Source organism: Megalobrama amblycephala, linkage group LG15, assembly GCF_018812025.1.
Source record: "Megalobrama amblycephala isolate DHTTF-2021 linkage group LG15, ASM1881202v1, whole genome shotgun sequence".
Lineage (NCBI taxonomy): Eukaryota > Metazoa > Chordata > Actinopteri > Cypriniformes > Xenocyprididae > Megalobrama > Megalobrama amblycephala.
The window spans coordinates 14,751,149-15,213,755 of record NC_063058.1 but is presented as its reverse complement, the minus strand read 5'-3'; the positions used below and the strand labels follow the sequence as shown (position 1 = coordinate 15,213,755).

Sequence of the window (462,607 nt, the reverse complement as noted above, 5' to 3'; positions counted from 1 at the left end):
GCGTCTCTCTCCAGCTCTGTCTGCCGCTCTACCCACCGCAGACGAAGCGCGAAGACGTTAGCGACCGAGGCATTACTTTCCCCTCCCCGCCGAATGACCCTCCAGGAGCTCTCAGGCCTGTGATAGTGATTACTACATTATCACATACGTTCAGCTAGCAGGTGGCTTTCTCTAAATAGCTATAGGGGGCTCCCATTTTACACAGCACTGCTCTGTAGTGCACAGGGACACAAGGAAGGACGGTATAATGTAGGAAGGTTGCCAAAAGAGTTTTCGAATGCTAATATTTATACACTCTTAGAAGAAATGGTTCTATATATAGAAACTTGAAGAGTTCTGCAAGGTATAAAATAAAAAGGTAATCGCGACTTTTTACCTCACAATTCTGAGTTTTTTCTCAGCATTACGAGTTTGTATCTCACAATTTGGATTTTATAACTCACAGTTGTGAGTTTATATGTCATAATTCTGAGAAATAAAGTCGTAATTGCGAGGAAAAAAGTCAGAATTGCAAATTTATATGTTTTGAATATAAAACAAGCTTCCAAAGTCAGGTGCTTCATTTAGTATATAAAACCTTTCAGGGGTTCCCATCATGGGATCATTTTTATCAATTTAGTTTTAATTTTTAATTTTAATTACATTTTTTTAATTAAACAGCTTGTAATCATATTTTGTCACTAGAAAAAAATGAAATAACCCGTTAAACATTAAAGTGTTATGACATATAATACCACAAGTACAATTATATTTCATACATTTATTTAAAGGTGCCCTAGAATCAAAAATTGAATTTACCTTGGCATAGTTGAATAACAAGAGTTCAGTACATGGAAATGACATACAGTGAGTCTCAAACACCATTGTTTCCTCCTTCTTGTGTAAATCTCATTTGTTTAAAAGACCTCCGAAAAACAGGCGAATCTCAACATAGCACCGACTGTTACGTAACAGTCGGGATCATTAATATGTACGCCCCCAATATTTGCATATGCCCAGCCCATGTTCAAGGCATTACACAAGGGCAGGCAGTATTAACGTCTGGATCCTGTGGTGTGTTCAAGTCCTCCTGGGAAGTTCGTATTTATGCATAAACACATCTTCATTCTTTATAAATCTCTCCAACAGTGTGTAATGTTAGCCCGTTAACCATGGAGCACTAGCAAACTCATTCAGAATCAAATGTAAACATCCAAATAAAAACTATACTCACATGATCCGACGCATACATGCAGTTTGCATGACAAACATCTTGTAAAGATCCATTTGAGGGTTATATTAGCTGTGTGAACTTTGTAAATGCACTGTATTATAGTCGAGAGCTCGGGGGGCAGGGAGTGCGTGATTTAAAGGGGCCGCAGCCTGAATCGGTGCATAGTTAATGATGCCCCAAAATTGGCAGTTAAAAAAATGTATTAAAAAAAATCTATGTGGTATTTTGAGCTGAAACCTCACAGACACATTCAGGGGACACCTTAGACTTATATTACATCTTGTGAAAACTGGTTCTAGGGCACCTTTACATTTTTTTCACAAATTCAAATTTTATAGATAGCTTTTCCACAAAAATATTGAAATGGTTTGTTAATTTCAAATCTCTGTATATACTATTATAGTATTTTTAGAATGTCTGTGCCAAGTTTAAAAAAAATTCTTACATGACGCATTTCAAAAATAGCATATAAATAAATGATGAAGGCTTGATAAGTTTCACTTTTTATCTATATAACAAAAATAAAATAAGTTAAAATGTTATTTTTAATTATTAACCTCTAGAAAATAAAAGAGTCCATAGTTGAAGAAACACTCTTTCATTTTGCTGTGCACTAGTGTGTCAGTAAAGGCAGGAACACACCAAGCCGACGCCGACGAACTAGTGGCGATGAAAGCTGACTGTGGGGTTGGCTCATGTCGGCAGCGTCTGGGTCCAAAGTTGCCCTGACACACCAAACTGACACTCGACAGCCGAAGGCCAAGTAGCACGTCCGTTCTGCGCCTGCATAAGATGAAATGCCTTTCCGTACCAGCAGGTGGCAGTAGCTGAACAGCCAATCAGAATGACTGACGCCGATTCAACGTGGAATCATCCGAAAAAAGCCAACGAGGACCAACTTCAGCCAACGGTGCGGAACACACTGAGAAAACTTAGTCGGCCAACGAACTAAAACTGCCCAACGGTCGACGGTAAGAAAACAGGCCAATGAAGATTGGCGAGTGAGATTTGCATGGCAAGCCAGTCCCCCGGACATACGGGTATATAAGCTTGCCTACAACTCACTCATTCAGCTTTTTGCTTTGGAGCTGAGCAGTTGTTTCACAGCGCTCTGCCAAACTACCTTCGCTGAGAAATATTGCTTCATCATTGGATATACGGCGCATTCAGCAGTTTGTTCCCTCTGCTATCCCCTGTTCTGGTTTTTTCTGCATTGCAGAGGACCACTTTGGTCAATGTACAGGGTGATCTAAGGATTGTAGTGGGAGCTCGTCCACCAGGCCATTCCCCACGAGCCTCCCACTCCTCACTGTGGAGTTTCCTGATGAGTCTGTGCGTCCTTCTCATGGTTGACCCAGCATCTCATTCGGAGCTCCCGTGGAGGACCAGATGTCTATCGCTGCATCGGAAGGTGGGCTTGAGTCCTCCGGGGATGAAGACTCAGAAGCACTGCTCCCTTCGGGAAGAGTAGCGCAGGTCGAGTCGGACCCAGAGTTGACAGCCATGCTTTCCCGAACCGCCGTGAGTTTCGGGCTTGAGTGGAACCCTCCACCCTGCCCTGAACACTCGCAGTTGGACGATTGGTTTCCTGGTTCCTTTCTTCCCGGAGGTGCATGAGGAGGTCACAAACCTTTTACTGCCAGAAGCCGCTTCACTGCCTCCTCCACCTTCACTACCCTCGATGGTAGGGCAGCCAACGGTTAAGCAGACATTCCTCAGGTGGAGCATGCAATTGCGGTTCATTTTTGACACAAAGTGCCGCCACCTTGCAGAAATGCCCATGCCTCCCATCCAAGACCTGTAAGTTCGGAGTGTTGCCTCCTCCTGGGCATTGGCGTGGTGCCTCTCTGGCAGACATCTGCAGAACTGGGTGACACATAACACCTTTGCGAGATTCTACAATCTCTGGGTTGAGCCGGTTTCTTCCCATGTGTTGGGTACAAACAGGTAATGTGTGGGTGGGAAGACTGGCTCGGTGTCTCAGTTGCAGGGCCCTCTAAGGGGGGGATAAGAGCGCTTTCTTACTCTCCATGTGAGTTTCCCACTTGGCAATCCCTGGATGGAGTTCCTCCAAGCATCCTTCGGCAGTCGGACGTGGCGGAGGTGTCCCAGTACTTGAGATGCATGCCGAGTCAGTCAGCCCCTGTACTAGGGTAATCTGTGTATTCTTCCACGGTACGGTTTCCCTGTTGCTAAACCCAAGTCTTTCCTTGGCAAGATTTTGCTCTGCTCCATCTCTGCATCGGTAATGGTTTCATCCCTGTCCTTTCTCGTTATCCAACCAGTCGTGGCTGATTTGAGTGAAATGGATAGGAACAGTAGCTATCAACCTTCCCCTTGGAAAGTTCTCTCCTTCCATCCCACCAGGTCTGTTCGACTTATATGGGGTTCTGGGAAGGGTCAGCCCCTGTGGCGCTTTTCATAGGGCAGGGGTAGGCAAGTTCAGTCCTAGAGAGCCGCTGTCCTGCAGAGTTTAGCTCCAACCTTAATCAAATACACCTGAACAAGCTAATCAAGCTCTTCGGGATTACTAAGGCTAAAGGCAGGTGAGGGTTTTTTTCAGGGTTGGAGCTAAAGTCTGCAGGACAGCGGCTCTCTAGGACTGGACTTGCCTACCCCTGCCATAGGGACTCTGTAACGTCAGTTCATTTCAGGGGTGGGGGGGCTGTTTTCTCATTGTTTCTTAAGCACCAAATCAGCATGATTTCTGAAGGTTCATGTGACACTGAAGCCTGGAAAAAACAGTTATTTTAAGTTGCAAGCAGAATTGGTAATGAACTTGTCTCCTGCATGAGCACCACGGCTGACAGGACATGTTTCTTAACACCAAATTGCAATTTTTGAATTTTAATATATGGAGTCATGTGTTGATTTTTTGTTGAATAAATAAAGATGCCAAAGTTTTTTTTTCAGTAATGCTTCATCTCAAATGCTATATTTGAACTGAAGAGGATTTTCTGAGCTCTGATAGCTACAGTATGTTATCTAAAGAGATCAAGGAAAGTTTGGTTCCTAATAATACGACTCCCTTTAAAAAATGTTCCAGGATTGAGAGGTCAGTGCAAACCAGATGCTGTCCTACCAAATATGCTGCTCTACATAAGTTTACTGTTTAAAGTTTGTCATTAAATATGAATGTTGCTCATGCATATGTTCAGTTCATTCTGATAAAATAAAAGTGTATATCAAGTCCTTCAGAAAAACAGGTGCTTTATTCGTTTAAAAAAAAAAAAACATGCATGTAAAACACATGCAATTTCAACAGGATCATTTCAAGAAGGATGCCGGTTCATCATTAATTTATACCTCTAACTCCTCAGGAGAAATTTAATACTATCCAAAATGGATAAAATATGATAGAATTGAAAAGCATCCGAGTGTTATGAATAAAACATTGCTTAGAAGCTCTGTTTATAATGAGCGTCATTCCCTTTTAACTTGATTAGATTTTGCTGGATGCTTTGTGTGGTGCATCTTCCTATCAAACTGAAACCTGTTTACATTGATCATTAACTCTGCTGTTTGTTTTTTCTTGTCAGTGGGCCATCTGGATATTATGTGTCATTTTTTGATTTATGGTCCTGCTGGTTGTAAAATAACTTTTCTAAAGCCATGTATCTCTTGTATCTTGATACGTTGGTATCTTTATACGTACGTGCATCTCCACCCCGTCTCCTCCCCAAAATATCCATATATGGACCTTAAAACGCCTAGTTTTACCATGCATTTTGTCATCTGCATATCATTTCCATATGAATAGTCCCATCCATCTGATACCATGTTCAACGATACAAGACATTACGAAAATATGACTATAAATGCCAGTTGTGATGTCACATTACATTACTTAAAATCATTTAGTATCCTTGTCTTGTATTAGAATAAAAAAAAATTGTATAAAATACTGTTCAGTGAACGTTTTCAGAGTTTTTATTTTAAATAAATCAAATTTATGCAATTTTGCATAAATATAAGGTATACATATATTTTAGGATGTTTATGTATGTTTAAATGAAACAGATAGGCCTTATTTTTGGATTGAAAATTCAGCGCGACAAAACATTTAAAAAAATAAAACGTGCATACCTTACCGTTTCCTTCAAATAAAATGATATTTTTTCATAATATTGGAAAGACCATGAAAGTGGTTATAATTTTCAATTTTCAGTGGTTATATAACTTTCCCCTAACATCACTCTAACATTATTTTAACGTTCTCCTAACGTTATTGTAACATTCCCCTAATGTTCCTCTAATGTTATTCTAGTGTTCTCCTAACATTATCTAACATTATTTTAACTTTCCTCTAACATTTGTGTTTAGCCAGGAAAGTTTTCTTAACGGAAATAGAACATAGAACATAATTTTTGGTTTGTAGAATGTTATTCTAATGTTCCCCTAACGTTCCTCTAATGTTATTCTAATGTTATTTTAACGTTCCTATAACTTTTTCTAACGTTATTTTAATGTTCCTCTAATGTTATTTTAACTTTTTTAATGATATTCTGTTATTTTAAGGTTCCCCTGACGTTATTGTAATGTTCCTCTAATGTTATTTTAACATTCCTCTAATGTTATTCTAACTTTCCCCTAATGTTATTTTAACGTGTCTATAACGTTCCTCTAATGTAATTTTAACGTTATTCTAACGTTCTTTAATGTTCCCCTAACGTTCCCCTATCCTTATAAATATTCTGGTTAGGAATTGATCGAGATGTGATTCTGAACTCATGTGTGTTTATAAGGCTACTCTAACAGTAGAACTTAGTCAAGCCAGGTCTGTTTTATTTGGAAAATGCTTTTCATAATAGGATACACATTGTTTTAAAGCAGATTTAATGTTTTAATGGTCTAAAAGTAATACCAAAAGTTTGAACACATGATTTTGAAAGCCTTCTGATCCTTCGTGTGAATGAGCTTTGGTTTGTTTACTTTTTTATTTATTTTTATATATATATATATATATATATATATATATATATATATATATATATATATTTCAGTAGTTTTTGATGACTTCACTTTTGTGGAAAATGATAATGGCGAAGGTATGTCCAAACTTTTGACTGGTAGACATTCGGAAACTAGAAAGCTTAGTTCCTACAGAGCAAACTTTCTCACCTTTAAAAATAAATAAATAAATAAAAAGCTCTTTTTTTAGAGAGTTATTCTTCCCTTTGTAATGCCCCTGTACACTTTGCTTTCAAGTCTGTTTTCGCCTCAGGCTTCACTGTCATAGCAGATAAGCGTCGTGAAAAAGAGTGTGACATTAAATTACCTGTGTTAAATTTGTCTGTAGTGGATAATTGACCAATTTCTCTGCTCTTGCGAAGGAGATTTAATGCACTACTTTCAGGGACACATGCACAACTTTGAAAATGTGTTGCACTACTAACCATTCATGTCAGGAAATCTAGCTGCTCTATTGACAAACCGAGGAAGGATGGCTGTGATTGACTTGTGCTGCATATATGGTCTCCACTCAATACAAGTTGCAAGACAACATTACAACTACACTCTTAAAAATAAATTTTCCAAAGGGGGTTTTCGCACCGATGCCTTAAAAGAACAATGTTTGGGTTCCTCAAAGAACCTTTCAGTGAACAGTTCTTAAAAGCATGATTAAAATTTAACTCCATCTAATCACAAGTAGCTTGTAGCAGCAATTTGCTTAAAGCAGACAATTAGCTTTTTACAACACCGGTTGTGATCTTACTCAAAATATCTCTTTGTAACTGTAACTGTGGTACTGGCTATCTCCAGATCATTTTGTTTTCAAGTGAAGCATTGGGAATCTGAGCGGATGTGGATCCATGTAGCCAACAGAACATCATCATCAATCCACCGTAAACAAGACAAAGAAAAGACTTCAAAACCACTTTTCATGGCCTCGCATTCAACAAAAACAAATTTAGATGAAGGTACACGTTGACTTTAAATGTCTAGTGCATCTTCCATGTTCATTACAATGTAAGTTTATTACAACAGTTTGACAGCATTGTGTTGATTACCACAGAAAATAAAATCTTCCCTCCATTTCATAAAAAAAAAAAATTAATTGATTGATTGGTTTGTTTTTGTATTTATATTTTACTTATAATTTTTTGTATTTTATTTATTTATTTAATTAATTAATTCAAAGTATTATTTGTTTGTTTATTCGTGTATTTCTATTTTATTTATATATTTTTCTATTTTATTTATTTATTTAAATCAATGATTTTATCACACTGCTCTCTTAAGGCACAATTTATTTGTTTGTTTATTTATTTGTGTATTTCTATTTTATTTATATATTTTGTATTTAATTAATTAATTATTTAAATCATAATGATTTTATCACACTGCTCTGAGGGCACAATTTGTTTGTGTATTGATATGTTATTTATATATTTTTATATTAATAATTAATTAATTAATTAATGTAATTATTTAAATCATAGTGATTTTATAACACTGGTCTGATTTACTTTATTTTACGGTATGATTTATGTTATTTATTATAATTTTGTATTTTATTTATTTATTTAAATCATAATAATTTGATCATACTAATCTCTTAAGGCACAATGTGTGTTTTTATTTATTTGTGTATTTATATGTTATTTATATATTTTTGTAATTAATTAATTAATTAACTTATTTAAATCATATAGTAATTTTATCCCACTGGTCTCTTAAGGCACAATTTATTTGTTTGTTTGTGTATTTATTTATTTGTGTATTTATTTGCTACTTATATATTTTTTTGTATTGAATTAATTATTTATTTTATTTATTTAAATCATAGTAATTTTATAAAACTAGTCTCTTCTGGGCATTCCTTTACACAACAATGGCGTTTTTGGAGCTTGAAAACGCAAACTTTTGAAAACGTGTTTCAAAGTGCAAGATTTTAAATATGATACCGTTATCGTCTCTCACTACAAAAACTCGAATTTGTAAGAACTGTGACACATTATGTTCAGTCTTTAGGTGCATAGCATTTCTTTACAAAGCAACATCGCCATCTACTGGCCTGGCAGCATAATACAGCATTTTTTGCCGATCCGTGTGAACAGGGATTGTTTTCGCTTGTACACAAAAAAACGCAAAGGAAAACTTTTCTGTCTAGTACACAAACACGCAGTGTAAGAGTGGATGTCTATTTATCATAGCTGAAGTGAAGCAAAATAATGCTTTGTGAAAATAAAGCGAATGACGAACGCCAGCTCCAGACAGACAATGACACTCAAAACTGTCCTGTTAGTATATCTAAACTTACAACAACAGCATATTTGTTTCTGTGAGCGAAACCGATGTTACTCACGTATGGAGCAGAAACAACGCAACCTCTGCGTCCATTAACGTGGATCCTGAAGCTCTTGCCTGATCATTATCCATTCCTCTTTTGTAATGTCTCTCAGCCATCACTCTGTCTACAGTCTTCCTTCAAATCTCGCTCTTGCTCACTCTCTCTCCTCCCTCATCATGATTGAATACGCCCCCTGCTCCTGATTGGCTACAATTATGTTGTGGCGCTCAATCTGATCCACTTTCATCAGCGTTTTTCAGAAATCACCTACTGCACCTTTAATGTGTAACCTCAGTGGACATTTTATGGGCAATTTAAAATCTAGTAAACGAGCATACAATACAGAAAGTTTGTTATTATTGCATGTGTTGTTAGAGTCATTGTGTTAAGGAGCCTCAGGGTTGTTTTGTGTATTAAATATCAGCTTAGAGTTGTTGCTCAACTGCATGTGTAGAGCATTGACCCCAACAACAGCCAGATCGATCGAACCCACGTCCAGACAAAAACATTTCATGGCTGGTTTAGCAGTTACGTGATTGCAGCCCGTACTGTTTCAGGGTTTTTTTGGAAATGTTTTTATGTTGCTTTTTCCAACTCAAGATCATCACGCTTAACAAGAACTCAGCAATAGATTTTTTTGTGAGAAATAAAACACAGCTAATCCCACTCCGAGTCAATAACGTCTGCTATGAGACATAGTGCAGCTTCCACTTTAACGCTCGGTTTAATTGTGATCTGAGGTTTTATTACGTGTCCGAGTCTTTATCAGTTTTACTTTATGAAAAAGGTGACGGCAGTTGCTTGTGTGTCGTACTCTCATAAATTGTTTAAATATCCCCTCATTCAACCCTCCCTTCCTACACATAATGTTTCTCTGCAGGGAATTTCATTATGGCCTAGATTAGAACAATCACTCTAGAGAGAGAGACTGCAAGAAAGCTGAACAAAAAAAAAGCTAACAAAGGAGATAAGGTGACATTTCACCGTCTTAAATGCGGCCTGGCAGTAATATTAATAAGCTATATCCACTTGGTTTTATCCTATTATTGATTTGCTTTGTCCATGCTCATTTAAATAAACATTATTTCTTGAGGGGGACAATCCATTTTAAGTAATAAAGGGATTTTTTTTTTTTTTTTTTTTTAATGGAGGAATAAGGACTTTTAACTATATGTTGCAGTTGTAATTTCATATATTTAAGGTTTTATTTGGTGCTTTATTAATATAGCTATATTAATATGAATTCATATATCAACATACATGATTGAAAGGAGTCTTGCAGTACAAATACATTTGAGTATCAATTTTACAGCCACTCGTTTACGTTCTAATTGTCTATTTTCTATAATGATGCACCTTTATGTTGATAGTTTTGGTATTTTCCATATTTTTAAGTTCATTAGAAATGTAGCTTAATTGGACTAATGATAACCCTCCAAATACTAATAGTAAATATTTATAGGTATTTGTAAAACAAATATTTTTGTAAATTTGGACAAATGTTAAAATGTACAATACTGGAATTTTTTAAATAATATATATATATATATATATATATATATATATATATATATATATATATATATATATATATATATATATATATATATATATATATATATATAATATAATAAAAATAATAATTATAAAATTTATTTATATGATGTTTTTAATATTTATAATGTAATTTTATTTGTATGTTCACAACATTATATAATTATTTATTATATATAATTGCAAATATTTGTATTAAATATGAATGTATAATATAATAAATATAAATAATTTTTTTATTGCACAGTAAATACAAATAATTAATTAATTTAATATTATGTAATAAATAATATAATAAAATTATATTTAGAATTTTATATACTGTATGTTATATTGGTTTTATATATATAATAAAAGTAATATAATAAAAATAATAATTATAACATTTATTTATATTATGTTTTTAATATTTATAATGTAATTTTATTTGTATGTTCACAACATTATATAATTATTTATTATATATAATTGCAAATATTTGTATTAAATATGAATGTATAATATAATAAATATAAATATTTTTTTATTGCACAGTAAATACAAATAATTAATTAATTTAATATTATGTAATAAATAATATAATAAATTATATATATATATATATATATATATATATATATATATTTATTATATTAAGTATGCATTTAGATAAAATAGACTTAGATAAAAATTCAAGTATTGTACATTTTAACATTTGTTTATATATATATATATATATATATATATATATATATATATATATATATATATATATATATGAAAGTACGAACATTTCTACATCTGTAAAGTTTAGATACAGTCAATATGCTGCTCTTCACAATACATACAAAAACCTATGATTACTCATGATATTGTGTTGAAATACCTGAGAGCTTACTAACCAATCATCTTTTGACACAAGATGATAGTATCTTAAGTTGTAAATTGTTGCAATGTGCAACTGATAAGATGTGAAACTTCAGAAATCAGGACCTTCCTCCAGTCTGCAAAGTCAAACATTAACCTTTGGGATGCCATTCTAACTTTCTGTGGCACCAGCAGCCAATGAAACATGAAATTAAATTAGTGCCTCTATATGTTTTGTGGGCAACAGAGCCACACAAGAATGATCGTCTGTCTCTTGTTTGGTTTCCTGTTCGTAGCGCTGTAGAAATAACATCTCTCTCCCCCTTGGCTATCATTTTCGCCTCTGCCCAGCTAATGCGTATATATCTCGAAGCAGAGTTTTGGATTTTATGTGTTTTTCAAAATGTTTGAGTTAAAAATCAAGAAAAATGTCTGTGGAAATCCTAGCACATGGAGCAAATTTTGCCTTCCTGACAAAAATAAATACATTTTGAAAACTCAATATTTGACCTGGAAAAGTGAAGGAAAGTCTACTAAATTCAAGGTCAACATCTTTTCCTGAGGCTCGCAATGTGGTTCCTCAGAAGTCAATGATAATATTCCTTCAGATCCGCCCAACAACTTTTACAGACGGCAATCATAAGTAAGCAACCTTGATCTCCATCTGCTCCCTGGCATCCTAAATTTTCATTCACCTTGAATATACCTGAAATTATTGCTTGTTGAGAGTTAATTGCCACATTATGAGTTCAAACAGATTGTTCTCTGATCATATTTCTATATTCATGCCACATCAGATTAAACTAAAATGATTTCACCCTACGAATACATTAACACAATCGTGACACTCATTACACGGTTAAATCAACCTCAAAACAGCCACAGTGGTTGTAAACAACAACACAGTTTTTTGGAAGAAATAACAGAATGGGTTTTTGAAGAAATAAAGAAATGTGTTTTTATCCATGGGAATGAATGCAATCTGGAATACAAATAGCCATGTTACATTTGTATTCCATCAAGGGATTGGGACGAATCCGTTCCTGTAAATAAATAATGGAGTCTTGCTCAGGATGGCCACCATAAATTTTTAATGTGTGCTGCCCAGCAGGATACACTGGCAGGCACAGGCAGGTAGAGGGCAGAGGGAAGCTGGGAACACTTCCTGCTGTTACACTGGATTGAAATGGCTTGCTGTAGGTGCTGAATGGGTGATGGGAATGTATATTGGTGATACAAAAAATGTATCTTCCGTTTATTACAGTTTCTTTCTACAGTTACAGAGCATAAGTGTTATTTCTTTTCCATCTTTTCCATAAAATGTACTTTAAAGGATTAGTTCACTTTCAAATGAAAATTACCCCAAGCTTTACTCAATCTCAAGCCATCCAAACCTTCTTTCTGATAAACACAATCGGAGAAATATTAATAAATATCCTGACGCATCCGAGCTTTATAATGGCAGTAAGCGTTACCAAACAAGTATGAGCTGAAGAAAGTGCCTCCATCCACATCCATCCGTCATAAATGTGTACTCCACACTGCTCCAGGGGGTTAATAAAGGCCTTCTGAATTGAAGCGAATTGAAAAAAAAAAAAAAAAAAAAAACATATTTAACAAGTTATGAAGTAAAATATCTAGCTTCCACAAGACCGCGTTCCATAGGCGGTCTGGCAGAAGCTAGATATTTTACTTCATAACTTGTTAAATATCGATATTTTTTTACACAAATGCATCGCTTTGCTTCAGAAGGTCTTTATTAATAAATTGTTTCCATGCAGGTTTGTGTATATTATTAAAACAAAGGCTTTAAAGCAATTTTATATGGAAAATTCATAATGACAAGTGCTCAGAATTATATATATATATATATATATATATACAGTACAGTCCAAAAGTTTGGAACCACTAAGATTTTTAATGTTTTTAAAAGAAGTTTCGTCTGCTCACCAAGGCTACATTTATTTAATTAAAAATACAGTAAAAATATTGTGAAATATTATTACAATTTAAAATAACTGTTTTCTATTTGAATATATTTCACAAAGTAATTTATTCCTGTGATGCAAAGCTGAATTTTCAGCATCATTACTCCAGTCTTCAGTGTCACATGATCCTTCAGAAATCATTCTAATATGCTGATCTGCTGCTCAAGAAACATTTAATGTGTACAATTGTACAAAATATTTGTGTACAATATTTTTTTTCAGGATTATTTGATGAATAGAAAGTTCAAAAGAACAGTGTTTATCTGAAATCTAATCTTTTGTAACATTATAAATGTCTTTACTGCCACTTTTGATTGATTTAATGCATCCTTGCTGAATAAAAGTATTCATTTCTTTAATTTCTTTTCAAAAAAATAAAAATGAAAATTCTTACTGACCCCAAACTTTTGAACGGTAGTGTATAATGCTGCAGAAGCTTTGTATTTCAGATAAATGCTGTTCTTTTGAACTTTCTATTCATCAAGGAATCCTGAAAAAAAAAGTACACAACTGTTTTCAACATTGAAAATAATCATAAATGTTTATTGAGCAGCAAATCAGCATATTAGAATGATTTCTGAAGGATCATGTGACACTGAAGACTGGAGTAACGATGCTGAAAATTCAGCTTTGCATCACAGGAATAAATTACTTTGTCAAATATATTTAAATAGTACACAGTTATTTTAAATTGTAATAATATTTCACAATAATACTGTTTTTACTGTATTTTTAATTAAATAAATGTAGCCTTGGTGAGCAGACGAAACTTCTTTTAAAAACATTAAAAATCTTAGTGGTTCCAAACTTTTGGACTGTACTGTATATTGTGCACTTTTAGATACAACATGCAGTACAAATAATATGAGGAAAAAATGGAGAAAGATTTATCAGAATATACATTCATTTTCTAAATATTGTTCATTTAACAGCTTCAAAATATCCTGAAATTAGTATAAAAACTTAGACTTTAAATTTATTGAAAATGGGAAATTCATATTTATTGGTACAATGTATTATTATTATTATTATTATTTCAGATACAACATACAAATAATATAAGACCCCCTCGCCCAATCCCCCAGTGAAAAAGACAAAGAAAAAAGCTTTAGATGTATCAAGATAAGTGAATATACATTAATTCTATAAACTATAATAAATATTGTTCACTTAACAGCTTCAAAACAACCTGAAATTATTATAAAAACCAATACTTTAGAACAATTTTAAATTGGAAATCCATAAGCATTTTCATAATTCATAATAAGATCATAATAATTTTTCATAATTCATAATATAAAACATGCATAATAAGTAAGTATTATTATTATTTAGATGCAACAAAAAATGTGAAAAGGGGAAGGACAAAAATGAATGAAAAAAAAAACACGTTTTGATATATCAAGATTATCAAGACATTAATTGGAATATGGAAAATATCACTCATTTGGTTCAAAATGACCTGAAATCAGGAGGTTTCAGCTTGATTAATACTTTGATTAACCCATTTTGAATACTATTCCCTAAAAGCATTGAATATCCCCTACATTGCATTGTGGTTTCTGCCAAAAACTCTTTGACAGAGCTGTATGCCACTTCCTGCCAAGTCAGTGTCTTTATTTTTCTTTCTCTTCCTCTCTCTTTTCTCCCATTAGGAAAGTAAATGCTTGGTAAACATGGCCAGCTGTGAACCCTCTCATCCCATCTGCTCCGCAGGGACGGCCAGGCCTTCGGCACTTAACTATAATGCATTCATTGTAACTTAAAGCAGCAGTATTAGGAGGATGATTAAGACTTACCAAAGACTAACCAAATGTCTGTTTGTATTCAGGTATACGAATGTTCTGTGAACAGCCGACCGCAGTCGAGAGCTGTTGAATTGAATGGCATCCCACCGCTGGGATCTCCAGAAACAAGTGTGTCCCATGATGATAAGGTGCCTGTGGTTATCAGCTGAATCTAAAGAGGATAGTGTGAGACTATCTGAAATGTGTGAGAGCTAAAATACAGCTTCAGAGACCTCAGGCTAGCAGCAAACTTCTGAACTTGGTGAGTATTGTGCCATTCTTGAGAAATATGTTTACTTTATGACTAAGTGTTATAGTGAACAGCATATGTTACATAGAGATAAAAAATATAGAATAAACAAGAAATGAATTGGCATTGGTAAATGTTTTCTAAATGTTTGAGGGAAACAAGTCTTAAAATTCCATTTGAATTAAAGATTTGATTAACTTTGAATTAAAGAAATTAGATCTCATTGGTGACAGTTATAATTAACCTGCTAAACTGCAGCCTTCATCTCAATCACTGATTGAGTACAAACTACTGAATATAATTGATTGATTTATTTGTTTTAAAATAGTCTCTTTTACAATAACGCTGATTTGATTTCTACATTTCTAAGTAAAAAGTATTGCAACACTTCAGATTAAATGTTTGATGATCTGTGGAAAAGTTTTGAAACGCCTTCAAAAGCTAAACCCAAGTTTCTTAGTAATTGTGAGGTGAAACAAAGCATGGGGCGGGGCTAACTGTTTTTCTGACCAATTGCAGACTTGGGGGGAAGGGCCTGTTTAAAAACAATCTTTATGTCCCTGAGGCTCGCAATGTGGTTCTTCAGAAGTCAATGATAATATTCCTTTAGATCTGCAACAACTTTTTTAGAAGGCAATCATAAGTTTGCCACCTTGATCTCCATCTGCGCCCTGGCATCCTAAATATTAATTCACCTTAAATATACCTAAAATTATGTTTTTTGAGAGTTGATTGTCACATTATATGTCAGAACAGATTGTTTTCCGATCATATTTGGTCTATTTGATTTTTTTCTGACCAACAGCAGTCTTTAGGGGGAGGGGCCTGTTCGAGACAATCATTATTTGGTGGTGGTGCAGAAATTAAACACTTCAGCTTTAAAGGTGCAATGTGTAAATTTTAGGAGGATCAGACAGAAATGTTTTCAGTGGTGTATAAAGACCTTACATAATGAATCGTTATGTTTTTATTACCTTAGAATGAGCCATTTCTATCTACATAAACCGCGGGTCCCCATACATGTTAAAGGATTAGTCCACTTTTAAATAAACTTTTCCTGATAATTTACTCACCCCCATGTCATCCAAGATGCCCATGTCTTTCTTTCTTCAGTTGAAAAGAAATGAAAGTTTTTGATGAAAACATTCCAGGATTTTTTTCCATATAGTGGACTTCAATGGGCACCAAACAGTTGAAGGTCAAAATTAGTTTCACTGCAGCTTCAAATTGTTCTACACGATCCCAGATGAGAAATAATGGTCTTATCTAGAGAAACCATCACTCATTTTCTAAAAAAAAAAAATTAAAATTTTATACATTTTAACCAGAAATGCTCATCTTGAACTAGCTCTCTTCTTCTTCTCTATTAAAATTCCGGCAATGTAGACACTGCTAAGTGTATTACTGCCCTCTACAGGTCAAAGTTTGAACTAATTTTTATATACAATATGCTAGTTCAATAGTATATAACAATTAGTTCAAACTTTGACCTGTGGAGGGCAGCAATACACTTAGCAGTGTCTACACTGCTGAAATTCAAATAGAGAAGAAGAAGAGAGCTAGTTCAAGATGAACATTTCTGTTTAAAATGTATAAAATTTAATTTTTTTTTTTTTTTTTTTAGAAAATGAGTGATGGTTTCTCTAGATAAGACCATTATTTCTCATCTGTTGAACAATTCTCATCCTGTAGAACAATTTGAAGCTGCAGTGAAATTTTGACCTTCAACTGTTTGGTGCCCATTGAAGTCCACTATATGGAGAAAAATCCTGGAATGTTTTCATCAAAAACTTTCATTTCTTTTCGACTGAAGAAAGAAAGTCATAGACATCTTGGATGACATGGGGGTGAGTAAATTATCAGCAAAAGTTTATTTAAAAGTGGACTAATCCTTTAAGTGGCCATTTTGCGCTGGCATTTTTCTACAGTAGCCCTAAATGGACAAACTTCTCTACAGAGCGTGTTTGCTCGACTGACTACTCTCTGCTGTTTCAGACAACAACATCTTTGTCCTTTGTTGGCCACCGTAGCTTCTCTATATTGCAATTCGCAACTTCACCGCTAGATGCCGCTAAAAATGTACACACTGCACCTTTAAGAACTAGAAAGAGAATTCCCGGTAGTGTGAAAAATTTGATTTTGTCTCTAAAAAATAAGAAATAAGATTTTGTCTCTAATTCACAGAACTTAAATAGGTCATTTCACAGTCTCAATACAAACTCCTTTGTTCTTTTCTTTCTTTCTTTTTTTTCTTCCTCTTTTCACCGATTCTCATTCTGTACATGTTTGATTCTGGCTCTGATATTTCATAACACCAAACTCTGTGCAAGAAGTTTGTGTGCAAGTCAGTACCATAACTTTGTGTGTCTCTACGTAAATCTTAAGATCTTATATAATACAAGATACAATTAATGTTAAGACTTAAGACTTGTTTTCAGAGAATATATCTTGAATTTTGTTTATTTTCCTTACCCTATTCATCATCATCAAACTTTATTACAGACTCAGAGTCCAAAAAAACAAGACAATACATAAAATAAACATCATAAAAAAACTAGAACAATTAATACAAATCAGTGTGATACAAAGATATTATTATTATTATTGTAAGCATAACAACATTTTGTGAATCATATGCTTAGAAAAGCCTTTTTAGATAGCGTTTTTTAATAGAATTGGAGGTCTTAAAATAAATCAGCTGATGACTACCAAGACCTGAGAATGTTCTAGGTCAGTGGCTACAGTAATTAAAACACTGCACAATTTCTCATTAACTGTGTCCTTTTCTGTCATTCCCGTTAAACTGATATGCATAAATGCTAATCACTCCCCATCATCCACAGAAACGTGCATAAATATGCAGCGAATAAAAAATGCATTTCAACAATTAAACCAAATTTAAAAATTTTACTGTAAAGACAGTAAAACAAGAAACCATGCTTGTTTGGTTTTTAAAACAATATTTTAAAATAATATAAATAGCCAATATAGAGAAAAGTTTTAGCATCATTTGTATGCAGATGCCACCTTGTTTGAGATCTATGCAATGAAGTCATTCTTTTTTTAAGTGCAGCTTAATTTTACAAATACTTTTTGTGGTCATGTAGTTTGGCCCCCACTATAAAAGTGCAGCTTTTAGTAAAGATAGCCATCAGTATTCAAGGTTTTTATGGTTTTACAGTCTCCTCCGAAGATGACTTCAATCTGCCATGGACAAACTCCTGAGGATTAGGAGCTTCGCTGTTATTGACTGAATCCATTCAGCATCTGGTGATGAAAAGCTTAGATAAGCTCAGCTGCCTTTGAAATGAACACAACCAAGACGGCAAAAACGTGGTATGTTGAAATTGCGCGCTTAATTTACATTTAAAAAACAACTGAGAATGTGATGCCAGAGAGAAAAAACAAAGTCCTGTTTTTGAAGTTTTATTCAGAAAACAACAATAATAAATGACAATTCATTTATAACTTGTATAGTCACTGTAGAAACATTAAAGCTACTGTCCGTAATTTTTTTTTGGTTAAAAATCAATCCAAAATCCATTTTTGAGCAAGTACATAACCATCCAGTGTCCAAAACTATCTCCTTACCTTAGCCCGATTCACAACGGTAAGCCTGTAATGTGTGTGTGTTTTTTTTTTTTTAATTCGAGTGGTACTGGTAGGTTTTTGCGGGAAATTAGCTAGTAGGTTATATCGCATGTGAGGTAGATCATTTATAGCCTTTTCTCACAGCAGCTGGAATGATTAAACTTATGATTTTGATGGCAGATTGTATGGTATGACAAATTAACGTTAGAGATTAGACTGTACAGAAATTGAAATTTACAGCTAATGCTAATACACGCTAAATACACAGTCACGCAATGCTGATGTTGTTAACATTAACAATTTGAGAACAAAGTATAACATTAATAATAATTTGCACGGTTTGACGTTGTGGCGACCAGGGCGGGCGAGAGCCGTGAGGGAACGATGCGAGGCCGGTGGCGCGAGAGTTAATGAGCCTTGAGTCTCTCATGGAGGAGCTCCGGAAGCATAAAAGGAGGAGCGATGACAGTGAAGGACGAGAGAGGACCAGGCCTGGATATTATTTTATGTTTTATTATGTTTGTGTGGCCGGCAGACGTCCGCGAGGGTCAGCCGGCATTACTTTCGTTTTGTTTATTTTGAATTAAAGTTACGTTGAATGTTCGCCGGTTCCCGCCTCCTTCTTCCCGTACATACGAACTGTGTTACAGACGTGATCCGAGCTAAGCGATGCGGTGTGGATACGGATTGCAGCTTTAACTAAAACTATTTAGTTGTGTTGATCCTGTGTTGTCAGACTTCAGTCTGCTTCATTACGTCCTCTTCCTCATAATGCATCAGTCACTATTGGATGACTAGCGTATTCCCTTAACATATTTTTCTGTTCCATCTTTCATTGTGGTCAGGTTTCACGAGTGACAGACGGAGATTATAAGGGAAGAGAGTATTAACTCTGCCAAGAATGGAGGGAACAAAAGGAAGTCCGTGAGAGGAAACGACTTCCGATCCTCTTTAATTAATGGCAGAGTCTCAGGTGAAATTTTTTTACACCCAATCATATATATATATATATATATATATATATATATATATATATATATATATATATATATATATATACATATACATATATTGAAACTCTTTAAAAAAAAAAAAAAAAAAAAAAAAAAGCTATTAAATGTTTTTTCTCCCCATGGATATTTTTTTTTAAATCAAACGATCAGTGAAAGGAAAAAGCTTCAGAAAATGTTTAGCATGCACCTCAGGAGATCCAAATAAATATTTTTATTATATATTTATATAAATGGTTTGACTTTTTTATTTATTTATTAATATTAAATGGAACTTTTTTTTCAGTTTTATCATTGTTTTTTCCAAACTTTAGGAGGAGATCAAAAAGAACTTTGAAAACTTTTTACATTGAACAGCTGCTGCAAATAGTGCAGTACAACACTGCCAACAACATTTTTCACATTATGATTGTACAATTATGTCCTGTTTTCAGCAGCAGCTATTTTGCAGTTCTAATCATGTAGGAAGTGAACTGTACTTCTTCCTGCACAACAGGCACTTCTACCATTAAAACAGGTTTTTGGGGCTTTGTGTTATAGGTATCACAGGAACTGACTCGCATTAAAAAAAAAGTGAGGCTGCTCTCAGCCCAGCTTACGCACAGACGGCCATTCAGCACCATGGACAACAACCAAACACACAAGCACATTGTACGTGATGAGCAGGAATTGGGCATGTCTGGAAGAGCCTCTTGAGCAAGCGTTTCAGCTGTCCAGAGCTCATCAGAAAAGACTGAAAAGCATCAAGATGGCATTGTGCAATGCTTAAAGGATAACTTGGATGTTTCAGCTCCTGTTATCTGTAGATGCTTGTCTTCAGCTGCACGACTGGAATGTGTTTCCTTTCACATCATCTCTTCTTCAGCATTTGAACCAAAACAAGAATGCATGGATTTCTTTTACGTTTTATAAAGTAGCAGTGATGTTTTTTATGTGAATGGGAACAGAAAGACCTTCAAAATGTTTTTAAGGAAATTTCTCTGAACAACCATAACATTGTCCTGAAATACTAGGAAGATCTTGACAGTGAATGGAAACGTGAGAAAATGAAATTGTCACACAAAATAAGTAAAGCTGTCAGAAATATAAGAGCGTGTCTTTTGACCCTGTGGACAGGACATTCAGAAATGTCATTTCCACCACATCTAAAATGATGAATCGTGTTTCACTGCATTTTGTGGTGAAATTACATCCTTAACATTTTTAGAACTTATTTATGTTTCTAAGGTTAATTTCATAGCTAGCATTTTATATATTCTAAATTAAAGATTTATTATTTAATTTAAAAAAGACAGTTTGACCGGAAATGATGCACAAAAAATGATTCTGTTCAAAAGTGATATTTACATTGATTTTTTATTTTATTTTATCATGCATATCACCTCATATTTGATCTCAAGCATGCTCATCACTGACAGTCTTTGGTAATTTAGAAAGAACACAATATTTGAATTTTTTTTATAAAATTTTGGTCAAATTGAGTGACAATTGAGAAACTATTGAGTGACAATAGTTTTTGGAAAAAGTGTCAATCATTTTTACACAATAAATATTGTAATGTTTATTTGACTTTCTCACTATCAATATATTTTGATGTTTGTCTGTTTTACATTTATTCATTTAGCAGACTTTTATTTAAAATCACAATGTTACAATGTGCTTTTTTGTAGTACTGTAAGTGTAAGAACGTGGTTAATATTATTTATATATTTGACTTGTGTTTGCAATTTGCAAAGTTTTAGTTTCCGATAGTAATTGCTCGAAATTTCTCAAATGAGCAATTGTAGAAAAATAGATGTTTTTGGGAACTTTCTACCATGCCTTCCTCATTTATGCTTGCAACTTTTCTATCTATCTATCTATCTATCTATCTATCTATCTATCTATTAGGGATGGATAAAAAATATAGATTTCTCGATTTTAATCGATTTTCATTTTTGCGAACCGATATCGATTCTTAAATCCCAAGAATCGAGTCTATCCTGTTGATCCTGTTCCAGTTGATGAATGAATGGAACATTGTAACGCGCCTCCAATCCAATAAATCGCAATAAACTTTGTGCTTTGTTACATTTGATATGACACTAAGTTTCAGATTTCAAATTATGTTCATTTTATTACAAAATTCAAAAAATAAATACCGTTTTGGTGCTGTTTAATGTCACGTGACAGATCCCTGTAGTGCCTCAGTTCAAAAGAAGTGTCAGAGCATGAAGCGCGCGTGAACTGAACAACTCTTCTGCTATAGTTACAGCGCGAAATAAACATAATGAACTCCTGAAGGTATGTTAAAAGATAGAGTACAACTTAACGAAATCCGGATTATGTCTCATGTAATCGCTCCATCAGTGTTTCAACCACGGAAAGACGTCAATAAAGCAGCTTGTAAACAATATGTCACGTACCGTCACATTTACCTCAGAAAAACCATATCCGGTGACCATAAACTCGTTAGTCAGCTAGAAAAATAAACTCTAGAGAGGAGCATTTTGCTAAATATATGCACCATATTACATATTCATTATAATTTTAAATGTTCTTTAATATTTAATGCATGTTTAAATAAATCCGTCAAGTTTTTATGACAGCCACCATTTAAATGTTTATATTTCAAAAAACAAATTGGAGTAGAAATATGATTATATAATTGTAAAGTTAGTATTATAACTTTATTATTAAAAAAAACTTCCTTGAGTGTAATTTATACAAATCAGTTGATTTTAACCTTCAATATTATAGTAATGTAGTACCAACTGACTCCATTTATAGTTTACAGCATTAGTTGAGAGATTTTTTTTCCTCGGGAAAATTTGCCATGCACTGTATATATCCAAAATCAATAATCATAATTGATATTGAATCAGAATCTAATCTAATCGCAAGCTTTTGAATCGAAATTGAATCGAATTGTGAAATTTGTGTCAATACCCAGCCCTACTATCTATCTATCTATCTATCTATCTATCTATCTATCTGTCTGTCTGTCTGTCTGTCTGTCTGATGTCCCCTGCTGGGACATCAAAGTACTTGTAGTTGCAGAAACACGTACATCTGTATTGGTTGTGACTCCTCTCAAGCTTCAAAATGTTCTTTTGTTCAGTAAATAAAAATGTCTGCTCCACTGCTTCCAGCTCTTCTCCTCCATGACCCAGAAATCACTATTAGTCCTGCCATTTTAGTTTAATCCCAGTGGTGGAGAGGATCAGGAAATGTGCTTTAGGATATTTGAGTATGTCCTTTCTCAGATGTCCCACTGATATAAATGCATTTATGCTCTCACAGGATCATGTTTGATGTTAAATGACAGGGGAGGCCATCACATGTGTTTTTGTATTAAAAAGAACATGTCATTTAAGTCATGGAGTATCTTCTATCAAACCTGCTTGTGGCAGAGATTGTTTGATACGACGTACAGAGCGATGGAGTCAGTTGTGGAAGACTGCTCTTCATCACTGTCACTTGTTTAGTGTGTTATTTTCCTCTTTTTCAACATGTGAAGAGAATGAAAGGCTGTCAGTTTGATAGATGCCGGTATGACAGATGAGGTGGATGATAGGTGCCCGCCACATGCCTGGTAGAAGCTGTTATGCTCAGCTCAACTAAGCCGAACCTCATCTGCTTCCTAATTTGGCTTTCAGGTGTGTGTGTTTTTTTTTTCCTAATAGGATCTGCAACAGATCTAGATTGATGGAGGTGGATATGATTATCTAGTTGGCACCTTCACTATGTTTGTTCATGCATTTTGTCTTCCGTTTTATTTACTTATGCTTAATATTTATTGACTTGAGCTTGCAATTTGCAAGTTTTTGTTTGCACGTTTTAGATTACAAATCTAGAGAAGTTTCTCAAGAGCGACTGAAGAAAAAAATAGATGTTCTAGCATGCCTTACTCATTTACACCTGTTACCTTGCAAGTGAACATTTATTGTTTTGTTTGGTTGTCTTGTCCCAGACCCAGATTTAAATGTTTTAAAATATGAAAATCTATCACAAAAATATTGATATATTTTATTTTAATAAAAGTTAATATATTAAAAAATATTTTAATTATTACATAAACTGTGATAATCGGCATCTCAAACATTTCAATATTTATCGTGTAAAAGATTTTTATTGTGTAAAAATTATTTATATGAGATTTAAGAACAAAAAAGCCTAATCTGTGACATAATTTACACAATGGTCAAAGGTTTTGCCATAAAAAAAAAAAAAAAAAATCTAAAAATCCATTCTTAATCCAACTTAAGTTTTTAAGTTATCTTTTTTCACTGACTCAGTTAAGTTGTCTTTACGTAGAATATTAAGTATGTTCAACTTGCCAAAATTAATGTTGTTTGAACTTATAAAGTTTAGTTGGATTAACTTTATGAAAGTAAGGTGAACTTAATTTTTTAAGTTTACAGTACAAACGTTCCCTGTAAAACTTTTTTTTTTGTTCACTCAACTTAACTTTTTGAGGTACTAATTTCCACTGACGTATTTAAGTTGTACTTACTTAGAATTTTAAGTACTTTCAACTTGACAAATGTAGTTATTTAAACTTACATTCAATAGTTTTCAATACCAAGTTAATGTTCATGTAACCTAATGTGCCTTGTTTTATTAATTCAACCAAATAAATAATTATTTAAAATATCAAAATTAAATTGTTCTTTCATGTCAATTGCAAGTAATTATTTTATTCAGCCATGTTTCAGTTGAGAACTTTATTCCCATTTAAATTAATTTCTACTGCAAATAATAATTGATCTGATTTTAGCCACAGAAACATCAACTGCAAACTAAATCAATGACATTTCTCAAGATCTGAGCAGAGGAGGATTAAACAACTCCAAAAACAGCTTTACCAGCTTCATATATTACAGACCAGTTTGACTTTATTTCTTTCATAAGTTGTTTCTGAGAATTAACAGAGGTTTAGCTCTAATTAATGTTGATTTTTTATTTTTTATTTATTGAAAGTTTTTGAAGTCTTTAGTTGAGCACTTGACCCTTGGCTTTCCTTAAATGATGTTTTTGCACCAGTCACAGCAGTGTTTCATTAATAACAGTTGTGCTTTGATAAAGTCGATCAGCTGAGGTTTCCTGCTTTTACCAAATTCAAATGCTTGTTGTACAGTGATTTAAATTACAGTTTAAATGACTTTTTCAAAACAAATACAGTAATAATAAAGTTGAAACCCTATTGAATTATGAAAATATTTTCTTTTTACAAAAATTTTGCTGCATAGAAGCACTAGTGCTTTAACACTGACACAACTGAGAATATCTGAAAAATCTTTACTAAAATAATTACAAACTAGGCATTTAGACACACTTTAACATCAACACTCATCATACAAACCTCAACAATGGTGACAAAACAACTATAAAAGTCATGCCCCAATGCATGCTGGGAGCCATGGATGAGTTTTGATTGGTGCACCCAGAATGCACTGCAGCATGAAGCTTTTTGTGGATTGTCACCATTGTTGAAATTCATAAACTGATTCTTGATGTCAATGCATGTCTGAAAGAGATCAAAACTTACTGTCTAGCATGTTATTAAAAATTCTTCAGATGATCAGATTGTCGTGACACTGCTTAATCAAATACTGCAGTATCTCAAGATCAGTTGAAAGTTTAGAGAAACTAATAACACTAAACCCTAAAAATCAGCGATGAGGTTTTTAGATGTGATTAATGAAACAAAACACTTTATGATGCTTATATCTTTAATAAGCAACAAGCATCTGATTTCTGTCATTCTTTAACACAACAAGTATGTTTTTTAAACACAATGTTAAAGCAGCCAAAAAAAAAAAAATTAACTGAAACGTTCAAGGATCAAGAGCACAACTAAGGAAATGCTATTCACCAAAATGGTGACTTTAAAAATATATAATTTTCAATCATAAATAAATAAGTAAAGCTGGCAAAGCTTACTTTCGTAAAGTTCAAATAACTAAATTTGTCAAGTTGAAAGTACTTAAAATTCTAAGTAATTTAAACTTAAATAAGTCAGTGGAAATTAGTACCTCAAAAAGTTAAGTTGAGTGAACAAAAAACATTTTACAGGGAACATTTGTACTGAAAACTTAAAAAAAATAAGTTCACCTTTCTTTCATAAAGTTAATCCAACTAAACTTTATGAGTTCAAACAACATTAATTTTGGCAAGTTGAACTTACTTAATATTCTACGTAAAGACAAATTAACTGAGTCAGTGCAAAAAGATAACTCAAAAACTGAATGGATTTTTAGATTTTTTTTTTTTTACAGTGTATATATATATATATATATATATATATATATATATATATACAGTACAGTCCAAAAGTTTGGAACCACTAAGATTTTTAATGTTTTTAAAAGAAGTTTCGTCTGCTCACCAAGGCTACATTTATTTAATTAAAAATACAGTAAAAAACAGTAATATTGTGAAATATTATTACAATTTAAAATAACTGTGTACTATTTAAATATATTTCACAAAGTAATTTATTCCTGTGATGCAAAGCTGAATTTTCAGCATCATTACTCCAGTCTTCAGTGTCACATGATCCTTCAGAAATCATTCTAATATGCTGATCTGCTGCTCAAGAAACATTTATGATTATTTTCAATGTTGAAAACAGTTGTGTAATTTTTTTTCAGGATTCCTTGATGAATAGAAAGTTCAAAAGAACAGCATTTATCTGAAATACAAAGCTTCTGCAGCATTATACACTACCGTTCAAAAGTTTGGGGTCAGTAAGAATTTTTATTTTTATTTTTTTGAAAAGAAATGAAAGAAATGAATACTTTTATTCAGCAAGGATGCATTAAATCAATCAAAAGTGGCAGTAAAGACATTTTTAATGTTACAAAAGATTAGATTTCAGATAAACACTGTTCTTTTGAACTTTCTATTCATCAAATAATCCTGAAAAAAAATATTGTACACAAATATTTTGTACAATTGTACACATTAAATGTTTCTTGAGCAGCAGATCAGCATATTAGAATGATTTCTGAAGGATCATGTGACACTGAAGACTGGAGTAATGATGCTGAAAATTCAGCTTTGCATCACAGGAATAAATTACTTTGTGAAATATATTCAAATAGAAAACAGTTATTTTAAATTGTAATAATATTTCACAATATTACTGTTTTTACTGTATTTTTAATTAAATAAATGTAGCCTTGGTGAGCAGACGAAACTTCTTTTAAAAACATTAAAAATCTTAGTGGTTCCAAACTTTTGGACTGTACTGTATATATATATAAATTCACATAAAATCATGAGAAACTACACTAATAGTTTGTTGACAATCCTTGATGTTGGCTTGAGATACCCTAGCTGGAAAGTTTAAAGTAGTTTTAACAGCTTTAATTTTGCTTTGTTGTAGTAGTTTTAAAGACTAAAATTTTACACATTTTCTTTGTCTTTGTTATTAAAAATAAGCACAAAGTGTAAAAATAAAACACTGTATAGTCTTCTGCAGAACAGTAGTGTAAGGACAACAATGACAAACCGGAAGTTGGTTCTGCAGAACCATACGTAACAGAACAATATGTCCAACAGCGTCAGTCTAGAACCAACTTCCGGTCTGAGACTGCTGACCTAAAACTGATGCCAGGCCAGTTGTCTCATACCGGAAATTACGGTGGACATTATAGTGACAGCAGTTTTAGACCAACAGCTTCAGTCCTCATTTATAAAATGTGCATATGTACAGATACTTAGAGTGTGCGTACAGTGAAATCCATGACAATGTTCATATTTATAAAAATAAATTGCTTTGTGCCACGTCAGGTTCTAAGCAGATGTACACACTTTTTCTTCTTCATCTTCAGCAGGTTCAGCAAGCAGTTTCAGTTTTTTTACATTACATGATTCGAGATGTGATGGAAATGATGTGTTAGAAAGATGACAAAAATAACTAATCGACATTTATTGGTGGACCAATTAAACTAAAGCAACAGTGTGAAAGTTGTGTTTTAATACTTTATTTTCTTAAAGTCTATAGGGTAAAAAAAGAACAGAGAGAGCAATGTATCAGAGCAATCCTAACTACATCAGCCCGTGCTGTCAGCTTTAGTGGCCATGTTTAAGATGTATTATGAGAGTTTATACAGCTCCTTTATCTCCTTTGAGCAAAGGGCCATAATAATCCAATTCTGTGTTATGCTCATAGTCAGAAAATAACTGCGTTCCCCTTCCTCTTGTTTTGATTCAGATCGGATAAAACAGTAGCACACAGTTTCCAGTGTTGCCGTGTGTGTAATTACATGGTAGATGGTGCTAATTAAACAACAGCAAGACTGCTGAACACACTGCTTTAGATAGTGACACGCTGCTGGAAAGCTTAAAATAAAACAAAGGGAACAAACAGAGTGCTGATGTTGTAATCTGCAGCGGACAAAGGCTCATTTGTATTTCTTGGTGGTATAATGTGAATGTAATTGAAATATATATATATATATATATATATATATATATATTTAGCTAAGCAGCTGCAAAATTTCTTTGTGAGATTATAAACGCGCTTACATGCTTTTTATTTCTCTTTTTGTAGATTACATTGATGTGCCACTGGGTGGCGACAAGTTAATCACTGAATCATTGACTAAACCAATTTATTCAAAATACTGAAGTCAGGAATGAAACAAGCTGCTGTCTTTGAGAGACTCACTGAATCACTCAACCGATTTGGTAAAAAAAAAAAAAAAAAAAAAAATTCAAGTGACTGTCTTTATGAGTATTGATTTATTAAAGGGTTAGTTCACCCAAAAATAACATTTCTATCATTAATTTCTCACCCTCATGTCGTTCCACACCCGTAAAATGAGAATATTCTCATACGTGTACTCTGTGTTTATGTCTGAACTCAGTTCAGTATTGGCTGGCTCTGATCAAGTGAACAGGTTGACACATGCATGTGATACTGATGCAGGAGCCGGCCAATACCGATCCGGTGTTTGGATGCAAACAGCGTATGAGTGTGAGAATAGCAGAGGAGAGACGAATTTGTTGAATAAAGTCTTTTTTTTTTTTTTTTTTTTGCACACAAAAAGTATTCTTGTCACTTTATAACATTAAGGTTGAACCCACGTAGAAGGCGACATTCCCTAACAGTTCTCTAAAGGTGGTGAAAATTCCGAACTTTACAGAACATTCAGTAACTTTTGGTAATGAAAGTGCTGCAGTTTAAGGTTCCTTATATGACTTTAGGGGGACTTTCTGTTTTTGTTATATTATGGTCAAAAAAGAACGTTACAAAGAGGATATTTGGGAAGTTAACAGAACGTTCCTGCACGGTCCTCTGTTGGTCATTTAATAACGTTCTCAATATGAGTTTAGGGGGACGTTCTGGGAATGTTTAGGGGACTATTACTATAGGACGTTCTGTTAACTTCCCAAATGTCCTCTTTGTAATGTTCTCGCGCAAACATAAAATAACCAAAATAGAACGTTCCCCTAAACTCATTTCGGGAACGAAATGGACCCTGGCATCAGAGGACCATGTGTGAACGTTCAGTTAATGTCCCAAATGTCCTCTGTAACATTCTTATGTGACCATAAAATTAACCAAATTAGAACGTCCCCCTAAAATCATATAAGGAACCTTGAACTGCAGCACTTTCATTACCAAAAGAGGGTGTTTTAGGAACATCCTGAATGTTCTGTAAAGGTTCAGAATTTTCGTCACTTTTAGAGAACTTTTAGACAAAGTTGCGCAAGGTCCTGAGAACGTCGCCTTCTACGTGGTTGTTTTATAGAAAATAATAAAGTTTGAAGTCACCGTTATGGAGGTGAGTGTTTGCTTTAGATGGGCTCTTGATTCTTGAAAATTTTAACATTAGATTGTTTTTTGGCTGTTTTAACTGTGTTTCTGAAACACAGTTTTCTTGTTACAACAAAAATTGTGAGGGAAATTCTAATCAGATGCATATGGTTGTTTAGTGGTCGTGATTCACTGATTCTCTCCAAAGTCTAAACTCTGAGTTTATTAACTATTATCTCAGCATTATTTAATTTTTTCTTGTTTTTTTTTTTTTAATTCATTATACAGACAGAGTTTTGATCATTGTCTTTTAGAGTCACACAGACATCATGAATCATTGTATGAACCTCAACAATGGTGACAATAAACAAAAAACTTTTTTGTGAATAATTTCTGCACAGTGAAAAAAACTTTCAAAATATCAAAGCAGGACAGGATTTTATGCATTATCATGGGACCACAACAACATGAAAGAAATACAACATTCAGAGATCAGTGAACAAGGCCACTATATGATAAAATCATCAACGACAAGCAACCAAATCCATTTGATCAGATTTTTTTAATCACAATTTTTTTTTATAACAAATGTGCATGAGTTACAACAACTGGAGAAAAAGTCAAAATGTCAAGGGTCAGGAGCCCAACTAAAGCAAGTGCTTACCTCCGTAACGGTGACATTTATACATTTTGATAAAACATCAACACCTCATTAAGAAGATTTGAAAAAAAACAAAGTCAGAGTGGTTTGTAATAAGTGAAGATGCTGAGATCTAGAGAGATCTGTTAGTGTTTAATGTTGTTTCTGTTATCTGAGTTTTGTGAGGTCACCATTGTGCTTGAGAATAAAGCCTGTGCTTCAGTCAGTGATGATCCAGAAACACTGATGTTCTGCTGCATGTTGCTTTATTTAAAGACAGTAATTGTGTAGTTGCTGATGCAGTGATACAGCAGTTACATTAGATCATGCATGTGCTGTGATCAGCTCATGACTTACTGCAAGAGATTTGCATTTTAAAGAAAAGGTTTCATAATAATAATACAGGAAATACCTGTAAAGAGCTTTTTTTTGTAAGACATTTAAAAAAAATAGTTTTTGTTTGAACAGCTACTTTGTTAATCAATTTAGCTCTAATTTTCAATTCAGTTCTTTGACAAGGGCAGCAGGGACATTCTGAGAACGTCTTTAATGTTCTGTGAAGGTCAGTCAAATAACGTCCCCCAAACCTTAATAGATCTCCACATCGTGACCGTCTCTGAACGTACTGGGAACGTTACTAGGCAACGTCCTTAATTAACACCAGTGGGGACGTTATGAAAATTTAAAATTTCTAGCATGGAGCCACTGTAGTCACGTTGACTATTTTAACAATGTTTTTACTACTTTTCTGGACCTTGAATGATGCTAATGTCTTTGCTTTCAATGGAGGATAAAAAAATATATATATATTCAGAGTTCATCAAAATATCTTAATTTGTGTTACGGGTGTGGAACGACATGAGGGTGAGTAATTAATGACAGAAATTTCATTTTTGGGTGAACTAACCCTTTAACTCAAGCATTTTGTTCAAAACCACTGATTCATAACCTTCATGCTGAATCCATTTTTCAAAATATTTGAGATAAGATTTGGAACAACATGAGGGTAGAAACTGACTCTTTTTGTCCATTAATTTTGCTGGCCAAAATAAACACATCTTAAAATGATCATAATAATTACAATGTTGCATAATTTTATTTTGCCAGCAAAATCATTTCAAATATTTGATGCATCACCCAGCCCTAGTTCCATTCTGTGTGCAACTATAATATCAGTTCCAAACAGATTGTAAAATGGTATGTGTGTATCTCCATTTGCTTCCCCTTTGTAATCTTTAAAGCCACTTAGTGTCTTGTCATTTAATCTCCCCTGGCTGTTGGACCTTATCTGTCCATTATGTCTCCACTCAGACTCCAATTGTCCCTTGCGGTGTGGCCTCTAGTTGTGTCCATCTAACTATCTCAAAATCCAGTGTCAGGCAGTGCAAGCTTCCCAGCCTCTAAATGCTAGCAGTGATTGTACTATAGATATATTTTATTACATTATCAAAGTAATACATATCAAAGCCCCACAAATAATCTATAGGAATAATTTTTGTTACAACAGACTTCTGGTAGGCTGTACTGAACTATAATGAATATTTCAGACTTCATATATGAAATTCAGTGGAAAGACAAGAAGAAGAATATTCTTCTCCAGTATTTACTCGGATTTACTCAAATTATTTTTATGAAGCATAGGCATCTTGTTGACTTGTTGAGGTCTAAGTTTACCTTCTGATGTGCTATTTACAAAAAAGCAAAAAAAAAAAAAAAGCAAAAAAGGGGTTCATCAAATAGCTTTCATATAGTCATAATATAATATATAGCCTATATTTCAAGCGGAAGTTATTTATTTATTTGGCTTTAAATGTTAAAATCATACTTCATAGTTAATGTGATGAACTGCTCCTCTCCATAACCTGCTTGTGTGTGTATTCATCTGATTCAGTCATGTTACTTTTAGAACACACCAGCTTATTTATAACCTTAAGGCTAATATATTCCCACCAAAAGCTAAAAAACGTACATTTTGATTTCAGGGGGACTTTAACATTCACAGACATTTATATGTAATGAACAATCCATCTCTATTCATTTATTCTCCGTTTTGGTGATCGGTATGCTGACGGTACGACGGAAATCATTCCAAACAAGTCAAAACAGACACATAAATAAAGACCATAATTTGCTTAGTTTCTGAATGAATCAGCACTTTTGAACAAATTATTTGAATGAATGATTTGATTACTCAGTTGTCCCACCTACTGGTGTAAACTGGAAAAATAATTGCTTTTCTAGGACCCTAGTTTTTTGTGACCGCCAACTAGTCAATTCTACTCCAACAGAGTAGACCTGAATTAAACCTAAAACAAACAGTATCCAAGGAGATAAATTCATGTTCAAAAAGATAGGCCTATAGCTGAGATTCTGTTCTTAAGAACCGTTTCACATGACCAAACAGAAGCTGTTTAGTTGTCTTTAGTTTACTTTTATACACCACTAGAGGCTTCAAATCTCTTCCCAGGATTCACAAGGTTAAACACTAGTGCATTTATCTGCATCTTTTGAGCTTGTTTCACACCCCTTAGAATGGATGCTGAATGTATAGAGCAAACTGATTGACATTTTCTTTGTCTAAGGGATTATACAAGTGTTTTAAAAGGTGACTCGGTTTGGGGTGGTGGCTAGAGAGAAAACAAACAGATCACGACAAAAAACAGCCTTATACCACAACTATAAAACACCACAGCAGGTATATGAGGTAAAAGCCCATCTCATTAAAAGCTGCCAGATCTCCTGCAATTCCAGAATTGTCCATTAAAATGATTAAAGGGAACCTGGAGACTGCAAGCGGTGGAGGTCTGCGAGGGAGCAAAGAGCAGTGCTCGGATGTGTGGCGACTGGCGAGCAACGGAGACATCGTTGTAATGGACTGGTATTTAATATCCATATGGTCCTGTTGCGTTGATTGTGACAATTTCCTACTGTACGTGTGAGCGGTATTGGGGGTAACATGTTACAAGGAATCAGTAGCTGCTCCTGGCCGTAAATTTAGCGCGAGTTTATGATAAACATTTTGTAATCTTTATATCCTAATCGCTGAACACATTACACACTTTTGGAAGAATTCTAATGCGCTTGTGTTATTTAGCCTGAGGGTGGCGCTCTAATGATGATTGACAGATTTTAGTAACGCATACCCAGCTAACAGAATTTTGTTATAAGAACGTTCTCTAAATATTCAGTGCTGGTTCTGGGAATGTAAAAAATATCCAGTTTTCTTGACATTAGAGGAACGTGTTCCACAAACGTTCTTTCAACTTAATTTTGATTTAACATTCAGCATTCTAGGAGCGTTGATCTGTAACATTCCAAGAACATAAAAATGTTAGTAGAATGTTATTTAAAGGTTAGTTTGATGTTCCTGAAACATTCTTTCAATAATTCAAACCTGCTGTGAACAAGCACTGAAAGAAATAGAAATAAGAACACAAACTACAACTTTCTTCAGCCACAGCCTTAGATGAACTGAAGATAAAAGACATTCAAGATCTGATTAAACAACTTCAAAAACAGCATTACAGCTTCATTTATTACTAACCAGACTGACTTTATTTCGGACACACATCTACAGAAGTTCTTATTGAGAATTAACAGAGGTTTAGATGTTAATGTTTGGTTGAAAATGCTTCATTTGAGGTCACCATCATGGAGATCAGTGTTTGACCATTGGCTTTTGTTGAGTTGCTTCATCAACAAATACAGATGTTTTAAGAAAACATTTTGCATTGATAAAACAGATCAAAATGTCTGTGTTAATAACTTTTTTTAAAAAAAATAACAATTACTTTTTCTGTAATTGCTGATTTAAAAATTTGAAGCATTACTGAAAAGTAAGAAACTCAACCAATATATAAAAAAAGGTCACTTACAACACTATTGTTGTTTTGAACATTTATGTCTGTGAGTGTATAAATAACACTACCATTGTTAATTTTCTGTTTAGAACATGTTTTGTGTCAGCTATACAATTACAGACATCAACATTCAGCATATGAAACACAACAATGGTGACGTGCTTCATGCAAGCATACAAAACACATTCATGGCTCCCAGCATGCATTGTGACATGAATAAATTATGCAGCTGATTTTTTTTTTTTTTTTTTTTTGTCATCATTGTTGAGGTTTGTATGGTGAGTGCTGATGTCTAAGTCTGACTTATTTGCTTTATAAATAGTTTTGGGCAATCTTACATAAATCACTTCATAAAAGATTTTTATCATGTTATTTGTTTATTTTTTTCTTTTCAAATATTTCAGTTCCGAAAGAAAAACTACAGGAAAAAATAGTTGTTTAAACCATTTTATTGCAGTCACTTGTGTGTTATTGAATCAAACACATTGATCTGCATTATCAATGCAGAAATATTTTCTGAAAACACCTGCAGTTGCTGAAAAGCATGCAACATATGGGGTTGCATGTTTTTCAGCAAATACTGATCTCCATTATGGTGACCTCAAACGAAACATCTAAAACACGTTCCTCTAAGAAAACTGGACATTTTTAACATTCCCAGAACCAACACTGAATATTTAGAGAACGTTCTTATAACAAAATTCTGTTAGCTACTGTAGGGTCACAGTTTTTTGTTGTGCATTGAGGGATTTTTTTCTGTAAATGTGTTTCCATCATAGTTAATGTGCATGTCCTCTTATCAGATAAAAACATTATCTGCACACATTTTTTGTGCACATTTTTAGAATTTGTGCATCGTGGCATTTCCATCCATTGTGATATCCCAAAATAGATCGCAACATAACTAGTGACTGAACCCTTATGTGACAGGAATACAGACAGTACACATGAACACTCACTTTGTGTTAAATTTAAAGTCAAAAAAAGGAAAACAATATAGATTTTTTGTCACTTTAAATATTTACTTTATTCAAAATGGATTATTATTTTGTTCATCAATAAAGTTCTTGCATAAATTAGAGTGGATCTTGTTTTAGCAAATTACCTCTCATTGTTACATCTGTCCTCAACTAGTGTTACAACTCACCCCAGTATAGGGTAGGCTCAGGTTGTAGCAACAGAACTCTTTTTTTTTTTGCTTTTTTAAAAAAAAAAAAAATCATAATAATAATCCAAGAAATACCTGTAAAGAGCTTTTTTTTTTTTTTTGTAAGACATTTAAGAAAAATTCATTTTTATTTGAACAGCTGCTTTTGTTAGTCAATTTAGCTCTAATTTTTTGACAAGGGCAGCAGGGACGTTCTGGGAACATCACAAATAAAATATGGTTCCATAAACATTCAGAGAACATCCTGAAAGTTCCCTGAAGGTCCGCCAAATAACGTCCCCCAAACCTTAAAAGATCTCCACATCGTGACCGTCTGTGAACGTACTGGGAATGTTACTAGGCAACGTCTTTAATTAACACCAATGGAGACGTTATGAGAATGTTCTGGGAACGTAAAATTTCTAGTGGTGAAGTGAGTTTTATTTGTAGCAGACAAATGTGGCTACCATGTAACAAACTTTGAGAGATCTAGCACAAACAACTACTGAGTTACTTCCATCCGCAGCCTCCGCCTATTTGTTTATTGCCAAGCATAATTGATATAATCTCCGTTAGGAGTAATTTGAGAACTGTCTTTAGTAACTTTCAGGGCACTGAAAGTGTTAATTATCTTGTTGTCAATAGAAGCCTCACTGAGCCATTGGATTTTACCAAAAAAACTCTGAAGATGAACGAAGGTCTTACGGGTGTGGAACGACATTGCGGTGAGTAATTAATGACATAATTTTCATTTTTGGGTGAACTAACCCTTTAATGTTAAACAAAAGGGTAATGTAACATAATGAGTAACACAATACTGTAATGTTACTTTTGAAAGTAACATTCCCCAACATGTTGTTTATAGGATTGTGTAATTCAACCCAGGAGATAAATATGTGTGTCCTCCAATGAACAGAAAGGTAAAAAAGTGGTTCTTTTCGCTGTTGTCTACAGATACAATCTGCAAACATAACAAGATCTGAGGCCTTGTTTTATTCCATGATCTACCGCAAGTGACCCTGAAATGGAAAACGCTGAAGTGTTAAAGAGCTGGTTACCCGCATTTGACTCATTCACCTTGAACAAGGCTTACAAAGATTCTACGGTGAAAACAGACGAGTCTGCTATTGCCTGTGACCTTGGTAATGGAAGCCAATGTCTCTCCACGACCCTGTATCAAAGGAAAGATGCACATACATAAGATTAGTGTGAATTTACGCTGGAGGAGCATTGATGTTAACAGGTAATTATATGTTATTAATTATTAAGACAAACATTGTCGTTATTGCTCATGTTGCTTATGTGAGTCATACATATGTGATGCAAATAGAGACCCACTAAAGAACCCACTTTGGGGGTGGGTTCTTTAGACTTGGAACAGTAAAAAAACACCCAAAATGCCCTAGCAATCACCCAGAATTAATGATTAATGAAATTATATAATGGGGCCAATGCAGTCTCCAATCTGCAGGCAAGTGTTTCTTTTCATACTCTACTTGGAGGGAGTTACATTTCATTTAATTAACATTCCAGTGCATATGTGCCCAAGACCCAGTCAGTGCCAACAAACAAATTAATTATATTGAAATGATCAACTGGGCTGGGCCACCCTAAGTGTTAGATGCAGTATGAAATTACATTCTCAGTACCCTATAAATCCACCAATCAAGAGAATATTGTACTCTCTAGCATGTTAATACAGGTCAAACTATGACAGCAAAGTACAAATGATATCAGTTTGACTGAAGAGTCGAAGGGGATTAAATATTTGCATACTGATTATAGTGCAGTACTTTGTAAAAAGGGTTAGGGGTTTGTTTCTATATTAATAGTGATGTTAGTCTTATTAAGCACTAATTTATGTTCGATAAGTTCAGTAAACGGTTCTCATATTCTTCTGATAATGCCGATGGAATATCGTATTAAAATCACAGCGCGGCAACACTTCTCCTGAAATCACAGAACAAAACTGACTCCCCAAATGAATGACTCTTTTGAGTCGGTTCTTTTTAGTGAATCGAAAACATCCAGCGCAACCGATGTAGTTTGATTCCCAAATGAATGACTCTTTTGAGTCGGTTCTTTTTAGTGAATCGAAAACATCCAGCGCAACCGATGTAGTTTGGTTCCCAAATGAATGACTCTTTTGAGTCGGTTCTTTTTAGTGAATTGAAAACATCCAGCGCAACCGATGTAGTTTGGTTCCCAAATGAATGACTCTTTTAAGGCGGTTCTTTTTAGTGAATCGAAAACATCCAGCGCAACCAATGTAGTTTGGTTCCCAAATGAATGACTCTTTTGAGTCGGTTCTTTTTAGTGAATCAAAAACATCCAATGCAACCAATGTAGTTTGATTCCCAAATGAATGACTCTTTTGAGTCGGTTCTTTTTAGTGAATCAAAAACATCCAATGCAACCAATGTAGTTTGATTCCCAAATGAATGACTCTTTTGAGTCGGTTCTTTTTAGTGAATCAAAAACATCCAGCGCAACCAATGTAATTTGATTCCCAAATGAATGACTCTTTTGAGTCGGCTCTTTTTAGTGAATCAAAAACCTCCAGCGCAACCAATGTAGTTTGGTACCCAAATGAATGACTCTTTTGAGTCGGCTCTTTTTAGTGAATCAAAAACATCCAGCGCAACCAATGTAGTTTGATTCCCAAATGAATGACTCTTTTGAGTTGGTTCTTTTTAGTGAATCAAAAACATCCAAGTGCAACCAATGTAACCAATGTAGCATGCATATTACTAGAATATTGGCTGTTTATTACTACTTATTAAGCACATATTAATGTTTTATTCTGCATGACCTTATTCTACATTCTTAATCCTAAATATGTGTATATTATTACTAAATATGTGTTCCCTAAACTAAAGTATTGCCATATTTATTATTTAAAAGTAATAAAAAAAACATGCTAATGGAACCATTAAGGCGAATCGGAACCTGAACTGAGATAAGTAAATTATTTTCGATTCCCATCCCTACTAAGTTACAGTACTCTAAGTGACTCAGTTTTACTCTCTTTATGACATCACATCAGATTTCATCACATCTCTAACCTGTGCTCTGGCAGTGATCGCTTTATTCATAGATGATTGAAGTGCTGAGTACAGCAGACTGCAGTTTCTTCTGACAGCAACACTGTGACAGTGATAAAATCCTTTTCAAATAATTGAATAGCCTAGAGCATTCTCCTGTTTCTCAGCAAATATGATTTGGATAAAGACGCACAGTTAAAATAAAGAATAAGATGTATTATATAGATAACTCACTCAGATCTCAGGGTTCATATCTTGATATATACCATTCCTGTGGTTGCCAGCACAGATTTTTAGGCAGAGATTTATCAGAGGTGGCAGGGAGTGTATTCATATTTCTTGGCTTTAAACACTATTTGCTGATGTTGAATCTCTTTGAACTGATAAATTGGCCCCTGAACCCTTTTCTATGGCGACAAGATTGATAGAAAACGCATGTCATTCACTTTTTCTTTCTCTATTATGTCTTTAAAAAGGTTAGATTGAGGATCTAAACTTTATGGCCTACATTTATTTAACATGTTTGGTCTATATGTCATTCAATAGTCACGTAAACTAGAAATTTATTGTAAAACCAGTGAGCATCAGGCCCTCGCTATAGTCACTTACCAGAAATGTCATCAGAAATAAAGGATGAGAGCAAGTTTATGTCAGTGAACTAACTGCTTCAATGAAGCTGCATGATAAACAAACAAATGATAGGTACGTTACACGGCCATGTTGCTCATAAATACGTTTTAAAGCACAGCCTCGTAATCCTGTCGCAGTTAATTGAGTCATCAGTGTCCCAGTGTTCAGTGGATCGAGGCCAACAGTATGTCGCTGATTCATTTTAGTGAATGTAAATTGACCACATAAAAATTAACTAATTCATTTAACTCTCTGCACAAACATTTACCTAAAACTAACTAGAGTTTAGTCTCTGGAGAAAATCAGTGAATCATGATCACTAAATAACCAAATTCATCTGATCATCTTTCTCTTGCAATTTTTGCTACAACAAGCATGTTTTGGAAACACAGTTAAAGCAGCCAGAGAAAATCTAATGTTAAAATATCAAGAATCAAGAGCCCATCTAAAGCAAACACTCACCTCCATAATGGTGACTTCAAACTTTATTATTTTCTATAGAACACCCATTGGTTAATTTTATGGTCACATAAGAACGTTACAAAGAGGATATTTGGGACATTAACTGAACATTCCCACATGGTCCTCTGTTGGTCATTTAATAACGTTCCCGATATGAGTGATTATGGGCGATTTCAAAACACTGCTTCATGAAGCTTCAAAGATTTACAAATCTTTTGTTTCGAATCAGTGGTTCGGAGTGTGTATCAAACTGCCAAAGTCACATGAAACATTGAAATTTCGAAACACTTATGACATTACTAATCACGTGACTTTCACGCTCCGAACCACTGATTTGAAACAAAAGATTCGTAAAGCTTCGAAGGTTCATGAAGCAGTGTTTTTGAAATTGCCCATCACTAGATATTGTTGAATAAAGTCATTATTTTAGCACACAAAAAGTATTCTTGTCACTTCATAACATTAAGGTTGAACCACTGTAGTCACATAAACTGTTTTAAATATGTTTTTAGTATCTTTCTATACATTGAAAGTATAAATTAACTTGTTGTCAATGGAGACCTCACTGAGCCATTGTATTTTATCAAACATATCTTAATTTGTTTTCCAAAGATGAACGAAGGTGTTACGAGTGAACGATATAAGGGTGAGTAATTAATGACAGAATTTTCATTTTTGTAAATGTATAAGAAAAAGTAACTTGTTACCCAAAAAGCTACTGGAAAGTTACTAAGTTATTAGCATTGCTACTTTTAGTTAGCTACTCCCCAAAACTGAGCCACAGCAGTGCAAGCAACATGCAGATAAACTAAAATTCATGATTTTCTACCTACGTGGCCGTAACAGTCATTACCAGAACTAAGCTGCAAGAAAACCTAGAGTTCTGATTTCAAAAGAGCCCAAAAAGTGATGAATGGAAACAGGACAAAATTACAATATCTCTTCCCACAGTCACTCGCTGCCCTGGGTTCTACTAATCCAAGCAGAAATGGGCACAAATGCTCTTAAATTGACATTCCACGTGTGCCAGTAAGCCCTCCAGAAAAGCACAGGATTTCTTAGGCCTCTTCAAAGCTCTCAGTGCTGCCTATTGGAGGATACCCTGCAGTGGCAGACATTGAAAAGCAAGATGATAGACGCTGCACCTGTGGGTTGGGTTCCTCAGGGAGAAATTTTTTTTTTTTTTTTTTTGACTGTCACTCTATTACCTGTCAGCTTAATTTCTTCAACCAATTTCACTGGCCCAATTTTCCACCTCCACAGAAGTAAATATCTGTACACATACAGAGAGAAAAGCCCAGAAGGTCCAATAATTGATAAAGGATTCAGCCTTTCAGTCAGACATGAATTTTTAACTGGCCTCTTAAAGGGTTATGAGTAACGATGGGCCGATGACCTCTGTTAAACTTGCCATTTGGCGTACAGAATGGGAGAAATAAATAGGGATCATATTGCATCTGGGAATTACTACGCCTTACTCTTTCAGGTCTTGTCGTTCCAGCAATATCAGGCCACTTTGATACCCTAGGGAGGGCCATTGAAAAAATATAGAAATAAGAGAACATCTGATATATAAGATTAAGGGCTCAAAGTAATCCTTTTCTCTCTCTCTCTCTCTCTCTCTCTTTTCTCCCCACCATAAAAAGTCTCACTTTTGAGGTATCAGATTTTCATCTGAGGTCTTCTCGTATGCAGTCGCCGATGACATCATGACACCGGCCCTTAGATGAGATGAGGATCTTATTTGTCCTCATAAAACTTTCAGAGCCTTATCTGGGCTTCCAACTAGAAAATTATGACCAAGATGTGATGGTCACAAATGGAAAAGTGAGCGCGCCTGTGAGAAAAAAAGGTTATGAGATGAATAACGCGTCCAGCAGTCATGCATTCGGAGTGCTCCTGGATAAAAATGGTTAGAAAAGAAAGGCGAAGACAACCCTGAGAGCGATGTAGAGTACCTATTTCCATGCATAATTGATGCCTTATCAGTGTCTCCATCCCCAATGTACCACCCTTTCTGATAAGTCTGACAGCTTAGATGTGCCCATAGCCACACACCAGCTGCTCGGCCAGGCCTGAGATGGATCAAATGTTCGACATTGCACTCCGATTACCGCACCGGTACTGTCAGCGTGTGTGCATGTGTGTGACACACTGTTGAAGCCAATGCTTGACTTGGTTTAGCTGTGAATTGCATTTGTCTGGACAACTTCAGATGCAATGAAGCAGAATTAGATGAAGTCTCCTGACTTGACTCACTTTGATAAGCAAAGCCTGCTTTTGCTTCTACCACATGCATGAAAGACACAAAGTCATTTCACAGTTGTTTCACGAAATATCGACTGTAGAAAAATGAAGCGGTAATGAGGAATGTTCAGACGTAAAGTTGATATGCCTGTGCCTTTGTCTGCTTTGAATTAGGAGAAGGAAATAACAGCATGCCAGGTATCTACAGTTTCAGATATCTAGTTAATTGCCATGTGTGATCATTTGAAGTCTCTCTGTTGGCCGGGCCCGACTTACCATCTGAAATAACACAAACTTTAATTACCCTCACTGTGTCGGTTAAAATTGTCTGAATGACAGAAAGTTAAATCAAGGCATTAGACATAAAAAATGCAGCATTTTATTGATAATTATTAGTTTTTTATTAGTTATTATTAGTAGCCAATTCATATTATTGCATTTTATTTAAAAAAAAAAAAAAAAGAAATTTTATTTTATTTTATTTTTTTGCGGAGAGGTTTGTAATGTAATGAAAACATTCATTACATATGTTTCTTTTAAACTGACAGCACAGCCTAATGGGATCCATTAGATTTTTCTCCATAAAGTATTCACCAACTTGGCACAACAGGTGGCAAGTCTTGACTTTTAAATGTTTTTTTTTTTTTAAACTCTATTACCTTGAACTTGCCATTATGTAATCAAAGGCAAATGTCAAAAGCTGTTAACTCTGACTTAAAACATGGGCAAAATGTTGGCTACACGGTCTGTTGCGAAAATAAAAGAAAACAATTACAAAGGAAATTTGAGGTCTGTAAAAAGGTCAGACGAAGTGACAGCTACACTCTCATCCACAATCTGTGCACTCCAGGCGGTGGGGGAAAAAGGAAAGAAATAAAACACTAGAAACATGGGGAAATTAAACTGAATTAATCTGAACAAGCAATAAAACATTCATTAAAAAATTACACTGCAATTGCTGAATTTCTTAAAAATGTTTTTTCTATTGAAAGATTATCACTGAACTATTGCATAAGTGAGGTTTTATTTCTTTTCACCGAATTTCAAGTTCCTCTCAAGAAACCTCTTAGTCCACTTTTGTAGATTCAGGAGATGCCCCCACTTTGATTTCTAGAGACTCATTGTGAGCGTGGAAGAGGTTTGTTGCTTTGTTCTTTGCTTAGAGCGCAGCATGGGTGTCCTTCTGCATGCATTAATGATTTTTATGTAACCTCAAAGTCATCCTTTACCTTGAGTATATTGTGCTAATAAGCATATATACCTTTTAAGAAAGCATCATTCTTCCATGTTGGCCATATCATCTTAAATAGAATTATTGTTTCTAAAAGCAAGTGATAATGTTCAAAATCCCATTAACGGTGAATTGTTATCATAATGTTCTAAGGTGCTACAAAAACCTAGGCTGTAATAATTCTAGTCTTTTTTTGCATAGCTATAGTATAAAGATAAAAACCGAGAGTAGCACATTTGTGTTATCTACCGGTGTTTTAATTGCATTTGTTGAGCACTTACGTGTAAATGTTATTTACATGTGGCTGGTACTCATCGCATTGACAAGAAAGAAGAAAGGAATAATACTGAGGAAGTAAGGAAGTAAAAAACAGGAAGGAAGAAGGTATACAGGAAGGAAAGGAAGGAAGGAAGGAAGAACACAAAGGAAGTAAGGAAGTAAAAAACAGGAAGGGATAATGAAAAAGAAAGAAAGGAAGGATGATTACAAAGTATAGAAGGAAGGAAGAAAAGAATTATGGAAGGAAGGAAGTAAAAGAAACAGGAAGGAAGGAAGGAAGGGCACAAAGGAAGTAAGGAAGTAAAAAACAGGAAGGGATAATGAAAAAGAAAGAAAGGAAGGATGATTACAAAGTATAGAAGGAAGGAAGAAAAGAATTATGGAAGGAAGGAAGTAAAGGAAACAGGAAGGAAGGAAGGGCACAGAGGAAGTAAGGAAGTAAAAAACAGGAAGGGATAATGAAAAAGAAAGAAAGGAAGGATGATTACAAGGGCTGCGTTCCACTCCAGTTTTAGACACGCACTCGCGAACTTCCCTACACACTTCCCCTCGGGGGAATCCCTGCCGTCATTTTGAAGTGCGTTCCACTTCGTGAAGTGGACGAGGGAAGTTTATATGGACAGACCCTTGCTCCCTCGATTTTAGCCGAGGGAGCGAGTCTACTTCACATGTACACTTCAGGCAGCTCCATAACCCACAATGAAACACGATTATGACGTCAGCGCATATCGCGTTTAATTTACCCTACCACAAACAATTCTATGATATATTAATTATTTTTTAAAACATTTAAAACACACATATATACATACAGAATGCTGTATTAAACAAATTTGTAAGGGGACAAAATAAATAATAAATCAGCTCCTTTGCGGATTCAAGTGATCAAGGGCTTAGGACGTTCCAGTTCAGCCCATTGCAAGGGTTTCGCCAGAAGTGGGCACTCGTGCAACGTAAGCAATGACGTACATCCGAGTCAACGAGACCGAGTGAAGTTAGCGAGGGAAGGGCTTTTAAAAACCGAACTGGAACGCAGCCAACGTATAGAAGGAAGGAAGAAAAGAATTATGGAAGGAAGGAAGTAAAAGAAACAGGAAGGAAGGAAGGGCACAAAGGAAGTAAGGAAGTAAAAAACAGGAAGGGATAATGAAAAAGAAAGAAAGGAAGGATGATTACAAAGTATAGAAGGAAGGAAGAAAAGAATTATAGAAGGAAGGAAGAAAAGAATTATAGAAGGAAGGAAGAAAAGAATTATGGAAGGAAGGAAGTAAAGGAAACAGGAAGGAAGGAAGGAAGGAAGGACACAAAGGAAGTAAAAAACAGGAAGGGATAATGAAAAAGAAAGAAAGGAAGGATGATTACAAAGTATAGAAGGAAGGAAGAAAAGAATTATGGAAGGAAGGAAGTAAAGGAAACAGGAAGGAAGGAAGGAAGGACACAAAGGAAGTAAGGAAGTAAAAAACAGGAAGGGATAATGAAAAAGAAAGAAAGGAAGGATGATTACAAAGTATAGAAGGAAGGAAGAAAAGAATTATGGAAGGAAGGAAGTAAAGGAAACAGGAAGGAAGGAAGGAAGAACACAAAGAAAGTAAGGAAGTAAAAAACAGGAAGGGATAATGAAAAAGAAAGAAAGGAAGGATGATTACCTAAGTATAGAAGGAAGGAAGAAAAGAATTATGGAAGGAAGGAAGTAAAGGAAACAGGAAGGAAGGAAGGAAGGACACAAAGGAAGTAAGGAAGTAAAAAACAGGAAGGGATAATGAAAAAGAAAGAAAGGAAGGATGATTACAAAGTATAGAAGGAAGGAAGAAAAGAATTATGGAAGGAAGGAAGTAAAGGAAACAGGAAGGAAGGAAGGAATTGAGAAAGAAAGCACAGAAGATGGAAAAAAGGAAGGAAAAACAATGAAAAATAAAATAATGTAGGAAGAACAAAAAGGAAGGAAAGAAAAATAGAAGAAGAGGAAACAAAGAAGAAAAAAGAACATAAGAAGGAGAGAACACAGGGAGGAAGGATGGATGAATTAACGAAGGAGGGAAGGAAGAAAGAACACAAATTAAAGAAAAAAGAATGATGAAAGGAATAAAGAAACGTGAATGGTCACTTTGAGAAATCATTTGTCTGTTATTGTATGAATGGAAGAACAGACAAATGAATGACCTGAATATGAAGCAAGCGAATTAACAGAAGACCAATCACAGTTTTATTTTATTATTATTATTTTTTCATTATTTAAAGTCACTTATACATGAGTGATGTGAGGCTCCGTCCAATATGTTGGAATGAATAATCTCTTACTGTCTCTCTTGGAGACCCTGCAGGAACAGGGAGGTTTACATTCAATCCATGTCCTTGGCTGAAAGCTTCAGTAAAAACTCATGAAACATTTCTCATGTGTGAGTGTGGTGAGGTGAGTTGAGGATTTGTTGAAGCAAGCAAGAAGATCAGTTTTTTTTCCACCACTTTCAGCTCCCACAAAAGACCTCCTGGGGTGCGATTCACAGTTTTCCCCTTTCTATGAACTGTCCTACAAAATATTTTTCACATGCATGCATGTTGAGAGTTACTATTTTTAGTATTAATAATCCAAATATTGCATTTCCCCCAAATATTGCAAGTTCTAATGTCTGATATTAAATGGACTTCGGGGCAGCATAAAGTTAATGTAACATTAGGAAGTTCATGGGAACGGGAGTCTTGGGAGAACAGAGTGGAAGTCTTGCTGAGAGTCTTAATTAAAGATTGGTGTACTCAGGTGTGAGGCATCAACAGCTCAAGGAGAGTAAACAGCAAGCTAATACAGGCAAGGATTAAGAAGATCAGTTTCTTTATGGGAAAATGTCAGATACTTGCTATTTGGATCATCAGCATCTGCAAATAGCTCTCACTTTGTAGATTTGTTTCTGCTTGAAGGCGTATCATATTGCTGGAGGCTAGCCAAACATGCGAGGAATGAGTCCTCCACACCTGTTCGTTCCCGCTAAAACATACAAACAGAATTAGAGTAATATGAATCCACGTTGTACCTAGTGCAAATGTCTCTAACGGAAGATCAATAAAGATTAACAATGTAGAGAGGTTGAAACAGCAAGTGTCCTCTCGGGAATAAAACGCGGCCCTGTTCTCTTCGCCAACGGACATGAGTTTAACAAGCTGGCGCCGTCATTTCGTTGGGTTGTCGATACTCAGGGTATTGAGGCCACCCAGGCTGACCTCTTAAGAGTTTTTCTTACATCATCTCACTCTCTCGCCTGGTTCACCGTCCATTCCGGCAACGAAACCGCACACGGCAACAAGGGCTCCTCGGAAAAATAACTACCGAGGAACTTCTCCAACCATATCAACTAATAGGACTGGAGGAGAAGAGAGGGCTCTGCTGTCTGATGAGGTCATATCGGACTGAAGCCAACACGCACTTGTGACATATCAAGAGACATCCAGATCAAAAGCAGAGATCTGAGATGAGGGTTCTGCTCTGAAGCCACCAGTTTTCAATCTTCAGGGCTGTTTCAGGCAAGCTGCTAGTTTGGCAAAGCTAGCATATAGACATTGTGGGACTTCCAGAATAGTCATTTTCCATTCTTTTTGTTGCTGTATAGGATACAGTCTTGCAGACGTGCTGTGTGTGGACAAGTGAGCAAGCTTAACCAGCCTTGCAGATGAGAAATGAAAAGTAAACGTATTTTGGGAGTAGGAGTTTATCATTGTATGCACATTTTAATCAAATTTCAAATCTGCTATCGACCATGTTTTCCTGCTACATTATGTGGCTGAGCTTTGAGTTTACTCTCTCTATCTATATTTCATCAGATCCCTCTCCTGCCCTTCTGGGCCATAAAGTGGAGTTTATATATTACCCATGATGCACCTCACTAGAACCTGTTATTAGATTTATGCCGTTTGAAGTGGCCTCCGGGAATGTAAATTAATAGAGTGAAGTGTGGTTTGCGTCTTATATCATACTTTTTCTTCAAGACCTCCTTGACATTCAAAGATTGCACTTATATTCTTGAGATGCCATCCTGTTCCTCCATGAAATATATTGTGGCTAAACATACTGTAATCCATAATCATCTAAAAATGTCAAATCTAGCAACTAAGGTGGAAGCTAGCAAAATAGCTTTTTTGAATACCAAGTCAACATGGAAGATCACATTAAGTAATTTGTGAGTAAATTCCCCCAAAAGTGTAAATATTGTGACTCTTAAGGCCAGAACACACCAAGCCGACGGCGACGAACTAGTGGCGACGAAAGCAGACTGCGGGGTTGGCTCACGATGGCAGCTTCTTTGTCCAAAGTTGGCCTGACACACCAAACCGATGCTCGACAGCCGACGGCCAAGTAGCACGTCCGTTCTGCGCCTGCGTAAGATGAAATGCCTTTCCGAACCAGCAGGTGGCAGTAGCTGAACAGCCAATCGGAATGATCAGATGGACCGACAAGCTATTCAACATGTCGAATCGGCCGAAAAAAAGCCGACGAAGACCAACTTCAGCCGACGGTGCGGAACACACTGAGAAAACTTAGGCTGCCGACGAACAAAAACTGCCCGAAGGCCGTCTGTCGGCTTGGTGTGTTCCTGCCTTTAAACATTATTCTGTATGTTTGAGAATCCCGACCAGCAACAAGCAACACTGGCTCATCCAATAGCATGAGTTGGGGGTGTGGCTATCTGTTTGTCTCAACCAGTAGGCGAGTTTTGTTTTTCATTTTTTCAATTCTGTTTGGTGACATTAACACACTTATTCTAGATATTTACTCAAAAATATATTTATCTTTTGTTACAATATCTGAAAATCATTAAAACAAAAATTTAATTGAGAAGCAAAATTGCGTAAGATGTTAATGTTATGTCTGTAAAGACGACTTGTACTTGAGCTTACTTTTCCTTTTTATTGTTCTTGTCAACCTCTTTCATTCTATCTTATTAATGTAATGAACACATTATTTTAACTAAACATTAGAGTATGCAACACTTGAGGCTACTTTTCCTGGATTATATCTTAAATGTAAGTGAATTTTATTTTACTGCACAACAGATTTTTTTCACTTGTTTCTACATTTGAAGCAAAATAAACTTAAGGCCCCGATATACTTCAAATAAAATCGAAGAACGAACTGATGTGATATCATTTCGAACAAAATCAGGCAAAAACAAAGTTTGTTTTGTGTTCTTTTTGGGTGTTCAAAACGGCTTGCCAAAGCGAACTCTCAGGAAAAGTTCGCTCCAGCTGCAAAACACCTTCGTACTACCATTGGTCCGTGACGATAACGTAATAGGAGGTGTGCGCCGAGGCTTCGCCTTCATTCGCGTGGAACTGTTCTCTGACTCATTTCGTCTGTAGAGTTTGTTGAAGTAAGATCTCCACGGGTAAAAATATGAACACACTGGATAGCCGCTTTATAGTACAAAATGAAGTTGTGCTTCTGATGAAATGAGGCACTGACACTGTTTTTCATGTTTGATACTGTAAAGCTGCTTGCTTTTAAGCAATCTATTGAATAAAGTGCTATATAAATAAACGTGACGTGACTGGAGTGCTAATTTGCAGAGCTCATGCACCAACGTTGTTATGATCAGACGCTTTTCTTATGCTTTCTATAAAAATGCTTGCAGTTTTCTTTATTCTTTATTCTTTTTTATTACTGAGAAGAAAGTGTACAGCACGTATTTACATATTCATCTAACCGTCGCTCTCAGCAGTGTGGGTGGCGTCAGATGTTCGATTACAGTATATCGCTAGTCACGCATTTCGAACTTCGTTTTTCTCCTAAACAAAGAACGAAAAAGAACTTTGTTTGAAGTATATCGGGGCCTTTATACAATTCCTGAAAACAAGGGATAGTTCACCCAATCAACATTGTGTCATCATTTACTTCCCATCATGTCTTTTAAATTCTAAATGACTTCTGTGGAAAACAAAAGAAAATATTTTGAAAAATGTTTCTTCGTGCAACACTGCAAACCCGAATAAGTTGGCAAAACTCAAAAAAATTGAGGTAATCAGTAATATAAACATTTTTAGTAGTGTAAACTTAGCTAGCTATAACAAGCTAATTTATTAATTAATAAATAATTGATTAATTATTAATCATAAAATGCTAATTTGCTAACATAACATGGTAGCACTAACTGAACGGGTACAGCAATAAAAAATGTTTAACATACTTGCTCTCAAACAAAGCTGCATGCACCGCTTGTCACCGTGATGGTAACTCTCCAAAAACCCACATTATCAGAAACTCTTCTGAATTAGCATAACAAAACAGTAATCACTACTAAATTTCCACTTAACATTAATCTTGCACCAAAAAACATTATATAACACTTAATTTTAGCATTTACTCTCCCTTTTGAGTGCTATGGGCAAAGCATCCTGGGAAATAGAAATCCCAGGCCAGTTTCAGTTAAACTTTATCTAAATTAAAAGAAATACGTTCATAAAACTCAAAACAGTGAAACAGTTTACTTAAAATATATCAGTTCTGTGAACTTGAAAGAAAAAGAAAGTTCTAAATACTCATAAAAGTTAATTTGACTGAACTCATTTGTTTAATTTAAGTTTGTCCTACTCAAACCATTTAATTATTTTGAGCATTAGGGTTTACAGTGAATGAATGCCAATGGGGTCCAAAGCTGTTTTGTATTGTATAAAGCTGTAATTGTATGGGCAAAAGCAGTTGAAACATTCTTCAAAATATCTTCTATTGTGCTACGCAGAAGGAAAAAAATATCATATGGGTTTTGAACAAAATTAGGGGGAGTAAATAATGACAGAAATGTCCTTTTTGGGTGAACTATCCTACTGTATTTTTTATTTTTTTTTACTGGAAATCAAGTAAAAAATACTAATTTACAGGCTCATTTCTTTGCGTAAATTTACATGTAAGCAAGCACACTACCTCAGTGTGACATTATGTAAGTTAAATGTCCCACCCACCTTAGGTGGTAGAAATCCATAGTTTAGGTTTGATTGCACCATCGCTAACAGTGCTTTGTTTTCCCGTTGATACCATGTGCCATGAGCCCTCGGGGGACATGCTGAGAAGGGACTGCTTTATAGTGGATGAGAAACAGCAGCCTCCCTAAGCGTATGCCGGGGGGGCCATAACCAGATGCATTATGGTGCCGCTGTATTATTTTCCTGATATAAAAGCGAGGAGGGCCCATATTGATCATGGCACTCAGACGAGCCTGCTGTCTTCCCCTGGGGAACTCCAGCATCTCTCTTTCCCGTCGCTTCTGATAAGGGGAAGATGCTCTCACTTGTGAAACACAAGAAAGCCTAGCAACACAACAGCACCGAATAAGTGGCCACAGTTATACTCCCCATTTAGGTGTTGGACTCAATCCTGACGTGAAGTAACAATAAATGGAGAAGACGATGAGCCGTCTGGAGATGAAACCAGAGCCTGCATTATTGGTGAGACCACTGTTTGATCAATACACTGTGATAATGCCATTGCATCCCTCATTAGAGAAACTAAGTGACCACTTGATTGAGTCAAACATAATTATGAGGTTCTGTGTTACATCTTTAATTAATATTCACTTGTTGTATGGGAAGACAATCAATACAGCAGTAGGTCATGGCACTTGTAAGTTTGAAACGTACACCAAACAAGACCTGTTCTGCACAGAGATTCAAGTTATTGAGCTAATCCATTGAAATCTTATTCGTAATTCAAGTGTTTTTGATTCGTTTGCTTTAGTCGACAACCTACCCATGTTTCATTCTCAGCCCATTGAGAAAGCCTATAGATTTCATGTGGGTAAAGCATGCTGTTTATAACACAAAAGCATAGATTTAGCAGCACAAGGGCCTAAATCAATCCAAAATCACAGTGCAACTTAAGCGCCCCAGTAGACTCCATTCAATTAAAGTCTATTCTCCATGCTAGATTAATGCTAAGAAATGGCAATGAGCTAAAATCACATAGAAAAGAAAATGTGTCAATACTATTATCCTTGTGCAGACATGCAACTTTGGTTTTCATTTTAGCTTGACTGAATCAGGGCTAACCCGAAACACTTTTTATGTACCCAAAGGAGATTGCAGAATACATGCCCAAGAGGAATATCCAACAATCCTGACACATTTCTAGCAGCCTGGTCTCATATTGTCGGCGGATGTGTGAACGTTATGATGTGCCTGATCTCCGGCAGCACCTGGTACTCCCATGGATAAATGCGGTGAATTAAAAGGTACATTAAAGGAGTGGAGAAAATAGCTCACTTTCTGAAATGTTAATGGGACCTCAGGTTATGCGTTTTTAATAAATCATAAAGCAGCCGTGGTTTCGGCAAGAAAGCGAGCGCTAGGAATTGCCCTGGCCACCTTAATATATAATTTAATTCTTGAAAAATAGCCTCTTTACTTACCGAAACAGCTGTCAGTGTACTGTTAATTGAATGCTTTGATGTTGGCATTTCATAAATGAGGAGGGATGGAAGGGAGGTAAAAACATTTACAGACTTTTATTTTATCTAGGCCACGAGAAATGTGTCATGAACAGCCTTTTTTATCAGGCAAACCTCCAAATTCAAGTCTTGTATTAAAGGAATAGTTCAGGAATAGAATAGTCATTATTTACTCACCATCATGTTGTTCTTAACCTGTATGACACAATGTCTTCTGTGGAACATGGTGGAACTCTTTTCCGTGCAATTACAATGAATTAGCACTAATAATATATAATTAACTAGTTCATGAAAGAAGTAGCAATGTCAGATTCATGAACGAATCATTCTTTTGAGTCAAATCTTTCCAATGAATCGGTTGATCCAAACTGTATGATTCGTTCAAATGTGACTGATCCGGTTCCCTGAAGCAGTGAATAAATACTTGAATTACATAGAGTTATCATATCACTTAATTTCAGAGGATCACTTATGATGCTTTTGCATTGGTTTTGAAGTTTGAATGTTCATAATTCATATCCTTTTGTTTTCCATGGAAGAACCAAAGTCATACAGGTTTGCAATGACAAAAGGATGGGTTAAAGGTGCCCTAGATTCAAAAATTTAATTTACCTCGGCATAGTTGAATAACAAGAGTTCAGTACATGGAAAAGACATGGAGTCTCAAACTCCATTGTTTCCTCCTTCTTATATAAATCTCATTTGTTTAAAAGACCTCCGAAGAACAGGCGAATCTCAACATAGCACCGACTGTTACGTAACAGTCGGGGTATACGCCCCCAATATTTGCATATACCAGCCCATGTTCAAAGCATTAGACAAGGGCAGGGAATCTGGATGTGCACGGCTGAATCATCAGACTAGGTAAGCAAGCAAGGACAATAGCGAAAAATGGCAGATGGAGCGATAATAACTGACATGATTCATGATAACATGATATTTTTAGTGATATTTGTAAATTGTCTTTCTAAATGTTTCGTTAGCATGTTGCTAATGTACTGTTAAATGTGGTTAAAGTTACCATCGTTTCTTACTCTATTCACGGAGACAAGAGCCGTCGCTATTTTCATTTTTAAACACTTGCAGTCTGTATAATGCATAAACACAACTTCATTCTTTATAAATCTCTCCAACAGTGTAGCATTAGCCGTTAGCCACGGAGCATAGCCTCAAACTCATTCAGAATCAAATGTAAACATCAAAATAAACACTGTACTTACGCGATTAGACATGCTGCATGACGAACACTTTGTAAAGATCCATTTTGAGGGTTATATTAGCTGTTTGAACTTTTTTTTATGTTGTTTAAGGCAAGCGCGAGCTCTTGGGGCGTGGAGCACCAGATTTAAAGGGCCACGCACCCTGAATCGGCTCATTTCTAATTATGCCCCAAAATAGGCAGTTAAAAAAATGAATTAAAAAAAATCTATGGGGTATTTTGAGCTGAAACTTCACAGACACATTCAGGGGACACCTTAGACTTATATTACATCTTTTAAAAAGTTCTAGGGCACCTTTAAAGGGATAGTTCACCCAAAAATGACAATTCTGTCATCATTTACTCCCCCTCAAGTTGTTCCAAACCCGTATAAATGTCTTGGTTCTGCTGAACACAAAGGAAGATATTTGGAAAAATGTTTGTAACCAAGCAGATCTTGCCCCCCATTGACTACCATAGATTTATTTTCTTTTTTTCCTATTATAGTAGTAAATGGGGGACGAGATCTGTTTGGTTACAAACATTCTTCCAAATATCTACTTTTGTGTACAGCAGAACAAAGATATGCTAAACACAATGGAAGATATTTAGAAGAATGTTTGTAACCAAGCAGATCTTGCCCCCCACTGTATTAGTATATATTAGTATGTATTCCCATAGTATTTTCCCATAGTACCTGCTATACAGGTTATACAGTTTTGGAACAACTTGAGGGGGAGTAAATGATGACAGAATTTTAATTTTTGGGTAAACTATCCCTTTAAGAAACTAAATAGTAAACAAAGTAAACATGTCTGGATTTCAACAAGGGACAATTCCCACACAGATATTATAAACAAAAACTATAATATGCCATGATAATATATATATATATATATATATATATATATATATATATATATATATATAAAGCAGCAATCATTGGGGGAATATTGCATTAAATTAAACCATCACTGATGCTTTGCACACGCCTCCCCTGTCGCTCACACACAAACACCTCCGTTTCTATTGTGCAGTGTGTACCCGGGAGAAAGCCGCCTTTCACCCTCCTTTCCAACCTTCAAAGGCTTGTCAACTCACCCCGTCTGCATAATTCATTACCAGTCTGACTTGCATGGTGTTTGTAATGTCTGATCTGTAAATTGCACCGACGCAGGTCTGGTCTGATTCACAGTTGCCTGTTATTGCACTGGGAGTTCCATGGTGAGATGAATTACCCAAAGTCTTGTTGGGAATCAGAGGGAGTGGCTGTGAATGAAGAGTAAATTGAAAAACTAGCAAACAAAACAACAACAAACCAAAGATAAATGCCATGCAAAATTAACTTTTCTGATTAGCAACACTCTATAAAGGCATTTAAGATGTTAAAGCTGAATTTATTTATTACTGGTGCCACCAAACAGAATTGCAATGTGTTTACTTGAGCGGCCTGACTCACACCGTGCCGTGTTCTGACGCAGAACCTGGAAGCACTGAACGTAAACAGCATGTGATGAATGACACAAAAGCGAAGATAGATTGTAAAAAGTAATACGCTATATCTACTCCATAAAATTTTGGCAACAGATTACAAGCAATATTATTAATTAAATTCAACAAATAGAATTGAGTCAAAGGAATTCCTTAAATGTCAACCATTTAAAACAAGTCAAATTTAAACAAAAATATCTGAATAACAGATAGACATCAAAGATGAATTAAGAACACTTTATTTTTTATTGCCAACATTGAAGACACCTGATGATAACAAGTAGAATCACTGAATCACATGAATTAACAGAGGTTTAGATGTTGATGATGAGTTTTGGTCACCGCCATGGTGATCGGTGTTTCGTTTAGTTGGGCAGTTTGACTCTGCTTTTTATGTCAGTTTGTGGTTTTTGCTAATTTTAAATGGTTGACTTTTAAGGATTAATTCTAAATCAATTCTAATATGTTGAATTAAATTATTAATATTGCTTGTAAACTGTTGCCACAATTTTATTGAGTAGATAGAGCGTATTACTTTTTACAGTGTATTGTTAAATAAAGTTGTTATTACCTCTCGGATAAGTCATATACCTTTTATCAAAACTATCTTAATTTATGTTCCAAAGATGACCGAAGGTCTTACGGGCGTGGAATAACGAGTAATTATTGACAGAATTTTCATTTTTGGGTGAACTAACCCTTTAAAAGTACTCTTTTCCACCACAGACTGCATTCAAGAGGTGAAAATGAGGAACAGGGTCATTACAGATTTAGACTGGCAGGTCGACTTTGTCTTATCTTCAATCTCCTGGTGTGCAGCATGAGAGATGTGTCATGTTCATTCCTCAAGACGTTCTCACACTGTCTTAATTAAAGACGAAGGGCTCTGCGGCCTGAATGTAAATTAGAGATCTATTAAACTGCTGTCTCACACTTTATGTTGGGTCAGAACGATGGCAGGAGATCTTCAAAAAAAGATTTACAGCTATCAATCATGCCGTAACGCTTTGGATCAGAGGACTGCAGGCAGAGGTGGAGACGAGAAGGGCGACCTCATTAACGAGGAACCAATCAAGATTTGACAGGTACCATATTCTGGATGATTAATTTGAAATAATATGTTTAAAAAATTTTACTCACTGTTTCTGAATCTTGTTCCTTTCGCATTCTGCACTCTGGCTGCAATGACCCCTGGGAAGAGAATTTTGCTGTCCTTGTGCTGATGCAGTGCTGGATCATGGATACTTTACTGTCCTGGTTTCATTATTCTCAATTTGCTTCCACAGTAAATACATTTTAACTTCTAGTTACAATTAGCAACACTCAATTATATAAATATTTGCATCTTTGAGCTACAATTATCATTCAACACAGCAAACAACATTAATTCACATTAAGCACCTGGGTGGGGTTGCACCAGCTCTTCTTAAGTTTTCACTTAATGGATTAGTTCACTTCAGAATTAAAATTTCCTGATAATTTACTCACCCCTATGTCATCCAAGATGATATTCTTTCTTCAGTCAAAAAGAAATTAAGGTTTTTGACAAAAACATTCCAGGATTTTTCTCCATATAGTGGACTTCAATGGCTACCAATGGGTTGAAGGTCCAAATTGCAGTTTCAATGCAAGGTCTCTACACGATCATAGCCGAGGAATAAGGGTCTTATCTAACGAAACGATTGGTCATTTTCTAAAAAAAGAGAAAAATTATTATTATTATACTTTTTCACCACAAATGCTTGTCTTGCACTAGCTCTGCGATGAGCCACGCATTACATATTCACGTTGGAAAGGTCACGTGTTACGTAGACAGAAGTACTGATCCAGTGTCTACAAAATGAACATGCAAAGACTAAGTTAAACGGCCTTTACAAAAGAAAAAAAAAAGGAAAATGTTGGTAAAATGTTGATTTAGAATTAAAGGTACAATTTGTAAGATATTCGCAGTAAAATATCCAAAAACCACTAGGCTAGTGTTATATATTTTGTCCAGCTGATTACTAACAATATCTCTAATGTTTTCAACTACTTGTAAATCATGAGAAAATTCCCATTCAAAACGGGGCAGTGCAGTCGCCTGTCAATGACGCCAGTTACCCTTTGTTACCGCCTTTACTGACGTAGAAATCACATGACAACAGTGTCGTGGACAAATGCGGAAGTAGTGTCTAGCGTCCAGCAAACCACTAGCTTGCTTCAAGCAGTTCCTTATTTACTTCTTGCACGTTTTATGGTGGATTGTGTTACTTATTTATGGAACATAATTACTGTTTACCATCTGCCGCTGGTTCTGTCGACAAGGACAGCTCCCGTAAACGTAAGCGTAAGCGTACGGGCCAACCAAACGACCCAAGAAGAGTTTGGGACAAGAGGAGAGAAAGAGCGAGGATCAATATCGGTGTTGCATTTTCTAGATGGAGAGAGCTTCGCGACAAACTTCACCTAGAAAGAGATGCCGATCTCGCTTGTGTTTTACTCGACAGGTGAGTTGTTTTGATTCGTATCTTTACAGAAAACGTATGCCATTATAACGATCAACACGATTAGTATTATGGGGCATACACGCCAAACGCGGGGCATCGCGTCTGATCCATAGTCTGATCGCGTCTTTGCATTGACTTTGTATGTAATCTACTCGCGCAAATCGTTGAACTCGCGTTTGCTATGTATGCCCAATTATTGTGTTTGAATGTACGAGTGTATATATTTGTTGAACAAGTGGTAATCGTTTTCATATCATCTGACTAAACAGTAATCAATTAATTTGATAATTTACTGTCAAACTATATTTGCTGTATTGTATTGCAATATAGCATGACGCTATATGTAATGGTGGCATGTGAAAATTGTCTTTTTCAGACACTTACGAAATCCAGTATTGGATAGATTTTGTTAGTTACTGTAGCAGCTACAGTGTAGTTATCATAATTTTACATCATAACCTCACAATAAAAATTGTGCTGTCAATACATATGATACATATGGTAAAGCGGAAGCAGCGCCGGCGATTGTGGCATAATAAAAGTCCCGCTGCTCGTGAGGTGTGTGTTGCGCAATCGCTCCAGCGGCCTCGTTCAGCTCCCACAACACTCGGTCCTGCTCTGCTTCATACTACAGTAACGTTAATAATCGCATCCATTAACATGTTTTCTTTCCAAGTCCTATTGCACTGTCTGTTGAGGTGGAGACCACATGTCCCAAGATTCCACACTCAAACTTGCCATCATCAAGCTACGCCTTTGTTTTGAATAGGCCTCTAGCGACCTCTAGCGGACAAAATTATTACATACTGCACCTTTAATCAAATGAATTCCTTAAAAGTCAACCATTTGAAATGTGAAATTAGCAAACACCATTAAAAAACATGTCGGGTGATTTTGAGTTTTTCGTCCTACTGCGGTACTTTCACCTACGTTATGCGTAACCTTTCCAACGTGATTACGTAATGCGTGGCGCAACACAGAGCAGTGCAAGTTGAACATTTGTGGTTAAAAAGTATATACATTTTTCTTTTTTTTTAGAAAAAATAATGGTGCAGCGCATTTGCATTGCAAATGCAAATTGTAACTTAGTGCACATTTAAGTCTAAACTAAGCTAAGTTGTAGCTTAAGGACAGCTATTGCAACAGACTGGACTTTTTCAGTAAAAAAAAACAAAAAAACATGAGGTATGTTTGTCAGTGCAAAAAGCTGTTGGTTTCCAGGGTGTTGCTAAGGTGTTCTGATTGGCTTTTTGGCCATTGCTATGTAGTTGCTAGACTATTCTGGGTCTTTGCCAGGGCATTGGTTTTCCAAGTGGATTTTAATGCATTGCTCTGTGGTTACTTGGGTGGTTGCCAGGGCATTGCTAAGATGTTTTTAGTGTGTTTTAGCACATTACTAAGTGTTTTAGCACATTTCTTGGGTGTTTTGGTGGAAATAAATGAGGGAATATGCCACTACAAGTTTGAATTTTTCCCGCAGTGCTCCAATGCAGCCCATATAAATATGAAAAATAGGTCTGTCACTATTGTGAGTTACAGAGGGCATCAAATAAGGTCTAATTTGCTATTGTCTCTGAACCATGCTACTGCAGAGGGTTAAAAGAGGACAGTGCTTTACACTGCGTTCTCTGGAAAGGTCACGACTAAAGAGGTTATCGCCACACTGCAGGTATAGAGGCGCTTAATGCCTCCTCCTTCCCACCCTGGAGACAGGCTGTCGTGGATGCAGAGTGATTTGGGTGCACATAATATATGGCTGTGGCTATGTTCTCCAGCCCACTGTTTGTGAACGAGGAGACAGTTATTTCTCTCAAGGTCAGATGGCAAAGCAGCTAAAGAGGTTTGAGGATCCAGAAAAGATGCCCTGTTTGCTCAGATGACTTTGGGCTGTAATTCAGGTATTGTAGAGCTTCAAGAGTGACATTAATATAAAAATATGGCTAAGAATCTGTGACAACAGTGAATGTGGTCACAGCTCTGTTCTGATAGTGTCAGCTTTTTCTCACCCCCGACTTTCTGCTAAACTTTCAAGTTGCATTATATATATATGTTAAAAAAAATCACACAAAGGGGAGTGTATTTTTTCTTTTTATTTATAGAATAAGTCTACATAAATCATCATAGGATACATAGTTAGTTACAGCTGTTTTTAGTTTATAGATGGATCAGTAAACGGAACACAGGTGGATTAACGATGAGTTACAAATAGAGGAACCGTGAGATTTTTTTCACACCTCGTTCCTTCATCATTCTAACGAGGGTTCGGACAAGATGACAGAAATACTCAAGAGAAATCGTAAAGTCAGCACTTCAGCTAGGACTTCTCAGATGGAAAATACATTACTGTGAATGCCAGAGGGTGTCACAAAGTTATTATTTTCAAACCGTACACAGCTCAATGGCAATGAAAACACAAAATATCTGCACTCATCACACATAAATATTCAGACATTTGAACTTGACGTTGTCTGACTGCTGTTCTCGCATTAGTCCAGATGAAATAGACCACATATATAAACAGATGTGTAGCTTAAACGTCTCCCACAGTTGAATATTGCAATGGATTTTGCCCGCACGCAATTCACAGGAAGAGAAATATATTAGGTTGAAAGATGAGTACTACAATGATAGTGACACACACAGATATTGCTAATGTGTAATATGAGTTTCTTTTAACATGGTTTTATGAATCGCTAAGCCTTGTTTCCTGTATATACTGCCTACGTGACATCAATACCAAAGGCGTCAATGAACAAGCTGTTGAGCAAAGCGTCCATTTAAAAAGACGTGAAAAACGATGAAAACTTGTTGACGTGGATTTGAGGCCACTGCAATACAGCCTCCCTGTAATATATTTCTCTTCCGCCAATATCTACTAGTGTTGTGATGAGTTACTGGAAACACAGAGTCCAATCACATACATGATTAGGATTCTATCTGCTCTCCCTGCATTCCAGATCCCTGTCCGGTCTTTCCACTGGAGCCCAGGCACCATGACAATAAGATAGCGCCGTCAGCTCAGACATCTGCTTTTCGAGTGCACGTCCACTACCTGGAGGGCCAGGATGTTTGAGAGATGAAAAGATGGTCAAAACAATACATGGTGAGCCAATTGTTTGGACTAGAATCCTGTTGCCTGCAGACTTTAATATAGCTGAGGTTGGCTTTTAAAACAAGGTTGGAAATGTCAGTTCCTGCTGTGGCTTTTCCGGCTTCGATTGGATTTAGCACTGTTAGAGTAGGGGGACAACATTTCCTTTGCTTCTGTATTATATCCATTCCAGACCCACCCAATCATTTTTCCCTGATTCACAAACAATAAAGCTAAATGGCCATATAGAACAGAATTTAAGCATGTGCATATACTTCTAACATGATTCCTAACATACATACTTCCTCATATGGCTTTAAACACCAAATAGACTATCTATCTATGGCTTTCATTACAAGATTTACATTATTTAGCAAAAAGAATGTTCAATCTCAATGGTTTTTAAAAGAAAATTCTTGAAAAGACCCTGATTTAGAAAAAGAAAGAATCGTATTAATCTTAATTGTCATTCTTTAATCACAAGTCTGTCTGAGACACAGATTTGAAGACTACAATTTATTTATTTTTTATTTTTTGCCAAAAGTTCAAATGCTGTCTTATCTCCAATGACTTATGCTTATATGAATGATGCAATATTAGTATGCCTTACATCAAAGATGAAACTGCTGTATCATTATCTCTCCATATTGTGATGGATTCTAAAAAGTTTTTGTAAAAGAGCAGAAATGATTAATAATTTAAGATTTTAGATAACCTTGCCAGACCTTGTCTTTTCAATAGGAAGATAGAAAGAAAACTTTACAGCTTTCGCATTCCACCAAAAGCTACTTAGGTTTAACCCATCAAAAACATCTTAAACTAATATAGTATGTCTGATCAAAGAGTGAAACTTAATGCTAACATCTTAGCTTAGCTAGCAACAGTCCGAAAAGTCATCGCTCAGTGAGGCTCAAGCTAAAATTGTTTGGGTCCTAAGCAGCAACTATTATCGGATATATATCAGAAATACGTACTCCAATGTTTGCTTACTATTTAACGTATATACTAGCCCACTTTTATAAACAGAGCTATCCTCATACCAACTCTTCAACATACTGTACAAAAAAGCTTGACTGATCTCTAAAAACATCCCTGTGTTGAATAGCATGATAGATGATTGTTACGCCGCTGCAAATAATAAAGCATGTGTGTCCTTCATTGCTTCTACCAAATAATCATTTCTGACCTTCTTTTGCTGTCGTTCAGCCATCAAACACTCTCTGAAAGCAATGGCCTAAAATGTTAGTCTCTTGGGTCTGCATGTAGAAATAAATAACTGTTTGCATAATTAGCATTATGTGCATCAATAAAAGAATACAAGGAGACTCTGAAATTCCTGTTTAGGTTGGGTCCTGACCTTACGAAATACTTTAACAGGCAATATACTAAATGTGTCATGTCAGCTCTATCATGATAGGTTTCACTGAAACTCATAGGCCAGGTGTCACACTATAACTCAAACATGTTCTTGTTACGCTGCAGTCAGAGGCTAGTTTGCAGTATTCTGATTTAAACGTATGATGTTGTGGGTGGCAGGCAGCGCTAGTGCAGACGAGCTGTGATCTGAAATGTCACACAAGTTCTCAGGCAAACGTAGGCAGAATGGAGTGAGTCACAAACTCGCCGCCCCACTTCTGCTCTATGCATCCTTCTCGCAACACTATTTTTAGTCAGGTTATTGTATGGGTAGGTCCTTGCTAGCACCCACTTAACACTGCAGGGGTGTTCTACTGTTAGCCAAGCCATTAAGGAAGACATTTAGAGCGGTTTCTAGCAGTTGCTCCTCGAGTCAGAGAGCCCTGGTTTGCCTCTGATGCTTCAGAACATTGGTGGTGGCTGAAAGGCAGTGTTTTGAATTGTGCTTTCACAATTACAGCTATGCAGTAAAAAATAGCTTGCAACAACCTAAAGTTGGTTTGATGGTCTTAGTTGGTCTCCTAGTTCAAGTGCACCAGCTGATCGGATACCAGTCTGGTTTAAGGTGTTGTTTTTAGCAGGACAATCAGCTAAGCAAGGCTAGGACAAGTAAAGACCTTTTTTTTCAGCACCAAAACCCTTATATACAAGCATACTGCATTAAAGACATTTGGAAAGACTGCAGCTAGAAAGAAAAAGTGACTTATTGGCTCCTTATTGAGTTGACAACTGGCAGTTTATTTTGCAAACTTGGCCAACAAAAGGGTAATGACTAATCGTCATGCTGTTTAGATATTGAGCTTTGACCAACAAGGTTACAGTCATTATCTGGCATGTGAAAAGAAACAATTACAAGAGAAGTAACTTTTCACTCAGAGTCAGAACTGCCTTGTAGTAATCACCTCAGTAAAACAACTTTCTCCCGCAGTTTGACCAGAGAGTGGAACGAGGTTGAATTATACATTTAAGAGACTGAGCAAAAGAGCTCAAAGGAGCTCAGTCCCTTTTTGTTCTGATTGACAAGTATTCTTCTGTGGAACAAAGGGCTGTAGTCTCTATTAGGAAATAAAACAGTTCTGTACAAAAAGACTTGAGAGAGAGAGACTTCCACCTAGACCCTTTGGCATATCTTTCGCTTGCTAGTGGACTGGTAAACTCTGGGAAGGGTGGCATGGCTGGGACAGATCGCCATTTGTTCAAAATTTCCGTTCCAAAAAAGATAACATCCCCTCCCACACGGACACACATAAGGACCTCCCTTGGATCAATGTGTATGTGCTGGCTCATGCTTCCCAGTTTCCTTTTCACACAGGGAAAGAGGGGGCCGAGGTACCTTTGGAATAGAAGATCCAAGATGCTTCTTGCATCCTAATGAGAGCCGTCAGCACGCTCACAGCAGCAAGGTTAATCTAGATGTCAAAGTCTGCTGACAGTGCAGGAGATTGCTCTGGGGTGACATCCCCATCTGAAGTCTTAATGCCGCAGTCAATTTGAACCTCCCTTTTAAAGAAAACCGGAGTTGCATTTGGCCAGGCTTTCCGAGTTAAATGCACAACTGTCCTTGAAAGCGGGTTCAGCTTTTCCCACAGCTCAGGAGATCTGCCGGCCTAAACTATAGATCACTTTAGGTTCTAAGTAACAAGATTCACATGCTTGTCCATGGGCCAAAGAGAGTACAGCAGCTGCAGCGTGAGCAAACTCGCGCTCTCAAAATGCAGCTGACCCTTTCTCAGGGATATCGCTACTTCAGATGTATAAAAACGCTGCCATTGTTATTCGTATCATCAGCAGAGCGTGCCATGAATTGAGCACAAGTTTGGAACCTCTTCTTTCCACAGTACATTAAGAGTACTTAAGCGGCAATGCACTGGAGGTAGATAAGGACTTGTTCTGGTAGTCTCATTTGTAATTTAGGAGTGGAGTTTCAAATCAGATAAGGATCTTTAATTAAATGTTTTGAAGGCAATGAAAATGAGTTTTATCCTGCAGGCAAAAAACGGATAGCATGTTTTATGTGAGCCACAGTGACAGCTGAAGATCTGCAGTGACAACAATTTGGGATAACAGATTCAATCAGTAAGATATTCAGCGTGACTGCATCTCTTGAAGATTAATGCTCCAGGTGGCCACATCAAGTGTCGGGGTGCTAAATGAGTTCTAAAAGCTGGGCGGCTAATTTGATGGGGTTGTTACTGGTTTTGAAAGAAGCTACACCCGGATTAGTATTGCCTCCAAGTGCTCAAAACAGAATATATCAAAGGCAGTAATTTGGGTAAAAAAGTTAACGCATGACATCTTGAAACGATTTGCCGGCAAATCTAGACATTTGATTTTTAGCAACATTGCCTGTGATTGGCCAATTACAGTTTTTCTACCTCACTTTGTCCCAGTAAAGCAGTCTTGCATGCGCTAAATGCTTTGGTAAATCAGGCCCACAGAAGGTAGGATAAATGGATGAGGAGAGAGCTGATCTGAGATCAGCAGCGAAGCGTGACAGTGCCAAGGTTTCTGCAGCCCTTCTGCAGGGTTATGAAGTGCTGAAAGAGAGCTCATTCCAGACGTAATGTTCCAGCTTCCTGCCTCGCTTCTTCTCCTCATGATTAAGGTCTTAAACCTCTCATCAATCGCCCTGCGCCTGCCCGCTGCCATGGCGGCGGTAAGCGAGAGAGGGAGATTCTGCTTGCCTCACAGCTCTGAATGCTTAACTCAACTCTGTTAGCCTGCCAACAGACAGCGCTGTGGCACTTCTATCCACTCTGTTAGTGTGTGACCTTCACTGATTCATCTCTCCTACCCCTCGCTTTCTCACACACAGATACAACCACACACACCTCTCTTCTCTGCCTCAGGGGGATTACCGAAAGACTGGCCATCATATTTAAGGGATATCTAAAAGCCCGGGCCAAAAACTCATTTCATTGGTAATTTCCACCCATTTCTGCAAGGTGAAGTCATTAGAGTCACGGCAACCCCTGGAGCTGCCATACCGTCACCCTGCTGTCACACTCTCTCTCTACTGATCCCCCTCTCCAAACCAGCTGTGGCTTACACGCTTGCGTCCTTTCATTTACAGAAACTACTAATTCAGTTTGCGCCAGTTCTCCGACGGCTTCAGGTGATAAAGATACAGTCTCCCCACTCTCCGCAGCTAACGCCGCCCGACCCCCTTCTCGCCGCCTTTGTATAATCCACCTTTCACAGGTCGTTGAGCAACGATCGGTCTCACCAAGTAAATCGCAGAGAAATGTTTGACTCTTTCAACCCTGTTAGTCACAGTAATGTACCCAATGACTCAAATAATCTTCAGTAACCACCGCCTCAACAGTGAGCCACAACCTTTAGTCCTTTTCAGGAAACAGGTAGAAACTAAGTGCAGTTTCATATTTTCATTTGTTACAGATATAAACAACATTAGCCCCTTTCACACATACAGTCTGGTAAATTACCTGTAAGATATCATGTGTGAACAGGACCTTTTCAAAAATACCGGTAAATTGGTTCTGGCGATTTAGCAGTAAAGGTAGTTGTAACATTAACAGTAAATTACCGGTATAATACGCTGTCTGAACGCAGAATGAAGATTATCGGTATGAGCATATACGAAATCAGAAAGCGCTGACAATCTCTTTGGGACAATTATAAAGTACTTATGGAGATGACGTGATTACTCCGTGCTGTTTACAGTAAGCTTTTTAATAGTTTTTAATGCGATATTTGATCATCTTTGAGCGTTGCACCATGTCTCGCAGCTTTTTCAATGTGATGCGCTCAAGACCCTGCCTTCTTTTGCATTCATCAGCGCTGCGGCTCTGCAGTTGGATACTATTATGCATGTCTTGTGTTTTTAAAAGAATAAAATGTCAAAAAATGTTGTCAAATTGAACAGATAGTGAAACTAAAGCGCTTCTCCTCATGCAGGCGGATGAAGACAATGGCACAGCATTTAAAGATCATTTCCGATGACTGACATTACAGAATATACCGGTAATTTGCTGCTGATGTATGAATGGTCTCTTACTGGTAAAAAGCCAGGATGCCATTGCTTGTGTGAACAGCATACTTGTGTATTTACCAGTAAAGTCATTCTAGTAATTTTACGGTAATTTTCCAGGATTGCTATGCAAAAGGGGCTATTCACGTGTTAAGAAGAGATACATGAGGGTGTAAAGCATATGTTTTGCAAAATTTGGTTTTAGACGAGGAAAATGCTGGCCAGTCACAAAAAAAATGCCCAGACAAAGTTCTAAGGCATCATTATTAAATGATTAATTTAATATTGGTTGTTAGCATTTAGTAATATTGTTAAAAACTGCAATGCTAGTGCTGATAACATTTCCTTTTTTTAATAAACCAGCATTTTATTAAAGATAAATGTGAGGTGGGCAGCAGTGTTTTTGTTTGTTTTTTTTCCAAGAAAATTCCCCAAACTGAAAAGGGGTTGACCAAGGAAGAAATAATAGCCTGTTCATGTTAACATATAATTTTCATATTTTGAAAAATCAGTCCCACATGCATTCACAAAGTCTCATCTCTCTACAGGAAAGCTGGGAATCGCTGTCATTGCCAAAAGTGACATTTTGTCTGTTTCCTTCCAATTAGAACCTAATTCAGCATGAAAGCTCACTGTGTACTACAATTGACATGTCAAATCTGGTATGCCACATCAATGAGAGATTTGCAGAAATTACAATCAGTAAAGAGGACTGTGTTTAAAATGCAGTCCCAAACTGGGGGCTCGTCCGGGATGCAGATGCCTGTTTACTTAAACCAAGTCTTTTCGAGCAAGCATTTGGGTACCCATACCAGGGTAAATCTCCACTGTTACTTTTCTGCACGAAAGCTTGGTGTGCAAAACTGTAAAGTCAGTGGATATCTGCAGTAGGGCCCCATAGCTGACAAGAATATCAAAATAAGGAGCATCTTATCACATATAAGCACATCGCTGGCGGTGTTATTGAAAGACTTTTGCAATTTCCCCCTTGTCATAGATGTGGAGAGAATTATCTGGCCACTGTGGGAAGCAGAAAGAAACAACACAACAAGATCAACAAATGTTCAAGTCACTTTCTCTGCGGCAGGAACTTTTCTTGATGCGAAGGGTGAGATTATGGTTAAGCGCGAATGTGTTCTGTCGAACTGAGATGGACAGGCTGCCTCGAACAGCAATTTAAGGAAAAGCAGGAAAGTTTTTCACTTTTTTTTTGCTTTTGGTAATGGTTTAGTTAAGATAAAGTTGCGAGAATCAAAGTGAGCTCTCACACATAAAAAACACCTAAAATTTTCCACTGTTGGTATATTTGTAAGGGTTAAGCTAAATTCAGGATGAAGTTCTAAAATGTCACTTAATGTGTGCTCAAGAATCATTTGCACTGATAGGCACACAGCTAAAGCTTACTTGGCTGATTTACTCCATGTGTAATGATTACAGATTTATCATTAGACAAATACTGAGCCACAGATCACCTTGAATGAAAAGCATGAGCCAGCAAATCTGAGAGAACACATTACAATGAAATGTCACTTCAGAATAAATGAAGAATGTTTCAAAGAAGCCCTTTAGTATTAGGAAAGCTCCATCTCGAATATACAGTTATCACATTATTGTGTTTACAGTCTTCTATTGTTAAACACTGGGGAGAAGAATATTGACAGAATCTACAATGTTGTTATGGACTCTCTTCAGTTATAGTTTGGTGACTTTATTAGAGGCTACAATATTTACTAGAGGAAAGTGGTTGCAGAACTAGGAATGGACAGTGTTTCTTACTAAACTTTAGCACATAAATAATAATAAAGTTTGCTCATGCTAGTTATTCCAGTTAGCTTAACCATCTCTCTTTTATTACTCAAACTATGGGAAAGGACGGTATAATATGTTTGCAAAGAAGCATAAGCACAATTCATAAAAGCGATGAGGGCTAATGAAGTATGAGGGCTAATGAGTATTTTCTGGGCATAATCTCACTTGAATCTCTAACTGTTCCTGTTACATTCATTTCAGAAGCAAATGGTCTCTGGAATACAAGGAGTGAGGCAACGTCTTGTGATTTTCCTTTTGTGGTGTGTTCCACCTTGAAAACCCTAACCATTTTTGAGCTCTTGGCCGCATTCAAAACAAAAGGGGGAAAATGAAAAAAAAAAAAAGTTAATTTAGAAATATCAACATACATTCTATGGACATGTGGAAAAATAAAAAACATTAAAATATTATCAAAATATTTATAGAATTCACTCACCGTAACAGCACGCCAAAGAACTAAAATAATCTAATCAGGAAATGAAATAAGTTAACATACTGTCGCTTTTGACACAGAAATTTACATTATATACATTCTTTTTTTTTTTTTAAATAAACTCCTTTGTATTGATTGGTGGTTCCTTCAAGTTAATCCATTCACTAAAAAGCTCCTCAGAATATTTAAAAGCCCTGTTGGATACATCCTGTAGAGTCAAAGAGAAGATCCGGCCAATCAGAGCGCAGTAAGGCTTTTTTTTTTTAAAAAGTCCTTGCCAATCATCTGACATGGCAACGGTAAGCAGTCATATCCGAAAGGCGATATACCCTCAGCAAGAAACATGGCATACATCCACACTCGGAGGTGAAAGAAAAATAAATAAAAAATATATATATATTTATAAAATGAAAAACAAGTAACCACGGGGAGAATAGTCAGGCAGTGAGGAAACAAAAAAAAAAAATTTTTTTTTTTTTTTTTTTTTTTTTTACATTTTCCATATTTTAGGGGGAAATAAAAGGTTTCCATTATTCCTTTTTTAGAGTTTAAAAGTAGGCTGTTCTTACCAAACTGAAAAAAAGAGAAAGAAATAGAGAAAGGAGACTCCTCTTCTTGCAGTAGAACTGTACATCTATATATGCAGGTAAACAAAATGTAAAAGTGCTTTTGAAAGACTGTTATCCAGTGTATCGAAAGGAGTAGCAGGCACTTAAGTCCATCCCCATGTTGTAGTTGTCTGACAGTGGCGCAGTAAGGTACATGTTGTTTTGGGTAAATCCCCGGTTGTTCGTTCCTCCGTTGTATAGACGCAGACAGACATCCAAACATATTCCCAACAAACACTAGCCCAGGATATCCAGGTAGACAGGTGTGGCTTTGCCCAAGGCATAAAGAATTTTCTGGATGTCTTTGATGTTCAACCTCTGCTGCGGTTCCCTCTGCCAGCATCCCAGCATAATGTCGTACACTTCCTTGGGACAAAGCCGTGGCCTCTCCAGCACACGTCCTTGTGTGATGCATTCGATTACCTGTAAAGACATGGAGAAAGGAGAATGGAATTACTTGTTGATAAATATTCTATTGAAGGAGTCTTCAACCTTTTCCAGGCCAAGGTCTCCTGTTACATATCAAGACATGTTCCTGGATCAACATATTTTGTTGATCCTGGAACAACATTCCTGTCCAAAAATTTAGTTCTAATCCTATCCCTAACCCTACCTATAAGTTATTCCTAAATTAAGAGGGAAAGGATAGGTGAATAACACTGATGTAGAAGCACCTAACCCTGGTTGTAAGCCTAAACTTGACATAAACTGTAAACTTGTCCCTCAAATCTGATTGGTTGATTGGAATGTTGTTGCAGTTTTTTTTTTTTTTTACTGGGATCTCAAATATTAGTTTTTGTAAATCAAGTTCAGACTTAATATAAAGTCATGCGACGTGCTATCAAAATTCAGAGCTTAATTTCTAAATCATTCTATTTATACTCTATGAGTATTTTTTGAAGTATGTGAGGAAGATTTGCTCCGAATTATGCTGCGAGAGGACTTGCTGACAGTCCTGGCAACACAAGAACCGACTGATGTGTGGTTTTTGTACAACAGACATATTCTATCATTTAACAGTTCTCTGTTTCTGTAGAGAAAGCATCTATAGCCTTTGTGTTATGATACGCAAAATGGGACCATCTCATGAAACTGAAGACATTTGCCTCTGTGGATGGCTTCGTATCGACTTTTAGAAGAGACAGATGATTGTTCGCGGTCCCTTGTGTCCACCGCGCTGACTCCAGCTAGAGGATGTCTGTGTTCTATTGACTGAAAGTTTGATTTAGTTTCTTCCACCGACAGCAATGACAGCATACGTTTCTGATGCAATACAGTAGCCACCAGCCTTCTGGCAACAGAATATGGAGCAGTGCATGTGATTGGTATTCAAGCCCCTTCAGTGCATAATACAAAAACACACATCTTTCTTGCATAAATCGCACAGCACCTATAGATTATGGTTCACTGAGTTGATATTGATAATCTCAGTGTGAAGTAGTGCTCAAACCAGCTGTGAATAGAAGCTTCAAGAGAATCGCTGTCGCTTTTTCACTTTTCACAGCTTGGGGATCTGAAGTGGGGAATGAAGTATTTTCAGCACATCCAGCTGTGTTTGGTCAGCAGAGAAAAACATTAACACACTCTCACACAGACTCTCTGCATTATATTATTAGTGCTTGATTATATATGTGAACTCATGGTTATATATATATGTGTATGGGTCAATGATGTGACGGGTCTTTTTTTTTTTTGTCCAAAGGCCTTAATAATAATAAAAAACAAAGATATGACATCCAAAGTATGTAAGGTAGTACAACTAGATCCAAAAGGTTTTAATTATATTTTGCTACATATAAAGGTATTTTAAAGATTCTGAAGTGTCAAAAGTTCAGTTGGTTTAACCGTCCAAAGGCCAATACAGCCATTTCATTTTCTGATTAAAATATCTTAAAATGTAATAAATGTATATATTTTTTATATCATCATATATCAACAGTGCAAAATGGTATTAAAATTATGTGTAGAAGTCGTTGCTTTGTTATGAGAAAGAATGTCCAGAAAAATGAATTTTATTGATGTCATTCGGAGTAACCAATATCACACCCTAACCCTATCATGTGACAGGATGTGACATCATTCAGACACCTGCAAAGGACCACATGGTCCTGAAGCAAAGTAATTAACTGTTTCTTAACTTAACTATTTAAAAAATTCATGTTTTCACTTGCTCATACACATGTCCCGAAACATCAGGTACAACCGCTATAAAACATGGAAAATATTGTAATATTTCAAAAACTTAAATATAAATATACTAAATATAAAATGTTTGATTGTCATTTTGCTAGCTAGCTAGCTAGCTAGATATCAACCTGTTAGCATTGTATGAAAATATCGTCATTCGGTATAACCAAAAGTGTCATTCGGTAAAACCTTTTAAAATTTTTGTTAAACTGAATGACTTGTTTGGTGACAAATTTTGTACATCTTGTACACTTTTAAAAACCTTATTCGTCAATGACCCATTATATATATATATATATATATATATATAAAACAATCTATATTCACTCACAATGTAATTTCTTTTTCATTGTATACAGAATCCCAGTAAACATATGTGGATATTTGTTTGCAACATTTTGTTTTGAATGCATAAATGAATGCCCAGTTTCATATCAGTATTGAATACAACATTATAAGGCTCTTGTCTAACCATAACAACATTTAGTTCAGTAGTGGTAATTATGAGATTTATGTGAAAAGGTAAATTATAATCTTTGCTATTCAGACACAATGGAATAGTTTGAGAGCAGCATCTCTATGTGTGTGTGGCTGTTTGGAGTTCATCCAAACCTTAGTTGTGAAGCATTACATGGAGAAGAACAATAGCCGAAAAATGAAATGGCGCTGTTCCTCATTAACACGACACATGAGGGAATATGTGTGCGACGAAAAAGCCAACAACATGACATTTCAACATGTGTACTTCCTGCTCATTTAATAGGAAGAAATCATGTTCGAGATTAGCTGGAGTTACTGTGTCAAAAGCTTCACCACAACAGCCAGTGATTATGTTGTTTAATTTTGCTCCTTTAGTCATCATTAGCCTCAAGACTCATTGTGTGTCTCATATTGCTACATTTTTTTCACAATCTAATTCCAGTTTTTTTGTCCAGTACAGACATTCTGTCTCCATTAAGCTTTTTTATTATCATCTCATCTAGGCAATGAGTCTTCACACCTTGCTTTCACCTACAGCAGTCATACAGTTGTGGTTTACTAATAACGCGTGACTAAAGCTAGCCAGAGGGCTAGCAAGCAGCTAAAAAGGATGATTTCTTCCTGTGGGAGGGATTTTTCTTTATGGAAACCGATAAAATGAACATACCTCGTTATTTGCCAGCTGAAACCATGGCTGTTTTCCGTTGGTAAAGATTTCCCAGAGGATGACGCCGAAGCTCCACACGTCACTCTCTGTCGTGAACTTCCTGTACATGATGCTTTCTGGTGGCATCCAGCGAATGGGCAGCATGGTGTGTCCTCCCACCTGTCGGGGTATCAGATCATGATTATCAAAGACAGTCAAAGACTGGTGACCTTCACAAACTCACAAAACTCGCATTACCAAAGATTAACCACATTTAATGACTTAATAATTTTTCATAGCATTTTGTAATTTCTTTAGTACGACACTAAGGACGATAAATATAACAGTAATTATAAAGTTTCAATAATCGTTGTAAATCTATGAGAATGGAGACGTCCACACCACAACTATAGACACAGCATTTCATAATGTATTAAGGCCTGACTTAAACAAATAACAATAACTATCATGAGAACGATAATTATAAAGTTCTATGAGACGAAGACACCACATGTAAAACAGAGAAACAATATCTTCGGAATCAATTTCAGAACAAATGTTTTCCAGCTGATGAACAATAAAACATTGACAGCCAATCAGAATCCATTCTGACTTTAAAGAGCTAGATCATTTACAGTGGCAGAATAAACAAAACATTATCGTGCACTGGTGTGGAGGCTAATATAGTTATCATTATAGTCAATGTTATTCTTTATTCTTGATTTTTGCTGTTAAATTAACCTTGGTTACAGTGAAAAGTAACAATACGATTTAGAAGTGGGTGATATGACCAAAATCTTGTATCACGATATGAGTAGTTTTATTTCATGATAACGATATATATCGCGATATAGTTATTTTTGCTTTAAATAAGGTTTATTGATATCAAAATTATTGATACAATTGAAATTTGATAATCTCCAATTTCAATAACACAAAAAAATACTAGCATAAGTAAAAAAAAACATTAACATTAATAATATTATAGAGGTATATTAGGCTGTTGTAACTTTAAGACTGAATACACTGATCTAATATACTGATACACATGCGCTTTCTTTCTCAACTGTTTACATTCACTTATTACACGGCTCTGAGGAATACTTGATTCTGATTGGTCCATCGCGCCATCCAGTGGTATTTCAACAGCCGTTGAAAACAGATAACACAGGCTCATCTGGGTAACTGAAGTCTGCAGCGCTATACGCTTGCTAGGAACGTTTTTTTTTTTTTTCCCTCATGGAAGTTGCGTTCAGCGAGCTAATAAAATATTAAAATGCAGTCAAATCAATATGTTGTGTGCCATTATTTAATTATGTTATCCAGTATCGCGGACTCGCTCTCTCGTTTCATACAAACGCAGCTGCTGCCATTTTGTGACTATTGTTTTGTTCACTGTAATGGATTATAAGATAACAAACAGGTTTCATGTCAAATCAATATCTCTTATTCCCAAAAGAGATTGACATTATTATATGGCGAAATGCTGTGTAATATGTGGTATGACTGTTCCGTATCTCTTAAATCTCCTTCTAGTTTGAACTTGTTGCTTGCTAGCAACTGATCTCTCTGCGGAAGCTTTGTGTTTAAAGAGCTAATAAAATATTTCGACTTAGATCAATATTTCATGTCTAATTACTTACTTACAGGTAAGTGCCAAGTAGCCATGTGATAAGCGGGATAATGTACATCCAGCCAGTTGTTATCACAGAATAAACCCCTTCAGGGTGATGCAAGACCCCTGTCGGGGTTTATACTGCAATAACAACCAGCTGGATGTACATTATCCCTTACTTAAGGCATAAATGACGATGACTGTTTATGATCATATTCTTTCGCTGCTTGTTGCGCTTCAACAGTTCAAAGTTGCTTGTTTTTAAACAGCAATGCTTAAAAACGCATGCAAATGATAAGCTTTTGTGACAGTGCAGCATGGCAACGTCACGTAAGTGCATAACCGCAATAAAGACGATAATCCAAAATATTTACTGATTGACAAATTTCTACTGGTTAATTGTGTCTGCTGGTATAACGCCCACTCCTATTTACAATATATGGTGAGCTGTAACCCGGAAAACTGACAAACCAGAAAAAAAAATGGAGGAAGGGAAAACAAATATATCCATTAAATATTCTTGACAGCTCCAAATCATCAAAGGCCATAAATAAAGACTCCCTCAGGCCTTCCCTATGTTAAGCGAGATATTAATCGATTAAAACAACGAGACATTAATCATCTCTGCCCTGGGCCGGCACCGGACTGGATTGGTTTAGAATCTATTTCCTCTTCGTGTCTGATGCTTGTGTTAATTACAGCCATGCCAGGACAACTGAGAGTGACGTTTCAATGGCGGCTGCGTGGTTATTGCGGCTTTCAACTCGTAAGTGGCGACTGCGTATTAATTACAAGGCTCATTAGTGGTTTGCTCACATGGGGGTCAAGCTATCGACTGTGTGCAGGAATACAAATCAGCCTGCAGTGTAATGTACATCCACAGACTGCCTAATTTGTACTTTGCAGGATACTTTATTTTTATCATAAATGCATTTAGGTACAAAATAGACAATCAGAACTATAAATGAGATTATGGTCAAATGTTCACTGGTTCTCATCCCACAATGCTTTGTCAAGAGTGTATCCTTGGCAACAGGACATGTCTCTAAGCTCAGAACACTGATGTCAATTTAAGAATTAGGAAAATGTGACCATTTTCGATGTTTAATGATGAATAAATCATTGTTTATCAAATAAAAACCAAAAATCTCAGGTTGTGTATCCAAGCAGCTCACAACTCATTTCAATTTGCAAAGTGCAAATGACTCAGAATAATGAGTGCAAAAATATGAACGTCTTCGCGATTAGGAAACTATAGAGGCATTGAGATGCACTATAATTAAAGGTCTGAGAGGTTTTTTCTCAGCGTAATGTCTTTAATGTAGGGAACGATAAGGCAGCATAAGACTGTGTGTGTTAATCAGCTACGCTTCCGTGATTCTCATTCGCAGCCAGTTCCTCACAGAGGAGGAAGCTGTCCCACAGGCTCCAGTGATGTGTGGCAAATATCCCTCCCCTCGCTGGCTCGCTCTTTCCCTCCCGCCTCTGCCCTTTAGGAGGTGTAAGCAATATGCCAGTCCTGCTGCGGTCAAACAACACTCCTCTTGTTCCGTGAGATGGAGTTCAGGGTACTACTGCTAACGCTCCCCATGCGTGGGCAGGAACTGCTCCCTATGGCCATACTGAGCTGCTCGCCTGGCTAACTCAGCCCACTTTAGCGTTAGCGCACAACATCCTTGCCAGGAAAAGTCAGCCAGGGATGAAGGTAATGAAGGTATGATCACCATAATGGACATAGATAGAGGGGAGAGAAACAGAACAATGTTTGGAGAGCTTGAAACAGTCTAATATGGCGTTAACTGTGTTAGCTGCAATGCTAGCAACTGTACAAGGTCCTTTCTCCCACAGCCTGATTAGAAATGATATGGAAAATAGCTTATGAAAGCATCACAAGCTAATGGTCAAATGAAAGATTTCTCTTTCTTTGTGTTTTCAATTAGCCTTTGATTAGAACGCTAAGAGCTACAGTACATTTTAGATCAGGCATTGAGAGAAATAGAATCTTGAATGAATAGCATACTAGCATACTATTCTTACTTTTTCTGCCATTTTGAAGATTTATGAATTTAGCTGCCAAAATAGCATACTACTTTTATTAAAGAGTGCATTAGTGTCTAGATAGAGTAGGCTATAGATATAGAAAGAATATATTTTACATTTATTGCAAAATATGATTATACATACAGATCATTACGTCATTCGCAGTGTTTCATGGGTGTGACTGTGACGCTAAAGAGTTTGCAATTCTCGGACTGGGGTAGGTTTCTTTGCAGAATGAGTAATGTAGTTTTTTAACCAAGAATTCCGCTGTGATTATTTAAAAAGTAAGTTGAAATAATGCGGACTGATGGCTTTGACAAAAGCATATACCATTGATTAACAACCTCATAACTCTTTAGTAGGTCGTTAAAGGTTTATAAGCTATTGTTCAAAATCAATTCTTCTATGGAGAAAATGAATGCGATGTTTACTTCGTAAACTTGACTTTTTTCTGCAATATAGAGTCGTATGCATTCCGAATTTAGCCAGTGCCAATTTCCACATATTTTTTTTAATGTGCAATGTGTAAATTTTAGCTGCATCTAGCGGTGAGGTTACGAACTGCAACTACCGGTGCACACCCCTCGCACCCCTCCCTTTCAGAGAAACTACAGTGGCCGTCTGGCCGACACAAGACAAAGATGTCATCTGAGACAACAGAGAATAGCCTGTGTGAAGCAATGAGGTTTCTTCTTACTTCTAACAAAGAACGGTCTCTAATAAACCAGGCGACTACTACTACTACTACTTTTGCGTATTCAACGTAATGACGATGCAATCTGCCTCTAAAAACATGTACAGTTTAAAAGAACAATAACATAGTGACTAAACGTGCTCTGTAGAGTGTATGTCCCATAGACTGTAAAAAAAGATGGACGACGCAACGCCACTTCCTTCCATTGTATTGAACTGAAGCCAAAATGGGCCGACGAATGGGCGCTGACACATTACGCAATACGTCAAAAAAAAAAAAAGTTTGCAGCCTGGGCATGTGCAGAAGGAATCGTCAGTGGAGCCCGGAGGTGGAGTCGCGATATCAAACTTCCGCCCAGACGACTGCGTCATCATTCATGTATTTTAAATAGACTATAAAAATTATACACAATTTAAAATTCTACCTATAAAATAATAGGCTATTCTGTTTCTAGAGCAATAATATTTTTGAAACAGCAAATTCAGTAGATAAACTCAATATAATATGCCACTAGAAACAACTCTAAATCGTCAGAAACGGTCCTGCCATTTTAAATCAAGTTCAGCTAACGTTACAGGAGATCGATTGCTGTAATTAGAGTAGGCTATCATTAGTTTTGTCCTGCTAATTATTATTTTATACCCATAAAAATAATAAGTAACTGCCAGATAACGATCACCTGCTTTTTCCTGACATGGTTAACATTAGGTGTGTTATCTTAACTAATAACATTTATTAATTAGCTTATAACGCCCACATTTAATGTTACAGAAAAAAAGTTCAGTGATCCGTCAGATCCTGTAGGTCGGTTAGTACAGTTTCCTGCTGAACAACTCATTTTGTTGGTGTTAAATAACAAAGAAATCGAAAATTAACAGTTAGTTAATACATCTTCAATCTCCCCTCGAAGCTCCGACAGTCCTCAGACAAGCTGTCAATCAACTTCGAATCATGACGACACGCCCCTTTTTTATAGCATCAAATTGCTAGCTAAAATCTAAATCATCACAAAAACGAACAATTGAATATATATCAGCGTGATAACAACTACCTTAAATGACCAAAACCATCTTTCAGAAAGTTTTATTTGAAGCAGAATGTATTTTTAAGTTTTCACTGAAGTCTCATTCGACTGCATTGAGAGGGCGGGGTTTATGACCTGTACTGCATCCAGCCTCCAGGGGGCGATCAAAGAGCCCGCAGCTTCACTTTTCAGGATGTATGAGACACACCCGGTATGTCCGTTTAGGGCTGCTGTAGAAACATGCCGGCACATAATGGCGACTTAACATGGAGAGGGGACCCGCGGTGTAGGAGACAGAAATGGCTCATTCTAAGGTAATAAAAACATAACGGTTCATTATGTAAGGTCTTTATGTACCACTGAAAACATTTATGTATACTATATTGCATTTCTGTCAATAGATCCTCCCAAATTTTACACATTGCACCTTTAAAACCAAAAGACACAGGCGATGTTAGTTATGGAATACTACCCTAATACTAACTAAATGTGCAGTATACACTGTATGTAGCTTACTTTTTACATGCTTTCTTCATTACATTGCATGTGAGTGGCATCCAGTTATAAATTTGGAAATTAAAACTGTTATTTCCCCTTTTTAATTTAACGTTTAGAAGTCAGATCAAATGAGTTTAAAAAGATTGTGGCTATTATTATATACAGTTCAATCGTCACACTGGAAATGTAAGGTCAAGTCAAGTGTGGGATACAGTGTACTCCGTTGTATACTGCAATGTATCTATAGAGAAAAGTGCACTAAGTAGGCTACAGTATATGTAGTATGTTAGTATGCTAATCCAAACACAAACATATTCAGTGTTTTTGCTTAGTAAAACTATTTGTGCTTGAGGGTTTTGGAAATTGAATCGATTGTATTGATTGAACTTCCATTCATCTGAATAGCTTCTCCCGGATTGCTCCCCCCCATCTTATCTGAGGTGGAACGTCGAGACTGCAGATGCATGTAAATCAGTCTGCGGGGCTTCGTTGAGATCAGAATGAGAACTGGCAGGGTGGTGACAAAAATGCCAACGCAATCTGAAAGGGCACAGATGAAAGGCAACACAATTAGCGTCTGGAGGGGGGAAGAATCATAGACGAGGAGGATGGGAATCACGTAGCGGTAATTAATGCATATTAAAATCAATAGCGCGTTTGTTTCAATGAACAGCTGACGAGAGATGATGTCATTAAACGAGTGCTCGTCAGAAGTTAAAGAGCATTGAGGAAATAGATGTGGTTGGAATTTCGAGCAGTTTTCCATCTTACTTAGCTAGTTTCAGAAGAGATTGCAATGTACCAGCCAAATGTGCATTAACAGATGTGCATAATGTATAATGCAGAGTGAAGGTTTTCTGTTCTGGGTCTATTAACTCGGTTTCCCATCAGTTAATGGAGTATTCAACCGCAACAAGTCCTTCAACTGCATATGAGAACTGTCTAGCTCCAGACACGGATGGGTTTGAAGCAAGGTAGCTCAGTTTTGCTCTGCCAGGTCTTCCTGGCAGGAAGTTGAGGTGTTTAGCTCCTACATCATGGCCCTCAGTGCAAATTTACACTGACAAAGAAAACTTGAGTAACTCGAAATCGACCACAGCTTCTCCTTCTGCAAGTGAGATTATACGGCACCATCATTACATGGATGAGGAAGCCAAGCTGTTGATGAATACTGACTCTGGGCTAACTGACTGCGTTGATTCCCAGGAGACCACCTTGTAGACGTTCTTTCTGGAGAATGAACACATCAGAATGTCACCGGTGTCAGAGAAGATGGGCTATTGGATGCCATTTTGGTTTATATACTGTATGTTCTGAGATGTGAGGTGTATGTGCCTATTGCAGTAAGGAGCTACTAAGAGAGACCTGCAGATCAAGTTTGGGTTTATACTATAACAATTTGTGTAAATCAAGGAGACTCAACTCCCAATAGTGATAAAGACTTTGTTTCTGAAACCTAATGAGATGCTTCCTACATAGACAGCCAACTTTTAAGGCTACATGCTAAATGATATCAAAATGGCTGATTTGAAAAGCTCTACTGGCGCATAAATATAATTTTGCATGGCAGATTTGACTCAAAGTAATCCAATAGAGCTTAACGATAATCCTAAAAATACATTACAGACACAAACAGTGGATGAAATAGTCCATTTTATTTGTTCATCAATAGTTTTCTGTATTGAATGAAATGCTTTAATGTATCTCATGCCGCTCAGCTTTATGAATCAATGCCAATTGTCTCGTATATGCATGGACATTTAGGTTTGCCTTTGCAAAACAGTCATGGTTTGGGTCACTTCCTGTTTGTTGGGAACAGTAAATTGATCGCTGTCTCTTTTGTGCTGCAGAGTGCAACCAGCCATTTCACAGTGCCATTAAAATAAAGTAAGCCACAGAATATATTAAGTGAGATGAGATGCAATGGTCTATTTGACATTTACTGTTAATGTAACATATTTCCTCCATTGCAATTAGGACCGATGCTCTGGGAACAGCAACAACCCATGTCTACTGAAGGATCTGCATTTAGAAATATCAGGTTTATTTTTTCCTCTAGTATATTCAAAATATTTTCTTGCTTCCGGTCACTTTTACATTGTCCACCTTGGGGTAAGCATGGTTAGAGCATTAAATGGTCATTTAAAATATGAATATTCTGAAATTAAAATTTTTGTATAAAGAGGGGAAATGACCCCTTTAAAAACACATTAAAAAACATAAAAAAACCCCACTTAAATAAACCAAACTTGATATTTGATGTGGCTTGTTTGTAATACATAGTATGGCATTTGTCTCCTCAGTTCAAAAGTCCACCACAAGCCACCGATAACATCAGTACGTATGCTGATTGAGCTGTTTGCTTTTTTAGTTTGAATCATTCCTTCACTTCTGACATTGAGGAAAGTTCTCATTTCACTTCAGTGCCCTAAAAATTGGAGTCACATTCAAAGCAGCGAGATGAACAATCATGTTCAAATCAACTTAATCTAGTCGAGCGATAGAGGAGCACTGCAAATTTTGCGTCACCTCATTCATCCTCTTGTTGAGCGCTAAGTGAAGACATACATTTTAATTCATTTAGGACCCTCAACTTGCAAATTGAGCCCTCTGTCATCTAGGCCAAATCTACTGAGAGGCCCATGTCTGTGTCAAGCAAAGACACGATTTTGATTAAGGATCTTCTGTAGAAGCGCAAATGGGCCTGAAGCATATAATTGAGCTTGAATGAGTCAGAATTGTAGATAAGTCTGAATTCATGCTTGAACTTTTAAGGAATAGTTCATCCAAAAATTGAAATTTCTATAATCATTTACTCACCCTTGTGTGATTCCAAATCTGTATGACTTTAGATACCTAGCAGAGTGTCCAAGCTGCTCTTTTCCCTACACTGAAAGTGAATGGCTGTGTCTCTGCACTTTCATAACACGGACAAACAGCAGCTTCTAAATATCTCCTTTAGTGTTTCACGCAAGAATAAATAAAAGTCATATGAATTTGGAATGACAGGTGAGTAAGTGATCACAGTATTTAAACTACTACTGTATATCCCTTTAAAACTATACTCCTTTAATTTAAATATGACTGTGGATCCACAAATTATTAATGTAAATCTACAGAATTATTCTTGCAAAACACGAATATGATTAATGTATTTTTAAAATACCCAATAAATGGTCATATATCATCAAGGCTTGTATTCAGAGCTCTGTGTATGATTTAGATGTTGTTCAAATGTCTAATGGGCTTTGTTTGTATTTATGTTAGTATCTTTAATACCTTGAAATTAACTTGAATTAACAACTATGGTGATTTTTTTTAATTAACACTTGGTATGACTAATCTAACAACTGTAAACAAACAATTTGATTAAGGTCTTTCAAAACACTAAAGCAGCTGGATATATCAATATTACAATTTTTCAAAAGTCATTAACACTCTGAGGTCTAAAAACGCGCCGGCGCGTTTTGCAGGTTTTTTTTCACATTGCAGCAAAACAGACTTAAAATACTCTGTCATTTTTTTGTCATAGAAACATAAGTAATACATCAATTGAAACTATAGAATATCTCCTTTTATTTGTATACACTCAGAGTAAAAACAAAATGTTGTGCTTTTTGTAAAATAAAGAAAACTAACATGATGCGTGATCTCTCATCTCCCTCTGAACGAAGTCCAATCTGATAGTTCTCAGAAAATGAAGTGTAACTTAGTGAATACTAATCAAAAAAAATTCATACTTATGTCTAACAAAACGTTGAAATGTCAGGTTTTAAATCGTGCAAGTCAAATCGAAAACAAACATTCTGTGTTTATGTAATCTGAATGAAAAGAGAGCCATGTCAGAAGTCCGTGATTCAGCTCATTACCCACTAATGCGGCCACACCCACGGAGCCAGCGCTATTCACAGGCAAATTCAGAGACAACACATGCATTCATCATCTCAATCGTGTATTTATTGCCTTGAAAATTGTTTATCTGGATGAAAAGGCCATGGTTAGCGATCTCTGGAAGACATTCAGTAAATTCCTGTTTGTTTTCTTCTATTGATAAGTTTTAAGTGAGTTTTTGTTTCTTTAGCGCCCTCCGGCTGTAGTATGAATTGGTAAACACCATTCATGGAATATCGTCTTCTTCTTAGGTGAATTTGTGGACTAAAATGCACAGAGCGCCCTCCGGCTGCAGTATGAATTGCAAACACCAGCGCTCATAGAGATAACAATGAATATTAAATAAAAAATAACTCCTCTGTATAGAAAATTGACATAAACATATGAGAATCCTATATTTCTCCAAATGTGCATGCTTTTAAACTAAAAGCCTATATTCAGACTCTTTGCATCACAGAAATACATTATATTTTAAAGTATAATATAAAACCATTATTTTATATTGTAATAAAATTTTTCTGTATGTTTCATATACCATGATGAGCTTGAGACATCACAGAAGTTTTTTTTCACAGCCTACCTGACTGAAATGCCTCATTAATATGCAAGTCTTTTCAGGTCATTACTATTCAATTCTTTTGTCTTCACAGGTGAGAATGAGCCATTATTCATGGAGATTCACGCCTCCTCGCATACCGTGTTTCTTGGCAAAAAGTGTCTTACAAAAACTAAATCAGTATATTGTTATAAATGAAAGAGTAGTCAGCATAATTTTTACATAATTTTGAAGCAAAAACTCTAGTCTACAACCTTCAATACCCAAAAGTCTTGTGAACACAGATTTAATATACTTTTATTGGCCTTATATCAGTGACTTAAGTTTTTTGTTTTTTCAGTAACCACGCATAAACGTTATTCCTTCAAAAACACAAACATGTACACACATGTTCCTCACATATTATGGTAGCCTAGTTTGTGCTGAATACAGTGTAATGACACTTGTGTCATTAATATGTTTATGAACAACTGAAAAAAGCACAAATGTCAGGGCATGTCAAAACTTCTCCAGGCCCCAAATCAGCCTCAGACTCCAGAGGGTTAAAAATGAGTAATTATGCATTCAATTATGGATCCATCATACGCCACAATTGACAAAGGGTTAATTTGTGTTTTGTGGATATTTGATGACTAATCAATGAGCTAAATACAAGTTCAGACTGTCTCAGAGCTGTATAATTTAAGTTTTTTCCACCAACTTGCAATTTTTGACAAACATTTATTTTGCTCAAGCATTTACCTAAACAAAACTGCACTTACCCGATAGTAGTCAGTGCTGTAGATGTCTCTTGACATTCCGAAGTCTCCGATTTTAACGAGCAGCCCGTTGCCCACCAGGCAGTTGCGTGTCGCCAGGTCACGGTGCACAAAGTGCTGGGACGCCAGGTAGACCATCCCTGAGGCGATCTGAGTGGCTATGTGCAGCATCTGAGACAAACCCAGTTCCCCATTGGTCTGCAGTGGCTGTCCGTCAACCAGGATCATTGCATCTGGACCATGAGCTCTGGAAGTCAGAATGACCCAACTGATTTCAGTTCTGTCCCAAAAAGTATTTGAATGCTTACAACATACTTAAAAGTAAATGAATCTTGCAGCGCATTAGATACGAATTAAAGCTATATTCATGAATGCAGAACAAAACAAATCAATGCAAAATTAAAATCAGCTAATGCGGCTATGCAAATTACCAATAGATTACTTTACTCTTCAAAGGAACCTAATACTGTATGATACAATTTGCATCCCTGTCAGTTTCCTCTGCCCTCTCATGAATCTATCGCCTTATAGTGTCATTATGTATGAAGCAGTTTTGACGAAACCTGTTATCCCCCATAATCCTGCTAGCTGGAAAGAGAAAGCAATTTTTGCTCTTTTGACAGAGCCCTGTCAGAAACCATGTACACCTTTGTATCCAACTCCTATCGCTTGTTCAATACCTTTGTGGAAGGTTGTAACCTATCAATCACAGTCAGATGGGCCCTGCTGACATCACAAAGCTGAATTTTACATCACAAGTACAAGAAAATGACACGTAACTGGTTTATGCAACTTTCTAATGCAGAGGTTCCCAACCATTTTGTCATCTTAACTTAAACTCTTATTTGAACTAAAATATTACCTATATTGCTTTACCAAAAAAAAAAAAAAAATCTTTTGTGAGTAATTAAAAGCAATATATATATATAGCTAGATCTAGAATTTTCGATTTATAATATTTTTTTGTCATTCATTTAATTTTTTTGAGAGAAACTGTCTTGAGGTGAGACATCCAAAACTAAGTTTGTCACTGAAAGACCATTAAAAAAGGAAAAAGTGATTATAACATTAACAAACCTAAACAAAATTGACCAGCTATTCAGTTATAGGAGCTAAAATATTCATATTAAGCCTCAACCAAAGACTTTAGATATACAAAGACGCTGCACTCACATTACTGTGAACAGGAGAAAGTGCAACACGCAATATGGCGGAATAAGACCCGCCTTCTAAATAGAAGAGCCAATTTCCTCAGTTCAAGCGACACATAAACCCATAATCTCTTCTTAGTTTTTGCACGAAATAAACATGAATGAACATCAGAAGGTATGTTCTTTCAACCGCGACGTCAATACTCACCTTTTTTTAAGTTCAAGTCCACCGACGTTAATCTATCAACTCTCCTGTCTGGTTTGTTTGTCAGACAAAATGGCGGATTCAGCGTAACATTTGGTCAGACGGCCTGTCAATAAAACTCCCGCCGAAGGGTCAATTGGTAAAGTCATTGCATCACTGCTCCGGTTGCTATAGAAACTGTCAGTGTTCCGAGATGCAAGCTTATGACCGCACATGCGCATTGGCTGGTCCAGCCTGAATCGTAAGCTTGGTGAACAGCTTTGGAGAATTTGATGTTTCCACATTCAAAGAGATAGGAGCTGTACTGCATGACTGAAATCATTTCAAAGATGGCCGCCGAGTAATATGACTTGCCTTAAAGGGACTTTGGCATCAACTTCAACATTGACCTACTACAATTCCATTATGAACCTCCAGAGAAATTCTGGTTGTCTGTATCGTAAGACTCAGAAATTCCCAGAGCATCACATTGGAATTCAGTGGGTCTATAATTATGTTCCACTTGGTCTGTGACCTCAATCAATAATAACAGATTCCCTTTGTATTTGAGATCATTTTACAAAGCACAACGATTACTTCATCATGGCATATGTGTGTGTGTGTCGATCCCATCCACACACCTGAGAAACTTGTTGAGATCTCCATGTTTCATGTACTCGAAGACCATGATAAGCGGGTCACCGTCCACGCAAACGCCGTAGAACTTCACTATGTGCTCGTGCTGAAGATTGGTCAGCAGCTCGGCCTCCCGCTGGAAGTCTTTCCTCGCCGCAAGGGTGGGGTCCTTCAGGGTCTGCAGAGAAACAGAAGACAGAGAGTTTACTGCCTAATAACCACAAAATAAGGTACTCGGCCAGATACTTTGGGGGAAATTTCAATTGAAATCCATATTTCAAAGATAAATCTTTAATATTAGATGATATCCAGGAATGAAATGTGCCTTTGCTATTGTTTTTTGATCAAAAATGAATGTGGATTGCATAGGTCAAACTCATCTGCATAGTTTGGACTTGGAGGAACCTAATGAGAAATGAGTTTGATATCTCCAGAGACATCAAAGACATCTGAGACATCAGACATCTTTTTTTTTTAATCTTGTCCAATCAGATACATTTTTGGGATTTATTCTGAAACATCAGACATTTTTAGACAAACAGACATATTAAAAATGTTTTTTTAAGGCATGTTTAAATTAAACACCAATAAAATCATTAATATCTGAGGATATATTGTCGATACACAGGAATGAAATGTGCCTTTACTATTATTTGTTGATACTCACGGTACAAGTAAATTCATTAAGGGAGCTTAAATGAGTCAGTCAGTAATAAATAATTAAAGTGAACAATTAATCAGGTTAACAAGACTAACCTCTCCAACTAATATGTATCTAAATGGATTTGCCTCTAATGGTTTATGAATCCTGAACAATTTACAATCTTATACAATATGCCACAAACCAATGGAGCATGCTGAGCTATTTTTGACAATATATTTAAATGCCTAATCAAAATGTAGATGAGTTGACACAAATATTATATTGTAAACATCTAAAATGTTTTAAATCATTCAGGTAACATCAGACATCACAACAGTTCATATATATTTCAGAATTTTAAATGCATGGCCAAAACCTCGGGATGCCAAGGAAGCTGCACAAATGACCAGCATGACGTCTCCGATTTGCTTGTGCCCCTCTATGTCTTTTCTGGAAGATTAAATAGTTGCCTGTACACATCCATCTTTTTGTCATCTTATATTCTGTCATTCACAGAAAAATAACCCCCCTTTGTGGCCTTGGCCGTGATATGTCAATTGGTTTCCCAGACGCTCTTGCAGCCAGATGCAGCATCACGTTGTGTTTGTGAGGAATCGTTCCTTCAATTATGTTATAATTGCGTTTCGCCCTCAGAGCTCGCAGTTTAATTTTAATTAGAGCTACCGTGGGTTAATCCATATCAGGAATTGCAGAGAGGTTCATGCATTCGAGATGGATGAGGGAACCAATTCGCAGATGGCTAGGTATCTATCCCTATCCATAATGCTTTATTACCCCTGCGTTGCAAAATTGGCCACCTGCACAGGCTGGAGAGAGCAGAGGGGACGAATCCAGCACCACCTGGGGGGCTGTCACTCGTAATAAGGGTCTGGAGGTCTTGGGCATCAGGTGGAGGTGGGGGAGAGCAAAGGTATGAGAGAGACGCTGGCAGCTCTTTGGCCAAAATACAAGGAAAAACTTGACCTCTCTGAATGTGAGTTGGACGGCTTTCAAACAACAGCTGCTGTGATGGAGCTCCATGAAGCAAATGAAGCCAAGCAGCTTCCCAGAGGAACATTTTATTGCTCTGAGGTTGTTCTTTCAAAGCTTAGGAGACTGATTTAGCTTTCATTTAAGTATCAACTTTGCCTCAGACTAGATGTTTCTCCTACAATTCCTAGATGAAAACAATTGTTGAAATACAGTGGGAGTATAAAGCTTTAAAATTAATATGGGTTGCATAGCTCAAACTCATTTCTCATTAGTTTCCTCTAAGAACAGCATGGTTTGGTCTTGGAGGAACCAAATGAGAAAAGAGTTTATTGAGATCTCTGCCTTTTGATTGAAGATTTTAATATCTTGACTAATCAGAGACATTTTTTGTGATTAATTCTGAAATCAGACACATGTATGGCCTTTTATGGAGGTCTAAGACTGCAAAATTGACAAATAAACATTTATTAAAAAATAAAGCTAAATTTACTAAAACAAGCTTTGGTCAGCTGCTTTTCTTGATGGCCAGCTCAGTGACCATTGTGTGTCAAAGTTCATTGACTGCTGCCACATGTGAACTGTCCAGTGGCATATGATGATGGGTTGGTGTTTGGGTAGGTATGTTGGTGGGTAGGTAGGTATGTTGGAGGGTGGGTGGGTGGTTGGGTAGGTAGGTATGTTGCTGGGTGGGTGGGTATTTGGGTAGGTAGGTATGTTGGTGGGTGGGTGGGTATTTGGGTAGGTAGGTATGTTGGTGGGTGAGCAGGTGTGATAGGTAGGTGGGTGGGTGGGCGGATAGGTGGGTAGGTAGGTAGGTAGCTATATTGGTTGGTGGGTGCGTGTGTGTGTAGGTAGGTTGGTAGGTATGTTGTTAGGTAGGTAGGTATTTTGTTGGGTGGATGGGTAGGTAGGAAGGTATGTTGGTGGGTGGGTGGGTAGGTAGATAAGTTGGTGGGTTGGTGGGTGTTTAGGTAGGTAGGAATGTTGGTGAGTGAGCGGGTGGGTGTGTAGGTAGGTATGTTGGTGGGTGGATGGGTAGGTAGGTGTTTTGTTGGATGGGTTTTAGGTAGGTAGGTATGTTGGTGGGTGGATGGGTAGGTAGGTATTTTGTTGGATGGGTTTTAGGTAGGTAGGTATGTTGGTGGGTGGGCAGGTGTGATAGGTAGGTGGGTGTATAGGTGGGTAGGTAGGTATATTGGTTGGTGGGTGTGTGTGTAGGTAGGTTGGTAGGTATGTTGTTAGGTAGGTAGGTATTTTGTTGGGTGGGTGGGTGGGTAGGTAGATAAGTTGGTGGGTTGGTGGGTGTTTAGGTAGGTAGGAATGTTGGTGAGTGGGTGGGTGGGTGTGTAGGTAGGCATGTTGGTGGGTGGGTAGGTGGTAAGGTAGATATGTTGGTGGGTGGGTAGGTAGGTATGTTGGTGAGTTGGTGGGTGGTAGGTTGGTAGGTAGGTAGGTATATTGGTGAGTGGGTGGGTAGGTAGATATGTTGGTAGGTATGTTTGGTGGGTTGGTGGTTGGGTAGGTAGGTAGGTATGTTGGTAGGTGGGTGGGTGGGTGGGTAGGCAGGTGGGTGGGTGGTTGGTTAGGTGGGTGGGTTAGTTGGTGTGGTGAATTGGTGGGTGGTTAGGTAGGTTATAGGTAGGTTTATAATATTTCTTAAATGATTAATATTATTTATAACATAATAAAGCTGATAATTCTTCTAATTTTTTCCTCATGTAAAAAACCTATACTCACAACAAAATACCAAGTATATGTTTGACTTCATACTTCAACATGTCAGCATCTGTGAAACCTTGAAACATTGACATTTCTAAACCGACAGACCAACTGAACACACTTGTAGATCAGCATTGATCCGAAGACCACCTTCAATAGACCGTCTCAGCTCACTGGATGCTGAGTTCCTTGACCTTGGTGAACAGTCCCATGTGGTAAACCATGTTAAGGCATTATCCAGGAACTGTCTGCCCACAGCGGTGACTCATTCCACTCCGTCTATGTCACGAAGACTAAACCACAGCACTGCAATATCTTAATACCCTCCCAAACCTTATATCAATGCCAAATATTAAACGCTATTGTAGCTGATCTCTCCTCGGAGCACAGCAGAGCTCTTTCCATCATTGATCTTAGTCAACAAATCCTCCACCACCAAGACGTCTAGCGATCGTTCCCCGAAAGAAAGCCCTCTCTGGCGGGCACAGGAGGATCAACTTTATATGTCATTCGAGGGGACTGGAAAAAGGGGCTTGACCTTTCGAATGAGTCCTGTGTAACTGGAGAGCGCTATGGCCCTGCAGGAATGGAGGGATCATCTCTTACCTTGACAGCCACCAGCATCTTGTCCTTAGTGGGGCTTAGGTTGTAGCACTCTGCCAGGAACACCTTCCCAAAGGCCCCTTCGCCCAGTTCCCTCTTGAGCACGATGTCTCTGCGCTTAATGTGCTGTACATCTGGAGGGGAAAAGAGAGAGAGAGAGAGAGAGAGAGAGAGAGAGAGATTGAGTGGATTGTGTGACAGTCAACCTGCAGGCGGTGCTGCAAAACAGAGATTGAGAAATGTGTGAATTTCATGAGACGGATTGCTGTCACTCAGGCTGATCAGGTAACTTAAAGGAATGTGGCACCAAAAACCAACTCTTTTATGACTTATAGTCCTCTTTACGAACAATTTACACATTTGTTATAATTATAAGTTTGTGAGATTGTATTTCCAAATAATAATATAATGCAAATTATTATAATACGTTAACATTAAATATAAATTTAATAAATGAATAATAATAAATTAATATATTTATTATTATTATTCCAATCAATTAATAATTATATCAAGTCCTAAATATGTCACACTGAAGGAAAATGTATTGTAAATACTATAATTTTGTGTTTACATTATAAAGGGTAATGCAAGGTAATGTAACCTTTAAAAACATGATGCACTGAAGCAACTCTTTGATGTAATTGATTCAAGTTTTTCAGCGTTCATGTACTTATCGCTTTTAATCTACATAGTTTCCGTGATCTCTGAATACATTTGATTTAACCCGACTGCTAAAACGTATGGCTGTTGTGCATATTTACAAAAAATACACACACATTTGCATTGTTTTACATCAAAATCTTCGTGTAAGCTCCCATCGGAAGTTGCGGTATGAAATGATCTAAACACAAGAGATCTGAAACAGAGATGAATGAAGTCATGCTTGGTCCACTGGGCAGGGTAATGGAGCAGCAACCAGTCTGCTGCCGGTTCAAGTCCCTGCTGAGCCTTACTACAGCTCTGCCCTTGAGTGAGGAATGTAACCTCAAACACCCTAACAAATATCGCCACAACATTAGAGACGGCAGGTGATAATCTGCAGATCATCTCCTGTCTGACTTTGATGTACAGATAATCACTGGATGTTATAAAGTAATCATATGGTCACCATGAGAAATGAAAGCATCCAAGAAAAGCTTTTCAAAAGGTGGTTGTTTTTAGAGCACTGTCAATGGTACTGAATGTTTGAAGAAATGCCTTGCATTTTAAACTCACACAGGTATAGCCGTTGCATGCAAACTATATCAGGAAGACAAACTTGTCCACAGCACAAGTAACCACTTTAGATATGTAAAATAAATAAAGAAAAATAGAAAAACACTTGTAAGCTTGCATTCTAGAACAATTAGAGCCTTGGAAAAACGGACAATAAGTAACTACTACTTTTACTCACAATGGGATTCATTCATTTAAAACAAGCAGAACGAACAATTCTTATTTAAATGGTCTTACTGAATTAAATATGAGAACTTGTGTAAGAATATCTTTACAAACAATTCACAGAGAAATGAGTTAGAATGAGAAATTTGTATGAATATATATATATATATATATATATATATATATATATATATATATATATATATATATGACCCGTGCTGGCACAAGTTTTCTAAAGCTTCCAAAACAAAATCACCTAGCAAACACACCTTAAACTCCCTGGTAATACTACCAAATTTGGCACAAACCAAGTCAAAATCCATATCTATAGAAAAAATATACTCAACTTTTTTTTCATGATTCCACAATTGTTTGATTAACATTAATGAATGATAGCCTAAGATCTACTGTACCACATGGATCTAAATATAATGTTACACATCAGATTTTTTTGCCCAACAGTTAACTTATGACATAACAGATAATGTTTGTGTGAATACTCGCCAAGCTAGACTTTTAGAAATACTGTAATTCTGTGTATTTATGTAAATCGGGATCGCGTGCTGTCTGAGGTGTCTTTGTGCGCGCACTTCGGATCTGTCAGTCAGAACGAGTAAGATCGTTTTGTTACAAATAAGATCGTTTTGGTACAAATAAAGATACTTTTAGATGTTTAATTGCTCTTTGGAGCATTGGGATCACTAGCTAACTAAATATATATATATATATATATATATATATATATATATATATATATATATATATACACCATATTGTTTCCACCTCAATATCCCTTTAGGGGGGGCTCAGTAGCAACACAATGCATTGGCTGTACTTTTCCATGTAACCTTTCCTAATGTTGCACACAAGTTGATGACCCATTTACAATACGAATAGAAATGTCAAATTGAGCTGATTTAAATGTGGCTACCGAAGTGCAACTCGTCATGATTTAAGGCAGCCTGAGCAGATCTTTAATCTCTGTACCTTCCACCTGCTTCCATTCCCAGCTCCCAGTCTGCTGCGAGGCAGCGAGCTCCATATGGCCGACCACGACGGCATCTGGTATTTACTCCAAACAGGAGTTTTGGATAAGCCACCGTCCAACATCAACACTTACTGCCCAAAGTTACGAGTCATTCTATTTTTTTTTCAGCAGAAAGACTAATTTTGTGATGAAAAAACAATATTGATGAATGGACAGCACTCAAGGATAGCCTTTTGTATTAGCTGGCAAACGCCCCGTTCTTCGTCTAAGCAGAGCACCTAATCAGCAGAAACATATTAGGGACAATTTCATTTAGGGCTGCCGAGGCAATTGCACATTGTGGCAGGCGTCCAACGACGATGGTAAATATTTCAGCACACTCGATTGTACGAATCTCCGTCACAGAAGGTTTTTTCCACAATGGCACCGGTGGAGATTAAGACAAAGGATGGCGAACACATGCATTACTTCCAAACTAATTAAAAAGCATTTATTTAATCACGTCAGAAAAAGAAGAGAGACAAAAAAAAGAAGAGAGAGAAAGGCTTTTTCTCCATTTCCTATTATCCATTTTCTTGTGAGTGATAGGTTCACAATTAGCAGGTGACGGGCGCACTGGAAACGTTTTCAGCTTGCAGCGCAATTAAGAAAGTTACAAATTGCGCGGCTAATTGTCTTATTACGCCAACTGTTGTGTTGCGTTCACCTCACAGGTTGCATTGTGAGAGGGGACGCAGGAGAAGAGGTTACCCGCGCTAGACGTCGTCTGTCTAAACATAGCGAGCAGCTGGGAATACAGGACATCGACTTCATCCTAATTAGGCCGTTTTTCCCCTCACCACTTTCCTGCAGATGTTTACTTGGTCTCGCTGAAAATGACACAACAGACCAAACCAAAGCTGATTTGGGTTCAAATGCATGTAAATCGCTGCTAGAAAAAAACAAAAAAACAAAAAACAATACAAAAACAGGGTTAGGCTGGACTTTCCCGAAAGCAACGCTAAATGAATCTAAAACAGCACCTGTTCGTTTCCAGTCAGCCACAAAGTCATTTCCTCCAGCGTGATGACTTAATGCACTTACAACTGTTTTGTAAATTACTCCTTTTAAAATGCTACACTCTTTGAAGTCTGAGAAAAAAAATTAACTAAACAGAAAAAAAAAAAAAAAAGAGAATTGAGTAAGCGGGAAATGGAAAATCTGGAGCATTGTTGCTGAAAACTTGAGATGATTTAAGAATCATTTTTTAATTGCTTCAGAACTCCATGAATCAATTTGAATCATGAGGCACCTGAAGAGCCAATCCCTAATCCCTGCTGGATATTTTCAGTTAAAACTAACATTTTGGGCCTGTTTACGCCTGGTCACTGATTGGATAGCTATCTGACTTGTTAAAATGGTCCTATGTACACATGGCCACATATCGGGACTGCCATCGCAAAATGAATATAAATCCGATTTCAATTCCCACGCAATATCCACTAGTAGCACTGTCATATCTGGCTATAACATGTAATATAGCCTAAAACACGCTCTCATATGTTTATTTTTTAACATTTTGACAGGAGTAAAATTTAGGTACCAACAACCAGATGCATTTACACTTGTCCAGTTTCATTTGGAATGTGTCTCAAAGCACCTTCTGAAGTGGTTTGAGTGATTGGATTTAAATCCGTCTCAAAAGCGTTTCAGAGGGTATTTACACCCGGTCTTTTCATGAACAGATAGCCAAATAAATAAATACTGGTTATTTTAAAATTAGGATTTTAAAAATGGGTTTCATTTTTTTTTGCAATACTATATCACCAATACAATGAGGTAACATTGCATTATACCCAGAATATAACCCAGAATTTTTATTTTATTTTATTTTATTTATTTTGTGAGACTTAGTAGAGTCCATTGCTTTTGAATAAAAAATGTGACCCGTGCTGGCAAAATGAGTCATAATGCGCACAGGCTACAGGCAAAACAAGTGAAAAATGTCAATTTTGGTCGAAATTGAGGTTTTCACAAAAAATGAGTTCATTAAGCAATCCCAATGCTCCAAATAGTTTTCAGATAGGAATACCTTTCCTTTGACCATGAAAAATGCTGTTTTTCACTGCTCGCTTCTGGGCGACTGGCGCTTCCCCTCAGCACAAGTTTGGTATCGCTGTAAGGTGCAGCATTCCAGCTTTGTTGATAATTATAGCGAATTCTCGATGGCATGAGTCTGAACCAATGAAATGTGATTTTCAAACTCATGCTGATGTAAACAAAACGATCTTACTCGCACTGATTGACAGATCTGAAGCTGCACACAAAGACGCAATCCCGATATAGCCTACACATATACACAGAATTACAGCATTTCAAAAAATCTCCCTTGGCGAGTATTCACGCAAACATTATCTGTTATGTCTTAATAAGTGAACATTTGGTTAACTGTTGGGCAAAACATCTGATGTGTAACACTATATTTAGATTTGTGTGGTACAGTAGGTCTTAGGCTGTCTGTTTCATTAATGTTAATCAAAAAATTGTGGAATCATGGAAAAAGATGAATACTTTCCCTATAGATATGGGTTTTGACTTATTACCAGGGATTGGGAACCTTTAGAATTTAGAACCTTTAGAAAACTTGAACTCAATTTTTTCTCAAAATTGACTTTGCTGACTCTCTTGACTTCAAACTGGTGTAGCTCAGTCATTTTTTGTCAGATTCCAACAAATCATACATAATTTTTTAAAAGTTTTTTTAAATAGAAGATGTGAGAATAACAACTCATTTTTGGAAATTTGCTCTCATTTTGCCAGCACGGTTCACAAATAATTGACCAATTGATTGATCGATTAAAAAAAAAAAAATCATGAAAGTATTGCATCAAGAAATATTGTTCACCCAATGTTTTAGCCTAATTAAAAATAACTTGTGCCTTGAGAGCAACACGCCTAGAGCCCCGTGTGACAAGGTGTATTTGCAAAGATGTCTAAGTGTTATTTTTTCACAGTCTCTATTAAACAAGCACATGTGCTATACAAGCGCCCTCAAGATACTATTAATAAAGCATGGGGGTGTGCAACCGTTTGCAGGCAAGGTTAATGCAAGCCTGTCTTCTGCGGTGTCCCTGGTTGCGTGTTTACATCCTTTGCTTACTATCGGGACTGGCTGTCAGAAGAAGGCCCGCTAGGAGTGTTGGAGGGGGCCGTGGGACGTGTTCCTGTCTGTAAATGCACACACACACCCTCTCCCTGTCCATCAGAAGACAGATTGCAGTGGATAGACACGCCCACTTGACAACCATGTGTCCTACATACACACGACTGTGCCGCTTTCTCACTCTCCTCCCCCAAGAACACACAAAGCATCTCTAGCTCACAAATCAGGCCTGCTGTGAAAATCTCAGCAGACTAAATGCAGGTAGGTTTACGTAATTACCACACATAAAGTATTTTATATATATACCAATCAGACATAACTTTATGAGCACCTTCAGCCCTGACACCTCAAGGCATGGACTCCACAAAGTAACATCAACATGGATGTCAGGACCCAAGGTTTCCCAGCAGAACATTGCCCAAAGCATCACACTGCCTCCGCTGGCTTGCCTTCTTCCCATAGTGCATTCTGGTGCCATGTGTTCCACAGGTAAACAATGCACACACACCCGGCCATCCACGTGTCAACAGACTCAAATTGTGAAAGAATGGTTGGGAGGGAGCATGAAGAATCATTTTCACACATGAATTAGCACCTCTGAGTCAGACCTTTAATTCATTGAAAGTTTTTGGGATGTGCTGAAGTAGACTTTACAGAGTGCTCACCTCTTGCATTGTCAATACAAGATTTTGACCAAAAAATTATGCACCTCTTGATGGAAATATATGTTGTGATGTTATTTCCATCAATATTTACACCAATTTTTGGTCAAGATATTGTCAACACTGTACAAATTGTGAATAAAAAAGGAATGCAATAATTTACAAATCTCATAAACTTATATTTTATTCACAATAGAATATAGATAACATATCAAATGTTAAAAGTGAGACATTTTGAAATGTCATGCCAAATATTGGCTCATTTTGGATTTCATGAGAGCTACACATTCCAAAAAAGTTGGGACAGGTAGCAATAAGAGGCCGGAAAAGTTAAATGTACATATAAGGAACAGCTGGAGGACCAATTTGCAACTTATTAGATCAATTGGCAACATGATTGGGTATAAAAAGAGCCTCTCAGAGTGGCAGTGTCTCCCAGAAGTCAAGATGGGCAGAGAATCACCAATTCCCCCAATGCTGCGGCGAAAAATAGTGGAGCAATATCAGAAAGGAGTTTCTCAGAGAAAAATTGCAAAGAGTTTGAAGTTATCATCATCTACAGTGCATAATATCATCCAAAGATTCAGAGAATCTGGAACAATCTCTGTGCGTAAGGGTCAAGGCCAGAAAACCATACTGGATGCCCGTGATCTTCGGGCCCTTAGACAGCACTGCATCACATACAGGAATGCTACTGTAATGGAAATCACAACATGGGCTCAGGAATACTTCCAGAAAACATTGTCGGTGAACACAATCCACCGTGCCATTCGCTGTTGCCGGCTAAAACTCTATAGGTCAAAAAATAAGCCATATCTAAACATGATCCAGAAGCGCAGGCATTTTCTCTGGGCCAAGGCTCATTTAAAATGGACTGTGGCAAAGTGGAAAACTGTTCTGTGGTCAGACAAATCAAAATTTGAAGTTCTTTTTGGAAAACTGGGACGCCATGTCATCCGGACTAAAGAGGACAAGGACAACCCAAGTTGTTATCAGCGCTCAGTTCAGAAGCCTGCATCTCTGATGGTATGGGGTTGCATGAGTGCGTGTGGCATGGCCAGCTTACACATCTGGAAAGGCACCATCAATGCTGAAAGGTATATCCAAGTTCTAGAACAACATATGCTCCCATCAAGACGTCGTCTCTTTCAGGAAAGACATTGCATTTTCCAACATGACAATGCCAGACCACATACTGCATACTGCATTCCTATTCCTAAACTTGAGCAACTTGTCTCCTCAGTCCCCAGACGTTTGCAGACTGTTATAAAAAGAAGAGGGGATGCCACACAGTGGTAAACATGGCCTTGTCCCAACTTTTTTGAGATGTGTTGATGCCATGAAATTTAAAATCAACTTATTTTTGATTTTGATGTGTGACATTTCTGAGTGTTTGCCTGTGTTTATTGTCTGCCTGTTTATTGTTACCGATCCTGCCTGTTTTCTGTTTATTGACCCGTTGCTGCCTGTCCTGACCCTTGCTTTGTATACCGACCTGTGAGTGATATCTGCCAGTCCTGACCTCTGCCTGTATCTGGATTACGATTCTGTCTACCCTCTGCTGTACCTGTTTGCTCCTGTTTGACCCTGCTTGTACGACCTTGCTTACCTTTAATAAAACGCTGCATTTGGATCCCCTGCCTGAGTCCCCCTTCGTTACAGGTATTTACACCCACTCGAGCAATTTGTTTGCTAAACTAAAGAAGTCATTCAGCATCGTCGACAGGTTAAAAGGATTTGACCCTTCGCCGGGAGTTTGATTGACAAGCGATCTAACCAATGAGAACGCAGAATCCGCCATTTTGTCCAACAAGCAGGCAGGAGTTAGAAGATTAACCTCGGTGGAGTTAAACTTAAAAAAAAAAAAATTGTATATTGACGTCTTTCCGCGTTTGAAACAACATTCATTCTCATGTTCATTCATGTTTATTTGATGCTATAAATGGACTACTAGGAAGAGATGATCGGTTTACGAGCCTCTTGAGCTGAGGCGCTACAGCAATCTGTCACGACCATGGTCACGAAACATTAAAGAGCCACAAAACGGATTTTATTGTTTGAATTTCTTAAAAAACTACACAGTTTGAAAGCTGGGACTTTGTTTAATATCATAAGTAACCTGCTTTGTCTTGTCTGTCGACGTGTGGTCAGTATCCTCTTTGCTCTGCGATGTATTTTTCATGACAGCGCCACGGCTTGTTGGACAAAGCAACAGTAACTAAGGGGGCGGGTCTTTGCGAAGGGTTGTGCTTGCTGTCGCTTCTCTATCGTCATCGTGTTATACCCGCCAATAGTGAGCAAGGTGGATAAGCCAGTCTGTGATTGGTTCCCGCAAAAGTGTAACAGACGCAGTAGAAATTAATGTACGGGTTTCCAGACTGAGTTGCCGGGCGAAATCAAATTGCCGGCAGATCAGGCTGGGTTTACCCAGTCTAATATTACACTGCATTTTTCTAAAATGTAATCTACATGTGACATATGTAAGAAAAAAATATATGGCTCAGGGCTTATGACTGTTAAAACCCAGTCAACAGTGGGTGGAATGCATGCTCCGTGTGGATGTTTGCTGGCACAATACCACAGATATCAGGTATGCATTACTATGATAAATGTCTTTCCCCAGGTCTTTCCTACAGGGGAGTTTCAAATACAGCATGGTACAACAGATCTAAACACACCATTTTAAAGGCCTAAATGTCAGCTGAACAAAAAAATAGCTGCAAGATGAATTACCTGCTTCCTCTGTTCTCATGAGAAGACAAATGTAATGCATAACAATTATACTGTCTCTAAAAATATGTATAAGAAATGTGTAAGAAATCAAGTGTTACAAAATTAATCAAACTATACAGTTTATGCACTATTGTTAAAAAATCTGGGGTCTGTATGTTTTTTTTTTTTATGTTTTTGAAAGAAGTTTCTTATAGGATTAGTTCACTTCAGAATTAAAATTATCTGATAATACTCACCCCCATGCCATCCAAGATGTTTATGTCTTTCTTTCTTCAGTCGAAAAGAAATTATGGTTTTTGAGGAAAACATTCCTGGATATGTCCATATAGTGGACTTCAGCGGCTGAACCAATGGGTTGAAGGTCCAAATTTCAGTTTCAATGCAGCTTCAAAGGGCTCTACACAATCCCAGCGAAGAATAAGGGTCTTATCTAGTGAGAAAATTGGTCATTTTCTAAAGAAAAATAAAAAATTATATACTTTTTAACCACATCTTGGACTGTTCTGCGATGCACCACACATTACGTAATCACGTTGGAAATGTGGAAGTACCGCAGTAGGGCGAAAAACTCCATCACATTTTCTCTTCCAACTTCAAAATTGTCCAACATAATTGTTTTACCTTTTTTTTGTAAAGGCCGTTTGGCTTAGTCTTTGCACATTCGCTTTGAAAACACTTGTTTGGTACTTCCGCCTACGTTGCGCATGACCTTTCCAACCTTTCCACGTCATGTGTGGCACATCGCAGAGCAGTGAAAGATGAGCATTTGTGTTTAAAAAGTATATAATTTTTTTATTTTATTTTAGAAAATGACCGATATTCTCGCTAGATGAGACACTTATTCCTTGTCTGGGATCGTGTAGAGCCCTGTGAAGCTGCAATGAATTTGCAAATTGGACCTTCAAACGTTGGTAGCCATTGAAGTCCACTAAATGGAGAAAAATGGAGAATGTTTTCCTCAAAAACCTTAATTTCTTTTTGACTGGAGAAAGAAAGACATCTTGGATGACATGGGGGTGAGTAAATTATCAGGAAATTTTAATTCTGAAGTGAACTAAGCCTTTATGCTCACTGAGGCTGCAGTTAAAAATTATTTGAAAAATACAGTAAAAACAGCAATTTTTTATGTATGTATGTATATATACATCAAAAAGAAATATCATAAATGTAAAAGCAGGAAGGGGTAGTTGTAAAAAAATAAAAGACTAAGCAATTCACGACTGCATCAGATTCCTGAATGACAAAAACAGGGTAAGCAAACATGACAATCACATGAATAAGAGATGAAGCTTAACCGCGAGCACTGGCGTGTGAAAAAGCTTGTTGATGATGTGTACAGAGAGGATGGGCTCAAGAACGAGATTTGAGCTTTGTGGTGGTGCCGTACATATAGGAGAGGTGTAACGTGAGCAATGACAGTCAATTTGCCACTACGAGTTAGTCATTCATGCACTAAAAGACAGTGCCAGGCTGGGATGGGATGTTTATGCATGAGTGTTTGTTGCCGCTATTGAATATGAAGCAAAAAAAACAATGAATGCATTATGTGGCAGCGGTACTAATAGTAGATTGTGACACAAAAGACACCACTGAAATCGATGTATATCAAAAAAGATTTTATCAAAATGCCTGCAAGATAGAGTTGTAATCATCTGCCAGGCCTGTGATGCTTTTCGAACAAAATACGAGGAAATCAGGATGTTTAAATGAGGAAATAAATTAAATGGCGCAATACTAGCATCAAACGATCATCGTTTTTAGCTCTTTAGTTTATAAGTGTATATTGTTTGAGAAATTTATAAAATCATACAACAAAAACAGCTTTATTTATGCTTTCTCATGATCAGAAATACCAATCAATATCCCATTTGCAACGGCAAGTGAGATACAAAGCTACACTTAAACACTTTCGCATTACAGGAAAATGGAAAAATGTGCCGCTCATTCTCGATTACAGAATTGACTGTGTTTTCATCTGATCCTGAAGCCTGGATTAATCTCCAACCCTTTCCAGCTCTGCAGGAAAGGAATTAATGGAGTGTGGGACACGTTAGTCCACACAGCATGTCACATCAGCTTGGGCTCTTCTGAGATGGAGTGACCTGGAGAATACAGTCCCCAGATGATTGATCTGGAAAAAATTGTGTGGGTCCAAAATGTTCAAAGCTGTCAGAGCTTGTCCATTCCAATGAGAACACTGTGCAACAGAGGTCCCACTATTTGAGAAGTGTCAGTGTTTTAAAAGAAGAAAGAGAAATCTATAAAGAGCCTCTTAATAAATAATTTAATAAACATTTTGATCTATCTATCTATCTATCTATACCGGTCAAAAGTTTGAAGACATTACTATTTTTAATGATTTTGAAAGATATAAAATACAGAAAAAAAACAGAAATATTGTGAAAAAAATATAATAATTTTAAATTATGATTTTCTATTTTAATATACTTTTAAAATATAATTTATTTCTGTGATGCAAAGCTGAATTTTCAGCATTATTACTCCAGTCTTCAGTGTCACATGATCCTTCAGAAATCATTCTAATATGCTGATTACCAACCTACCAACCAACCATCCAACTGACCTATCATCCAACCAACCAACCACCCAACCATCCAACCAACCGTCCAACCAACCAACCAACCAACTGACCTATCATCCAACCATCCAACCACCCAACCATCCAACCAACCGTCCAACCAACCAACCAACCAACCTACCAACCATCCAACTGACCTATCATCCAACCAACCAACCAACCAACCACCCAACCATCCGTCCAACCGTCCAACCAACCAACCAACCAACCAACCAACCAACCAACCAACCAATTGACCTATCATCCAACCACCCAACCAACCGTCCAACCGTCCAACCAACCAACCAACCATCCAACCACCCAATCAATCGTCCAACTGTCCAACTGACCTATCATCCAACCAACCAACCAACCATCCAACTGACCTATCACCCAACCAACCAACCACCCAACCATCCAACCAACCGTCCAACTGACCTATCACCCAACCAACCAACCATCCAACCAACCGTCCAACCAACCAACCAACTGACCTATCATCCAACCGTCCAACCATCCAACCATCCAACCATCCAATCAACTGTCCAACCGTCCAACCATCCATCCATCCATCCATCCATCCATCCATCCATCCATCCATCCATCCATCCATCCAACCCAACCAACCAACCAACCAACCAACCAACCATAAATAACCTTGTATGTCCAAACCTCCTTTTTTTAGGAAATGGGGAAACAAAACACTGTATTAATGATGTTATGAGGTTTTATTGACAGTTTGAGGATCCAATTGAGTTACAAAGCTTAGTCACAATCTCTTTTTAATACTTTTCATTGGGTAAATATTTGCAAAACCCACAGACAGACGTAAAGGGTGACCAATAGTAAAGATTTATGGGGAAAAAAAAGGTGAAATATGGAAATACGAGGTTTGACAGCAACAATATATATATAACACACAACACTCATGTACATCAAAAAATTCTGAGATTAAGAGTTAGAAAATCCTGTGAGTAAGAGAGATTTCTAATACTGACTCAAAGGAGTCTACAAACATCTAAACCTGACTCTTATGTTCTTGAAGCTTACCCTGGAAGATTTACATTCATTACATACGTCATCCCTTGTTGTTTATGCGTGAACGAGCACACGCGCATACACACACGGGTCATTTAGACACAGCGCTCTCAATTATCTTGTACCTGAAAGTACATTTGTGTATCAGGGTCTGTGATAGGCTTTTTTCGACGAGCTCTTGAGAGATGAAAAAGCTTGAGCCGTGTCTCTGAAAATAATGAATGCATTACTATTGAAAACACACCGGGCCAGAAGTCAACAAACTTAATACAACCAGATTTATATACAAACCAATTTGTGTACCAAACAAGGCTAATCCACAGAGCACGCATACCGTTCGATGTTTCGCCCCAGGTAATTGTGATTTAGTACATCGTCTCTCGGGCGACAGATGACGGAGGTCGATGCATAAAAGTTACAGCATCAAAACATTGATGTCAGTCACATCCCTGCCTTAAGAGCTAGGCCTTTATTTACAGCTTTATTGGGTTAATTAATTAGGTTGCAGTGGCAGCGGGCTAATGATTTTATTATGTGGCATATTGTGGGAGAATGGACGGGGAAAGGGAAAAATGATGAGGAGACGTGATGAAGGTTATATATTGTTGGCAAATGACCGTTACGCCACTATGTTGCAATTAGAGCGTTTTAATGAGTTGGAAGGGGATGCATTAGCATTTATAGTATGGTACAGGGTATCAACAGGGCAAACAAGAGAGCATGGCATGGCTAAAGTTGTTTATATTAGCAGCTTTTTTTCAGGGGCAATTGTAGGGTTTCAGTCTTACTGTAAGAAGGCTCAGCCCCTTGTATCGCACCATGTGTTAGTTCACCCAAAAATTAAGTCTATCACCATTTACTGACCCTCGTGTCATTTAAAATTTGTATGACTGACCTTCTTCTTTGCAACAAAAAAGAAGATATTTTGAAGAATGTTTCAATTGTTTTCAAAACAACCTTGGATCCCAATGAATTTCATTGTATGGACGAAACAAACAAACAAACAAACAAACAAAAAAAAAACGGAACAAATATCTTTGTGTTCCACATAATTAAGAACATCATACATGTTTGGAATGACAGAAGCATGAGAAAATGATTGTCCATACAATGAATCTTCTTTTTTTTTTTTTTTTTTTTTTTTGAAAAAATAAATATATTCAATTTATTTTACTTGTAGAGAATTCACTTTCAAGGAAAAAAAAAAAACATTTTAAATAATGCACTTAAATTGCATTTAAATGTACTTTTCTCAAATTAACATCTTGATTGCAGGCATCTTTCTATTCTAAATATACGATCATGTTACAAAAATTGTGTACTGCTTATTAGAATAAGGGGTTGACACATCTTACCCCACTACCCACTATATTTTACGTAATCCAAACTTACATCTTTAATTTTATTTAAAAACAAACAAAAAACTTAATTGACGTCACTGGAGTTTGTAGCTTTGGCACGACTTTGACTTTACTTACAAATATATGGCTACAAATAAACTTTTCAATTTTAGTAGGATGATTTTTTAATAAGAATGAAGGGAAATCAAATAAATGACAAATTTTTAGGGGTCTTGAGATGAAAGACACTGGGCTGAAGTCCCCCTTAAGAAGGTCTAGAATTGCCTTTGAAGTAACATTAACGAACTAAACTAAATTCAACATTCATCATGTTTGACAAACACAACTGCAGCCAACTGGATCCAGAACTGAGAACGTCATTACTGATGCAACTTAACACATCTGAAAGCCTCAAACTCTCCCTGTCTGCGTAAACATTTCATGCTATGATGACTGGGGCCCGAATGGAAAAGATTAAGACATAGATGGATGAGAGAAAGGGGGCATGGCATCTGGAGATGGGGTAGAGCGCTCGGATTCAAGTCAATCTTTTGATATTGATTGCATCTGGGGCAAATTCATTTCCAGCACATGATCTGAGAGCAGAGAGTGGCGATTGCTCGCCGGTGGTATATGGGAGGGTGCGAGGAGGTACCGTCCTATCAATTACCCTGAAGTGTGGGGCTTTTAAACAGAGATCCCGATGCTGCCTTAGATGGCCCTAATCATTGTATCCTTCCCTTTGATGATTTGGCATTTGGCTCTGGTTGGGATGTTGTTACGGCTTCCTGGCTCCAAGAAAAGAGCGTGAGGGAAGGGATGAAGGGTGGGAGGGAAGAAGGAAGAAGATGAAAAGTGAGTGAGAGTGCAGACTGGGTGGACCGTGATGACCTCATCCAGAGGACCGGACGACTCGCGTCTCATTCAGACATGGCTATAAAGATCTCATCTGTCATAGTTTGTCTGATCATTAAGCGATTTAAAACTCAGCTGCCTTCGATATCTCCTGCCAGCCCTCAGGATGAAGAGCTTTCTAACAGGTGGTACAGACGGCAAAGCTTAAACGGCATTTTGCTCGACAGCAAAAATTCAATAAACACATTGTGAGCTCAGTGGAGAACAAATAGGTGTCTATTGGTTATCACAGATTAGCCATGTTTGAACAACGCTGGAGATGCAGTGCAAATTGGTTTCTGACGGCTTCCCGTTTTCAGGTGATGCATCGGTCTTAAAATGACAGATCAAAAAAGTCTGCAACTCATACAAGCACAGAAATATATCTCAAGTCAAACCGTGTTTGGAAGAGTGCCAATGTACTCCAGTAAAAATTACGGCTGGCAATCAAGCAAAAAAAATTATAATAAATTACATAATATAAAACTTAAATTACAAAAAAGTGTCTTTGAAAGCCGATATTTTTTTTGTGGGTAACACTTTACAATAAGGATCCATTAACGTTAACATAAGTTAACAATATTAGTTAACATGAAATAACAATGAAAAACACTTCTAAAGCATTTATTAATCTTAGATAATGGTCATTTCATACGTAAATATACATGAATAAAATCAAAAGATATATCTTCATATTATTAAGGGCTGTTCTCGACTAAAGATTTTTCTGGTCGTTTCAAGCAATAGTTGACTAATCGCACACTTATTAATAAACCATATAAATCATAATGAAGAGCCTTTAATGCCTACATAGCCTAATCAGCATTCAAGCGCATGCATAAAGCTTACCTCGGCGTACCGGCAGAAGTAATGATTATGAATGTGTTGGGGAAAAGCAGAGGAGATTGCTTTAACATTTTAATAATTAATTGATAAACTATTGTTTCCTGTGTTTACACTGCAGTGATTAAGTCAACGATGGTGACTTGTCATCTCCGCAGTAGTGGATGCGCCTATATGCACGTTTCATATAGATTACATAACCTGAGAATATTTGTTTTCCACTTGAATTGGTTCATTTAAAAGTAGACATTTCAGTTTCTATAGATATTTTTTTCATGTCTGTGAGGCAAGTTGAGTTTTGGTTCTTTTTTTTTGGCATGCTCAACTTCACAGAGAGAGACGGCAGAAAGCGTACCCTGATTGCTTTCATTATTTTACAAAAGCACATTTTGTTGTTTTTGTGAGTGCACACAAATAAAAGTAGACTCTTCACAGATTCAAAAGATGTATTACTCTTATCTGTATGACCAAAAATGACAAAGTATTTTAAGTGCAAGTGATCGCGCCGACGCCTCCATGTTAGCTGTCATGCAGTAAGTGCGCTACTATTCAGCTTCCACACTCTGCACAAACACTTGAATAGCCCACATTTTTCTAGGTTAACGTTAAAGCGAGTGGTCATGTATAGTTGCTACTACTTCTCTAAGAGCTGTGGGGTTTTTTGTTTGTTTCCTAATTCGTAATGTTTTGTATATTGCCCTTTTTATTGTTGTTGTTTGTTTTATGTCCCTTTTTATATGTACAGCATTTTTGGTCAACTACTGTTGTTTTTAAATGTGCTTTAGAAATGAATTAAACTTGAAACTTGAAACTACTTACATGTTTCAAGTGATAAGCCATATTTGAAGTTGATGAATGATAGGCGAGCATTTGGATGTCCTGCCCGATGTACTGTAATTACCACATAGACCAGCTGTTAACAATCTGTCCATCACAGAGTGCGTGACTTCACCACTTCCAGTGGATTTTTTTCCCCCGTGAAAAAGCAACTAGTCAAATTTTGGTCAACTAAGCCTCTTCTTGTCAATTTTAATACTAGTTTTATTTTTTAAGAGGGTTATTACTTGTCAATTCAGTGTTATTTAAAAAAATAGATTTCTAAAAATAAGTGCATACATAAAATACATATAATAAATATATTAAAACTGTAAACATTGAAAATAAAGATCAAAACCTAATACCACATGCAGTCTTAAATACATGTATTAGCGCATACAATGCAAATATCAGATTCCATCTGGATGATTCAGGCTTGCCATAACTACAGTGCTGTCATTTAAAACAGCCCAGGGAAGCAGTTAAAAAGATAAAACTTGAGGCCTCTCCAAACATCATGCAAAATGATTACCCTTGACTCAAATAAAAGAGCCTAGCGCACTGGAAATCTGTTCCTTCAACACTCGCATTCCATCATTCCCGCTGCACAGTGCTCTCCCATTACCAAACAGGCTCTCCGTTAATGTCCTGCAAGAAATCTAAAGCTATCATCTAATACAAACTGACAGATGATAAAAATACAGATTCATTAAAACGCCAGCACCGGAGCACCAGGAGGCAGAGCCAGGGCTGAAGGAATAATAGGACCTCGGGCAGATATGTATCTGTCATTAGGCCAGCAGAACAGTTCAGAGTCGCACCCCCTTCAACGCTCCCTAATAAGGATTAATTTCCTGCGGTGGTTACACCTGTAGCTAATGGGAGAAGGCCGACCACAAGGTGCGCACCATCAGCAAGCTTATTGTCAGCCAAAGCTCCCCCATGGTTCACCAGAGAAGGTCATCAGTCTTTTAGATGGGTTTGATTCTTTCAAGAGGGGAACGTCAGAAAGGAAAATATTAATAAAGTGCTGTGATTTAAAAGCCATTTGACATGCAAGATTTAGAGAGCCCCTTTAACTCGTGTTAAATATCAATGAGCTAAAATGAAAAGTTGTGTTATGGCAGTAGGCATAATGTGATTTACTCAAGCAGGACATTTACCAAGATCAGCACCAATTTCAATCGACCAATCAGATTTTAGGACTAGGTTTTGTGTTTATACTGCATGTGGGTCATTGACGAATAAGGTTTTTAAAAGTGTAAAAAACACATAATAATTCATTTTTAAGTTTTATTAAGTGTTAACAATGAGATTATGTGGTTTTTATAATCAATTAACACTGCTTTTGTCATTTTTTACAAGATGGACAAAATTTGTCACCAAAAAAGTCATTCGGTTTAACCAAAATTTCGGTTTTACCGAAAGACAGTTTTGGTTATAACGAATGACGATATTTTCAAACAATGCTAACATGCTGATATCTAGCTAGTTCCGGACATTCTTTCACATTACAAAGCAACTACTTCTACACATAATTTTAATACCATTTTGCACTATGTTGATATATGATGCTATAAAATCATGCCAGAATAAAAAAAAAAATGTAAGATATTTTAATCACAAATGAAATGGCTGTATTGGCCTTTGGACGGTTAAACCGAATGACCTTTTGACACTTCAAAATCTTTAAAATATATGTAGGACAATATAATTAAAACCTTTTGGATTCAGTGAAAGAGATCTAGTTGTACTACCTTACATACTTTGGATGTCATATCTTTTAATTATTATTATTATTATTATTATTATTATTAAGAACTTTGGACAAAAAAAAAATGACCCGTCATGGCATTGACTGTTCAAAAGTTTGGGGTCGGTAAAATATATTTTCTTATGCTTAACAAGGCTGGATTTATCTGACTAAAAGTACCATAACAACGGTATTGTGAAATATTAAAATATCTTCTATTTGTAATAAAATGCAATTTATTCCTTTGATGGCAAAGCTGAATTTTAGCACCTTTCAGTGTCAGAAATCATTATAAAATGTGTTTGGTGATCAAGAAACATTTCATAGTATTAACAATGTTGAAGACCGTTGCCCTGATTAATATTTTTGTGGAAATGTGATACTTTATTCCAGGATACTTTGATGAATAGAAAGAACAGCATTTATTTGAAATAGAAATCTTTTGGAATATTATAATGTCTACATCCGTACTATTTTAATGCAACCATGCTGAACAAAAGTATTAATTTCTTTAAAAAAGAGAAGTACTGAAACAATTTTTTTTTTTGGAATGATAGTGAATATATATTGTGATATTGAATTATTTTTATTATTTTTTTCTATTGGCTTCCATTGTATGGATAAAACTTTCTTCAAAATATCTTCTTCTTAAACAGACATCTACCGTAAAGACATTTTCAGATCATAAAAGTGAAATCTATTTACAGCTATATCCTAATTCGCCATGCCCAAGGAATACGACTGTATTCATCTCTATAAACAGCATTTGTTGCATCCTCAGAGCTGTTATTGAATCTATTGCTATGGTGCATCATGATTTTCCACTGTTACAACACAGGATTGCTTCCAAGATAGACACTATTCTTTGTCCACCATGATTTATAATTCTATAAAGGTAAACCTCTGCCTCCGGAGGTAAAGGAGCCCGAAGTTTATCTTGCTTTTTTCGTGTTTGGAGCACAAAAGCAGAGAAAATAAGGACATATCTTTCAGTGCATTGTGTTTGTATTGAAGCGGCTTGAAGTAAATAAGTTTCTCAAAGGCCCTCAAGAGTGCCATTTTAGACACGTACTTTGGCAATTTCAGACTCAAATGGTTTCTTTCTGAACTTCTTTCATGGAAACAAGTGGAAAAAATAGTTTCTGGTATACCTCACTTATGTCACTTTAGTAGAAACATCACAGTGGTACTGGTTTAACACAGTTTTGCACTTGCTGGCTGAGGTCAACACTTAACTGGATGTTGCTCGACATTTTTGACTAAATGGTTGGAGATAAATGTCCCACTCTGCCGATCTATGCTTGAGGGCTTCCTTCTGGGCTGACAGGGCTGAAATATGCATCCCAGTAAAATGAGATGGAGCGCAATTGGGTTATGAGTTTCTTGACTTTCTGCAGTTTCGCAATTCTGGCTGTTCTTACATGCAGCTCCAAGTGATTGCATGGGAAAATAACAAAATGGCTCCTGCTGAGCAACTGAGCTCTACTTTTTGGTTTTCCCTCAAAAACATGATCATTTGATATAGAAGCAAAACCAGTAGGGAAACCATTGGTGGGGATTTACTGCAAAAAATAGTTTTGTATGCAATCAGCTGAGATGAAATAACAAGCAAAATCAGTTCACGCAAAATTAGTCCTCACAGAACTTCGCTTTGAACCAAAACGACAACAGCAAATGGTCTGTAACTCTTTATAGCACTCTTCCTCGCTTATCTAGCCAGGAGACATAAGAGAAAGATCGTCTTCTTTAATGCTGTTTGAAAGAAAGGTGTTCTGTCAAAACAGATAAGGCTGTTCTTTTCTCTTTCCCTTGGTTTCAGACAATAAAAGAAATCCTTTTTCATAAAAAAAGACTGAAAAGATGAATGAAAAACATATATCCTTTAGCCCTTGAATGTCTCATCCCATATACCAAAATTTTATATGCCTTTTAATAATGTACAGATGGATGGACAGACAGATAGATAGATAGATAGATAGATAGATAGATAGATAGATAGATAGATAGATAGATAGATAGATAGATAGATAGATAGATAGATAGATAGATAGATAGATAGATAGGACTTGTGACTTGTGACAAAAATGCTGCTAGCTATAGATTATATTCTTCAGTACTTGAAGTTTGTATTTTCAAATGTGCTGTGAAATTCTGTGGGGTCCTTTAATGGGTAATTGGGGTGGAATGAGTTCACTGCTAAAATGCCAGAAGGTTCAGGGTTGAAGTCTAGAGAGAGATGATTACAGGGAAGAGGCTTGGGTAATTGACGGCCATTGAACAAAGGGTTCACTGCTTTCACAGAGTTTGGCCAACATTGCTACAGGCCTTGCATTTAGCCAGCCTGTAATAATGAAGCTGTGTGTCTCTGTATGTACTGTAGCCAATATATCCATCTCAATACTTTTATAGCCCTGTTGACCTGACAAGTAGTCAAATGGTGTCACTGTAGTGAGAGTTTAACCTAGAGCAAATTTAGTCTGGTACTGCTGAGTACTTTGTATGAAAACAGGGTTTCCCCTACCATTATATAAGGGGGGCGCCCCACCCTCCTTGTATTTTGCCAACGAACTAAAATCGAAACTATGATATGACTTTGTGCCTTTATAAAACAGCAAAATACAGTGATTAAGTATATATACAGTCTGTCTGTGCTGTGTTTTAAAGAAAAGTGTGCACTTTGCTCACACGATCAGCTGGCCATTCGGTGATCAAAATTAAAGCTCAAGGATATCTTAGAAATTGGCTACAAACTAGTATTTTAATTTCCCTATACGTTGTGTAAACTAGCCTAACTAAAAATAATAATTTATTTTAGTGTACATTTGTTACAATAGCCTATATGGATATTGTTGTCATATGAATAATTATATAGCTAGGCCTAAAACATTATTATATTATTATTTTATTGTAATAATTGTTTGGCATCCAAAAACACCTAAAACAATGTAGACTTTATATATTGTATAACTAAAAAGATGTTTGAACCCTCTTTAATGTCCAGGTACAAGTCAATTTTGTTTCTTTGTTCAATGTGCACACTGTACATGGGTTGAAGCGCTTAATTTTGAGCTTCCAAAGTGCACCAGATTGATGCATTTAACCTTAAAATGACAAAAAAAATTCTTACGGGGGTGCATGCCCCCGGACCCCCCTAGAGGAGGTATACAGAACATTTTACAAATTCCAGTGGGAAATAATGTAGTCTACATTTTATGAACTTTACTCAAGAATACCACAACAAAGCTCCTTTCATGTCAGTAAAGCTGTTAACAGAAAATGAAAATGTCATTGGACAAAAGTTGTAATTTCGTACAGTATAAACAGCTTGTGAAAATGAAAATATTAAATTCAATAATAAATGTTGCAAATATTATTTGTGTTATTTATCTCATATTTTGTAATGTGATCTTTCAAAATAGTGTAACAGTTCAATAGTTTTTTGTAATTAGGCCTACTGGCTAGTTATTTTGCTGAATTGTATTAAAACCAGACCAAAAATCCTAATAAAATTAACCCTCTACCGCATGCATTATGATAAATTTATAAAAAAAAAATATTTGACTCTTTTTCTTTTCTTAGAATGGCTTAACTTGAAGTGCTGTAAAACAATTTTTGGAAAAACATTATTTTAAGGTACTTTATGATATGTTGCCATATGACAACAACACGCAATAGTGGAAATAACTTAAAATAAGTGTAAGTGTATATAGTTAATATTTTTCCTCAGAAATGTTGTTTTTATTGAATAAATTGGTGCTATTATAAGCTTTAGCAGTAAATATAAACAACACCTTATACTTATTTTCCAACATCTTGTGCTTTTATTTATGGAATTTATTATTTTGCTGAATAATGCTTTATATTCTTTGAATTTCATTACGTTTTTCGTGAATATTATTTAAATTGCAAATGTAGACAGTTAAAAACAAATCTAATACTGTTCATCATGTATCATAAAACATTGACATAAAACCAAAAACATTGCAGTTCATGAAAATTCAACATTACGCAATCTTATGAGAGGAAGGTTATGAACATGAACCCCCATAATCCTTGAAACTTCACCTTTTTTCTGTATGAAAGTTCAAAAAGCATTTTTTTTCAGAGGTGAGACACATGTACACATCACATTTGGTGCACTTCACCCTAACAATACACTTACATCCACTTGCACCTGCCTTTTTGAGACACAATGGTAGGCCAGTGGTTGGTCTGGGCCAGTATACTGGCTGTGGTGGCAGGTTTCTGATGTTGATTTAATCCATAATATAAATGCCATGGCAGTTCTTGACATATGACTAATTAACATTATATCACTAGCGTTAATGTTGTTATTGTTACAGCTTAACAGACTGCAGCTGGCCTTTGCTAGCTATCTAACCTATTATAATAATGTCATTCCATTACTGTACAGTGTTGCCATATGGCAACACAGACATTTTATCGATTTACCAAAAACTAATTTCATAAAAAAAAATTTGAGCGGTGAATATGTCATCATAACTTACCTGAGATGATGTTAACAATTTTTTTGTGAATGTGACATGGGCGGGTCCTTGTTTGTTACTGACGTTTTAATTTGCTTTCAGCAACTACATACAAGAGACGGCAGTCTGTCAGAAAATCGCGCCACAGAAAAAATTTGCATGTCATGTGACTTAACCAAAGCACCTCATTGGCTAAACTAAGGTCTTCTCTTACCAACAAAAAAAAAAAGAGAATGTTCTGTTAAAGAGACAGTGGCAAGGAAATTAACACAAGGTGTATGTTGCCATATGGCAACACTATGCGGTAGAGCAGGGGTACTCAACAGGCGGCCCGCGGGCCGCATCCGGCCCGTCAGCATTAAATTTGTGGCCCGCATCATACTACATATAAATGTATTTTTATTATAATTTGCGTTGAAAATTAGCGTGAATATTACTTCGTTTTTTTACACGTACACAATGGTAGGCGTACAGTGCGCGTGACGCTGTAATCATCAGCAGAGAACGCTTATAGTGTACGCGCGCAGCACAGTTTTTCTAACCGCAAAGAACAATAAACTGAAGGCACTTTGCACGCGCGCATTGAACAGTTTTTGCTCTAATTTAGTTTGTCCACAAGGTGTCAGCACTGAAACGGGCTGTTGTTTCAGTCTGAAAAGAAACGGAGAAGACAGAACAAGAGTAACAACAAACACAATAGCCGACCGTGTTGAAGAGCGCTCGTTTGAGGGGATTAAAAGACCAGCAACTCTAATTTTGAGCAAGTACAAAGACATTTTATTGTAACTATTTGAGCGAAAAAGACTAGACAAGCATGAATCTCTCTAGTGCGCATGAGTCGAGCACTTGTATTCGTGAACGCCATCAAAGGCTCGAGACTGTGCGCGCAAGTAAAAAACAAAGTAACCTTATTTTTCCATGATGAAATGCAGTTGAAATTCCTCAAACTTTGCAGTGTGTAAGTTGCCGAGCAGCATGAAAAACAAACCTTTTATTCTTAATGTCAATGTGTTATAAACAGAAAGCAAGCAGAGAGTGCTCCCATTACAGATCTGTCATCACATCATTGAGCTCACGGAAAATATCTTATTTATCATGTTTACAACGTTGGTTATAGTTAGATAATTCATAAAATTGTGATTGACCATTAAAAAAAAGAAAAAATATTTTTTTGATTCTGACCAAATTAAAAGGTAGGTAATAATAATACAAATAATAAAACATTTATTCTCTGAGTATAAATAGGTGCTATAAAAAGTGTTAAAAAGGTGCAATGGAGTATAAAAAGACTATAAAAAAGTGCAATGTTTTCATCTTATGGACAAACTCTCATCAGCCAGTGAACAGCCAGACCTTAAAAACTGAACTTTTAGTAAATAAACAGTAAAACTACAAATATTGTCTTAAGTAGGCCTAAATAAAAGTCTTACGATCCAAGTTATAATTTGTGGCCCTTCGCGTTTCATTTGGTTAAAATGCGGCCCTCTTGGCCTCTGAACTTGAGTACCCCTGCGGTAGAGGGTTAAGTCATAATATTTATTAATGTAAAATGTGGAACCCACAACAATAAAAAAAAATAAAAAATAAAAAATGTACTGTCCCCTTTTTTTTTAATTAATAGATAATAACAAATTCGATTTTGGTGGTATTTTGACCACTCAAATAGGAAATGTCCCTGGTTTCCATTTCAGAAATCTGGTCACCTTAATCAAAAGTGACAGGTTTTGACCCAGCTTGGCTGTCAGAGGGGAAAGCCCAGAAAGATACACTGCAGTGACAAACGCTGCACACTTTGTGGATAAATTACATGTTTAGTTTAATGTACAGTTCAAATAATTGTTCAGTTAATATATTCACTGCTGCCATTAAAAGAAACAAATGAACACCATGACTCCTTTGTGTCTGTCAATTTTCCCCAACCAAAGTATTATATATTAAACTTATATTAAGTTTAATATATAATACCAATTTACCAACTTTCCAATGACATTTACACAACACCATTCTCAACTAAAAACTGAATTTATTTTTTTAGCCGTTCATTTACAGGACAACGACGTTTTGGGGGCCTGAAAATGCCAATTTTTTTTTAAAAAAGGGTGAAAGTTTTCAAAGTGAAAGTTTTTGAAAACGATACCATTATTGTCTCTGTGTAAAGTACAAAAAAGCAAATTTGCGAAAACGGTAGTGTATTACACGTTCAGTCTATAGGCGTGTAATGTTTCTTTACAAAGTGACATCGCCACCTACTGGCCTGGCAGTATGATACAGCGTTTTTAGTAGTTTTTGCGGATCCATGTGAACGAGACCGTTTTGAAACATCATCTGTACATGAAAAAACACAAAGGAAAATCCTTTCTGCTTTTAGTACATCGTCGTGTACACGTACCCTCAGGCAAAGGCCACACAAAACTACACAAACATATGAAGTTATTCTTTTAAATTTTAAAGGTAGCTTGATGTCTGACAAAAGACATTCATTAATAATGACTCGTGCTCGCATGAAGTCACTCTACTATTCTAAACTCTTAGTTCCGGCTCATTTCAGCCCCTTGCGTGTGAAAACAAAGAGGTACTGGAAATAAAAATAAAAAGGGGGGAATCTTTTGCTATTAATCTATTACAAAACCCTTGCTGTAAACACCCACAAACACACGCCTGGCAGATTATAAATCAGTCATTTGGCCATTAAAGATTCATGCAGTTCATAAAGCATAACTCTAGGTGTTTATATACATATGTTTTTCCACACTTAATATGATATTTCTGGCTTAGTGAGTTAGCCTGTGTGTCGAATGGAGTATCTTTCAAGAGGGGTTTAGAAAAACAGGGCCACTCATTATTTTGAGAACCATCTGCTACAGTATTCGAGGTAAAGACTACAGAAGGATCTATTTCCTCTTCTACTCGACAATCTCCCGTAGCTGCGTTTGAACTTGAAATCTTTTGGTTATCAGCCCAGCTTTATAACCACTACGCCACCACAACAAAACATTCAGAAGAGGGAATGAATCTAATTAAATTAAACATTTCATGGTCTACCAACTAAGCTGCACTGGCTCCAAAGTCATCATCCACAACTCGTGATACCTCATTCCCTCCACGTCCTCCACTCTCCAAGTACAAAATGACAAATCAAGCAGCTTTACAACCCATCCATGTGCTTCTCAATAGCCACCAGGCACTGTTTGATTGTGTATCAGCTTCATGGAGCAGCGGATATTGGCTTTGTTTGCCTACGGCTTTGTCGTTTTTCATCTGGGTCCCTCTATTTTTTTTTTTTTTTTTTTTTTCCTTTTGGTATCTGAGTTCACTGAAATGTGAACAATTAGGATCCCCGGAAAGACTAATAAACAACTTTGACAAATTGCAAGTGCTCAAACTAGAATGAATATACAAAATTAAATAAATAAATCCATCCATACATCCATTCATTTTCCAATCAACTTGTCCCATGTTAATATATATATATATATATATATATATATATATATATATATATATGAAAAGTATAGAGAATAAAAGATTCAGGATTCGGACACGATATTGACACCTCATGCAATCAGCTGCGTTGTTATTGCTTCGGCTCAGACGAATTAAATTAATCTTCTTGGTTGCCTCCAGGTGCTTCAAAAGCTATATCCTGCATGAGTTGCATATCTCTGCCCACAAACAAATCAAATTTATTTGATTACGAGGCAACAAAGCAGCACAATATGACTGATGATATTCCATTGCTTTTTGGGGTTCAAAACAGGCTGGAAAATCAGAATTGCATCTTTAGAGGACAATAAAATTAAGCTGATTTAACAAAGCTTGCTTAGTTCGGGATTGTCTCCACATTGGAGATAAAACGGGCAGATCAGAAACACACAGTGCCCGGAAACACAAGGTAGCACCATTTTTCCCCCTGCACGCCAGTGAGAATCCAATTTTGGCTTGATTTGGAAGTCAGGGAACAGCTCATAGGAAGTACAGAGAGAATAGAAAAGAGAGAAAGGATGCATTGAGGGAATACAGTCTGCCAACTCCGGAATAATGTAAAATCCTAAAGACAGATAATTCACAGATTAGTCCGGATCAAGGCCGTGTGGAAGAGAAAACCCATCGGCGCTCCAAAAGGACTAGTGTGAATCCTTTTCTCAGGTGGAAATCAGAAGGGTTGCCAATTGTGCAAGATATAAAAATTACCATATGAATATAGAGACTTTTTCATTCTGGTTAAAGCAGATTAAATTCAAATCTATTCGAAAACTAATCATCAAAGTTCATAGTAAAAAATGTTATTGATACAGTAACTATATTTTTCAAAAGACCACTACTGTATATAGTTCAAAATACTCAAAACATCCACATCCTTTATGTGGTTGAAATCCCTATGAGAGCTCACACAAATTCTTCTTAAATGTAAAGTTATCGCCTCAAATTCACACCCTCGTTTCCTACTTCACCTTTTCTTTCTCAAGCATACATATGCTTTTGTCTAGAATTCAATCTGTAAGGCACATGAGGGAATTTGCAGGCAACCTAAATTTAAACCCAAGTTCAATTTACTCTGGAAATATGACAGTACAGTAGGTGCACTAAAATATGATGAGTCTTGCTAAGGGGGGCAGCAGATTTATGCACTCCCTGAGCACACTGTAAAAATTTAGGCAAGGACAGAAACACCACAAATCACAGTCAATGTCGCTGCCACTCACTGTAATAAGTGCGCTTTCATAAGCTTTTGAAATGGCAGCAGTCTTCAGACTTTAATTGAATCAGTTCTGTTTGGAACGGTACTCAAGGGGGCATTGAAGAGCATGGGAATGTCTGCCACCTTCTGTGTGGAAAAAAGTCGGATTACAGAAAAATGGCTGTTGGCGGACAGCAGGAATGGGAATTGTGATAACGCAGTGTAAAATATATATTCAAATTTTAAACAGAAAGTACAATGATCCATGACTGAATTGATTCATGATTCAATTCACGATTCATCAATTTACTGATTCACTAATGAATTGATTCACTGATTCTTTTAGCATAAACCCCATTCGCTCCAGTGTTGCCAAGTTGGCTACTTTACCACTGTTGCCGCGGGTTGTTTTTCATGTCCGTGGGTTGAAGCGACCACAAATGACATGATCTTTAGCCCCTGATTCACACCAAGAATGCTAACTATAATTATAAAGATAAAGATATTGTTTTAAAAACTGTTCTAAATTTAAAGGAACAGCACAACTATAACGATAACGGTGGAATCACTTTCCAGCTGATGAACGATAAAAACATTGACAACCAATCAGAATCCCTCAACTTTAAAGAGCTCAAGCATTTAAAGCGACAGACAACAAAACTTCAGCGTGTGCTTATGATAAACAGAAAGTTATCGCACATTGGTGTGGGTGCTAATATAGTTATTGTTATAGTTGAGAATGGTGTAAACAGACCTTAACAGAACACAATAACAATTCTTGCTTAAAAAGTCGAACATGACAAAATGAATGACTTGTGGTTCAGTAAGTAAATCTGAATAATTCAGTTTGATTCGAACTGGCTCACAAGACTGTTCGGGAATCAAACTACATTGCTTGTATTGCATGTATAATTTATTTACTTGTATAATTACTGTTGTATAGTTTTTTAAATAAAGCATACTCAAGAAACTGAACTGCAAATCAAAGCACTGGAAATATTTTTAGCATTAAAAAACATCTTGGTGTCCAACTGGTACTCACAAGTACTCACAAAAAATATAATTTGGTACTCACAAGTGGTGGGCTTGTTGCAGTTGTGCCCGTGCCGGAAATACTGCGGGTTCTCGATCACTGGGATACGGGTCATTCCGATCACTACGGCGTCTGGCCCTGCGTCCAGGGTACACGGGGTTATGATGCCGTGATTGACGTGATGGAGGGGGCTGGCAGAGTCTTCTTCACCGCTGATCACAGCCACGGGTCCTGCAGAGAGAAAAAGAGAGCCATCACACAAAATGACATTGGTTGCTTAATGGGAAATGAATGCAGCATAATACGTCTGAGAGGGAAAAGCGGGCAGGCTCATTTGTCAGAATAAACGTTATCTCTTAGAGCGGTGACTGGCCTCTGAGCTCTTCTCTGTCATTTGGTCACACATTAACCGCCTCGGCCTGATTCAACCCCAGAAGCCTCAGCTGCCGTGGCCTCGGGCCACGATAAATACTCACTCCCCAAGTTTCCCAAAGTCCCATCACTGGCTCATTTATTGGCGTCAACAAAAATACGCCCACATTCAGTTCTCGGGCCTCCAAGCAGGCAATAGATAAATGACAGGCCTTGACAATAAAGACGGCCTGACAGCCAATGTGAGAGAGTTTCAGTACAGCTGACTAAACCAGCACTTTTCCAATAGGGTCATTGCTGCAATTATGCTAGAAAAATGGGCAAGCGTAAGAATTTGAGTGAGTTTGACAAGGGCCAAATTGTGATGGCAACTGGGTCAGAACATCTCCAAAACTGCAGCTCTTGTGGGGTGTTCCCGGTCTGCAGTGGTCAGTACCTATCAAAAGTGGTCCAAGGAAGGAACAGTGGTGAACCGGCGACAAGGTCATGGGCGGCCAAGGCTCATTGATGCACGAGGGGAACAATGTTGCAGAAAAGTCCTCACTGTTGAGCCCTGAATAAGTGAGCTAACATTTGAATGCTTTGAATGTTCAACGACATAACATATCGTGAGAACATACAGAAACACTCAAGGTGTCATTCAAGGCTTTTCAGTTTGACTGAAACACTCTTCAAGATTGACAGGGCCATTTAGTTCAAAAGGTCAGACATCTTGACACAAGGCCAATGAGAGAACTGGATGTAAAGAGAAAGAGCCAGTTATTATTATTATTTGAGTAGGTCATAGTACTCAAAGAAGGATTAACATTACAAATAAGCGCAGCTGCTTCAGTGTTAGAGATACAAAGACTTTCTTATGAAAATTCATAAGAAAATTCTTATGGAAAAAACAAAAATCCCTGGAATATGCTTTGGCAGGTATCATGACAGGAAGACGATGGGTAAAATAAGTCATGCTGAAGGAAAAACAAGTAAACAAATGGATAAATGCATAAAAATGAGCTGAATATTTAACAAATGCATCACTAATTTGAATGTTTCACTTATTGGGAAGCATAAAAGTCATCATCAAGGTTTCATTTGGAATTTAGTTGAACTACAAAATGAAAAGGACTCTTATCTGATTTGACACTGCTCTTTGTGAACTTCAATCAGAAATCCAAATGTAATGAGCAGCCGCAATCGCATTCATGGCTGTAAATTGAGATTATTTTGAGACAATAACAGTGGTCTGCTGTGACATATTTAAGTGGAAATCTTGGGAAAAATTCTTAATTAGTTTTAGCCTTTAAGACAGGAGGAGACATTCAGTGTCAAATGACCCCTGCAGCTATTTGGGTCATTAAAATACTTTTCTTTTCCTTAATTGGAAAGTCTAAAAGCCCCAAAAGGACCATTAAAATAATTTTTGTTAATACTAAAAGGCAAGGTGAAAAAAGTACTAACACGATTACCCCGTTCTTTCAAACCATCACCCTGAAAACAGTCATCATTATTATTGTCATTATTATTTTACTGGATAGGCCAAAACATCCATCATTTTATCCTCAAAATAAAATTTCATTAGATCAGTTTTTGCTTATAAGTGCAATAACAATATTACAAAGCTTAAAAGTAACAACACTTCTTAAAATTCCTCCTTGATATCTTCAGGTTATACTTAGAGATGCGCAAGGTCAGACGCAGCTGTTAATGCGCTTTCAAAATAAATACATAAAGCATATCAAATTACACTTTCAAAATCCTATTATACAGCTGGCACGGTGAATTGAAGATCGCATTCACTCGCTGTTGCCTTTTGGCATTTTGAGTTAGAAACTCTATCAATAAACTGCTGGAAACAATTTAGGTAGCCGAACAGAAAACTGGTAGCTTCTTCCACTTGTTATCTTCTCTATGGACCCGTGTTTTATCCATAAGTTTCCATTTATTTTAAAAGACTCCTTTTAAAATAAATGGTAAAAAAAAAACCTGAATTATTATCACTGTATTCCAAAGGATACGTTTTCAGAAATCATAAAAAGAACAGAAATACATAAATAAAGTAAACGCATACATTATCAAGCTGCTTTAAGTGTCTTTGAGCTCTCTGCTGGGACTGATCACTACATAAAACGCTTAAAAAAAACACATTTTAGTGATGAATTATGTTTTTATTCTTCCTTCCTGAACAATGAAAGCCTCAAGGCCAATATAATATATTGCCTACAAGAAGACATTATTTGATCTTTTCTTTTATTTCTGCATCGGAAGAACAAAGTCAGTTTAATAAGATTATGAGATGAGGGGCGGAAGAGAACCAGCAAAACCTCCATAAAGACAGTTGCTATGGGGAGGAAGGGGCTAGAATGTAACAGTAAGTGCCTAAAATCAGCTTTAGGGATGATATTCAGGAAATAATGTTACATTTCTGGTGCATTCCTATTAAACCTATTAAATGCAGAAGAGTGCCCAAATTTCCATATTCATTCTATAGAAAAGAGCAGCCTGAACATTCTTCTAAACATTTCTTTTTGTGCTTCACTTTTTGTGCTTTGAACGACATGAGTAAATATTGACAAACTTTTTATTCATGGATGAACTATTCCCGTAAAACACTTTAAATCATTGCAAATAACTGCAGCCATGTGTAAAAACATTTAAAAATTGCTTGGCTTCCTTTGTTTAAACACAGATGATGTGCTTCCCCTTTCTGGGCTGATTATCATATAGAAATCCACTTACAAGAAGTTCTCACACAGTTGTTAATTAGTGCTGAAAATAACTATGGTAATCCGGCATGAAGACATGCCTTACACATGCAAACTCACACACAAATTATCCCCTTGCTGTATGTAGCACGGCAACTTCACACAATTCGTGGCATATGAGTGACAGTGCTGCATGATAAACGTGTGTAACCCAGCATTACACTGAACTCACTTTTTTGTCATTGTGCTGATTTTTCCGGAGTATGATAATGGAATCTAGTGGAGCTGTCAATCACATCTAAATGAGGCAGGAGAGACTCAAAAAAAGAGCGGTTTCTGTTCTGAGGTATATGGAACCATCTTAACCACAAATATCTGATTTGAATCCACATTGAAATCTTATCATATTTCAATAATTTAGATATTACATTTAAGTAAACTATATATAGTTTATACAGTTTAATATAACATCTGTTTAACTTATAACATGAATGTAAGGATAATAATATAATTTAGAGAGCAAAAGTTTCAGTTTTACTCAAATTAGGGCGATGCAAAAATGAGTACACCCCACTGAAAGTCTCTGGAGCAAAGCTAAATTTTAGACTACAAATGTCAAATTTAACAAGAATTCAACCACAGGTGAGTCTAATTATTCATTACACAGGTGTCCAGCAGACAGCTGACTATAAAAGGGTGTTAAAACCCCTTCCCATTTCATGCCGTCAGCAATGGCTCCACATGGAAGAGAAATGTCACAAGACCTGAGAAAGAAAATAATTTCTGTACACCAGAAAGGTGAAGGCTACAGCAAAGCTTTACTTATCAGTCAGAATACTGTAGCAAAAATGGTACAAAAATTTAAAAAAGATGGAACTGCAACCATCTCACAGAGACGTTCAGGTCGTCCACAGAAGTTAACACCTCGACAGGAGCGTCTTCTGATGAGAAGTGTTGAAGAAAATTGGCATGCAAGTTCACTGCAGTTATCTAAAGAAGTAGAAAGCCAAAGTGGGGTGACTATTTTGGGTGCCGTCCACGAAAGAAGCCTCTCCTAAAGCCCAGGCACAAAAAAGCCCGCCTCGAGTTTGCCAGGGCTCATGCTGACAAAGATGAAGACTACTGGGACTCTATACTCTGGAGTGATGAGACCAAGATAAATGATTTGGAACTGATGGCTTCAAAACCGTATGGCGTTGCAAAAGTGAGGAATACAAAGAAAAATGTATGGTGCCTACAGTGAAACATGGTGGTGGCAGCGTCCTTATGTGGGGCTGCACGAGTGCTGCTGGTGCATTTCATTGATGGCATCATGAATTCACAGATGTACTGCTTTATACTGAAAGAGAAGATGCTACCATCACTCCATGCCCTTGGTTGTCGTGCACTTTTCCAACGTGACAATGATGCTAAACACGCATCTAAGGCCACTGTTGGATTTCTGAAGAAGAACAGGGTGAAAGTGATTCAGTGGCTTCTGATCTGAACCCAATCGAACACCTATGGGGAATTCTGAAGAGACAAGTTGAGCATCACTCTCCATCCAGCATCCAGTCTCTAAAAGAGGTCATTCTTGAAGAATGGAAAAGATAGATGTTGCAAAATGTCGCCAACTTGTTCATTCCATGCCTAGAAGACTTGATGCTGTCATTAAAAATCATGGAGTTCATACAAAGAACTAGATGTAGTAGTTTTTTACTCACCCTAATTTGAGTAAAACTGAAAAATGTGTAATCTAAGTTATATTATTAACCTTACTTTCATATTATAAGTTAAACAGTTATATTAAACTTAGTCTTGTCGATATTTTGGAAATTGTTTTTGTGTTCATGGAGATATTGTTTAAAATGTTACTTTTCAATGGGGGTGTACTCATTTATGCTGAGCACTATTCATATATATAATTTACTGAAAATATTAAATATTAAAATAGAATTTATGCATTGAATTTAACATATAATAGTAGATAATAGGGCTGTGCTCAGAATATCGATACGATACATCGTCATGAACTCCTGACGATGCGCGTATCGATACAGCAGCTGCCGTATCGAGTCTGTCTTGCTTTTAAATCTAGCCAATCACGTGATGTCAATTGACGCTAGCAAGCAATGCAAGCAGACATTCACGTTTCTGTGAACTTTCATTCGTAAATAATCAGCTGTTTTGTCGCGAATGTGAATAGGAAATGCGCTCTCGAACGGAGAAACACGCGATCTCCAAATCATCGATCAAAGCGTGCTAACGTTTTAGGACAGGTCGATGGTATATAAATCATGCCCGAACGTTAGCGTTTGTTAATCAAGCCAAACCGTCCATTTAGAAACCGAGAAATTTGGAGGCCGATCTCTCAGGTTGACGCGCGAGCTGGCTTGACTTAAGTTTTCGTGAGGATATAGTTTATGGACTGTTTTGATTTCGGTAATTACATCTAGAAAGGTAAAAGCAGTGATGACATATATAATAGAGATATCTGAAAGCGAAACGAAAGTGATATTGGCCTCGTCCAGTGGGGAGGACGCACGAGAGGAGACCTGCGCATTTAATTGGTATGTGTAGCTATACTGTAATACTGCATTTACAATGCTTATCAGTGGCATGCACTTTGATCGTAAAAGTGAAAGTGCCCTTTGCGGTCACATCGCATCATTTAAATCTTGTTAACATTAGTTAATGCACTGTAAACCAGCATGAACAAACAATCAACAACTGTATTTTTTAATAACTAACATTAACAAAGATGAACTAATACAGTATGTATTGCTCATGGTTAGTTCATGTTAATACATTATCTGATGTTTAATAAATGAACCTTATTGTTAAGTGTGTATTGTAAACTCATGTAGCCCATATTTTGTAGACCACGTTAATAAAAAATATGTTGTTCTAGAACATATTTTGAGTTGATATCCAAAAAAATCATTTTTACAGATGGAAAAACAAACAGGCAGTATAGACATTATTATAATATTATAGCCGATATAATTAACCAACTTAGTTTTCTTACAGTCAACTTACTGTTGCAAGTGAAATTAGTCATTGAGCTTTGTTGATATGCTTCAGTGTCACTATAATTGTCAATTCAGTTACTGAGGGAGTGACTTTAAAAGCAAGCTTTTAAAAGAAGCTTTTTTGTGACAATTTTTTTATATTTAATTTAAATCATTGTTTTTTTTAATGACAAAAACAAAATAGTTTTTCAGTTATCACGACTGTTATAACACTGGTTATTCAATAAACACATATTACTGTTACTAAACTCTGCTCAAAATAAATTTAAATTCTAAATTGAACCATATCGTGATACGTATCGTATCGTGGCTTTAGTATCGTGATGCGTATCGTATCGTGACATTGTTGGTGATACACAGCCCTAGTAGATAATAGATCATTAATTTAATAATAGATAATAATTCATTAATTTAATAATAATAACTTTGAATACATGCATCAAAATTAATAAAATATCATTATTACATTATATATATATATACTGTATATATAATTGAATGATTGATAATACATTAATAATACTATTTTTAAATGTATTGTATTGTAATTCCATATATTTTATTAATTGTATTTAATACATGTATTATTAATATGATATTAGTACTAATTTTAATAATAATCAACAATTATTATTATTACTATTAATAGTAATATTATATTAAATTGTATATAATACATATACATAAATACATATATTATTCCAAATGATTATTATCATTGCTATAATACATACTATTACTACTACTATTATTCAGCTAGCTTAATTTCTAAATTTTTCGAGCTATGACAAAGTGTAAAAGCTAAGTGTGGTTTATATTACAGGCAACCCAAATGAACAAAAAGCAAAAGAGATCTGAGCAGAATTCAATTTTGTCATTGTCAAGTCTTCACTGGGTTTTGGAAGAGAGCAAAAACAATATATATATATATCCGGTTTATCTTCTTACTCACGTATCAGATATGAACACAGATATATTTTGGAGTGTTTACACATGCAAAACACATCGTTAGCCAGACATTGTTTATCATAACAAATCCAGAAGGAAATCTCTATTTATCATGAGAGAGAATCACATTGCACGTAGTTAGAGACAGGCATAATCAAAACTGATCTCCATCTCTCCGCTCTTTTTTCCAAACTTACACACACACTTTTAAACACTCACACACCTGCTAGGGCCGATTCTGCGCAAAAGGTGACAGGGACGATTGATCCTGTTTATAAAGGCATCTGAACCCTGCTGTCTGAATGCCATTTGCCTTGAGTTGATGTGGCTTCCTTTGATGTTGAAAGTGCACCATGCACTGTATCTCAGGTAGCTATAAAAGATAAAACAGGCACTATCCATGCCCAGTTCTCTCTTATGGCAATTGTGCACTGATTGCAATGCAAAGCAGCCATGGAAGACCAGCACGAATAAATTACTCACATTACTTCCTCTGATCTCACCAATGTGCACTGAAGTATCTCCTTGACATCAAACCACCTCGTCCGAGAGGGAGAGAGAGAGAGAGAGGTACAGACATGGGCAAAGGGGATGATTCATACTTTCCTTAGCATATGAGCCTGATTGGAAGTGGTAGAGCCATATAAAAACACTCAAGCAACTTCCTGTGGCCATAATTGTCCTGTCTCTTCTGCCCATTCCTGTGCAAACCACAGTAATGGCCTGAAGTCGGTTGATTTTCTCCTTTTCCTGATTTGCGAATTGCCCGGATATATTTGTGGTGCCCCTTGGTGTCAGCTGCAATGACAAAACTCTTTTGTTGGGTAAACAGAGAATATGAACACAGTGAATCGGCTCCCCGGTGTTCTGATTGCCTGCAAGGCAGACAACAACAATGCAGTCTTCATCTCGCCACTTTTCTCTTCGAAAACCCTCTTCAATTGCGTCTCGGTAGACATGTCTGGACTCAAACGTTATTTGCACAAAATATCCTCAAACATAAAGAAACCTTGGGTGTGAAAAATGCATGCAGGACCTTCAAACTGAAAGGATTTTTATTCATTTTTAGCTTGGAGAAGGAGCTTTCCATGCATGAGGTGCAACATTTGGCCTGAAAGTCTTCCAACAAATGACCAATTAATAGAAAGGCTTAACATTCAGAAAATGTACATGGGTCAATGATGTGACAAGTCATTTTTTTTTTTTTTTGTCCAAAGGCCTTAATAATAAAAATAAAAAAACAAAGATATGACATCCAAAGTATGTAAGGTAGTAAAACTAGATCTCTTTTATTGAATCCAAAAGGTTTTAATTATATTTTGCTACATATAAAGGCATTTTAAAGATGTTGAAGCGTCAAAAGGTCATAACCGTCCAAAAGCCAATACAACCATTTCATTTGTGATCTTAAAATGTAATAAATGTATGTATTTTTTATTCTGGCATGATTTGATAACATCATATATCAACATAGTGCAAATGGTATTAAAATTATGTGTAGAAGTCGTTGCTTTGTTATGTGAAAGAATGTCTGAAAAAATGAATTTCATTGATGTCATTCGGAGTAACCAATAAAAAGAGACCATTTTGGATCAAGTCATGCGGTCAATATCATTGTCTTATCAATTACAGATTGGCTTCATCACTCCAGGTGGATGCTGCACATTGGCGGTGGTTGAGGAGATTCCCTCTTCTATATGTAAAACACTTTTGCTAGCTAGCAAGATATTAGCCTGTTAGCATTGTTTGAAAATATCGTCATTCGGCATAACCAAAAGTGTCATTCGGTAAAACCGAATTACTTTTTTGGTGACAAATTTTGTCCATCTTGTAAAAATGACAAAAGCAGTGTTAATTGATTATAAAAAAAACACATCTCATTGATATCACTTAATAAAACTTCCAAATTAATTATATCTCCATTATGTTTTTTTTTTTACACTTTTAAAATCCTTATTCGTCAATGACCCAAATATCATTATAAATATTACATGAGATATGTTTTTTTTCTATGAGGTCTGTAACCTTGTTACCATGTCATTCATTTTATTATATAATTTGGGTGTGAACATGGCTAAATATTACATATTAAATTAATTTATTGTTACTATAGTAATACACTCATAAATTATAATCAATTTATTATTATAATTGTTATTATTGTTAATGTTATAACTGAATGTTTTTAATTACAATCAACTGAATTTCAATTCAGTAGAATATCTGAAGTGTCTATTACAGTTGAGAAGGTCTGTATAGTATAGAAAGCTATTTTACTATTTTAAGACTACCTGCTGTTATTCTTAAGTTATCTAACATATCTCACAAACACAATAACATGGAATTTAAGCCTCTAATGTTTTTTTTTATTATTTATTATTTTTATAAATGTAGCACGAAAGTGTACCGTATTCACAGAAAGTGCCTAATAGACCTCATTTGCTGCTTATTTCCTTTTCAGTGAAGACGCACCACTACAGTGACAAGCGCAGAGGAAAAATGAAGTGATTATAAGGAGAAATTTTTCATAGAGTGCCTTCTTAAGTAATAAACAGCTCGTACGGTCGGTATGAGACATGGAAATGTGCAAACACTTTGAAAACTAGTTATCACAATTTCATCTGTGAAACAGATTAATAGTACAGCAGCTTCCAGAGCCTCAGGTGCACTAAGGACTCATCATGCACTTCCTCTAATACACTTTCCTTGAACATTAGCTAATTTATTATTCCTTATACTCAGGTTTAAAGATATTTGGAAGCGCAAAGAACACTAATAATACCTCAAACTGTACCATTTGTTGAGGAAACTAGTGCTATTTCTTTTCAGACTTACAGTTTTACCCCAACCAGACTCGAATTTGTGAGTTAAACTCAAATGCTACATGCTAACCGCTAATCCTCAGTTCTGATGCTTTTATATGCCCATTTTTTGTCTTCAACAGCATCTCACAGTATACAGTATTCTTCCAGCACAAATCAACAATGGTATGATTAGCTCCCTATGTCATAAAACAAAGTTAGCACCTGCGCTAGTCAACAAAACAGAGTCCCGGTACAGGAAGCATTAATATCCCGTGCCAGCACCTCTGCAGTCGGGCCAAACAATGAAAAACCGGCTGGAACATAAAGACAGTCAGTCATCTTTATGGTCCTTAACAAAGTAGGGCATAGGCACAACATTCGATGTGCATTTTGTTTATAGCTGTATAAACGCCCATGGAGCTGGAGGGGAAGGACAGTACAGCCGCTTCGCCTGAAGGGACAGATGAAGTAGCAAACAGTGACCAAATCTCTGCAGGCATAAATCAGTCACACACACACACACATTAGGAGTATAAAGGACACTAGCATAAGACGAACCTCTTCATATTATGAACCAACCTTTAGCTGTCCATATATACAAAGGAGAAAAATGATTCTTTGCAACTATGATGGCAAGTGCAATTTATTATTTTTATTTAGCAAAAATAAGATTGTAAAGAACAGAAGTAAAGCTCAATACACTTTCTTAAAGTGATAGTTCACCCGAAATTGTAGCTCATACAAGCAGCGCACAATTAATACATTCTATATGCCTTAATTCTGATTTCACTTTTTTTTAACTTTAGTTAGTGTGTAATGTTGCTGTTTAGGCATAAACATCATCCTCAAAGTTATGACGCTCAAAGTTCAATGCAAAGGGAGATATTTTATTTTACAGAAATCACTTTTTAAGGACTACAACAAATGGCTGGTAGGGACTACAATGAGCTTCTTCCTGGGTTGGTGACATCAAGTCAAGTCACCTTTATTTATATAGCGCTTTTTACAATGCAGATTGTGTCAAATCAGCTTTACATTGATAACTGGTACATAATTTGGCTGCACAGCAGCTCTTAAATAATAGTGTCAATGCAGGCAGATCAGAAGCACTGCTGAATAAATGTCAAGAATACTATTGAATATCAAATGTCAAGTGTCCCCAACTAAGCAAGCCAAAGGCGACAGCGGCAAGGAACCCAAAATCTCTCAAAATGGAGAAAAAAAAACCTTGGGAGAAACCAGGCTTAGTCGGGGGGCCAGTTCTCCTCTGGCGAACAGTGCTTTGTTACAATCAGGTTGCTATCATAAGTCTGATAGGATCGCAACAATCAAAGTATTTATTTCCGTTCCATCCAGTTGAGGATCGTATTCATCACGCCGGTCACAATCACAAACCCCAAAATTTACATAAACCCTGCCCCCGGGAACACGCAACAAAGAGGGTGAGGCCATGTTGGGCTGCTTTAGAGAAGAGGAAGAGTTGTTGTAGTGGAGTGTTGTTACCATACCATCATTTTATGCCGGACTGCTTCACAAACAAGAGTCAATTCAATGCTGGATTTGCGCAAAAGATCATGCTAGTTGATGAGTTGAATCAACTCCACAGCAACTACATAAATTTATCCACTATCCGTTCACAAATGTCCAGTTTCATTCTAAAAGTTGTCTCTCCATCAGTGTCCGACTCTGGTTTGAACAATGTAAGGCTGAACACCGTTACTGACAATCGTCATTTTGGCTGTGTGAGATTCTCCAGTTTTGTTGTTGTTGAGCAACCGAATCGCGAGCTGTTAAAGCTCCACCCTCTTCTGGAAAAGGGGCCGGGAGCAGCAGCTCATTTGCATTTAAAGGGACACACAAAAAGGTGAATGGATGGATAGATCTTCTTTTTCTTTGCTTTACAGCCATGTTATTGTTCACATCAATATTCTGTCTGCTTTTACGCTTTATGCAGTTATGCTAACTGACACTGACATGTTCAGCTTTCTTCTCTCAAGGTCTGCTGTACAAGAAGCAATATGAAGAACAGAAAGAAGACTACATGGATTCAAACCCACTTTCAGAGAACTGCTCGTGTTAACACACTGGTGGCACATTTATTCATAATGCTCACATGTGCATTCATTATGAACCGTGCAATGTTTGAACATGTGAATCACAACAACGTGGAAAGGCTTCCACACCTGCATTGCTGAAATATTTTCATGCTCAGCAAATTCCCAGATACCCCTGGCTAGGACACAGTACTGCACAATGCAACTCTCTGTTTGAGACTCAAAGCTTATGACTTTCTTGGATGTAATTATCTCTGAATATCTAATCAATTACACAATCAAATCAAAGCAGTCGATATTTTGTCATGTATTATTAATTTGAAGTAAATCTCACAAAATCAAATATGAAAACATATTATTTTAGACATGTATTTATCAATAGATTTCTTTATTACTGTTACAGGATATTAATACTTGTGCTAATGAAAAATATAAAACGAAAGAGAAAACAATCGCTGTCCCAAGTGACTAGCTGCTAGCATAGGCGCACATCTCTCCATCATGTGAGTCACAGCATTGCTTTAAAATTCTGCCTACGGGTATGACGGTTTCATTCTCGTTCATTATGTTGTCTGGCAGTGTGTAATGGCGCCCCTAGGGGACTGGAGGTCCACGTCGCATATAACCTTGTGGTGACCCTGTGACGTCTTGAGCATATTACTATTGGCAACTGAGCAGCTTGCGTCCAAAATGGAAAAATGAAGTATGGCCATACATCTGGACTGCCAATATTCCTACAACTCCTAGAGCGATTTTGTAAAGTGACGCAAGATCTGTGACAGTAAATCAGAGTGCGGTATTGCTCAGGTGCACCTGAAGCCTCTATGCGGTATTTTACCCTCACAGACCCCTTCTAGTGAATCTTAGACAGAGGAATGGAGGAACCGGAGGGAGGGAGGGATCGAGCAAGAGAGAAAGAGAGCAAAGAACACATATATCAACTGGAATGGTGACAGCCACACACATTCATCGCACAAGGAAAACATTTGGCTGATTGTGCTCACCGCAGTGAGGCTTCACATGGCTGGCAGGTGTTTGATTCCTGCGGAATGCTAATGACCCTGATCTCTCAGAGAAAGAGAGAGAGAGAGAGAGGATGATTGTTGAAATGGAGATCTGAGAGATGAGCAAATGTAACTGACTACAAAACCTGACCACAAAAAGTGCATCGCAGTCTTTTGGCGTATTTAAGTCATGTCAGAATGATCGGATTTTTGAGCTGAACGCACATGAGCACCACCAAGCCAGCATGAAATGGAAATTCTCCCAATCAATTTTTTAAATGCATGTCATTGATCTTATCGTGAATGATTCATCAATGCATACATTTCATTTTTAATATTTTTTACCTTGTAATACCTTGTAATTTTAATCCAAATGTCATGACTCAATCTTACGCAATCTTTGAAAATGTGAAAAAGCAACAATATCATTGCAGCCTGGGTTGTCTGTTATATCACAACTTTTAAGTTAATACCACTGAGAAATGTGTTATTTTCTTTTCAGTTAACCCTTAAGTGCATACCTCGGGTCTTTAGTGACCCGGGACGCCATTCACTACCCTCCTCCTCGTTCATTTTTTAAAGTTAGACATCAACCTTCTTGGTATTCCTCAATCCATTCATTATAAAGAATATACCAAGAAAAAAAAATCATAAAATTAGAAAAGAATGCCTATTTTTGTATTCATTTTTTGTAAAAATTGTATAGGGTCGCAAACGACCCGAGGTGTGTATGAGTGTACGTATATTTTTTCTGCACAACAATAATTGAATCTTAGATGACGGAATAAGTGCAATTCACCTTTATTCCACAAGGTGGCAATGTCTGATACACAATGCTGAAGTGACGACTCATTTAGACAGAAAACGAAATAATAAGAGAAACATGAAATGGCTCAGCGATTTACTGCAGAACAAGTACTGAACGCAATCAAATACAGTTTTGAGAATACGTTTGAGAACGCGAATGGGCTCATATTTGTGACCTCAAACATAAAACTAGCCCATTATTTGCTGAATTTACTGGGAAATGAGCTCTGACGAGGAAAGTGATGATGGCATAAAACATCTGCTCAAACTGAGCCCTTTCAAGCTCCAAAAGGTAACAAAATATGATTTATTTTATTCTTCTGTAATTGTTACTCTAATATCAGAGGAGTTTTATATTATTGCGACAGGGAGAGATTCTTCCGTGTTAGATATTGATCCGGGTCGATAAAGACCCGAATATGTAAGAATGATTGGCGAAACAGTCATGCATTTAAGGGTTAAAGTGTAAAGTGTGATTTGCGGTGTAGACATAACTCATATAGCTGGTTTACGAGCTGAAAGACTTGTGCATTCCTTCATTAGGTTGCATTAGCATTAAATGCTAAACAACATTTAGCATTAGCAAGAACAAAAAATGACATTTTCCAGAGAACCTATTTTATTCCGACTAAAATCACACAATTTGTATTTTTATATGATTCTTGATATCGCAAGTTTCTTTACAGTTACAAGAACAGAAATCATAGCAATCACACATTCAAAATAATTAGCATTAGCAATTAGCCATTTCCAGTTTGAGACCAGCAGGGGGCGAACTTTTTCCGGTCTGCAACTGCCTTTTTTTCAGTTAAAACTGTGGTGGAAAGGTGCGTCTGCCTATTAAACTGCCTATTATTGACTATTTAACTGCATTTGGCCGTGTGTCCACCAAAACGTTTTTCCAGCGGCTAGCATACTTTTCCAATTGTTTTCAACAGGAGCATCTTTTTCACGCTCAAGCACTGAGGGTTGGTGTTTTTTACCAGTTACCTCGAGTTGAAGAATGTTCAACTTTGAGTAAAACGCTGCGCTCATCACTGTCACTTTTTAGTCAGCTGTCCAATCAGAGTGGAGGAGAGGCGGGACAAATACAACACCGACCAACTGTCACAACATTTTTGCTGTACAACGACATCAACAAGCAGAGAACGGAACAAAATGGATGAGAAATTAATATTGCTGGTCTCCGAACAAACATAGCAAGTACTGGCCTTTTAGTAATAGAGAAAAGCTGAGGCAAGTGCTGGCATATCAACGCATAAACATTCAGAGAGGTAGATGGGTACATAAGCGTAGTGGCGGAGACAGCAGAAAGAGCATGCTGGGATATAGACAGGTGCAGAGATAGGCAAACAGGAAGAGAGGTCGCGGGGGAGTTGAGGGGACAGAGAGACGGACAGAAGGCAGATAAACTATCAGACAGAGGAGAGCTGAGGGCCAGGAGGGACCACAGGGACCAGACCCCTCATTTGTTACCCACCCAGGCAGACGAGGTTCTTGGTGTGCTTTTATTGAACACTGTCCATTCCTGATAGATGTCTACTGCCCATGTAGAGGGGGTGGGAGACTAACAGCATCCTGTTCTGATAACGAGTCACGCAGTCTTCTTCCTGTTTTGGTGCCGCCCACCCCGTCACATGTACTGCCACTGTGTTCCTGTATTCTCTCTCTCTCGCTGACTGTTCGGAACGGACTGCATACTGCACACTGTATACTGCCTACTACTATTAAGTATTGTAGTATGAAACATGCAAATTGATGTTGCTAATGGTTGTCATGCATGTTTGGGTTAATTTTTTCAAAATCATAATATATGCATAGACCACAGATCACCAAAAAAATCACATTAAAGAAATACAAAATTGAGATTTTTTTTTTTATTATTTATTGCATTATTGTAATGACAGTTAAGCAGACATACTCCACCATAACCATAATGCAAATAAATAAATAGTACAATATTTATAGTATTTAAATTCTTAAATGTATTTAGAACATACTAGTATTTGTTGTTTCAATTTGTGATGAATTATTTTGATACAATTTTATTCATTTTTTAAGATGACTTACAATAATGTGAAATAAATAAACAAATAAATAAATAAAATAGCACAGTATTTATATTATTTAAACTACAATTTTCATGGAACAAGTATTTGTGGTTTCAATTAATTATTTAGATTTTTTGTTAACATTTTTATAATTATTTTGTGATAAACTGTTTTTTTTTTCATTAAAATGATTTATAATATGTGAAATAAATGAATGAATAAATAAAATAGCACAGTATTTATAGTATTTAAACTGTAAAATTCTTATGGAACAAGTATTTGTGGTTTCAATTAATTATTTAGAATTTCTTTTACATTTTTATAATTATTTTGTGATAAACTGTTTTTTTTTCATTAAAATGATTTATAATATGTGAAATAAATAAATCAATAAATAAAATAGCACAGTATTTATAGTATTTAAACTGTAAAATTCTTATGGAACAAGTATTTGTGGTTTCAATTAATTATTTAGAATTTCTTTTACATTTTTATAATTATTTTGTGATAAACTGTTTTTTTTCATTAAAATGATTTATAATATGTGAAATAAATAAATAAATAAATAAAATAGCACAGTATTTATAGTATTTAAACTGTAAAATTCTTATGGAACAAGTATTTGTGGTTTCAATTAATTATTTAGAATTTCTTTTACATTTTTATAATTATTTTGTAATAAACTGTTTTTTTTTCATTAAAATGATTTATAATATGTGAAATAAATGAATAAATAAATAAAATAGCACAGTATTTATAGTATTTAAACTGTAAAATTCTTATGGAACAAGTATTTGTGGTTTCAATTAATTATTTAGAATTTCTTTTACATTTTTATAATTATTTTGTGATAAACTGTTTTTTTTTTTCATTAAAATGATTTATAATATGTGAAATAAATGAATAAATAAATAAAATAGCACAGTATTTATAGTATTTAAACTGTAAAATTCTTATGGAACAAGTATTTGTGGTTTCAATTAATTATTTAGATTTTTTTTTCTTACATTTTTATAATTGTTTTGTGATAAACTTTTTATTTATTAAAATGACTTATGCAAATCATGATTGAGAATAATATGAGTGAAAATGTCTTAAATGGTCTTAATTTTCTTTATATAATAATAAAAATATAACAATTATTATATTTATTTTCTTATTTTTTACCTGATTTTTGAATGAACTTGTGACCTGGACATTTTTTCATGAGATTCACCCATTTAGTTTACAAATTAAAGTCCACTTATTATCTGAACTGCTTTATAGATGAAATTAACTAATTTAATAACTGAAGATCTTTACAGCAGAACTGAATAAACACCGAACAGACTTCAGCTGAACAATGACACTTTTCTTTTAGAGCTGCTGTAGAGCCGGCATGAACTCTGCATCATTTAATTATTTTCCTGAAATCACTATAAAGCTACTTTGAAAGAATCTGTATTGTATAAAGCACTATATAAATAAAGATGACTTGACTTGACATAAGTCATTCAGGTATTCCATGCACAAGAATGCATGCATAATATACACAGCACACATTCTACACAGCAGAATAGAAAGAGTATTATGGTAGTCAGCTATTCTGAAGGTAGAAATAGGCACCATCTTGCTCTCACCTGTCTGTAAGACTCCCTTACTCCCCTATCATCCCCATTTCTCCAGTGTCATTTCATTCAGCTTTTCAAAAGCTCCTCTCCCTTTGCTTTAGATGGCAGGTGCATGACCAAATGAATAGAGATTCTCTGGATGTCTCAGCATGACACCACCTAATCAGACGGCTCACAGGCAGGATGAACACATAAATGCACCTTCTCTTGCCCTCTATCAGCTCCATCCTCAGCCACAAGCTAGAGCATCTCGCTTTATGCCAAACATGCATCTCCCCCATCACAGAGAAAACAAGGCAGAGAAAAGCCAGGTATATTCATTTCAGGAAACAGGAGGTGACCCATGATAAATATGAATGCCGTGCCGCTCTGTTCTAGCTGCTTCATGGATCTGCACAGACCTGGACTCTCAATTGTGTCTCAGGGGAATAATGTTGAAGGTAACTGTGTCCAGCGATAAGAAAATGTGCAATGTTTTTTTTTTTTTTTTGCTTGGAAACACTGTTCTTCGGCTGTGAAAAAGCTTATCGGAAAGGCCTTAATAAACTTCCTTGATAAACACAACAAAAACAATTGCCGCTGATATTATTGTGGAACCTTTGACTTATACTTTTAATTTTACAGTTTACAGAGTATACAGACTGTTTAGTGTGAGGCAAATCATTTTTACTTACCTTTTTAAGTATTTTAATTACTTTTTTCCGGTAAATAAATAAATAAAATAAAGACAAAATTTATAAATTTTTTATGTTGTAGCATTTTAATATTTGAATTTATTTTTCACTTAATAAATGCAGTTCACATAAAAAGTCCTATAGTGTGACAATTTAGTTTAATCAAATACTCAATTTAAACTTGGAATTAATATGATCAGTCATGATTTAGTCATAGAACTATAGTAATAATAAAAAAATAATAATATAACAGTTTAATTTAAAAATATTATTAATAATAAATACAATTAATAAATATGTTCTACTGTAGAAAATAATTTACATTATTATTATTATTATTATTATTAAATATAATTTTAAAAGTAGTATTAATAAATATCATTATTATTAATAATAATAATAATAATACATATTAAAAATATTAGTAATAAATAAAAAAAAATCATTAAGTAGGTTCTTTAGAAAATAATTCACAATATAATAATAATAATATAGTCAATATAGTTCACCCTGTATTATATATTACTAAAGTCACACTATAATAACATAATATATATATATATATATATATATATATATATATATATATATATATATATATATATATATATATATATATATATATATATAATATAAAAAAATGACAAAATAATAATAACTAGAATGTACATTTCCTGAAGAAAATGTGAGTGGTGCTTGCAGTGGCAAAACACGGCACTGGGCAGATGCTGACATACAATTGAACTGTGTGCATGCATTTTAGATCTGTTCTTGCTCTGTCCATGCAATAACTGCATCCTTGTATGAGCCGAGTTTTCTATTTACTTAAACTTAAAATATCAATGGTATGACTCATTTCAGGAACTGACAAAATTACTACTTAAAATCAGAATATGAGCATCGCTCACTTACATTCACTAAAATATTGAAACGTTAGCATCAGCGAATTGAGCGAAACTGTTTCAAAACGCAAGCGCCAGTGAATGTCAAAGTGCGGTTTGAACGCCCCGCCCCCTGCTGAACTGGAAGTTTTGATTGGTTCTGCACCCGAGCCAGATCTGTCAGTTATTGCCTGAAGTGCAGGGCTCCACCCCAGTAGTTTGAAAAGTGTTCTCCGTCGGCACCTTCGTCAAAGTACTTTGTACTTTTGGTGAAAAATAAATGTAGCAAAGTTGAATACTTTATTTTTGTTTAACTACTACAATTTAATTATACTCAAGAAAGTAGAAAAAATTGAAAAATGTTCTCAGCAACTGTAACAAAAGTATTTAAAATTAGTTACTTTCCACCTCTGGTAAAGTGTATTCTTCCTTCTCCAAGACTTTTTAGCAAAATAATGTATATATGTCTCAATGATCACAATCCTAAATAGACGAGCATTGACTAAATACAATGAAATGGTTCATGGCCAATGTGCGGTCAATGTCTGCATAGTTAATTCATAACCTGCTTACACAATGAGCCACAAAACTAGCTAATTTCAAGATAAGGTGGCACTATGAACCTGTTCCCTTCGGATTGCTTTTTCTTCCCACAATGCTTTGAGTGTCGATTAAAGCAACAGGGACAGATAAATGTGATTCATTATGCATCGTTAGATAAAGCCTGCTAATCCCAAGAAAAGCTGTGATAACATGTCCTTCCTCTTGTCAGCAGTAAAAAGGAAACAAAATTCAACCTTCATAAGGTGTTAGTGCCTATTTGTGCGTGTATAGACAAGCTGGTGCTCTTCAAATGCACGGACAACACTTTATTTTGGTGTCTGAGATGTTGCTCCCTTCTAAAACTACCTGGAAAATAACTGAAAGAGGCATTGAAATGCTCCAAGAATATGTAACATTTCTCTAGATTATTATTACATTTTTGTAAAGTTAAATTTGTGCTTCCCGTGCAGCCATAACGCGATCGGAGGTATGCGGATTGTTCAGTCCACGGCAGCATGTTTCAGTGAGCCATAATGGCCAGACAGAACAATCAAAAGCCGACGCTAAACTGTTCAGACAGGTCAAGGTTTTTCATTTCAAAGCCATCAGGGTATTGAGATTGACATGACCTTTGCCGTGGCCCTCCTCTCCCTGCCTCTCGCCTCTCTCCTCGTCGTAATTGGTTTACTTGTGAGTGTGGCGGAGAGTGATGTCAGTACTATGACAGAGCAAGGCGTTGAGGAGACATCGAACAGACAAACAAATAGCTCTACCTTCACTTGTACTTCTACTTCCTCTCTTTCCCTCGACATGCCCTGATGATGTCTGTTTTGCGGTCCAGAAAATACAGCAGCACTTTGGATATTTACATCATATTTATAAAAAGCTAAATGACTTTCCTTATAATAATAATAATAATAATAATAAATTTCATTATTAAATAAAAGCATATTATTATTGTTGTTGCTGTTATTTTTGTTGTTGTAAATTATATCTTAATTGTTATGATATGGTAAACGATAAATAACTGTAATTACTACTACTACTAATAATAATAATAATTATTATTATTGTTGTCGTTGCTATTGTTGTTAATTTCAGTTGTGTATCTTACATCACTATTTATTAAGAATAATATTTAAATACAATACAATAACAATAATTATTATTAATAAATGATTGTTACTATTATTATTATAGTGTATATAAATATTCCTAGTAAATGGTTATAAATGGCAAATAAATACAACTATATTATTATTATTATTATTATTATTATTATTATTATTATTATTACTATTAGTGGTAGTAATAGAAATTAATAATTAGAATAACCATTTATTATTTAGAATATTTATAATATAATAATATTTATAATGATAATGATAACAATAAGAATTCTTTTATTTAATAATTAAATGTATTATTATTATTAGTAATAGTTGTATTTATAATAATATGTATAATAATAATAATAAACATATTGTTATTTAATAATGAAATGTATTATTAGTAGTAGTAGTAGTAATTACAATTGTTTATCATTACCATTTATAACCCTTTTATTATATTATATTATATTATTAGTACCATATATATATATAACAGGCATGAAGCACAAACTAACTTCTCACAATAATAATAAACATATTTATTATGATTATTATTATTTTAAAAATATTTAAATTTTTAATATTTAATAACGAATATACTTATTATTACTATTTTATTATTACCCTTTATATATATATATATATATATATATATATATATATATATATATATATATATATATATATATATATATATATATACTTTTATTTAAAAATTATATTTATTATAAGCATTATTATTATTATTATTATTATTATTAATAAATAATTAAGTCAGTTTGTACATATGTATAATATGGAATTTATAATCACGTTAATTTTTAGATGTAAATAAAGGCTATGTTTAATATTTTTTGTTATATAATGAAAAGATATTCCAACGTTTTAAAATGTGGCTTAAGTGTCCAACAACTTTTTGGGGTCTCTGTACACAATCTGCAGGAATTAAACTTGTTCTTATAACAGTGACAATAAATTCCTTGACAAACCAGTAGCCGTGTGACAAGCTGCCAAGCTGCCAGTCAGAGCCAGACAGGAAGTCCTCCTTGCCAGGACTTCTCTGTTTAGAGCCAAACGAAGCAGGGATGGGGACGGTCATTGCGGCAAACACACAGACGGGCTCCTTCTCCATCGCCGTCATTAGCCTGCAAGGTATTCCGGCGAGACGAGAGGAAATGAAGGAGCTGGATGTTTGCGCCTCCACCTGAGGATGTTGGTGGAAATTAAACCTAGCAGTGATATGAAATGAGTCGCAGTCGAGCTCAGAGTTCCAGCTCAAATGAGAGTCCTGTAGTCATCGAGATGCATTTTTATCCTTATTGAAATGTAACGAAAAATACTTCTTGCATTTGAAATTCATTTAACTTTTATTTTATGCTGTTCTTCAAACAAACTCTACGACAGACTACAATGCCGCTGTCCTGAACGCGCTGCCAAACACCAGATCCTATTGCAATGCAATTATCCCAAAATCAAGATATTATGGGCAGGCAGATGGACAAATCTATATTCATGGCATTATGCAGTCCATCCCCGTGCTGCTTAAATGAATCGTAATGGATACCTCTGGCAGAAATGCATCAAAGTGGGGACTGGTGAGGCACAGAGGTGCTGGCACTAGAGCCCACTGACTGAATTAGATGTGGTACTCTTGTGTACATATAGCCATCTGCCTCATGGGCTCATTGAGAGGCGATGTGTGTTGTGTCCTTTCTCTCGACTGTGACAGGTTCACCGCTCTCATTTTGTCATATTTGTCAGGGCTGGCCTGGTGGCGGTCGTGTTTTATCAGTAATTGTGCAATGCTTCGGTCTAAGGTTTCACTTGGTTGCAGATCAGAGTGTCTGACAATGACAAGAGATGTGTTCAGATGAAAGCTGATTGAACACCCAAATAATAATAATAATAATAATAATAATAATAATAATAAAATAATAATAATAAATGCATTACAATACAGCAGACTACCAATCATTTTATTTTAAAACAACAACAATAAGGCATGAAGCAGAAATTAACCTATCTCACAATAATAATAAACATAATTATTATGATTATTATTTATAAAATATTTTAATATAGAATATTTAATATTTAATAATGATGATGATAATAATAAATAATTTACTATTATTATTATGACAAAAGAACAAAAACATAAATGTAGTAGTAGTAGTAATAATAATAATAATAATAATAATAATAATAATAATAACAACAATAAAATATTATTATTATTAGTGGTAGCAGCAGCATGACAACAGAATCAAAACATTATTTTATTAATAATAATAATAATAAAACTAATAAATAATTATATTATTATTTATTAATATAAAATGTTTTTGGTTATTTTATAATAATAATAATAATAATTATTATTATTATTAATAATATTAATATCAATTTATTCATGTTTTGATAATATAATAATAATAATAATAATAATAATAATAATAATAATAATAATAATGTTTATTATTATTATTATTATTACAAAATGTAGTCTTTGGTTCTTTTGTCATATTATTATTATTATTATTATTATTATTATTATTATTATTGTCATTATTTATAAAATAATTTTTTCATGTTTTGGTCCTGTTGTAATGATGATGATGATGATGATAAATCATTATTATTGTTATTATTATTATTGACAAAAGAACCAAAATAATCAATGTAATAATAAATTATTATTTATTATTAGTAGTAGTAGTACTTTGACAACAGAACCAAAACAATGTTTTAATAAAAAAACTAAATAAATAAATGAATAAATAAATAAATAAAACTAACTTTAAACGTACAAGTACGCATGGAGAATTTGACTACAGACCCTGGGAGCTGTGTACAAACTTTTTTGAATAATCTAGATGGTGCCTGGAAAGCACATTACTGATAAATGCAGGGCATTTCTATTTCATGGCAGAGTATCCGAAATTCTGACCTTCTTTTGAAATGATTGCAGCAACATTTCCTCTGCAACCCCTTAACCTAAAATCATGAGCTTTTTGCTGCAAGGGACCATTTCAAAGCCTCTGCCAGCATTAAATAAATTATATATGCCCTCTGCTAATGCCTTGTTATTCTGGGGTGATCCCTGTAGTCGAAACATGCCATGCGGGAAGCTGGGAAGCCCGGGGGTTTCAATTGCCCCTGCGGCCCAGTCGGCCCCGGAACATCGCACAGATAAAACGATTCACTTTTTCCTGTTTTGAACAAAAGAAAAACAGATGAAGCAACAGATCTCCTATAATCCAAAGAAAATGGGCTTTCTCGGATTTCATCCTCTGTACTCTCTTTATAGCAAGAAGAGAGAGGAAATGCAAACATCTCAATGCTTTTTCAGCATCCAGCGGGAGTCAACAGCCACTTAATTTATGCCCTGACCATCGGCCGTGGACTCCCTGTCTGTTTAGGAGGGCTGATCTTTTGGTTGTTTTTCCAGATCCCACAGGAACTTGGTAGTGCTGATAGCTCCCTGATATAAGTGGCTTCAGTCAACATGGACCGGGGTCATTATATATCCTGTCCACCCACTGAGACCCGTCTGTCTTAAGTCACAGGAGGGGAAAGTTACACTTTGAAAAATAGAACCTCCAGGAATCACAAAGATTTTTCTCTCTCTCTCTCCTTCTCCTGTTGCTTCACTATATCACTTCCTTCTCCTGACTGTGGCTGTCATCAGTATTACTGTTTTGACATTGTAAAGCTAACTTTGAAAGATATAGTGTTCTAGCTGTCATAACCGCTTAAAAAAAAAAAAAAACACAGCCAATGTTCCTCTTGCCCTTGGCTGGCACTTCCATAGCACCCATTTTGTATGATGTCATTGTGACAATAATTTACAACAAATGGTGAAGTTTCATGGCCACCTTTAAATTGTTACAGAGATCCAATGTGAATAACTGTGCATTTAAAAAAGTTGGTATTCTTCCACCATTGAAAGTTCCACCACTGGAAGTCAATATATAACTAAAATAAATACATTAAAGTTCTAGGTGGCCTTTAAATATTGATATTAATTATTAATAAATAAAAGAAAGAAAGAGAGATCAATCAATCAACCAGCCAACCAATACATAACAACAAACTGAGACCACGGTCTTTAGCCTCCTTGTTAGAAAGCCCGACTCCCATGCCGGCGGACCGGGGTTCGAGTCCCGCTTAGAGCGGGCGGTTCGAACAGGAGGAGTTGCATTGATGCCATGACCCGGATGGGAGTAAGGTTTAGGGGAATGAGTGTAACGGACGCAGGCCGGTAAGAGCTGTATGTGTAAACCTCAGAGGCGCTCTAGTGACCAATTGCGGTCCTCCTTGTTAGAGCACCCAACTCCCATGCTGGTGGATCTGGGTTCGAGTCCCGCTTAGAGCGGGCGGTTCGAACAGGAGGAGTTGCATTGATGCCATGACCCGGATGGGAGTAAGGTTTAGGGGAATGAGTGTAACGGACGCAGGCCGGTAAGAGCTGTATGTGTAAACCTCAGAGCGCTCTAGTGACCAATTGCGGTCCTCCTTGTTAGAGCACCCACCTCCCATGCTGGTGGATCTGGGTTCGAGTCCCACTTAGAGTGGGCGGTTCGAACAGGAGGAGTTGCATTGGTGCCATGACCCAGATGGGAGTAAGGTTTAGGGGGGTGAGTGTAAACGATGCAGGCCGGTAAGAGCTGTATGTGTAAACCTCAGAGGCGCTCTAGTGACCGATTGCAGTCCTCCTTGTTAGAGCACCCAATTCCCATGCTGGTGGATCTGGGTTCGAGTCCTGCTTAAAGTGGGCGGTTCGAACAGGAGGAGTTGCATTGGTGCCATGACCCGGATGGGAGTAAGGTTTAGGGGGGTGAGTGTAACGGACGCAGGCCGGTAAGAGCTGTATGTGTAAACCTCAGAGGCGCTCTAGTGACCGATTGCGGTCCTCCTTGTTAGAGCACCCAACTCCCATGCTGGTGGATCTGGGTTCGAGTCCCGCTTAAAGTGGGCGGTTCGAACAGGAGGAGTTGCATTGGTGCCATGACCCGGATGGGAGTAAGGTTTAGGGGGGTGAGTGTAACGGACGCAGGCCGGTAAGAGCTGTATGTGTAAACCTCAGAGGCGCTCTAGTGACCGATTGCAGTCCTCCTTGTTAGAGCACCCAACTCCCATGCTGGTGGATCTGGGTTCAAGTCCCTCTTAGAGTGGGCGGTTCGAACAGGAGGAGTTGCATTGGTGCCATGACCCAGATGGGAGTAGGGTTTAGGGGGGTGAGTGTAACGGACACAGGCCGGTAAGAGCTGTATGTGTAAACCTCAGAGGCGCTCTAGTGACCGATTGCAGTCCTCCTTGTTAGAGCACCCAACTCCCATGCTGGTGGATCTGGGTTCAAGTCCCGCTTAAAGTGGGCGGTTCGAACAGGAGGAGTTGCATTGGTGCCATGACCCAGATGGGAGTAGGGTTTAGGGGGGTGAGTGTAACGGACGCAGGCCGGTAAGAGCTGTATGTGTAAACCTCAGAGGTGCTCTAGTGACCGATTGCAGTCCTCCTTGTTAGAGCACCCAACTCCCATGCTGGTGGATCTGGGTTCAAGTCCCGCTTAAAGTGGGCGGTTCGAACAGGAGGAGTTGCATTGGTGCCATGACCTGGATGGGAGTAAGGTTTAGGGGGGTGAGTGTAACGGACGCAGGCCGGTAAGAGCTGTATGTGTAAACCTCAGAGGCGCTCTAGTGACCGATTGCGGTCCCCCTTGTTAGAGCACCTGACTCCCATGCCGGTGGATCTGGGTTCGAGTCCCGCTTAGAGTGGGCGGTTCGAACAGGAGGGGATACATTTAGAAAAGTATGCACTGATGAACTGCAATAAGACCAGGAACTTGACCTGAATAGGGTTAAATGGACTCAAAAGGTGTGTTAAGATTCAAATCAAAAGACCAAACTGTGCCTTTCTTTTTCTTCTTATTTTGTAGAAAATCTTTCATCTGAAATCAATGGCCTGTTAAAGAGGCTTTTATTTTTACCTCAGTTCTGTTTAACCAGAATCCTTTCAGCAGATGTTTTATGCTTCACATCTGGCGAGTGGCATGCAAACAGTGCAGTGAAAAGCAAAGAGCCAATTACGAAAAGCGACTAGATCAATATCCTGCAGAGAGGGCTGTTTTTGAGCGGGTGTCTGTGTGCAGGTGTGAGAACACAGCTCTTGCAGATGGGCTAAAGGCTAATGATGAGAACAAGAAGGACTTCCACTGTCAGAGAGAGAGAGGTTCAATTCGGTGGTCCACTGGCAGGGTTCGCAATTGATTTCTACTTACTTTTCAAGCTGATTACAGCAAAAGCTTCACAAATAGAAAAAAACTACAACCTGTAATGTTCTACACAGAAGGCTAGGCATTAGTAGATATCAATTAAATTGTTTTCTGAACAAAAACATGGCTTGAGACGATACTTAAAAGGATATTTCACCAAATAAATAAACTTTGCAAAATGTACAAAAAATGTACCAAAATGTGTACCAGAAATACCATAAATTTACCAAAATTGTTATGTGAAGGCTCTCTGCTATCGTATCACCGCCTATAACACCTATATGAGATGAAACATTATTTATCGATAGTGTTTTTGCAGCAAAGCGATTTGACATTTTTGTTGTGCTGCTTTGTGGAACTGACAGATTACAATTATTATCCAACAGCTGAGATCAAAGGCAGGCAAAACTCCTGACTTTTATTTTCTAACGAGTGCGTAAGACTGATAAATTCCCCTCTGTGTGGGCCGCTATCTCTAGGCCTTGGGGCACTATAGAGATTGACAGTAGCAATGCTCTGCACCAGGCCTGATCCTTCTGCTTTCATAATGCTGATTTCCCCAACATTTAACAGACAAAACAATGGAATTTGCAGCTGTAAGCTGAAGAAAAGTCCTCCAGGGGAATTTGCAACTGTTGCTGGTGTCACATCACATTCTTTTTCTTGAATGCAAGTGGGACTGCAGATAAGAGTTCAACTATATTTGGTTTTATGGTTAATAGAAAACACTGGAAATTGATGTATTACACAATGTTTAAATATAAAGCCTGATATCTTATTTCCAGTTATTTACAGTAACATACCCCCCTTAGGCCTGCATGACATTCTGCAATATATTATGATATACTACCATAATGTGAATATTCAGAAAAAAAAAAAAAAAAAAAAAATGAAATGTCTGGTTGGCAATGAGAACCAGAGGGGGAATTGTAATGAAAAAATAAAATTGTAATAAATAAAAAAAAAATATATAAAATAATATAAAAAATAATCATCAAAAATGACAATTATCAAATAATAATAATAATAATAATAATAATAATAATAATAATACAATTAATAATAATAATCATCATAATAATATTATCATCAAAAACAAGAATGACCAAAACTAATCTAAAATAAAAATCATCAATGACAACTGTCAAATAATTATAATATCAAAAACAAAAATTAGCAAAACTAAAATAAAAATTTAAAAAAATCATGAATGACACTTACAAATAATAATAATAATAATAATAATAATAATAATAATGTAATCAAGAATATAAATTACAAAATAAAATAAAATAAAATAAAATAAAATAAAATAAAATAAAATAAAATAAAATAAAATAAAATAAAATAAAATATGGAATCATTTGGAAATAAAAATAAAATTTGGATCCAATCAAATCCTAATATACAGTATAAAGTCTTACTGCACTATTTTCTGCATGATTACACTATTGACTGGCTGACTGTTTTTATTCTGCTTGTTACATTTATTATTTCAGCCACACATCAAATAAATACTTAAATGGACATGAAATATTAATTTATTATGTGTGAAGAGCGAGCATGGCATTTCAGAAGTGGAGAGAGTTGATGAATTTTGCCAAATAAGAACAGACACATTTAAATTTTCATTTCATGTACTCTTTACCTGCTACATAAGAAATGCGGTCTCATTTTAAACAACCAAAGCTCACTATCTGAAGACTGTGTGTAGCTCAGCTGATAGCATGGCAATCTTGAATGCATGCCAAATACATTGAAGATGCAAATGCAAATGCTTACATGAGGGGGCAAAACAGCAGCGTGGGGAACCCTACTTGAAATATTCCCAATAACGAATCTGATCCCTGCAGCAGATAAGACCAAGATTAGGAGAACATTCTCTCTGCATCCTTTTCACTCTCTCTCTCTCTCTTTTATTTACGTCTTTGTTCAGCTGGAAGTGATAAAATCCGCCCGCCCGCACAGTCGTGCTCCACCAGTCCCCACCAACTGTATCTCCAGCCATTCAAAAACACGCATACACGCGCCCCCTCCTGCCCACACGCACACGTCTTGACAGATTTACAGCCGTTTAGAATACACAAAATGCAGCGAGATGTATGCCAGGGCTGGGATGCCATCAAAATATGACAGAATTAGATTGCATTAATGCTTAGAATTTTATTTAAATGAATCACTGTTGAAAATCAGTCTCGGATTGAATTAATGCCGTTACCATCGACATGACATTAACAACAAGAGCTTATTAAGAAAGATTTGTTGACCAGTCTGCATGATGTCAGTCTAATTCACGGTTGTCATGGAAAATAGAGGCCAGAGCCATCGACTCAGAGCTGGTATTCCTTGTATGGAGTGGGTGGTTTGACGATGACATTACTCATAATAGATTAATAATAAGTCATGAGTGCAAAAACAGCTTGTAACACAAAACAGCAAAACAAATATTATAAAACAGAGAGGTTAGAAATCTTTCTACGGTCATAGTATGGTATATACTGTACCATCGTACCGCCCAGCCCTACACGAAAAGAACTTGTCAGCTGCTTCAGATCAGAGATGGTCCTTTCACAGATTTTCTCTGCCCTTTTCAAAGTCCTAATGAAAGTCTGTGTTTAAACGCTGGATCTCCCAAGCCTCATTACTCCAACCACACATCACCTGCCGCACTACCGACCTCTCTGAGACAGAGAAATAAAGGAAGTAAAAGAGGAAGGATACAGATGTTGACAGCGATGGAGAGAGTGAGATAAATTGAGGTATACACGTTCGGGTCGTATTTCACATCAAAAATCAAACGCTCAAAAGTAAAGTGTGTAATTTCTGCGCCGCAAGCATCACCATTCAGACATGCAATAATGATTGAATAACAACATTCAGACTTATTGCTGAACTGAAGCTGTTCCATAATGAATGAACTTTACAGTTATTGAACTGAATTGAATCAACACTGAATTGAGCTGAATAATGATACTGTCTTGCTACAGCTGCTTTAGAGCCTCAAATTTGATTAAGTTTCTATCACTGATTCTGTTACTTTCCTGTTAATACTGTGAAGATGTGACTATTTTTATTGTGTAAAGCGCTAAAGATGATTTGCAAAAATATTGATTTAACCCTCTGGTGCTCCTGGTGTGGCAGCGAAAAATGATTTTTACATTATTATTTCAATGAAATGAATATACTATATTTTAGTTTGATAATGTTTAATATTTTGTATTTTTATTTTATGTTATGGTACTAAACTATATTTATGCAATGATAACTGATTATAACTATTTAATTGGTTATTTAACTTTTTGAGCATAGACCTGAAAATGACATTACCAACTAAAACTGTCATAAATCTTGAATACTTTGGAGTGCAGACTTAAGTTTGGTCTCTTTTTAAAGACGACACTTGGCAGATAATTGCTGAAGTGATAAAAATTTAAACAAACAAAAAAAAAAAAGTTTAAAGATGCAGTCTGTTACTTTTTTTGGTTAAAAATGATCCAAAATCAACTTTTGAGCAAGTACATAACCAGCCAGTGTTCAAAACTATCTCCTTACCTTAGCCCGATTCACAATGGTAAGCTTGTAATAATGTTTTATATTTCGGTTGGTACTGATGGGTTTACATGGGAAATTCGGGCATGCCGCCATTCGTCTTTGTGTCATTACGTCACATCATAAAGAAGGAGTCCCAGCTAGTAGGCTATTTGGCATGTGAGGATGCTGCCGGCGGCGGATCATTTATAGCCTTTTCGCACAGCAGCTGGAATAATTAAACTTATCATTTTGATGGTGGATTGTAATCATCAGTGACAACTGGAGATTCACCTGTAGTCAAAAGCAAAAGACTTCGGACTGCGGATTGGCTACAGAGATTGAAATCTACAGATAATGCTAATACACGCTAAATACACATAGTCATGCTGATGTTGTTAACATTAACAATTTGAGAACAAAGCATAACAATAATAATATGCACGGTTTGACGTGATCTGAGCTAAGCGATCGTTAGATTTAATCACCATTGGCAGCGCAATTTATTTTAATGCTTTTTTCCCTCAGTTGGTCAGAACAAAAGTTGCAGACATGTTACTTGTTCAGATGGCATTCTCCAGTGAAAATTCTTATTTTTGGTCATACTTCCAAGATTCCGAAGTACAGTATTACCGATGTGTTTACTGATAGCGAACATTAGATTCATCGGCTCTGAGGAGCCGCGCCGACGCACAACCCACGTAAAGATGATAATTCCGCAAATAACTGCAATTGCAGGTTTCAAACAGAGATGGCGACAAAGAGGCAAAACTTACGGACTGCAGCTTTAAAGAATTTTAAATTTTATATGAAAAATATATTTTATGCTAAAACTGTGAAAGAAAATCAAAGCCATAAATATAAACAGGTTGTGTTCCAAATTTGAGGTAGATATCTCAAAAAATTAGCTTTCAGTAAGATTTTGTTTGTGCGCAGTACCAAACGTTTCCACTAGATGAAATTATTTTTCCATTCATTTCCAATGCGGTCATTTTTGACCCGGAGTACAAGTGTACTATTTTTTTCAGGACCATTTAACCTTTTCGCTTGTGTGTTCACATAGCAATCGCACAAACCTTTAGCAAGTTTCATACCATTCTGAGGAAGTAAAAAATTATTTAAAAAAAAAACAAAACAAAACAGGTAGCTGTGTCAGAATGGGAAAGACAAACAACACCAAAAAAAAGCAATAATGAGATTCTAATCTATCATCAATAAATCATTAAGAATTAAAATTTGGAAACATTACGGTACTGAGAAATTTAAGGGAAATTAATGTTTAATTATTAAAAAAAATAGGTTTCTTTTCTTTAAGCAAGACATTTACTTTTTTCTTCTGATTTTGAGGTGAAAATGATCTAAAAATAAATAAATCATAAATCTGCATCACTCTCAATGCTAATTACCACCTCCCTATTCTCATCCTCCTCCCTATGCTCCGAAACGTTCCTCTTCCGCTTGACTGTCTGCGCAGTGTTTATCCAGACGGCACTGCTGTGTGTAAAAACAACACATAGGTGCCACCGCAGGGTTCTCGTCCTGCTTTAACCTAGCAATTAGCATCATGCTTGTTTCTTCCTTGCTCTTTCAAACTACGTCAAAGCTTTTTATTTTTTGTCATTGTACAGGTATAACACGCATCACATTATAATGTATAACCCTTTTAATGTCTCTAACATGTATACTTTCTCCTAAAATGTACATCCTGACTCCAATTCGTCTCGGACTCTGATTAAAGCGCTAACAGAAAAACAACACAACTCTTTAAACACTACAACCCCACATCTTCAGCTTTCATTTCACACTTCGGTTTGATGCTGTATTGTGATGTTCCACAGATAGAGTCTTAATCAGATTTGCTCCACGGCTGTCCTCTAGAGTCAGTGTCACCAGTTTGGCTTCCTCTCTTCCTCAACGTTTCCTCTTTCTCTTACCAAGAAGGGCTCTTTTGGAAATGAGGTCCTTCAAACAGCCACGAGAGAGCATTTCCCTCCCTTCACAATGGGAAGCAGGATGTACTTCCTGCACTTGTCTTGGCTCATTTGCATCTTGGGCTAATTGGCAACATTTGCTCATCAAGGTTCCTTGAGTTTGTAAATGACTTGTACAATTGAAGCCAATTATCAAGCTCAATGATTTAAAATCGACACGATCTGTCCCTAGCAGAGCAAGAAAACAGCAAAGAAGAAGAAAAAACACAAAATACTGACAACACCGAGATCAATAGGAAGAGAAATGTTTTTTTTCTTAAGTGTGAAGAGAATGGGAGGAAAAAAGGTTCAGACATCTTTTTAAAGTGTGTGCTGTCATGTAACAATGTACTTGCAAAATTATTTTAGTTTTAAATACATCTCTAAAATGTTTCCTGTCAGATGTTGGAACAACATTCAGCAGATGTTTACAAATTGTTTAAGGTTTAGAATCCATATGAATGTATGAAATAGACCTCAATATTTTCCAAATGATGCACTCATTTACATCTTGCAATGTAAATAGCCGGAGGGCCCTATCATATACCTGGCGCGATGCGGTGCCAGGAGCAACGCAAGTGTTTTTTGCTAGTTTCAGCCCGATGCAGTTATCATTTTCATATCATGTGCCACGTTGTTTAAAAAGCAAATGCATTTGCGCCCATCTGTTCGCCCCTGGGCGTGCTGGTCTGAAAATTAGGTGTGTTCAGGGGCATTGTTGGCGTGTTGCTATTTTGAGGCAAGTGAAACAGCTATTGACCAATTGAAACCTGGTCTAAAGTAAATGGTGCAATATTTTTTTTGTTATTTAAAGAGCACGTTAGTAATATGTGACCAGTCACAGAAAGTAGGGACACAAGTCGGTTCTGGGGCATTTTGAGTTATTCGCAGATTCTGAAAGTGTAGTCTCCAAGCTTTCCAACGATGTGTAACACATGGAAATCTGATAATATTTGGAGAAGTTGTGGCCATTTGAAGGTAGGCAGTTCTCGCCTGTTCTCACCTGCTGGGAGTGACAAAAGGGCTCATTTACATCTCATTTAGATAAGCCATACCCCCTGTAAAGCTGCATGGTTGCATAGCAACGACAGACGCAACGGGAAAAATCGGACCGCATACTATTAATAATAAAGGATAATGTGCATTGTAAATGTCAGTAATTTATCTTTTTTGACATTAGGACTTTTTAACAGGATTCTGTGATAACCGTATAGTCCTGATTTAGACCTCAGTTAGTGGTTAGACCTGGTTTGAGTCAAAGGATTAAAAAAATCCTGTACATTAAACTCTTCAATACTTTTACTTTTGACTTATAATGCACATTTTACGGCTACGGATACTTTATACTTTTACTTATGTAGGAATTTAATCTGATACATTTACTATTACATTAGTAAATCCTTGTTAAGAATATTAAGTAGTAACTGGCTAAAATTATTAGCGTCACATTCAATTCAAGAAAAGTAAGGTTTACATGAGCTAAGTCATTCACACCAGTCAATTCAAGCAGTTGAAGCGTTATTCAAATTAATAGCAGATGCTAACATTACCATCTAAAAGCCCATTATAGTAATGGGGGTTTTTGGCAAGTGATACGATGCTAACGATTACAATTAAAACGAAACTCCTGAGCTAGCTAATAACAAAAGACACATGAGATAACGTGTAGCCTACGTGTTCTTAGAATGAACACAAAATGACAAACTTTGATGTTTATGGAAACTCACCCCATAAGAAACAGAAAAGATCTCGTTGCCTCCAATGAAATAAGTTGTTCGGGCACACTTTCTCTTTGTCGGGGTCTTCTTTGTGGATGTAACCATCTCCGAAGTTTGCACTACTATGCGTCCGTTTGCCTCTAAATGTCCAATAATTCGTTTGGTACTGCGCACAAACAAAATCTTACTGAAAGCTAATTTTTTGAGATATCTACCTCAAATTTGGAACACAACCTGTTTATATTTATGGCTTTGATTTTCTTTCACAGTTTTAGCATAAAATATATTTTTCACATAAAATTTAAAATTCTTTAAAGCGGCAGTCCATAAGTTTTGCCTCTTTGTCGCCATCTCTGTTTGAAACCTGCAATTGCAGTTATTTGCGGAATTATCACCTTTACGTGGGTTGTGAATCTAATGTTCGCTGTCAGTCACCACATCGGTGATACTGTACTTCGGAATCTTGGAAGTATGACCAAAAATAAGAATTTTCACTGGAGAATGCCATCTGAACAAGTAAATAACATGTCTGCAACTTTTGTCCTGCCACTCTTTTTTCCGCAGCTAAAGAATCCAGCCGTATGTTGTACTTCAAAACATTTTCGGTGTAACGGCCACATTTCAGCTCGTCTGCAATATTTTTTGCGGCGTCCATCTTCATTAAATTTTGATATCAGCTAGAGCCGGCCAGAGCGCTGCATAAATAAGTAGCCACGCTTCCCTTGGTGGGCGGCGGCAATAACAAAAGAAACAAAAGCCGGCGTATCCGATTCCAGTATGGAAATACAAACAGACAATGACACGCCCCTACTGTGAGATAGAATCCCAGAAAAACAAGCCGATTTCAACCTCAAAATGTACGCTTTTAAATAAACCAATACTGCTACCTAAAACACGGAGATGCTTCTTCGTGATCTTAACTAACAGATTCTGCAAAAAAACGAAAATCACCAATTTTGAAAAAAACACTTTCTCAGTTTGCTCAATAGTTGTGCTGCAGACTTGTGTCCGTGGTTTCCGTGACGGGTCACATATATGTCTATAGGTGCATAACACTCTGCTTGTTACACACAGGGACGCACAGCAGCACACAAACATGCAACGCGCATGAGCAGATCCTTTTCCTCTCTAGAGAAGCATTCAGCTAAGTGCATGACCACTGAAAAGGTTCCAAATGAACTCTGGTGTGATTCGACTGAAATATGAACGCAACACGGTCCAAAGATATCTAAACGAATCAAAAACAGGACGTTATGTCACAAGATGTGAGCCTAAAAAGGACAAAACGCTGACCTGGATACCTGTTTTTTTCTCATCATAGGAGCTACGTTGCCCATTACAGTTCAGTACAGTTGTCGGAATCCTGTCTTCTCACAGCAGATCTTTGTTTGTGATGGATTCCTGCCACCTTTGCACATTTTAAAAGCTCTTCAGGAGTTTTCATATGATAAAAATGCCATTATATGTATGCACATACAAAGAGTGCATTTAGCCCAACTCACAGTATTGTTTTGGATGTTGGGTAGTTCTGTCACAAAATATATGTCATAAAAGCCTCTTTTTTTGTTGGTATCTTTAGGTTTGGTCTTAAAAACGACAGTGGGAATGCTAAGTGAACCAGGAATAAATGCATAATTTTCTTTTTTTGGTCCGGACCAAAAGAACCAAGAGCTACAACCGAACTACAAGTGTGAACACACCCTAAATCCTAAACATTGCGTAAACATCTGCTGAATGTTGTTTCAACATCTGACTGAAAACTTCTTAGAGACGTACGAATCACGACACTTACGACCTCTTATATGTCTAAAACAATCAAGACAAATTTGATTTCTCATGTCATGACCCCTTTAATATTCTAGAGGCGCATACAAACGTAACTGGTGCCAAGGAATTGTAACAATGTTTGTTTACTACAGTATTTTGTAGCTATCAAGGCACAAGAGGGGCTAAAGTGGTTCCTCGTGGTTACACTTGATGCTCAGTGGAAAATTACAAGTGACACAATGCTAGCTGTTTCTGGAAACTAGTTTCAATCATGGCTTGGATTCAGGCAGGTAAAATAGTTATAATGAAATTCAGTTCATTATAACTATTTTACTGGAGAGTCACTGAGACACTGTTTGCTCCACTTGCTCCTTTGCTTATCAGTAAAAGTGACTCTTATCCTAAAAAAAAAACCCAACAACAACAACCATGACCTTGGATACTTGGTAAAAGAGAGTGAAACTATAGTATGTGAATCACACACATTTCCTGAACACGGTGAATCGAAATTTTTCAGGTTGTTTCTGAGTATTGATGGGCAAAAATCACTGTCAGATTTCATTTCTGGTCATGAGACTGACAGTGACGCGTCCTCTATGGATCCGCGTGGACCAACGCACCCAAAGCAACAGTCTCCCGGCTCCCGATTCCTTATTTGAAATGACCTCATTCTGTATAGAACATGATTGACAGGCAATTATCTTTCTTAAAGCTGAGTTTCATTTTTTTCTTTGCTGTCCTAAAGAACCTTTCCTTTTTCATAATCTTAAGGTGTCTTCCTTAAACAAAGTTTCATCAGACAGCCTGCTTCACAAAGCTTCGGGTATCACATGTACGCAAGAGTGGGACTTTAAAAAAAACACTATGACAGTGAAAGTAGACCACAAAGTGACAGCAATCTCAGAGGGAACTGAGGGAACGCTGTGCACACACACATTTCTCATTCTAATTGCCGGCCATTTATTTATAGGATGTGATTGCCTGAAAGAATGATGGGCTTGTTTTGCCCGTCTGCTAGTCCTGATACCACAGGAGAGTTAAGACAGGAATTAGGCAAGACATATTCCCCTGGTAAGTAGGTAAATATCCCAGAGAGATGGAGGAGAGGCATCATTTGCCTGAATTTTATTAGACAAAGAGTATGAACAAGGCTAGTTGAAAGCTATTGATTTAGCTCACAAAACTAACAGAGTAAATGTTATGTGTGTATGTATGTGTGTGAGAGGTAATGTCACTGATCTAGAGTTGTTTTCTGATTTCATTGCTGCAGTCCAGCTGCCCCGAGGTCCCTAACTCATTCACTGGAGACAGGTGGACAGATACTGCTTGTCACAGCCAAAGATGATTGGTGACCTTCCAACTTTGACTGTTGCAAAATCAATACGAGAATTTTTCACACACATAATTTCACCTGCCACTCCTGCAAACTGATGCACGTCAAATTTATGACACACAGAGAGGGATGCCCACAGCTGGGATAAGAGAAAGCTGTTGGAATGGACAGTTTATTCAGAAATTATCAAAAAGCTCTGTTTGTGTCCATGTAATAGAAGTCCAAAACAACACTGGATCCCAATGACTTTCATTGTATAGAATACAAGGGGAAATGTAGGTGTGACTGATGTTACATTTGGGTTTTTCAAGCAGCACCAAACCTACAAAAAAATTATTAGTTTGTAACCAATTACACATTTTTAATATTGAGAACATCTGAAATCAGACAATTCATTGTGTTTTAATGATTTCTGGGGACTTATTTAATCAATTCAAACCACATGGCAAATAGCGAGAGATTTTTGACTATATTTAACTATTTTTCTATTTAACAGATATAGCTCAGGGCTGGGTTTCCCGATAACGTTGTCTCTTAGCGCGCTACGAAGACTCTAAAGGGATACCTTAACTGAAGATGTACCATTTCTAGGCATGTTCCCCGAACTATACCTTATGAGGTTGCTTAAGGTATATCTTCTTAAGTGCGACGTTACCAGGTGCTGTCCATGGCGTTGATGCTGAATTGGTTGATATCGATGGCTCGAGAATCGATAATTCACTCTATACAGGGGCTGCTTCACTGCATTATGTGAAAAATCAGTGTTCTTTATAAAAATAAGCACTTCAGTAGTAGAAATTGCATTTATCAGGACTCATGGGATGTTATAAAAGTAATCCAAATTGCAAACTAAATCTATATTGTAATTTAACTATATTCTGGGGGCGCGGAGCCCCCATCAGCGTGAGTTTAAGGTGACCGTTATTTAGAACAAAGTTTTAATTCCTTGGAGACATGTCATGCAGCTGACAGACATGTAGGTATTATATTGCGTTTTTTTTTTTTTTTTTTTTTTTTAATATTCACAAACTTGTTAACTATATCATGAATTTTATGATATATTCCGATTGTAAAATATGTGGAAGTGAATGTGTTTTGTTGCGCGATGAGTTTGCACGGCAGATAGAGCTGTCGGATATACGAAATCTTCCCCGAAATACATAAAAGTGTGTGGCTGGTGAACTGGGAGAAGAATAGAGTAAACTTTATTGTTTCATAAACAATGTGTATCTGATATGAATAAAACACTTTGTCAAATTATAATTGAAAGGGTTATTGTTGCAGCTTCCGTAGACATCAGTGTAATTTGAATTTAACAAAGTATAAATGTCTTTTTTTATGCAGTAGCCTACTAAATTCAAATGTGTATTTAAATGTCTGAAACCTAAAATAAAGCGCGATGAGGTTAAAAACACTGAATAGTTGTGATAACGTTACATGTCAAGCACATTTGAATTTAGCAGTGATTTTTTTTTTGCATTTTATTCTTTGCCATAATCCTAATCGAACACTGGGTGTATTACAGCTTCAGAATTATATTCGTATTGACTGTCAACAGTGATAAGGTATAGCTAAGAGTGCTCCGGACCAACCTTACGAAAGTATGACTTACAGAAGGTATACTTAACTAAGAATGTTTCGGGAAACACGTATTAACGTTAAGGTACAGCTTAAGGTATAATTTAAGAACGACGTAGAGTTAAGAAGGTTAGCCCAGATCCCTCCTTTATTATGACGATACAGTCACATTTTCAGTAAAATTCTGTGTGCAAAATAAGTGTCCATTTTCAATAGCTTCGAGTGACATTTAAACATGAGAACAATTTGCTTTAGCAACTTTTACTGTCCACCATTTCAATTGGGGGGGGTTATTTGATATAAAGTTTATAATAAAGTATAAGTCAAATATGGTAGATTGGTCTAATTTGAATCCGAAAAGAAAGAATGATTAGCCCTAACTAACTGTTAATTCGTCAGACTAGTTCTTAAGACACAGTCTTAACTTAGCGGCTATGTTTATGCAACTGGCCACAACCTATAAAGTGTAAAGTGAGAGAGTAAAATAAGGGAAATAGCAAGACTTAGCAAGCTCCACTAAATATCCAGCATCTCTAGATGCCAATAGCCATCAAAATACAATGTTCCAATTCAGAACTCAATTATCAGACTGAATATTCTGCATGTTTTGACATGGGCTACATAGAGAGCAGGCGAAAGCAATAAATGCGCCAAACAAGGCCAAAACAAAAACACTTAATTACAGAGATTTCAATTTAAATGGCTCTTAGTTAAGGTATTATCCACTTTGTCCCCACAGCCTTTTAGATGAAATGAATGCACGACGCGGCGAGAGGAAACTGCTCCACTGTGGTCTGCTGGCGAGCCGTGAAGAAGCACTAAGGGGCTTCTCAAATTCCACATCTAAAATGCAAACCATTTAAATGAATTGCAACAAGGTTAATCTGTAACTGCTCCAGTTACAGCATATGGGGCTTGTTTGGATTTTGGCAGCTGTATTAGAGATGTGTTTGACATTATATAGAAATCGCATATTGGAAGGCTAGTTAGGCTAGCGCTCCCCAAGGGACGAAGCATATGTGACCTCTTGTATGGAAGCAACAGAACGTGCCGTACAAAGGATGGGGCGTGAATCCAGCTAAATGGGACTTCTGCAAATCGTGTACGTCCTTTGCATGCCTATGCATAGTCGCACAGGTGTCTAATTGCTGACAAGAGGCTAGGTCCTTCAAATGTGTGCCAGCTAGCCCATTAGAGAGAGGGAAAGCACAGGTGTTTTTCCACAAGCACAGCTCAAGCTTGGACCAGAACCTGTTCCCCTCAACTGCATCTGCAAAGACCAGCCTGAATCCAAGCCATGATTGAAACTAGTTTCCAGAAACAGCTAGCATTGTGTCACTTGTAATTTTCCACTGAGCATCAAGTGTAACCACGAGGAACCACTTTAGCTCCTCTTGTGCCTTGATAGCTACAAAATACTGTAGTAAACAAACATTGTTACAATTCCTTGGCACCAGTTACGTTTGTATGCGCCTCTAGAATATTAAAGGGGTCATGACATGAGAAATCAAATTTGTCTTGATTGTTTTAGACATATAAGAGGTCATTGTACCCTTAAAACATTAAAACGTCCTCCTCATTATAAACAAAGCTTTAATTTATTCAAGCTCCAAAAACGTCTCGTTTTGATATTGCGGGATCTGTAACAGGATCTGCGTCCAGAGCAAGATATCGATGAATAGTAATACATCACACAATTGTAATTGTAATGCCCCACCCACTGGAATTCGACTATCACTTAGGCTGTCTACACTGGATACAGCATTCTGTACAGATGGCCATTCAGTTTCTGAGACCCTGTTTACACCTAGTATTAAGATGCATTTTGGTCAATCGGATCACAAGTAGACGACGCTAAATACAGGTGTAAATGGGGTCTAAAACGTTTTGAGCTTGTCCACTTTCAGAGGTAGTTGAAGACGCATTAGATCGGAATGCTTTCGTAGTGTAAACGCTCATGTGGTCAAATGTGTTTGGACAGTCACAAAAGACCACCTACTTTCTGCCTAATGATTAAATGCGTAAAAAATTGTTGGAAGTTTGCTAGCCAGACAGAATTTAAACTTTGTCTGCTGAAGACCCAAGTTTGGTCTGAAGGTAAAAAATGTGTTCTCGTTCGTCATTTTCTTGCGAAATGAAATGAAAGCTGATGCTCTCTATGTTTTTCTGTCGACTCTGTGCGCGTTCATATGTAAATTGCGCAAGCTTATTTTTAGAGCTGCACGATTATGACAAAAATCATAGTTGTCGATTATTCCCTTGAAATTGTATTTGCGATTATTAATTTTGATTATCACAATTTACATTGAATGATGTATTGAATAGCTTTATACCATTGTTTGAAGCAACTGCATGCTATATTTTTGTATAAAAAGAAATAAAATCAGATTTTTTTTAAATTGTTTTTCTATAGCATTAAACCTCAAATGTCAACTATATATTGGTTTGGTTTCTTCTTTAAATAATAATAAAATCAACATATGAATAGTATAATAATAGGGGCTTTTGCCACCAGTGTGGGTTCCCTGAGAACAAATGCTCCCCTAGGGCCTGAAGTGACGTACACTGCGCTTGTTGTTGTTACTTTTATTTTGATGGTGCTGAGAACAGTTCAGACAGATCCTGAGCACACAGTGCTCCCATTCTCCGTCTTCATTAGTTTACGTTCTGTTTAACAGTCCTGTCTAATACGTTATTAGATAGAACTGTTATACAAAGAAAGTAGATAGTATATGAAACTGTATTAGCTTTTGCCGTGCCCGTGTGGTTGATGCACAATGTCGCTAGCTTAGCAGAAATACATAATTATGTTTCGCTTGGTCTGCTCAAAGTCGCCCTGGATTTTCTCTTTAGCGTACGGTTCAGAGGTCCATCTATCACCGTTTTCCATGTTTGTAGAGGTTGTTCGTGGAGTAAATATATAGGCTGTGTATGTGACTTTTTAAAAATGGCTGGTACTGGTGTTTTCCGTGTTTTCGACATATTAGCGTACACCTATGTCACTGGTAGCTACTTTTTTTGCTGGTTTAGGCACTCTGAAGTAGTCATGATTCATGATCATGACATGCTCATAACACACCTCTTAAACACGCAGAATAATGTAAGTGGATATTTTTCCTTGTAATCGCGCCTTTGAACGATTATGAAATCGTGGCATCCGTAATCGTAATCGCGATTAGAATTTCAATTAATTGTGCAGCCCTACTTACAAACCCGATTCCAAAAAAGTTGGGACACTATACAAATTGTGAATAAAAAAGGAATGCAATAATTTACAAATCTCATAAACTTATATTTTATTCACAATAGAATATAGATAACATATCAAATGTTGAAAGTGAGACATTTTGAAATGTCATGCCAAATATTGGCTCATTTTGGATTTCATGAGAGCTACACATTCCAAAAAAGTTGGGACAGGTAGCAATAAGAGGCCGAAAAAGTTAAATGTACATATAAGGAACAGCTGGAGGACCAATTTGCAACTTATTAGGTCAATTGGCAACATGATTGGGTATAAAAAGAGCCTCTCAGAGTGGCAGTGTCTCTCAGAAGTCAAGATGGGCAGAGGATCACCAATTCCCCCAATGCTGTGGCGAAAAATAGTGGAGCAATATCAGAAAGGAGTTTCTCAGAGAAAAATTGCAAAGAGTTTGAAGTTATTATCATCTACAGTGCATAATATCATCCAAAGATTCAGAGAATCTGGAACAATCTCTGTGCGTAAGGGTCAAGGCCGGAAAACCATACTGGATGCCCGTGATCTTCGGGCCCTTAGACTGCACTGCATCACATACAGGAATGCTACTGTAATGGAAATCACAACATGGGCTCAGGAATACTTCCAGAAAACATTGTCGGTGAACACAATCCACCGTGCCATTCGCCACTGCCGGCTAAAACTCTATAGGTCAAAAAAGAAGCCATATCTAAACATGATCCAGAAGCGCAGGCGTTTTCTCTGGGCCAAGGCTCATTTAAAATGGACTGTGGCAAAGTGGAAACTGTTTTTTGGTCAGACGAATCAACATTTGAAGTTCATTTTGGAAAACTGGGACGCCATGTCATCCAGACTACAGAGGACAAGGACAACCCAAGTTGTTATCAGCGCTCAGTTCAGAAGACTGCATCTCTGATGGTATGGGGTTGCATGAGTGCGTGTGGCATGGGCAGCTTACACATCTGGAAAGGCACCATCAATGCTGAAAGGTATATCCAAGTTCTAGAACAACATATGCTCCCATCCAGACGTCGTCTCTTTCAGAGAAGACACTGCATTTTCCAACATGACAATGCCAGACCACATACTGCATCAATTACAACATCATGAAGAAGGATCTGGGTACTGAAAAGGCCAGCCTGCAGTCCAGATCTTTCACCCATAGAAAACATTTGGCGCATCATAAAGAGGAAGATGCGACAAAGAAGACCTAAGACAGTTGAGCAACTAGAAGCCTGTATTAGACAAGAATGGGACAACATTCCTATTCCTAAACTTGAGCAACTTGTATCCTCAGTCCCCAGACGTTTGCAGACTGTTATAAAAAGAAGAGGGGATGCCACACAGTGGTAAACATGGCCTTGTCCCAACTTTTTTGAGATGTGTTGATGCCATGAAATTTAAAATCAACTTATTTTCCCTTAAAATTATACATTTTCTCAGTTTAAACATTTGATATGTCATCTATGTTGTATTCTGAGTAAAATATTGAAATTTGAAACTTCCACATCATTGCATTCTGTTTTTATTCACAATTTGTACAGTGTTCCAACTTTTTTGGAATCGGGTTTGTATTTTGTCCATTAGATCGAAAGATCTGAAACAAAAAAACAAAAAACATTGACCCACCCATAGACCCTCCCCTCGAAGAAATCAGGCCAGAATTGGTTGAAAGTGGACAAAAGATGGATTAAAACACCAGGTGTGAATGGGTATGTGTCTGCCTCATCTACTTGTTATCCGATTAACCAAAATGCATCTTAATATTAGGTGTAAACAGGGCATGAGGTACGCCATGCACTTGAGTCTGTGCACAACAGGACGAATGGAAGAGTGAAAGAATATTCACTTTGAAGCGTCCAGTTTACAGCTCGCTTGTGTTTCTGTACAGACTTCAGAAAGATCCCAGCATCAGAAACAAGTGGATGGTTTATTTTAATGCCATCCCAGATCGCGTCGGAGGATTATATGTTTGTTCGGAGCATTTTGTTTTGCAAACGAGGCACAGTGTAACAGAGAGTTTGCAAAGAAATTTTTGTTGAAAGATGAAGCAGCAAACTGCGTTGGATCTGACAGCAGCTACATCACAAACCATAAGTAAATAATTTCATAAAGCTTTGTCGGTCCCACTTTATATTAAGTGGCCTTAACTACTAAGTACTTACATCAAAAAATAAGTACAATGTACTTATTGGGTTCATATTGAATTGCAAAACACTTTTGCTGCTATTGAGGTGGGGTACGGGTAAGGTTAGGGAAAGCTTTGGTGGTATGGGTAGGTTTAAGGGTAGGGGTAAGGGGTAAGGGTTAAGGGATGGGTCAACAGTGTAATTATAAATGGAATTACAGATGTAATTACATGCAGGTGTTTTTAAGATATAAGTACAATGTAAAAACATGTATGTACACAATAAGTGCATTGTATCAAATGATTAATTTAAATCTAAGTACATAGTAGTTAAGACCACTTAATATAAAGTGGGTCCGCTTTGTCAATGTAAATGTAAATGGAAGTTTTATATGGATAATGTTTTTAAAACACTTACTCGTGTGCAATAGCGAGTAGGAATTTGCTTGAGAAAATAGGCTGATGTGATACAACAAGGGTCAATGCCAAAATAAGAACCTGTCGACTTTCAAAGGATGCACTTTATTTAGAGTGCAGCTATTTTCTCTATTATCCTACTTTAAGAAGCAGATCCTAACCTCAGTTTAAGACCCAATTAGTAAACATCATGCACACACGGTTGGAGTCACCACTTTTACCCCAGAGATAGCTTAGTGTCCCCATAAAGAATGGGAAGGAATCTTTGTTCATTGACAACCTGCAGTGTCAAGCTTTAATGGGAAATCCAATAACTGAAAAGTCCATAATTCCTGGCCAGGTTTAAAAATACAGCAAAAAAGAGTTAACGGCCCCCTGGCTGACTGGGGGCCATTAAAGACAGAGCTGTGAACTGAAGGCAGAGCACAGGAAGTGGCTCTCAGTGGATTCATTTATCCCTATCCATCAACCCGAAATTGCCTCTTTTTTTCTATCCCTCTATTTTTCCTGCTCTCCATCCTTTTCTTCCCCACCTCCTTTACTGTGCCTCTCTTGATCTTCACAAATGAATAATTAAGGAAAACGGCTTGTGATTACACAACAATTATTCCCAGCTACTTAAAAATTGAAAGATCCCCTCATGAAACATTAAGAAGCCGGAGTTCTCATTTGCGAGGAGCCCCAGGGAGAGAACCATCCAGAGGCCCCATCCAATGAGGACACCGGCCCAGTGCGCAGGCCAGTCACTGGAGAACTGAACTCCAACCTGAGGGCATCTACACACACTGATGAAAACACTGCAGCTAAAATATACTGATGATGGAAGAAAACTGCGGCCACACTTCTCTGCTGTTGCTATTTCAAAATTTTGAGCTTGGGTTTTTGAAAGAAATCTCTTATGCTCACCGCAGCTGCATCTATTTGATCAAAAATACAGTGAAAACAGTAATACTGTAAAATATTATTCATTACTGTAGTTATAAGACAAGGTAACACTAATTTTACATACAGCACATAGTGAACATGACTATAAATAAATGACACAGTGGGCAACTGAATATAGTGCAGCATAGCTTGAAATCAAGGGTTTAAAATTTGTCGATCATGCATCTCTAGTGAAGCTGAACTCCTCACATTCAATTCACAGGCTACAAATGCACACTTCACAATATCTGGCTGGATTTGACTAAATCTGCAAGGTTTGTGAAATTAAATGCTTATTAGATACTCAAAGATTTGTTTAAATGACATAAATGCATATTTGCAGAATGCTGATGGTAAGTGAGAAAGTATTATAGTGTTTGCCTTTCTGTTACTAATAATATATAAAACCAAACACTATAATACTTTTTCGAATACAGTTTACTTTCTTTATTTAACAGTTCTATCTAGTAACGTATTAGACAAAACTGTTAAACAGAGTCCGTAACTAATGAAGATAAAGAATGGGAGAGTTGTATGCTCAGGCACTGCCGTTCTCAGCGCCGTCAAAATGAAAGTCCCTCTTTCAACACAAAACACAAACTTATTGTCCGATGCCGATATTTAAAAATGCCGAATGTCAGCCTAGGCAATATATCGTTCAACCACTAATATATATACTGTATCTCACTTGTTTCACTCCTGAATGAATCTGCATTTTTTAACAAATCGGTTGAGTGAATGATTCAAATGACTCAATGAAACAGTGACTGTTTCTGTTTCTGAATTAGCATTTCTTAACGAATCAGTTGAGTCCACAGTTCATTGGCTACAACTTAGTTAAAACTGGTGCAATGATGTAACCTGCAGAAACTTAAAAATATCTGCTACTAATGAACATATTTTATAACATATTGTATGAACATATATATTGTATGTATTTAAAAAAAAAAAAAATAATAATAATAAAAAAAACTGCAGTGGGCTAAATCCCATATTGTCCATATAGCTGTATATTAAACATTTTATTACTTAATGGAGTACTTTGATTTCAGCAAGAAAACATTAATCAACGCTGGAAACGTTAAGCGGGTTAGACATTGTTTGGGACATACCTCATGTTACCCTCTTGGTTTAGCTGTCAATGTTTTTGCCTGAGGTAATGGTGAACATAAAACATAATTGTATTATCAGCTGAAAATCATTAAATACTGTAGAAACCAACTCTCAAGTTTCAACAAAACTTTCAAACCTTCATCCTCCCTCGCTGTACATCCAAACACTTTCATTACCGTACATGATGAAACAGCATTAGGTCTAACTGAGGAGAGCTGTCTGAAAGTTTCCCCCAAAAAAGCAAACGCACAGACCAATCCAACATGCCGAAGTTCCTTTGAATATAGCGTAATTAGTTTCATCAGACATTTCTGCTGAATTTCCCATGTGCCCCCCAACACTGGTCTGCAGCGAAGCAGCGCCATGTACAAGAAACTGAGCGGCCTGCAGAGAACTAGCATAAACACACCATCAAAGCAGCCACTGAACTTCCTTATGAGGGAAGTCCCACCCCTTTTTCTTCTTTAAACAACAGTCAGACATTAGCTAAGCTTGAGATATTCACCAATTAGCATGCTGTCTTGAAAGCTGAGGACTGTGGATTATTTTGGGTTGCTTCGGGCCTGTCTGTTTGAAGCTTTCTAAAGCAGGGCTGAACAAAGCTCACCATCACATCTCTCTACATAAGAAGAAACGTCGCTGGCCGAGGATCTACCATTTTAACTGTCACTGTCACAGGATTTCTAAACCATCTGAGGCTTTTTCCTCGTCAATGTGGGACCAGACATCAACAGAGCCACTTTTTTTATAGTAGCATGTCACTGCGGCGCCAAGAAAACTTCATGGCTCATATGTCATAGTTGCAGCTCTATTTGTGGATTAAAAAGGAAAAGGGTAACATTTGGGTAACATTTTACAGAGTATATATATATATATATATATATATATATATATGCAGTGCCCTCTATAATTATTGGGACAGTAGTGACAAAATTGCTCTGTTAGCTGTGGTGTCAAGACATCTATAAACATGATTAAAAGATTAATATGAGGCAGAAGTACAGAATGTCACATTTTATTATTGACTGTTTCAACACAAAATGTTTTACCAACTAAGAAGTAATGCACTTTTAGAGTTGCCTAATGTAAGCATAAGTTTTGGAACGGTTTAAGTCAAAGCAAATGTAAAAGTATAAAATCTAATATTTAGTTGTAAATCGAGCAATCACAGGAGCGAGTCTGTGACCCATAGACATCACCAGAATCTTGGTTTCACACTTTAAAATGCTTTTCCAGGCCTTTAACGCAGCCATTTTCAATGGTTGCTTGTTTTGGGGAGTTTCTGCCTTTAGTCTCCTCTTCAGCTGGTGAAATGCTTGCTCAATAGGATTTAAATCTGTAGACTTGGCCAATCTAAGACCCAAAATTCATCTACCATGATATTCAACTTGATTGAGTTGGCAGTACTAGTGTTTTGGGTCATTGTCCTGTTGCCATATGAAGCACTTCCCAGTGAGTCTGGTGGCATTTTCTTTAACACTGGTAGGCAAGATACTTTTGTACACTTCTGAATTCATTCTTCTGCTGCCATCATTGAATAAGTCATCAATAAAGATGAGTGAGCCTGTTCCAGAGACAGACATGCATGCCCATGACATGATACTACCTCCACCATGCTTTCCAGATGAGGTTCATTTACAGTTTCTTTTTTTCTCCACACTTTTGCTTTCCCACTTTGATAAAGGTTAATCTTTGTCTCATCTGTCCATAAAACTCTTTTCTTAAAGGTGCCATCGAACGTTTTTTACTAGATGTAATATAAGTCTAAGGTGTCCCCTGAATGCGTCTGTGAAGTTTCAGCTCAAAATACCCCATCGATTTTTTTTAATTCATTTTTTAACTGCCTATTTTGGGGCATCATTAAATATGAGCCAATTTATGCTGTGCGGCCCCTTTAAATCTCGTGCTCTCTGCCCACGGAGCTTGCGCTTGCCTTAAACAGCATAAAGTTCACACAGCTAATATAACCCTCAAATGGATCTTTACAAAGTGTTCGTCATGCATGCGTCGGATTATTTGAGTATTGTATACTGTTATATTGTTTACATTTGACTCTGAATGAATTTGAGGCTGTGCTCCGTGGCTAACGGCTAATGCTACACTGTTGGAGAGATTTATAAAGAATGAAGTTGTGTTTATGAATTATACAGACTGCAAGTGTTTAAAAATGAAAATAGCGACGTCTCTTGTCTCCGTGAATACAGTAAGAAACGATGGTAACTTTAACCACATTTAACAGTACATTAGCAACATGCTAACGAAACATTTAGAAAGACAGTTTACAAATATCACTAAAAATATCATGATATCATGGATCATGTCAGTTATTATCGCTCCATCTGCCATTTTTCGTTATTTGCCTTATTTGTCCTTGCTTGCTTACCTAGTCTGATGATTCGGCTGTGCACATCCAGATGTTCTGCCCTTGTCTAATGCCTTTCATAATGTTGGGAACATGGGCTGGCATATGCAAATATTGGGGGCGTACATAACAGTCGGTGTTATGTTGAGATTCGCCTGTTCGTCAGAGGTCTTTTAAACAAATGAGATTTACATAAGAAGGAGGAAACAATGGAGTTTGAGACTCACTGTATGTCATTTCCATGTACTGAACTCTTGTTATTTAACTATGCCAAGATAAATTCAATTTTTCATTCGAGGGCACCTTTAAACTCTACTGGCTCATCTCTGTGTGTTTTTGCAAATTCAAATTGGTTTTCCTATTTTTGGTACTGGTCAGATGTTTGATCTTGCTGTGCATCCTCTGTAATTCTGTTGGTGAAGTCTCCTGTGAACAGCAGATTGTGAGACCATCACCCCAGCTTTCTGGAGGTTGCTGGTGATTTTACAGACAGTTATTTTAGTTTTTTTCATAGCCCTTGTAATTTGTCTATCATCAACTGCTGTTGATTTTCTCAGCTGACCTGGCTGTTGTCGGTTGCTGAAGCTTGCCAGTAGTATTTTTTCAGGACATTGCAAACTGGACATTCCAAGTCAATCTCCAGATTTAAATCCTGAAATCCAGATTTCAACAGCTGAAGAGGAGACTAAAGGCAGAAACTCCCCAGGACAAGCAACCACTGGAAATGGCTGCAATAAAGGCCTGGAAAAGCATTTCAAAGTGTGAAACCTGGTGATGTCTATGGGTCACACACTCGCTCCTGTGATTGCTCGCAAGGGATTTAAAACTAAATATTAGCTTTTACACTTTTACATTTGCTTTGACTTAAACTGTTCCAATACTCATTAGGCAGAGGGTTAGGCAACTCTAAAAGTGCTGTACTTCTTAGTTGGTAAAACATTTTGTGTTGAAACAGCCAATAATAAAATGTGACATTCTGCCACATATTAATCTTTTAATCATGTTTATAGATGTCTTGACACCACAGCTAACAGAGCAATTTTGTCTTTACTGTTCCAATACTTACGGAGGGCAGTGTACATATATCTATGTATGTATATATGTGTAGAAATCGTGACAAAAGTCATCATGTACTCACAATACATATTTATGTAGCCAATACAGCAAGGAAAAACTGTTTTCTTATCTGCATGCTGAGAAAAACCCCCCGAAAAAACATGCTTGATGCAGGAAAAAAAAAGGAAAAGGAAAAAAAAAAAAAAAAAAAAAAACCCAACCACAAATTATGACAAACAGCATATCAAATGCAGCAGCCGCACTGCTTACACCATAAGTAAACTCAAGTGCCTCATTATCCGCTACATTTTAGCATTGCAAAAAAAGTGCTGAATTTCGAAGGCCATTCATCTGTCCCAACTACCTGTTCCTGACTCAGCTCCACCTTTACATATAGCGCCAGGGAACACTGATCGCCTAAGTACAAGTGGGTATACAGCTGTTTAGCACTACAAGACAGTACTTAAACATTCACTTTTCTGTGAGGGAACTTATAATTATGTATATCTTTAAGCATCCAATTAAAATGCTAATGAACATTTGCTGAAGACTGCTTTCCTTAGGGGAGCGAGTAGAACAGCCTGTTTTATGCCCATATATTTGGGTGAAACTCTTTAACGCATGGCCATTCGAAGCCTAGCGACACATCACAAATCTTTAGCCCGCCTTTGGCCTTGCCTTTTTTAAAACATAATTCTTTGAGCCAAACTAAATTAGTTTGAAATGAAAATCAATGTAGTGCTTTGAGTTCAAGTAAATAATTAAGAGTGTTGGAAAAGCTACTTTGAAAGTGTAGCATGTGAAGCTAAAAGCTAATCATCATTTAGTCAATCAAGCTACTGTTCTGAAAAAGTAGTTAGCTGTAAATAGAAACAAAGGTATAGCAAACTACATTGAAGCTACTTATGTAGAACAATATAGCTTATTTTTATATAGAAACTATAACAAATATATAAAATGACATAATTTATCATTTAATCATTTGTACTTGCATAAAAACATTATCCCCCGGTTTCACAGTCAAGGTTTAAGCTAGTCCTAGACTAAAATGCATGTTTGAGCTGTTTTAACGGAAAGCAACTTGTACTGACACATCTTAAAATATGTCACTGCCATTGTTTTGTCTCAAGATGCACACCAGTAATATTTTGTTTATAAAAGCTACTTAAATACCCTAATTGAAATAAGGCTTAATCCTGGCTAAGCCTAAGCCCTGTCTGTGAAACCGGCCCTAAGTGGTTTTGAACGCATGGACTTTAAAGTGACAGTATCAAACTTGAACAGGTAAATGTATACTAAATACAACAAAAACATCCTAATTTACATAACCAAGTCAAAAGTATAGTACATAGTACAGGGCAGTGATGCGCGGGTTGATCCAAAATGAGCGGTCACCCGCGGTTACGAGTCATCCAAAAATATTTTTAATGATATTCGGGTCGCGGTCGGTCGGGTCGTTTGAAATAAAGATGCCAATTAAACCTTTGTAATTTTCAGTTTTACTTACTAAAGGTTTCAGTTTTACTTTCATGGGTATTTGTGAACATTTATTTATGGATATTGTAGCCTCAGTCTTTGGCTTAGCCTAGGCTACCTGTTTTTGTTCGTCTAAAATGCGTTAATAAATACTTTATTAACATATTCTAACCCTGCATTCTGTGCTTGTGAGAGCTTCAATTGGGCATTCACGTGGCAAAATAGCCTAAGCCTGCTAATACAAGTGGGAAATCCTTATTTACCTTTTGAATTTTGAGCGTTATTAACTTTACAATAAATGCTGACGCGGGACAAAATGCCCGATTTCCCAACACGTTGAGCTGAGCAATGCCATTGTACCATTTTAATAGGCTACTTTTAAACACATATAGCTCATTAATGTCAGTTTTATGTATTTTCTGGGAGGGGGCGGGATTTTTGTTGGGAAAGTCGGGGGAGAGACGCACACTTCGATTAGACTGGATAAACACATGCAGCATCTTAACTGTTAAGAAAATGAAACGAAATAAATGAATAAATCAAGCCTTTATTACATAACACTAGGCTATATCATAGGCCTACAACATTCAGAAAAAGAACAGTTTGCGCTCCTAAGGGCTTTCACACTTTTCCAGAAGGCCTTCTCTCAGTTGACCTGCTGATTAATTCTTCAAGCAGGGTCGAAACATAAACATCGCATTCATCAATAATATGCATCTAGCTGAAATGGAAAATGATGGGCCGCCTCAAGAACTGCCTGCTCTCGCCGCTGCACCTCTGAGCGCACCACGTCAGGACCTGAAACATTTCTCTCCTCCACAGGCTGGATTAATGGATATTATTGGCCAGGGAGGCTGATGGGGGGGCCACACCCCCCCGCACCCCTAGTTCTTATGTCTATGGCCCAATGACGCTACAATGAGCATTTACTACTTTTAAAAAAATGCGGGTCAGGAAGCGGGTCGGGTACAATATTTTCCTTTTTTTTTGCGGGCGGGTTAGTTGAAAACATTGGTCGGGTGCGGGTTGTTTATACATTGACCCGCGCATCACTGGTACAGGGACCTGAATCAATGAATCATTATTTGTTGTGAATCATGTGTCTTATTTTTCAACATTACATATGAGAGAAAGGACCATTTTGGACAAACCGATTCACTAGAATGAATCAAACATTCCAACACTACATATGATAGAGAACACCATTTAAAACAAACTGAGTAACTAGAACAAATCAAACATTTCAAAATTTCAGGTGAGACAGGGGACCATCTAGAACAAACCGATTCACTAGAATGAATAAAAAATTCCAACACTACAGGTGTGAGAGAGGACCATCTAGAACAAATCGATTCACTAGAATGAATAAAAAATTCCAACACTACAGGTGTGAGAGAGGACCATCTAGAACAAATCGATTCACTAGAATGAATCAAACATTCTAACACTACAGGTGTGAGAGAGTACCATCTTGAACAAACTGATTCACTAGAATGAATCAAGCATTCCAACACTACAGGTGTGAGAGAGTACCATCTAGAACAAATCGATTCACTAGAATTAATCAAACATTCTAACACTACAGGTGTGAGAGAGGACCATCTAGAACAAATCGATTCACTAGAATGAATCAAACATTCTAACACTACAGGTGTGAAAGAGTACCATCTTGAACAAACCGATTCACTAGAATGAATCAAACATTCTAACACTACAGGTGTGAGAGAGTACCATCTTGAACAAACCGATTCACTAGAATGAATAAAAAATTCCAACACTACAGGTGTGAGAGAGTACCATCTAGAACAAACCGATTCACTAGAATGAATCAAACATTCTAACACTACAGGTGTGAAAGAGTACCATCTTGAACAAACCGATTCACTAGAATGAATCAAACATTATAACACTACAGGTGTGAGAGAGTACCATCTTGAACAAACCGATTCACTAGAATGAATAAAAAATTCCAACACTACAGGTGTGAGAGAGTACCATCTAGAACAAACCGATTCACTAGAATGAATCAAAAATACCAACACTACAGGCGTGAGAGAGTACCATCTAGAACAAATCGATTCACTAGAATGAATAAAAAATTCCAACACTACAGGTGTGAGAGAGTACCATCTTGAACAAACCGATTCACTAGAATGAATCAAAAATTCCAACACTACAGGTGTGAGAGAGTACCATCTTGAACAAACTGATTCACTAGAATGAATCAAAAATTCCAACACTACAGGTGTGAGAGAGTACCATCTAGAACAAATCGATTCACTAGAATGAATAAAAAATTCCAACACTACAGGTGTGAGAGAGGACCATCTAGAACAAATCGATTCACTAGAATGAATCAAACATTCTAACACTACAGGTGTGAAAGAGTACCATCTTGAACAAACCGATTCACTAGAATGAATCAAACATTCCAACACTACAGGTGTGAGAGAGGACCATCTAGAACAAATCGATTCACTAGAATGAATCAAACATTCTAACACTACAGGTGAGAAAGAGAACCATCTAGAACAAACCGATTCACTAGAATGAATCAAAAATTCCAACACTACAGGTGTGAGAGAGTACCATCTTGAACAAACTGATTCACTAGAATGAATCAAAAATTCCAACACTACAGGTGTGAGAGAGTACCATCTTGAACAAACTGATTCACTAGAATGAATCAAAAATTCCAACACTACAGGTGTGAGAGAGTACCATCTTGAACAAACTGATTCACTAGAATGAATCAAAAATTCCAACACTACAGGTGTGAGAGAGTACCATCTTGAACAAACTGATTCACTAGAATGAATCAAAAATTCCAACACTACAGGTGTGAGAGAGTACCATCTTGAACAAACTGATTCACTAGAATGAATCAAACATTCCAACACTACAGGTGTGAGAGAGGACCATCTAGAACAAATCGATTCACTAAATGAATCAAACATTCTAACACTACAGGTGAGAAAGAGAACCATCTAGAACAAACCGATTCACTAGAATGAATCAAAAATTCCAACACTACAGGTGTGCGAGAGTACCATCTTGAACAAACTTATTCACTAGAATGAATCAAAAATTCCAACACTACAGGTGTGAGAGAGTACCATCTTGAACAAACTGATTCACTAGAATGAATAAAAAATTCCAACACTACAGGTGTGAGAGAGTACCATCTTGAACAAACTGATTCACTAGAATGAATCAAAAATTCCAACACTACAGGTGTGAGAGAGTACCATCTTGAACAAACTGATTCACTAGAATGAATCAAAAATTCCAACACTACAGGTGTGAGAGAGTACCACCTAGAATAAACCAATTCACTAAAATGAATAAATCTTTCCTGCGCTACAAATGAGAAAGTAGACCGATTCACCGAACCGATTCACTAGAATGAAACAAAAGTGGCTTTTCCACCATCAAGCCAAAATGTTCTCGTTGCTTAACCCTTCCAGCAGGTACGGATATGGTTTTATTTCCCACTATGGAGCTGATACCAGAGCTACAAAGCTACATACAGAATGAGAGAGAGGACCATTTAGAACAACTCTAAACTGAATCAAAATTTTTAACTCTAAATGAAAGAGAGGACAGTTTAGGACAAATCAATTTGTCAAAACAAGCAAACCACACCGCTGATTGGTAGAATAGTAGCTAGTCTTGGAAAATGTACTAAGTTAGCCGACTCACAAGTTTTGTAACTGCTGATGCAATTCCCTCGTCTTTGAATTCCTCATGGGAAAAAAAAAAAAAAAAAAACATGGCCTAGTCGGCATCCATCAATGTTCCAAATCTTTTTTGTTGTTGTATGGATGTACTAAGATGTAACGAGCATTCAAGCCTTGCAAAAACCAACACATTCCCAGGACGACCCTGGCAGAAGCTCAGATGGAGTAGCTCGCCCGAGGAGTCCCAGAAGCCTCCTCGGTCAGCCTTCTTTTCATTGGGGCTCTGTCTTTGATACTGCGGCGATTATGAAGGCTCTGCCCCTTCATGGCTCTGTTCTATTTCTAGGACAGTGACAGTGGAGGGGAGCCAGATTCTCCAGGGTTCTTCTCATCTATCTTTAACTGCCATACAGTAAATAAATAAAAGGGTCTGAGGGGCTCCTGTTTTGTTTCAGAGCAAAGAAACGATGGCAGATGGGAACGAGGCCTGCGGGCGATGGAAAACGCTGCCATGTTCTCCCTCTTAAGCCCTGCAAATGGAGATAGAAAAGAAGCTGATCTGAATGCAGCATTTTTCTTGTTTCGTACAAATGTACATCTGGCTTTAAGGAGCTTTCCGCAGTGATGTATAGAGCAGGACATGTCTAGTTTAATGCATAGATTCTTGGCAGCATGCTACCAATGTTGGCGAGCTGACCGGTACGTCTGGGTAGATAAAACCCTCCAGTTTGCATTCTATTGAATAAAACATCTTATTTGGGGGGTGCAGACTTTTCTGCATGGATTATGCATTTATTTGGCTACTGTGACATATTCATTGATTTTAAAATAGGACATAAAGGCATGTCAGTCTTTAATAGGCTGTTAAATATACAGTAGATGGCCATTTAACTACATTAAGGTGGCTGCCAAAACAATATGAATGCCTTATAAATAAATGAAAACAAAAAGTATTAAATAAACTTTTAAAATAACATATGTAAACTCGAAAAATGAATCAGGATAGAGGACTACATCAGCACTCTGAGCAGTGCCGCTCCTCCCTCCTCTGGTTCAGGCTGCCATGGCTGAGAGCCAGTCGGGAGTGATATACTTTGTTTCACTGGTGCACACTAATCACCCTTCGGCACTACACAGGTAATGGTGCACAAAGGAATGGAAAAACCCCTGTGACGGACATTTGGGATGGTGGATGTGGGGAAAGGGGAAGAGAGCAAGTTGAAGGGAAAGTAACAGGGTGATAGAGGCCCGGATACACTGAAGGCGACAAGGTGGATGTGCTCGGGTCTGAAAGCGGTTGGTTAGCCACAGAGGAGACGGGAGAGAGTCATGGTGTGAGTGTCAGAGTTTAATATGCTGCCTGTCAGGCCCCGCCCCTGTTCTGGCAGCTCCAGTTCACTGGCTGACACGTGGAGGCCGGTTCTCGGAGCGCAGGTGCCTGCTCTCATGCGGCGGGGGTCATGGGAGGTAGAGGTAGACACCACGGAAAAATGGACAGTGACAAATGACAGTGCAGCTCAGGCCATCACTGGCAACTCCAATCAACTGTGGAGAGAGTGAGAACCTGACTCTGTGTGTAAGAGGGCCAAGCGGCAGGTAGAGATGGCAGTGGATTGAATGTTGTGTGAGTTATCGATCTTGATTTTTAAGTAGTCTGGCACAATTAGTCCCATGATACACTCATCAAAGTCAGCATGTAAAGTCAAAACAAGCCACCACTGATATAAAATGTAAGTATTGGTACCCAGGTGCAGGCCACATAGCTTTGTTATTTGCACCCCAGCAGTCCAATGGAGTCAACTAAACTTCAGACAAAACTAATTACTAATAGTTTTAATTACTAAGTATATAGAGTAAAGTCTTTCATGACCAAATAGTAGAGAAAACACTGGGTGTATTTTACACAAGTTTGGTTCAGTGTGCTGGGTTTCATTTTGTTTCCATTGTTTTTCATTGATTTAGTTTTTGCATCTGTTGCTCATTTCATTGATTAGTTTGCCTGGTTTATTTGTTTCTTTCTGTTCTTGTCGGATATTGTTTTGGTTGCTCTGTTGGAGTTTATCTAGTATGCTGAGTATTTTGTTATTTTGAAGCACATCACACTCAGTGCTCTGGAAAGATGGAAAACATTGCCTTTGCTTTATAATTACATAATGCTAATATCATTATGCTGTCCTGGTTCAAAGTTAAGCATCACCTAAAGCTTCCTGGGCAAAGAATGAGATTGTATTTAGATACAAGGCCACAGCTAAGAGGGGGAAAAAGGAATTTTATTCCATTCGCCCTTTTGGCAGGGAATCTATCGTTGAAGGACGACAAGCAGCGGATGCTTAATAGAATCATTTGTTCTCTTGTCCTGTTCTTTTTGTTTTAAAAGCCTCTTTTTCCTCTCTTCTTCTTCCGATGTTATATCACCAGATGAATCTCTGCATTCCCTAAAGGGAAGGTGCTGAACTCTGAAATAGCACAGCCAGTTTCGTTACATCAGATAAAAATGGACACACGTAAAATATGAATGTGGTTCCAAGCCCACCAAGAATCACAAACAAATGGATGAGACCTGTAGTCTTTGTACTCTCCACTGTGCAACCATAAATCAAGTGGTTTTCATGTGCTTGCGCAAGTAGGTTTATAGAGAAAGGAAGAAAGGGAAAAAAAGAGAGGGGGAGGGGGAGCGAATGCAGATAAAAAAGTAAGTTACTAGGAGGATGGAAGGAAAAAAGTAGTAAGGAAAGAGGTTGGGAAGGAAGGAAGGAAGGAAGGAGGGAAGGAAGGAAAACAAAGAAAGAAGAAACAGTAAAGAAAGTAGGAAGTAGTTAGCACAAAAATGAGGGGGAAAAAAATCAGGAAGTAAAAAAATTAAGGAAATGAACAAAGGAAAGGAAATAGAATGAATAAAGCAGACAGAAAAATTTAGGAAGAAAATAAGTTCCAAGTAGGAAGGAAGAAAAAAAGAAGGTAGTAAAGTGTGTATTGGGAAAGAAAAAGATTGTATGAAATAAGAAAGAATGAAAAAATGGAGGAAGGAAAAAAATAAAGGAAGAGAGAGAAAAAAATTAAGGAAGGAAGGAATGAAAACAAAGAAATAAGAGACAGTAAAGTAGGAAGTAGTTAGCAAAAAATTAGGGAAAACTCAGGAAGTAAAAAAAAAATTAAGGAAATGAACATAAGTTCCAAATAAGAAAGAAGAAAAAAAGAGAAAGAATGTAGTAAAGTAGTGGAAGGAAGGAAGGAAGGAAGGAAGGAAGGAAGGAAGGATGGAAGGAAGGAAAGAAGGAAGGAAGGAAGGAAAGAAGAAAGGAAGGAAGGATGGAAGGAAGGAAAGAAGGAAGGAAGGAAGGAAGGAAGGAAGGGAAGGGAGGAAGGAAGGAAGGAAGGAAGGAAAATATATTAGGAAGGGAAGAGTTTAGAAGACAAGAAACTGGAAGAGAGAATGAAATAAAAAGATTGTATGAAATAAGAAAGTAAGAATGAAAGAATGGAGGAAGGAGAAAGTAAAGAGAGAGAAAAAAATGAAAGGGGAAGGAAGGAAGGAAGGAAGGAAGGAAGGAAGGAAGGAAGGAAGGAAGGAAGGAAGGAAGGAAAAGATTGTATGAAATAAGAAAGAATGAAAAAATGGAGGAAGGAAAAAATAAAGGAAGAGAGAAAAAATTAAGGAAGGAAGGAAGGAAAACAAAGAAATAAGAAACAGTAAAGTAGGAAGTAGTTAGCAAAAAATTAGGGAAAACTCAGGAAGTAAAAAAAAAAAATGAAGGAAATGAACATAAGTTCCAAATAAGAAAGAAGAAAAAAAAGAAAGAATGTAGTAAAGTAGTGGAAGGAAGGAAGGAAGGAAGGAAGGATGGAAGGAAGGAAGGAAGGAAGGAAGGAAGGAAGGAAGGAAGGAAGGAAGGAAGGAAGGAAGGAAAAGATATTAGGAAGGGAAGAGTTTAGAAGACAAAAAAACTGGAAGAGAGAATGAAATAAAAAGATTGTATGAAATAAGAAAGTAAAAATGAAAGAATGGAGGAAGGAGAAAATAAAGAGAGAGAGAAAAATGAAAGGGGAAGGAAGGAAGGAAGGAAGGAAGGAAGGAAGGAAAAGATTGTATGAAATAAGAAAGAATAAAAAAATGGAGGAAGGAAAAAATAAAGGAAGAGAGAAAAAATTAAGGAAGGAAGAAAGGAAGGAAGGAAGGAAGGAAGGAAGGAAGGAAAACAAAGAAATAAGAAACAGTAAAGTAGGAAGTAGTTAGCAAAAAAATTAGGAAAAAATCAGGAAGTAAAAAAAAAAAAATGAAGGAAATGAACATAAGTTCCAAATAAGAAAGAAGAAAAAAAGAAAGAATGTAGTAAAGTAGTGGAAGGAAGGAAGGAAGGAAGGAAGGAAGGAAGGAAGGAAGGAAGGAAGGAAGGAAGGAAGGAAGGGGAAAAAGATATTGGGAAGGGAAGAGTTTAGAAGACAAAAAACTGGAAGAGAGAATGAAATAAAAAGATTGTATAAATAAGAAAGTAAGAACGAAAGAATGGAGGAAGGAGAAAATAAAGAGAGAGAAAAAACTGAAAGGGGAAGGAAGGAAGGAAGGAAGGAAGGAAGGAAAAGATTGTATGAAATAAGAAAGAATTAAAGAATGGAGGAAGGAGAAAAAGGAAGAGAGGGAAAAACTGAAAGAGGAAGGAAGGAATATGGAAGGGTAGGGAAGGTAGAAAAAAGAAAGGGAAAAAAAGAGAGTAGGAAGACAGATAAAGCTTGCTAAAGGGAAGGGAACAAATATGTTGGAAGGCAAAAAAAGTAGGAAGAACAAACGAAGAACCTAAAGAAAGACATTTGTTTGACAGTGCGACAATAAAATGGGTCATTTCCAGCTACAAAGGCGGAAACATTAAAAAAAAAAAATGCTTTATATGGGAGATTTCACAGTAAAGCAAACTCAGCACACTACACCTGCTGAGGTCAGAATCAAATCACTTTTGTGAAGCAGCGAGGCCAGAACTGAGAAAAGTGTGTGTGTGTGTGTGTGTGTGTGTGTGTGTGTGTGTGTGTGTGTGTGTGTGTGTGTGTGTGTGTGTGTGTGTGTGGGAGAGATTGGGTGGCTGTAGCCACTGCAGTTTAGCCATCTATAATCGATCACCGATTACCACCCTTGTCAATGAGAACAAATGAGGTCGCACATGGGTCCTCTTTCCTCATCTCCTCTTCATTATGCTGTTCAAAAAGATCGGTAATTATAACCCGAAACACGAACGCAGAAATAAATCAAGCATGCTATGTGTTAGATGTTAAAATACAGAATGAACAATGTCCAACTGGTGTCACACTAGCCTTGCTGGAGTTTAATCAGGGTCCTGCTATCACAAACTCTCATTACATCCATTGGAGCAGTATACAGATGAGGAAAAGGAAACTAGGAAACAACCTAGGGAGGATCTACTGGGTTAATCTTTGCAACAACCAGAGCTTGTGATGACGGTACTTGGCTTGTTTTGTATCTCAGTGCTGCTAGCATAAATGCTAACATGTTTTAAAAGGGACCAAACAACTGAAGAAACCCATTTGAACTATTTCTCATCTATCTATCTATCTATCTATCTATCTATCTATCTATCTATCTATCTATCTATCTATCTATCTATCTATCTATCTATCTATCTATCTATCTATCTATCTATCTATCTATCTATCTATCTATCTATCTATCAGCATAATAGCTCTCATTGCCATTATTGCTACACAACAATTAAGTATCTCAAAGATGAACTTCCAAATTATTCATTACAAGAGATAATAATCCATGGCTCATGAATTCATGCCTTAGACTTGTAAAAGAGGTCTTTTGAGGTTAAGTTAATCATTCTTTACTATGAAGTGGAACGGCATCTGTTTCAAACACACTTTTAATTGACTGGCACATGGAAGTCTTCGAGAAAAAAACATCACCAAAGAGTTAAAAAAAAAAGCGACAAAAACAATCAGATATAGGTAAATCACAGGAAATGTGATGTGCTATTGATGTTTTCAGATCACTTAGTCTTTATTGAGCAAATTGCTTTGAGTCAAATTAAAAAGACTGCCACGAGTAACCTGAAGCAAAGCATTTGAGCTCCATATCTGCAGAAACGAAGTCTGGAAGTGGAACTACTACGGTTGTCTATTTTATTGAACCAGAAGGATGAATGCAGTCATTGGAGCTACAGATCTCTCATACACACACACACACACATATTTTACACACATATTCTCTCTCAGATGTAAGGACTTTAAAGAGAGAGAAAAAAGCTTTTTCCATTTGTGTGAGAGCCCTGCTGTCAGATTTAAGATGGTAATAATGGGATCTCACTGCGAGCCCTCAGAGAAAGTTTAACTCAGACGTAAGATGCGGGCTGGAATAAGAATCAGGAGACGGGGTGCTTTAAACACCCTGCGGTCCTGCTATAGAGAGCTATGAAGCCAGGTAGCGCTTGCAGATGAACAAAGACTGGACCAAGATCTTTCCAGATAGATCTCCCTTTCGGTCTCCAGCAGGAAGCATTTGAGGACACAACATAGAAATGGATGTACCTCCAAAAACATCGAAAATGGAGACAAAAAGAGCTATCTGCCTGAACAGCTTGATCTACAAGTACTTCAGAGAAATACTAATGTTTTTTAAAGGACTTTGTGTATCCCCTGGACCAAATCTTTCTCTCACCACGGGAGTAGATTAAGATTATTTACGCCTCAGTTCATATGAACAACTCTCATTCATCGCACTGGATGAGAACCAAAAGAATAATGTAAAGTCTCAATACCAGAGCACAAACAGCTTTTTCCACCGCTCTCAAGCCGAGACAGTCGGACAGAAAGGACTACTGTTTGATTTTGAATAAAGGAATAATAAAATCGCTGAATAGGGTGACAGTAGGCCACATTTTATCCCCAGGCGCTTATGGCTCTGAGGTCAGACTTGAGGACCAAAGTAGGCACAAGGCCAAGAAATGAAGTCTGATACTATAGCAGCATTTAGCAGAATGCGGGAACTGTGGTAAAACTGTCTACACGAAACCAACAATTTCAAAAAGCGAAACGCATTTATTAAAAGGAAAACAAAAACAATACACTGTTTTCATTTGATAAATACATATATAATATTACAGCATGTCTATTAGCACAAAAATGAAAATTGGCCCATGATTTACTCAACGTCAAGCCATCCTAGGTGTATATGACTATCTTCTTTCAGATGAACACAACCAGAGATATATTTAAAAATATACTTGCTCTACCAAGCTTTATAATGGAGGTGAACCAGGGGCATTTTTGAAGCCTCCAAAAGTGCATTCAACCATCATAAATATAATCCATATGGCTCCAGGGGGTTAATAAAGGCCTTCTGGAGCAAAGCAATGGGTTTTTGTAAGAAAAATATCCATATACATCGGTCATTAGAAGACTAAAACGAGAAATTTTAAAGAGAAATGTCAGAGGATTTCGATACAAGAGAAGAGGAGCCTGAGTTTGTTGCACAGCCCTATTTGTTTAAACCGCGAGAGGTGTCTTATGATACTCCTACATCCTGTGTCATATATCACTTCAGGGGTTACTCATTTGGCGCAAGTCGACTTGCGCAGTATGTGTATGGTCGTCTGCCGGAAACGAATTATTATACTTAATAAAGTTTTAAATATGGATATTTTTCTAACAAAATCCCATCACTTAGCTTCAGAAAGCCTTTATTAACCCCCTGAAGCCGTATGGATCACATGATGTTATGATGAATGGATGGATACACGCCCCCTCTTTCACTACCATTATAAAGCTTGAGACTTGTACTGTATTTGCAAAACTACTGCGCTGGTGAGCGTTGTAGTCGTTGTAGTCCAGAGCTGCGCTTGGAGTATTTACGACAGTGTGATTCACTGAAGGAACCTGTAGGGGGAGCTCTTTCACTACCATTATAAAGCTTTAAAGAGCCAGGATATTTTTAAATATATCTCCGATTGTGTTCATCTGAAAGAAGATAGTCATATACACCTAGGATGGCTTAAAGTGGAACTCAGTAAGATTTGCAAAGCTCCCCCTACAGGCTCTGGACTACAACGCTCACCAGCGCAGTAGTTTTGCAAATACAGTACAAGAAATCTCGATGGAGGTGGGTAATTTTCGAAATTGTCTTATAAAGTCATAATATATACATTGTTTTTTAATTACCGTAAAGCATTTTGTCACTCTCGCATGAACGTGAACATGAGGCGAGATTGTGTCGGGTCGGCGCAGCTCAACTTGTTCAAGTGCTGTTTTCTGGCGTAGACGTGCCAGAGGGGGGTTAGTGCACACCTCAAACACACCACTACAAGTCAATTAACCATCATAAGGACTTAGAAAAATATTCATGAAGGTAAAAAAAAAAAGTTACTTAGTTCTGCTTTAAGGGTGAGTAAATCATGGGATGATTTTCATTTTTGGCTGAACTATCCCTTTAAGCAACTAAATGATATAAAGATAGTGCTAGATGCAATTATGCCGCTAAAATTCACAAGTTCCCAATAATAAGCCATGGCTTATTATAAAAGAGGCCTTGTACTAGAGCATATGGATGTTCTTTCTTTCTTTCTAGAGTCTGAATGGGGTACAAGCAATCCCAAGCACAACAATCATCTTCCTGTTATTTCCTGGAGACCCAAACAGCCGGAACAAGTCGGATCAAGCCGGAACCGGCAGCCGGACTTCTTCCAGCGCCATCCAGAGCTCTCCTCCCTCCTCCGTTCTCTTGCCTTATTCCACATCCGTTTACGTTATCGGCTTAATCTCCAATTAATTAGCTTTGTTAAAAAAGGATTGAGAGTTCTCGCTTTCTGTCAACAAGAGTGGGGGGTAACAGACGGTAGAGGGTGGGAGGGTATAAAGGGATTGGTGGAGAGAAGAGACAAGGGTAGCAGTTGTAAAACACGGCAGAAAGAGAGGAGGGGGAAAAAAGAATTTCCCCGTGGGAACCAAAGTGCAACGGAGAAAGTCAATGAACGTGGCATTGTGCCAAGGCAAGACAGTCAGCCAACACGGCACGCATTCATTTAGAGCTCTGTCTGGGCCGTAGCAGGAACTTATGGGTACTCTGACACCGTTACCAACAGACAGAGCCAATGATTAGATTCCAGTTGATGCTGAATGAAGAATATAACATGGCAAGAGGCTCCGGGGACTGAATGCATCGCATTAATTATCCCTTTGAAACATGAGCATTTGTGTTGGTTGTAGTGTAATTGGTGTTGCACGGTTCCACACGAGCCTACATGTCACATGTAATGTTCATTGTGAAGCCATTATATGATGTCTGGATGACTCATATTCATAATGACTAAGGTGTCAAGGGGGAATATTTGAAATTTCTGGTTTTCATGTCAGAGCTGGGATACAAAGTAGGGTTGTTTCCCAATGCTTTGGCTAAAAAAAGGAGCCAAAATGTATCATGGGTAGCCAAACCGACCACGGTTTGGAGGATTCTGAGAGGAGAGAGGAAAACAACAACCCTGCCAAACCCATTGGAGAATCAGGAAAGCATGACTGAGCCTAGCTTCCCGCCATCCCAGCACGTAACCAAGGCGACGGCTAACTACAGCGTCCGCTAACTGCTTGCCAGCAACGCATAGGCTTTGGACCTCGGACAAACCCCAGGGTCCATCCAGCACAGTGACATATGAATCGTATTTAGTGAACGAAAGTGTGGCTGAAACTCCATCAGGCTCATTATTCCTTGAAATCTGTAAACACAGCACCCATTTTGACTCAGTTTAATGAACAACTACAGATGTACATACACGTTCGAACTTCCACAAATAAACATTTGCAAAATCCAACATGATATTGCCTAGCTGAACATGTTTAAACATCCAGAGACCGAGAAGCTCAACTCAAGAGGTTGATTAAGAACAAACTGCTAAAATAGAAAGCATAATAATTAGCATATCATTTTTCTTCTTCCTACGAACCACAGTTGTTGGTATAAAAAAAATGTGTCAGTTGATGTCACACTTATTCACTAATAACGCAACATGCCAAGTTTCCCGCTGAATAGTTTACACTGGCTTACCTTTCATGCCAAACTTTGAGCGTCTGCCATATTTGTTGATTAGCACAAACATAACGACAAGGAGAACGCAGGCAAAGCCAGCCAAGCCAACTGCAATCGACACCTAGAGAAGCAGGAGACACAACATTTAATTTATTTGAAGAACCAAAATATGAAATGAGAGCCAGATTTCAAACATTCAGGTTAGCATTTAGCTTAGCTTTAGCAGGTAATAAGAGATACAGGATTTTTGGAACATAATACTAGCACTGCACAGTAAAATCTGTGAAATACTATTGAATATGGAAAGATAAAGTGAACATTAAAATGCTACATTGTTGTAGTTTGTGCAAAAAATGTCTTAACTTGTAACAGTCTGATCAAAATAATGAGTATCATCAACTGAAACCACACATGCACAAAAATCACATACTCTGGTGTGAAGATGAAATTTTAAAGGAAAGCCCTTATATGGAGACAGATTGGGCATGTTTTATGCAAATTACTAACCTTGGGCACACGGTTGCTCATTTATTAGAATACTCCAGATTCATTAACATTAGAACAAGGTTAAGAACAAATTCATGTGTTGTGGAAATTTTTCATGAGAAGTTCTCCTGTGCGTACAAATACTACATAATCTACGCAATTATTAGTGAATGAGACCCACTGAGTCTAGCAAGAGATATTAAAATTGTAGATATTAACTTGCTTCCATCTCATTAATCACACTGGAATGAAAGGTCAAGTCAAGCACAATGCATTGTGGGAAACAGTATGCTCAGTTGCACATTTTGGCAAACATAGCAGGTAATCATTGAGAAAATGTGCATGTTTCTACACACTGTACAGCATGCTATGACATTAGCTCCATTCTCAATACATGTCTTCAGAATGCTTGATTCTCAAAAACTTTTTACATGAAAACTACAGTGCAACTTAAAATGTGTCAAATAAATATTTCTGTCTTATCTCGAGTGTCTCGCACAGGGGGAAAAATAGCAATTTTACAGCAAACCTACGAAGCGTGTCTTGACTTGTTTATTTGATTTATATTGATGTTGAAGCTGTAATCATGAGAGGTTTATATAATTGGAGTCATAAGTTGCATATAACAGCAGTAGCTTTGATAAATTGCATGAAAAGGGAAGGGCAAAGCATATAAAAGAGAAAAAAAAAATGATGATGATAATAATTCATGTTAGGTATTGTAGGAGAGTGATAGCGGTTACAGCCAAGATACACTTCCTTTTGGGAAATACAAAGCGTACAACTTAATATAATGTCTAAATGCTCCAGATAAACACAAAATAAAGACAATAAACAATAAATCATAGCAGTCAAACTGCTGGAATCAAGCTATTTGAAGCAAAAAGCTTTTCCCCGTAATTAGGACCTCCAAACAATCGAGGGCCACGCTTACTCTTTGTGCCGACGCCCGAGTCCCTATTGAAATCTTCAGATGAGAAAATAATCTGTATCCAGTCAATTACAGCGCAAAGATGAACGAAAGTACTTAAGAAGTTGTAAAACACAAGCCACGAGGGAACCGGCAGATAGGCGGTACAATGTGAGAAGGAAAATGAATGAAAAGAAAAATGGTTTAGAATGGGGTTTGTTTTCAACACCTTTACCATGTGTTCTTTGGGAAACCTCATTATACTTCATATAGGTGCTTTCGATCTCAGGAGAGAAAACAACACTCACGCCAAACGTGTCCTCTTCAGGCCGATGCGTCATGGTTGGAATAGCGGTCGGAGTAGGACTCACTAGGAAACAAACAAGAGCATTGTAGCGTGCAGAGAAAAAACATGACATTTTTGAAACTTCTAAAAAAAAATAAAAAATAAGACCACATGGACATACAGAACGGTGACACCGACAGATATTTTAGTGTAACTGACTTAAAACATGTCCAAAGACTTTTATGTTAAAAGTCTTATGTTAAAGGCACAATATGTAGGATTTTTGGATTAAAATATCCAAAAACCACTAGAACAGAGAGTTATATATTTTGCTGGCTTGTGTACTTACATTATCCCAGATGTTTTTAAGAATGATAAAGAGATTTTTTCTTGATTTACAGCGAGTACCATGTTTTACCATAACTAATATCGATCTAGCTTACTGCTGTGTGCAACAAGTGTCTCATAGCAGCCGCCGAGTGAGCTTATAACATCATTTTCAAAACACTCAAACGTATCTAATATGATCAAATAGCGCTGTGTTACTCCACATACGCTTGACTGGAAGAAGCGGAAGCGGCGACTGTGGCATAATAAAAGTTCCGCTGCTGTCGCACTCATTAACAATCGCTCCAGCGGCCTCGTTGCACTCCCACAACACTCGGCCCTGCGCTGCTTCATACTACAATAACGTTAATAATCTCATCCATGATTTTTTTTCCCACCAGCTGTCAGGTGAAGACAACATCTCCCAAGAATCCGGGCTCAATCTCGCCATCATCAATATATGCCTTTGTTTTGAATATGTGACCTCTAGTGGTGAAAAACTACATAGTGTGCCTTTAAAACTTTCTTAAATTATGTTAATTTTATGTTAAAATGTATATGGGTGTAAAATTTATCCATTTTTACCATGCAAACTGACATTTGACAACAAATAAAGATTTAATTTCCCCTCCATTTTGTCATTTTCAATTAATTTCCAGACATTGGCCCTGTCCCAAATGGCACACTCCAAAGCACTTTCGGTCTTGTGGACTTACAATGGCTGGCGCTTGCGCATGTCCGTTAAAGGTGCTCTAAGCGATGTCATGCATTTTTAGGCCAAAACATTTTTTGTCACATACAGCAAACATCTCCTCACCAGTGTTGGGGAAAGTTACTTTTAAAAGTAATGCATTACAATATTGCGTTACTCCCTAAAAAAGTAACTAATTACGTTACTTCGTTACTTTTTATGAAAAGTAATGCGTTACTTTACTTTTGCGTTACTTTTTCTCACCGGGGCTGGGCTTGCTTGTTTGTTTGTTTTTTAATAACAACAAAAAAGTTCTATTTTTGGCAAAAAAAGGCCCTTTCACACCAAAAGTGAAATCAATAAGCCTCAGGCTGAAGGAAAAGCATATTTACACCTGTACAGTAGAGGGCGCAGCTCAAACAAACCTTTCAGATGTGCTGCCGTTCTGGATTTAAGAAGAATAGGATACAGGAGAAGGAAGTTCTAGTTCTTATTTCTAAATCTAATCTAAAGTATTTCTGCTTATTAGTATGGCTGAATTAGATATATTGAAGGTCAGCAGCAGAGACATTGGTTAATAATTGAGATTAAATACATAAGGTATATTTGTGTAATTTAATATAGTGAATTATTACAGGTTTGCAAAAATTCTGAGATTGCATTTCACTGTTTTTATTCATTTTGAGGAATACTGAATGTTTTTGTGCAAGTGAGATGAGTAAATGCATGTTCACATTCAGTCTAGAACTACAATAACCATCATGCTTACACAGCGCACACAATATCTCTGCACTTTATTTCTCACAACATGGGGACAACATGTCAGTCAATAAATGTGAAAAAGTAACTTGCGTTACTCATTTGAAAAAGTAACTTAGATATTTTGTTGTAAATTGAAAAAGTAATGTGTTACTTTACTAGTTACTTGAAAAAGTAATCTGATTACGTAACTCAAGTTACTTGTAATGCGTTACCCCCAACACTGCTCCTCACTATCCGCTAGCTGCCTGTCCCCTGAACACACTGGAAAAAAACGCGGTCTCTGTAGTCGCCACAAGCTCCGAAAACGACAATAAAAACAAACTGGTGCAGCCTGGACCACGAATCATAATAAACATGCTCCGGCCAATAACCGACAAGAATGATTTTAAATGCACGTTCATGACTGTTTCAGGAAGCACGGAGGGGAGGGGGAGGAGGAGGAGGAGGGAGGGTCTAGCTAGCCTCTGTTTTGTTTGACAACACTTCGAACGTTAACAGGAAGTTACTCCACCCAGGATCACTTAGAGCACCTTTAAGTCCATGAGACCGTAGGGTGTCCCATTTGTCAATTTTAGGTCTCAGAAGACTGCTTGCGAGCGCCCCCCTTTGCGGTCAATATGTGCCCTCGATGTAGACTTTTGTCAAGCCTGCACTGGTGCGAGCTCCGCAGCAGAAATCTTCCCGACAGTCCAAGCGGCATTATGTCACGAAAGTGCGGACTTGTAGGAAGACCATGTTTAGGGTGCCATTTGGGATAGGCCATTATAGAACTAACTTGAATGGTACCATAACTTGATTTTTTTGTCAATGTAGCCTTTAAAACGTGATGGATGCATTGTACTGTATGTTCACTCTGAGTAACTATTTTAATGGTGCATTCAAATCATGCTGTTGAAGTTACAAAGTCACTCCAAAGGGAGTTATTCTCTGTTTTTGAACTCCCTGAAATGCCTTGAGTTTTCTTCTGGAAATGTACACGTCACAACATTCCTTATTTAAATAATTCCCACCCAAGGCATACACAAAAAAATTAAAAAGGTGGTGAGGAGTCGGGGTGGGGGGCTGGTTGAGTTGCATTAGTAGTGATTTCGGCAAGGGGCGTGGCATTTCAAAGACACGCTCTAAGCGGTTGACCAATCCCAATACACTAGTCCAGCCGACCAATCAGAGCACATTGCATTTTTCAAAGTAGGGGCTTCTATGTTGCACATACAAAATCCCAAAATATTGTACAATTATGATTACAGCTCCTTCATTAATTGAACAAAAATATATACTTAAAAATGTACATAATGCCCATTCTTAATTCATTATTTTGTAGATCATTTTGAAAATCTTGTTGAATTTTATCAAAGACTAGAATAACACAAGATGCGTCACTCGTATTATTATGAATGGGAGAAAGTGCAATGCGCAATATGGCGGAACAAGTCCCGCCTTCTAAATAAGAGGCAATTGCTGATTGGTCATTGCATCACTGCAGCGGCCATTAGAAGCTCCGGTTCCAATAGAAACAGTCAGACATGTGCCTCCGAAATGGAACACAAGAGACGTGCATTTAGGACTGCGCATTAGCTTGATCCCGCCTGAAAATACAGTTTTTTGTCATGATTCGAGCATTTAGAAACAACATTTATGGGACAGTTGTCAGATTTCATTGGTGATTTCAAATATGATATTTAATCGAAAGCTTGGCAAACATCTTTAGAGAATTTGGTGTTGCCCAAGAGGTGTTTCAAAGATGGCCGCCGAGTGAAATGACTTTGATTTTATGTAGTAAAGGTACATCGCCACCTTACTCCAACCAAAGTGATTTGAACGTGCCTGATATCTTAACTACAACTTCCCAACTCATAAATACAAACTTCCCAGGAGGACTTGAATGCACCATAAGACAGCATAAGTGCTCCTGGACGGCCACTGTCCCGCAGAGTTTAGCTCCAACACCTGTCTAGAAGATTCTAGTGTGTGAAGACCTTGATTTTCTGGTTCAGGTGTGTTGAATTACGTCTGGAGCTAGACTCTGCTGGAAGGTGGTCCTCCAGGAACAGGACTACACAACCCTGGTTTTAAGAGAACTGTTGGGCATTATATACTAAACATGTCTTGGGGCAAATACTGTTTGATTAGACCCGTTTTCTTGCAAGGTTATTGCCATTTCGACAGGGAGTCTGCTCCTAGATTAATCTGCCACTATTATTCATGTAGTATTGAACAAAAGCCTTAGGCTGTTCTTATATTTTTGTGTTTTTACCTCAACAGAGGACCCGTGAGGACAGCCTGATGCTTCACACAACAGCCATCTAACTTCATTCAGAGCTCTGACAGTAACAATCTGTCATACGCACCGTTTCCAGGCATAAACATTATTAAATATGGTAAATTATGGTGGTATCAGTGTAAGAAATGTTCTTGTGAAGGTGAGTGACTGTCCTCTGGACACTGACCTTGCTCCACATTAAATACTTTTCTTGTGGAAAAGGATCTGATTTTTTACCCATACTGACAGATATCGGTCACTATATGCCAAAAATACAAAACGGGTCTAATAACAGCATGCCCAACTATGGCCGCCAGCCATTTGAGAATAAGGCCAAGGTAATTGTTTGGAGGGTATTTGTTTGTTCAGTGCACAGACTAAATTGCTTCTTTCTAAATCATTCTTTGTTTTATGATAAACAAAACTAATGAATAAGTTACAAAAATGCATGCAGCAGACAATTAAAGGGAGAAACTCACCATAATCGGGGTAGTCTACAGAGAAAGTGAGAAAAAAAGAAAAAGAAAAAAAACCCCACACATATATAATTACCAGATATGAATATGTCGAGATCAGCTCTAAGGACTCATGTAAACACATTTTAAAATGATCAGCATTCATCCTTCAGTGCATTTCTTGTGCAATTATGGTAATGTTCAAATGTGAGCCTTTTAGAATATAATATGAGACAATAATTGCAATATTTATCATGCAATGAAACATTATATTTATGTGGAATAATGAATGAGGGCTTCATATAATCTGCATGCATATTCATATTTTGAGTGCATGTACACACATTAACAGTGCAGTGAGGTGTGAATATATTTCACGCCCTTTTCTGATGTAATAAAAACAATCATAATTAAAGAATATACAATACCTTTCAAAAATTTGAGGTCAGGTAAACTTTTTTTATGTATTTGAAAGAAATCTCTAAAGCTCGCCTAGGTTGTATTTGGATCAGTGACGTGACGGGTCATTTTTTTTGTCCAAAGGCCTTAATAGTAATAATAAAAAAAACAAAGATATGACATCCAAAGTATGTAAGGTAGTACAACTAGATCCCTTTTATTGATTCCAAAAGGTTTTAATTAAATTTTTATACATATAAATGTATTTTAAAGATTTTGAAGTGTCAAAAGGTCATTTGGTTTAACCGTCCAAAGGCCAATACAGCCATTTAATTTGTGATCAGACAACTGCAAAGGACCACATACTCGTGAAGTAACTAACTCTCTCTGAACTATTTGAAAAATTTATGTTTTCACTTGCTCATACGCATGTCCTGAAACATCAGGTAATTCGGTACAACCACTATAAAACATGGAAAATGTTGTAATATTTTAAAAACTTGTACTAAATATAAAATGTTTGATTGTCCTTTTGTTAGCTAGCTAGCAAGCTAACTAGCTAGCTTCAGTGTCACAGGCTTCAGTGTCACATGACCCTTCATAAATCAGTCTCATATGCTGATTTGGTTCTTTAGAAACATTTCTTATTGCTAAATCAGCGCTGATACTGTATGTCACAAATGTGAATTTTGATCAGTTTAAATGCGTCCTTTCTGAAGTATAAAAAAATCACTTGATAAAAATCTTTAAAAAATGGTTTATATTAACATTATTTTAAAATTGTATACAATTAATTTAATATAAAATGGTGGAATTATGTTTAATAAATTATACAGTAGCACTTTATTTTACAGTACGTGTACTTTCCTGGTACATATATAGTAATTATGTTGTACATACAGGTAAAAGAGTGGTAACACAAGGTACTTACCTGACATGTATGTAATGGAAACTAATAAGAAACACCAATGTACTTTCCAATGGTACATACATGGTAATTACTTTGTACCTATAGACAAGTGTTGGGTAATAACAGGCACTTATTTATAGTGTCAGTATATTGTAACTAACAGACACATTACTGTACTTACTAATGGTATGTACATGGTAACTATGTAGTACTTATGGACAAGTGTGGGTAATAACAGACACTTATTTATGGTAACTAGCAAGACACATTAATGTACTTGCTAATGGTATATACACAGTAACTATGTAGTACTTACAGACAAGTGTAGGTACTAACAGAAACCCGCCCAACCTAAGTAATGTGTAACTTACGTATTAACTAACTGGTATATTCACTACTACGTTCATAGTAAGTACATGGAAATAGGACTGTAAAATAAAGTGCATCCTTGTACATAAACATTACATAGGAATTACCAGCTCTTTAACCTTTGTAATAATAAGCTTAAGTATATTAACTAGTAAGGACTGTAAAATAACATGCACTATTGTGGAGAGCAATTTAGCATTACCAGTTCATAAAACACTACATAGTGCAGCAAAACAATTGCTTTATTTCTTGAAAATTTTGTTTTACTTACTAGTGTCCATGAGTACAACATAGTAAGTGTCTTACAAGTTCCCACAAATAAGTGTCTGTTATTACCCACACTTGTCCATAAGTACAACATAGCTACCATATACATACCATTAGTAAGTACAGTAATGTGTCTGTTAGTTACAATATACTGACACTACAAGTAAGCACCTGTTATTACCCAACACTTGTCTATAGGTACAAAGTAATTACCATGTATGTACCATTGGAAAGTACATTGGTGTTTCTTATTAGTTTCCATTACATACATGTCAGGTAAGTACCTTGTGTTACCACTCTTTTACCTGTATGTACAACATAATTACTATATATGTACCAGGAAAGTACACATACTGTAAAATAAAGTGCTACCAATTATACTAAATGTATACATAGAAATAGAGCAGAATCTTTAATAAATAAATATTAAATTTGTTATAAATTTGTATATACATTTCAAAATCTTTGAATGAAGATAGATAGATAGATAGATAGATAGATAGATAGATAGATAGATAGATAGATAGATAGATAGATAGATAGATAGATAGATAGATAGATAGATAGATAGATAGATAGATAGATAGATAGATAGAGTATTGTTTCATCAGTCAATTTTGAACCTAAGTCTAAATATACATACCTATTTAAGCACACTGAACCAAGGTTTCCTCTTATCCCTGCTATAGAAATCTGAACTTTTCAAGTGAGGTTCTGTATCTATATTTATCTATGAACCTGGTGGATTCTCACCTCGGGTGTTAATATGTAATTCAGACGGGGCCTTTAAACGACATCCAGTCTGTTCTGTTTCTTAACACGGCATCTGCAACCTAACAGCTCTAATCATAAAAACCCTCATCATGTGCTCTTTAGAGGACCCACCAGTACCAGAGAATGTGACTATTTTTGCACAGGTGGAAGATGAATGTTTAAAGTAACATTTGCTGGTATGATAAAAGAGGTCTTGATATGTATTTGACAGTTAATTAATTAAATAAACAGCAAAATTGGTATATTACTCATTGGAGAAAAAAAAACACACACCATGTAACTGGATTTCAGACTGACACAGATTTGAAATGTGCAAATGAATTGAGTATAAGTAAGTCACGTACCAAAAGGTGGTTGGAGGAAGTGGGCGTACACAGTTTTGACAGCCACGCCCAGGAAGTTGCTGGCCTCCAGTGTGTAATTGCCATTGTTGTGGTGTGTTGGGTTTCTGAACATGAGGCATCCCTCCAGGTTGTCCTGATAGACTTCCATCTCTGGATGAACATACGCGGTTGGCTTGATCTCCTCGCCCTTATAGTACCACCGCAGGGTGGGCAGGGGGTGCGCACGCACCGTGAAGATCATGCATGTGTCGTGCCACTTCTGCGGCTCCTCAAACTTAATGATGACAGGAGGGACTGCAGGAGAGAAACAAAACACTTTTATACAGAAGGGATTAACTATTTTGTGCCACCGTCCAACATAAATCCGTAGACCAATGAGCAGGACGAATCATAAACCATGTTTATGCATGAGTGGGACTTTGGCCGCTGCGACACAGGTGGTCTGTACGGGGATTTGTTTGATCCACTATCCTGCCTCTTGGACAGAAGATCCCATGTTAACTGCCAAGCATTTGGGCAAGCGGACATTTCATGGAATGGAGGAGCCGAGCCAAAGGTGGGAAACAACTGCAGTTGCATTATCTTTTCCACCCACCATGTGTTGGTTATAAAGTGTCAGCAATTTTGATGCTGTAAATATGTCAAATGTCCATATTAAACATTCATTAGTGATCAAATCAGTGGTTAATTCACTCAAATGATGCTATTCAAGAATTTCTTCTATTTTAAGTTATTAATATAATAAGGAAAATATATAAAATATAAACATAATACAGTACCGTTGAAAGTTTGATGTATGCGTGATTTTTTTTTTTTTTAAAGAAATGAATACTTATATTAAGCAAGGATACATTCAAGTGAGATTTATAATGCTACAAAAGATTTCTAATTCAAATACTGTAAATGTAGTTCGAATCCTGAAATCAAATTTTCTGAATTAACTGTTTTCAACATTGATAATAGTAATAATAATAATAAATGTTTCTTGAGCAGCAAATCAGCATATTAGAGTGATTTCTGAAAGATCATGTGACACTGAAAACTGGAGAAATGATGCTGAAAATTCAGCTTTGCCATCACATGAATAAATTACATTTAAAAAAATATATTTACATTGAAAAAATGTATTTTAAATTCTAATAATATTTCAAAGCATCACAATTTTTGCTGTATTTTAATCCTTGCATAAGTGACTTCTCTCTAAAACATTTTAAAATATTACAAACCCCACAGTTTTGAACAGTATTGTACATATAAAACTTTTAATCAATTGACATCTCTTAATTTCTGTGACTTTTCTCCAGTCTCAAGGCCGGAGACAAACAGAGAGAGAGAGAGACTGACTTACTCTTATTTCCACAGAATTTGCCACTCTAAGCAAATCTCATGCGGTCAATAGATATTGAGTGTGGGAAGAATCATCTTACATTGTTGTTGGCCAACACCGTTCAGTATAAATGTAAATACAGATCCAACACGGCGACCTCACATTACATTGTTATTGTAGCTGTGTTCATATAAGGAAGTCTATAATTGCCGCACTTCATTCCAAGTGGGCGAAAACAGCTGTTGTTTGATAGTGTGATGTTGTAGTGTGTTTGCTTACTGTGATTTTTTAATTTTCCATTTATTTTAATGAATGTCAATGGTGTAATTAATATTTAAATCGCTATATTATGTGATTGTGACACAATTTATATCAAATTATACTGTACATCACCTGGTTTAGTCAACTAAAGTTTTATTACAGGATGTCAAAATGTGATCGGTAGAGCCGAGTCTTTATATATGATCCTTTTTTTAAGATTATGTCTTTGTTCTTCGTCTTTTTGGATTTGTTTGGTTATTGTTTCTCAGGGGTAGGATTTATATGTTTGATTAGAGGCAGAGTTTCTTTTTGCCAATATTCATGAGTTGCTTATTGCCTCAGGATTGTTGTTTCTTTCATTTTATTTTTCAGTTGGGACGTTATTTTTTGCACTCCTACCCCTATATGGGAAAAATAAACTTCTTATCTTGCTGCAAAAAAATGCAAAGTGTGTTGATTTTTTCCAAGTGTAATATAAAGCAAAAACACATTTTAGTTCACCCAAAAATGAAAATTCTGTCATTTATTACTCACTCTCATGTCGTTCCACACCTGTAAGACAAATTAAGATATTTTTGATAAAATCCGATAGCTCAGTGAGGCCTCCATTGCCAGCAAGATAATTAACATTTTCAAATGCCCAGAAAGCTACTAAAGACATATTTAAAACAGTTCATGTGACTACAGTGCTTCAACCTTAATATTATGAAGCGACGAGAATACTTTTTGTGTGCCAAAATACAAAATAACGACTTTATTCAACAATATCTAGTGATGAGCGATTTCAAAACACTGCTTCATGAAGCTTCGAAGCTTTACGAACCTTTTGTTTAGAATCAGTGGTTCGGAGCATGTATCAAACTGCCAAAGTCACGCCCCCCAGTGGTGAAACATTGAAATTTCGAAACACTTACGATGTAACAAAGCCTCGTTTACTGAAATCACGTGACTTTGGCAGTTTGAAATGCTCCGAACCACTGATTCGAAACAAAAGATTCAGAAAGCTTTGTGAAACACTGTTTATTGTTGAATAAAGTCGGTATTTTGTTGTTTAGGCGCATAAAAAGAATTTCCGTCGCTTCATAACATTACGGTTGAACCACTGTAGTCACATGAACTGTTTTAAATATGTCTTTAGTACATTTTTCTGGGCATTTGAAAGTGTTAATTATCTTGCTGGCAATGAAGGCCTCACTGAGCCATCGGATTTTATCAAAAACATCTTAATTTGTGTTCTGAAGATGAACGAAGGTCTTATGGGTGTGGAACGACATGAAGGTGAGAATAATGTCAATATATTACTCACCCTCATGTCGTTCCACACCCGTAAGACCTTTGTTAATCTTTGGAACACAAATCAAGATATTTTTGTTGAAATCTGATGGTTCAGTGAGGCCTCCATAGCCAGCAATGATATTTCCTCTGTCAAGATCCGTTAATGTACTAAAAACATATTTAAATCAGTTCATGTGAGTACAGTGGTTCAATATTAATATTATAAAGCAACGAGAATATTTTTGGTGTGCCAAAAAAACTAAATAACGACTTATCTAGTGATGGCCGATTTTAAAACACTACTTCCGGAAGCTTCAGAGCGTTATGATTCTTCTGTGTCGAATCATGATTCGGATCACGTGTCAAACCACCAAACTGCATCATGTGACTTTGGCGCTCTGAACCGCTGATTCTACACGCTGATTCAAAACGCTCCGAAGCTTCCTGAAGCAGTGTTTTGAAATCGGCCATCACTATATAAGTCGTTATTTTGTTTTTTTTGGTGCACCAAAAATATTCTTGTCGCTTTATAATATTAATATTGAACCACTGTACAATATGGCTCACAGAGCCATCGGATTTCAACTAAAATATCTTAATTTGCGTTCCGAAGATGAATGAAGGTCTTATGGGTGTAGAACAACATGAGGGTGAGTAATAAATGACAGAATTTTCATTTTTGGGTGAACTAACCCTTTAAGTGAACAAAAACTAGAAGGTTTCTGATTCCTAAGACCATGGCATACCCTTGCCATCACACAAACACAGAAAATACACCACCTAACTCTGCAACAAAGCAATCACATGTAGCCTACTACACACTGAAACATGATAACATTGATAAATCTCTCTAATATTTCACTTACAGCCTTTTTTTCGTGTGAAAAGTCTAGATGAAAAACAGCCCTCGCTTTCATAGATCAATAAACTACACAAATGACTTTCCTACAACACATTGGGTTGTGTAGAACCTGAGATTCTTGTTTTTTGTAGGAGTAGGACTGTTTCTGGTGAACCACTTTCATAAGCCTCAGTGTGATTTTTTTTTTTTCCCCGCTCATAATTTATAGAATTTTATTTGACAAGGCAGTCACTAAACAGTATTTAAAAGGTGAAGAGTGAACTAACATTACCAGACAGAAACAATATAAAACAATTAAACCTAACATCACGAGAAAGTGTAACTATTTTACGAGGGGGCCATTTAGTCTCTGCCATTGGTCAGTCAATCAGATAGCCCCACCTCAAACACATGCCATTGGCTGAGCCAGTTGCTATGCAGTGCTGGTCGAAATGCTTAAACAAACAGCAATGTTTTGAAATCGCCACAGTGTTTACACTTTTCAGCAACATCAACCGACACAATGACTTACTCAGAGTTGCCTACATATTAAGCTGGAATAATAGTATCTTAATAACAAATAAATTACACACTTCACCTTTACCTTGTTGTAGCATTGATTCTGCATTTCCCAGAGCCATTTCAATCAATAATACTCGCTACTTCAAAATGTAAAAAAAAAACAAAGAAAAAAGAAAGAAAGTGTTTTGGTGATCTTTCCTCCCTAAATGCCTACCTTTAAAATAAAAGGCAATACAAATCAAGAGTTGGTAGTCGTGAGCTACAGTAGCAATTGACCGTATCAAGCTAAAGAGGCAGACACATCCAGGTTTAGTGAGCTACTCAGAGGCAGTGAGGTATAATTGGCACGTTAGGCTGAATGTAAAGGCATTCGAGAGGTAGAGAGCAAGAAAAGAGGTACTTACACTGCACTGAAAGCTGTATTGAGGCATTAGTCATCCCAACTACATTCTCTGCAATGCAGGTCAGCATGAAGCTGTTATCGTCTCGGCTGACGTTGACCAGAGTTAAGTTGATGGAGTGGACATTCGGTGGATATTGATTGGACTGCAAGAGAGGAGGACACAATAGCTTCTGAAAACACAACCAAGCTTGCACAGATTCAACAAATGGTTTATGGTCTAACTAGTCATAGTAAGGCTCAAGTGGGTGATTTAATAGATCTTAGTTGTGGTAGATGCCATATTTTATTTGAAACTAATAAAACCAGGCTGTTAGGGATAAGAAGTACAGTCCATTTATGGCTGTGCTGCCAATCCAGCAGAGAGAGAGAGAGAGAGAGAAAAAAAACAGCTTAAGCTCAATTTACTAGTGGTTTAAACTGGTTTAGCTGGCCTCCAAACTGTTTTTTAGCTGGATTAGACATGTTTTTTTTATCTGCTAAATTAAATATGCCATCTATCCTGACGAAATGTTTATTTCTAGTCAGAAAGCTACAAGCAAAAGTCTGCCTTACTTGGTGTGTGTTAATTGAGTGCAGTCCACCAACAGTCCAATCCACTTCCGGTACAGGCACCCCTGAACCATTACAGGTGATTGTGACCCTGTCACCTTCTATCACCGTCAGGTTACTGTGACTTACGCTGATTTCCGGCAAATCTTGACAAGCAAGGTTGGAAATAGACAAGCAGTCATTGGTATGAAACATAATAGAAGGTATTTTATTTTGATTCTATAAGTTAATCTAAATAAGTGAAATAGCTGAGCAATTTTGACAGCATTTGTGGCAAGAATGTCATTAATGTAGGAACAAAAAATAATTTTGATTCATCCCTTCTTTTAAATACAATAATATAACAGGCTTTTTAAGGCCATAGCATTAAATTATAGGTTATATTTTACACACACAACATTAGGAAGCAATTTTACCACACTAGATTCATGCTTACAATTATAATTGTTTAAGTTTTAAAGCTATATTTTTCAGCAAACTTTTTTCCAATTCAAAAATTAGGAAGAACAAAAATTCTGTGGTAATCGACATTGCCATATATGCTGTTGAAGAACTTAAAGGGATTACCAAAATTGACAATCATGTGATCCTTTACTCACCATCAATTTGATTCAAACCTGACAGCAACATAGTGTCTGCCCAGATCTGGCCCACATCTGGTCCACGTGTAATCCACATATACCAGAGGTGGGCCGGATCTGGCCCACACTATGTTGCTGTCTGGGTGACTATCTTCTGCAGAACATAAAATAGGATATTTTGAACAATTTTTGCCCATTCAATGATGGTCAATAGGGTCTAAAACAACATTTGACCATTTCGTTGGGGGAAAAAAAAAAGCAAAATTTCTCGAAATATATTCTTTTGTGTTCCACAGAAGAAAATAAGTCATGCAGGTTAGAATGACATGAAGGTGAGTAAATAATGATGAAATTAGGTGAAATATCCCTTTAACTTGTATCGAACCCAAACCATTCTTTTCACAACAACCACAATTTACAAAAAAATGTCCCATACCACACTGAGAGATGTTCATGAGCTGTAGAGGGATCTTGGAGTCTCCGTTGTTGCAGAACAGCTGCTGGTTATGGAGTCCGGCCTCGCCTCGCTGCTGCCACAGCTGGATCCAACGGATACTGCAGCTGCAGTTAAACACCACTCCTTCCAGTTTCCTGTCACAACACAATAGAGTTCTTAGTGAGGACTCACACATATGCACACCATGCCAAGTAGGTCCATTCAGAGAACCAGCAGCAAACTAGGTGAAGGACACCGTTATTCAAAACATCAACTTTTCCAGCACCCATCAGTCAACCACTGCCCGGAGAGCTGCTGGCGTTGTTCCATTTTGCAGCCAGAACAAGTTCTGTGCCCAGGGCTTTGTGTACGAATGCTTTCTGGACTGCAGCCCTTTCCTGGCCACGTCTGTCCAGCTATTCGGCGTGCCAAATCCACCACTGGTGCCCAGGGCGATCAGAGTCCCCACAAATGAAGTCAAACAAAACATGAGCTTCTGGATTAAGGCAAAAACTAAGCCGCAAGATGTGATATAATGTGCCATAATATTTTGGTACAGTCTAAAATTAATTCTCGCAAAATCTAAGTTAATACATTGGTCAATTTAAATAGAGTAAATTAGCTGCTAACTTTAATTGCAGCAATGGCAATATATAATGCAACAAATTGTCATTGATATCTATTTACAAAATGTTTTTGAAGCGTTGATCATTGTAGCCAATCACAGACATATCTGTTGAGCACGTGAACACAATGGCCAATCAGAGGTGTTTACGAATCCACTCAACAGTGCTCAAAGCGTCACATTTTTAAAATTTCAGTACTGACTTGGTACAGAAGTCAGTACTTTTGACTAACAGCTAAATTACACTTACAGATAAGTTTATGTAAAGTAAGTTTAAGCCACCAAAATCTAAATATGACAAACAAAATCACAATGTGTGTTCATGTTTTTGTCCAAGATAAGGAAACAAAGATGGACTTATCTTGCATATACCTGTGCTGTTTGTCACATTAAAATCTGTCACACTTAAAAATGCATTCAAGGTTCGCATTTTATTCATACTTTAATAAAACTCAACCCGTGACATTAGATTTGCTAGAACCATGCATGTAAAAACTGTAAAAATGCATGTAAAATAACAGTTTCATGGTCAAAAGAAACATTTGAAGAGTTCCGATGCAAAAGCCTCTAAGTGCCATCTGAAATTTTCTTCTAAAATGAGCATTTTTATGAAGCTTGTATGTTCATGTTCAGTTAATTCACTTTAATGGAAATGAAAATGAACTATTAATTGACATTAAAGTGAAATTACTGAACCTAAACATATGAGCTTGATAAAAATGCTCATTTTAGAAGAAAATATCAGATGGCACTTTGAGGCTTTTGCATCTGAACTCTTCATTTAAATATGTAAAAAATAAATATTAAAAACATTTGCCTGTAATTTTTCTTAATTCAGCCCCTATTAGCAAGAAGTTGGACCTTGTGTGTGAGTAAAACATATTAGGCTTTCTAAAAGGATCTTCTCAGTGCTCAGTAACATATGGAATTATAATTGCATACATTTAACTGGACAGACGGAAGAGTGTGAGGTCAAACCCACATAAAACCGCCATTAGATTGCACCTCCACCCACAACTACATCACTTGGCCCAATGAAGGGCTTCCTTTCGGAACCATCTCAATGCCAATGACTCCAACACCTACTCCCATAGCAGCTATATCACTGCAAACAACAATCATCTCTAGCCCTCTCAGTATCGCATTTCACGCTCTTTCAAACAACCTTTGAGCGCAGCCACCCCCACTCCTGCACCAAAAAACAGACATCATCTACATCAACCTCCTCCAAATGTCTAAATGTCAACTCTGACATATCTCCCCGCGATCATGAAGGCTCCACTGAGAGTTTAGAGGGTCTTCAACTTCCTGGAAATGGTGAGTCAGGGGTGCCAATCCAGTACTTGAAACTATCCTCTTCCCTGCTTGTATCTTCTCCTTCACTCCTTCACTTCTTCAGTGGTTCGCAACCTTTTTCACTTCAAGGTCCTCATTTGACATTATTCAAAGGCCCTCATTTATAAGCTGATATGTACCACTGTTAATAAAAAAAAGTATAGTTAAATATAAATATATCATTTTCTATATATATATATCAAATAAATTAAAAATATAGATATAAATATAATAAAAAGATATAATAAAAGATGGAATGTGTTTTTAATAACAAAAAAAAAATACTAGGGAGATAAACTAGGAGTTAAATGCAAAAAATAAAAAAAAAAAAAAAAAAAAAAATAAAAAAATAAAATAAAATAAAATAAAATAAAATAAAATAAAATAAAATAAAATAAAATAAAATAAAATAAAATTCGGTGATAGATCTAGAAAAATCACACCATTTAATAAATCTCACAACAACGCTATATTGCAATTCCGGCTTTGATTAATTGTGTAGCCTCAAAACTGTGTAATCCATGTTCAAATGCTCCCAAAAATAATATAATGAACTAATAAAATGTCATTTTTTAAGCTTTAATATATAACATTAACTGTTAGAATAATCCTTAATTACACTTTTTGTCAGATTACAGGCTAATTTGCCTCTGCAGTCCCCAATTTTAATGATTTAGGAAATTGTATGACAACTGCTTTTATACTTTTATCTACCATAGTTACTGAGAGCAAAGAACAGGGTGTAATCGCCTTTGTTCCGTTTTACGCTCACTCCTCGCTTAAAGGGCTTCCAGCCGGCAGGATCCTGCAGCGTTGCGGAAGGTTCTGGATCTGATCTCAGTGGGAGTCTCTCCCCTTTAAGAGTACCAAATATTAAACCCGCAGGATATGTCTCACCTGGCCTGAAGCCTGGCAGAGCATGACGGCCTAAACCTTTGCACGCTCATTCATTCATCAATTGGTGCGAGCGAGATAACCTTTCTCATTTGCAAGATAGGGCAGAAGATAGAGGCATATGAGCTGAATCCCATGCATATGAAATAGGCCGAACTGTAAGCTCTGGGAAACGGCATTGTTGTTCATTTGCAAAAATGAGGGGGACATTTTTCTCGTGAATCTTTAAACAATTTTGTCTGCACGTTCTGCACAAGGACAAGCGCAACCTGCTCATGCATTTTGGAGCTTTGATGAATAATGATCAAAGGAGAGTCTAAGTAGTTTCTCCACCCTTTAAAACTAAATTAATATGTCTAATGAGATGAGTGCACATTTTCTTTATACTAAGCAGTATCATGAAGAGTTCATAATGGAGAAAGAACATGCACGACATGCTTAATTTATAACCCACGTCTTACAGACAATATGATACTCTAGATTATTGGTTCTAAACTAGTGGGTCGCAACCCAAAAAATAGGTCACAACAGGCCTGCTTTGATGGGCCATAGATAGCAGGGAAAGCAAATGCTAACAATAAAATTGCAGCTAATAATATAATTTAGCTAGAGTCAGAGTTAAGATGCTTTCCCTGCCAAAATACACCTAAACAGACCAGCTGGTTTGGCCAGGCTAATACACCAACTTACCATATCAGGTTGATTTACCTGCTACAGAAATCACTGTAAACCCTAACGCTCAAAATGCTTTATTGTTTTGAGCAGGACAAACTTAAATTAAACAAATTAGTTCAGTTAAATTAACTGTCATGAGCATTTAGAACATTCTTTTTCTTTTGAGTTCACAGCACTGACATATTTCAAGTCAACTGAAATGTTTCATTGTTTTGAGTTGTATGAACTCATTTCTTTTAGTTTAAGTGAAACTGGGCTGGGATTTCTATTTCCCAGCATTCTTTGCCCGTGGCACTCAAAAGGGAGAGTAAATGCTAAAATTAAGTGTTATATAATGTTTTTTAATGGTTAGGGAGATTTAGTAGTGATTACTGTTTTGTTATGCTAATTTAGAAGAGTTTCTGTTAATGTGGGTTTTCGTCATGGTGACAAAGTGGCGCATGCTGCTTGGTTTGAGTTACATGTTGTACTCATTCAGTAAGTGCTATACCATGCTATTGTTAACATGTTAGAAAATTAGCATTTTTTGTCTTATTAGGGTTTACAGTGAAGTAAATAAACCATTTGATTTGCAAGAACTCAAAATAAAAAGGTTAACTAAAAATTTAATGTTAATTGCTATCAAAATGTATGAGTTTGCTAACTCAGTACTTCAAGTTGGGAGCATTTAACATGCATGAGTACTACTAACTCAAAACTTGATATTTCTGCTTATTTAAAATTGGGAACATCATAACTAAAAAAAAATTTATTTTGATCACCTCAAATGTTTCGAGTTAGCCCAACTTATATGGGTTTACAGTGTACCTGGTTTTACCTGGTCTTCCCACCTATCCAAGATGATGTTCAGCCAATTTTATGGTTTCAATCTGGTCTTTAGCTGGTTTAGCTGATCTCACCCAGCCTGACCAGCTGACACGTAATAGTCCAAATAGATCAACCTAACCAATCTGGCCAATGTAGATAAGCTAACCACTAGATTTAATGGATTAAAACAACAACAACAAAACAGCTGGTTTAGCTGAACTCAACACTTGGCCAAAACTGGTGTTAAGTTGGTTTTATTGTCTCCCAGCATGGCCAAGCTGGTCTTTAGTTGGTTTCCCGGCCAAACCAACTGACAAGTACCCAAAACCTCTCTAAAACCATCAAAACAGATCCATGCTGGAAAACCACCAAAATACATTAGGCTAGTTAAAGCTATTTTTCAGCAGGGTTCTTTTGTTAGACGAGCTAATTCACAGCTAGAGAGAATAACTATTTTCTTGAATACTTGAATAAAACTTGAATAAAATACTAAATTAACCTTTCGAAAGGTCAAGGTGACTGCTAGTTGGGGAAGAAAAAAGGAAACACCCAGGGGACGTTGATACATAGAGCCTGGGTGCTTGAAAAAATTCCAAAATAACATGGTCTAAAGTGCATCCGCATAGTAGCCATACATTATGCATGGCCTTCCGTATCCGCACACAGCCAAACGATGGGACACCATTGAATAAATCCACTGGAGCACTGAACAGTGGGCCGAGGAATGCACATACTGATAAATAAATGGGAATATACACACATCTCATGCCTTAATGAAAAGTGTCACCACAATGGAGGTGACAAACAGCGGTTAGCTTCCTAGCTAAACCAGAGAGTATAATTGAGCCTTTATAATATGAATCAATTCAAAAGCACTCTAAAACTATGCTTTATTCATTCTTCCTCTTATAAATTGTTCATCTGCATACAGTAGCGCAGACAACACAAGCAGAATTTATACATAAATAATCAGAAGGCTGCGTTAGCGTATGTTCAGGGAGCTCTCAAGACATGCTGGGTAAATGTCAGCTATGCATTGTAGATGAGTTAAGCCCATATGTACTAACTCAACTAACGGTCTCCCTGGAAACACTTTTCCAATAAGAAGGAACCTAGAGAATGAGAAAGATGGCATAATCCAGATTTAATGACAATTGAGAAATACACCTGCTGCAGGTTCACTCGTTTTGGTGCCGGTTAGACTCGAAAACAAAGTGAAGCAAGGCAGCAAATGAAAGGTTAAACTCAACGAGTTCAAGTAAAGTGTAGAGGGCAGCTAGGTACACCTGTAATGTTAGAAAGCACTTTGCCTTAGGACAAAATGGCTGACAGAGTCAGGCTTTAACGCTAGGCTTGGATGTAGACCGACAGATCCATTCAGATTCATTATACGGTGCCAATGAAAGGTTAAGCTAGGCGATACGACTCAGGCAGGGTGCTCTACAGTTTCAAACTGCTGGGGTCATACGTTGTGACATATCACAGTGGGCGACAGTTTAAGCTCCAGCCACTGAGGTCCTAACCTGAGCATTTAATGCTTTCAAAGAAAACAGTTTCCTCCACATGCATATGACTAAAAATTAAGGCCATATCGCTCCAGGTGAAAATGTAGAGATGGTACGCGGTGCATATTGAAGAGGAAGAGGAGATGTTGACAACATACAGAAAAAAAATCAAATAAACAAACAAACAAACAAATATACAAACATTTACATATACAGTATATGAAGCCAAACAGGTAAAAAAATAAAATAATTATGTAATTAATATGTAACAAAATATAAATTAATTAGGGCTGTCAATCGATTAAAATTTACATTACATACTCTGTGATTAATTAATCTAAATTAATCGCATACATAATTTTTGCTGTGAAAGTATTAAATATTTCAATTCAAATGAATCAATGCAGGGTTTTTCCTGGGTCAAAAATGGTCTTCGGTGGTGAAAGACATGGTCATCCACACAAACAGTAAAAAGTGCCCTACCCACATGATCTGCAAGCCTGATACTGACAATAAAGTACCCGTCACACTCACTGTAATTCTTTTTTGCCCTCTTTGCAAAAAAAAAAAAAAAAAAAAAAGTGATTTTATAGCTTTGTAAGAGAAGATGCTTTTTTGCTAAACCTGAAAAGTATTAAAAAGTAGCATTTAGAAGTTATATTAACTAATAATATAATTTTCTACCATATACAATTGAATGCACCTAGCTAACAACAACTTGCTTTGTTCTGGTTTCACCTCACTCCAGTCTAAACTAACTGATTTTATAGGTAGGCCTAATTTACTACACATTGTCATTTAAATAACCTGAAAATATTGTGGATTATTAAGGCTAATTTTACTAACCACTCTTGCTAAATGGGCTAAGCACACTTATGTTCTCATTTCAGAGTTAATGATTAAATGATTAACGAGTAAATGATTCATTATAGACCGTGTGGACAGATCAGTTGTTGTCATGATTCATTAAAATGAATCTGTTCAAATGAGTCATTAGGTCACGAATTGGACATTAGCGGACGTTGACGCGTTGCGTGCGAATCGCAACTGTTATTAGGACATCGCAAAAGATTTGTCAACACAGAAAACACTTAACCACTGGATAGGATTTTCTTTTTGTTTACTGAAAGTGTGGTTTATGTCAGCTGCATGTGCAGGGCGCCTGTCATTCTCCGAATGCGCCTCGTGAAACATGGATTCGGTCTTACGAACTTTTAGCATTGTGTCAGTTGATTTAGATGTGTGAGGTAGAGAGAGTGCAAAGACGATGCTTACTTTGAGAGAGCTCGCGCGCACGAGGGAGGAGCCCTGCTCGATCTGTCCGTCAGCGCAGCAGTCGTCTCCCTCCTTCATTTTACAGTCGAATGGTGGCTAGAACGGCTCCAGGTTCAAAGGTCAATACGGAGTGGATTAATCTGCGTTATTTTTTTTAACGCGTTATTTTTTCTCAGATTAATTAATCGAAATTAACACGTTATTTTGACAGCCCTAAAATTAATATATACAAAATTAATAATAACACTCAAAAATAAATACATAAAAAATAAACATAATAAAAATAACACTGAGAATGTTTATAAAACATATATATATATATATATATATATATATATATATATATATATATATATATATATATATATATATATATATATATATATATATATATATATGTTTTCGAGCTACATTCATATGTGGTTTGAAATCCTATTCAAATTGCATTTCTGGAAACCCGTTTCAATCTGACTGCTCTGATATTATTTTGCGTGGTTTACTGTATGTGACTTTCTCGCGCCACGTAAAATGTAAGCGTCAAACGTTGTTATAGGAAACAAAGTTGTGTTGTTACAAAGTACCGGACGAGCAGAAAATGACACTATAACGGACACATGTTTTGAATCCGGCAGAGACGAAAGCACGAAATAAAGTCGCACATACCTTCCGCTGCCCCATAAGACACAGTAGTCCCGCGCGGCGGCTACACATTGTTATGTTGTAAATAAGACAACATCTGTATTGCAAACCCCTCCATGTTGCGATTGTTGCCGTATACCTAAAAACGCAAAGTCAGTGACATAGAAACCAATGCAGATATTGCGGAAAATGAAATAGCGGCATGGGACACACAAATCGGATTACGATACACAATCTGGACAGTCAATAATTTTAGATCAGATTCCAATCAAATACACAAATAATCGAATTTGGATTATCTATCTATCTATCTATCTATCTATATATATATATATATATATATATATATATATATATATTTGGATTATTATTTGGACCGTGATATCAAGTCGGTACTGCTTTGAATGCTGTTGAGCAGATTCATAAACACCTCTGATTGGCATTTGTGTTCACGCACTCATCAGATACGTATGTCTGTGATTGGCTACAATGATCAACACACAGGAGCATTTGTAAGCACACTGAAGCGTTTGAATTGGTGAAGAGCGTTATTGATGTCTATTTACAACATGTTTTTGAAGTGTTGATCATTGTAGCCAATCACAGACATATCTGATGAGCGCGTGAATACAATGGCCAATCAGAGGTGTTTAAGAATCTGCTCAACAGCGCTCAAAGCGTCACATTTTTAAAATTTCAGTATCGACTTGGTACACTAACTTGGACTGACAGTGTGAACTTAGCGTAAGTCTCCACAAAAATTTTCCCATTAAGCCAAATAAAGACAATAATTAGCCATTGTCTAAAAAAGCACTAGGCTTTGGGCAGTGTTATCTGAAACACTTTGTTAAATGATTCTATAAACCAAATTGGGTGTCAAAAAAAGTGACATCCAAAATGTGCAGTGTTGGGGGTCATTACCTTACATCTAGAGCAATGAATGTAAAAGAGAAAGTTTCCCATTCAAGTGTGTATTTGTGTATGTGTGGTAACAGATATCAACCCACAGCTCCTCGCAGGGAGACCGAGCCACATGCGGCGGATATTAGGGTTCTCTCTGCAAGCTCTCATTACTGTTCCTGTGATGCTCCGAGTCATTCTTACAGGGATTAAATTGGCTTTCCTGCATCGTTAGCCTGATCTATGAGGGGGGCATTGTTTAATCATATTATAATTAAAGCTTTAAGTCCCTCCAGTCATCACAACCTAATTATCAATCAAACAGGGTGTCATATACAATCACACGCTACCTGACAGAGGGTAAAAATTTAAGAAAAAAGACAGATTGTTTGCTCAACTCTCCATTAAAAGACAATGAATGCCATTTCATGCCTAACTTTCTCAAACAAAACTGTGAATTAATTCTAACATGAGACAAACTGTGGAGAAAAGCGAACTGATATTTGTAGGGCTCTCACACCTTCTGCATCATTACCTTCACAATATGCCTGCACTGCCAGCTTCAAAGTATGGAAATCCACATTCGTCTCGATCCATATGGATTTTCTGGATGTGCTCCAAACAGCAGGTATCATTTCCCAACCTGCACTTCTCCACCACATCTTGGGACTGACTCTATTACCATTTACGGTGGCAGAAGGCAGTTTCCATTAAGCAGCTTTGGTGTTTTTCATAAGCTCTAGACAAGAAGCTGTCAGCGGGCAGTGTGAGCGACGGGAGTGATAAAGACTCGTCATTGACCACAGCTCTAAATGACACACGTCAATATGGATTGGATGGGACCAAAACATGCAGCGCTGCTCTGTCAGGCATGAGTAGTGTTTGCACAACAGAGAGTGAGCAAAGGGGAACGACAGAGATTGATGGTGGTCTGCCGTGACCAGAGGAAGCGTGAGTGACGCTGAAATAGTGGGCAGGGAAGTATGGGATTGTGTTACCGAATGCCCTGGTGACACCAGATAACAACAGACATGATGGAAACATCCAATTTCTGGCATGGAAAAATCTGGAAATGGCAGGCAAGTGTGTGTGTGTGTTGAATTGAATAATCCTTACATATTATTCATATTATGTATTAAAGGGGACCTATAATGCCCCTTTTACAAGATGTAATATCAGTCTCTGGTGTCTCCAGAATGTGTCTGTGAAGTTTCAGCTCAAAATTCCCCACAGATCATTTATTATAGCTTGTCAAATTTGCCCCTATTTGGGTGTGAGTAAAAACACGCCGTTTTTGTGTGTGTCCCTTTAAATGCAAATGAGCTGCTGCTCCCGGCCCCCTTTCCAGAAGAGGGTGGAGCTTTAACAGCTCACGCTCCGGTTGCTCAACAACAACAAAGCTGGAGAATCTCACGCAGCCAAAATGAGTTGGATACTGAAACTTCGTAACGTTGCAGATGTTGTTTATGCTCAAACAGCAACATTATACACTAACTAAAGTTAAAAAAAAGTGAAATGATATTCAAGAACCTCTTTAAGAATTTTAAATAAGTAAAAAGAACTAGAGCTTAATAAAACATTTTCTATAATGGAACAAGGGAATTGATCATTTAGCTTATGTGATTCATATTTATATATTTAAACATATATTCATACAAACCACATAAACCTTATTACCTTTCTGCTCTAGATACCCACAACCATTTGCGTTCAGTATTCTATTGAAAATCCATATCAATCTCAAAGAAATATATTTTCCCCGTCAGTCCTGGATTAACATCTTCATATAAAATGTATTAGGAAAATTGTGAAAGATGGACATTGATATTGCAATAGATACATGGCACAAAAAGAATGAATAAATGTTTGAGATTTTTTAACTGAATTGCATTAAATATGTAAGTAATCGCCGGGGTAAGTGGGAAGTAATAATCAATACAGGAGGACATCATTACCAGTGCATGAACATTTTGCCAGGCATCAGTCATGTTTCTCTCTAGTTCTCTGCTGAGCTTATTATCTTCATCTTCTGAGTGATTACCTCAGGCTAACAATCAATATGAAAGCATCATCCCTATTATTCCACACGTAAAGGGCCAAACACCACAAAGAGAGGGAAAGAGAGAAATAAAAAAGAAGGCAAGAAAGAGGGAGAATGCATTTGCCTCCTTCAAACATTTGATCTTTTGAGATTTTCAAAGCATTAAAATCAATGTGGCACCAATTTAATTCTATCCAGTTAAGCTGAAAACCCCCTGTTCCATCTACAATAAATAAATGAAATCAATAATATAAAATAAAACAAATCAATATTATTCACACTATTTATTATGTAAATTGTATTTATTACTATATATTATGTAAAAAAGAAAAAAGAAATATCAAAACTTATTTAAAAAAACAGAAGATTAAAAATCAGTACGGCCCCTGATCTCTACTATCGATTAACTGCAGATATGAAAATACAACAAAAATACCACAACTATTCTAGGCACATTAACCCTAATTATTTTCTATATACATTTTATTATATATAACCAATTATTTTCTGTATGCATATTACTATATGTGGTCAATTAGTGTTGGGGGTAACGCATTACAAGTAATGTGAGTTATGTAATCAGATTACTTTTTTCAAGTAACGAGTAAAGTAACATACTATTTTTAAATGTTCAATAAAATAAATAAGTTGCATTTACTCATCTCACTCGCACAAAAACAGACTCAGTATTCCCCAAAACTAATTATGCAAAATGCAAACTCTGAATATTACACAAACCTGCAATAATTAAACATGCTAAATTACACAAATATACTTTATGTATTTAATCTCACTTTATTAACCATAGTCTTTGCTGCTGACCTTCAATGATACAATTCAACCATACTAATAATCTGCGACCTCTACTGTACAGGTGAGAATTCGCAAATTCTTCAGCCTGAGGCTAATTCATTTCACTTTTGTTGTGAAAGGGCCTTTACATTTGCCAAAAATGTTGCTTGTTTTGTTGTTGTTGTTGTTGTTATTAGGAAAGAAAAAGTAACACAAAAGTAACGAAACACATTACTTTCCATAAAAAGTAACAAAATTTGTTCCTTTTTTAGGAAGCAATGGGATATTGTAACACTACTTTCCATAAAAAAAATTAAGTAACATAATTAGTTCCTTTTTTAGGGAGTAACATAATATTGTAAAACATTACTTTACATAAAAAGTAACTAAGTAACACAATTATTTATTTTTTAGGGAGTAACGCAATATTGTAACATTACTTTCCAAAAAAAGTAACTATGTAACACAACTAGTTCCTTTTTTAGGGAGCAACGCGATATTGTAACACTACTTTACATAAAAAGTTACTAAGTAACACAATTATTTATTTTTTAGGGAGTAACACAATATTGTAACATTACTTTCCGAAAAAAGTAACTAAGTAACACAACTAGTTCCTTTTTTAGGGAGTAACACGATATTGCGACACATTACTTTCCAAAAAAAACAACTAAGTAACACAACTAGTTCCTTTTTTAGGGAGTAACATAATATTGTAAAACATTACTTTACATAAAAAGTAACTAAGTAAGACAATTATTTATTTTTTAGGGAGTAACACAATATTGTAACATTACTTTCCAAAAAAAGTAACTATGTAACACAACTAGTTCCTTTTTTAGGGAGCAACGCGATATTGTAACACTACTTTACATAAAAAGTAACTAAGTAACACAATTATTTATTTTAAGGGAGTAACGCAATATTGTAACATTACTTTCCAAAAAAAGTAACTAAGTAACACAACTAGTTCCTTTTTTACTGAAACTTCGTAACGTTGCAGATGTTGTTTATGCTCAAACAGCAACATTATACACTAACTAAAGTTAAAAAAAAGTGAAATGATATTCAAGAACCTCTTTAAGAATTTTAAATAAGTAAAAAGAACTAGAGCTTAATAAAACATTTTCTATAATGGAACAAGGGAATTGATCATTTAGCTTATGTGATTCATATTTATATATTTAAACATATATTCATACAAACCACATAAACCTTATTACCTTTCTGCTCTAGATACCCACAACCATTTGCGTTCAGTATTCTATTGAAAATCCATATCAATCTCAAAGAAATATATTTTCCCCGTCAGTCCTGGATTAACATCTTCATATAAAATGTATTAGGAAAATTGTGAAAGATGGACATTGATATTGCAATAGATACATGGCACAAAAAGAATGAATAAATGTTTGAGATTTTTTAACTGAATTGCATTAAATATGTAAGTAATCGCCGGGGTAAGTGGGAAGTAATAATCAATACAGGAGGACATCATTACCAGTGCATGAACATTTTGCCAGGCATCAGTCATGTTTCTCTCTAGTTCTCTGCTGAGCTTATTATCTTCATCTTCTGAGTGATTACCTCAGGCTAACAATCAATATGAAAGCATCATCCCTATTATAAAAAGTAAGACAATTATTTATTTTTTAGGGAGTAACACAATATTGTAACATTACTTTCCAAAAAAAGTAACTATGTAACACAACTAGTTCCTTTTTTAGGGAGCAACGCGATATTGTAACACTACTTTACATAAAAAGTAACTAAGTAACACAATTATTTATTTTAAGGGAGTAACGCAATATTGTAACATTACTTTCCAAAAAAAGTAACTAAGTAACACAACTAGTTCCTTTTTTAGGAAGCAACACGATATTGTAACACTACTTTACATAAAAAGTAACTAAGTAACACAATTATTTATTTTTTAGGGAGTAACGCAATATTGTAACATTACTTTCCAAAAAAAGTAACTAAGTAACACAACTAGTTCCTTTTTTAGGGAGTAACACGATATTGTGACACATTACTTTCCAAAAAAAGTAACTAAGTAACACAACTAGTTCCTTTTTTAGGGAGTAACACGATATTGTGACACATTACTTTTAAAGCTAACACTGTAGGGTTAATTCTTAAGGGTTAATATTTATGTATAGTGCATACATTCTTCCATTTTTATTTTCATATGTGCATTTCTGTTACATTCATGTTACATTTCCATACTGTTCCATGATTCTAGGAATTTGTTTGGTCTGCATCCAAAGTATACAGCCATGGACACGGAGCTTTGAAGTAGCACAGCCTGGCATACCGATGACTTTTTATCTTATGAATTGCTTATGATTGATTTTCATTTGGGAAGCTTTCAGAGTGCTAGTATATGCAGGTCTGAGTTCCTCAGAGCAGCGTGTTACTTTAAATGGCCAGGAAATTACAGACAGATTTCTGTCAAGCATCTTGTTTTCTTCTCACACTTTCACTAGTTGGTGTAACAAAACCTTGGCCTTGTCTCGATAGAGAGACAAGATCACGCGTAGTCATGGTAACAGGTGGGACCAGAGATCAACGTGACAGACAAAAGTACCTCCACACTGGCTAAATTCGCTCAGCTCGGTTCAAAACTGTCAAAACACTTTCTTCACAGTCCTATCTTGCTGTTATATGGAGAAAAATCACAGCTTTTTTTAATTTGGCAAACATTTTGTTGAATATATCACTAAATTCAGTGCAGATATGCAGTGTTTTTACTTCTGTGATGTTAATTAGCATGCATCCTCTGTACGACATTAAACAAGCTGTCTTCCTTAAAGCGTCACAAATGCTGCCAGGTTCTGATAGAAATCAGAAATGTTTGTAGGAAGTAAAGGGAACTGTGAAAATGGATTCTCAGCAATATTGCCAAGTTCTGTTTAACAGTCCCAAGACTAATGAATATATGCATTTTAATCTTTTTCCACATGCATAATGACTTAAGCATCCTTATAAACCGAGGATTAATGTACGATCTCCCTCCACAAAGTGTCACCAGGCTTAACAGTTTTCTCCCAATCAGTAATCCCATTACCCATTAAGTTGCAGACAAACAAGATGAGTGAGTATGCACTTTTTTTTTTTTTTTTCTGTCATATTAGACAGGGACTAAAAAGTACCTGCACACTAAATTGGCATTGGTAAGATTGCTGGGCATGGTTCCATTCAGCTGATGGACACCACCTGCAGTGCAATCACTACTAAAACGGGCACCAATTCCACAGGTCGCGTCGCTGGAGTCGAAAGAGATCAGGTCCCTTCAGAGAAAACTTTTAAATTATCCAAATTACAACAACCATAGACTTTCATCTAACGTCAAAACTATTTCTTCCAAAAGGGCTGAGAATTTACTTCTGACAGACTGATGAATTTGATTGCAATATATATTTCTATGGACTTTACATGTGTAAAACACACCACTGTCTTAAAAAGCCATTTTCTGTAATGTCTATTAAATGATTAAAAAATATAGACAGTTTTCTTCAAAAGTTCTATTTTAAAATGAAAATGCTGTTATATATTTATTCCATATTCTATTTCGAACCCTGATAATTAGCATTCTCTCATCAATTGTTTACTTTTTATCCATGCAATTAAAGCCCACATTTGGTCATCCTTCCGACATCCTGTTATATTATTTAACTACCTTGGCTCATTGACAACACTGGGCCTGTTAAATAATCTGATTAAATTGTTAACCTGGCTCCCTGGCTGAAAACCAAATTGCAGTGTTTTATTTTTTATATATTTTAGACAGCTGTAAATGTGGGAAATAAATGCCTTAAAACAGACTCTCCCGCTGCTTGTTTACTGTCACTATTACTCTTAGTCTTTTTTTTAAACAGTGATGATCCTTCCAGCGATGAACCAGACATGAAGTTCGTGTCTGTGGGAGCAGCTTTATACAGACTGAGATTAGAGAAAGGTCAACAGAATAAAACGGATTGATGGCGCTCACAGCTGCTAGCCGAGAGGCTGAAAGCGGCGGCTGAATGACTGAGTCTGCGGACTGTGGCGAATGCGCTTTTGTGCTTTGGCCGTAAATAGGCTTGTATCATATCATCATCCTCAGAGCGGGTACAGAAGATTTACTATTTGTCACCTCGCTCACACTTGAAAATGCTCAAAAACAAGTGGGCTAGCTAAAGCCGCTAGTTTCCGCACTGCTAAGTTCAGGTAACGGTCACACAACTGGTGTATGTTGGTATCTGGCTAATCTGACTAGCTGCTACCATATGACAGATGAATCTGTGCCAAAACACAGCAGTTTCTATTATATCAACACCAAATGATAAGGAAAAAGTTAACTCTTTTCTTGTTATTTTTTATCTATACACATAAATATGGCTAATTTCATTTTATTATTAGCATTTAGCATTGTTTTTACCCTGCTGTCCATGAGTGTGTCAGATGCTGAGACTCATTTTTAGCCTTTATCCTACTAGTTAAGAATGTAATCTTAACATAAAAAGGCTTATAGTGTGTGCATACAGCAGTCTTCAAGGAATCTTGTTTTTAAAAAAAAAAATCATGGTAATCTCAGAATCTGGAGGGCTAGATAAAGTAAAAGGTACCTTGCACTGCTAACCTGCTATCTTCAGGCAATGGTGAAAAAGGATTAGTTCACTTCAGAATTAAAATTTCCTGATAATTTACTCACCCCTATGTCATCCAAGATGTTTATGTCTTTCTACAGCAAAGAAATTAAGGTTTTTGATGAAAACATTCCAGGATTTTTCTCCATATAGTATACTTTAACGGCTACCAACGGGTTGAAGGTCCAAATTGCAGTTTGCACGATCCCAGACGAGGAATAAGGGTCTTATCTAGTGAAACAATCAGTCAAAAAAATAAAAAAATATATACTTTTTAACCATAAATGTTCATCTTGCACTGCTTTGCGATTATGCAATCACGTTGGAAAGGTCATGCGTGACGTAGGCGGAAGTACCAATCTAGTGTCTACAAAGCAAACTTGCAAAGTCAAATGCCATTTACCAAAAAAGGAAAAAAAAAAGGAAAACAATGATGTCGGATGATTTTGGAGTTAGAAGAGAAAATGAGATGTTGTTTTTCACCCTACCGCGGTACTTTCGCCTACGTCACGCGTGACCTTTCCAACATTATTACGTAACGCATGGCGCATTTGTGGTTAAAAAGTATATACATTTGATTTTTTTTTTTTTTTTTTCCGCTAGATAAGACTCTTATTCCTCGCATGGGATCGTGTAGAGCCCTTTGAGGCTGCATTGAAACTGCAATTTGCACCTTCAACCCATTGTACCCTGGTGTTGTCCGCTATATGGAGAAAAATCCTGGAAAATCCTTAAAAACTCTTAATTTCTTTTCGACTGAAGAAAGATAGACATAAACATCTTGAATGACATGGCAGTGAGTAAATTATCAGGAAATTTTAATTTTGAAATGAACTAATCCTTTAACTACTGTAGTTTTGTAGTTCTTGAGAATGAGGGCATGTCGAACAACAGGTCGATATTAGCATCTGGCTAATTTGAATGAATTTGCACCTAATACTTTTGTTTGTTTGTTTTTTATGAACAATAAAATATATGAAAAGTGTTTACTCCTCTCTTGTTGTGTTGCTATCTGTTAGTTTAACTTTATTATTAGCATTTAGCATCGTTTTTACCCAGTTGCCCATGACTGTGTTGGACCTGCTGTAACCCATTTTTGAGCAGTAACCTACCGGTTGAGAAGTTTATCTTTATGAGAAAAATATATAAAATGACAAATAGTGTGCATACAGCAGTCTACATGGACTATGATAAGAAATTCACTTGTGCTAAACCCGCTAATCGTGTAGATCTGAGTCTTTAATGTGTCATGCTCCAGCCACGTGACTGAATGAGATACGTTCTGCTTTGATTCTGCCCAACAATGACTCTCCACGTCAATAAAATTCTGACAATGCGAGAGATACCAAGGACTTGTCGCGAAGGATCAGCGGACATCTTTAAAATCAAGATCACCTCAAGGGCAAGCTGACAAACATTCAGGCATACTTCACGCTTGCCTTGAGATTGTAATCACTGAAGGAAAATAACAAAAAAGGGGGATGGGAGTGAGGAGTTAAGGTATATTCTGTCAGAGAAATGTTCAATCTAACAGTGGCATTACAGTCGAAGGCCTCAATATCTTCGGTTCAGTTGTAAAAAAGCAAAGATGTCAGAAAATAGATAATTGTGAAAACAGAAAACTACAGCGCTTCCCTGCTGTTCTTCTACAAGCTTATTTACGAGGAATGCTTAAATGGATTTGCGGCAAATAAACATAAATGAGACACTTGGCCTACATCTGCACCTCAGATTAGTCTACTCCAGTGTCCTCTGCTGCGTTATTGTACAAAGCAGACTAATTATGTTCATTCACTCTGTACAATATGGTATCTGTGAGAGATCTGATTTCAGGCCACAATTTTCCTGCTGAATGCAGTTTTCTCGATCTCACTCTATATCTGTCTTGATTACTGCAGCCCTTACTGTTTCTCTTCATTCTTTTTGGGACAGCTAGTGCCTGAGGAGAATGAAAATATAAATGTCTGATCCGTCTCTTGTGTAAAGTGCGATTTTTGCCACAATTTTGCCATCTAAGGCAAAATTTCAGTGATCGGAAAATACATCAAAATCAGTCTTTCGTCAATCCTTTTATTTTTTTAGTAATATCTAATAGAAGTTGTAATGTTTATTTCATAATGTGCGGGTCTGAAAAGTCTGATTGGTTCTAGTGAATCATTTGGTTTAGACAGTTCAAGTAAAACGATTCAATAATTTAAGTCCCTTTCAGTTCTTTTAACAGAAAACGTCTCAGGTTACGTATGTAACCCTGGTTCCCTGAGAAGGGAACGAGACGCTGCATCATGACGCATTGGGAATGCATCATGACGCAGCGTCGACAGTTCCCACAAAAGGGAACGTCTCAGGTTACGTATGTAACCCTGGTTCCCTGAGTAGCATTCCCAATGCGTCATGACGCAGCATTGACTTGGGGGCTGTTTACACGACACCGTTTTCAACTAAAAATGAGAAACTTTTTATGCATTTTGGCCGTTCATTTACAGGAAAACTGCATAAAAAATTAAAATTAAATTAATTAAACGTAAAAATCACATAACTCAATATGCAACTAGCAAGTAAACACTTAGCAACCATTTTAAACACCCTAGCAACACCTTAACAACCACACACAATCCCTCGTAACCACCTACGGTTCTGAAGGGAACAGCCAATGTACAAATTAGGGCTGTCAACTGATTAAAAACCAAATGAATTGCATAATATGCCAATTAATGAATCCAAATGAATTGAAATAAGATCACATAATCAATATTCAGTCAGAAAAGCCTCCAGTGAAGACAATTCAGACCTTGCATTCTTGTGGTATGGGTTTCCATATGAGGCATGGGTAATTGGCACATTCCCTGCATGCTACCTGCAGTGATTAAGAAGTTTCAGAGTAGGCTGGCTTTTCTGCACAGGTCGTTCCACTATCCAGTGATTATACCCTCGGTCCTGAGCCGCACACACACCGCCCCTCTCACCTCCCGGCCGTCAAGAAGAAAAACTGACAGCAATTACATGTGTGAGCACACTTGCGCGTGGGTGTGGACAAACACTCACATTCACGCTAAGACGCTTTTACAGGTGTTCGCATCAGTTCTTATAGAGTGACAGTGCTGGCACTGACTGCAGACATTATGTGTGATTCCCACAGCCTGCGTCTCAAATCTTGGCAGCACTGTGACGGTTGCATCAGAGTCTTCCAAGAGTACATATCAAAGTAAAGCACTAATGTGCTTAAACCATTATGCTAGTAATACAGGCCTGTAGTGCAGACTGCTTTGTTGCATTGAATGTGCTTCATATACCAAAACCACGGTTGAATTCACACTGGCAGATGAACTTATTGCTTAAACAACATGCCACTTTAGAAGACAAAGCAGTAGTTAAGGATTAGCTTCCCATCCTTAATATAAAGTGTAACAGTGCCCATCCCCCTTTTTCAGTAGCACTGGATCCGGAAATATTTTTCCATAGGAATTTTTTAAAAAGTCTTTGTTAAACTGTTATAAGCCATGAACCAAGCCAATCAGCTATGAGGTGAATCACAACACTACAAACTTTGATTTGGAGCAAAAAAGTATTTGAAAATCAGACCAAAATACAAAGGTACAATACTATATACTTGACGTTTTTAGTGATGATAAGAACTACAATTCCAAGAAGCATTGTTTATTGCAAAATATGCATATATACCAACATTTAAGTTTTTTGAGAGTGTAGAGAGATTGACTCGATTACGTCATTCGCAGTGTTTCATGGAAGTGGGCGGACCTAAAGAGCTATTGTGGCTATTGTGACTCTCTGATTGGTGGAACTTTCTGTACCGCATCATGGGTAATGGAGTTTTTCCACCAGAAATCCTGCTGTTAACAATTATTTTAAAAAATAAGCTGAAATAATGCTGGCTGATGGTAGCCTGGGTGCCAGCCCGAACCCCGCCCACAACATTTTTTGGACGGGAAGTTCGGTCTGGACTCGATCCATTGTGGAGTAATTATGCTCGGCTCCCAGAAGGCCGAGCCAATCAAATTGCCAGGGCGGGCTTTAATCGATGATGGACAGGCTATCTGCGGTTACGTAACCACCCACGTCATCAAAGAGCGCTTGGGTTGAATTGGTTTTCACCAACGATGACTGCAGCTGGAGAAGTAAGATGTTTAGATTCCGCTATCACGTCTGTAATAAAAGAAATCGACAGCGCATTAATTTTAAAAGACGAACAAAGAACCGCAATCAAGGCATTTGTCGATGGGAAAGATGTGTTTGCCGTCCTTCCAACGGGATTCGGCAAAAGTTTAAGTACAAGTTCAACATACGTCACTTACTGCGTTGCTCTGATTGGTTGTAGGTCTATCCAATTGAGTGCAGAGTTTTTTTTTTTTACTGGTTCGGTTAAGACACGCCCTATAATTCAAGTGCAATGGAGCAGTATCAGACTCACATTCTGCCTAGAATATGAGTATGACGAAGTCAGGCTAGGCTGATGGCTTCAGCAGAAGCAAATACCATCGATTAACAACCTCGTAGTTCACAGTAGGGTTGCCTTTAGATTTATAAGTTATTAAAATCATTTTTCATATGGAATTTTTACTTTCGGAACCTGACTGTTGCGCTCTATATAAGCTCTTAATCAGCTATTTGTCACTTAAAATACGTAATAAGCTAATATATATATATATATATATATATATATATATATATATATATATATATATATATATATATATATAAAATAATGTATTTAAATAATTATTATATAGAATATTTAAATTAAGTTGGTAAATAGTATCATAAAAATAGTAAATAAAAATATGAAAATATTACAATTACATAATTATAATGTTGCAACATTAATAATAATATTAGTAGTTGAAAATAAATGTAAAGTTTATATTTATAATAAAAATTCTAAGCCTTATACAAAGATTTTTTAAAACAAGTAAAAAGTCTTTATCCAATTGAATCCAATTTTTGTTTCGTATTATGCTCACAACCATCAAATACAACTAAAAGAGGCACTTAAAGGGCACAAAACAGTGTCCTCTTTTAAAGAATGATGATTTTGGCTCCATGCTGGTCGGAAGACAGGAACCGTCTTTCAGCTTATCTGTTTTTAATCAACAGATGTGTCCCCAAGTGGAGCAGCTCCATGACGACCAACTGTCCGTCACAGGCTGATAATAGAAACACTCAAAATGCATCAGAAATCAAGTAAAAACGTTGCATGTGTGTGTGTGGGTGTGTGTCATTCATGAAATTTGGCGGAAATTCTACTACATTTAAAGGGAGATGGTTTGTTCATATAAAAATAATTTCATGTCAGTTTGTTCAGGTTCCAGAAGTCAAAATCTCATTTATTTTTTTCGATAGAGAAATTTGACAACATTTAAACCTTTCAAGACATACTGACCATGCGCTCAGAAATTGCTAATCAGTGATTTATGCTTCTGCTTAATCCACATGTCAGTACCAATTAGAGAAGGTTTTTTTTTAATATATGACATTAAATGGACAAGGCTTAAATGCATGTTTGAGCTTTTTTAACTGAAATCAACTTGCACTGCTATATCTTAAAATATGTTTTGTCTCAAGATACACACCAGTAATGTTTTTTTTTTTTTCTGAGGCACGATTACTTAAATATCCTAATTGAACTAAGGTCTAATCCTGGCTTAATCTAAGCCCTGTCTGTGAAACCAGGCCATAATCACATAACAATAAATATTTAAGTTGCAGATGGCATTTGTGTTAGTATTACATAACAGTGCACATATGTAATATGGTTGTGTTGTCCCATTGGAGAGGGTGTCCCACAATCATTATCGCTTCATGGCTCTGGTATTACCCATATGACCTGTGTTATGTCACACGAAATTCATTTACCCTCAGTCTAATCACATGACTTGCCCCAAGCGCAGCTGTGAATGCTAGGAAATTTGTCATTTCTTTCTGTCCTGCATAATATGAATGAACCAAAGAAGCTAAACGTCATAATAAGATGTTAACTACACATTTAAATTATAAACAAGATCATATTTATCCTAAACGTCACTAGAAGGCTCTCTTGTATATGAGGCTAAATTAGGATAGTTACCCACCAAGATAAAGGAAAGTACATGGACACATGTTTTTGTTAGCACTTTCCTTTTTCTAAGGATAACACATGTTCGATATCTCACTGGAAATCCAAAAGTACTCCTCTCCTTGGAGGATCTCCAAAGGACGTGCTAACCCTGCAGAGAAGATGGGCCACCTCAGAGGAGCTGTCCTGCTTCCCTGGCTTAAAATATCACGTTTAGTCACGCGCACACGAATACACACAGACGCAGATGCCTGTATGGATAAAGCCCTATGCACTCAGCTGATTAGTGTTTGCTTGTTGGACAGGACTGTGATGACACCTCTGCTATAATTATGAAATCGCTTTACTTGATTTGCTATAATCCTGAGACAAAAGCCCAATGACCTGCTAACGCTGCCACACATTGGTTTCACATAATCGGCAAATAAATAGGTAAACACGTTCAAAGCATTTTCTAATGATTTAAAGATCATAATATACTGTAGAGCACAGAGCAAAGACAAAGTTTACATTGGATACTTTAAAACATAATTTCTGAAATATAATTTTATAATGTGTGATATACATGATATATATGTGATATGCCACCAGAAAGTCAAATATATTGCAAATTTATTGTCATAATTTAGAAATAAAAGGCAATTCCTACCCTGATTTTAGCCCTCTTATCTGAACGCTCTGTTTTAAGGGGCGTGTCTGCTGTGAGACTTCAGTGTAAACGCCCACTGCTGTGATTGGCTAACATCTTTGCATATGAAATAGCTAAGTATTACTCTCTCGATTTAGCATGTTTTTACTATTACAGCTCTCAAGGTTAACTAATCGTGAAAAGTGCTGCAGATCTATGGCATTACATTTAGATCGTGGCATGAAAGGTTGCAGCGATGAACATTGTAGCCGATCACATGCAGACCTGCCAACCTTGGAAAAATTTTTTGAGTACCAGTGTGACGGGACGGGGGGTGGGGGGGGGGGGGGGGGGTTTGTAATTTTTTACATTTTTGAGAATACAATACACAAAGCACACACACCCATCTTTGTTAATCTAATTTTGACTGTTAAAGTTTTTTTTAATTTGACACAATTAAAAATTTTACTACACCTGCTCAAAAGCATTTTTTTAATACATGATTAATCTTGCATTGCATAATGTGTTCTTATACAAACTGACAACCACAAGTGAATCGCATTCGCATATATTTAATATGGACTAAAATTTTTTGTTTGCAATTTCAAGAAGGCTATATTTACATAGGCCTACAACTAACCTGACAGTTGAGTCGTTTATACAGGTTTTGTAATGAAAACTAGTCTACAATTAAGAAACCCTTAGAAAACAGTAAACATTGAGTTTACATGTGATCCATTTCAAATACTTAATTTATTATTACAATATCCAAATATGATACTAAATCCCAAAGAAAAAAAAAGGGTTTCTATTTGTAGCGTGCTGTCTTTGAATTATAAACAAGACAAACATCTGCTGAATAAAGGTTAGCCAATACAAACATATTTATAGAAAACAGTTGACAATGAATAGAAAGGACCAATAAGAGCAAACGAATCGAGTATTCAAGAATATCAAGAAGTTAGTCCGACATATAACGAGGGGTTGTGTTAACTAAAGCGTCCGTCATTTACCGAATATTAAAAACACGGATGGATAATTCAAAATGTTTTCTGACAAAAAAATAACACAAGCAAGAACAAATTTTAAACCAAGCACGGCAATTTTCATTTTACCTCTCTGTGTGCGCGCGCGTTTGTGTTTATGAGAGAGAGCTCGCGAGCAGCATTGAAACAGCGGTCATTTTAAATGCATAAGTAACTAATGTGCTAGTTTTCATACAAAATAAGTAGGCTATGTAACATAATTAGTTACTTTAGTTAGTAATAACACAATAATGCAACACATGTAGGCTATATATGTTTCTCAACACTGAGAATAAATAAATAAACGCCTGTTTCTCCAGACTCGCGCTTGTCAGTCAGTCACACATCACAACATTTTCATAATCAGCGATTTCAATTTTATTTAGATTTGTTGTTCAACATTACTTGTGCATTTTATACCCGTTTACCTTAAGAAGTTAAAAAACCGTGAGTGTGCTGTCCTCGCTTGAGAATTCAGTCACTGAGACGGCGGGAGTGGAAGGAGGGATTGAGCGTGATTTTGTGTTGCTGTCGATTTGCAGTCTCTTTTTATTGATAGGCCGTACGCATTTGTCAATCATCCCCGCTTGCTATTTGGGGAAATAAACCCAGCGCTGATTGGTCGAACTCTTTTGCTGGATTTGAGTACTAGTCGTGCACAGAGGAGTCACCGGGTTTTTGCGTAGTATAGAGTGACAAATCGTACCAGCGTACTTTGAGGTCAAAATGCGTACCTGGTACGCAAAATGCGTACATGTTGGCAGGTCTGCACATGTTGTTGAGCGCATGAAAGCAGTGATCTCGTCATTGCAACTCAATTTCTGCATACTAATGAATGCTTTCATCATAACTAACAGTGCAAACGCGATGTAACTAAGATATTAGTTGAATAAAACGAGAGTTTTGGAGCGAATCCAGATGATAAACTCGCGCTGTTTGATTGACAGCTCCAGCGACTGCAAAGGGAGCGTTCTTTGATCGCTTTCTATATCTAATTAAATCACTGTTTAAATAACAGATTATTTTCATCCTACTTAGAGGAACAACGTGAAGTTGACCGCTTTGATTTACTGACAAATAGACAAAGAACATCTGACTGTACATGAATCATTACATATCAGATCAGGCATTAGAATTAACACAGTTACTTACATGTTGTTGCATTACTGTCGAGTTCATATGGTAAAAGTCTGTTTGCAAAGCCTGTGCTGAAATGCAATTGATTTACCAAAGAATCCATAGTGAAATGTACCCAATATAAATAAATAATGCTCAACTGAGACATTCAAATGGTTGAAAAAAAAAAAAAAACCATATTCCTAGCATTAGGATCCTTTGAAAATTAATGCTATTTTTAGTCCTGTATCGCTGTTCTCTCTTCGTCGTCATCTCAATAACATACCAGTGGGCGTTGCAAATGTTGCAATGATGAAGTAGGCATTGATTTCTTCTGCAGAGGTGGCATTTCACCTATCTTTAGGCACATTCTGGGATAAGTCGTTTGCTGGGCCTGGCTTTTATTGAACTAACAAGGATGTTTTCAGTTCTGAAATTTACAGGATATTCAGTGTTTCACAACAAGCATATCATGGTGCATCCTTGGTTGCTTATGGTGTTAGATAAGAAATTAAAACCTGCAGGTGTCTGTACGCCAGTGTTAATCACAGCAACAATCAATGGAGGCTTGAGAGTATAGAGAAAGAAAGAAAAACACATTTAACTTACAGCTCGAAAAGTTGGAGATTCTGAAAGAGTTGCCATGAGAGAGTTGTCAGAGGGTTCCCGGACAAGTTTCTGCAGGGGAGAGAAAACAAAGAGAGAGAGTTTAATGATTTAACACTGACTATTTGCGACAAGGTGATAAAGAAAACACAGGGGAGCCAAACAACGGCAGTGCGGCGACCAGCCCAAAGTTAAGAGAATAAGTCCAATGGCACGCTACCTTGCAGCCCGGCAATTCAATAAACAGAGACTTGGTCATTTTCAAGACAACAAATTAAATTGAGGAGAAGGAATCCTGGAGCCTTAAAAGCCACTAAACTCAATACAATGCTAAATGACTGTGAAGTAGATAAGGCATGTTTTCAGAACAGAGTTTTCAGATGTGGGAGGCCATGATGGAATCATTAATCAAAAACAGAAGTGAGGGTTTCTAAATGATGTTTGTGTCAAGTCCAGTCCAGTAACTAATACAGTTGGATGGCACGGAAATTAAAGGTATAATTATTAAGGGGATAGTTCACGACCTTCATGCCATCCCCAATGTACAGTAGTGAGTAGTGATTGATTACATGTAATCTGGATTGCTGTACGTAATCAGATTAAAAAAATTAAGTACTTGTAATTAGATTATATTTTTTAGTAAACTTGTAATGGGAATACAGTCAGTTTTTTTTATGGATTACATGATATTCTCACAATGGCAGTAAATTATTCATAATTCATTGATTCTCCCTACTACTACTTTTTTTTTCAAAAGCCTACAGGTTAATAGTCACATGACATGCAGGTAAACAAATAAATATTTAATCTTTTTTAGTAAGTGTTTTATTTTGATTGTTTTTATTTTAGAATTCTATATTTTGTAGTTCCTTCACAAACCCCACTTTGGGAAACCTTGACGTAATGTAATATTTAATGCACTTCATGTTGTGCATAACGAAAAGAATGGAATATATTTTCTTTCTCTTTGTGTTTTTATATCAATATGGTACAAGATTTTCCTATTCAAATCAATGTAATAAACGAGTTAGGTAAAAGTAATCTAAAAGTAATCAAAAAGTAGTCTGATTATATTACCTTTAATGTGTAATGTCATGGATTACATTAGTAACTACAACTTTTGTCATGTAATTTGGAATCAGTAATGAATACAATTTGTAAGTAATCTACCCAGCACTGCCAATGAATTTCATTTTCTCTCTTCAGATCCACAGCAATCGTGACGGTAATCTATACAACTCTAGTGAATGAATCAATGTCCTCTGAAGAGAAATGTGTGAAAAATACTAATATTTGAACTTTTTGAAATCATTGTTTCCGGTCTACTGTCATATGAGCGTTCATGAGAGGGACGTTGTGACATGTGACGTACAATAAGTGAGTTGTGAAGCTCGAGCGAGACGAAACGGCGAAGTACAGAGGATCGCCTAGACTAGACGGAAAGAAAAAAAGTTTAAAAAGTTATTATACACACCTATCATTTGGCTTCAGAAGATATTGATTCATCCACTGGAGTCATATTGATTACTGTCATAATCGTTGTTTGTAGCTTTTCAAGCGTCAACCGAGAGGCACCTATTCATTTGCATATTTTGGGTGAACATTCCTTTAAACTAAAAGAAATCATCAGTTCAGTTTTTAGATCTTTCCTCTTGCATACGCACATGCACAACTACACAACGCCTTGTGGGACGGCAGCAAGCAATGCCCCTCCTGGGGCTGAAACAAAAACCCTGGAGCCTCACTAACAGGCCTTCATTATCAATATTTATTGAATACTTCAGATCACTTAATACCCCCAACACTGGCCCGCTCAGATCCTATCAGGAGCAGTTGACAGATAATCAATGCACCCAGATGCATCCTTTCGCCCCAGTGCTGCCCAGGGGACCGGAGCGTGCTGGCTGCCCGTCCCTGACCCGTCCCTTCACCTGCATTTTCTTTCAGCATCTACTGACAGCAAAACAAAAGATCATTACAGCTAACTAGAACAACTGTACACAGAACAGAGAGAGCCAGATCTAGGCCTTTACAACTTGAGTTAACCAAGTTCAAATATCAAACATGTACAGTAAATTCAAAATGAAAATCAAAATGATAATTTATTACTTATGTTTCACATGTGCCTATGTAATGGTCATAACGCACAACTGTGTGTGTGTGTGTGTGAGTGTGTGTGTGTGTGTGAGAGAGAGATTTGGGGTCAGTTATTTATTTTATTTTAAGTGATTTTTGATCAAAAGTGACAGTTTTACATAAATTACACTCTGTTTGACAACATAAATTTAATTCTTTTTTGGTCCCACTTTATATTAAGTGGCCTTAATTACTATGTACTTACATCAAAAACTAAGTACAATGTACTTATTGGGTTCATATTGAATTGCAAAACACTTTTGCTGCAATTGAGGTGGGGTACGGGTAAGGTTAGGGAAAGCTTTGGTGGTATGGGTAGGTTTAAGGGTAGGGGTAAGGTGTAAGGGATGGGTCAACAGTGTAATTATAAATGTAATTACAGAAATTAATTACAGATGTAATTACATGCAGGTGTTTTTAAAATATAAGTACAATGTAAAAACATGTATGTACACAATAAGTGCATTGTATCAAATGATTAATTTAAATGTAAGTACATAGTAGTTAAGGCCACTTAATATAAAGTGGGTCCTCTTTTTTTTTCTAAGCATTCGTTTCTTTAAAAATGTAAACTTTGTTTAGCAACCCCAGCACGCATATTTTTTGCAGCTAATAAAGTCATAAGAGGAAAAAACTGCACTAAAAGGGCCCCTTTGGCATATCATGTAAAAAAAGATATAAGTGCCGCTGAAAACAAGGTGTGCTTCCTGAAGAGCTCTTGAAAGGAACCAAGTGAAATGAAAACACCCACTTGTTGGATATTTTCAAGACAAAGTCACTTCAACATGCTAATGTGCGTAATCTGAATCTGCTTAGCCGGTCCCTAGTGTGGCGCATAAGGAATCTCCAGCAGCAAAAAATAAATAAATAAATAAATAAATAAAATAAAAAGTGCTTGCTGCTCTGACTTGTTGCCATAGCAACTTCAGCCTGTGAATCCTCACACTTTCTTTTCTTCCCATTTCCTGTGTCGCAGGATGGGAACCAGCTAACCAGTCACGGAGAGCGTCCTGACACCCACCGCAGACACGAGAAGGTGGCGGGTGGGAAAAAGACAGACAAAAATGTATAAATTGACAAACAAAATAACCTTCGGTTCCTCAAACGAAAGTTTCTCGGTAACGCGCCCACTCCTGCTCCGCTTGCCCTCGGCATTCTAATCACCTCATTAAATTGATAATGAGATTATTAAGGTGGCCTCCACAGGGACACGCAAAGGCTCTGTATTTTGGCGAGGACATTATTATTCTCAGCACACAGAAGAGTTCATCTGGACAGTGGGCTTTAAAGGAAAGGGGTCTGGGGGATCAGGACAACTAAATAACACGGAGTGCTGTCCATCAAGGCTTGATTCCTGCAAGACCCTCACACAATAACAAATATTCAATGGAAAAATAACTTTCAAGGACTTCGACAGCTAGGGGAACTGGATCATGAAAAACAGAAGATTCTGACTATTGCATATTGATGAAGCAGTTAGTCAGTTTGACTCACTAACAGAACTCTAAGAGATTTTAATGTATTTGAAGACAGAAAAAGTTGAGGGGAGAGAGAAAGATGAAAGAGAAAAGCAATAGAGGCTTTTTTTTTGGCTTTCTTTCTAAAGGGTTTCAGAAAGACAAGTAAATAAAGACATGAAAAAAAATCGCATTAAATTTTCTCAGTTTTTACACAAATCTCTTTTCTTTAATTTATATGAAATTTAAGTCAATATTCAATATTAATATCTACAAACAAACATTTGGTTTGGCTGAAAAAAGTTTTAGAATAAAAATAAATCTTATTATTATTAATTGTACTCAAAATAATAAAATAACAGAATCAGAATTTTAAACAGTATAGTATTTCAGAGGTATTAATATAAAATTGATAAACTGGGAAAAAAAAAAAAAACAGAATATCAAAAATATCCTTGACAAAAAATCTTGATATTAAGAAAGAAAGAAAGAAAGAAAGAAAGAAAGAAAGAAAGAAGTTTAGTCCAGGCTCTATTCTGGATATTATTCATGGAGAATTCCACTTATTCATCAGCATAAAAACTCACCTCTGTTCATGTTTTTATTCTCATAAATTGTAATTAATTGAAAATATGAAAGTAGATTTCCAAAGAACTGAAAATAATCACACACGTCGTTAGTTTGAAAATACAGCACAATAAACAAAGACGCGTGCGAACCGTCTCACTCCCTTGAGGGAGTTTAGCTCCTAAATAAACCCTTTCAGATTGTCGCAGACTATCAATTACGGTAATGACTTTCAGAGAAGAATGAGGCATGTGCGAGTGGTGAATGAGAACAGGAGTGCCTTTAAACACTTCCTGTTAGCAGCATTATGGCTGTACGCGTATGTTTACACCTCCGTTAGCACGCCTACATGTGCTTGATGCGCATGTAAAGGTGGAGGGGGTCTCGATGTGTGCCCTTGCATACGAATGATGTCATTACCGTGTCATCCATTCGGAGTCTGGCACATGTGGGACGTGGGAAGGAGGGTTAAGGGCCTTATTGAGACAGATCATTCACCCGCATTAGCATAGAGAAAGAGGAATTATTGAGTCCCTCTGAAAGCTTCATTAGCTCCTAACCAGACACTGCACTTGCCAAGCACACGCTTCCGTGCGCTCGTTTCTGCTGTTCTTGGATGTGTGACGGTCAGCCTCGGAGAAGGTGATGACGATAACACATGAAAGCGGAATCGGGCCTTGACTGGTCTGTGGTGTAGCAAAGCTGCCCAAACCGCCGTGTGTCCGCATGCAGGAAGTGTCCTTTTCAAAGGTCATACTTCGTTACAGTCAGAAGAAATGTCAGCTAAAATTGGATTTGGAGAAGAGGCAATAAAGAAATAAATAATCAAATCACACATCAAACGTGACGTGAGACCTAAATACAAAGGTTGAGATTGTTATTAAAAATAGAAATGGACAATATTTCTGAGAGTACTTTCAGAAAGTCAACTTAAAAGGTGATATTTATTGTGATAACAGCAAATTAATTCCTAAATTAAACGGACACTGTTTATAACCAGTCTAAGGCAAGCTACTAAAAAAGTAGCTAAGATGCTAAGCTACAAACTACTATACAGAAAAATGAACTGAGCGAATTATTATTATTATTAATAATAAATAATGGGTTATTAAGGAAAAGCTACTTGAAAGAGCTAAGATGCTAAGCTACCAACTACTGTACAGTAAATAATCTAAGCTAAGCTGATGGTTAACCTTTAAAGAGAAGCTAAAAGGCTAAAGTAGATTGCTACATTTAAAATTTGAAAACCATGAAGCCGCTGATGATAGATAAACACATTTTCTCTTGTTTTTCTTGTCTTAACAGTTAGAGCAGCCAGAGAAACACTAACACTAAAACAGTCAAGAGTCAAACTGCCTAACTGAAGTAAGCACTGACCTCGATCACGGTGACATCAAAACAAACTTATTTTCAACAAATCATCAACATCTAAACCTCTGGTAATTCTCAATAACAACTTTTGTAGATGTATGTCAGAAATAAAGTCAGTCTGGTTAGTAATAAGTGAAGCTGGTAATGCTGTTTGTGGAGATGTTTAATCAGATCTTGAGAGATTTAATGTCTTTAATCTTCAGTGGATTTCATCGAAGGCTGTGGCTGAAGTTGTAGTTCTTGTTGTTCCTCTGTCCTTCAGTGATTCTGCTCGTTATGATCTTATTATCTCATTAACTCCAGCATGTTTCTGTGTTACATTTAACAGCCTGTAGTGTGCACACTGAGCAGTGTTCATTTCATCTGGGCTAACCCATGTGGGGCCTCCATGGAAACTGTGGACAAAAATGTCTGGGCCCCAGTTAAGCAACCCCACCATGCTGTGCTGGCTGGGTATCTGGCTTAAATGCTGTCAGAGAAAAAAGGGTCTTTCGCACCCGAGGAACCTTTTCATAGTTCCTTGGCTGAAATACCCAGATAGTACCACAAGAACTAAGAACGATTTTAGTTCTAGGAACTCCTTTTGGGGGAACTGAATTAGCTCCTACTTCAGAGTAGGGTCTAAACCAGCGCTATAGGAACTATCAGTGACAAACACGTCAAACACCGACACCCGGCATTTTAAAAAGCAGTGTAAACATATTTACTTCACAAACATGGAAAACAGCGATAACGGCATTTACTTGTTGTCTGCAGGGTTGTGTTCTTTTTTCCGCTTCAATGATATGTAATACTGAAAGTTGCCATAGGTGAGTTCCTGTCTTAGACCCACTTTTTGCTCTTTCAGTCGCATAAATTATGTGTTTACATTCCATCTCCGTTATCACGAAACCCACGACACACAAACAAACAGCTCTGATCACGGCATCCTCCATTCACCAGTTTTTAGTGAGTCTAAATGCTGCTTTCAAAAACGCCGTTGTCGACCGCTTCAGAGGTCCTATTCTCAGTGTGAATGCAACCAGGAACATGGGCCGGGGGAGAAATTAGTTCTTGGGGAACTATCCTAGTGGCTAGTTCCTAGAACTGAGTTCCTAGAACTATTTGGTCGAAAGCAAACCCTATAGTAATGCTTTAGTAAGTGTAAAGCTACTCAAAGCCACTTATAGTCATATGCTACAATGCTATGCTATGCTACAATTTTACTACTGTTAATGATGCTACTGCTCAATTCTGCCTCTAACATTGTATATGTACTTGATTAATTATTCATTTCCTATTTCTTAGAAATCCTCTGACCAAATGGAGTCAGAAAATAAAGAAATAAAAGAATATATGTCCCACTGCACAAACCTCAGTAATTAAATTCCAAATCTCTGATTAACACCTCAATTAAATGAGAGCATCTTTGTGAAGCTGGAAAAGGGAGCAGAGACAATGGAGAGCACATTATTTTACCTCCTTTTCCATACGCATATCGCTGTGGCACAGCTGTGTCTAATTAGCCTCGATATTCACAACATCCATGTGTCCGTGAACGGCCATGCCGTGGTTTTGGCATATACACGCGTGGAGACGCATAAGCCTCACAATGAAGTGACAGAGAGCTGTGCTCTCAATGCCCGAAAGCATTTGGTGAGCTGCTCTGGGATGGCAGCACCTCATCAATAATACACATCGAAGGAGTTACGAGAAGGCAAGGGCTAAACGGCCATAAAATGGCAATTAGATACATAGCCTGCAGTCCCGGTTAAGGTAACTATGCATGAAGGGGTAACTGAGGCCCAGGGGCAGGCCCCGAGCTTCCCTCAGCCAGTCAGTGGACCATGGGAAGGCTTTTCTACCTGTAAACAACAGACAACAGGTGTCACTCCCTCAGGAGTAGAGTGTTATCTGCGGGACACCGCGGATGCTAGACAGGCACCAGAACGGACTGGCAGCACAGATGAGAAAACATCTTTTATATCAGACACCTGCGAGACAGTAATTGCCGCTGTGGAGTTCTTAGGAGACCGTGATGCCTTTTGCGACCTCAAATAAACCTTGAAGATCATAAAAGGCAGATCTTCTAGCTCTACAATGTATTTTCCGTATTTTGTGCAGTCACAGGTCCAATTTTGAAGGATAACCAGCATTTTGGGTTCATATACAACCGAGTTGCTTGGAAATAAGCTGCGGATATGCACAAAGAAAACCCCCACCTACACCAAAGAGTCCCATCAAAAATAAATAAGTCCATATGAATTTTTCCCCAGCTTTTCTATGACTATTAGACCAATACACATTCATCAAATGCGTCTTCAAGGTCAGAGTTTCTTCTCCAAGGCCAGGCTGGCCTTCCTTCCCACACATGGATATTCAAATCCCCTCTGTCAGCAATGTATCGCTCCGTTTGCTTTGTTCAGACTTGTTTCTACGGCTGCCTCATCCTCCACGCTTGTCTGCTTTCTACAGCTGTCAGTTATTCATGGCTTTTTGCACTGTCCCAGATACTGTAAGCCTGCTTTAAATGCTAATTCACCCAGCCTTAAACCTCAGCAATATAAAATAAATTAAGAGATAAATAAATAAATAGCCTACATACAGTTAAATGGGGATACATGCATAACAAAACACTCTTTAGTGATTTCGTTTTGAAATAACAGATTTCTCTGCATTCAATTATATACATATCACAAATATAACAAAAAAAATGCTTTCTCATTATATACATTGCATCGTCACCCCTTTTCTCACAGTATCTGAAATGGTTCGATAAAGAATTCAGTCTCCCTAAACCCTTCCTTTCCCAGAGCCTACTCTGCTCTGATTAGATGGCCCAGTCTGTCATGATTGGTCTACAGCAGTGGTTCTCAAACTTTTTTCCCAGTGGGCCGCACAATGGTCCAAGTGCAAGTCTCACGGTCCGCATATAATTTACATATGACGTCACCAATGCAAACCAATCAGATTTAATGTTATGGTATTAGCAGATAATACTATTATTATACTTAGATGTTGCACACAATAAATAACAAATAAAAACTAACTTACTGACATTAGCTTTACAATAATAATCAGTAATGCTCAATGAACACACAAACTGTGTATACAATCACTTTAAGTTGCTATTTAATTCTGTATGACTTTATGACTCTCTTCAACATCATCGCAATAGTCACCAAACAATCACATAAACGCCTTAATAAGCAAATATTACTCAGCTCTTTTTACAAACAACAATGAGTGCACTGTAGGCTAATTACAATCTCTGACGATAACAAGCTTTCTGTCATGTCGCAATCCCTCGAGCAGCATCGGATCCGCTAGCGCACGGCCGAGTTGGGCTCATCGAGCCGCGGGTGCGCTGACTTGTGTTTCGTTAACTGAATGATTGCGTCATTAGCCTACATTGGCTGATGTCTGAAAATAATAAATGCTCACCAAAATTATTTTATATGACAAATAAAGCATTATAGCTCATTTATATTTTTTTAATTCACTTTAATTTAAATTTTAAAACAAAAATAAATTGTATGCTAATTTTTTTTTAATTATTATTATTATTGTGGTCGGCATATCGCGGGCCGCATTTACATTTGTGACGGGCCGCAGGTTGAGAACCACTGCTCCACACCCATTCAAACGCTTACTGAAGTGTCGCGTCGCGCAACTCGCGCCCAATTAGGCTACATCAAAAGTAGCCTATATGCTCTCTGGATGTCATGGCAACTGAATCACGGAGGAAAACTTTAAATATCTCGCCTTCGCTTTAATTTCGGACCATCTCCAAAAAGACATAAAACACTAAACAAATGATTTTGACATGCGTTTATCAAAGTAGGAAATCCACACTTTTAATCCCTTACACACAATTACTGCAGTTGAAATACGAAATGGAGGCGGGTCCGGATTGAATCCCCTCCGGGTCCGGATCCGGACCGGAGTCCGGACTTTGAGAAGTGCTGGTCTACAGCTTACTAGTCTCAGTCCACGGATCATTGGCTGAACGTCTGTTGCATATGGCACACAAAATTGGAAACACTTCTAGAGTTTCAAAGTTGTCATCCGATCGGTTGAATTCTACGGGATTTCCGGGAGACACAAGTGTCGCGTTGTAGAAACAAATGCCATGATGCCAAACCCCCTCATGGAAAAAGAAAGCTGTCGTGTTTATAACTGTGACAATGAGTGCTTAATTACTAAACACTGGATTTTCAAAAGTGTGTGAAGTTCGCGGCTCCATTGTTGCAGTAAACTTGCTCCGCATTCTTGAATGAATTTATTAGATGCACGCCGGTCTGTTATTGTAGGGACATTGACTTTACATTATCACGCCCCTTAACATGATGTGGAACAAACAAACTGTGATTGGCTGCATTACATGTCAGTCAGACGGCCTCTGAGCGGTCCTTGGCCAATGAAAGCTGCAATAGTGTCCAGAGCTTCTGCATCAGTCTGAAGGTCTGGCTACGTGAGACTAACCGCTTATAGCATGTCGGAAACGAAACCCCCATTACTATATCTGAATCTCTGCTCAGAAGGTTTCCTCAGCACTTGTCTATCTAGTGATATGAACAGTAACAATGGCAATGGTTTTACCATATCAATTTGAGCCAGAGTTCTCATCCTTTGGAAGTGAATATAAATTTTCTTTTCCAGTGCAAAAAACGATATGTCCTCTCGATATGTCAACAACGCAAACCAAACTCTTCCATGCCTCGGTGTTTGAGGGAGGGTCAAAGTAGACATTGTTCGTGGACAGCCAATGAAGACAACAGGCAAGCATTATGCAAATTTGTTACAAACCTGCATAGGTTCGTGCAGGATGTAAAACTGGAATTTCTTTAAGGAGACAATAACTCCATTTGTCATGCACTTTGATCTTTGACATTTGCAGACATTTTACATTCACAAACAGCTATATTAGACACTTTATAAAAGGTTATATCTGAAAAAGCATAATAAGAGCACTTTAAAATGTCTACTGTACACTGTAAAAATTTATTTTCATGATTTGTTATCACAACATTTTTTCTTTTGTCTTATCAACTTAGATAATTCATGTGGTTCAGATAACATAATATTTTGAGTTTCTGTTGATTAAACCAATCGCCTTCATTGTATTAACTCAAATTTTTAATTTCAATGAACCAGGTAACTTACTTTTTTTAAGTTAAACCAACAATTCTTTTTCACAGTGTGCTTTTATGAAATTCTCCTTAAAGACCTCTATTCAATAACATACAGGAACAAAAGGGATGTTGTTGCTACACAAACGGCCATGATATTGTGCTAATCATCAGTCAACTCAAAAAGGCAAGATGTGTTTAGCAGTTCTTTCAGTTCATATCTAAGCTGAATAATTGGTCAATAATACACATACAGTACTCTATAACGGAAACAGGTTTTATATAGAACCCATATCATGTGGGCTATTCCCATGAGACTGCTAGCCTACCACCTTAGGTCATTACCGCTGTAGTCACATCCATGATACATCGCAAATCCCTTCCCACAATGCCGCAGAGGCCTGAAGGTGCCTATGACACCACTGTCCTTACCGTGGCCTTCAAGGACTTAGGAAAAGGACAGTAGACAGAGGGACACGAAAGACAAATCTTCTTCTCCACTCAGTAGGGAGCAATTAATCAGTCCAAATATGTATTAGCGCCCCCAGAGACCGCCTATGATACTACACCTAGCTGTCACAGTCACGGATACAAAAAAAAACGAAAACAGAAAAGTATATGTTTGTCCGGGGCGTGCCGAGCAGTAGGCCCTGGGTCTGTGCGCTAATTGTCTCTTTAATGATCTCTGACCGCCGCTTGTCTCAGATTCTCACTTCACAGTGAAAGATTTATGACTTTTCAGGAATAATCCATTCAGTGAGTTTCTAGCACAAAGAGTGTGAGATTGTGAATGCTCCTTTGGGTCCTGGGCAAGGGGCATCAATTAATGTTGTCAGTGCTCAGAGCTGTGAAACAGTGGGTTATGGTTTACTATGGTGTTTTTGACATCTGATATTTATAATTAGGGGATAATTGGTGCTACAGAAACCAAAAAAAAAAGGAAAACAGTTGCTCATATGAGACATAACCCCACAGAAAATGAGCACTGCGGTGAGAATGACTGTGTGGATGTAACACACAAACGGACCCACAAGGATGTTCTCATAATGAACAGTTAGTATAAATAAGCTAGCGCTTAGCCACAGGGTAACAAGGATTTGTGTGTGTGCGCAAGTCAGAAGAGAAACCCAGGAAGCAGCAGCACCCCGTTTCTCTTGGCCTTCTCTGTTGGTCCATTGGGAACAGATGGCAGCTCAGAACATTCTATATGAAAGCACTGATCTGGAAAAACGAGGATTACAGTAAATATTTCACCAGCAGCAACAATTGTTTGTGATGAGAGGCTGAATGGACACAAAAATACACAGTTTAAAGGAATAGTTCACCCAAACTTGAAAATGTTACCATTATTTACTCGCACTTATGATAGCATAAAATCAAAATTAAAGCTTTGTGGTGTTTAGTTTATATATGACTTTATATATATTTCTGTCATGACAACTCTCGGAGTGTTTGGTATGGTAATGGATATGACAATGTAGATATATTTGGTCTTGGCGGAATAGATCTGCTATGCTGCTGCTGCTATGCTGCAGAGCAAGTACGGGACTTGCTACTGCCAATACATACACGACCCGCTGCTGTGAGCAAGTAAGACATGCTGCTGCTGTACAATATAGCGTACATGAATAACCGTAGCAGATCTATACAGGTGGAGCTGGGGAAGGTGGAGGGTTTCTGAAGCACGCTGCGCTACTAAGCAATGCTAACTCATGTATTTAAAGATTAAGCACGCAGCTCATTGGCTACTAATACAGCAGGAACCAATCATCTGTGACCTATAGATATTGATGTGATAATTAGCAGGTGTGTTAAAGGACCTATTAGCCTGCGCCATCTAGAGTTTCATGCCAGAGCTTTGTATTACCAGACAAAAGGGACACAATTGACTGAATATATTTTGAGATTAAAAACTTTTTGATCTGATGCATAAATGCTTGATTTTTTTGAAAAATGTTAAAAATAAGTAAAGATGTGTGTCTCCAAACTTTTTACTGATATTCTATAGCTATAGCATGCGTATTTGAGTGTATTCCTGCAAGACGAAGAAAAAAACCCCCACTAAAATAGCACTTTTCTGTTCTGGGAAAATGGACCAAATGTATTGCTGACTCATCCTGGATGCAGGGGCGTAATGTACATTTTTGTCTAATCAAATACTCAAATGTCTCCTCCACCATTACCACCTACAAACAACTAGCAATAGCAAGTAGAAAGTCATGGTATTCCGGGCTATGACATGCAGACTACTGATTTATTTATTTTTTTTAATTATAAATACAGTAGCTTTTTTCAGCCTGGTCTCATTGAGAAAAAAATTACCTACATTTTTGCTAAACTCAAAAGACATTCCTATACAGTACATCCAATTCACTGCAATTTCCAGTTGAAATGAACAGTGGAGGAAATGAAATCGAATGAAATGTTGATACTGTGATGTTCATTTGTTGTGTAGAAAGCTGAATTCTTTTATTACATTTTATTTTAAAACTGCCTCAATATGTGCAAAAAGCAATGTAATATTTCACAAAAATGTTGAGGTTTATTACATGCACAGGAAAGCTGATTTTCACTCGCATAGCAAATGCATTTGTCCTACAATAAACCCTACTAGACTACTGGACTAAATTGTCTGTTTTTGGGCCAGGTGTGGTTAATTTTTTTTATGAATCACTTTAGACACTGAATCAATGAAAAAACATACAAATAAGTTATAATTTAACCTTAAAGTCTCAATGTAACGAAGTAGTGACAAACCTTTTTATTCGTATTGTGATGTATATATCCGAGTGAAAAGGATTATTGAAAAAAATAGTCGTTGATTGAATGGAGGCAGATCTCAATGCAAGTTTGCAGTCAATTGTAATAAAGGGATAGGGTTTATGCAGACGAAATGATTGGAGAACTTCAACATACAGTACGTCACTAGAGAAAAGTTTGTTGATTGATTGGAAGACTGAGTTGTGTCGTTTTGATTAAGAATTATGAGGTCAAAAAACACATGCATGGATAGAAAACTAATTTGATGTTACTGTTAGTGAATCACAGTAATATGTCCTAAAATTTGCCAAAAATGTAAGTCCAGTTGGATCACAGGGTCTTGTTTACAGGCCAGATTTGGCCTTCAACGTAATGCCCATTCAGATCTCTTTTCTTCTCTTCCCATTTGTGTGTCTGCACATTTGTTTTGGTAGTGAAATGGGCTTTTGAGCTACATAAGCTTAAGTAAAGCACAGTCACATACAGCCTGGCTCCAACTCGCTCATATCTCTCAAAACAATGAGCTGTCTGGCCTGGCAATGCCCCAGACAATGGACATTTGGGTCAGGGGAAATACAGTCTTCCAATGTGTCCAATGCGAGACCAGTGGAGCCATCCGCTACCACAGCTGTTTTGGGCTGGAAGCAGGTAGAATAGCACGTCCCCATTGCTTCCTTGTCCTCCAGTGCCACGCTATCTGTGAAAGCAGACCTGAAAGGTATTGTAGGACGATGAGGCCCACTCCAAAGCTTCTCTCAGGAGCACACTTGACGTTATTGGCTCCTTCTGAAGGTATCAGATAAAAAGATTGATGGAGCGTTCGAGAATTTGTGAGATACTAAACTGCAGGGTGAGGTTTGAGGCTGAATGCCCACAATCAACATTCACAGGGAACCAATCAAAGATTGGTATCCAAGCGAACAGAGTAAACAAACATGCTTATTTCTCATACAAATCTGCTCTCTTTTTTTTCTTTCTGTTTTTTTTTTAAATCCCTGTTTCCATGGCACGGTCGCTGCAATCAGAATGGCAGGAGATGAGATGCATTTAATTAGGACTTAATGAGATGACAGAGAAGGGATATGAGTCAGTTGTGGGGAACAACACGCAGGCTTCACACTCCTCAGGTGACTGACAGGCTTGCGGCAAACACGGGCAGAGAGGGCAGCCATGCCTAACCATGACACTCTCGAATCACAGGCCTTAATAAACAAGGATGAAAATTACGGCCGCCTCGCTAGAGTGTCTCCGCCTCAGGGCATTTCCTGATAAATAACTGTGCTGGGAGAGGTTACACGTGTGCCCTGTCAATCAGTATTGTGAGTAATGATATAAAGGCTAATGTTAGCATAGCATGGGCAAACTCAGAGACACCTAACGCATTCTAATTCAGTATAAAATTGCGGTATGATTTGTAAAGTGCAAAAAACAGGTTGTATGCAGGCGAATGCAAGAATAATTAGCTATTAATTGGTACTTCCAGTTTATACAGACAGGAGAAGTGAAACATTAAAGGAATGTTTAACATTAAGCTTAATAAACAGCATTTGTGACATGAATGTTGATTACCACAAAAATTATTTTCTTCTTTCCCAACTTTCTGGGGTGGGGGGGTTGTAAGCAAAAATTTGGTTTGGTGAGACAGTACAATGGAAGTGAATGGGGCCAATCAGTATATGTTAGAATACTATAATAACAGTATAACTACAAGTCTTAAACAATATGCAGTTTAGTTAGTTTGGTTAGTTGCTTGAAATGATGTATAATTACATGTACATGTAAAGTGTAACAAAGATACTTTAAAACAGTGAATTCAACGCTGGATTTGCACAAAAGATTAACATGACGGCACATGCTAGTCGATGAGTTGAATCAACTCCACAGCAACTACATAAATGTATCCACTAACCATTCAGAAATGTCCAGTTGCATTCTAAAAGTTGTAACTTCTTCCTAAGTCTCTACATCAGTGTCCGACTCCGGTTTGAACAATGTAAGGCTGAACACCGTTACTGACAATCGTCATTTTGGCTGCGTGAGATTCTCCAGTTTTGTTGTTGTTGAGCAACCGAAGCGTGAGCTGTTAAAGCTCCGCCCTCTTCTGGAAAGGGGGCCGGGAGCAGCAGCTCATTTGCATTTAAAGGGACACACAAAAAGGGCGTGTTTTTGCTCACACCCAAATAGGGGCAAATTTGGCAAGCTATAATAAATTATCTGTGGGGTATTTTGAGCTGAAACTCCACAAACACATTCTGGGGACACCAGAGACTTATATAATCTCTTGTGAAAAGGGGCATAATAGGTCCCCTTTAATTCTTTATCAATACTCTCAGCTTCTGATAATAATAAAAAAGTGAATACTGTTTTGGACAAGGGGAGCCTATGAGTCAAAAAAAAGTTGGAAACCACTGCTTTAAAGGAATAATTTACCAGTTTTTCCATATAATTAAAGTCAATGGGGTACAAAACAGCACTGCTGACTTTCACTGTATGGACAAAAATTCCACAGAGACATTTTTCAATATATATCGATTTGTGTTCCAGAAAAAAAGAAAGTCATATATGTTTGGAAGGACACGAGGGTGAGTATAATGACAATTTTCATTTGTGGGTGAACTGTCTATTTAACAGATACACCAGATGTTACAGGTACTCGAAAAAATGAGCTTGACGGAAGATGCGACTTGGCAAAATTGTCATTATAAAATGAGCTTGACGGAAGATGCGACTTGGCAGAATCATAATCAAATGTAGGACTGTAGCACAGAAGTCCGAAAAAAAATGAGTTGACTGAAGCCGAGACCATTTCTCATGGTAAAGGTGAGAGAGGTGCGCTTTGCGAAGATTTTTAAAGAACAGAAGGAAACAACAGAGGAAAAGACAAAAAAGACAAAAAAAGGATGGAGAGACAGACAAAAGAAGGACAAAAAGGTGGATAGTTAGAATTATCATTTAGATACAGACCATTACCCAGGACCCTATACCTTTTTTTTTTTTTTTTTTTTTTTTGAGATTGCAGAGTGACTGTGACATTAGTATGGAAGTAATATATACAGTATGTTTGTCATCTACCTGTCCAGGAGATGGGCAGCACCCCACCCGTCCAATCAGAGCTCTGGTACATTCTCACAAGTTTTCAGGTGACATTCCAGCTGCTGTGCAGAGCAAATCATTGATTGATGGTCAAGGAAGCCTCAAAACATTGCAAATTTTCAGAAACAAGGATAGAAAAATCCTGTGAGCATGTTTGTCCTCTCTAAAATCATGGCTATTACCCAAAAGGCAAGCTTTAAAGTCTAAGTGAAGCATATGTGGGCTGATTGATTACTTTAAAGCACTTTCAGGGACTCTGTCTATCTGACCTCCTGTCTGTCTGCCTTTTGATCTTTTTCGACATCCTATTTTCGAAGAAAGGGAGCAAAAGCAGAAAAATCAAACACTCAGGCACTTACTGACAGCCGTAGACTGTGTGCACAAGGTTGGTGTAAGTGGTATAATCTTGATTGAACGATCCAATCCACAGAAGGCACAACAGGGCCCCACTTACAGACTGTGTTCTATTCTATGCTACACAATTGTTGGTAATTACTTAAACAAGCCACATTATTCAGAGTAAGAATAGTCCATAAGAGTGCTGTTTCACGCACAATAACGGCAGATTATAACTCTGTGCTCCACCTTCTTCTACACAAGCAGAAATAAATAGTTTAATAGTTTATAAGTGTGTTTCCTCATTTTGCCTATGCTTTTTTCTCAAGTCAATAAGTTAGAATTTAGGTTAGGATTCTAGTATTTATTGGGTTGATGCTGTGTTAATTCATCGAGTGTGTGTATCTATAGTTGGTTCAGGTATAAAAAAAAGTTCTTATTAGTATTACATTTGAACTCTGTTGTACAGGTGGCTTGGACTACATGTGATGATTTCTGTTCATTTTCTCTATGTTTGAAGGCAGGATTATTTATTAAGCTGTACCAGGAAGGTCAAAAGTTTGGCCTGAGGATCCATTCACACATGTGTTCCTGTGAGACTAGGTTTTATGTAACATATGTCATCCAGGCAGGTGGCTCGGACTAGTGCAAAAAAACAACTCCAACTGGAGGTGTCACTGTCACTTCCATCCATGACCTCCCTTCATCCTCACACCCTTGATTGACTGCATGTAACATGAGCCCTCAGCATGATGTGTCAGGATGGCAAAGCCCACACCACATGTAATTCGCAGCACTGGTCTGGGACCAAGCATCCTGTCGGGCTCAGTGATGAAACAGCTGCTGACATGAGTAAACGGGGTGTACGGGAACTACGCAAGATGGTCATGCCTGCAGCTTTCACATCTGATGCCGACATGTGGGACTTTCTTTTTTGCCAACATCAAACACAATGAAGAGGTCGTCCTCACTCTAGACGCTCTTCCTCAAAAGTAAGTCCTGTCAGCTTGTCTCAAATGTGCTAGAGTTTTATTTTGTTATACTTTTATACATATGTAATTTTATATATATATATAAACAGTCTTCGTCCTATACTCGCAATGACCCTCATCACACCAACTCACTTTTACATTTATTTTTCTATAATCGCTTATTTATCTCACAGCGAGATACATTTATTATGGGAATTTGATAAATGATCTGTCACAACAAAACGTCTACTTGCGCAACCAGCCATTTACTGGCCTACGGTCCGCCCACTCTATTAAAAGCATGATTTTCAAAGCTGTTCGGTTCACAGCTGATTAAGGTCATTAAATAGGTGGGCTGGTTTACCGACACATCATGGAAAGCGTTTAGGTAGAACAACATCTCTTGCTGAGCTGCGAATGTTCACCGAAGATGCAGACCTCTCTCATTAACGGCTCTGCATATTCATTGGTGTTCTCAGTTAGATTGTGCTGTTGTGAACCCCCCTAAACGAGAGGAATTTTAATGGTTATACTACCGCTGATGGCATGAGGCAGTAACTTTCTGCCAACTGGCCCCCTTGGCTTTTTGCAGATGCTTTACGTTTGCAACCGAGGCAACAGGCCGGAAGGAAAAAAGCAGCAGGTCCGAGCATGCATTGGAGGAGGAAGGGGCCATATTGAACTGTTTCCAAGCTGAGACATCCTGAGCGGTAGGCACAGATGGTATCTTGAAACTGGCATGTGTGGCGGTTTGAAGGCGCAGTGCCAGGAACAACATCGGGGAAATCCATTTGTAGCACACCTCCACCGCTGACGGGACCAGGGAACTAGTAGACATGGCTACCTCTTTCTCAAGCAGAGGTGAATCTGGCTCAAATCATGGAGCACTTCGCATAGAACCCGCTTTCTGGGGGAATTATGATGAAATATGATGATCCCCTTGCAAGGTACAAGGGATCTAATAAAAATACGGCATTAATTCATAAATAAAGACCCACATAGTAAGGTAGTAGGGATAGATATGACTGACAGGCCAATGTAGGATTTGGTGCGCAACAGATCCTGAGCGTCATTGACAAATCTGTCGCATCTCGATCACCATGTCCCTTTAGGAGCTTCGTAGAATGCATCATTTTGTTTAGTATTCGGCTTCCGCCACATAAAAAACTGTAAGCATGACATATATTAAAATGCAATTACATTTGTGGGAGTTTGTTAATGCCATTGAACTAATGTCATGTTTGATCACATTATGTCTGAGTTTGAGTTGTTATCTTTGGTTTTGCTTTGTTTTCTGTTCTGTTTCTGTAGTTGACAATTGTTTCCATGGTTGTTCATTGTTTGATTATGCACCACACCTGTTTCTCCTTTCTTTCATTGTTTGAGTTAGTATATATTGAGCCTATTTTCTGTTAGTCTTTGTTCAGTTCTTCAAAAACAAAGATATGACATCCAAAGTAAGTAGGGTAGTACAACTAGATCTCTTTTATTGAATCCAAAAGGTTTGAATTATATGTTTCTACATATAAAGGTATTTTAATGATTTTGAAGTGTCAAAAGGTCATTCGGTCCAAAGGCCAATACAGCCATTTCATTTGTGATTAAAGTATCTTATAATGTAATAAATGTTTATACTTTTTATTCTGGCTTTATTTTTAAACATCATATATCAACATAGTGCAAAATGGTATTAAAGAAGTCATTGCTTTGTTATGTGAAAGAATGTCCGGAAAAATTAATTTAATTGATGTCATTCAGAGTAACCAATAAAAAGGGACCATTTTGGATCAAGTCATGCGGTCAATATCATGTGACAGGATGTGACATCATTCAGACACTCGCAAAGGACCACATGGTCATGAAGCAAAGTAACTAACTCTCTCTTAACTATTTGAAAAATGAATGTTTTCACTTGCTCATACACATGTCTCGAAACATCAGGTCATTCGGTGCAACCGCTATAAAACAAGGATATTTTAAAAACTTGTAGTAAACTTGTAGTAAATGTAAAATAGTTATTTTGTTTGATAGTTCTTTTGCTACCTAGCTAGCAAACTAATTATCTAGCTATCTAGATAGAAGCCTGTTAGCATTGTTTAAAAATATCGTCATTCGGTATAACCAAAAGTGTCATTCGATAAAACCGAAATTTTGGTTAAACCAAATGACTTTTTTGGTGACAAATTTAGTCCATCTTGTAGAAAATGACAAATGCAGTGTTAACTGATTATAAAAACCACATAATCTCATTGTTAACACTTAAAAACTTCAAATTAATTATATCTCCATTATGTTTTTTTACACTTTTAAAAACCTTATTTGTCAATGACCCATCTAATAAAATCCATTCCAATACAATAAAAAAAATGTTCTGCACTTTTCACAAATACCTTTACATAAATAAATCAAGATTTTATGTCTAACATTATCAAAATGGGTAAAATAATAAAAATTATGCACTGTAAATATTTTACAAATAATAATCATTTGTTTTGGCTTTAGTACACTGACAATACTGTATATAGAGAGACAATTACATTTACAAAATGTATAAATACTATAAATTCAAATGATAAAATCCTAATAATATTTATTATTTAAACACTTTTATCTTATCGCATATTGAATACTTTTCAAATTCATAAAACACAGTATTTGTCCTCACACATAAATGTATAAAGTATAAACCTCTGCTTTCCCTGCTTAAAAGACATTGTGTTTTTGAATGTTGGAACCTGTTTTTGACCATTTTAAGACCATGCTTTTTGAGTAAAATTTTTTCGCTGATGAACAATACGTCTACAGCCAGACCAGTGCTAACCAGCTTGAACCAGCATGGGAATTCCAACCTAAGTTGGTGTTTTCAGCAGGCTAATGACTTATTAGTAGGCCTAACTGGGGCACTTCAAATTGGTGAAGACATTTTTTCAGACTAGCAGTTATCTTCTCCGTACAATGTATTGTAATGAACTGTGAGATGGAGGCTTCCTCCAAGCCTGTACGGCCTGGCAGCTTTTGACAGAACCCAAAGGGACGCCTTTCTGTACGCCAAGCACAAGAGCACACAGCCCTGACCTAATACTTCATTTTTCCCCGCCCTTTTTTCCCCACTCTTTTCTTTTTTCAACCCAAACATGTTTTGTAAGATAAGCCTCCTTAACCACAGCAGATTCTGCATGCTTTTTGTCTGTGTGAAAACGGATTAGAAGAGGAAAGCAGAGCGGGAAAAGCCATAATAAGTAAGGGAACGAACAACTGACTTTTCTATTTTTTCTCCGGGTTCTTTCAGAGATTTGAGCCCGATGAAGCACCCAATGGGCCGCCGACCGAGAGAACGGTCTGTAACAGGGTTTGTCGAGACCACAGGAGACAAGAAAGGACAGCGAACTCTAGTGCCAAAGTTCTCCAGTCTTTCATGCCATTACTTAATGAAAGTGTCGTAGTCTTTTCTTCAACTTCCTGTGGGTTTTAATTAGATCATTAGCAGAACAGATTTAATTATAGCACGGGCAAGTACATGGCGCATTAAGAGGTGCACCTGGCAAACTTGGTCCATCATCAAAATATTGGGCGCAAAGGAGCCTGGGCTTTCCAAGGGTTGGCAGCAAGCTGGGCTGCAGTGGTCTTCTGGGAATGCAGAATCATAATGAAGTATTATATTCATAGCGTGCTAGGACCTAAACATTTTCCTGAGAGCAGTAAACCAGCAGGGATGCTAATCTTGGACATGACTGGCCTACTTGACTTGGACTTGAACCGACAAGAACCGCATTATTGTGCTTTTAAGTTATTTTTGTCCTTCTGACACTTATTCTGTAGGCACAGTAGAGATGATGACAGAAAATAAGGGACAAACAGGACTGACATAACCCATATTCAAACGCCACAGCTCAGATCAGTTTAAAAAAATATTGGATTTCGTGCAAAAAAATTTCCTGTGTTCAGCACATTTTCTGCTACCATGCTAACCTCTAGAGCACAACTGTGGTTGTAAGCTTCTTTTACACCAGGGGTTAAAGACTTTTTTATGCCAAAGACACCCAAATTTGATGATCCTTGAGGGACTCCCTTGCTAAAATATTAAGGTATACATACATATATGAAAATATATGTAAAATTATGGTGGGTTTGCTCGATTGCTGTGACGCTCGCTGTGAGAAATGCTGCAAGTGGAGTGATACAAACAGTGAAACGGCTCATGTGGTGATACTGGTAGAATATCGCATGGCTGGAAAAGGCTGGTCAGATCTGAGAACCAGAATGAACTGTTATAATAATGCTCAACACTGCAAATAAAAAAAAAATCCAAAAATCACTATCATGCTTTCGTCAGGCAGATGTGCTGGCATATTAGTTTTGCTCTGATATTTTTCATTAACTTTGCAGGCTGTCGTAGTCTATTTACCAAATGAATACACACGGTTTACAATGAAGATGCAAATGGAGGAGAGGAGTGTTTGACTTTCCGCCCTGGCACCAAACAAATGTGAATTGTGCATTCCGAACATGGCAGACAGAGAGGAACAAACAAACTCACGCAAACAGTGATATTTGCGTACGCAGAGCTGTCATTTCTACTGTCATGTGGTGGTGTTTGTGTGCATTTGCGTCTCTCTCGCTCCCTCTCACCATCACTGTACTCCTAACGTCATTCTCTCTTTTCTTTGCATCATTTATTCCGAACCACTGTAAAATGCTAAACTTTCTCCATCCACATTTCTATTACTGTTCATTTTTATACCTTGTGCTTACCGACAGCTTATGTGGATGCCAAAAAATGGGCTGTAAAAAGAAAGGCTGCATGGACATTCCCCAGGATTGGTTTGCAGGAGGTAACAGTTCAGCGGCCGCAACAGAGGTATTGATCCGTACAGTGTCAGCAGGGTTGGCATGGCCTCCCAGGGGAGAGCACAGGCTGTGCCCAGCGCATCTGAGCATCACAGCCCATTAGCCCAGCTGATATAGGGAGCACCGCTCTACCGGAAAAGGAACGTATAAGAGGCCAGTTGCTACAGTGGTTTTTTTAGTCCAGTGAGAAGATTGAGATATGTAAACCTACATTCACTCACAAACAATCATTCACTGAATTAGACAAATTATGTTTCGAAGGACCAACATAATACTGTGGCAACATAAAAATTGTCAGGAAAAAAGAAGAGGGATGTGTTTGGTACACTGTATGTTGTAAATCTTATTTAAACCTGCCTCTCCTGCATGAGTGCCACAGTTAATATCATTCCAGTAAAACAATTTCTCTCTCTTTCTGTAAAACACCCTGAACTTTTAGCCTCCTGAGCAAACAAAACCTCAGACAAAAGGATGACAAACCACCAAACAGTACATACTGCAAGTCAATACTGTGGTTTTGACGTACAGCACAAAGGAGCCAGACGGCGTCACGGAGCGAGTGACTGACAGCCGAGGATGGGGAGGCCAGACCCCAGCCTCACAACTACTACTCTCATTGTATGATTGACAGTTTTAATCGGTATCACACCGCTCCATCACTTAGACCCCAATCTATTTTACTCAAAAAAGACACATCTGACAAATGGACAACGTTTCATGTTTTATAAAGACAGGCAAGAAAAGCATGGTCAGGTGTGACATGCATGCTGATAAGCTGAAGATGGTTTAGTGGTATTTTTTCATGCCATTAAACAAGTCAGCAGTGAAAGTGAGATAACAATTGAAATGGAAAATATTGGTGGACTTAGTGATTTGTTGATTGAAAGGGAGGTTATTTTTTGCCAGTTTAACTGAACACTTTTAATCAGTAGAGATGGTCAGTAAAAAGTGGGGCTAAGCATCAATGCATTCCCATGAAAAGCAATTGTATACAATTGTACTGCCACATCCCAAAGGGACAGGATATTGGGAAAAACATGTTGCAGGCAGAATTTATTTCAAATTTTAAAAAATCAAAAAATTAAAAAAAAAAAAAAGTAATGTAAAAAATTTAAAATATATATATATAAAAAAAAGAAAATGTAAAATAATATAATATAATGCATCATGTTGTGCAGCTGTTTTTAACATTATAAATATATATACTTTACTTTTGTTCATTTTAATACATGCTTGCTGAATTCAAGTATTGATGTATTTTTTTTTTTAAATTCTTAAAAAAAAAAAATTATCTTACTGACCCCAAACTATTGAACGATAGTGTTTATGGCAGGACATTCAATTTGATTATGAACAAAATAAAAAACGAGGTACCTATGAAAACCTATAAAAAGTACCAGTTTTCTGATCAAATTTCTTTTTTTTATAGCAATACATATGTAAATTTCATTACATTATAGTAGATGTTATACAGGTGACATTATTTTTGCAATAAAAAAACAATAAAATTTTAAAAAGCATTATGTTATTTCCCTGCTGCTCCAGAGTAGGTCACATGCCATTAAAAAAATTTAAATAAAATAATAAATACAATTATGACATATAGAATAGGCATATGACATATGGTTAAGACTCATCTAAGGTGTGTTCACACTTGTACACTCAAAAAAATGAACTTTCACTGTTGTTAGTTTCACTCAAACCACCCTTGTTCACATTACTTAAAAAACTCATGTAACTACATGAACGTAATTTAACTGCGCTGTTTCTACTACAATTGAGTATTGTCAGCTTTACTTAGTAAGTGTTTGTTCAGTCTTGTTCAACTTAACATTGCTGTGTGAAACGCACACATTATTGTTGACATAACTAACTGTGCAGTGGATCCGTAGTTCCCAGCATGCTTTGCAAGGGACTGCATTAGGAGAGTAACTTTAGGGATTAAAGTGTTATTTTATGTGTTTTTCAGTAAAGGGAAAGATGTTGTTTATGTTAGTTGTTTATGTAACAGTTTATGTTAGTGTTTAATGTTCAGTTATGTTGGACATTTAGAGTAGTTTCTGTAATGTTTTTGAATTTTGTGGTTACCATCATGCAGAAGAGTGTCGCCTGTGTTTAGGCTGTGCGCACTCATACACGCATGCTTATAGGATGAAATTCCTGCTCCCAATTCAATTGAGTTTGCTCAATTAGTTATTTTTTGAGTGCATTTTGGGGTGAGGGGCTGCATTCTGATATGTTGTATCCTTTCTATTTAAATAGTTATTCAAAAAAAAAAATGTTCACCTTACGTAATCAACATAATATTATTAAGTAAACTGCACATATAAATATTATGTAACAGTGACATTCAAATTATTTGTATTTACTCAAAGAAATTTTGTCAGCTTTACTTGAATTTCTTTTGCTCATTCAACTAAATAGTTTTTTGTACAAATTACTCAATATTGTTGCATGGAACAATCCAACAATTCATTTTTTTGAGTGTAGTTTAGTTCACTTGGTTCTTTTGGTCCGGACCAAAAAAAGAAAACAATACATTTAGTCCTGGTTCGCTTAGCGTTCACACTGTCATTTTTAACACTGAACCTAAATTTTGTGACAAAACTTGTCGAACATCCAAAACAATGCTGTGTGCTTGGCTAAATGCGCTCGCTCTATGTACGTACATGGACATGATGGAGCTGACAACTCGTGAAGAACTTATAAAATGTGTAAAGGAGTCAAAACAGTGGCAGGAATCCCTCCGTCGCACACACAAACGAAGATCTGCTGCGAGGAGACACAGTTCTGACACCTGTAGAGAACTGTAATGGCCAACAGAGCAACTATGACAAGAAAAAACAGGTATGCTTGAGCATTCTGTCCTTTTTAGGGTCGCATCCTGTGACATTGTGTCCTATTTTTGATCCATTTACATGTCTTTGGTCCGTGTTGCATTCATTTTTCATTTAAACCGACCCATAGTTCATTTGGAAGTGGACCGAGACCCATTTTTTCAGCTGTCTCGCTCCGCTTGTTTGGTGCGCACCAGGGCTCAGATGGCACAGTTCACATTTATTCAAATGAACTGCACTAACAGAGCAATCGCACCAGGGTTTGTTTTAATCAAACCAAACATGCCAAGTGTGAACATACCGTAAATGTCTTGACTTCAGAGTGGAATCAAATGCACGAAAGTGAGTATATAATAGATATTAGTCAGACCTTATTTTTGGATGTTAGTAGTTATTGAAGCATCCTTCCAGTTTTTTGCTTAAGATCAATGCTGAAATCTATGAGTCAGCTGCCATCAGACCTTGCTTGTCGCCCCAACATGCTCTTTCCCTTACATGTGTCACAGTGACCCTATCAGGAGCCTTGGCTATCAAAAAAGGAAATCTCCTTTTTGACACATCTCTGACAAAGAAGCCAATTAGTTGGCCCTCTCATGGCGCAGACCTGTTCTGTTGTATGCCAGAGAGAGCTTTTATCCTGCTGTACAAGGACATCTCCCCATGGAGAGATGACGTTGAAGCTGAGAGCTAGTGGCGCGAGGGTGTGAGTTTCACGGGGGCGAGCGGAGGTTGGTGTGATGGAACTTTTGTGTGTATTTGAACACCGATCTATACTGAGGGGGAAAAAAACAAACAGGAAGTTATAAAAAGGATAACCTGCCTGTCCACTCCTACACAGTTTTCCTGCACTGCAACGTGACTCCGAGAGATGATTCAAGAAGGCTGGTTCAGTCTGTCACTGAGCAACACGTTCCCTCATCATTCAATGGAGTAGTCCACTACCATTAAAAAGATTTTATCTTATACTCAATAAGGCTGTATTTATTTGATCAAAAATACAGCAAAAACGGTAATATTGTGAAATAGTAGTCGACTTTTTGTAACTGCTTTCTATTTGAATATATCAGTGAAATGATTTCTAAAGGATCATGTGACACTGAAGACTGGAGTAATGATGCTGAAAATTCAGCTTTGGATCGTGGAATAAATTCCATTTTAAACTAGATAAAAAAGTTTGTCGAGGCAAACTTTAAGTTGGCTTGAAAAAGCTGGTCCAGAAAGTTTGAAGCAGTTTTAAAAGTTTTCAGTTTGAAAGTTTCAGTTTTAGTTTAGTAATTTTGATAGAGTACTAGGGTGCTCTGTGTGGTTGCTAGGGTACTCTGTGTGGTTGCTAAGGTGTTGCTATGCGGTTGCTAAGGTACTCGGGGTGGTCGCTAGGGTGTTGCTATGCGGTTTCTAAGGTACTCAGGGTGGTTGATAGGGTGTTGCTAGATTTAGTTTGATAGATTTACTTAGATAGATAGATAGATAGATAGATAGATAGATAGATAGATAGATAGATAGATAGATAGATTAAATGAGTTTATGAGTTTGAATGAGTTTCAATGGATTAGAAATAGTACATAGAATGGCAGTTGAGTCTAATTGAGTTTTTGAGTCTAATGGGCTTCCGTAGTTTAAATTAGAATTTTGACAGTTGGAATTTGAAAGTCTTGGCTCATTTGAACATTCCGTCAATGAAAGTCAATGGGAATTTTCCGAGCTTTAACAGTCTTTTTTAGGAAAACCGTAAGTCCGATCAGTTAGAAAAGATATAGCACACTAAGTCAGAACAGTCTGAAGATCTGACCCACGTTTGGAGTTTGTAGAGTTAAAGCTCTAGGAGGAGTTAGAGTTGGACATTTTAGTCTCAGAAGAAAATAGCATAACATTAAGTTGGCTTTTTTTTAAGCCAACTTAAATATATTCAAATAGAAAACAGTTATTTTAAATTGTAATAATATTTCACAATATTACAGTGTTTTAGATCAAATAAATGCAGCCTTGGTGAATATAAAGGCACACTATGTAGTTTTTCGCCACTAGAGGTCGCCTATTCAAAACAAAGGCGTGGCTTGATGACGCGAGATTGAGCATGGATTCTTGGGAGATGTCGTCTTCGCCTCACAGTCGGTGGAAAAGAATCAGGATGGGACTCGGGCAGAAATCATGTTCATGGATGAGATTATTAATGTTACTGTAGTATGAAGCAGCGCAGAGCCGAGTTTTGTTTTGTTCTAGTGGATTTTTGGATATTTTAATCCAAAAATCTTACATGAGACTTTTTTTTTTTTTTTTAACTTTTGAAATCAAACCGACTTCAAACTTTTGACCTGTCGACTTAATGAATTAGTGCCCTCAGTAGTCTGCAACCAAATAGAGATCATGTCAGATTCTACAGAACACACATAAGTCAAATATTAAAAAATAATTTCAAAAGTTATGAAGCTATTAACCCTTTGACGCGTACGATCACACCGGTGTGATTAGAACATTCAGTGCATCACATGATCAACTGCCAAATTTAAATGTGCGTGCGCGCTTGGCTGGCGCTAAACCAGAGATGGAGGCACTCGGCGGTTTTCATATATCACAAATATGCAGTTTTTTCAACCACATAATGTTTATTTTAGGTTTCAGACATTTAAATACACATAAGTACTAACAAAAACATACATTTAGAGATTGTAAAGGACACACTGATGTCTATAGATGCGGCAATAACAATCCTTTTCATAATAATTAGACGACACGCATTATTCATATCAGATAGACATTGTGTAAGAAACTTTAAAATGTACTCTTTTCTTCTCCCAGTTCACCAGCTCACTTACCTTCATGTATTTCAGGAGAAGTGGATGAATTTGAATCCAACAGATCCGATTCTCTATACTGTGGCGCAAACTAACATAGCTAAACTAACGCTAAAGGTGTTTAAACAGCAATTTAATTACAATAAATTGATACATTCTAAATAACGGTCGCCTGGGGGTTCAGGCAGAATATTTTAAACTTGCATGTGAAAGGGTTAAAGTGACAACCGGAGGGCAAAAAAAAAATGGAAACACTAAAATTCTTCATATAAAATAGCTGATTCTTGGACTTTTTTTTTTTCCTTTTTTTCCTTTTTCCAGCCAAATCAGATGGGAGCTTGCAAATTTGGAAACCCCTTGCTATTTTTGCATTGAATTTCAGGAAGAACTACCAAAATATCCTACAGAGACCTGTGGCCTGTGCTCCTGAAGAGAGAGTGTGAAAGAAAGTACATAAAACAGTGGAGAATGACAGCCGGTGACACAGAGAAAGTATTAGAAAGAGAATGACTGGTGCAGTGACAGGAGAAAATGAGAGATTTGGGGACAGTCAGTACCCGACATATTTAAGAATATAACTTTACGGCCTCTATAGACAACTGACTTCATCTGTGCCATTCTGCTGCTCTGAGTTTTATGGAAGCTGTCTTTCAGAAGTTTGTAATGTGGCATTTCAATGCATCATAGGTTATAAGTGAGTGACGGTCTCATTGCCAGGATTCATTGGCTGGATTCATTCTGTAGGCATAGTTTCAATCACCATTCATGATGCATGGTAATGCACAATAGCTTATTGTGAGGTACTTGGTGATATGCAGTCCTAAAATGTACTCAATTTGTATAGCAATCACATCACACATTAGCTTTGGCTTAGCCAACCACATTCCTTAAGCTTTACATTACACCTGACACAAATGAATAATGGAAAAATGCAAATAATGTCTCCCGGAAATGCGATTAGTCATTCCAATCTGATGCCAACATTTCATAAAGCTCATCGAAATCACCAACAGGCATCATCATTAATATCCAATTCATATTTCAATGAGTGAAGAGGACGCGTCAACACATTTAATGCGTTCTCTCAAAGCACTCAACTTTCATCAAGCCAAATAAAGCTCTCATTGGTGCTCAGGGGCCTTCGGAGCCCGCGGAGACAATGGAGCGTCTCTCCTTTACTGATGAGCATCCTATCACATTTAAAAGAGGGAGACATGGCTGACTGACTAACCACAAAGTCAAAGGCTCATTTTGGAGTTCTTTCACAGAGAAGGAAAAGATGTAAGCCGTTTTAGCGAGCTCCTCCCGTTGCGAGGGGAATAAAACAGCAGCCACATCAACAGTGGCATGAATAATAAATAATGTCATCTCAGAAACAAAGAGATAGATGGATGGAGCGAGACAGAATGATGGAAGAAGATGAAAAAAAAACAGAGTTTGCATGCCAAGGCCAGAAAAAAGGAAAAAGAACAAAAGGGAAAAAGTGTTGGACGTCTATGAGTGATGGGATTTATTGAAGGACAAAGATGGAGAGAGGGCGCAAGAGAGAATGACAGAGAGAAAATTCAAGGGAAACTTGAATGAGACAGAAAAGAAAGAGAGATGACCACCAAAATTATCCTCAAGTCAGTGTTATCCTCCTAAATATCATTAAATACACGCACAAATCTGTAAACAAGAGCAAATCAAAACAAAGAAAAGAAAAAATATTATGATAGGACAGTAAGTTGACAAGAAGTGAAGTTGGAGAGAGAGAGAGAGGGGGATGGGATCGGGAAAGGTCCACGAGTAGGGACCTCGAACTCAGGACGCCCGAAGCGCAACTGCGCTATATGTCGGCATGCTGCCCACAAGGCTATTGGCGGCAGCAAAACAAAATACTAGTTGGTTCTGACTAGGGAATAACTTATAAAAAGTAGGCATTAGGTTTTTATTAATATTTTACAGTATTTACAGTTTTGTTTATATTTAGAATTTTTCATACTTAACCCTTTAACACGTACGATCACACCGGTGTGATCAGTCTTGGCTGGCCCCAGGAGCCTACAATCACACCGGTGTGATTAGAACGTTCAGTGCATTACGTGATCAACTGCCAAATTCAAATGTGCGTGCACGCTTTAACTGGCGCTAAACCAGAGACGGACGCGCGCAGCGCTTTTCATATATCACATATATGCAGTGTTTTCAACCAAATAATGTTCATTTCAGGTTTCAGACATTTAAATACACATGAGTACTAACAAAACAATATATTTAGAGTTTGTAAAATACACAATGATGTCTATAGAAGCGGAAATAACAACCCTTTCCATTATAACTTGACGACACGTTTAATTCATATCAGATACACATTGTGAAAGTAACTTAAAAGCTTACTCTATTCTTCCCCAGTTCACCGGCACACTTACTTTCATGTATTTCGGGAGAAGTGGATAAATTCACGGGTTGTAAATCCAACAGATCCGATTCTCTGCGCGGTGCAAACTAACATGGCGGCGCCCATCGCGCATATGGCTCAACTAACGCGATCGTTATAAAGGTGTTTAAACAGCAAAACACATTCACTTGCACATATTTGGCAATCGGAATATTAGATATTTCATGCTATAGTCAACAAATTTGTGAATATTTTGAATAAAAAAGGAAAAATTAAATGAAAGCAGATGATCAGTCATACAGCGCTGCGGTGTGTCACGTAACAAGCAATGACGCGTCACCATGGAAACCATAAAGTGATACGTTCTAAATAACGGTCGCCTTAAAAAACTCACGCTGGAGGGGTCAGCCAGAATATTTGAAACTTACGTGTGAAAGGGTTAATAAAATAAATGTTTCATTGATTGTTTATATATATTTAAAGATCTTACATTTAATTTAAACTTTCATCAAAAGGAGCAGCATGCAAATGGTCCATAGAAAGGAAAAGTGACATTTTGTTGCAAGGAGATGCAGTGAGGGACTGGGAGGTTTTAATGAGAGTTACTCTCTGTTCTCCCTCTGCCATTCCTCATGGGAGTAACCTTTACAGGATCCTAGGAAACCCATTCCTAGATATATTGAGTCCTCTCTCCATTGTCCAATGAAAAAAGATGCTCCAGTAGAAATCCAGAAAGCAACCTTTCATTTCGCCACACATGCCCAGTAGAGACATGAAAGCAAATGCCCCACTTCAAAAAGCAGGTCGACCAAAGCAATGAGCCCCCGTATTGATTTCTTTGTCTTTTATCTAAAGCTGCTGAAAACAAATTTCCTTTAGCGGTCGGGGTACGAAAACAAGGAATAAACACAAGGCAACAGGCCCCTCGATACCAAAACTCTTACTGCAAGGGTCACAAAGCTTGGTGAATCTCCAAAACAAGAGGCTGCCAAAAATTATGCTAAAATAAGACAATATAAATTCACAATTCATCCCATTTAGTTTAAAAATTCATGTTCTTGGTCTTATTGTGCATGATTCTCTAAAATAAAAAACAAACGTTTTCTAATCTTTCACCAAAATGTAATTACTTGTTTCACTCCAACTTTTCAATTAACAAAAAAAAAAAAAAAAAATGAAAATAACCTGTCAGTAGGGTAAGAAAAACAAAAGTCTAATCTTATGCAATTACACAACAGTATACTAATGCCATTTTCAGCATGTTTAGATGTGAAAAAACAAAAGATTGAGTGTATTGACCCAGAACAGCAATGGTGCATTTCTTAGCACTCATAACTTGAGTTCCCTGTGAGCACAGTGAATTATCTACATCAAAAGTTTAGGGCATAAATCAGAAACAGGAAACGGATCAGAACACTGCCACTTTATTCCCAGGCCTTGACCCCGTGTGTATCGTGAATGGCATGTCTGAAAATCTCTGGGATTTTTTCGCTCATAAAAGTCAGAGCTCTTTGAAGACCACACACGGGATGGAGAATAAAAAAAGGGCCCAAAAAGAGACACTGGCATTACTGTAGTTTTCTGCCTGCCTCTCTCACACAAACACACACTGACATTGTGCTGAATGTGTTCTCAAGGGAAAAACACACTGATATCTGTTGTCTTGGTCACCATTATTCAATCACTAGTACTTAAAGGGATAATTCACACAAAAATGAAAATTATCCCATGATTTACTCACCCTCAAGCCATCCTAGGTGTATAAGACTATCTTCTTTCAGACAAACACAATCGGAGACATATTTACAATTGAGCTTCCGTGTTTGTCACTGCTTCATGCGTCGGGTCAAGGGTTAAGGGTTCCACTGCAAATCGATGCATACAGTCGTCTGCCGGAAGCTAGTTATTTTACTTAATATAGTTTTAAATATGGATATTTTTCTTACAAAAAAAAACATCTCTTCGCTTAACCCCATGAAGCCATATGGATTATATTTATGATGGATGGATGCATTGCCCCCCACTCACTCCTATTATAAAGCTTGGTAGAGCCAGGATATTTTAAATATATCTCCAATTGTGTTCATCTGAAAGAAGATAGACGTATACACCTAGGATAGCTTGAGGGTGAGTACATCATTGGGATAATTTTTATTTTTGGGTGATCCCTTTAATAGGTTAAACTAAACAGGTTTAAATTCTGTAGCTGTGTTCGGACTGGAATTATAGCCCTCACTTATGCATACATAGTATATAATGCAATCTGCCTGCTATTTTAAAAAATACATCTGATATTACTTCCTGTTTATTCTTCACACTAGAAGTCAAGGTTGAGTGCATTTTGGTAATAAGATATACACAGGATTCTTATAGCCATTATGTGCTAATTATCAATATCCTTGATATTATACTTTGGCTCATTTGAAAATGATTTTAGCTAGCTACTAATAAAAGTCTTCAGTTTTAGGGCATTTTATATCCAAGGGATTATTATATTAAAAGATATTATATATATATATATATATATATATACAGTGGGTACGGAAAGTATTCAGACCCCTTAAATTTTTCACTCTTTGTTATATTGCAGCCATTTGCTAAAATCATTTAAGTTCATTTCGGCCAGCTCTAGGAAGGGTTCTGGTCATCCCAAACGTCTTCCATTTAAGGATTATGGAGACCACTGTGCTCAGAAGTGCAGCAGAAATTTTTTTGTAACCTTGGCCAGATCTGTGCCTTGCCACAATTCTGTCTCTGAGCTCTTCAGGCAGTTCCTTTGACCTCATGATTCTCATTTGCTCTGACATGCACTGTGAGCTGTAAGGTCTTATATAGACAGGTGTGTGGCTTTTCTGATCAAGTCCAATCAGTATAATCAAACACAGCTGGACTCAAATGAAGGTGTAGAACCATCTCAAGGATGATCAGAAGAAATGGACAGCACCTGAGTTAAATATATGAGTGTCACACCAAAGGGTCTGAATACTTAGGACCATGTGATATTTCAGTTTTTCTTTTTTAATAAATCTGCAAAAATGTCAACAATTCTGTGTTTTTCTGTCAATATGGGGTGCTGTGTGTACATTAATGAGGAAAAAAATGAACTTAAATGATTTTAGAAAATGGCTGCAATATAACAAAGAATGAAAAATTTAAGGGGGTCTGAATACTTTCCGTACCCACTGTGTATATATATATATATATATATATATATATATATATATATATATATATATATATATATTAAAAAAAAGATAAATTATATTCACTACTTTTAAATGTATTTGTATATACAGAATGTATTTTTTCACTCGTTCGAAACCCAGACTTTCAGTCCTAAACTATGAAAATCCATAATAAAAATGTAAATTATACATTTAAAACTATGATGATCTAAAACGAAAATCTTAAATGAACCCAAATCTCTTAAAAAATAACAAGTGTACAAATTGTTCCTCATTTCTACCACAACTAACCATTTTGCCCCTAATAGTTGGTTACCAGAGATGTAAAATGGAAGTACGAGATGTGATGTGTGAAGAAAATGAAGTAGTAATTTTGTCAAGTTATGAAAAAAGGTGAAGATATTTAAATGTGTTTATTCAGGATACACAACATGCTAACTTTAGAAAGACAAATGAGTTATAGTGTTATTTTGTTCCAAAAAAGCTTAAAGTGTCATTTCCACCACAATTCAATGTGGTGAAAATGACACTGGGGTAATGTTTCAGAAAAATTACAAAAATGTGAACAAAGGTGTGCAAATTCTGTGTAGCCCAAGTCTACATATAGTTTAAGCTGGAAGAGAAATCTATTGTCCAGGTGGTACCTGAAGCTTGACTTAAAAAAAAAAAAATGTTACCGCACACCCTTCTAAAGTGTTTACAGTGGACACATGTAGTGACAAATACATGACACAAAGAGTTCCCAAATGTTCTACACAGAAGACATTCACCAGGAACGCTCACCAACACAAAATCGGATACACGTCGGTTTATGACAGAGGGAAAATAAGAAGTGCATTTGCAGGCCGTGATGGACAGCACAAATTGTGTGTGGAGGTGACTGTGCGATACCATGTCCTTTCCACCGCTCACCGCAGGAAATTGGGAAATAACAGTCCTGTCACACTCGTCCAATTCAGCCTTCATTAAGTAAATCATCTCTCTCTTTCTCTCCCTCTCTCTCGCTGCCCGCATTCTCCACCACCTTCTTGCCCACGACTCGGGCAGCTCTACCTCAAACAAACTTTGTTTATTCAGAGCACACAACAGAGGGTCTTTGCTGACTGTCGGAACAAGGAAGTGAGTGTGCAATCTAACAGAGAATTTGAAGAAGCACATATCGCCGCTTTATGGCACAGGCTGTTAAGCCAATTATCAAAAGGAGTCATTTCGGTCAAGCAATTTTAAACCATCAAACGACTATAGACAAAGACGATATGTTAACAAGCGCACTGCAAAGCTGCTCTTTAGAGATTAAAACCAACGTATGTGTCTGCTGGCCTGCGCGCAAAGCTCACTTTTGAGAAATGGCTGCGGGTGGTGCTCAGTAACACATTGAGGAGAACTTTATCATCATAAATTATGCACGGAGGGCCGAGGCATCTCTCGAATAAGAGCAGCGATGATACGGTGAGAGTATCCAAAGATGGAAAATGCATTGTCCTCATTTGCTAAACATGGCCTACTTAAGAAGATCTACTGCCTGGTGTAGATGAACGAATGAACCCAACTTCACAATCAGTATGAGTCTCGAGGAACAAACAATTGACTTTCAAATGAGGTTTTTAAGAACATTCTAGCACACAGGACTCACATGTAGTGCAGGTTTGGGTTCTGAGCGAAGGCTCGTGGCTGAATCACATGTAAGTTGCAGTTCACAATGGTCCTGAAATGGAAAGGACAAACAAACATGAATTAGTAGTTTCATAACAATTTCGACATAATTGTGTTCTTGCTGGCCATTTCTTAACATTAAATATTAAAACACAACTCGCAATTCTGCCGTTTTTTCTTGCAATTCTGACTTCTTTATTAGAATTGAGAGAGATAAACTTGCAATTGCGAGTTATAAAGTCCAATTCTGAGGAAAAAAGACTATAACTCACAATTCTGACTTTATAACTCGCAATTATGAGTTTATATCACACAATTCTGACATTTTTCTTAGAATTGCATGATATAAACTCGCAATTTCGAGTTATAAAGTCAGAATTGTGTGGTATAAACTTGCAATTGTAAGGTATAATCGCGATTCAGAGAAAAAAAGTGAGAATTGCGAGATGTAAACTTGCAATTGCGAGAAAAAAGTCACGATTACCTTTTTTTTCAGTGGCGGAAACAAGCTTCTAATTTATATATGATATTATTTTTTCATCTGCGCTGGAGCAACATCTAAACTGTGCAGCTACGCACACGCTTAGCTTCGAGGAAATGTTTGTTATGACAAATATGTAAAACAAGTGCAAGAGATGTGATGGTATCTTGGGAAACTGTAATTTCAGGAAAAAAAAATATCAACCACCTGTGGCAAAGGACAATTAGGTTATGCTAATGTCAAATGCTGCTCTGATTAGCCTATAAGATTTTACAAAATCATCTTATTTGAGCAAATCATAGGTCTAAAAGGAGGTGAGCTAGTAAAATAAAATAATTTTTTTTTAAAAAACTGAAAGACCAGTTCACGTTCGTCATTTTAAATGGATGTGACAGCAGCTAAGGGCTAAACGGGCTGCTAATTGTCTAACCGTCTCGCAGCAGTGTCAAAAGGGGAAATGTGGAAGTAAAAGAGGAAAAAAAACATCATCTAATCTTCACTTCCAGTCTGTCTCCTCTCCTCAAGTAACATCATTAAGGGCAGAATATCATCAAGAGCCTGCATCCTTGCTCCTGGAGTTATTTACGCTGGCAGCTTGAATCAATTATGAATATTGAATATTTTTTTTCCTTGGCATTTGTGAGATGTTTATTTGCACGAAGCACTCTCAACTCTTGTTATTAGGGGTGTTTGCGGGAGCGATTACATCAAAGTATTTCTTTTTGCATGAGGTTGGAGACTTAAGCCCGATGAACACGATGCTTAGCATGTATGATCACTAACTGCTAATTTTGAATCACGAATGGTGGCTGGAAAGGATGTCTCAGACCAGACTAGATTGATTCTGAGGAGCATGATTTCCACAAGTTTCCCTAGCAAATTATTTAGAGGATTGGAGCTTTTAACATGTACTTCTAAAATCCTTTTGGCTCCTTCAAATGCTGATATTCGATTGAAACATATGCCTGGACAAAATGCTGATCATTCTTCTACATCATTTGATTAATTACCGCTACCATGATCACTAGAAAATGTAACAAACATGCTTATTAAAGGGATAGTTCACACAAAAATGAAAATTCTGTCATCACTTACTCCCCCTCAAGATGTTCCAAACCTAGAGTTGTCAAAAGTACCGACTTCGGTACCTATCGGTACTGACATTTTAAAAATGTGACGCTTTGAGCGCCGTTGAGCGGATTCGTAAACACCTCTGATTGGCCATTGTGTTGACGCGCTCATCGGATATGCCTGTGATTGGCTACAATGATCAACGCATGGGAGCATTTGAAAGCACACGGAAGTGTTTTTGAATTTGAAAGCGTTTTGAAAGTGGGAGCGCGAGCGATTGAAAGCAGGTGTCTAACAGTGGACCGATCCGCGATAGACGCCTGCTTTCAAATGCTCCCGTGTGTATCTGTGTAAGCACTTAGTGAAGAGATTAATTGATGACTATTTACAACATTTTTACAGCGTTGATCATTGAAGCCAATCACAGACATATCCGATGAGCCGTGAAAACAACGGCTAATCAGAGATGTTTACGAATCCACTCAACAGCACTCAAAGCGTCACATTTTTTAAATTTCAGTACCGACTAGGTACCGAAGTCGGTACTTTTGACAACTCTATCCAAACCTGTATAAATTTCTTTGTTCTGCTGTATACAAAGGAAGATATTTGGAAGAATGTTTGTAACCAAGCAGATCTCGCCCCCCATTGACTACCTTAGTAGGGAATATATAAAATACAATGGCAGTCAATGGAGGGCGAGACCTGGAGTAAATGATTTTCCACAACAAAGCTGTTAATGTTAATGACACAGAGGAACAATACCATTATGTGAATGATAAATTCTTATATACTCATCCTCATGTTGTTCTGATTTTCTTATATTTTGAAAAATGTGGTGATCTAAACAATAATTGATACCAGAATTTTAATTCTTGGGTGAACTATTCCTTAAAGGTGCTAAAGAGGATGTTTTGTTTTATACATTTTTGCAATATTACTTGAAACTGTCTTAACTAACTGATAAAAGACTATTTATTAGGTGCACTGAAAGGAATAATATTAATATACATCATCTGTGCACGAGGTAGGGCCTTAAAAACATCAGCCAATCGATTATGCAATCATCGCGTAAACGATTGGCCCTCTGGCTTGTCAATCACCGCCATGATGTTCCTTGTGAGAGACGTGCGCGGCTGCGCGCTCCAGTAACTTTCCACACTCTACAGGCGCCGCATGCAATGTTTTTGTCAGGAGTAACAACTGCAGATTATGAGTTACCTGCGGTGAGTCCGACATAATGAATCCACTAACACGACACAGTGAATGCCGGTGGTAAACACTCGTGTTCAAATACTCGTGCACGAGTTTTGGGAGGCGTTCCCTCGAAATGAGCTGTGAAGGAGGGGGGTTGTTCTTACGCATACGCTCATTTCAAAAACTCACTAACAGTCTTTGGTTTCTCAGTCGACGAAAAGATCCTCTTTAGCACCTTTAATATAAAAAACATGTTTACTGCCTGCTTTCCGTGGGCGAAAATAGCGCAACATGAACCATGTCAAACAAACATCACTTTAGTTTTGTGAATAAGGTGTAATAAGCCAAATTTGCATCCAAAGCTCAAATAATGATAATGACTGAACTGTGGGTGAAAATGACACAAGTTTTTGCGTTAAAATAGTGTGCTAAATGTTTGATGAACTTACCTCTGCATTAGATTGCAGGTTTTGTCTTTTTTTCATATCATGTTGTGACATAAATACACATGCTAAAGGCCTAGAGTGATCTCACATTCACTGTGGGGGGAGAAAAAAAACCTGAATCTTTTCAGCACAGAAATTCCCTCCTGAGCCAGACCGTGACCAGGTTCTGCCACGTCACCTTAATAGTGCTGGTTAGAGTTAACCGCTAATGAGAACCTTATTAATCATTGCTCCTGGCCTTCATAAACCAGTAGAGCTGTAATAGGAAGGAAGAGGAGGTTTGAGAGGCTCTAGTGAGGGAGGAAGCCCTACTTATGAAGAGCCATGTAAAGATATGTGCATCACCGCAGTAGACTGAATGAGGTAAAGCAAGTCTTGACCAGATGGAGGGTGTTGGGGGATGTAATTAAATTTTCTGGCTACTTCAGCAGCATTATTTGATCATTTTAAAGCAGGCCTTGGGGAGACACTTTTTATGTGGGGCTGGCTAGAAAAAGCATTTGGATGCCACTGTGAAACTCGCCCATGCTAGCAAGTGCTAGCAATACATTTTTGAAGATGTCAGATCAAAAAGATGTGGTAGCAATGTGGTACTCACAGTCTCTGAAGCCCAGTGTACAATGCCATGTCAACGTCCCTCAATGTCTGCAAGCCCGACCAGTTCTCAATGTGTCTGCAAAAACAAATCCAGAATATAGAATTAGAAGATATGTATCTACAAATTCCAATTAGCAGAGAAAGGAAAGGAAAGATTTTGTAATTTGTTCAAAGAAAGAAAACAAAATGATAAAGGTTAGGAGTACAACTAGATCTATTGTACTGAATCCAAAAGGTTTTAATTAAATTTTTCTACATATAAAGGTATTTTAAAGATTTTGAAGTGTCAAAAGGTCATTCGGTTTAACCGTCCAAAGGCCAATACAGCCATTTCATTTGTGATTAAAATATCTTAAAATGTAATAAATGTATGTATTTTTATTCTGGCATGATTTTATATTCATCATATATCAACAGTGCAAAATGGTATTAAAATTATGTGTAGAAGTCATTGCTTTGTTATGAGAAAGAATGTCCGGAAAAATGAATTTCATTGATGTCATTCAGAGTAACCAATATAAAGGGACCATTTTGGATCAAGTCATGCGGTCAATATCATGTGACAGGATGTGACATCATTCAGACACCTGCACAGGACCACATAGTCATGAAGCAAAGTAAATAAATTCATGTTTTCACTCGCTCATACGCATGTCCCGAAACATCAGGTCATTTGGTACAACCGCTATAAAACATGGAAAATGTGGTAATATTTTAAAAACTTGCACTAAATATAAAATGTTTGATTGTACTTTTGCTAGTTAGCTAGCTATCAGCTTGTTAGCATTGTTTGAAAATATCGTCATTCGGTATAACCAAAAGTGTCATTCGTTAAAACCGAAATTTTTTGTTAAATCGAATGACTTTTTTGGTGACAAATTTTGTCCATCTTATAAAAAAGACAAAAGCAGTGTTAATTAATAATAAAAAACACATAATCTCATTATTAACAACTTAATAAAACTACAAAATTAATTATATCTCCATTAGGTTTTTTACACTTTAAAAACCGTATTTGTCAATGACCCAAATATATATAGCACACCAACAACATCATAATAAATGCACAGTATGAAACAGAGATTATCTTTTTGACATTTGCTAAAGACTACATTTAACAGTGGTAGTAAATTATTAGTATTTTTTTAATTAAGAGTGTTAGTTGAAGGAAAAAAATAAATCTAAAATAGTATAAATTAGCAATTATATATATAACATCCGCTGAGAAATAAAATAAAAGCTCCAACTGATAAAGAACATCCGATAAAGCCATAAAACATTTTATTAGATCCCGAAGAACAAAAATAGACAGCGTTCATGATTTTTATCCGTACTGGTGCCAGTAGTTGACTGAAATAACTAGACCTCTTCAGCGCAGCTGTGACAAGAGCCAGCTGGCATCATCATTTTGTGAATTAGCACCCATTACAACACAGACTCTGGTTAATAAATGTTTTCAGAAGTTTCACCAACGCCATAACTATGTTTCTAGAAGTTTCCCCAGCTTGAACACTTTGGGCATCCGCTGCTAAATGCTGATAAACACAGCCGCTCTGAAGACAACGACGAGGGTTTGCTGGCAAGTAGACGCAAAGTGAAATGAAACTTTGTGTTCTGTGCATCACATTTTAGTGAAATATTAAAACCTTTCATGTCAACACCAGTTAAATACATTACAAATATAGTGTAAAATATTTAATTTCATTACATAGACAACAAAATATCAAACCAAGAGGCATCTGCAAACAAATGATGCTTGACTACCTTTGTTTGACCAGGCTGTTTAATGGCAAATACAGATGGTCATTTCCCATTCACAGCCAGTTATTAGAAGCATAACACATATTCTCAGCTGTTCATTTTTATAAGTTTCCTACGTCACAATTTGCATTCTGTGAACATCAGGATCCAGCAGAGTAATTAAGTCCACACCGACAGTTCAGACAGAATCGGTCATATAAACAAAAATGTATTCTGGATAGATGTAGGCACAGACCATCTGTGGAGATTTCCAGAGCTCAAGGAGAACAGAAAAAAATGCACACATTTCTCATTAAAGAGACTTATTTCAGTCTAATTCTATGGTAATTGTATTTGCTAAAAGTCTTTTAATGGTGATGTTCAAAACACGCACACATTAACAAACGTTTCAAATAGCTGAACAACTTTTGTAGTTGGGTGAGAGACTGGAACGCCAGGAAAAACTCAATGCCGTGAAATGTGGTTTTGGAAGCCCTTCTGTTTGAAGGACCCTCTTGGCTGCAGGAAAGTGTTTTCCAGTGTCAGTGTCAGAGGGTTTTAGATGAACAGCAGGAGGCTTCTGCCTCACCAGCATCTGTCTTCAGCTGGCTCATGTGCCATAGAGGACCGCCTGGAGACATATGTGGATATACTGTACCAGAACCTCATTACAACAGTAAACAAACATCAATAAAATAAACTATTAAAAAGAGAAGAAGTGGTGCACTAAATAAATTTAATGAAAAATAATATAGTAATATATAAAAACAATAAATAAAAGAGTATTTCGTTCCTTCGCTATTGGCAAGAAAAGCAGGCAGGAATTTACTATAGTCAGTGTTAATTGGTACACAGTTAAAAGTTTTGAGCAGTCTTTGCCTTTTAGCAAAATTTTTGTCAAGTCATCTTGATTTTAAACAATTTTACTCTGACAGAAATGGCATTTTATTTTTGTCAATATTGCATTAAAGGGTTAATTCACCCAAAAATGAAATTTCTGTCATTAATTACTCACCTTCATGTCATTCCAGACTCGCAAGACCTTCGTTCATCTTCGGAACACAAATTAAGATATTTTTTGATGAAATCTGAGAGTTTTTTTTTTTTATTATTCCCTATAGAAAGCAACATAATTACCGCATTCAAAAAATAGTAAAGACATCATTAAAATGTGACTACAGTGGTTCAACATTAATGTTATGAAGCGACGAGAATACTTTTTGTGCGCAAAAACAAAACAAAAATAACTTTATTTAAGAATTTCATTTCTCCCCCGTCAGTCTCCTTCAGTCTCGCTTCATAACATTTAAAGGTGCCCTAGACCTTTTTTTAAAAAGATGTAATATAAGTCTAAGGTGTCCCCTGAATGTGTCTGTGAAGTTTCAGCTCAAAATACCCCATAGATTTTTTTTAATTAATTTTTTTAACTGTCTATTTTGGGGCATAATTAGAAATGAGCCGATTCAGGGTGTGTGGCCCTTTAAATCTGGTGCTCCACGCCCCAAGAGCTCGCGCTTGCCTTTAACAGCATAAACAAAGTTCACACAGCTAATATAACCCTCAAAATGGATCTTTGCAAAGTGTTCGTCATGCAGCATGTCTACTCGCGTAAGTACAGTGTTTATTGGGATGTTTACATTGATTCTGAATGAGTTTGATGGTGCTCCATGGCTAACGGCTAATGCTACACTGTTGGAGAGATTTATAAAGAATGAAGTTGTGTTTATGAATTATACAGACTGCAAGTGTTTAAAAATGAAAATAGCGACGGCTCTTGTCTCCGTGAATACAGTAAGAAACGATGGTAACTTTAACCACATTTAACAGTACATTAGCAACATGCTAACGAACATTTAGAAAGACAATTTACAAATATCACTAAAAATATCATGATATCATGGATCATGTCAGTTATTATCGCTCCATCTGCCATTTTTCGCTATTGTTCTTACTTTCTTACCTAGTCTGATGATTCAGCTGTGCTGCTCCAGACGTAAATACTGGCTGCCCTTGTGTAATTCCTTTCATAATGTTGGGAACATGGGCTGGCATATGCAAATATTGGGGCGTACACCCCGAATGTTACGTAACAGTCGGTGTTATGTTGAGATTCGCCTGTTCTTCTGAGGTCTTTTAAACAAATGAGATTTATATAAGAAGGAGGAAACAATGGAGTTTGAGACTCACTGTATGTCTTTTCCATGTACTGAACTCTTGTTATTTAACTATGCCGAGGTAAATTCAAATTTTGAATCTAGGGCACCTTTAAGGTTGAACCACTGTAGTCACATTGACTATTTTAACAATGTCTTTACTACTTCTCTGGACCTTGAATGTGGTAATTATGTTGCTTTTCCATGTTGATTCGGATTTATCAAAAATATCTTAATTTGTGTTCTGAAGATGAACGAAGGTCTTATGAATGTGGAATGACATGAGGGTGAGTAATTAATGACAAAAATGTAATTTTGGGGTGAACTAACCCTTTAATTTATTTGACGATAATGTGCAAAATGATGCAAACCTGTCAACCGTAACTGGACAAACTTTTAGAAAATGTTAAAAACACTTAAAAAATGTATAAAAACAATTTATATACAATATTATAGAATTTATATATTATAAACTATTATTTATTTCTGAATATCCATTATGTTTGGAATGGTAATGGATATGACAATGGTGATATATTCAGTCTTGGAGGGATAGGGCTGCTACGCTGATGCCAACTGCTGCTGTTATTGCTGCTGCTTACTGCTGCCAATACACACACAACACACTGCTGTGAGTAAGACATGCTGCTGATGTACAATATAGCGTACATGAATTACCCGTAGTAGCAGACACACAGGTGGAGCTGGGGAAGGTGGAGGGTTTCTGAAAGCGCGCTTCAACTGCTACAGCAAATGCTGACCAAGTATTTGAAAGTTGAGCAGCGAGCTCATTGGCTGCTGATGTAGCAGGAACCAATCAGCCGTGCCCTATAGAGAATGATGTGCTTGCAATCAGATTGAGTTAAAGGATTAGTCCACTTTTAAATACACTTTTCCTGATAAATGTACTCACCCCCATGTCATCCAAGATGTTCATGTCTTTCTTTCGTCAGTCGAAAAGAAATTAAGGTTTTTAAGGAAAACATTCCAGGATTATTCTCCTTACAGTGGATTTCAATGGCTACCAACAGGTTGAAGGTCAAAATTACAGTTTCAGTGCAGCTTCAAGGGCTTTAAACGATACCAGACGAGTAATAAGGGTCTTATCTAGCGAATCGATCGGTCATTTTCGAAAAAAATACAACCGTTTATGCTTTATAAACAAAATATAGCCTTGAACGTACTTTCCGCTTCCGCATTCTTCATAACGCTTACGCTGAATGTCCTACGCCTTCCCTATTCAAGTTACGGAAAAAAACGAAACTGGCGCCGCGTTCGTTCCGTAAGTAGAATAGGGAAGGCGTAGAACATTCAGCGTAAGCGTTATGAAGAATGCGGAAGCGGAAAGTGGATTCGCTAGATAAGACCCTTATTACTCATCTGGTATCGTTTAAAGCCCTTGAAACTGTAATATGGACCTTCATCCTGTTGGTAGCCATTGAAATCCACTGTAAGGAGAATAATCCTGGAATGTTTTCCTCAAAAACCTTCATTTCTTTTCGACTGACGAAAGAAAGACATGAACATCTTGAATGACATGGGGGTGAGTAAATTTATCAGGAAAAGTGTATTTAAAAGTGGACTAATCCTTTAAGGACCTATCAGCTTGCGAGTTTCATGACAGAACTTTGTATGAATGCAATCACCACATACTGTATAATATTTAAAATATAATTTTATCATAATACTTTTACATATTATAGATAAACATTTAAAATAATACAAAATATTTCTATTTCAAATAAATGCCATGCTTTTGAGTTTCAATTCATCAAAAAACACTGAAAAAAATATCCCAGTATCCATTAAAAAATAATTAAAAAAAATGTTTCTTGAGCATCAAATCAGCATATTAGAATGATTTCTGAAGGATCACTGAAGACTGGAGTATTGATGCTGAAAATTCAGCTTTGCCATCACAGGAATAAATTACATTTTAAAATGTATTAAAATAGAAAATTTTTTAAATTATAATAATATTTCACAATATTACCAGTTTTTTTTTTTTTGTATTTTTGATTAAATAAATGCAGTCTTGGTGAGCACAGGCAAAACTAGTCTCTTGTGTTTTTATTACTGACAAAACCAAAAGAATCTTTCATCAACAAATATTTCTAATTTCATTAATGAGATTAACATTGGCTGTAGTTCACCATTACTCATCTGCTGTTCCCAAACGACTAGTTTAAATTATCCACAATGCAATTACACCTAAGCTAATGACAAAGCGTTTAATTGAGGAGAGGGCTGCCACATCCTCTGGAGCTTTTGGCTTGTCAGCAATGCAAATGCGTGCACTTGTAGTTTGCTGTCGCGGAAATGCGATTCCCAGAGGTCTCCCCTCTCGTCCACTGACAGGAAGTGCCGCTTGGCATCTGGTGGCTAGTGAATCAAGGCCATTTTGCCACACTCCTAAAGGAATCCTGAGTCTTAATCGCTTATTTATCTCTGGCACTTAACAACGAATGATTTAAAACTTCTGGGATTTGCCGCTGTGTCATGCTCTCGATACTGTCAGTTCAATCATTCAGTGGCTCAGGCGCTTCTCTCTCCCGATCACTCATTTGCTCACACATACACACACCCAGATGCTGTTTTTCTTGACACCGCGGTAAGCAGCTGCACGACACACATCTCAGATAGATGTGCCCGGGAAATTACGAGCCGCCCTCCATCTGTTGCTAGCATCAGGTTTTCTGAGCTCGGATTGCACATATTTACATCAGCCGTAGAAATTTAACAATGTCCATATCTGGTCTGAACATGTCGACCGTCTACACTTGATCTGTGTCTGTACGAGTGGGTGTATGTGGGAGCATTTATGAGAAAGACAGACCACATCCTGTAGAGACGCCTCGACGCACATCCCGATTGGTTACTAAGCATGATTCTAATCGTAAGATATTTATGATATGTGGTTGGACAGGGGCTTTTTGAGATTTGAGAAGATTGAAGGTCCGTCTTTTCATTGCATGAGTCTTATGATATGGCAATCATACTAAACCAATTCTACAACTACTGATCTCAAAAAGTAAAAGGTCATGTGATTAGGTAAAGCAGACAGCCAAAATGTCAAAATGATTTTCACCCAAAACTCCAAACCTTACTTTTTTCTGTGGAGCACAAAATGAGACACTGAAATTTTGCTGAATATGTTGATAGTGAAATTTAAAAAACGTGATGCTTTGAGCACTGTTGAGCGGATTCTTAAACACCTCTGATTGGCCATTGTTTTCATGCGCTCAACATATATGTCTGTGATTGGCTACAACGATCAACGCTTCAAAAACATGTTGTAAATAGATATCAATGATGCTCTTCACCGAGCGCTTACACAGATACACGGGGGAGTGTTTAAAAGCAGGCGTCATTAAGCGCATGAACACAATGGCCAATCAGAGGTGTTTACGAATCTGGTCAACAGTACTCAAAGAGTCACATTTTTTATTATTATCACATTATTTCAGTATCGACTTGGTATCTAAGTCTGTGCTTTTGACAACATGACTGACCATATAGTATAACGTGACTGTCGAACACTGTTGTTAACTAAAACAAAAACTGCTAAAAAATAATTTAAAAAAAGTTTGTTAATTGACCCTTCGCTGGGAGTTTGATTGACAGGCGGTCTAACCAATCATAACGCTGAATCCGCCATTTTGTCCGACAAAGCAGTCAGGGAAGTTAGTAAATTAATGTCGGTGGACTTGAACTTGAGAATGGTGTGTACTGACGTCTTTCCGCGTTTGAAACAGCATTCCTTCTGATGTTCATTCATGTTTATTTGATGCTATAAATGAACTAGTAGGAAGAGATGATCGGTTCATGAGCTGATATATTTACATCAGCCGTAGAAATTTAACAATGTCCATATCTGGTCTGAACATGTCGACCGTCTACACTTGATCTGTGTCTGTACGAGTGGGTGTATGTGGGTGCATTTACGAGAAAGACATCCTGTAGAGACGCCTCGACGCACATCCCGATTGGTTACTAAGCATGATTCTAATCGTAAGATATTTATGATATGTGGTTGGACAGGGGCTTTTTGAGCTTTGAGAAGATTGAAGGTCCGTCTTTTCATTGCATGGGTCTAATGATATGGCAATCATACTAAACCAGTTCTACAAATACTGACCATATAGTATAACGTGACTGTCGAACACTGTTGTTAACTAAAACAAAAACTGCTAAAAAGTTTGTTAATTGACCCTTCACCGGGAGTTTGATTGACAGGCATTCTAACCAATCATAACGCTGAATCCGACAAAGCAGTCAGGGAAGTTAGTAGATTAATGTCGGTGGACTTGAACTTGAGAATGGTGTGTACTGACGTCTTTCCGCGTTTGAAACAGCATTCCTTCTGATGTTCATTCATGTTTATTTGATGCTATAAATGAACTAGTAGGAAGAGATGATCGGTTCATGAGCTGATATATTTACATCAGCTGTAGAAATTTAACAATGTCCATATCTGGTCTGAACATGTCGACCGTCTACACTTGATCTGTGTCTGTACGAGTGGGTGTATGTGGGTGCATTTACGAGAAAGACATCCTGTAGAGACGCCTCGACGCACATCCCGATTGGTTACTAAGCATGAATCTAATCGTAAGATATTTATGATATGTGGTTGGACAGGGGCTTTTTGAGCTTTGAGAAGATTGAAGGTCCGTCTTTTCATTGCATGGGTCTAATGATATGGCAATCATACTAAACCAGTTCTACAAATACTGACCATATAGTATAACGTGACTGTCGAACACTGTTGTTAACTAAAACAAAAACTGCTAAAAAGTTTGTTAATTGACCCTTCACCGGGAGTTTGATTGACAGGCATTCTAACCAATCATAACGCTGAATCCGACAAAGCAGTCAGGGAAGTTAGTAGATTAATGTCGGTGGACTTGAACTTGAGAATGGTGTGTACTGACGTCTTTCCGCGTTTGAAACAGCATTCCTTCTGATGTTCATTCATGTTTATTTGATGCTATAAATGAACTAGTAGGAAGAGATGATCGGTTCATGAGCTGATATATTTACATCAGCCGTAGAAATTTAACAATGTCCATATCTGGTCTGAACATGTCGACCGTCTACACTTGATCTGTGTCTGTACGAGTGGGTGTATGTGGGTGCATTTACGAGAAAGACATCCTGTAGAGACGCCTCAACGCACATCCCGATTGGTTACTAAGCATGATTCTAATCGTAAGATATTTATGATATGTGGTTGGACAGGGGCTTTTTGAGCTTTGAGAAGATTGAAGGTCCGTCTTTTCATTGCATGGGTCTAATGATATGGCAATCATACTAAACCAGTTCTACAAATACTGACCATATAGTATAACGTGACTGTCGAACACTGTTGTTAACTAAAACAAAAACTGCTAAAAAGTTTGTTAATTGACCCTTCACCGGGAGTTTGATTGACAGGCATTCTAACCAATCATAACGCTGAATCTGACAAAGCAGTCAGGGAAGTTAGTAGATTAATGTCGGTGGACTTGAACTTGAGAATGGTGTGTACTGACGTCTTTCCGCATTTGAAACAGCATTCCTTCTGATGTTCATTCATATTTATTTGATGCTATAAATGAACTAGTAGGAAGAGATGATTGAGCTGAGGCGCTATACAGCGATCTGTTACGACACATTAAAGGGCCACAAATGGTATTTATTGCTTAAATTTCTTGAAAAATTACAAAATTTGAGACTTTGAAACCTGCTCTGTCTTGTCTGTCGACGCTTGTCAAGTGTCCTCTTTGGTCCACAACAGGGGCGCAGGAGACATTTTCAAAGTGAGGGGGACCAAACTGGGGGGGGGGGGTTGTTATGACAACGGGCGGTGCAGCGTCTTTCCCATGGTCTTTCCGCGCAAAGGAGTTTCTCAGGCTCGCGCGAGACTGAACGGAACGCGGGAAATGAAGTATACCCGTGCCTTAACCGCTCTAAATTGTAATGGACTGGAGCTCACGTTCACATCGGGAACACGGGAGCACCGCGATGCGACCGCAAAAGGCACTTTCACTTTCACGATCAAAGTGCACACCACTGATAAGCATTGTAAATTAAGTATTACAGTATACACATACCAATTAAACGCACAGATCTCCTCTTGTGCGTCCTCCACTGGATGAGGCAATATCATTTTCGTTTCTATTTCAGATATCTCTTTTATAGATGCCATCAATGCTTTTGCCTTTCAAGATGTAATTACAGAAATCAAAACAGTCCATAAACTATAAATCCTCACGAAAACTTCAGTAAGCCAGCTCGCGCGTCAACCTGAGAGATCAGCCTCCTTACCTTAAAGTGTCAAATTTCTCGGTTTCTGAATGGACGGTTTGGCTTGATTGAAAAACGCTAACATTCGGGCATGATTTATGTACCATCGACCTGTCCTAAAACGTTAGCACGCTTTGATCGATGGTTTGGAGATCGCGTGTTTCTCCGTTCGAGAGCGCATTTCCTGTTCACATCCGCGACAAAACAGCTGATTATTTACAAACGGAAGCTCACAGAAACGTGAAAATGGTCTCATTTGAAAGAAAATATCCTAAGCTAAAAGATGATATAGTGTGACTAATTGAAGCAGCCCTTATCAAAAGTGCGGGGGTCGACTTCTATCTTTTTAAAACTGCGGGGGTCCTGACCCCCCTGTCCCCCGTGCCAACGGCGCCCCTGGTCTGCAATGTATTTTTCACTGCATGAGAACATGATGCGTGGCCTGAGAGTGACATGGCTTGAAGGATGTAGCAACAGTAACTAATGGGGGCAGGTCTCTGCGAACGGTCAATTGGAATATATTTAATTCATTAAAATAGAGATGCACCGATATATCGGCCAATAATCGGTATCGGATGATAAAAATACATTTTCACACTATCGGCCGATAGTTAAAAAACTGCTGATAGTCAGGGGCGATATATCATGTCAATCAAAGAAGGGCAGGAAAATGCACTGAATTTGTACTTTGTGTACAGAAAATGCTAAGAAACCAGTTTGATGTTCAATATTAATAGTAATTATATGAATTAATAACATTTAATCCTCAGAATTTAGCTAATGTGTGTTAATAATAATTTGAGCAATGTGTTTATTTTTATAACTGATACCAGTTACTCTGAAACAAGTTGATGAAATGGAGAGAATAAAGTTTTTATTTGCAATTCTTTCAAAATATAATAATTAAAAATATAATGATTAATTATTAAAGGTCCCGTTTTTCGTGGTTTTTTGAAGCTTTGATTGTGTTTATAGTGTGCAATATAACATGTGTTCATGTTTCGCGTGTAAAAAAACACAGTATTTTTCACATAATTTACTTATCTGTATACCGCTGTTTCCACTGTCATAAAAACGGGCTGATGACTTCCTTGTTCTATGAAGTCCCTCCTTCAGAAATACGTAACGAGTTCTGATTGTGCCAGCGGTTCCTGTGTTGTGATTCGACAGCAGCTTAGCGCTCCTTGCCCGGAAAGGTCACACCTCTTACCATAACGTGGAGATGTACGCGCTCAGTGTTATTGTAAACATGTCTTTAATTTTACCCTATCAATTTGAGCCGGAATCAGACCCGGTGATTGGACTGCGGGATGAAAACAACAGCGTTTCGACGACATGGCGACAAACACACTCTACAAGCGCAACTCTTGTGTATTCCTGTGGGCGGAGGTTAGTCAAAAAACTGTTTTAGTGACGTCATTAAAGAAGGAAGTAGAGGGATGTAGTCCAAACTGGCCGTTCGATGTAGGCGACTTCTGTTAAATAAAATATCTCGCTTGGCATTGAACTTTGAGCTTTAAAATTTTACAGATTTTATTTATACTCTAACAACAACATTACACACTAACTAAAGTTTGAAACATGGGATCACGAAGAACAGGACCTTTAATTATAATGAAATTATCATTAATTTAAAAGAAGGTATAAAGGTAGAACCTCCAAACTATCTGTATCGGTATTGGCAGATATCACTGAATAATCGGATATTGGTAATGGTGGAAAAATTTATTATTGGTGTATCTCTAAATTAAAATAAATAAAAAGTACATATTTGATGAAAATTAAACCTAAATAACTTAAACTAAAAATAAAATGAAAACTGACCATGTAAAAAATAATGCTAATTTAAAATAATAATAAACACAATAATCTTATATAAATAATAAAATAACCACGCATCAAAAAAGCACCATAAAAGTGGTCCATACTAAAAAGTTCACCAAGAATGAAAATTCTGTCATCATTTACTCACTATCACAATCTGCATACATATATTTTTCTGCAGAAAACAAAATATATTTTGAAGAATGTAGTTTTGGTGAAAATTGACATCCAATGTATGAACCAAAACAAAAAAGAAATCATCATCATAAAGATTAGGAACGACATGAGGGTAAGTAAATGACACCATTTTTGTGTGAACTATCCCTTTAAATATATAGCGCACAGGTCGTACGGACTACATTTTGGTGCATTTACAGCAATTTTTTTTTATCTTTTTTGGAGCTTCACAATCTCAGTACCCATTCAAGTTCATTTCATTTAAGAGACAGCATGAACAGCCTCCTTTTGGGTTGCACAGAAGAAAATCATACAGGTTTGAAACAACATGAGGACAGGTCACATCTGTCTGTCAGCTAACAGCATGATTTTTCACAGTTCTTTGAATACTTATCAGCATTTCTTTAAATGCTGAATAGATTCTGCACTTAAATCGAAAGTTGAAGACATGGAGAAATCGAAATTTGAAGGGGAAGTTGGCGGACAGTGATGAACTAAACAGATCCGAAAGTGTAAGCTGGGTTTTTGCCCCTGTGACTGACACATCGACTAATTGATGGGTCCATTGATTGTACTGTGCAGTTTCTAAATGACCAGTAATGAGTCAAATAGCAGATCCCAAGTGTCTAAAGAACAAGTATCTGAAGTAGACAAGACTTCTTGTGGCTCCTGTTCATTTCCAGACCGATTTGGCCCTCTTCAGTCATCATATCATGATGGATTCATAAATCTTTCTAGTAAGCGCACATAAAAAAGCTTGTAAACAAGCATTCCTGTGAGGATTCATTAAATATGTGTGACTGTTTTCCACAATAAACTTTCACGAGAGATAAAAGTCTCTGCAGACGACCACAGAATGACTTGAATTAAGCACAGTTTGGTTTATTGCAGAGATTTAAGCATTACTTTTATGGTAAATCTGTCTCTTTGACATGCACTTCAAGTCTGCCTTAAAAAAAAAAAGCATGCTGCCATAAAACATTACAAATTCATTCAAATACTATGGCTTATATTGCTGTCATATAAGGAAATGGTTATTGTAAAAGAAACCGTCAATCTTGAATTTCCTCCATAAAAATTTCCAACCATAAAATAAAGGATGTTTTCAATATTCCGGGCAAAAGCTTTACGTACGGTATCCGTAACGGTCACCTCATCTCTGTTCTGTAGGACACAGAAGGAGATATTTTGTAGAGTGTCCAAGCTGCTCTTTTCCATCCGAGAAAAATAAAGGTCATTTGGGTTTGGAAAGATGTGAAGGTGAGTAAATAATGACCAAATAAAAACACATCCATTCTGTGAACAACAACAGAAAAGCTGTTATCTAAGACAGGTCCCTACAGCGAAAGGGAAGCCCTCCCTTTTGTGTGTGTTTTTTTCCTCCATCAAAAGCCAATGTAAGATACCTGCTTTTTTTGTGAAAAACAACGCAGAGCTGCAGCTAACAAGATAAGCATGGCTTGTTTTAAGTCCCAAGTTAGCATAAAAAAAGCTTGAAGCAACATGAAGCGGAAGTCAGACACAAGCATATTGCTTTAAATTTGCATCTATCACTATCCACACAAATTCATGCCTGCCATAACATTACATTTAAAATGTTGTTAACCATGTTTTACAATATCGACATGACCATATATCTACAAAATGAATGAGAGCAATGAAAAGTAGTGTTGTCGTGATACAAAAATTATGACTTTGATACGATAACTGACTAAATTTGCATTGATTTATATCTCGATACTACTACTGAAACGATACCAAGACAAAAACCTGAAAACAACAGGAAAAGTTAATGGAATAATAGATGACCCACATGGAATTCTGATTTCACTTTTTTAACTTTAGTTAGTGTGTAATGTTGTGGTTTGAGCAAAGTTACGATGCTCAAACTTCAATGCAAAGGGAGATATTTTCTTTTACAGAAAGTTTTTCAAGGACTACAACAAACGGCTGGTAGGGACTACAATGAGCTTCTTCCTGGGTTTGTGACATCACAAACCCCAAAATATACATAAACCCTGCCTCCAGGAATACGTAACAAAGGGGGTGAGACCATGTTGGCCTGCTTTAGAGAAGAGGAAAAGTTGTTCTAGTAGAGTGTTGTTACCATGTAAGTGTGTTTGCTTCACAAACGAGGGTCAATTCAATGCTGAATTTGCACAAAATTTGCTAGTAGATGAGTTGAATCAACTCCACAGCAACTACATAAATTTATCCACTAAACGTTCAGAAATGTCCAGATGCATTCTAATGCTGCGTTCCCACCAAACGCGAATAGAGCGTAAAATTCGCATCTACCGCGTCTAGTTTGCCGCTTGAACATTTTGAATGCATTTGCGCGTCTAGAGCAAAATACAAGCGTTTGAAGCGAAATTGACGCGTGTCCGAGGCGAAATCCGCTTCTTGTGGGAGGGGCAAGTGCTAGGTGGTTGTCTGTTTGCAAGATGGCTAATGTTGATCGTGCGTTCGTCGAGAGAGCTACCACTTTGTATTCGCGGGTCGATAAACGTGTACGTGACTCAAAAGTGAAATGTGTACTTTTCAACTTACCAGGTTGCCCAGTCTCCTCACCGACACTCTTCCAAGTGAGGTCCTTTTTATTCCTGTCTCTATAGAAGTATGAACTTGTGTCATAAATCTCTGGGTGACTGCTCACTGATAATATCAGTCGTTCCTCCATTTTGAATTAGTGACTCCGGGTGGGCCTGCCACCACAGCAGCAAGCAGGCTCCTGATTGGTTAACGCGGCGCGAATTTACGCCAAAGTTCAAATTTTTCAACTCGGGCGTCAGACGGGAATTCACGTCAAACGCGTAAATGCACAAAAAGCACCATTCGCGCGTAACGCTCAATTCGTGTCATGAGGCAAATTTGCGTCTTTCGCGCCGCTAAATGCCTCATTCGCGCCGCGAGACCTCCAGACGCACGTAAACGCGTCTTTACATTGACTTAACATTGAAATCATTCGCGCCAGACGCTCTATTCGCGTTTGGTGTGAACACAGCATTAAAGATATAACTTTTTCCTGAGTATCTCCATCTGAACACCGTTACTGACAATCGTCATTTTGGCTGCGTGAGATTTTCCAGTTTTGTTGTTGTTGAGCAACCGAAGCGTGAGCTGTTAAAGCTCCGCCCTCGTCTGGAAAGGGGGCCGGGAGCAGCAGCAGCTCATTTGCATTTAAAGGGACACACAAAAACGGTGTGTTTTTCCTCACACCCAAATAGGGGCAAATTTGACAAGCTATAATAAATGATCCGTGGGGTATTTTGAGCTGAAAGTTCACAGGCACATTTTGGGTACACCAGAGACTAATATTACATCTTGTAAAAGGGGCATTATAGGTCCCCTTTAATAAAAAAAAAACTCACTTGACCAGCGTGTGCCTGCCCTGCTTTTTGAGCATTTCTACTTTAATAGATAATAAAATAATATTTAAAAAAAAAACGAATTGCTGTAATGCAGTCAAAGTTCTCAGCTTGGGAAATGTGGATGAGTTTCCATGTATATATGACCTCTGATACAGAAAGATTTTCATCAGGCAAGCCCTTTCTGTTGCACACAGGAGGATTTCTTATGACATTAAATTTCTCAGTAACAAATTTACCTCTGACCGCTACCTAAAAGCTAGCTGGTGCGTTCTCTGCCAAGAGTACAGATTGCTCTATGAATGTCTAAGGAAGTACATCATCATATCCCAAACCTCCAAAAACATCTAGTTCCATCTCCGAAATGGCGTCGCAACAGGAGGGATTGGTCTGCGTTTCATAAATATTCCAGTATTGGAGATCTGCATATACGCTCTGTTTGATGTAGGGAACCTGAGAGACGGAGCGAAATGCTGGAAGACTGCCAGCTCTAAATCTTCCCTTCACTTCAGCTTTAGGTGAAGAATGAATACAAAGTCACGGTGAGTTACTGAACCATTCCAATAATTAACTTCATGTACCAACACGCTGGCGTAGCGAGATCTGACAACCCCACAAAACTCCATTTCTCTTACTATTGTTGTTCATTCCCTTCTTTCTCCGTCGTCAACATGACAGATGCAGAGCCAATGCTATTGGAGTCCAGATCATTTATTTTACACATCAATGACCCAACTTCTTTGCACACTGAAAGGAAATACTAAAAAATAAACTAGGAGCTAGAAATCAAACTCCACGGAACCGTATTCTCAGTCTACTGATGTATCTGGGACCAGATTTTGACTATAATACACTATAAAAAATGCTGGGTTAAAAACAACCCAAGTTGGGTTGAAAATGGACAAACCAAGCAATTGGGTTGTTTTAACCCAGCGGTTGGGTTAAATGTTTACCCAACCTGCTGGGTAGTTTTATGTAACTCAACTATTGTTTAAAAATTACTGTATTGTTTGCCTAAAATGAACCCAAAGTATGTTGTAAATTAACATTTATTAATATATGAACATTTATTAAGTTTAATGAATAATAAACAATAAACATTTAAACATTAAATTGCCTATTAATAAATTTTTACCTTTTGATTATTATTGTTGCATCTAGTAATTATGTGTCTGATTTTTAATTTCCAACCTATTTTGGGTTTATTTTAAACAAACAATACAGTAATTTTTAAACAATAGTTGGGTTAAATAAAACTACCCAGCAGGTTGGGCAAATATTTAACCCAACCACTGGGTTAAAACAACCCAATGGCTGGGTTTGTCCATTTTCAACCCAACTTGGGTTGTTTTTAACCCAGCATTTTTTAGAGTGTAGACTTGTTGGCACATTACATAAGCAAAGAGTCATTTTTATGAGGTAAATCTTTAAATATACCTGAAGCAAAGGCTAAAAAACTTCCACTAACCTTTAAAACACTTTTTTTTTTTTTACATCATTGGCTAACAGATTGTTTTTTTTTTTGTAGCTGGATTGTGTCAAGGTTTGCATGGTTCATGGCATCAGGCCTTACTAAAGGGTTTATCATGAACCTAAAATGGCCAGACTCATGTATTGCCGACAAATCCCTCAAACAGAACTGAAATATTCAGTACTATGACATCTAGACAGAGAGAAACTCTGACCACAAGGTCAGTTTCAGCTAAACTGATCTTCCCCTTTGTTCCACTTTCTTTGCATTTAAAGCGCACAGCAGAATTATGTTTTACATTTATGCATTCCACAGATATTTTAAGGTATTTATAGTAAGTACACCCCCTGGGAATCAGTATCATTAACTTTAATGAAAACTAAATACTTCAATACTTCACCGATGCTTCTTCCAAAACGTGTTTTTGTCTTACCCTGATTCACTTTGGTAAGCCTATTATAAGGGTTTATATTTTAGACCTGACAGGAAGGTTTTTGTGGGAAATTGGCATAGGTTTGTTGTCACAAAAAGTTGACATGGATCACGCTAAATCACAAACCTCAGAGAAATCACCCGTGTTAAACGGCAAACAGAGGAGAGTCTGCTGGCAAAAAGAGAACGCGACAGAGCTCGTAATAAAACAAGAATCAACATTGGCTTGGCTTTTTGAAGATGGCAAGAACGAGGGATTTGAAATTTTTTGACACAGAGATGGTGTTTTTATTACTCAACAGGTGAGTAAGGTATTTTATTGAATTGATAAATTGCCATATGTAGCTTTCTAACAGTGTTCATTTAAAAGCATTATATATTTTGAAGGGTCATTTCATTATGGTTGTAGCACAGTGCTGGAATTTATTTTCAACAAAGTACTGTGTCTATTAATTTGTATAGCTACAGTAACGTCTTGAGCTTGTCAGCTTGAGATCCTTTCCATCTAAACTAAGTTATAGTATCTCTTAAGCCTAGTAGTCGATGTTTTATGAGCAGTATGACCATTAAAAATGGAATAAGAATTGCTTTGAAACAATTTTTATTCAGAAAATGGTAGTAAATATCACAAATGTAACCCGTTGAATTAAATGTGAGATTCTGAAGTAGAAAGACTGAAATAGTTTTTTTCTTGCACAACTTTTTACAGTGTCACTAACACTGTACACCCTAACACTCAAAATAATTAACTGGTTTGAGTAGGACAAACTTAAATTAAACAAATTAGTTCAGTCAAATTAACTTTTTTTTTTCTTTTTTTTAAGAGTTCACAGAACTTATACATTTTAAGTAAACTGAACTGTTTCATTTCTTTAAGTTTTATGAACTCATTTTTTTAATTTAGACAAAAAGTTTAACTGAAACTGGACTGGGATTTCTGTTTCCCAGCATGTTTTGCCCATGGCACTCGAAAGGGAGAGTAACTGCTAAAATTAAGTGTTATATAATGTTTTTTGTGCAAGATTAATGTTAAGTGGGAGATTTAATAGTTATTAATGTTGTGTTATGCTAATTTAGAAGAGTTTCTGTTAATGTGGGTTTTTTAGATTTACCAAAAAAAAAAAATTGGTGCATGCAGCTTGGTTTGAGAGCAAGTATGTTAAACACTTTATATTGCTGTACTCATTCAGCCAGTGCTATTGCCGACATTTTAGCAAATTAGCAAGTTTGCATATTATCCGTATTATCTAGTTATAAGTTTCCACTAATACAAATGTTTATGTTGAGATTACATGATAATTTTAAGTTACATATATGAATTAGTTTACTCAAATATTTCAATTTAGGAACAATTAAAATGTTTGAGTACAAAATAAAAATCTGCCAGTTCTGCTTACATAAACTTTGAATTTCTTAACTCTAATTTTTTTTTTTTTTTTTGAGTTTTGCCAACTTATTCAGGTTTATAACGCATGCTAAAGTGGCAGTCACACACAACATAGGAAGTAGAGCTATAAATATAGTTAACTGTGACAAAAATGGCCATGTATGGAAACACAGTGGTAAAAAACATTCAGGGACTGAATCCCAGAAGCCGAGCCCTGGTTCGAAGAGATGCGACAGTGCAATGACCTCAGCTCAGCTGGGTGCAAAAATGACAGGGGAGACACTGAGGATCTGAAAGCCATCAGGCAAACTTGCACTGAAAAGCCTCATTTATCGTCCTGAAAGAAATACAAAATGCTTTTTTGCGGCCGGACCCCTGTGGCAATCCGTGAGGCTAAGCCGATGACTGAGCTTCAGCCAGAGATGGAAGAGAAGGCACAGGAAGGTGCAGAAGAGCCGAGGGAGGTCGTTTGGCCTTTTCTTTTTTCTCCCTCCATCTCTGCCGCCCCTGATCTCAGCGGTGAAGCCGCCCCCTCTCGCTCAGCTGTTCTCTGGAACCCGCAGGCCGTAGCTTTCAAGACTGGTTTTGCAACCACCTACAGAACCAACCTACATGAAGACAAAAAAACAACACCCCTCATCCCTTTCCCAAAAAAGCAATTATCATAATAGTTCGATCATGTAGTCCAAACACACCTAATGATTGAAAGTAAAAGGTGGCATGTGCTGTAAATATCATAGGAAACGGCTCACACGAACACGTACGCTAGGCATATTAGCATACTGCTTTATCCCAGCGCCGCTGTTCTGGATCAACAAGCCTTCAGCAGCATGAGGTACGGCCATATTGTGCTGAGTCTGCAATTTATTCTAATCCGACCCGGGTTGTAAAATCAAGCACATATCTGAAAGCAATGATGCAATTCCAGCTCGTGCTGCATCAACCATATTCATGCTTTAAGGTAAGAGGGACAAAATACAAAGACGTGTGTTTAGATGCACACAACTGATACTTGATTTTCAAATGTTTAAAGAGTTAAATGTTCACTAGCAAAAGTGTACTTTCTACTGATGTATTGTAGTTCCCATAAAATACTGTAAATAAACATTAATGTTAGTTGTTTGGGGTCAGTAAGATTTTTTTTTTTTAAAGGATGCATTAAATTGATCAAAAGTAACAGTAAAGAAAAACTTAATAATAAATGCTGTAAAAAAAAAAAAAATTTAAACGTAAAAAATAACTATCTAGTTCAGTCATGAAACTCTAGATGGCACATGCTGATAGGTCTTTTACATGCAATCTGCAAGCAATCACATCATTGCCACATGGCACAAGGTCATTGGCCTCTGCAGCCAATGAAATTGCTTGCTCAACATTTAAATAGTCAGGGTTTATTGTTACTTGTGTTACTTGATACTTGTCTGAAGAACATGGAAGCATTGTCACTATGACGCTATGCTAATTTGTGCCAGTGATTTGTACATGTGGTAAAAATGGATCCATCAAAACATTCTGAGAAAAAAGGATTCACCTGTGAATACAGCTGTATCCTCAAAACCATATATGGGAAACTTTATCTCATTCATAGAGTTCCATTAAATGCTCAGGGTCACTGTGGACAGAGTATACTAAAAGATGGTTGCCATGGAAACACTTATTTTGTTTGAATATAACTTGTATGCTATTAGATCTTGCTAAACACAGGATATACAAACTTCAGCTTGCTCAGGTAAAGACAACTTAAGGTGCATTAACATAAATATGCTTTAGTTAGGACTGTCAATCAATAAAATATGAATAAATCACATGATATCTTGACTAATTAATCAAATTAACCACAATTCAAAGCATACACTGCTGTTCAAAAGTTTGGAATCACTAAGATTTTTAATGTTTTTAAAAGAAGTCTCTTATGCTCACCAATTCTGCATTTATTTGATTAAAAACAACAACAAAACAGTAATATTGTGAAATATTATTACAATTTATGATAACTGGTTTCTATGTGAATATATTTTTTAAATGTAATTTATTTCTGTGATGCAAAGCTGAATTTTCAGCCTCATTATTCCAGTCTTCAGTGTCACATGATCCTTCAAAAATCATTCTAATATGCTGATTTGCTGCTCAAGAAACATTTATTATTATTATCAATGTTAAAAACAGTTGTGTACAGTTTTTTTCAGGATTCTTTGATGAATATAAAGTTCAAAAGAACAGCATTTATTTGAAATAGAATCTTTTGTAACATTATAAATGTCTTTACTGTCACTTTTGATCAATTTAATGCATCCTTGCTGAATAAAAGTATTAATTTCTTCAATTTCTTTAAAAAATAAACAAATAAAAAATTCTTACTGACCCCAAACTTTTAAATGGTGGTTTTATAAGCAAATTATAAGCAAAACATATCATTGCTTTTATATATTATAGAACAGAATAATAATAAAAATAATAATACTTTGGAATTAATTATTATATTATAAAATGAATTATCATAAAGTAAATAGTTTAAATTATTATAAAGCATTATAAAGTTATAAAGTAAATTATTATATTCAATTATAAGTACATTTATATAATTTTAATTTGTACAATTATAAATTAATATATTAAATTATAATTACAAAGTATTGCGGTTATTAGATTTTATTATAAAACAATAATATTATATTATATTATATTATATTATTGCTCACAAGCAGAAATGAAGGCATCTGAAAAGAATACCTAACGCCCCTCACGTCAGCCTAAAAGACATTCAGAGCAAGAAAATCCTCCTGCTTGCTTTTGGATCCTCAGGTGGCTGAAATGACCAGTTGGGTGGGACGGCTATAGTTCAGTCAGTGCTGGCTACAGGTCTGGGCCGAATGAAGATGTGTAACACACTTGCAAACTGGATTAAGATGGCCTCATGTTGTCATCAGCATTTCTGTTAACGCTGAAATAGTCCAGAGCATGGCATGCCACTAGAGCCGTGCTGTCAGGAGAAAATAGGGGATCATATCCTTCTGGCGCCAGGCCACATGAGCCCGGCAGAAAGAAAATAAAGGGGCTGCCACTGCTTAGCGTAAAATAATGGGTTTCAAGTACCTCACATCTGCGAAGCCCGATAAATAGCGATTGAAAGGGAAACTTCAGCCCTGCTGAGGGAAGTTATTTGCCGTACCCTTTAAATATTAGACTTTATAGCTTCATGATTGGGCTTTATGAGCTGAGAACTGTATATATTTCATCTCCAGGTCTCACATCTTTTGGGTCTTTTATGAGATTTGGATCGCATACGCATGTAAGCGTGCAAGCCCGAGTCGGTTATCTTGGAAACTCAATGCAACAAAGCTCTTAAAGCAAAGCTAGATCATAACGCTTGAAATAGCACTTTCATATTTATAAGCGAATATTTTCTGGAAGCTACTGGCTGAATACATGACTGTAATATGAAACTGCATTACGGTATCGTAACTGTCATCAATATGCTTTGCATCAACGGTAAAGGCCATCACAAAGACATCATGGCACAAGGGTAGAAACCGACTTTATAGAATAAGAATCCAAAAAGCCCATCATTTCATCAAGCTGATAAGGAAGGCCAGGCTCCGCCACCTCACCCAGGCCTACAGAGGACATCACTGTCTGGTTTGGGAACACCACACAGGCAGAGAGGAAGGCTCTCCAAAAGGTTATAAAGACTGCAGAGAGGATCTGCAGTCCATCCCATCTATACACACAACGTTGCAGGAAAAAAACAAAAAAAATCCTCAGGGATGCATACGATCCAGCTCACTCTCTGCTCAGGCATAAACACTCAATATATAAGCTGAGACACGGTAGACCAGACAGTATCATTACACATAAAGCATGTTTTTATAACCGCCACAGTCAGATTGATGGAAACATTTAACAGAAGGGAAACACTTCTGTAAGATCACTGTCATATAGAGACTTGCTGATGAGGTTATTTTATGCTTATAAGCTGTTCATATGTATCTGTCATGAGACTTTTTATCTTAGTTTTCTTGCTTATATTAGGTAACGTCTCAGCACCAAGTGAACTGCAAAATGTGCAATATTCTCATATGAAAGTAATAGTGTGTGGCTCATTAGTGTGTATTTTATTGTACTTTCTTAGTGTTTATTTATTGTATGTACAGCCTTGAAAGCTCCCGTTATTATTATTTTCTTCTTTTATTTCCTACTACTGACTCCTTGCACTTGTACTGGCTGTGTGTGTACAAATGGCAAATCAATTTCAAACTAAACGAAACCCTTTCTTACGGTACACAAAAAGAAGCTATGACTATTGACTGCTTCAATCGTTTTTGTCCAAAAACAGCAATGGACTAGGGATGTAACAATATATATTGTGTCACAACCGCAATACAAAAATGCAACAATATCATTTCGTGGATGTTGACAATATGTACTGTGAATAGTTCACCCAAAATGAAAATAACTGTGTGAGAAAAAAATCCAGTTTATAGAGTTTTAGTGTCGGTACTACAATAAACTACTATATAATGTTGAATGTAATGAATAATAATGCAATGGGGGAATATTTGTGGATCCTGATAATGCCAAATGTCTTATGTTACCAGTAAAAAGTGGACTACATTATTTTAAATATATCTAGTCAGTGAGAAAGTTCATCATATTTGTCTAAAATAATTCTAAATATTTTTATTCGCTTTCACCATTGTCCTGTGCATTGGGTTACCAGCATAAAGTCCAAGCCTATTCATTTCCATCCCCAATGTAATTCCAAATTTAGCATTTTAATTAACAGTACACTTTTTTTTTTTTGTCTTGGAGTATCGCAATAATATTGTGAGTTCAGTATTGAATCGTGACATGAAGGTATCGTTACACCCCTACAATGGACTGCTTTGACTTTCAGTATGGATGAAAAAAAAAAAACACTTTTCTTGTGTTAAATCACACTGCCCTACCCACTAGTGTTGACACGATACCAAAATTTCACAGATTTCTGTACCAATTTTGGTTCCACAGCAAAACCTATTGTCACTTTTTTGCGTATTTAACTATAGTGTTTCTTTACAAAGTGACATCGCCAACTACTGGCCTGGCGGCAGAATACAGTGTTTTTAGTCGTTTTCACAGATCCGTGTGAACGGGGGTCATTTTGACAACGTTGTTGTCTGTATGCGAAAAAACGCAAAGGAAAAACTTTTGCATTTTTAGTACATCATTATCAATGTAAACATACCCTAAACTTTGAAAACATTTCTGTAAATTGAAATAAAGCTGAAATAAAATAAAATACAAATAAAAAAAACTTAAACTAAATAAAAATCAGAAATGTTAGAACAAGTGTTACAACTAATATTGTTTTCTGAATAAACTGAAATAAAAATACATTTAACCTATATAGCAATTAGGGATGCGCAACGATTAATCGCGATTAATCGTTTGCAAAATAAAAGTCTGTGTTTACGTAATATATGTGTGTGTTCTGTGTATAATAATTATGTATATATAAATACACACACATACATGTATAAATTTAAGAAATATATGCATGTTTAAATAAATATATATATTTATATATATTTTATATTACATATAAATATAAATATTTTATATATAAATCTAACATTTTTCTTAAATATATACATGTATGTGTCTGTATTTATATATACATAATTATTATACACAGAACACACACATATATTACGTAAACACAGACTTTTATTTTGCAAACGATTAATCGCGATTAATCGCTGCACATCACTAATAGCAATATTACTAAGTTACTAAAAATTTAACTAAAATTGATATGGAAAATAAAATTATAAAAAATAAAAGCTGATTCAAATATTAATAAAACTAAAATAACACTTTAGGGTCATTTCACCCAAAAATGAAATTTCTGTCATTAAAGGGATAGTTCACCCAAAAATGAAAATTTGATGTTTATCTGCTTACCCCCAGGGCATCCAAGATGTAGGTGACTTTGTTTCATCAGTAGAACACAAATGATGATTTTTAACTCCAACCGTTCCCGTCTGACAGTCTTATAATGCGAGTGAATGGGAACTCGAACAATAAGAGTCGAAAAAACGTGCTTAACAAGTCCAAATGAAACCCTGCGGCTTATGGCGGCACATTGATGTCCTAAGACACAAAACGATCGGTTTGTGCGAGAAACCGAACAGTATTTATATCATTTTTACCTCTAATACACCACTATGTCCGTTCAGCATTCGCTTAGTGAGGTCTGATCGCGCTCTGACAACGACAGTAATGTCTCGCGCTTATACTTCAATGAGTGCCAGACATCACTTCCGTTGTCAGAGCGCGATCAGACCTCACTAACGGAGTGCTGAACGCAGTTGGACATAGTGGTGTATTAGAGGTAAAACATGAGATAAATACTGTTCGGTTTCTCGCACAAACCGATCGTTTCGTGTCTTAGGACATCAATGTGCCGCCATGAGCCGCAGGGTTTAATTTGGATTTGTCTAAGCATATTTTTTGACTCTTATAAATTGTGTTACCATTCACTCGCAATGTAAGACTGTCAGACGGCAACGGTTGGAGTTAAAAATCATCATTTGTGTTCTTACTGAAGAAACAAAGACACCTACATCTTGGATGCGCTGGGGGTAAGCAGATAAACATCAAATTTTCATTTTTGGGTGAACTATCCCTTTAATTACTCACCCTCATGTCATTCCAAACCCGTAAGACATTTGTTCATCTTTGGAACACAAATTAGGATATTTATGAGGAAATCTGAGAGGTATACGACTCGTCCATAGACAGCAATTTAACCACCACTGTCAAGGTCCAGAAAGGTAGTAAAAACATCGTTAAAACAGTCGACATGACTGCAGTGGTTCAATCTTAATTTTATGAGGCGACGAGAATACTTTTTGTGTGCAAATGTGTGTATGTTCATTTTTGGGTGAACTAACCCTTTAAAATTTGAAGTACACTGCAAGAGCACTCATTCAATACAATAACGCACACTTCTTTTTAACAAGGGCACACACAGAGAGTTTCACAGATTCGGGTTTGAAATAAAGAAAATTGTATCACAAACCTTCCTTTTTCCTATGTTCTAGCAATACCCACAGAAATCTAGCAAGTAGGCACATTAACGCTACACTGCTGTGTCAGTAAGCTAAACAGCCCTGCTAACAGAAGCACACTAGCCTTACTGTTTTTCACTTTCTCTCCAATTTCTGTTTTTCACTTTCTCTCCAATTTCCGAGATAGGTTTGTCAATGCTAACAAAGCTGCTCTTTAGTCACTTTTAAGTCTAATAACGTGTCAGACACCATAGTCGTGCTTGTTGGTTGTCTCTGTGCCTAGCGGGCCGTGATTTATTTGAAGTCCCACTTCAAACGCCAGCTAGCCTCTGGTGAAGCTAATATATGCAATGTCCAATGTCATTGTGATTTTTACAGATTGGAAATGAGAGCTGGCATTAGCGTTCTCCTGGCCGAAGAGCCCTGTTCGGCTGTAGCTAATGTTTTAGATTAACACTAAACCCAATTACTGTTTCAGGCCAGAGAAATCAAAGAAAAGTGTAAAAACGCTCTCATTAGTCAGAGCATATGACATTGTTTAATCCTCATTAAAGACTCTGGGCCTCTTAGAGCTGTAAAAAAAAAAAAGTTATGGTAAGATGCACCGAGCCAGCCTAAGAGGCACATTTACCGCAGTATGTCACAATCTCTATGACTTTATTCACAGTTGAAGACCAGCTGCCGTAATAGGAAATGAGAGGGCACCAATCATCGAACACCACTCAAAACACTCAATTGTCTTTTTATGAGGTTCAAAGGGCCTTTGAAATTAATAAACGTCAGTTTTAATGAGTTCAACGGATCAGTGATGTGTGCACGTTGCAAACACAGACGCGCGCGGTCCTTCTGTTGTCGTACTCGCGGCCAAATGCGGCCCTTCTCTGCCAGCGAGTCCCACCCTAGTCTCAAACTGCTTAATTAGATCTGCAATAAAAGCGCAAGCTGATCTTATTGATTTGATCTTGTTTAATAAATTGACGGAGCTGATTGGAATAAATGAACCCAGACTCATTGGAAATATGCACCCGTGGTGACATTTCTGCAAAATGATATTACGTTGCTTTGCGAGAAGTGAAATGTCCAGGGGGTGGCGCTAAAAATGCACTTCAGGGTTATTATAGTTAACTAAAACCAAAACATTTTCGTTACTTGAAATAAAATGAATGATAACTGAAATAAAATAAAGTACACACAAACCTAGTTATTATTAAGTTATTATTAAAGTTTATTTCGGCTAGTTAACAAGGCAGGATTTCTTATTGTACTTGATGTACTAAAACTAAATAATTAAAATTGAAATAAATAGACATTTAAAAAACAAATAAATTACAAAAACATACAATAAAATACTAAAAACTTTAAAAATTAAAATGAAACTAGGAAGAATAAAAATAAAAATTAATTCAAAATATTTTCAATGATACTAAAATGTCGCATTCAAACATAAACATTTTGCCCCTGTAACCATAATATTTGCAGCGTTGGGGAAAGTAATGCACTACAATATTGCCTTACTGAAAAAGTAACTAATTGCGTTATTTTTTTAAGTAATGTGTTAAGTTACTTTTGCGTTACTTTTTCTCATCTAGGCTGGGCTGTTTGTTTTTATAACAACAAAAAAGTTCTATTTTTGGCAAATGTAAAGGCCCTTTCACACCAAAAGTGAAATGAATAAGCCTACAGCTGAAGAAATGCAAATTCACGCCTGTACAGTAGAGGGCGCAGCTCAAACAAACAAGCCTTTCAGCTGTGCTGACATTCTAGAATACAGAAGAATCGAGTACCTCAGGGATGACGTGTTTTTGTAGGCCAACCCGAAAGTTAGCGGCGCACGGGTTCCCTCGATTGAAAGCCTATGCATTTTTCCCATAGACTTTTGGAAAATCGCAGAAAATAAGCTCTGTGTTTAACAAAGGGTTATGACACTTACATGTTTTGTCTATCAAGATAATCTTAAAACAACAAGTTAAAACAACATAAATACATTTTGAAGCCTAAATAAAGTCGTCAGATATAAAAGGCTAACAGTAGGCTATAAACGGACTACAGCACACCATGGTCGCGGATCAACGTCGTCACCACCAAGCTTCCTCAAACTTTATTTAGAAAACAACTTTATTTATAAACATGCTCACTGATTATGATCTGTGCTGTTATGAATACTTATCCACTTTTTCATGAGAAATGCTGTCCAAATGTCCCGTTTTTAATGATGACGTCTAAAGTCCCCGCCAAAGGAAGTAGTCCCTTTTAGCACTTCGTTAGCAACTGCCTATTTTAAGACACAGTAAAAGTTTAAAAAATCACAAGTGGCTTATAACTGGTGTGTTTTATGTCATAGATCAAAACATGAAAGTATTTAGAGGCTTTGTTAACCACAGACCTTATTTCAGGCGATTTAGCAAAAACCCATTCAAAAAACCATTGACTTTACGGTGTTGGCACCGGAAGTCCTAAAATGCTAACTCGCTTCCGGGTTTTGCCTACAAAAATGCATCATCCCTGAGGCACTCTATAGGATGCAGGAGAAAAAGTAAATGAGTAAATGTATTCTCACATTTAGTCTAGAACTAATCTGAAATAACCGTCATGTTCACACAGCGCACACAAACGCTTCGGCACTTACTCCCTATTTCTCTCAACATGGGGACAGGAGAGCTCAGTCAAGAAATTGGAAAACCAACTTGCGTTACTTATTTGAAGAAGTAACTCAGATATTTTGTTGTAAATTTAAAAGTAATGCTTTACTTTACTAGTTACTTGAAAAAAGTAATCTGATTACATAACTTGCGTTACTTGTAATGCGTTACCCCCAACACTGAATATGTGTGAATAGGTATTAAAATTGTTGGGGTTTTACTGCCTCTAGTGTTCATTTCAGCTGGAAAATGCAGCAAATTGTATGTATAGATACATTTTTGGAGGTTTGCAGCATGGTTGCAGCATGTTTTCCCAATGGACCAAGTCACACGCTAAGTTTTTTCTTTTTCTTTTGGGCATTATTGGTATTTTGGTTACACAATAAATTGTATTTAATTTGATTTCCATGTTTTCCCAATGGACCCTTTTCACATTTCCGCGGTTCTCAGAAGCAGAAGTCATCATAGTTGGGTAAACTTCTATAGTAGTTACCAGAAAATACAACAAATATATTTTTTTGGGTTCCCATATGCTCCAAAAGCAAAAGACAAAATCCATGATAGCGTTTCTATGACTTTCCAAAAGAGGGAGAAAAATGTTGAGAGTATGATAAAAAGAAAAAGATGTCAAAGTAGCCATCACTTCCTCAGCTGTTGAATTACAAACACCCAAACAGCAGCTTTAACTAGTTTTCTGTAATGTAATGCACAACCCAAAGTATAGTGTTACAGTATAAATGCATAAATGTTTTAAAAATGAAAATTTAAAAAAACGTTGCTAGATTTGTTGGAATGGCGTGCAACATATAGTCTGCGAGTATGGATGAGCGCCTCCGCTGTGAGGTGGCCAATCAATGCCATGCAATTCAAGTTCCAACAGGGCTCAGCAGGAGAGGAGGCGTAAGATCGTAGCATTGAAAATGACGGTTTTCAGAAAACAGTCTGCATTCTCCACCTCTGAGATCAGAGTGACCTGTCTGTGTCACAAAGCGAGCTATAAACAGCAAGCTAACATAAGGCATCACGACCCCTTTCATTTCATCCGTCGCAGAAGCCTTAAGCACCTCACAGTTTGTGTCCAATATCATCAGTATTTTCCCTCACCAAGGCTGCGTGCTTCCTGCATCCAGAGCGCGGCGAGGGGGAGAGCTATTGTGCGCCTTGTGCGTGTGTTTTTGGAATGGTGGGAGGATGGGGATGACTCATAAGAGCAGACATGATCGCAGCAAGAAATGTAAAGGAACCCATCTGGAGGATCGCATCTGATCGCATGTGCATATAAGTTGTTGAAATAGGCCGGCTGAGAGAGCGTGATTGAGAAGCTCCCTGGGTCTGCTCATAACTGCATGTGCGTGGCGTAATTGAAAGCTCACCGACAGCGCACAGGCACCTTTAAATGATTGATTGTGCCTCAAGACTAACAAGAGGACCTCGTCAGCACTGCATAAACTCAGCTTTGATTGACAGCTTCTACAGCACCCCACTCCCACCCTTGTCCACCCCTGCCTGTATGACGTGACCACACCGTTCATTACCTTTATGTTGCGAGTAGGCGGACTGGTTGCACTTTGGAGAAAATGAGGTGTGTCGAATTCTGACCCTCACCAGATTATTACGCCCCCCTTTTTTCCTCCATCTTCTTTTTTTTATTTTTTAAAAGACATAAACTTTGATATACATACAGTCCAAAAGTTTGGAACCACTAAGATTTTTAATGTTTTTAAAAGAAGTTTCGTCTGCTCACCAAGGCTACATTTATTTAATTAAAAATACAGTAAAAAACAGTAATATTGTGAAATATTATTACAATTTAAAATAACTGTGTACTATTTAAATATATTTGACAAAGTAATTTATTCCTGTGATGCAAAGCTGAAATTTCAGCATCGTTACTCCAGTCTTCAGTGTCACATGATCCTTCAGAAATCATTCTAATATGCTGATCTGCTGCTCAATAAACATTTATGATTATTTTCAATGTTGAAAACAGTTGTGTACTTTTTTTTCAGGATTCCTTGATGAATAGAAAGTTTAAAAGAACATCATTTATCTGAAATACAAAGCTTCTGCAGCATTATACACTACCGTTCAAAAGTTTGGGGTCAGTAAGAATTTTTATTTTTATTTTTTTGAAAAGAAATTAAAGAAATCAATACTTTTATTCAGCAAGGATGCATTAAATCAATCAAAAGTGGCAGTAAAGACATTTATAATGTTACAAAAGATTAGATTTCAGATAAACACTGTTCTTTTGAACTTTCTATTCATCAAATAATCCTGAAAAAAAATATTGTACACAAATATTTTGTACAATTGTACACATTAAATGTTTCTTGAGCAGCAGATCAGCATATTAGAATGATTTCTGAAGGATCATGTGACACTGAAGACTGGAGTAATGATGCTGAAAATTCAGCTTTGCATCACAGGAATAAATTACTTTGTGAAATATATTCAAATAGAAAACAGTTATTTTAAATTGTAATAATATTTCACAATATTACTGTTTTTTACTGTATTTTTAATTAAATAAATGTAGCCTTGGTGAGCAGATGAAACTTCTTTTAAAAACATTAAAAATCTTAGTGGTTCCAAACTTTTGGACTGTACTGTAAATCTAGGGCTGCATGATTAATCTCAATTAACATGAAATCGCGCTTGCGATTATGTATTCGCAAAGGCTGCAATTATTTTTTTATGCACAGCTTGTCAGTGAAGCACAGCTCTGTGATCAGAGGTAAATGCTTCTTTAACTTGTTTTTACCCCAAACTCACTTAATAACGTCAGTTGAGCATCCTTCTGTGAGATGATATACAGTGATGGCGATTAGCATTGAAGTATAAATATACTTTACAGTGCTTCCCACACATAGACTTTACTTGGGCAGGCCGCCCACATATAATAACGGCCGCCCAAGTATATTCGGAGACACATTTTTGCTTTTATTATTTTTATCCTCTTATACTTTTATATCCGCGCAAGATTATGAAACCATCCGCGATCGATTAACTAGTCGTTTCGTACCTGCTCGTTATGTGTGCGTCAGAACTGTTTACTCCCACTAATATTCAAACGGGCGCTGCATTTTGCAAAGTCACAAGGGGGCGCTGTTGCGCGTTCTACAAGCTCACGCAACAGCGCTTCAGTCTGCTTCAAAGTGATTCTAAATCAATGAAAAGCGCAGATTTATGACAAGCGATTGCTAATGAACTCAAGTTGATGAATTATTACAATGTCTACTTTATGGCCTTTATATAAAATGTTTTAGACGATTGTAAGAATCTGAAGGATCAGCCTGCAGGATGATCAATAGTACAGACATTTCAAAATAAGAGTCCCGGTGTATTTCGGGCTTGTTTATAATGAAAAGTCACACGCTAAGTTTTTTCTTTTTCTTTTGGGCATTATTGGTATTTTGGTTACACAATAAATTGTATTTAATTTGATTTCCATTTAATTCATAGTAAATTATTGTAGTCTCGCCCACAGGAACAAAACACTAAGAACATTATTTGACACATATATTATTCATTTTATAAATTTTACTAGTAAATCTGTGTCCCATTCACTGAGAGAGACACTATATGACAGCAAGGAGAACATAGGAAAATGTAAACCATTTAAATGCTGTAATTTTGCATAATTTACAATGCATAATAATGCATAATATTAGTATGTAATATGTAATTAAAATGAATTTCAATAAATAAAAATACTGTTAAAAATCACACATTATTTGTTTGTCACATGTAGTAGACCATTTTTGTGGCGTGGGAAATAGGAGGATTTTTGCCCGGCTACCACCGCAAGTATATTTCAAACCTGTGGGAAGCACTATGAAAATACTAGAGAAGGCTTGAAGAACTCAGATAAACCATATATTGTCGTAGTCGTGTATTTATTAGTTATGTTTAATCAATCAAAGTGCTTGAATCTTGTTTATCCAGCTACAGCGATAGTATGATGCCCACAGGGATTTCCTGGAATGATGTGCGTTACATACTACTTCCGCGGGCACATTTGGAGTTTCTGCGCAAGAGCGCCCCCTGGCTTTTAGATGGAGCAGCATTTACTACTGATCACAGAGCCATGCTGCACTGACAATCTGCGTGCGTTTGGTCAAATCGTGTGCGGTTTAATTCCGATTAATCCTGCAGCTCTATATAAAACAAACCATACCACCTCTACTTACTTGTCTGACTGTGTTACAAACTCCCTAAACTAGACTGGCTTCTTCCAGTTGCCTGATCAACGGCTGCACTTTCAGCGTCAAACACTTACATTCCACTAAACGAGGATCAAAACACACTGATTACATCCCTCACACATAAATACACACACACACACACTAAATGCTGGCAGTGCAATCACCCTTGTTAGTGGCCACTGCAGAGACATGGCATGCATTTCAGAGCAAGACATTCTTTCCTACTCACAGCTCTAGAAATCAGAATGAAAAATTGCATTTCATAAACTCAATCTGCCCTGTTATTGCTTTATGGCATGTGCACTAAATCGTCTATTATGTGGATCTTAAGGTGGCACATAAATTCCATACATTACAGCATGTTATTTTAGATTAGGGCGACTGCAATAACGCATCCTCAGGGCTGTCGGAGACAACATGTTTCTCATTTCCCATCTTTTATCAACATGTGGCTCTACGAGAAAGACACATCAGATTTAATTCTCCTGCATGGAGACACCGGCTCAATATTGTCTGTTCACATTATGTAAAACATGTCTATGTGATCGACATGGGAAAGATATGATTAAGTTCAGAACATATCTAGGTCCCAATCTGACAGGAAAATAAAAAGCTGGAATCTAAATGCATTCAGAGAACAATCTGCACAATTTATTATGTAATACTTTTTGTGATTGGCCAGATCTGGCTACTACGCCCCTTTCTTTGTTCTTTCAACGTGGGCATCGTCTTTCTTCTCTTTCCCCACAGTCGTCTCATTGTTGGGTCTTAGGTGGAGTTGTTTGGAGGGGGGTTTGGGAACCGAGAGAGGTTCCAGCTCTTTAAACTAGATTAAGCCGTACTGACGACATTCTCTGAAGAATCGGTAAACATGGGAGAAAAGTAACTGCCACAAAAACCCAGTCAAAGAGACTTGAAATGGCACAGATAATATAAATATAAAACGAGCAGAGTAAGGATTTGGGATTAGGGGACAAGTGAGCTGTTTGAGGTTCTGTTGATAAAAGCCGTCTGTGTGAAACAGAGAACAGTTAATGTTTGTTTTACAGGCAAAATGGTGTACAGGATCTGCGCTTTTCTGTTGTTCTTTAGTGCAAACCTTATGCTAAGTGGGCCTGGAGTGTGTTTTAGCCAAGTGTCACATCTCATTGAGATCAAGTTTTCTGACATGGCCAAATGTACAGTATATGGTGTCGTGGATTGAAGCCTGAATAAAGCTGGAACTGGGTACAACAGTAGTTTCTGTTGCAATATTTATTTGCGCATAACCATGAAGGCCATGGCTGTGTTTGGAAAAGCATGGTATTTACTTATATTACTGCATCAGCATATAGTAAATACCATCCACAGTATGCAAATTTACAATATCAACCATGATTTTTTTTTTCTTGATCCATTATATCTGACATTAAGATATTATATATAAAAAAAATGGATTTAAAATGATAACTAGACACCAATCTCTGAATTTAATGCAATGTTGGTCATGTGACAATGTAGCACACTACCGTTTCAAACGTTTAGTGTGGAATAATGCCTATATTTGTGGAATAATGCCTGCATTGGAATAATAATGTGCATTTAAAAAAGCAACACGTGTCAAACATCTTTCTAAACATGAGAAGCATTTATGAACCTCTTGTCCAACAAAAGACATTTAATGACATGTTTTTACGCCAAACTCACTTTATAACATCAGTTAAGTGTTTGAAAACATCCTTCTGTATGATGATTAGGGCTGCAACAAATGATTATTTTGATAATCGATTAATCTATCGATTATTAGAAGGATTAATCGACTAATCATCGATTATTGCACTGATTAATCAGTAAGCTTTGTTCGATTATTCTACTTTAGCAATTAGTTAAAATATTGAGTTATACTGTACTTTAACTAGTAAATAAAACAAGGAAATCACTTCAGCTTTTAAAAGTGTATTTTTAATAATTTTCAAGCCAACTGAATAGACCAATATCCTTCAGGTTAAAAAAATATAATGTAATTATGTGGGTTTTTTTTGAAAAATGAAACAACAACATACATACACACACATATTATATCATATTATATATATTTAATATATTTAATATATATTTAGTATTCTATACAGTGATATAGGCTATGTCGACTAGCATTGAAGTATAAATATACTTTATCATCAGGAAAATACCCGAGAAGGCATGAAGAACTCAGAAACTATATATTGTCGTAGTCGTGTGTTTATTAGTCATGTTTCAATCTCCCTCTTTCAATTCCCAAAGGGATTTCCCGGCATTATATCGTACTTCTGTGGTGCATATTTGGAGTTTCTGCGCGAGAGCGCCCTCTGGCATTCAGATGGAGCAGCATTTACTACTTATTACAGAGCCGTGATTCACTGAGAAGCTGCGCATAAAAAATTGCAACCTTTGCCAAATTGCGTGCGGTTTAATTTTGATTAATCGTGCAGCCCTAATACATACATACATATATTTACCCATATTATATTACTATTATTACTACTACTACTACTTCTAGGTCCTGTGCCAAATGGCTCCCTAAGCTCTTGCAGTCCTTTAAGTCCACAGTTTGGTATTAAATCCTGATTCTGGAGTAGCTACTGGGATCACAATCTCAACCTGGGCTTCATTCTCCTCTCCGAATGTGATGAGATAGAGCACAACACCATGCCCTGTCAATAGCACTCGCCAGAAATAACTTTATGAATAATGCAACACAGGGTCTGCCCTCTTCTAGCGCAAAGGCACCCAAGAGAGGGGGGCTTTGACTCTTCTCTTTCCCACTAGGGTGCACATACATATACACACACATACTATACTAGACATACCTTTGGGACACAAAGCAGCTTCTGCAGCAACAAAAGCAGAAGACACACAGAACCATGAGTCTACACCACCACCGCATGCAGTTTTCTCTACATCCCTACAAGCACGCGCTCTTCAATTATTCCACAGACAGCTGTGAAATCATCATGAGCCGCTCCGCCCCTGATGTCTCCTCGCTGAGCAGCTACACAAGGAACCGCTCTCTCTCGATCTTCTTAACTAATTCTGAAAGGTAAAAGAAGAGATGAGACGGGCAGGGAGCACATCAGGGTTCCGCCATCAAACCCCATGTGTTCTTCACCCGCTGATGGGAAATAAAGCAAACGGGCTTTCTGGCAGACGGATCTTCTCATTTTGAGGAATTCGATTAGGTGGGATAGACATATATGGGATCAGATTTAAAGACATGATCCAGAGGCTCGGCTCATTCTAAAGGGTATTCGTAGCAAGTGGGGGAGGGGGTGGTACATCTTTCAGCAAAGAGAATTAAGGAAGGATACATGCTCAATCCCTGAACTCATCCACTCTCAAGAGATGATTGTTGAAATCTGTCATCTTTCTTTCTCACATTCTCTCACTCACGACAGACCTGCAATTAAAGCTTTGGAACAAGAGACTCCATCAGCAAAGGCTTTATAATTTAAGCTAGAAATGGCTAAGTCCTAACAGATGGAGACACAAAAGTCTGGCATTCAGAAGTTCAAAACAAACGTCAATCAACAATTCTAACATGTCTTTATGTTATGGTGCATTTATGTTGGAAAGATCATATTTATGAGTTGAATGAACATGAGCGTCACCAAAAAGTCAGAAATATGTGTGGGAAACTTTCCAAGTTTCCAAGACAATATGGTGGTATGAAATTAATGCAGTGGAAATTTGTTGAAATGAATGAAATTGCTATTTCTCTTATCTAAGTTGCATGTACAAAGCATGATCATATTGTACAATTATGATTGCATATCATGATACGATCCAGTTAACAGCACCTTCATACTGTAAACTGAAGAACATTAAAAAAAAAATCAAAAACATACCAGTGTAAAAAACTTGCTGTATTATTTGTTGGAAATGTATTGTCGACTAATAAAAAGTAGCTAACTACTTTTGTAGTGTTTTTTTTTTTTCTTCTTTTTTTATTGTCATGCTACACTGTTAAGCTGCTTTTCCACTGAAATTACCTAGAACAATTTGTCCCAGGAACTTTTTTATGTCTGTGTTTCCATCGCGGTCTAAAGCACCATGAAATTTAGGCAAGTGACGTAGGACTGCGCGCGACTTTCCAATTCCAGCTGGATTTTGTCGCATATAAGCTTAATAGTGCATTCACACCGGACGCGAATGAAGCGGTAAGCGCGAGTGATTTACATGTTAAGTCAATGCAAAGATGCGAATAGTCATTCTGCAGCGCAATTCGCGCGAATTGAGCGATTCTGGTGTTTGACGCGCGAAACGTGCAAGTTGAAAAATCTGAACTTTGGCGAAAATTTGCGCCGCGTTAACCAATCAGGAGCTTGCTCTAGTAGTGACGTGACGTAGCGAGCTGAGGCAGAAATTCGAAACAACAATGGAGGACAAAATCATCGTCGCTGTACATCTTCATACATTTATAGAAACAGAAATAAAAAGGATCGTGTTTGAAAGAAAGTGAGTGAGGAGGTCGGACAATCTGATAAGTTGTAAAAAATGGTCTTTACTCAATTTGAGCTATATATATATACCTATATATACATATTAAGACTACAAGCCAACTAAAGATGACCAACTGAGCTTATTCGCTGTAATTTACCATTATTTCCCCACTGACAAGTTGTGTTTATTCAGAGGAAGTGTGCAGAAAGCAGTGGGAGAGTCTGTGACACATAAAGGAGCGGGAGAGCCCTCTCATGACGCAAATTCGCGTCTGTTGTGAAGGGATTTTCACGCGCGAATGAAGCGAGTAAACTCAATATGTCCAAGCATCCATCTACGCGCGAATAGCGCGTTTTATTCGCGCAAGTCGCGTCTGGTGTGAACGCAGCATAATAAAGCCTGAACCTGGTCAGTCCATCAGTCATATTTTTTAAACTCCATTGTTGATTCGAATAGCAAACAGCTCTTACCGCACGCATCGCAACAGACTTTTAAAAATGCTGCGTGGAGTTAACCAATCAAAATGCTGCGTGAACTCAACCAATCAGCATGTTCAACGCCCAAGTCCCACCCCCCGAAAGTTCCTGAACTTTGAAAAAGTACCACCTCGCGAGCAGGGACTTTCTGAGGTGAAATTTTTACCCGGAACTTCATTTAGTCGAAACACACAGAGTACCACCCTAGTTCCTGGGGAAAGTTCCTGCAGTGGAAAAGCGCCTTTAGTTGCTAAAAACGTAGCTTACAGGAACACCTTCAGAATTTGAAAATAGGTGAGCTGCTGTGGCATTGCTTAGAAATGTAGATACGTTAGCAGTGTCGCTAATTTTCAGTTGGTTACTCTCCAACACTGGAATGTACTTTTAATGTTGCTTGCAATTGCAATTACTTGCAATATTTGGGGTAAAATATCTACATTTAAATTAAAATGTAAACATTACTTTAAGAATGCAACTTTTAATTTGTGACCCAGGACCACAAATCCAGTCATAAGTCACACGGGTATATTTGTAGCAATAGCCAACCCATTGTATGGGTCAAAATGATCGATTTTTCCTTTATGCCAAAAATCATTAGGATATTAAGTAAAGATCATGTTCTATGAAGATATTTTATAAATTTCCTACCGTAAATATATAAAATATTTATTTTTTTAAGTAATATGCATTGCTCAGGACTTAATTTGGACAACTTTAAAGACGTTTTTCCCAATATTTTGATTTTTTTGCACCCTCAGATTCCAGATTTTCAAATAGTTGTATCTTGGCCAAATATTGTCCTATCCTAACAAAACATTTCCATCAATGGAAAGCTTATTTATTCAGCTTTCAGATGGTCCAGGGTCACATTTGATGAAAATGCTAGCAAAATGTAGCACAGTTACTAGTATGATTTTTTCCAAACTAGTTGAAAACTCCAACACACAACCAATTCAGAAGATTTCATCAGTCATGTCAATCACAGTACAATTTCCAACACAACACTGAAACAATTACTAACCTTAACCTAAACCCTAACCTTAGCCTCTGTGAAGTGTTTGCAGATACTGTTTGTCACAATCAGATTCATCGAGATTTTTCTAAACTCTAAACTGAATTCATTAAGTCTGAACTTCTTGACAGGTGACTGCGTGATTGATTTGACCAATTAAATCGTCTGCAGGGTGGGATTTGTCTTGACTCGTTTGGGAAGAAAAAAACAAAATTACACACAGTTACTACTGTGCACTCGCATAAAAAATAGCTGCAAAAAAACAATTTCTGACAAGTGTGTTTTGAACATTTTCCAGCCTGGCAAAGATCTGACCAAATCAAAAGCTATTTCAAAGCAAAAGCAAAAGTCTAAATGGTTTTGCGTTCCCACAGGAATTCCTGGAAGCTCTGATATACCACCGTACTGAATGTGTCATACAAATCCGCACTGCCTGTGGTCGGTAAAGATAAACCAAACCTATTTTCATTGTTATTAGTCTTCTTTTTACTCCTCGCCAATATTGGCAAATAAAATTTTACACTCCCCTTAATTGCTCAGACCTATCAGGGTATTAAATGTTCAGTCTTTTTAAATGTTCTATTACGTTTTATTCTTTGGGCTTGAAATATTTAAAAAGTCACTTAAATCAAATTCCAATTACCAATCTCAAACATCCCATTGGGTGACATGGTTGTAATTATTTAGGGAAAAGTAACGGTGGTGAGCTCTCCAAGTTTCCAAAGCAATTATGAATTAATTAAAACAAGATATCCTCATAAATTAGTGATGAATATACGTGAACTACATATCCTTTGTTGATGTTCTTTGCTCATATCAATTTTCAAGCTTTAATTATAGCAAATTATGGTCGTATAATTGCACGTTTTTACTTAAAGGCATGACCTGCCGAGGCCATTTGCGCTCGACAGTAAAAAATTCACTGGAGGTTTTAAAATGAGCCACCCAACAATCCATGTTAACAATATAAAGACCTAAATAGAAAAGGAATTACGTGTAAAGCATTCTCCTTATTCTCTCTCTCTATTCGTAGGCGTCTTAGCTTGATGAAGGCTAGGCCAGACAGGAAAGTCTCTGATGTGCTGGAATGAATAAAAAGCAAGGTAATAAAACACTAGCATGAGAAAAGAAGAGAAAAAAAAAAATAAATAAATCAATGAACCTTGCAAAATCGCTACAAACACAAACTTCGATCTGAAGCCTGAGTCAAACCCAAAATTTCTTTCCCAATCTATTACTCGGTAGCACCCAAATAAAAACGTTTTTAGAAAGGAAACACTTAACAAGATTTTCTACGCTGCCCAGAAACACAGCCAGTCCCAGGCAAAGAACTGTGGATTTCATATCATCATCTCAAGTGATTCTTCAGTAGGGACAAAACAGACCAAAAATTGAAAAAAAAAAAAAAAATAGATCAAAAATAAAAAAAAAAAAAGATTTATATTTTTGGATGTTCAAAGTTCAATGTGTTCTGAAAAAAAATCAATAAGTGATGACAAATTCAGCATTCACCTCAATGAAAGACTGAATGAACACTACAAAATGGAATTCAATTGATCTATCGAATGAGTCAGAAAATCTTACAGTACTGAGAAATCATGACAACTCTCAGAATAGTTTTAATTAATTTATTTCAGTTATTGAATATGGCAAGTTAAAGTATTTGGCCTTGGCAGACTAGATCTGCTATGTAAACATTACTTTATTAAGTTGCAGAGCAAGTATGGACAAGTATGGACAAGTATGCTCACTGCTGTGAGCATCTAAAATATGAAGGTATGTTCTATATGAATAGAACATGTCTAAATCCCATAGCAGATCTAGGCAGGTGGAGCTGGGGAGGTGGACTTAGAGGAAAGTGGTTTTAGGGGTCTGGATTTTAATAAAATGAGGTGAAAAATATAAAATAGTTCATTTGTATTAAAGGTCCCGTTTTTCGTGTTTTTTTGAAGCTTTGATTGTGTTTATAGTGTGCAATATAACATGTGTTCATGTTTCGCGTGTAAAAAAAACACAGTATTTTTCACATAATTTACTTATCTGTATACCGCTGTTTCCACTGTCATAAAAACGGGCTGATGACTTCCTTGTTCTATGAAGCCCCTCCTTCAGAAATACGTAACGAGTTCTGATTGTGCCAGCGGTTCCTGTGTTGTGATTCGACAGCAGCTTAGCGAACCTTGCCCGGAAAGGTCACGCCTCTTACCATAACGTGGAGATGCACGCGCTCAGTGTTATTGTAAACATGTCTTTAATTTTACCCTATCAATTTGAGCCAGAATCAGACCCAGTGATTGGACAGCGGGATGAAAATAACAGCGTTTCGACGACATGGCGACAAACACACTCTACAAACGCAACTCTTGTGTATTCCTGTGGGCGAAGGTTAGTCAAAAAACTGTTTTAGTGACGTCATTAAAGAAGGAAGTAGAGGGATGTAGTCCAAACTGGCCGTTCGATGTAGGCGACTTCTGTTAAATAAAATATCTCGCTTGGCATTGAACTTTGAGCTTTAAAATTTTACAGATTTTATTTATACTCTAACAACAACATTACACACTAACTAAAGTTTGAAACATGGGATCACGAAGAATGGGACCTTTAAGAATAGGGCTTCACAATTAATCGAATTTCTAACTGGGATTACGTTTACGATTTCATAATCGTTCAAAGGCGCGATTACAAAAAAAATCCACTTTACATTACATTATCATGCGTCCTTAAGAGGTGGGTTAAGAGCATGTTACGTTGTGAGAGGCGAATCACGACTACATCAGAGTGTAAAAGGTCTAACCCAGCACAAAACTACCAATCACGTAAGTGTATGCTGATTGGTCAAATGCACGTGAAACACCAGCACCCGGCATTTTTAAAAAGCCGTGTACACAGCTCTACAAACTAACTCTACAAACATGGAAAACATTCTCCTCACGCTAAGGAGAAAATCCAGCGTGACTTTGAATGGACCAAGCGAAACATGATTATGTATTTCTGCTCAGTTAGCAACATTGGGCATCAACCACACTTTTTCATATACTTTCTTTGTATAACAATTCTATCTAATAACGTATTAGACAGGACTGTTCTCAGCGCCATCAAAATAAATGTCCATCGCGCCATCAAAATAAAAGTCACAACAACAAGCACAGTTAAGTCACTTCAGAGTTCCTACCGGCGGTGCGAATGTAACCAGGAAAATGGCCCATATGTTTATTTTTTTTTTTTTTTTATTTAAAGAAGAAACCAAAACAATGTACAGTTGACATCTGATGCTTAATGCTATAGAAAAGCAATACAAAAAAAAAAAATCATGAAGAGTGTTTAATTTCAGCTTGTTTTGTTTTTTTTATAAACAAAATATAGCATGCAGTTGCTTCAAACAATGGTATAAAGCTATTCAAAACATCATTCAACATAAATTGTGATAATCGTAATTAATAATCGCAATTACAATTTCAAGGGAATAATCGACAATTATGATTTTTGTCATAATCGTGCAGTCGAAGAACATTCTAGTGATCATCTCTGATTTATATAAATATATAGTTGTGTCCCATGTCTCAAGAAGTTTAAACTTCACATTTACCCTTCTTGAAAACTTCAAACGGCTTAAATATCCATCCTCAATGCGGACACGCGTTTAGGTTGAGTAAGGATAATTCTGTTAAATGCCTAGAGTGACACGAGCCAGGCAGCGAAGGAACTCCTAGTTCCCTCTGTGGGTTGATGTTACTGTTTTACAACGTTTGCTGGATTTTGATACCGGCACCGTGGGCCGGTGGATGGAGGATGAAGGGAGTTTGACGGGGGTGGAGAGCTATTTATGAATGCGCAGGACATGCATCGGCTGTGCGCTCATTAAAACTCCTCTCACGGTGGAGGAGGAATACGGCCCACACCCTCTGCGAGGCTTTCCTCCACTGCAGTCTAGGCCAGAATTCACAAACGAAACATGACTGGGAGCACCGATCCAGGATCAGGCTGTCCCTTATTGTGCGTATAAGCAAAAAAAAATCATTCCAAAGAGGTCAAGCTACTGATAAGAACTATGACTTCATAGACAACTACTTTGGTCAATCATGTTGAGGAAAAGCATTGAAGAGAGCCTCCGAATAACAGATGGAAAAGACAGATTTGCCATTAAAACCAGGTGCAAGAATGTTTCTGTCTTTTTCAGTTATAGGAAATTAAAAAATCTTCAGTGGCAGCTGGGTAATTAGGCCTGTAGATCTTGGATCTTGGCCACTCTCCACTGCTCGCCACAAACTGATTCTCATAAATGAGATCGCCAGGTCAGAGCACCTGTTAGACAGATTGAAAACTTTTCGTTATCAAAGAAAACAGCTTGGCAACATCTTTTCAACAGCAGGACACTGGCCCAGGCCTCTAACACATATGTGGCCAGGAAAATGACCGTTTGAATCATACTGAGATGATTATAATGGCCATGACTACAAATCTACAGTCTTGATAAAAATGCAGATACACAGCAGGTATAAATAATTCTTTTGCACACAATTATATGAAATAAGCCAATAAATTTGGAGTGTTTGCTAACAAGCTTAACTATTCCGCATGCTTTGGGTTATTATTACACTTCAAATCATCTGACTTATTGGAGATGTTGGGTGTTTTTTTCTTTTCAAAGTGATCTCAATATTTCAAAGTGAATCTCAATATTTAATTTTGTGGATGATATAAAAGGAAGAGGGGAAAAAAATTAACACATACTTAAAGTATGGTCACATTACCAAAATTTTATGGGCAAAATAAAGCATATAATTGTGAATAGTATAGCTACCAAAGTCACTTTCAAAACAAGCAGCTTTCTGTTCTTCAATGTGGCAAATTCGTGCGAACAACTTGAATCTGTTGCAAAATCTGTGTGGGGAAATATTAAGTGGATTCCTATTGAAATGACTGGATTTCGCCAGAGGAAATTCAACAAACAATGAAAAATGTGACTGCACCTTTACATTGAACAAAGGAACCAAGTCATCTAGAGATCTGAATATCACACGCACTGCAAAAATGTCTTCTAAATTTGATTTAATTAGCCTTTTTTTAACTTGTTTTTTCAGTAAAAATCCTTAAGCAACACTGCATAACATGTTTATACTTAACATGTTTCACAAATCTATCAAGTAATTTGATTCCTCTCAAATAAAAAAAAAGACCATTTCGATATTTTAAATCAATAATCAGATAAAGTTTTGCTAAAAAATAAACATTTTGCAGTGTAGAGACTTCATCAGCTACCCAGAATGCCTTAAAAACACACTAACAACCACTCAGAACACTATCAAATGCATAGCAACACCCTGACAACCACTGAGTTTGGCACAAGCTTAGCAACACTCACATTTTCTTTAGAAAGCAGAAAATTCAATTTTTTTATTATGAAGTCGACATGAAACTAAAGTGGCAACAGTCTTTTCTTGAAATGGTTTCTTTGTGGGCGTTTTCAGGAATTGATTGTGAATATTGTGGTTTGCTATTGGTCAATCTCAGTTGATCTACTCCTGCCCTTGCCCCCATCATTAGAGAAGAGGAGTGATGATGCTGCAAGAGGAAGAGGAAGTTATAGAGTGCTGCAAATGTGACGTCAAAACCTGGTTCCCTCAAGATATTCCTATGGGTTTTTATAATGGGGTTTTTCAATTTATGAGTAAAATAGGTCTGTGGAAAAGATAACTCGATGATACGTGGATGTTTTGTTCTACAATGTAAATTACACACACCCATATCAAAAACGTGAATTTTGTTGCTGTCATTACTTATTTTAAAAAAATGTATGTTTCTAATAAGTAGCTAGATAGAAAGTTTGGGTGTGTGTAATTTATGTAGTAGAACAAAATTATTGTCAGATTATGTTTTCCATGGACCCAATTTTACTCATGAATTGAAAAACCCCATTATAAAATCCCATAGGAAAATCTCGAACCAATGGCGAATTAGTTTTCCATGTTTTATTTTTTAAATGACGTCACGCCTGCAGCACTCTATTTTGATTAAAGATTATGAAGGCACATGAATTTTTAAAAAACAATGAGCAGCATGGTTAAATCATGTATAATAAATACTACAATACTCCATAAAATAAGAATTGTCAATTTTGATTTCATAGTGACTTTAAGGCACTTTTGAATATTTAAATAATATGCTAATGAAACCTCTACATTATCATATAGAAGTTTGCTTAATCTTCTATATTTTATTACAACAAGTTTAAGATTTACCACACTGTGGTTGGGTTACTTCACATCTAAGAATAAGCCTGATGCACGCTTTGCGAAGGACACAGTCCATTTATCCCATCAACTTGGATCCAAGACAAGTTTTAAAGACACCATCACAATGACCTTATAGTGACTCGGCCACTTGCAGTTGAGGAGTAACATTTCATTACACAGAGAAATGCCCGAGATAGGAGGCAAAATCCCACTTAGCCTTTCATCACAGAAAAGCTCCCCTGGAATCCTAAACAGCCCCCCCAAAAACAATGTGTTCTGAGGCAACAGAGATACGCAGCTAAACCCAACCTGCATCCGCCTGGCGCAGGTGCCTTCTAAGACGCTCAATCCTATTCTTGACGCCCACTCTTGTTTTCCTATCGCCGTGACTACCTGTGAATAGCAATGAGTATCACAGAGAACTAGGACCCTCTGGCAACATGGAAGCCTTCAGCCCTGTGTTTACAACCTCTTTTATAAGGCCTCTTTAGCTTTAGAACGTCAGTCAAAGTCAAAATGTGTTGAGTCTGCCTGCACGGGCTTACCTGCTATAGACTCAACAAGTGTAAGCTTAGAAGGGAGATTTAAAACCTGATGTAGGAAGTGCTGAAGATCTTCAGATGTGTTTAATGTCACTGCTAAAAAAACAGTGTGCATATTACATTCAAAAGTTTGGGATTGATGAGATTTTCAATGTTTTGAAAGAAGTCTCATCAAAAATATAGTTAAAAAAAAAAAGTAGACACATGTAGCAAGACCTTTAAAGGGGTGATATAATGCCATTTTTACAAGATATAAAATAAGTCTCTGATGCCCCCAGAGTGTGTATGTTAAGTTTTAGCTTAAAATACCCCACAGATATAGCATGTTAAATTTGTCACTTTTTGAGGGTGAGCAAAAACGCTCCGTTTTTGTGTGTGTCCCTTTAAATGCAAATGAGCTGCTACTCCTAAGCAGAGGGCGGGGTTTCATGAGCTCCTGTTAGCACAAGTGTTAGCAGCGCCGATTACCTCACGAAGACTCACTGAAAAATGTCAGAAACTGTATGTTCAAACCAAATTCAGACAGTGATGGAGAGATGTAAGAAGAAGTGACAACATGTAGAATGCGACAGGACGTTTGTGAATGGTTAGTTGCTTAATTTATGTAGCTGATGTGGGATATCTTAAAGTCATTGATTATCATATTCTGTCATGATAATCTATAATAAGAACTGTTGTAAAACGCCTACAGAGCCAGAGAATATATGCTGCATAAAGACAGAACAGGTACAGTTTAGTTTAATTACGGTTATAACTTATGTAGGCATCTTGCTTTTATGACATGCTGTTGCATTTGTATGTTCTGTATTGCAATAACATGGCCATACCCCTTTGTTTTGTGTTCTCGGGGCAGGGTTTATGTAAATTTTAGGGTTAGTGATGTCACCAACCCGGGAAGAAGCTCATTGTAGTCCCTACCAGCCGTTTGTTGTAGTCCTTAAAAAGAGAATTCTTTAAAAGAAAATATCTCCCTTTGCTTTGTACTTTGAGCGTTGTAACTTTGCAGATGTTGTTTGTGCTCAAACAGCAACATTACACACTAACTAAAGTTAAAAAAGTGAAATCATAATGAACCACCCCTTTAATAACCAGCATCTTATACTGGCCAAGAAACAGCCACTTAGGGTGCTTTCACACTTGGTTCGATTGCTTGCTATTTGCTTGCATCATCAAAGCAGCAGCTGTTTACTGTCATTTACTGCCATGCTTGGTAATGACAACACAGAAGAAGGTAGCAAAATGCATACATTTGCTCACCTCACTTTTATATTTTGGATTTTGAACCTTTGTTTTCAAAGCATCGGCACATAACGGCACTTGCGTCCATCTGCCGTGGAATGTACTGTGAATGTTCTAAAGAATGTGGGAAACTAGAACAGTAAGTGAGAACACACAGTTTTATCGAATCACAGGTCATCAATAGTGGTTAACTTCTATGATTTAGTACGACTGCATTCATATCAGCAGTGAACCGTAAAGAAGTTCACATGAACCGTACCCCAGACCACCCTTATAATGCGGACTCAGCTACTGTTCGCGGGTGCGCACCAGAATTCAGAAAACAGTGTTCATATAATCCAAATGAACCGAACTCTGACCTCAATCGAACCCGGTGCGCACCAAAAGTGCTAGTGTGAAAGTACCCTAAGGGTATGTAAGGGTGTGTTTACACTTGTAGTTCGGTTCTCTTGGTTCTTTTGGTTCGGACCAAAAAAGAAAACAATTCATTTAGTCCTGTCATTTACGCTGTCATTTTTAAGACTGAACCTAAAGATACAAAGAAAAAATAATAATAATATGTTTGCGACGGAACTTAAAGGATTAGTTCACTTTCAAATTAAAATGTTCTGATAATTTACTCACCCCCATGTCATCCAAGATGTCCATGTCCTTCTCTCTTCAGTCGAAAAGAAATGAAGGTTTTTGATGAAAACATTTCAGGATTTTTCTCCATATAGTGGACTTCAATGGCCTCCAATGGTCTAGAAAAGCTAGTTCAAGATGAGCATTTATGGTTAAAATGTATAAAATTGTAATTTTTTTTTAGAAAATGAGTGATGGTTTCTCTTGATAAGACCCTTATTTCTCGTCTGGGATCACGTAGAATGCTTTGAAGCTGCACTGAAACTGTAATTTTGACCTTCAACTGTTTGGTGCCCATTGAAGTCCACTATAGGGAGAATAATCCTGGAATGTTTTCATCAAAAACCTTAATTTCTTTTCGACTGAAGAAAGAAAGACATGAACATCTTGGATGACATAGGGTTGAGTAAATTATCAGGAAATTTTAGTTTGAAAGTGAACTAATCCTTTAACGAACATCCAAAACAATGCCGTTTTGGGCTGAATGCACTCATTGTATGCATTCTGTCCATTTTAGGGTCATATCTTGTAACATTGTGTCCTTTTTTGGTGAGTTTAGATGTCTTTGATCCATATTGCGTTAATATTTCTGTCAAACTGCACCAGAGTTCATTTGGAAGTGGGCCTAGACCCTTTTCAGCGGTGTGCACCAGGGTTCGGGTGGCAGCGTTCACACTTAAATCAAATGAAGCGCACTAACAGAGCATTCACACTACAGTTCATTTCAATCGAACCAAACCTGCCAAGGATGAACACACCCTTAAAATACCAACTGACATCTAAAGAAACCAATCCCAGTTTTTATATATATATATAATTTTTTATATATATTTTTTTTTCCCCTCTTTCAAAGATTTTAAAATCTTGAAAACTTGTTTCTTAAAAGTGCTTACTTGCTAACTTGCTAACGGACTGATTACATAAACAAAAATAAATAAATGTGTGCTCTTACTCCTGGATGTTGTGTATAGCCAGCCAATCAGATTAGAGTTTAGACTGAGAAGGGACTGTGGGTGTCCGTCAGAGACTAAATCTGTCTTTCACTGCAGTCAAGTCCTATCAGATATGATCTAATCAACAAAAATGCATGTTACTATCAGGTGTAAAGGGTTTGATATTCTTTATTTCACAATGAAAATGAAAAAGAAAATATCTGGTATGAAAGTCCTTTGTAAAAGCAGGCAAGCATAAAAACTGCAGGGCGTGCTGTTAAAGATGCCGCTACTGCCTACCTGTGGACGCCTCTCATCTGCTCTCTGCCAGCTAGAGCCAAGAAATAAACTGCTGCGGATCATCCACACTGTTCTACAGTCTATCAGGCGCTTCATTAGCCATGCAATGAATAAAAGATCAGCGGCAAGAAGGAGGGATAAAAAAAATGTATGTGAGGATGGGAGAGCAAGAGGAATAAGAGAAACTAAAAACGAAGGAAATCTAAAACAGCAGTGGACGAAATTACCTCCAATATGTTCATGATTGAAGCCCAAAGCTCCCTCCCTCGTATTTTCCGCCATCTATAGTGGTGAATATTCTAGATTGGAATGACACTGTCACTGTTATTCCATTACTTTTGGCCCAATCAATAATTTTCTATTGAATTAGGGGGAAAAAAAAATCGCTGGGATGTGCTTGTGTTTCATTAACTTTCATCATCGACAGTGGCTAAAAATTGCCTCACTGGCACACAAAAAGAGCAGCAGAAATTGTCCATTTACAATTTTCCTAGTCATAAAGACATAGAAATTTATTTTTTTGTCTTCTAAAGAGGCAAGGAGGTAAAAGGCTTTATCATGTGCTGAAAGGAGAGAGTGATCAATATTTTATCATAGTCTACGGCCACTACGAAACCTCTCTGGATGTCAAGACGATGACATTAATACATAAGTTCATAAGTTCCATTAAAATAAAATAAAATAAAATAAAATAAAATAAAATAAAATAAAATAAAATAAAATAAAATAAAATAAAATAAAATAAAATAAAATAAAATAAAATAAAATAAAATAAAATAAAATAAAATAAAATAAAATAAAATAAAATAAAATAAAATAAAATAAAATAAAATATCTACAAGCTGCATGACCTGCATGAAAATATCTACAAATATACATTAAACCGCCATGTGACCTTGAGATCTCTTGCTGTCATCTTTACAATGGAGTGCATTCAGCTAAATTTAGGGAGAGATTACCCGTCAAACACGCAAACAGAAGCGTTAACAGTGTGGGGTCTAACAAAGCGCTGTGTAACTTATTTGTAGAAGCAGCAGGAGGGGGGGTGGCATGCACATATTTTTGCACCACACTGTTTCGACGCAACAGCGGCAATCATTTTGCCTCAACTTCCTACTGTTATTTAGTGTCACATATAGCCAGCAGCTAGAACTACATTCTTGTGAAAGTACTGATAAACTTGCTCATGTCTCATCATGACTTTGTTTAATACAATAACAAGAGAAAATTATATGACATTGTACATTTAGTGCCTGAGATGTAACATGGTGTAGTTGTTTTGTATTTGTTTATTATATTATATTATATTATATTATATATTATAGTATTAGTAGAAGTAGTAATAAATAAATAAATACAAATGATTATTACTATTATTATTCATACTACTGCTATTACTACTATATTGTTAATACTCATAATAACTATAATAATAATAATAACACCTTTATTTATTTATTTATTTATTTATTTAGTCTACTACTACTACTACTACTACTACTATAATAATAATAATAATAATAATAATAATAATAATTATACCTGTATTTGGGTCACTGACAAATAAGGTTTTTAAAAGAATAAAAAAAAAAACATAATGGAGATATAATTAATTTTAAAGTTTTATTAAGTGTTAACAATGAGATTTTGTGGTTTTTATAATCAGTTAACACTGCTTTTGTCATTTTTTCAAGGACAAAATTTATCACCAAAAAAGTCATTCGGTTTAACCAAAATTTTGGTTTTGCCGAATGACAATATTTTCAAACAATGCTAACAGGCTGATATCTAGCTAGCTAACAAGAGGACAATCAAACATTATTTTTATATTTAGTATAAGTTTTTAAAATATTACAACATTTTCCATGTTTTATAGCGGTTGCACTGAATGACGATGTTTCGGGACATGCGTATGAGCGAGTGAAAACATGAATTTTTCAAATAGTTAAAAGAGAGTTAGTTACTTTGCTTCATGACCATGTGGTCCTTTGCAGGTGTCTGAATGATGTCACATCCTGTCACATGATACTGACCACATGACTTGAACGAAAAAATGTCCCTTAATATCGGTTACTCCTAATGACATCAATGAAATTAATTTTTCGGACATTCTTTCTCATAACAAAGCAATGACTTCTTTAATACTATTTTGCACCATGTTGATATTTGATGTTATAAAATCATGCCAGAATAAAAAAATATATACATTACATTATAAAGTATTACATGTATTACATACATTATTAATTATATATACATTTATTACATTTTAAGATAATTTAATCACAAATAAATAAAACCATTTTTTCTGTTGTATGTATATATATATATATATATATATTTTTTTTTTTTTTTTTTTTTTTTTTTTTTTGATAGTTGATTGTTGTATGTTTGATCTGCTCTCTTGATTGATTGCCTAAGAAAAATTTCTCCTGAGGGAGATAATAAAATGGAATACTTAATAAAAAAAAATGAAATGGCTGTATTGGCCTTAGGACGGTTAAACCGAATGAGCTTTTGACACTTCAGAATCTTTAAAATACCTTTATATGTAGCAAAAATATAATTAAAACCTTTTGGATTCAAAAAAGAGATTTAGTTGTACTACCTTACATACTTTGGATGTCATATCTTTGTTTTTTATTATTAAGGCCTTTGGACAAAAAAAAGACCTGCCACGTCATTGATCCACTCATTTATTTACACTAATGCAACTACTAATAGTACTACTACTAATAATAATAAAGACCAGTAGTAGTAGTAGTAGTATAAATAAATAAAACCATTTTTTATTTATTTATTTATTTATTAAGTGGATCAAATACAAATATAACTAAACTACCTGAAAACACTTAATTTCAAGAAACCAAAAAGATTTAATAAAGATCCACTGGTGTCACTTAATATGCAGGTCCATTCAGCAGATCTCCCATTTCGGATAAATTCCATCAACCCACATAACAAAAACTGGCCATTTCAATGTTACAGAATCTCCGATCGATACCATACGGTAAACGCTGCCCCATTTCAAATGACACGCTGAGATTATTTATGACAGAAGGCTGCCACCCAATACAACATGTAAAATGGAAAACGCAAGCAACCCGTTTAATGGGACAGTATCCTGATTAACGTAGCATAGCGAGACCTTGAATATGTCAGACATTCATATCTGCATCTACACCATGAGGGTCTTTGAGGTTAGGCTGTTCTCTATTGATCTTTCTGCCATTATGGTTATCATAAAGAGGGCCTCCAGACACATTATGAACATCAGGGGTCACACAAATGAACGCTTCCCATTACTTTATTAGGGACAGTAGTGGGTCACTCCATACCAGCGTGCCCCGAGATCCATCAAGTGCTCCTTCAAAATCCATAATTTGCACATTAGCAAGAGCTTTGTATTCTTTCAGCTGTTTAGTGAGTTGTTAAAAGGGTGTTGCGTCTAAAATATTATCGAAAATAATAATGTGCATGATGTGCTCATTCATGCGTGTGCTTATGTCACCAATATCATAGCGTAATGATAAACAAAAAGCTTTTTAAGCTCTCAAGGTCAGAGAATAGGTCATGAAAGAGCTCATAATAATAATACATGCTACACTGGAAGAGTTTTCTAGATTAATAATGTCAAACAAGACCATTTCTGAATAGAGAGGCGGCAGTTTTCTTTTGATCCGACACCTAAGGCACTCAAAATTGTCAAATTGCACCTGTGCTTCTGTAAATAAATTGGCAGTAAATAAAAGGGGGACTTTGTTTCGACTTCACAAGGTCCATAACTAGCAAACAAAAGTGAAAGCTTTTTTGTCATTGAAAAGGCCTTTAAGCCAATAAGCCTGTCTTCCAAATAGTTTTCAAACAGAAGTAGTTTTGTTATGCATGAGGTCAGTTTGATTTTCTTGCAAGAAGACAGAGCTAACAATTACTAAACCTAAAGCAAAAGAAGAGGAGGCAGCACTGATGCTACTGGATTTTATATGCTTCTTCGAAGGAGTTTTGCTTCTAGTTGTTAAATCAAGTAAAATGAGCTTCAGGTAATTAGGATAAAAGTAATAGGGTAGCTGATTTCCAAATCAATGGGTGCTTGTCGTTTAACTATCCCTCTCCCTTGTTTTAAATATCCATTTTGTTAAGAATGACTGTAAATCCTGTATGTTTGGGGGCTCACAAAGTCCAATGTTGTGTGCCACAAATTAAATAATAATAATAAATAAATACATTTCCTTTACAATAAAGATATTATTATTATTTTAAGGTGTACCTCTGACCTAATAAAAATACAGTGAATGGAATAAAAAATTAACCCTTTGAATGAATGACTGACAGACAGGGAGGCAAATGGAACAAAAAAACGAATGAACTAATGATTAGATAGACAGACAGACAGATAGATAGATAGATAGATAGATAGATAGATAGATAGATAGATAGATAGAATAATGGAACAAACTATAGAACAAACTATAGAACAAACGAAAGAACAAATGAACGATAGATAGAACAAACGAACGATAGAACAAACAAATGAACGATAGATAGATAGATAGATAGATAGATAGATAGATAGATAGATAGATAGATAGATAGATAGAACAACAAACGATAGATATGAATAGAAGGAAAGATAGAAGGAACGAACAATTGATAGAATGAACGAACAAACAAACAAACGAACAATAGATGGATAGAACAAACAATAGATAGATAGATAGATAGACAGAACAAATGAACGAACAAACAATTGATAGAGAGAACGAACGATAGACAGAACAAACGATAGACAGAACAAATGATAGACAGATGAACAAACAATAGATAGATAGATAGATAGATATAACATATGAACAATAGATAAATAGAACAAACGAACGAACAAATGAACTATAGACAGACAGATGGACAGACAGATAGAGAGATAGATAGATAGAACGACAGAACAATTGAACTAACTAAATGATAGAACAAATGATAGAATGAACGAACAAACAAATGAATGAACAATAGATGGATAGAACAAAGGATAGATAGAACAAACGATAGATAGATAGATAGATAGATAGATAGATAGAATGAATGAACAAACAATTGATAGAACGAACGATAGATAGAACAAACGAACGAACAATAGACAGAACAAAAGATAGACAGATGAACAAACAATAGATAGATAGAACAAACAATAGATGATGAACAAACGATAGATAGATGAACAAACAATAGATAGATAGATAGAACAAATGAGCAATAGATAAATAGAACAAACGAACTATAGACAGACAGAGACATAGATAGATAGATAGAACGACAGAACAAATGAACTAACTAAATGATAGAACAAATGATGGATAGATAGATAGATTGAGTGAACGAACAAACAATTGATAGATAGAACGAACGATAGATAGAACAAACGAACGAACAATAGACAAAACAAACGATAGACAGATGAACAAACAATAGATAGAGCAAACAATAGATAGATAGAACAAATGAACAATAGATAAATAGAACAAACAAACTATAGACAGACAGACAGACAGAGATAGATAGATAGATAGATAGATAGATAGATAGATAGATAGATAGATAGATAGATAGATAGATAGATAGATAGAACCACAGAACAAATGAACTAACTAAATGATAGAACAAATAATAGAACGAACGATACAACAAACGAATGATAGACAGACAGACAGACAGACAGATAAATGGATAGATAGAACGATAGATTTAATATGTTCCTCTGACCTCAAAGAAATTGGTAACCCTTCAATAAATGTCATTTTTATTTAAAAAAAAAAAAAAAAAAATAGAAGAACGGATGAAGTTTAATCTATAATCAGCTCTTATAAAACTACTTAAAAATAGTCTCAGCCTGATACCGCAATATTTCTATGTTTCTGAGACCCTGAGGTACACCACATCTGTTAGGAAAGGTTTGATGCTTGCTTAATCTGACATGTTCATGTGACGTCTACAAGCCCAATGAATATTCCATGCTTTTCACAAAGCCCACAGCAAGCATTTCCATATAGTGTCCCTATCTCCATGACCTTTCCCACACGGCTACTACAACCAAGGCAAAAAAATGGCTGATGCAAATGAGATCCTATTGCGTTTCCTTAGATACGCCACTCTGATAATAACCCTCCTCACCTCTCTCAGCCTCTCCTAGCACAACATATGCCATGGATGATTTCACAGCTTCTAACATGGTTTCCAGCAGCCACAGCCAGACAGACTGTGCTGAAATTAGCTGGCCTTGCACATAACCACACCTGCCAGAACAAAAGGCAACTTAGGAGTCACAGATCGTGAAGCATAAGAAACCACAAATCTGAGTATTGATGATCCGCAAATGCTTACTCAACATTTTGCCTAGGGAAAAGGCAACAAACTCTCTCTTCTCAGTTCCTGCTCAAGAAAGAAAGTTTGATCATCATATAAGGAGTGTAATTATGGATCCATTTGTGCCCTGAAGCTATTGTTTGATTACCTGAGAGCATCAATCAAGCAGGCAGGAGAGCGATGTAAAAAGGGAAAAAACATCCTTCTACGCACAGCGACGAGCACAACACATCAGTATACTAGAGCCCGTTTGAATTTCCATTAAAATGTTCTTCAATGAGGACCTATTTTTCATAGCTTTTCCATCTATCAGCAGGTACGTGACATTGCTGATGGCTTTTATGGGTGCCGATTTGCAGCGGGCGCTTTACTTTGAAAACGATTTCTGTAAAGCTTCTGTAAAGCTAATTGAGCTTCGGAGATCTTTGCAAAGTACCGCCATTTAGATTTCGGGGAGGCATTTTCAACCAGGCCTATCTGAAACTGTTGTTAATCCACTCTTTTTTTAATCACACATGAAATTAGGCTCTCAGACACCGGTCTATAGACAGAAAGACCCTCGGGATGGCTGAATGGAGACCGAATGGTCAATCAACAATAGAGTGTGCGTCTTGTTTTCTAGTGCTATTCACCGATGAATTCCCCTTTTCATTACCAAGGACACGTTCACAGCAGCAGAATACGGTTTTCAGTCCTGGATTCGAGTCTTTAAAAGGGTTATGTTCACACACATTCCCGAATTCTATAACCGAACTCATACCTGTACATTTTCAGGACTCACAACCGCATTCTCGCTTGTCTGTCACGTCGTACAGCGCGAGAGAGTCCCTCTGCTAAGGGGTTTCGTGCGTGGTTTCGCTTTCTGTAACTTACAGTGATGGAGTTATGAGCTGTGTGTCGTCTGAAGGTTCTAGATCCAGTCACTGTTCTCCACCGGAGCTGCTCCCGTCAGTTTTGTGTTCACTGCGCGACTCAAATGCTGTGTCATGCGCGAGACGCTGCAAATGTGCTACGGTTAAAGAGTTAGTTCACCAAAAAATGAAAATTCTGTCATTAATTACTCACCCTCATGTCGTTTCACACCTGTAAGACCTTCATTCATCTTCGAAACACAAATTAAGATATTTTTTATAAAATTCGATGGCTCAGTGAGGCCTGCATTAAAAGCAAGATAATTTTCAAACGCCCAGAAAGGTACTAAACACAAATTTAAAACAGTTCATGTGACTACAGTGGTTCAACCTTGTTAGGAAGCGACCAGAATACTTTTTGTGCGCCGAAAAAAAATAAAAAAATAAATAAAATAACGTCTTTATTCACAATAGTGATGGCCGATTTCAAAACACCGCTTCATGAAGCTTCGAAGCTTTACGAATCTTTTGTTTAGAATCACTGGTTCAGAGAGCCAAAGTCACTTGATTTCAGTAAACGAGGCTTCAATGCGTCATAAGTGTTTTGAAATTTCAATGGTTCATGTGACTTTTGATAGTTTGATACGCTCTCCGAACCACTGATTCGAAACAAAAGATTCATAAAGCTTCAAAGCTAGTGTTTTGAAATCAGCCATCACTTGATATTGTTGAATAAAGTCATTATTTTGTTTTTTTGGCACACAAAAAGTGTTGCTTCATAACATTAAGGTTGAACCACTGTAGTCACATGAATTGTTTTAAATATAACTTTAGTACCTTTCTGGGCATTTGAAAGTGTAAATTAACTTGCTTCCAAGCCATCGGATTTGATCAAAAATATCTTAACTTGTGTTCCGAAGATGAACGAAGGTCTTACGGGTGTGGAATGACATGAGGGTGAGTAACTGAATTTTCATTTTTGGGTGAACTAACCCTTTAAAGGTGTCTGGCTAACATGTTTATATTGAAGCTGATATTGGTTAATGAAGATTTAATGGATGTACTAGTGGCTCAGTTTGACTGTTGTTGTGTCAAATGTTATAAGACTTTTTGGCTTTCTTTTGGGGGGAAAAAAGTGTCACAATATTTCTAACTTAAATCATTCCCGCCCAAGGTACATGCAAAAAAACGGGCGTGGTCTGGTTGAGTTGCATTAGTAGTGTGTTAAAACCATAGGTTGAAACCTGAGGTTATGTAAGGAACCTGACATGCGCTCAAAGCAGATGACCAATCACAACACACTGTTCCAGCCAATCAATCAGAGCACTGCGCTTTTTCGGAAGAAGGGCTTCATAGAGACAGGAAACAGAGTGTTAGTGACAGACTAGGAAGAGAGGAGCTGCAACCAAGTCAAGTCAAATCAAGACATTGTAAAAGGGCATAATAGGTCCTTATTAAAAATATTCCTGCCAGAAATCAGAGCAATTATAAATTAAATGGCAAAATAGCAGTCTAGTTGCTTTCTTATTAACTTCAATAAGCATTTTTTGTCATAGCATACAGAGTTAAATAAGAGGGATCTGGTATGTTGTTCATATTCTGGCCATGCATTATGACATTCCATTAGCAAAATAAAAGAATAGTGCTGCTAATACAGAAATACCATTATTGAGAGTACCAAAAAAAAAAAAGACAATTAGTGTAATGGATAGGCTTGATGCAAACAAATGATCAACACTGAGGGTCCTCGATTACTCTGATGCACAACAAAACAGAAGATTAATGCAAAGCTGGGAAAAAAACAACAATACACTGTAAAAGCTGCGAGCACATGTGAGCATGACAATCTCTACTTTAGGTTATTCTCTCTCAGAACTCGAAAACCCACTCGAAAAAGCTGCAAAAACAGATGGACCTCAACCACCTGTGATGCCAACAATACTAATTCACATTAGTCATATACTGTATACAGTGGCCCCAAAAAGACACATTTCAAACATTTTTAGTGTCATACCAGAATCCAAAAAATATGTTTTCCAATCTGTATTCTGTTTTCTAACTTAAAAGTTAACACCTATGTTTGTGAAATGTAATAATAAACATTAATTTAGCCACTGCTAAATAAAAAAAAGCCCCTGTAATACAAGCTATGCTACCACAACAAAACCAAATTAACTTCTGTTTAAGTTGTAGTCCCTGTATGCTGGAAACTTTTCTGTGCTGGAGTTCTCTGCATTGCACAAATCATGGCGGTAATACTATATAAGCACCTTTCAATAAGTAGAAGAGACCGGGGCTAGTTGTCACACTTTTCACTTGAATTTTGAATTGATCAAAATTGACAGTAAGACTTACATTGTAACAAAAGTTTCTATTTCAAATAAATGCTGTTCTTTTGAACTTTCTATTTGTCAAAGAATCTTAAAAAAAATAGTTTCAACAAAACAAAAATTAAGCAGCACAACTGATAATAATAGGAAAAGTTTCTTGAGCACCAATTCAGCATATAAGAATGATGTATGTGACACTGAAGACTGGAGTAATGATGCTGAAAATTCAGCTTTGCCATTACATGAATAAATTACATTTTAAGATATATTAAAAAATAAAACAGTAACTTTAAACTGTAATAATATTTTATAATATTTTTACTGTATTTTTGACCAAATAAAATGCAGCTTTGGTGAGTATTTAAAAAAACATTTAAAAAAAATCTTTCAAACCCCAAACTTTTAAACCATAGTTCATGCCTCAATATCACACAACTGTATATGGGGTGAGTTGTCACAATTGCAACCTGCATTTAAATAGCCTACAGTATAACAGGCAATTGAACAGCTTTCAAGCTAAATTTAATGAGTTAAGCAATTATGAAGTACATGAAGTGGTGGAAAAAGATTGTTTTAGTGAACAAAATATAATTATTGAACTGTATTATTGAATAACTTGCCCTGACCTGACATTTATGTAAAATTCAACATTCATTGTAAAAAGTAATACACTATATCTACTCCATTAAATTTTGTCAACAGATTACAAGCAATATTATTAATCATTTCAACAAATAGAATTAAGTTAGAATTAATCAAATTGATTCCTTAAATGTCAACCATTCAAAACGAGTAAAATTGAAGTAAAATTTAAACAAAAATATCAGAATAACAGACGTCAAAGATGAATTACTCTTTATTTTTTATTACCAAAACTGAAGACACTTGCTGATAACAAGCAGAATCACTGAAGGAAAGAGAAACACAATAATTAACAGAGGTTTAGATGTTGATGTTTGAAAATATTTGGTCACCGTTATGGTGATCAGTGTTCCATTAGTTAGATTTTTTGTTTTTTATGTCAGTTTGAGTTTTTGTAGTGGTGTTTGCTAATTTTACAAATTTTAAATGGTTGACTTTTAAGCAATTCATTTGATTAATTCTAACTCAATTCGTATTTGTTTAATTTATTTAATAATACTCCTCGCAATTTTATTGAGTAGATAGAGCGTATTACTTTTTACAGCGCTTATAACAATTTCCCCATGTGATAACTTGCCCCGGTTTCCTCTATATGCCCTCGATCTTCAGAAATATTTCAGTTGGCCTTGCTGTAGCTCTAATAGCAACATTGAAGCTAGCCTGAAGGAGTATCACCATAATTTGTAAATTGGTCAAGGTCGAGCGAATACAATAGAAGTGGGTTGATGACTCGTCGGGGAATGCCAACTAAAAATGTAGGCCTCTTTTATAGGAAAGCTCTCAATCCTGCTCCTGAAGCACCCCACAACACATTTTGGATGTTGGACATTTTTATTTATATCATGAATTCATTAGTAGAGGCTCCAAGACATCCCAAATGTGTAGTGCAAGACTGGAAACAGGAGCTGTCCAGCATCAGGGGGTGCTGAACTCTCAACAGCTACTGAACAAAATTGAATCTTTAAAGCAAACAACTAGTCAAAAGCAAACAACTAGTCAAAAGCAAACAAGCGAGAAAGAACATGCACACTTTAGAGACATACTCCCTGGCTTTCCAGTTTAGATGCTGGAAAAGGTTACCACTATCCCCTCTAGTGGCCTTACAAAGTGACTGGAGACAAACGTCTCTCAGAGAAACAGTTGAGCTCGTATATCAGTTTGCATACACTATTATGCAGTTCACCTGATAGAATGCAATGGAAAAAAGCAAATCCATCACAAGGCGCTATAGGGTTGTCATGGCATCCCTTTGTAGGCAATTCCCAACAAAGAATCAATCATCAATTGGGTTTTTGTTCCACCAAAATGCACTCTTTTGTTCTCAGTTCTGCGCTGGCGTTGAAATTATTCAAAGGGAACACGATTGGTCTTGCTTTTCGCACATTTGTAGCCTTAAATTATTGATATTACATAATGAAAACATCATCAAGACTGGTGTTGTGTCCAAGAGAACCAGTGCTGAACCACAAGATGGCCCATATGAGAAAAACTTTGAGAGAGAATTGATGTCTTAATATGGCAAAACTAATAGCTTTCCAAATGCAAAATGTCATTATTTGGCATCCAAAGCCGATTGAAGACAACAACGTTAATGTTTTCTTTGCTCCAGGCGTTATTATTTATTTGCTCGGATCAGTTGAGGGCCATTACGCAGCTCTCTTATTTATCCAAAAACATCAGAGACCATCAAAAATACCATCATATAGCTATTACAGCATTAATGTTTCTGTCTCCTATTACTTATTCGACTTGCCATGCACTGGAACATCAGCCTAGAAACGAATGCAAAAATGAGATGCGACTTTAAAATCTCGATGCACTTATTAATACACGCTGGTATGTGACTTCAAACTCATGCAAACCTTTTTTTCTTCCCCCTCTCTCTGTTTAATAGCACAATGCACCTTTCACGAAGCTCACGAATGTGACAAAATTCCTTTTGGGATCCCTGTCTTGAATACAAAGCAGCCTCAATAAAGACTCCTCTCTGTGAAGCCAAAAAAACAGATGCATTTAAGCTCAGATGTTGCAATTATTTATCCCCAATGCACTTGGGAATTTTTAACATGGACTGTGTACTTTGTGTATATGGAGTAGCAAATATCCAACAGCTTTTAATATGGACATTCACTTGCAAAGCTACTGTATACTTATCAATTGAAGATCATTTTAAGGTACTGGCCATCATTAAAAGCCTTCTAATCATCCCACACACCAACACAAAACCTGCGTGGGAGGCTGAGAGTTGATCTCAATGCACACATGGACTCAACATGTGATGGACACTTGTGCGCTTGACTTACATGGAGGAGATGTTCTCAAACAGGTCCGGGAGGTTGTTAGTGGTATTCCCATCGCTCACGGTGTCCTGTAGTGCCAGGAGGGGAAGGAAATTCCCTTGGTAAGACTTATTGCAAAAGATGTCAGTGGTAGAACAAGTGCAGGTCGGTGGGCAGTCCAGCATGGAGCTCATGTAATTTTGGAAGATGCTGAGGAGAAACAGGATCCTCCACCAGCAAACGCGAGGTGGGATGGAGAATAAATCCATGTTTCCAGGTGTTTCCCTCAATGTTTTAGCTCCTTTAATGTTCAACGGCAACAGAAACGAAAGCGCTCCTGGTATCCGTACGGTGATGCGAGAGCGCGCGCGGGTGCGTGGATGAGAGTAAAGGTATGTTAGATCAATGAGATCGCAATAATGTCCCCAAGAAAAGAGGGGGGGATACTCCGTCAATGTAGAAAGCGCTCAAAAATCAACGGTCCCAGTCTGTCCTCCGCTCCGGGCTGCATGGTACAAGCTTCCCCGTCTCCACGGTGCTGTTTGTCGCACAGTTCCAGGTTGTTGGAGCTCCGGCTTGAAGACTAAAGCGTCAGAGCGCAGTCGAGAGAGAGAGAGAGAGAGAGAGATAGCAAGAGAGAGAGAGAGAGTGTGAGAGAGAGGTCCATGCTCCGAGCATCAAGTCCCACCTACTGGGCAGATTAAAAACTGACGCACCTGCATAACAGCAAAAGCGATCAAATCTGCACTGGAAATAACGCACTTTGCAACAGGCAAAACACTGCTGCCAAACACATAGTGTACAAAGTAATAAGTAGCCTATATAATCATTACAGGACAAATACGGGTATCCGAGATTATAAAAACGAAGTTCAACCTAATCTACGCACTGATGTTGGTTCTAAACATTTTAAAAGAACATTTGTACCATTTTCTACTAAATAAATATATAGGCCTGCTGACTAAAAATCTGCTGTCATGTAATATAAGAAGCACTAAATACTTTCCTTGCACCTTGAATATACAAGTACACAAGTTATTTTTAAAAAACTATTTACTGAGTCTTTTTTTTTTTAAATGTCAGAATGTGATATTAAAAAAATGCATTTTTATCTAAAAAATAAAAAATAAATCTAACTCTTTACAATAACTCTCCAGATATTAATATATATTACACAAAATATTAGTTAATTTACAGGTAAAGCATGTCATGTATATTCTTTTAGTAGCAAGTGGAGGTAGTTGTCACGAAGGAAATTTGGCACAAAGTCTAAATCTCAATAACAAAAGTCATTTTGTATTTTGTTATGTGTTTTATTGTCATCAGATAGGCTAGATTTTCCTCTTTTTTGTTTTACTTTTATTTATTTACTTATTTATTTACTTAACATGAAGGCCTTTGTCTTAAAGTCTTGGCTACAAAAAGAATACAGAAACCCATCCTGAGGAATACTTAAGTAAAAAGTGTCCCAGTCTCTAATACATTCATACACTGATAAAAATGAATCATTGAGGCTGTAAGTGTAACATAAAAAAATCATTATTTTTTACAAATAAATCTTTTTTTCTTGATTTTGTTGAAATCTTTGTTGATTTACTTGGATAACTTGACTAGCTCATTTAATTTGGATTTGTAGCAAAAATATATTTTGTATTATATATATCGCATGTCTTATCCTGAGTAAGGCTTTGTAAACATGTGCATTTCCAACATACTATTTAAGTAGCATGTACTTAAATTATTTACTGTTGGATTTGGCTGAAGCAATGAACCCTTATTGATATTCATGAACTACTGATCTGTTAAGCCTTAAAGGGTTAGTTCATCCAAAAATGAAAATTCTGTCATTAATTACTCACCCTCATGTCGTCCCAAACCCGTAAGACCTTCGTTCATCTTTGGAACACAAATGAAGGTATTTTTGATGAAATCCGAGGGTTTCCGAACCACACATTGGCAGCAATGTCATTGAACCTTTTGAGGTCCAAAAAGTTAGTAAAGACATTGTTAAAATAGTCCATGTGACTACAGTCTTTATTCACCTTTTTTTCCATGGTTTCTCAACAGAAATTCATAAAAGTTAACTATGCCAGTTATAACCAAACCAATCTCACGGCAATTCGTACATTTTTCACGAGGTTGCTAATTCGCACAAATTCGTACGACCTCACTTGTATATATTTGTATGTTTTTTGCTATATTGTACGTATTTTATGAGTTGCCAAATTCATATGAATTCGTACGAATGACCTACCCCTAACCCCTGCCCCTAAACCTACCCGTTACTGGGGTTTACACAAATCGTATGAATTCGTACGAATTAGCCACCTCGTAAAATACGTACGAATTGGTTGTGAGATACTTCTCTGGACCTTGAATGTGGTAATTGTGTTGCTTTCTATGGGAGATTAAAAAAAACTCTCAGATTTCACCCAAAATATCTTAATTTGTGTTCCGAAGATGAACAAAGGTCTTACAGGTTTGGAATGACATGAGGGTGAGTAAATAATGACAGATATTTGCTAACAAAAGTTATGAAGTGTTAAAGGGATAGTTCACCCAAAAATGAAAATTTGATGTTTATCTGCTTACCCCCAGGGCATCCAAGATGTAGGTGACTTTGTTTCTTCAGTAAGAACACAAATTATGATTTTTAACTCCAACCGTTGCTGTCTGTCAGCCGTATAATGTGGGTCAATGGGAACTTCTTTTATAAGAGTAAGTAAAACTTGCTTAGACAAATCCAAATGAAACCCTGCGGCTCGTGACAACACATTGATGTCCTAAGACACGAAATGATTGGTTTGTGCGAGAAACCGAACAGTATTTATATCATTTTTTACTTCAATGAGTGCTAGACATTACTTCCGTTGTCAGAGCGCGATCAGACCTCACTAAGAGAGTGCTGAAGGCAGTTGGAAATAGTGGTGTATTAGAGGTAAAAAATGATATAAATACTGTTCGGTTTCTCGCACAAACGGATCGTTTCGTGTCTTAGGACATCAATGTGTCGTCACGAGCCACAGGGTTTAATTTGGATTTGTCTGTGCATGTTTTATTTACTCTTATAAAAGAAGTTCCCATTGACCCACATTATACGGCTGACAGACGGCAACGGTTGGAGTTAAAAATCATCATTTGTGTTCTACTGAAGAAACAAAGTCACCTACATCTTGGATGCGCTGGGGTTAAGCAGATAAACATAAAATTTTCATTTTTGGGTGAACTATCCCTTTAACAAACAAAAAAACTAAAAATTAAAATAGTTATATGTGAGCAGCAACCAGTAGTAGAATTAGCCATTTTATAAACTCCTTAAACTAAATGAGAAAAACAGCCCTTTGAGGTCACAATCATGAACTCTTGTTCTTCTGCTGTGGAATCATGTTTTTACTCAACTGTAAGCTGATCTCTGATGCTCCTGCTCTTTGAACTCTGAGTGGTTCAGAGTCAAAGTGTCCTGCCCCACCAAGCCCTCGCACAATTAATGTATAACCACTTAGCCATCTGCACATTCGACACTAAATCACCACCACTGCGGGGTTGACATCTTCATGTACTGTAGAAGCAAGTTCTCTCATTGCTTAAGCAAAGATTTTTGGAGTCCAGATCTACGAGGACATCGGTTCCCTGTAGGCCATGCTAAGTATGTCAGTGTTGTGTCTATACACTCCTATCCACACCTGGGCATTTCTAAATCAGTACGGTGTATCTGAAGACCTAACAAACAAGGAAAACCAACATGTTGTTCTTGTCCTAGGGTATATTGTACTTTTCATCCTGAGAGTATCTGTGATTAACTGCTGGTGATAAAGCTACCTGGCAGGATGAAAGAATTTACGTTACATAGCTTGGAGATAAAAAAAAAAAAAAAAGTAAGCAGTATACAGTTGTTCGCATGCTGATAGTAAACTCATATCTTAAGAGTCCATAATTTAAAGAAAAACTGTTTATAGACATGTAAGCCCATAGATGTAGGTCAACATATAATGGTGTGTGTGAAGGATAATGAATATAAACACAGACAGGCTGATGATCAGAACCAGTTTACTGTATGGCTACTAACAAATATATTTAATTTTTGGTTGATGTTACATGTATATGTGATAACACGTCATTCAATAAAATAAAAATTTAATACACTGCTTGTAACTGTTTGTTACTGACAACACCACATGTTATACAAAGGAAGGTCACACAAGATAAAGATAAACACACAATACCAGCATAATACAATAAAAAACAATGCAGTTAACACTAACATGACAAAACACATCAATGTACATAACTAATATAAATATAACATCTGTAATAATTTGATATAAACAAATGACATTGTTCAAGCAGGAACTTCCAAGAATGTCCAATAAATGTTCCTAAACATTAAGACCAAAAAATATAGAAAAAAAACTCTTTTAAAATAATATATGACGTGAGTTTCAACAAATTATAAAGTAGCCCATTCTTTTTTTTACACAACACAAAAGATACAGTATTTTATTTCATTATAGTTCAGTCATGAAACTCGAGATGGCACAGGCTGATAGGTCCTTTACGTGCAATCATTACCGCATGGCACAAGCTGATTGGCCTCTGCCGATCCTGCAGCCAATGAGATTGCTTGCTCAACATTTAAACAGTCTAGTTCATTGTTTTCTGTAAGCTAGTCCTGCAATGCGCTATCAGAGTTCCTCTCCCTCCCCAGCTCCACCTGCCTATCTGCTACAGGATTTATGTATCTCTTATTTATGCAGCAGCAGCATATTTTACATGCTCACAGCAGCATGTCTGTGTATCTTTTAGTCCATACTTACTCAGCGTAGCAGATATTAGATCTTAAAGATAAATTCATTAACATTGCCATATTCAATAACATGCTAAAACCATTCCGACGTGTCATGATTGAAATGTGTATGTATCTATAGATACATACATACATACACACACACAGAACCATACAATATTTTATAGAAAACTTATTTATAAAATCTTTGGTAAATAACATATATTTAGTAAAGTATCTTGCGGTCAAATTAGCTGGTTCACAATGTATCAATTTAATAATCCTTTTTGGTCAAACATTATTTAAAATATTAGTGCATTTTTGTGCTTATACAATTAGTATAAACACATCCTGTTTCAGTTTTAGTGTGAAACCTGTTTTATCCGTTGAGAGCAATGTGGTCTGTAACACCAGAAAGAAAAAAAGAAGCCCATCGTTCCCTTCACAATCTCATTTCTACAGCTCTCTCTTCCTTTTTTCTATGACATATTAGACATTTCTGGGTCTCCATAAACATGACAAAAGGAACAAATTTCTCATTAAAATTATCGCATAATGAGTAATGATGACTGGCACCAGTATCTATTGTTTTTGAGAGTGTCGTAATCCAGAAAAGGAAAACAAAACAAAACAAAACTTTTAGCAAGTGTTTTGCACTGCAGAGAACAGAGAAGGGAATGTGTAATGGTGAAAAGGATTGTATTTTTTCAACAAATTGTATTGATTTTATTTTAAGCATTGTTAATTGCTTAATTAAAATGTTGAATATTCCATTAGCATTAGTATTGACAGGACTTAATATAAAAGTATTGAAATGGTGTAGAGACAAATTTTACATTTCAATTGCATCATGTTTTATTTCCACGAAAAATATAACATTCACTCCAACATTGTAGGGCAAGGGTCTTTAGCAGGGGGGTTGTGATGGTACTATTTAGCATTTTATCTCATAGTAACTGCTGTGGAAAATTGGGTGGGGTGGGGGGATTTAACTTATTTCTTAAGTTAAACTTTAACAAATTAAAGTTAAAAATCTGCTGCCCCCATTGATTGCCATAGTATTTTTTTCCTACTATGGTAGTCAATGAGGGGCGAGATCTGCTTGGTTACAAACATTCTTCCAAATACCTTTATTGTTTTATAAGTTCAGATACACATTTCATTGTCTCTCCCACAGTAAGACAGTATAAAACAAAATTAAAATCTACAAAAATGACTGTATAAAACTTAAATAAGGAGTCAATAAATCATCGATCCTTCTACCAAAACGTGTACCCTGATTTGCCGTAGTACACTAAGCCCAGCACATGACATGACAATATGTAGGCTATATCACAGCCATAAATTAAAGGATTAGTTCACTCAAAAATGAAAATTATGCCATCATTTAATCACTCTTAAAGCCATCCTTGACTTTCATCTTTCAAACACAAACACAAACACAATCTGAGTTATCAGGTCAGAGGTCACCCTTCTGCCAGAACTCGACTCTCTCATGAATGCGTGTACGCCCGTTGCCGGAAGCCAGTGATTATAGTTTATAAAGTTTTAATATGGACATTTTTCTTACAAAAACCCATCGCTTCACTTCAAAAGGCATTTATTAACCCACTGGATTACTTTTATGATGGATTTATGTGCTTTTTGGAGCTTCAAAAACTATTCAATGCCATTACAAAGCTGGGTAGAGCCAGGATATTATTTAATATAACTCTGATTGTGTTTGGCTGAAAGAAGAAAGTCATATGCTGTACACATAGGATGGCTTGAGGGTGAGTAAATTATGGAACAATTTTCATTTCAACTATTCCTTTAATAAATCATTCCCATGAGTTACTAATATGTCAGCATGTTTTATTAATTCATTCCCTTGTTTTAAGTAGCATAATTCATGCGCACAATATAATAATTTTTCCCTTTTTTTTTACAAAACTGAGAGAACAAATTCTTAATTTGTTGCTACGATACATATATTTTTGTCCTCATGTCATGTGCAGGGCTCCATGCTATGGTAAGCCTTTTATAAGTGTTTTATTTTAGATCTAGCAGGATGGTTTTCACAGGAAATTGATAAGTCACTCGCCCCTGTGTGTCTCATCATATCTTTAAATAGAGAAAATTTGCAACAGCTGCTTTGTTAGTTGTCACAATGAGCGAGAAAGGTTGACATGGATCACGCTAAATCTCAAACCTCAGCGGGAAACCACTCTTTTTAAACGAACGGCGAACAGAGGAGAATCTGCTGGCAAAAAGAAAACATGACAGAGCGCGTAATAAAACAAGAATCAACATTGGCTTGGCCTTTCGGAGATGGTGAGAACTGAGTGATTTGAAATTTTGTAAAAGTGACAAGAAAGTGGTGTTTTTATTACTCAACAGGTGAGTAAGGTATTTTATACTAATAAATGGCCATATGTGTCACGATCACCAGCTGGAGTTCCCTGGTTGTCCACCAGAGGGCATTCCCCTCTTGTTCATTGCCATTCACACATAGACTACATTTCCCAGAACTCACTGCCCGGACTCATCATCCCTGATTGCTGTCAGCTGTGTCTCATTAGCCTCATTATCTCACCCTATACAAAGAATATACACTAACAAGAAGCGACACTCAATAGAACGTTCCATTGCAACACAGGCGCCCAGCAGCAGCCCTGCGTTTCCGCCATTTTGTGGTGAAAGCGAGTCGGCAGTCCATTAGTTTCTATGGCAATATCAGCTGCTTTGTTAAAAAAAAAATTACATTAAAGCTAAAATCCAACCTGAATGATGACAACACAGAATAAAATACTATCACTAGTGATCATCAAATCCTTTTAACAGTTTATTTTACACACTTTGTGTTTAAGTCTTCCACTTTTTTCACAAAACCTTTGCTCTTTAGAAGCCCAGTCAGTTTGGGTTAAAATACTTTAAATGATCTAGTATTAGCATTATAAACACTGAATTAATACTAACATATGAAGTTAAATTAAGGACATGCATCAGAGAAATTGGGAATATTGGACAATAAATATATGAATATAACAGCTTGATTTTGCGGTTTTGTCTAATGTCCATTAAAGCAAAAGTGTCCAAAAGTGGGAATTATGCAATAACGGACACAGCAATGCATCATGTATTATAAGATTGTTATGTTTGTAGCGTGATCCATTAAAACGTACAATATATATATTTTAATTAAATCCTAGTGATACTATTATTACTATTACTCCACTAGGTCTGATATATATTGTTTGCTGCAAACATTTATTAATTATTAATTTACTATTAATAAATGTGTAAAGTTGCATAAAATGGAAATACTCAATAAAGTAGGCTAACTACGTTACCTCAGATGGTTGAATGGTTGGATTCCACAACTGGTAAAATAAAACATATATAAGACAATACAACATTTAATGTAGGAGCCATACAATTTACTGGTGACTTAATTTAAAACACTGTTATATTGCGCTTCTGATTTGGGAATGAAATTTGTCGATTTTGTGTACGTAAGATGTGAAAGATTCTATGGGCCAGTCAGTATTTTCACCCCATAATGGTGGCTGCTCTACCGGAGCGCCAACTAGTGGCTGTTATCCAAAAATTAATGTCGCATCTTGGGTTCTATACTCTTTGCCCTATAGCCTGGTCAATTCAGTCATTCATTGCAAAGTCTTGTATGTGTTTGTACTGCATTTCTGAGGATTCTCTGCCTATTCCCCAGGATTTCTCTGTTCTGCCTCTGCCCTGGACTAATTGTTTGGACTGTTTGCCTATGTTTGACCTTTTGGATCCTCAACCTTCATGTCTCGGAGCAGTTTAATGACAATATTTAGCTCTCTAACAGAGTTCATTGTGAAGGGTCATTTCATTATGGTTTTTGTTGCGCTGTGCTGTACTGTCTCTACTAATGGGTACAGCTACAGTAACGTCTTCAGCTAGTCAGCTTGAGATTATTTCAGTCTAAACTAGTTATATCTCTTAAGCCTAGTAGTGAATGTTTTATGAGCAGTAGGACCATATTCATCTGCACAGTCATGAAGAGCTGAAAACAATGTTCTTCTGCAAAATGCATGTGGTTACATTGTTTACCTATAAAATGAAAACAGAAGATTTTATAAATAAAAACTAATTCATAATTCTAAAATATTAATAAAAACACAGTATCTCAGTGATACAAGAATAACATTGCAAGAATATCATAGATTATGACACCATATGCATGTAATTATAGGCCAGAAAGCAACACTGTTTTATATGTAAATGATAGTCTCTATCCACCAAGGGATCCTTGGCCTAAAGTAGTGTTTCAATGTGCAAGTATTACACAAATATAGTTTAATGCATAAAAATAACACTATTACAAATGAAAATGATGCAATATGACCCATTTTAATATAGTAGGCCATGAAGACAAATGGATGAATAGTACTATGAAATAGTACTTTAGCTACAAATAACCACAGCTAAATGCAGGCACATCAGGGCTCACTTTGTTTTCCCCACAATTGCCAATGTGGTCACACGATAAATATTTGATGCTGAATCACTTAAGCTTCATCCACTATAGCTTACCCCAATTTGGCCGCATTCTGGTAGATGAGCAAACGTATTAAAAGCCCTGGTTAAAACAGCAATGAAGCATACTGGATGCAAGTTATCTTTTAATGCAAAAGCAATTCCCTTTCCTGTTTAAATGAACCATTTCTAATTTATAGAAAACATGAAAGATATTCTCCTTAAGAGATTGGGACCCACAAAACCAATAATTTTTAAACATATGGTTAACTCAAAGGTATGCTAAGAGAAAAAGTCAAATTAGGTTACCAAAGCATTTTGTTCAGATTTAAATTTTATTTATGTGGACACTTTTTTGCTGTATAGGCTTCTTGAGTTGGCTTAATGGTTCTTTGGAGATTAAAAAGGTTCTTGATGTTACATTATAGATTCTTCAGATCAGCATATTGGTTCAAATATCATTCATTAGCAGAGGAAAAGCCATCATTTATTCTTTAACGCACTAGTACAAAGATGCAACTAAAATTTGACTTAGCAAAATGGATGTACTTTAATGCACCTTCTTTTTCCACAATGATGATGATAATAATAATAAACCACACTAAAAAATTATCGTTATTATCATAACATTTTTTTATTTTGTCAAATCAACTTAGATAATTAATGTGGTTCAGAGTTTCTGTTGATTAAACCTATCGCCTTCATTGTATTAACTCATTTTTTTAATTTCAATGAACTCAAAATTTTAAGGCAACCAGTTAACTTACTTTTTTAAGTTAAACCAACAATTCGTATTTACAGTAGGGGTCAGTAAGATTTTTTTTTTAAAGAAATTAATACTTTTATTCAGCAAGGATGCATTAAATTGATCAAAAGTGTAACTTTTACATTGTTCCGCAAGATTTCTATTTCAAATAAATGCTGTGCTTTTGGACTTTCTATTCATCAAAGAATGAAAAAATAATGTATCAAGATTTCCACAAAAATATTAAGCAGCACAACTTGATATTGAACATAAGAAATTAGATAAATAATAAAACTAAGGATCATGTGACACTGACGACTGGAGTAACAGAAATAAAATAACTTTTATACTATATTAATATAGAAAACAGTTATTTTAAATTGTACAATTATTTCACAATATTGCTATTTTTACTGTATTTTGATCAAATAAATGCAACCTTGTGAGCAAAATAGATCAATTCAAAAATATTTAGATCTTACTGACCCCAACTTTTAAATCCATAGTGTATATAAACGTGTTGTTTTTGCAAAAATGTGCCAATCATTCACAATTTTAGACAGCAAATCAGAAAGTAAACAGGGTTATTGGTTCTCATATGGTATCAGACTATAAAACCCTGTTTGGTTCTAACTGAAACTTCATTTTTGAAAGTTCTTTTAATAACTAGTTGGGTATTTAAAAAAAGTTACTCCCCAGTTCATCATTTAAAAGAGTCGCACCATTTCCACCCGTTAACTCAGAAGTATTTCTCTCATACATATGACATAGGCAGGCAGGTGTCTGTTTCACATTGCTCCCTTCTGTCAAAGCGCTGACCTGCCCCATCTTTCCTCATCATGAGAGATACAGAGGAACGGAGCCACAGAGCTGTGGGGTTGAAGCCTGCTTGACAGAGCGGAGGAACAGAACCATCTGTCATTCTCACTTCCTACGTGTTTCCAATGCAGGACCCCGTACATGAACCATGTGTGCACATACAACATTTAACACTGTGAAATGCAGCAACAACACCAGCTCGGTGTTGAAACGTATGCATTTATGAGCCCTTTGATGTTACTTTAATTCATTTTCCCTAGATGCACCTGTGTGCTAAATGTGTTATGTGGGGCTAATGCAATACATACACACAGTTTCACAGGTGTGAAATATTACTTAACCTTTCTGAAATAAATACGCTATTTCTCTCAAGTCACTTTATGTGGCATTTAATAAATTGCTTCCTTTTGTCAAAGGTCCAACATCGGTTTTTGGCCCCATGGTGCTTTATATTGACAGGAAAAGTCATTTACTTACAAGCTCAAGTCTGACAAGATTGTAATAAAAACCTTGACAATATATTTTGCCAGAGAGTCTCAGCTGTCTACCTATTTTAAATGAACATTCTGTTTGAAAAATCATTCAACTTCATCTTACATTATTGTACTACTGTATTTTGGCCATATTCTGTAAAAGAAGCTCTGTAAACTTAGCTTGTAATATAAATTAATAAACAAAAGTAAATAAAATTAAATTTTACAGACCTAAAATAATTATATTTATCATTAAAAATAATAATAATAACTAAAACAAAGAATGTTGTGAATGGCGGTGAAGCTACGCAACTGACGCCGCAGGTCACATGACACATTTCATTCATAGCTACTACACACATTCATACTAGAACCAAAGACTATTGAATAACACAAGACGTGTCACTCGTATTGTTTTGAATGGGAGAAAGTGCAACGCGCAATATGGCGGAATAACTCCCGCCTTCTAAATAAGGTCCAATCGCCGACTGGTAAAATCATTGCGTCACTGCAGCGGCCGTTAGAAGCTCTGGTTTCTATAGAAACAGTCAGACGCGCGCCTCCGAAATGAGACACAACAGACGCGCATTTAGGACTGCGCATGCGCATTAGCTTGATCCAGCCTGAATTTTTTTTTTTTTTTTTTGTCATGATTGGAGCATTTAGAAACAAAATGTATAAGACAGTTGTTGTCAGATTTCATTGGTGATTACAAATATGAAATTTAATCAAACAGCTTTGGAGAATTTGATGTTTCCTCATTCAAAGAGATAGGAGTTGCACTTGCATGCCCGAGAGGCGTTTTAAAGATGGCCGGTAAGTGAAATGACTTGTCTTAAAGGGACTTTGATAGAAAATACTTTTTTTTAATGGTCACAAAATTTTAAACCAAATGTAGTGCCTAATATACAGAATGCAATTTCGGACACAGCAGTAGTTTTATCCCCCATGTAATACGGGAAGTAGTCCTATACCAGACTTTATGACAGGTTTAAGGCCCTTTTACACCAAGGACGATAACAATAACGATATATATATAGTTATAAAATCATTCTAAATTTAAAACAATACCAGTCTACACCACAACTATAACCATAACGACACAGAGAAACAATGCAGTTCGAATCACTTTCAGAACGACTGTTTTTCTCCAGCTGATGAAAGATAAACACTGACAGCCAATCAGAATCCTCTGTTCAAAGAGGCAGACGGCAAAACTGCAGCGCGCGCTTAGTAACATAACAGAATGATCGTCCACTAGTGTGAACACTAATTTATCATAATAGTTATCTTCTTTATAGTTATTGTTCTTGGTGTGAACGGGCCTTTAGACATGAAGGGTAAGTAAATGACAATTTGTCATGAGGAAGTCAATGTTAGCATACATCTTTAAAACAAGTTAAAACATCACGTTACTAAAAAGTTCTTTGACGAAATATTTAACATTTAAGTGTAAAAATAAATATGCTACTGACACATGGCTTTTAAGCGAGCTCATTCATTCCCGAAAAGCATTTTCAAACTTCCCTTTTTCCTTTCGAAAACGAAAATAAAAGCAGCAGAGAGCAGTCAATTAATCGCAGAGGATTTGATCTGTCAGCTCTATTTGAACTCTGCATGGCAACGTAAATAAACGCACTTGCGGTGGGAAACACACACACACACACACACACACACACACACACACACACACACACACACACACACAAGCCCTCCAAACCGCGAGGGCCTTTTTAACTTGTCACAGGCACTGATGGCGAAAGCATAAACGCTAGTCTAGCTGTCGGTCGGATGTCGAGGTTTTCAAAAACCCACTCTGTCACCTGCACATCAGTTAGCACCTGCCTCTTCACTGAGGGCGAAATAATGGCTAGACTCGTATTTATTGATTCCGTTCCTTCCTTAATTGCCTCTTCACGTTGTCGTCTCATTCTGCTTGTCAGGAACGTTGTTCCTCCCTCTCATCACTCATGTCTGTTTGAAGTCGTCGAAAACTGTCATCTCTTTTCTGCTGTAGTTAACGTCTCTCTTCAATGTGTGCTGCATTCAACGCCTTCGTTTCCCTCTGAATTGGGACAACAATTATACATTTTTATCTTATTTACATTGAGGGTTTTACTTCCTGTCAGTCAAAAGACAGAAATAGTGATTCAGCTATGTAAAATATGTGTCAATATAAGGTGTTAACTTCTCGTAAATTTACGTTGTTTCATTCTTTTATGGAACATCAGACTTATTTTGTGAACTGGATCAATCGATTCATTGAAAAGACTCAATATGAATCGAACATTATTCATAGGGTAAAGGGGGGGAAAACGTCCCCCTGGGGTAAAACGCCTCCCAACTGTTTTTCCCAAAATAACCACTAGATTGAGTTAAGATAAGTTTTTGTTGTTGTTACGTTGACAAGAGTGATGTAGAAGTATACTGTGAAGCTTTCAATGGCGACGTACTTCAGAGAAAACAGATTTCACGTTAAGTGATGTAATTTTCAGCAGTAAGAAAATAAGTGTTTTAAAGCTTGATGTTTTGCAGAACATCACAGTTAAATATATGAGAATAGTAAGGCCTGTAGTTAGGAAGTACATGTACATTAAAGTCCCCCTGAAATCAAAATGTAAGTTTTTTAGCTTTTAGTATGAATATGTTAGCCCTAAGGACGGTTATGAATAAGCTGGTGTGTTCCAAAACAATGACAAAATTCGCATTTGATGGCATAAATGGCATATAGTGCGCTGTATAGAGAATAGGGAACGATTCAGACAATGTAGAAATGCTTTCCTATGACGTGAATGAAGTCTGTATTCACGTTAGTATCATGTGAACCGCGAAAAGGTATCGGACCCATTTAAATTCTGCACAGAATGCTGTATTTTAAAGTGAAATAGAGGACATAAGGAGGAGAAACTGTTAGAGATTAGAAGGAAATGGAGGTTTTACTGAGTTCAACAGCTTTGGCTGAGTTGTGATATAAACAAAACGCTATTGGCTATTTTAAAAAAAAGGCGGGGCTGTTTGATATATTGACCTGTCTTTCTATTTCAGCTGAAATTACGTCAACACATTGAATAATGCTGCGCGGTCCAAGACACTTCAGCGGGCATTTAAGGAAAATATGTTTATATTTTTAGAATGAAAATTTAAAACGCACCCTTCTCACTATCATAATTACTGTAGTTACTCTGTTCTTAACATCAAATCCTTGTTTTTTTTATCAAATGTAATCTAACTATGTGTTTGAATAAAAATATTTGGACTTTAAATTTAAAAATTACCTCAAGTTAGCATCAGCTAGCTAGTTAGCATCAGCTAACAATACTTCAGTCTATTATAATTTTGTAATTCATAATTATTGGTTATGGTTAAGACTCATTACTGATTTAGTTTATTTTAGTTGTGGTGCTAAAAGTAGTAGTAGATTTTTGCTGTAAATGTATAAAGCAAATTGTTTTTGACAGAGTGGGGGCATTTTACCTCACCATTACACAGTCCTTAAAGGATTAGTCCACTTTCAAATAAAATTTTCCTGATAATTTACTCACCCCCATGTCATCCAAGATGTTCATGTCTTTCTTTCTTCAGTCGAAAAGAAATGAAGGTTTTTGATGAAAACATTCCAGGATTATTCTCCTTATAGTGGACTTCAATGGCCTCCAAACGGTGTAAGCGGCGATCATTTGTGTTTATAAAGCATATACAGTTGTATTTTTTTTTTTTGAAAATGACAGATCGTTTCGCTAGATAAGACCCTTATTCCTCGTCTGGTATCATTTAAAGCCCTTTGAAGCTGCACTGAAACTAATTTTGACCTTCAACCATTTGGAGGCCATTGAGGTCCACTATAAGGAGAATAATCCTGGAATGTTTTCATCAAAAACCTTAATTTCTTTTCGACTGAAGAAAGACATGAACATCTTGGATGACATGGGGTGAGTAAATTATCAGGAAAATTTTATTTGAAAGTGGACTAATCCTTTAAGGGGGGCGTTTTCCCCAACTCTACTGTACCTTTTATAAACTCCTATGAACACATCAAGGTTTAGAATTCAGTGAACGATAAATGTTTCAAAGTCAATTATACATAAAAAATATAGAATAATAAGAAATTATATTATAACACACTACTATTCAAAAGTTTGGGGTCAGTAAGTTCAAGCAAGGAACCATAAAATTGATCAATAGTGACAGTAAAGACTTTTACATTATTACAAAATGTACACTACTCCAGCATGCATGAATATGTTTTTTTTTCCCATTAGCATAGTAATAACGCACAATGATTTTGTAAATGCGCACTTGCAGCAAAATTTAATAGATTTATATCTCTTAAACGGATGTGTAAATAACATCCGACTCTTGACTGTAATGCATATTGTATACAGTCGGGTCATTTCACTTAGAAGAGGCTCTGTTACTAGCGGTATCTTAGTGTACTTAATTGCTTTCATGCCTGATTGATGAGACAAGCTCTTAGTTCTGAGGTTTTATATCATTAATAACCTTTTGTCTGGATCGGTTCTTCTTTTATTTATCATACAGTGCCTGAATCCTCACAATGCATTTATTTAGAAAGAACCAATGCAATTCATACAAAGCCCTGGGATTTAAAACCAAAAAGGGTTTAACAGACGATCTGTTCCTCACACAAAAGTATCCGAAGATAGCTCATGACTACTTTCATGGTAATGATTATTTATTTTAAGCAGGAAAGAAAGAAAGGGTAAGAGTTTGGAATAAAATGAGCGTAAGTAAATGACAACACATTTTTAATATTAGCTTGAACAGTTCCTTTAAAATCTGTTGTGTGCCCCGGTCCTAAATAAGACCTGACAGTGAACAGTCAATATCTGTCACTCACCAACTACCTCAAGACTTATGCAGCCTGTGTATCAGGATTAGAAGAGGTAGAAGAACAAAGAAATGAACAATCTTAGTTTGTGGCTGTAGAATGAACTAATTTCATGGTATGAAAGTATGACTACTTTCATGGTAACCTTTATTTTCCTTCTTTTTTTTTAAGGAGGAAAGAAAGAAATGACATGAGGGTGAGTAAATGACAATATATATTTAATTTTAGCCTGAACTGTTCCTTTGTGTGTGGCAGCGCCGAACCAGGGCTCTAAATAAGTCCTGACAGTGAACAATCAATATCTGTCACTCACCAACCACCTCAAGACTCGTGCAGCCTGTGTTTCAGGCTTAGAAGAGGTGGAAGGGAACAAAAAAGAAATAGTTTGTGGCTGTAGAATGAGTCCATACACGAATCCGCACATCATCAATGCATAGAAAATTATTTCACTATCTGAAAGAAATTGTCTGAATTGTAAAAGATGTTCTTTCCTTACCAAGAAGTTAGCCAGATTGCTGCGAAGTGCACAGACTTGCCTTAAAATGGATGTTGCTTCTACTCAAGATCAAACAAATATCGTTTCTACAATCTGCTATCTTGATGATTATAATGCTTAATTATAATGACTTTATATAACCATCCTGTTCACTTCTTCTGCAAGAAAAATGAGGGGTGGGAAACTGTCAACACAGGTCTAATTTCACAGACAACATTTCCCAGGAAGCTGACTATTCAATTGAATTCACTGTGACGTTTTTTACATATAAATGGGCCATATTCAGTTCTTTGATAGCATTTTAATTTTTCCACTTTGGATAGTTTTTACACCAAAAGCATTCAGAACCATTTCCCCTTTCTCTCCATCCCTAATAATTGAACAGGCCATTTTTGCTGCTGTACTTTAAAGGATTAGTCCACTTTTAAATACACTTTTCCTGATAAATTTACTCACCCCCATGTCATCCAAGATGTTCATGTCTTTCTTTCGTCAGTCAAAAAGAAATGAAGGTTTTTGAGGAAAACATTCCAGGATTTTTCTCCTTACAGTGGATTTCAATGGCTACCAACAAATTGAAGGTCAAAATTACAGTTTCAGCGCAGCTTCAAGGGCTTTAAACGATATCAGATGAGAAATAAGGGTCTTATCTAGCGAATCAATCGGTCATTTTCGAAAAAAATACAACCGTTTATGCTTTATAAACAAAATATCGCCTTGAACGTACTTTCCGCTTCCGCATTCTTCATAACGCTTACGCTGAATGTTCTACGCCTTCCCTATTCTACTTACTGAACGAACGCGGCGCCAGTTTCGTTTTTTTCCGTAACTTGAATAGGGAAGGCATAGGACATTCAGCGTAAGCGTTATGAAGAATGCGGAAGCGGAAAGTACGTTCAAGGCGATATTTCGTTTATAAAGCATAAACGGTTGTATTTTTTTTGAAAATGACCGATCGATTCGCTAGATAAGACCCTTATTACTCATCTGGTATTGTTTAAAACCCTTGAAGCTGCACTGAAACTGTAATTTTGACCTTCAACCTGTTGGTAGCCATTGAAATCCACTGTAAGGACAATAATCTTGGAATGTTTTCCTCAAAAACCTTCATTTCTTTTCGACTGAAGAGAGAAAGACATGAACATCTTGGATGACATGGGGGTGAGTAAATTTATCAGGAAAAGTGTATTTAAAAGTGGACTAATCCTTTAAGACTTATGCAAACATCTTTGCAGGTTAAAACTACTAGCATAATTTACACTGCCATTCATCAGGATGTGCCAAGCTGCTGAAAACCAAATAGATGATAATACAAAAAATGGGGTCGGCCATATGTTAAAGGATTAGTTCACCCAAAAATGAAAATGATCCCATAATTTACTAACCCTCAAGCCATCCTAGGTGTATATGACTTTCTTCTTTCAGCCAAACACAATCAGAGTTATATTAAAAAAAAAAAAAATATTCTGGCTCTTCCAAGCTTTATAATGGGAGTGAATAGTAACTGATATTTTGAAGCCCCAAAAAAGCACATATATCCATCATAAAAGTAATCCATATGGCTACAGGGTTTTTTTGTAAGAAAAAATATCCATATTTATAATTTTATAGTATACTAGCATCACTTTGTGTAAGAATGCCTTTATTAACCCCCATATGGATTACTTTTATGATGGATGGATGTGCTTTTTTGGGCTTCAAAATATTGGTTACCATTCACTCCCATTATAAAGCTTGGAAGAGCCAGGATATTTTTTAATATAACTCTAATTGTGTTGAACTGAAAGAAGAAAGTCATATACACCTAGGATGGCTTGAGGGTGGGTAAATTATAGGATAATTTTCATTTTTGGGTGAACTAACATGTCATAACATACTAATTTCTAAATGACTAATTGCAGCTTAATTTCAATATATTGTCTGGGTGGACAGTAAAGTGAAGCTTTCCTCTGTGAACAAGACTATCTCTACATGGTCCATCGACTCTCTACAAAAAATGTTTTTCCATGTTCTTTGTCTGTTCCAGATTTTTGTCCTGACATATTACACCTCGAATGCCGCATGAAAACAACCCAAACTCCAAATGATGCTGGACTTTTTCTCACAATGAAGAAAGAGAAGAAAAGAAAAAAAAAAGCCTCACATCAGTTCCAGTGTAAGGTCAGATGTGTGAAGGTTAGCTCATTAGTTCATAACTCACCACATTCGTAGCTGAAGTGTGTTAGCTAATTAGGTATTCCAGGAGAGTCTGCGCTGTGCATTATGGGAAACAAACAACAGAGGGCCTCATCAAGCATATCTCTCTTTTTCTTTCAATCCGTCCCTTATTCTACTGTATATTGCTGTTCTGCACCTTTCAAACATGCAGCAAAAGCACATCACTCATAAACACAGTCTCACTTGGTTTAAGGGCTCTCATCATGTGCTTACTGTTCTACTTTAACAAGAAGTTTCCAAGGCTTTTTATGGCTGAATACTGTTACAGCAACTGAAAAAAAAAGAAAAATATAACAGATCATAAGAGTTAGAGTAAATGATGACAGTTATTATTTTTGAGTGAACTTGATATTAATGTCTTTTTTCTAATACAGCATTCAGTCCATAGCTATTCTGAACATTGCAGTACAGAGATGTTACATTATACAGAGTAAATCTCTCCAGAGAAGCTCAAACAACTCCACAAACCCATACTGGCCCATCTCCTAAAGCCTGGATCAAACTGCACTCTGATCCGAACTTACATGAAACCGAAGAGCTCCATCTTGTTGGCACGTCTCTACTTTTGAAGTGAAATACACATTAATGACCTCTGTCTGGCATCACTCGCTTGTCATTCTAAAGCATCATCCACCAGACACACGGGGGAGCCCCCTCCGCCTGCTAAATGATACATCAAGACAATTCATCCATCAGCATTGATTAGAAATTGATTAATCAAGAGTTGATTTGAGCCAGAAGAAGGGAGGTCATTCGATTCATCATCCTAGCTTGCTAAAAATTAAGTGAAATTAAGTAAGAGAGGATTTAGTACTTTAAATCGCACATAAGGAAAAGGAAAATATTTCCAATTAGAGTCATCTAGAGATAACTGACCTTTCCAGTTCAGATTTTTCAAAATAATTTGTTCATACGAATTTGAATTCTAGCAGAATGTAAAGGACGAGTTTAATGGTTAAATCATGGACAAAAAGTCTATTATAATGATTGATGTACTACCCTGACAACTGGTGCATTTAGCAGTGGATGTGATATTATGGCTAACATTATAATCATTTTCCTCCAAGGGAAGCATTAACTAGATATACTCATTAGCATTTAGCAGTTAGCATTGGTCCAATTTATTATTGAAGTATTCTGTGGAGTACAAAACAGTACATTTACAATATTGAAGTGCTGTGACAAGTCCCAGTTAGTCTAGCACAGTACACGTATTAGTACACAAGTACTAATAGTTCACCCAAAAATGAAAATTCTGTCATTTATTACTCACCGTCATGTCATTCCACACCTGTAAGACCTCCGTTCATCTTCGGAACACAAATTAAGATATTTTTAATAAAATCCGATGGCTCAGTGAGGCCTCCATTGACAGCAAGATAGTTAACACTTTCAAATGCCCATAAAAATTCATGTGACTACAGTGGTTCAGCCTTAATGTTAGGAAGCGACGAGAATACTTTTTGTGCACAAAAAAAAAAAAAAAAAATAACGACTTTATTCAACAATATCTAGTGATGGCCGATTTCAGAACACTGCTTCATGAAGCTTCGAAGCTTTACGAATATTTTGTTTCAAATCAGTGGTTCGGAGTGTGTATCAAACTGCCAAAGTCATGTGAACCATTGAAATTTCGAAACATTTATGATGTAACGAAGCCTCATATACTGAAATCACGTGTCTTTAGTACCTTTCTGGGCATTTGAAAGTGTTAATTATCTTGCTGTCAATGGAGGCCTCGCTGAGCCATCAGATTTTATCAAAAATATCTTAATTTGTGTTCCGAAGATGAACAAAGGTCTTATGGGTGTGGAACGACATGAGGGTGAGTAATTAATGACAGAATTTTCATTTTTAGGTGAACTAACCCTTTAATGTCAAGTTTTGAAAATGGTTAAAGACTCTGCTGTTCGGGTGGAGTTAGGCAAGTCATTTCACCATAAAAAGTGTTTAAAACAATGATAAAAAAATAAAAGATTCATATCCAAGATCCACCTACAGATTCTGACAAAGTTCAAGAAATGTGCATTTGAGAGAATTTTTGAAACTAAGCATTGCATTTTAACATCCCTGCACTAACTGAAGCTGCTCAGCAGTTCTCCTTTGATACTGCATCATCTTTGAACATGAAACAGTCACACATCAAGCTATAGAACAAGCCAGCACCAAATGAATAATAAAATGCTAAGAGGACAATGTCCTGGGTGACAATTCACAGCAGGTTTATCACCTGCAACCACCATACTAGTTTGAGTTTCAATTAAATCAAGAACAGGGAGATTCAGGTTAATCCACAGAATCATTCTTAAGTATGTTAAATTTATGACTTGAAGATGCAAGGAGTCATTTACAAGGAGACATCCTAGAATCAAAAACTTGTGACAAGTAATAAAGTCTGGAGTCAAGAAAAGTTAAATGAAAGCAATCAAATGACTCAGCTCATCTTATCCGTGTAGCTCATCTCATTTCATCAAATAAGCAGCCTTGACATTCCCCAGCTGCGGTACAGTTGCCAGATTATACTGTGATCTTCTTGTGTCACGATGCAAACTAAGATGGAGCATTATGTTCTTGTCCTAAAGCTTCTGCCAGCCTTCCAGAATGAGCCTGCCAATTCAGGAATACCCAGACTGGTGCTCCAAATACTAATTTCCCAGGGCATTGTGGGCTCAACTCAGAATCTGTTCAACTAACTGAACCCTCCCAGACCCGGCAACCTGGGTAGCTGCTGATGTAATTGATCCATTTGTTTAGCAAAGAAAGAAAAACAATTTAACCCCACTACTTCTGCCAAGCCAAGAGCTGTCAGTCAATTTCTTTGTGGAGTGGAAGAAGACACGGTCACTTCAGTTGGCACGTTAAAGTGGAAGCGCAAAAAGTCCTTCACAGACAAATTGAAAGAGGAAGACATTGAGGTTCGATTTAATAGCAATTTAATTGGAGTCAGTGGCTTGCTTCAATGGCTTTTGTTCACGGGGTGAAATAAAGGTGTTCAGATGGCCTCGTCCCCATTCTTGAACTCCCACCATCACCAACTCATCCCCCCTCTTCTCTTCCCGCAATTGGAGTACTTGCACAAAAGTGAGCTACATCAGGAGCTCTATTAACCATATGCATTTGACTGCACAGCTAAACACCACAACAACTTTCAGAGGAATAAATGAATGTCTGGAGAACAGATCAATAAAGCAAAGATTTGGATCCAGTGGGAATATACACCGAAGGTCAACACTCTCGGTGGCAGAATAGTTCTTTAAAAAAACAAAGCTGAAGAGGTTTCTAGGAAGAACTCTGACTTGGTTTGTGACTGACTCTGTGGCCTGTGCAGGACTGACAAAGAACAATCCCATAATGGTCTCTCAGGACGTATTGATTGAGTTGGATTCAAGTGCTCTTTTTTCCCTCCTTCCCCGGCTTTGAGTTTGCCTTTTCTCCTCTGTCCCTTCGGGTTCTCCACAGCAGACAGAGAAAGTAACTATCTTCAGGGAACTGCCGAGGGATAATATGTAGTTATGGTCATTCGCTACTTTTGTAGGAGTGGTGAAGAGTAGTTGAACGAGTGATCAGAAGCCAGAAGGACAGAAGACAGGCAGAACTAAGAATAGAGACCTTTTTTCTGAGACCTTTTGAAGTCTTAAAGGCCAGTAGTTTTGGCCTTCATTCTTGATAGTTGATGACTAGATTGTAAGGTTCATCAACCTCAAAACCTATAAGGAACATTGGTGATATGCTGAAACAGGTTGCCCTTCCCTCTTATTGCACTGATTTGGTAAGTTGCAATTGGACTCCGGTCTTCTGAGACAAAGGGTTCAAGACAGCAATAGTTCTGTGTAAAAGCCTTGTTGTCTTGGATACTGAATGGAGTTGACTTAGGTTAGACTTTTATTAACCCTAGAGTTCAAAAATCATCTGAAAGGTTGAAGGGTACTAGCACATGAGGTTCCCATCCTGTGAGTCCAAACTTGCAAACATGTTAACAGAGATCAGGTCATCGCAAATCTATGTTCACAGCCGCACACGCCAGGATCGATGAACAGCCAGGAGTTGCCAGAGGTTTTTGCGGGGGTGTTTTTCTTGTATGTGTGAAAGGTGGAGAGGAAACCGAGGGAGTAAAAGACAAAAGGAAACTTTGAGAGACAGTGACAGATAGAGAACTAGACAAGAAATTGAAAGTGGGCGGAAAGTGGATGAGGATGCAATTTTGATTGTATGCATGTGCTGCAAGGAGTAGTTCACTCAAAAAAAGACAAAAATGTCACAATTTACTCTCTGTTTGTGATGCACTGAAATTATTTTTTTACTTAACCCCAAAAATAAAGTTTTTATTTAGCCGAAAACCAAAACTAGTTTATTTAAAGGGTAAGTTCACCCAAAAATGAAAATTCTGTCATCATTTACTCACCCTCATGTTGTTCCAAAATCATAAGAATTTCGTTCATCTTCTAAACACAAAAGAAGTGTTCTCGTGTTACGCAGCATGTTTAAGCTTCTGCGCAGCATGTTTGAGCTTCTGCAAAAACAAATGAGGTTCATTCTCATGTTACGCAGCACATTTGAGCTTCCACAAGAACCAATGAGGTTCATTCTCATGTTATGCAGCACATTTGAGCTTCCGCAAGAACCAATGAGGTTCATTCTCGTGTTATGCAGCACGTTTGAGCTTCTGCAAGAACCAGTGAGGTTCGGGCTCATGTGTTACGCAACACGTTTGAGCTTCTACAAGAACCAATGTGATTTATTCTTGTGTTACTCAGCATGTTTGAGCCTCTACAAGCACTATTGAGGTTCATTCTCATGTGTTACGCAGCACATTTGAGCTTCCGCAAGAAACAATGAGTTTCATTCTTGTGTTACGCAGCATGTTTGAGCTTCTACAAGAACCAATGAGGTTCATTCTCGTGTTACGCAGCACGTTTGAGCTTCCGCAGAACCAATGAGGATCATTCTCGTGTTACACAGCATGTTTGAGCTTCTACATGCACCAGTGAGGTTCATTCTCATGTGTTACGCAGCACATTTGAGCTTCCACAAGAAACAATGATTTTCATTCTCGTGTTACGCAGCATGTTTGAGCTTCCACAAGAACCAATGAGGTTCAATCTCGTGTTACGCAGCACATTTGAGCTTCTACAAGAACCATTGAGATTCAATCTCGTGTTACACAGCACGTTTGAGCTTCCGCAGAATCAATGAGGTTCATTCTTGTGTTACACAGCTTGTTTGTGCTTCTGCAAGAACCATTGAGGTACATTCTCGTGTTATGCAGCACATTTGAGCTTTCGCAAGAAACAATGAGATTCATTCTCATGTTACGCAGCATGTTTGAGCTTCCACAAGAACCATTGAGATTCAATCTCGTGTTACACAGCACGTTTTAGCTTCTACAAGAACCATTGAGATTCAGTCTCGTGTTACGCAGCACGTTTTAGCTTCTACAAGAACCATTGAGATTCAGTCTCGTGTTACGCAGCACGTTTTAGCTTCTACAAGAACCATTGAGATTCAATCTCGTGTTACGCAGCACATTTGAGCTTCTACAAGAACCATTGAGATTCAATCTCATGTTACGCAGCACATTTGAGCTTCTACAAGAACCATTGAGATTCAATCTCGTGTTACGCAGCATGTTTGAGCTTCTACAAGAACCATTAAGATTCAATCTCGTGTTACACAGCACATTTGAGCTTCTACAAGAACCATTGAGATTCAATCTCGTGTTACGCAGCACGTTTGAGCTTCTACAAGAACCATTGAGATTCAATCTCATGTTACGCAGCACATTTGAGCTTCTACAAGAACCATTGAGATTCAATCTCGTGTTACGCAGCACGTTTGAGCTTCTACAAGAACCATTGAGATTCAATCTCGTGTTACGCAGCACATTTGAGCTTCCGCAAGAACCAATGAGGTTCATTCTCGTGTTATGCAGCATGTTTGAGCTTCTACAAGAACCAATGAGGTTCATTCTCATGTTATGCAGCATGTTTGAGCTTCTACAAGCACCAGTGAGGTTCATTCTCGTGTGTTACGCAGCTTGTTTGTGCTTCTGCAGAACCATTGAGGTTCATTTTCGTGTTACGCAGCACATTTGAGCTTCCGCAAGAAACAATGAGTTTCATTCTCGTGTTACGCAGCATGTTTGAGCTTCCACAAGAACCAATGAGATTCAATCTCGTGTTACGCAGCACTTTTGAGCTTCTAATAGAACCAATGTTAACATTATTTGCAAGCTGTTTTATAGATGCCTTTCTGTTCCGGTCAATGATTTCAGTCAACCCATTTAGTCCAAAACTGAAAATTTTCGGTTGTTGAAATTTCAGTGCATTGCTACTGCCTGTTATGTCACTCCAAACCTAAATAACTTGGAATGACATGACACTAAGCAAATAGCAATAGAATTTTCTTTCAGTGTGTGTGCATTCCGGTTCAGTCATCTCCCACCTGAATTCTTTGTTCCATCTCTGGCCATACCAGAAATAGACCTGTTACAGTCCCTGGATCTCTAGAGAGTATCACTGTCCCCTCTGGTCTACAGGTCTCCAAATCAAATGCCTGTTCAGATTTGTTCAGTTCTAAAGCCACAAGAGCACAAGACGTCACCCTGTCACAGTCATGGACACTCCATTTCCTTCCTTTTTCTTGATTCCTAATTCACCCGTTGCTTCTGCCAGTTATTAATTACTGGTGCTTTGGACACTATCAAAATAATTGCCCCACTCAGATCAACAGCCACCAAGGGGGCTGTACAATATATGGGGCCTCATCTTCAATGAGACTCAACTATGCAGTTTAGCTTTAGCCATCCAAGAAGTTGATGTCACAGGTGATGAGCAGTAGATGAAGGCTGTCGCTAGGGTGCCAAGAGTTGTCTCTCAAATCTGACAACTTGGTGATATTTTCATAAACACACAAACTCAAGACACATTTCCAGTCCTCGACCAGCAGAATGGATGGGTTCAACTATTGCTTTTTTGCCATCATGAGGGCGCATGGCAATAAATACTTTGGTGCTTGACATCCACATGCCATCTGCTCAGCCATGGGCCCTGCCAGAAAGGGAATAGGGTGGCATTTCTCAAGTTGACATGTGTGCTAGTGTTTTGAAGAAGCGGCAAGGGACCTGGCGGAGGGTATAAAAAGGAAGAAAGATAGACGAAAAAAAAAAAAAACTGTACTGCACCTCTGACATATGTGATTAATTCCTTCTTAAAGTGAGCATGGACTCACAAGGAGTAAATATCATTATTCTTTGTGTGGTTTTTGGCTTTTCTGTCAAGCACTATTTGCAAAGCTGCTATTAAAAAAAGCGAAACAATTTGTTCTCTTCTTAATACTCCATGTAATTAAGAGAAAAGTTTACACAAGACACATTTTGGTGAAGAACATAAATCTATCAAATTTCTCAAATGCACTAAGAACATATTTGAACATTTTGTCAAATTAAGTACAAAAAAGAGAAATTTTTTTAAAAAAGAAATACTGTATAAATTAGTTTTTGAAACAAGTCTCCTATGCACACCAAGGCTCCATGTACTCCAAAACAGTAATATTGCGAAATATTATTACAAATTAAAATATCTTTGGGGTGTGTGTGTGTGTATGTGTGTGTGTGTGTATATATATATATATATATATATATATATATATATATATATATATATATATAAAAATTTGGGGTCAGTACTTTTTGAAACAAATTCCTTTTTTTTTTTCCAGCAAAGATACATTAAATTGATCAAAAGTAACTATATATATACAGGTATATATATATATATATATATATATATATATATATATATATATATATACACATATGTGTATGTGTGTGTGTGTGTGTGTGTGTGTGTATATATATATATATATATTTACTTTTAAACAATTTAATGTATCTTTGCTGGAAAAAAAAAAGGAATTTGTTTCAAAAAGTACTGACCCCAAATTTTTGAACAGTACATTCTGTATATAATATATTAAAGTATATTAGTCTCGCCTACACCCAGCCAAAAATCACTAAAAAGATAAACAGTTGCTTCAGGAAAATGCAATTTGAGTGTCTGCAAGTCAAAATGGAATGATGTTTATTGGCTTCTGAATCGCTGCAGTATTCTTCCTGGAGCTATGCTTTGCTCAGCATTATGGGGAGTGGACAGGCAGGAAAAAAAGCATGAACTTGATTCACATTGAGAGGATACGTTTCATAACAATTGCGAATACAGTGTTGCCCGTGGGCGAATGCTGTTATGAACACCTAGTGTGTGGCCTTTGGACTTAAAACAGCCTCGTAGGTATGAAAAATCCCATCTCAGCTGGTCTAAAGTACTTTACAGTCCAAAAGTTGACAACTTTGGTTTGAAATTGCCTTGATGAATCTGACAAGTTTAAAATTTGTGCTGTAACACAAGTATGGTGCCACATTAACTACATTTTTTTAAGGATGCATACTGGCTCCATGTCTATCTTGTGGTTTGCTGTCATGCCACTGTGGCCTCATCTGCAGAATTGGCTGCTTAATCTCATCCTGTCCTACACAAACTTTAGAGAGAGATATCCAAGCCATTTGGGAATCTCCAGAGGGCAATGCCATAAAAGTGATGGCCCTGTTCCATTAAGAACAGATCTAAAGATGCTAAGACGTCTTGGCCTGAAGCTGACACTGAAATAAGCCCAGCGCTATAAAGCTGTTCAAGTTCTGTCACAAATATAACATGCCACTTTTTTACCATGCTCCTTTATTCTACTTAGAACTCAACAGGCAATTAATGAACATCCTGATGAATGATTAAGCAAGTTTTTGTTGACAGCTCCAGTGTAAGAAACAAATGGACTCAGAAGCGTGTTTCTAAACAGGCAAAAATTGGGAAGGATTTTGGTTGGTTAAATCTGCTTAACAGAGCATGTTGAATTCAGAGGATTGCTATTAACTCTTCACAAACTGTGTTGAATCTTATTGCAGGTGATCAAAATATGTCACTTTCTTATTTTACCCTTTACATTTTCTATAATTTAAATGAAAACTAATTTAAATCAATTCAGGACCACTTTCAGATATGAAGTGCCCAAAGGAAACCAGTCAGAATTCATTTAAATAAATACAGAATGCGTGTCAATAGTACGCGTGTGTAATCTCGTAGAATAGATACGGCAAAATGAGTTTGACACGCTCACGCAAATGACACGCTCCGAACCACTGATTCGAAACAAAAGATTCATAAAGCTTCAAAGCTTCATGAAGCAGTGGTTTGAAATCACCCATCACTAGATATTGTTGAATAAAGTCGCTACTTTGTTTTTTGGCGTACAAAAAGTATTCTCGACGCTTCATAACATTAAGGTTGAACCACTGTAGTCACATGAACTGTTTTAAATACAATTTTAGTAGCTTTCTTGGCATCTGAAAGTGTTAATTATCTTGCTGGCAATGGAGGCCTCACTGAGCTATCGGGTTTTATAAAAAAATATCTTAATTTGTGTTCTGAAGATGAATGAAGGTCTTACGGGTGTGGAACGACATGAGGGTGAGTAATTAATGACAGAATTTTCATTTTTTGGGTGAACTAACCCTTTAACTAAAAACTTTATTGTAAAGTGTTACCAGTAAAATTATGGCACTATTCAGATGGGATTTGTTTTTTAATGACATTTGAGTTACAGTTATTAACAGAACTGTGATTATTTAGGTTGAATTCATAATGATTCAGGCAGGACTGGGATCTCTATGGCAGTACACTCTCAGAAAAAAAGGTACAAAAGCTGTCACCGGGGCGGTACCTTTTGAAAAGGTACACTTTTGTACCTTACTTACCCCTAAAAGGTGCATATTAGTACATATTACCTAAAGTGTATTAGTATTAGTACCTTTCGAAAGGGTACCGTACTGCCCCAGTGACAGATTTTGTACCTTTTTTCTGAGAGTGTATAAGAAGCCCAATGAAATAAACAGAACTTAAAGTCTAAATCCATAATGAAGTTGCACCAGATGCTTCAACAACATCAAAATAAATTAGGAGTTAATAATATACCCTCACAACAGACATTCTCTTCAGAATGGGATTAGATTTCTCTGTGGACTTGAGTTAGCCAAAAAAAACATTTGTTTAATTCGAATGGAAATAAAACACATAGTTCTTCTGCAAAACAATGTATGTGGCTTCCTCAGGGAAAACTAGTCCAGTCTGAACAGGGCTTAAGATCAACTCATAAACACACCAGAAAACAATAGAATAAATAAATGAAAATCTCCCATGACTTGTAAAACATTTAACCTACCTCTACATGAAAATACATACACACTCACCACCCTACATTTTCCACTGCTCTCTGCTGAATTTCATCAATAGGGATCCAAAATCAAGGATGGATGGATACATTTATAATCCAAACTGATACCCCTATGAGAAGTGATACTATACGATTTTAAAGCACTTTTAATCAAACAGAACTTTAAGATTTGAATAGGGGTGTGCTCTCAGATAATAAGGTTTAATGGCACCGTATGCAGATTTCTGTATTATGCCACCTCAGCAAAGAGAAGTGCAGATAGAAAGAGAAGCTAAACTGAGAAACGCAAGAGATTGGAGGGTCATTCAAGCTTTACTGTTATTATTGGCTCTAAGTGACCTTTAAAGCCAAATTAGCAGCATATTTCGGCATAAAAGACGTGCATAATTAGCTTGTGTATGAATTCGTTTATCTAATGCAACACAGACTACCTACAAACAGTACTGGGGAAAGTTACTTATAAAGGATTAGTTCACTTTGAAATGAATATTACCTCATGATTTACTCACCCTCAAGCCATCCTAGGTGTATATGACTTTCTTCTTTCAGACAAATACAATCCAAGTTATATTAATAATAACCCTGATGCTCCTAAGCTTTATAATGGCAGTGCTTGGAAACCACCTGTTTGAAGCTCGGAAAAAGTACATCCATCCGTCCATCATAAACTTACTCCACAAGGCTTTGGGGGGTTAATAAAGGCCTTAAATTTTTTGACGTCAATTTGACGTCCACACACTGATGTCGAATTGATGTCGAAAAACAAACATCAAATTGACATTAAAAATTGACATCCATTTGACATCCACACACTGATGTCCAATTGATGTTGAAAAAAAGCATAAAATTGACGTCAATTTTTTGATGTCAATTTGACATCCACACACTGATATCAATTTGATGTAGAAGAAAAACATCAAATTGACGTCAATTTTTTTATGTCAATTTGACATCCACACACTGATGTCAAATTGATGTCGAAGAAAAACATTAAATTGACGTCAATTTGACGTCCACACACTGATGTCAAATTGATGTCGAAAAACAAACGTCAAATTGACATTAAAAATTGACATCCATTTGACGTCCACTCACTAATGTCCAAATGATGTAAAAAAAAAAAAAAAAAAATGTCAAATTGACATAAAAAAATTGCCATCCATTTGACATCCACACACTGATGTCAAATTGATGTCGAAAAACAAACTTCAAATTGACATCAAAAAATTGACATCCATTTGACGTCCACACACTGATGTCCAATTGATGTCGGGAAAAAAAAGACAAATTGACGGGAAAAAAAAGACAAATTGACGTCAAAAAAATGACATCCGTTTGACGTCCATACACTGATGTCCAATTGAAAAAGTAATCTGATTACGTAACTCGCATTACTTGTAATACATTACCCCCAACACTGTCTATAAATATAGTTAGAATGATAATCTCAAAATGCTTTTAGACCTCTTTATACCTGAATTTAGTGCAGAGCACTATTGATGAGACCACGCAAGACAGATGCAAATGGGCTCCCAGAGTGACGTCTTTCCTTATCACTTTGTCTTTCTCACTAAAGAAGGGAAAGCAACAGTTGGAGCAACAGATGGCTCAAGAAGTGAAAACTAAAGACAGCTCTGCTGGTGACGTAATGAGGAAACTTGAGTGAGAAAAACATCCATGTGTTCTGAACAGTCATTCATCCTTATGATGTCTTCTAGTTCACTTTAAGCCCAATGTACGCACTGAACATGGTCACTTTGATAGATTAGGTTTTTAATTTCTGTATAAACAAGCCTTGAATGCAAAAAGCTATTAAATATATCATTCTACAATTATTTCCAAGGAAAAAAAAGATGTAGTTTATTGAATATACGCATGAATAATAACACAATAACAGAGCATGTTGTCACATGATAATACATATCATTAAACTCTCTATTATAGTTTATAAGTTTACAAACAAACACAAATATTAAAAATTAATTTAATAAAACAACAAAATGTAAAAATATCAAACCATTGGTTTTGGCCTATGAATATTATCATTAAAATGCAGAAAATTACAATATTTTATGCAAATTTACTCTGACATACGGAAGAGGATTAGGGCCAAGCAATAATAAAAAATAAAAACATCTCGAGATTAAAGTTGTTAAATTTCGAGAAAAAAGTCAAAATAAAATGTTGAGAATAAACTCGTTAAATTACGGGAAAAAACTCATTAAATTTCGAGAAAAAGGTCGAGATAAAATGTTGAGAATAAAGTCATTAAATGATGAGAAAAAAAGTCATTAAATTACTAGAACAAATTCCTTAAATTATGAGAAAAATGTCGTTAAATTTCGAGAAAAAAGTCGAGATAAAATGTTGAGAATAAAGTCATTAAATTACGAGAAAAATGTCGTTAAATTATGAGAACAAATTCGTAATTTAACTAATTTGTTCTTGTAATTTAACGAATTTGTTCTCATAATCTAACGACTTTTTTCTCGTAATTTAATGACTTTATTCTCAACATTTTATCTCGACTTTTTTTTTTTAATTTAATGAGTTTTTTCTCGTAATTTAACGACTTTATTCTCAACATTTTATCTCGACTTTTTTCTCGAAATTTAACGAGTTTTTTCTCGTAATTTAACGACTTTATTCTCAACATTTTATCTCAACTTTTTTCTTGAAATTTAACTATTTTTTTCTCGTAATTTAATGAGTTTATTATCAACATTTTATTTCGAGTTTTTTCTCGTAATTTAACAACTTTAATCTCGAGATGGTTTTATTTTTTTATTATTGCTTGGCCCTAATCCTCTTCCGTACTGACCTGACATTTATGAAAAATAAAAATTTATTTAGGTCAATAATCATTATATAATTGACACTAAATATTTGCCAGTGTGGATTTAATGTGTTCACTTATTTATCCAATAAATAAATAAATAAATACTGAAAGAAATATGATATTGGAATATTTTGGGGAGTAGATTCACAAATTTATTCTAATTTAAGACTGATGTTTAAACTAAATGTTTGAAGCCGACATTTAAAACCTACTGCTAAAAAAAAAAAAAAAAAATGGCTAAAATTATAATTATAATATCCCTGCCTGTGTGGCAACTAGCACAAATATCATCTGTTTTCTTTAATTAGCCTACCAGTGCATAATTATGTCAGACTGTCTACATTCAGGTTTTTTTCTATATCATAATTTAAGCATATTTATTATTATTTATAATAATAATATTTATAGGCATTATCACATTATTATTATTATTGCTATTATTATTATTACCTTATTTATTTGTTACTTCTAAATTTTGTGCTCCAGTAAAAAAAATAAAAATGTGATGTGATGTGATGTGCATGTGTGCATGTGAAAGAGAGTGGAAGTATGCTGTTTGTGTGTGTGAAGAACAATTGCATAAGTATGCTACTGAGTCAGAAAGTGAAGCATTGTGATTCAACCTTTGTAAGATCCATTTCCCTCTGTCTGTTTCTCGGCCTCTCTGAGTAACAGCATGTGTGTGCCCTCAGTGTGGGCGAAAGGAGACACTCCCTGTTTATTACCTTTTTTCCTGTTCCTCACACTTACCGAATAGAAGGATATAATCTAAAGCAGAAACAAGTCACACTGCCACAAACCTGCATCCGAGTCATTGTCGATTGTCTGCGCTGTGACAAAGAGCAACGTGTGAATAAATTACATCTCAGAGGGAACACTGTTCTACATTTAGCTTTTGAAATAAACAGTGACTGAATTAAATTATTATTATACAAGGGTGTGATTAAACTGGTGGTCATGTAATGGTCAAAGTTGTGGGATGCTAATACAAGAGCTGTTGGCTTTTTCCAAAGGAACTGGGGAGTTACTGAATTGATTTTTGCACACTGTTCTGGCTTTGAGTTACTCATGTTCTATAGTCAGTCTAGTGATAATGTAGTGTAAATTGATTTGGCTGAGTGTTTGCTAAGCCAATTAACAACAATTAACTACACAAGTCATTCTATGAGATGGTCGTTTCCAGTTAGGTAAGGTAATTTTTATATCTTTATACGATTTTAATAATTCTAATAACTAATTGCAAGCACAATAAACCTCATAAGAATCAAAAATGGTTAATTTCCCATAGACTGGAGTGACACCATAGACATCTCTCAAGCTGTCGCTATCTTTTTTGGCGCTCTTTAATGTGGCGTGACAGATCGCTGTAGCGCCTCAGGTCACGCAAAGCACTTTACTAGCTACAACATGAAATAAACATGAATGAACATCAGAAGGTATGTTGAAAGATACAGTACAACTTACCGAAATCCTTATTATGTCACATGTAATCGCTCATCATTGTTTCAACCGCGTCAATAAAACAGCTTGTAAACAATGTCACATTTACCATCACATTTACCTCACAAAAGCCATTCAGTGTGCAAAAACTCATTAGTCAGCTAGAAAAATGGACGTAGAGAGGAGCATTTTGCTAAATATATGCACTATATTGCATTGTAATTTTACTTAACCTGTTCTTCAATATTGAATGTATGTTTGAATAAATTCTTTTTAAGACAGCCACCATTTAAATGTTCATATTTAAAAAAAAAAAGCTGAACACAGATTTGTTTTCTTTTTAGGACCCAAAATCATATAATAATTATTTGTTATGACTATGAATTTTAATATGAATTTGACCCTAGATTAAAGTTAATATTAAAGGCGATGCAAGCAGTTTGAAATGCCACAAAATTTGTCTCTAATTTTCATCAAATTACAAAACAATATGGCTAAAAAATCTGTCCTTCTTAGTGCATATAATATACCGCAGGGATCTTCCACAGGGATCTGCATTCATGAAGCATCAGTGATTTAGCATACAATTCTTTACAGCCAACTATGTGTCAACCGACGGGGAGACTCAATTCCCGTGTGAAAACAAAATGTCAGAGTACGCCTCATATGATGGCGTGTTTTGGTATTTTTTGCTTCTGTTTTTGTGTTCCAAAGGGCGTTGACTTGCACTCTGTCTAATGTTAAGGGTGAAATATCATCATGTCCCTCATTCAGGCCAATTCATCAATGTCAGGAATCCATTTTAGGGCACCCATAGGGACAGTTTTGCTTTCTGCTAGCAGAGCTCATGTCTTTTAACCAACCAGAGGAACCTTTTTAAAACCCCACTGTCATTCTCAGGAGGTTGATGGGTGTGTCCGGGATGACTCCAACAAGGCTGGTAGAACATCTGCTGGTAATGGAGAAGATGGACCTCCACAAAGTGGGGTCAAAGGATGAAGATTACAAGCCAGGAGAAAACAGCTCTCTGTGGACCGTGACCAGTAGGCTCCTCGGGTTCTTTTCCTGTCATACTGCAGATCGAAGAGGATGGTGAAGGTCTTGGTTTAGGTGACCTGCAATCAGTACATAGATGCATTTTTATGAGTTTCAGTTCACACACACACACACAAACACAATTTATATATATATATATGTGTGTGTGTGTAAATTCGGGCTTGAAGAGCATAAGAGACGTCTTTCAAAAACATTAAAAATAGTAATGTTTACAAACTTTTGATCAGTACTATATAATCTGCTATATATCTGATTTGCATTCAAAATGAATTTTTAGGTCTGAAATTATTGACTAATATATTAATGCCTGCATGATTATGAATACAAAACTGCATCCAAAGCATTTTAAGAACAGCATAAAGGTCATTTTATTGCTTTTATTAGGGGCCAAGCACCGAAGGTGCTTAGGCACCTATTGTTATTGTTGGCGTTCCGTACGCTTATTATTCTTCTTCTTCTTCTTCTTCCGCTCTTGAAGTCTATGGCAGCCCATAGAACCGCTTGCGAGAAAGTTGTGAAATTTGGCATACAGTTAGAGGACAGAATGACCTTTGTCCATAGCAAATTTGGAGTCTCTAACTCAATCCCTCTAGCGCCACCAGCTGTTCAAAGTTGCACTTATGTTTATGCTAATAACTTTTGAACCATAAGGGCTAGAAACAAAATTCTTTTTTCCTATGATTCCTTGGGTCAAGACGAATCGATTTTTCCGTCATGAAAATTTTTCCGCCATTTTGAATTTTCTGAAAAACCTACTTTTTCGAACTCCTCCTAGGCCGTTAGTCTGATTTTCATGAAAATTGAACCAGATCATCTTCAGACCATGGTGACAAAAAGTTATGGAATTCAAGTCGATTGCTCAAACCGTTTTCGAAAACACACGAACGAATTGTACGTAGCGCTTGCGAAAATAGAAGTAAGGCTGTATCTCTGCAACACTTTATCATATTCAGACCAAACTTGGTACATGTCTTCACAAGCATGACCTGAGGCACCATGCAGTGTTTCGGCTCAGCGCCACCTACTGGTGCGGAGATATTAAAAATGGATATTTTTGCTTATAACTTCTGATGGGTTTGTCCAAAAATCATAAATTTGGTCTTGTTGGATTCGGGGTATCATGCCGAGTCAAATGATATCCAATTTTCCCATATCGGACATTTTGGCCGTCGGCTATTTTGAATTTCGTGCTAAAATGCTGTATTTTACGAACGCATTAGTGTATCGTTACGAAACTCGGTATGGGTCCCCAGCACAATACCCTGAAGGAGCCTGAGAAGTTTCAGCACTGCGCCACCTTGTGGTCAAAAGTTATAACAAAATTTACAAAAATGCTAATAACTTTTGACTATATTGACCGATTGTAATGGAACTGGTCAGAGTAGATTCCTTGGGTCATGCTGAGAACATAGATATCAAATTTGCCATAGTCAGCTGAACTTCCTGTCCGCCATATTGTTTTTCTTTAAAAACCTACTTTTTCGAACTCCTCCTAGACCGTTGCTCCGATTTTCACCAAAATTGAATCAGACCATCTTCAGACGATGCTGACAATAAGTTATGGATTTCAAGTCGATAAGTCAAACCGTTTTCGTATAGCGGAGCAAAGAATTTGAGGCATGATGCAAAAACGACTCTTGACGCTGTATCTCTGCAATGCTTTGACATATTGACACCAAACTTTGCAAGTGTCATTGTCACCTCACTCTGAACATACCGCAACAATTTGGACACAGCGCCACCTATTGGTCGAAAGTAATAAACCAGTAAATCCTCATTTTTTATCATTTTTCAGCTCGTTTGTCTAGAATGATCTCAATAGGTCTTTAATTGCTCACTGTTGCAGTTGGTCTGATGCTCCCAGCTGTGTTGGCTGGCTTCTTGTGCCGTTTTTGTGCTTGGCCCCGTAATTGCTGCTTGCAGCTATATTTAATATTTGTTTTTATTGCATACTTTTTTATCGAAACAGCATAGATAATTCCCAATGGCAGTCCCATGCTGATTTTATTCTCTCCAGAAGACCATAAGAGCAAAATTGATCTTAAAACACAACGAAGAATGAGATTCTATGTTTTCATGGTTTTATATGAAAAATATGACTAAAACAAATGATGAAATAAAGTTAAAGCCATTTCAATTTAATCACAGGTGCTTTCCACTTCTTTGATTTTGATAAGAAACAATAATCACCTCCTACTGAAAAACACCCTCCAAACATTATAGGCCCCTTTTTATCACTTTTTTTCCCTTTGTCTATTCACATACAGTAACACTCACACTTTTTTTTTTTATAGATTTGCCTTCTTTTGCATGCCTAGCACTTTGAAGTAAGCTTGCCTTTAGATCTACTATGTGTGTGAGTGGAAGGACAATATTTTCATTAAGCACAGCACAAAACGGCCTTCTTTCGAACCTATTTTAAGAAAAAAAACCTCTAAAATGCTGCCAGTGTTTAAAAACTTTGCAGATTATGAATACATGTACATCATTATTTAGCATTATTATTAATGTGTGTGTTCTTTTGTTCATTAAATAAAAGGTTCTAGTTCAGGGAATTACATGAATCAAAATAAGCCAACCTGATGTTATAGTTATAGTAATGTAAAAGGTAATTTAAACATGGGTTATTGAAGTGCCTTGATACTGTGGCAGTTACTGAATCAAATATGAAAATAGGGGGAGATCATCTGAGAAAATTGAAATCATAAATATAGCCAGCATTCTATATTTCAATTACTGTCTCCAAACATAATGTATCTATTTTTATTTTGCCCAAATAATAAATACATAACAAGCTTTCATATGCAGAAGGAAGGAAAGAGTTAAAAATAATTTACTTTTTAATTTAATGACAGAAATGGGGTTTATCATTATAAAATAAATAATTAAATTATAAATCCTAAAGACAACTTCTGGTAATTGCATGCTGGGGATTGTCTTAAGGGAAGCTTAAAATACGATTAATTTAAAGTGTAACATATAATCCTATTTAAGCCACAAAAACATTAAAAAGCAGCAAGTGGGGCCCATGCTCACTGGACTGTGACAAACCTAAACCATGCTGAAGCATTAAAAAATGATAAAGAAAACATTAGACCTTCAATGTGGTCCAAAAAGTGTATTTGTTCCCCCTTTTGTTTTAAAGAGGACCTATTATGTCCTTGATTTTGTTTTTGAGGTCCACTAGATGTTCATGCTTGAATATCCAAAAAACACATAAAACACACATTTTCACAAAATTTACATTATTGCAGCATCTCACTTCCTAATCTGTACATAACGCTCTGTTCCGGTCTCTATGAAGCTCCTCCTTCGGAAAAGTGCAATGAAAATCGCGATTTGGCAAAGACTGCAATTTTTTATGCGCAGCTTGTCAGTGAAGCACGGGTCTGTGATCAGTAGTAAATGCTGCTCCTTCTGAAAGCCAGAGGGCGCTCTTGCACAGAAACTTCAAATAAGCCCCGCAGAAGGAAAATAAGACACATCGTTCCAGGAAATTAACATGGGCATCATACTATCAATATTACACAAGAGGATTAGGGCCAAGCAATAATAAAAAAATAAAACCATCTCGAGATTAAAGTTGTTACATTTCGAGAAAAAACTCGAGATAAAATGTTGAGAATAAACTCGCTAAATTACGAGAAAAAAATTGTTAAATTTCGAGAAATAAGTCGAGATAAAATATTGAGAATAAACTCATTAAATTACAAGAAAAAACTCGTTAAATTACAAGAAAAAAGTCGAGATAAAATGTTGAGAATAAACTTGTTAAATTACGAGAAAAAACTTGTTAAATTTCGAGAAAAAAGTCAAGATAAAATGTTGAGAATAAACTCGTTAAATTAAGAGAAAAAACTCGTTAAATTTCGAGAAAAAAGTCGAGATAAAATGTTGAGAATAAACTCGTTAAATTACAAGAAAAAACTTGTTAAATTACGAGAACAAATTCATTAAATTATGAGAAAAATGTCGTTAAATTTCGAGAAAAAAGTCGAGATAAAATGTTGAGAATAAACTTGTTAAATTTCGAGAAAAAAGTCGAGATAAAATGTTGAGAATAAACTCGTTAAATTACGAGAAAAATGTTAAATTTTGAGAAAAAAGTCGAGATAAAATGTTGAGAACAAATTCGTAATTTAACGAACAACTTTTTTCTCATAATTTAATGACTTTATTCTCAACATTTTATCTCGACCTTTTTTCTCAAAATTTAACGAGTTTTTTCTCGAAATTTAACAACTTTAATCTCGAGATGGTTTTATTTTTTTATTATTGCTTGGCCCTAATCCTCTTCCGTACAATGTAGCTGAATAAACAGAAGATTGAAACGCTTTGATTGATTAAACATGATTAATAAACACACGACTACGACAACATATGGTTTATCTGAGTTCTTTAAGCCTTTTTTCGTGTTAATAAAGTATATTTATAATGCAGTACTAATCGACATAGCCTTTATCACTGTATAGAATACTATGAAATAATATGTTGTGTGCCTTATTCTGTGTAAGAAGCCACATCATCTCACAGAAGGATGTTATTTCAAACACTCGACTGACATTATGAAGTAAAAACATGTTATTAAATGTCTTTTGTTGGACAAGAGGTTCATAAATGCCTCTCATTGAAGCATTTTGCTTTTTCAAATGCACAATATAAGTGACTCAAACTCGCAGGGCTTCAAGTGGAGCAGCATTTACTACTGATCACTACTGACATGCTGTGCATGAAAAAAACACAGCCTTTGCGATTTCATAATCGCACTAAGCCAAACGGCTTAATCGCAATTTCGATTAATTGTGCAGCCCTAGTGCTCTGATTGGTCGACTGGATTGGTCAACCGGTTTGAGCATGTTTGGGAAAAGTCACACCCCTTACCATAATGGTGAGTTTCAACACACTACTCAACCAGGCCTCGCCCCCTTTTTTGTGTATGCCTTGAGCTGGAATTATTTAAATGAGGAATACTGTGGCATGTACATTCCTGGAAAAAAACTCAAGACTTCAATCGAGGCATTTCAGTGAGTTCAGAAACAGTGCACACTGATGAATAACTCCCTTTAGTGTAAGTTTGTGCTTTATAACTTTGACTTTTTCATGCTCAAACAGCAACATTACACCCTCTTTAAAAGCTGCATTAACTCCACAAGTTTGCGTACAACATCGAAAAACATTTTTTTGAGCGTTCCATGTTTAAATTATGTTTTTAATCTCAGAGTTGAACCAAGCCAACTGCACTTTTCCAACAGAGAAACATATAGCTCTTTTGACCTCTAAGATCGCATTCCACCCTTTTGCCTGAAGCATCACCAACCATAAACCAATGACAACCAGAGACTCCATCCCGGCACAGTGTTGCTTGACCTTATCTATTGAACATTAAGCATCTGCCGTTGCCCAAACCAAAGCCATTTATCCGAGCCTTATTCAATTATTTCTTTCTATCTCGAATCATAGTGGAGACCAAAATGGGCAAAGATGTCCATTAAAGGGCTCACAGGGTCCCACATTTGGCCTCCAAGTTGCTCCGTACTCCCTGCAATGAATAGCAATAAAACAGAAAGGCACGGCAATTATGGGACTTTATGACCTAGCCGAAGTGAATCATCTCAGGCCACAACAGATACCACATCCTCTGCCACGTCCCCCAGCTAAAACATTCCCCTCTGCAACTAATGGCAGCAAATGGAGATGCACTGACAGTTAGTATGTGGTCTGATCTAATAACCGCCAGAATCGGGCTGTAATGTTTCTGTTAGAGAAACATTTGCACCAAAATACAACAAGAAAACACTGTTTAGAATAAATATAAGCAAAATGCACTCCCAATTCGAATAATAATTGTTTATCAGGGTGACGTCTGTAAAGGAACATTTGCAGGACTCCTCCATGATAAAACCCATGCATTTGTGATGTACTTTCATTCATATAGGCAACGACACATACAGAACATGCTAAAACGAGTCTCACTTTTGGACTATTTTTTCCATGTAAATGCATACAACTTGAATGAGTATTAATTTACCACATGATACAAAAAACAGCATATATTTGGCAGTGAATTTTCACCAAAATGATGAGGGGGGAAAAAAACACTGAAATTTCCGATTCGGATGGCTAAGATCACAGACTATGGGCCAGATTTACTAACAGCTTGTGCCAGTGCAAACCCTCTTTTGGCGTTAAAAAACTACTAAAGACACGCAGAGAAGAATTAGCCAACCTTACTGCATATGTATTTGTAGGAGTTTCCCTTTCAGATGCAAAATTTAAAGGTGCCCTCGAATGAAAAATTGAATTTATCTTGGCATAGTCAAATAACAAGAGTTCAGTACATGGAAATGACATACAGTGAATCTCAAACTCCATTGTTTCCTCCTTCAAATATAAATCTAATTTTAAAAGACCTCCGAAGAACAGGCGAATCTCAACATACTGTACTGTAACAGTCGGGGTGTACGCCCCAATATTTGCATATGCCAGCCCATGTTCCCAACATTATAAAAGGCATTAGACAAGGGCAGCCAGTAACGTCTGGATCTGCACAGGTGAATCAACAGACTAGGCAAGCAAGCAAGAACAATAGCGAAAAATGGCAGATGGAGCAATAATAACTGACATGATCTATGATATCATGATATTTTTAGTGATATTTGTAAATTGTCTTTCTAAATGTTTCGTTAGCATGTTGCTAATGTACTGTTAAATGTGGTTAAAGTTACCATCGTTTCTTACTGTATTCACGGAGACAAGAGCCGTCGCTATTTTCATTATTAAACACTTGCAGTCTGTATAATTCATAAACACAACTTCATTCTTTATAAATCTCTCCAACAGTGTAGCATTAGCCGTTAGCCATGGAGCACAGCCTCAAATTCATTCAGAATCAAATGTAAACAATATAACAGTATACAATACTCACATAATCTGACGCATGCATGCCGCATGCATGACGAACACTTTGTAAAGATCCATTTGATGGTTATTTTAGCTGTGTAAACTTTGTTTATGCACCGTTCAAGGCAAGCGCGAGCTCCGTGGGCGTGGAGCACGAGAATTAAAGGGCCAGTAGCCCTGAATCGGCTCATTTATAATGATGCCCCAAAATAGGCAGTTAAAAAAATGAATTGAAAAAAATCTATGGGGTATTTTGAGCTGAAACTTCACAGACACATTCAGGGGACACCTTAGACTTATATTACATCTTTTTAAAAAAAGTTCTATGGCACCTTTAAGGGAGGAGAGTATTTAAATGAATCACGCAAGGTGATTTACTAAGGTTTGTGCTACTCAGTTTACTGGTATTTGCGCCATTATTTAATGCCTAAAAAAAAGGCTTAAACCAGATGCTAATTTGCGCTGCTCTTGGTAGATTGTGTTGGTCATTATGCAAATGATCCGACTGCATCTGTGTTCTTAATTTGCGCATTGTCAGTAAATTTCCACTCCCATAGGTGCTTTTTTGGAATTGCGCTCTCACTCTAATTTGCCCAGTTTAGTAAACCTGCCCCTAAAAGTGCAAAAAAATCCTAATGTATGTCCATTGCCAATATTGAGATGTTTGAAACAAAAATATGTTCTAAGAATGTTTTGCTAATGTTCCTATTGACTTATGGAAACGTTATTTCTGAATGTTCTCTGATAATTCATAATTCATTCTGATAAAGTAACATTTGAAAAAAATGTTAGATGAACATCCAACTAAAAAAAAAAAAAAAAAAACTTCCATAAACTATAAATATAAATACAATTTCTGTGCTAATATTTTGAGAACATTATTAAAGACCAGATAACTCTGAATGAACGTTCTATAAATGTTACTGGAACAATTTTACTCAGAACCTTTGAGAGAACCAGAACGGCAAGCATTCTGTTGGTCAGCGTGGCAAATTCACATGACCAAATTAAAATTAAGTGAATTCTGTGTGGGGAGGGTTTTCAAGTGGTGCTCACTGCATAGCCAAATGGCAGAGCTCTCCCTCTCTGGATGTAATGGGTGGAGCTTGCCCTAGTCTAGCCTAATTATGTTTAGGGATAGGATTATGGGTAAGGATAGGGTGTGGTTGGACCTTCAAGCACCATCCATTACGTCCAGAGAAGGCAAGCTGGACATCTAGCTCCACCCATTGCCTCTCAAGTTTTTCACCCTCAGGCGAATCTCCCAATCGCCCGGATTCCTATTGGAATGACTGGATTTCACTCACAAAATATTACCAAGCAACAGTAAATGTGACCACACCTTAATATCGGTAAATGCTGAAATTTACCCATAAAACAATTATCCGAATCAGGATATGTCGTAATTTATTACATTGCGCAGGCACGTCGTCTTTGGCACATTACCTTCTAGGAGAGATACAACTGCTGGGAATAGTGTGCTGTAGGCATTGTATTAAAAGGTCACACACTCTCTCACACACAAACACCAGCACAGGACTCAATTAGTGTAATGCACTGGCTGGAGCAGAGGTGTTCATTCAGGTAAAAATGAGGTGTCTTACTCTCTCTGAAGTATTTACAGGCTCTCGGAGCCTCGAGAATGAAGGATGGACTTTGGATAGAAGAGATGCTGCGCTGGCTATAGTCCAACTCAATTGCGCGCTTACATTTTCTTCCCCTCCTTCCTCTTAAAGGATTAGTTCTTCCGAAAAGGACAATTCTGGCATCATTTACTCACCCTCATGTCATTACAAACCCATATGACTTTTGCTCTTCCGTGGAACAGAAGAGGAGACATTTTGTGGAAAAATAGAAGCCTAGTATTGTGTCAAGGAATGGCAGTGCAAGCTTTTAAGAAATGCAAACGTATCATAATAGTCTAAAATAACAATCTTCTGAAGCCATAAGATACCCTTGAGAGAGGAACAGAAATTCCATTATTCACTGATAATCTACTCCTCCAGTTAAAGGGATAGTTCATTCAAAAATAAAAATTCTGTCATCATTTACTCAAGTTGTTCCAAACCTGTATGAATTTCTTTGTTCTGCTGGGATATATTTGGAAGAATGTTTGTAACCAAGCAGATCTCGCCCTTCATTTACTACCATAGTAGGGGGGAAAATTCTATGGTAGTCAATGGGGAGCAAGATCTGCTTGGTTACAAACAATGTGAACAGGTTTGGAACAACTTGAGGGGGAGTAAATGATGACAGAATTTTCATTTTTGGGTGAACTATCCTTTTAACTGTTTGGTCTTAATGATTTGTTCAGGACTGAACTGGTTCTATGCCAAGTGTTGACATTATTCGGTAGATTGAAAGCAAAAACTGAATCTGATGTGGACGAATCATTCAGACCTGTTTTGGGAACTGAATCAACTGAAAGGTTCAAAAGAACGATTCATTCACTAATTGGACAACGCTAAAGTCCCATTCTCAATGAGAATGATAACTATAAAGTTAAAGGGGTAGTTCACCCAAAAATGAAAATTATGTCATTAATGACTCACCCTCATGTTGTTCCAAACCCGTAAGACCTCCGTTCATCTTCAGAACACAGTTTAAGATATTTTAGATTTAGTCTGAGAGCTTTCTGTCCCTCCATTGAAAGTGTAGGTACAGTAGACTGTCCATGTCCAGAAAGGTAATAAAAACATCATCAAAGTAGTCCATGTGACATCGGTGGGTTAGTTAGAAGTTTTTGAAGCATTGAAAATACATTTTGATCCAAAAATAACAAAAACTATGACTTTATTCAGTATTGTCTTCTCTTCCAGGTCTGTTGTCAATCTGGGTTCATGACTCTGCAGTGACGCTGCTGACGTAAGACGCTGCTGACGTGTTATCCGGTGCGCCCGAGCTTCGTTTACAGTCTGAGGGAGACGCACGCTGTATTCAAGCTATTCTACATTGTTTGTATTTTGGTATTGCTATATTTTTTTTAAATGGCGCGTAAGTGTGCATGTCGCGGATGTCCTAATCGCCAAAAACAACGATGTAAAAGTGCATTACCAACGCCGACAGATGACAGGATTCAATGGAATCAATTCAGTGGAATCAATTCAATGGAATCAATTCAATGGAAAGGATTCCGGAAGAGAATACAATGCTGAGTAAAGTCGTAGTTTTTGTTATTTTTGGACCAAAATGTATTTTCGATGCTTCAAAAACTTCTAACTAACCCACTGATGTCACATGGACTACTTTGATGATGTTTTTATTACCTTTCTGGACATGGACAGTATACCGTACCTACACTTTCAATGGAGGGACAGAAAGCTCTCAGACTAAATCTAAAATATCTTAAACTGTGTTCCGAAGATGAACGGAGGTCTTACGGGTTTGGAACGACATGAGGGTGAGTTATTAATGACATAATTTTCATTTTTGGGTGAACTAACCCTTTAACTATATTATCGTCAATGTCACTTTAAATGCTCAAGCTCTTTAAAGCAGGATGGATTCTGATTGGTTGTCAATGCCTTTATCAATCATCAACTGGAAAAAAAAAATCTGAAAGTGATTCCAACAATATCATTTCTTTATTTAAAATTCATTTTGTAAGAAAATAAGTCATTTATTGATTTGAAATTATACAATTTAATGTGTCTTTAGTGAATGACTCCAAAATACATGAGGGAATTGCTAACAAACCTTCAAGTTCTTTCACAATGATCATGATCTGTGCTGCAGGTGCCATTAATGGGCATGCAGATGCTGTCATGTGTTGTTTTGTGTTGTGTTGCATTACAAAAGCGACGAGAGTCCCCAGTGTCTACCGTGGTTTTTAAGTGTGGCGGTCCTGTGGGAGCTGCGATGTCTGATCTGAGATGGGTTGATTTAGCGCTAAGCTGATAAAGAATCAGAAAGCCTATAGGGAATGATAAGTACACTTGCTTCTTGTTGACGTAAGACTGAGGTCATTTTTAATCTCATTTTATTCTATTATCAGCTTTGATAGTGAGTGCTGAAATGACAAAGAGAGGGGTAAACTGATGTAGGCGATTTAATGCAGTGTTCATTTTTATTTCATTTATATGACTATTTTCCTTATGATTTGCAGTTTGTTTTGAGCTGCAAAAACCAATGAAATTATAATATAATTGAAAAAACAACAACTGCTAAATCCTTAAATCAACATTCAGCATTTAATAATGACAATTTACATATTTATATATATATATATGCATTTATTGATTTAGTATGCATTTATCGAAAACACCTTACAAATCTCAACGGACTTGCATATGCTATCTAGAATAATAGCCTACTTCACATTCTAGGCCAACACACAGCCATGTCATATGGTCCAACATGACTTGCCCCGCTGGGGTCAGCCATCCACGCCAGATAAACAATTTTTGCAGCAGACAGACATTAAGGAACAAAACACACTCCACGGTGTCCAATCCTAGGATCTGGCCCTCCACATCAAAACACAGCAAAAAAAACAAAAAAAACAGAGCTCATTAATAGACACTACACCATTATAGCTCCCACTGTTTATATGTTCAGCATAGCGAGAGAGTTGGAGAGCCGTAGGGTTAAAAACGCCAGCGTGTTGGCAGTACGGACACAGTTGACAGGACGCAGCACTACAGAAGGAAGAGATATGAAGCATGTCCGCAGGCATGGGTCAGTCTGATGGAGGAAGCACGGATGATATCTTCTCTCTTTTCATCAGCTGTGTTCACTCCAGCAGAGCATGCTGGACCATGTCCCTTGATAGCTACGCCTTTCGCACCCACCGCACGCTGATGGTGCCAATAGAGTGGGTTTTTGAAAGAAATGTATTGCTAAACTCCTTTACCTAAAGGAACAGTTCACCTAAAATGTTTGTGGAATAATAAACAAAAATAAAAATAATTTTGAATAAATAATTTGGTCTGTTTGAGCCACTTTTATGGTACTTTTGAGGTGCTTTTTAAAAAAAATGATTAGAATTGTTGTATTGAAAAAAGCTACCTGTGTGACATTCTTAAAAAAAAAAAAAAAAACTCCTTATTCACAGAAAAAAGCATAAAGGTTTGGAATTACTTAATTATAATATTAAAGGTGCCCTAGAATTAAAAATTGAATTTATCTAGGCATAGTTGAATAACAAGAGTTCAGTACATGGAAATGACATACAGTGAGTCTCAAACTTCATTGTTTCCTTCTTCTTATATAAATCTCATTTGTTTAAAGACCTCCGAAGAACAGGCGAATCTCAACATAACACCGGATGTTATGTAGCAGTTGGGGTGTACGCCCCCAATATTTGCATATGCCAGCTCATGTTCAAGGCATTAGACAAGGGCAGGACGTCTGGATGTGCACAGCTGAATCATCAGACTAGGTAAGCAAGCAAGGACAACAACGAAAAATGGTAGATGGAGCGATAATAACTGACATGATCCATGATATCATGATATTTTTAGTGATATTTGTAAATTGTCTTTCTAAATGTATTGTTAGCATGTTGCTAATGTACTGTTAAATGTGGTTAAAGTTACCATCGTTTCTTACTGTAATCACGGAGACAAGACTGTCACTATTTTCATTATTAAACACTTGCAATCTGTATAATTCATAAACACAACTTCATTCTTTATAAATCTCTCCAACAGTGTAGCATTAGCCGTTAGCCACGGAGCACTATCAAACTCATTCAGAATCAAACATCCAAATAAATACCATACTTACGCGATTAGACATGTTGCATGACGAACACTTTGTAAAGATCCATTTTGAGGGTTGTATTAGCTGTGTGAACTGTTGTTTATGCTGTTTAAGGCAAGCGCGAGCTCCGTGGGCGGGGAGCGTGAGCATTTAAAGGGGCTGCAGCCTAAATCGGCTCATATTTAATGATGCCCCAAAATAGGCAGTTAAAAAAATTAATAAAAAAAAAAAAAATCTATGGGGTATTTTGAGCTGAAACGTCACAGACACATTCAGGGGACACCTTAGACTTATATTACATCTTTTAAAAAGACATTCTACGGCACCTTTAATAATTTTAAATATACTTTTATAATTATAAAATATAATTTTATTATATAATTTTAAAACCTTTTCTGAAGTATAAAACGAAAAAATTCATTTATCAAGTGTTTGTAGACTGATTTTTTATCATTTTAAAGTCCCCATGAAATCAAAATTGAAGTTTTTTTTGGATTTTGGTATGAATATGTTAGCCTTAAGGTTATCGATAAGCTAGTGTGCTCCAAAACAATGACAAAATTCACATTTAGTAGATATAAGCATTCAAAACTTACAGTCTCTCACTTCGGCCAATATGAATCAACGATTTTGATGACATCACGCTGCACTTCAGCTTCTCATCAAATTTTCTGTCCAATCAAATGCTCTCTAGAATCTGAAGTGTCCCACCCCCTATACTATAAATAGACGCTGAAGCTGCGGCTGAAATCAGTCACTTGTTCACACAAATACTATTTACTATATGGTGAATATGGAGAGGGGGGCAGGAACGGCAAAGAACCTCGAGACGGGAATCGAACTTGGGTTGCCGTGAACACATTTGCTAGGCTATCAGCACAACAATTAATCAAATTTCTTATCGTGATTACGCTTACGGATGCCATGATTTCGTAATCTTTTAAAGGTGCGATTACAGCAAAAAATATCCACTTACATTATTCTGCATGCGTAGAGCATGTTACGCTGTGAGAGGCGAATCACGACTACTTCAGAGTGTAAAAGGTCTAACCTAGCACAAAAGAAACTACCAGTGATGTAAGTGTTCACTGAGTGGTTGAACGAATGTGACAATTATAATCGGCAATTATGATTTTTGTAATAATTTGTCATTTTTGCCCTACTAATCCTCAGCATGATTATGTTCACCGTTTTGCTTTAGCAACAGTTTCATATTAAAAGGGGAATCTATTAGACTGTGGCCATCATAAGCTGTCAAATGCAGCTTTGCCAAGCTCAACAGCTCTGGCCGAGCAGTGACATAAATGAAACTCTATTGGCTATTTTAAAAAAGGGGGAGGAGCTGCTTGATATGTCTCACCCTGTCTTCCTGTTTCAGTGGTACTTTAAGCTCAAATTGAGATATTGATGAATCTTTTTTCTCTCTTATTTTAATAATAGAACATTAGCCAAGATTTATATATTTGTTAGAGTCTAAAAGGCGTGCAAGTGTTGCTTGGTAGCACTTGCATTGCCCTCCTCTGCATGTTTGGTCATTTGCATAGGAACGGCAGAGTCCTTTAAACTCGTCTCCAGTGAGTCTTGGCAAGGAGGCATTTCCATAATAGTATCATTGACAGGCTTGGATGGGCCATTACAGCTTTGAACTAAGACTAGTCGGCTCTAAGTGATTAACGTCTTTGAGGTATGACACGTTTGTAGGACAAACAAACCTCTTTTGGCTTGACAAGCTTCTTTTTGTGTGAGGTTTTGCATTGCTGTGGAACAGTTCAATAAACAAGTTATGATACTGTGTAACTTCCAAATGAAGCCACAGCAGAATTAACCGTCGCACGCCTCAGAGAATTGTTGAGTGAATGATTCAAGGGTTCATTCATATAAACAGTCTTGTTTGGTTTCTGAATAAATCAGTGATGTTGAGGAAATGCTTCAAGGACTCATATAGACTCATCTTTAGTTTCTGAATGAGATTTGAACGATTCATGTAAATGAATCAATGACTCATTCATAAAGACAGTCACTTGTCCCCATCTTCTGGTGTATTTATGTAATATGTGATTTTAGCAAAGTCCACTTTCACAGTTCTTCCTTGTAAAAGTAGGTTTTAGGATATTTTCAGAAACTAGTAATGTTCCAAACAAAGCCACAGCAGAATTAACTGCCGCGTGCCTCGGTGAATTGTTCCTGAATGAATCAGTGTTTTTTGAACAATTCGGTTGAGTGAATGATTCAAGGTTTCATTCATATGAACAGTCTCTTGTTTGGTTTCTAAATAAATCAGTGGTGTTCAACGAATCTGTTGAGAAAATGCTTCAAGGACTCACTTATATAACCACATGTTTAGTTCCTGAATGAGTCTTGAACAAATCTTGTGAATGAATCAGTGACTCATTCATAAAGACAGTCACTTATCCCCATCTTCTGGTGTATTTATGTAACCTGAAGAAACTGTTAATGAAAATCCCCACCATTAGGTGTATTCTTTCTCAGTGATTTAAGCAAAATTCACTTTCACAGTTATTTTCACAGGTTATTTTCAGAAACTAATAATGTTTACTTCTTTTCAATGCAATTACAGAAACTAAAGCTTCCAAGCTTGAAAAGGGACACAAAAGGACCATAGAAGTGGTCTATATAACTTGTGTCATATTTGAAATCTTTTGAAATTTAAGTGACATAACGAATTGAAGTAATAAGTGAATTTAATTACTTATGACATATTTTCCTCTCCGGTGAGCTGAGAACAAAGCATTGAGTCAGTAAGTGACTAAATCAATTTGATTGATTCATGAACAAATCATTCAGACTGCTTTTGTGAGCTAGACTGACGATTGTTTGAAAATGACAGCTCGTTCATGTTTCAGACACCTGCCATGAGCAGTCATTTAACCATATAACACTCATCCAGGCCTTTTAAATGGCCGACATCTGTTTTGCAAATGTTTTGAACCCATCTGAGGTGTTTCATATCCATTATAGATAATAAATATACCATAATCTGTTGAAAGCACTTATGATAAATACTGTGCTTTTCAGTAAATTATTTCAAAGAAAATCCACTGTCCATTTAGCAGGTTCCTTGGTATATACCAACAAGGCACTTTAAAGCAGTTTACTGCAGCAAAAAAAAAAAAAAAAAAAAAAGAAAAAGAAAAAAAAAGGACTTTTTTGCCAGCTATGAAAACTTGGTAGACTTTAAAGAACTTGATACATTATAAATTGAGCACACTAGCATTATTTTTGAGTGGGAAGCTCCATTAGAGGCATATGGTTCTTGTTTGTCTGAAGTTAATGCTTGTTGGATTTCCACAGCATATTTTCATTTTTGCTGTAAGTTTCTAAATCCAACTGTGTGAGCAGAGGTGATTAATGAGATGATTATTATGGGATGAAATGAACTCTTTCTTGCATTCAGAACATAAATCAAAAACAAATGGCCCAGACTTTATGGAGACGCATACATTCAAACACTCAAACAGTATGTTAAAGGTCTGGATAATTTTATCTTTAACTTTTTGGAGGGCTAATGGTTAAGACTCTATGCTCGAATCATTTTATTTATTTATTTCTAAATCTTAGAACAACATTCCTGTCAAATATATAATACTAGCAATTTTCTGTAACCCCAATGGAATCAATTGAAGTCGACATTAAAACCATTTCCAATCCATTAAACTTTCGTAACATGGCGCATTTACAAGTGGATGTTCTTCAAGAAAAAATGTTGATGGAGCCAGTCGGTTGGAGTCAAGTGGGTTTAAAATGTTTGAGGGATTTGTGTAAATGATGACAGAATTTTCATTTTTGTGTGAACTATCCCTTTAACTACCCCTAAAATCATAGGGAAATGTTGGTAAACCATTTCAGTGCCAACGTGTTATTATGCAAGACTGTAAGAAGCACATTTTAAATGATTAACCAAACCGCACTAATAAATTCAGAGCGAATCACCAATCCAAACTAAATTCCCATAAAAATCAAAAGCTAAAAGTTCTTAGTCTCATTTACGTATTTAGTAATTCAGTATTTATTTCCAACTTTAATCCCAGCATTCACATAAAACCAAGCCAAACTGGTGTTACACATCACATTAAAACAGCGACACGTAAATGTATGAGCTTATCGTTATTAATCCTGCGGCCCGTCCGTGTAAACGCCATCTCCCTTGTCCCACCTATTAGAGTCAATTAGATCCCACAATGCAGGAGGGCTCCTGTTCATTGCTCATTAATAATGCACACAGCAAAAAAGAGAAAAGAAAGTACCTATCACATCAACAGGCTGCTGTCTGTGTGTTTAATTAATAGGACTTGCTAAGAGCCATTAACTACGCCTGTAATGGGTATTATGAGTTTCCTCTGGCCCCCCAGATAGGTCACTAAACAGAAAGCACCTTCCATTTAGGAGTGTGTTATGACCCAGTGGTGTTCACGCTCGATAAATTGTGCCAGAACTAGTCCCTTGGGTTGTTTAATGTTAAAACTACAGGGTTACAAGGAGACAACACCACTACAAGTCTACATGTAGCCTACGAAGGGAGGTCTCAGGACGATATAAGTAGATATACTATAGTAGATGTAAATTTATTTTTGTAATATATATGTTTTACTTGACTTTAATTTATTTCATTTTTTTGAACAACAAAATGTGTTTTTTGCAAACAGTACAAGTAATTTGTAAAATCACTAGGAAGTGTAAAACTGAGGTGAAAATTCACTCTGTGATCTGTGTTTTCCACCCACTTATCTTGGCCTCCATCTAAACCAACAGCGTATGAGGCGAGCAGCAGTTGGGCCTTTTTCAGCACTAAAAACAGGTATTAAACTCTCCAACTGCTGTTTTCTGCAAGTGGCTCTATTTATTTTAACTGTTGACTTGACGGCTCAGGGCACTGAGAGCTTTTTCTATCATCTTTACCTCCCCGTTGAGTGACAGCGCAGCATGGCTCCTACAAAGATCTCTGGTTGAATACTTTTCTAGCATGCCCAGGTGCTGGTTGTCAATCTTTGAAGTATTTTAGACAATTATCCATATAAGTTTCACTTTACTCGTGGTGATGGACCAGAAAGGATGTGCTTTTTAGATCAGGGTTGTGCGCCAATCACATTTGAATTGAGATTAGTCTTAAATTCCAATTCAGTTCCTAAATTTGAATTTAATTTTAATTGAAGTAGTGAATACAATACAGAATTCAATACAAACACATTATATACAGTAGTGGCCAAAAGTGATGTCTGGAGGGGAAATTTGTTTTTAATGACCCAACAAGTTTGATTAAACCATGAAAATATGAGGAAAATATTTTATATTTTTAAAATGTTTAAATATGAGGAAATAACAAAACACTAAACTTGGTTAAAGGGATAGTTCACCCAAAAATGAAAACTCTGTCATCATTTCCTCACCCTCAGCTTGTTCCAAACCTGTATAAATTTCTTTGTTTTGTTGAACACAAATGAAGATGTTTTGAAGAATGTGGGAAACTGAACAGTTCTGGGGCTCCATTGACTTCCTACTATGGAAGTCAATGGTGCCCCAAAGCGGCATGGTTACACATTTTCTTTAAAATATCTTCCTTTGTGTTCAATAGAACAAAGAAATTTATACAGATTTGGAACAACTTGAGGGTGAGGAAATGATGACAGAGTTTTCATTTTTGGGTGAACTATCCCTTTAAGGTTTTTATCTGGCAAAATTATTTGGCAAAAAAAGGTAAACTACAGCTACAGGTTATTTTACTACATAAAAAATGCATAGAAAAAAAAAGCTCAAAGACAAAAAATTAATACAGTGCATTGACTACAACACAGTTAGTTATTAATATTTTGTGGGTCTTCTGTTGTTTTTGCATGTGTTTGGCATGTTTCATTGGGTTGGATGGATGGATGGATGGATGGATGGATGGATGGATGGATGGATGGATGGATGGATGGATGGATGGATGGATGGATGGATGGATGATGGATGGATGGATGGATGGATGGAACGATAGATAGATAGATAGATAGATAGATAGATAGATAGATAGATAGATAGATAGATAGATAGATAGATAGATGGAACAATATATGGATGGATGGGCAGAATGATAGTACGGATGTTGGATGGATGGATGGATGGATGGATGGGTGGATGGATGGATGGAACGATAGATAGATAGATAGATAGATAGATAGATAGATAGATAGATAGATAGATAGATAGATAGATAGATAGATAGATGGAACAATATATGGATGGATGGATGGATGGATGGATGGATGGATGGGAAGAATGATAGTACAGATGTTGAATGTATGGATGGATGGATGGACAGAATGATAGTACGATAGATGGATGGATGGAACGATAGTACGAATGATGGATGGATGGACAGAATGATAGTCTGGATGATGGATATGATAGATAGATAGATAGATAGATAGATAGATAGATAGATAGATAGATAGATAGATAGATAGATAGATAGATAGATAGATAGATAGATAGATGGATGGATGGATGGATGGATGGATGGACAGAATGATAGTACAATAGTACGATAGATGGATGGATGGAAAGATAGTACGAATGATGGACGGATGGATGGACAGAACGATAGTCTGGATGAATGGATGGATGGACAGAACGATAGATAGATAGATAGATAGATAGATAGATAGATAGATAGATAGATAGATAGATAGATAGATAGATAGATAGATAGATAGATAGAACAATATATGAATGATAGATAGATAGATAGATAGATAGATAGATAGATAGATAGATAGATAGATAGATAGATAGATAGATAGATAGATAGATGAAACAATATTTGATGGATGGTTGGATGGATGGATGGATGGACAGAACGATAGAATGATAGAACGATAGATAGAACGATAGATAGAGAGAGAGAGAGATAGAGAGAGAGAGAGAGAGAGAGATAGAGAGATAGATAGAGTTTTTAAAATCAAGTATTCCATGGAGACCGCCATCACTTTACACAGTGTTATAGGGGTCTTCTTCAAGAGCTACCACTGGTCAGCAGGTTGCCTGAAGCACTGCGTGGGTCGACCTCATGGGCAGCAAAGCCTGCTGACTTACCATTCAGACACATCACAATCACTTTCTTACAGGCCAAGTGCTAGAGACGATCACCCACTGCTCCTGGTAGGTGGTACCCAGCGGGAAAATGCTGTTGTTGTTTCAATCTTTACTAACAAATTCCCTCTATCCTTCAGTCTTTTTTCATTGAGGCTCTCTCTTTTTCCTTATCACTGCATAAGGGGATTTCTGTAAGGCTCCAGCCTTGATAGCATTCACCAAGAAATTCATTGAAATGCCAGCAGTTTATTCTTTTCTCTTGGTATTTTTATCATCGTAGATAGTATTTTTATCCAAAGTGACTTAAAGGTACACTATGTAATGTTTTTTTTAACAAAATTTAACTAATGAGTCAATACATCATCGATCCTTCTTCCAAAACGTGTTTTTGTCTTACCCTGATTCACTATGGTAAGCCTATTATAAGTGTTTATATTTTAGACCTGACTGGATGGTTTTCACAGGAAATTGCGTACATACGTCACTCGCTCGTGCGAGTACATATTTCAACAATTCATGCATTCCCTGGGAATCAAACCCATGACCTTGGCATTGCTGCTGTAGCATCATGCTGTACTGTTTGAGCTACAGGAATGTTTACAGCCATGGGGAAGAGGTCTTAAGCCCAAACAGTACAGCAACACCCAGAAAGGAGAAGTTGGAAAGGATAATGAAAATATGATGGAGAAATAAAGGAAATACAGTATTATTTATATGCCAACTACTAAATTTGCCAACTTCCATAATCTCCAGTCCAGTCTAATTCAGTTTATTGCATTGTTGGCGTGTTGCTATTTTGAGGCAACTGAAAACGACTGCACCATTGACCAACAAAAACCTGGTCTAAAGTCAACGGAATAGTATTGTTTTGTTATTTAAAGGGCGTGTTAGTAATATGCGCCTATAGGTACACACACAGGGATGCGCAAGCAACACACAAACTTTTTTAAATATTAAAAATAAAAGGATGGAGAAGTGTTCAGGCTTTCCACTTGCAAATTATGCCATGTAAATATCGAATCCGCCATGGTGCAAGCACACCTGGCTTTTGAAGGGAATGGGAGATGAAACTCTGATTGCTTTATTGCACGTTATACCCAAAACACACCCATGACTCATTAAAAGAATAGGTACAACACTTTTGAGAAAGAGAAAGAGGAGGAGGAGGGCAAGAAAGAGGAAGAGGAGGAGGAAGAAAAACAAAAAGTTGCACAGAGCAAAGCAGAGTTTGTAATTTCTTATCAATTTTGAGCTACTATGAACATGTTTTCGTTCATCAAAGACAATGACGGAGAAACATTACATTTGTTTTGAGATTAAAAATGTACTTCTCCTTGAGAACTATGTTTTGAACTATGTGTTTTCTGTTTTTTGTTGTATCGTTTACTGACTGCTTGATAGTGTATATCATTTTGATCACTTTGTTTATGATTCGAGAGCAGTGCTTGATTTTGATCACAGGTAAAACTGTTTTGAGGTGAACGTTTCATTTTGCAAGAGGAGTCAGGTTTTGTAAATAGTGCTTGAAGCTGAGGTTTTGTGTTTAATGGTTTCAGAAAATGGAGCAAGGTTTTTTGTGTTTTAGCAATTGAGAAAAACTGTAAAATAGGGCCCCAAGAGTGATTAGTTCCTTCCATTCATGGATTGGCTGGTTAGCTATTTAATATCTGAAACTACACCTTTAGGATAGCAAAAGTACAGAAGGAAGGCTTTATTTTTACAAAACCTGTAAAAGTGGCATAAGTGTCATATTGTCATGTCATTTAAAGCAACATTTTTAGCAGCCCCCAATCTTCTTTCACATTATACTTCAGAAATCATTCTAAGAAGCATATCTTATTATTATCAACAGGTGTGCTGCTTAATCTCTTTGTAAATAAGTAGCCTAGATTTGTGTTTATTTGAAAGATTTTTGTTGTAACAATGTAAAATTATTTACTGTCACTTTTCATCAAGTAAAAGGGCCTATATGTAGAATTCAGAGTGTTCGACTGAAATGAAAAACAGTGTCCGCATGAAGCAAAGATGACATGAACTTGGTTGTGTACCTCCAGGGCTAATGTGCCAGTGGAGGTAAATGGGAATGCTAATGGACAGCTCCAGTCTCCAGGTATATTATCCTCGGGGTGATTCGTTCCTTCATTGCCCACAGCATACGCCCATCAGTCTGTCCAGAGCCACTAAAAGAAATGAAATAAAACAACAGACATGCAACAGACTCAAGACAAATATAATAATAACAGTGTTGACAACAAACTAAACCCTAAGAGCCGAGGGCTGTGCATTAGTTTTCCCTTTAGAAATCTAAAGTTGGGCTTTAAGATCCCAATAATGGAAGCAGAATAAATAAAAACCACTGAAACACCCAAAGACAAAGACAGTCTGCACAAAGAACACATCAATTATCTATTACGTGTGTGCTAAAGACTCGCCACAATTGTCTCCCTGCACTATAGATTTCTCCAAAATGCAATGGGATGGGTAACCTTAGGAGCCAAACAGTATTTTATCTGCTGACCCATCAGTAACACATTTTTAATGGAATTATGCCGCATCCTTTGCTATTAATTCCTACTCGGGCTGAGTTATCCTGCTCGGCTAATGTCTTTTTACCACTAAATTCCCTGAGCATCAGCACCTTGGGCCTAATCAGCCCATTATCTTGTTCTTCTGATGACTTCACTGGATACTTTGACGGCCCTCAGGCTGTGTTTCCAGGGTGCCGGTGGTTTCAAATGTTCCTGGGCTTAGCATTCCATGCATTTGTGGTTGTTTTATGGCTTTTTTTCTGAGACTGAGGCTCCATGGGAGATGTTTTGGGAGGTGGCTTCGGAGCGCTACTGTCTGGGTGCTAATGTTCCTGTGTGGGCAGTTACAAAATGGCCATGTTTCCCCTGTCACAGAAACAATTAGGGCCGTATTTATGGCGGGTGAATGGGGTGGGTTTGTAATGGACCGCTCCTGTAGAGGAAGCTCCATATAAATCACCGGTTGTCCAGGAGCTGCACTGTGCTCTTCAGTAAACCAAGTTCAAAGCCGCTATGCCAAATGCTAAAATGGTTATTGTAAATTAGAGTTATGAGATTTTGATAGCCATCATGCACATGCATTAAAATTAACAGTAATGTGGCTGACAGGGTCAAAGAGATGTATTAATACATGATCCTGAAGACAGGAAAGCTTCCTTAATGCTTTCAATCTGCCCTTGGGGGTTGTATTTCATGCACACTGCAAAGTTTAATTAGTAAACATGACATTTAAATTAGAGCTGTTAATCTATTAAAACTTTTAAATAGAAATAACTGCATGATATTCTGAATAATTAATATTGCATGCATTATTTGTTTATATTAGATTACTGTTGGCAGTGTCCTCGTCAACATAATGACTGATGAAAATATTAATTAACAATAAGATTTTATTAATTAACAGTAAGATTTTTTTTGTGTTTTTGAAAGAAGCCTCTAATGCTCACTGATGATGCATTTATTCGATCAAAATAATGGATAAGGGGCCATTCACACAGAACGCATTTTTCCATTCCAATGCACTACTTTTCCATTGTTTATCTATGTAAATACGCACTAGACGGACGTGTTTGACCATTGCGCTTGCATTTTGCGTATTTTGCAGCGTCTCGCGCATGACACGGCGTTCTAAAAACCAACCTGGTCTCATGGAAAGACGTACCTGTGGGAACATTTTTGCAAGTCGCAAAATACTTACCAATAAGTACATATCACAGCAGTTTCCAACAGAAATGAACACTAGAGGCAGTAAAACAGCAAGCACTTTTAATCGTCTTCATACGCAGATCATGGATTAATAAAGGCTTGTTTTCACGTCTCCTTGCACAATATTATGTTATGATCTCAAAACACCAAAATGCATGATTTGTAAACAAATACATGTTGGACTTTGCATCACTTAACCAGCTCCATATGTTTCACTTTTCTGACATAACAAGCTTGTTCGTTACACTGTAAAAAAAATCCCCGTAAAATTTACGGTAAAAAAACGGCAGCTGTGGCTGCCAGAACTTTACCGTAAAAAATACGGTAGCAACGTTTTAGGTTTTATGGGACAGCACTTAGTTTACTGTCTGTTTTACAGTTCAAAATTGTATAATTTAAAGGTTTATATTGTAATAATTATGCTTGTTTTACACACTTTAAAAAATTCTGTTAAATTATGGAAAAAAAACATTTCATTAACTGATATAATGTTAATTTACCCACTTATTGAAGTACTAATATCTATTTTGTATGTTTGTAATACATTGACAACCACCAAACACAGTGGTGATGAGAGTCACATGATGAATCAAAGTTCATCACAAGCAGCTTTTCTTCAAGCTGAGAAGAACAACAAAGAAGAACAACAACATTCACACAAACACTAAACACCATCATGGTAACACACATGAAATTTTCAAAATGCAATAAGCATTAATTTAAAGGATTAGTCCACTTTTAAATACACTTTTCCTGATAAATTTACTCACCCCCATGTCATCCAAGATGTTCATGTCTTTCTTTCGTCAGTCGAAAAGAAATGAAGGTTTTTGATGAAAACATTCCAGGATTATTCTCCTTACAGTGGATTTCAATGGCTACCAACAGGTTGAAGGTCAAAATTACAGTTTCAGTGCAGCTTCAAGGGCTGTAAACGATACCAGACGAGTAATAAGGGTCTTATCTAGCAAATCGATCGGTCATTTTCGAAAAAAATACAACTGTTTATGCTTTATAAACAAAATATTGCCTTGAACGTACTTTCCGCTTCCGCATTCTTCATAACGCTTACGCTGAATGTCCTACGCCTTCCCTATTCAAGTTACGGAAAAAAACGAAACTGGCGCCGCGTTCTTTCCGTAACTTGAATCAAAAACCTTCTTTTCTTTTCGACTGATGAAAGAAAGACATGAACCTCTTGGATGACATGGGGGTGAGTAAATTTATCAGGAAAAGTGTATTTAAAAGTGGACTAATCCTTTAACAACATCAAATGTAACATAAAACCTTAATGTACATAACTGATTAGAAAAAACTAAGTTATTTCAAAGAAAATACATCAAATGTGAAGTGTTACGCAGGGAAATGTAGGAATGTTGATTTACCGTTTTTCACTGTAAATTATACAATCACTTGTATTTTTCACTTTCAAAAACTGTAAATTTAACTGTATTTTACCGTATAATAACATTTAATGTACCATTAGATCTATTACAGTTATTCACAATAGCATTTTTTTTTACAGTTTTTTACCGCTAAAATCTCAGTAATTTTTTTACAGTGTAGGAAGCCTTGGGTACGAATCCCGTAAAAGACGAGTCATGGTAAAAGAGCTCAAAGATGAGAGATCAAAAACAAGCTAAAATGGCATGATTACGATTGCGTTTTCATGTCACATTTGCTGTTGTTAACACTATCGTGTAGGTTTAGGTTTAGTGTTGGTGGTACGTTATTTTAAAACGTACACTTTTAGCGCCACTCACTGGACATTTCAAATCAGAACTGCGGTGATACGTATAAAACCAACGTAATGAAAATGTGCCATATTTACGTTCATCTGTTTTGGAAAAAACTGAATACGCTTTGAGCACCATTAAGTGGACGTTTCACATTGAAATGTACATGGTACTACGTATTTCTGTTTTGCAAAAATGGTACGTTTTTCTAATGAGACTGGGCTGTGTGAACGAGCCCCGAACAGTAATATGAACGTGAATGTCAGCTTTGGTTGCAAATAAAGAGGAATGAATGGATCTACAGGCAGCAGTTTACATTTTAATAACAAAGAACACAAAAGTGTTACCTTTTAACTTCTAAACTCTATTCTGTCGCACAGTCATTGCTGTGAAAGGTTGGCAGTCAGGCTTCATGGCCTTTAGAGGAAAGTCAAATGAATCGTACTCTTCTGTTTTACAAGACTGATAAGAGTCAGGGCTGTCAGAGAGGGAAGAAATGGATTTGAGCAAATGAACTCTTCTTAAAAACAAGAAATTAAATGGGAGTTTTGGTGCATTCTGTTGATGAAGAGCGACTTCTCATGCTTACTGCTTCATGCTATTTTGATGTGCACTTGATAAATAACACCTTGATCTTTGCCTTTGTCATAAAGATGACACTGGCCGGCGTGTTGCCAGGTAACACAGCTTCCAGAGTTGATTTAATAACTGTGAATGGTGAGCGTGAATGTTCATTGGTGGAAATAAACCAAGAAAGTAGCAGACTGCTTTCTGTGAAGTTATTTAGTTTTGATTGAAATATCACACCATAACTATTTGCAACTATTAAATAAATAAAAACAAGATGCCTCAAATTTGAATCTACGTACAACAGTTTTTATTTATTTTCCTGAAACAACATGATGTAGACTATGGCGAGCAATCGAAAATTAATTTCCTCCTCCTACAAATTATAATTAGCAGATTGGAATGAGAATATTTCATGCAAATTATGAACAAAAGCACCAACCGATGTCAAACAAGCACAAGCTGAGCCTAGTTCCCTCGGCGCAATGCCTGTTAAATAATTCTCACAAATATTTAGCTTGTTTATTTGTTAATTCTGCTTTGCCAAATGATTTTTTTGTCTGCGTATGCATGCAGCTGCAATGGAAATCATTCTGTTCCATATTAATAGAGTGAAGAGGAGAGCAGAGAGCACTTCTTATCTTATGGTGCCCCCCTTAAACATAATCACCACACACACACACACTTGTTTTTCATCAGCTATGTAATCTACTTTCAATTTCACCAGCACACTCCCTTACAGCCTGACACGACACACACACAAGTATGTGCTGTTTTCCAGTCATGTTCTACAGCCGCAATATCATCTCCTTAGCAAACCCGATCGCTCCATCCAGGTGAAAAGGGAAGAAAAAATAAACAGCACATCTTTTCCCCATCTCAGTGCAGGTTATTACTGACTGCTTCAGACCAGTAATGAGATCACATCTGTCTGTGCTGTAGATCAACTGGACCATATTTCAGGTCGTTCCTAGGATGTGTTTTGCAAGCTGGTGTCAGAGCTGCTGTTTCTTTTCCGATCCATCTTGCTCGTTTGCGCAGTGTGTCAGAAAGTAAATAGAAACAAGCCTGCAGTTTGTCAGTCACAACAACCGTAATGACTGTACCTTGAGCTAACTGTACATCTACACTTTTTAATAATTGCCAACTGTACATCCACACTTCTTTATTTATGGCTAACTACATCCACACTTTTTCTTTGGTACAATAAGGTAAATTCATTAACATTGGGCATCATGAATTAAATATGAATATTTTTTTTAATCAAGTTTGTTTTATTCGTAAATGATTCGTAAATATTGTATATTTATGTTTAGTATTTATACACAATATAATTAGATATGCTTATAATTGAACTGAATTTGTACAAATTACTAATTAATAAATGCTGAAAGTATTGTTCATTGATAGTTCATGATACTTAATGCATTAAATAATGCAACTGTACAGTGTTGACATGTTTTATATAATAAAATATATTTATATGTAAATAATTAGTATATATATAATAATTATATATATATAATTATATACATATAATTGAATTGAAATGTTAAAAATGTATTAATATATTATGTACAAATTAACATAAATTCTGTAAAAGTGTTGTTGTTAGTTCATGATACTCAGTGCATTAAAGGTGCCATCGAATGTTTTATTACAAGATGTAATATAAGTCTAAGGTGTCCCCTGAATGTGTCTGAAGTTTCAGCTCAAAATACCCCATAGATTTTTTTTAATTCATTTTTTTAACTGCCTATTTTGGGGCATCATTATAAATGAGCCGATTCAGGGCTGCTGGGCCTTTAATTGCTCGTGCTCCACGCCCACGGAGCTCGCGCTTGCCTTGAACAGTGCATAAACACGATTGACACATGATTCACCTGTGCAGATCCAGACGTTAATACTGGCTGCCCTTGCCTAATGCCTTTCATAATGTTGGGAACATGGGCTGGCATATGCAAATATTGGGGGCGTACACCCCGACTGTTACGTAACAGTCGGTGTTATGTTGAGATTCGCCTGTTCTTCGGAGGTCTTTTAAACAAATGAGATTTATATAAGAAGGAGGAAACAATGGAGTTTGAGACTCACTGTATGTCATTTCCATGTACTGAACTCTTGTTATTTGACTATGCCAAGATAAATTCAATTTTTCATTCGAGGGCACCTTTAAATAATGCAACTACAATTTTAATACCAAATAATAATAATTTTTTACAACAATTTATTTATTTATTTATACACTGTAAAACCCGATAATTTACTGCAACTAAAACCATTTGAGGAAACCGATTGCCTTAAACCATTTCATTTTTAAAACCAATAAGAAGGAGTTCTGTATACTCATATACATTGAGTTCAGTTCACTTGTATTTTAGTGTTGGTTTAGTCAATTATTAGAGTAAACTCAACTTAAGTTTATTCCACTCATTCAGTTTGAATTCAGGTAAAAAACTCTAAGTCTTAACAACTATATAGCTACTTATAAAACGGTTAGTTCCTGTCCTTGATTCTGATTGGTCAATATCTGTGTTTTATTCATGATAAAACACAGCTATGACCGCTTCACCCAACGGTTCTGTGTATCACTACACAACACCCTTAGCAACCACTCTTAGCAACGTAAACTGTTTGTTCACAGTTGATATTGTTCATTGAAGCTTACTGTATTATGTAGAAGAGTATTATGAGAAAGAGATCAAGTGAACGAGTTTATTACCTGAATTCAGATTTAGCATTGTCCTTTAGGTCAGTCCTATGTTCATAATAAAACATCTGTTTAAATGTCCGATGTATTATCTTGTCCTTTTAACATTTAAGGGGTTTTCCCATGACTGACAGCGCTAGTCAAAGCATTTGTCAATTGCGTCTTGTTCCGTGTTCACAACAATTCAATGTAAATGTAATTTTCAATGTTAAAGTCTTCACTACTGACTGACACACTCATAAAGACAGTCTTTGCCGCCATCTAATGGCATAATAATGTAACTTCTATTGCTGTTCATGGTCAGGGACTATTTTTTCCGGCAGAAGGAAGGCTTTTAGTAAGAGTTTAATATTTGTATTGTGTGGTATTTAGTTTTATAAAAGCAATATGGTACTCGAGGCTAGTTCTATATCGTATATAAGTCAAGGCTGAAGGGGTTAGTTTGCTATGCTTCGCGTTGTCCCTAACAACACCCATCAGCCATGATTCATTCACGATACAGCACAGCCTCTCATACCTTATTGCTTAGTTATATTTTAGTGTTAGTTTAGTCAATCATTAGAGTAAACTCAACTTAAAGATTTTAAGTTTATTCCACTCATTCAGTTTGAATTCAGGTAACAAATCTAAGTCTTAATAACTATATAGCTACTTAAATGGTTTGAGGAAACCGATTGCCTTAAATGATTTAAGTTCATCAAACTCAAAGTAATAAAGTTACATAAGACTAAGCAAAAACTAACATTGGTACTAAGCAATGATGACAGAACAGTATATATATATATATATATATATATATATATATATATTGAATTGAAATGTTCAAAATATATTAGCATATGTAAAAAATTAATTAATTTAGTAATAAATAATTAGATGTAATTACATACACACAATTGACTTGAAATATTAAAAATGTTCTGTAAAAGTATGTACAAATTATATTGTTCATTGTTAGTTCATGATACTAAATGCATTAAATTATTGTTTAGTGTTGCAATGTTTTATATAATAAAATATAATATATAATAATAATAAAATAATTTAGAGTTTGCCAATACAGTAAATTGATTAATTGTTTGTGACAAACTTGCTTGTGGAGCTATACCATTTTGTTAGCAACACCCTAGCAACAACGACTAGCAACACCCTAGCAACCACATAGCTTTCTGAAGTGTTCTTACCAAATTCAAGGTAGAAAAAATAACTGTTTTTTGCAGAAACTAGTTTGGCTGTAAGGAACGCCTCAAAAACCAGCAATGCAATGATATAAAGGGTTGTTTGCAAGGGTCACTCATCACAAATAGGGGCATATTGAAGGTCTGTACAGTGAGGTTTGTCGAAAGCTGGTCTTAAGAGGCATACAAAAGCCTGCTCACATATATCATGTTGCGTGGAGCTGCAAGAGGTAAATAATTTATCTGGAGATTTATATGGAAAGGTGAAGAAATGTCCCTCTAATGGGTTTAATATAGCTGGCTCCAGGCTTCATCCATCACTATGGGGCTGTGCTGATGCCGCGCTGATTTCTCTTTCTTTCCACTTTCTCTCTTTCCTCCTTCTTCTTTTACGGTCTCCATGATGGCCACTGTTTAACCCTGATCCTGGCAGTGCACCGCACATCCTTTGTCTTAATTACTGTCTCCAGGGCTATTTTTCTCCTTTCCTACTCTTCCATCCGTAACCCGTTCCATCACGTGTATATCTGTTGGTTATTTTCTTGCATTGTTTTTCTCATTCTTAAAGCCTAGACTTCATCCGTGGTCTGCATGTGATTAATCTACTATTGGAGGTGGAAGAGGTCAGGATGGTTTGTTGGCTCACTAGTCACCACGCTTTCATTGGACATGCTCAGTATTCACAAATCCACAAAAACACACTTCCAAAATCAAAACAAACGCCTCTGTATTTCTCTTTCTCTTTTCCAAGAGTCCAAAATGAATATTCACATTTAATTTTAACATTTACTCCAAAAGATTGTTAATGTATATAATTATAGCCGTTTAAATAAGAATACATTATATACATTTATACAACAATTTGTTCTGGTTCTCAAATCTGATTGGCTGAGAGCCTTTTCCAGTCATGCGATATTCCCCCAGTAGCAGCACTGGAACCGTTTCACTCCATTTGCAGCGACTGTCATGGCAGTTGAGCAAATCCACCATATTTTTTTTTACAAATACTGTTATTGTGTCACAGAATGTTTTTTTTTTTAGGTGAGAATGTAGTTATTTAGACCTCAAATATGTGAATCATATATAAACATAGAGCCTATTTTACAGTTTCTTTGGACTCTTTAAGAGATGTAAGCTCCAGACGCTGCTTTTGTAGGTTTGACTGAATTGCATTAAATTCAGTCAAAAATATTAAATATTTTATGTAAATAACATGCCGTATTTGGCATTGAGAAAAGAGTCCATTAGTGATCGTCATATGGACTTCAGTGAAAGATGGCGGCAAAGACTGTCTTTATGAGTGAGTCAGCAGCAAATTGAAAGGGACTGGTTGTAAACAAGGAAGTTGTTTGAGCGCTGTCATGGGAAATCCCCTTAATTTTTAAAAGGACAAAGACAAAGATATTGCTTTCCTCAGCAGACATTCAAACTGGATATAATATTATGGATCAACCTGAAGAATGAATGCTGTATCAGATGCAAGAAATACACTCGTTTAGTCAATCTCTCTCTCATAATACCATAATCTACTGTAAATAATACAATAAGCTTCAATGAAGCGACTCAACGTTTCTTCGTTACTAGTTCTGAAGTGACATTTTAGAATTAGTAACGGAGGCTTGGGCTCAACCGTTAAACTGTAAATTTGAATCCATGGCGGAAGGAAGTAGTTCTGCACAAAAGAAGGTTTTAATTATTACTTAATTATTTACTCACTTGTGCCATCGAACTGTTGTATAAACGCAATATCACACCCGTAGCCGTGCAATATGGCTGTATATCAGCACGGCTGTGATTCGGCCAAAGACACAAGGCCTCAGGCCGAAAGCCGTAGGTAATCACAGCGTGCTGATATACAGCCATATCGCAAGTGTGATATTGCTTGTAAAATATAGTAATAAAGTGCACAAATAAACTGATCAAAATTGAAGATAAGATACATAATATAAGTATATAAGATGTATACAGTAGTCAACATTTAAAATGGATCATCAAAGTTGTCCTAAAACCTTCTTCTTAGGACAACTTAGTTTTTAGGACAACATTGATGAACTTTTTTGATCCACTTCAAATGTTGACTACTATATATTATTATTCAAAAATTTAGGGTCAGTATTTAAAAAATTTTTTTTTTAATGAAAGAAATGAATACCTTTATTCAGCAAGAATGCATTAAATTGATCAAAAGACAATGATAATGTCACAAAAGATTTCCATTTCAAATAAATGCTGTTCTTTTTAACTTTCTAATCAAGGTTTCCACAAAAAATATTTTGTAATAATAAATGTTTCCTGAGCAGCAAATCTGCATATTACAATGATTTCTAAAGGATCATGTGACGCTGAAGACCGTAGTAATGATGCTGAAAATTCAGATTTCCCATCACAGGAATAAATTACATTTTTACAATTCATTAAAATAGAAAACATTTATTTAATACACACAATATTACTGTTTTTACTGTATTTTTAATCAAATAAATGCAGCTTTGGAGCATAAGAGATTTCTCTCAAAAATCTAAATCCTACCAACCCCAAACTTTTCTGCCACAGTGTATATTTGTAGGGCCAACTTTGGTTTTATGTTGACTTTTAAACAGGAAAAATAAGCAAGTACCCATCATGGCGGCGAAACTTGTGGCAAAAAACTATGACACTGTCAAGCTTCACACCACCTTTATAGTGCGCTTCACTATCGTGGAGATGAAACTGTCAATGTACCCCTCTGTAATTGCTGTGATTATGCTGTTACTGCCTCATGTAAAATTATACATCTGCAGCAGGGTACATCTAGAATTTGCTGACAATTTTCAGGTGACTGAACGACTGAAGTCATTATGTGCTCACTCAAGCTGAAAGAATATATTACACACGTTTAGTTATTCCTGCACTGTTCTGTATGACAATTGAAATGGATTCGGGGCAATGGATCGCCTAAGCGAAATTAAACATTTGACATTGAATGTCATACAGTAATTCAGTGTTTTCATCTTTCCCTCCGAACCGACGATGACAGCTGTAACTGCAGCAACCGACCGCATGACGTGCCTCGAAAAGTGAAATGTGAAAACTGCATCTGCACATTTGGCTTTATCAAATCAAAAGACATTTACGGAGCGGGGAAATAAAACGGGGCATGAGGGAAATGAATCATCGCCCAAGCTCAGTTTACTCACAGCAGATAACGTATCGCCATCTGGGGCATCAACTGTGACTCGCCATCTGCGAAGGTACAACAGGTCATGACCAAGAGTCATTGAGCGACCGGGAGGACGGATAGTTTGCGATGGGAGACCGGTCAGTCTTTTATTACAGTCCATCGATACTGTCAGGTCTGAGTGAGATTTCAACCTAAGCTGCTATCATTTTGCTATAATTACATTGGGAAACTTATAGCATTACTCATACTTTTCATGACGCAGTCCTTCTGGAGATGGATGGAACATCATAAATGCACGAGAATGACTTAATAATGTGAGTTTAAGTTTTATTTCAACATTTATTTTATTTCAAGCAATGAATGCTTTTTGCAACTCCTTTTTTATTCTATTTTTACATTATAAATATGTACAAAGCCCCAAAAATCTCATCAAAGACTCTTGAGCAATTGTGTAAACAGTTTATTTAACCATTAATCAGAAGAAGTACAGACCACTGAGCCAAGAAACAGCAAGATTGTCCCTTTTCTGTGTGTATTATTAATTCTGCTTTGCCACTGTGTTTCTAATGAGGTGTCAGCAGGTCTTTGGAAAGCGATTCTGTGATTCAAAATTAAAATGACTGGTTTGAAAGGCATATTCTATAAGGCACCCCAACCGTAAGCCTGTGCCCTCCCGCACGGCCACACTGGTTCATCCGCCTTCAAAGACACCACTGAAATCAAGGAACCATACTTTGCCCCCAAAGCATGAGGAACAGTGTGGAGCTATTAAATATTAAGACATCCACACAAAGATGGTATAGCTTTTCACCTCATTAAATGAAGCACTATGTGACAAATTCAGACTGCATTTTGCCAATTATGTGAAGTCAGTATAGATTATAATCATCAAGCTGATAAACAATAAAAGCAGCTTTTCTCAATCAGTTCTAATATCTAAATAATCTTTAAATAAAAAAAATGCCAGGATTTTATCAAAATACTGCATTTAGATTTTTGGCGCCACAGCAAATGACTCTAAAATATTAAATAATGATATTAATAAATTGTTAAATGACTGTAAAAATAGTATTATGTTTTATTTTTATAACACCGCTGCATATAATGATGGCAGGTCATAATGTATTATCATTTATATAATATTTTTAAAAACAGTATATTAATTTTAATAACCTAACATGCTGATATTAATATTATAATATTCATTAGTTCACCCAAAAATGAAAATTGTAATTTATTACTCACCCTCATGTCATTCCACACCTGTAAGACCTTCGTTCATCTTCGAAACACAAATCAAGATATTTTTGATGAAATACGTTGGCTCTGTGAGGCCTCTATTGCCAGCAATGTCACTGAACCTCTCAAGATCCAGAAAGCTACTAAAGACATATTTAAAACAGTTCATGTGACTACAATGGTTGAACCTTAATATTATAAAGCGACGAGAATACTTTTTGTGCACCAAAAAACCCCCCCAAAATAACGACTTTTCAACAATATCTAGTGACGGCTGATTTTTTTTAACACTGATTCAAAGCTTTACGAATCTTTTGTTTCGAATCAGTGGTTTGGATTGCGTAAACGAAGCCTCGTTTACTGAAATCATGTGATTTTCACCCATAGATATTGTTGAATAAAGTCGTTATTTTGTTTTTTTGGAGCACAAAAAGTATTCTCGTCGCTTCATAACATTAAGGTTGAACCACTGTAGTCACATGAACTGTTTTAAATATGTCTTTAGTAGCTTTCTGGGCATCTGAAAGTGTTAATGTGCTGGCAATACAGCCATCGGATTTCATCAAAAATATCTTAATTTGTGTTCTGAAGATGAACAAAGGTCTTACGTGGGTGAACTAACCCTTTAATTAATTTTCTAAGTAAGTATAATAGTGTTACAGAACACAACTGCACTATGTTAAATGGGGTAAATAAGTCTGATAAAATGTATAATCATAACTTAATATAAATAGTATAATTTTTATAAACATTTAAGGGTGATGCTTGTGATAAACACTCAGCATACAAAACTCAACAATGCTGACAATCAAACTAAATTTTAGATAATTAAGCACCTGGATATTACAATACAAGTGACACCAAAAAACAATTAAAAACTGCTACCGCATTATTTATTTATGCAGCAGTGCATGCTGGGAAACAAAGCTCTGGCATATACTGTAGTTTTTCAGTTTTAACATCAACATGATACTGACAAATACAGAGAAATATGCCTGTAACAAAATCTCATCGATGTTTGTGATGTTTGAAAAAGATCTCAAATGGTTACTGTTGAGAACCGGCTGGCTCCTTCTCACCGAACATTTACTATTGATGATAGCAACTGTTCCCTGTAGAACTGAGCAAATACAATCCTCATGAATATTTCAAAACTATATACCAGGCATCCACTGGTACCTTACGGACCATTAGTACATGTGGTCAAAAGGCGGCTTTATATCCCTATATTCAAGAGGATAAAATCCACTCCGGGGTTAGAATCCAGGAAAAATTGCCACTGTTATTATACAAAACCACATGGAGTCGGATTTCATCCTGCATACAGCGAAGAACAACATTTATACAATCATAACCACCTGTTAATTATGGTTATTATATAAATGTGGCTTGCAACATGCAATTTTTATGTCTACCTGCTACATATGTGAAACATGCTCAAATAGAATCTTAGAGTACTAGCTAGTGTTGCTTTTGGGTTGCTTGATCACTATTATTATTGCTCATATACTCAAAAAATAATAATAATAATAATAATAAAATATAGCTGCAAGCAGCAATTCGGGGCCAAGCACCGAAGGCATCGAAAAATAAGAAATAATGAGAAAAATGTTTGGGTTGTAGAACAGTGTGAAGGGCAAAAACAGCAGAAACTGAATGTACATGAGAAAAGCTGGTTCAGAAGTAGAGGTGAGAATGAACTCAAAATGAACAGAATAAGATATAATAAGAAAATTGTCTGGGTTGTAGCGCAATGCGGAGCAGGAAGAGCAAAAAAAAAAAAAAAAAAAGACCAGAAGCTGAGATGAAAATGAACACAAACTTCAGAAGAAGAAAGACTAGTACAAAATTTATTGGGATAATACAGGAATTGAAAATGACACACAAACAATTTCCACAGTCTCTGGATCAAATGCCCATGTTGCACCACTGGGCAGACACTTTCACACACCTAAATAAAAAAATACAAATCTGTTCAGTCATTTCTGTGCAGCTTGGTCCAAAGATCATGTGATCAAAGTTTGGACAAAATTGGACAACATTTGAAGGAGGAGCAGTGAAAAGATGAAATACTATACTTTAAAAAAAAAAAATGGCCGCTACTGTAATGGGTGGAGTCTTAATGTAAGATGTTGCATGGCATCAGCATGAAGAGAGGAATCAGATGTACTAAATTAGATTTATCTAGAGCAAATGGTTCAAATGTTATAACCTTTAGAATAGTGAATTTTTGAACTGGTGGTGGCGCTATAGAGTTGGTCATAGAGACTCCAAATTTGGTCCAATGACTTTTCATGACCATCTCTACAGTTGTGCCAAATTTGATCATTTTCTCATTTTCTGTTGATAGGGCTGCCATTGACTCCCATTCGGGAAGAATAATAAGAAAACTAACGGATACAATAGGTGCCTTAGGTGGCCCCTGAAAAAAGGTTCCAAAAGGGGGTTTTCACAGTGATGCCATAGAAGAACCATTCTGGGTTCCCCAATTTAGAAAATCTTCACTCTATTCTAAATAATCAACAATAAAGAACCCAATGTTCTTGGTGTTCTTAATAGAACCATTAATGCCAATAAAGAACTTAATGGAAAGGTTCCATGGATGTTAAAGGTTCTTAAAGGTGCCATCGAACGTTTTTTTACAAGATGTAATATAAGTCTAAGGTGTCCCCTGAATGTGTCTGTGAAGTTTCAGCTCAAAATACCCCATATATTTTTTTTAATTAATTTTTTTAACTGCCTATTTTGGGGCATCATTAACTATGCACCGATTCAGGGCTGCTGGCCCTTTAAATGCTCACGCTTCCCGCCCACGGAGCTCGCGCTTGCCTTGAACAGCATAAACAAAGTTTACACAGCTAATATAACCCTCAAAATGGATCTTTACAAAGTGTTCATCATGCAGCATGTCTAATCGCGTAAGTAGAGTGTTTATTTTGATGTTTACATTTGATTCTGAATGAGTTTGAGGCTGTGCTCCGTGGCTAACGGCTAATGCTACACTGTTGGAGAGATTTATAAAGAATGAAGTTGTGTTTATGAATTATACAGACTGCAAGTGTTTAAAAATGAAAATAGCCACAGCTCTTGTCTCCGTGAATACAGTAAGAAACAATGGTAACTTTAACCACATTTAACAGTACATTAGCAACATGCTAACGAAACATTTAGAAAGACAATTCACAAATATCACCAAAAATATCATGATATCATGGATCATATCAGTTATTATTGCTCCATCTGCCATTTTTCGCTGTTGTTCTTGCTTGCTTACCTAGTCTGATGATTCAGCTGTGCACATCCAGACATTCTGCCCTTGTCTAATGCCTTGAACATGAGCTGGCATATGCAAATATTGGGGCCGTACATATTAATGATCTCGACTGTTACGTAACAGTCAGTGTTATGTTGAGATTTGCCTGTTCTTCGGAGGTCTTTTAAACAAATGAGATTTATATAAGAAGGAGGAAACAATGAAGTTTGAGACTCACTGTATGTCATTTCCATGTACTGAACTCTTGTTATTCAACTATGCCGAGGAAAATTCAATTTTTAATTCTAGGGCACCTTTAATAGAACCATCGATGCCGATAAAGAACCTTTACTTTCAAGAGTATACTAGAGTTAGAAAATCTCTTTATCCTTTTCTTCTCATCAGAAACAACAGAAATGGAGCTGTAACATGAAAAATGCGACAAGAGTGATGAATGTAAATGAATAAATTAAAAATAATACTAAAAATAAGTATTAATTGTTAGGAACACTACAGCACTCTATACGGCTGCAATTATTCATGACATCTTTACTTTCTGACATTATCATGTCAGCGTCATGTTGATGTAATAATTGATAGATACAACAGCTGACAGATCTGTGAACGTTTTTAGAAAAGCCTGCATTATGGGAATTTGAAGACCAACATGAGCAGAAAAGAACATCTCAGTGGAGGCCTTTTCATCGTTATTATGCCCTCAGATATAGCACGGATGTTATTTTATGATTGTCTCTAATAGTAATAATAATAATAATGAAGGAATTCAGCCAAAAAAAGGTTCTCAGCCCAGAGGGCAGTGTGCCATGAAATGGAGGAGCGAGTGCACATCATTCACGCCGGTAGGGGAACGTATGCTTAAGATCAAAAATATTATTTACTTTGAAGTGTAATGACCCAAGTAGGGTCCACATGCCGGCCTCTCACACTGAGGAAAGAGAGGGCTCTTTTTAATTTAAGTGAGGGCTGGGCGAAGGACACATCATGTCTTTTTTTATCTACGCTTGGCTGGTTTGGTCTTAATGACGTGAAGTCAACATAACGACAACACCTCCAGATGAGAGACCGCATGCACTCGGTAGCAGCAAAGTCATTTTGTTTTCGACACATTAACAAACATTTGAAGCCTGCAAAATCTAAACATTTTTCAGTAAAATCAGTGGAGGAAAAGCAATAAATGTAGAAACACATTAACCTTATCAGCCTGGCTCATGAATATTAATAAGATGACACTGTTTTTCTCCAATAGTCATAACCAAGCACCTAATATATTAATATCGATTGCCAGCTACATTCTTCTCACTGTGACCAAACAAAACAAAGCTCTTAGTATTTGCCTTAACTTTTTAGGAATTCAGAAAAACTGCAACAAACCGCATTGTTGGGATTGAAAGGGTAGGAAAATGCTGTTTTTAAGGCTAATAAAATTTGATTGAACACATTATTGTACATTTTGTTTTGGGGTGCATCTTTGTTATGTTTTACAAAAAATATGAATGTTATTAATAATGCATTTCTTCATTGTCCATTTTAATATAATTTTATAACAGTATTTATGCATTACACAATTTTTGAACAAATTTTTACTGTATTTTAGATCAAATAAATGCAATAAATGTAAATTTGATGCAAAAAGCAAGAAAACAGTTATTTAATAAATAAATATTATTATTCAATATTTCATAAATATTAAATAAAATAGTATTTTTCGTTACTGAAGCTATTTTATGCACTCAATCTCATTGTACAAATATTCCTTCATTACAACATACTACTGAGGGTTAAAATATAATGATTCTTGTTCAAAAGTGGGATATGAACTTACAGAAAGTAATAAGTCTTTGCTAACCGGTTTAATAGCTGTCCGCTTTCTCTGTATCAAATGTCTCCGTACACAGCACACACAAAACTTGAGATGCTTTGAAGCACCATTTACTGTACAATTTAGCCATTTGAGAGTTGCTAGCTTTTGAACTAAACCATTGCCTTTTATTTCATCAAACCCCGAGGCAGCAAATCATTGTCACTAGCCTGAAATCCTCCACAACCCACAGCGAGCGCGTTTAAGCTCTTGTGATGGATTCAGGGTAGCTATATTCCTGATCCAGCTGGACTTTTGTTTATTTAGCCGCGGGGCCTTTAGCTTGAACATAATGGTATTTAGCTACAAGCAAAGAAGTATGTTTCACCTTAAAAGACTGCAGGTTCAGTCCAAGGAGTCATTACAGTGAAGGCAATGGTTTGAATTCCACCCGTGGCCCGTCCTGTTACTTATGCATCAAATGTCTGAAGTCGGAGTCTCTCTCAGAAGACTGATGAGGTCAAATGCTGCAGACATCAATATTCAAGTTGACTGCAAATCAAAAAGTGATTCAAAGGGCATTGCTCATTCATCTAAGAGTTCAGATTGAACTTAGAAATCGCAACTTTCAACTTTATTTATTTAATTCTCCAGATTCTGTGTAACTCCTTAATCTGTGAAACTTAAATTCAAACTTCTTCAATTAATCATGTATTCAGATCTTCAGGGCTGTCTGGTATCTTCAGGGAGCTTCTTTAGCCCAGTAGGGTATGAAGATGTACTCGTGTACCGTTAACATTGTTCGGCTTTAAAAAAAATGGAGGGTTCGTTACGTGTGATGCAATAATGATGCAATTCAGGCTGGGAAATATTAAGATTTTTAGTTTTAACAAGTTGCCAAAGTTTCATGTGGTTATTTGAAAAATAAAACAGCTACACATGGCAAGAGAGCATGAAATCAACCATTAAGCATTTAAAAAAAAAAAGAGAAAAAATTACACTGTAAACCCAAATAAAATAAGTTGACAAAACTCAAAAAATTGAGGCAATCGGCTACATATATTTTAATTATTCTTAACTTGAAAAGAGTAATTCATACAACCCGAACTCTGAAAAAGTTGGGATTTTTTTTTTTTTTTTTTTACATTTGAATAAAATGAAAACTAAAAGACTTTCAAATCACATGAGCCAATATTTTATTCACAATAGAACATAGATAACAGCAAATGTTTAAACTGAGAAATTTTACACTTTTATCCACTAAATGAGCTCATTTCAAATTTGATGCCTGCTACAGGTCTTAAAAAAGTTGGCACGGGGGCAACGAATGGCTGAAAAAGCAAGACATTTTGAAAAAATTCAGCTGGGAGAACATCTAGCAACTAATTAAGTTAATTGATATCAGGTCTGTAACATGATTAGCTATAAAAGGGATGTCTTATAGCATTCTAAAGTTTGGAGTCAGTAAAGTTGGGTGCACACTGTGCGATTTATAATAGTCCTTTACGATTGTTGCTTGTCAGACTGTAGGAACATGATCCTCGTGTCACAGCTGTCCTATATGTCAGACTGTACAATAGTCAAGAGGTGTTAAAAACGGACGCACGCTTGAAAACTTTACATCATCAACCCACACACATTCAGTGACAGTGAGCTGCATTACACACAGGACTGAAATGGTGGCTAACAAAGAAGTCTCTAGCGTTAATTTTGATCACGGCTTATGTTGAAAAATGAAGACAATTTGACGTTTGTCGTAGGAGAAGTCACACTTCAGGACTGTGCGGCAAATATTCTGATAATGCCAGAATTTCGTCGGAGGTGAAATTTGATCGCAACGGTCATTTATCGGCTGTTGATGAACGTGTCAAACTAGCGATCAAAGACTACAGATTTTTAAGATTATAGGAATCTTTTAGGATTCTCAAAATTTGTCTCAGACGACCAAATTGTGGCCAAAATCACACAGTATGCAACTCTTATGCTCAGAATGGCTTCATTTATTTGATCACAAACATTTAACAAAACAATAAAATTGTTAAAATATTTTACAATTTCTTACTGTATTCTAATATATTAAAGGAGCCATCGAATGTTTTATTACAAGATGTAATATAAGTCTAAGGTGTCCCCTGAATGTGTCTGTGAAGTTTCAGCTCAAAATACCACATAGATATTTTTTTAATTAATTTTTTTAACTGCCTATTTTGGGGCATCATTAGAAATGCGCCGATTCATGTTGCGGCCCCTTTAAATGCTCATGCTCCACGCCCACGGAGCTCGCGCTTGCCTTAAACAGCATAAACAAAGTTTACACAGCTAATATAACCCTCAAAATGGATCTTTACAAAGTGTTCGTCATGCATGCGTCGGATTATGTGAGTATTGTATACTGCTATATTGTTTACATTTGATTCTGAGTGAATTTGAGGCTGTGCTCCGTGGCTAACGGCTAATGCTACACTGTTGGAGAGATTTATAAAGAATGAAGTTGTGTTTATGAATTATACAGACTGCAAGTGTTTAATACTGAAAATAGCGACGGCTCTCGTCTCCGTGAATACAGTAAGAAACGATGGTAACTTTAACCACATTTAACAGTACATTAGCAACATGCTAACAAAACATTTATAAAGACAGTTTACAAATATCACTAAAAATATCATGTTATCATGGATTATGTCAGTTATTATTGCTCCATCTGCCATTTTTCGCTGTTTTCCTTGCTTGCTTACCTAGTCTGATGATTCAGCTGTGCACATCCAGACGTCCTGCCCTTGTGTAATGCCTCGATCATGGGCTGGCATATGCAAATATTGGGGCATACACCCCAACTGTTACGTAACAGTCGGTGTTATGTTGAGATTCACCTGTTCTTCGGAGGTCTTTTAAACAAATTAGATTTATATAAGAAGGAGGAAACAATGGAGTTTGAGACTTCCATGTACTTGACTATGCCAAGATAAATTCAATTTTTAATTCGGGCACCTTTAATATATTTTACAACGTCATTTATTCCTGTGATGGCAAATATTCACATGATCCTTCATTTAGACCTTGTTTTGAAAGACCTATGGTCAAAATGGATACATTTATTCGATCAAAAATACCGTAAAAATAGTACAAATGTGAAGTATTATTTGTCACAGTTCTGTGAGAGGACCCAGACACAGAATGAGAGGGGGGTGATATTTATTAAGCAGGATATGATCAGAGAGTAAGTTGCTATGGCTACTTACATACTCTGAAAGTTACCTCCATATTTGGAAGTGAAAGTTGAGTAAACTTACCCAGATGTGTCACTTAACCTGCTTTCTGGAATACCCCACGGGACCCTGACATTATTATTAGCATTATTCCAGACTTCAGTATCACATGATCCTACAGAAATCATTCTAACATGATGATTTGGTGCTTAAGAAAAAAGTTCTTATTATTATCAATAATAAGAGTATTTTTGAACAGTACATTTTTTCAAGATTTTTTTGATGAGTAGGATAGAAAATTCAAAAGAACAGCATTTATTTGAAATAGAAATGTTTTGTAACATTATGAATGTCTTTACTATCACTTTTGATCATCTATTCCAAATAAAGTATATACATTCAACCTAAAGTAATAATGTAGCTTTATCTGGCCTGGATTATACGTTTTATCGGCTTTAACAGCATTTGAAAAACGTAACATATTTACTTTTAGATTTTGAGTCTGTGTGAGACATATCCACAGTAAAAGCATATTTTGACAGTTCTAAGAGAAAATCTAACATTTGGCAGACGTTGCCAGCTAACTCTGTGTCTGTATTTGAGTCTATGTGTGTGTATGTGGTCCTGGTAAACCCTACATTAATAATATAGTAATACCAGTAATTTTAGACCTTGTGGGGATATTTTTTTGGTCCCCAAGAGGAAAACTGCTTATAAATCATACTAGATGTTTTTTGAAAATGTAAAAATTCAGAAAGTTTGTGATTTAGGGTAGGTTTAGTGGTAGGGTTATAGTATAAGGGGATAGAATACAGTTTGTACAGTATAAAAAACAATTACATCTATAGAGAGTCCCCATAAACCACATATGTGTGTGTGTGTGCGTGTGTGCGTGTGTGTGTGTGTGTGTGTGTGTGTGTGTGTGTGTGTGTGTGTGTGTGTGCTTTAAACCTGTCAGTGTATTAACTGAAAATGCCACGGCTGGTGCGAGTCTCCAGAGCCTTTGTGAATTGTGAATGAGAGTGAAGTGGAGGGTGACCCTGCCCTGACCACACACTGACACCGAGTCAATTAGTAGAGTGAAGTTTGTCTGCAGTCCACGAACATCCACAAACACACACTTTTCGCTCCCAGTTCGCCTGACCTGATGCCACATCACACACCACTTCTGACTAAAAGATAATGGGTCACAGAGGAAAACAAACACACCTTGTCTTCCCTTTTCTCTTTGAGAACTAAAATAGAGCACAAATCCAAGTCTTTTGCTTGGTGATTTAACATTTTCTGTAGTTTGGCACTATAATTAGTGCTAGTTCTGTCAACTTGAGATCTGAATCAGTGACAGATGGAAGTAGTTCTGCAAAAAATAGGGTTTTTAATGACACTCCGTTGTTGTTTCTCATTTATTTACACACTTGTGCCATCAAACTGTTGTATAAATGCAATATCGCACTTGTAGCCGTGCTAATATAGAGCGATATCGAATGGCTACTTATGTGACATTGCTGATATATATATATATATATATATATATATATATATATATATATATATATATATATATATATATATATATATATATATATATATATATATATATATATATATATACAAAATTTATAAAGCACAAAAAAACAACAGTAGTTGACCACTACAATAAACATAAAAAGTAAATATAAACAATAAAGACCGCAATGCAATGAGAAAAGAGGAGTACATAAAAACACCATTAAATTATGGGGCCTGGGAGAAAAGATGTTTTTAACTTAGATTTAAATTCAGATTCTGATTAAACTAATCTGAGGGAAGACTATTCCAAAGTTTTTTCCCAACAACATTAATCAACTTTAATCTATAGATCTCAGGACCATCAACAATCTTTATTCAGAAGACCTCAAAAATCTAACAGGTGTATTTGGATTTAAAAGTTCCCAGAGATATTTAAAGGTGCCCTAGATTGTTTTTTTACAAGATGTAATATAAGTCTAAGGTGTCCCCTGAATGTGTCTGTGAAGTTTCAGCTCAAAATACCCCATAGATTTTTTTTTATTAATTTTTTTAACTGCCTATTTTGGGGCATCATTAACTATGCACTGATTTTTTCAGCGCGCCGCCCCTTTAAGAGATGCGCTTCCTCTGCCCCACGAGCTCTCAACTATATATACATTGCATAATCAAAGTTCACACAGCTAATATAACCCTCAAATGGATCTTTACAAGATGTTCGTCATGCATGCTGTATGCATGCTTCAAATTATGTGAGTAAAGTATTTATTTAGATGGTTACGTTTGATTCTGTGTGAGTTTGAGGCTATGCTCTGTGGCTAACGGCTAACATTACACACTGTTGGAGAGATTTATAAAGAATGAAGTTGTGTTTATGCATTATACAGACTGCACGTGTTTAAAAATGAAAATAGCGACGGCTCTCTCGTCTCCGTGAATACAGTAAGAAACAATGGTAACTTTATCCACATTTAACAGTACATTAGCAGCATGCTAATGAAACATTTAGAAAGACAATTTACAAATATCACTAAAAATATCATGATATCATGGATCATGTCAGTTATTATTGCTCCATCTGCCATTTTTCACTGTTGTTCTTGCTTGCTTACCTTGTCTGTGCACAGATCCAGCCGTTAATACTGCCTTTCCTTGTCTAATGCGTCGAATGGGCTGGCATTATGCAAATATTGGGGTCATACATATTAATGATCCCGACTGTTACGTAACAGTCGGTGTTATGTTGAGATCCGAGTGTTTTCCGGAAGTCTTTTAAACAAATGAGATTTACATAAGGAGGAGGAAACAATGGGGTTTGAAACTCAATGTATGTAATTTCCATGTACTGAACTCGTTATTTAACTATGCCGAGGTAAATTCAAATTCTGATTCCAGGGCACCTTTAAGAGCTTTAAAAACAAAAAGTAAATCAATTCTGTAACAGACCAGCAGCTAATGCAATGAGCGCAATACAGGGGTGATATGATCAAACTTCTAGGTGGCAGCTGCATTTTTAACCATCTCATGTCGATTTATATTAGATTGATTTATTCCAATATAATGAGAATTACAATAATCAAGCCAAGATTACACAAATGCATGGATCACTCTTTCAAACTCTGGAAAGGATAAAAGGCTCTTAGCTTTAGATAGCAATCTTAATTGGAAAAAGCTAAATTTAACTACAGAATTGATCTGTTTATCATATTTGAGTGCAGAATGACATCCAGATTTTTCACAGGTTTTACATAGGAGACCAAGTCTCCCAAATCATAACCAAAGGTGTCGGAATGCTCAAAAACCATGACCTCTGTTTTGTTCTCATTTAGATAGAAAAAAATTTAAAGAAAACAAAGACGTAAAGGGTTAGGTCACCCAAAAATGTATTACTCACCCTCATGCCGTTCCACACCCGTAAGACCTTTGTTAATCTTCGGAACACAAATTAAGATATTTTAGTTGAAATCCGAAGGCTCAGTGAGGCCTCCATAGGGAGCAATGACGTTTCCTCTCTCAAGATCCATTAATGTACTAAAAAAAAATGTAAATAAGTTCATGTAAGTACAGTGGTTCAACATTAATATTATAAAGCAACGAGAATATTTTTGGTGCGGCAAAAAAACAAAATAACGACTTATATAGTGATGGCCGATTTCAAAACACTGCTTCATGAAGCTTTGGAGCATTATGAATCAGCATGTATCGAACCATGATTCGGATCGCGTGTCAAACTGCTGAAATCACGTGACTTTGGCGTTCCGAACCGCTGATTTGACACGCTGATTCATAATGCTCCGAAATCGGCAATCACTAAATAAGTCGTTATTTAGTTTTTTTGGCGCACCAAAAATATTCTCGTCGCTTTATAATATTAATATTGAACCACTGTACTCACATGAACTCATTTAAATACGTTTTTAGTACCTTTATGGATATTGAGAGAGAAAATATCATTGCTCAGGCCTCACAAATCCATCGGATTTCAACAAAAATATATTAATTTGCATTTCGAAAATTAACGAAGGTCTTACGGGTGTGGAACGGCATGAGGGTGAGTAATAAATGAGAGAATTTTCATTTTTTGGTGAACTAACACTTTAATGTCAGACAGACACACAACTAAGGAGTCTGTTTAGTCATTATGCTTCATGGGCAGATCAATTTTGGTATCATCAGCATAGAAATGAAATAACACCCCATGCTTGGTAAAAATGGACCCCAAAGGAAGCATATATAGCGAGAACAAAACAGGAGCCAAAATGGAGCCTTGAGGAACTCCAAACTTCAAGGCACTGCTGGATGAAGAAAAACCATCAGGACAAACATAGAAAGTTATATCATCCAGATAGGATTCAAACCAGTCCAGAGCACAACCTTTAATGCCCACATATCGTTCAAGGCGTGAGATAAGGATTTTGTGGTCAGCAGTATCAAAATCAGTGCTTAAATCTAAGAGTAGAAGCATCACTGAGTCCCCTGAGTCTACAAATAACAAAATATCATTTAGAACTTTGAAAAGTGCAGACTCAGTACAATGCTGCTTCCTGAACCCAGATTGAATTTTTTCAAAAGTATTATTTGACTCTGCAAAACTCTGCAAATGTACTAATCCAGCCTTCTTAAAATAAATAATAATACTTTTTAAACTACAAAAACATAACACCAGTCGTCATGCAATTATCCGAGTTCGAAAAAGACATCTTGTCCTCAACTGTGTAACTCCAAAACAGTCACACGCTACAGCTCAAGTGTTTATTTATTCAAGCAATGAGTCAAAGACAAACACAGCAATCCACCAAGTGCTGTCTCTGACATGCGTGATAAGTCATCAAAGTCTGAGACGGAAAGGAAAGAAAGGGAGCGAGAAAAAAACAGGAAGAACCTCCACAGAATTCCCCTTCCTGACAAGCAGTCAGGCATTCAGCTGTCAAAGTCAAAGGAAGAGCTTGCTAATCATGTGTGATGTTTCATAATGTGTGTGTTTTCAAAGCGAGGCAGCGCTGCCGATTCTGACAAACAGGGAGGGGGGCTCTAATTCTGTTGTTCTTTTTATGTGGTCTCCATTGCCGTAAGTCTCACATCACTCTATGACGCGTCTTTATCTGTCGTTAACGGTACTTTTTCTTCTTCTCTCATCTACCCCTCCACCCTGAAGCACACGCTCTGAGCGCTGCTTCTAATAGAGGGATTTTTGCTTTCTCACTTTATCATGCTCCAGCTTTCTGTTACTCTCTCAAACTCTGAACGAGAACATACACACATTCACTTTACAACAGCCAAGACTACATATTTGTAGTCTGCCAAGCTCCAAAAAGGACAAAAAGGCAATAAATGTACCACAAAAGTAGTTAATATGACTAAAATCTTGTGCGCCATCCAGCACTTCACATTCCAGTCCAATAGGTGCCAGAAATTAACATTTTCTATATTTTGCACTTTAATTATATTTTCATTTTAATCAACATATTAATGAAATACACAGTGCAGAACTGAGACATGTCGCTGGCCAGATTCAAATCTGTAACTGGCTTTTCAGAAACTAAAATGTATGTAAAATATGCTGCTGCTGCTGCATAAATAGACATATATAATCCTGCAGCAGATCTAGGCAGGTGGAGTTGGGGAGGTGGAGGGACTCTGATAATGCGCTGCAGGACTAGCCTACAACAAACACTGAACCAGACTATTTAAATGTTGAGCAAGCTATCTCATTGGCTGCAGGATCAGTAGAGGCCAATCATGCAGACTGCATGTAAAGGACCTATCAGCCTGTGCCAAGTCAAGTCAAGTCACCTTTATTTATATAGAGCTTTTTACAATGCAGATTGTATCAAAGCAGCTTTACATTGATAACTGGTACATAATTTTTGCTGCACAGCAGCTCTTCAAGAATAGTGTCAATGCAGGCAGATCAAAGCACTGTTGAATAAATGTCAAGAATACTGTTGAATATCAAATGTCAAGTGTCCCCAACTAAGCAAGCCAAAGGCGACAGTGGCAAGGAACCCAAACTCCAACAGGTGACATCAGGTGGCAAACAAGTGGCAAATAGGTGTTAAAATGGAGAAAAAAAAAAAACCTTGGGAGAAACCAGGCCTAGTCCGGGGGCCAGTTCTCCTCTGGCGAACAGTGCTTTGTTACGAATCAGGTTGCTATCATAAATCTGATAGGATCGCAACATTCAAAGTATTTATTTCAGTTGCATCCAGTTGAGGATCGTATTCATCACGCCAGTATGGACGGTTTGTTGAGGAACTGTGCTACTGGCTGTGCCATCTAGAGTTACATGACTGAACTAGATTTAAATATAAAAAAGGTAATATTTATGTGATATGTAAGCAATAAGGTACTCGAGGCTGTGCTGTATCACGAATAAGTCGCAGCTGAAGGGCGTTGTTAGGCACGTCGCAAAGCGGCCTGCAACCCCTTCAGCCGTGACTTATTCACAATACAGCACTAGCCTCGAGTACCTTATTCCTTTTATAAAACAGTCACCACACAATACAAATATTAAAGCCAAAAATATGTATCAATGCAACTTTCATGAAGTAAACTTTCACACAAAAAAAAGTCTCTGACCGTGAACAGCAACAGAAGTTACATTATTACGCCATTAGATGGCAGCAAAGACTGTCTTTATAAGTGTGTCAGTCAGTAGCGAAGACTTTTACATTGAAAAGACTGAATTGTTGTGAACATGGAACAAGACGCAACTGACAAATGCTTTGATTAGCGCTGTCAGTCATGGGAAAACCCCTTAAATGTTAAAAGGACAAGATAATACATCGGACATTTAAACAGATGTTCTATTATGAACATAGGACTGACCTTAAGGATAATGCTAAATCTGAATGCAGGTAATAAACTCGCTCCAATATCAACTGAGAACAAACAGTTTACGTTGCTAAGAGTGGTTGCTAAGGGTGTTGTGTAGTGATACACAGAACCGTTAGGTGAAGCGGTCATAGCTGTGTTTTATCATGAATAAGAGAGTGCGAACAGAACCACATTTTACCTCCTGCCACTTCCTGTATTCACAAAAGAAGAAGAGAATGGAAGAGAACATGATGTGATGTGCTTTCCAGCACAGAACACTTGCCCCTCATGGCCGTATCTTCAGCGCAGCGGGCGGCCCCTCATCTCGCTGTAGAGCAGATATCTTTACTGGTGCTTTCTCTATCAGCATGTGTGGCCAGTAAGCTTGTTTTAGTGGAGCCATGGGTTTCTGCTGGGTGGAAGCAAGCAGTTACAGAAGAAATATGAAAGGAAATGGAGGCATAATATAGGTTTTCTCCATCTTCTTTCCTCTTATTATTATTATTATTATTTTGTTTTAACACGTTTAGTATGCATGATTGAGTTAGGAAAGCACATTTACACAAACTTGTAAATTTAACATGACGGTATTAACAGGCGGCGCTATGAGGAGGGACGTTACACTGGTTAAAATTGCAAATTTCTCTGGTTTTAAACATTGTTGGAATCATTTGGGGTAATGCAAGTACACAAGTGTACAAAATATATGACGTGCTACTGTTGTTTATTTTGGATATTTTAATGCAAAAATCTTACGTATTGTGTCTTTAAAGACACGACTAAACTCAACTGAGATGACTTTACCTTCATAAACAGTTGCACTGCATCTGCCCTTGAAGTTAATTTGGTTGTCGGTGGAGAGCGTGTTTTGGCTACATGGCAGGGGGTTCCTCGCAGGGGTTCTGAATGAAATTGGGAAGTTATCCAGAGCTTTGTTTTCCATAATTTTGGCAGATAAAGAAATGTAATGTAATTGCAGTTTTCTTTCTTGCCTAAAACACATGCACACAGACTTTCCTCATCCTTCAATCATCTGCATTTGTGTTGACTTTAGCTTTAGCCTTTACTGTTGAAACTGTATAAACGTATTCATCTTCAATCATACTATTAATATCTCACATTAATCCAGCAGTTAAAAGGATCCTGGGAGGATTCAAGATCTCATTTCAGACAGCCAACTGCTGAAGCCATAAACAATACAGTTCAGTAAAGCAGAGAATGGGGGGAATATCAATTAAATATAAATGATACACAATGAAAAATACAGGAAAAACTGTGATAAAATATTTTAAAGAATGGTTTTCTGTTTTAATATATTATCAATGTTGAAAAAACATTACTACTATTACATATACATATATATCAGGGCCATAACCACCATAGATATTGAGGGGGACAATAATTAGAAATGGCCAAACTGAAATTCTTGACCCTAAAATAGTTTAAAAGTTACAATTTTTTTAGTCTGGTGACTGGTCTGCCTTAGTGGTCTAACAGCGCTTGTCAATGTCATAATGATTGAGCTGGCCAATGAAATCAAAGTAGGCGGGGTTTAATGTTCACAGGAAGTGCGAAGCATCAGATTAATATTGAAAGAGTGAGGTAAGATCTAAATAATGAAACATTTAAAGCACTACGTTTTGCGATAGAAATGTTAAAAGACTGACAGTAACATCCGGCTATGCAAACTATTTTTCTTAAATATGGCCGTTTTGAATTGAAAATATGCATTTACGTGATTCGTGTAATTAGTAGCCTACATGTGTGCATATTTTAATGTAAATTAATGCAAATATTATTTGCAAATAGTTCAAAAATGATTATTTCCCAACTAGAATTAGACCTAGAATTTCCTTCACTGTTCTGTTTAAAAATTGCTCTTTTAAGTTGCAATAATATTTCACAATATTACTGTTTTTCTGTATTTTTGAGCAAATAAATGCAGCCTTGGATAGTATAAGAGTTAAAACGTTTAAAATTCTTAATTATCCCAAACTTTTGTGTCTTTATGTTCTTCAGAATCAGATACAAAGACTCGTTCTCTGGCTGCCTTTCTTTAACATCAAACCAGGAGCCCCTAGCTCAGTGCTGAATTATAAATTAGGCTGTCAGGCGACCCACTGTTTATGAGCTTGGGGGGTCATTTAAATTTAATTTGAAATGGGATTTCTCTTTAGGGTCTGTCTGCTCAGCAGAACAGCACCAAAATAAAGGAAAAAACACACTGCAACCCCTCAACCTACAGGTCTGGATGCTCCAGAACAAGGGAGGGGGAACACATTGTGTTGTACAGGCAAAAGTAAGTGAGCTGCGTCACGGTGACTCGACTGGAGCAGAACGGGCTCAGTATTAAGTATCTGAAAAAGTTAAATAGAAATGCAGGAAAGAGACCTAGAGAAAACTTCATTGGGGGCAAATCCAATGCATTTGATTTGGTCCATTAGGGTTCATTAGTATGGAAGGAGAAAAAGGAAATACGCAAAACAATGTATCAGTTTTGAATCTGGCCCAAAATGAACTTTTTTTACACAAAGCAAGTAAGTGAAAGCGGAGAGTATTGAGTTGTCACACAGTATGGTTTATGTAATTTGTAGCAGATAATTGTTGGAATACTATATCAAAGCTTGACATACATAGCGCAAAAAAAAAAAAAAAAATGTTTCAACACTCACAGTTTCCCTTATGAATAAAACCGTTCTTGGCTTTGGTGCAGATTAATACATCACCCGTAACGTTGAGGAGGATTGATCTTGCATGTAAAACCTCATTATTGAAATGTCTGGTACTTACAAATTGGAATCAAGTTGGACATGAAATGTCTTCAAACGGCTGAACATTGTATGCAAATTATCCAGACATATGGCTTGTTCACATCAGGTCTTGTTCACATCAAGTCCAATGTTAAAATCTTGTAGTGTTTTTGGGGAGTTTTGAAATAAAGATGAAAAAAGAAATGTATTTGAGTTAGTTGAGGAAAATAACTTATAGCAGATATGCATTTAAAGTTACAGTTTCAAATCAAAAACAATTAACACTAACCCAAAATGAATTAATTAAACATGGTAAAATAACCATAATAAACAGCAATATTTGCCCTACTTATAGCTTAATTGAAACATTTTGGAATGTTTAATGTGCCTATGTCAGGATGGGACCACATGATCATAATCATAAAAGAACTACTGAATCATTGTGAACCACTTCATTGAATCGGTTCAGAAAGATTCCGTTCAATTGACTCTTCGCCAGGAGTTTGATTGACAGGTGTTCTAACCATATCTAATCATAACATTGAATCTGCCATTTTGTCAAAAAAAGCTGCAGGGGAGTTAGCAGAGCCACAAATCGGTATTTATTGTTTAAATTTCTTTAAAGGTGCCCTAGATTCAAAAATTGAATTTACCTCGGCATAGTTAAATAACAAGAGTTCAGTACATGGAAATGACATACAGTGAGTCTCAAACACCATTGTTTCCTCCTTCTTATATAAATCTCATTTGTTTAAAAGACCTCCGAAGAACAGGCGAATTTCAACATAACACCGACTGTTACGTAACAGTCAGGGTGTACGCCCCCAATATTTGCATAATGCCAGCCCATGATCAAGGGATTACACAAGCCAGTATTAACGTCTGGAGCTGCACACAGCCGAATCATCAGACTAGGTAAGCAAGCAAGAACAACAGTGAAAAATGGCAGATGGAGCAATAATAACTGACATAATCCATGATTACATGATATTTTTACTGATATTTGTAAATTGTCTTTCTAAATGTTTCGTTAGCATGTTGCTAATGTACTGTTAAATGAGGTTAAAGTTACCATCGTTTCTTACTGTATTCACGGAGACAAGAGCCGTCGCTATTTTCATTTTTAAACACTTGCAGTCTGTATAATTCATAAACAACTTCATTCTTTATAAATCTCTCCAACAGTGTAGCATTAGCCGTTAGCCACGGAGGACAGCCTCAAATTCACTCAGAATAAAACGTTAACATCCAAATAAATACTTTACTCACATAATTCGAAGCATGCATACAGCATACATGACGAACATCTTGTAAAGATCCATTTGAGGGTTATATTAGCTGTGTGAACTTTGTAAATGCGCTGTAATATAGTCGACAGCTCATGTGGCAGGGAGCACGTGATTTAAGGGGGCGGCGCCGAGTGTAAATCAGTGCATTGTTAATGATGCCCCAAAATAGGCAGTTAAAAAAATAAATGTAAAAAAATCTATGGGGTATTTTGAGCTGAAACTTCACAGACACATTCAGGAGACACCTTAGACTTATATTACATCTTGTGAAAAAGCATTCTTGGGCACCTTTAAAAATGGCAAAATTTGAGACTTTGTTTCATATCAAAAGTAACCTGTTCTGTCATATCAATGGTCAGTTAACCCTTTCACATGCAAGTTTAAAATATTCTATTAGAGCCACCAGTGTGAGTTTTTCTAGGCAACGTATCGCTTTATTGTTTCCATGGCGACGTGTCATTGCTTGTCATGTGACACCGCAACCACAATGACTGATGTTTTCCTTTTATTTCATTTTAACTTTTTTTATTCAAAATATTCACAAACTTGTTAACTATAACATGAAATATGTGATATTCCGATTATTAAATATGCTTAAGTGGATGTGTTTTGTTGTTTAAACACCTTTAGTTGAGTTACTGTGCATGCACGATGGGTGCAGGCCATGTTAGTTTGCGCCGCAGTTCAGAGAATCGCAATTGTTGGATTTATAACATGTGAATTCATCCACTTCTCTTGAAATGCATGAAAGTGGCCGGTGAATTCACTTCCCCCACCTACATTTACCTGCCAGTATTGAAAATCGAACTCACAACCTGTGGGTTACCAGCCTGACTCTCTAACCATTAGGCCATGACTGCTCCTAAAAAAATTTTCTGCATTGGCTGGTAATCATCAGCCAGAAAACCTCTTGAGAACAGGTTAAAATAGGACAACATTTCAGTATCAAAATCTCTTTTTCAGACCAAATCCCTCCTACATATTCTGCATGTAGCATGTCCTCCTACATGCCAAACAGTGACAAGTGACAAGAGCAAATAAGGTATCAGGAACTCTGGGGATGTTATAACTGTCTGTAATCTGCATAAATGAACCATGACAAAATGCATAAAATGACAACTAAGAATCAGAATAAGCCAAAAACTAAATGTCTTTTTGTGCTTTTGGGACGGTTAATATATTTAAAGGCCAAACATAAGAAACTTTTTCTGTTTTTTTTAACTGGGTTCCAAAAATCTGGAGAACAAAAATTTCCCTTTCTGAAGGTCTCAAAAGGTTGCAGCTCAGAAGCCCTGCCAGCCAATCCGCCTGGAGATTTCTTGCATGTCAAATGATTGTGATGCATTTCAATAAGCACAGTGGGAAGCTTCCTTTTCATCATCCTGCCGGTGTGCACTGATTCCCACCTCTGAATGCTGCATTTCTTCTGCGTTCTTTATTCGTAGTAATCATTTATCTATGCAAAGCATTTGTGCTATGAATTTGAATATAATAAGAGTTTATTGTATTAGTCAGCACGTCCAGAGGGCTAAGAGTTTGCATCATTAATGAGATTTCACTGCTAAAATATTACAAACAAATGTATAAGTCTGCTAAAAGTAAAATGATATATAATTCATATATAACTTATATTACTTACATGCTACAAGTAATATTACTTATAGTAGACTTATATGTGACCCAGGACCACAAAATGTCATCGACCTCAAAAATCATTAGGATATTAAGTAAAGATCATGTTTACGGAAGAGGATTAGGGCCAAGCAATAATAAAAAAATAAAACCATCTCGAGATTAAAGTTGTTAAATTTCGAGAAAAAAGTCGAGATAAAATGTTGAGAATAAACTCGTTAAATTTCGAGAAAAAAGTCGTTAAATTTTAAGAAAAAAGTTGAGATAAAATGTTGAGAATAAACTCGCTAAATTACGAGAAAAAACTCGTTAAATTTCGAGAAAAAAGTCGAGATAAAATTGAGAATAAACTCGTTAAATTACAAGAAAAAACTCGAAAAATTTCGAGAAAAAAGTCGAGAAAAAATTTTGAGAATAAACATTAAATTACGAGAAAAAACTCGTTAAATTTCAAGAAAAAAGTCGAGATACAATTTTGAGAATAAACTCGTTAAATTTCGAGAAAAAAAGTCATTAAATTTTGAGAAAAAAAGTTGAGATAAAATGTTGAGAATAAACTCGCTAAATTACGAGAAAAAACTCGTTAAATTTCGAGAAAAAAGTCGAGATAAAATTGAGAATAAACTCGTTAAATTACGAGAAAAAACTTGAAAAATTTCGAGAAAAATTTCGAGAAAAAAGTCGAGAAAAAATGTTGAGAATAAACATTAAATTACGAGAAAAAACTCGTTAAATTTCGAGAAAAAAGTCATTAAATTTTGAGAAAAAAGTTCAGATAAAATGTTGAGAATAAACTCGCTAAATTACGAGAAAAAACTCGTTAAATTTCGAGAAAAAAGTCGAGAAAAAATGTTGAGAATAAACATTAAATTTACGAGAAAAAACTCGTTAAATTTCAAGAAAAAAGTTGTTTAATTTCGAGAAAAAAGTCGAGATAAAATGTTGAGAATAAACTCGCTAAATTACAAGAAAAAACTCGTAAAATTTCGAGAAAAAAGTCGAGAAAAAATGTTGAGAATAAACATTAAATTACGAGAAAAAAATCGTTAAATTTCAAGAAAAAAGTTGAGATAAAATTGAGAATAAACTCGTTAAATTTCGAGAAAAAAGTTGTTAAATTTTGAGAAAAAAGTTGAGATAAAATGTTGAGAATAAACTCGTTAAATTTCAAGAAAAAAGTCGTTAAATTTCGAGAAAAAAGTCGAGAAAAAATGTTGAGAATAAACATTAAATTACGAGAAAAAACTCGTTAAATTTCAAGAAAAAAGTCGAGATAAAATTTTGAGAATAAACTCGTTAAATTACGAGAAAAAAATCGTTTAATTTCGAGAAAAAAGTCGAGATAAAATGTTGAGAATAAACTCGTTAAATTTTAAGAAAAAAGTCGAGATAAAATGTTGAGAATAAACTCGTTAAATTTCGAGAAAAAAGTCGAGATAAAATGTTGAGAATAAACTCGTTAAATTGCGAGAAAAAAACTTGTTAAATTTCGAGAAAAAAGTCGAGATAAAATGTTGAGAATAAAGTCATTAAATTATGAGAAAAAAGTCGTTATATTATGAGAACAAATTCATTAAATTATGAGAAATATGTCATTAAATTTCAGGAAAAAGTTGAGATAAAATGTTGAGAATAAAGTCATTAAATTATGAGAAAAAAGTCGTTAAATTACGAGAACAAATTCGTTAAATTACAAATTTGCTCTCATAATTTAATGACTTTTTTCTCGAAATTTAACAACTTTAATCTCGAGATGGTTTTATTTTTTTATTATTGCTTGGCCCTAATCCTCTTCCGTACATGTTCCATGAAGATATTTTGTAAATTTCCTACCATAAATATATCAAAAATGTATTTTTGTGAGTGGATATGCATTGCTAAGGACTTCATTTGGACAACTTTAAAAGCGATTTTCTCAATATTTTGATTTTTTTGCAACCTCAGATTCCAGATTTTCAAATAGTTGTATCTCGGCCAAGTTCTAACAAACCATACATCAATGGAAAGCCTATTTATTCAGTGAAATAAAGAATAAAATTGTATAATTATATTATATATATTTGTGTGTGTGTGCATGTATGTATAGGATTGTTCAACATTTTTGAATGCATTATTTCATTCATAAAAAAAAAATAATGTAAAAAATCAATAATATTGTGAAATATTTTTTACATATTTTTCTATTTATTTTAAAATGTTATTTATTCCTGTGATGCAAAGACTCCAGTCTTCCAGTCTTCAGTGTCACATGATCCTTCAGAAATCATTCTAATATGCTGATTTGGTGCTATAGAAACATTTATTGTTACAATAAATGTTAAATTATTTTGTTGTGGAAACCGGGATACGTTATTTTCATGATTCTTTGATTAGCATGTTCAAAAGAACAGCATTTATTTGAAACAGAAATTTAGTAAAAGTACTGTCACTTTTGATCAATTTAATGCACCCTTGATGAATAAAAGTATTGCTTTATTTCTTCTATAGGCTATACGTTAGCATACATATGGATTATAATCTGTGAGTAAAGAAAGAAACACATGGTGAGCGGTCTGTGTCTATAGACCTCTGAGCCACAGTTTGAAATTACCAGCAGAGAGATGCCTGCAGGACTCAACCCCTGGCCTATGGTCACCTCTGTGGCCTGTGCAGATGTCATTTTCAAAGAGAAGCCTTTGTCCAAGAGCGCATTGACATGTGTGCCACAGAGTTAAAGATGTCGAACAAAACATGAGACATCTGTCAACAGTCAGAGTATCAAGGGGACGTCCAGTTCAGAAATGTGTTGGGTTGTCGAGTGAGCCTTAAAGCCGCTTCACATTCATATGAAAAAGGCGGGAAATTGGTACTGGTAAAAAAAAATAAAAATGTGGAGCCTATGAAGAAGGACCAAAAAATCATGTTTTTTTGAATAGAACAGTCCTTTCAGAGAAACACGCTTGTTATTTTCTCCTGTTGAGGCATAGATTAGTCCTTGCATTGAGAGGTCATTTTGACAGGGCTAATTATCTATTGTACCAGCAGAGGGCAACAACATTACCATCATCTGGAGAAACATATGGGAACTACTTACTCACACACAAATACTCTCACAGTCAAATTAACCCTGGGTGAAAACCAAGAAGGTAATATGCGCTTCCATAAATAATATTAAAATGCCTCTGCTTTGATTCTCTCTGCACAGCCTACTGAATTATAAGAAGATATGTTTTATGACTCTATATTAGAAACAAAAGGAGTGAACAGTGCTTTTGCATTCACAGACGGTAATAGAACACTAGCCTCTAATATTATGCCAAGTCGGTCTTTTATAACGAAATGCACCAATGTGATTAAGCTTGAAAAATACAGCAGGGGAGTTGTTATTTAATGGCCACTTTAATTAAGCATTATAAAAAATTACTGTTACTTACCAACCAGAATTCATAAATCAGAGAAAGTGTGGATATCTCTGTGTGAAAGCAATACCTGACTGTGAGAGGGTTTTTGAACGCGGAGACTAATTACCTGGGGACAGAGGTTGGGTTATTAACACTATTTACGGATTAAGCAATTGACTTTTAAGCAGAATTTGGCCTCCGTTTTTTATGAAACGTCAGATTAACAGCCGTGCGAATGAGTCTGGGTCAGTCAGGCAGTTGCTAAATGTAGATCTCAATTTTAAGTTGCCTCTTGGAAATGTCAACACAGTGAAGGACAGCCTTATTTCGGGACAATCGAATTTCTCTGACTGTACCGCTCTTCAATGGAGAGAGTAATAAGGGAAGAAAAATACCTCCTCTCACAATAAAAACACCCGCATTAATATCAAAGACCCGCCAGAGAGAGATGTGAAATCGCTGCGGCTTTGCAGAGGAACGGTGACAAAAACTCAGTGGGGTGGATATTTAATTCCATCTCAGACCTTAGAAGTGAGAACCATCTTTCCGCTAATACATCGAGCGTGGGAATTATTGTGAAACTTCGTTCAAATTCTCAATCTCCTCCCCATCAAACCGACTGTTGGCTTTATTTGTTTGTCAGCTAACACATGCTCTCGACGTTCCAGCAGAATATAGATTGGTTGCTGGCGTCAGACCGCAGGTACAGGCATGTGGATGTGTGGTGTTTGACTGATAGCATCTATAACCACTGGCAGCACACAGACTCAATTCACACTCAGAGATGGCACGACAGCAGGCTGCGGGCAAGTTATTTCTTGAGGATGAGGAGAGCGAGCCTGTGGCACAGTAGCCAGTCGTGTCCTCGGAGACTGATGCTCCAGCCCCAAGGTCTACCTGAGATATCATACACCTCAGTCTCATACCCAAGTTCCCAATAAATCTGCTTCATGTGCTTCTCTGAGCAAAATTATACATTTTTGCTTGCTAAGATAAGCTAAATCTTTTAGTTCGCCTGTTGTAATTAGCTTCCTAGCATTTCCATTGTTGATTACATGTTAGATGAGTATTATTTTTTAATCTGCTTTGCTGTGTTAGCAGCTTGCTATCTGTTGTAGATTTTTAAGTTATCTATTTTTCAGGTTGTTCTGTCAGCACTTCTGTTGTTGATTTTGTTATCAACAATTATCTCTATTTCAGTCTGCTTTGCTCTGTTAAAGTCCCCCTGTAGTCAATCATTTTATTCCTTAAAACTCATCACCAAAAATAGCTTAAATGCAACACTACAGCCTTGCTTCATTTAGTATGCACAGAACCATGAATATGCAAATTAGCCCAGCCTCCACTCGCTCATGCCAGCTCAGAGCCACTTGGTCAACTTAAGTAAACTCTGTACAATAACGGTACACATAACAGTAATTAATATGATTAGCATTTTACTTGACTACGTTATCAAACAGCTAATAATGTGTTGCTAATGTTACACAAACCATGTTCCAGTTCGCCGTCTCAGTCTGCCTTCTGAAAATCAGCAATTTGCACATATTAAAAACACCACATACATACAACACAACATTAAAAACTTGATTTTCACCACAGGGGGACTTTAACAATAAGTGCTAGCAAGCTGCTAACAGAGTGAAAATATTGAATAATACTTAGCTAATATATGAAATCAAGATGTGTGAGCAAGCTGTTAATTTCAGTAGTTAGCTATTTTTCAATCTGATTTTCTGTTTTTAGATCTCTTTTGCTCTGCAGTAACTTGTTAGCGCCTCTGTTGTTTATTTTGTTTATCAATTTTCCAGTCTGCTCTGCTCTGTTAACAGCTTGCTAGCACGTCTATTCTTGATTACAAACATTAGCTAAATATCACTCAATCTTTACACTCTGTTAGCAGCTTGCTAGCACTTATTGTTAATTTCAATAGCTATTTTTTTAGCTAAGCAGTTTGCTAGCATCTATTCTTGATTTCAGTAATTAGCAAAATACTACTCAATGTTTTTATTCTGTTAGCAGCTTGCTAGCATGTATTTTTCAGTCAGATTTTCTTTTAGCAACTATCACTTCTATAGTTATGTTAGCTTAGTATTTTTTAGATCTCCTTTTCTCTTTTAGCAGCTGCAAGCACTTCTGTTGTTGATTTTATGTTACCTATCTATATTTCAATCTGCTTTGCGGTGTTATCATCCATACTTAATTTCTTATTTAGCTAAGTATTAGCCTACTTGATCTTTTTCACTCTGTTATAGTATTTGGCGACACTTTATTTTGATGGTCCCCTTTAGACATTCTGTATAAGTAATGCTGCACCTACATGCCAACTAACTCTCATTATGGTGCGTTCACACCGGACGCGAATGAAGTGGTAAGCGCGAGTGATTTACATGTTAAGTCAATGCAAAGACGCGAATTGACATCCTGCGGCGCGAGTGACGCGATTTGCGCGAATCGCGCAAGTTGAAAAATCTGAACTTTGGCGAATTTTCACGCTGCGTTAACCAATCAGGAGCTTGCTCTAGTAGTGACGTGACGTAGCAAGCTGAGGAAGAAATTCGAAACAACAATGGAGGACAAAATCATCGTCGCTGTACATCTTCATACGTTTATAGAAACAGAAATAAGGATCATGTTTGAAAGAAAGTGAGTGAGGAGATCGGACAGCTTATTCGCTGTAATTTACCATTATTTCCCCACTGACAAGTTGTGTTTATTCAGAGGAAGTGTGCAGAAAGCAGTGGGAGAGTCTGGGACACATAAAGGAGGGGGAGAGCCCCTCTCATGACGCAAATTCGCGTCTGTTGTGAAGGGATTTTCACGCGCGAATGAAGCGAGTAAACTCAAAATGTTCAAGCGTCCAACTACGCGCGAATAGCGCGATTTATTCGCGCAAGTCGCGTCCGGTGTGAACGCACCATTAGGGTTAGTAGAATAAAGGGTTAGGGTCTGTTGGGGGACCATCACAATAAAGTGTTAGCAGACATTAAGCAGACAGTCTACTAATACTCTAATGAGAGTTCGTTGGCATGTAGGTGCAACATTACTTATAGTCAACAGAATGTCTAAAGAGGACCATCAAAATAAGGTATAGCCAAGTATTTTTTGATACTGTCTACATTTACATTTGGACCATTGAGATCTCATTGTGGCATGACACAACACAATTAGATGCTAACCTGCCAACGAAATGTCCTGTTGCTGGCTGAAGTCGTATTTGAATTGCAGAAAATTTCTGGAAGTAGGCCTAATAGTTATTGCGTCACACATAGGACACATTTTGTATGTTCTTTGGGAATCAAATCCATGACATTGGTGTTGGCCATGAGGCTGTCAAATTTGTTTTCACTGACCGAATCATTTGCTTTAATTACCAGGAAAACACAACTGAGTTGTCAAATATGTCTCATTCACTGTTTTGGATATCAACCAAATGTTTACCTTCTCAATATATAGTCCTACAAATGTATAGTAGCATTTATACTAGTACAAACTAGGTGGACAGAAAATTTATTCCAGAAATGTGACGACTTTCCAAAACAATAAAGCCTTCAGCCAAACTTTCACATAGCAACAAGTAATCCGCAGAACTGAATGCCAAATGACAGATTGCTTTGACTTGGCAGGAGATGCTTAATAGCGTAAGATTCAGATCTTCCATTTATAGAAAGAAAATCTCCGTGTGATAATACAGTCTTGTATTGTAAAAAAAAAAAAAAAAAAAAAAAACACCTGTGTGCATGGTCTATTTTGGGATTGGAGCAGTCAAGGTCATTCATGCGGAGACAAATTGTGTAGGAGGTACAGCTAACAAAGAGAATATGTTAGTGCTTTCCGCAGAGCTCGACACACAGACAGGTGGATCTAAGAAAGAGACCTGCTGGGAAGAGAGCTAAAAGACAGGAAAAGAAGTCTATCAGTAACTGAGCAGGAGCCATTACGCAATCCAGGCATGCAAACAGTCTGTGAAACAAAAAGGTTTATAAGGGAAAGATGAGGCAATACACTGTGAAGGGGTTAGGCTGTTTTGGCATTCCTGTGATAGCAAACAGTTGTTAAAGATGTGAAAGACATTGTACTAAGAAAACAGTGAAATAGAGAAGTAAAATACAAATTCTTTGTTCAAGTATTTTTTTAACTCTGAGAAATAAAAAGCACAGTTAATGCAGGGCTGAAAGTGACTATATATATATATCGACCTTAATATCGATTCAACATTACAGATGGAAGTCATATGTTAAACAGTGACCTATAAAATATATTTTGGGAAATATCTGAAGACATTTGTTTGTTTGTTTTTTGGAATATCATTTATTACAACAAAAACTCTGCTGTGAATATGTATCTTTAATTTTAATTAATGGTTCCCAGTTCTGTTCGAATCATAACCGGAAAATGATTCGCGATTCAGTGAGGGAGTCATTTGCAAACTCATTAAAGGATTAGTTCACTTTTAAATCAAATTTTCCTGATAATTTACTCACCCCCATGTCATCCAAGATGTTCATGTCTTTCTTTCTTCAGTCGAAAAGAAATTAAGGTTTATGATGAAAACATTCCAGGATTGTTCTCCTTATAGTGGACTTCAATGGCCTTCAGATGGTTGAAGGTCAAAATTACAGTTTCAGTGCAGCTTCAAAGGCTTTAAACAATACCACATGAGGAATAAGGGTCTTATCTAGCAAAACGATCGGTCATTTTTGAAAACAAAATACAACTGTATATGCTTTATATAAACAGATGATCGCCTTGTGTGTGCTTCCGCTTTCCGCATTCTTCAAAAAGCTTACACCATATGTCCCAAACCTTCCCTATTCTACTTTCGGAAAAAAATGAAACTGCCGCCATGTTCGTTCCGTAAGTAGAATAGGGAAGGCGTAGGACATACAGCATAAGCTTTTTGAAGAATGCGGAAAGCGGAAGCACGTGCAAGACGATAATGTGTGTTTATAAAGCATATACAGTTGTATTTTTTTCAAAAATGACCGATCGTTTCACTAGATAAGACCCATATTCCTCGTCTGGTATCGTTTAAAGCCCTTTGAAGCTGCACTGAAACTGTCATTTTGACCTTCAACCGTTTGGTGCCCATTGAAGTCCACTATAAGGAGAATAATCCTGGAATGTTTTCCTCAAAAACCTTAATTCCTTTTCGACTGAAGAAAGAAAGACATGAACATCTTGGATGACATGGGGGTGAGTAAATTATCAGGAAACTTTTATTTAAAAGTGAACTAATCCTTTAATGGCTCTAAATGATTCACTGAGTGAGTCTGATTCAAATCGCATGAGTGGGTTTAAGACTACATGTGAATCTTTCTGACTGACTCGCTAAAAAGAACTGATTCATAAATCACTTGTTTGTGCTCTGTGCGTCTTGCCTTCCATTTGTAGTAGTAGTTTTGCCTATATATAACCGAATATTTAAGTAAATACCATGCTAGCCTTTCAAAGATATAAGATGCAGCCTGTCAAAGACAGATTCCACAAACTCAATCACCAGATCTCCTCACCTCATCCTCCACTCTCTCGTCTCCAGTGGCCTCATGTGACCTTGCCCGCCTCCGCCCTCTTCTTCCCACTGCTGCCCTTTTGCCGTTGGAGGCCTGTGTGGCCCCATCACTCTTAGTGCTGGTCTCTCTGCCAAACGCCAGGGCTAAAAATATCTGTGCCAACAAGGCAGAGTGGGTTCAGCCCTCGAACAGGAATAGCAGAGTAGCAGTCAACTGCTGTCTGACAGAGTCGCTGGAATTGTCAGCTTGCGAGAAGCACGATGCCCTCTCTTTCTCTTTCATTTTCTCCCTCTCTGTTTTCCTTCCATAGGTTGGACAACATCTCCGTCCTCTCGGATTCATGACATGTTTCAGACCAGACTGCTGCAGAGAGGGGGAGTTGTTTAGGCAAAGGAACGTGCAAATAAATACACCATGCTGTTCATTTCAATGGTGTCAAAATATGAGCACATACCAAGCGCTTAATCCACCCACAAACGTTACATTAATCACACCATGGACCTTAATTGGGGCTAATTTGACTGATTCGTTTATTAGTTGGACTGTTATGTACCTTGGTGAAATGTTTAACCGACAAAACGTTGAAAATAAGAATTTCCGACAAAATGCTACCAAAGATATCAGTTGGGAAAACCAGACATTTGCAAAAAAATTTGCAATCATCTATAATAAGCCTAATTCACATAAAAAAGAGGTGTGAAAAGAATGATAATGTCTTCATTTGATCAGCACTATTTCAGCATTTAGCACCTGGTTAAGCTATGTCTTCTTGTGTATTTCGCCCCTAAGACTGTACTTATTGAATGGACAGCCTTATTTTCATTCACAATAATTTACACACAGGCCTTAGTCAGAGTAGAAGCCATAAGCAACAATATATGAGCTTGCAATGATTATTTTAGACTATGAATAGTGTACATCAAATCTGACTTCTTGAGATAAGAAATACGTGTTTCTCTTTTTCTTCTCATATTTGTGAAATCATTGCAAGTCTGAGTCACTCTCTGTTCTACTGTGGTCATGGTGAAATATTCAAATACTTCACAAGAAGTTAGAAAGCTAACTATTGCCACCTAGTGGCAAGATAAAGAAAGACAGTAACAGCCAAATTCAAGCTCATGAATAATTAATATGATTGCATAAACTAAAACATTGCATAAAATCACAGTGTAGTAGGTGAAATAGATGAAGATTTGTGATGTGTTAATGCTTCTGTATCACTTTGATTATGCTTCAAAAATGTTAAACAGTCAACACAACTGTTTCATTCATAAGACTGGTGTTGTGCCGAATTTCAACCCCCTGCCAAATTATTACCCCCCTTGTTGAAGTCACTACCTGATTCCCTAATCTTAACCCCACCCCTAATCCTAACCCCTACCCCATACATGTTTTCCTAAACCTACCAGTATTAGGGGGGTAATAATCTGGAAGGGGGGTCGAAATTCGAGTCTCTAAAAACCACAAATGGTCTGGGTTTCCGTCAAACCACATGGGGGTGCTGTCATGTGGCTGAAGGCTTTTGCTTGTTTGTTGTTGTGCATCAAATAGACCTCCAGATACATATTCAAAAAATGAGTGCTTATATAACATCCTTGAATGAGAATTTAATTCCTTTTGTTTTGGCTTCTGCTGTGTTAACACATCCTAGTTTGACTTATGTGCAACGGATCTCCACACAAAAACTCTATGACTGACTACATTTAATTAAATGGTCAAACAGCAGGAACCGTGGGGATTACAGTTAATGCACATTGAGAGCCTTTGTGTTAGCGCTGTCAGGAATATTTATTTATGTGTAATTGTAGCTCCCTTCTTGCGCATTTCCAATAGACCTCATGTCAGCTTAGGAATTATTCATATTAAAGGATTTAATGCTGAATAAACTGTCTTAAGCATGTGTTTAATATTGCTGGCAAACAATAAATATTGGCTCACACTTTATTTTAAACACCACACGGAATAATGAAAAGCTAAATATTGTTAGTTGCTTTGCAACAGCGAACACTGTTTTTTAATTACAACTTAACCTAAATTTCTAATTTTTTTATTATTATTATTATTTAGTAGATGTGCCACCATGCAAGTGCATTTGTAACGAAGACAACATTATAAAGCGAACACTACATAGGAAGGTAGGGTTTTTTAGACATAAATATAAGTCAGAAATACATTCAAAACCTGTCAAACTGCATGTGTTTTAGCTAAAAATACCTGACACAGCATGGTGTTATTCTGCGTTTGAGGATAAACTCCCAGATCTCGTCCTCCGGAGAAGGCTTCCCTAAAAGTAGAGCAAGAAATCAATAACTTGAATCATTAGTCTGGCTCATGTGGGGCAAATTATATAAACATTAATTGCATGTGTCAGAGAAAGATTGCTTTCTGGCCAGTTCCCATAAGCCTATTTGGTCAAGACAAGCAGCCATTGTTGTGTTTTTACTGTAAATGCAGCTGTGCATAAAGATAAAAATTGTGTAAATTAATAATATCATATCATATCATATCATATCATGTAAAAGTGTAAGCCCTTATATTCTGTTGGAATTGATTTACTGTTTTAATATTGGGGTCCCAGAGACTACAATGATGTTCATGTAAAAATATTTTTTTTAAAATCTCTAATTTATCTTTAAATTCTCATAATTATATCCTCTGACCTAATCAAAACTAAATAGGCAGATTTTATCAAAGCTGTGTGTATCCCCTATTTATACCAAAACTAATCATGCACTTTTTAATAACATTCTTTTTGGAGTCAATCACATTAAAAGAGATGCCAGAATCTAAGACCAAGTGGGCTTATATGCTTGACAACGTATCAATATACTATTTGACATCCTCTGTACATTAAAGAACACCTACTGTGATCAGCACTGCCCTCCTCTGGCCTTAATGGAGAAAAGCACTGCAATGGAATATGTACGTGTGCATTGACTGACGGCATAAAGTGACAAAAGACTTCACGAATCCATGGGAAACCTGCTCAGATACTCAGAAAAAGAAAAATCAGGTGTTATTTTTCTTCCCTGGTTCCTTTTAAACATGATCAGCATGCCTTTATTATGAAGATCCACTTGTTGACATATGCGCACTCACCACATGGTGGCAGCACTGCACTAGTCATTCCGACTAAATGTTTCCAAGCCTACTTTTCGGCACAGAGGCTCACCGGGGTAAAACCCACCTGACTCAAGGCCTATTAATACAGACAACGCTTCACTTTTATCCATAATGTGATTATGCCATCCTGGGGAGCAAAATGATACCACCGACCGCAAACTGTCAATACGAGTCTCTGTGTTCCTATTGTACCGCCGGGCACGCGTTGTGTTCTCGCCGTCCCCCGCGGCTAGGTACAGGTCACATAAAGATTAGTCGGGTCTCCTCTCATCAGTAGGGGTCCCATCAGGAGAAATACGCTTCTTCCAGGGAGGTGACTATTATAAACAGGTGCCTCGTTTTATTTTGTGTGTTGACACAAGGTGGTCTAATTTCGCCTCTGGATCTTTTGGCACCATATTGTTTTGCCTGTTCTCTTTTCGCGCCAATGTTTCTCTCACGATTTTTTCACTCGCGCGAGTTTTTTTTTTTTTTTTGCTAATATTAATAGGTCTTACTCATTTTGCCTCCGCCTCTGTTTCTGTCAGATTTGTCTGCTGTGATAATTGGGCTCAATCAGAGATTATTCATGTCGCTCTCAGACATGACCGAGCAGCTTTGTTTGCCTTGTGCCTCTCTGACAGAACCAACCCACACGTTCGGCTTCGAACATGCCTCTACCTCAATGAGTACCGCACTCATCCTTTTTGTGGTGCTTGCATGTCCTTAATTACGACCAATTAACGCGTGGACGCAAACGCGGTAAAACATCCTACTTCTAAATGGACATACCCTGGAAAATAACATGGCAACCTCATGTGGGGGGGGAGCGAAGCACATGGTGCATCGTGCAGCAAAACAACCCCCCTGAATGCTGTAGTATTTATCAAAGAAAGCAAATAGCTGATATTTGCGAGTACATCTTCTTGAAAATAATTACAGCAGTAATGACTTTTTCCCGGTAATGCCGGGAGAGGAGGGAACAGAAGCCGGAGACATGTAGGCCGATAAAATATCAGCGGCCAGGCCTCCTGGTGCGCTGCCCTCCGCAGCCCCGCTACGGTCCTATGTCTACACGGCTGATAAACCATTAGCCGGAGCCATGACTCACTCGTTGATCGTAGTGAAGTGCGCTAGCGGACAGCCTGGCCCAATACTCCCAATTGTTCCCCTAATATCTGTCTAATGGCCTCCATTTAATCTAGGGAGGATGATTATTACGTATCCGTCCCCCCCTCCCTTTTCCCCTGACCGAACATGCAGACACACAAAGCAGCGGTCGTAGCAGATGAATACATCTCGGTCATCAGTGTAAAGTAAAACATAATCAGTGCATTTCCCTCCAGTGCATGAGTATGCTAATGAGTTAGCTTCGCTGCGTAATTTTAGATTATGCTCCGATAGCGACATGCAGCGAGGGTGTTTGGAGGTTTGTCTCGGGTGCGTGTTGCGCGATCGTTCTCCGCAGTTTTCTCCCCATCCACTGAGTGGGTTTTTATGGGTTTACGGATTAATTGAATGCAGATTATTATCCTACATTTAACTAGACAAAATTTGGTAACCTTTATGGTCCAAAAATCCTACTGTACTGGTCGCCCTGCCTAGCCAACATGGTTAAGATAAGCAGTTTCTATGGTTTTAGATGGGTTTTGTTCAGGTGGTTAGGCTAGAAAAATAGCTAAAAACTAGCTTGGTTGGGATGAGAGACCGGTTAAACTAACTTTAACCAACTAAGACCATGGTTTAAATAGTTTTTTTTTTGTTTTGTTTTGTTTTTCAGGGAAGCAAGGGTTGTTAAAGTCCCTCTTATTTTGTCTCCTATTCATTTCCTTTCCATTCTTTTCCCTCTTTCAACATTTTTGGACTTACTTCCCTTCCTTCTTTGCTTGGACTTTCTTTCCTCGTCCTTGCCTTCCTTCCTTTTCATTTCCTTCCTCCTTTTTGTTCTCCTTACTGTTTTTCCTTCCAACTTTGTTTTCCATTTGTTTTTCTTCCTTCATCCGTGCAACTTTCTTTCGTTACTTTGTCTTTCTTTCCTCCTCCTTGTGTTCCTTTCTTTTTCTCTCCTTCCTCCATTTTGTTTTCTTTAGTTCCCCTCGAAACTTTCTTTCTGTCTTCCTCTTCCTTGCCTTCTTTTTTATTTCCTTCCACCTTCCTCCTCTGTTTTCCTTCCTTCCCCTTTGCAGCTTTCTTTATCTTTTTATTCCTTTCCTTACTCTTGCTTTCCTTACTCTTCTCCCCATTCTCCTTTCCTACTTTATTTTTTCTTCCTTCCCATTACAACTTACTTTGTCTTCCTTTTCTCTTTGAAGCCTTTCTCTTCCTTTTTTCCCCTTCCTCTTTCCTACTTTTAGTTTTTCTTCCTTCCACTGTGCACCTTTCTTTCCTCCTCCTTGCCTTCTTTTTGTTTCCTTCTTAGTTTTTTCCTTTTGTTTTTCTTCCTTTCCCCATGCAACTTTCTGTCTGTCTTCTCACTTTCTCCTTGACTTACTTTGTCTTGTTTTTCCTACTTTTTGTTTTCCATCCTTCCTTCCCCTTTACATGCATCTTTCTTTCTTTACAGTTCTCTCTCTCCATTGTTAATGCCAAATCAGGTGTGGCAACTGGGAAGGAAATTAAGTCAGTCCCACACTCGCTACAACACCCTGGACAAGAACTAGCGTGCAGACCTTCATTCGCAATTCACAGCCGGCTTGAGCTCCCGTACAGCTTGACAAAATCCGAGGAACAGCAAGCCCTAGTCAAATATGTTCTGTCAATATTTAGGCTTGTTCCACTTTTTTCTGCCTCAACAAAAGTTTCATTTTATTGAGTGCCTTTGCAGGGTTTTCCGTCTCCTTGCAGGATTTTTGAACAATCGACCCTCGAGGTGCTCATAGAAAATGAACTGCAACTCTCAATCAATACTGGTCATATGAAGAAAAAGACTACCATGGATGATATTAAATGTTGACAGAGTGTTCAAGACATGAGGTACAAATATTGTGCCAGAATTTTGGGATAAAAAGTGGCCAAAATATGATGCAGAGATGGATTTCATCTGTTCTCTTAGTTTAAGATACTGTTTGAGGTAGGTAAATAAAACTCACAGGAGCAACAAAGACAGATTTGTACGACAGAAGTACCTCTGCATACTTTACAAAACTAGCAATATTCTCATAGCAAAATAATATTTTGAGACAAAACCAGGTTGGAAAAGCGGGAAAGAGTATGTGAGCGTTGGAAATTTCTTTCTATTCTTTCTATTTGACCAAACTCGGAGGGACATACAACTGCAATATAATATAAAGAATATAGCGATTATATAACACAAAGCAATGCAGTCCATGAATGAGTAAAATATATCACATCATCACACCATCATGACCCAAATATGGATATAATAACTTACCATATGTGTATATATGCCAGTTCAATTGAAGCTTAATGTATCTGGAAAACAAAACAAGAATAAAGGTAGTGTTTTGCAGATCCAAAACTATTTTTACAGGCATGTTGACTTAGCTTGACTCCAGTGTTGTTTATTTGTTTAGTTAGTTGTTCATCTATAAAAATGGAAGCACACAGCAGAAGCCGTTTGTGCTATTATCCCACTTAACCATGTTTCCAGCATTTCGAAAAAATAATATCATCCAACTCGTATGGGCTCATTAGCTCCAACTATGACCTTGTGTGCATTTTTAAAGCAGGAACAATGAAGGTAACACTTTTATAAGTGCTCTTCACTCTGCATACTCTAACAGAGAACTATCAAATTACCTTGATTTCTTGGAGCGCAAGCCTCGGTTAGCGTACCTGACACATGTCGCGGTGCGTTATTGGGGCAGTTACCTTTCAGACATGTGCTGAGGAGTGAACAGGGAAAAGGTTAGAAGGTTTCATTCACCAGTTAAAAATAGTAGAGCCTTGGTAATGGGGGAATGATCATTTCCACCGTGCAGCGAGGTCTTCGATGGCTGCTGACAGCATTAAGGGCGTAGCAAGGATGTGAGGTACTTCAGAAGAACCTAATCAAGCGCAATACGTCTCGCTGAAAAGGTTTCGGGTTTTGAAGAAGGCTGCAAATGAAAATGGAGAGCAGGGGAACTTATTTAGAAACATATCTAAACATTTATACAGCGACCAATGCACGTTTTGTTAAGAGGTTGGCGAAGGTTCTAGCATATGTTCGTTAATCAGAAACAAGGATAGTAATGGCATACATAAAACATTTGCAAGAACAAAGCATTTGTAAAAGTACTATGGATTTGCTTTCACAAATTAAGTATGCATGACCAACTAAATATTCTTTTACATTAGCTTAATGGACCCAGTTTTGGCCATAACAATCTAAATTTAAAGAGACAACTGAAAGCATACATCAAAGCTGCAGTTTTAAATTGTCTGCCATACACTGAGATTCATCTTGAGTTGGTGCTGAATGCAAATGTTTCTGGATCAGAATATGGGTGAGATATGGCTAGTTTTGATGTATGCATCTCATTATGACTGTATAAATTACTTGTATATGACACATACATGAATTCACACTGAAGAGAAAACAGTACCACAACCTCCTTACGCACATGGTTGGTTTTAAAACTCAATGTCCACTAAATGATCTCTGGAGAAGGATTTAGCTTTTCCCTAAGCTACAGTTTCTCAGAAATGTTTTCAAACTAAACATAGACTTAAAGGGTGAAATGTTTATAGTATCCCATTTATACAGAACAGTAAAATTAAATGAAGAAATTTGGGCTAATTTACAAATATTGTGAGAGAACAATGAAAAAGTACAATACAGTGTTACTTGTCAAAATTGCCATACTTCATCATACTCAGGCATGAAAATCCCTCACCTTTCGGCGAAATTCGCCGTTTTGAAACCAAAATAGGAGACCTACGTGAGTTCATATTCAGTGAACTGCGAACAGGTGCGCGTGCCAGAAGGGAGCGCGAGTGCATGGAAATATTAACGCGAAGGGCCTTGCATCACCAGTGCAGACCACCATCAGAAGCTGAAAGCACACCTGGCCTCGGCGATTTACCTGACTCAATTTGGTGAGTGATGGCAGGGCTCGACAATAAGGACTGGGGCCAGTGTGAACGACGCTCGGGACAGTAGACGCACCGGTCACTTGCCCGATCGGGCCAGTGCTGTAGGGTGTGCGTTATATATCGTCTATAATATCGTAATTGTTGATTTAACGATCTGAAATTATCGAGTATGTACCTCACTTTACAAAAACATAGTCTACTAGACATAGTCTAGTTAGTAGGTTAGAGTAGTGTGTGCGCATATTAAAGTGTACGCTTTCACTGCGTGATTTAGTCTATTAAAAATCCCCCAAAATTCAAGATAAGGGGCAAAAATGCCCCTGTATATATATATATATATATATAATTTAATAAAGTTAATCAATATTACACAACGAGCGCCGTTTTTCTCCAAATATTAGTATGATTACAAATGTGATATTGATTTTATTCAGCGTACAGTTTAATGAACAAGAACTTAATATCAAGTGACTTACATTTTAGACACCCAATCGTCGTTTCGCTGTATTTCGCCATAGAAAATAGTTCCAAAGTCCACAGCATGGTTTTGTATCTCTGAGCAACACTTCCGGAATGAATCAGCCGTTTGAATGAATCGGTTGAATCTGATTCGCTCATTAACAGTGATTCGCTGCCACCTACTGGCGGGTTTAATTTCACATTTAAAGTGTCTTCATTTTTTTTAAAATTTCAAATAACAGTATTTAACGTTTTATATTTTGAACATTAAAAACATTTTATGCATCTATAACTGCTCTTGATTAACTTTAATAAAGTTATCTATTCTATAGTTATACATTAGATTACAATTTCTGTACCTGAAAATCTTATGTTTAAACCTACATGAAAAACTTGAAAAGCACCATTTATTTAATTTATATGTTTGTTCTGTTGTATTTATTTGTGCTATTACTCGTAATTTGATTATTTGTTACTATTTTACTACTTACTGTTTATTTGTCTAACAATATTTAAAATATTTAATCTAGTAGCTTTTGGTGTCATAACCTTATTTATTGAGGTTAAATGTATCAAAAACAATGAAAACAATAACTATGCTTATTTTATAGGCCCATTTTCTTGTCTTTTACTTTTATTAATTTTTTTTGTTGTGGGGCCCGGAAAATTTCGGCAGGGCAAGTAAAAATTTGAACCACTGGGCCAGCAGAAAAAATCCTTAGTGATGAGCCCTGGATGGTTTCAATAATTTTAATATTTTCTGGTATATCTAAGTTACCCAGGAGCTCTGTTGACATAGACTTAGCTAACGTTAGCTACAGCTTGATGAATTGAGTCATTGAACACAGCAGGAGAGAACGCAACGTTAGCCAGCTAGGTAAAGCTCCGGTGGAAAATTATTAGCTAACGCTACCGTTTTTGAGGAGTTAGATTTTGAGGTGAGGGGACTGACAAGGCAGAAGGTAAAGTGGTCCACCGTTCTATCAATAAGCAGACCTGCCAACCTGTCTTTGTGTAGCGGATACGCATTTTGACTTCAAAGTACGCTGGTACGATTTGTCACTCTAAACTACGCAAAAACCTGGTAATGCCTCTGTGCACGCGCAGTCCTCAAATCAAGCAACCGCAAAAGAAGAAGAGTTCGACCAATCATAGCACTAGGTTCTTCCCCCCAAATATACTGTAAATGTTAGACCCAATGACAGGCTGGCATGAAATGGCTTACATAATACTTAGTAAGGAGGCCATAATAATTTTTGACTCATGGCTGAAGTTAAGTTTCTCCAGTTCTCCCCAGGTTGGCAAAAAAAAGCATCTCAAAATCCATCAGATTGATGCTTTAAAATATGGAATATTTAAATTTTTCTTTAAATACCCCCATAGAGGGGTAATACCCTCACCATTTTCATGCCTGCATACTGTAAGCCTAATGATTTAATCGGTTTGTTTTGATGGGACAAAAAGAGAAAGGGACGATAGAAAAAAATCCACCGTGTACCCTTAAACACACTGTAGCTATAGAGACAGAAATCTTTATTTTAAAGTATTGTCAAATCGATTAATCGCATCTAGCATAAACCTGTATATATGCGTCAATGACTTCTGAGTAACCAATATAAAGGGACCATTTTGGATCAATTCATGCTGTCAATATCATGTGACAGGCGGTGACATCATTCACCTGCAAAAGACCACAAGGTTGTGAAGCAAAGTAACTAACTCTCTCTTAACTATTTGATAAATTCATGTTTTCACTTGCTTATACGCATGTCCCGAAACATCGTCATTCAGTGCAACCGCTATAAAACAAGGAAAATGTCGTAATATTTTAGAAACTTGTACTAAATATAAAATTTTTAATTGTCCTTTTGCTAGCTAGCTAGATATCAGCCTTTTAGCACTGTTTGAAAATATCGTCATTCGGTATAACCAAAAATGTCATTCGGTAAAACCGAATTTTTTGTTAAACTGAATGACTTTTTTAGTGACAAATTTTGTCCATCTTGTAAAAAATGACAAAAGCAGTGTTAATTGAGTAAAAAAAACAACAACAACAACAACAACAAAAAAAAAACAATCTCATTGTTAACACTTATTAAAACTTCAAAATTATTCTATTTTTTTTTACACTTTTAAAACCCTAATTTGCCAATGACCCATATATATGTGCACACACACATTATATATTTATAAACTTTTATGTTAAATGTGATTAATCACAATTTGACAGCGCTATTTTAAAGCAATAGTTCACCCTAAAAATAATAAAAAAAATTGGCATTTACTCACCCTCATGTTGTTTCGAACCTTAATGACTTTCAAACACAAAAAAAGTTTGTTTGAAAATTAGGCTTTTTTTTGATGAAAGCAAAATAAGACTAGGTCTATTAAGCTGCAAAATTACTAAAAAAGCACCACAAACGTATTCTAAAAGTATAAAAGTGGGGATGTTTGGGCATAACAAATTATAGCGCACAAGTTGTATGTGCTTTTTGTCATGGAGTCCTTATTCGCTTTCATTTTATGAAAAAAAAAAAAATAAATTACATTAAATAGTATTAGCAGCTTATTAAATAATGTTGGGACCATTTTTAAATCAGCAGCATATATATCAAGAATACATAAATACATTCATATTGTCATTTTATGCAGCAGTTTTAAGGTACAGTGGGCTAATTTTGTACATTATGCAAAGAGTTACTGCAGAATTAAATTAGGTTAATTATTGGACTAAACATGCACATTAGACTCATTGTCTCCTCTGAATGATGATGTGCACATCTCACTCCGGTGAAAATCAGTGTAGGTCCTCTCTATTGAATTACACGATAACACACGATGCTACACCAGAGCAGGCCCTTTCCGTTTCATATTACACTGCTGTCTAACAGGTGGCCGGCAGCCCATAGTCGAGCTTGCGCTGAAATAAGTGTGATCTTGTAAGGTCAGGTGTGTTGTTTCATTTTATTCAAACCCCAAATACAAAGATTGAAATGTAGTCTTGTCTGCCAAAGGAACGGCTGAAGGGGGAGGCTGAATTCTTCTAATGAATACATAGATTTGTTGCAGATTGTTACCCATTTTTTCCAGATTACATTGGGCACCTTGTTGCCAAGACAACAGCAATTAGCAAGAACTGGGTTACCAGGCAGACAGCAGCTGCGTCCCAATTCATAGGCTGCATCCTTTGAAGGCCACATTTGAAGGTCGATTGCGTCACAACGGCGCGACAAAAACTGTCCCAATTTGAGGGCCCCTTCAAATGTGGCCTCGAAATGCATTCTTCATTTCTTGGGCAATACATATTGTATCTTACTAAGATGCGATTTTATATAGTTTATACTGTTTATTATGTATTGAAATGGACCAAGGTGAACATTTAGACTGTAAAAAAGGTGGACGACGCACTTTCACTCACTTCCATTGTAATAAATGAAGCTGCAAGTGTGCCAATATGGCACTGACATCTTGAGTCTTGAGTCTGCGCAGTAGTGAGCGGAAAGTAGAGCTGCGATATCAAGGTCCCGCCAACATTCCTGCAGAATCGGTTAATACAGTTTACTGCAGAACATCTCATTATGCTGGTGTGAAATAAACAGTTCTGGAAATGTAGAAATTCAAGTTAAAGCTCTAATCTCCTCCCGAAGAACCAGAAAAAAGTCAGTTGGTGCTTCAGTGACTACTTCGCTCAGAGAATTTATCAATCATGATGTCAAAATCTGCGTTTTTATAGTGTCAAATAACTAAAACCAAACTTATTTAAAGAACGAACACTTGAACTAACATCAGCATGATAAAAACTGCCTAAAATGACAGAAACCATCTTTGGAAAAAAAATTTGATGTGTAATTTGATTGTTTATTTTGTCTTACATCCCATTACATTATATGGAGATGTGATGTAATATGACCTATACTGCCACCTGGGGGCGATCGCGACGCTTTGGCTTCACTTTTCAGGACTTGTGTTGCACATTTGATTCAGCCAGGTTAGGAACGTGTTTTGTTTTCTGACAGTTGAATATAACTTTCAAAAACGTCTAGTACAAATGTTACTGCCGCTCGTCAGCTGTCACAGTTGCTAGGCGACAAGAGCAATCACCGTCCCACTTAACTCTTTTACCGCCATTGACAGAATTTTCTGACTTTTCGCGCTTTCACTGTTAAGCCGCAGTCACACTAGACTTTGAAAGTGCGAAATTTTATCGGATGCTGCAACGGTCGTGATATGACGCCACAGTCCACAGCGTCTTTTTTTATTAACATGAATTCAACATATAGTAATACATTCAAAATGTAAAAATATACAACCTACTTGACTTTACTGCAAAAATTTCATTCTTTTAATTCAGGCAAGAGGTCATGCCATGACGAATCAATCTTCTACTGGTCGCACGTGTTCACGTGATGCGAATTCGCAGGTCAGAGTTCACCAAACTTGAACTTTGAAATGCAGTGAAATGCGAAACTTTCCATACGGGCTTGCGTTTCCGGAATAACGAAAGTCAATGGGACGAAAAGTGCAGTGTGACCACACCTTTATATGTTAGGGTGCCTGTTACACAACTTCTGAAAGAGTACAGAATCTCCAGATCAAAACACAGGCAAAAAAAGTAGAAACAAGCAATAAAAGCATTGCTTAAGCATGTTGTAGTCTTTGAAAAAACACAATTTTCTCACCTTTTTGTTCAAAATGTTGCTTTTTTTTTTATTGAAACCTACCATTCTAGTGTTGATAAAAAATAAATGCATGAAGCTAGAATAACATGTTTTTTGTTTGATTAAAAGGAGAGGCTCTGTTCTTCCTTTTGATATATTGCATATTCAGATATTTATACAATAAAATATTCTGGGGGACATGAAACTTTTTTGTGAAAATTATCAAAAATGCTGGCAGCGGCTGGCAAAAAGACGCTGGTAGGGAAAGAGTTAACAACGCTTGGTCTGAACTCCGCAGACTTCAAAGGTGTGGCCTTTGAAGTCTGCTTCCTTCAAAGTCCACAGCCTCTGAATTGGTACACAGCTGCTAGCAGCTACAACAAAGTACACATCGTAACCATAGTAACCAGGGTCAGGCCAGCAGCACAGGCTTGTCTTCACATATAGCATGTGGTAGGAAATGTATGCATTTTGGCCTCATCATAAAGACTGATAACACAAAATGCATACTGCAAACACTAACATATGGTCCATGACCGCTGATAATTAACCTCAGGTTAATGTTTTACCATACCAACTGACTGACACATGAATTTCTGTTGCTATTTGTACTGCCCACTCACCGTTAATTCAAACATTGACCTTATTTGAAACCTTTTACCCAGTATGAAGTAAATAGATCTGCAACATACTTTATTAACAGATACAGACAGCCATTACTAAACATGCAAGCATCTCTTCATATAATTGATATAACACTGATAGGCCTATCCATTTTTATTAAGTGATACATCCATACATGTAAGGCCCCTGTATAAATGGGAAACTATTTTTTTTTTTTTTTTGCATTTAACATTTTTATAGCCTATATAAAAATGTATATAGGCTGTGCCTTTCAGTAGAAGTAATCAGTCAGTAGCTAATAAATTTCACAAACCATTGCTGAAAGGGTTCAATTCTATTCAGTGAAGGATTCGGCAAACTGATTTAAAGGTAGGGTAGGCAATTTTAGCAAGCTAGCTTTGAAAGCATAAGATCCCACCCTCCCTTCAGAAACCACGCCTCCTTCAAAAAACATTAACACACACAGCAGAGTTTGCAAAGCATCACGAGACGAGAGACGGCGTTAAACTACCTAGTGTCTCAAAGCACATAACATTACAGTAATAATGAACATAACTTAAAGGGTTAGTTCACCCAAAAATGAAAATTATGTCATTAATTACTCGCCCTCATGTCGTTCCACACAAATTAAGATATTTTTGATAAAATCCAATGGCTCAGTGAGGCCTGCATCGCCAGCAATCACACTCCCTTCTTCATTGCCCAGAAAGCTACTAAAAACATATTTAAAACAGTTCATGTGACTACAGTGGTTCAACTTTAATATTATGAAAGTTACCATTTAGTAGCTTTCTGGGCATTGAAAAAGGGAGTATCATTGCTGGCAATGCAGGCCTTACTGAGCCATTGGATTTTATCAAAAATATCTTAATTTGTGTTCTGAAGTTGAACGGAGGTCTCACGGGTATGGAACGACATGAGAGTGAGTAATAAATTACATAATTTTCATTTTTGGGTGAACTAACCCTTTAAAGAGCTCTTGTACCACTTGACTGCTGCAGATTCATTTAAGACGGCATTGATAGTGTTGCCATTGAAACGCATACATTTGAGTCACAAATCGCTCACAAACATCACAGGTTCCCATCTCTTCCAAATTACAGTAGTTATGGCATGAACACAGCATAAGCTTGTTATTTTTAAGCTAGTTCAAGATGAGCATTTCTGGCTAAAACTTATATAATTTTCAATTTTTTTCAGAAAATGAGTGATGGTTTCACTAGATAAGACCCTTATTTCTCATCTGGGATCGTGTTGAACAATTTGAAGCTGCAGTGAAACTAATTTTGACCTTCAACTGTTTGGTGCCCATTGAAGTCTACTATAAGGAGAAAAATCCTAGAATGTTTTCATCAAAAACTTTAATTTCTTTTCGACTGAAGAAAGAAAGACATTGACATCTTGGATGACATGGGGATGAGTAAATTATCAGGAAAAGTTTATTTAAAAGTGGACTAATCCTTTAATATAATGCGAAACTTTCAAGACAGAAATCTTTTCCAGAACTTGAGTTGAAGGTTTCGTCATCTCGTCATCAGACTTATTCAAAACAGGAACTTGAGTCTTTTGATTGATTCATTTAAAGTCTCCAATTAAAAACAGACCATTCTTGTTTTTATGGAACATTGCTTTACTATAAATGATTTATCCGTGCACATCATAATTTAAAAAAAATGCCTTCCTGATCTTTAAACAAAATAACTTCCCCTCCCTCTTATAGTGACATCTCTTCTCTGATGACGTGTTTACTGACGCGAGGTGGGACAACCTGTCAATCATGAGATCCACCAATAGCAAACCACAACCATTCAACCAATTCCCGATGAACAGGACACAAATCCCTGCCCTACATTTTTACATATCTCGCAATTCTGACTTTATAACATGCAATTGCGACTTTATATCATGCAATTCTGAACAAATGAGTCAGAACTGCAAGTTTATATCACACAATTCTGAGGAAAAAAAAGTCAGAATGGCAAGATGTAAAATCTCAATTGCAAGAATAAAAGTCAATTGAGATAAAATGTCACAATTACCTTTTTATTTTTTATTCAGTAGCGGAAACAAGTTTCCATAGATATACGTCACAATAAGAGTCACAACTTCTATGCCAATTTGAGTAGTTTTGCTCGTAAAGGTTTCGTCATCAGACTTATTCAAACAAGTAAATTGAGACTTAAATTATTCATTCAAAAGAACTGTCTCATTAAAGTAATTTAAAAAAAAATCTTCCTAAGAGTAAATAATAGGTTGTTCAATGTGGACTACAAACTCACAAAACACAAAATGATATGACAGTCTTCTCAGAGATGCGTTACCATTCAGGTGTAACACTTCCTGGAGAGATTAATGGCTCAAAACCTAAAATCTGTCTAATTTATTTTTAAATGGTTCTGTCTAGTGAATAGAATGCACGGTTTTATAGTTTTGTGTTAGCTCAAAAAGCAAATTGCATTGTATTTTCTCCTTTTTTTTTTCTTTTTTTTTTACAATAGGGGTCAGTATACTTTTTTCTTAAACCACACATGGTTAAAGCTAGATCCCTCCCACTCTCATGTCCAGAGGCTTTCCCCAGGTGTCCAGAGGTCGTCAGAATGTGTTCAATTAGCTTGTGTAACCAGAGGCAGGGCGAACACTTAATCCCACAGCACCTGCTGCCTCTTCACAGGTTAACCCCAGTCAGCCATGTCACCGACAGAGGCAGGATATCACACGTTAGCCCAGCTCAGTGGCCCTGGATTTACTTGGCCGTCTGATTGGACGTGATCTCCAAGCTGGCCGACTGGCAAGCAGCTGGACACCTAATTAGGAGGCAGAATAAACCCAGATGAAGTTTGTCAGGTGACCCGCACCCTCTCCGCATGCTAGGTTGCTGCCATTTGTGCAGACCTAATTAATGCAAAATAAGTGCCTGATTACAAGTTTGAAGAGTCTGTACTTATAAAAAGTGGAAAAGTGTTACAGGGCATATCAACCACTTGCCACCTGTGTCGTTTAAAGGGCTAAAGGCACAGGCAAATTCAAGACACAAAGGAAATCATAAAATGCATGTATAACTGATTAAAGATGCATATTAAAAATTATGTACAATATATATAGAGGAGACCGAAGCTAGGTGGATTTTTAAATGGACACATACCAAAAACACCATTAAACATCTACCAGTATTGACCAAGAAAAAGAATCAGGGCATGTAGTCACACTGTAGGGGTAAGTTGTCACAGCGGAACCTGCCATTTAACAGCCTATTAAACGGTTTTGAGTAAAATGTAAATAATAGTTATGAAAAACAAAATTAATTGGACAACAAAAATGTAAAACGTACAAAATCAAAACAGCTACTGTAATTAATAAAATCCATTAAAATGACAACATATAAGACTTGTGACACCTTGCCACAACCTGACATTTATGAAAAACACCAAAGTCGTGATAAGTTTTAAAAAAGAAAAACATAAAAACATCTTTCTTATGTACCTTTGAGTCTTGCCTGAATGTATGCAAGTTTACCAAACTGTTATTTTAACTTATTTTTACTTAATGTATAAAATTAAAATAGTTTTGACTTAAGTCATAAATTAAGACTAAAAAAAAAATCCAACAGCTGTTTTAATTTATATAATTAGTTACATTTTAATTGCTTTAAAAAATCTATAAAATTAATTTAAATAAAGTCAAGTTTAAGTTAAATCAAGTCAAATTAAGACTAAAAAAATCCAACAGCTGTTTTAACTTATATAATTACAATTTAAACAACTTAAAAAAGCAAGTCATATATATATATATATATATATATATATATATATATATATATATATATATATATATATATATATATATATATACAAAATTGTAAATGGACTATCGACTACAGACATTCCAGTTACTGAGACATAGCCCTTGAGACAACTTCTCTATGGAGAATTTTAAGAGTGCACTAACTTTCGGCTTAGTTGATTTGTCAACATTTATATTGTTACAAAGTACAAGCATGCTAAAATTAGGCTGAACTAAATTTCTAACCACCGTTATGCCATTACTAAGACTATCAGTACGTTTCAATAAAAAGAAATCTTAGTCTTGGCAGAACTAGACTTGAAATCTGCAGTTCTTATACATGTCATTCAGAAGTAAGAACCAGCCAGACATACACTGTCAGTTTTAGACTGCAAAATACTGCAACTAACTCCAAATTAGACTAGAAGGGATTGTAATAGCATATAAAAGGCTTTGTGACAAGTTAAAGGAGAATAACACCTAGGGAGGTAGACAAGCGACCTATGCAATGAGCTCTGCAACTTTACATGAGGCCAATGCCGCTATAAAAACCCATGAAGCAAGTTGAAATGTCAAGCCACTTTAAATGTTCCTTCTAATAAGTCACTATAGGTTGGAGAAAAAGCACAGGTTTTCAATTGACAACACACAGATATCCCATGTTTTACAAAGCGCACCCATGATGGATGGTTCGGGTTCAGTAACACCTTTTAAACCAGAGCGATAAAGACTGCAATGAAAGACGCACTGTCTCTTTCTAACAGCCACAACAATGACAGCTATTAAAGCTCGCGACGAGGTCGGACTGAAAGAGCATGGCGTAACATCTCAGTCAGCAACCAATTTTGTTGTGGTAAATGTTTTAGTTCTTCTCTCTCTTTATCTAATTAATTCTCTCATACCCGGAGCAATGTGGATCATTTGCGATGGGGACAGGTCAACGCGACGCATAATAGGACCACAAAAGAAGGAAGAATGCGATGGAAAACGTTGAATAATGCAATCACAATTCACAGCATTTCACTTAATTTTCTCCTCAATCAAGTGTTCCGTGCATTTCACCTTTTTTTTCCCTCTCTTTCTCTCGCCCCTCCCCCCGCCCTTTTTTTTCTCCATGCAGTGCAAAACTGAACTGATTGCGCAGGGAAATTATAACCCCGGTAAGATTTTTTTTTGTTCCGTACCGCGGCAGCACCATTACAGATGAATTAAATGAGAGAGAAGCCCTACGAAGCACAGTCGACACCCTCCCACTCCCGCCCACGCCGAACCCTAGGATCACACTTTTCAATCCAGTCCGCGGCTAAAAGCATTCATTCCTGCGTTCAGGGGCCTCGCACACAACCGCGCCTGGAGCACCTACAAGAACGCGGTCATCTTGCCGGACGGGAAATTTCTGTCAGTAACTAGCGGGATATCAGGGATTCGTATTCATAAAGCCTTGAGAGAATGATTACACTTACAGTAGTTGCACTTAGGGGTCCACTCAAAAAAAAATGGCACTCTGGGGAACTACAAGAAAAGAAAGCTTTTAGACTGGTGGGGGGAGATTTGACATACTCCTTTCCCACAGAGACAGGCGACTCCAAACATGAGTCGTTTGGGATTTACGTGTTCGATTTATTAGTTCTAATTGTATTTTTTCTTCATTATGAAGGGGGGGGAATCTTTCCCCTCTGTATGGAAGTTCACAAAACAGCCGTTTTAAAGCCGTCGCAATCTCCCGTATTGAAAATTGTCCTTCAATCAGCGCTGAAGTGCTTGTTAAAACAGATGCATTTTCTTCAACCTCTGCTCTATCAACTGAACAATCGTATTCCCACAGGGAAGCTTCTCACTTAGTAAACTGGCTATAATGAATCAATTTCAGAATTAGTTTTTGTTGTTATTATTGTGGCATTAGTGTTGGTGTGGTGTTGCGTGCTTCGAACCCACCTCCGTTTTTTGGTTAATGCTGGTCGACTATGTGGGAGCTGACTAGGTAATGGAAGCTCAACTATTTCATTAGGCTTTTGAGGGGGGGAAACTGCTAAAAGGGGGCATTAGCATATTCTATACTTTCCCTGCTATTTAAAAATGCCAGTAGATGAATGTGAACTGAGTATCTTAATGTTCAAACATCTGTTTTGACAACAACCTTTCACTTTCAGCGAGAAAAGACAGGGCAGTGGATCGAGCAATACTGTAATATAAATATTACAAGTTTTATTTTTGAACATTGCAACTTAGTAAAAAAAAACATGATAATATATATATAAAAAAAAAACATTTAGTGTAAATGCATAAAAGACATTACATTTGTAATAAATAAAACTTTAATATAAAAAAGGATGTATAAAAAGACCGATTCCATGAGTCTCTCCAATCACACGTCTGTACTCACACATGCAATATCATACGCATCCGTGGCGCATGTGAAAGTTGACGACGTATTCAGCATTGGTGCGCTGCACAGAGATGGCGAAGGGCTCGAAGGGATGGAAGGTGAACGCGACCAGTCTCCTGACCGCGTGGTTAATGGGTCTGCCCAGCAGGCCTGCCTGGATCTTAAATTTCAGCAATCCCGAGTCCCTCGCGTAGAACCTGCAGGAGGAAAAAAAGCAGTGCCAGTTTATTATGATGGCATGGCGACAGCAAGACTCCGGTGTATTTTACAGCATAAGCGAACTGTTGTTTGGTACATCAGAAAATTATGGTAACATTTGTCAGGGAAATTTTTGAGAGCTCTCAGGAAGTGTTTTAAATATCGCCTGTCACGGCATGAAATTACACTTCAGTGTTTCAAGATTTAACAAGGAAGTTGATGCAGACCTCACGCTGGGCCTCGTTTTTCACTATACTGGAAAAGTGGGCGTACATTCTGGCCTCTTCTGCAATTCACTGACTTTAACAACAATTTTTAGACTGTGTATCTCTACGTTTAAGGATAAAAAAAACCTCAATAATATTGAGGAATGCTTTAAAAGTACTTAAATAATATTTCAATAAAAGGTCCAAACAGAAGGGACTCTTAAGCTTAAAGGTACCGTATGGGATGATCGCCACAGGTCTTCGGCCGTTCCATGACAGACACCCACTTGTCATCGTAGCTGAAGAGGGAAAGATCCAGATACGGGCTGCTGCTGTAGGACTGAGCACTGATGGGCAGCTGACCAAGAAGCCTCCTGACCGCCTCTGTGTGCCCTCCGTATTTGGCATTCACGATGGTGTCTTTGAACCTAGACACAAACAAAACGGTCCACAAATAATGTGCACTGTGCAGGCCAAGTGACTCACATTAATTAAACAGAAAACCCCCTTTGGTGTGGGCAGTGCTACCAAACATGATGGCAAAGAAATAGAAACCAAGAAACAGCTGCTTAGGACAAAACCTTGGATCAAAATGGAAGAGAGATCTTGTCACCTATCAAACTTTAAAAGGAAAAAGGCATTTTTTTTTACCATTTTTATTTGTACCAAAAGTAGAGAAATTACAAGATAATGAAGATATATGTAAAACAGTGCGGAATGAAACTGACAATTTATATTTAGTCTTATAAATACTTTTGTCAATAAAAATTTACAGTCCCCTGTGGTGAAAATTTTTAATGTTGTTTATGTCTGTGTATCCTTTAGACAAACCATTGCTGAGTATTTTCTCTTTAAAACTTCAGTGAACCAAAGACAGTCTCAAAAACGTGGTTTGAAATCACTGGTACTTCTGACGTCACAAACTACCTTGTAACCAATCACGTCAGAGTCAGTGGATCTCTGAGCTGGTGTGAGTGAGTGGAGGCGGGGCTAATTTGCATATGCATATTAAATGAGTTTAGAGTTACATTCAAGCTTGTTTTATTTTAAGCCATGAAGAAACGTTTGAAAAAAATGTTTAAAGGTGCCCTAGAATCAAAAATTTTATTTACCTCGGCATAGTTGAATAACAAGAGTTCAGTACATGGAAATGACATACAGTGAGTCTCAAACTCCATTGTTTCCTCCTTCTTATATAAATCTCATTTGTTTAAAAGACCTCCGGAAAACAGGTGAATCTCAACAGGCTCTAGGTAAGCAAGCAAGGATGGCAGATGGAGCAATAATAACTGACATGATCCATGATATCATGATATTTTTACTGATATTTGTAAATTGTCTTTCTAAATGTTTCGTTAGCATGTTGCTAATGTACTGTTAAATGTGGTTAAAGTTACCATCGTTTCTTACTGTATTCACGGAGACAAGAGCCGTCGCTATTTTCATTTTTAAACACTTGCAGTCTGTATAATTCATAAACACAACTTCATTCTTTATAAATCTCTCCAACAGTGTAGCATTAGCCGTTAGCCACAGAGCATATAGCCTCAAACTCATTCAGAATCAAATGTAAACATCCAAATAAATACAATACTCACAGGAATCGAAGCATGCATGCAGCATGAATGACGAACATCTTGTAAAGATCCATTTGAGGGCTATATTAGCTGTGTGAACTTTGTTTATAGACTGTATAACTGCACTTATAGTCGAGAGCTCGGGAGGGCAGTGAGTGAGAGATTTAAAGGGGCCGCAGCCTGAATCAGTGCATAGTTAATGATGCCCCAAAATAGGCAGTTAAAAAAATTAATTAAAAAAAATCTATGGGGTATTTTGAGCTGAAACTTCACAGACACATTCAGGGGACACCTTAGACTTATATTACATCTTTTGAAAAGACGTTCTACGGCACCTTTAAATATGTCATTTTGGTGATTAAAGATGTGTTTTAAGGGATAAAATTATTGACTACGGACTTTAAGGGAAAAAAAATATTTTATGATTTGGACACTACTGTGGGGGTTGGGATTGGGATTTTTTTTAAAAGAATTGCTAATTTTTCAGCAAGGATGCATTATATTGATCAAAAAGCTCTTTATATTGATCAAAATTGCCATTTCAAATAAATGCTGTTGAACTTTCTATTTAATCAAAGAAAAACAATGCATCACAGTTTCCACAAAAACATTAAGAAGCACAACTGATTCCATCATCAATAATAATAAAGGTTTTTTGAGCACCAAATCAGCATCATATAATGATTTCTGAAGGATCATGTGACACTGAAGACTGGTATAGTGGCTGCTATCACTTGAATACGTTATATTTTAAAATATATTTTAATACAAAATGGTCATTTTAAATTGTAATAATATTTCACAATATTAATGTATTTCTGATCAAATAAATGTGGCCTTGGTAAGCATAAGAGACTTCTTTCAAAAACCCACAGAAATCTTACTAACCCCACAACTTTTGAATGGTAGTGTACTTCTTAAAGTTTCAGAATCTTTTTTTCTTTAAGCAGCCTGCATTTTAGAGACATAATTATAATTTTTAACATCAAAAGGCGTCAGCATGAGCGAGTTCTCACCCAATATGTAGAGCAGCAAATTTTATACGGAGTCATTGTGAGGGTCTTTTGTGAGAAAGTGAGACCTCCTCTGGCTCAACCATCAATTTGTGGCTTATGAATTGATTCTCTCGATTTTTATATCTCACCTGCGTTGTACCTGACGGGCAAAGTTGTTGCTGGAAGCAGAGCAGGGGAACTGCACGGCCTCGCTGTGGAGTGTGGCGTTACGGAAGAGGTCGCAGAAGTTTTCAAAAAGCTCCAGAAGTTTGTCAGAAGTGTTCTCAAAGACTGCAATAACCTCTGTGGTTAGCATATTGTAAACCACGAAGAAAGAGGGCTAAAAATCAAGATGAGAGGAGAATTGAGACAGTAGTTTACACAATGATAGTTTACTTTTGAAAGCACAACCAATCCACCAAAAATGATTTAACACAAATCCCACCTGTATAGAGATTCACAACAAAACCATAACAAACATTATATCTTACACTACCTAAGATTAAGGGATGACGCCAGCAAGGGCGTATCTGATTCAGTCTCCGATTACTCCAGTGCATGCGTGTTGTGGGTGAGATGGTGGTTTTTTTTTTGTTTTTTTTTACCTGCGAGGGGTCGGTGACCCTCAGCGTGACCACATCTTCGCTAGTGTACTTGATGAATAGGTGATGTTCGTCCAGGAGCTGCATCTTCCACATGCGCAGCTGCCTGAGCTGATCGAAGAATTGAAAGAACCGCCGTTTGGCCGTAGCGCTGCCATCCTGCTCTGCCCTCCTCCACAGGTACACCAGCAGACGGTGCTTCAAGGAGTTGATGGTTTTCTCTTTATACAGGCGGGAGAAACCAGGCTGGCCTTCAGCCTGGGCCTCGGGGTAAACCGCAGACAACGTCAGCAGGTCATCCTCGTAACAAAAACGGCCGATGGTGCGCACGTCAAGGAAGGTTCCTTCTGGTGTCACCTGAGCAGAAGGAAGGAACAAAAATAAATTTCATTTAATATTTTTGTTAACTATTTTGGTCAATAGTAATGGGGGGGCAACACTTTTTTGGTCGTTTTGCCATTTTTAGTTGTGCAAACAGTAAAGAAATTACAGAAAATTATGGAAAAAAAGAGAAGGAAAATGAATTGGACCAGTCAAACCTACCAAACCGGGTTGAAACCTGTCGCCCGCCTGAGCAACATGGACTAATAAACGATTATGTCAATGTTTTGAGAATATAATTTAAATTTAAAAAATATAGGGTCTGCATCCTATTGAGGCTGTGTTCTTCCCAATCCAGCCCTTCTGAGGCGTGTAGGTTGAATGCTAGAATGTAAAGCCCAGAACACACCAAGCCGACTGTCGGCTGTCGAGGAGTTTTTGTTCGTCGGCCAACTAAGTTTTCTCAGTGTGTTCCACACCATTGGTTGAAGTTGGTCCTGCTTTTTTTCTGGCCGATTCGACATGTTGAATCGGCGTTGGTCAGTCGGGCCATCTGATCATTCTGATTGGCTGTTCAGCTACTGCCACCTGCTGGTACGGAAAGGCATTTCTTCTTACGCAGGCTCAGAATGGACGTGCTACTTGGCCGTTGGGTGTCAAGCATCGGTTTGGTTTGTCAGGGCAACTTTGGACCCAGACACTGCCGACAGGAGCCAACCCCGCAGTCTGCTTTCGTCGCCGTCTGCGTCGGCTTAGTGTGCTCCATGCTTAAGTGCAGTCCTAGTAAGTGTGCATGGCTATTTCACACATTCCCACCCCCATGGTCATGGCACAAAATACTATTAAAATTAATCTGGGAAAAATACTTTGTATTGGGGAGGCTGCCTTCCAAGGATCCTTGAAATTGAGATGGCTTTCTGTGGCTTCTTTTCTTCGAGATATGCAGCCTTACTTCCATTTGAGAAACAGCCATACACTCACCGGCCACTTTATTAGGTATAACTGTTCAACTGCTCATTAACGTAAATGGCAGAAACTCAATGCATTTAGGCAAGTAGACACATGTTCAAGACGATCTGCTGAAGTTTAAACTGAGCATCAGAATGGGGAACAAATATGATTTAAGTGACTTTGAACGTGGCATGGTTGTTGGTGCCAGATGGGCTGGTCTGAGTATTTCAGAAACTGCTGATCTACTGGGATTTTCATTTTTGGGTGTACAGAGAATGGTCAGAAACAAAGAAAATATCCAGTGAGCGACAGTTCTATGGGCCAAAATGCCTTGTTGATGCCAGAGGTCAAAGGAGAATGGTTTGAGCTGATAGAAAGGTAACTCAACAGTAACTCAAATAATCACTCGTTACAGCAGAGTTCTGCAGAAGAGCATCTCTGAACACACAACACGTCAAACCTTGAAGCAGATGAACTACAGCAGCAGAACAACACACCAGTGCCACTCCTATCAGCTAAGAAAATGAATCTGAGGCTACAATTACTGGAAGTCATTGCCTGGTCTGATGAATCTCCATTTCTGCTGCGACATTCAGATGGTAAGGTCAGAATTTGGCATAAACAACATGAAAGCATGGATCCTGCATCCTGCCTTGTATCTACAGTTCAGGCTAGTGGTGGTGGTTTAATGGTGTGGGGCTATTTTCTTGGCACACTTTGGGCCCCTTAGTACCAATTGGTCATCATTTAAATGCCACAGCCTACCTGAGTATTGCTGCTGACCATGTCCATCACTTTATGACCACAGTGTACCCATCGTCTGATGGCTACTTCCAGTTCCAGCAGGATAATGAGCCATGTCACAAAGCTCAAATCATCTCAAACTGGTTTCTTGAACATGACAATGAGTTCTCTATACTCAAATGGCCTCCACAGTCTTCAGATCTCAATCCAATAGAGCACCTTCGGGATGTGGTGGAACGGGAGATTTGCATCTGACAAATCTGCCACAACTGTGTGAGGCTATCATGTCAATTGGGACTTTCGCACCGAATAGTTATAGAAACTCAGTTATAGGAACTAGCCACTAGGATAGCTCACAGAGAACTAATTTCTCCCCCGGGCCATGTTCCTGGTTGCATTCGCACTGGGAATAGGAACTGTGAAGCGCTGTCTTTAAGCAGAGCATTTACAAACGCTAAAAAACGGTGGATGGAGGATGCCGTGATCTGAGCTGTGTTTGTTGTGTGTCGTGGGTTTCGTGATAATGGAGATGGAATGTAAACGCATAATTTACGCGACTGAAAGAGCAAAAATTGGGACTAAGAGACGAAATCTCCTATGACAACTTTCAGTATTACATATCATTGAGGCGGAAAAAAGAACACAACCCTGCAGACAACAGGTAAATGCCGTTATCGCTGTTTTCCATGTTTGTGAAGTAAATACGTTTACACGGCTTTTTAAAGGTGCCCAAGAATGTTCTTTCACAAGATGTAATATAAGTCTAAGGTGTCTCCTGAATGTGTCTGTGAAGTTTCAGCTCAAAATACCCCATAGATTTTTTTTAAATAAAATTTTTTAACTGCCTATTTTGGGGCATCATTAACAATGCACTGATTTACACTCGGCGCCGCCCCCTTAAATCGCGTGCTCCCTGCCACACCAGCTGTCGACTATATTACAGCGCATTTACAAAGTTCACACAGCTAATATAACCCTCAAATGGATCTTTACAAGATGTTCGTCATGCATGCTGTATGCATGCTTCGAATTATGTGAGTAAAGTATTTATTTGGATGTTAAAGTTTTATTCTGAGTGAATTTGAGGCTGTCCTCCGTGGCTAACGGCTAATGCTACACTGTTGGAGAGATTTATAAAGAATGAAGTTGTGTTTATGCATTATACAGACTGCAAGTGTTTAAAAATGAAAATAGCGACGGCTCTTGTCTCCGTGAATTCAGTAAGAAACGATGGTAACTTTAACCTCATTTAACAGTACATTAGCAACATGTTAACGAAACTTTTAGAAAGACAATTTACAAATATCAGTAAAAATATCATGCTATCATGGATTATGTCAGTTATTATCGCTCCATCTGCCATTTTTCGCTGTTGTTCTTGCTTACCTAGTCTGATGATTCGGCTGTGTGCAGCTCCAGACGTTAACTGGCTGCCCTTGTCTAATGCCTTTTATAATGTTGGGAACATCACGGGCTGGCATTATGCAAATATTGGGGCGTACACCCCGACTGTTACGTAACAGTCAGTGTTATGTTGAGATTCGCCTGTTCTTCGGAGGTCGTTTAAACAAATGAGATTTATATAAGAAGGAGGAAACAATGGGGTTTGAGACTCACTGTATGTCTTTTCCATGTACTGAACTCTTGTTATTCAACTATGCCAAGGTAAATTCAATTTTTGAATCGAGGGCACCTTTAAAATGCAGGTGCCGGTGTATGACATGTGTTTGAACCAATCAACATACACTTATGTCACTGATAGTTCTTATAGTGCTGGTTTAGACCCTACTCTGAAGTAGGAGCTAATTTAGTTCCCCCAAAAGCAGTTCCTAGAACTAAAATCATCCCTAGCTCCTGCGGTGCGAACACGCTTAATCCGGGTACTTCAGCCAATAGTTCTAGGAACTATGAAAAGGTTTCTCTGGTGCGAAAGCCCCTAATATGGACCAAAATCTCTGAGGAATGTCTCCAGCACCTTATAAATCTATGTCATGGAGAATTAAGGCAGTTCTGAAGGCAAAAAAAGGGTCCAACCTGGTACTAGCAAAGTGTACCGAATAAAATGGCTGATGATTGTACATTTATCTTTTTATTGGCTTTTCTTCAGTATTTATATTTGTCTAAAATGTACACAAATTACAAGAAATTATGTGAATAAATGGGATGATGGGACTGGCAAAATGACAACCCAAATTCAAACCTGTGTCGCCACCCTTGGGCACCATGGTCTGACAAAAATTCAGTTTGATAAAGAATCATTTCAATAAAATATTTAAACTTTTTCTTAATGCCATTTTTTTATACTTTTGTCCTAAAAAGTAGAGAAATGACAAAAAAAGATGAGTACAAAAGGGGATAATGGGACTGGCAAATGACAAAAACCTGTGCCGCCCACCTGAGAACCATATATATATATACCACCTGATTGGTATAAATATGAATAAAAATAAGACACAAATACAACATGTAAGATACAGTTCTGGGTGATTCATGCTGTACAGTGAAGCTTTAGACACAGTTACTCTTACCTGAAATACATGTATGGTCTGTTGCTGCACAGAAAGCACCGCCAGTATATTTCTGTACAGGTACAGTCCTTGATTGTGTGACAGAATGATTTTGTCACACTTAAAGGTGCGTGTATCACACAGTCGGCCTGTGTGAAGGTCTATGATGTGCAGAGAGTAGTCCTCAAGAGGTGAGCGAGGGTTCGGTGTCACGGATTCGTTGTTTCTGTACACCTCAAAAAAGTGCGGATGAGGTTCTTCAGGCAAGTAGGCAGCAGAGCCGACGATCACATAGCGGCAGTCGTCGGTAAAAAGACTGCACTCTCTATTCAAGTGCTCACCGTTGGAGGCCACGTTGGTGACGTGGAGCAGGGAGAAGAAGCGTTCGAAGAGTCTGCCTCTGATGTTGAGGGAGCGTTGGTCATTCCCATTGGCAAGTGTTTCTCCCTCCTGACCCTGGAGAAGATCTTCAGCGGCTTGGCATCCTTGATACTCGTAGATTTCCAAGGAAGTCTGATCAGAGGAGAATGCAATAAAGCATCGTCCGTCAGGGGAGAACTTACGCAGGAAGCAGGGCGGCTTCTCCACGTTCACCACTGTGAAGTTGGGGAACAGGTTTTGGTGGAAGCAGCGCACACGGTACCAATGAGCTCCGAGTGGACCGGAGCAGATCCGACGCCTTTCTAGCCTGTGGACCACATTCTGGTTCTGGATGCGTCTCGGCTTCAGAGTGGGGAAATCATCCTCTGATGTAGTGTTGCGGTGAGCAGCCATAATAACAGCTTTACCACTGTAAATGAGAAATTAAACAATCAAGTAAATAAATGCAGAGCAGATCTCCCTACAAAATTATTTTATAGGCTATATAAAACAAAAAATAACAGCTGTATCACGACAAATGAGAAATTATAACATTATTAGATGAGATTATAATAATAAAGTTAATAAATACAAAGCATATAGGATCTCACTGCAAAAGTACTTTATATAATACTTTTTATAATGCAAAAACATAAACAAATAGGGGAGACAAACACTTTTTGTTGCTTTTTCGTATTCATTTTGTACTTAAAACATAAAAACAAGCTCGTTTAAAAATTAATCAAAATAAAACACCAGTATAAACACCAAAACACACGCAGCTGATATCTCTTACCTGCATGTTAATTTAAATACTTCTCATGTTAATATCTGGGCAGCTTTAACTCTCTGAGAGTGCAAGCATGGACAAGAGACAACCTACACCAACATAAAATAAAAAATGAGAGCAAAAACGTTTGAAAGGGAGGTACAATGCGATTTAAAAGTTTATTCGCGAGTGTAAATAAGTTTAGAGGTCTGCTCGCTTTCCAACCGGCGGAAGTAACAGGCATCGGCGAGCTCTGCGCATAAACAGTGGACATGGGGTGCATAGAGTGTCAGAGCGCCCCCTTCAGCAGCGGCGAAACAGCGCAACTACACCACTGTGGTGATTCTTTGAGCGATTTGGTTTGATTAGATGTCCTGTCAAAGATAGCCGTTAAAATCAGTAGCGCTGCGTAAATATGTAGAATAAGGGTATCTACACTGCTAGTTTGGTTTTCTGAGGAGATTATTACTGTTAGTGACAAAAGCTACAATAAATTATTTTGGAAGAATTCCCTGCTTATAAAAACCGAACTAAACTGGCCACTCTTACCCGTTTTTAAAATGGTTTGTGGCTCTTTTCAGGTGGTCAGGCTGGGAGACTAGCTTGCTGAAGTAGTTTAAACTGATTTAGGATCGTCTTTCAGCGTAAGTATTGGGACAAGGTATAGGAAAGGATTCAGGATTGGGCTAGTGAGAGCATTAAAGCCCTGCTTAAACCATCCTAATCTGGTTTGTTGGTCTTAAGCGGTCTAGGGCTAGATTTAAAGAGGTTTTGGGCACTTTCCAAATGGTCTCATTTGGTGTTGTCCATGTTCTTTACTGTATTTTGGGAAACATAGAGAGTGTTAAGAATTAGAGTGAGTAAAAACAAAATGGCCACCCACAGATAACAGCACTGAACATCTGAAATGCATTAGTTTTAAGAAGGTTGTGAAGTCTCTGGTTTTTATAATCAATTAACACTGCTTTTGTCATTTTTTACAAGATGTAATAAATCATTCAAAACCAAAAAAGTAATTCGGTTAAACCAAATTAATAACATTTCGGTTTTACCAAATGACACTTGGTTAGACCGAATGACGATATTTTCAAACAATGCTAAAAGGCTGATATCTAGCTAGCTAGCAAAAGGACAATCAAATATTTTATATTTAGTGCAAGTTTTAAAATATTACAACATTTTCCGTGTTTTATAGCAGTTGTACCGAATGACCTGATGTTTTTTTGACATGCATGAAAACATTAATTTTTCAAATAGTTAAGAGAGTTAGTTACTTTGCTTCACAGCCATGTGGTCCTTTGCAGGTGTCTGAATGATGACACATCTTGTCACATGATATTGACCGCATGACTTGATCCAAAATGGTCCCTTGGTTACTCCGAATGACATAAATGAAATTCATTTTTCCGGACATTCTTTCTCATAACAAAGCAACGACTTCTACACATAATTTTAATACCATTTTGCACTATGTTGATACATGGTGTTATAAAATCACAAATATATGTATATACATTTTATATATATATATATATATATATATATATATATATATATATATATATATATATACATACATACATACATACATATACATACATTTATTACATTTTAAGATAATTTAATAACAAATGAAATGACACTTTAACATACCTTTATATGTAGCAAAATATAATTAAAACCTTTAAAACATTTTAGATTCAATAAGAGAGATCTAGTTGTACTACCTTACATACTTTGGAAGTCATATCTTTGTTTTTATTATTATTAAGTCCTTTGGACAAAAAAAATAAAAATAATAATGATCCGTCACATCATTGACCCGTATAAGATTACCTGATGATTAATAGAAAGCTTTTAGCTGAAACTTTTATTTCCCTATTGTAAATCGAATAAAGAAATGTTGTTATTTTTAGTTATACTCACCTAAGGCATACATTAGTATGGCCAGCATTTTTTTCAGCAGGGTTATTAAATTTACTTTTCAGGTAGAAGAAATTTCTTGGTCAGGGTTTGGTTGGTGAGAGGTCTAACAAAAAGGAAATTTAGAACTGATAATTAGGGACAAAGCACTTCCCATTTATGTACCCATTAGCAGAGTACACCGAAAAGGCAAAGCAGTGACAGATGAGGTCATCTCACTCTTTTGTCTTCCCTTTCTGCCATAGAAAAAAAATGACAAATGCTCAAAATGCCTTTTCGCTTCCACGTTTTATGGAGCATTTGGACTTTGTAAATACACTTTTAATTCCGTATTCAATAGGCTGCATGCTCGTCTTCCAGAAAATGTTTAAAATTATGATATTAACAAACCATTTTTAAATGTCAATTGACAGGGTAGTTTCATAATGATTAGGACAGAGGTCAATAAATCTTTACAGAACACCACTAATGGAGGTGCTTTCCTGGTACGGTTGGAAATTATTATGGTGATTTTTTTTTTTTTTTTTTTTTTTAAGCAATCATTCCATAAATGAAATTACACAATACAAATTAGGGTACAACGTTTCAAAAAAGTATATATAGTATAGGTTATATAACATATAATATATATGTATATAATATATATAATAAATTCAGACCCTGAGTGAGCATATAAAAAAATTTAAAAATGATTTTTCAAAGTTGCAAGACAAAGATTACTGACACATGTAAACACTATTTCAGTGTTTCTACTTTAAAATTTCATATTTAATTCAATGTGTTACTTGCCATTTCTTTGTAATTATTTGCCAGCAAATAATTGTAAATCCTACACCAATTTTTTTATCCATTGTAAATGAATATAGTGTTACATACAGGCTGATTCCTACATACATGCGTTTGTTTGACCGAATAAGATTTTAAGCTCAATCTTGCAGTACTTCTGATGTGGAGCTCCAAAAAGGAACATGAGATAAAGTCTAATTTGCCCAAATTCATTTAGTGTTCTTTCTCCAAAATGGATTATGAGGGCTGAAAAATTGAAAAAGAAAAATGAATAAGAACTGAGCACAGAAGGAAACCTGTGTGCTTGGCCTTGAGAGTATGATAATGGATTTGTACCCAATTATCCTCGACCCAAGTATGTAGAGACCCAGTTGGTAGATTATATAAGTTGTAATCTTCAGTAATGGCAGGTTGTGAGCATGAAAGGTATTCCAGTGGAAAAACATGGAAAAAGAACATTAGAGCCCTCCAAATGCTACGTGCCAGCGTTTTGAGTGCACTCTCTACCCATGGGCCAAAGCGCTTCGCTTAGGGGCCAAAAACATGGCAGCTATAACATTATGGTATAGGGTTTGCATTTGAGATTTTTCCAAATAATGGCCTTTCATTCGGCTCTTTTCTCTTTGTCAAGGGTCATCATCTTCCCTTTCAGGTTTTGTTTTTGGTTTTTTATGTCCCCCCTCCTCACTCTCCGGCAAAATGCATGAGGAAGATTCATTTCCTCTGCATCCAGAGCCCGAGTGGTAGATGGAGGGTCCTTAAGGCTTGTTTTTAGACTGATATGAGGGCCTAATGCCGAAGAAGCAAAACAAAGAGCACAGGGAAATCACAAATTCTGTAGTAATGAAACTTTCACTGTCGATTTCAAGCTAGGAAATGGCCAGGCCAGTGGAAACTCCAAGTACACTCAAACCGGTGGCATATAGCCTTAATTACGAACCTATTGCATGCTAGCCGTAATTGGAAAAAGCAGTTTTAAAAGGTTGCTTTTTGCGCAGAAGAAGTAAAGATGGTGCTTTTTTTAACATTTCTGAAAATCTATGTTGAATAGAGGCTGTGTTTGACATTTAAAAAGAAGCTTTTACCTTCTCAATATAGTTGGTACTCAGCAACATAATAGAATGTTGCCGTAATTGTAGCTTCCTTCAAACTTTAGGTGGATTATTTTTTTTTTTTTTCACAATTTGTTGTTTTTTCAAGTCACAATTCCTTTTCTTGATGTCCAATTGATCGCATATTCCACAGGCACCATGACTTATTCATTTCTCTCCAGGCAAAATTCAGCAAGATTCAAATGTTGCTCGATCACTGAAAAAAAAAAAGCAAAAAAAAAGTCAATTATTTTGCAGGAAAAAATCTAATAACTCAGATCAAAAAGCCCATCAGGGAGCTAACAATGACCAGCTTGGGGAAAAAAAAAAAATCTAATTATGATAAGTCATGACTGTATTTCTCATTGTTTAAAGTTCTAACACATTATGACCAGATTAAGTATCTGAGATCAACAGGTTGCATTTTCTTGTTTCATATTATCATGCTTCATATCATAAAGCTCTAAAATAAAACTTTATTGTAGAGTTTCATGCCATTTTGAGTCATATTCACAGAAAAAGGCCTTTATGGACCGAGCAGAATTATGTAGATCTGCCTGCTGGCTGCTTGGTCAGTGTGTGTAAATATATTCTCCTAACACTAAACCCTCACAGATAGAAATAAAGCCGTGTGCTCCCTCATTGGCTGACCAGAATACATGGCTGCATTCAATTGGTCGTCCTGATCAGCTGACAGGATGCTGTTGCTTAGAAACATTGTTTCCTACCAAAGCCAACCCTTCTCTGCAGCCTTGCCAGTCCAATCAATGTGTCCACAGACTGGTAGCTTAAATCTCATGCTGGATTTCAAACATGTCTATGTGTTGCTTCTCATAAAATCATCTTATAATTAATTCAAGTGCCTCACTTAAATGACTAAGTGTCTTAAAATGTGATGTTTAAAAGATGATCAATACGCTTCCTGCATGCAATAAACATATGTTTTGTGAGCAAATGAGTGTCGTGGTAATCAGAAATCTAGTTGTTTACATGCGATACAGACTACAGATGCTGTACAACACACATTTCAGCCTCGTCTTTAAGTATCAGGCAAATTCTAATTCTGGTTTCCGTGGAAACCTCTCAGAGCCAAACAATGGATGAAGGGTAAAGGACAAGTGCAGGATGCCGATCTTTCTTTTGTAGATGCGTGTGTGAGCGTGCATGTAAGAAGGCTTGTGTGCGATATGTGTGCGTGTGTGTTATGGGGGAGGGAAACATTCTGGACAGGCATAGTTGGGTCCATAATGAGCGCGTACAGCGTGTCATGGGACTCTACGTGTAAAGAGTGCTCGCATCTCCTTGTACATCAGATCTCGTTGAGAGCCGGAGACTGCAGGGCATGCAAATCAGGAGTGATTTCAACACCCTCTGCTTCATCTCCACCACGTATTTTTCCAGATTTTAAGTTTGTTTACTCCTTGTCATATTTCGCTTTCAGCAAATATGCCCATGCGTACCTTTCTTATGAATTCAGTCTTTTTTTTAAAAAAGACTATGAATGACGGTTTGTAGGCGACAAGACCCACTTGTGATTATTTCTTTATAGAATTTACTCTTAAAATAAAGGTTCTTTATTGGCATTGAAGGTTCAGTGTAGAACCTTGCCACTGCACAAATGGTTTATAGCAGAAAAGCATTCTTTAAATATTAAAAGGTTCTTTACACTATGAAAATAATGGTTCTTTTAAAGGGTAAGTTCACCCAAAAATGCGTAAAACCCGTAAGACTTCCAAACCAGTAAGACTTTTGTTCATCTTCAGAACACAAATGAAGATATTTTTTGATGAAATCTGTGCGATTTCAGTCCCCCCATCGACAGCTGCACAACTGACACTTTGACGCTTCAAAAAGTTCATAAAGAGATTGTAAAACTAATCCATATGAATTGAGCGGTTTAGTCCAAATTTTCTAAAGAGACATGATCGCTTTATACGCTGAACAGATTGAATTTAGGCTTTTATTCACATATAAACGATCAGTAAGCATAGAAGCTCAACCGAACATGCTTGACGCGTGAGAACAAACCTCTTCTGGAAGCTCAAACGTGCTACGTAACACGCGAGAATGAACCTCATTGGTTCTTGCAAACATCAAGCAAACATGCTTGAGCTTCTGTTTACCATAACTGATGTGTGAGTTGATGAATGTTTATATGTGAATAAAAGCCTAAATTCAATTTGTTCAGCGTATAAAGCGATCATGTCTCTTTAGAAAATTTGGAGTAAACAGCTCAATTCATATGGATTAGTTTTACAATCTCTTTATTAAGAAAAGCGTCAAAGTGGTAGCTGCGTAGCTGTCTATGGGGGGACTGAAATCGCAGAGATTTCATTAAAAATATCATCTGTTCATTTGTGTCTTATGGATTTGGAATGACAAGAGGGTGAATAAATGATGACAGAATTTTCATTTTTGGGTGAACTATCCCTTTAAGATCTGTTTACTGCAAGGTTCTTTGGGGAATCCAAAATTATTCTTCTATGGCATCTTAGTGAAAACACGCTTTCGGAACCTTTATTTTTAAGAGGTTGATAAACCCCAACAATGCCGCAACTTCGCATCCTGCAAGACCTTGAATTGGGTCACCTGAGCTTCCATGAAGACCCTGTAACATCTATTGGACCTTTCCACTGCAAAAGGTTCTTTAGAGTGGAAAAAGCTTCTTTAGATTATTCAAATGCTCATTACATTGAGGAAATAATGGTTCTTTTGGAAACTGTTCACTGAAAGGTTCTTTGGGAAACCCAAAATGGTTCTTCAATATTTTAACAAATAAAAGGGTTTTCGCAGCCATGACATTTAGGGTTCCCCAGTGAACCTCCTGGAACCTTTATTTTTATTCCAGGAAGAAACTTTCCATTTCACAAAAGGTTCTTAATAGTGGAAAAAGTTCATTGGGGAACCCTAAAAGATTCTTATATAGTTTTTAAAAGTTGATACATTGATACGCCGCAACAATGCCGTAAAGTAGCAATCACCCAAGACCTTGAATTTGGTCTCCCGGTGCAAAGAAAAGGCGGGAAAGAATCACAGCAGATGATGTTGAAAATGTTTTCGGCGAGTGCCTTGAAATGCCTTTTGTCTCGCATTTCTGTAATTGCGGCCACTCTCCTTAGCACGCATTGATTGCTTTGGGAGCCCTGTTTTCTTGTTTTTTTGCTTGTATGGATCACAAATTTTGAGCTTTTATGGGGCTCCGGGGGCCAAAGTGGAAGAGCAAGTAGGACAATATCTGCAGCTTTTCAGGGAGGACACCACTCAGTTTAGGTCAGCAGAGATGGACCAGAAGTTTGGAAAGAAATGATTTCACCATTTCATCAAAACACGCTCTTTAAAGGCAGGCAAAGAGAGGTCAAGTGCAGAAACCACACTCAAGCAGAATTACCTTCTCACCCCTTAAGAAAGCTAAGGGGGTTCTCAGCAGGGAAGCCTGGGCACCGCACCACGCCTGCGCCGAGAAAGCCGGCCATCAGTGTGCAGCGGCAATTTCTGCCACTTGGGGATCACAGGTGAAAGGAAATTGATGGGCACTTTTCTATTATTAGTGCCAGTGAAGGAAACATTAGTGTCAGAAGAACTTGTCGAGCTGCTTGTGGTTCTCTCTCCACCCATATTCCCCAAAGGACTTTATACTTTTCTTGCCAGACTTGACGCGTGGGTGCCAGAGTTTGCAAAATCCCACCCGAACGTGAATGCTGGGAAAATAATCTTCAGCGCTGAGATCATTAGCTGATTAGCACGACTACCTGGAAAGGCTGCACCTTCTGCCAGGTAATCGGGGTTTCCTCGCAGGGGCTGCCGAACAGATGCTGCTTCTCGCTAAATGCAATGAATTACTTATGGGCCGCTTAGCTAAACAAGGAATCGCTCTGTACAGGTTTGCATAACACCGATACGGACATCTGTCAATGTGACTTTTGAACCGCCTCTGCCTCGGCCTGGCAGGTAACCTGACGCTTATCACTGTGCCGTTGGGCCGCGGGGTAGATTAGGGCCACCGGCAACCATAGATCTCTTTAATGAATAATGTAAACACCCTTAGCCCAAGCTGACCCTTAAAATCAGGAGATTTCCTTCGCAGTTAGTTGTATATAAATTAAGAATTATGTGTATAAATAAAAAGTCTAAAATATATTAACACATTCATTATATCACATTAGCTTTGCCCTAAAGTAACAGTATTGGTGATTACCAAAATGTCTGAATCATTTTTGGTTTGACTGTAAATTTAAGTTTAACTGTGCATGTAAATATAATGGACTGTATATATAAATATATAATCCATTCTATTTATTTATTATTATTGACTCATTTTGGCCATAATTTTGAGCATGTGAAGCAGCTGTGTGATCTGACCCTTTTATAATTTTTAAGAAGGCACTTTCATCCCTGGAACAAATTGGATCTCAAATTGTCCCTGGTTTTCCATGCATGCAGTTTGACAATTACATTGTATACCAAATGACAATTTGTGCATATTGAGATTATTGGTTTTAATTAATTGATTGCAATCTCCATGATAAATACCCTCTTAATTTGGTCCTAATTACCCACATGTCATTTGTGTGGCGTGACAGCAAAAATACAAATTAATAGTGATTATGGAGGACACAAATCTCCAAACACTTGTGCCCTTTCAGACATGCTCTTTGTTAAGTGTTCACATCTCATATTTACTCTTAAGATCGAATGATACCGCTACAGTATTGTTTACAAACCCTCTTAACAACCGTGCACTTCAAATCTGTGATCTGCGTGTGCAAAAAAGAATCAGGGATTCACGCTACACTGTTTTAAAATTGCTTCCTTGCTAAATCAAATAAACAAATGACAGTACCTACACGATGACCTCTGTCGTACAAGCAGCCTTGTGCTAAAATAGGCAGAAGAAACATGGTTGAAATACAAAAACAATCATGCAAATGCCTGATAATGTACAGTAGAATTGCACAGAAATGCACAAAGGCCTCACAAAACAACATGATGAACCAAACATTTCAGTCCCGGAGTACACCAAAATAGTGCTGGGAACACAATGGGGGGACAAATAGCACATTTGTGCCTGAAAATACACCTCTTGTGGCTTTTTCCAACCAAATTATGGAAATGTAAAATGGCTGTCTGCGCTTCCTTGCAGCTGCCGTCTCCTAAGTGGATAAAATTCATGCTAAGGTAAAAACATAATTTCCCAATTTCTTTGTTGAGCATAGACAGCACTTTAATCCCATTTATTATTGTGAAGGAGATTCTGGCATTTAAAATTGGTCCATCTTATGAAGCACACAAAGGTTCTGAGCTGAAACAAGAATGTGTTAAATTTAACGGAAAAGAGGTTCAATTTAGTTGGGGAAATATGACAAACTAAATGTTACTTAAATTTTTAGAGGAGAAGTGTACAGTCCTGCTGCATCTGTTTGAACATGAAGCCACCAAAATAAAAAGCAGGATGTACTTTCTTCATTCTAGATCAGTTGTAAGGTGATGGACACATGAACTACTGATCTAATGTCCTGTGGAATGAATCAAAGCCATTACGACTTACAACCACAAATTCGTGTAGGTTTTGTAAACGAGTGAGACTAGCATATAAATAAAGTCGAAGCAAGAACGGGGCACCTCCTCTCCGGACTCATCAGTGTCTTCTCCAATTGCGTAACATCTTCACTTCCTCGGCACACACTGAGGACTCACATCGATCTCACTTACTGAGGACAAACCGTCATTAGGTGTCCATTTAATGAGCTTAGAGATCAGCATCCTGGGTTTGTCACATCCTAAAAGACAGTACGAATTAAGTGCATGCTTTAAATATATATAAAACAATTTAATTAAAAATGCAACATTTCTTAAAATAAGCAAACAGCTTAAATATCTGAAGTTAAAAGCTCTCATGATAGAGAGTCTGATCAGGTTTACCTGAAAATTATTCAGCACCAGGAAAGATGAGTAAAATACAAACCAGATTTAAACTCAATTATTGATTTAGCCTCGTTTTGAGGGAAAATGTGGTTGGGTTTCATAAAAATAATGAATAAAAAGGTTAAGCAGAGACCTGACGATGCGTTCACGTCACCTCGTATTTACCGGAATCTTGAGATAACAACACGTGACGTTATATTCGGAGCTGTTCACGTCCTTTTTGGTCCTTCCATGGCAGCACTATCAACGCCTAAATCAATCTACAGCGGTCAGGTGGTACAGAGGCCACGTGGTACGAGCTCTACGAGGACGTGAACGCTTTTTACAAGCTAGAATGTCGTAACTACAGGAATTACGAGGCCGCGTGAACGCACCTTTAAATGCGCGAGCTCGTAATAGCAGGATGGATTCTGATTGGCCGTCAATGTTTTTATCGTTCATAAACCGGGAAAAATCGTTCTGAAAGTGATTCGATAACGTTTCCCTGTGTCATTATCGTTATAGTTGCGATATAGACTCTGCTGTTCTTTTATATTTAAAACTATGTTTAGAACTATAGACCTTATTCACAACAGCGCCATCTTTGATTTTTAAAGGGAAAGAAAGCGATGCTGTGAGGCATAGACATCTATATCTCTTTAGTGGGTTGTACTATTAGGCTATTTAAAGGGTTAGTTCACCCAAAAATGAAAATTCTGTAATTTATTATTCACGCTTATGCCGTTCCACACCTGTAAGACCTTCGTTAATCTTTGGAACACAAATTAAGATATTTTTGTTGAAATCCGATGGCTCAGTGAGGCCTGCATAGCCAGCAAAGAAATTTCCTCTCTCAAGATCCATTAATTTACTAAAAACATATTTAAATCAGTTCATGTGAGTACAGTGGTTCAATATTAATATTATAAAGTGACGAGAATATTTTTGGTGTGCCAAACAAACAAAATAACGACTTTTTATTTAGTGATGGCCGATTTCAAAACACTGCTTCAGGAAGCATCGGAGCATTATGAATCAGCGTGTCGAATCAGTGATTCGGAGTGCCAAAGTCACGTGATTTCAGCAGTTTGTCGGTTTGACACGCGATCCGAATCATGATTCGATACGCTGATTCATTATGCTCCGAAGCTTCCTGAAGCAGTGTTTTGAAATCGGCCATCACTAAATAAGTTTTTTTTTGGCGCACCAAAAATATTCTCGTCACTTTATAATATTAAGATTGAACCACTGTACTCACATGAACTGATTTAAATATGTTTTTAGTACATTAATGGATCTTGAGAGAGGAAATGTCATTGCTGGCTATGGAGGCCTCAGTGAGCCATCGGATTTCAACAAAAATATCGTAATTTGTGTTCCAAAGATCAACGAAGGTCTTACGGGTGTAAAACGGCATGAGGGTGAGTAATAAATGACAGAATTTTCATTTTTGGGTGAATTAACCCTTTAATGTGTTTTTGGGTTGTTCTGCTGACGAAACACTGCAAAAATATCTTTCCATGAAATTTCAGTAAAAAACACACACAGAAAAACAACAACAACTCGCTAAGTCTATCCGTCACAGCCTCGCTTTCATTCCTGTCATGGCGCTGCTCTGAATAAGGTCTATTGGCTATATCTTTATCGTTATAGTTATCGTCCGTGGTATGAACGGGTGAGTGATGCATATTACATTTGCTTAATTATACATGGACAACTAGTTTCATAAAACCCCTTGAGAACCCCTTGAGCTGCTTGGTGCTTTTTAATGTTTTGACAATGTGCGGAAAATCTAATCAATCAAGCAAAAAAGGACAGTATATGAAATCATGGTGGGATACTAATCAGAAGCAGATCATTAACTTGGGCTGAATCCAGTCAATAAAATCAAAGTGAAAATTGGAATGATAAAAAATATCTCCGTTCTGTGTTTAATACATGACTCTTTGTATACGAACTGTAATTAGATGCCCAAATAGGACCTAAGGGATTATTTTGTGCATGTCTCTTCTGCTAAAGCCAACAATGTACCTCCCCTGACACTTGTAAAGGGAACAGTGCAAGCCTAAATAAATAAATAAATAAATGCTGCTACCCATTTGCTTCACGCAGGGCTCCGGTGCACCCAGACCAAAGTTAATCAAAGCCCTTCAATAGGACGGAACAGTTCATTGTGCATTGTGCAATTTTAGGACTGTAAAATTTGAGGTCATTGTAGCAGATAAAGGTTTCAAACAATAATCTTAAAACCTGATTTGCATCCATGCAGATATATATTGAAGTACAATTTACATGCAATTCATATATACACTCTTAGAAGAATTTTGTTTCAATAATTTTTTATTTTACTTAAATTTTATCATTTAAACAGCTCGTAAACATACTTTATCACTAGAAAAAAAAATTGAAATAACCCATTTAACAATCATTTAAGTCATTTCTCCTTTTTTGGCATAAAGAGTTCTTTAAAATTGAGTCAAGAACCCTAGTGTTCTATATAGAACCTCACTGAACCTTTTTTTCTAAGAGTGTAAAAAAACGGTCATTTTAAAACCTAAAGGTTCTTGGATG

At 36.8% G+C, this 462,607-nt stretch overlaps 2 protein-coding genes and 3 long non-coding RNA genes across 16 annotated transcripts in view; 2 read left to right on the top strand and 3 right to left on the bottom strand.

Annotated features, from left to right (window-relative positions):
* The first annotated feature begins 14,468 nt into the window (after positions 1-14,468).
* Positions 14,469-21,301, top strand: LOC125247617. The gene is made up of 4 exons (XR_007180121.1): positions 14,469-14,944; positions 18,114-18,268; positions 19,369-19,496; positions 20,074-21,301. It is a non-coding gene; the product is annotated as an uncharacterized LOC125247617 (long non-coding RNA).
* A 37,196-nt stretch (positions 21,302-58,497) lies between these two features.
* Positions 58,498-323,489, bottom strand: ntrk3a (neurotrophic tyrosine kinase, receptor, type 3a). Of its 7 annotated transcripts, none has more exons than XM_048157755.1 (17): positions 322,909-323,483; positions 261,872-261,946; positions 258,059-258,130; positions 222,585-222,653; positions 197,021-197,175; positions 196,007-196,149; positions 195,456-195,597; positions 190,826-191,119; positions 187,787-187,801; positions 183,290-183,351; positions 181,604-181,706; positions 116,499-116,687; positions 88,092-88,222; positions 84,136-84,308; positions 82,163-82,406; positions 71,105-71,263; positions 58,498-68,193 (listed from the first exon to the last, which is right to left on the bottom strand). In XM_048157755.1, exons 1-17 carry the CDS (start codon positions 323,151-323,153, stop codon positions 68,008-68,010), a joined length of 2,457 nt encoding a protein of 818 aa, XP_048013712.1. In that variant the 5' UTR covers positions 323,154-323,483; the 3' UTR covers positions 58,498-68,007. The 7 variants fall into 7 exon arrangements, with proteins under 7 accessions (XP_048013712.1, XP_048013717.1, XP_048013716.1 ...); XM_048157760.1 differs by lacking the exon at positions 322,909-323,483 and adding an exon at positions 317,656-317,765; XM_048157759.1 differs by lacking the exon at positions 322,909-323,483 and adding an exon at positions 317,543-317,638.
* Positions 323,490-339,226: 15,737 nt separating this feature from the next.
* On the top strand, positions 339,227-357,356 carry LOC125247422. The gene is made up of 3 exons (XR_007180082.1): positions 339,227-339,252; positions 341,579-341,727; positions 357,227-357,356. It is a non-coding gene; the product is annotated as an uncharacterized LOC125247422 (long non-coding RNA).
* LOC125247421 lies at positions 356,618-429,785 on the bottom strand. 3 transcript variants are annotated; one of them, XR_007180081.1, is made up of 8 exons: positions 429,675-429,785; positions 428,048-428,219; positions 427,553-427,593; positions 423,925-427,433; positions 423,274-423,343; positions 421,060-421,422; positions 379,123-379,254; positions 356,618-357,441 (listed from the first exon to the last, which is right to left on the bottom strand). It is a non-coding gene; the product is annotated as an uncharacterized LOC125247421 (long non-coding RNA). The 3 variants fall into 3 exon arrangements; XR_007180079.1 differs by having other exon boundaries at positions 423,925-427,593; XR_007180080.1 differs by lacking the exons at positions 356,618-357,441; positions 379,123-379,254 and adding an exon at positions 418,382-419,438 and having other exon boundaries at positions 423,925-427,593.
* An 11,135-nt stretch (positions 429,786-440,920) lies between these two features.
* det1 (DET1 partner of COP1 E3 ubiquitin ligase) overlaps positions 440,921-462,607 on the bottom strand; it is a 37,307-nt gene continuing 15,620 nt past the window's right edge. The window contains exons 4-11 of one of the 4 annotated variants that reach the window (XM_048158445.1): positions 459,755-459,912; positions 458,976-459,011; positions 454,130-454,352; positions 449,228-449,996; positions 444,687-445,040; positions 444,231-444,421; positions 441,746-441,937; positions 440,921-441,302 (exon numbers count right to left, since the gene is read on the bottom strand). In XM_048158445.1, the coding sequence (XP_048014402.1) occupies positions 441,113-441,302; positions 441,746-441,937; positions 444,231-444,421; positions 444,687-445,040; positions 449,228-449,980 (1,680 nt within the window). In that variant the 5' untranslated portion in view covers positions 449,981-449,996; positions 454,130-454,352; positions 458,976-459,011; positions 459,755-459,912 and the 3' untranslated portion in view covers positions 440,921-441,112. Of the gene's footprint in view, positions 441,303-441,745; positions 441,938-444,230; positions 444,422-444,686; positions 445,041-449,227; positions 449,997-450,362; positions 450,597-451,609; positions 451,661-454,129; positions 454,353-458,975; positions 459,012-459,754; positions 459,913-462,607 lie in introns of those variants that run through there. The other 3 variants (XM_048158443.1, XM_048158441.1, XM_048158444.1) reach the window with 3 other exon arrangements.

What these genes read in the sequence shown, in the direction of transcription:
- ntrk3a (XM_048157755.1), bottom strand. Translation starts at nt 323,153, where the DNA reads ATGGATTTATTCTCCATCCCACCTCGCGTTTGCTGGTGGAGGATCCTG. An exon ending in GATCTCAACAAGTTTCTCAG is followed by an intron (nt 82,407 to 84,135) that starts GTGTGTGGATGG and finishes TCTGACTTCCAG; the next exon opens with AGCTCATGGTCCAGATGCAA. An exon ending in TTCAGCTGGCAAATAACGAG is followed by an intron (nt 68,194 to 71,104) that starts GTATGTTCATTT and finishes ATGTCTTTACAG; the next exon opens with GTAATCGAATGCATCACACA.